The sequence below is a fragment of the Odocoileus virginianus genome, chromosome 17 (genome assembly GCF_023699985.2).
Source record: "Odocoileus virginianus isolate 20LAN1187 ecotype Illinois chromosome 17, Ovbor_1.2, whole genome shotgun sequence".
Lineage (NCBI taxonomy): Eukaryota > Metazoa > Chordata > Mammalia > Artiodactyla > Cervidae > Odocoileus > Odocoileus virginianus.
In genome coordinates this window covers 16,202,690-16,664,785 of record NC_069690.1, presented here as the reverse complement: position 1 = coordinate 16,664,785, position 462,096 = coordinate 16,202,690, and the positions used below count along the sequence as shown (strand labels likewise).

The 462,096-nt window shown below is 42.7% G+C and overlaps 6 protein-coding genes, 1 long non-coding RNA gene and 1 pseudogene across 11 annotated transcripts in view; 5 read left to right on the top strand and 3 right to left on the bottom strand.

Annotated features, from left to right (window-relative positions):
- Nucleotides 1-16,213: 16,213 nt before the first annotated feature.
- On the bottom strand, nucleotides 16,214-17,013 carry LOC110140301 (large ribosomal subunit protein uL30). Its single transcript, XM_020898694.2, has one exon. The coding sequence runs from the start codon at nucleotides 17,002-17,004 to the stop codon at nucleotides 16,258-16,260; it is 747 nt and encodes a 248-aa protein (XP_020754353.2). The 5' UTR covers nucleotides 17,005-17,013; the 3' UTR covers nucleotides 16,214-16,257.
- A 21,177-nt stretch (nucleotides 17,014-38,190) lies between these two features.
- Nucleotides 38,191-66,218, top strand: PSMD11 (proteasome 26S subunit, non-ATPase 11). Its single transcript, XM_020898703.2, has 14 exons — nucleotides 38,191-38,328; nucleotides 40,731-40,832; nucleotides 46,125-46,249; nucleotides 52,090-52,161; nucleotides 52,552-52,609; nucleotides 54,527-54,721; nucleotides 58,769-58,913; nucleotides 59,850-59,910; nucleotides 61,687-61,749; nucleotides 63,362-63,487; nucleotides 63,967-64,002; nucleotides 64,260-64,311; nucleotides 64,611-64,753; nucleotides 64,874-66,218. The coding sequence occupies exons 1-13, from the start codon at nucleotides 38,238-38,240 to the stop codon at nucleotides 64,751-64,753; spliced, it is 1,269 nt and encodes a 422-aa protein (XP_020754362.1). The 5' UTR covers nucleotides 38,191-38,237; the 3' UTR covers nucleotides 64,874-66,218.
- A 3,717-nt stretch (nucleotides 66,219-69,935) lies between these two features.
- Nucleotides 69,936-74,634, top strand: CDK5R1 (cyclin dependent kinase 5 regulatory subunit 1). 2 transcript variants are annotated; one of them, XM_070478706.1, is made up of 2 exons: nucleotides 69,936-70,027; nucleotides 70,809-74,634. In XM_070478706.1, the coding sequence occupies exon 2, from the start codon at nucleotides 70,945-70,947 to the stop codon at nucleotides 71,866-71,868; it is 924 nt and encodes a 307-aa protein (XP_070334807.1). In that variant the 5' UTR covers nucleotides 69,936-70,027; nucleotides 70,809-70,944; the 3' UTR covers nucleotides 71,869-74,634. The 2 variants fall into 2 exon arrangements, with proteins under 2 accessions (XP_070334807.1, XP_070334806.1); XM_070478705.1 differs by lacking the exon at nucleotides 69,936-70,027 and adding an exon at nucleotides 70,378-70,497.
- Nucleotides 74,635-75,834: 1,200 nt separating this feature from the next.
- MYO1D (myosin ID) lies at nucleotides 75,835-433,982 on the bottom strand. The gene is made up of 23 exons (XM_070478704.1): nucleotides 433,936-433,982; nucleotides 433,402-433,744; nucleotides 339,185-339,393; nucleotides 334,323-334,416; nucleotides 331,543-331,708; nucleotides 329,812-329,865; nucleotides 327,056-327,151; nucleotides 322,350-322,466; nucleotides 312,508-312,711; nucleotides 310,374-310,519; nucleotides 310,174-310,288; nucleotides 304,374-304,544; nucleotides 300,034-300,104; nucleotides 295,455-295,529; nucleotides 287,962-288,094; nucleotides 271,410-271,576; nucleotides 261,942-262,149; nucleotides 226,139-226,362; nucleotides 221,310-221,454; nucleotides 220,474-220,578; nucleotides 212,856-212,969; nucleotides 177,074-177,228; nucleotides 75,835-77,940 (listed from the first exon to the last, which is right to left on the bottom strand). The coding sequence occupies exons 2-23, from the start codon at nucleotides 433,494-433,496 to the stop codon at nucleotides 77,784-77,786; spliced, it is 3,021 nt and encodes a 1,006-aa protein (XP_070334805.1). The 5' UTR covers nucleotides 433,497-433,744; nucleotides 433,936-433,982; the 3' UTR covers nucleotides 75,835-77,783.
- LOC139039013 (uncharacterized) lies at nucleotides 107,308-123,157 on the top strand. 2 transcript variants are annotated; one of them, XR_011492120.1, is made up of 5 exons: nucleotides 107,308-107,688; nucleotides 110,503-110,573; nucleotides 116,693-116,770; nucleotides 119,053-119,201; nucleotides 121,334-123,157. It is a non-coding gene; the product is annotated as an uncharacterized lncRNA (long non-coding RNA). The 2 variants fall into 2 exon arrangements; XR_011492119.1 differs by having other exon boundaries at nucleotides 116,693-116,816.
- LOC139039014 (rRNA-processing protein FCF1 homolog pseudogene) lies at nucleotides 289,173-291,644 on the bottom strand (annotated as a pseudogene).
- Nucleotides 433,983-445,490: 11,508 nt separating the features above from the next.
- H2BN1 (H2B.N variant histone 1) lies at nucleotides 445,491-449,351 on the top strand. Its single transcript, XM_070478395.1, has 2 exons — nucleotides 445,491-445,652; nucleotides 448,943-449,351. Exons 1-2 carry the CDS (start codon nucleotides 445,491-445,493, stop codon nucleotides 449,288-449,290), a joined length of 510 nt encoding a protein of 169 aa, XP_070334496.1. The 3' UTR covers nucleotides 449,291-449,351.
- An 11,194-nt stretch (nucleotides 449,352-460,545) lies between these two features.
- The window catches only part of TMEM98 (transmembrane protein 98), an 11,999-nt gene continuing 10,448 nt past the window's right edge, over nucleotides 460,546-462,096 (top strand). The window contains exon 1 of one of the 3 annotated variants that reach the window (XM_070478702.1): nucleotides 460,546-460,758. The gene's annotated coding sequence lies outside the window, so the exon portion shown is untranslated. Of the gene's footprint in view, nucleotides 460,759-461,327; nucleotides 461,495-462,034 lie in introns of those variants that run through there. The other 2 variants (XM_020899803.2, XM_020899804.2) reach the window with 2 other exon arrangements.

The window sequence follows — 462,096 nt, the reverse complement described above, 5'->3', positions numbered from 1 at the left end:
GTGATACTCGGGTTTTATTTTCATAAGCAGACCCTTGCTTATCTTCCTAGTTTCCCTTTTCCCATGGTAGTCAATTCAAACTCTAAATTCTCTCTTTCTGAACACCCTTTTCCTCTTGTCTTTGTTCATGTCCTTATCTTTACACTTAGCAAATTTTAGTTTAGAGGTTATTTCCTCTTATAAATCCCTGAGCCTTCCTGACCTTCATATATGCTTTCATTAAACCAAGTACTCAACCATTAATGTTGCCTACGTGGACAGGACTGCAACCCCCTTGAATGCAGGTATGTGTCTTGTTCATTACATCCCCAAAACCTAAAATGCTGCTGCATGGTACTTAAAGAGAGGCACTAAATTGCTAATTTTAATTAGATTTGCCATTAGTGGGTTAATTTTGTCAGAACGGAAGCAGTCCAGATAGACATGTGCCTTTATCTGAGCATTGTGTAACTTTAATCTGACTCATCTGTTCCTTTGAGCAAGAATATTTTTTTTCCTTTAAAGCAGGATCTTTAGAAGGTATTTATTTGATTGGCTAAAGAAAAACCCTATCCAACAGTAAAGGTCTCTTGGACAAAACTGAGAAACTGTAATTTGTGCTTTTTTCAGGAAGATGGGAAAGATATTTTTAGAAGTAACTTTTCCTGTAGGATGTCTATCAGAACATTAAAAAATTCCCCTTTCCTACATGGTGAAAGATTAGCTCTAGTTTACAGGAGAGGCTGGACTAGGGATTGCAAATTAAAATGCCTAGAAGAACCAGATACATAGTGAAATGAGATGAGCCAATTGCAGAGTGTCGACGTTATGACCCTTGAGGTTTATGCATGTGTAATGTTTGATCAGGGTTGCCAGATGTCACTTTCCTGGAAAAGTGAGAAATATTTTTGAATTTGGCAAAAAGATAAAAAACTACTGTGAGCCAAACACACCTGCAGACTAGTTCTGTGGGTCACCAGTGTGGGACTTCTTGGATGGAAGCTGATATTTGTGGAGATCTGCTTAACAGCTGTCAATACCAAGAAACCCAGATAGTCCCAGAGTGGAAGGTTTGGCCAAGAAACACATGATCTGTCCACATGATGGAGTGTGATGTCATAACAAAAGTGAATTACCAATAATTGGCGACTATGACCCAGCTGCAGATGATAGATGGGAATAAATACCAAAATTAGTGTTCAGCATCAGGATTTCAGTTCCTGGAAGGGTTTTGGGTGCAGTGCATTAGTACCCTAAGAGGGTTGAGAACACAAAAGTAGAACCAGAACAACCAGAGTGAATGTGTTTTGGTGAAAGAAAGCAAATCTTGGAAACAGTCATAATAAGTAAGTATATTACCTTACTGTTTGAAAGAAGTTATGCCTTTGATGCATAGTGCCTGGCACATAGTGGACAATAAATGTTTGTTAAATTGAGTATGTTCATCTCTGATCTTGTCAAAAAAATCTCTGATCACCATCAGGATATTGACACATGTACCTCAGATCTCTTTGTCTCAATCAGTAAACAGTGTTGAGGTGAAAAAACACTTCCAGAAGTTCATAATTAACAGCATGTAATTTTCTACCTGATCCTTGGAAATTGATACAGAGTTCCTACTATTGCTTTTTTCAAGAGTAAATTTTTGTTTGAAGTGTTGGGTATCACTTTTCAAAAAGTCTAATGTGGATCAAATGAAAAAGTAGTAGGGGATTTCCTTGGTGGTCCAGTTGTTAGGACTTGGTGCTTTCACTGCCGTGGGCCTGGGTTCAATCCCTGGTCAGGGAACTAAGATCCCACAAGCTGCATGGTGTAGCCAAAAATTAAAAAGCAGTGTTCCCTGCCCCACCCCAGTCACAGTCCCAAGGAAAAATTACTTTTAATAGTGTTTCATTTGGGTTCCCCCAAGTATATGTAAAAAACATCCTTCTGCTATTGACATAAATGTTAACATTTGTTGATTTCTACTCATAGGTAATGATTTAGCTCGTCTCATATTTGTAGTTCTATCACTTTGTTCCACTGGTTGTTACCTCTGTAAAATCTTTATTCCTTGTTCCATCAATTAAAAACAGTATCTAAAAAAAAAAAAAAAACAAAACCCAGTATCTCAATCCCTTAATAACATAAGTATATCATCATTACTCTTCCATTCTTTTTCTACCTTTCATTTTTTTACATGTATACTTTCTGTAGTGTCAAGGCTCAGATATTTGCATTTTGTTTTATAAACAACATGTTTTGTGTATAGATTGATTTTAAAATTAGAAATAGATTTCTTGTGACTGTAAATACTACTCAGAAGGCCAAGAGGTGTAAATTACATTTCCTTTCCAGTAAAGTTTTTTGTTTTACCTGGAGTGGGTCAGTCTGTCCCTGTGTGTGTGTCTCTCTCCCCCTTTGTCTACTTTATTATATCTGTTGGTTATTAGCTTTTGAGGACAGTGTCAACCTTTGGAATCCCCCCTCCTGTTTTTTTCTTGTGTGCCTTTTCTAAGAAAAGTCCATCATGTAGTATTTTAAAAGTTTGCTTGCAAATCCTGGATGCTTTCTGAAAGATGTCTTCATATTAGAATTGAGAATTCCCAGCCTCCTCTCATGTGACAAGTGCTGTAAAGCCATGTTAACCTCTTTGTTTTGACAGGAAACTGTAAGCCCACAGCAGTAAGGTTATGTCAGAAAAAAGTATTTTGCAATGTCTTGTGTATATGTATCTAGGACATCTAAAGCATCTAGTTGAGAAGTATAATCCAGTGGGAAAATGGGCAAAGGATATCAACTGACACTTCATGAAGAAGACTGGAATGATCAATAGATATGAAAAGATGACTCAGCTTCACTAGTAGTCATAAAAATTCAAGTTAAAATAGTAGAATATAATTTCAAAAGCCTGTATCAGTTTGGCAGAAGTTAGGGTCTGATGGGCTTCACAGGTGGCACAATAGAAAGAATCCACCTGCCAATGCAGGAGATGGAAGAGACGCACGTTTGGTCCCTGAGTTGGGAAGATCCCCAGACCTAGGAAATGGCAACCTACTCCAGTGTACTTGCCTGGAAAATTCCATGGACAGAGCCTGGCGGGCTGCAGAGAGTAGGACGTGACTGAGCACACACACAAGGTCTGATGATAAAAATGTTGACAAAGAGGTGGAACAGCATCTCGTGAACTGCAAATGAGAGTGTGTTTCATTAGTATACATATTCTGGTGTTGTAATAAAAATCCAACTATAATATGGTTTAATAAAGTGAGAGTTTTTCCTCTCATAAGAGTCCCAAGTATAGGGCTGATAAGAGTATTTGTAACACAGGCTCTTTTCTGTCAACTTTAGTAGGTACCTTTATTCTTTGGTTTCATGATAGCTACTTCAGTGTGGCCATCATGTCCATATACCAGTTAATAAGGGGGAAGGTCTGTTTCATCTTTTTAAAGATGTGGCCCAACTTCTGTTTTACATGTTATTGGCCAGGACTTTGGCCCATGGCCACAGATAGTTACAAGAAATGATAAGTGATAACTATTCTCGTCAGCTGTGTATCCATCTAAAATTTGGAGGATCTGTTATTAAAGAAAGAATAGAATATTTTGGACCTCTACAGATGTTGCCACAGAGAAACTAGTTGAAAGCAATTTGGCAAGATTATCAGTAAAGTTGGAGATGTACATATTCCTAGATCTACCACTTGCACTTCTAAATCTGTGTCGTATAGAAAGCAGATGTGTACACAAGGAGATGCACAGAAATACTGTGGTATTATTTATAACTGAAAAACTTGAAGCAACTGAATGTTCATCAATAGAGGAACAGATCATTTGAATATAGGTAAATACAAAAAAAGTACAGTTAAAATGAGCTGTCAACATGGATAAATATAATGTGTGATATGAAGTTTTATAAATATATACACAATATTATGGCAAATAATGTTGGAAACATGCAACACTATAATATTTTTTCATACAGATATGTGTAACAGAAGTATAGAGACCTGCATGGGAATGGTAAATACCCAAAATAGGGTAGAAGTTACCTCATGTTGGGGATGGGGGTAAACAAAGTGCTTCAACTGTTATCTGTTGTGTTTTATTTCTTAAAAATCTGCAGCAAATACAGCAGAATGCTAAAGCTAGGTGGTGAATATGTGGATATATATGTTTGTAATATTTTATAAGAAAATAGCACATGTTTTCATAGAGCTCACAGTCCAGTGGAAGAAACAATGTTTTCAGCGATGTAAAATGTGGTGTAATAGTGTGGTGTGCAAAGGGCTGTAAAAATAGAAGTGGATTATTTCTTAACTCAGCCTGGCAGTGGTTGTTGAAGAGAGAAGACTGGAAGTGATACCTGAGCCTTGAAGGATGTCGCACAGAGAGTAGATGGAGTGGGAGAAAGGTAATCCATTGCAGAGAGGACAGCATATAATAATGGCTACAGTTTGCATGGCAAACATTTATCTCATGTCTAAATGAAAAAGAAAATTCATCTAAGCAATTCACAGCTCTCTGTCTTTTAGGTAATCCAACCACCATCTACCATGAAAAGTGAACTCAGAAGTTATAAAATTTCAGAGGTGGAGCTTTCCAAAACTCTTACAGACAGCATTCAATAAACATCAACCAAAAATTAACTGTTAAAATACAGGATCCTATGGAAATTTAGCCTATGGTATCACATCTAAGAGTAAAGAATACAGGCCTCACAAAGTTCTTATGCAGTCTGTTTTTGCAGGAGTAAGCAGTGTTTAAGTGTAGCTGATCTGTATAACTAGAGATGTCAGTTTGGCCTGCCAGTGCAGCTTCTGGCTATGTTTCCTAATTAGAATACCAGTAGACCACCCAGAGACTGCGTTCTTGATTAGCACCTGGATTATAGTTTAACCTAAATAATACATTTAACCACATTGCAAATACTGAAATATTTTAAAGTAAATTACAAACACTTTTTTCTTGACTTCATCTGGCCATCCTTAATTTTTTTAAGTATAAGATGCCAAAAACACCAATAAAGTGTATTTGTATTTCAATACTCAAGTACTTCCTTGAGGATTTCATTATGGTAAAGTTAGAGAATGGGTAAAGAATATTTGGTACTTGTCTATTATTATTATATCTTCTGTTTTTTTTTTTTAATCATTAAAAATGTGACTGGAAAAAAATGTGAGTTTTTGCTGGCAAGTGTTCTTTTTTTATGTCTTTTTCTGTTTGTTCGTTTTTTTCCCCCCCTCTTTGGGGAGTGTTCTTTCTTATGAAACATAAGAGTCTTATTTGGGGGTTCATACTCAGTGGCTGAAAACCTAGGTAATAATTTTTTACCTTAGTTATTATGCAAAGTGAAGCTTTGCTCTGATACTTAAGGTATTTTTCAGATTTAGAATTTTATTTTCAGTGTACATACTTATTATCAAAAGCAGTTCACAATTTGGAAATGAAATATACTGTGTACGTATGATTTTTGTATTGTAATATGCCTCATCAAGTTGGTGATAAAGATACTTCTGTAATAGATACTGTGTATCATCTTATATAAATTTCATCAAACTAATTATATTTTTAGATAAAAATTAGTACAAATTCTAGACCAATGTATTCTTGACCAAGAACATTCAGACTTCTTGTATTACTGAAAAAAAATTTTTTTTTATGATCTTTGTTTTAGGGATAGAGACAGAATTCTGATTTTCATTCAAAAATGTTTATGAGCCCCTTTACACAGTTAAAAGCTAAATTTGAGGTGTTTTGTTTTCACCTAAAAAAAACTTAGAAAAGGTGGGTAGGTAGTAGTCAAAAGGGATACAAATATTAAGAGCTTTGATATCTACAAAATGAAATCTTTGTTAGGGAATTTACTTGAATATTTATCCATATTGCCATTATTCTGCTCTTGTTTTTCCTGGGCCTCTTCACATATGATCTCTTTGGATTGCTTCTCTGATCCAACCTCAGTGTTTTCTCTCTTCAATAAGGAACTATTAAGAAACACTCTAGTGCTGGGAAAGCTCTAGTCCTAGGAAACCCAAGGTATCTGAATTGGTTCTTCCCAGCTCCCTGCCGGGAAAGGGAGACACATTAGCTTGTCTTTTAGTTTAAGCTTAGCAAGGTAGGAAGTTTTACATTTGGATTCAGAACTGCTATATCTGATTTGAAGATTGGAATGTTTTTATTATCCTGCTTAAAAGTACTGTCTTTGAAGACCCATAAGATATAGAATTAGAAGGCACCTTAAAGATCATTTTACAGAGATGTAGAGAGATGAACTGCTTGAAGCAGCTATTTCAAGTACGTGTAGGATGGGGCAAATTAGAACCTGTAGCCCACCCAAATTAGTAGCAAGTGTTTTTTTTTTTTAATTATTTATTCATTTATTTTGGCTGTGCTGGGTTTTCTTTGTGGCACTCGAGCTTAGTTGCCTCTTAGCATGTGGGATCTTAGCTTCCCAAACGGATCTATTGCACCTGCGTCCCCTGCATGGGGAGGCAGAGCCTAACCACTGGACCACCAGGGAAGTCCCCGCAAGTGCTTCTTAGTTCTTTAAAAATATATTTTAGGCTACCATTTCTTTAATATGACTTTTTTTTTTTTTGCTGACTTTTAAACATACATATGTTTCTCACTTTGTGGTCTTGTTTATTTAAAATTCTTTCTAGAAGTAAAGGAGAGGGTTCCCATGATGGTATGACATTTTTCCTCTTTATACTGGTAATTTGTAATGCAAGTTTCTAAAACTTTTTGTCATCACAAACCCCTTTTCATTCTAGATGTTTTCCTTAAAATTTTGTGCATTTGAATTTTATGAAGAGTTTCCTACCTTCCTGAAAATGAACCAATTTATTATACTTCACACACCTTCAGTTTTTTCATTAATTAAACTTTGTATGCCACTAAATGACATCTAGAAATTTCCTTTTTCCTCTCCAACTTAAATAGTGCTGTACTTTTTTTTTTTTGGAAAGAATTTTTTAAATACCCTTATCTACATACCATACAACTTACCCATAAAAATTGTACAATTCAATAGCTGTAGCATACTCAGAATTGTGCAAACATTGCCACAACCTAATTTTTTAAATTATGGTAAAATATTGTTTAGTCGTTAAGTTGTGTCTGACTCTTTTGCAACCCCATGGACTGTAGCCCACCAGACTCTTCTGTCCATGGGATTTACCTGGCCAGAATACCAGAGTGGGTTGCCATTTCCTTCTCCTGGAAGTGCTGTACTTTGAATTTAAGATTTGTGAAGGGTACCAGATAAAATTTTTTAAATTTACATCAGCCTAATAATGTATTTGCCTTAATTTTATTGCTAATAAACTGCATCAAAAAGTGAAAGAAAAAGAAGTGATGCAGAAACTTAAATTGTATTGAGATAAGTTTGATTGTTCCAGTTTGCTCCTAGGACATCTTTATAATCTTTGACTCTCTGGGGCTGAGACAGGCACTCCTTTATATTCTCATAGATCTTTCCAGTACTTCTGAATGGGAATAATAATAATTTGCTTCAAGATTGTTCTGAAGATTAAATGGAATAGTTTATGTGAAGTGTTTAAAACTGTTCCTAGATCAATAAAGTTTAGCTGTTTTTATTAATAGTGTTTTGATTATGTATAACCTATCATTCATTGAGCAGTTATATATTTATTGAAGACCTACTCTGCTATATGTGGGAAATATAGTTGTAAAAAATGGTTAGCTTTAAGTCAGAGGCCTAATGTAGTTTTTAAAGTTTTTTTTTAGAATTAATATGACATTTAAAAATGAATTCATTATTTGTAACCAAAATTGCACACAGTGTGGTATTCATATTTGAATGCTGGATATGGTCAACTCCAAAGTGAGGTCCAATTTTTTTATTTAACTTTTTCAGCGTAACAGCTGACACATACAAAAAATGTGTGGAATGTTTTTATTGTATTTTTGCTTTTAATTTTTAATTTTGTTGTACATCTACTTATATCTAAACAACACATTGAGTTTTGTTTCTAAGCTTTATAAAATTGGAATCATGGAAATTATGCTAAATCATACTGATTCATCCATGCTGTTTTGTGTATCTGCATTACTTTCATATCCATTTTTGTCTGATATACCAGAATTTATTTATTCATTTTCATTCTGATGGCCATTTAGGAGTCCAGTCTTTCTCCTTTACAAACAGTGTTGCTATAAACATTATAACCTGTGTCTCCTGGTACATATGTATGAAGAGTATTAATAGTGTTTCAATTATGTATAACCTATTATTCATTGAGAAATTATATATTAATTGAATAATAGCTGGGTAATAGGATATTCAAAGATAAACTTCATAAGACAATGTCACATTTTCCAAAGTTGGTGAATTGATTTATTCTTCACCAGTGACATATGAGTTCCCATTGATTCATTTCCTTTCTAACACTGAAGGTTCTCACACTTTTTCATTTTTTTTGCCAATAAGTATGAATAAAATGATATCCCAATATGGTCTTATTTTTCATTTTTTAACTAGCTTAATTCTCCCTGCTTTTTTTTCCTTTTATTTCTCAAATGTAAATAACTATTTTTTGTTCTGATTACAAAATTCAAGAAATATTATGTGCCAAGTATGCTTCAAGGTCCTAGGGGGAGATACAGCATTGAAATAGAAAAGACAAGCCCCTCCCCTCATGGAGCTTCCATTCTAGTATGAGAGATTAACAATATTCAAAGAAAAAATGACAAGATAATTGAAATTCCAGACACTGATAAAGTGCCATGAACACAAAAAGACAGTAAAATAATAGTGGTTTGTGGGGATGGGACTCCTGTGGATTGATTGATCAAGGAAGAGCTTCCTGAGGAAATAACTCATATGTGAGCTGTATCTAATAATGAGAGAGACAGCCCTGTAGACATGTGAAGTCTACATGTGAAGGACTTAAACATGTGAAGAAGATAGGTTAACAGTGTTTCAGGTGGTGGAAGGAGCAAGTCCTAAGGTCATGTGATGGGGAATTCTGGTATAAGATAAGGATAAGGATAAGGGAATATAAGGGAATATAAGATAAAGGATAAGAAGGGAAAAGAACTTACCACCACCGGGAGACAACACGTTAATGTTTTTGTACATTTGTACATTTTTGTACATTTTGTACATGTTTCTTTGTACATTTTTTTAAATTGAAGTATGGTTGATTTACAATATTGTGTTAATTTCAGGACTACACAGCTTAGTGATTCAGTTATTTTTTCTATAATTATATTCCATTATAGATCAGTACAAGATATCAGAATGTAATTTCCTATGCTATACAGTAAATCCTTGATGCTTTCTCTGTATCTCTTTTTTGTATTTTTAAATAGCATGTATTTCCTGGTTCATCAAGGATAAAATTTATTGGTTCATTCTATTAAATGTAAGAAAATGACCCCAATTGTATTTCTTATCTTCCTCCTACTTAGCTTTAAGAGTTCAAATAGTAACTGTTAGTCCTTTCATATCACAAATTCCAAATCAAAAGCACATTCTCTTGTTTCATAAGCTGGTTGGCTGGATGATGTGTTCAGGTATGTTTTTCAGAAATGTATAGCTGGTGTATTTCTTGACTTTCTGCATATTTGAGAACATTTTTCTGTTGCCTTCAAACATGACCAGCAATTAGTCTGGATAAAGAATTCTCAAGTTTTGCACCTACTGACATGACGTAGCCAAGAAGGAAACTAAAGCCAGCTTTCCCCCTACACCTCTCCATTATAGATCATTTAAATTGACTCTTATCTGTACTTACATGATTTATTTCTAATCTTTAAAGTTCACTACCTTAACCAGGATCTATGTTCCTGTTTGTCTCCCCCCACCCCGTGACATACTTACACAAAAGGAAGTTAGAATTATCAGAGTTCTGTCTAATCCTGGGAGAACTTCTTTTTTCTTCTTCTATTTTTTGGCTTTGCAGCGTGCAGGATCTGACCATGGATTGAACCTGCACCCCCTGCAGTGGAAGCACAGGCATCTTAGCCCCCTGGATCACCAGTGAAGTCCCCTTGGAGCACTTTTTTAAAAAAAGAATTTATTTATTTGGCTGCACCAGGTCTTTAGTTGTAGCACGTAGGATTTAATTCCCTTACCAAGGACTGAACCCAGGTCCCCTGTATTGGGAGCTTGGAGTCTTAGCCACTGTACCACCAGGAAAGTAACCACTTGGAGCACTTTTTAGCTAGATTGAAGAGGTAGATCCTGGTCCTAAGATTCAACAGTAGGAAAATGGAAAGTTTTCTGCCATTAATAGGGTCTGCTAACTTCCTGGAGTGCTATGAGAAGTATTGAGAATTATTTTGAGTCCAGCTAGTTTTATTGGGAGAGTACTGTGACTAAGTCAGACGTGACTGAGCAACTGAACTGAACTGTGATTGATTAGGGCGAGTATTCAGTTCAGTTCAGTTCAGTTCAGTCGCCCAGTCACATCCGACTCTTTGTGACCCTATGGACTGCAGTCCGCCAGGCCTCCCAATCACCAGTTCCCGGAGCTTGCTCAAACTCATGTCCATCGAGTCAGTGATGCCATCCAACCATTTCGTCCTCTGTCGTCCCCTTCTCTTCCTGCCTTCAATCTTTCCCAGCGTCAGGGTCTTTCCAATGAGTCTGTTCTCTGCATCAGATGGCGAAAGTATTGGAGTTTCAGTCCTTCCAATGAATATTCAGGACTGATTTTCTTTAGGATGGACTGGTTTGATCTCCTTGCAATCCAAAGGACTCTCAAGAGTCTTCTCCAACACCGCAGTTCAAAAGGATCAGTTCTTTGGTGCTCAGCTTGCTTTCTGGTCCAACTCTCACATCCATACATGACTACTGGAAAAACCATAGCTTTGACCAGACAGACCTCTGAAAAGAGGGAGAGTATAGTAATATCTAATATGCCAGGTAACTGACCTCCCTGCTGTCTCTGAGAGCTATCTTAGATCATCCTCAGAGAAAATTAGGAACGTTGTTGGAGATCAATGAGAGCTCTTTAAATCCGGTGATGCAGCAGAAGCCCCAAGAATGCTGAGTCCAGACTCCAGAGAGCTGGTGCTGCTCTCATTATTTTACTTAGCTCAGAGGCTGTAAATAACCTCCTATGGCCTACAGCATGATGTCCAAACCCCTCCTTAGCCTATGATGGCCTTCATGCTCCTTCATGCTGTTTGATATATCCTATGGTACAGTTACCCCAAACTAAGTTTTATTCCCTGTACACTTCTATAATCTTTTCTTAGCATTTGTCTACTTTGCCATGGTGTATGAAATGCACTTAAAGAATCAGAGTGTTAAAGTTGAAAGAAATATTGAATATCCTATCAGTGACTCCCAATCCTGGGTATACATCACAATCACTTGGAAAGTTTTTAAGAATACATATTTTCAAGTCTTATCCCTAGAGTTTTTTACTTCAAGAGGTCTGGGGAACAGTTTGCATGTGTATTTTTATATTTCAAATTTTATTTCTGTATATTATGCTTTAGTCTTTGCTTATATGTATGTCTGTAATAGAGCAATTATGTAATAATTTTTATAATTTGCTGTTTGTAACGCTTTTCTGTGTTGCTGCACTATCTACAGTTTTTTTCAGAAAGGCTGCATAATAATTTTAGGCTATTTATCCGTTTCTTGACAAGTTGTTTCCTAGATTTTACTTTTATAAATGACTCTTCTGTGTGACTATCTTCCTGCATATAGCATATGTATTTTTTTTTAAGGAGCCAAACTGGACATTTTATATAAGAATAACATGAAGCCTAGAGAGGTAAGTGGCTCGCTTCTTGTTACACAGTTAAGAAAAGGAGTAAACTTGAACCTGATTTTCCAATTCCCAATGCAACATGCCTTCCACCACCCATGCTTTTTACATCTTATCCTTCATAGCCTTTTTCTGTAGAGCCAGATTCTATCCATCTGATAAAAATTTGTGTAAATATCACTTGCTTCCCAAAGCCATTCGTTACTCAACCACTTGGAAGAAATGTCCTCTTGAATGTCCTTTATTATCTAGAGTTCCTTTATCCTTTTTCACTTTGACCTTGTATGGTGATAATGCTTTTTGTGTGTTGGCTGCCTTACCACAGGCAGTATGCATACTGGTTAGGATTTTGGGCTCTGGAACAAATTGGAGTTCTAGCTACAGCACTAGATCCTAGCTCTGTGAACGTGGGCAAGTTACTCAACCTCTAAACCTGAGTTTTCTCAGCTTTAAAATGGGATTAAGTGAAATACTAAATGTGAAGCACCTTGTACAATACCTGGCACACAGCACACAATTTATTTTAATTTTTTGTTAATATTGCTTTTATTAGCAATTCATGGGACTTCTCTGGCAGTCCAGTGGCTAAGATTCCATGTTTCCACTGCAGAGTGCACAGGTTCTATTCCTGGCTGGGAAACTAAGATCCCAGGTTTGAGATCCATAATATGGGCTCCATAAATATTTGATGAATAAACAATAAAATTAATATTTAAGGTATGTGACTTCCCTGAATACTTAATGTAAGAGGCCCTGGGTAAATGTTTAATATGATACTGCTGGTACCCTTCCCAGAAATAATTCAAACTCACTGGCAGCCATCGTGACTAGTTAGTACCTTGTCCACAGTGCTTCGCCACTCAGAACTCAGCACCTTGGGATTATGTAACAAACTGAGCATTTCTCATCCAGACACAACCTTTGTGAGGCCAACTCATTAAAATTTTAGTTTTTTAAATTGGTGGAAAGAAACTTAAAAGTTGAGATTACTATATATGGATTTTTGTAGTTTAGTGATCAATCTCTCAGTTCTTCTTGACTAAGAAATTTGGATCTGAAGTAGATTTCTTTTGTGTGCTGTTTTTTTAAAAAAGTTATTAGTACCATTGAGTCTAGGGTACATTATTTTATTTATTTTTTAATTAATTAATTTAGTTTTGGCTGTGCTGGGTCTTCATTGCTTTACTTGGGCTGTTTTCTTCTTGCAATGAGCGGGGCTACTCTTTGTTGCAGTTCTTGAGTTTCTCATTGCAGCGGTTTCTCTTATTGTGGAGCACAGGCTGTAGGCACTTAGGTTTCAGCAGTTGCAGCTCTTGGGCTCTAGAGTGTGGTATCAGTAGTTGTGGCACATGGGTTTAGTTGCTCTGGGGCATGTGGAATCTTCCCGGACCAGGGTTTGAACCTGTGTCCCCTGCATTGGCCAGCGGATTCTTTTACTCACTGCACCAGCAGGGAAGTCCTGGGGTGCGTTATTTTATTTTATTTTTTGTTTTGGGGGGTATGTTATTTTAAAGTTTTACCCTTTTAAGGTAATTGACAGCTAGGGGAAAATGGGATAAACTTGTCTTTAATAATACCCCGAGGGACTTCACTGACTGTCCAGTGGTTAAGACTGCATTTCACTTAGGGGGCGCAGGTTCGATCCCAGGTCAGGGAACTAAGATCTCGCAAGTCATGTGGCACAGCTCCCCCCCACCAAAAAAAACCCTTGAATTTATATTAATATCTCATTTTGAATGCAAATTGCTTCATTCTTGAGGAGTTAGGTTTCTATGGTTTGCTGTTTGTGAATTATAATACTAAAAGTAAAGCTAGAACAAAGCGCTAACGTATTTAAAGTTTAGTTTCATGTGTCTTCATCCATGTTGGTGATAGGGTCTAATGCTCTGAACATATGGATTTACACATATAGGTCCTTGACCTGGTTTCCTTATCTCCACTGTTGGGGCCTCTTAGAGTCAACCACAAACTCATGCTAAACCTCAGGCTTTTTGGGGACTGACTGCCTCTCGGACCTCATTCTGTTGAAATCATTCTGACTTTAGTTTTAGTGTCTGAGCACATGTCTTATTTCCACCTTCTCTTCCATACTCCAGTTTTCAGAACTGACCCTCTTTCTTGGCCTACCTGACACCAAGTTCACGGAGCCTGCTTTGCTCTCACCACTGCTGTGAGCCTGCTGCCCATGATGCTTCCTCATCTGCTGCCAGCCTTTCATGTGATTCTTAATGAGCTGCCAAACCGCCCCAGTTTCCATGTATATCAAAGGACAGAGCAGACCAGAGACACATAGATGAAGCAAACTAAACTGATGTTTGTGCACCCACTGCCCACGTAGGACTGCCTCCGCTGCTCTGTGCAGGGGAACAGCTTCCATTTCATCTCTGATGAGACATTTATACCAACGACTGGATCACGCATCTTTTCTCACAAGTTCATTAGATGTGACTCAGTATTTGTTTCACTGCTTCCCTTCTGGTTCCAGTAGACCTTTTTAGGATGCTGGCAAACAACCGGTTGAAATGGGAAACCTTTTCCAGTTTCCATGATCAGAATTTGGCACTTTCTCCTCTTTGCCTCTGTAACTCCAGTTTTTATTTGCCTCTGTTATAGTAAATTTATAGTAAAGAGAGTAAATGTTTAAAAAATTGTTAAAGCTTGATTTTTTTCTGACTACAAAATGCATTCTCATTTTTTAAAAATGTATAAATAATTACTTCTGATTGAGGTATTGCAAAGAGTTCATGCATACAATTCTGCCTTGAACACTTAATGGTTAAGATAAAAGCAGATATATTTATGTGACTAAAAATGGAAGAAAAAGCCCTCATAGTGAGTAGGGACTCAGGCGCTGGGTCTAGAACCAGGGTGACCAAGAGCATGACCTCCACTAGTAAAACAGATCTCTTTGAGAGCTCCATGATCAAGACAGAAGATTCAGGAATATTGATTGAAACCAGGGCCTGGGATAGGTGTCAGCTTATGAAAGCAGGCTGGTAATACTGTTGACTTCCTGCCTGGGACTGTTACTTTATTAAAAAAAACAAAACAAAACTAGGCCTGATGAGAGTAAATGAGAAAAAGCATGGCTTTGGGGATTTTTAAAACCAAAAACAGCTAAGTAGTTTCTTGGCTCAGTAACTAGATCTGTGGTTTAAGACTATCAAAGTAGGCTCAAAACACTATTTAAGACCTAGTTCTTGATTGGAGACTCTGGAGGAGACTTCAGGAACAGTTAGAGTGGGATAAGAAAAGAAAAGGGAGAGATTTTAAAAATAAGCAGACAGGTCAGCTCTCCCTGCCTAACGGGAAGTTGGCCCGCTGTACTGGCAGTGACCCCCTCTCTCCACTCTGATAAACTTTATCCTTGTCTCAAAAAAAATAAAAAAAGCAGACAAAAATTTTAAGTAGAACCTTTCATTGAAATTTATTGAGAAACTTATGGCTAAAGACTTCTCAGAAAGTGCTTTATACAAGCTGAAAACAATTTTTAGGACAATATGATATATGCTTCAAGAGATAAGTGAAAGAATATCATCTGTTTAAAAAGAAAACTATGAAGCAAAACAGGCAGCCATAAAGTAAATTCTTATTAAAAAGAACATACCAGGGATTTTGGATATAGAAAGCATGATCATTGAAATAAAACAGAAACTCTAACATAGACATGTTGAAAAAGAGAATCAGTGAACTGGGAGATAGAAAAGAATTTTCCTAGACTGCAGCAGAGTGGATTATAAGAATTAGGCATGTCAGAGGATTAACTGAAAGACCCCAGTATATATCTAATGGCAGTTCCAGAACAGGGTTTCAGAGTCTCAGTACCTTTGCCATTTTGGGCCAAATAATTGTTTGTTGTGGGAAACTGTCCTGTGCATTACAGGATGTTCAGCAGCATCCCTGGCTGTTTCCTTCTAGATGCTAGTAGGACAACTCCCTCCCCCCAAAGTTGTGACAACCAGAAGTGTCTCCAGAAACTGCCAAATCATACCTGGTGGAGAACCACTATTCTAGAGGAGTAGATTTGGAGGATGGCAGGCAAGTAATATTTGAGAAAGCAATCACTGAACTTTTTCTAGAATTCAAAACAAATGCATTACTTTTCAGATTAGGTGTGTATCCTGAGGACCAGGCAGGATAAAAGACAAATCCATCACCAGGCACATCATCATTGTGAAACGGTGGGACTTCCAGATAAAGACAGCAAGAGAGAAGACCCTGTCTACAAAGGGCCGCCAGTTTCGCTGTCAGCTGACTTCTCATCAGTTACAGTAGCGGCCAGGAAACAATGTCTCAAATGCTGAGGGCATATATGTCTACATAGAACTTGATCCACAGCTAAACTAACATTCAAAAATAAATGCAAGTTATAAACATTTTTAGACATGACTTAGTACAAAATCTCACATAAAAATGATTAAAAGATACATTTCTGCAAGAGAAGACATAGAAGTCAAGTCAAGTAAGCAAAGTAGTTTCTTTTTTGTTGTTGTTGTTTCAATTGTTTATTAACCGACCAGATTACAAAAATAATCCTGGTAGATACCTTAGTTCATCCTTCTAATAAGCCTGTTGATCTGGTCTTCCCTGTTGCCAGCATCTCCACCTTCTACAAAATGGGTGGTCTTTTTCTTCATTCCACCTCGTGGAGAAGACAATTTAAAGGGCCACAGGAAGTTGTTTGCTTCTTTGAAACGTTTTCCAACAGTATAGATCTCATGAATCAGAGCCTCCATGCAGATGATTCCGTATTTCCCAAGAGATCGAGCAATCAATGCGTTGTCTGTCCGGGCAATTCGCTTTTTGTTGATTTTGCCATAACCACGCTTGTAAATCAATTCATTTACAGACTTCAGATTTGGGTACCCCCATGCAATGTATGGCTCCACAATTCTCAGCATGTTAATTAATGCCTTGTTGAGCTTCACAAAGGTGCCACTGAAGATCTGCTGGAGGCGAAGGAGCTGCAGCACCTTTCGAACCTTTGGGCTCACACCGTTGATACCTCTGATCCTGATGACAAATGCCAATTTGGGTTCCGCGGGTACAGAGAAGTTGCCAGCTTTTCGTGCCATCCTAGCCATTCGAGTTTCAGTTCTGTACATCTGCTTGTATTCCTTGTGGTAATGCTTAGCTTTTTCATAAATAAGCTTCCTCCTTGCCTTTCGAAGCATCTTTTGGGCAAACTTCTTTCTCAGGCGCTTGATCTTAAGCTCTGCGAAATTCTTTCGCTTTTTTTTAAGGGTTTCTGGCACAGCAGGAACCTTCTTTTTCTTCTCTTCTGCACCCTCCATGGTTCCAGCCGGGAAAGAGAGCAAAGTAGTTTCTGTAGTAGGAGAGAAGGCAGCTAAAAAAATAATCTGAACACAGTGATTTAACAAGACAGTACCTTTAAATCAACTATTGACTATAGACACTGTTTTGTGATAAGAAGCTGAAATAAACATTTAAACAAAGAAAATTTAAACCAACAGTTTCCAAATGTGTTGCTGTTGTTGTTCAGTCGCTCAGTTACATCTGACTCTCTGTGACCCCATGAACTGCAGCACACCAGGCTTCCCTGTCCTTCACTATCTCCCTGAGTTTGCTCAAACTGATGTCCATTGAGTCAGTGATGACATCCAACCATCTCATCTTCTGTCATCCCCTTCTCCTCTTGCCCTCAATCTTTCCCAGCACCAGGGTCTTTTCCAGTGACTCGGCTCTTCACAGCAGGTAGCCCAAGTACTGGAGCTTCAGCTTTAGCATCAGTCCTTCCAATGAACGTTCAGGACTGATTTCCTTCAGGATGGACTGGTTGGATCTCCTTGCTGTCCAAGGGACTCTCAAGAGTCTTCTCCAACACCACAGTTCAAAAGCATCAGTTCTTCGGCTTTCTTTCAAGTCAACTCTCACACCTGTACATGACTACTGGAAAAACCATAGCTTTGACTATTAGGATCCTTTTATACTCTTAAAATTTATTGCAGGGCCAAAGAGCTTTGTGTGTGTGTGTTGTATCGATATTTAACATATTAGAAATTAGAACTAGTATTTAAAAATTATTATTTAATTTACAAATAGTAGGCCTGCTATTTTGGAATTTTTTATGAAAAATATTTCCTAAGACAGAAATTTAATGAGTGGCATTATTTGTACATTTTTGCCGATGTCTCTAATGTTTGGCTTAGATGACAGCTGGATTCTTATACACAAATTATGTATTCATCTTATTATTATTATAGATGAAACACATTATTCATAAATTCTTATTTCTGAATTGAAATACCTGAGGAAAATTTAGTCTCATACAGACATGTAGTTGGAGAAGGGACTATATTAATAGCCTTTCTGCTTGAAAGCTTAAATTCATTTCGTTGCAACAAGTACTGATTTGTTTTCCTTGAAGGGACAAGTTCATTTTATTTTCAAGGAAATGACAGTCACACACCAATGTCTGTAGAACCATGGGTTATCTGAGTCTTTCAAGTAAAAATGATGTTCTGTGGAAAAAGTGGTTCGTTAAACAGTCACACGAGTGCTTCTCCAAGAGAAAACCACTGTATTTCTGTGTGCAGTGAAAGTACTTTATGCATATTTCCTATATAATCACCCAGATTTTTGAAGAGACGTATTCATGGGTCAAAATTTAATAAAATCCACTTTTACTGCCTTGTCACGGGCACTCTGAAGCGTAACTGGCTTTTTTCCTTTTTTTTCTTTTTCTTTGAGTTTATGACAATGAAGAATACAATGACTCCTGGGACAGTTTGGTACCACTGCCTTGATTCATGCTAAGGCAACAGCTGTTTCACCCGTCATTGCTTTTGTATCATCCGTGCCAATGTCAACAGAGTGGGGAAAAGTAACATCTTAATGACATTATAAAATAGCTTTAACCTTGCAGATCCTTGAATGGGTCTTGGGAAGCACACTTAGAGAACTGCTGCCTTAATAATGAGAGAGGACCTGTTTAATAAGAAGCTTTTCATGTCTAGGAGGAAGCATAGCTGAAGAACATTCAGAGTAAAGGTTAAGTGTGTCCTTTAAAAATAAAGAGGAATTATTGAAAGAAAAAGAAGATATCTATAATTTCCAAACAAGCACAGCTGTGAAAGGGAATATTTATTGTTAGTTAGTCGCTAGATCATGGCTGACTCTTTTGTGGCCCCGTGGACTGTAGCCCACCAGGCTCCTCTGTCCATGGGATTTCCCATCAAGGATACTGAAGTGGATTGCCATTGCCTTCTCCAGGGGATCTTCCCAACCCAGGGATCAAACCTGCGTCTCCTGCATTGGCAGGCAAATTCTTTACCACTGAGCCTCCTGGGAAGCCTCCAAAGAGAATATAGAAGTCTATCAATTTAATAGAAGGCAGGAAAAGAGAAAGAATCAGAAAGAAGGGTAACAGGGGCTTCCCGAGTGGCTCAGTGGTAAAGAATCTGCCTGCCAATGCAGGAGACACCAGAGATGTGGGTTTGATCCCTGGGTAGGGAATACCCCCTGGAGGAGGAAATGGCAACCCACTCTGGTATTTTTGCCATGGACAGAGGAGCCTGATGGGCTACAGTCACTGGGATCGCAAAGACTCTGCATGACTGAGCACACATGCAGAATCTCATCTTTTTATAGCAGTTACATATCTATTTGTTACATATCTATTTCCATAGAGTTGCTGGGAGGATTAAATGGAGTAATATAGAGATAGTACTTTTTACCTTCTACTGATCTGCAGGCTACAATCTAATGTCACGGAATTGCTATTCTTGGCTTTCTGCTAAGGATCCTAAGGAGGTGGTTTGAAAAGGGAAATTTGTAGATACTAGATGAAACAAAAAACTCAGGTGTATGAGAAGTCGCGTGTAAAATCTCTGTCTTTTAATCTGATTAAAGTTTTGAGCAAAGAGAAACTGAGAGATATCAGGGAAAACTGTTACTATTCACTCATAAATAAATTTACTTTATATATTACATAGTGGAATGCTACCACCTTGTACCAGAAGCAATTTCTACTAGGAAGATCCATTCTGACAGTACAAGGGTCTTATTTAAAATATGGACAGATTATCTGTATTGTTGAAGTAGCCAAGTGAGAAGAGAAATATCCTAAAAATATAGCTTGTGATTTACCAACTTAATGTAGACTACTTATTGGTCTAGTAACCATGCAGCTCTGTCAAGACTTTGCACATAATATGTCAGAATCAGCAACATTAGATGTAGTGTGGACTAATGCAGTGAACCTGGGCTAGAAGTCCGAAGAACTGGAAGCAAGTCCTGATGTTATCTGAGACCAAGGGATCTGTTTTATCGATCTTGTTACAGTGGCAAAGCGTGGTAAGATATGGACTGATCAGAAGCATTGTGCAGGATGAAACCTTGCAACTCTGTATCACTGTGTGTGTGGTGGTGATGGTGGTGGTTGGGGCGGGGGGGATATGATGGCTAAAACTGACCGAAGCAGCAAGCTCTAATCCATTAAAAAATACAACAGATTCCTTATAATACCTAAAAATAAGTGTGAGTTTGAAATACCCTCCCTGAGATACACCAAACCCTGACTAGACTTCACAGATCTTATGATTTTCTTGTGGTTCTGTGTTACTGTCTCCTGAAGAAATGGTAATCAGGTCTTGAGAAGTGAAGGCAGGGAAGAGGTCCTTGAATTTATTAGCTTGCACCAGACCGCCTGGTAAAGTTAGGGCATTTATTTGGCTCTGACTAATCTTCAGAATGGGGCTTCCGTGGTGGCTCAGACAGTAAAAGCGTCTGCCTGCAATGCGGGAGACCTGGGAACCCACTCCAGTACTCTTGCCTGGAAAATTTCATGGATGGAGGAGCCTGATAGGCTATAGTCCATGGGGTCGCAAAGACTCGGACATGACTGAGCAACTTCACTTTCACTTCACATTTTTCAGAAAGGGACAGTGAAATGCTCTTGAGACAACCTGGGTAACCAAAAGTTCAGGAAAAATTGTCTCAGAAGAGGGGCTGAGGAGAAACGGAGATTTCCAGAGAAGTGAAAACTACCAAATGCCTGTGTATCAAAATGCCTACCAAGAACACAGGCATTGAATGGTGACATCTGTGTGGCTTTGTTTGTTGGGGTTGTCCTCAGGTGAGGTAAGTGTCTATCTTCTCTCTCTCCTTGATCTTTGTATAATTCCCTGGTGCTTTACACTCCACACTCCATTAGGAGGCGACTCCACAACCTCCTACTTATGTGTTCTGGGCAAGTTCCTTAGGTTTCTCTAAACTAGCCTCCGTTTCCTCATCTGTAAAACACAGATCTGTGGTGCCAGCTACTAAAGGTGGTTTTAAGATGAAGTGAAGTAGTATATGTGAGAGTTTCACTATTGGTTCCTTGATAAGCTCCCTCCTGCTCAGGAGCTCCTGAGATCGAGCCTGATGCCACTTGACTGCTAGCCTTTAGCTGCAATAATGCTAGAGTCTTGTTCTGACCTGTAATCCTTGTTTTCAATCATTTCACTTCTAGCCAGTGGAGGAAAACAAATAGAGCGTGTTTTAGACATCACCAGGCCCTTTACAAGTGGCTGTGAAGCCAGTAATGCTCTCGTTCTTGCACAGGATGGGTTTCTGAACAAGCCTCCTTAGTACAGTGTAATTTCAGAGGCCCAAGGAGAAGTCTGAGTATTCCTCACAGACGCAGAAGTGTAAGCAAACAGTTGCTTCTTAAAAAAAGAAGTGTGTGTGTGGGGGAAATTGAGATAAAATTCACATACCATACAGTTGACCCACTTGAAGTGTAAAATTCAGTAGTTTTTAGTATATTTACAGAGTTTTCCAACTGTCACTACAGCCAATTTTAGAAGATTTTTATAATTCCAGAAAGAAACTCTATACCCAACAGTCATTCCCCATTTCCCTCCAGCACTCCCAGGCTTAGGTAACAAGTAATCTACTTTCAGTGTCTATATGTTTGCCTTCTCTAGACATTTAGTATAGATGGAATTATACAATATATGGCGTTTTGTGACTGGTTTCTTTCATTTAGTGTAAAGTTTTCAAGTTTCATCCATGTTATAGCACTTATCAATACTCTATTCAATTTTATTGTCAAATAATATTGTCATATTGATCGACTACATTTTATTTATCCATTAAGTATTTGCTGGTCATTTGGACCAGTTCCTTCTCAACTCCCTTTTGCATTTTGTTTCCACAGAGAATGGACTTTTAGAAGAGTGACTTGATTGTACTTATGATTTAACTGTAAAGGCCTTGATATGGGTGTTTCCTGTTGGTACATGATTTAATCCATTTCATTAAAAGACTGAAAAATGAAGACTTGAACCATTCCTACTTGAAGATATCAGTATTCCTCAATTCTCTAGTATGTAGAGTAGTAGTGTTGAACTATTTACTGGTCCTAGTTGTTCCCAATTTTGGATTAATAATTTTTTGAACTTTTCCTTACAACTATAATAAAAGTTAAAACATTTGAAATTGAGAAATGCATATAGGCAAAATTAAAAATGATCTGTAATCTCAACACTCAAAGGTTAGCTTAACATACTTTTGAGAATGAATTTATTTGTAAAAATGATACATATTGATTACAAATTCACTGAAAAAAAGTTAAAAAAGAAAATCACTTTAAATTCTACCCCAGAAGTAACTCTATTAAGTTAAAAGAATTCCAGACATTTCTACCTTTGTGTGTACATAGACAGAAAGATAGGTAGACGGCTGAATGAACAGAGAGAAAAAGAAACATATAAATGAAAAATTACAATGCTGATTTTTTAACAAAAATAACATTTACCTGAATTTTACGCAAGAGTTTTGGGTCCAAGATGGTGAACTGAGTGCATCTTGAAATTTCAGTTGTTTTTCCCAAACTCTGGAATTGGTAGCTAAGAACATGTGTTCAATGCATTTGTAGATGTGCTCTGAAACAAGACAAATTCTCAGAGGTAGTAAGAAATTCCTGACTAAAGTCAGATGGGATTGAGCTGAAGAGGGTAATGGCAATCCAGTGGGCATGTGGGAGTTCAACATATAACACCACTACAAGAGGTGGAAGCTCCGTTCTCAGATAGGACACGCCAGAAAGAAGCCGGGCAATAGGAGCTGGGTAGCCCAGGCGCAGCCTCCAGGCCTGTTTTCCCTGTGCCATCCTCTCTGCAAGTCATGCAGCTGCGACCATAATCCCTAGATGGGAGCAGTGTCTCAGAGATAAGGCAGTGTCTCAGTGGCTGGCAATAGCGGGGAGAAATGAGGAGTGCTTAAAACCAAAAAGCTAGCTTCTATCCTTGTAGCACATTCTACCCATCTTCCAATCTCACTGAAAAATGCATCAGAGCATCAGCCCCAGCAATCACATCTGCACCTCCTCATCATCCCTGACTCCAAGGTCAGTGGCTGAAATAGAGAAGGTTTCAATCTAGTAGGAACCTTGGTGGAAAAACTGGATCTGTGGTAGATAATCCTCAGATACTTGAGTCACACTTTGAAATAGAATAAAAAAAAAAAAGGAGAGAAGAACTTTAATTGAGGACACAGAGAGAATTGGGGAAACCTTTAGAATAGGCATAATATCATCACAGAGGTGCAAGGATATTTCATCCATGAAGCATGAACAAGTATTACAAAAATGAACCAAACTGGAGATCTTAATGATGAAAACCATACTTTTCAAAAATAAAATGATAGCTAGATTAAATGGCAGAGTGGATACACAGAAGAGTGATTAGTGTGCTGGAAGACTGGATGGAAAAATTCCGTCAGAACACAGTAGGAAAAGAAAGTAAGGGGTATTCCTGATGGTCCAGTGGTTAAGACTTCGACTTCCAATGCAGGGGGTGCAGGTTTGATCCTTTGTCGGGGGCTAAGATCTCACAAGCCTCAGGGTCAAAAAACAAGAACATAAAACCAGAAGCAATATTGTAACAAATTCAATAAAGACTTTTAAAAGACATCTGCATCAGAAAAAAAAATTTTTTTAAAGTAGTTGGAGGAATGAAGGACATAGGGATAGATCAAGCAACTAGTTCAATCACTCAATTGTCTCCAACTGTGACCCGATGGACTGCAGCACACCAGGCTTCCCTGTCCATCACCAACTGCCGGAGATTACTCAAACTCGTGTCCATAGATTCGCTGATGCCATCCAACCATCTCATCCTCTGTCATCCCCTTCTCCTCAATCTTTCCCAGCATCAGAGTCTTTTCCACTGAGTCAGTTTGTATCAGGTGGCCAAAATATTGGCCTTTCAGATCAGGCACTAACATCCGTCTAGAGGAGTGACAGGAGAAAGTGGAAAAAATGGAGGGCAGATATGACAATGTTTTTTGTTAATCGTGCAACTGCCGTTCTCTAACACTTCTCCCCTGCTGGCCAGGCTGTCTCCCACCCTAAATGCTGGTCATGCCCACCAATGGCTTGTCCAGCCACACTTGAAGCTGGGGCATGGGTTTGTGGTCCAGTCCTGACCTGTGGGACCAGACAGGAGTTCTGTTAGGAAATTTCTATGCATATTTCTCCACAATACCAAGAGGTGCACAAGGAACAACTGCTTCCTGTATTTGGATGCAGTTGTGTGAAGATACTCTTGTCTGGAGCTCTAGCGGTCATTTTGCAACTACATGGGGATGAGAGCAATGCTGAGAATGGCTGAACAGAAAAGTGGACCTTGAGTTCTTGTATACTTTAGATATTCAGGTCAGTTCAGTTCAGTCGCTCAGTTGTGTCCTACTCTTTGCAACTCCATGGACTGCAGCACGCCAGGCCTCCCTGTCCATCACCAACTCCCGGAGTATACCCAAACCCATGTCCATTGAGTCGGTGATACCATCCAGCCATCTCATCCTCTGTCATCCCCTACTCCTCCCATCTTCAATCTTTCCCAGCATCAGGGTCTTTTCAAATGAGTCAACTCTTTGCAATAGGGGGCCAAAGTATTGGAGTTTCAGCGTCAGTATCAGTCCTTCCAATGAACACCCAGGACTGATCTCCTTTAGGATGGACTGGTTGGATCTCCTTGCAGTCCAAGGGACTCTTCAAGAGTCTTTTCCAACACCACAGTTCAAAAGCATCAATTTTTCGGCGCTCAGCTTTCTTCACAGTCCAACTCTCACATCCGTACATGACTACTGGAAAAACCATAGCCTTGACTAGACGGGCCTTTGTTGACAAAGTAATGTCTCTGCTTTTTAATATGCTGTCTGGGTTGGTCATAACTTTCCTTTCAAGGAGTAAGCATCTTTTAATTTCATGGCCGCAGTCACCATCTACAGTGGTTTTGGAGCCCCCCAAAATAAAGTCTGCCACTGTTTCCATTGTTTCCCCATCTATTTGCCATGAAGTGATGGGACTGGATGCCATGATCTTAGTTTTCTGAATGTTGAGCTTTAAGCCAAATTTTTCACTCTCCTCTTCCACTTTCATCAAGAGGCTCTTTAGTTCTTCTTCATTTTCTGCCATCAGGGTGGTGTCATCTGCACATCTGAGGTTTGATATTTCTCCCGGCAATCTTGATTCCAGCTTGTGCTTTATCCAGCCCAGCATTTCTCATGATATACTCTGCATATAAGTTAAATAAGCAGGGTGACAATATACAACCTTGACATACTCCTTTTCCTATTTGGAACCAGTCTGTTATTTCATGTCCAGTTGTAACTGTTGCTTCCTGACCTGCATACAGCTTTCTCAATCCCATATGTATATATATATATATATATATACATATATATATATATATATGTATATATATATATATATATATATATATATATATATATATGTATATATGACATTGCAAATGCCTCCTTTAGTACTGTCACCTATTAACTTTATGTGGTATCTTTCATGGATAGAAATAATTTTGATATAATCAAATCCTTGATTGTTTTCCTGTATTGGTTTGTGTTTTTGACATTTAAAGTTTATCCTTGTCTCTAGGTCACGAAGTCATCCTACATTTTATTCAGCTGGATTTATGGTTTTACTTTCACATTTAGTTCCTTAACTCATCTGAAGTTCACCCTTATAGATGATGTTAGGTAGCAATCCAGTTTTTTTTCCTCCATGTAGCAAACAAATTTTCCCAGCTTCACCTAATAAATGATCTCTTCTGTCCCCATTAACCTGTGATGGCTCCTTTATTGTATACCAAATTCACTTTATAAATGGGTCCTTCTTAGAGTTCTCTTCCTTATTGCTTGGTCTATTGCACTGATGCCCACCTACTTTTGTCTTGCAATATATTGTAATATCCAATAGAGCAAGCTTCCTTTCCCCCACTTTTTTTTTAAAGATTATCTCAACTATTCATAGAAGTTCCTCCTTTATATAAGTTTACAGTATCTTATTGTTTTTATTTAAAGAAAATCTACTTGAATTTTATTTGTGATTTGCAGATTTGGAAATGATTGCTGAACAGAATAAATAAGAAAAAACCTGTACAGAGTCATGCAATAATGATATTTTACAGCATCAAAAATGAAAGAATATTCTTCAAGTTTCTCAGATTTCTGAGAAAAGAATAAGAATCAGATTGGCATCTGACTTTTCTTCAGCAACATCAGGCACAAGAACGCAGTAGAGCATGTGGGAAAACCAGAGCTTCCTGCTACGGGCTTTTCTTTTTTTACATTTTTTTTTCAAACTTTAAACTTTTTGTTTTGTATTGGGGTATAGCCAATTAATAATGTTGTGGTAGTTTCAGGTGAACAGCGAGGGCACTCAGCCATACATATACGTGTACCATTCTTCTGCAAGTCCTCTTCCCATCCAGACTGGCACATAACAGTGAGGAGAGTTCCAGTTCAGTTCAGTTCAGTAACTCAGTTGTGTCCGACTCTTTGTGACTGGACTGCAGCACGCCAGGCTTCCCTGTCCTCCACCAACTCTCAGAGCTTGCATAAACTCATGTCCATCAAGTGGGTGATGCCATCCAACCATCTCATCGCGTCGTCCCTGTCTCCTACCTTCAGTCTTTCCCAGCAACAGGGTTCTTTCTGATGAGTCAGTTCTTTGCATCAGGTGACCAAAGTATTGGAGCTTCAGCTTTAGCATCAGTCCTTCCAATGAAGCTCCATGTGCTATATAATAGATAATATATAGTTCCATGTGCTAGGCAAAAAGTCCTTGTTGGTTGTCCATTTTGAATATCCTGCTATGTTTTTTTTCCCCAGAAGATTTTATGATGTACCTTTAAACTCAAGCTTGATGGCATGGGCAGGGGGGCGGCCAGAAAATTGAACTGTTCTCTCTGCCCAGAAATTTTACAGATTATCTATACATTGAATGGAAGATGCATCAGTAAAAGAATTGAGACCATCTATAATTTAGGTATAATTTAGATGGACTATAGTTTTAGGGCTTCCCTCATGGTCCAGTAGTTAAGACTCCACACTTCCACTGCAGGAGGTAAGTGTTCTACCCCTGGTCAGGAAATTGAGATCCCACATGCCATGGGGTGAGGCTAAGAGAAACAGTACTTACAGGGCTAAATGGATAATAATAGGCATATGTTATGGACCAATATTTCTTACATCTGATGCAACTCATTAAAACATGTTCTATGAGCTTTGTAGTTAACCCAAACACTGGAGTGATGAGATTTTATTTCATGTGCTAAAATAAAAGGTTTGATAAAAACAATTCAAAATCTCAAGGAGATATTATCTCTGCCAAGAAGCACAGCAAGGAAGGCTATAGTTTATGATAGAAACAGCATGTCAAATTTGACTTGAGACCTTTTACTCTCCCTTGATCAAGTCTCTCTCTTTAGGTGGATGGATTGTAAATATTTTGCATCTTTGTATTTCTTATTGGCATAGAGAATGGCAAGTCATGGGATGTTGAAACTCCTGTGTAAAGTTATTTTTAGGTTCACAAGATTGCATCAAGAGACATTTTTTTTCATGCCACATTTCTGTTTAAGTCAGAATTATATTTGCTGGTTTCACAATTTCTTCAAAGTGCTGAAAGGAAAATAAATGTAGCAATTAAGAACTATATTCTAGCCAAACCACCAGACAAATTTGAAGAGGAAATATAAATATCTGGAGGCACAAAAGGAGCTTAGAAAATTTGCTGTCCATAAATTCACTCTGAAATAACTACTTTTCGTTACTTTGGTCAGAATTTCTTTTTTTACATTTATTTATTTTTAATTGGAGAATAATTGCTTTACAATATTGTGTTTGTTTCTGCCATATATTAACGTGAATCAGCCATAGATAGATGTATGTCCTGTCCCATCTCCCACCTCCCGCTAGTCATTTTCTGAGGCCTTACATCCAGGTTCAGTTTTATCCAGAAGCAAAACATCTGTTGCCCTAAGGATGCTCCAACCTAGGGGCACACAAAGGATACTGCTACAGGTATGTCATTTTTTAGTCGGTTTCTTTGACAGAAGACATGCTCTGCAAGGATGAAGCACAAGAAGAAACAAGGAGCAAATGAACGAGTGGAACTTATTGTCTAAACATTGATAACATTAGAAAGTTTTAAAGTAATTATGAACCAAAGTTCCAGTTATAGCAATGTGGAAGCACTCAGCAAGAGGATGTGAAAACATGTCAAGGATCTTGTGATCCTGTCTTTTCAAGGGGGAGATGTAGGTAGCGATTACCTCTAGATATTATTGGAAAAATAATGTTTAATTTTGTGCATAACAATTTAAAGGTAGCCACTTAGAAGATAAAAAGTTGAGTAGAAAAAATTGAATGAAGAAACGATCAATCCAGTGGAAGAAAGGAACATAGCAATGGTGAGACAAAAAGGAGAAAATACCTTAAATAGAATACTCAAAATTTATTTTATAAATTACCATAAAGAAAATGGGTTAAATACACTACTTTTTAAAAAACTCAGCATAGATCAGAATCATACACATACACCAAAACTTAGCCATATGATTTTTATAGGAAACATATGTAAAACAACATAGAAAACCTAAATATTAAATAGAAACAGACACAGCAAGCAAATAGTACCTGAAAGACATCTAGAGTAGCAATTCAATATCACTCAAAATGCATGCACACACTGCTATATTTAAAATGGATAACCAACAATGTCCTACGGTATAGTACCGGCAGCTCTGTTCAGTTTTATGTGGCAGCCTGAATGGGAGGGGAAATCGGAGAATGGATACACGTATACGTGTGGCTGAGTCTTTTTGCTGTCCACCTGAAACTGTCACCACATTGTTAATTGACTGTACTCCAATATAAAATAAAAAGTTTAGAAAGCTGTTATGGAAAGGAGAAAAGTTTTTAAGGGGAAATTTTACTTTTTAAAAGGGATCCATGTACAGTCACGCAAATAATCTCAACAGTATTAGTATTAGACAAATAGAAAATAAGATACTACAATACTTTGTATGAGCCTGAGACAGAAAAGATATTAAAATTAACCAAAGAGAACAGACAGACTGCCTACAAAGGAACTTCAGTTAGACTGAAAAGAGTTATCTATCACATCCTTGAAATGCTGAGTGAAAATACGTGTCAGCGTAGGAACTTTGTACCCACTGGAACTATCAATTAAGAATAAGAGTAAAATAAAGACATTTTCAGTCAACGACAAAGTTAATCACTGACAGAGTTTCACTGAAGGAGAACCACACTAAAACACAAACATTGGGTTGGCCGAAAAGTTCATTTGTTTTTTTCCATACGATGTTAATGAACATTTTGGCCAACCAATACAATAAGGTGTCTGAAGGTTTGGGAAGAGATGGCAGTGTGTGAGAGAAGGATTTCCAAAGAGAGATGAAAAGATAGTAATGACTTACTTTGTCTATTCTTTAGGTTTTGTTTTTTCTTTCTCTCTCTTTCTGGGGTCAATACTAGCTTAGAACTGCTAACTTTAGCTTCCTGTTTGCTGCACAGACTATGAGGCAGAGAAGAAAGGAGTAGTATATTCTTTCATACTAGCAGGATGGTACATTATAGCACCTCCTATTTGCTCAACTATGGGATACAAAGAAAGCTCTGTGAAAAATTAACAAGTACATAGAGGAAAGAAATAGCTTTGGACTATGGGGTAGCGTGGAGGGGAGATTGGGCTTCCTAGGTGGCTCAGCTGGTAAAGAGTCTGCCTGCAATGCAGGAGACCTGGGTTCAATCCCAGGGTTGGGAAGATCCCCTGGAGAAGGGAAAGGCTACCCACTCTAGTATTCTGGCCTGGAGAATTCCATGGACCAAGGAGCCTGATAGGCCGTAGTCTATGGTGTCACGAAGAGTCAGACACAACTGAGCGACCTTCGCTTAGTGTGAACATAACTCACTTAGGAGGGGATATTAGGGCTTCATGACATGTTTGGAAGTTGCGTTGGGACAGAAAACAAGCTTGACAGGGAAAAGGGGCAAGACCCATGGTGAGGAAGTCTGAGATGAGAAATAGAACCGGCAGTTGATTGTGCCTCCATTGCTATAAAAATCACCAACTAGATTAGCTTAGCCCTCTAAGTGGGCTTCCTGAGGAAGCGGGTGTGTGCGTGCTTAGTTGTCGGACTCTGCGACTCTGTGAACTGTAGCCTGCCAGGCGCCTCTGTCCATGGTATTGTCCATGCAGGAAGCCGGGAGTGGGTTACCATGCCCTCCTCCAGGGGATTTTCCCAACCCAGGGATCAAACCTGCATCTCTTAGGTCTCCTGCATTGGGAGGTGGGGCCTTTACCAGTAGTGCCACCTGGTGCCACAGCTATTAATAATTTAATCAGTATATTTATTTAATAGCCGCCATTTAATGAACACTTATATGCTTCATAGTGGTGAAGTATTCTACTGTCTTTGAAAATATAATCTTCAGGGACTTCCCTGGAGGTCCAGCGGTTGGGACTCCAAGCTTCCACTGCCAGGGGTGTGGGTTCTATCCCTGGTTGGGAAACTAGGATCCTGGGTATATATATATGTGTATATACACACACATATATATATATAACCTTCAAAAATTCTGTGAAGTAGATTTTTTTATTGTGGTAAAGTACATATAACAAAATTTACAATTTTAACCATTTTTAAAATGCACACTGTGATATTAAGCACATTCACATTGTTGTGCAGCTATCAGATGAAGTCAATTTTTAAATAATTAATATATATTTATTGATACTAATATAGTTAATAGATCATAATATTTTAGTGCATAGGAGTACAGGCTTAAAAAATTTTTTTTAAACTGAAGGATAATTGCTTTACAGAACTTCGTTGTTTTCTGTCAAACCTCAAAATGAATCAGCCATAGGTATACATATATCCCCTCCCTTTTGAACCTCCTTCCCATCTCCCTCCCCATCCTACCCCTCTAGGTTGATACAGAGCCCCTGTTTGAGTTTCCTGAGACCTACAGCAAATTCCCATTGGCTCTCTATTTTACATACGGTAATGTAAGTTTTCATGTTACTCTTTCCATACATCTCACCCTCTCCTCCGCTCTCCCCATATCCACAAGTCTATTCTCTATGTCTGCTTCTCCATTGCTTCCCTGTAAATAAATTCTTCAGAACCACTTTTCTAGATTCTGTATATGTGCGTTAGAATATGATATTTGTCTTTCTCTTTCTAACTCACTTCACTCTGTATAATAGGTTCTAGGTTCATTCACCTCATCAGAACTGACTCAAATGCATCCCTTTTTATGGCTGAGTAATAGTCCATTGTGTGTATGTAGCACAACTTTATCCATTTATCTGTCGATGGGCATCTAGATTGCTTCCATGTTCTAGCTATTGTAAACAGTGCTGCAATGAACAATAGGATACATGTGTCTTTTCAGTTTTGGTTTCCTTAGGGTATATGCCTAGGAGTGGGATTGCTGGGTCATGTGGTGGTTTTAAGGGTAGTTTTTTAAGGGATCTCCATACTGTCTTCCATAGTGGCTGTATCAATTTACATTCCCACCAACAGTGCAAGAACGTTCCCTTTTCTCCACACCCTCTCCAGCACTTACTGTTTGTCGACTTTTTGAGGATGTCCATTGTGACCGGTGTGAGATGATATCTCATTGTGGTTTTGATTTGCATTTCTCTAATAATGAGCGATGTTGAGCATCTTTTCATGTGTTTGTTAGCCATCTGTATGTCTTCTTTGGAGAAATGTCTGTTTAGGTCTTTTTCTCACTTTTTGATTGGGTTGTTTGTTTTCCTGGTATTGAGTTGTATGAGCTGCTTGTATATTTTGGAAATTAATCCTTTGTCAGTTGTTTCATTTGCTATTATTTTCTCTCATTCTGTGGGTTGTCTTTTCTTCTTGCTACTCAATATGCCAGAAAATTTGGAAAACTCAGCAGTGACCACAGGACTGGAAAAGGTCAGTTTTGATTCCAATTCCAAAGAAAGGCAATGCCAAAGAATGCTCAAACTACTGCACAATTGCACTCATCTCACACGCTAGTAAAGTAATGCTCAAAATTCTTCAAGCCAGGCTTCAGCAATATGTGAACTGTGAACTTCCAGATGTTCAAGCTGGTTTTAGAAAAGACAGAGGAACCAGAGATCAAATTGCCAACATCTACTGGATAATCAAAAAAGCAAGAGAGTTCCAGTAAAACATCTATTTCTGCTTTAGTGACTATGCTAAAGCCTTTGACTATGTGGATTTCAATAAACTGTGGAAAATTCTGAAAGAGATGGGAATACCAGACCACCTGATATGCCTCTTGAGAAATCTGTATGCAGGTCAGGAAGCAACAGTTAGAACTGAACATGGAACAACAGACTGGTTCCAAATAGGAAAAGGAGTATGTCAAGGTTGTATATTGTCACCCTGTTTATTTAACTTATATGCAGAGTACATCATGAGAAATGCTGGGCTGGATGAAGCATAAGCTGGAATCAAGATTGCTGGGAGAAATATCAATAACCTCAGATATGCAGATGACACCACCCTGATGGCAGAAAGTGAAGAAGGACTAAAGAGCCTCTTGATGAAAGTGGAAGAGGAGAGTGAAAAAGTTGGCTTAAAGCTCAACATTCAGAAAACTAAGATCGTGGCATCTGGTCCCATCACTTCATGGCAAATAGATGGGGAAACAGTGGAAACAGTGGCTGACTTTATTTTTGGGGTTTCCAAAACCACTGCAGATGGTGACTGCAGCCATGAAATTAAAAGATGCTTACTCCTTGGAAGGAAAGTTATGGCCAACCTAGATAGCATATTAAAAAACAGAGACATTACTTTGCAAACAAAGGTCCATCTAGTCAAGGCTGTGGTTTTTCCATTAGTGATGTATGGATGTGAGTGTTGGACTATAAAGAAACCTGAGCGCTGAAGAATTGATGCTTTTGAACTGTGGTGTTGGAGAAGACTCTTGAGAGTCCCTTGGACTGTGAGGAGATCCAACCAGTCCATCCTAAAGGAGATCCTGGGTGTTCATTGGAAGGACTGATGTTGAAGCTGAAACTCCAATACTTTGGCCCCCTATTGCAAAGAGTTGACTCATTTGAAAAGACCTTGATGCTGGAAGGATTGAAGATGGGAGGAGAAGGGGATGACAGAGGATGAGATGGTTGAATGGCATCACCCACTCAATGGACATGAGCTTGGGTAAACTCTTGGAGTTGGTGATGGACAGGGAGGCTTGGCATGCTGTGGTCCATGGGGTCACATAGAGTCAGACACAACTGAGCGACTGAACTGAATTGAACTGAACTGATAGTTTCCTTTGCGGTGCAAAAGCTTTTAAGTTTAATCAGGTCCAACTTGTTTACATTTGTTTTTATTTCCATTACTCTAGGAGGTGGGTCATAGAGGATCTTGCTTTGATTTATGTCATCGAGTGTTCTGCTTATGTGTTCCTCTAAGAGTTTTATAGTTTCTGGTCTCACATTTGGTCTTTAATCCATTTTGAGTTTATCTTTGTGTATGGTGTTAGGAAGTGTTCTAATTTCATTCTTTTATATGTAGTGGTTCAGCTTTCCCAGCACTATTTATTGAAGAGGCTGTGTTTGCCCCATTGTATATTCTTGCCTCCTTTGTCAAAAATAAGGTACCCATAGGTGCATGGGTTTATTTCTGGCCTTTCTATCTTGTTCCATTGGTCTATATTTCTGTTTTTGTGCCAGTGTCATACTGTCTTGATGACTGTAGCTTTGTAGTATAATCTGAAGTCAGGAAGGTTGGTTCCTCCAGCTCCATTCTTCTTTCTGAAGACTGCTTTGGCTATTTGGGGTCTTTTGTGTTTCCATATGAATTGTGAAAGTTTTTGTTCTACTGTTGTGAAAAATGCCATTGGTAATTTGATAGGGATTGCATTGAATCTGTAGATTGCTTTTGGTAGTATAATCTCATTTTCACAATATTGCCTCTTCCTATCCAGGAACATGGAATGTCTCTCCATCTGTTTATGTCGTCTTTATTTCATCAGTGTCTTATAATTTTCTGTGTACAGTTCTTTTGTCTCCTTAGGTAAGTTTATTCCTAGATATTTAATTCTTTTTGTTGCAGAGGTAAATGGGATTGATTCCTTAATTTATCTTTCTGATTTTTCATTGTTAGTAGATAGAAATGCAAGTGATTTCTGTGTATTGATTTTGTATTCTGCAACTTTGCTAAATTCACCAATTAGCTCTAGTAATTTTCTGATACTGTCTTTTGGGTTTTCTATGTACAGTTTGAATTAGATTTTTAAAATAATTTTATGGATGGCCAAACTCAATCTCAGAGAGTTTAAGTGATTTGACTATTAGTTGATAGTAAAGATTTGAGCTCTATGTTTGTCCAACTTCAAATTCCAACTCTTTTCCTCAGCGTCTAGTGCATTTCACAGGAGTAACTTGAAAGTCATCTTTAAAGATTATAAACCTAGGGTGGGAACCTGAAGGACCAACCAGTTTTCCAATGAGAAATGTGATTTTGGAATAAAGAGAATGGTAGGGAAAGCAGATGGTTGGCTACACAGTTTTATTAAAACCAGGATTTGGTTTTCTGGCCCAAATAATAATTTGCCTATCACAGGTAGCACAGTGGTAAAGAATCTGCCTGCCAATGCAGAAGTTATAAGAGATGCGGGTTCAGCCCCTGGGTCGGGAAGATCCTCTGGTGTAGGAAATGGCAACCAACTCCAGTATTCTTGCCTGGACAATTCCATGGACAGAGGAGCCTGGCAGGCTACAGTCCATGGGGTCGCAAAGAGTCAGACACCACTGAGCGACTACATATTCCTGACTTTTCTCATGTCCACATTCCATATGTAATGCTATTGAAATTGACCTACTTTGTTTTTCATTATAACTTTGCGTTTCTACCTTCAATGGAAAACCATTAGTATTATTGACCATAATTAGAATGTAGCCATAAAAATAAAAACAAGGAAATCTAAACTCCATCTAGACACTGTTGCCTGCTCTCACTTTGTTAAAAATATAAATAAATATAAATATATAAAAATAAATGTAAAAAATATAAATTAAAAAAACCATAATGACACCTCACTGAACATTTTTTTCTTCAATAAGAAGGATTGGAGAATATTTGGAATGGAAATAAGTCACAGTATTCCAAGAATGGCGAATATGGTCTGAGTGGACCTCATGGGAGAAGAACTGGAAAGGAACTGAGGTGGGCTTCTATGGAGGGATTTAGATTCCCTTGCATGATATTCCTGCTTCTTTCCAAGTTGTCTGTCTCCCAACTTGGCTCTGGTTTGTTCCAAGTGACAGAGTTTGATTTCTGTTCCCTTGGCTAACTGGCTCAGTGTCTCAATTTCCCAACTCCTGAGGGAGGAATTGGATTGGTCCAGTTCATTATTTCAGGCCAGTCCCTCTATGTCCCAGGTCACTGGTTAATCTGTGCTAGCAGTCAGATTGGCTCAAGTGAATAATGCCATAGTGTAGGGCACAGACATTGAGGGCAGAAGGTTGTGGCAGGACAAATTCTAGCACTTGTCTCATCATCCAGCAAATATGTATTGGGTGGTTGCTGTGTGTGCAGGTAGGAGTTGGGAGCAAAACTGGACAAGATTGACAAGGTTTCTGAAACTCTGTGGAAGGAGATGAACTTAAACAGGTGAAATAATAAAATCTCAGACTGTGTTAAGTCCTAGGTAGAAAATAAACAGTGCTATGATGGTTACTGGATTGAAAGTATAGGTGCTGATTCTTTCTTGTTCTCAGGATCTGTGTGTTCTTGAGTGGCTCCCCTGGTGGACCTCACAATCCCCGTTGAGTGATTGCTTCCTGAAGCCCATCCTTCCAGCCTTTTATGATAGGTCTCCTTGCTCTCTCAGATGGCCCTGCTGAGCAGGTCCTTTCAAGATGGCCCTGTGTAGTCTACCTTAGCACTTGGCCCCCTGCAAGCGCAGGAAGCAGAGGCTCTTTCTCCTTGTCCCATTGTGGGGCACGTTACCCTGTTTCTCTGATTTGGAATTCTGCAGGCCAAAAGTGGGTAACTCTTCTCATGAATATGCATGAAGGCCCCAGACTCCTGGAGAAACATATCAGGCTCACCTCCAGCTTTCATAATGGTGGCTGTGCAGAGAGGAGCTTAAAAGTTCCTGTGGTCAGCAAGACATACCGGCTTGGCAGAAAGGTTTGGCAGACACCCTTCATCTTTTGTAGTACCCCCCCCCCCATTTGTAGTGAGGTAAGCACTTTATCCTCTTCTCTGATTTCTTTCTTTCTTTTTAAATTTTTTATTCTTTGGCAGCACTGCACAGCATGTGGGCTCTTAGTTCCCCAGTCAGGAATCGAACCTGCGCCACTGCAGTAGAAGCGCAGAATTGTAACCACTGGATTGCTAGTGAAGTCCCTTCTATGATTTCTTCTAATGAATTCCTTTTGAATTTTTAAATTTCCTGCTGTAGGCTGGAAGTGGATGAAGGTTACATCTTTGGGGATGTAACTGGTAACTCTTCTTCAGAAGGTGGGGATACATATGGCTTTTGTTCTCATCTTTGGAATTTTACAGCCCATTAACATTCTGGTACAATATTAATTGGGTACCAAATTGAGAAGGGAGGAATGCCTTTTTTGAGCAAAGAAAGGCTCAGTTTTAGGAGACATTTAGAAACTATTTTACCCAATTCCCCAATCAATATCATGAATCCTGTTTATGAAGATTTGATGAGATGTTATCCAGTTCTCATTTGAGCACATCCAGGAACTAGGAACCCATTCCCTAACTCTCAGATCTCAGGGCTGTCGATTACCATATGAGTTTCACCAAATCATTTAAAACCTCTATCTATAAAGAAGGTGGAAATGATATCTTCTTCACAGAACATTGCTGGTAAGATAAAAGGAAATAGACATATAAATTGCCTAACTCAGACAGGCAGCTTCCCCGGTAACTCAGCTGGTAAAGAATCTGACTGCAATGAAGGAGACCCTGGTTTGATTCCCAGCTCAGGAAGTTCCCTTGGAGAAGGAAATGGCAACCCACTCCAGTATTCTTGTCTGGGAAATCCCATGGACAGAGAAGCCTGGCGGGCTACAGTCTATGGGATCCTGAAGAGTCAGGACACAACTGAGTGACTAAGCCCAGCACAGCACTGCAACCCAGACACAGGTGAGTCATGGTTGGTTCCCTTTATATTAATAGGTTCCTTTAGGAGGCAGCATATTGCTTTTTCTTTTTGGCCACTCCAAAGCAGCATGCAGGATCTTAGGCTCCTGACCAGGGATCAAACCTGTGCACCCTACAGTGGAAGCGCGGGGTCCTAACCACGGGAATGCAAGGTCCCAGCCTATTGCATTTTTGGGTTGTCTTCACCCGCAAAAAGATCTTCATGCTGAACTGTCTGTATTCCTTTTTAGTACTTCCTTTAAACTCAACTCTCAGTGGGCACATAGAATGTCTTTTTTTCCTTCTATTTGATAGCTTTTTGGATGTGTGTAATATTAGTTGAAGGCACTGGAGACATTGGGGAAAAAAATCGTTTTTTCTTTATTGAGCTAGGGAGTTGAAGTAGCTGTTAGACCTCTATGTGACCCCCAAGAGGGATTAACTGAGTGAATGGGGCAAAGATGATATTTCACTTTCTAACATCAGTTTTCTCCAACACCGGTGCCTTTAGTCACTGGCTGGCTAGGATTCTGTAGGATTCTAGTCTGAAAAGTGTGTGTGTGTGTGTGTGTGTCCCTCCCACGTGTTGCCAGATACTTGAAAGCATTTGAATAGTGCTATTCTTTGTCAGCCACACAGTGAGCACTTTATGAGATTGTTATTGCCCTGAATGAATGGCTGAATGTGGAAAAGCTACAAAAAAAGCCAAACAGCTTTCACTGAATACCCAGGCGGGTGCTCAAACACTTCTCTCAAGGGCAAGCGAGGGAGTCGCGGGTTTAGACGCCTCTTGTGGGTGGCTGGGGACTAGTCTCGGGCTCCAATGGTTAGGCACTGTCTCGTTTGTTCGGGGGCAGCCGCTAGGCGGTGCCGGAGAGCCTCGCTGGTGGGCGGCCAACTCCCCGGCTCTCATCCTCACCCTTCGGCCCGCCTCCGCGGCCCCCGCGCAGAGACTACAGCTCCCTTGGTGCTCTGGGAGTGGAGGAGGGCGGGGGCGAGGGCGGGCCTTCCGGGCGTGTGTTTCCGGCGTCGGCGGCCGCGGCCGGGGACGGTGTGAGAGCGGTAAGATGGCGGCGGCGGCGGTGGTGGAGTTCCAGAGAGCCCAGTCTCTACTCAGCACCGACCGGGAGGCCTCCATCGACATCCTCCACTCCATCGGTAAAGGTCGCCGCGCGCCCTCTCTGTCCCCGCTGGTCCAACTCGGCCTGTGTCTGTCGGCGGCGGCGGAGCGGGGCCGGGCTAGCCGGCACCGGTGCTGCTGACTCACTGTGTGTGTGTGTGAGAGAGAGAGAGGGGGGCCGGGCCGGGGGCCCCGGGCCGCTAGGAGCTCCCTGGAGCCCCGGGGCCCCCATCCCCGTGGGAAGCCCCGAGGCAAGCCCGGCGTCCACTCGCCGGCTGCTGACTCACGGTGGGCTCGGCGCGCGGAGGGAGAGTGGGCCAAGCCGGGGCCCCGTCGCTCCCCAGCCTTGTCTCCCTCTCTGGCCGGTGCGGGCTGGCCCGGGACCGCGAGCGGTGCCGGCCGGCTGGCGGGCTTTGTCACGAGCTGGTCTGAGAACCTCCAGTTGAGGGCCTGAGAAACCCGCTCTGGACAGGCATTTCCCGCCCTTGTTGTCAGCCCAGCCTGCTCGGGTGGGAGTGCGAGCGCTCGCTCTTCTCTTGGAGTTTCCTTTCCTCCGGACGCTGGAGCTGCTACTTCTGCCAGCCCACCGTGGAAAGCTCCACTTGCAGGGGGTTTTCCTGAGTGTATTTTGAGACACCGAGGGGGCACACACCTCAGGTTGGCATTTGGTTTGGGGAGGTGGCCGAGAGGTTCCTTTACCCCCCCGTGTAGGGTGTGAGAACCAGATGTTGGGGTGGGACCGTCCGGCCCGAGGAGGTGACTAATCGCCCTAGACTCTCCCGGAGAGGTTTGGAAGAGAGTTCAGAGAGTTAGTTATCAGCCGCGGAGTTCTGCGAACTCTTTGGAACCTGCCGGCTGCCCTTTGCCGGGGAAAAGGAAAGAAAAACGTCTTAGCACTGTAGTATGATTGTCTTACACCTTGCATGCGAATGGGGGAACTGACGTGGGAGCCCGAGCCGGTCGCTTCCGACAGTTTTCTACTGGGATTCAGGTGTGAACAGAAATAAATTTATGATGACACAGAGGGCTTTTAATGCTTAACCATCAAGGGTTCAGATAGGGCTAGCTCTTCACTACGCAGTCAGTAGTGATGTTTTTAATGTAGCTGGAGAAGATTCGGATTGAATCAACAAGTAGTTCGAGAACGCACGTGTACGTGGGATCTCCAGGCTGTTGACTTTGCAGTTGACTCTTAAGTCCATTGAATTTTGGTTCTCCCGACTTCCATGGAGAAAGGACGGTGACAGGATCTTGATGTCTTTATCTTTAGGGCTACTAGAAAAAGGGAAGAAGTGGGGTTAAGATGCATCAGTGAATGGATGATGTTGGTAAATAAAGGCTGTATTTCAGTTTGAAGTTCTGATCTTGACTTAAGTCAGTTATAGTTTCAGAACGAGTTATCTCAATATGTATCTTTTTTTTTAATGTGTATTTTTGTCTTGTGGATACACACTAGTATTTACAACTAATGTGAGAAGCATGGGTTTTATTTTTTGTGTGTAGTGCCTACTGTATTGTCTTTTATAAAGTGGGAGTTATGGTAAACATTATAATCAGAGTATTTCTTGCTTGCCCACTGTATTAGGAGAGAGTTCACTGAAAGCTTCTTTGTTAGAGTAAGCTTGAGTCATGATGCTTGACAGCCTTACTTTTTCCAGACTCCATCATGGAGTATCAGAATTTTGGTTTTTGTCAAGTCATGATGCTTTGTAAGAGAAGTGATAGCTAGCGATGATTACTAAACTTATCACTACAAGTTTGAAGAGGCTGGCCAGTGTTCAAGTGGTAGAATAGTTACTAACAGTTGGAAGTGGGACCTATAGCACAAAGTTATTTAAATAGGTCCCAGATCCCCTAAACTAGCTTCCCTCCTAAGGACCACACTGGAGCTGTGACAGGATTGTTTTTCCTGAATGGCTTTGTAGAACTGTTATTCCTAACACACCCATCAGCTGAGGTTCTCCACAGGCCTAAAGTTTATTGAAAGACTTTTGACTTTATAGTTATCAGTAACTTGGTCATTTGGTTTTAGTTTGTGGCAGGTAAATATGCAGTCAGGTATGTTTAATATTTTAACAGCACCTGGCATGGGGCGTTACTCCACAAGCGTAAAGAACTTGTTTTGTTGAAATTTTGCATTAGCCAAGTGACAGCAACAGAAATGGCCAGTGTATGTGGGTGAGGGAAATTCTAAGTGGTAGAATGAAAAGGCACATTTAAATTCCAAAGAGAGGAATCTGTTCTGATGAGATAGATACATGGGACATGTACTGCATGATCAATTTACTTTTTCTTGTTTAGAGTTTTTTTCTTTTAAAGCTCTCTCACATTTGTGTTTTGCTAACTGTTTGAGTTTGTATTTGGTCTTGTGAGGGTGAAATTTCCCTTAGTCTTCGTTTTCTGTCAGAATTTTAAGAGGGTTTGCGTTTTCCTCTCCCAGTGAAGCGTGACATTCAGGAGAATGACGAGGAGGCGGTGCAGGTCAAGGAGCAGAGCATCCTGGAACTGGGGTCTCTCCTGGCCAAGACTGGACAAGCTGCAGGTAAGTGCTCCAAGTGGATTGCTTTCTCTTCCCTGAGATGCTGCGTGAAGTTTCACTTTTTTTGAGGGAATATAGGACTGCATCCACACAGTTTATTGGTAATGAAGTTCCATTTTATTGCCCACTTGTTGAGCTTTAGTTTTCTATCAGGAAGTTAAGAGGCCTTTAAACTCAGTTCTTTCATGGATGACTTGTTCTGCAGGTGAAGGAAGAATCCTGTTTCTGTTGGGATGTGGTAACCTGTGGTTTGTTTCTGCTTTGAATTTTCGCTGCATTCCCTTATGTGTGGGCAGTAGCAGTCTTCGGTGCTTTCATGGATCTGTTCTGATGTATTTAAGATGGAGAGTACCTAGGCCCCTGCTTTCAAAATGACCAGGGATTTTGTATCCAAGGAAGTGATTTGCTGTCCTTTTTTCCTGGTTCACAATGAGTAAGACATTAAATGGAGAGAACCTTCCCAAGATTTCTCCACTGGTACCTAGAACTTTGTACCTGTTGTTGCCCAGTCTAGCTGTAATGGAACCATTGACTTTTTAGGCTCCGGGTGATATTCTGATGGGCGTGTCCTTGGACCGAGAGAGTCTTGTTGACCAGGAAGGCCTTTGACCAGTAAAGTGGCAACAGTATTCAGAGAGTAGCCTGCTTAAACTTAACATGGATGATTTTAGTTAACTTTAAAGTGAATTTAGAGCTTATCTGATTAGAATGGATTAAACATAGTTGATCTTGTGGATTGCTTTCTCCCAAATTATGTTGTTATCCAAGAGGATGATAGGTATGCCTTAGCAAAACTTCTTGAAATTGAGAACAAAGCTCTTTCCCAATTAAGGGTGATAACTTACTAATTATTAGACTTAATCAGTAGAAAGTTGAGTAAAGTTGTATGAAATTGGGAGAATGTATTTATATGGATCTTGTATCTTATTTAAAATATCTTTAAAAAGAAAAACTGTTTTTAAGTGCTTACTGTGAACGAGTTACTTTAAGGCCAAGTGGGATTTAGCTTACTGAACCCTTGAAACGGCTTGATAAGGTAGATACTATTACCATTTATACTTGAGGAAAGTGAGGACAGAAAAGTTAGATATCTTACTTAGGGGCACCCAGTTAGTATGGGAGAAACAGGATTTGAATCCATGTAGTTCTACTAAGCTCATGACCTTGAGTTATAAAGGCTATTGCTTTCCATAGTTATTCACTTATGAGTTATCAGTGGTAGGTGGTGGTTTTTTCATTGTATGCTGACTTCTATTTAACCTGTATATGGATTCCTTTTGCCTGTCAGTTAATGTTGCAAAACAGTTTTAATGATTAGTCTACATGAAATATAATTAATAATTTTCCTGAATTAGAAAGCCAGGTGAAATTATTATTTTTTGGCTGTGCTGCACATTTTGTGACATCTTAGTTCCCTGACCAGGAATTGAACCTGGACCCTTGGCAGTGAGAGCACAAAGTCCTAATCACTGAATCACCAGGGAATTCCCTTAAATAATTTTTCTGTTGTTGAACCATTCAGATGTCTACTTTTTCAAGTGGAATGGATAATTAAAAACAGCATGTAGTACAGTCAGTGTTTCAGAAAGTTTGTCTGAAAATGCTACTGTTTTGCTTGAAATTACTATTTCCTGCTTTACTCCCCCCTTGTTCATTGCCCTCCTGTCCCTGTGATCCATACCTGAGAAGTTTAGAAGTATACAGGGAAACCTACTGAACTCTTAACAGGTGAATCATAATAACTTTCAGAAATGTTTCCAGGTTACTTATCATTTTCTAAGAAAGACTTTGAGGAGTATGTTAAGGAAGTTTGGGGCCTACATTCATTTACCTATCTTTGCTATTAATAATCAGTTTTTGGTGTTTCCTTTGAATTTGGGGTTCCCTGAGAACAGAACATCTGTCTGTTTTGTTAATTTTCAATTTTGTTTTGTTATGCATTTCATATATGGCTAGAATTGCACTGAGTAGTCTGCTCAAATAGGTAGGGTCCCTGCTGGACAGTAGACAACTAGGGAATTAGTGAATAAGACTGTCTGATGCTTGCTTGTGATTGAAAGTTGTGGTCTTCATTATCAGACGTGATGTCTTGGCTCGGGACCTGCAGATTTCATAACCTGAAACCTATTAAAGGAGTGTGCTGAGTTCTGTGAGGTTCTGTAAAGGAAGTTCTGGTCATACATTTGCAAATAACTTCAGTAAGTAAAGAAGGACGAAGTGAATATGATTCTATCAGAATTAAAAAAAATCATTGTGTGAAAATGCAAAGAAACAGGGAATATAACCAAGAATGAATAAGATACAGTAATAGATTAAAATGAAAAATGAACTGAGTCTTTTGGCAACTAAGAGGTCATTTACTTTTCTGTTAGAGCAAAAAGAATAACTTGGAAAAGATTCTGTCATGCTAGCAAGTGCTCGAGAGAAAGGCAGATTCCTTAGCTCATGTTTCACTTCTGCCTTTTCCAGGAAGGAAAATGATTAAGAAAAAGATAGAAATAACACCAGAAAAAGAGAATTAAAGCCAAGGTAGGTGAGAGAAGAGAGAGCAGATTCTCTTTTTCAATAAGTTCAAGTTTCTCGGCTCTGACAATTTCTGTCTTTTAATATCAAAAGAATAGATGTAGCAGATATGTTTATAGAGCCACTGTGATGCTGAGAAAAATCATGAAGGATGGAGAGGTATAAGGAAAATGAGGAGGGGCAAACATTATTCCACTTTTCATAAGATAATGAAAAGAACAAATTCTAGACTCTATAAGCTGGTAATAATCAATAAAGTTCTGGGACAGATTATTTGATTAGGTTTTAATAAAAAAAGCAGTGGGTTTGTTAAGAAAAAATTATTCCAAACTCACCCTAGTTCTCTCTTGTTAGCCTTATCAGATCAGATTTGCAGGACTCCGTGGACAATGGCTTGCCACCTGTTTTTGTAAATAAAGTTTTGTTGGAACATAGCCATGCTCATTTGTTTACTATTACCCATGACTGCTTTTGCACTACAGTGGCTGAATTGAGTAGCTACCACTGAGACTGTATAACCCACAAAGTTGAAAATATTTACTATCTGGCCCTTCACAGAAAAAGTTTGCTAACCCCTGGTTAGAAATAATGATATAACCATATCTGATGTAAGCAGTCTTTGAACATTTGGCATGGCAAATGGATCGATTGTTGACCTGGAGGGAAGCCTCTCGTATCAAGTCATAGGGATCTGTACTTGTTCTGGTCAGCATCTGGCATATGACTAAAGCCATAGCAGAAGGTGTGCTTATTTCTGTAGATGATTCAGTACAGTAGAGAACAGATTTAGGATTCAGGGTTGTTGCCAGAGCCAGCAAGACTAAATTGTGTAGAAAGGAAAAAGTTATAAACTTAAACTGTTTATCAAAACTGAGGAACTAGTCTGCACAAAGACCTTATGGACTCAGTCTGAACAAAGAGTACTGTTAGCAAAAGCAAGACATGCTTTCTTGTGTTACATGTGGCAGTCTGATCAGGAGAACTGAGCCATAACTCTACTGGTCTGACCCTACGTGGAACATCGTTTTCAGTTCTGGGTACCACAAGTGGTACGTTTGCAAACTAGATTTTATTTGGAGGAGGGCAACTAAGGTGACAAGTTATCTGGAAACCAAGATGTTGGAGGAACAGTTGAAATAGCTAAAGCTATTTAGCTTGGAAAAAGGGAAATTTAGGGAGATACATGCATGTGTGCTAAGTTGCTTCAGTCATGTCTGACTCTTTGTGACCCTGTGGACTGTAGCCCGCCAAGCTCCTCCGTCCATAGGATTCTTCAGGCAAGAATACTGGAGTGGGTTGCTGTGCCCAGGGAGAGACAAGTGATAGTTATCTTCAAATTTGAAGCCATGTGGAAAGAGGCTATGGACTTATGTTTCAGAAAAGAACAATTGAGTTTGACCAAGATTGGAATTATCTGCTTTCTGAACATTTCTGTCACTGGAGATTGTTCAGAATTGTTCCAGGATAATAGAAAACGCTGTAGAAGAAGGGATGTTGCACTCGACTACTTTTAAAAAGCTATGATTATGTAATTGAAGTTTGCATAAGTGCACAAGGAATTTGAGGGAGAGAAACGGGTGTAGCCTGGCATTGGCATGGAAGACTCAGTAGGACTTCAGCTGACCTGAAAGGGCCTCTAAGCTCCTCATAGGTCAAGGTGATGGGGTGGATTCCAGGTGGCAGCGCAGCAGTGAGGCCTGGCCGCAGGCGGTGTGCAGCCAGTACAGGGCTGAGCGGAGGGACAGCACGGGGAAACCTGAGGCGGCGGGCGCCCCAGGTCAGGACCGGGGAGTGAAGGGAAAGGTGAACTGTTCCTCTCTGCATAGAGTTCCTTTTATACCTGACATGGCCCGTGGTTTCTGCGATTATGCTGGCAGATGAGGATTTCAAGACCCCTAATTAGCTTTCTCTGGAGGGGGAGGTTTGCTTGCCCTGAATTCGAGTTCTCAGGAGGATGAGTCTACAATTTGAGGCAGTGACACTAAAGTAATTTTAACCTACATTCCGGGAGTACTTCCTTAGTTGGTCAGTTGAAGTATTCTCTGGTTTTCACTCTTGTTTCTAAAGATGCCCCCTTAAGATTACTGCGCCACCCTCTGTTCTCACACAAGGCGGGAAGAAGCCTCTGTGGTGGTCGCCCTTTTTGCCACAGTTTAAGACTCAGGTTTTGTAGATTGATGAGGAATTTTAAAAGGGTACAGCACAACTTTAAGGGACAGACAGAATCAGTGAAAAACTGATTCAGAAGAGTGCTGTGGAAATTACATTGGTAAAAGGCTAAACTGGGCGTAAATTTAGGAAGGGAGGAAAAAAGGAACCTGAAATTGAAGATCTCTGTTGAGATTTCCAACTAAGACAGTCTTGGAAATTAGAAAAAAAAAATTTCTTTTAACTCTATAACCTGATAAATTTGTTGGTTGTGGGGAAGTGATTTTGTTCAAGGTGGTTGAAGCATGGCATAGTTCATGTTCTAGAATACTGCTTTCTGAGAGTGTGAGTACTTTGCTCTGCTCATGAGGTAGAGAGCCTCGAGCATTTCCCAGGACCCTCACAGTAATCCAGTGGCCAAGTGGGGAATGGAATACAGATTTGGTGTAAGCTGTTAACTTTTTTGCTATTCTGTTACCTGCTGAGAATGCTTTGAATTCCTAAGTTTCCTTTTGACTGCTCCCAGACCCAAGTACTGATTTTATTATCTTGGGTCATCATTTAATGGGTATTTTGTCCCTGATATTGATGAATACTTTTTCCTGTGACAATTGCCTTCCACAGAGCTTGGAGGACTCCTGAAGTATGTGCGACCCTTCTTGAATTCCATCAGTAAGGCTAAAGCCGCTCGTCTGGTCCGATCTCTTCTTGATCTGTTTCTTGATATGGAAGCAGCTACAGGACAGGAGGTAAGCTACTTGAATGACAAAAGAGACAAAGTCTTGTTTGGAGCGAAGTCTTGTTTCAGTGAAGGAAGTGCCTGCCTGCACTGTGGTGGTATGTGGAAGGGACGCGGGGAGGACAGCACAGGACTTACCATGTCAGTTTCTCTTTGTTGCGGGGCATTTGATACTTTGGGTCTGTTCCATGCTTTGCTTTGTAAGTGGAGATTGTCAGTGGTCCCTGGAATTCTCATTACCTCAGGGTCACAAACTGATTCTTGTCTTTGAGGTGTTGTATTCCCTTACCTTTGTAATGTTTTCTGTGTCTGTGGCACCTCTGCATCACAGAGCTCCTCATGAGCACTAATTAAGTCTCGTGGCATCCCTTCTTGGCGTGTCTTGTATGCATTTATGCCTTTATTGAGGAATGAGCATCCATCTCTGTGTCTCGTGTGTACTGAAGTGACTGGCGTACCTGTCCATGTCCTCTACGTGTTCAGACTAGATCCTGAGCTGTACTGAAGAGTGCCTCTTTGGAATCACTGAGCCTCTTCCAGTTCTTTTCAGAGAATTATTGTCTGCAATTCTGGAGAAGGAGACGCTACCAAAGTTAAAACTCATTCTGTAAAAAGTGGTAGATTCAAGCAGGGTGTATGGTGGCTGCTTGAATCTGTTTGCAGGAAGAATATAGTTGTTGTCTTTTCTATATTGCTCAGCAGTCATTGAATGTGTGCTGTGTTAGGCACTGTTACAGGTACTAGGGATTCATTTGTGACAGTGTACAGTTACTGCTCTCATGAGGATTATATTTTAATGAGGAAGGCAGATAATGAACAAATATATAAAATGTCAACTGGTATAAAGGCAGGGGTAGGAATTGGTAGGTAGTTATATGTCTCATTATTTTCCATGGCCTCTGTGGGTGTAAAAGATAGGAAGGGGCTTAGTGGTGTTGAATAAGCAATGGGGAACTTCAGAAACCTAGCACTTAAGGATCTCACTTTGAAATCATGTCTTTTGTAAAATCTGGTTTCTTTCCTTAATGATTCTTTGAAGCCTAGTTTATACACCATAAACTAACTTCATTATAGAAAATTCATTTGTTTTTTGCAGAACTGTGTTTCCTGATAGTAGATCAAAAATAGCTATGTAGATGGCTGCCTTTTGAACCAAAGCATTAGAATTATTTTTATGAATAATTTAAAAGAAAAAGTAGTGTTTCAAAGAGGTGTCACTCTTGTGTAATCCTTACTTTAAAAAAAAAATTTGTATTTGTGCTCATGAAAAAGTGATGCCACATTTTTTGTTTGAATTAGGATGCCTTAGAATGAGCTGACCAATAAATGTTAGCTTGAAACAGACTAATAAATGTTACTTAAAACATTTTAGTCAGAAAAAATTAATTATCCAAGCTGCTGCTTTGACTCAACTCTTGGAATTTGTCTCTTCCTGTAACAGTGAGCTGGCTCAATGGATAGAACTGCATTTGTTTGATGGTCAGTTCTCCTCCTCCTGTATCCAAATTATCCAAATCATAATTTGGTGCTCTCCTGTAATTGGTTTGTGGGGTTCCCTGCCCTTTGTCTTGTGGCTCCATGTCTGGTTAGGCCCTCCTTTTAACTGTGTGTGCACATTGCTGTTCTTCATTTTACATTACTTTCTTGTCAACCAGAGGCTCTTCTTCCTTATCCTAGGGTGAAAGGAAACACTTTCACATATTGTGTCTTTTTATTGTCAATGCTAAGTAAGACCTATTGGTCTCTTTTGTTTGTTTGTTTTTATTGATTAGTAGTTTAGCTTTTTATCAAGAGCCAGAGTCTTACTCCACTTAGCAGGTCTTTGAGTAATTTTTTTGGATTACAGATTGTTTGCTTGGTTTGGAATAAATTATGAACCATCCAGATAGTTCTGTCTGCACCTCAAACTCAACATAGCAACATCAACATCCAACTATTTATTAAATTCTGTCAATGCAACTTTCTCCAATCTTTATTTTCCACCTCTTTTTGTATTGTTCTCTCTGTACAACTGCCATCTAGTTTGGGTTCTGATTATTTCTTCTTTTTTTTTTTTTTGGAGGTATTGTTCATGTACAACGAGTTCTAATTATTTCTTAGACTACTGCAAAAGTCTCGTACCACTACTTAGAGAGATATCCTACCTAGTAACCCTCTGAACTTCTTATTCCTGTCTGTACACCCCTGACTTGAGCCTTCAATGGCTCTCTGTTGCCTGCAAAATTCGTGTTTCATGTTTCTCTGCAGTACAGCTTATCAGGACAGTCTGGTCTGCTGGTACTCTGAGGTGTACCAGACATGCCCACCCTCTTGGGTGCTTGCCTGTTTGCTGAGCAAGGCCTGTGCACTCCTCATGATGTGCCTTTCCCTTCTGTAGCTCCATGTCGAGTACCATCTCCTCAGATTCTTCCTTGCTGACACTACTGTGATCTGAGCTCTTCAGTGATCCACGCTGTGTTTTGTACATGTTATATTCCTGATGGTTTTGCCTTGTATGATGGTCACTTGAACATTTGCTTTACTTTTTTTCCTGTAATGCAGTCTCATTCAGATGAAGCCCTGTATACCTTGTAGTATCACAGTGCCTTTCTCATTCCTAATTCGTGGCTATTCCTTAACCATGGCTGCCTCTGACCTCACCTGCCATATTATTCTTTCTTTTACTTTATTTACAGCTGTAACACTGGCTTTAAACTGTTCTAACTTTGGGGCATTTTTATACATTTAATTTTTTTTTTTTTGGCCATGTTGTGTGGCTTGCGAGATCTTAGTTCCCTGACCAGAGATCTAACCTGTGCCCCTTGCAGTGGAAGCATGAAATCTTAACCACTGTATTTCTAGGGAAGTCCCGCTCTCAGCCTGATCTTAACACAGCCTTTTTTCTTCTTCACCATTTTCTTCTTCATCATTTCAAGTCTTTGTTTCCATCTCATTTCCTCAGAGACCTTCCTTTATCACCGTATCTAAAATACCCCATTTCTGCTTTCTTCATGTTTATTTTGCTTATTAACATTCATTTCCTACTTAGAATGTAAATTCCATGAGGATAATCACTGTGTCCTATTCACTGCTGTAACATCCACACTTAGAGTAGCTTGGCCCAAAGAAGCTTCCTAACTAGTATTTGTTGAAGGGATATATGGATCATGCCTTCTCTGTGGTAGATGCTCAGGAGATATTTTGTTGAATTAAGACTTAAGTTTATTGACTTGAGATACAGCCATGGGGTATTGTTACTGCATTTGTCTACATGACTCAAGACCTCTGACTTGGGAGAGTGGAAAATTCTAGGTTCTTTTAAAATTCTTTGATTGAGTATTGGGAAAGGATAGAGGAGCAAGGCATAGGTAGATTACTGTCATAGAACTATTGAGGCCTGGGGCAAAATACGAAGTTTTAGGATATCGGTAAGAGATCTAGAAGTGTTGGGGAATTTAACATGAAGAGTATGGGGAGGGGATTTTCCTTGCCTTTTTGTATTTGGTGACTCACCATAAGTCAGATAGAGCTACAGCATGATCTTCAGCTTGCTGTGTTCTGGAAGCTGATGTGATTCAGGTTAGGTTCTTCTTTTTTTTTTTTCCCATTTATTTTTATTAGTTGGAGGCTAATTACTTTACAGTATTGTAGTGGTTTTTGCCATACATTGACATGAATCACTCATGGATTTACATGTGTTCCCCATCCTGAACCCCCCTCCACCTCAGGTTAGGTTCTGGTCATTTGCCTAGGAAGTGAGGCTGTATGGGTGGGGTGGGCGACTGAGGATTGGGATGGTTGGCAAGTAGAAGGAGAGTAGAGATTTAGGGTGAAGAGGGGAGAAAGAAGACTGAACCAGATCCTTAACTGAAGAGTAAGCTGAAATTCCAGAATTGATTTTACCTTCCAGGCATGTCTAGGCAATGTCTTTGGGAGGCCATTTTTTGGTATAGTCTATCCAACTGAAGCACACAGCACATTTTAAGAAACCTTACATCAAAAAATCCTGTTGAATTAAATAGTTATTTTAATGGAAAAAAGGGAGTTCGTGCTAGAGAATTTCACACTTAAAATAGTAGTTAACTTTCTTTTCCCTTAGGAATTTAGTGAATAAAGGCATATAAAAAATGGTTTAGTGTATTTATTTAAAGCTTAAAAACATATCTGATTTGACTGTTTTAAGCCGTTGCACTCAAGTAAGGGCTTCCTCCAGAGGCATGGACTTCTTGTGTATTATTATTTATCCCCTTTCTCAGTCATTGTTAGCATTAACAAAGCACAAAGCCTCTCAAACAAAAGGGCAGTGAGTGGCCTTTAAATTTTTTTTCTTAGAACTGACGCGCTGGTTTCACCGATTATAATCCTAGATATTGCAAATAATGTACCCTATAATTGAAAACTGATCGTTCATGTAAAAATTATCTACTGTAGGAGAAATGTCTCTATTGACCTGAATTTACTAAGTGTGAGTTGAGATTGGGTCAAGTTCTGGTCCCAAAAGCTGATCATGACCTTGGGTGAGTCACTTAACATCTGGACTGTCAGGGAAATGGGGACAGGTGAGATGCTAGGGTAGAACTCAGTGTTTCTTAACTAGGGGTATATATCAGAGAGGCCAACCTTTTATTCCAGACTACTGAATCAGGTGTAGGCATTCATTTCAGCATTGTTAAACTTGCTGGGTAAAACTGTTGGTAAGCGTTTCTTAGTCCCCCAAAACACAGAGGACTAAAGACTTTTATTCTTGTTTCTAAAAATATTCAGCAAAATATTTTCAGTTCCATTTATGTATGAACAGAAATCTTACTTTGATTTTAGTCTTTTAGAACAGAACTCAAAACTGAAACTGTGATTGGCCTGCTTTTATTCAAAGGTTTGTAGAATTCATGAGGGTGGCTGAGCTTAGAGTTGGGCATTAAGTAGCCACTAGGGGCCCCTCCGGTGAGATACAGAGTTCTCACTGACTCTTGCTGATGAGTCTCCCAAATGCCAGGTAAAGTCATTCATTTATCTACTGAGCTTTGTTTTACCAGTTAGTTTTCTGGAAAGCTCGGTTTCTTTTTATCTTATGCTCTGATTATGAATCTTAATATAAATTCGCAGTAAGTGATAGATGATCTGCAGCACTTAGTATGTACTTGGCAGAGCTCCTGTGGCAAGGATACCTGATGGCATGTAGACCACCTGGTGTAGAACACTTCTTTAAGTTAGTTACTTTGCATGGGACATTACTGCTTGGGTAGCAGGTAGAACTGGGAGTTCAGAGTTCTTTTATAGAAAGTTTAAAAAGCCCCTTTAAGTGTTGAGCTAATTTTAATTTCTTTTTACTCACTTTCATACATGCTAAGTTTGCTGTACTGTGATGAGAATTGTTACTTGCGCTTTGTAGACTCTGGAAGGGAAGAGTCATTTTTGCCTTTTGAGTCTTAGGACTGTGGGAAGAGTAAGACATTTGTGCCTAGACTGAGAATTTCTCCCCTTTATGAATGATGCATTCATGTGAACACATTACTGTTACTATTCAGGAGAAATTTCTGCTTTAAAAATGTCTCAGCCATTATAGAACTAACTCTACATTCCAGGACTGCATATGTAGCCTGGGTTCCTCCTGGGAAGATAGATGAGGAATCTTGAAGACAAAGCTCTTTTCCAAAGGAACACAGTCTAAGCACAAATATACTCTGTGTGTAAAAAGCCAAGTTGATTTTCCATTATGCTATACATATTGAGATACTATGATCAAGGCATGCTCCTGAGACAGTAAACATGGATAGTAATGCATTAGGAGGAAATGAAGCTGTTCTCCCAAGCAAGGCTTGTGGGAAGAACGTGAGCACATAATGTTGCATATACTGTCTCTCCCTGTTGCAGGTCGAGTTGTGTTTAGAGTGCATCGAATGGGCCAAATCAGAGAAGAGAACTTTCTTACGCCAAGCTTTGGAGGTATGTGCCTGCGTTAGTGCTGATTTCAGATCTCTAGACGTTTGACAGACTGTGAACATGAGTAGCACCATCCTTATCAAAAGTATTTTCATCAGCTGTGTATTATCCGTGCACCCAAAATGATGGGTAGTAGACCTGCTCATGAGAATTGCTCTGGTTGAAACCAGCCTGCTGCTTGGCTCAGAAAAGTAAGCAGCAACATGATTTAGTCACTGACTATAATAGGAGATAATATCATGGGCTAGATGATTTTTTTTTTAGGCCGAATTTGATGCTATCATCAGGACTTGAATATTCAGCAGTAACAGTTTTGTGACTGTCAATCTTTGATTTCTTTCTTTGGCTGTTTTCCTCCCCTTTCCATCGGTCAATGCCTTTTCTCTTCCCTAGGCAAGACTGGTGTCTTTGTACTTTGATACCAAGAGGTACCAGGAAGCATTGCATTTGGGTAAGTAAGCTGGTGGAAGCTAGTAAAGTGTCTTAGCTGGCTCTCTGTATGTGTGTGTGCACCTGCGCTCAGTCATATCTGAGTCTTTGTGACCCTGTGGACAGTAGCCCACCAGGCTTGTCTGTCCATGGAATTTTCCATGCAAGAATACTGGAGCAGCTTGCCATTTCCTCCTCCATCTTAGCTGGCTAAATGAATGTATTCTGAACCTGGATACTCTTATTAGTTATGTATTAATAATTTATATTCTGCCTATATTTTAGAAGATTTAAAGTGGCTTACAATTACTGAATCTGTCATGGAAAAGTGGCATTTAGAAGTTCTAAGAAACTGTCTGTCAACATTAGGGAACAAAAGGGTGGAACTGCAAGTATTTACTGACCGTTACATTTACTATATCTGTTTATCATTAAAATCAATTTTAAAAATAAAAAAATTAACTGGATGTAAATACATACAGGAAACCTGAAATGGGCCAACTAAAGGCTGCTTTTGGCCTTTAAACACCCTTAAATCTTTGCTTGCTGCTTTTTAAAAAATTAATGGATATAGCTGGACTATTTTCTCCAGGTAGAAGAACATGACTTTCATGATCTATTAAGTTGAAAAATTGCCAGTATGTAATTCTTATCCTGTAGAAGTGCTATTTTCATATGGTTCTAACAAGTAGCATTAAAAGAAAAAAAAATGCTTTAATAGAGATATAATTCACAGACCATAAAATTCACCCTTTCGCAGTGTACAGCCAGTGATTTTTAGTCTGTTCACAAAGTTGTGCAGCTGTCAACACTATCTGATTTCATAGCATTTTCATCACCTTAGAAAGTAACCTTGTATCCATCAGTTGTCACTCCTGTTAATCCCCCATTCCTCCTCTGTGTGCCCACATTGCAGGGCAATCACTAGTTAGTTTTGCCTCTGTAGATTTGCCTAGTCTGGATATTTCATGTAATGGAATCACACAGTGTATGGTCTTTGTGATTGGCTTCTTTCTCTAGCATGTTTTCAGCATTCATCTATGTTGTAGCATATAGCAGTGCTTCATTCCTTTTTATTGCTAAATAAGATTCCATTGTACCATATTATCCCTTCATCAGGTTGATGGACACTGAGATTGTTTCCACTTTTTGGCTATTATGAATACTGCTATAAACAGGTTTTATGTGAACATGGTTTTCTTTCAGGTATATACCCAGGAGTAGAATTGCTGGCATATAGTGACTCTCTTTAGCTTTTGAGGAACAGCCAAACTGCTTTTTATTTTTTTTCAAATTGCTTTTTAAAGTGGCCACACCATTTTACATTCTCACCAGCAATGTATGAGGAGAGTTCCAGTTTCCCCACATCCTCACCAACACTTGTTGATATTGTCAGTGTTTTTAACTTTAGCCATCTTAGTGGGTGTGAAATAGTATTTCATTTTGGTTTTGATTTACATTTCCCTAATGACTAAATTAATGATGTTGAGCCTGGGGAAGGAGGAGTATTTGGAGAACATTAGTATATCCTAATCTCTTTGCTTTCCCCACCAGCCCTAGTGCCTCATGTTTCTTATGCAGCCTTAGGATTATTGGACAGGAATAGAGTGAGATCAAGTGCCTGTCTGAACTGGATAAGTAATTTCAGCATTTTCTGGGTGGGGATTCCTCCTTTATTTGAATCTTAGGAGTAAGCTCATAGGATTCTTGGCTGTGATGTCTTTTGTATGCTGAAAGGCTTCAAAGAGATCTGTGTTTCTCTTTTGGAAGACGACACCTTAGTAGAAAATTTAAATCTTGTAAATAGATAACCTCTTTTTGAGTTCAGGCAGGTTTCTTTATCCTGAGTGTTCTTATAAGGGTGAGAGAGGGAAATAGTATGGTATTAAAGTATTAAGATTATGGCTAACAAAGAGGTATCTGTGTTTTCTTTCTCTAGGTTCTCAGTTGCTTCGGGAGTTGAAAAAGATGGATGACAAAGCCCTTTTGGTGGAAGTACAGCTTTTAGAAAGCAAAACCTACCATGCCCTGAGCAACCTGCCAAAAGCCCGAGCTGCCTTAACCTCTGCTCGAACCACAGCAAATGCCATTTACTGCCCCCCTAAATTGCAGGCCACCTTGGATATGCAGTCAGGTAACACCCTTAGAAACTCATGGGATGTTTTCTTAAAGCTCATCTTACCTTACAGGTGGAAGGAATGGCGAATTGGGGCTGAACAATAAAATTGGCTGTTTCGACTGAGGCTTCCTCAGGGAAACCGGTTGGAAGGTTACCCCTCTAACTAGCTGCCCCCGTTACTCTTCACTTGCTGTGAACTGCCTAAATTATATTAAGAACTTGCTTACCTGTGGTTGACCAGGCAACCTGATTGTTGGCACCAGCATCCTAGAGAGGTCTCACTTAAGGTTTTAAAAAGGTCTTCCTTCTCTTCCATCTTTGTCAGTTACTCAGGATGGTGGCACTTCTTTCCAGGACTGGACTAACCCACCTCTCTTGACAGCTGGAGACCCTTGTAAAGCATGCTAGACTTTTCTAAAGGACCTCATATCAAGGCTGAGGAAAGGACCCCAGCCCCACCCCCTACCCCTACAGGAGAGTGTAGTGAATTGCCTTCTTAAGGAGTGTGGGGATTGGGCTGGGAGGCCATGGATTGGCAGTAGGGTACTTGTAGTCAGCAGCTTTTGTTAGTTATGATTTATTATCATTATTGAAGGGTGTTGGGGTTGGAGGCAGGGGACTAGTTTAAGCCCTGTGTTACCTCTCTGCACTCTGTTTTCACATAAAACTGTCAGAGGGAGGCAGCGTCCGCCATGCTTGCCTCTTACGTGAGTGTCCGTTGGCATGTGTTTTCATTCGGGGGAAGAGCAGAAGCTCTAGGAAATGACTTTTCTAGGCTGAAATGTTAGTTTTGCGAATTTCTAGCTGTGTGATTGGGCAAGTTACTTAATTATCTTTAGTTCATCTGAAAAATGGTGATAATTGTACCTCCTTACAGGATGGTGGTGAGGGGTAAATGAGATGGTGAATGTAAGCTCTTATCACAGGACCTTGCTTTGACCAAAATTGACACTTTCTTTAGCCACTGCTGTTCATTATGCTCTTTCTTCATGGTCAGGAGATGAACTTGCATCATATTTCTCAGAGCAGATGGAGGCCGTTTTTATGTGCACCTTTTTTATTTCTCTTTCCTCCCTAGAATTTGTATCACTGTCTGTTTTTACCTGTTACCAAGTGTGATCCTTCTACCTGCCTTTGTAAGTTTTCAGTTTTCCAATTCTAAGTCCAGTTTTTCGTCTCCACTTGGATCTTCCTCAGTCTTTGAACTACCCCAGCTGAAAAATCACAGTCCTTTGTCCTTTTAAAATTGCTGTCTTCTCCTTTTCTGTCAAGCTTATTGGAAAAGCTGGAAGAATATCATTACTTTGGTGTCTTTTTTGATTCCTTGCAAGAGAGTTAATCCCCTGTAATCTCTGACTGTTGTGGAGATGGGACACTGTTGGACACAGCCTTCTTTGACAGCAGTGTCTTCTAGGTCCTCCCTTGACTGATTGTCCTCGTCACTTTTCCCTCTGTTGTCTCGCAAGTGTGGGTGTTCCTCAGTGTTGTTTTCTTAGTTCTTGTCTCTTCCTGGTCTCCCCTTTTCCTGTCTCATCTCATACTCTTCCATGGCTTTAGTTGCCGCGTAACACACACATGGTCTCCTCACCTAGATTTCTGGTAGCTTCTCTGTCCTGAATTCCATACCTAAATGTTCTGTAGATCTGAATCTCAACACATCAAAAACCAAAATTATTGTCTAACTCTTCCCCTCACACTATTCTTTTCTGCATTTCCTATTTTTGTTAGTGGTGTAATTACTGACTTTGGAGTAATTTGGATTCCTTTCCTCTTCTTCTCCCTTCATATCCAGTTAGTCACCAGATGAGGTTGAGTCTGTCTCCACATCTGCCTTTTCTTTTCCATCTCTACAGTCACTGCTGTCATGAATGCCGTTGAACCTCTGGCATGGTCTTTTCTGTACTCTAAACATCCCTATCACTTCCCAATCCATCTTGCTTACTGGTCTCATTTTTTTGGAAACACAAATCTGATCATGTAAATCCAGTGACTCTGCATTATCCTCTTTAACAGTGCATTCTAAGGGAAGGCACTCTTTTCATGTTTATCTTGGTTTCAGTCCTAGTCACCAAATGACTTCCTGTGTTCCTGCTTTTGTGTATTCTCTGCTTGGAGTTCCCCTTTCCATCTTGTCCCCTTGACAAAGTCTCATGCATCCTTCTAGATCCAGCTTGCATGTCTCCTTTATAAACCCTCATGAGTGCCTTCTTCACTTTGGACTTCCCTGTGGAATGTATATTCTTTGGTACGTATTATGATACTAATCTCCTTGTGTCTGTTTTGATGACCGCTGTGAGACTGTGAGCTGCTTCAGGACCTTATTCATATTTATTTCCTCTATAACAGCTATATCAGTGCTTGGCAAATGGTGGACCCTTGTTAATATTGGTGTTGAATGAGTAACAGGCTACTTTTTTGTTTTTGTTTTTTTTTAAAATAATGTCCTATGCTAGTTGCGATGGTTATAGTCCTCATGTGGTCTACATTTGCTCATGTATTTGAGAATGCAGTATACCAGTTCTTGGGCCTTATTTTACTTTTTTTTTTTAATACCAGTCTTACTTTTCTTCTGGTCTATTCTGGCTTTGGACGGGGAGGAAAGGAAAAATGGGCATTTGTCTCATTGAATTTGGCAGTTAGTAGTAGTTTGTTGGATATTCCTCAGGGAAGTCTCCTTGGCTACAGAGGAGGCTGGGTTTTCTCCAGGCCTCTGTGTGCTTACTTGCTCAGTCATACCCAACTCTTTGCGACCCCATGGACTGTTTCTAGCCAGGCTCCTCTGTCCAAGGGGATTCTCCAGGCAAGAATACTGGAGTGGGTTGCCATGCCCTTCTCCACGGGATCTTCCCAACCAAGGGATCAAACCCAGGTCTCCCTCATTGCAAGCAGATTCTTTACTGTCTGAGGCACCAGGGGAGTCCCCAGGCCTCTATAGTTAAGTATAAGGGCCTGATTCCTATGGCTGCTAAATGGGAGGCTTTCTGGGTAAAATAAAAGCCCTGGGTATGGCACATACCACTCGGTAGTGGTTATCAAGTAGAAGTTCCCAACTGGTGTGCCAGGCACACAGGACTATGACAGGCGGGTCTGAAACATGGATCCCCTGGGGCATGTATGAGCAGTTTCATCCTTCTACTCCAGAATACTGAGTACTTTCTTCTGTACCTTGCTGTGAAAAAGTTGGGAAGTCCTGAGGTAGACACATGGATGGGGCTGAGGCAGGCTTAGAATTGATATAGAGAATCTTAGGCTTAGATGTCTTTCAAGCTAGAAAGTACTATTTTTCACGTCATCCCAAGTGATAGCATAGGTTGGTAACAATTGCAGGTTCAGTCAAAGTTAGGCTTATTCGGAGCAACCCAGCCTCTAAACAGCAGAGAATTGGTTAGATAAAGTATGTAGCACATCAACCTAGAGAAATACTGCTTAACTGTTTACAGTTAAGTTCATGAATTTGGCATTACGTGAAATTCATGTATTGACTGCATCACAGCAAAAGTACATCTATAAAATTATAAATGACCAATATCTGGAATGAGACTATATAAGAGGTTGGATTTCTTTTTTTCCCCTCTCATGAAAGCTGCTTACATATAAAAATGTCAAGCTTAGAAAAGTTATCAGAAAGAAATGGTTGATGTTATTAAAACCAGTAATTTGGGCAGAGCAGGGAGAGATGTTTGGGTCACCTTTCTGACTTGTGAAGATAATGTCACAGAGAGTGAACATGGCCTTGTCTAGAGGTTCCAAAGGGTAGTGGGACTGCTATGGCGATGAGGCGCATGAGGACCATATGTGGTTTTTAGGATCCCCTTTAGTTGGGTCTCTAACTCGTTTAGAATTAATATTGGTAGATGACATTGACCTGGGAGTTCAAAGCCCTGGGTTTTAACCTCAGCTCTGCCACTAGATGGCAGTGACCTTGGGCAGGTCTTTTATTCTTCCCTGACCACATCAATAAGTAGATGAAGTTGGGATAGACTTCTGAGGCCCTTTCCAGCTGTGATATTTTATGGTTTTGTTACTTCATATGGTTCTTACCCTTTTCTTTTCAATGCCCAGGTATTATCCATGCAGCAGAAGAGAAGGATTGGAAAACTGCATACTCATATTTCTATGAGGCTTTCGAGGGTTATGATTCCATCGATAGCCCCAAGGCCATCACATCTCTGAAGTATATGTTGCTGTGCAAAATCATGCTCAACACGTAGGTGCACGTTAACTTGGGGGTATGAGCACTCAGGTCCTTGGTCTGAGATTTTCTGCCGTGGCAGGATAACTTGGGCAGGGAGATTGGCTAGTTACAGAAGCAGTGGCTGCCACCTTGTGGGGTACTTAAGGTGGAGTGGGAGGATCAGAGCTAATCCTAGAGCACTCTTCCTCATCTTTTAGAACTGGGGAGACATTTGAGAAATAGCCTTCCCAGCCCCTCTGAGTGTTCTCCTTACCCTGCATTTTTGTCTAGAGAGTTGCTGGGCACTGGACAGAGGGCCAGGAAATGGCTTATAGACCAGCAGCAGCGACTAGGCCTCCCGGAATGGGGGGGTTAAAGGAGAGGTGAGGGAAAGGTTTGAAAAAGGGTGACAGCGGTGAGTGTGACAGCTCGATGTTTTATAAAGGGTTCTACAGAATTTTTCCATGTTTCTTTTTTGGGAATACATGAGATACTGACTGGGATTCTTTTTTGGATCTTGGGATTAAACAGAACTTGTGTTTTTAAAAGATCTGTTATACTGGGATTTGATCTATAAAGTCATTTTGCCTGCTGGATTTATTACTTTTGGTAGGTTCAGCATAGCTTTTTTTTTTTTTTGGCCACGCCGTGAAGCTTGTGGGATATTTCCCCAACCAGGAGTTGAACCTGGGGCCACAGCAGTGAAATTAGGACTCCGAGTCCTAATTATTGGACTGCCAGAGAAGTCCCACTGTGGCTTTCTTTTTTAAGTTGAGTTTTTTCTGCTTTTCAGCAGGGAGCCCAGAGTGGAGAAAGCCTAGCTCCTATGGTGTTAGGGGCATATGGATTTAGGGGTGGGGGCTGATTATCTCTGTGGGCAGAGTCTTTTCACAGAAGAAATTTGCCTAAACATATACTTAGAAACATAGCATCCTAGAGCAATTGACCAAGTCTGTCTTTTTTTTCTAGCCCAGAAGATGTCCAGGCTTTGGTGAGCGGGAAGCTTGCACTTCGGTATGCAGGGAGGCAGGTAGGGGATGCCTTGACTGCAGTTCTGATCTCTGCTCACTCTGAGGCAGTGTGTGGTTGGTCACGGTGTTCATTGATACCGTGCCCTTCAGGTCGCTATTCTACTTTTCATTCTGCCCTCCCCCGCTTATGTTCATCAGGCTCCTTTAGTATAATTCCTGTACTGTTAGTTCTGGGCCTGAAAAGTCAATTGTTTGGTGCTCTTGTGGTTATCAGGTGGTTTGAGGGACTTAACTCAGAATTGAACTGCAGCATTTATAGTGGGATAGGTTGCATTTGGCTTCAACCAGAAAGTATATCTCCTATGAGCTTGGCTTGAAAATTTAATGTATGGAATAATATTCTCCAGGACAGTGGAGCCGGGTAAGGTCTGGTGCACATGTCCTTCAGAGAGGTTGGATTGCCTGGTGCAGAAACTAGGACTTGAGGCTCACTTGAGGGCTTCTCACATCCATACCTTCCCACTCATCTCCTGAGTTTGGGTGTGGTCATGAAGAGACCTTTGGTGGTTGGTAGCCCTGTGTGAGATGCCTTTTACGCCTGAGTAGGTAAGAGTGCCCTGTGTAAAGGTGATGTCTCAGATGTGTGCATCATCACTTTGTATTTTGCTTGATTATCACTGGGAAGTAAAAGTAGTCTTTCTAGGTTTTGAGTGAGTTGTCTCTAAACAACAGAAATGTTGGCCATCTCACTGTATCTTTGACGGAATGTCCATTGCAGATGATCTCTTCCATCTATTACAAATGGCCCTAATTGACTTTTCATCAGAAGTTTCAGATCAGTTCCTCATTTTGATCAAAACGATATTGGTTATTAACTGTAGTGAAAGACTCACTGTCATATCTAGCATTAGAGTTAAGGAGGTGGGCCAAGAGAGGTCAAGTGTCCAGAACACAAGGGCAGGTAACTGGTGCTGGTGAAGTCAGACTTGGAGCTTGGGTTATCTGGCTCTGAGTTTCAGGCTGTTCTCGTCATTTTTCGGTCTGTAGGACAGATGCTGGAAACAGACTCTACTAACGATGAGTTTTGCATCGTTTTTAAAGTCTGCTGTAGAAGACACTGCCTTCCTTGTTTACATACAGAGGCTGGTACCAGAGGAGTTCTTTCTTTTTCTTTGTACCTTGATGACAGCTTTCAAGCAGGAGTCAGGTCCGCCTCTCAGATGATGAATGTTGTAGCTTTCTTGCTGAGTGCAGGCTTACTAGCTTGGTCAGGTGTCTTGTATAACCAGATTAGAGGTTGCCCCTCAACCTTTGATTATACCTTCATCACTCTGGGGTTTTAATGTTCAGTGTAATATGTAGAGTTTTGATGCCTCAGTGCTAATGAAAGTAAATCTTGGCCTGTGTCCTGCACCAAACCCAGCAGAGTGAGTTTTGGTAAAGCACAAGGTGTGATCAGGTCTCAGGGCAGGAAGGCATCTGGGGGTGTAGGTAGGGGTAGGGAGTCTTGGAGGAGGGGGAAGAATTCACACCTCTCTGGCCATTTTCCCTTTTAGCTTCTCATCTTTGGAGAGTGCTTTATCAAAGCCTCTCTTTTTGGGAAAACTTTGTAATTCCTAACATCTTCACATCACTTCTGCTTTTGGAGGGAAACTGGTTGGCACACAGTGGTATTCTTCCTCTGGCTTTTCTTCCCAGGCCTCTGGAGAAGAAAAGTCACGGGGCAGATTCTTCCTTACAGCCGGGAGTTGTGTGGATGTATCATGTTTCTTACGACTTGTGGAGATGTGAGTGTGCGGAATAGATCACTGTCACTATTTTCTCTTTATTCTTAGACAGAAGCATTAAAGTGTGTGGCTCAGGCAAGCAAGAACAGATCACTGGCAGATTTTGAAAAGGTAAGCATGGCATTGGGTTGGTAGGGAACCAGGTGGAGGGGAGGGGCATTTAAGTACTTAAAATTTTTTTTTATCTTTAAATGCTTGCAGTTTCACAAGAAGTTGTAAAGATAGTATAAGGTGACCTCATGTCCCATTCACTGAGTTTTCCCCAATGGTTACATCTTAAATGTAGTATCAAAACCAAGAAGTAGAGACTTCCTTGGTGGTCCAGTGGCCAAGACTCCCAATGCAGGGGGTTCAGGGGGCCCAGGTTCCATCCCTAGTCAGGGAACTAGATCTGTGCCATAACAAAGACCCAGTGCAGCTAAAATAAACAAGTAAACATTAAGAAACCCAAAGTTAACAACTCTTCTCCCCACCCCCAAGAAGTAGTTAAGTACTTTTGTACAGTGAAACTTGAGTTGTGAGATCTCATTTATATAGAGTACCTTTCAGTTTCAAAAAGTTCTGTCATCCTTCTTGCACTTGATTTTTCACAACAAACCTGTTACCTGCGATTTATGCTTGGGGAAGCTGGGATTTAAAGAGACGGCCTGAGTCACATGCTAACTTGGGTCGGGGTCTGACACAGGCAGCATTCGACATGGTCGTAGATGTTCCTTCAGCTCCAGAAACGCCAGGTTTGCCTCTCCTCTGTGGACATCAGTTTTGATGTGTGCATCTGGGCTGAAAGACTCTTCCTTAGGATGAAGTTCTAGGCTTACTTAGCCTCCCGTGCCTTTCACTCAATGTTTGCAAAGGTTTGGAAAGGGAGAAAGCCTGTCTAAGCAGTAGGGTGAGACTTATACTTTTCTGAGTCTCCTTCCTGTTAATCTGAGTATAAAGACCAATTTAATAAAAACCTAGATCCAGGAAGAAAAATAGAAACTAGAAATTGTGGCTCTCTGACTGTCCCCAAGGTCCATCATCTTCCTTGAGATTTCTTGTCAGTTTCATTTCCTTACTTGGCTTGATCTGCTTGCTTCCCTTAACACTGTATGGCACAGCTGAAATGAGGCGGGATGCTGAGGAATATTACTAAGGATAAACAGACCACATACATGAATAAACGAAGAGTCTGGATCATTTTATCCACAAATTTGGATGGAACATTTCTAGCAGGGATTAAAAACAAGGACCGTGATGAGATATTTGGGAAACGTTAGGATTCACACAATTAGAAAGGGACTTTGTTTTCTGGTACCTGCAGCTATGTTATGCTGTTTCTTATAAAACCCCAAGAGCTAGCTGTGGAATTCAGCATTTCCCATTATTTAACATCAGCATTCCCTCTCTCCCACTGCCGTGGAGGCTGTATTTGTTCTGTGAAACACATTGAGAACTGCTTGTGCAGTGAAATCGGCTTGTAAGCCGAGCTGCTTGTGGTGCTTGCATGTTTTGAGTGGTCAGTGTGAGGCTTTCAGACAGAAACATGGTGCCTAGCGTAGGCTCCTTCTTTCATTTCTTCATGTTCCTTGTCTTTTGCCTTCATGGCAGTTCCTTTGTTTCTCCAAACCCTCCAGACCTCTTGGGTCATGTGTGTAATGACAGGGGCCAGCACACTCCTTAGGATGCCGCAAGTAGTGTGACTTTCAGTCCTTCTCTGTGCCCATCTCTGCTGTCTTGGCAGGCCCTGACAGACTACCGGGCGGAGCTCCGGGACGACCCCATCATCAGCACACACCTGGCCAAGTTGTATGATAACTTACTGGAGCAGAACCTGATCCGAGTCATCGAGCCCTTTTCCCGAGTACAGGTAAGACCCTCCTGGGGACTCCGGCTCTTCTCTGGTGGGAGGGGGTTTCTGGCTCAGCTTCCTCCCTGTCGCCCCCTCCCTTCCCACACTCATCCAGATGGGAACTCCCTACCAAGGGTGTGCCTGGGAGTAGGCAGGAGACCCCCTAAGAGCTTGGGATTTTTATGACAGGGAAGGAGAGCTGAGGAGAGGGATGCTGTGGGGTGGAGGCTGGTGAGGTCGCCCCTGCTTGTTTTCGGTGCAGTCTCCTCCCCGCTCTTGCCGTCACCATGCATGTGGGAGATGCTGTCCCTTCTGGGCATGTGGGACAGGAGTGTGATCATTGTAATGACGCAGGGTAGGCAGATGGGCCAGGCACGGCTAAAGAGGATCTGGCCCTGACATTCAGCCAGGATCCAAGATAGAGCACTACCTTCATCTCAGTATTAGAGGCAAAAGTAAAACTTTCCGTGTTGGTGTCTTTTTACCTTTCCTTTTAGATTGAACACATATCTAGCCTCATCAAACTCTCCAAGGTAAGGAGTCCTGAGCTTGTCTGGAGGGTAGGGATGGGGAAGGGCACGCGTGGAGGGGCTGCCGTTGACACCTCCCAGGCCTTATTGCAAAGCTCCCCAACCCGCTGCTCAGTGGGGCCTGGGGGCTGTGGGCTCAGAGTGGAGCCGCACTGTTGCTGTTTCAGGCAGTTTGTCCTAAGACCCTTTTATGCAAGACTTTTGTGTCACTGTGCTGTCAGTAGATGGCTGATCCCTTTAATCGTGTGCTTTGATTTTAGGCCGACGTGGAAAGGAAATTATCACAGATGATTCTTGACAAGAAATTTCATGGTGAGTAGGAGCCAGATGGGCGAGGGGGCTTGTGGAGGTGATGAAGTGGTGAAGAGGCATCGTGCTCTTGTTGATGTGAATGAGGATGCTCCCTTGTTTCCCTTGGTGGTGCCCTGGGACCCTTGCCCCCTCATCCCTGTGATGAGCGCGTATGATAAACACGCACAAATGGAACAGGAAGGCGACTTCTGTTGCCCCTCCTTTCTGGAGTACGCGAGGCAGCTAGGGAGCGGGCTGCGCCTCCAGTGCTTGTGAGTCTAATCCTTGCTTTTACCTGGGTTCGCTTGTGTTTCCTGCAGGGATCTTGGACCAGGGGGAGGGTGTCTTGATTATTTTCGATGAACCCCCAGTAGATAAAACGTATGAAGCTGCTCTGGAAACAATTCAGAACATGAGTAAAGTAGTGGATTCCCTCTACAACAAAGCCAAGAAGCTGACATAGGTGAGTGCTGGTGCCGGGTCCGGCCCGGGCAGTGCTGTCTTCTGCCTGCTGAGACTGAACGCCTCCCGGTGGCCTCGCGGGCGGCTTCCCCGATTGACACTGCTCTGTCTTCTCTTGCAGAGTTGGATCTGTAGCGGTCCTTTGGAGAGTGTGTGTGGCGGGAGAGTGAAACCTTTGGGGAAAATGCTAGGAGATTCTTTTTTCTTTCTGTTCTACTTTTCGCTCGGAAAGTTTTTAAATCCTCATTTGGTGCATCTGTATTCCAGCCGATAGGTGTGCCAGTTTTCATGTAATCTTTACTGGCCCGACTTGGGAGTGGGGAAATTGCTTAAAAAAAAAAGAAAAAGAAAAAAAAAAAAAACAGGTTATTCTAAATAAAAGGAAAAAGGCTTACACTACCTAAAGCTGTGCTCTCTGCCTCCCGGGAGAGGGCCGCCAAGCCAGGCGCTCCACCAGCCACCGGGGCTCCTAACCCACCCGCTGGGCGTCACCTTGCCTCCTCTTCCGAATTGGGTGTTTGCCTGACCATCAAAGCAACGACTTTTTATTCTGTTTGTACTGAACCAAAACAAACAACTGTGTATAGACTGCTCTTTTCTTTTTTATTTGAAAACGAGGCGTTTCGGTGTTCTGTCCCCTGCCATACGGCCCGTCCGCCCGCCCTTCCCCAACAGTGGCCCCAGCAGACTGGCCGAAGGTCCCGCCGCCGCCACCGCAGCAGCAGCAGCGCCTGCACGGCTCCGCTCGACCCAGGAAGGAATGGGACGTGGCCGGGAGCTCGTGGCCACACGGGGAGCAGTGTGGGCCCTCGGGGGCCTGCTGTGCATGTGGCTCTTTTTAACACAGTAAACTAGATTAGACGTCAGTGTTTTAATTGCCCCCCTCCTCTGCTCTTTTCTGTCTCTCCCTCTTCCCCCCCGCCCCGAGCCCCCTCCCCACCCCCAGACAACCACCCATGTCTCCCTTCCTTCCTCTTCTCCCCACAGGGGAGTTAGGCTGTCTGAAACCCTTCAGCTTCTCTTCCCGTCCCACCGCTCCTCTCCTGCTGTCAGATGGATTTATTCCTTTTTTAAACAGTGAACGTTGGGAATGAGACTGTGGGGTGTGGTTCCCCCCCCTCAATTTTCGTTGTTGGGTTTTTGAGCAACCTCATGTCCCCCTCCCAGGGAGCGTCTTTATTTACCTCTTAGAACTGGGACGGATGGGAGGTGGAGCACTGTTCTCCGCATGCTTTGTCTTACGATGAGATTACACAGCCAGGCTTTAATGCCATTTGGGCAGGTAAGCTTCTGCGCCTCTGTTGTGCTCAGCTGTATTCTCTTCTTCCTCTCATTTCCTCTCCCCCCTTTTTCCCTCTCCCCCTCCTCCTGCCTCCTTCCTTCCCGCTGCCTTCCTTTTATCTTTCTTTCCCTTTCTCAGATTATCCTTCCAGGTTTTCGTAATAAATTTATATTTTGTAAAAGGATTTTGTTGTACCAGGTTTTGCATCCTCACTGAATCTGACTGGCTTTTATTTTCCTCTCCAAAATCAGGTTTTTGTTCTCACCATCTTTCCCCATCATGTCCAGTCACTGTTTTGGTTTTGGCACCATCAATATCAAATGTACAAACGGTTCTTGCTAACCAACACCAGGTATATCTGATGTTCAGATGAGTTCCAATAAAAACAATTTTTTTTTTTCAAAAAGTGTCCTTTCTTGAGTGCTGGAGGTCTTCTGATCAAGTCCAGACAGGTCCGTGTAGCCCTCGAGACTGGGCAGAGCTCTGCTGTGTCTCATGTGCTTCAGGGGAGACCTTAGAGCCAGGGTGAAGTGGAGGCCTTTGGGGGAGAATGCTGGTCTGTGAGGTCTGAAATGGGGATGGGGGCTCAGTTATCTGTTTTTTCAAGGCCTCGTGGTCCAGTGAGGACATGGGGTTTGGGTTCTAACAGCCTGTGAGTCTGTTTCCTCACCTGCACAGTAAGGATGGTGCTTCCTCCGCGGGTAATTGCGGTGGGAGGGGTACCTGCAGGTAACAGAAGGGCAGGTGCCTGGAGAATCCTGGCATTCAGTTGTGGTTTAGTTTTAGTTTTTTTGGATCTTGTTCAAAAGCATTGATTTTCATCCTGCTCCTCAGACTCCTGTGGGACTCTGGGGCCACTGGGAGGGAGGGGTGGGCTCTAGCTGCCAACTCCAGTCCCAGCCACTCTGGCATGTTTCAATATAGTGTCTGTGTATAGTTTTACTTGAGGAGGAGTTGTGCTTCAATAAAGGGCTTTAAAACTCTCCCAAGGACCCAGGGCCAGAGCAGGGGTGGGCAGTCCAGGAGCTCAGAGCCTGTCCTCTGCTCCCTCAGCACTTCTGCTGACTTCTCTAGACCTGTGCTGCCCAGGGTGTGGCTGCCAGCCCTGTGCGGCTGGTGAGCCCTTGGAAATGTGGCTCGTTCAAACTGGGGTGTCTTGCAAAAGTAAACAAACCAGAATACTTTGAAGAAGGTGAAAAAAGAATGAAAAATTCATTGCTCAACTTCCTTTTTACGTATGTTGAAATATTTTGAGCACTGATCAGGTTACATAAAATATACTATTAAAATTCACCTGTTCCTTTCACTTTTCAAATGTGGCTGCTAGAAAATACTGAATTAACTCTCTGGCTTGTGTTTGTGGCTCACATTACTATTACTGCTTTTCAGACAGTGCTGCCCTAGACCTTGCAGGACTGCTTCCTTTCCCTTGATAAGCTGCATCCAGGTGCAGCTGAGAGGGTGGGGTGGCCCATGGGCTAGCCTGGGCCTGGCTCCCTCACTTAGGGGTCCTTTCTGGCCCTAGGCTTCGCGGTGCCAGGGCTTCCTTGTGTGTTAATGAGATACTGATGGCGTTGGGAGTGGCGGCTGAGGCCCTTGGCTCTGAAACCCTGCTGCAGGCTAGAGTTATGTAATCTGTGCTACCCAGAAGGGCCACTAGATGCTGCTCTGTGATGCCTGAGAGAACAAAGCATGACTTCCTCAGGAGCCAGGGCTCAGCCCGGCTTTATTCGGAACCCTTTCGGGGGCTGGCCGACTGGGGCGTTGACCTCCCTTCCTTGGGAAGGGGGCATGCAGAGCATGGGAACGCTCCAGGAAATCCTAGCTCAGCAGCACATGTACCAAGCGGGCTGGCCCTTCCGGCAGCTAGAGACAGACTATAGGATAAAGAGGCTGATGGATGGGGGTGGGACCTGGAGAGCTTCCCTGCAGTTCTCTGGTGAAGAGCGGGAAGAAAACAGCTGTGCATCATTCATCTGGGTCTGCCTCCTGGGCCCTTGATTCTGCCGTTTTGGGCATATGGTTGCTCTTCCTTCCTTCGCATTTGGAGTAGTGATGGGAGCTTGAGGAGGGTGGTGGTGGTGGGCTGGGTGAGCAGAGTGGTGTGGTGCCTCAAAACAGCGGGCATGACAGGGTGAACAGTGTTCCAGGGTTCTTCGGTCACAACAGCCGGTGTGCTGGCAGCGCCATCCCGTTCATGCCCTGCTGCACACGTGACTTCACCTCTGACAAGCATGAGGAGGTTGGGATAGTTCTGCCAAGAGCTCTTTTTGAAGGTAGTAGGTGAGGGCTGGCTGGGTGAAGGCAAGAGAGGACATGAGAGCAGCCAGGCTGGAAAAGGCCCAGGCCAGCGTGAGCTTCCATCATAGTTTGGGAAATGGGATGGAGTGAAGTGGAACTGCCCACCATGAACTGGAATAGTTAGAATTGAAATCTGCAGGTACAGGTAGCAGGATGGGTCCAGATAGTTCTAAGGGGTGGATTATAGGCTTAGAAAGCTAAGCATATTTGGGGAAGTGGAAAGCATGCATTTCCTGCTTAACCATCCATAATCTGAAGGGGACACAGGAAGAGCAATGTGGTCATGGGCCAAGTCAGGAGCAGGGCCTCCACTAGGGGCAGAATGAAAAAAGGCTGGGGTCCAGCTTTGCCTGAGGAAGAGTCATCGGACCAGGGACTCAGAGGAGACTGATGCTCAGAGCTCCTTCTCACAGCTCCATTTGAAAAGCAGGTAGGGGCTGTACCTTACTTGAGGAATGTTCAGAGGGAGGGGCACACCAAGCTAAGGGCTGACCTTTACCTTCTAAGTTAAAACGACAGCTGATGTGGATGTTTCTAAGGAGCGCCACAGGAAGTAGCCTGAGTCCCGAGCACTGCATTCCCACTGTACACCCAGGCCATTACCGACAGAGAAACCTCTGGGTAGAACTTTAGCAGATTCTAGTACTTTCTGATGATGTAGCATTGTGAGTGACACCAGATTTTAGTACTGCTCAGGGCAGTAGGCAGCGCTGACACAGGCTGCTGGAGTGGTCTGGGTATCAGGGGATGGGGTTATTCTCTGGACTGCCACTTCCTCCTTAGGTTAAGAAGTGGTAATTGGAATTAGGATATGGTTTAAGTGTCTCCTCTTTCCCAGGTCAGTGGTCAAATCTGAGGCAATCTCCAGAACCAAACTAAAAGAATAAGGGAAGAAGAGCCTTTGTGAAGGATTCTTGTTCTTTGTGAAAAGAAAAGTTATCAGAACCAGAACTTGACTCAGAATTTAATAATTTTAGGAGCACCGAGTCTTCAAGTTATACCCGCTTAGCATGAGAAATATTTAAGTCGGCAGATCAGAGGCTGGTTGAAGCAGGTGCTTCAGTTGTACTGTAACAGATAAAGAGGGCCAGGGGAAATTCTGAGGTCACATTCAGGATGGGCTCAGTATTCGTCCGTCCCCGGGCCAGGAGCCTCAGGGTCCTGTCCAGGTGTGGGGGAAGGCAAGTCGCTCCATGGGACGGCCCAGAGCAGCATACGCCTCTGGCCTGTATTTCTGAGACTTACCTGGGCGGTGGGCATTGACCCGGGATGGGACAATGGAGGTCCCGGAGGGAAAAGCACTCTGAACTCATGGGACAGTCCCCGCCGGATGCGCGTGACACCGGGGCCTCCCCCCTCCCCGCCTTTGCTCCCTGAGCGCCCTAGCTTCGGTCCCCGGGGTCTCAGGCGTTAAATGGAAGGAGGCTGCTCCGGTCCCGGCCTCGGTGGACTGTTTCTCAGGCGGCCCGGAGCGCGGATGCGGCCGAGGGCGCCCCCGCCGCCCGCAAGCTGCGGACTCCGCGGCGGGAACAAAGGCAGCACGTGTCTGGGCGGGGCGGCGGGCGGGGCCGCTCCGGCCCCGCCCCGGCCCTCCCGGCCTGGCGCTCCCCACCAGCCCGAGCTCAGCTGCGCGGTGCGCTCGCGAGTCTCACGCGGCCGGGCTGCTGCTGGCGCGGCAGCGCCGAGCGGGCGGTGAGCAGTGCGGGGAGGGGGGCGGCCCCGCGGGGCGGGGCGGGAGGTGCCGCGAGTCCCCGGCGCTCGAGTCCGGGTCCTGGATGGGGCGCGGCGAGTAGAGAGGCGCCCGGGGCTCGCGGCCGCGTCGCTGTCCGCACCGCGCGCCGCTCGTGCTGAGCACGGCGGCGGCCCCGGCTCCCGGGTGAGACCAGGCCCGGCCGGCGTGTGGGCCGCGCGCGCGCGCCCGAGAGGGAGGCCACTGAGGTGCGCGCCGGGGCGGGCGCGGGCGCGGCGGCGGCGGCGGCGGCGGCGGCGGCGGCGAAGGCGGCCGAGCGGGGGGCGGGGCCGCGGCGCCTGCAGAACCTTGGACAGAAGCTCCCGAGCCGCCGCCGCCGCCGCCGCGCGCGAGCCCCACCGAGCCCCGGGACCGCGGCGCTGAGCCGCGGCGCGCATTGCGGAAGGTGCGGAGCGCCGGAGCCACCTGCTCGGTAAGCCTGCCCCTCGGGCCGCTCGCTGCCCCCGGGGGGCCGGGGCCGCGGCCTCGCGCCGTGTCTAGGCGGGTTCCCCGGCCGCCTCCGCCGGCGCCCGGGCCCCCGCGCTGCCATCCGGACCGCTGCGGGAGCGGGTGCCGGTGCCGCAGTGGAGAGGCCTGGGTTGCGGCGCGGGGACGCGGGCGGGGCCGTGTCAACCGGGGAAGGCCCCGGGCGCGGGGCCGGGGCCGGGGCCGCCGAGTCCGGGGCGGAGGAGCGCGGCGCGAGCCCCGCCTGATGCTGAGAACCATCTTGTTTTCCCCCCACAGATCCGGAGGGGCGGCACGCGACCTCGGGAGCGCCCCCGCCTCCCTCTGGCCGCCGCGGGCTCGGTGAGCTTCTTCCCTCCAGCCGGCAGGCTGGGCGCGCAGGGGCGCGGGTCCCCGCCCGGCGCGCAGAGGCACCATGGGCACGGTGCTGTCCCTGTCCCCCAGCTACCGGAAGGCCACGCTGTTTGAGGATGGCGCGGCCACGGTGGGCCACTACACGGCCGTGCAGAACAGCAAGAACGCCAAGGACAAGAACCTGAAGCGGCACTCCATCATCTCCGTGCTGCCGTGGAAGAGGATCGTGGCCGTGTCGGCCAAGAAGAAGAACTCCAAGAAGGTGCAGCCCAACAGCAGCTACCAGAACAACATCACGCACCTCAACAATGAGAACCTGAAGAAGTCGCTGTCGTGCGCCAACCTGTCCACGTTCGCCCAGCCCCCGCCGGCCCAGCCGCCCGCCCCCCCAGCCAGCCAGCTCTCGGGTTCGCAGACCGGGGTCTCCTCGTCCGTCAAGAAGGCCCCGCACCCTGCCGTCAGCTCCGCAGGGACGCCCAAACGGGTCATCGTCCAGGCGTCCACCAGCGAGCTGCTGCGCTGCCTGGGCGAGTTTCTCTGTCGCCGGTGCTACCGCCTGAAGCACCTGTCCCCCACGGACCCTGTGCTCTGGCTGCGCAGCGTGGACCGCTCGCTGCTGCTGCAGGGCTGGCAGGACCAGGGCTTCATCACGCCGGCCAACGTGGTCTTCCTCTACATGCTCTGCCGGGATGTCATCTCCTCCGAGGTGGGTTCCGACCACGAGCTCCAGGCGGTCCTGCTGACCTGCCTGTACCTATCCTACTCCTACATGGGCAACGAGATCTCCTATCCGCTCAAGCCCTTCCTGGTGGAGAGCTGCAAGGAGGCCTTTTGGGACCGCTGCCTCTCCGTCATCAACCTCATGAGCTCCAAGATGCTGCAGATCAACGCTGACCCCCACTACTTCACGCAGGTGTTCTCCGACCTGAAGAACGAGAGCGGCCAGGAGGACAAGAAGCGGCTCCTCCTCGGGCTGGACCGGTGAGCCCGCTAGCCTGCATCATGGCTCAAGGATTCAATTCATTTTTAAAAATTTATTCTTAAATCAGATTTTGTGTACAGTATGTGTCTAGCAAAGCCACCAAGGGCCTCTCCCTTCCCACCTCCCCTCCTTGGGGTTTTCCTCCGCCCTGCCAAGAACTCTGGGCGCTTCTGAACTCCTGAACCTTGTGCAACATTCAGAAGATGTATTCAGAGCCACTCCGGCCCCTGACCTCTCACTCTGGGGAATTGAAAGGACTGACCGGCCTCTGCCGCCTGCGCCTTTGCTGGACCAAGGCAGGGAAGGCGGCCCACAGCCAGGGAGGAACGGGAGTTTCTGGTTGGAGGCCATTTGCTGGTCGTCTGTTCTCCCAGAGGCTCCTGGACTGCGCCGCACGTGAGCTTAGAAGGCCAAATGCCCGTGGCCCTGGGACAGCCTCTTCAATCGAGGGGAAGCCGGCCTGGTGCGGAGATCATGTCCTCTTAATTTGGCCATGCATGACCCTGGTTTGCTCTTTCTTCTTTTTTCGGGAGAAGGGCTTTCCTTTGTGGAGACATGGAACCACCCCCACACCCCCTCCTCCAAACCTCCCCTCCTACGCCTCCCACCCCCAGCCCTGTTGGTAGTGTTGGTTAATGAGCTGGTTTGACTCACTAAGTTCTTTCATTTTGGGTCCCGGCTCCCAAGGGGTGGGGTGATGCCAGGGACAACTCCTTTCTTGGGTGAATTTTTCATTTGAATCATGCAGCTTAGTCATCCCGTGGCGAAGGCCAGGGCAGCTGCAGGTGCCCATTGTCAACGGCCTGCCTCCCAGGGAAGGTGGGGCTGCCATGCCTGGGACTGAGCCGGTGCCCACCTAAGGGCTCAGGCTTCTGCCGGTGCCCATGACGTTTGCCCTGCGGAGCTGCAGGGGTTGGGGCGGGGGTGATGTCAGGGATCAGGGTGATGTGGTAATGATGCACCCCTCCCCTCACCCCCTGTTGATTTAAAGCTGTTTCCAAACAGTTGAGTCTCTCCTGAAGACGAAGCCTTGTCCCGAAAGGCCCAGTGAGACAGCTGGATCTTGGAGACAATTACGAGCTGGGAGCCGAACTCCTGACTGCCTGCTGATTCTCCCACTGATCATTTGCAGCTGCTTGTTTGGGTCTCCACCTTCAACCCTAGTGGCTGTAAAAACCCATGATGTGTCACTTAATTTTCTTTCTGATTCTCCCAGATCGGTGGCTGGGGGCTTGGGAGAGGACCCAGAGAAGGGAGCCAGCCTTCTGCGATCCCTCTGGCTTTGGGGAACAAAGACTGATGTGAAGGCCCACAGAGAATTCTCTCTTCCAGTCTCAACCCCCCATGGGGGGCTGGAAGGGGAGGCTGGGGGTGGGGGAGGCAGGGGGCCGTTTTACATAGGATTAGCTTCCAGGTGGCTGCCATTTCAGCACAAGCACTACTGAAATTCACATAAAAAAGAGAAAGCTGTGAAACTGAGGTCCCGATTTAATAGGCCCGGCGTCGAGCCTGCGGGCCCCGTGGTGCTCGCAAGAACGAGGGCCTGCCCTAAGCTGGGAGCATGGGCCTCAGCTGCGCCCCGAGGCTCACGCTGAGCTGCTCCCAGCACCGCCGGCCAGATTTACCTGCCGCAGGGCTGGAAGGAACCCGCGGCTGCCGGCGGGGACCTCGCGTGCAGCGCCTCTTCTCCGCGGGAGTTGTCACACAGCCTGTCTGTGCAGATCCTGCTGCCGTGTGTGACCCGAGGTAGGCGGCCGGTGGGGGCGTCGGGGCCCCGGCGGCACGCGAGGGTGGGGGTGGGGTGGTGTCGGGGGGGGCCGAGTGTCAAGAGCCGGGACCCGGGGTCTCGAGTTGCTCCTTTGTGGGCCTTGCCGGGCCTGAACTGCGGGAAGGCACGCCCGCGGGATTCCAGTTTTGTGTGTTTCCTTCTCTCTCTCTCTCTCCGTATTTATTTTTTTAATTTATGGAGGCGGTGCAAATTTCAGGAATGGTTGGGGACTAAAGAAAGAACTCTCTAGCTCCATCCATGTGAAGCCTGGCGAGGTCTGCTCCTCTTGCACTGGTCATCAGCATTGTGTAAAGAGACTGATACACTTGAGTGTGCAAGCAATGAACCCGTTTGACATGCTGCTACGAAGACTACTTTTAGATCAATTAAAAAAAAAAAAGGAAAAAACTAACCTACAAAAAAACCCCCACCCTTTATTCTTTAATTGTTGCTTTTACAGTGATATTGTGCATGCAAACCAGGAGCATTTTGTGTCTTAAGAAAAATAATCTTAGAACAGATGGCTGTGAAAATTACACCCGTGCACAGAACAAGTCACAGGAATAATAGTTCAGGATTTGGTTTTTCTCTTTTTTCTTGTAAAACCTGAAGGGTTGATATATTCTTTCCATGCAGTTATTAGAACTTAGTTTTGTTCTAGCAGTTGTTAAACTTGCAATGAAAAGGAAATGTGCCATTTTTTTTCCCACTTGGAACTATTCTTAGCTGTATATTTGAAACTGCTAATTACACACGTGCGATGTATGTTGGTTTTTTAGTGCAATTTCTTCTGTAGCTATTCTTTGACCAAACTGTGGGTATTGTTAATATTAATTTATATTTGTCTCATTTTTGTATGTATGCGTAGCGTGTTTGTAAGTATGTGTGGTTTATAATCTGACAAGGTCATGAAGCTCAGTTTGGCTGTAATTTAATTCCCCTCCCCTTATTTTTATTTATTTTTGTACTGTGCTGATTAAATAAAATGCACTGACCATCCATTACACAGACCATTTTTTGTGGGCACATCCTTCAAGAGCAGGTTGGGGCTCACTCATTTTTATAAAGGAGTCCTGTGCTCAGAACATAATTGGATTGCGGTGTGGGGGAGGGGAGGAGGGCAGGGTTAGGGGAGAAGGCTTAACAATTGTGTTCACGGTTAAGGTGATTAAGAAAGAAGCCCAGGTGAAGTCAGCTTGGGTTTCGCGGCGTGGCCAGGGCAGGAGTTGGTCTCCCAAGGCCCAGGACCTCCGATCAGGGAGAGTCAGGCCCAGGCGTGGCCTGGCGAGGGTTGGGCCCCCGGCTGTGCGGGGCCGGGCTCTGCCTGTAGCCCACTGCCCGGAGGTCCCGAGGCCAGCAGGAGCCGGCTGGGTCCGTGTGGTTCAGCGCCGCCAACCTAGCTCTGCGCAGGTTTCCAAAGGAGCAAACTCCAGCTCCCAGCTAAGCAGCCTCCCTAGCCCCCAATTGTAGCAAGGCTGGGGCCCCCTACCGGTTGTATTGCCATCGGTCTGTGCTCCCTCTTGCCACCAGCCTGAGCCTTAGAGACCTGGTGTGTTGGTCTCAGTCCTCCCCAGGCTCGGCGCCTGGCGGGCTGGAGCTGCCCCGGGCCTTGGGGGGCACCTGTGCAGGTTGTGCCTTTGAAGCTGGCAGCCTTGCGATCGGGGTGCCTTGTCTTCTGAGTCAGAAGCCGTGGTTGCGTGCTCTGGCCAGTGACCGGGGGTCGGGAGCATCCTCTGGCTGCAGCACCCTGGGGTGCTGGGGTGGCCCCATCTCCCTACAGGGCCTTGCTTGCTGGCAGCTCACCCATCCCAACCAGTGGGTTCGGGGAGGGGCTGACCAGCCAGCCAGCCAGGGTGCACTCAGGCCTCTCCCTGAGCTGCAGCCCTGGAGATCCGAGTCTTGCCTTTATTCTCTGCGCGCTTGGATTTCAGTAAAGGTGAAAGCAATGCGCTTTCAGTGCGCAGGCCTCAACATAGTGGAAAAGTGTGGATTTAACACCGCCACTCGGCCCCCTCCTGGCTCCTTCTCCCCACAGCTGTCTTCTCACTAATATTTTTCATCAAAAGCCCCAGGCCAACTATCTTCCATTTTTACCTTGTGCTTAATGCTCCTTTCAGCCTCCAGAATAACAATTGACTTTCTACATGCCCAGATTTCACCATTTTAGATAGTCAACTCAATAAGCAGAATACCTTTAAGAGTAAGATTTAATGCTTTATTGCTCTTGATGATAAATCAAAATATGCTTTAGAAATAAAGTTAATTTAATGGAAAATAGGAATATACGCACCAAACCATAAAACCACATTTAACTAAATCACGAGAAAACACTTCATTGCATACAATCACTGTGTCCCTCCTGCTTTGCCTTTGCGCCGTGATCACACCTGGAATTCTTTCCTTCAGTGGCCACACACACTGTGACTTCTTGCAGGACATCATGAAAAAGTGCTTGTGGACGGTGCTGGCGCATCGGCCCTCAGCTGGGAGGCGCTGAGCTCAAGGCCAGAGGCCACACCCAACGGTGGGAGGTGGGACTCCGGACTCCCCCTTCCTCTCCAGGCTCCAAAAGGCACTCGTTTGGCATATTCTCTTTTGGTGTGTCTAAAACATAACGTTTGCATGTATCTAGTAAAGCAACAAGTTTGGGGGCAGTAATTGGAAAGGAGAGGCGATGTTCCAGTTAGGGAGGACCGATAGTGTAAGGCAGTTGGCAAAGCTGTGGGTGTTGCTGAATGGGGCCCTGTGCGGGCAGCTGACCAGGCTTGGAGGATGAGAGTGGGTTTCAGAGACCTGGATGGCAGCAGGGCTCTTGTGCTGTGGATGCTATGGGGTGTGCATGTGCTCGGCATCGGGGCGGCGGGCCCTGGGTGTGCCAGGCGGGGCTGGGGTGTGGGGTGGGAGGGGCGTGGAGATGGGGAGCGGGGAGGAGCATGCAGGGGGTTGGGGAGGAGCCCCAGCGGCGAAACAGTGTTCTTTTCGACACCCTGTCTGGCTCCACCTGGGGCGTGGGCTCATTCTTAGCGCCTCCTTCACCACATGGGGTGCCTGGGTCTTGACTCTTGAAGGTTCCAGGCTGGGAGGCCTGGGGCTGCCCAGGGGAGTGCGGTGTGGTCCCGGGGCGTCTGGAGCACACGTACGCTCTGCAGGGCAGGGACTGGCAGGGTGACCACTCTCCTAGCCTGGGTGGGCATCCTGGCCTGGCCCGCAGTGCCAGGACCCCCGCTCTCTTTCCTATCGCTCCCGTTCCCCAAGTTCCTGTGGGCCTCGACCCTCCCGCCCCTGGCCTGGTTCTCCACGTGAGTGTGAGGCAGAGGCATTGGAGGGGGAAAACTTCCAGACCCCCGAGTGCTCCCCTTTTATTCCATTTTATTAGTGTTCCTGACACCAGTGTGGGTAGAGCGGACGTGGTGTCTGGTTAGTAACCCTGCTCCTAACTGCAGAAATGAATGTAAGACTACCATGGCCTGGGCTGCGTGGATAAGTAGGATGATTCCTGGAGCGTCCCCGAACCATGCTCTCTGGGCAGAGGGTCAAGGGGCTGGGCCAGCTCCGAGCGGGACAGACTGCCCGCTGGGCGGCATGGTTCCTTTGGCCAGGGGCTCCTGGGCGGAGGGGCTGGTTCTCCGGGTGAACCTGCTCACCTGGTGGTCTCGGCGGGCTGCTGGGGAGAGGGGGTTCATGGGGAGCTCTGAGAAGCTCCCTGAACCAGGGCGTGGGGTTGCCATCACCTTGGGGAGGAAGGGGCAGCTGGCCCCAGAGAGAAGGCAGGGCTACCTCCCCACAGCCGCCCCCCAACTCCAGGGGCTTGGCTTTGGTTGGAAACGACATCCAGGCTCCCCCAGCCCTCCCCTGGCAGGGCCAGTCACAGGGCCAGGCAGGCCGATCTGACCTGGCATGGGGGTGGCCCTCGCTGACCAGAGGGGAGCTGTTTTGGAGGGGCTGCTGCAGGCTGGGCTGGGCACAGGGTCTTTGATTTGTTGAGGGGGCCGTGGACAGTCGGGACAGAGGAAGACAGAGATCAAAGGCAGAAGCCGGGCTGGCCCTCGGAGGGGATTCGCAGGGGAGGCAGGGGGCTTCCTCCCAGCCTGGACCCTGACGAGCGGGCGTCTAGTGGCGGCTGGGCGGGCAGCCCTCGTCCCCCTGCGCCTCAATTGCCGGGCACACTGAGGATGAAGCCCGAGCGATTCTTGGTGAAGTCAGGCTGCGGCTGGTTGAGCCGTGTCTCCACGGAGACTGTGCACTTCTTCCCGTGCAGGCTGCACTGGACAGGGTTGGTGACGTTGACTTGCAGGTGGCGCTTCTCGCTGGAAGAACCGAGAAGACAGGCAGTCAGCAGGCGGCTGGGGCCGGGGGAGTCTCCGGGCCACACAGGTGCCCCCCAGGCTGGGCGCAGAGAGGGGGAGGATGGGAGAGATGGCGCTTGGCTATACGCCCAAACCAAAGTCAGAGGTGAGCCAGGGCCCAGCTCCCGAGAACCCACACACGGGGCAGGACAGAGCACGGAGCCACAGCGGAGCCATGGCCACCACCCTCGGACCTGAGGCCAGGGACCAGGGCCTGGACTTTAGATGTCAGCTGGGGATGTCTCGGCAATGGGCTCTGATGTGATCATCAGTTCTTTCTGATGGCAAGAGAGAGCCCCAGGGGTAAATGGGGGCTCTTCCCTACCCATGGTCCCCGACAAGAGCAATGCCTTCCGTGAGTCCTGGCTCGGCCCTGCCTGTTGTGGGTCTGGCTGTGAGAACCAGCCTGATGCCAGCGGCCCTGGGGTGGGGGGTGCTGCTCCCACATGGGGTGGCTCTGTGGCTGGCAATGTGGCAGGGAGGGTGAGCAGCGCTTCTACCCACATGGCAGGCAGCTCGTGTGTGTTTCCCAGTCCGGGGGCCACGTGGCTCTCCTGGCCCAGCCGGGGTGCCAGGCGGGGAGGCTGCACACCTGCTAGGTAGAAGCAGTACCCATCCTCCGGCGCCTTGAGACGCATTGATTGCACTTCAGATGCCGCTTACATAAGAGCTGGGAGACCTGGCGGCCGGTACGGTCTCACCCTGCGCCTCGAGCCTCTCTGGCTTTCTCAGCGCTGGGAGGTCTGGACCGGCTGGCCCGCCTTCGATTCCCCCGGGGCGCTCTTGGGTGTGGTCAGGTTGTGTTCCCTGGGCGGTGGCTGCTCTTGGCAGGGGATGCCAAGGGTCCACCTGGATGGGAAGCCAGGCCGAGGCTGGCACAGCTGCACGTCCGCCCAGCCTGGCCCAGGGGAGAGGGAGGCGCTTTCCAGGCACTGCTGGGCTTGGGTGACACCATCACTCAGACCCTTTACTCCGGAGGAAGAGCACCCGCGGGCTCTGAGTGCCCGGGACACCGGGCTGGCCTTTGCCGGAGCACCGAGTGGGCAGCCGTGGCCGTGTTCTTAGGGGCTTTCCACATGGCTGTTTCCTAGCAGCTTTCTTGTTCAACGTGTTGTTGAAGCAGAAAATGGACACAGGAAGAGACCCATTGTTCTCTCTCATGGGCACTAGGTATCTGCTGCTTAATGTCTCGTCTGCTGCAGCTAAAACCTTGGCTTAGATGGCTATTTTTAACCAGGCTTGGGCATAAAAATAGCAGAGCCCGTTGGGGGCAGTGACTCGGGCACCTCTTCATTCCTGCGGGAGCCGGGCTGCTGAGCCTGTGGTCTTGGCGAGGGGCGCTTGGACCCTCCGGACCGACAAAGCCCCAGCGCTGCAGCCCTGCTTGCAATTGGAGCTGCCCTGAGTCCCTGCCTGTCTTTGTAAGGCTGCTGTGGGGTTTGGGCAGAAGAGAGGGGGTTGAGTAGTTACATGTGTTGAGGGCAGGAAGAAGAACTGGCTTTTTGGTGTGAAGAGCTAGGCAGCTAAGCAACCCCCGGCTGATGCCATCCACACTGCCATCAACAGACAACAGAGTAAGGTAACGTGGATTGAGTCCGACTTGAAGAGGAAGAGAAGAGAATTACCACACAACCCACTTCTGGATATACACGCAAAAGAAATGAAAACAGGTGTTCAAACAAAAACTGGTATAGAAATGTTTACAGCAGCATTATTTACAATAATGCAGAATAAGCTTTGGATACATTTCATCCATTTATGATAATGAAGAACCTCTTCAGACAGTGGGCACAGAGAGAACACACTTCAATATAATAAAGGCCATGTATATGGCAAACCCAGAACTCACATCATACTCGGTGATGAAAAGCTGAGAGCATATTCTCTACGATCAAGAACAAGACAAGAGTGCCCACTCTGGACACTTACTCAACATGGTTTTGAAAGTCCTAGCCACAGCAGTTAGAGGAGAATGACCACAATGCCCAAAGCAATCTACACAGTCACTGCAATCCTAATCAGCTTACCAATGGCATTTTTCACAGAACTAGAACAAGAGGTTTTAAAATCTGGGTCTCCCTGTGGCTCAGCAGTAAACAGTCCATTCAATCCCTGGGTCGGGAAGATCCCCTGGAGGAGGGAATGGCAGCTCACTCCAGTATTCTTGCCTGGAAGGTCCCATGGACAGAGAAACCTGGTGGGCTACAGTCTGTGGGGTTGTTGCACAGTTGGACACAACTGATCAACTGAGCACTCAAAAAAATTCTTTTTTGAAAAAACACATGGAGACACAAAAGCCCCTGAAAAACCAAAACAATCTTGAGAAAAAAGAATGGAGCTGGAGGAATCACCCTCCTTGACTTCAGACTATACTATAAAGCTACAGTCATCAAAACAACATGGTACTGGCATAAAAACACACATATAGATCAGGAGAGAAAGCCCAGAAATAAACCCACACACTTACAGGTCAATGAATCTACGACAAAGGAGGTAAGAATATAATGGAGAAGAGATAGCCTCTTCAGTAAGTGGTGCTGGAAAAACTGGACAGTAAAAGCATGAAGTCAGAACATAACACTATATACAAAAATAAACTCAAAATGAATTAAAGACTTAAGTGTACACCAGATACTATAAAACTCCTAACATATGCCTAGGAGTGGGATTTTAGGGTCATAGGGTAACTGTAGTTTTTAAAGGAAACTCTACCTTCCTTCATAGTGGCTATACCAATTTACAATCCCACCAAGAGTGTAGGAGGGTTTCTTTTTCTCCACCCCCTCTCCAGCATTTAATATTTGTAGATTTTTTGAAGATGGCTATTCTGACTTGTGTGAAGTGATACCTCATTATAGTTTTGATTTATATTTCTCTAAAAATTAGCAACATCAAACATCTTTTCATGTGCCTTTTGGCCATCTGTATGTCTTTGAAGAAATGTCTATTTAGGTCTTCTGCCCATGTTTGATTGGGTTGTTTATTGTTTTGATATTAAGCTCTATGAGCTGTTTGTATATTTTTGAAATTAATCCCTTTTCGGTAGCGTTGTTTGCAGACATTTTCTCCCTTTTTGTAGGTTGTCTTTTCTTTTTTTTGTCTATGGTTTCCTTTGCTGTGCAAAAGCTTTTAGGTTTAATTAGGTCCCATTTGTTTATTTTTGTTTTTATTTCCATTAGGAGACAGATCCTAAAAGATACAGTTACAATTTAGGTCAAAGAGTGTTCTGCCTATGTTTTTCTCTAGGAGTTTCATAGTATCATCCCACTCCTGGACATGTATCTGGAAAATACCGTAATTTAAAAACATACATGCACCCCAGTTCACTACAGCACTATTCACATGGAAGCGAACTGAATTTCCCCTGACCAATGAATGGATAAATAAGATGTGGTACATACACACAACGGAATGTTACTCAGCCATAAAAAAGGGGCAAAAGAATGCCACTTGCAGCAATATGGATGGATGTAGAGATTATCATACTAAGCGAAGTAAGTCAGAGAAAGACAAATATATGATATCACTTATGTATGCAATCCAAAACTTGGTAGAAAGTTTAAAATCTTATTTACAAAACAGAAATTGACATACAGACATAGAAAACAAACCTATGGTTCCCAAAGGGGACAGAGGGCAGGGGGAGAGAGAAATGAGAAGACTGGGATTAATATATACACACTGCTATACATAAAGTAGATAAACAACAAGGACCTCCTATGAAGCACAGAGAACTATATTCAATATCTCATAATAAACTATGATGGAAAATAATCTGAAAAATAATACATACACATATAACTGAATCACTCTGCTGTATACTCGAAACTAACACATTGTAAATTAGCTATGCTTTAATAATTTATAGGTAAAAATAACCCAAACATCTATCAACTGAGGAAGGGACAAACAAATGTCCAATGCAATATTATTTAGCCATAAAAAGAATGAAGTAATGATGCCTGCACAATATATGGATGAACCTTGTTAAGCTAGACAGAAAAAGCTACATGTTATATAATTCCACTCATATGAAATGTCCAGAATAAGCAAATTCATAGAGACAGAAAACATATTAGAGGAGCTGGGGTGTTTCCTTTGATGAAAATATTCTGGAACTAGTCAGTGGTGATGGGTGTACAACAGTGAACGCACTAATTGTGACTAATGGTAAATTTTAAGTTAGGGGTATTTTACCACAATTTTTTTTTTCAAGTGGGTTGATCTAAAGGAAATGTTAGAACTTGTCCTCAAACCGTGTTTTTTTCCTCAGCATTTTAAGTTCAAACCAATATGGTTTGAAGGCCAGCGAGGGGTTTCTTGTGCTTATCTTGAAGCCAGACCAGCGCGGGAGGGTCCAAAAGGCAGACAAGGGAGCGGATTCTCCGCAGGTGTCAAGTGACACCTTCTGCTGGAGCTTCACCACACTGGAAATCTTCATGGAACCAGCGCACCCTCCTTAGTTTTTAAAGAAAAGAGCAGATTTGATAGCTGCTGGTGACAGCTGTGATGGAGGCTGCTGGCTGTGAGGGGGAGGGGCTTTCCTCCCGTCTTCTGTTACCGGATTTAATGGCTCAGCAAACTGTGGAATTCGGGGACTTTCATCTCGTTTCATCTGTTCCAAGCCATCATTGCAGACAAATGGCCTTGATCAAGTTACTTTGCTTCCGTTTCCTCCAGTCCTGTGCTCATCAGAGAAATCCATGGGTCAACACAAGACCGGATCTGCGGGCATCCTTTGCAGCGGTGCATTGAAAAGTTCTGCATTAAGTGTGGTAGTGCCAGTGTCTCCAGGGGCTGCACCAGCCCAGAACTTGTCCCCTGCTGTCCAGACCTCTGGTCAGCAGAAAACTCTTGTCCTGCCCCCCAGCAGCCTGGGACTTGAGCCACATTCTCTTTTTTTTTTAAAAAAAGAAAAAATTATTTTGTCTGTGCTAGGTCTTCGTTGCTGCGAGAGGGCTTTCCCTAGTTGCGCTGAGTGGGGCGACTCTCGAGTTGGGGTGCGTGGGCTTCTCATCGTGGCGGCCGCTCTTGTTGCAGAGCACGGGCCCTAGATGCACAGGCTTCAGTAGTTGCGGTGCAAAGGCTTAGCTGTCCCTCAGCATGTGAGATCTTCCTGGACCAGGGATCAAACCCACGTCCCCTGCGTGGCAAGTGGATTCTTATCCACTGGACCACCAGGGAAGCCCCGCCCTCTGTTCTTGAGGGCGTCCCCTGCTGGAACTCTAACATGTGCACTTGAAAGGGAATTGGGATGCGAGTGAGGGGAAGTGCAGAGAGCTGACGCATGGATCCTCTGGGGGAGTGGCCAGCAGTTCAGAGACTTCTGGGCTAACGCAATGATCTCTGTGTTTGGTCACAGGATGTGGTGGGAGGAAGCTTGCCTTGCACCAAGCACGGGCAGGTCATAAATAGATGCTTTTTGCAGCGGTGAGACATGCAGTGTTTCACAATAAACCTTAGATTCACCAGGACAGGCTGCCCTCCACCTGCACGCCTCCGGGACACAGTGCAGGGCCTCCAGCTCCCAGGGAGGACAATGGCCCGCTCGTGTCTGCAGCTGTTCCCTACATGTTTCGCTTCCTGCAAGAAGGCAGTCCTTTGACATGTCCTTCTGCTCATGTCAAACCGCAGAGGGCAGCTCTTTCAAAATCCTGCTGTAGGAAATGCTACTTCTGTTTTTGTCAGGGTCTAACGGACACCTCGACCACGGTCCCTCCTCCAGCGAGTCTGAGAATCCAAGCGCCCATGCAGTCTTGAGTGTGGGTGTCACATCTCCTGGCCTGCTGGGTCCTCTCTGGGTTTGTGGCTGGTGAGGGATGGGGGACAACACCATTTAAAAAGTGGTTTTTTTTTTTTGCTTATTTGGCTGCATTGGGTCTTAGTTGCAGCACATGAAGTCTGTAGTTACTCCGAGGCTTGCAGGATCTTACTTCCCTGATGAGGGATGGAACCTGCATCCCCTGAACTGCCAGGCGGATTCTTAACCACTGGACCACCAGGGAAGTCTAGTGACACCATTTTTATGTAGAAAATAAAACCTCTCCAGTCACTAAATGATTCTGAGCAGGCAGCGTGTCCCGAGGACCCCATGCAGCCAGCGTTTGCCTCCATGACACCACCTGACGACAGGCTCCCGGGCTGGTGGGCGGAAGCCCCGTGGCCCTGACACCTCCCCCAGGCAGGGACACCCTCTCCCAGGGCTCTCCTTCTCGGCCCATCACCCGTCTCTCCCCCACCCACTCTCCTCCTCTTGGTGGAGATTTACCAAGCACCCACGACAGGCTGGGCTCCGTGCAGAGAAAGTGAACATAAAGAGGGTAGGATGCAGGCCCCGACTTCAAGGCACCCATTCTTTTTCTTTTAAAAAAATTTTTTTCTCTTGTATGTGTGCGTGCGTGGGCGCTCAGTCATGTCCGACTCTTTGCGACCCTTTGGACTGTAGCCCGCCAGTACAGCCAGTTAACACGGTTGTGATGGTTTCCGGTGGATAGCAAAGAAGCTCGATCATACATATACATGTTTCCATTCTCCCCCAAGCCCCCCCCACAATCAAACGGCCACGTAACACTGAGCAGAGCTCCCTGGCTATACGGTAGGTCCTTGTTAAGGCGCCCGTTCTTGACAGGAAGATGGGCAAGCGCTAATGGCCCGACACACGCACCGGGGCCGCCTGAGCGTGGGGGGCTGGCCTGGGATGCCAGAGGGGGTGACGTCAGATGCCTGGAGAAGCGGCAGGAATAGTGCAGGAGCCTGTTTCTGTCTCCTCGCTCCCTAGATGTGTTTATCTTTGGTCCTTTTCATTCTACACATTCTCCTCCCGTGCCCGGCTTCCCTGGTGGCTCAGTGGTAAAGAATCCACCTGCCAATGCAGGAGACCCGGGTTCGATCCCTGGGTCGGGAAGATCCCTGGGGAAGGAAATGGCAACCCACTCCAGTATTCTTGCCTGGGAAGTCCCGGGGGCAGAGAAGCCTGGTGGGCTACGCCTGCAGGGTCGCAGAGAGTTGGACGCCGCTGAGTGACTGAGCGCGCACACCTCCACCCTCTCCTCCAGGGTACCACCCATAACTGTGGTTTCCACGACAGTTACCCAATCAGTGCCCCCGTCTCAGCCAGAGGCCCAAGCACATAGGTGCAGCCGCCGACTAGCAAGCCCCCTGGATGTCCCGCAGACAGCTGAGCCTGTCTGTGTCCAACACTGAGCTCATCCTCTTGGCCCCTTCCCCAAACTGCTTCCCTCCTCCTGTCGAGCCTGTCACAGGGAGACGTGTCATCATCCATCCATCACAGGGGCCAGGAAGCCCGGCTCAGCCTGGTCCCTCCTCCGCTCACGTCATTACTGAGTTCTCTTTTATTTCACTTTCTGGGTCTCTCTCCACTGCCACCCTTACTGCCCAGAACCCCAGCCCCCTTTTCCTACTTGTGAACACAGCCGCCTAACCCAGTCTTCTGTCTTTGGTTTGCCCTGCACTCCGCTTCAAACATGTCCTCCTCGTTGTCACCAGAGAGATATTTAAAGGCACTAAAAGATGCTGTCATTCTCCTGCTAAAAACCTCTTCAGTCATTCCCCAGTGCTTTCCAGAACTGCCTCCTCCCACTCCCCACCCCCAGACCGAGCTGGGTGCCCCTGTTCTCTCGAAGCCCCAAGCAGGCAATGGTGTTGCTTCCAACAGCATGATTGGAGCTGACAAGCCCTGCCCACTGTGTACAAATGTCTCCAACATGAACATGATTCCCCAGGAAGAATATTTAAAATCAAAGTAGAGGTTGCAGGCCAGGAAGGGTGACCCTGCAGGGTCAGGAAAAGGACAGGATGGGATGTCAGCAGATGCCACGCTGAGGACGTGTGGGCACCAGGGTCAGCGTCAGGCTGCCGGTCACCGGGAGCCTGCCTCCCAGCGAGGCAGAGAGGCACAGAGCCACGGTGTGAGGAGACATACACAAAAAGGGTTTTCTAGTAAAATAGAAAAAAGAAAACCTCAAGCTTTCTTCTCTCGACCTCTTGAAAAACAGATCCACTGCAGGTTCCCAAAGGCAGAGCAAACCTGAACACCCAGGGCGAAGAGAGACACCGCTTGCAAAGGAATCATAGGCCTGCTCATCGACTAGGAGGCAAAAATGAAAACACAGACTCATCAAAGGGTTTATGGAAAATATCTGTCAACCTAGAATTCTATCCCTGATCATCAGCTGAGCAGGAGGCCAACAGAAAGACTTTCTCAGACAGCGGGGGTGAGCCCTGGGGTGTCAGACAAGCTCAGCTCTTGGGTAAAGAAGGACCCTGTCGTTCATCAGGAAAGACACTGAATCCAGAGGAAAAGAGCGGTGTGGGCGATGTGCTGGGAGCAGACTCACCAGCAAACACGCAGGTCAGTCTCAGTAAGCGGAAAACACGGCGCTGATGGAGATGTCTGAGGGTTTCAAACCAACACGGAACAACATCCTGGAGAAGATGGGGTGTGGTCCCAGGACACCGTTCCAGGGTCCCGCTCTCATCTGGGAGGAGGGTAAGGAGACTGATGAACTTCAGGCTCCACAGACAAGCACAAAAGTAAAGGCAACTGATGGTGAAGGAGAAGGTAAGACTGCAAGGCGCACGTTCCACAGCAGCAGAAGGAAGGGGCAGAACTAAGTCTGCTTCACCTAATGGAAGGAAGGAAGGGCCAGCAAAAGGGGCAAAGAAGGAACCCGGGGCCGAGACAACATAAGCCGGCACAGATGTGAACCCCTGTTAACCTCAGACATATTAATATGTCTTTGGTTGTTGTTTAGTTGGTAAGTCGTGTCTGACTCTTTTGTGACCCCATGGATGATATTGCCTGTCAGGCTCCTCTGTCCATGGGATTTCCCAGGCAAGAATACTGGATGGGGTTGCCATTTCCTTCTCCAGGGGATCTTCCCGATCCAAGGATTGAACCCGAGTCTGTGCATTGGCAGGCAGATTCTTTACCGCTGAACCGCCAGGGAAGCATGTCTTTTGTCACCTGAACGTTCCAGACTGCAGTGTTTCAATATTCACTTACATAACAAATCGCTGGCCACACTCGTTAGTTTCTGCAAGAACCACCCCCACCCCCCCACCGCCCCGGTCAATAATGTGTTGAAAGGGAGTTCTCAGACTGAATTGAGAAATGTGGCTAGAAGTCTATTTGCAAGAGACCCATCTCGACCCTAATGACAAAGCCAAGTTAAGGGAAGAAACCAGACACACAAGGCAAATGTTAATCACAAGAAGGCTGGCAGACTGCGCTGCTGCTGGGGGAAGAACCGGCGAGATAACTCTCTCCCTTTTCAAGGAGTTGTTCATGAGGAAGATACTCTCCAGAAAAAAAAGCAAATCCATTTGTGTGAGATGTGCAATGATATAATGACATGTCTGCAAATAGTCAATGATGTTAATATACTTTCCCCCAAAACGTACAGATCTGCAGACAATGTTAAAAGAACATAGACTTGAACCCAACTAATAATAATATAGATTTGAACCAAATACATAAGCTTTGCGCGCTCAATGATACTCAACAATTAGAGAATACGCATTTTTTGGAATTGGAGTATAACTGCTTTGCAATGTTGTGTTAGTTTCTGCTGCACAACAAAGTGAATCAGCTATAAGCATACATATACCCCTCCCTCTTGGACGCCCCCCAAACACCCCACATCCCACCCTCTAGGTCATCACAGAGCACCAAGCTGAGCTTCCTGCGTGGTACAGCGGCTTCTCACCCGTTGTCTGTTTCACACAAGGTGGTGTATATATGTCAATGCTAGTCTCTCAACTCATCCCATCCTCTCCTTCCCCCACTGTGTCTACAAGTATGTCCTCTACATTTGCGTCTCTCTTCCTGCCCAGCAAATAGGTTCATCGGTGCCATTTTTCTAGATTCCCCATGTGTTTGTTAATGTATTTGTTTTTCTTTCTGACTGACTTCACTCTATATGACAGACTCTGGGTCCATCCACATCTCCACAAATGACCCAATTTTGTCCCTTTTTACGGTTGAGTAATATTCCACTGTATATATATGTACAGCATCTTCTTTATCCTTTCATCTGTTGCTTCCATGTCCTGGCTATTGTAAATAGTGCTTCAATGAACACTGTGGTATATGTGTCTTTTAAAAAAATTATTTATTTATTTGACTGTGCTGGGTCTTAGTTTTGGTGTTTGGGATCAAGCTCCTTGACCACGGAACAAACCCAGGCCCCCTGCATTGAGAGTTGAGTCTTAGCCGCTTGGCCGCCAGGGAAGTCCTGCACGTGTGTCTTTTTGAATTATGGTTTTCTCAGGGTATATGCCCATTAGGGGGATTTCTGGGTCATTTAATAGTATTACACATGACTTTAAAGTGTAATTGGAATAGGTACCATACCCTAAAAAGAAATTCAATAAATACTTAAGAATTAGCATCAGACTGAGACTATCTTATCTGACGATAATACAATACAAATAGAAATCAAATAGAAAGAGACTTTAATAACAATAGTAAGTACTGTATGCTCTTTTACTAAGTGCTTTACAATAGCAACTCATGAGATCCTCATGACAGGACAAGGTAAGTCCCATAGTCAGAAGAGGACATGAGGCCTCAGGAATCTAACTACCTGCCAAGATCAGAAAGCAGAGCCAGATCTGAACCTAAGCATCTGGGCCAGAGCCCAAGCCTGCACCTCTGTGCACCCCGCTACCAAAACAGTCGCTAGAATACAATCATTAGCTCAGCTCCCTACTTCCTAAGTGCTTCTGGGCAGTTTTCATCCTCTGATCAAGAGCTCCTAAGGGCAGCTATCTGATACAGAATAGGAGTTCCATAACTGTCTACAGAAAGAATGAATTTTTAAAAGAGACATCATTAAGAAAGCAGCTGGGACTCATTTCAATGTCAGATGCTAACCAGAAGACCCAAGGGCAACATCACGCCTCTTCAAAGCGGGGTTGATGAGAAGTGAGTTGGAGCCACGGGTGAACCATGGATGAGCTGGGATTTGGGGCCGCACCTGCCCTCCTGGCACCGTGCTCCGGGCACGGCGGTGTGGAGGTGTGGAATGTGATTAAGGCACACGAAGAGGCCCCAGGGGTGCTCACCATTCCCGAGATGCTTTCTGAGAGCCAGAGAACCCTTCTGCAAAGTGAATCATTACTTTGCTTTGTAAATCCAAACTCTCACATCCTGGGTGTTCCCTCACCATTGCCGATGACGTTCTCAGGGAGACAAAAATGTTTGTAGGATGACAGACATTTGGACCAGTGGATTTTGGAAACATACATGCAACGTTGGAGAAGTTCCAGGAATTACATCAATGAACATGTTGTCATCTTTTTTTTTTCTTCTTTTTCGGAGGTTGAATGGAGATGAGCAGACACTGGTTCCACGCACATTTCTTTTTTAAAAATTAACTTTTGGCTGTGCTGTGTCTTCATGGCTGCGCTTGGGCTTTCTCTGCTTGTGGTGGGCGAGGGCTACTCTCTGGCCGCGGTGCACGGGGTTCCCATTGCAGTGGCTTCTCTCGAGGAGCACGTGCTCCAGGGCACGCAGGCAGTTGTGGTGCACGGGCTCAGATGCCATGTGGCCTGTGGGGTCTTCGCAGAACAGGGATGGAACCGGTGTCCCCTTTTGCACTGGTAGGAGGATTCTTAACCACTGGACCACCAGGGAAGCCCTCCATGCACACTTCGCAGTGATCCCAAGTGATGTGAGCAGATACTTCCCAAGATCACTTAGCTGTTGGTTGGCTATGGCCGGTACAATTAGCAGCATCTCTTGTGTAGCTCTAAGAGGGGTTTAGGGGGAAGGGAGAGCTTGACTATCAAAACCACCCACTTACAGAGAACTTCCCATGCACTAAGCACCGTCTTCAACATTTTACATACTTCATCTCATTTAATCCTGACCAACACCTTACAAGGCACTGCCATTATGCCCACGCCACAGATGAGGGCACAGAAGCTTAGCAAAGTCAAGGAGCTCTGCACACCTGGAAGGTTGTGGCTGTCTCTTGAGTGACTGCAGCCCTATTCCTCTTAGTCTGCACACTGAGGTATTTGTCCAGTTGTTGTCTGGGAGCATTACTTCTGCTGCACACAATTCTTTAACATATGGAATCTGGTGTTAAAGTTTGGGCATCCTGACCCACAGCCAGGACCCCCATTGTCACCACCTGTCCCCTGCTTCCTGGACACGCATCTGTCTGTCTATGCATCTGGACATGCATCTGTCTATGTATCTGGACACGCATCTGTCTATGCATCTGGCTGCTCCTGGTCTTAGTTGGAGCAAGTGGGATCTTCGATATTCATTGCCATGTGCAAACTCTAAGCTGTGGCAATGTAGGATCTAGTTCCCTGACCAGAAATCGAACCCAGGCTTCCAGCATTGGGAGTACACGGAGTCCTAGCCTCTGAACCACCAGGGAAGTCCCGTTCATGGACACTTTCCACTGATGTTTTCAGGCTTGGTTGACTGCAGGCCATCAGAGTGGGTGTGGTCCTGGTGCCTGGAGAATTCGTGCGCTTTTAAGAACTACTGTCTGGTGCACCCTGCTGTCTTGATTTTCCAGCTGGAGTCCCTGAGGACTGTTGCTCTCTAGAGGCTCCTGGTTTTGTCAAGCAGAAGGTTCCTATTCTTCGTGTGCTGGTGGCCCTTCCCTGGCAGGGTGGACCGAGGCACTGCTGGATGTGGCCTGGATGGGCCACATCCTGAGATGGCCAGCAACCGCATTTGCTTCCCTTCCACCAACATCAGGAACCCCGGCGGTGAGGATGTTCCACTTTGCTTTATATTCTTGGAATCTGGACTCTTAACAGGCTGCATTCCTCTGTCCCTCCCCAAATGTCCAAATTGATGCTTTCTGCCGGGGATAATGAAACCTTTCAAAACTGAACGAAAAGGACAAAACCATACCCACCGCTCCCTCAGACATGAGAGAAGAACAGAAAACAGAAGCAAGAAAATAGCACCAAGCCAAACCCCTACCACAAAACAAATGGGACAGCAGCTGTGGGCAGAGCAGTGTCACGGGCCAGGGGCTGGGGCCGCCCCATCACCTCCAACAAGAGGGCGCTGGCTCCGGGGCCTGAGCGTGGCTCCTCTGTGTCCATCCCATCTTCCCTGCCCTCCTCTCTGTTCCCACCTCTTCTCTCTTCTTTTTCTTGGCCTCCCTTCACCTTCTCATCTCAGTGATTTGCTCTGAAGACTTTGGGGTTTTATTTTATCAAAAAGTATCTGATTTTTTTTCCCTTTGCTCTGTTAAGCATTTTTTTTTTTTTTGCAACTTTGCTGTTTTCTGCTTTCATTTGTGCTTCTCCTATCCTGACACTTCTGTTAACAGCACCTCCAAAGTTAGCTCTGTCTGTGAACACTGCTGTTTCTTTTCTATTTGCATCATTAATGAAGGTGCTAAATCAGACTGGATTGAACACGAACCAGGAGCCACATCTTCCTTTGAACAGATGATTAAAAAAAATCATTTTATTTATTTATGGCTGTCCTGCTGGGTCTTTGTTGCTGCGTGGGCTTTTCTCGAGTTGTGAGCAGCGGGTATTCGCAGTTGCAGCGTGTGGGCTTCTCACTGCCGTGGCTTCTCTTGCTGCGGAGCACGGGCTCTGTGGCACGCAGGCCTCAGCAGTTGCGGCCCATGGGCTCAACAGCTGTGGCTCCCAGGCCCTAGAGCACAGGCTCAGCAGCTGTGGTGCACAAGCTGAGTTGTTCTGAGGGATGGGGGATCTTCCCGGATCAGGAATCGAACCCATGTGTCCTGCATTGTCACACGGATTCTTTACCCCACGGGGTCACCAGGGAAGTCCAGATGATTTTTAGTGGGTTGTAGAACATCATTCAATATCTGCCTATTTGGTTCACCATTGTCAAGAAGCATCTGAGCTTCTGTTTGTGTGGGGCTGTGGCTTACTGCACAGGGGAGCTCGCAGGACCCCTGTCTCTCCATCTGAAAACTGGACATCTCGGATGGTTTGTGGCTACACACACACACACACACACACACACACCATAAATTCTAAAAAGAGAGTCATCAAAGTAGGCAAATATAAGATGAATGATCTCCCTTGGGCTCGGGGATTCCTTAGCATTATCTTGAAACATGCCCTACATCCAGTATCTGAGTCTAAGGCTCTGGGATGCAAGATAAATAATAAAACAGCCTCCATGCTCAAGAAGCTCAGAGTCCGGGGAGGGAGGCCGACCGGTCCACAAATGGCTGCTGTGTACAGTGCGAACGTCGGCACTGTTAGAGGTCTGCAGGGTGCGCTCGGGGAGCACAGGATGGGGGCAGGGGAGAATCCCTGCCTGCTCTCGGCCTGGGTGCCACCTCGAGGGCCGTGGGGGTCCTGGCTTTGCTATGCAGATGCATCTCTCAGCACCCTGGTCCAGAACGTGACCTGATTTCTCTCCTTCACGCTGCTCCCCATGTGTGGAGCGAGGCAGAGCCTCGGGGCGGGGTGCTGAGTCCCCGGGAAACAGGTCCAGCAGTCCTCGCCCACTCCGCGGTCCAGCAGCCTCGCCCAGTCTGGCTGGTGTGTCTCCTCCCTCCGACCACATCCCTCCAGCTCTAATTGTCCTCTCTTGGGCCTCCCCAGCCCAGATCTCCAAGAGCCAAAGACAGGAGGGACCAGCTGTCCCCTGAAGCATGAGGAGGACAAAAGAGATGCCTTGCAGCCGAAAAGTGAAATTGACAGAATACACGGGGAATGCAAGGGTGGGGTGTAGTTTACGACGCAGCTGTGTTTGGTGACTGTGGTGCGAGAGAGGCTGGGGTAGATAACAGGCAAGGAGGTTGGGCTTAATTTTGGAGGCAATGGAGACGTTCTTAAGGATTCGTGAGTGGAGAAGACAAAGAATACTTTATTGGTGCAATTACTGCTATCTGAAATTGACCTATTTGATTCTTGGCTTGTTTACTGTCTTCCTGTGGCTCCCACCCTCTTCCCAAAGGTTAAGTCCATGGGAAAGGGCCCTCTTCCATACTGCCAGTTCTAACAGTGTGTGGCATAAGGTAGATACATTTAATAAAAGAATGAATACAGGAAACTGATAGGAAACAAGTGATGTGGAGGACAGACTAAAGGGGGCATTTTTTTTTTCGATTTTAAAACATTTTTATATTTATCCTCCTTTTAAACTTCTATATAGCTGAAAGCACCAATTTTTAAACACATTTATTATTGGAGTGTAATGGCTTTGCAATGTTGTGCTGGGTTCTGCTGTCAGCTCTGTGTATACACACACCCCCTCCCTCTTGAGCTTTGCTCCCCGCTCCCCGCTTCCACCCTCTAGGGCGTCACAGAGCACCAAGCCGAGTTCCCTGTGCCACACAGCAGCTGCCGACTAAAAGAACGGGACTCAGCCACTTAGCTATCTTACGCATAGGTAGTGTGTATATGGGCTTCCTGGTGGCTCAGACGGTGAAGGATCTGAGTGTATATGTGAGTATATACATGAGCGATACTCTCTCAATTTGTCCCACCCTCCACTGCACCCCCAGCATCCAGATGTCTGCACTCCATACCTGCATCTCTGTTCCTGCCTTGCCAATAGATTCATCTGTACCGTTTTCCTAGATTCCATACATATGCATTAATATACAATATTTTTCTCTTTCTGTTTTTCACTCTGTATGACAGTGTCTGGGTCCATCCACATCACTATAAACGACCCAATTTTGTTCCTTTTTATGGCTGAGTAACATTCCATTGTATATACATATATACCTCATCTTCTTTATCCATTCATCTGTTGATGTATATTTAGGTTGCTTCCATATCCTATCTATTGTAAATAGTGCTGCAATGAACATTAGGGTACATATGTCTGTTTGAATTATGTTTTTTTCAGGGTATATGTCCAGGAGTGGGGTTGCTGGGTCATATGGTAGTTCTAGTTTTGGTTCTTTAAGGAACTTCCATACTGTTCTCCACAGTGGCTGTATCAATTTACATTCCCACCAACAGTGCAAGAGGTTTCCGTTTTCCCCACACCCTCTCCAACATTTATTTACTGTTTCCAGATTTTCTGATGATAGCCAGTCTGACCAGTAAAAGGTGATACCTTATTGTAGTTTTTATTTGTATTTCTCTAATGATAAGTGATGTCGACCATCTTCTGTGTATTTGTTGGCCATTTGTATGTCTTCTTTGGAAAAATGTCTATTTAGGTCTTCTGCCCACTTTTTGATTGGGTTTTTCTTTGACACTGAGCTGCATGAGTTGTTTGTGTATTTTGGAGATTAATCCTTTTATGGGGGCATTGTAAAGCAGGCAGATCAGGTAGCAAACTGTAAATCAAGGAAGAAGGGCCTGTGGTTGTTAAGAAGGCAGAAACAGGGCAAGTTTGCGAGATGCTTCAGAGCAAGAATTTGGTGACTGACCAGACCTAGACAGTAACAGGGAGCGTCTTCTGCGTTCCTAGGTGTCAGTGTGGGTGATGGAGAAGGAGACAGACAGAATGAGTTTGATTTTGGACAATGTTGAGTTTTGCTTCCTCTGGAAAATGATCCTAAGGGTTTTGCTGCATGTATGAAGACTTACTCGGGAACATATGCCTTTCTGCTCTCTCTCCCTTAAAGGAACGTGTGATCATGAGGCAGATCATATATCAAAACTGTTTCCCCAGGCCTATTCTGTAAGCAAATTGTATTACAAAACAGGTATCTACAATATTATCCTGGTGCTGTGCTATATTAAGTAAACAAGCCTTGAATTTTGACAATTTGGTGTTAAAACAGTATGTGTGGTGGCCTGTTATTCTCACCCACCTGATACTCTTTAACGTGTCTAACTTAAAAAAAATGTATTTATTTATTTGGCTGTGCTGGGCCTTAGTTGTGGCACATGGGGTCTTTTAGTCGCAGCACGTGAACTCTTAGTTGTGGCCTGAGGGATCTAGTTCCCTGACCAGGGGTTGGGCCCCCTGCACTGGGAGCGCAGAGTCTTAGCCACTGGATCACCAGGGAAGTCCTACTTTTTATCCAGTGGTCTTCTTTTTGATACTTATCCCACCACTCTTTTCAGGAATTTTTATCTGAAAATGCCCAAATCTCAAGCAGCATTCCCAGGAGCAATGATGCAAATTATAAAGGTGGAGTAGTGGGGGGAGGAAAAGAAAGGCCTAATTCTTGCTTTGCGAATAAATGGTCACATTCTCTAGAATTGTAGTGACTATAGGAAGCTGGAAACTGGCCACTGTCCAATGACAACTGGCACATTATGGTTTATTGAACAGTTACGTTCAAGTCCCCATGTAGGGGCGGTTTGCACATCAGACTACTTGCCGAGCTTGGAAAAAGTAATTTCTCATGGATACTAACCAATCCTTTGGAATTTGGGCTATTATACCCCAGGAGTCAGACATTCCAGCTGGCAACAGCAGCAGGGAAGAGATGGGTACTTCCAGCTTCTGTGTATTTCTAGTAATGTTGCTTAATCAAGACAGGAGACAATAGGCCTGGTGGAGAGAACAGGCCTTTGGAATCTGCCAGTCTAGGGTGGGAATCCAGCTATATGGTTTTGGGCGATCACATATCCTTTGAAGCTTGGCTTCTTGAACTGGGATAATTAACAGTGCGAATGCTTTCTTCTAAAGGGTTCTGGTGAGAAAGAAAATATACATTGACACAGTGGCTAGGGTGATGCCCGGCTCAGAGAGTAAGTGCCCTTTGAACATCTGTTATGGAGTCAAGTGTTTTTTAAAATTAGTGTTTATTTGGCTGCATCAGGTCTTTTGTGTGGCACGCGGGATCTTTCGCTGTTATGTGTGGGCTTAGTTGCCCTGCAGCATGTGGGATCTTACTTCTCTGACCAGGGATTGAACCCAAAGGTGGATTCTTAACCACTGGGCCACCAGCGATGTCCCATTTAAAAACTATATATATTTTTTATTATTGGGCTGCATGAAGTCTTGGTTGCAGCATGCAGTTCTTTAGCTGCAGCATAAGGGATCTAGTTCCCTGCTTAGGGATCAAACTGAGGCCCCCTGCATTGGGAATGAGAAGTCTTAGCCACTGGACCACCTGGGAAGTCCCCAGGTCAAGTGCTCTAATGATGGAGGTTCTTACGCTTAGAATGTTGGTTAAACAACTGATACAGGGGCTGGAGGGACCCTTGTCCTTGGGCCTCAAGGCCTCTTCACTGGACCACAGATGGCCATTTAAGAATCAACTATGCTACCTCCTACCTAGGGCCGTATTGGTGAAAAAGCTTATCAATTCCAGAAGGCCCTTTTCACTTGTTCTTGAGTATTTTAAAATCCCACCTCAGCTGACAAAAGATACTTTCTTCTCGGGGGCGGATGACACAGTTCCTTTTGTGCATTTTCCACCTCACTCTCACTAAGCCTTGCAGCCCATGCAGGCAACCGTAATCCACAGTGCAGAATATCTGATTAGGTAGCACATAGCTGGGGATTCTGTTCTAAGGGGAATTCAACAGGGTTAAAACAGAAGCCACTACCTCATGAACCAACCCAGAACAGAGAGAGGAAAAGAAACAAACCGCCCACTTTCTACCACCTGTTTGAGAATAGAAGGGCTTGCGCTCAGTTATGCTAGCCAAAAAAAAAAAAAGAAAAAAAAATGTACCCGGACTCACTGTGGTCCTGAAGCCTTTACCACTTGAAAGCTTTGGATGGAAAACCCAACCCCTGCTCCAACAGACCCTCTCATGCTGGTAATAACAGAGGCAACCCAGGTCCTTCCATCAGTATGTTCTGCACACATCTTAACAGCCCTGCTTTTCTTCTTCTGCATGCGCTATTTTAAGCTAGAACATAATGCATCAATTTTCAGACTCTTACTCAATGCCACTGCTACAGAACTGAGAACTCGGTAATTTTGTCGGGCGGTGCAGAACAATATTCCAACAGATGAAACGTCCCATGCAGCCCGACTTCCCCATCCCTGGGATGTGGCATCTATTTCTGGCTCTATGATGAGAGGGGAGCCAGTGGCAGTGGTCCAGGCCTGCTTGCCTGGGCGTCCCACATCACAGAAACCATTCGCTGTGTTGCCGCTGCTGGGAGACACATCAAAAGCCCCATGTGGGTCTCGAGACCATTCAACTGCTCTCCTGGTTTTTAAGTTCCCAGAAATGGGTGATTGGGATCCGGGCTGGAGCTTGCTGGCTGGGAAAGCAAGTGTGGGGTTCGCTCAGACCACATTTGTGCTTTTTTCCTTGCTACCCTGAAGAATTCCTCTCTACCATCACTAACTTGATTGAAGTGCCCGAGACAAACCCTTAAGACTAACCGGTATCCCAAGAGATTTCAAGGCGAAGTGTCCCCATGTGCCTTCTTGCCAAATTTGCCTTGACCTTGTGGGCAGACACACTGCTAGTGGAAAGTCAATTGCCTCGGATACGCCAGTGGGCAGCTTAGGCAGATTTCCTTGCTGTGTGTTGACAGCTTTCGTGGCTTCTAACACAGGCCTTATTTACGGCCTGCCAGGTTACCTGGGACAGACAGTAGAGCAATCTGCTGCTACGCCTGCTGGCTCGTAATGGGTTAGTCACATTTTCTAGAGATCTACTCTCTCTACCTGGCTGATATAAATGGGCGGGGCCCCTCCCACCCAGCCCTCCAGATTCTGCTCATTTTAGCACCCATCAATTAAAAGATGGCACAAATTAGACTGAGTGAGTGCATAAGTGATTCTACTGAAAAGTGAGTAACAATAATAACTCGACATCACAGTGTTCGGGCTAAAGAACGAACTCATAGCATCCAGTGATTCAGCCATACCTGATGGGGACCTTGAATTACTGGCTCAACTTCATCAGCATAAAAACAAACCAAATACGCTCTTCCTCTGGGGCTGGAAGTCAGACACCCTGAGTAATATTTAGGTCACTGCTGCCTGGGCAAGTCTGAAAAATGGTTCATGCCCTGATTAGACAGTTACAGATTTCTTTTAAACGACTGTCAAAGGAGTGGACCTGTGGGCTTTTTAAGGCAAAAAGAGGTTCTATGAGCAGTGGTGAAACAACCCAAAGTGGGCTAAAGTCAGTCATCTCTTTGTTCAGCCTAATGTGTACCAGCATCAGCTGGACAGCTGAAATCGAATCTCTGGGTTTGGTGAGTGTAAGTGTCCCTGCCTCCTCTTGCCTGCATTTTTGGGGTCCCACAGAGCCACATGTGAATTGAGCATGTGGATCGTCAGAGGAGCATCTGAAAAGCAGTGGTCAGTCCTTGCTCTGAGAGGCTCTGATCAGCTAGTCTGCTTGTGGGCCCCTGGATGTTGGTGTTTTCCTCTCAATTTTATTTGTTTTTGGCCGTGCAGGGTCTTCATTGCTGCGTACGGGCATTCTCTAGTTGTGGTGAGCTGGTGCTACTATCCAGTTGCAGTGTGGTGGCTTCTCTTGTTGCGGAGCACAGGCTCCAGGGCACGTGGACTTGAGCAGTCGTGGGGCACAGACTCAGTTGCCCCGTGGCATATGGGATCTTCACGGGCCAGGGATCGAACCTGTGTCCTCTGCATTGGCACGTGGATTCTTAACCGCTAGACCACCAGGGAAGTCCTGATGTTGCTGTCTCAAGGCCCTGGGTGGTTTTCCTGCACGTCCCTGCCTCAGAGCACCGACACCTCATCTTTCCCTGGGAAGTACTGGGAGAAGGGCGGCCTGGCCTTGCCTTGGGGCAGGGCTCCAGTCACCTGCTCAGGAGTGGCTTGGCAAATGACCGAGTTCCCCTCATTTATGATTTTTTATTATGATTTACAATTTTGTTATTATGAGGAATTTCAGACATATTCCAGATACACAAGAATTATTTAGGACAGCTTCCTAGAGGTACTTTGTGCAGGGAAGATGGAGCCCCTGGAGGGTCACTGAGCTCCCAAGAGATGATGGAGATGGGACCCCTCCTGGTACCCCGGGCTCACCCTCTGGACACCCTCCAGGCCCCACCACTGACAGTACCTCTTTCTGGTCCACTTCTCATCTTTCTTTATTCGACAGAAGCGTACTAAATCCTGCCTGTGTCCTGGCCCCTGAAAATAAGGGACGTGAAAGACAGGTGCTGTTCCTTCCCTCCCCAAGCTTACAGTCTGGTGTGGAGACATACATAAACAAGAATTACCCACTTATCACTGTTTATCCCTAATCCTGGGACGCGCTCTGGATGTAAAAAGTGCAGAATGCTTTGGAATCACGTGGTGGGACGCCTACTCCGGTCTCATCTACTCTTGGGGGAATCAGGGGGAATCAGGGGAAGAGTTCCCTAGCAGGACTCCCAGTTTCACTCACTGTTTATCAGTGCAGGCATTGTTCTGTGTGCACATAGCTAACACATACATACATATCCGTACATATCATTGAGGGCTGACTTGAAACCAAAACCCCAGCCTTTAACCATGTGAAAGTCATACTTTTCATTTCAGATGTGGGAATGATAGTGAAGGTGTGTGATGGAAGCAAGATGGTACTGGAGTGTCACTGACTCACGACCCTGATGAGAGTGGTCCGAGGTTTCTGGCTGTTAATCAGTGTTTCGTCATTTACATGGTAGGTGTGACCTTCAGAACATGGAAAAAGTCATTCCAAAATATCCCATTAAACCCAATACCTAACTGTTGGATACAGTTGGTGTCTAGAAAATGCTTTTTATTTAGTAAATTTAATTAGACCATGGTGTGTCCTTTTTACGGACACTCCAATAGCATGGCACCAATCTTATTTTTTTTCCTCCCTCGAAGACGAGGGCATCAGTTGCATCATGAACCAGTCTGAATGACGTTTCCAGCCAGTGCCATTCGAGCCGCTATGTTGCCTCAAGACAGATGGATGACAGAAGGGTTCTGGGCTGGGGATCCTTACTGTGCCTCAGCACCCTTCCTCATCAGCTTATGTGGATGCTAACAGCACCCCCCAACCCCAGTTAAGAGGCCTTCATCTTCTGGAAGCCCTGGTAATTCTGCTCTGGGGAGCAACAACCCCATCTAGACAGGACCTCCTGTAGCTGCTGAGTTATTTGAGGTCTAGCGGGGTGAGGCAAGTGCGTTTCCATGACGGTCAGCTTTCAGTCCCTCTGGGGGGCGGCGGGGTGGGGGGCTGGGGCCGGTCCTCTCCTGCCAGGGTGACCACAGCGGGCCACCGGCTGGAGAGAGCACGAGCTGAAGGGCATCCATCCAGGTGCCGGAAAAACAACAGTTCCTGTTCTCTTCCTCCTCTTTTGAACATGCTGGTTTCAAGTGAGACATTAAGGTCCCCGGGATAACAGACGGCTCCGGGCCTGTCTGTGCCGCCGGGTGAGGGGAGCGGCCGGCTTGATCCGGCACCTGCGGTGGGCGCTGAGTCCAGGGGTCCCCAACCTGCGGCTGCTCTGGGAGAGCTGGGGCGAGGAGAGTGGGGGCGGGGCGACACAAGATGGGGAGGAGGGGGAGGGGAGGCAGGACAGAAAGGGGGGAGGGCAAAGGCAGATGAAGAAGGGAAGAGGGGAGATGGGGGGAAGGAGGATGCGAGGAGCTGGCGAGACAAAGGGAATCTGCACCGCCGGGTGGGCTGCGGCGGGGGAGGCGGCGGCCCGGCTGCCGCTTTTAGCTCCGCCGCTCCCGCGGTCGCCATGGCAACGCGGGTTTAGTGATTCCATCTGACATTAAAATGCCGCCGCCTGCCCAGAGCGAGGGGGGTGGGGGGTGGGGGGCGGTGATGGTGTCTGTGTGTGTGCTCGCGCGTGTGCTGGGTCCGGTGGGTGGAAGATGCGCGCGCGTGCACACACACACATACGCCCACCCGCCGAGGGGCCAGGCGGCGCGGGGCCCCTTTTAGCTGTAGTTGTACGCATCATTTACCGTGCCCCCACCCTCCCATCCGCCCTCCCTCCTTCCGGCTGTTTTTGTTTGTTTGTTTTTCTAGAGAAGGTGATGATTTGGGGCTTAGATCATCTGCTGGCATATTGTGAGCTCACCGGGGTTGCCGAAAGGGAATGGGAATACGGATTTGGGTCAGAAGGGCGTGTGACTGGCCTAAGACAAAAAGCATCAAGAAACGGACTATCTGGGCAAACAGGCTTTCTTTTTTTCTCTTTCTTGCTTGCCTTCCCTTATTTATTTATTTTTTAAACCAGGACTATGAATTAGCCAGAAATAGTTGAAGGGGAGGAGGATGGGCTACCCTGAAGAAATGGGTGAAATGGGATTAGTGGAAACCCTGAAGACCCAGGCCCACGGGAACCACCCTGCAGCAGTCTGCCACACGTGACAATTTTCCTGCTTCAAATTCCTGCTCCAGAAAAAGAAAATCAATCTGTCCTTTTTTTTTTTTTTTTTTTGGCACTTGAAATTCTACCCCATGGTATTCTCTCTCAAACTGTATTTCAACACAAACAGGGAAAAGCTCATGAAACTGTAACCTGAGGGCAGAAACTGGCCTTAATCACCTTGGCAACTGCTGAGTCCACCATGGACTCGCCACACCCCAGACAAGGGTGATGCCCTGACCACTAGGCACATGGGACGTCTGCAGAGAAGGCTTCCCAAGACCAGCCTCCTGAGTGTGACAGGGACCAGGCCCAGAAACATCCAGGAAGCACGATGCCCCTGAGGCCTCACCATGAAGACAAACAAAGACCCACGGGTGTGGTTGGGAAGTTTTTGAAAACTCAGCAAAGCGTGGGCAGGAACATATGGCTTCTTATCCACCAGGTGAAGTCTCCCCTGTATGACACATCTGGCCTGGGTCTGGAGCATCACACTTGGTGAGAAAATAAAGAAGGATGCTGATGAATAACAGGCGTGTGACAGGCTGGTGTGGGCTGGCAGGAGCTGGCTCCCAGCCACTCTGCGATTCCCAGGAATGAGAGGGCACCACCATCTCCAGCTGAACAGAGCGCCCCTTCCTGACCCACAGACCTGGGTCCATGTATCTGGACAGGCACTGTGTCTATTCCAAGAGTCCTCGGTACTTGGTGATGCTCTGAGAAGCCGCTCTGGTATCCTAGGGTAGGGTAGGGGTCTTCTCAGCCAGGACAGAAACATCATGAATAAAAATAATAAATGCAGACTGCGATCATTCCTGCATCCCAGAATTCTGAGATGACTGTCGTCAAAGATGGGGGTAAAGCTCATCTTCTAGGCAGGTGGAGAATGAACAGGGAATGGAAGGACTGAGACACTGAGAACGCAGGGCGGGGAATGAGCCCCCTCGGCTCAGTAAGGCCTACCAACAACGCAGCATTCAGGGGATTGACCAAAAAGACCCAGCCTCGATTCTTGAAGCTGAGAATTCTAGAGCTGGGCCTTGAGAGGGGCTCTGACCCTGAGGGCTGCTTAAGCAGGGAGACATCTAGAATATTCCAGCCAGAAGGCTATTTATTTCCTCCAGACCTCTCCCTTAGGGACAGATGGGCCTTGCCTCCCCCTAGTGTTACTGCATCCTGATGGTGGAGAAGTTCTTCCAAACCATGACAACCAACCTACTCCTTAGAAACACACCTAAAATAGGGATGCAAAGGCCCAGGCGGCGCACGCTGTTTCTGCAGTCTAAAAGGAGTGCTCTGATGGCGGACGTTAGAGCAGTCTCCCTTTAGAGGCCGACTCTGTGTGATTAAAGGCCCACGGGTTCCCACACAATCATCAGCAAACTGCAAAGAACTCTGAGGAAGTTAAAGGAAGAGGAATTTTCACAGCCTCCTATAAGTTGCTCCTTTGCTCAGTAGCTGGTGCTTCCAGGAATATTAAATATTAAATACAGACACTAGTGAAATGAATGCCCAATAATTTAAAATGATTTGGGAGAACCTTAATGGGCTGAGACGTGGCTAGTGATTGCTTCTTTGTCCACCGAACTCTAACCAGCCAACCTGGATTAAATAAATCGCAGTTTCCCTGAACTATTTCACATATTCGTTATAAAATGCGCTAACCCCCTACTCGCTGTCCTAATTCCCATCTCACCACAGGAGGCCTGTTGTTGTCTCCTATTCATGAGTGGAAAGCACTGGATTCAGGGCTAGAAAGCCTTTGGATCAAAAGCAGGTGCCTCATTGGTGGTCAGAATAAAGGAATTCTGCCCCAAACCACTCTCATCTCTTGAAGGCCTTCTTAATTTTTTAGATGCTTCTTAAGATGAGTTAAAGCATTACAGTGCTGGGAAGGGATGCTGGGTAAACGCATTAGGAAGATGAGACATACCATTTGCTAAACAGCGGAGTCCTGAGGGAATGGGATACAGAACAAGTACCACGTGATGGTAAGATGGGGTGAGACGGGAGGAGGATGGGATGAACTGGTACAAAGGGCACTGGGGTATGAAGCCAGGAGCAGGGTGAGGACATGATGGGAGTAATGATGGGCGTAATGATGGGAGACCAGGGAAGACAGAGCAGAGATGGAGAGGTCCCAAAGCCAAGACTGATTTATCCTAGACTTTTGAGGAGGGCCAGCTCCACCTGTGCCTTCCACTGAGTTACATCATCCATCTGCTCATCCATCTCCTTATGATCCACGCCCCCAGACCTCTGGACAAGGATGTACTCTCACACCACGTCCCCTGCCTCCCTGCCGCATATAAGACAGAGGACCAAAGATGCAGAAGACAGAGGGCCTGAGGGCTTGCTAGTGGCCAGGATGAGAAGGAAAGGAGAGAGATGAGGGCTTGGAAAGACACGAGGGGTGAGAGGAAAGACAATGCGGGTATTCAGTACGGGAACAGACCTTCATTAGACTCTTAGAGCTTCATTTTCCGGATAAGGAGCCGGGCCTAAAGAGGCCGTGAACTGGGTGAGATCACTTAGTAGGCGGCAGCAGAAGTGAAACTGACACCCAGACCTCAGGCTTCCGACTTGGCGTCCATTCATCTACTTTAAGAGAGGCAAGGAAAGGGTGGAAATACCAAATCTCACCAATAAAGAAAGAGCAAAATGCAAATGAAAAACAGAAAAAGTCTTCACAGGAAACTGAGAAGATTCTAAAAATCAGTCCCTTTAGTCTTTGTGACAAAATAATAAAGCCAGAGGCAGTGAACTAAAGCAGCGGTCCTCATCCGTTGGACTGGTTTCGTGGAAGACAATTTTCCCACGGATGCAGGGAGGATGATTTTAGGATGATTCAAGGGCACTGTGCATTTTATTTCTAATCTAATGCCGCCACTGATCTGACAGGAAATCCATCGCCCAGAGGCTGGGGAACTGAACTAAAGTATTCAGAGGATCAGTTCTGCAGTGAGTCTGATGGGAGCAAATATCTACTTCCCCACTGACAAGTCATGTGCCTGGAGGCAAACTTCTAAACCTGTCCAACCCTCCAATTCCTCCATCATGAGATGGGGATAATAGTGGTATCACCCCGCATGTAGGTTTTTGTGAAGATCAAAAAATAGTGATCATAATGGAATATTACTCAGCCATTAAAAAGAATACATTTGAATCAGTTCTAATGAGGTGGATGAAACTGGAGCCTATTATACAGAGTGAAGTAAGCCAGGAAGAAAAACACCAATACAGTATACTAATGCGTATATATGGAATTTAGAAAGATGGTAACGATAACCCTGTATGCAAGACAGCAAAAGAGACACAGATGTATTGAACAGTCTTTTGGACTTTGTGGGAGAGGGCGAGGGGGGGATGATAAGGGAGAATGGCATTGAAACATGTAAATTATATGTGAAACGAATTGCCAGTCCAGGTTTGATGCATGATACAGGATGCTTGGGGCTGGTGCATTGGGATGACCCAGAGGGATGGGATGGGGAGGGAGGTGGGAGGGGGGTTCACGATGGGGAACACATGTACACCCATGGTGGATTTAAGTCAATGTATGGCAAAACCAATACAATATTGTAAAATAATTAATTAAAAAAATTGTGATCAGTGGCAAAGAGCTTTCTCAGCAGTGCTTGGAGCATAAACACTTCATAATGATTACTATTATCATGAAGACCATGGAGCTCATACAACCAGGGCCAACTTCATTTTTCTTGCCAGAAAAAATGCAGTAAAAAATATTTATGGGTAGTTTCTTTGCAAGGAAAAGCATATCTATTTCCTTTGAGTAAATGAGTATCTATATCCTTTTGAATTTCCCACGATAAAAAAAAGCATCCTTTTGCTTCTGTCTCTGGTGAAGCGTGCTTCCTTCTGATGTCACCTTACTCTTTCCTCCACTGGTGAGAAAGTCCCAGTCTCAGTTTCACAACTAAAGAAAGGGCTGCTTCTCGCTCCATGCTACCGGGGCCGAGGTGGAGGATGGGAATAAGGAGGAAGTTACTTATCTGTGCATTTCATTACTTTCATTTTCCATAGGAAGTCCCCTGGACTTGGACTAGAGCTGAGATTAGCAAGCCTCAGTCTGAAAGGGTTCGGGGGCAGCGGGGGCGGGCGCCATATGTTTTTCACCATCTGTGAAATGGGTACCACAATGTTCAGCCAACTGATTTGGAAGGGGAATGGCAAGGTCCTCGGGGTCTAAGAGTTACTTCAGCTACTCGCGTGATCTCCTCTGACCACTGATCCAGTGGCCCAAAGACAAACCTCCCCACCTCTCCTTCCCACTCGCCCTGTGGATTTCTCGGGCTAGCTCATTTAGAGACCTGACTCCTGAGGGTTTTACATTCCTGGTTATTTTTAGCCTCATTGAGTCAAAACTGTTCGAACGCGGTCACCACATGGCATGCAGCTGGGGAGAGCAGCTGCCGTGGGTGGATTTCCAGTCAGTGTTACTTGAATTTCTCATCAGGTTCTCTCTAAAATTCCCTGTGTCTTTTTCAGGTGATCTCAAGAACTCCCCCACCAAACCCCCGGAGTTGTAGGTGTGATGCCTGAGCTGTGAGCATCACTGTCTTAGCACCTGCTCCAGGTGAGGGTTGAATCCAGAACTCTGCTAGAAGGGAAGCTGTAGGTCAGTTTCCGGGACAGAAATTTCTCTGCCCCAGAACTCTCAGGTCTCGGACGAGAGACAGGGTGGTGGGCTCTGGTTCTGACAGTTTCCTCAAGCCCACCCCTCCTTCAGCTTCCCAACTTGAGAAATGGGGGCCATAGTCTCTTGGGGGTCTCGGGAAGAAAGCGGGGAGGCTGAGGCAGCTTGCTGGCCCGTGGGGAGCCTACTTTCAGTGACACCCACTAAAATGTACAGGAGGCTGGGTTATTCAGCCCGGCGAAAGCTGGACTGGACCAGATGCTTCGCCTGTTTCTCACTACCTTTTCTCCACCTCCTCCCACCCCGCGCTTACCTCCCTGTCTCCGGGTCAGGCAGCTACTCCTCTCTTGGTCCACCCGCATACACCCCTCTGCCATGGTGCTTTTGCCTTCAGGCCTTCTGCACACACTGTTCCCGCCTGGAAGGCTCTTGGTCTGTTTTCCAGACCAACTTCTTCTTTTTTTGTATCTATTTACTTGGCTGCCTTGGGTCTTAGTTGTGGCGCGCGGGATCTTCGTTGCGGTGTGTGGGTTGCTCTAGTTGCGTGCATGGGCTCTCGCGGGCTCAGCACCTGCGGTACTTGGGCTTAGTTGCCCCACGGCATGTGGGATCTTAGTTCCCCGACCAGGGACAAAAACCTCTGTTCCCTGCCTTGGAAGGCGGACTCTTAACCACTGGACCATTCAGGGAAATCCCCAGACCAACTTCTGTTTGTCATTTGCATCTCAACATCAGCATCACTTTTGGGAGTCTTCTCTGATCTTGCAAGGCAGGGTTGTCTCTCTATGTACTTCAACATGTCAGACTGTAATTGTCGGTTTCCTCATGCAGTACCCTCCCCCCAGTTAGACTGTAATCTCCAACGTAGCGTCAGGGTCTGGTTCACTGCTGCTGTCTCTCCACTTCCCAGCCCAGTGTCTGGCCCAACACATAGTGGGTGCTTTGTAAGTATTTGCTGAATACTGTTTCAGACTCATCAAGAACTGCTTCTTTTTTCTTCCACTCCTATATATATTTTTTAGATTGTATCAAACTCTTTGTTCCTCAAATCAAGTTCTCTAACCCTGTCTATTCAGATGAAATCCTTTGTTGGTTCTGAGTTTGAAAAAAAAAAATCTTCAATTGTATTTATAGGGATGAAATGTGATGCTGCCGACGCCTGGGTAGTGTCCGTGTCTGAGGGAGACACATCAAGGGAAAGTGGAAATGTGGGCTGGATAATTGGTAGGAGCTAGAGACTTTGCCTGGGTCTCCTGGTCATTCTCCTTTATGGATCCTTCTTTTTTTGTGGGCTGGTAAGTTTGGAGCCCTCTTTTCAAGGCATGGTTTTTCTTGACAGGGAGACACCACAGGTTTTCAACCAAAAAAAAAAAACAAAACCCAATAAACAGCTCAGATTGATCATGTGGAACTATTTTCCATTTCAAGAGAATTCTTACAGTGGAGAGGAAGTGTTCTCTTATATACAGTCCCCACGAAGGTCCCTTCTCCTCCCTGCCCCCACCCTTCTGCTCCCAGCAGATAGGAACTGACACCAGGGGCAGCGATTATCAACAGCGCCGCACAGTTTCTCTACGACGACTTTTCATAGGACTGTTTTTCATCCTTCCACAATGGGTATCCTTCCCCAGCCCTCACCATCAAATGATGACTTTTACGCAGCAGTATACACGGTGTTTGTGACAACAGCGCACGACTCTTAGAACCGCAACACAGGATTTGGCATGGGATTCAACTTTTTGCCTGCAAAAAGGCCATAGGAAGAAGACTTCCGTGCAAACGCAGGGCATCAGAATGACACTAGTGGCATCTGCAGCTGTGTCTGGTGTCACCAGATCCGCCCTGCATGCTGGTGAGATAACTGGCCGGTGGAGGCCCGCCACCGCAGGGAGGGCCCGCGGGACTCTTGGAGGGGTGTGGGCAAGATGGGTGGGACCTGGGTGTCTAGTCTGTTGAGATTCTGCCAGGCACTGTGGACCAGGAGCCAAGGATCTACTTCTTACCCTCACTGACCTGACATTCTAGAGATGCACCGGCAGACAGGCAGAGGCAAGACGGTTTCCTGCACGAGATGAATCTAAGCAAAAACAAAACAGCTTGGTTCTCGTGGCAACAAATCTGGCCTGGTGGGGGGGGGGGGGCTCTTCCCCAGTTTAAGGCGTGTGCCTGTCCTGCCCCACCAGCTAGTGGTTTAGGGGGAGGGGGTGGCCTGATGGGAGGAAATGTTTAATGTCTTCTGCCCTCTGGAGGGCTGGCTGCAAGACACCCAGGGCCCTGTGGCTACTGCAGGGGGCAGAAAGTAAGAAGACAGAAGGCATAAGGGTGGTCTGGGAAGCTGGTCTTCTCAGCTTCAGGAGGAAGTCAAAAGGCAGGGTGGTGAACCCTGCAGAGCCTGGGTGTGTGCGTGGGAATTATGGGGATGGGCAGGAGGGTAGGCCGAAGGATGGCTCCGCAAAAGATATCCACACCCAGATCCCTGGGACCTGGGAATGTTACATTATGTTGCAAAACAAGGACACTACAGCTGTGATTACATAAGGCTCCTGAGATGGGGAGAGTATCCTGAATTAACCAGGTGGATTTTAAATGCAATCACAAGTGCTCTTTTTAAAGATATATATATATATATTTGATGTGGACCATTTTTAAAGTCTTTACTGAATTTGTTATAATATTGCTTCTGTTCTATATTTTTGGCCACAAGGCATGTGGGATCTTAGCTTCCTAACCAGGAATTGAACCCTCACCCCCTGAATTGGAAGGCAAAGTCTTAACCATTGGACTGCAGGGGAAGTCCCACAAGGGTTCTTTTAAGAGGGAGGCAGGGGGAGATTTGACAGGACAGGAGAGAAGGCGATGTGATCAGGGAGGCAGAGACGAATGTGCTCAGATGCTCAGTCATGTCAGACTCTTTGTGACCCTATGGACTATAGTCTGTCAGGCTCCTTTTTGTCCATGGGGTTGTCCTGGCAAGAATACTGGAGTGGGTTGCCATTTCCTCCTCCAGGGGATCTTCCCAACCCAAAGACTGAACCTGCGTCTCTTGCATCTCCTGCATTAGCAGGTGGGTTCTTTACCGCTAGCACCACCTGGGAAACCCCGGAGACTGGAATGATGCAGTCACAAACCAAGGGATGCTGGCAGCCCCAGAAGCTGGAGGAGGCAAGGAGCGGATTCTTCCTTGGAGTCTCTGGGAGGAGCACAATCCTGCCGACCCTCTGACTTTGGGTCAGAATCATATCAGTGATACTTATTTTGGACTGCTGGCCTGCAGCACTTGGGAAAACACATTTCTGCTGTTTAAGTCGCCAAGTCTGTGGTTATTTATTACAGCAGCAAGGAGAAGCTAAGCTACAGTCTAGGTAATATTCCATTTGATGAGATTTCTGACTCTTCCAACAAGCATTGTAGGGTGGGGCCAGTAAGAGAGAACAACAAGCATTTCACAGTATTATAGTCACTACATGGAGCCTGTATCAGAATTCTGAATGAACACACACACCTCTCTCCTGGATTTGAATGAGCAACTGCTTGTATCTAGCTTTGCGGTGTTACACTGTCTCTAGAGTTAATTCACTGCAAACTGGAACAGGCAACTGTCAGCTGAAAAAAAGTGTGAGACCATCTCCCCCAGCTTAGTCAGGGAGGGCTGGTAAGGCATCACAGATGCACGATGGAGACAGGAGGGGAAGCCAAAGGCAGTGAGGAGAGGCTTCCCTTTGAGGTGCAAGTATCCTGGACAGAAGGGAGAGGAACAGGTCCCCCCAGAACAAGGAAAAGGAAGGTCCTGTCTGGAGCTCTGAGAAGGTGCTTCATCAGGAAGAACAGGGGAAAAGGAAGGCCTGACCCTTTTTCTGTTCTGTCCCCAAACTCTTCCCTAGGGATGTATTATCCTCCTAGGTGAAGTGATTTATTTATTTAACATTTTATTTTACTGGAGTATAATTGCTTCATAATGTATCAGTTTCTACTGCATGACAAAGGGAACCAGCCATGTGTACACATACATCATCTCCCTCTTGAGCCTCTCTCCCACCCCCACCCCTCCACCCCACTCCTCTAGGTCATCACAGAGCACTGAGCTGAGTGGGTGATTTAGTTTTAAAAAAGAGGACTACGGGGCATCGACCACTGGGTGTGCTGTGTGGATGTGGCCAGCCTGGGCGGTGGGTGAGCTCCTTTGGGTGGGTGGGATCTTTCAGCTGCTGTGGCATTTGGCGTGGGGTGGGTGGCTGCAATTCAGCTTAAAGAACAGCTTCTGGCTTAGGAGGTTAAGGCGTTTCTGTGGTCCCTCCTAGGGAAGACGAAGGGGGATGGGAGGTGAGAGAAGGTTACTGTCTCCTGGTCTGGGCAGCGATGCAGAGGCTCTCCTGTGACAGGCTGCTCCAGGCTGCGGAGGAAGCCCTGTGCTGATTTCCCACGGCTCAACAGGCGTGGGGACCAGTCCCCTCACTGTGACTGGCCCCACAGCCCTGGGCTCCCGGCTGTACCAACACTTGAATGATAATGTGTTAAACCCTCGACCCAGTGCCACGTACTAAGCATGTCCAGTGTCCACAGCATTAGAGGGGGTTGCGTGCGGGTTTGCAGGAAAAGAACAGCAGACCCTTGAACAACACGGGTTTGAACTGTGCAGGTCCACTTATACATGGATTATTTTCCATAGAAAATACAGCAGGACTACACCATCTGAGACTGGGTGAATCGAGGAACAAAGTACATGGAAGAAGGCTGACTGTAAGTTGCGCCCACCTGGATTTTTGACTGTGTGGAGGGTTGTACCCCAGCCCCGTGTTGTTCAAGGGCCAACTGTAGATAGCACAGTTTCTGTTCTCTGGGGAGAAACAAATACAAATAAGAAGAGCCAAACCAGGGACTTCCCTGGTGGTCCAGTGGCTCAAGGGGCTTCCCTGGTAGATCAGACAGTAGAGAATTGGCCTGCAGTGTGGGAAAGCTGGGTTCAATCCTTGGGTTGGGAAGCTCCCCTGGAGGTGGAAATGACAACCCACTCCAGTATTCTTGCCTGGAGAATTCCATGCATAGAGGAGCCTGGCGGGGTGTGGTCCAGGGTCGTAAAGAACCCAGCATGACTGAGCGACTAACGCCTCTGTTTTCACTTTCACTTCCAGTGGCTAAGACTCTGCGCTCCCAGTGCAGGGGGCCCAGGTTCGATCCCTGGTCAGAGAACTAGATCCCACATGCTGCAGTTAAGAGTTTGCATGCTGCAACTAAGACCCAGCACAGCCAAGTAAATAAATTAAAAAAAAAAGAGCCAAACCAAACAAAAACACAGGTGACAGATGTCTTAAGGCACTGAACCCAAGAGGTACTAGCAGAGGCCAGAAGATCTGTGCTCATCAAGCTCTTAGTTCTACTGCCTCTGTGATCTTGGGTTTTAAGTCTGTGTCCATCTGCAAAGTAGGTTTAACATAATTACAAATGGCTTGGATTGTTTAAACAAAATTAAACGAGATGATGTATATGAAAGCACTCTTAAAGCTACAGTGATTGTGCCTCAACATATAATATACAGCATAAGGAAATATAAAAACTTACACTCTGAGGGGTAGAAAAAATACAGACTGTTAGCTTAATTCCAAGAATATAATAATTTCATTATGACTCATCAGGATACTCTGGGACAATAATGAGACACATTACTCAAGAGAAAAGAACATCTTGATATTAAGTACAGCCAACATTGATTTTTGTCTGCCTACTTCTAGAGAACTGATTCACCCCAACTCCAGCCACAGGCAGAGTTGCCCATGCCAGGACCACACACTCCAGTCTCAGGGCTGGAGCCTGGGTAGAGGTCATGTGATTCAGAGTGGACCAATCAGAGGAGTTCCTTGGTTTCCATAGATTTTGAAGTAGGGAAGATTTTCTCTTCCTTTTAGGTTGCTATGCTGGCATAATTCAAGCCTGCCACTGCCCATGGCCACGATGGCCCCTGTGTGGAAGAAGCCTGTGGTAAGACAGAATGAGGCCAACACACACAGACTCTGGGGAGGAGAGCGAGAGTCTGATTATGGGGAAGAAAAAGGGTCTTGCTTCAAGTGCTTAAGCCCCCAGGGTCCTAAAACTGAGTTCCTTTCAGGATATTCGATTTTGGGTTTAAAACGGCTGCTTCATCTGAAAAAGTTCTGATCTATAGAGCAAGCTTACCCAGACATACTAAATAAACCTTGATGAAAGGCAAGTAAGAATATTGGAAAAAGATTCTACAAGGGTCATTGCTTCTCCTGAAACACACGAGATCAGCTCACCATTTGGAGATATCAATCCCCAGTTTTCTCAACCTGGCTCATCATTAACAACCTTCTGTATTAATCAAACAAAAAGGCCATGTGCATGCACCATGATGAATACAGGAGAAGCATTCAGTGAGGGTCTGGCTAGATCATTCTAACACCTGACCAGCATGGGGAAGTACATTCAAAATATACACAGGAAATAATGCTGAAAGGTGGACAAGAATGCCTGGGACAACATTTCAACTAGAATATTAAGTACCAGTTATTATTTTCCATGCTGTTTGCTTACTGAACTGGAAAAATTCATGTTTCAACTGCAGCATCAGGAATCACAACCTTGTACTATCTCTGAGGTCACTAGATGGAAAGCTTACACTTGCTCTTAATGGCCACATCATTATGTGGCTGCAAAGTGTCATCACCAAAGAACCAATCTGCTGTGGCATTGTATCTAATCCCTTGTGCTCCTATAGGGTAAGAAGACTCTCAAAGCCCTGCCCTGCACCATGCCTGGCTCTATCATGGTTGCTGACAGTTCCATGGACAACTTCTGGCTTCACCCCGGAGAAGGCAGTTCTTGGAAACCAGTATCAGAGACAAGGAATGATAAAAACGTGAATCTTTCTTGGAACCCCTTTCTGATCTCCATCTTTTTTTCTTTTAACCAGACAAGATCTGTCTTCTCCAGAACTTCTACACAAGTTTATTATTTTTAAAATTTATTTTAATTAACTAATTTTTTGGTTGGACTGTGCAGCATGTGGGATCTTAGTTCCCCAACCAGGGATCAAACCCATGCCCCCTGCAGTGGAAGCACAGAGTCTTAACCACTGGACTGCCAAAAAATCCCAGCCCAAGTTTATATCTGCTAATAATAGGGCCTACTCAATGACAAATTCAAAAATTAACAGTGTTTGTAGCAGATGGAACAGTGTGGTGGTGACCTATGGCTTTAAAAGAGGCACCCATACTAGGGAATTTGGATTAATCTAAGAAGCATAGAAGGGGGAATATTCAGAGTCCAAGAGAAACAGTATGGGGTAGAGTACTGGTTGGTGGTTTAGTCGCTAAATTGTGTCCGACTCCTGCGACCCCGTAAACTGTAGCCTGCCAGGCTCCTCTGTCCATGGGATTTTCCAGGCAAGAATACTGGAGTGGTTTGCCATTTCCTTCTCCAGGGGATCTTCCGGATCCAGGAATCGAAACTGGGTCTCCTGCACTGCAGGCAGATTCTTTACTGACTGAGCATGAGGGAAGCCCCATGGGGTAGATGGTCTCACTAAAAATTCTATGCGCACTTTAGAGTATATAAGAAGCTGGTGTGTCCATTCTGCCACGGCAGAGCTGAGACCCTCTGCTCCCATTGTTGGGGGTAAAATAATTTTGTACCTTTATCTACATTAAGGATATTTTTGCATGGTGGCACTAAATGATAGCTCAGTTGGTAAAGAATCTGCCTGCAATGCAGGAGACCCTGGTTCAATTCCTGGGTCGGGAAGATCTGCTGGAGAAGGGACAGGCTACCCACTCCAGTATTCCTGGGCTTCCCTTGTGGCTCAGCTGGTAAAGAACCTGCCTGCAATGCGGGAGACCATGGTTGAATTCCTCGGTTGGGCAGATCCCCTGGAGAAGGGATACGTTACCCACTCTAGTATTCCTGGACTTCCCTTGTGGCTCAGCTGGTAAAGAATCCACCTGCAATTCAGGAGACATGGGTTTGATCCCTGGGTTGGGAAGATTCCCCTGGGGAAAGGAAAGGCTACCTCCTCCAGCATTCTGGCCTGGAGAATTCCATGGACTACAGTGCATGGGGTCACACAGAGTCAGACACGACTGAGTAACTTTCACTAAATGAATGAGAGATCCTCTTTAAGAAACAAGCCTTCATGATGGTGCCTTGCTTCCTTGGGTTTTCCAGGCCAGGTCAATGCATTCAGTCAGTAGCTGGTTTTCTACCTCTGTTCCTGTCCCTCAGCATCCCTGAAGTGCCTGACGTGGTGGCTTCCGAACACTCTCTCACACGGCCTCTGTGGTATAGCATGTTCTCGTCTCTCTGTTCCTTTTTTGCCCTAATATTTATTTGGTTGTGCTGGGTCTTAGTTGGGGCATGTGGAATCTTTAGTTGCAGCATGTGGGATCTAACTCCCTGACCAGTGATTGAACCCAGGCTCCTAGCATTGGGAGTGGGGAGTCTTAGCTACTGGACCACCAGGAAGTCCCTCATCTTCCTATTCTTTAACCTTCTTCTTTTTCCCACCTCTCTTCTCTTCTCCATCCATATGGCTTCATTTCTATATGCTGATGGCTCCCAAATCTACACCTCTAGCCCATTTGAACCCCAAGCCTTAGATTCAGCTTCCTACCTGGCATCTCCCCTTGGATGGGAGGCAGTTGGTTTATTGTATACCCACCCACCTGAGAAGCCTACAGATGCTCCCAGACTCCATACTCGCTCTCTCATGCCACAGCCATCCATCACCATGTCCTGTAGGTTTTACCTTTTAATTTCTTTCAAATCTGCCTCTGTCCTTTCACCCTTATTTCCACTTCACTGCCCACACTTTCATAGCATCTCACCCAAATCACTGTAACAGCTTCCTTTCTGGTCTCCCTGCCTCCCCTCCAGATGAATGATCCTACAGAGATATAAACATGTAAGTTACAAATATGGTCTCTGGCTTGAAGCTCTCCTTGAGTCCTCACTGCCCTCAGGGACAAGTTCACACTGTTTCCGGTGGCTCTCTGATCTGCTTACCTCTCCTGTTCCGGGCTCCTCACTCGCTCCCGAGCTTCCTGGGTTCCAGCCCTACTCAACTACTTCCAGATCCTCTGTAGCCCTGCTCACTGTTCCTAGCTTTCACTTGCTTCTCCCTTTGCTAGAATATATTCTTTCTTCATCACCGCTTCCATATGCCAAGATAATCCTAAAGAAATAATCTGAAATGCCAACATGTTTCTTTTGTGGGATACTCATCACAAAGTACAATAAAAAATCTTGAAAACTCCCCAGATGCCAACAAAAACAGTCTTAAAATGACTGAAGTTACTGGAAAATGGCTCATCGTATATTAAATGAGAAAACCAAATTATGAAAGTTGCTTTCCATCACAACTTCATAGATACTAAAATAGCAACAGTAGTTATTTCTGCATGGCAAAATCACTGGTGATTTTAATGTTCTTCTTCAGACTTTTCTATTATTATTATTTTTTTTGAAAACTTACCCATGTACATGCAATAATTAGTTTCATAATTAGGGGAAAACCCAGTAATTTTTTAGAGAGGGACATCCCTGAGCATGTAATAGGAGGGTGGCAGTGATTGTTGTCCAATCACTAAGTCATGTCTGACTCTTCATGACCCCGTGGACTGCAGCACGCCGGGCTCCTCTGTCCTCCACTACCTCCCAGAGTTTGCTCAAATTCATGTCCAAATAGGAGGTAGATGAAGACCATGAAGATTCTATTCCTCCAGGGAAGAGTACTTTATATGGAAAGTTTAAATCCTGAACTGGGATGGTATCTAGAAGCTTGTGAATGAGTTCTATAATAATCTGTTGCAAAGGGTGAAGTGAAAAAACAGCTGAAGAGGGTGTGTGTGGGGGCAGTTTCTGCTCCCATGACAAATGCTAGGGCTAAGATTAACTCATCTCTGGGATGTGTGTTTCCATCACTGAATAAATCCCTCCACTCTCTCCTCTTAACCCCCTGTCGATATGGGCATATGTTTTGCTGTGGCTGAACCAGCAGAAGGGCCCCAAGAACTAAGTGAGCAAAATATGGTTAACTCACAGGCCCCCAGCTGCTGTGTTTCAGTCAGCGGGGAACAACAGGTGGTATCCTTGCCAATCTGTGTGTCCAGCTATGGACAGAGAATGGAAAGTTAACACACAAATGTTTTGTTCTCCAGAAAAATGAAAATCATTTGGATAAGTCTGTACAGCTGTATCCAGTGGCCACTTGAGTGTTGGCCTGAGAATATTATATATAAAGGGAGTTTCCCACCTAGTCAGACATGTATGTTATTTCTATTAAAGGTTATTTTCTGTCTTAATTAAATCTGGAGTTAGAACAGTACTGGAAGCATAAGCAGAGTTAGCAGAGAATGGTATGCTTTGGGAAAATGAGACGAAACTCTTAGTTTACAGGAAAACGTCACCTTAAAGCGCAGAACTGAAAACACAGCATCTCTGGCTCATTTAAGTATAATTGCTGATTAAATTTTCACTTAATGACCTAGTAGGGAGCATTTGTTGCAAGGCATGTATTAAATAATGAAGCAATCAAGTAAATAACTGAAAAACATACTTTTGAAACAGTTCAACTTTTTCGAAGAGAGAGAAACAATATTGTACTAATATAATATCTACAGGAAACCCAGTAACATTTAGATAAAATCTTTGAGAATCGAAAGTGTGTTCCCTGCAGAAACAAGTCTGTAGCAACAAGAGGGAGAATGGCCAATTTCTTATGAATCACCCGGTTCCTGCGAAGAGTGTGTGTCCTTAAAGACAGGAGAGACAGAGGCTGGTAAGAGAGAAGGGAGCAGAGAAGAGTAACAAGGTTCCTAGCCACAGACTCTGATTCTGTTATTTTCTAGGTCTGGAAAGAAGGAAACCAGATGAAATCACAAGTCAAAGCTTGATGAGCACAACAAAAGAAGATCCTACTGTATCAGGTCATTTAAAACTCCAAATTGACTTTTATAATGACAGCTGGATAAAGTGAGTGAATGCTTATTGGTTTAGATATTAAAATGAACCATAAATATGGCGGTTAGGGTTAAGTGAGTGATGAATCTTATGTCCTGGCTTAATTTCTCAGGTTTTCAAATGGATAATTCTAAAGCAATGCCAATTTATTAGTTTCTAAGAATTAGCTTTGAGTTGGGAAAAAAGATAGTATGAATAAGAAAATATTATTATACAGTATATATTTCATTTTAAAGTTTGAATTATTTCTTGGGATCAGACCTGGGTCTGATCTGTAGAATTTTCCACTTGACAACCTTTGTTCTGCGCACTTAGTCGCTCAGTCATGTCCAACTCTTTGTGACCCCATGGACCGTGGCCCGACAGGTGCTTCTGTCCATGGGGATTCTCCAGGCAAGAACACTGGAGCGGGTCGCCATGCACTCCTCCAGGGATCTTGACAGCCTTAAACACTGGCAGTATTCCAACAATTGTTACTGACTTCTTTTTTAAGCTTCATTACCCAGGATTTCATTTTGGTGGTTTGAAAAAAAAAAAAGTCTGATGAATTGCATCCTTTCACAGTTAGAAATTGAAGGGGTCACACTTCTTGTCAGCCGGAAGTGGAGGTTGGGAAGAATTCTATTTTTGGAGTTGAAAGGTCACCTTTGACCCAGAAATGTGTGGTTTCATGAAAGACGTTCCTCTGTTCTGTCTTTCTTGATTTACCCAAGGAATGGAGAAATGCTTAAGAGCGTCACTTCATCAGACTTGTTTCCTCCCAGTGCACTAAGACAGCGTTATTGACCATATCTAAAGAATTTTAGATTTTCAGGTATTTAATTTGGTGTTATGTGATTCATGTCACAATCATTTAACTTTATGTTATTCAAAACTTTCCAAGTTGAAATCTTGATTCTTTTTCTAAGATGTGAAGATTTACTCTTCTAGATCAGGGGATAAGAGATGAACAGTCTGAACCAAGGGTTGATCATTAAGTAGCAAAGGGATCCTAGAGAAAGAAATGAATCCACAGAGAAGGGAACTGTATCCTAGTAAGTACACTGCTTGGCTCTGAAGGAAACCATGTTTATAAAGTTAGAGTAATATAAAGAGCAGTTATTGGTTTTCAGCTTTAGAGTCAATCACCAAAGTGTGAAACAATATAAATATTAATATTAACAATGTAAAAGTAAAGTTCTAGGTGCCAGAAGTTCAAGCAAGACACACATCTTCTTTCCACATAGTGGTGCTAAGAGAGATGTCTGAAATTGATGGAGCATGAAAAAGAGATTCTTGTATATTTTTGTATTTCACAGATTCTAAAAGCTCACATCTTTCAACCATTAATAAATTTTTATATAATTCTAATCAATCATTTCTGGGCTGCGCTGCTACTTGCAGCACATTACTTCTGCTGTAATCACTTGTCTTCGCTGCTACTTGCAGGCTTTCTCTAGTTGCGGTTTGTGGGGGCTGCTCTCTAGTTGAGGTGTGTGGGCTTCTCATTGTGGGCTTCTCTTGTGGTGTTCTAGGGTGTGCACCCTTTAGTAGTTGTGGGGTGTGGGCTCAGCAGCCCCTCAGCATGTGGAATCTTCCTGGACTGGGGATCAAACCCATGGCCCCTGAGTGGGCAAACAGATTCTTAACCACTGAACCACCAGGAAAGTTCTAATATATTTGAAACTGGGATGCTCCTTACTCTTGAGAATACCTTATAAGTATAATTGGCAGTGTTGTTTTCCTTAGTGGAACAGATAATAATGGCACATCTTAGATTTGACAATGCAGTATTTTGAGTTGTAAAAAATAGTAAGTAACTAAAGATAATGAAAAAAAAAAAAAACCAAATAATAATTGGGAGGGAGTGACCAAAGACAGCTAAATAAACCATCATCTCTTAGAATCAAAGGTTAATAGAAAATGTCTAAACTTGATAAATTTTAAAAAATTAAATTAAACAGCATGAGCCTGTTGTTTATATATCTTTTCATTTTAAGCCCTTCCACTGTTTTTTTTTTTTTTTAATTTTTTTTTTTTTTGGGGTGGGGGGAGTGGAGCATATGGTGCAGTTTATAGGATCTTAATTCCCTGACCAGGGATTGAACCCAGGTCCACAGCAGTGAAAGCCCAAGTCTTAACCACTGGACTCCTGGGGAATTCCCCAGTATTTGATTTTTAAAAAACCAGACTGTATCAGGCTCTTGTGGTGGTTGTAACAAATTACCACAGTCTTGGTGGCTTAAAACAGAAATTTGCTCTCTCCTAGTTCTGGCGGCCAGAAGTACGGAATCAAGATGTTTCTAAGGCCATGTTCCTTCACAGAGTCAAGGGTTCTTCACCTCTTCTAGCTTCTGGGAGCTGCCAGCATTTCTGCATCATGCCAGTCTCTGTCTCTGTCTTCACATCACCGTCTCTGTGAGTTCAAATCTGCCTCTGCCTTTCTCTTATAAGCACACTGTGGTAGCACTTAGGACCTACCTGGATAATCTAGGACAATCTCCCAATTTCAAGATCCTTAACTTAATTATATCTGCAAAGACCCTGTATTCCAAATAAGTAACATTCACTGATTCCGAGTACTATTAAGATATGGACATATCTTTGGGAGCCATTATCAGCCTACTCATGCATTAGTTTGATTTAAAAAAAAAATCCTAAATTATTTTACAATTTGAAGTTTTTCAGTGACTACCCATAGCTTCCAGGATCAAGTTCAAATGATGTATTGGTTAAAAATATAGTCTCTAAAGCAAAAGCACAAGAAACAAAGGGAAAATAGGTCAACTGGACTTCAAGATTAAAAACTTCTGTGCTTCAAAGGATACCATCAAGAAAGTGAAAAGACAACTCACAGAGAAAATAATATAAATGATAGGAAACTTCTATCTGGAATATACAAAGAGCTCTCAGGACTCGATAATAAAAAGACAAATAACAATTGTTAAATGGGCAATAGACATTTCTTTAAGGAAGATAAAAAACTGACCAAAAAACACATGAAAGGATGCTCTACATCATTAGTCACTTGGGAAATACAAACAAAAACACAGTGAAACACCACTTCATACTAACTAGGATGGTGACAATAAAAGAGACAGATAATAACAAGTCCTGGCAAGGGACGGAGAACCTGGAACGCTTATGCACTGTTGGTGGATTACTCATTATTCACAATATCCCCAAAGTGGAAACAACTCAAATGTCCTTCCACTGACAAATGGATACATAAAATGCAGTCTATCCATATAATGGAATATTGTTTGGCAATAAAAAGGAATAAGGAATATGATACATTGCTATAACATAGATGACCCTCGAAAATACTACACCAAGTGAAAGAAGCCAGTCACAAAGGACCACGTATTGGATGATTCCATTATATGAAATGTCTAGAGTAGACAAATCTATAGTGATAGAAAATGGATTAATGGTTGGTTGGGGTAGGGGTCTAGAGGGAGTGGGGGATGGGTGTGGGATTTCTATTGTTTTAAAAATTATTTAGTTATTTATTTTTGGCTATTCTCCAGTTGCAGTTGTGGGTGTTTCCTTGCAGTGGCTTCTCTTGCCGTGGAGCACAGGCTCCGAAACTCGGGCTCCGGTAGCTGTGGCACACAGGCTTAGTTGCCTGGCGGCATGTGGGATCTTCCCGGACCAGGGATTGATCCCGTATCCCCTGCACTGGCAGGCAGATTCTTAACCACTGGACCACCAGGGAAGTTCTGATATTTCTACATGGGGTGAGAAAAATGTTCTAAAGTGGATTGTGGTAATGGTCACACAACTCTGAATATACTAAAAACCATTGAATTACATGCTTTAAATGAGTGAAGTATATGACATGTGAATTCTACCAGTAAAGCTCTTAGATAGATGATAGATCAGTAGATAGGACAGTCCACAGACTCACAGTCTTTGGTCCAGTCTCAGCTCCATGAGAAGGTGTAGATGGATAAGGGAACGTGCATGGAAGACCTCAGCACAGTTCCTGGCACACGGTAGATACCCTGCCTATGACCACTGTTATTATCTACCTGGCATTCGGATCACTGTGGGGCTTGGTCCTTGCCTACCTCCCGCCTCTTTACACCCCCTTAACCCCTCTTCAGGGCAGTTGCCACCCTGCATCTATGCTATCTCCTAAGAGTCCCCTGAAACAGGCCCAGCACACCCTGCTTTTTCTAGAATACCCTCTCTCCCCTCTGCCTTCACCCAGCTAGCTCCTCTCTCGCTCCCCTCCCATGTTTCCTGAGCCCTCTGTCTCCCAGGAAGCATCCCCTACGGGCTCTAAGACCGCCTGCCCTTCCTGCCCGGTCAGCTGTGGTCCTCACCGCTCTGGGTACACAGTCTCTCGTGACGCTCGCTATGCTCCATGGCATCTGTCTGCTGTGTCTTACTCATCTCTCCACGCTCAGTGCCAAGCAGAGTGACAAAAAGTTCAGAAGTGAACATGCTAAATGGCCGCTGGGCCTAAAGAGAATTACTGCTGCACCAGCAGAAGAGCAAAATCGCTCCCAGGAGAGACGAAAGATTTTTCTCTTGTTTTCCAGGCAGAAGAAGTCTGTTTCTCTGGTGATGGGGAGCTTGGCACGACTGCCCTTGTGCCTTATATTCCACATGGACACATCCAGACCTGCCCGCCGCCTGCTTTCCATGGAGTGATGGAGGGATGGATGCAAGCCTGTCTTGTGACCCTGTCGGTTTATTAGCACTTTACTGAAGTGCATGTTCAGACACGTGTACTTAATGGAAGGGACAGCTGAAGAGCAAAGCCAGCGTGATATTCACACCATGCAGCATAGGGAAAAATACATTTGCAAACCCCGTAGGAGGTAATGCTCAAAAAAAGCCCACAGTCAGTCTGGGGACGAGAAGGAATGACTCCTTTCTAAATATTCCCCGTAACATAAGCACAGCTGGTGAAGAGTCCAAGGAGGCCTGTGTGAAACCACCTCTAACCCTCAGAGGTAGTGAGCGCCCTAACCCAGAGGCACCCACACTGGGGAGGATGATGTGGGGAGTGAGGAGATGCTGGATTCGGGGACCCTTAGCTCCACTCCAGTGATTAGAAGACATGATGCGCAGATTTGAATGTCTGGTGAGAATTATCTGGAATATGAGGGCTGCCACTCTGCACAACTCCGGGATGCCCTTTGCATCACAGTCGAGGTGAGAGGTACCATCCCTCCCCCGTACCCCCCGATGAAGAAATGCCCTGCGGGGACTCTGTAGTTGTTATGGGCAACCAGGCTAAATCTTGATTACATAATCCTGTGTTTATTACAGCAAAACGGGCTTGCTTAATTTTTTTTTTTTAAGGTTTGTAGTATCTTTATTTTTTTTTTAAATTTATTTTTCATTGAAGGACAATTGCTTTACAATATTGTGGTGGTTTCTGCCATACATCAGCATGAATCAGCCACAGGTATACCTATGTCCCCTCCCCTCAGCTTACTGAGTTTTATATGACTCTGGCTTTTATTTTTTAAAGAACACTGTCTAAATTGTACATACATGGCTTAATGAAATGATGATATATTTTAAAGGAAACTCCAAACCCAAGGAGGGCTGAGTTGGTAAAAATTTTCATCACTGGTCACATCTTCGGGTTGTACTCCAAACAAACGCTAGCCACTGTCTCTTGGCCTTGGTGTATTTTGTCGGTTAGTCAGAAAAACAATGAAAGGTCACAAGCTCTCAGGGATCCTGGGAAAAGATGCCAGATGTCGTGTGTGAAAGCCAGCACATTCGACTACAGACAAAGCAGACTCAACTACACACTGCATGGGTGGCCTGTCCGGAGGCCTTTCCTTCTCTTTTTTTCAGCCATGTCACACAGGATAAGGGATCTTAGTTCCCTGACTAGAGGTGGAACCCAGGTCCCCTGCACTGGGAGCGTGGAGTCTTAACCACTGGACCACCAGGCAAGTCCAGGTATTCCTTCTGTTTATTAAAACAGAAGAGACTCAGCACTGGCATATGCACACACATGTGTACATAAGTGTGTACACACACACCCTCTTCCTTCCATATTTCATATATATTAGAATACTATACTAGACATTAAATACATATATTAAATATATATGGTGGCACTAGTGGTAAAGAACTTGCCTGCCAATGCAGGAGACATAAGAGACACAGGTTCGATCCTTGGGTCGGGAAGATCCCTTGGAGGAGGAAATGGCAACCCATCACTCCAGTACTCTTGCCTGGAGAATCCCATGGACAGAGGAGCCTGGTGGGCTACAGCCCATAGGGTTGCAAAGAGTCAAACATGACTGAAGCTACTTGGCATGCATATAAATATAAATTAGTTGAATTTCCTATCTTATCAGTCAATTCAGTAAAATATGTGATGGAAGATAAAATGAGTATTTTTAGTTGTCCGTGGTTTTTCCTTCTCTAAATTTCCTCTTCCTTGTAACTGAGCACAGACCTGGGCCACCTGCCTTACAGCACCAATGCAGTCACTGCTTCATGTACGGGAGGGAGGGAGGAGCCATCTGTCCATGTTCCAAGGTCCCCGCAAGCACCCCATCCTCTCAGACCTCTTCCTGCCGCACACGGTAGCCCCCCATCCACTCCTCTCTTTAGGACGAGTGGGTAAGAACACAGGCTGAGGATTCCGCGAGGACTGAGCTGAAATCCTGACTCTGCTGTTGACCAGCCTTGGGTACCTCTGGTGAGGGACACAGCCCCTCCAGGTCTCAGCTTCCTCATTTGCAAAATGGGAGCAATACCCGCCCCATCTGGGGTTACGAGAAGCTCAAGGAGAAAAACTCATCGAAGCATGTGGCTCAGTGGCAGCGCCTGGCCAGTGGTCCACAAACGGCAGCATCTCCTCTATTGTGCTGCTCCCTGAACGGATTCTGCCCCTATTATTAGGCTGTGAACCCTCTGAGGGATCAAATGTTTACTGAGCAGAATGGGGAAATAGATGTGAGAGGACAGGAAAACCACGACACCTCCTCTTGACCTGGTGCTCCTGGAGAATCACCACCACACCCTTCCTCTGTCCCACTTCTGCTCCTAGTTAATCAATCTGACTAAGTCCTTACTGCTTTACCAGCAAGGTGGTGGATTTCCACCAGCAAAGACAGCAAGGTATGAATGGTTATGATATATTTTTACTGTAATACATAACCTCTCTGCTCAACTATCATACGCAATTGACCACAGGAATGACAGGCCTGCTTTCTAAAGGTTATGCAGATGATTTTTTTGTTCCAAACTAAGTGTCTGTCTCTCTATACTATATTGTATTATAGAATACAAGTAGGCTGACATACTTTCCTCCTTTGCTTCTATTTGTATACAATTAGGATTTAAGGTCTGTTTCTCTTTTCTTGGTTTCCCCCCCACCACCCGAAGGACTTGGGATACTTGAGGGTATACATCTGAAACCCTGGGCTAGATTCCTGTGATCATTAATTTCATCAGGCTTGAACAGGGCAAGCTTAGCATGAAGACTCACACGATGCTTTCATACTCCGAGAATAACAGGCACTGAGGCCTTCACAGGCCACGTGGCTGCCGATTCAGGTCCGGGTTCCCCTACCTTGGAAGCCCGCAGGCTGCCTATATAAGGGCACGGAGCATTTATCCATTCTGATGCTGTGCCGACAGAAATGGCTCTCCCAGCTATAGATTTAGGCACTTGGAGGGCTGAACAGTAGCTCATCCACTCTCTAGTTTTCCTTTGGAATTCAGTAATGAACTCATTAAATCACCAACTTGTTGTGACAGGAAGTCATTCAGATGCTGATGCTATTGCCATGGAAACCATCCCTCCACTCAGAGCTCGGTCTCTGCTGAGGAGCACCCCAGCTCCATAATTACTGTCATTCCCCCAAATAACACAGAGCCATCACGGTCCAAACAAATCCAGAGCAGAGCATGCAGAGTCTCTATTCTGCTTTCAGACGGATCCTTGTTGGGTTTGGTGTATTTTTAGCACACATTTCTCTTCTGTACCAGTTGTCTTTTAAATGCCTACATGCTGGCTCCTTTCCAACATCTTTCCTACAGAAGCAGAAAAAAGATTTTTGGAGGGGATAACTGTCAGGGATCGGGTTTTAAGGGAACCCACTGCTTTCCCAGATCTTTGTGCTTCCAAATAGAGAAGCAAATGAGTTTTTCTGCCTTTTGAGACCCTGAGAAACAACTCCTCAATTCTCTGAGAGTTCATCTTTTATAAAACCTAAAGGATAGATGGATGGTTTATGGATAGATGAGTAATGCCCGGATGCAAGTTCAAGGCGAGACACAAGTGCAAAGTGCTGTTTGCTTTGTACTGTCTAGGCTATTGCTGAATGCCAATACTGAGGGCTGACCAAGACACAAAGAGAGAGAGTGCACTCTTATCTGGAGTAGCAATCAAGTCTTTTTTGGAGATTAAAAATATTTTATTTATAAACAGGATATAATTTGGTACTAAATACCAAATAACTGGCTGAAAAATAGAAAAATTTCATCAAAATTTTAATTTAGCATTCTACAGGTATGTAAACATACGTTAAGACTTGCCATATTTAAGATTTATTTTTCAGGTTTTTTGTTTTTTAATTAATTTTTATTGGAGTACAGTTGCTTTACAATGTCATGTTAAATCAAGTCTTTTTTTGAATATGCCATGGCACCTGGTATACAGGGAATTTTAAACATAACCATCTCTTAGCAAATGAGAGACACTGTACCAGGCATTTTGCATTCTGTTTCATGATTTAAATTTATCTGCATGAAAATCCCATGAGGCAGATATTTTTATTCCAATTTTACAGCTCAGGAATGTGCAGCTCAGAGCAATTAGGTAAATTAAATAAATGCCATGCTCTTCCATACTGCATAGCTGTTACCACATCACACATGCTGTGCCCGCAGGCATAAAGGTGACTTCTGCTGCCTGAGAATCATAGGTGCCTGGATTACAAAAAGCCTTTCATGACTCTGTTTCAACTAACCAACCCCTTTTAGGACAGCCCAGCTCATTATCTGCTCTCAGCTTGGGTACCACCAGCAATGGAGAATTTACTAAAAGCAGTCTGTATTTGGACAGCTGTCTCAGCCTGTTCTGCCCATGAACAAAGAGCAATCATCTTTGGAGCGTCTACCGAGCGTTAAACTGAGGACATTTGGTTGTGGCTGAGAGTCTGTCCTCTAGAATATCCAGGTACGGGTAGGAGAAGAGGGAGATGAGAAGGACCTAGGTTAGGATCTGCTTGAGCTCAACAAGAGCCTCTCAGCAGATCCCTGACTCTGTGACCATTTGTCCTGTACGGAAGAAACCTGTTCCCCAGTGCCAGTGGGAAGCTGTGTTTTTTTCCCCCTTTCTTTAATCTGGTGATCATTTATAATTTTATTTATTTAAAAACTTTTTTGGAGTATAGTTGCTTTACAGTGTTGTTAGTTTCTACTGTACAGTGAAGTGAATCAGCTCTGCATATATATGCATCCCTTCTTTTTTAGATTTCCTTTCCATTTAGGTCATCACAGGACACTGGGTAGAGTTCCCTGTGCTATCCGGTAGGGCTCATTAGTTATCAATTTTATATATAGTGTCAGTGTATATATGCCAATTCCAATCTCCCAATCCTTCCCACCTACCCCCTTCCCCTTGGTGTCCAGACAGTTGTTCTCTATGGGGAAGCTGTGTTTTGGGTGAGACTCAAATCATACACACACATGGACATATACTCTCAACAAAAATGCATAACTGTTCCAAACAGAAATGCCAACATTTAAAGAAAGGCAGTGAGCAGTGATCCACCTTCTGGAAAAGATTAGTAAGGTCAGGGGAGGAATACCACACTGACCTTGCAGCTTCATGAAGCTCTGTGTTTAGTGCTGTGAGGATCATTTCTTTCTGCCCCAGGGAATGAGATTTACTCTTACAAATGCTCATCTGCCTATGCCTTAGACTTAGCACTCCTTGGTGGTAAATTCTGTAATATGTGCAGATATGTGTTACCTGAATGACCCGTGACAAGCCTCTAACCCAAGTACCTCTCTTTCCTCGTCTGTAAAATGAAGGATGCTGCTAATTACATTATCTACTTTATAGGAGTATGGCCAGCTTGAGCTGCAAAGTGCAAAAAAACCCTGAGAAAAGCATCAATCTATAAAAAAAAAAGTGCCTAGGGACTTCGCTGGTGGTCCAGTGGCTAAGACTCCTAGTGCAGGGGGCCTGGGTTTGATCCCTGGTCAGGGAACTAGAGGCCACATGCTGTAACTAAAGAGCCTGCATGCCACAACTAAGACCCAGTGTTGCCAAATAAATAAAAATACTAAAAAAAAAAAAATCCCAACTCAGTATTTGATGAAAGGGAACATGTAAACATAAACAATTTCAAGCTTAATATTTACCATAAGTGAGATCAAATCTCTTTACAATTATCATGAAAATCAAAATGATTTTCTAAGCTTGGAGCAATGATTCCTTTGAAGCAATATTCAACATAAAAATTTTGATACTACAGGGTTGTGATTTGTTTTTTCAGTGTTCACTGTCTCATGACCTAACCTGTTGCAAAGATTAAAGCAAAATTTTCCAGTTAATCACAGAGGATTAGTAAGGCCTCTATAATTCTGCATCGGTAAAAAAAGGGGCAGATCACACAGAGTCCAATGTTTTTAGTCTTTATAGATTTGTTTTCTAAGTAATTTAAAAAGGTACTTGTGAATATACTCTGCCTAATTCTCAAAAGTATTTGATAGCCTACAATAAAAGGAACAGAAATAATAAAAGTGAAGTAATTTGAAAAGAATCTTTTCATCCAATTCACAGCCATTTCTTCTTAATAATACCTACGAAACAGAATTCAGCTAGAGTTACAAATGAGATCCTCTATAGTTTCTGACACTGAAAATATTTTATTCACCGTAACTAAACACAGAGCTGGTAGGAAATGACTTTTGGGTGAGGGGGCGGGTTGAAGTGGGGGGTGTCTGTGAAATGGACTGAACTACGGGACTCGAAGAGAATGAACATGAATACAACTATGAAGTGGATTAAATCAAGATGCAGTGCACGCCCAGATCACGTGTTTTATTTCCATTTGGATGTAACAGCTAGTTTCAGGCAGAATATGCTAAGACAGCCACACAAAAGGGAAATGAGTCACTGACTAAATACCAGAAAAGCTTAGGCCAACTGGCTAGACGAAGACTCAGCCACGTCTTTTTCTGCCTCTGTTCCACTTCTATATCCTGAAAGCACCACCTTATCTGAATCATAGGAGGGAAATCTTTTTGGCAAATATGTCTGGGACACATCCAGCTGTGCTCTTCTCCATGTCAAACACACACACACACCCGCATCCACGAGGCTTAGGGATGCATGTGGTGCGCGCTCACACACACACACACACACACATCCATCCATCCACCCACGCATCCAAGAAGCTTAGGGATGCGTGTGGTTTTTTCCCCCCAGCAGTCTTACCTCCATAATTATGTTTGACCTAGACTAACATTAACATATTTTGCTCTTTCTGAGCAAGCAGCAATCAGCATGAGGTTCCACCTTCCTTGGATCATAGCCCATCATCCTTTCTCTCTTTCTCTCTCTCTCCCCTATTACCACCAGCATAAAAGACCTGGCACAGGAACTCTGTCTTGCTGACTCTGGTATAGTGCCTGGCATATTGTTGGTACTCAATAAACATTTCCTGGGTGAGCTGAAGAAATATTTTCAGTCTCTCCTAGAAGCTATCTGCTTTTTCCTCAGTCTAAAGGAGGCTTGTACAAGTCTCCTCATTTAGTAAAAGACCAAAAAAGTCCACTATTCTTTTCTCTCCACAAGCCATGAAATGCCCCCCAATTAAACCACCCATAATGTCAGTATCGTTATAGCTACTGTCTTCTCTGTCATCACACCTTATAGCCAAGCTTCTTAAGGGAGTGGTGGTGGTCGTTTAGTCGCGAAGTCCTGTCGGACTCTTTGTGACCCCAGATTGTAGCCCCCCAGGCTCCTCTGTCCACGGGATTTCCCAGGCAGGAATACTGGACTGGGCTGCTGTTTCCATCTCCAGGGGATCTTCCTGGCCCAGGGATTGAACCTGCATCTCCTGCATTGGCAGGCAGGTTCTTTACCCCAGAGCCACCAGGAAGCCCACCCTCTTAAGAGATCGGTTTCTGTTTATCATCTTTACTTCTTTAACAGTATTCTTTAACAGTATTTATTCTTTAACAGTACTCTTTTGCAATCCATTGCCTCCCTCCCTCCCTTTCATCTGTCCATCTACCCTTTCCCTCCCATCTTTCTGTTCCTCTGCTTCTGTAAATATATATCAATGCCTGTGATGTACTAGGTACTGCCCTGGGAATATGTATTGAAAAAGACAGTCTCTCTGCAGTGGAAGTGCTCTTGATCTGTGCGAGAAACAGGGGTGTCAACTTGAGATTCTTAAACTGGGGTCCAATCCCCCTGGCTACGCAGGAGTGTGCTATGCTAAGTGAGGACCTGGAACAAACCCAGCGCATATACAGGTGACAAGGAGGCCCATGGGAGAAACTGCTGAATCTCATTTGAAAAAGGAAGATGAGAACAATGGATATACAAAGTTTTGTTTTTTTTTTTCTGGCAAATTGGCAAATGAAATCCAGTGCCGAGTGAGTAATTTGGCATAGGAGGCATGTTGATAGTTGTCTGATAAGAGTGTAAAATGGCATAAGCTTTAGAGAGCTAATCTAGAAAAATGTATAAAAAGCCTTGAAGAATGTATACACGTTGGCCCTACAATTCCACTTCTAGGAATTCCTAAGGAAGCAATCATGGATATAAATAAATACATCCCTCTAAGGACACTAAGAGAAACCTTAAGGGAAGCCTGGCGTGTTTCAGTCCATGGGGTCACAAAGCGTAGGCCACGACTGAGTGACTGAACAACAATTAAGGACAATTATCACAGCATTGCTTATAGTACTAAAAACTGGAAACATTCTAGATGCTCAACAGTAAGTAAGTAAGTAAGACAATATACAGAAATAAATTTTAGTTCATTTTCAGCATGAAATACCATACAGGTATGCAAAGTTGTGCTAGAGAAGAATACTCAGTGACCTAGGAAGACATTTTCAGAATGTTTGCTCTGCATCGTTAAGGGAAATAGCAATTATAAAACAGAGTGTATTAAAAAAAAATCTCATTTTTGGAAAACTATATCAGAATGCAAAAGAAGATACAGAAATGTTAACAATAGTTTGCATGTGCGCTTACAGATTTTTTCTTTAGTGTCTTTGTGTACGTTTCCCCAAATTTCCTCATAGTTACTTTTGTTATCAGGAAAAGTATTTTTAACGAGAGACACAAAAATTCCCTTCTGTTTTGGCTGCCTGTTGTCTACTGGATGAAACCCAAATCCCTTTGCCTGATAAGCGAGGACTGTCACAATCTGGCTGCTCCCCGGCAGTATCCCAGCCTGCTCTTCTGGGCAGAGACCCATATTCAAGGCTCCCCAAGTAACATGCTTATCCATCAATAAGCTTTGTCTTTCCAAGCCTTTGCCTGCACAGCCACACCTCTCCTTCCTCCCCAGCATGATCAGAGGATTGTTGAACTCCTCATCCTTCTAAATGGCCTGCCTCTCCAGTTCCTGATCTTCTCACAACTCCACAAGTCTTGGCACCAAAGTTTTTTCTACCTCAGGGCCTTTGCACCTACCATTTTCCTGCCTGGCTTCGTCTTTACACCACCAGCTCCTTTCCATCTTTCAAACCTTAAATGTCACCCCTGGGGACTTTCCTGGTGGTCCAGTGATTAAGAATCTGCCTGCAATGTGAGAGACCCAGATTCAGTCCCTGGGTTGGGGAGATTCCCTGGAGAAGGTAATGGCTACCCACTCCAGTATTCTTGCCTGGAGAATCCCATAGACCGAGGAGCATGATGGGCTATAGTCCATGGGGTTGCAAAGAGTCGGATAAGAAAGAGTTGGATAAGACTGAGCGACTAACACTTTTGCAATATAGGGGACTCGGGTTTGATCCCTGGTTGAGGAATAAGATCTCACACGCCTAGAAGCAGCTAAGCTCATGTGCCACAGTAGTTGCGGCACACTCCTGGAGGCCCTGTGCCACAACAAGAGAGTCCACGTGCCACAACTAAAGATTCCAAGTGACGTAACCAAGACCTGATGCAGCCAAATAAATGGGTAAGTATTAAAAAAGATGTCACCTCTGCACTTGGCTTCCTCTGACCACCCTGTCCAAAATAGGTCACCTCCTTTAATGCTCTGTCTCAGAACCCTGTTATTCCTCCTTAGCACTTGCTACAATAGAGAACTATTTTTATTCACTTGTTCACTCATTTTAGGGGGTTTGCCCCACTTGAGTATAAGCTCCAGGAAGACAGGGGCTATGATCTGACCCGAGGCCTCACACCTGGTAGAACAAAGTTCTTTCTGGAATGGACAGACAATGGGAAGGCCAGATGTTCTGTATGCATTCCTATGTCTTCCTGTGGGATGCTGTATGTTCATCTCCACCAACCTTTCCCTATCTGTATCTTTACTTGTTTATTTATTTGGCTGCACAGCTTGTGAGATCTTAGTTCCCCAACCAGGGATTGAACCTGGGTATTTGGCAGTGAAAGTGTGGAGTCTTAACCACAGGACCACCAGGAAATCTCCTTTCTATCTATATTTTTAAAACCACTAATGCAGTTGTTCCTAACAGACCCTGAAATGGACTGTATGTACTCTGAGATGGAGACTGGGTACAGGGTCAAGGTCCTGTCAAGCACTGCAGGGTCTCAACAAGCATGTGCTCCAAATGAATGGAGGAGGGACTCCCAGTGGATGGAGGAAACCATTCTTGGCTGAGCAGTTGCTGAAACTCACACGTATGATGAGACACTGCCCACGTAAGTCTTACATTTTGGGTGGACACAGGGTTTGTGGTGAAAAAAAGTTTTAACTACATTTTATGAAGAATTCTGAAAGTGAAAGTCACTCAGTCGTGTCTGACTCTTTGTGACCCCATGGACTATACAGTCCATGGATTCTCCAGGCCAGAATACTGGAGTGGGTAGCTGTTCCCTTCTCCAGGGGATCTTCCCAACCCAGGAATTGAACCAGGGTCTCCTGCATTGCAGGTGGGATTCTTTACCCACTGAGCTCTGAGGGAAGCCCAGTGAAGAATTTTAGCAACTAATTACTTAACAATTAATTCTTGAGCTTCAAAAAAAAATGAACAACAGAAAATTATAAGATGCTGGTGAAAGAAATCAAAGATGACATAAACAGATGGAGAGATATTCCATGTTCCTGGGTAGGAAGAATCAATACTGTGAAAATGACTATACTACCAAATGCTATCTACATATTCAATATGATCCCTATCAAATTACCAATGGCATTTTTCACAAAACTAGAACAAAAAATTTCACAATTCATATGGAAACACAAAAGACCCCGAATAGCCAAAGCAGTCTTGAGAAAGAAGAATGGAGCTGGAGGAACCAACCTTCCTGACTTCAGATTATACTACAAAGCTACAGTCATCAACACAGTATGGCACCGGCACAAAAACAGAAATATAGACCAATGGAACAAGATAGAAAGCCCAGAAATAAACCCATGCACCTATGGGTACCTTATTTTTGCCAAAGGAGGCAAGAATATACAATGGGGCAAAGACAGCCTCTTCAATAAATGGTGCTGGGAAAACTGGACAGCTACATGTAAAAGAATGAAATTACATGTAAATCCATGGCTAATTCATTTCAATGTATGACAAAAACCACTGCAATGTTGTAAGGTGATTAGCCTCCAACTAATGAAAATAAATGGAAAAAAAAAAAAAAAGAACACTTCTTAACACCATACACAAAGATAAACTCAAAATGGATTAAAGACCTAAATGTAAGACCAGAAACTATAAAACTCTTAGAGGAAAACATAGGCAGAACACTCAATGACATAAATCAAAGCAAGATTCTCTATGACCCACCTTCTAGAGTAACAAAAATAAAAACAAATGTAAACAAGTGGGACCTGATTAAACTTAAAAGCTTTTGCACAGCAAAGGAAACTATAAGCAAGGTGAAAAGACAACCCTCAGAATGGCAGAAAATAATAGCAAAAGAAACAACTGACAAAGGATTAATTTCCAAAATATACAAACAGCACATACAGCTCAATGCTAGAAAAACAAACAACCCAATCAAAAAGTGGGTAAAAGACCTAAACAGATGTTTCACCAAAGAGGACATACAGATGGCTAATGAACACATGAAAAGATGCTCAACATCGCTCATTATTAGAGAAATGCAAATCAAAACCACAATGTGCAGTCACCTCACACCGGTCAGAATGGCCATCATCAAAACATCTACAAACAATAAATGCTGGAGAGGGTGTGGAGAAAAGGGAGTGCTCTTCCACTGTTGGTGGGAATGTAAATTGGTACAGCCATTATGGAAGATGGTATGGAGATTCCTTAAAAAACTAGGAATAAAACCACTATATGACCCAGCAATCCCACTCCTAGGCATATCCCCCGAGGAAACCAAAACTGAAAAAAGACACATGTATCCCGTTGTTCATTGCAGTACTATTTACAATAGCTAGAACATGGAAGCAATCTAGATGCTCATTGACAGATGAATGGATAAAGAAGTTGTGGTACATATACACAATGGAATATTACTCAGCCATAAAAGGGATGCATTTGAGTCCATTCTGATGAGGTGGATGAATCTAGAACCTATTATACACAGTGAAGTGAGTCAGAAAGAGAAAGATAAATATCGTATTCTAACGCACATATGTGGAATCTAGAAAAATGGTTCTGAAGAATTTATTTACAGGGCAGCAATGGGAGAAGGAAATGGCAACCCACTCCAGTATTCTTGCCTAGAGAATCCCGTGGACAGAGGAGCCTGGTGGGCTGCTGTCCATGAGGTTGCAAAGAGTCAGACACGGCTGAAGCGACTTAGCAGCAGCAGCAGCAATGGAGAAACAGGCATAGAGAGCAGACATATGGACATGGGGAGAGCGGAGGAGAGGGTGAGAGGTATGGAAAGAGTAACACGGAAACTTACATTACCATGTGTAAAATAGATAGCCAATGGGAATTTGCTCTATGGCTCAGGACACTCAAACAGGGGCTCTGTATCAACCTAGAGGGGTGGGATGGGGAGGGAGATGGGAGGGAGGTTCAAAAGGGAGGGGGTATATATATATATAAACCTATGGCCGAGTCATGTTGACATTTGACAGAAAACAACCAAATTCTGTAAAGCAATTATCCTTCAATTAAAAAAATGCATATGTTTAATTTTTTAATGAAAATAGGCTACTATACTAAATAAAGTTCTTATTTGACTACAAAAAAATGCACAACAGCAAATCTAACATTGACAATAAAATGATAAGAAAAGAAATATCATAGTGCCTTAGGGTCTATCAAAAAGTGAAGAATTGTACTGTATTTCTTAATCTAAGAAATTATAGGCTCTTTGTGTGGAACCCATAAATTGATGTTTGTTTCTTTTACAATGTTCTCCCAGAGAAACATTACAAATAATGCAGGGCACTCACCCCAATTAAGGCAGCTTAAGAGAGAGATGGTTTAGGACTTTCCTAGCAGTCTAGTGGTTAAGACTCTGCACTTTCAATGTAAAGGGCATGGGTTCGATTCCTGGTTGGGGAACTAAGATCCCATAGCTGTATGGCCAAATAAATAAGTAAAGTAACTGCTGGATACTTAAAAAAAGAAAAGAAAAAAGGGTGAGATGGTCTAATTGAAGTATGCATGGTCTAATTGAAGTATGCTGAATGTAGAGATGATCAGTGACTCGTGGGACAAAACATTAAGTCTGACTACTGCAGTTATTACTCAGTGAAATAACGCGAGCCTTTCAATTTGGAAGCCTTAGCCTCTCTTTGTGAACGAGGATGGGTCCTGAGATACTGTGTTGTTAGGGGTCAGTCAGGTTTCTCTCTAAAGGGCCAGAGAGTGACTATTTCAGCTCCGTGGGCCAAACTGGACTGCAATCACTCAATCTGGTCACTGCTGTGTGGATGTAAATGGACAGGCTGTATTCCCACACAATTTTATTTGTGGACAATGAAGGTGAATTTTATATAAGTATCAGGTGTCATGAAATGTTATCCTTCTTTTTGATGTTTTCCACTAACCGCGTAAAAAATGCAAAACCACCTAGGTGGTGGGCCAGGTTTGGCCCATGGGCCACAGTTTGCTGAACCCTGGGCTGGTTTCTGACAGTTTATCTTCATGGGCAGCAGTGGGACAGTGAAAAGACATGCTCTCAGAGGCAGAGCCTTGATCTCCAAAGGGTAAATTCTGGACTTCCCTGGTGTCCAGGAGCTAAGATTCTGTACTCCCAAAGAAGGGGGACTGGGTTCGATCCCTGGTCAGGGAATTAGATACTGTATGCTGCAACCAAGACTTGGTGCAGCTGAATAAATAAAAATAAATATTAAAGAGCTAGGAAAGGCTGAGGGAGGAGATAGTGAAGGACAGGAAGCCTGGCACACTGCAGTCCATGGGGTCACAAGAGTCAGACATGACTTACTGACTGAACAACAGCAACAGAAAACTCCAAAGAGTATGTTCCAGCACTTGAGCATCAAGGCCCAACAGAAACAACTTATTTCTGAGACCAGAAAACAGTGTTGGGTGCTGGATGGTTAACAGTCAACACGAGGGGAAAAGATTTCATTCTTGGAAGCGAAGTGTGGTCTTTGAGGTTTGATTGAAAGTGTTTGGTTCACACTTTTTGGGAGCACATTAGTGCCCTTTCACTGCAGGATCAACGGAAAAGAAGTAACATGCCCATCCTCACGTGGCTGCACCTGTGGTTGGAAAAGGCCAACGAACGGCTCTCCATTCAAGGGCTCGCTGTCAGATGACACCACTGCCGACAGGAAGAGAGTCCAGAAACGTCCTTCTTTTCATCCAAAAAAGGCTCCCTCCACAGTTCTGACCGGTTTGGCTACAGAATGCACTCCCAGGGAGATGAGAGGAAATGGAGGTCATGGCCAGGGTCTCTTCTGCCCCTCTCACTTCCTGTTCTAAAGTGTGCTTCCATTCTAAATGGTTTACTCTGCTTTGAATAATCTGGGTGCCTTACATAGGAGAGACAGCAGCATCTAAGGGTACAAGATGCCGGGGTGCTTGCCTATTACGAATTAGCTGTGATCTGGGGCAAATTCCTCAACCTCTCTCTGTGCTTCAGTTTCTTCAGCTATAAAATGAGGATAATCACTGCACCTACCTTCTAGAGTGGTGAGGTGTGTGTGTGGTAGCGCATGTATGGGGCTTTGAAAGGAGCCTAGCATGGAGTAAGGACTGGATGAGTATTAACTATTATCTTCTGTCTTCTATCCTACGAAGTACCCCAGAATGTGTGCTCATGTGTGTGCTTTCACACACACACACACACACACACACACACACACACAATTTGACCCTCTGCTGCCCAGGTGTCACTCGCTTTTCATAGGGAATAAACTGAGGTTTAGTGGCCCAAGGCCACCCAGCTATGAATCTTTTGATTATGAACCAAATGGTCCTTCAAAGACTTTTAAATTATTGAATGTGATCTTCAATTTCCAGCCTTTTGCCTGTTGTGGAAGCTCCTTAAAGAAAAAAATTGTATAAAAAAAGTCTTTAAAAAAAATTCCACCTACTTATAATCTATATACAATAGAGGGTCTTAATTGACGTTGTCTTTTTTTCTCATATGCTTTATGATCATTACTTTTTTAAAATCATATTTCATTATTTCCATCCCTAATACTCCTCCTCCTCCTCTCTTAAATGTCTCTTTTATTGATCACCTAGGATTGATTTCTTGAAATGTAAAAAAAACCAAACAAACTATGTTTGTTCCCAGCCACAGAACTTTTAAGTATTTCTTGACCTTTCAGCTTCACCTTCTGTATTTATCACTGCTATGCATGTAATGACAGGGTAGTTATCCTATAGTAACCCTCATTTAACTGCAAAAGAATGGTTGTGGCAAACTGACCATGCAAAATGTAAACTCTTTGCTCAGTCGTGTCCAATGCTTTGCAACCCCATGGACTGTAGCCCACCAGGCTCCTCTGTCCATGAGGTTCTCCAGGCAAGAATACTGGAGTGGGTTGCCATTCCCTTCTCCAGGGGATCTTCCTGACCAGGGATTGAACTGAGGTCTCCTGCATTTCAGGCAGATTCTTTACCATCTGAGCTACCTGGGGACCCTCAAGCAAAAGAATGTTCGTGGAAAACTGAATATGCTTGCTGTTAAAAAAATAAACTATTTTGGGGAAACCATAAGTTGTCGTTGCTGTTTAGTCACTAAGTAATATCTGTTTCTGACTGCATCGATGGCTGTTTGCCAGGCTTCCCTGTCCTTCACTATCTCCTGGAGTTTGCTCAAACTCATGTCCACTGACTCGGTGATGCCATCCAACCATCTCATCCTCTGTCACCCCCTTCTCCTCCTATGTATAAGTACAATAACTAATTCATATGGCCATGGTAGGTCAGCAGAGATACAGTTTCAAGTTTATAAGGGCTGCTGAGATGAAGGTAACCCAGATAAGCAGTATTCCTGCAAACTTGCTGCAAGAAAAATGTGTATGTTAAGGAGTCTTTGAATTAAAAAGAACTGTTAACACTCAGAAACAACTAAAATGAATGATCCATGATAGAAAAACTTTCATACCAAAGTTGAAATTCTGACTCTCAAGATTAGTTGGTGAATCATTCAGAGAAAGTTATGTCTTTGAAGATTTTTACAAGCAAACTAATGACATTTATTACTGTCACTAACTCAGTCCTGGGCTCCCCAGGTGGCGCAGTGGTGAGGAATCCTCCTGCAGGAGATGCAGGAGACATGGGTTTGATCCCTGGGTCAGGAAGATCTCCTGGAATAAGAAATGGCAACCTGCTCTAGTATCCTTGCCTGAAAAATTCCATCGACAGAGGAGGTTGGCAGGCTATAGTCCATGGAGTTGTAAAAGAGTTGGACACAACTGAGCGACTGAGCATACAACTCAGTCCTCTTACACGTTCTGCACTTTTTTTGCTTTCGTTTTTTCTTTTTTTCTAATTCTAACATTCATACACGTTCACTGTAGAAAATGTGGAAAATGGAAGAAAGTATAAAGCAGGAGAAACAAAATTTTACCCATAATACTATCTTGTCATCTCAGGAGAGAATGTTGGTTAATATTTTGACCTATTAACATAGTAACATTGATATTTTACATATCCTTCTAGTGATTAAATTTGGCCATGAAAGTTAAAATGATTTCTTACCATTTTCCCTTGACTGTCGTTGAAATAAAGCTAGAAGGCATAAAAAAATTCAAAGAAGAAAGAACAAAAGCACTTAGCATTACCCATTTTGGTATATTTCCTTCAACTCCTTTTTATGTCTGTATTTTTTTCAAAGTTGTGATTACAATTGGATATATTGCATATTAAAAAAGCTTATTATATCTTAAGCACTTTCTTTTGACATCAAAAAGTTTGTAAAGATAACTTTTAGTGGCTGTAAAAAATTTCATCATAAGTCGTTACTTGTTCAGATATTTGGCTGTTTACAGTTTTCATTATTTATAGATACCTGCTATATGCATCTAAGTGTAGATTTTTGTCCACATTTCTAATTACTTTCTGAGGACATAGGTCTTGAAAGAAGACTGTTAGGACAGAGAATATGAGCATTACAAAATTAGTAATGTTATTTTTTTTCCTCTGACTCTAAATGCATGATATAGTTCTTGAAATAAGTACTATACTATTAAATACTAAATTATATTTCTTTTCATCCCTTTAAAGGGCAGGAAGCTTTTCAAGTTTTTTGATTCATGCTTGCAAATGGTTTTCCACATCTGTATTAGTTACCTCTCTCACTAGCAATAAACCAATGCAGAATCTTACTGCATTCTCACTAATGAAGAACACTATCCTTAAAAGAAACTCCACTGGGAGGCAGGAGGAAGGTTCAAAAGGGAGGGGACATACGTATACCTATGGCTGATTCATGTTCATGCATGGTAGAAACCAACACAATATTGTAAAGCCATTATCCTTTAATTAAAAAAAAATAAATTTAAAAACATAGATTCAAATAAAAATATCCAAACAAACAAACTCCACTGACTTGAAGGGAAAAGCAGTATCTTATTGTTTTGTTGATACCTTTGCTTATTAATGAAGAAGACATTTTTTCAAATGTGTGTCATTTTGGGTATCTTTTTTTGGGTGAATTTTCTTAGCTATTATAGATATTTCTAAATACACGGGTAGTGATTAGTGATGTGTGTGCTCAGTCGCTAAGTCATGTCTGATTCTTTATAACCCCATGGATTGTAGCCCACCAGGCTCCTCTGTCCAGGGGATTTCCCAGGCAAGAATACTGGAGTGGGTTGCTAATTCCTCGTCCGGGGGATCTTCCCAACCCAGGGGTTGAACCTGCCTCTCCTGCACTGCAGGTGGATTCTTTACTGCTGAACCACCTGGGAAGCCCGCTGATTAGAAGAGGATGATGTTCATCTAAGACTCACAAGTATGTAGCTTAGCCAACACATCTGGGTACCAGCGGGAACTGTCTCACACGAAGAATCAGGAGAGTGAAGCGCTGCTTCACCCACGAGGAAAACCATGCAGGTCTCTGTCCTCCCCCTCCACCGCAGGCCTGACAGTCAATCACGTCTCAAACTACTGTATCTCAGTTTAAGATGAGCTCCCAAGTATCTGATGTAATGCATCTGGTTTTTTTTTTTAAACCCTTCCTGGTATGATGTTATTTTGGTTTTACTACCATTCTTGCTGGACTAAAAAGACTACGTGGGAATATAAAAGTAGCGGAAGCTGGTGAGAAATATCCACAATTGATTAAAATCTGTTTTGTTTAACTTTATCTGTCAGCATCTGCAAGTCAAATTTCCCCCATAACCACACTGGCTTCCCACGACCACGTGGGGTGCTGGGTGCTGTAGCTCTAGTGTGGAGGCTGCGAGCAGAGCCCAGGCACCCAAGGAGTGGAAACTCACACCCCTGCGTCTGCTGTCCCTTCAAGATTGGGTCAAAATGGGCCAACTGCTCCTGGGAAGGTAACTGTCCACAAGCAGGTAGAACTTCCTTACGCTTGCTCTGAAGTGTCTAATTACTCACGCAAATCTGGATCTGACATCAGATTCCTTCAGTGTCACTTAGGAAAATCTCAGTCTGCATGTGGGTCCCTTTCCTTTTGAAGCCGACACCCTATACTTAGTGATGATTGTTAAGCGGCCCTGTAACTGGGGCTGTGGTGCAGTGTACAATCCAGGGTGAATTCCTCTAGAAGAGCCTATTTTTCTTCTGCCTCTCTCTCCTTTGATTTTATTTGGTGCTTCTGGTGCTGGGGTAGTGGATGACTCAGATGTTCACAGGACACATCCCCTGTTCTTAGGGAGCTTACAGTTTAACCAGGGAGAGAGATGAAGGGAACAGATTAACTAGAAATGAAGGGAAGGTAATGGTGACCACAGAGATAATATATAAAAGAGGCAGGGAGCCCCCTCCAAGAACTTCACTCTAAGGAATCATCTGGGACTCCAGGTCATGTGACTTTTAAGGGGGAGGGTACAGAAGTGGATTCCAACAAAGCCCATCTACATTAAAAGAAATTTTAAAAATATATATATTTAATTTAATTTATTTGGCTGCACCAGGTCTCAGCTGCAGCATGCGGGATCTTTAGTTGTGGCATCCCAACTCCTAGTTGTGTCATGTGGGATCTAGTTCCCCAACTAGGGGTTAAACCCAGGCCCTCTGCATTGGGAGCTCCGAGTCTTAGCCACTGGACCGTCAGGGAAGTCCCCTGTTTGCATCTTGTTGTCACAGTTACAATGGGACTCTGTGATCCTTCTAGAGACAGCATACCCCCTATTTTCACAATCACAGAAACAATCCATCACCTTTGATGACAGTGCTTGCGGTTGCATAACGTATAGAACTAAAAATAATGTCATCTAGGAAACACTGTCATGAGCTAAACCTATCCCTTAAAGAGACGATTCTTCTATGCAGCCACAGGAGGCCTCCTGGCAGCACCCACTTTCACAATGCATTTCCTACCTCTGTCTTTCTTAAACCTCACCCTGCTGGATCCTGGAGCCCTGGCCACAGGGAGCAGCTGCTCAGATGGTGGAATCTATTCAACCTTTAGCTCTTGGTCACCTGCTCTGTCACCTTGGCCCCCGAGAGCAGTTGCTTTTCATCTGGCCAGCAATGGTTTGGTGGCTGAGGACACATCTCTTTGGGACCAAACTGAGCTAGAACACGGCCACCACCAAACACTGGCAAGGAAGGACTGTGTTACCAGTGGCGTCTGAACAGGGAGTCCAGCACCAAAGGTCAACTCCATGCACCTGTCTCAGAGTTTCTCATTATGATGAAATACATTCAGTGATGAGAAATAACATCTATGACTTCCTAGTCATTCACTACACAGTTTCTGAGCATCTGGTTCAGAGACACAGTCCTCCCCTTGTGGAACTCGTCACAACTTCCTGAAAGTGAAAGATGCTAATTAACGCATGCACACAAATCAATTATAATTGCGGTGTTATGAAGGAAAAAAAAATAGGGTCTTATTAGATGACATGAATACGAGGACTTAAGACTTGTCTGGGAAAGAGGTCATTTAACTTGAAACCTGAAAGATGCCTGAGGGTCCATTCTCAGCAGAAAGCTGAACACTTGAGACATCTCCAAGATAGGTAATGTGGGCCCCTTGCTTGAGGAGGTACCCACTGTTCTCAATTTACGATGGGGCTACATCCCGATAAACCCATCGTATGCTGAATATCTCAAAAGACAGAAATGCAATGAACACGCCTGACCTACTGACACCCTGGCTGAGCCGAGCCCACCTTCAACATGCTCAGGACACTTACATTCGCTTACGGTTGGGTAAAGTCATGCAAATCAATGTCTGTTTTATCATAAAGCACTGGACAGCTCATGTAAGTGGTTGAAGACTGGACTAAGAGTGTGTGACAGACTAGTCCCCTGGGTACAGCGTGGTTTTCCGTGTATCGGTGGCTCACACTCCATGTTCCCCTCTCCAGGGCATCTTCGCAAGCCAGGAATTGAACTGGGGTCTCCTGCATTACAGGTGGATTTTTCACCAGCTGAGCTACCAGGGAAGCCCTCGTACAGAGAAAAACAAGATAAGTCAAATGATGTTAAGTTGGGGAGCATCTGTGAAAGTAAGTGGGGGTGACCCTGCAGGTGAGGAGGAGTGGAAGGTGCAGATGCTGGCCTTTTGGGGTGTTAATGGGACAAAACTACTGAGACAGCAGTTTTCAGCTGAGGGTAAGGGGACACCGTAAAGGGTAACAAGTGGCAGTAGGGGCAGAAGTTGAGAAATCAACATATTACTGACCGGGGGATTTTTGCAAAAACTAGTGCCTATGGTGTTAATATGTCTCTGGTCAATAATGTGTTAAGAAATGAATGAAGGAGATAGACAATAAGGTCCTACTGTATAGCCCAGGGAAAACTATATTCAATATCCTGTGACAAACCATAATGGAAAAGAATTAAAAAGAAGAAAAGAGAGTAGGGCTTCCCTGGTGGTCCAGTGGTTAGGACTCTGTGCTTGCAATGCAGAGGGTGTGAGTTTGATCCCTGGTTGGGGAACTAAGATCCCACATACTATCTGGTATGGCCAAAAAATGGGGAAAAAAAGAATATAAAAATTACATACAATAAAACATGTGTGTGTATGCATGCTAAGTCATTTTAGGCATGTCTGATTCTTTGCAACCCCATGGACTGTAGCCCACCAGGCTCCTCTGTCCATGGGATTCTTCAGTCAAGAATACTGGGATGGGTTGCCATGCCCTCCTCTAGAGGATCTTCTCAACCCAGGGATCGAACCTGCATCTCCTGCGGCTTCTGCATTTCAGGTGGATTCTTTACCACTGAGCCACCTGGGAAGCCTGCAAAACATGTTATAAACAACTAAAAAAGAAGTGAAGAAGAAGGAAGAGGTGCATTAGGGTGTCGTCTAAGCATCCTAAGACAGAAGCCTTGTTTATTTTGCCCATGGCTGTATCCCTGGTGCAGAGGTCTCAGCTCAGCAAGTAGTATGTGCTCAAAAGTATTCGTTGGATGATGGCTGTATTGGGACAGAATCAGTTCTGTAATAATCATGACGACAAGCAGAACAGACTCAGCCACCACTGACTGAGCACCTACTATGTACCACAGCTGTGCTTGGTGTTGGCTAGGCTCACCCCCATCTACCAACATGGGAAGCAGGCATTGTGATCCTCACTCACGGATGAGGAATTATCAGGTATTCAGAGGTTTAGGAAACACACAGTGTCTCATCCAGAGATGCGCTGAAGTGCAGGCCAACGTCAGCCCAGAGCCTGTGCCCTTTCTGCCATGTCACGCTGCTTCTCAAGCATGAACATGTTTGTGAGCTGGGCTCCGGGCTCTTCCAGATGACTTGGCTGTGCAGGGTCTCATGCTGTCACTGTGCTCAGTCACCCCGTCCAAGCAGCCCCATAGGAAGCATGCGTGCCCCAGATGTGGGTGATCACAGACATCCACCTACAAGAGGCATTTACCAAAAGTGCCTTGCGCAATGAGGCTGTGCCAGGTTAGGTCAGGGGGACTAACGAGGCCACTGTTTCAGGTTAGTCTCCAGATCCAATTAACTCAGCTCTGTGGCTTAGGGACACACCTCAGCCCGAGTCATCTGTTTCAGAGAAAACACCTGAGAAGTGTGGGTGGCTTCACAAAACCTGTTTGCAAGACTAGGAAAGCCATTCAGTGCAATGTCACAATAAAGGCCAAGAACAGCTTCCTATGAAAAGATCATGCAACCTTCTAACCCAAACTTATGTGATCAGAGCTCCTCTGCCTTGCAAAGACCTCTTCTCAAGTCTTAAGACATTTCCTCCTCTAAGAATTTCTCAGAATCTTCTTTGTCTCTGTGATATTGTTAAAAAAAAAAAAAAAAAGACAGGTTGGGAGATACAAAGATAATATAATTTCTGAAAATGACTAAGAATTTAAAAGACTGTTCACATCCAGAGTATCTATGCAGCTTTGATTCTGTTCAAACAATTATAACTGGAGACAGAGATGTTCTTAGAGCCAGTATTTAGGCAAGCTTTGCTGGTGGCTCAGACAGTAAAGAATCTACCCGCAATACAGGAGACCTGGGTTCAGTCCCTGGGTCAGGAAGATCCCCTGCAGGAGGGCATGGCAACCTGCTCAAGTATTCTTGACTGGAGAATTCCACGGACAGACGAGCCTGATGGGCTACAGTTCACGGCTCCCAAAGCGTTGGACATGACCGAGTGACTTTCACTTTTACCAGGCAAGCTTGTTGTTTGGAATATGGTCAGGATGCAGTTAGCTTTCAAGGCAAGTGCTAAACTGTTGGCCAAAAGGTTCATTCAGAGTTTTCCATAACAGCTTATGAATGAACTTTTTGGCCAGCTCAGTAGCTCTACATTCTCTTTCTCTGCTTCTGGTCTCTTCCTCTCCAAATCGTCCTCCTCATGGCTGCTGAAGTTATCTTTCCAGAACACAAATCTGATTAGCTCACTGCTTTACATAACCTACAAACCCCACCTGTGTTGTGTATATAAGTCAGGTGGTTTTGTGATGGATTGTCTGTCTGGGACACTCTTGAGAGTTAAAAGAGGCAGCTCTATTAATTATTATGTCAGGGTAACAGCCATAAACTAAGCTGTGACTGCCCCTGGCACGCTATGAGCTCTGGTCATCTCACACAGAAGGTGCCTGACAATCTGTCCCCACGAGATCAGGCTCTGAGAGGCACCTGGTTTTTCTGTGCTTTCTGGCTCCATACGTCAGCCCTTCCCTGCTTTTCAGCTGGAGAGTGCTTCTAGACCAGCTAGAAGAGCTCCACATCCTCTCCAAGGCAGACTTGGGGGGTTCGACCTCTACACTTTGATGCACCTTTAGCACTGTCTTCACTGGGGCATCAGTGTTTGTTTGGGTTCATACCATCCTTCACATCACAAGCTCCTCAAGGTCGGGGATTGAAACATGTGTGTAGCTACCAGCAATGGACAGAAGGTTGCTTCTTGTGTCTTAAGTGCTCAGTAAATGTTCATTGATGATAAATCAATCCCATGACTAGAGAATCTGAGAGCTTTTCAATACCATACCCTGAGGTGAGTGTTGTCAATAACTGTTCATGATTACAGCCTCTTATTGCAGAGCCAGTGACTGTCCTGGTATCACAGAAAAACAGTATGACATGAGCAATTCATTTTCTCGGTGGTGGAGACAGTAAGATTTATTATTTCACTTCTATTGTTCACTGGGGATGGTGCTGCTCTGGGCCAAAAGGCTGCACCTGGGGAGGGTGACTAATCTCTGCGGTGTTCTGAGCTGTCTCGGGCCCAAAGGCACTCACGTCTCCTGGACAGTAACTCATGTGCGGCGCTCAGGCTGCAGACAGACTCTGTGTTGGTGTCTTCTACAGCGAAGACACCTGTGACGTTCTTGGGCAGTCCCTCCCGGTCTAACCTGTCTCTTTACAGCCAGGAAACACCCAAGGGAAGCGAAAGGAAGTTTCTCAGACTGAGACTGAAAAATGCCACCTCCCTCTGGGTGAGCAATGGAGTGCACACCCAGTTGGGTGAATTCCCTGTCTCCGGAAGCAGGAATCTGGGAGGGATGAGCCATGACTGGTCAACTATTAGTATATTGAGCTAAATCTCAATTTCCAGTGACTTTTATTGAGTGAGGAAGTAGACGCAGCTCCCTGGCACTCCCACTATGACTGCTTTCCAGCTTTTGTTGATCTTGAGCACGGATAATTTGAATATATTAAAGAGCCAGAGAATAAGACCCATGGATAAAGGAGATGGAAGGTCAGATGAGTATAGGAAGGTATCATAAGTGAGTCACTAGATGGTGATGCCTGTTCCCACAGTGCTCAGGGGAGCATGAGAAGAAACTGGCGTGTAGGACATTTCAGTTTAGAAAGAGGACCAAGTTTCTAGAGGGATACTTAAGATCATTAAGTAAATCACCAAAGGAGGTGTGGAATAGATTTGACCTGAGGTCTTTAAAAACAAAGCCATTATTAAGCAGTCAGGGATGCGTGCTGTTGAAACCTGAGCCTTGCCCAGAACTGGCTGGAATCTCTAGTGTTTCCACTAGTGGTTCCCAAACCTACAGCATCACAATCAATTGCCGGTGAACAGAACCCAGAAGCAGAGGGACCTCAAAAAGTCACCTGCTCTTCTCCCAGGCAACAGTATAAGACTTCTATTTTTGGGTATCACTAAGGATGAAAAGCAGTAATACTGGGTTGGCCAAAAAGTTTGGGGCGGTGAGGGGGGAGCTTCCCAGGTGGCTCAGTGGTAAAGAATCTGCCTGCCAATGCAGGAGCCACAGGAGATGCGGGTTCAGTCCCTGGGTGAGGAAGATCCCCTGGAGGAGGAAATGGCAACTCACTCCAGTATTCTTGCCTGAAAACCCCATGGACAGAGGAACCTGGTGGGCTACAGTCCATGGGGTTGCAAAGAGCTGGACGTGACTGAATGAGCACAAAAAGTTTGTTCTGATTTTTGTAAGATGTTATGGAAAACCTGAACAAACTTTTTGGCCAACCTAATATTTGCAGTCTTTCAACATTTCATCAGTCCCTGACAGTCAAAAACTTGTCTTGGGACTTCCCTGGTGGCCCAGTGATTAAGAATCCATACTCCCAATGCAGGGGGATATGGGTTCAATCCCTGGGTGAAGAATTAAGATCCCTTATGCCTAGGGGCTCCCCAGGTAGCACTAGTGATAAAAAACTAAAGTAGGAGATGTAAGAGATGAGGGTTCGATCCCTGGATGGGGAAGATGCCCTGGAGAAAAAAATGGCAACCCACTCCAGGATTCTTGCCTGGAAACTTCCACGAACAAAGGAGCCTGGCAGGCTGCAGTCCATGGAGTCGCAAAGAGTTGCACACAACTGAAGTGACTTAGCATGCACCCAGATGCCTCAGGGCAACCTAAGTCCTTACACCCTAACTACAGACCCCACGTGCCACAGCTAGAGAGAAGCCCATGCTCCACAACCAACAGCCTGCACACCGCAATGAAAGACCCTGCATGCCACAATGAAGATAAAGATCCTGAGGGCCACAACTAAGACCCAGAGCAGCCAAAAATAAATGTTAAAAAAAAAAAAACCAAAAACTTGCCCTGATGCTTAGTCAGATTTTCTTGGTTGTAAGATGAGAATGAGATGGCTTCCTCCTACCAGTGTACACACACAGTAAGCTAAGGCTATCACATTGTTTAAGGCTCTTCTGACATTCTTTGTGCCTTCAAAGCTTCTGTGGGGAAGTCCCAGAAAATCTACTGGACTGGGTGAAATCCGAGTTTGACGAGATTACTCTGAGCACAGATGGATATTATAATGCCAAGCTTCGGGGTCTGAGGTATTACATTAAATATTAAGAGGTGACCGGATAGAATTCAACCCAACATTCCTCTTCCTAAAACACACAGCATGCTAAGGGTGTCCGTCAACACTGTAACTAATCTCAGCCACCCACCCAATGCGCATGTCTACTGGGGAGGAGGAGGTGAGGGAAGGAAGTAACAATGAGTGCTGAGCCCAGGGATGGAAAGGGTGGTCCCAGGGGAAGGAAGGGGTCTGGGAGGGGGAAGAGGAGGGTCTGGTGGGGCCAGAGGAGAAGCAGAAGTCACAGCAATAAATAGGCTGAGAGGGTAGAAGGAGAAGTAAATAAAAACACACAGAAGAAAATTTCTTCGAATAGGAACTCAAGAAGCCTTAAAAGGGTCATTTTCCCATTCATGCTTGAGCAGGTCAGTCAGTGGAAAGTGCGTGTTCAGTCTGCTGGGCTGGAGAAGCAGGAGAGAGGAGGCAGGTGGTGGGTAAAGAAACGTTCATTGATAGATAAGGGGACAGCGAACTGACCACAAATCGCCAGCTAAAATATATCCTGGCAACCCCCCACGTGATGCTGCTGTCCAGGGTCACTTTTTTGGCGTCTGTTCCTGTTGCTGGCATCCTTCTGCCCCTTTGCACTGCTTCCTGTCTCAAGTCTTTCTTCTCTCCCGGGGACTCTCCATCCCATTAAGTTGGCCAAATAGCCGAGAAAAACTGTGAATTCTGGGAGGGGCTCAGATGGCCCTCTAGAAGATGGTAGAGGACATGGAACATGATTTAAATTAGAATTAAGTTAGAACTGTCGAAACGCCTACATGTCAAGAAAGGAGCAGACGACTAACCTTTTCTTTTGACACCTAGTAGCATACCCACTTTCTACAATGTTTTAAAGTGGAAGATTCTTGCTATAATTTTCGAGAAATAAGACTGTTAACTCCCCCTCCCTCCCCACTGTTCAGTTAATTTGGGGGGAACTCAAAGAGTACCTCCAAGCCATTTGCAGAGAATCTGATTTTGCTGAGGTCATTAAAAGCATTACCCTTTTGTTCTTTAACAAAATAACCCACACAGAGGACTGGGGAAAAAAAAAAACAAAAAAACCCAACAGTCCCTTGACCCACGGCTTCCTTCTTTCATGCTTGTTTTTTAAATTGCTTCTATTTTTAGTTCTTTGGATGGTGAGCTCCAATCACTAAAGAATCTGCTTATGGTGCTCTTTCTTCATTTACCAATTTTGTATATCACCCATTGACTTCTTTTTATGACAGATCTGCATTTATATTAATAATAATCTCTTGGGCTTCCCTGGTGGCTCAGATGGTAAAGAATCTGCCTGCAATGCAGAAGACTCGGGATCGATCCCTGGGTTGGGAAGATCCCCTGGAGAAGGGAATGGCTGCCCACTCCGGTATTCTTGCCTGGAAAATCCCATGGACAGAGGAGCCTGGTGAGCTACAGTCCATGGGGTTGCAAAGAGTCAGACAAGACCGAGCAACTAACACTCACTTTTTCAACCTCCTCTCGCCCCCTCATCTATAACTTAATCAATGTAGTTGTGTCACTTTGGATTCTCTTTATTACATAAAATAATAGAGGCATCCTTTGTTCCATCAACGAGAAACCGTATTTTTACTGTCCCCAGTATAGGTAAGGATCCTGGCACCTCTATCCTTTAGCATTTCTGCTTCTCTCTCAAATACTTGTACATCCTCAAGGTTGAGAATATTTCTTTTGTAACATCTCCAACAATGGACTTTTTTTTTTTGGCAGCAGGGTACGTGGGATTTTAGTTCCCTGACCAGAGATTGAACCATGTTCCCTGCATTGGAAGTGTGGAGTCTTAACCACTGGATCACCAACAAAATCCTTTCAACAATGAACTCTTATTTTTATCTCCAAAAGGTGCTCCCGTCCCAAATATTTCACCCTCAGTCAACACTACTCCATCTACCAGGTGCTCCAGCCAGAAACGAATCCTCACCTGCCCTTTCATCCCACGTAAGTCCTGTCATAGCTGCCTCCAAAACACATTTCCACTCTCTCCACTGCTAAAACACCAGTGCAAGTCATCACCTTCTCTCTCCAGGACCAGCTGCTCTTATCTCCCTATAAATCTGTCCTCTACAAAAAAGCCAGACTGGTTTTTCTGAAATATAAATCAGATCACATCACATCACTCCTCTTGCTAAAAAGTGATCTCTCTTTTTAACCTCTTCACCATTGCTGATAAGACCTTCAATGATCTGATCTGGGATATCTCAAACAGCCATACTCTTATACTCTCCCCCTCATCCATTTTACTCCAGCTATCTTTTGATGGTCACAAACTGATTCCTGTTTTAGGGCCTTCGCTCTTCTGCTTGATAACACCCCGCATCTTTTCCTTCTGATCTTTCGAATCCTAACTGGAGTGTTGCTCCTCCTGAGAGGTCTTTGTGGGAGCAAAAGCAGCCTCTCACCCCTCAGTGTGCACTCTCATGTTTTCTTGTTTATCTTCATGCTGTTCTACACATTATCCTATTTTTATATGTTTACTGTTCATCCCCTGCTTCTAGAATGTGAGCACTGAAAGTTCTTTTGTTCACTGTATCATCATCTAGAACAGGGCCTGGTACACAGAAGGCATTAAAAAAATATGGACTACGATCAGCTCACTGTTCCTCAGCATTGCTAAGGTTTCCATGCTGAGCAATTGCTTTGACTAAGATTAATTCCAAAAGTTGGAAATAAAGCAGTGCTTCATTATTGCAACCATGTAATTATTATTCACTACTTAAGTAGTATCCCAAAATATCTTCTCTCTTGAATGTTTTTTTTTCCTTCTTGGAATTTATAATTGCCTTTTCTCTTCATGGCCTAGCCTTTTGCTTTTTAAATTAATTTTTATTGTAGTGTAGTTGCTTTATAATGTTGGCTGTATAACAAAGTGAATCAGTTATGTATTTACATATATCCCCTCTTTTTTGGATTTCCTACCTATTCAGGTCACTATAGAGCACTCAGTAAGAGTTTCCTGTATTATACAGTAGGTCCTTGTCATTTGTTTTATGTATGTGCTCACTTGTGTCCAGCTCTTTGTGACCCTATGGATGGTAGCCCACCAGGTTCCTCTGTCCATGGGATTTCCCAGGCAAGAATACTGGAATGGGTTGCCATTTCCTCCTCCAGGGGATCTTCCCGACCTAGGGATTGAATTTACATCTCCTGTGGCTCCTGCATTGCAGGGAGATTCTTTACCTGATGAGCCTTCAGGGAAGCCCAATATATACACTATTGATATTATGCATCTATTTTATATACGGTATCAATAGTGTATACATGTCAATCCCAAGCTCCCAATTCATTCTACCCTCCCATCCTCCCTTAGGAAGGTCTAGCTTTGTAGGATAGACTAGAACCCACGAATCCCCTCTTTTTCCAGGGACCATTCGCTCAGTTCAGTTGCTCAGTCGTGTCCAACACTTTGTGACCCCATGGACTGCAGCACGCCAGGCTTTCCTGTCCTTTACCAACTCCCAGAGTTGCAACCATGTGATTATTATTCACTACTTAAGTAATATCCCCAAATATATTCTCTCTTGAATGTTTTTTTCCCCTCCTTGGAATTTATAATTGCCTCTTCTCTTCATGGTCTAGTTTTTTGGTCACGCTCCTGAGAAATCTGTATGCAGGTCAAGAAGTAACAGCTATATGGTCACGCTCAAACTCATGTCCATTGAGTTGGTGATGCCGTCCAACTATCTCATCCTCTTTCGTCCCCTTCTCCTCCTGCCTTCAATCTTTCCCAGCATCAGGGTCTTTTCCAATGAGTCAGTTCTTCACATCAGGAGGCCAAAGTATTAGAGTTTCAGTTTCAGCATCAGTCCTTGCAATGAATATTCAGGACTGATTTCCTTTAGGATGGACTGGTTGGATCTCCTTGCAGTCTAAGGGACTCTCAAGAGTCTTCTCCAACACCACAGTTCAAAGCATCAATTCTTCACTGCTCAGCTTTCTTTATAGTCCAACTCTCACATCCATACATGACTACTGGAAAAACCATAGCTTTGACTAGACAGACATTTGTTGGCAAAGTAACGTCTTTGCTTTTTAATATGCTGTCTAGGTTTGTCATAGCTTTTCTTCCAAGGAGCAAGCATCTTTTAATTTCAAGGCTGCAGTCACCATCTGCAGTGATTTGGAGCCCAAGAAAATAAAGTCTGTTACTGTTTCCACTGTTTCTCCATCTATTTGCCATGGAGTGATGGAACCAGATGCCATGATCTTAGTTTTTTGAATGTTGAGTTTTAATTCAGCTTTTTCACTCTCCTCTTTCACTTTTATCAAGAGGCTCTTAAGTTCCTCTTCACTTTTTGCCATGAAGGTGGTGTCATCTGCATATCTGAGGTTATTGATATTTTTGCAGCAATCTTGATTTCAGCTTGTGCTTCATCCAGCCTGGCATTTTGCATGATGTACTCTGCATATAAGCTAAATAAGCAGGGTGACAATATACAGCCTTGACGTACGCCTTTCCCAATTTGGAGCCAGCCTGTTGTTCCATGTCCAGTTCTAACTGTTACTTCTTGACCTGCATACAGATTTCTTAGGAGGCAGGTAAGGCGGTCTGATATTCCCATCTCTTTAAGAATTTTCCACAGTTTGTTGTGATCTACACAGTCAAAGGCTTTGGTGTAATCAATAAAGCAGAAGTAGATGTTTTTCTGGAATTCTCTAGCTTTTTCAATGATCCAGTGGATGTTGGCAATTCACTGACACCTTGGATTTGCTCACTCTGATCTGGGTGGATGACTCCACCAAGTCTAAACCACAGCTGGCGCTCAGGCTTTGTTTCCCTCCTGATGTGGATCTGCCACCTCCTGGCTCTCATGTCTTCCTTTTTCTTGCTTTCTTGCCTTAGTTTGTGGGAATATATCCTTGGAAATTCTCCTATGAAAGGGTGTGTGGAAAGCCTCTGCTTGTCTGACCACGTTTTTCCCCTTGGTTGTCTGTTTTGCTTTTTAATTTCACATTTGATTAATACTTTGGCTGGGTAAAGAATTACAGGTTGACAACACTTTCCTCAGTGTGTGAAAGACAATTTTCCATTGTCTTTTAGCATCTGGTATAAGGGAAGAGAATTCACATAGGGACACACTTTAAGGTATAATCTCAGTCCCTACTAAGACTTCCCAAAAATGATGTTTACAGAAGACAAAGGGAACAATCACATCAGGCACTGGCAAAGACTACTCAGGGTGATGAAAACAAGAGAAAATTCTGCAAAGCTAGCTAGTTTAAATTACCTGAATCACTTTGAATTATACTATGCTGAGTAAAGAAATTCAATTTTATTTCTTCCAAAATTAGGCAGTTCTCCACAAATTCTTCTCGTGATCAGGCTAAATACTTTCTTACAAGTCTTTTACTAAATTTTTTTTTTTAAGTAAACCTCTTATTCACAGCATTCCTTAGTTCACCTGCATGGTTCTCAGCACAACTGTAACTGCTTTTTTTGTTTTTTGTTTTTTTTAAATCTATTTGTAAACTCGGTGTGGGAAGGAGGGGTGTCTTTCTGTGTTTCCGGCATCTAACTTGTCTACAGAAGGTCTGGCACTTTTGAATTAGGGCTCACTTTACAGGCTGAAGAAATGAAAACAAAGCCAAACAAGGTGCAATACAGATAAAGCTTCTGAAACTCAAGATGCAAGCCCTGTTGAGTTCTGTAGGCTCCTGGTCTTCACACAAAGACAGTGGTTTTCAGAGATCATGGGTTTTGCAGTCAGAGAACGTGGGTTTGACTCTGACTCTGTTCTGCTACTTATCAGCTGTGAGACTTTGGGTCAATCATTTATATGCTCTCAACCCATTTTTCCACTGTTAAATGGGGACAAGAGTGTCTACCCTGCAGTAGAGCAACTTTGAAGATTAAACCCTACAATTTATGTAAATAAACAGACATAATAGTAGGACCTTAAGTAATGGTTACCACTTCTATTTTCATTGATAAAGGCAACAGGGACCACGGGTTAAGTATCTGCCTTGCAACGCAGGGAGCTCAGGTTTGATCCCTGTTCGGGGAACTAAGATCCCACGTGCCTTGGGGCAACTAAGGCCTCTTGCCACAACTACTGAGCCTGCACACCACAACTAGAAGGCCCATGAACTGCAATGAAAGGTCCTGCATGATGCAATGAAGATCATATGGGCTGCAGCTAAGACCCAAAACAGCCAAAAAAAAAAAAAAAAAGCTATAAAAAGTTGCTATATAGAAATCAAAGCTAAAGCATTCATCACAATGGAAAAAAAAAAACCCCCAGAATTTATATACTATTTTATAAAGCACTAAGCATGATGATAACACTCTGTAGCAAAACTGAAAAAAATGAACAAGTTTCTAAATCTGAGGCTCCTTTTGGTCAAGACCCAATGTCCTTCATGGCTCCTGCAGTTCCAACCCTGCCACTTTTGACTGACCTTGTCTGTACAGCTCCATCCGTTAAAAAATCATTAGGCAGGAGCCTTAAGCTGCAAAGTCTTACATGTGATTTCTTTTGCATCCTGTCCTTACTGATGAAAATTCCAAATGAGTGAAACAGGAATAAGTGGGGTTTTACTGTAAGTTACAGGTTTACAATAAATTTTGTTTGGTTAAACAAATCAAATATACATGTGGTGTAAATAACATGCCACTGAGAAAGGGAATTTGGGGGGTGACTTAATGATATTGATCTTATTATTTCAGTCATATTAGATTAGATGCACTGAGTTCCCTGTTTGCTCAGGAGGTCTGCTCTTTCCATCTCATGCCCTGGCTTTCACTTACCATTTCCTCTGGGGCGGGCTTCTCCTAACTTTGTTTTCCATTCATTATCTTTTAAGGATTCCTGTTTTTGCTTTTGGAGTATGCCTGGATGACTGCTCTTCAGAGAAATGATAGCTAGACTGGGGGGTCAGAAATAAGGTCATCACACAGACTCCTGACTTCCCAAGATGATTATCTGTTCAACTACCTCTAGGAGCCATCAATCTGGTGTTCAGCGTGCCCACAGCAACGGGAAAGAAAACAAGACTTCTTGAAAGCTAGGTTCCAATTAGGCTTATCAGCAAACGGGCACCTTTCTGTTTCGGCTGTGGTCAATCAGTGCCTTGGTCTGAGATCTGACAACAGCAGAGGTGCACAAACAGGGCAGACAGGAACTTCAGAGCCACAAAAAGCCTCATGTTTGATTCCGCTTCACCTACCAAAGGGAATCTGCTAATAGCATCCGAGAACAAAACTGCAATAAATTTAGCTCATTGCTAGGTAGATCAGGGGAGAACCAGGGAGGAGAACAAGGACACGTAAAAAATAAAATCTATTTTCACAAATGTGCAAGATGAAGAACACTGTAGAACAAGCAAGCTTGCCACTCTGCCCTATTTGCTATTTAGGGTCCAAGCGCCATAACCAGTGGCTAGTTTTTAAACCATAAGGTTTTACTTTGAAAGGAACCTGGATCTCCTGACCTTCTGACTCTTCTATCCAAGACAGAAACTGAACAAGGGACAGTACATTTAGGAATCTGCATTTAGAGTCACCTGCCAAGGCTTCCTGGTGACAACTGTGACTGTCTAATCTTTTATACAAACGAAGGTGAAAAGGTTTCCTAAACATATAAAACCCTAAAGGAAATTCCATGATACTTACCAAAAGCACCACTCACACACATTCTTTGGATCAGGATATCAAAACCACCCAGCTGGACTACATGATATGATGGTAGGCCAGGGGCTAAGAAATGTGCTTCTGGGAGTTAATATTCATATCTTCTCAATCTGATAAATACCAGCTTTGATTTCTTACTGCCTTTCTTTTATAAAGCTTGAGTGACTTAGAACAGGAATCATGTGTCATATCTAACAGTTAATCAAGATCTCTCAGGCGCTGCAACATTTGTTTTTACACCCTTCCTTTTGTAAAAGGTGTACTTTCAGGCTGGAGTTCCACTCTCTGAACAGATGGCTATCATTTAACTAACAATGCTGAGTTTGTTTACCAAGGACTTGTAGTCTAGTCACAAAATAGTGACTATGATTTAGCTTCCATCAGTGACAGGCAAAAATAGCGCTTAAATAAGAATCCAACAGATGGGATGGCTTTTAAGATGCAGAAACAAGTTTCAAAGAGACTTTGGAGTTAGCTGTTAGAATGCTTGGATTTATAAAATATAAGAAAAGATTGGCAGAAATTGTACATAAGAAAGTAGTAGAACATAGTGCTGAAACTTCATATACATAAAATAAGTTACTTGGTAAAAATATTTCCCTTTGTGGCCTTAAGTTCAACCCATATGAGAGGTCCAATGTATTGCCGTGAAATAATAGAGGGTCCCCTGGGATATGGGGTATCAGAACCCCTATGTGTATAATGTTTGAAAATTGTCTCAGACGGTAAAGAATCTGCCTGCAATGCAGGAGAGCCGGTTTCAATCCCTGGGTGGGGAAGATCACTTGGAGAAGGGAATGGCAGCCCTCTCCAGTATTCTCGCCTGGAGAATCCCATGGACAGAGGAGCCTGGTGGGGTACAGTCCATGGGATTGCAAAGGCTTGGACATGCCTGAGTGACTAACACACCGGGATATGAGGCACCAGAATCCCTATGTGTATAAGGTTTGAAAATTGTATCCTAATCTTCTCAGGATCACCCACAATTTCCCAATCACAGAATTACTGCTTTCACCTAGTAGCAGAATAACAGCTTCAGAACCTTGCTCATCTGGGTGTCAGCATCGGCCAGTCAGGCTTTGAACATCTCCATCTGGACTTTCAGGTTCTCACTTGCAAAACAGATATCTGGAGCTGGTCTTCCTGAACTGGTACAGTATAAAAAAAATTACATTTCCAAAGTATAAAGCCATAGAATTTAGAATAGAAAGAGATAAGGTAACATTTTACTTCCACTCAATCTTTTTGATTTTTTTTTTTTCCTTTCCGCAATTCAGCTTTCACCCTCAACTCGTGGTTGCTCAGTTGTGTCTGATAGACAGTCACCTGCCAGGCTCCTCTGTCCATGGAATTCTCCAGGCAGGAATACTAGAGTGGGTAGCCATTCCCTTCTCTAGGGGATCGTCCTAACCCAGGGATCACACCTGGGTCTCCTGCATTGCAGGTAGATTCTTCACCATCTGAGTCACCAAAGGGTCACAAAGAGGTGGACACAACTGAATGACTAAGCACACACGCACACACTCAGCACTTAAATAAAGACACTTTCTAAGGTCACCAAGTCAAAGGGACTTTCTAGGTCTTAATCTCCTTTAACGCTGAAACATCTGATCATGCTGTCCTCATCTTTCCAAGAGATTACCTCCCTCAAATCACCTTTTCCTTTTCTGACTTCCCATCCATTAAACATGGGATTTGCCCAGGGTTCTCATCTGATCCCTCTTTTGACACTACATGTTCTCGCTGGTGCCTTCCTCTTGCTTTGGCATCAATTCAGACTCATTACATGGCCTTCAAGTTCCTTGACCATCTGGTTATACCAATGTACCTTTCCAGTATTTCTTGCTACTTAATCTGCACAACCTCTGAGCTTGCCGCACCAGACTACTTCTCAGAACAGAGCCCGTGTATTTTCAAATATTCCCTTTATGGCTTTGTTCATGCTGTTTTCTTCTACCCCAACTGCACAGACCCGTCTCACCTGGACCGCCTTCCCTAGAGTCTAGAGTCCAGTTCCAAGCTTATTAACAGCTTCATTGTGGCATCAATGACATCTGATAAACCCCACACATTCAAAGTGCACAACAGGGAAGGTTTGGAGATGTGCATATACCCTGAAAGCATCACCAGGCTCAAAATATCTGCCGCCCCCACAAGTTTCCTTGCAATCCCTCCTTTGTAATCTCTCCTTCTTGACCCCTCCCCACCCATTTTCCTTTCCCAGACAACCACTGATCTGCTTCCTGTTACAACAGCTTAGCCTGTATTTTCTGGAGTTTGATAAAATGGGATCATACAGCATGTACATTTTTAAGCTGGGCTTCTTTGACCAAAGGGGCTCAGATGGTAAAGAATCTGCCTGCAATGTAGGAGATCAACGTTTGATCCCTGGATCAGGAAGATACCCTGGAGAAGGGAATGGCAACCCACTCCAGTAGTCTTGCCTGGAGAATTCCATGGATAAGAGAAACCCTGTGAGCTACAGTCCATGGTGTTGCAAAGAGTCAGATACGACTAAACGACTACCACTTTCACTTTCTTTGATCAAGCATTCATTTTGAAATGAATTTTGAAATTCAGCCATCTGGTAGTGCATATCAATGGTTATTCTTTTTAAAAAAATGTTTTATTTTTAGTTGGGGGATTATTACAATATTGTGATGGTTTCCACCATACGTCAACATGAATCTGAACAGGAGCCCACTGTATGGGTACCATAGTTTGCTTATTCATTCACCTGTTAACGGTTGTTTCCAGTATTTGACAGTTACAAATAAAACTGCCATGAGCAATTGTGGTTGAGTCTCTATGTGCCTATATACTTTTATTTCTCCCTTTGGTAAATTCCTAGGAGGGTAGGTATGTTTAACTTTTTTAAAACTGCCACTGATTCCCAAAGTGACAATACAAATGATCCAATTAATACAATTATCCAAAATGGACGATATGACAATCCAAAAATTATGCAGTGTCGCTGAATCCAGTCTGAGGGGTAAAACATTCAATCTTTCACCATTAAACATGATGTTAGCTTTAGACTCTTCACAGGTGCTCTGTATCAGATTGAGGAAGTTATTTTTATTGTTAGTCTGCTAAGAGTTTTTATCAAAAACGAATGTTGGATTTTGTCAAATGCTTTTCCTGCATCTATTGAGATATCATATGGTTTTTCTCAGATTTATCTTAAGAATACAAGGTTGATTTGACATTCAAAAATCAATTTACATAAGGCACCATATAAATAAACTAAGAAGAAAAAAACATATGATATCTCAGTAGAGACAGGAAAAGCATCTGACAATCTCCTTTTCAGTTTTCTGGAAGAATTTACAAAGACCTGGTATTATGTCATCCTTAAATGTAGAGAATTCCCCAGTGAAGCCATCTGGATCTGGAATTTTCTTTGTGGGAAAGTTTTAACTACTAATTTCTTTTTTTTTTTTTTAAGTTTCTTTTTTTTTTTTGATGTGGACCAGTTTTAAATCCTTTATTGAGTTTGTTACAATATTGCTTCTGTTTTATGTTTTGTTTTTTTGGCCCTGAGGCAAGTGGGATCTTAGTTCCCCAACCAGGGATTCAACCGGGGTCCTTTGCATTGGAAGGCAAAGTCTTAACCCATGGACCACCAGGGAAGTCCCTCAATTTCTTTAACAGACAAAGAACTAGTCCAGTTATTTATCTCTCGTGAGCTTTGATAGTTTGTGACTTTTAAGGAATTTCTGCATTTCATCTAAGCTGTCAAACTGATTGGCATAAAATGTTAACAACAATAATCACTGTTATCTTTTTAATATCCATAGACTCTATGGATTTCACCTTTTTCACGCTGATATTGGTAACTTTAGTCTTCTATTTTTCCTTATCTTCTTGCTAGATGCTAATCTATCTTATTTTCATTTCACCGGTATTTGCTACTGTTTGTTTTTCTGTTATCTATTTCATTGATTTCAGCTCTGATATTTATTGTTTTCTTTCTTTTTTTTTGGCTTATTTTGGTTTAATTTGCTCTTATTTTTCTAGTTGCTTGGAAGTGTAAGCCGAACCACAAGGATTTGAGACCTCTCTCCTCTTCTGCTCTAGGCATTTAGTGCTATAAATTCCACCTACGAAGTGCATTAGCAGCATTACATAAATTTTGATATTCTGTATTTTCATCTTTATGCAGTTCAAAATACTTTCTAAGCCTTCATTTTAATCAACTCTTGACCCATGAGTTGCTTTGAAGTGTGTTATTTAGCTTCTAATTATTTGGGGATTTTTCAGAGATCTTGCTGTTATTGATTTCTAATTTCATTTCACTATGGCAGGGATCTTGAAGACTTTATATTAATTGTGACTTGCATCATGGTCCAGAATATGGTCTATTTTGGCAAATATGTACTTGAAGATGTGCATTCTGATGCTGTTAGGTAGAATGTTCTAGAAATGTTAATTAGGTCAACTTAGTTGATACTGTGGTTCAAGTCTTCTATATGCTTATTTTTCTGTTGACTTGTTCTATGAATTGACCCATATTATTTTGTTATTATTATTTTTTAAACAATTGCCTTTTAAAAAGATTGAACTAACAAGGAAAACAGCTTATATATTTACTCATGTAGCTGTTATTTCTAGTGCTCTTTGTTTATTTGTTGAGATCTGTATTTCCATCTGATATATGTATATGTATGTGTGTGTGTATTTTTTCTGCCTAAATGACCTTCTTTAATATTTCATGTACTATGAATCTACTAGTAATGCATTATTTCGGTCTTTGTGTATCTGAAATGTCTTTAATTCACTTTCATTCTTGACGTTATTACGACTTGGTATACAACTGTAGGTTGACACTTTTTCCCTTCTGTATTTTAAAGATGTTCTATTGCTTTCTCACTTTCATCATTACTGATGGGAGATCTTCTACAGCCTTATCTTTATTCCTTTGCATAAAATGGGACTGTTTCCTCTGGTTATCTTTTAGATTTTATTTTCATCATTGGTTTTGAGCATTTGATTGTGATATGCTTTGGTTTAGTTTTCTTCATTATTATTATATTTTTGGGGGGTGTAACTTCTAGGATTTATGTGTTTATGAGATTTTCATCAAATTTGGAAAGTTTTCAGCCATTATTTTTTTACTTTTTTTTTTTTCCCCCCTGTCTTCCCCTGTTACCTGGGGAACTTCATTTCCTAATATATTAGACTGGCTGAAGTTAGCTCATAGTTCACTCATGATCTGTTCCTTTTTCAAACATTTTTTTTTCTCTGTGTGCTTCAGTTTGGATAGTTTCTATTGCTGTTTTCAAGTTCACTAATCTTTATTTCTGCAATGTCTAATATGCTATCGATCCCAATCTGGTGTACTTTTATGTCAGACAGAGTTTTCACTTCTGGAAGTTTGACTTGGGCCTCTTTCAATATCTTCTATGTCTTTAACTGTTTGCTATAACTATCTTAATGTCCTTGTTGGTCCTTTTAAACTTCTGTGGTAGTTCTGGGTTGTTTCTGATTTTTACACTCATAATGGGTTGTATTTTCCTGCTTCTCTGCAGGACTGCCAATTTTTGATTGAATGCCAAACACTGTGAATTTTCCCTACTGGAGGGTGGCTGCTTTTGTATTCCTATAAATATTCTTGAAGTTTTCCTGGGTTGAAGTTAAGTTACTTGGAGATTAATTTGATCCTTCTGGGTCTTGCTTTTAAATTTGTTAGAGGAAAACAAGAGCAGTGCTCAATCTGTGGGCAATTATTCTCTACTGCTGAAGCAAGACCCTTCTGAGTACTATACTTAAAAAAAAAAAAACAAAAAACTTACTTGGCTGCAGTGGGTCTTAGCAGGTGGGATCTTTGATCTTTGTTGTAGCATGCAGGATCTTTTAGTTGGGGCATGTGGGATCCAGTTCCCTGACCAGGGATCAAACCTGTGTCTGTCTCCTGCACTGGGCGTATGTAGGCTTAGACCCTCAGGGAAGTCCCTGAGTACTAGACTCAATGCCCTGTGACTTAATGAGAACTTCCAGTCTGGTTGCTGTGACAGGTACTATTCCCCACTCTCTGAGCACCAGCACTGCTACCTCTAACCTTTCTGATTGTTCCTTCGTCCTCTGGTGGTCTCCTGACAGCATGCGTTGACCAGTATTCAGGCGAATACTTAACAGGGACCCTTGCAGACCTCCAGTTCCCCGTGTAGCCCTCTCCTCTGTCCGTCTAACCTGGGTGACCTCACTTATTCTGTTTCTCATGAGTCATCATCCTTCACTGATATCCGGTTTCCTGAACACTATTATTTCATATATTTTGTCTGTTTTTTTGGTTGCATTAGGTCAGAGGGTAAATTTCATCCTTGTCACTCCATCTTGGCTAGATGTGGAAGGCCACTTTTTAAACTTTAGAGGTCTCCTTTTAAGCCTGGCACAAACACCACTTCACTTTGATGAAGTTTCCCTAGAACATTTTCCCATCTCTCACTTTTGTCTAAAAATATACCCTGACCTTTGTGCATTAAGCCACTTTCTTTGTACTCTTATGAGCTTATTATAATGAGTTACGAGTTCATCTCCTTTGACAGACTGCAAGCTTCCTGATGGTAGGAAGTGGGTCTTTGTATCACTGTTGTATCTATGTATCGACAATGTCGATAAATTATTGAACCTCAAGACATATCCCCCTGACCCCATTTCTATGGTGCTCACTAGCCAATAATTCTATTTTTACCATCTTAACCACTTGTGAGTATACAGTTCAGTAGTGTTTCACACACCTCCAGAGGTTTTTCTCATCATGCAGATAGAAACATATATGTATATATATATCTTAATGAATAAAGACATTTGGTGAAGGCTTTTAATTTCAATTAAAAAAGATTGATTTGCTCAAGGGCTTACAGTGAGCTGGTGGTGATGTTAAGCCCAGAAGACACACTGCCTGTTCCTGTCAAATACTCATTCCTACCAGGTCTGTTAATTCAGTGCATATGCTGAACACAGAAGGCCAAGAACTGCCATGCATCAAAGAAGCCTCAGATGTGGAAAGTCAGAAGTTACTAATTCTGAATGGCATAATTTAGTGAGGCCAGACTTTGTGTTTTTTTTTTTTTTCTTTTAATTTGTCTTGGTTAGAAAACAATATTCTCTAACAAACTGTTCCTTGATTTTTTATTTTTCCTGACATGGGGTTTTCTGAGTCATCTAGTACTGTAAGGCTGCTTACTTATTCCATTTTATACCAAAATTTCTTTTCTCCTTATAGCCTCAGTCCGCTTCTTTTCATTTTCTATGATCTCTCTAGGCCTGGTATCTTTCTAAGGGCAGGATATACAACTTTTTGCTTCATTTAATAATGATTCCATCTCACCCAGGATGCATGCATGGGATCGAGCTGATTTTTTTCCACTACAAAAATTTCATGGGAATGTACCAATTGTTAGTTGCTTTGCTTCTAGAGGAAAAGATATTCTGAAATAATCTTATAACTTTAAAATATTTTTTTCTAGTTATAAAATTAACGACAATCACAGAAAATTTGACATTCATCATTTTTTAGGCATGTTAAAAAGAAAGCCAAAAATAAGACATTAAATGCAAAAACCATTTAAAAAATCATAAATGTCATGTTGGCTATTTCTTTTGGTCTCAAATGTGAAGGAAAGGAGACTTGGAACAATTTTTCTTTGTGTCAAAGAGACGCTAAAGGAAGTAACTGCTATCACTTTTTGAAGAAAGGCTGGAGGATGGGCTCTGAATTCAACAAAACAACCTTCCCCTTTTTACAGAGAAGCCTGGTATCTGCAGAGGGTTTGGCCAGGAATGTATGCCATGTTGAAACAACTGAGCAAAATGTAAGAATTTTGCTTTCTGGTGCAACTTCAGTGTGCTAAACTCTAGAAAATACCATGCCCCTGGCCCCCTGAAAATTCAAGAAAATGGTTCCAATTAAATATGAAAGAATGGTCTCTTACTTTCCTCTCCAGCAACGTTTTCTTCCTTTCTTTCTTTTTTTTATGTGGGCCATTTTTAAAATCTTCACATTTTCTATGTCTTTTTGAGACCTGCTTGCTAACATCTCAAGTTTGAGTAGCCTCAGACTTGTCTCATGTGTCATTACAAAATTCATTTTCTTCCAATGGACTCAGCCATAGATTATTTTCATTTCAGTTGTGTATTAGAGTTGTTTTTATTTCACCCGAGGAAAAATTAAAATAATGCTGGGAAGAATTGAAAACACATTGACAAGAACAACAATGTCCTACTGTATAGCACGGGGAACTATATTCAATGTCCTGGGATAAACTGTAACAGAAAAGAATATAAAAAAGAATGTACACACACTTGTAGCTGAATCACTTTGCCGGACAGCAGAAACTAATACAGCACTGTAAATTAACCGTATGTCAATTAAAAAACACACAGAGACCCGTCTGAACAGAGGAGGAAAAAAATGGAATCACGGCTGTCTGGCAATGAAGACACTAATATAGCAATTAAAAATCCCAAATCACTGATGTCCTTACTTTTGATGCCCAGAAATGAGGCAAAACTACATCAAAACTACAACCAACAACTGGCAGATTCTCATTTTCTAAAAAGCTCAGTTACAAAATCAGTGAAGTTAAATTGGATAAAATACAGCCTCACAATATCAATTTATAAAGGAACATCTCTAATACCTACATAGGAGTTTAAGACCCCAATATCTACAAAACAGAGACACTTGAATATGCTCAAGACACTCTAGTAAGAGTTTAGAGGCAGGTTCAGTATCTTAGGAGGAATACTAAACGTTGGCAATAAAGTATCAACTATATGTTTCACCAAGATCCAACAACATCTGTTATATTATTTATTAGTAGATACTAGTGCATCAAAACTGTTGACTTGTGTAGGGCCTGAGTGCATTACATTAGGACTGTCGTGGATACAGGCTTTCCTGATGGCTCATTTGGTAAAGAATCCACCTGCGATGCAGGAGACCCAGGTTTGATCCCAGGGTGGGGAAGATCCCCTGGAGAAGGAAATGGCAACCCACTCCAGTATTCTTGCCTGGAGAATCCCATGGACAGAGGAGCCTGGTGAGCTACAGTCTATGGGATCGCAAAGAATCAGACATAACTAAGCGACTAAACCACACTTCTTGGATACAAGGACAGAAACCCAATTCCTATAGCTTAAGTGAGGGGGAACTTGTTATGAACCAGGATAACTCATTGAAGAAAAGAAATTTGTCAAATGGTGAATTCACCAAAGGGCAATATGCTGAACAACAAATCTGCATATCTCATAGACCTGTTTTTTGTTTATCCAGTTTTTATTGGATGGATTGGCTGGACACTTACGGTTCTTGGGCTGTCTGATTCTTCCTCACCTATCAGCCTGTCCATTTTGCCCACGCCCCCAACCCCCAGATTGGCACCCAAATGCACGGGTGCACACTCTCCTCTCTTCCACTGTTTCAGCTACTTCCAGCTCCAACAGCAGGGCCAGAAACAAAAGGACTCCTCCTTAAACTGTCATGAAAACTGATCAATTACACTTCCTGGAAATTCTCAAAAGCTACTAATCGCCGTCTCATCTAACTGAAGCGTTGTGAACTTTTTATAAAGGGTCAAAAGGAACATATTTTCGGTAAACTGCTAAGTTGGTAAAGGAGATAAATTAGTCAGCTGGGCAAACTTGATGGAAGAATACTAAATGTCAAATGGAAAATAACTGAAGGAAAATTTGAAGATTTAGTATAAGCTAAATTTCCCATAAAGAAATGCTAAACTCTGTGGATTCTGACAGCTGCTTTGTATTTTAAGATCTGGTATGGAAAGTGGGTGGTGCCAGTTTCTAGGAAAAGCTTGAGTCTGGATGACCTGAAATGCAGGTGTCTCTGTGACAGTCAGACCATAGTATCTGATACTGCTATTTGGGAAGGGTTGAGGCCTACTTAAGAGCACAATGATAATATAAAATATGCTTGCCAGTTCTTTGAAGGGTCTAACAAAAGGACACCCTTCCCTAATAGTTCTAAGTAAATGCCAAACAACATACGTGCAAATAGAGTGAAGTCCATTTTTTCAGCTAAATTTCATGAAAAGACCAAGCCAATCTGAGACTCTTAGTTCCTTTAACTTGAACATGCCTTAAAATGCTGTGACAAGGAATTAATTCAAAAAAGATATTTCTTGAAACCAAGTTTTGGTAACTGCAAATTTTTGCAAATTCAGTGAACTGGCCACTTGGCAAATTGACTTTTGGTGAATTGAATTAAAAAAAAAAATCTGTTCTTAAAAAACTGGAAAAAAAAAATCCCATATAATGAAATATCCACTGGCCTAACAACTTCCAAGTGCACCTACAGTATAGTCCTGTCAACCACATGTGTGATGGTGAACTGATTTTTGACAAATCAGCCTTCTTTGAATCATACACGATCTAGTGTCAAACAAGGTCACGTGGTGTGAAGGTCACAGGGAGGCTGGCGCTGCATTTCAGCGACATGGGCCCCGGATCCGTCAGATTCTCCTCTACGCTGTCTCTGCTTCTGTGTGGGTCAGCTATGCCATGGTTGCTGACAGCTTCCTCCACCTTTGGAAGTGTGGCTGCCCCAGCCCCCGGGTGTCCAGAGAGGCAGTGACCTGAGCATCTTCTCTGGACTGAGGCCCAGCGATCTCGAGGAAGGGAGAAGTGGTGCAGCGTGGGCCACGTGCCACCCCTGCACTATTCATCTCTGCCAGGGCGTCAGGGATGCGAGGATGTGGTGCCCCGGTGGGAACTATGGAGATGAGAGACCAGGACAGAGAGGTTCCAGAAGGGGCTGCTGGACAGACCAAACGACCGATGTCCCCACACTCAAGTGCCGCCTCCCTCTATTTAGTGTTACTGTCATCTACCCCTGGAGAAACTTCTCTCCCTGAAAAACGGCTGTAGAATGCAGCAAAGCTCCTGTAAACCTCTTACTTCCTTGCTGTTCCTGGGGGCAAAAATCTAGGTCTTTCTCATCTTAGGGATTATCTTTTTTGGCCAATAACTATATATTTTGGGTAACCAAATTAACAGCAGGGACGTTACAAATGGTAAGGAATTCTGCTATCGCTCTTGCTCCTTTGAGGACTTTTGATTTCTAGTTTTATTACTGAGAGTTGCACTAGTCTTTCTACTCTCTACCATACTAGTTCTTTCTCCACTTAATTCATTCTTTTTGGCATATGGGGGCCGCGGATGTATATCAACTAGTGTCTTCAAGTTTCCATTTCCCTTTTTAAGCGGATAATTGTTTTGCTCTCCTGAGCATGTTTAACATGGAAGATGATGGCATTTAACATTTAACATGGAAATGTCATTTAACATGGGAGATAACATGTTATTAGGCTTTGACTCACTGGTGTTGTATATACATATATATCTAAATATATTTTTAAAAATTTATTTATTTTTGGCTGCTCTGGGTCTTTGTTGCATAGGTTGGACTTTGTCTAGTTGTAGGGAGTGGGGGCTATCGTTTATTGTGGGCATGGGCTTCTCATTGCAGTGGCAGAATTTGTTGCAGAACATAGGTTCTAGGTGCGTGAGATTCAGTAGTTGTGGCACCTGGGTTTAGTTGCCCCTCAGCCTGCAGAACCTTCCCAGACCAGGGATTCAACCTGTGGCCCCTGCCTGACAGGCAGATTCTTAACCACTGGACTACCAAGAAAGTCACAGCATTATATACTTTAACACTTACGTTCTCCCTAGAACCTATATGATAAAGTTCAAATTCATTAGCTTGGGGTCCTATTTCAGCTACTTCTTTCCACCAAGCTTTTGCATCTTCTGTTCACTTCTCTGGGGAAAATCTTGCCCTGTCCCAACTGATAAAACTCCAGCCAGCCTTGGAGACCAATGGATGATCAGTTCATCCCCTGTGCTTCCATGGCCTGGCCCTGTCACAGCTCGTCTCAGGCAATGGAGTGTACACACCATCCCATCTTCCCCATGAGATCAAGAGCTATCTGAGGAAAAGGATCACACGGTCCATCTTTGTGTCCTTTCCACCCGCCATGACCAGACCTGCAGTGAACACATGGAGAATGGAGGCTGAATGATGGTATGAAAATATAGCAGTGTTTGTTTCAGATGAAATACTTGGTTAAGTAGCTATGCTTCCTATACAGTCGGTAAGACTTGAAATAAACACATGAAGAAAGCTTAAAAAAAAAAAAAAGCCCGTTCATTTAAATTTTCTCTCTGACAATTTAGGAAAAAATCCCAACAGCACAAACCAGGGTGTGAATTCACGAAAACTTCACAGGAAGAGATCCCCGTGAGTACATATTGCAACGTCTAGGGCTGGGCAAGTGCTCAGTTGCTTAGTCACTCAGTCGTGTCCGACTCTTCGTGACCCTATAGATGGACTGTAGCCTGCCAGTCTCCTCTGTCCATGGGATTTTCCTGGCAAGAATACTGGAATGGGTTGCCATTTCCTCCTCCAGGGAATCTTCTCAAAACCCAGGGATTGAACCGGTGTCTCCTGCAGTGGCAGGCGGATTCTTTACTGCCGAGCTGCTGGGGAAGCTTATGGGCCTTCAAAAAAGTAATACGATTACCCTAAATGTACCACATCTCCCTGCAGTGATGCTGAAAAGATGATCAGTTTTCCAGTACTTTTGGATTTTCTCTTTCAACATGAATAGCAAAGATGGCTATGTCATAAAGCAAATAACTATCTTTGATCTGCACAAAAGTCTTCAGTAAATCTCCATCATAAGAGCAGGTAAAGCTGAGGATGACTGTGCACCCCTGCATGTCCTCAGAGAGGGCTTTTGTCCTTGGGCAGCTGCTTCTCAAGGCAGACGGCACAGTGTAGGGAGAAGAAATGGAAAGTCGGTAGATGGTTCACCGTCCTCAGCAGCTGATACACCTCAATGCTGTTTGATTCTGGTCCTGCCTGAGTCACACTGAAAAGCTTTTAAGACTTTGCTCTGTGTTCTTTTGTGTACAGCGGATGGGTGTGACTATACAGAAATGGGTTAAGTTCATTCCATGGAGGCCTGTTACTGCAGGTGGGGTATCCCATCTGGAAATGGGCAGGCAGGTCCTAAGGGCAAACTTTGTAGGGTCACTAAAGACCATTGCTTAGAGTGAGGGATGGCTCTTTCTGGGGCAAGCAGAGGTGGCAGACAGAATGCTGGTTCCGCCAATTCTCATCTCATTTCTCATCTCCACCCTCCTTCACTCCTTTCTCTGAACCTCAGCCCGTTCCTCACCCTGCCTCTCTTCACTGGGGCATGAGGGGATGCTACTGTTGCACCTGATTTGATAATAATCATTTTAAAAGCACAAAGGTTTCGTGGTTTGCTTTTTTTTTTTTAAATGTTACCTTTGTCACAATGGCCATACGAAAATATCACGTGTTCATCCTGGCCATTTTCTAAGTCAGTTCATGAAACCAATGAGAATTGCTTGGGTAGCTCACTAAGGGTGTAGATTCCTAGAAATTAGGATTTACTGATAGAAGGGGCCCAGGGATTTGCCTTGTGAATAAGCACTTCAGGTGATTTCAGTGCAGATGCCACCCATACCTTAAGGAGCCCTGATAAAGACTGTTCTTATTTTTTTCATGGCAAATGCTATTTCTTTGTAAGGAAATACCATAATATGTTAAATATTTTAAAAATGTGCCTATTTTGATGGACTTCTATGGTTTCTATGTTTTCACAGTTAGTAATAATGCTGCATTATTAGTTTCTTCTGCCCAGTGTCACTTTCTGCTTCTTTTGTGAAATGCTGGCCTCATATACTTCACCTCCAAACGTTCCCACCCAGCTCTATCTTGCCCTGTACCAAAAAGGGTTCTGCCCCTGGGTTTTCTGAAGACTTTCATATTCTGAGAAGACCCACTTGTCTGGTCAAAGTGACTGCCCCTGGGATAGGCATCTCACCCACATGGTGACAATCTTGTTATGCTGACACAGGAAGATTTTCTTCTAGTATGTTTTAAACTAACACATTTTATTGAATATATGATGCCTTGCCTGTAAGATGTATCCTTTGTGTATCACTAAGATGTTGTCCATTATCACTGTAAGAATCCACCAATGCTAAATCACGCCCCAATTTCAGAGATGCTAAAATTTTTAAAAATGTATTCTTAAAATCACTAAAACATCTTTCTTTTGCTCAGTGTGTTTCTCTTTTTCAAGTACACCTATTATTTGAATGTAAATCTTTTGTTCTCTGTCTTCTATATCTGTCAACTTCTTTGTTACTATACCCTTCCTCTGTATACCAAGAGACCTTCTTAAACTTTTCTTTCATATCAATTCTGTTTTCTGCAATACCAATTGTGTTACTGCTGCATTTTCATTTTCATTTAAATTTTTTGATATCTTTTCTTATTTCATTCAAATAATTGGACATTTTTCTTTCTCAGCTTGCTCCTTTTCATCTCAGTCTGTCATGCAATCTTTGGTCTGTTTATGTAGAATCCTTGCTTTCTTAAATTGTATTCAGACTATAGTTTCTATAATGTGAATTTTCTGTTATAATACTTTTCGGAAATACACTTTTTCTTTCAAGGCTGTGGTCTGTGTCTGTCTCACTGCTACTGACTTTCTCTATAGGTCTCATAAATAAGGAGACAGTTCTGGTGTTCTCACACAAGAAGGGCATATGGATTTTTTGGAGTCTTTCTTACTGTCCACCTGTTTGCAGTTAGAATTCATTTTTCAGCTTTAAAAACAATATTTGTTTATTTTTGGCTGCTCTGGGTGGGCTTCCTCTGGTTGTGACAAGCGGGGGCTGCTCTACAGTCGTAGTGTGTGAGCGTCTCATTGCGGCTGCTCCCCTGTCGCAGAGCACGGGCTCCGGGGTGCTCCGTGCATGCGGGCTGAGCGGCTGTGGCACAGAGGCTTAGCTGCTCCTCAGCATGTGGAGTCTTCCCGGCCAGGATCGTACCCATGTCCCGTACAACCGCAGGTGATTCTTAACCACTGGAACACCAGAGAAGGCCCATTTCTTGGTTTTTCAGCTGGAGAGCTCGTTAATGGACACAACCGCTAGATGTGGAAGCCTTTTATTTATTATCAAGCAGCTGACCTAAGTGGAAATCCCTATATCTTGCTTCCTTGTCAGCTTACTGACAAGGAGAGTTTGAAATTATTTATAGTTATTTAAAAAAATAAGTAAATTACTGCTTATTTTTTTTTTAAAGTAAACGAAAAGCTGCAACTCCCAGCATACAACATACCCATGGCTCTTCCAGCCCATAGGTCTTTTAGTTGCTAATTTAGTATCCTGAAATACCTCTTCACTTCTGTAACCAGATGTACTACATTGCTCAGAGTGGTAATCCTGCAATTGGTAGACGATGAGAGGTGTTCATAAGGGGAAGAAAAATGTCAGGGTTCCTCCTTTCCTTCATTTGGAAGGAGGACTAAGTTACCACCCTCTGGTGGACAAGAGGCATACAGTAGTGGGAAAGGACTAGAAGTGTCCTGTGGCCCAAGGGGGACAGCGGTCAGCCCCTGTTTTCACCGGTTATCTACTGGGAGCCTTCTGAGTGCCAGGAATGTTCTGAACATTAGGGAAACTGCAGTGAACAATGCAGTCCCTGCTTACTTGGGGCTTGTATTCTACTTGGAATACATACAATAAATAAGCGACTAAAGTCAGAGTGTCAGAGGACATGAAAGCCATGGGGAAAACTCAGCAGGGGAGGCGACAGGGAGTCCTGTGGTGGGTGGACTGCTCTCCTCTATAGGATGGCAGAGAAGGCCTGACAGGTGACATGTGAACAGGCGTGAAGGATGTCCCTCTGAGCAGGCATCTGGTTGAGCAAGGTTTCTAGTTTCCAGTACTAGTAAGGACAGTGGCATCTCTTTCTATGTTTTCATGTATATGTACCTCTATTGGAAAGCAGAGGCGGGTGAATGGTGGTCACTCACTTTTCCATCACCGTGAATCAGATGACTTTGATAATTATAATTTTTTTCTTTTTTTTTTTTTGCTCCATGGGGGATCCTAGTTCTCTGACCAGGGATGGAACCCACGCCCTCTGTACTGGAAGTGCAATCTTAACGACTGGACCACCAGGGAAGTTCCAATAATTATCATTTTAAATGGCTCCAATAGTCTGTTCAGGAGATGGACCATAATTTAATTAACCCATCTTCTATTTAGCTGACTCTTGAACAACACAGGTTTGAACTGCCCAGGTCTACTTAGATATATGGATTTTTTTTTCAGTAAATACTACTTGTTGTTGCTGTTCAATCGCCAAGTTGTATCTGAGTGTTTGAGACCCCATGGACTGCAGCACGCCAGGCTCCTCTATCCTCCACTATCTCCCAGAGTTTGCTCAAATTCATGTCCATTGAGTTGGTTGTGCTATCTAACCATCTCATCTTCTGCCGCCCCCTTCTCCTCTTGCCCTCAATCTTTCCCAGCACCAGGGTCGTTTCCAGTGAGGAACACACAATTCCCTAGCTGGCTGAATTAATGGATACAGAACTGTGGATACTGAGGGTGGAGTATAGGACTTGAACATCTGTGGATTTTCCGCCAGAGGGTCTTTGAGCCAATGCCCCCTGGATTCTGAGGGACAACCATAGTTGTCTATCTACATTATTTTCAACTGTCTTTCTTTTATCAGCTCCACTGATGGCTCAGATGGTGAAGAATCTGCAAAGAAGGAGACCTGGGTTTGATTGCTGGGTCAGGAAGATCCCCTGGAGAAGGGAATGGCAACCCACTCCAATATTCTTGCCTGGAAAATCCCATGGACAGAGGAGCCTAGAGGACTACAGTCCATGGGGTCTTTCTTTTACTTACATATTTTTAGTAGGAATATAAACTACTCTGATTAGTAGCCAGGCATTCAAGGGAAGCAGCTTGGGAATACAGATTCAGAGCTAGGAACACGGGTACCCGGGCTCAGGGGTGGAGGAGCGTGGGGAATGAGGAGGAGCAGGAAGGCGTGAGCACTAGAGTGCAGAACAGACAGGGCCAGGAGCAGAGGGCTTTGTGAGCTGGCCTTTCCCCTCCCTTTCACCTCTGCTCAGGAGGCCTCCTCTCCCCCTGCTCCCGTGGCCATCGCCAATGCCCTGCTTATCAGTCTGATTCTACCCATAGTTCAAGTGTGGGTTAAAAAGAACATAAGCAAGGGACTTCCCTGATAGTCTGATGGCTAAGACTCCGTGCTCCCAATGCAAGGGGCCTGGGTTCAATCCCTGGCAGGGGAACTCGATCCCACATCCCGCAACTAAGAGTTCCTGTGCCACAACTAAAGACCCCACATGCAGATACTAAAGAGACTGCTTACGAAAAACAAGCAGCAGGTGGCACTGACTCCTGGCTTGCATCCACAGAAATAGAATGGGGAAAATGAGAAGGTTCTGTGCCTAAGACTGGGGTTATACTGAGGTTTCCAGCATCCAGACAGGCAAATGCCTGGACAGCTGCTTAGGGCAGATGGGTCCTTTGACAGCTTAATATTGCAGAGTTTCTGGTGCCTCTGTAGTTAGGGCAGCCAACGTGAGGCCATCTGTTTACTAGTGGGCAGAAAAGCTCATCACCAGCAGGCAGTCACTGCTGAGCGTGAGATACAAACCAAAAGTCAAGTCAGCCACTTTCATCACCTCTGCAAAGCAAACTGGCCTGGGAAACCACTGGTACAAACCCCGCAGACAAAGAAACCTCACTGCAGCGTCATGGGACCTTCACAATGGGATCCCACGAAACAGTTTTCTAGGAGGTTTTATTTGGGTTTATTTCAACATATTCAATGCCAGGAGAGAAACCATTTGCTTAGAAAGCTCTTTAGTTCTTTTCTACTTCTCTAAACAGGAAAGGAAAATAACCATGAATTTAGGGCCTTCTGTAATATACCTAAAAAGTAGCATGCTTTATTATTTAAATGAAAAAAATTTAGGTAAGTAATACATGTATTTGTTGCAAAAGGTTTATAATGAAAAATAAATAAATCTCCCTCCCATACTTCTTTCTCCTGGTACCCCATCTCCCCTCTCCAGAGACAAACAGAATTACTCATTTCCTGAATGTCTTTCTGAATATGGCTTATAATATACATAATTGTTGGAGGAAGAAATGGCAACCCACTCCACTACATTCTTGCCTGTAGAATCCCATGGACAGAGGAGCCTGGTGGGCTACAGTCCATGGGGTCACGAAAGAGTCGGACAACACTGAAGTGACTTAGCACATACATACTTGCGTGTGTGTGTAACAATTTTTTAATTGCCTGTATTTAAAATGAACAAAGCATATTATTAATAAAAGCTCTGGGAAGTACTGCAGTAAAGAACCTATTTAACTTCATCAGTGAATCCTAAACATACTTGACTTCAGGCCCCCTTCTTTTCTTCTTTATTGTAATTTCTGGTCTGTGGAATGTAGCCAGGACTTGCTGGTATGGCTGGATCAGGTGTTTCTGAAGGGCGTCTGTGCTGAATGGTCTCTGAGCCATGCTGGTTGTTAAATATTGTAAATGTCACACCTCAGAATATACTTCATTAAAAGACTGCCTTCCAATGTTTTAGAAAATGTGAAATGTGTGGGTGAGTTCTTGCAGAGGCAGAAATAACGGGTCCAGGTTAAGGAAAGACTGAAGGAGGTGAGAGTAAGGCTAATTTATATTTAGTTGAATTCAGTTTCAGGTTAGTATGGGGAAAAATGCCAGGAAACGGCTTGCTTCAATTTGTGAGAGAAGATGGTCACGAGAAATTCATTAGGTAGAGGAGAAAGTCATAAGCTTTATCATTTTTGTCTTTGTTTTTAATCATGAAATATTTCATACATAAATGTGTCTTTCATCTAGAAGTTTGATTTGAATCTCTTTTTAAAAAATATTTTCCATGTCTGTAGTTAACTTTTGAACACCTGAAATTTAGTTATAATAACTGCTGTATCTGCTAATTCTCACACCTTTGTCAGTTGTGGGTTGGTTTCCATTGGATAATGGTTTTCCCCTTGTACTGGATCACACTGTCCTGCCTATTTGTATGCCTAATAATTCTTGATTAGATGTCAGACAGTGTGAATTCTGCCTTGCTGGGGGTGGATACTTGTGCATTGCTATAAATATTCATGAGCTCTGTTCTAGGACATAGTTAAACTACTTGGTAGCAGTTTGATCCCTTTGGGTCTTGCTTTTAAGACTTATTTGGAACTTGAGGGGGATCCTACACAGATCTCCAGCATCCCCTCTCTGTGGTCTTCTGTCCTCTCTGGCCTCTGTCCTGAAAACTTCAGTTGCCTTGATCTTCCAGACTCTTGTCTCTATCTCCTGAACTCAGGGAGTCCCTTCCTAGCCCCTTGTTCTGATATGTGGCTGGAATTTTGTTCATGGACTTTACGCCCTAATCCTTTCTCTTTAAAGTTTTAAAGACAGTGACTCCTGTTCAGATTCAGTCTATCAATGGTATGTTTTGTTATTTTGGGCCTTTTCCTCCCAACTTTTAACTAGAGAACTTCTTAGAATGTATTTTAAGGAAATTCTCTTAAAGATAAAGTACTGGTCTGGAGTTAAATTCTTACCACCTTTGGATTTACAAAATTAACCCAGGGACAAGAAAGATTACATGCCACATCATTATGCTTATAAAATACAATATGATTTTTAAAGTTACAACAATGCTCTGATACTTGACAATAAAGAAATACAGCTAGGAAAAAAAAATCAAATTAACCGTTTCTCAAGAAGTCAACAGCAAGTTGACTATAGTTCCAAGTCAAAATTTCCAAGCATGAATTTTCTAGGGGAAGACAGAAGGATTTTTTTCCCCTCTCATTTGTACTTTAGTTCTTAATTCATAGAATTAGGAACATAGGATAGGGACATAAAAAAAAAAGACAAAAAGAGCTCATACAGCTCAATATATATACATACACACCCAATCAAAAAATGGGCAGAAGGTCTAAAAAAGCATTTCTACAAAGAAGACATACAGATGGCCAAAAGGCACATAAGAAGATGCTCAACATTGCTAATTATAAAAGAAATGCAAATCAAAACTACACCTCACATGGGTCAGAATGGCCATCATTAAAAAGTGTACAAATAATAAATGGTAGAGAGGGCGTGGAGAAAATGGAACCCTCCTACTCTGTTGGTGGGAATGTAAGTTGGTACAGCTACTATGGAGATTAGAATGGAAGTTCCTTGAAATACTAGAAATAGAGCTACCATATGATCTTGCAAACCCTCTCCTGGGTATATATCTGGAGAAAACAACAATTCGAAAAGATACATATGCTGAATGTTCACAGAAGCACTATTTACAATAGCCAAGATGTGGAAGCAACCTAAATGTCCATCAACGGATGAATGTGCTATATATACACACTGGAATACTACTCAGCCATGAAAAGAATAAAATAACTCTATTTGCTGCAACATGGACGGACCTAAAGATGAACATACTAAGTGAAATAAGTCAGATAAAGACAAATACCGGTATGCTATCACTTATACTCGGAATCTAAAATATGATACAAATGAACTTATTTACCAAGCAAACAGATTCATAGACACAGGAAATAAACTTACATTACCAAAGAGGAAAGGGGGTAAAGGAGGGACAAATTAGAAGTTTGGGATTAACAGATACACATATTGTATATAAAATAGACAACCAATAAGGACCTACTGTATAGCACAGGGAACTATACTCAATATTTTGTAATAACCTATAAAAGAAAAGAATCTAAAAAAATAGATCTATATGCATGTATAACTGAATCTCTTTGTTGTACATCTATACAGGAAACACTGTAAATCAATATACTTCAATAAAAAATATAAAAGGAATAATTAAAAAATCCCAGTATCTTGACAGCCTTCCTTCCCTCCATTTATACATTTTAAAGACATTTAAAATTCTTACATATATTAAAGATAGAAAGGTATCTCAGACAATATGCTAGGACAAGGAAGCCATTGATGGATTCCAGAACTAGACTCACATATTTCCACCACTGTAGAGGCATTTAACAGGAGTTGGAAATTAAGAAACAAGGACTCAGATTGAGCAAAAATACTTAAATGCCCCAGGCAAAAACTCTTTAGTAGTACAAGTATCCAAATGAAAGGCAACAAATTAAAATCCCTTTTAATTATCCATCTTTCGCTACAACTACATATTAAGAGGAAATGGACCTGCTTATTTGAGTTATAGACTTTATTGTAGAGATGACTTCTCCATGTCCTTCTCTTACATTCTAAACTCTTCAGTAGTTCTCTTAGCTTTATTTGGTAGACAGAAGGAAATTTTTCAAAGGCCTATATATTTATTGCTATCTTTTGGTAATTCCTTAGTCAGATTCTTATTTTCCACCAGGTGGCCACTCAACATCATTTCACTTATACCATTTAAAAGCATTTAATTATACAAGATATTGAAAGATCTGTTTTGGTCTAGAATACAGGGTTTAAGAGCATAAAATAAATGACCTCCGCAGCTCACTTCTAAAATTATTCTCCATGCATTTATCAGCAAAAAGGAACACTGTAGAATTACATGTGTGAACATCAGACACTAAATATGCCTTTGTTTAGAGAAAAACCTCCATCTCTAAAACAACTCCAATAAATAACCAGCCAAAAATCCCCTACTTAGAGTTATCCACTCACTGAACACCATCACCATCAGGATCTGTTCCCCGTTTTTCTTTCTTACATCACTGTCCACTACATAGACATACACAATCACACTAGGCATCATCTAGGTTTACTATGATGTTCTCTGACAATACCACATTCCCTCATGACTCCATGTTTTTGCAGAGGTAATTGCTTCTTAGAATTCCTTTAGTCTTTGTGGACCCACATGTCATCCTACACCTGCCTTCTAATTTGTTTATATTCATAGCAGATACTTGAATTGATTATACTCAGGATAAATGAGAAGCTGTGATACTAAGAATGTAAAGTAAGTTTTCTGTCTTTTGGATTTAATTACGTTTGGATTGGCAGTGAAGAAATCGCCATTGGGGAAATCTCTCACTGTTGGTTCAGCTGGAGGCTGGAAAAGCAGAGGATCATTCCTAATCTTGAAACTAAGCCGGGATGCTAATTTCGCCTTCTGCGAAACAGATGATTTAAGTTGTCCTTAAGAAGGAAAATAACTCAATATGCTAAAACTGGCATGAAACAAGTTCAGTGAGAATTATGATGAAAGATTTCATCTATTTTAAACTTGCCTTCGTTAAGCAAAAACCAAACTTTACCTCTTGAAATGATTCACCAGGACTCCAACCAGTTCTCCAATTCGACTCTCGTGGGTCGGCTGTTTGCTGAAGAGGCAGACAATTAGGTCTTTGTTGTCTTTTGTGTGGAACACGACAAGTTGGTCCTTTCCATTGGAGACGCTGAGACCGGTCAACTGCAAAGAAATAGAGCATGGAAAACTGTTGGGATGGTTCTCAAAACAAGGAATTTAGACAGTTTATAATGGTTTTACTCAGTAATACTGGTGACATTAATCTTTATCAAGTTTTATGAAACAAGCAGATGGAAAGAAATAATAAAGAACAAAAATTAATGAAATTAAAAGTAGAAAAACAATAGTGTAAAATCAATGAAACAAAGAGTTGGTTCTTTCAAGAGATAGGTGAAATTGTTAAATCTCTAATTTGAAAGAATAAAAGAGAGAAGACCTAATGAACCATATCAGGAATGGAAGAGGGGCTATTACTACAGACCACATAGACATTAAAAGGATAAAAAAGGAATATCTACAACAACTTAATGCATAAAATTCAACAACTTAGACAGAACCAAACCATTCCTTGCAAGCCACAAACTACCAAAACTCACCCAAGAAGAAATAGATAACCTGAAGCTTACTTTATCTATTGCAGAAATTAAATTTGTAGTTAAAAACCTTTCAAAAAAGAAAACTCCAGGCTCAGATGATTGCACTGGTAAACTCTACCAAATATTTAAAGAAGAAATAACATCTATTCTCCATGTCTCTTCTAGAAAATGGAAGAAAAGGAACACTTTATAACTCATTTTATGAGCATTGTCCTGAAACCAAAAATTGACAAAAGCAATACAAGAAAACTAAAAACCAGTATCCAATATCCTTCATGAACATGGATTTAATTAGACTGGCCAACAAAATATCAGCAAATCAAATCCCAAACTACATAAGAACAATGCCACATCATGACCAAGCGGAGTTAATCTAAGAAATGCATAGCTGGTTTTGTATTAAAAATATCAATCAATGTAATCCATCATAGCAACAGAATAAAAAAGAAAGCCACATGATTATATCAACTGACGCAGAAAAAGCATTTGACAAAATTCAACATCCATTCATGAAATAAATCTCTCAGCAAAAAGGATTAGAAGAGAATTCAACCTGAAAAATGACATCTACCAAAATGCCACAGCGAACATCATACTAAGCGGTGCAAGACTGAATGCTTTTCCCAAAGATCAGGAGCAGTGTACGGATTTCTGCTTTTACTGCTGCTGGGCACTTTCATACTGGAAGCCCTAGCCAGTGCATCAAGGCAGGTTTAAATAAGTTAAAAGGCATATAAATTAAAATGGAAGAAACAAATGACTTTATTTTCAGATGACATGATCGTCTATGTAGAAAGTCCCAAGGAATTTACAAAATAGCTCTTAGAACTAATATGTGGGTTTGGCAAGGTCACAAATACAAGGGCAACAGATAAAAATATTGCTATATGCCAGCAATGAAAAACTGGAAACAGGAATTTAAAACCAAAACCATCCACAACTCCCAAACCAAAAATACTTAGACATAAATCTAACAAAATGTGTATAGGATCTGTAAGCTGAGAACTATGAAAGGTTGATGAAAGAAGTCAAACAAAAAGGCTGATGACAGGAATAAAAGAAAATCTAAAAACGTGGAGGGAAATAATGTGTTTATAGGTTGAAAAACTCAATATGGTTGAATACTGTCAATTTTCCTCAAGTCAATCTGTAGATTTAATGCAATTCCGACCAAAATTCCAGCAGAATTTTTGATGGATATCAACAAGCTGATTCTAAAATATAGATGGAAAGGCAAAGAAACTATAACAGCAAAAGCAATTTGAAAATAAAAAAAGGACTTACAGTAGCTGATTTTCTTACTACAAAGTAAGAGTAATCAAGAAAGGTAATCATCAAGAAGATTGTCAAAGGAATAAAAACATAGATCAGTGGGAACAGAATGGAGAATTAGATATAATCTCACGTAAATACGACTGATTGATTTTTCACAAAAATGCAAAAGCAATTCAATGGAGAAAGGATCATTTGAGCATTTGGGTAACTCAGCATTTCTTGGGATTTGAACACCCACATGCCAAAAGAAATAAACATTGACCTAAATCTCACACTTTATGAAAAAGTAATTCAAAATGGGTCATAGATCTAAATGTAAAACCATAAAACTTTTAGAAGAAATCACAGGAGAAAATCTGTGACCTTGGACTAGGCAAAGATTTCTTAGAAATGACACCAAAAGCACAACCCAACAAAGAAAAAAAAATGTATAAAATTTAGAACTCTTCTCTGAAAAAGACACTGATAGGAGAATGAAAAGATAGCATACAGACTGGGGAAAAATATTTGCAGAGACATATCTGATAAAGGACCTATGTCCAGAATAAAGAACTCTTAAAATTCAACAATAAGAGAGCAAACAAACCAACTTAAAATGAGCAAGAGATCTGTAGTCACTTCACCAAAGAGGACCTATGGTGGCAAATAAGTCCATGCAAAGATGATCAACATTGTTAGCCATTAGGGAGATGGAAATTAAACTACACCAAGATATCACTACAAGCCTATCAGAATGGCCAAAATCAAAACAAAACAAAGAGGAAGATGAACAACAAAAGTGATAAGACCAAATGCTGGTGAGGCTGTAGAACAATCAGAGGAACTCTCACACATTGTTGGGAGGAATGTAAAATGGTACAGTCAGTGGGAAAACAGACTGGCACAGAATTACCACATGATCTAGAAATCTCAGTCCCAGGCATTTATCCCAGAGAAATAAAAACTTATGTTCAGACTTCCTTGGTGGCGCAGTGGATAAGAATCTGCCTACCAACACAAGGGACATGGGTTCGATCCTTGGTCCAGGGAGATCCCACATGCCGCGGAGCAGCTAAGCCTGTGTGCTACAATACCTGAGCTCACGAGCCACACCTACTGAGCCCATGTGCCTAAAGCCCGTGCTCCACAACAAGAGAAGCCACTGCAATGAGAAGCCCTCCTACGGCAGGCGAGAGTAACCCCTGCTCACTGCAACTAGAGAAAGCCTGCACAAAAAGCAACGAAGACCCAGTGCAGCCAAAAAAAAAAAAGCACAATTTATGTTCACGAAAAACTTACACACGCGTGTTTGCATGTGTGCGTGCTCAGTCGCTTCAGTCGTGTCCAACTCTGTGCCACGCTATGGACTACAGCCTGCCAGGCTCCTCTGTGCATGAGATTCTCCAGGCAAGAATACTGGAGTGGGTTGCCATGCCCTCCTCCAGGGGATCTTCCCAACCCAGGGATCGAACCCGCGCTGCCTGCATCTCCTGCACTGCAGGAAGATTATTTACCTACTGAGTCACCTGGTCTCAGTCATGAGTGTTTAAAGCAGTTGTATTCATAAGTGCCCCCAACTGAAAACAACCAGAATATCCATCAACAGGTGAATAAACACACTGTGATACATCTATATGATGGAATGCTATTCAGCAATAAAAAGGAATGAGCTAATAATACAAATCATGAATATGCAACACCAGGGCTTGTTTTCAAAGGCATCTGCTGAGAGAAGAGAAAGCAGCCAGTCTCAAAGGTTACATTACTGTATGACTCCATTTATGAGATATTCTGGAACAGATCTGTCAGGGTTTGGAATCAGGTGGAGTCTGACACAAGGAGTTTTGGGGGGCAATGGAATGACTGTGCATCTTCACTGTGGTGGAATGCCAGAAATCTATGCATGTATGAAGACCCATAGACCTGTATACCATCACCACTACCAAACTTTATTTATTATATGCAAATTTAGGAGATATAGCTCCTTGGTTGTTTTGATCACTAGATCTACTTTGCTCAAATAAAGCAGGTACCTGAGTGGCCTCTCACTCTGGGGTTTGTTCTCTGACTGCAGAAAATACCAAAGTGCCACCTCCTGGCCACCACAGGCGCTGTGAGCTGGTCTGGCAATCACCATTGACAGGATATCCACTGGGGGCAATGCAGAGTGCCAGGCAGCCTGGGGTGGGGATGGAAGTACAGAAGATGGAGAAGGTATACTCTTCTCTTCTACGGGGATTTGTGACCCAGTTGGATGAGTGGAAGAGACAAATACCCAACAGCTGAAGAACTTTTAACAGTTCATGCATTTGGAAGACCATTTAGTCTCATGCCCATATTTTACAGATAAGAAAACTGAGGCTCGAAGACATGAGCTGATTTGCAGACCTTGAAACTAGAACACAAGCTTGCAGACTGACCCAGATCCATGTTCCTTCTATCACAGTAGACTTTTCCAAATATCATGTACAAATGAACATAAGCTGTAAAAATAAGTATCCCTAAATGTCATGGAAATAAACTTTCAGAGAAGGTGAGTTTTTAGGTTGATTTTAAAGAATACCGGGGATGGTGCTCAAGGGAGAGAAGGGAAAATATTCATGGAATTGGAAATCATTTCACAAACCTACAAAGATCATGGGCTTTAAAAAAAATATTATTTTTAATTGACTGATGATTGGTTTACAATACTGGTTTGATTTCTGTCATACATCAACATGAATTAACCGTAGGTGTACCTATGTCTCCTCCCTCTTGGATCACTGGCTTTTTAAGGCCCATGTAAGAGAATATATAAATCTTTCTCTCACTTCAATGTATCTCATCCAGATGATTTTTTGTTTAGTGTATACTTTTTTAAAAAAATAAACTAATTTTATTTTTTTAATTTATTGGCTGTACTACATGGCATGTGGGATCTTAGTTTTTCGACCAGGGGTTGAACTTGCCCTCTGTCCTGCATGGAAGCGTAGAGGTTTAACCACTGGACCACAGGGAAGTTCCTACATTGGCTTTTTAAAAACTTCTTTAAAAAATATTTTATTGAAGTATAATTGATTTACAGTGTAATGTTAATTTCTGCTGTATAGCAAAGTGACTCAGTTATACGTGGGCTTCCCTTGTGGCTCAGCTGGTAAAGAATCCGCCTGCAATATGGGAGACCTGGGTTCGATCCCTGGGTTGGGAAGATCCCCTGGAGAAGGGGAAGGCTACCCACTCCAGTATTTTGGCTTGGAGAATTCCATACACTGTACAGTCCATGGGGTTGCAAAGAGTCGGACGTGACTGAGTGACTTTCACTTTCTTTGTTATACATATGTGTATATATATATATGCATATATGCATATATTTTTTTTTCATTTCTTTTCCATTAAGGTTTTTCACAGGATATTGAATAAAGTTCCCTGTGCTATACAGGAGGAGCTTGTTGTTTACCCATCCTATACATACTACTTTGCATCTGCTAATCCCAAACTCCCAATTCTTCCCTTCCCCACCCCCAGATGATTTTTATATGACTAAATTAAAAACATCATTTTCATTAAAAAAACATGCTGTGTCTATGATGCTTCACTCTCCTTTGATTATTTTATATGCAAAATGCAAACTTGAATTGATGAAGCACTTCACAGGAGAGCTTGATTAAAGCCTAATAAAATGAGAATTCTAATAGCAGTAACTTTGCCGGCACATCCCAGCAACATTAGCTGCAGGGGTTCGGGGAAAGGGACCGATGCAGCTGTGAATGCTGAAACCATCCAGGGAGGGGATCCCTTCTGCATGCTGTCTAGGTCAGAGCAGAGGCCTTTCTGATGGTTTTCTGAGCCACCTTCCCACCTCAGGGGGTAGGTTTCCCTTCCTGCCCTTCCCTATTCCTCCCTGTCTGGGTGACTTCACCTGGCATAGGAATTCCTCATGTGTGTGTTCAGGGCTTACGGGCGTACCAGAGTCCCAGCAGAAAATAGGGCAAACAGCACCTACTTTCCTCTGCTGCACAAATAATGAAAGATTAAGTCCCCGTTGTCACCAAAGCAAGACAAATAGCATCTAGGATGTCTCTTTTGTTCTGGGAGACAGGATGCTAGGTGGGGGAAAGCAGCGGAGTAAAGTATGACCTGGGTGGCATCTCCATTTAGCCACGCGAGCTTGAGAAAATCATTTAATTTGGAGGGCAACTCTTTCCTTTTCTGCAAAATAAGGATTCTACTAGATGCTCTATCTGCCTCATAAGTCTGTAGTAAAGACCGAATAGGAGCAACTCTGGATGCAAAAAAGATAAATAAACAAAACTCCTCTGCCTTCAAGGGTCTTTACACTCTAAGAGAAGATATGCCAGCCAAATCTGAAAAACTACAGAAGTACCATGCCAAGGGAAGCTATTGCATGCAATTACATCAGTTAGAGAAGGGATCTTACCTTAGAGATCTCTGGGCACCCAAAACACACAAATAAGTTCTCTAAACAAAAGTGAAACTCCTTATCAAGGCTTCCCCTACTAGCTGCCTTCTTATTTCTCATAATCCAGGAGATCTCTATGCTGTGATAAATCTAAACCTTCCTCCTCTTTGGTTTTAAAGGTTTGAGCAGGGCAGATATAATCTCTGATGGTCATCTAACTCAGTTCTCCCAGACTCTCTTCCGTATGGATAATCAAACAGTGAACACAACCAGATAAGCAAAAAGAATGTGTAACTTTCCAATCATTAGTAAAAACAGAATCGATAAAACTTGAACAACAACAACTAGATAAGAAGAAGGAAATAGCAGGGAAGTATTAAAAATGGAAAGCGTGTGAATAACACAAATTTTAAAAAACCAAAATACTGTCATTTTCTGTAAGAAATGGGATATAACTCCTTTACTGGATGAAGATGGCTCACAGATTAGGTCAAAAACAAAATTTATACTCCATTTATAATGGAGTATAGATGTTTAGATGCATCTAAAACATAAAGACATGGAAAGACAAATGAAAGTATGGACAGAGATGTGCCAGGAAGAAAGTGAGGATGGGAATAGGAATAACAGGCAAAGCAGCATCCAAGGCAAAAACCACAAAACTTGTTTCTTTTATATTGACAAAAATGTAACAAAAAATGAAAGCCATCGTCTTCATGCAACTGAATAAAATGGTACTGAAACGAAGCAAAAACTGTTCTCATACAAAAGAAATGGATTGAATTGTGATGTTAGTGGGTGACCCAGTGCTGGGCAGTTCAAGTAGTCAAAAAGCAAATGAGTATGGAGACTGACTGAATAATCAACAGATTTGATTTCGTAGTTACATGAAAATCTTATACACATTTATTGTGGTCCCCAGAGCATTTAGACAGGGAGGCCTGGCGTGCTGCAGTCCATGGGGTCGCAAAGAGTTGGACATGACTGAGCGACTGAACTGAACTGAACTGATTATGTATTGGGCCAAAAATAACATTCCTCTTACCAGTTACAAAAAGTAGGATATGCACTGACCCTAGTCACAGTGAGGTAAAACTAGAAAATCATATAAAGGTTAACAGTAAAACAACCTTATTGTTGAGAATTATTTTTTTTAAAGTATCTCTTTAGGCTGGTTAAAGAGATGATAATTGCAATTACAGACAATAAAGAAGTTAATGAGAAAGAGAATTTTATATTAGTATTAATGGATGCAGTCAAAGCTACATTCAAAAGAAAACACATTGCCTTAAATACTTTTGTTATTAAACAAGAAAAAGGAAGTAAATTAAATGCCAAAATGAAAGTAGTGAAAGTGTTAGTAGCTCTGTTGTGTCCAACTCTTTCTTTGTGACTACATGTCCATGGAATTCTCCAGACAAGAATACTGGAGTGGGATGCCATTCCCTTCTCCAGAGGATCTTCCGGATCCAGGGCTCGAACCCAGGTCTCCTGCACTGCAGGCAGACTCTTTACCGACTGATCTATCAGGGAAGCCCAAATTAAATACCAAAAACCTAGATAAAGGACTGAAAAAAACCAATCAAAGTAAAAATTAGTGAAGATAAAAGTGGAAATTGATGCATGAGAAAAACAATACAGATGATAAACCCAAGAGTTGGTTCTTTGAACAGACCACTAAACAACCAAACCCATGGCAAGGTCTAGCCAGGAATAAAACATAGCAAAAACACAAATATCTAACATGAGGAAGGAGAAAGGGATTTAAGAAAGGATGTGTTTTTTTTAGAAATTATGAGAATGACATTTATAATTTTCTGTTACTAAATTAAGTAGTTTGTGAAACGCATGCTTTTATAGGAAAATATAAATTACAAAAATTGACTCAAAGAAAGGTGAAATAATCAGAATCAATTCATAACCAGGGAAAAATTTTTTTTATGTTGTCATAAAAACATTCTCCTAAACATTATTGGGCACAGATGATGGTACAAGCAAACCAAGCCCCAGGTAATTCCTATGCTATGGAAAATCCTCTAGAACAGAAATGGACAGACACCATCCCAAGTCATTTTACTTAATCCTGGTAGCAAAACTAGATGAAGATCTCTTTCACAGACACACCCCCAGAGACCAATTTCATAAGGACAGATGCAAATATCTGAAAGAATTAACAAACTGATTTCAGCAGGATAATACACTGTGACCAAAAGGGCATATAGCCCACAAGTGTAAGGATGGTTCACTAATAAAAAATGCATCCACACCGCTCAGCTTATTCATAGGTCACATTTATGTGTTAGCTGTGTGCTTTTCCCACTAGGATTATCTCCTTGCCTGACAGCTTTTACTTTAGGCAAGTATGAAGTTTTGTCCTTCTATTGTCTTTTTTTTCTTCTATTGTTTTTATTTTACAATATTCCTTGATAGATTAAACAGTATTTCTCTCCACAGTATGCTGGTAAATACTCGAATGTATTTAAAATTAAAAAAATGCTCTGAAGGTAAATCAGAGGCTTGAGAGGAAGAAGAGAGGGACAAAACCCTTCTTGCCCAGCACCTTGTCTTTCAAATCAACTATAAGACAATTCAAAAAAATAAATAAAAATACAATATATGCACCAAAAAAATAAAGCAATAAATTATATAGTGAAAAAAACACAACTTTTCGTTTTGTATTGGGATATGGCCAATTAACAAACAATGTTGTGACAGTTTCAGGCGAACAGCGAAGGAACTCAGCCATACATATAGATGTATCTATTCTCTGCTGAACTCCCGTCCCATCCGGGCTGCCACACAACATCGAGCAGAGTTCCCTGTACTATACAGTAGGTCCTTGTGGGTTATCCATTTTAAAAATAGCAGTGTGTACATGTTGATCCCAAGCTCCCTAACTATCCCTTCCCCCATCCTTCCCCATCCCTGCAACCATAAGTTCAGTTCTCTAAGTCTGTAAATCTCTTTTTGTATTGCAAGTTCATTTGTATCATTTCTTTTTTAGATTCCACATATAAGCAATGTCATTGGATATTTCTGCTTCACTGCCTGACTTACTGTACTTATTATCATATCATCACTACAATATTAGTTTAAAAAAATACTTATTTATTTATTTGGCTGCATTGGGTCTTAGTTGCAGCATGTGGGACCTTACTTCCCCAGCCAGGGATTGAACCTTTGTTTCTGCATTGGAAGGTGGATTCTTCACTACTGGACCACCAGGGAAGTCCCACTACAATATTAGTTTTAAGTTTTTTTTCTAACCAACGGTAATCTTTGGCAACAGAGCGTTGTGGATAAAGGAGAGAATATACTGCCTCCCTTGTACTCAGCTGGTAAAGAATCTCCTGCAATGCAGAAGACCCTGGTTCAATTCCTGGGTCGGGAAGATCAGATGGAGAAGGGACAGGCTACCCACTCCAGTATTCTTGGGCGTCCCTGGTGGCTCAGAGGGTAAAGAATCCGCCTGCAGTGCAGGAGACCTGGGTTTGATCCCTGGGTTGGGAAGATCTCCTGGAGAAGGAAGGGCAACCCACTCTAGTATTCTGGACTGAAGAATTCACGGACTATACAGTCCATGGGGTTGCAGAGTTGGACATGACTGAGTGACTTTCACTTTCACTTGTAGGAAAGTATTATCAGGCTAAAACCAAGCATAATGACCAAGCCTAGAGACCTTGGCTGGATCTTAAATATAAGTTTTAAATGACAGAGGCTATCTTAATAGATATTGTTTATTTTTTACTACTTTTATAAACAACAGGTAAGAAAAGAATTAACTGGAAATTAAAACATATGACCCTATTCACACCAAAATACTGCATACATCTTGACCCATCAGTCAAATTCTATTTTTAAAAATTGAGGTTTTTACAGTAAAATTAGGAGCAGTAAAATTCACAGACGTTTAAGTGTTTAGGTAGATGATTTTTGACATCCGAATCAAAAGACAGAATATTTCCATCATGCCAGAGAGTTTCCTCTGAATGTTCTTTTTTAATATTTAGTTCTAAATTTGTAAGTCAAATTGACTTACTTAGCTTTTGAGAGCTAAAAAGATTAGCTCATTACTTAGACCTAGAAAGCCAGAGGGCCACCGTACTAAGAACAAACTCACAAAATACAGAACTTTCCCTTCATCTTTTCTCTGTTTTCATTAATTGTACCATCAGAATTGTGAGAATTTTATAAAGAAAATAGTTAATCTTTGAAGGTGACAAACCAGACAAATGATATAATGGTAATTTTAAAGGAGCTAATTAAAATACAATAATAGAATATAGGTTTATTCAAATTGCTTGCAATAGGTGGTTTGGAATTTAAACTATATTTGGGCCTACATATTCTACTTAATGGGCTTCCCAGGTGGTTCAGTGGTAAAGAATTCATCTCCAATGCAAGAGACGTGGGTCCAATTCCTTTGTTGGGAAGATCCACTGGAGAAGGAAATGGCAACCCACACTGGTAGTCTTGCTTGGAAAATCCCATGGACAGAGGAGCCTGGCAGGCTACAGTCTATGGAGTCACAAAGAGTTGGACACTACTTCGTGACTAAACAACCATATTCTACTTTTTTAGTAAGATTCCTTGCAACAGAATTTGACTTGTTTTCTTTTAGTAGACTGATAATCTTTGGTTTCCAATCTCCAGTTTTCAATAATTTAAAAAATTATGTTGAGGCTATAAACTCATAGTTGTTGGATTAGGTTCAGCCTCGCTTTGTAGGATAAGAGCAGGAACGGGGTTAATATAATCTCCCAAAGTCCACTGTAACCACATACCATCTTGTTATCTTCTTTTCTTTAAACATATATCCACACTGTTAAAAATTCTTGTCCCATATAGGTCATTACAGAGTACTGGCAAGAGTTTCCTGTGCTATACTGTAGGTCTCTATTTTACACATGGAAGTGCATGTATGTTAATCCCAGTCTCCCAATTTATCCCTCCCCACCCCATCCCCTGGTAACCATGTTTGCTTTCTACATCTGTGACTGTTTCTGTTCTGTAGAAAATAAGTTCATTTCTACCATTTTTAAGATTCCATATATAAGGAACAGCACATGATATTTGCTTTTCTCTCTCTGACTTCACTCAGTATGACAATCTCTAGGTCTATCTGTGTTGCTGCAAATGATATTATTTCATTCTGTTTTAGGCTGTGTAGGAGTATTCCATTGTCTACATGTACCACATCTTTCTCCATTCACCTGTCAGTGGACATTTAGGGTGCTTCCATGTCCTGGCTATTGTAAACAGTGGTACAATGAACACTGGGATGCATGGACCGTTCTAAATTATGCTTGCTGTCTCTCTTGCTTCATATCCCATCTTTATCTTCTTTTCTGAATCTGTATGTGTGCATACAAGCTTTGTCACTGAAAACTGTGGGTCCTCAAAATGCAGGCTATAAATAACAGAATCCCAAACAATAATTTCAAGAAGCTGAAGACTTCTGGAGACTGTGGGAATCATGAGAAAGCCTCTGACATTTTATGACAAAATTTCTGATAATGGAATGGACCATAAGCACTTGAGCTCTTGTGACTTTGAAACGAATTAATCTTTTTTAAAAAACAATATTCTTCCTTTTCTATTCCATTAAATATAATCTGCCATTCATCTTTTTAACATTTATGATTCTGAAACATATCTCAAATTTCACAAAACTTGGCGTTTTCTAAATGTCAACCCTCTAAAGATGCATTTATTTGAAAAAAGTTAATCTTTTAAATGGTGACCAACTCCTTTAAAAACCATTCTGGTCTGACCAGGGAGGAGAATGCACTAGTTTTCACTCTGGGACCTTCTCTTCCAGACTCACTCCTGGAAAGCAGCTACTCCAAGTCTTTTTGAGTGGGGGTATCTCTTCTCTTCCGTCGTTAGTGCTTTCTACATACACCTCTAAGGGACTTCGTTAACCTGGGATCCTCTCTCCCCCATCAGGGATGTGATTAACACACAAAGAGCTTTCATAAAATTGTGCTGGTCATTTCACTGCTTCAGGTATTTGCTGTGTTGTGATATACACATTTGGCCTTGGGGACTTAACTATTCTCTACTTCAGTTCTTTGGTTTGACTGCAGAGTTATAATATTTATGCTCTTTTGATCTCAATTAACAAATTGATTTGGCTGCTCAATGATGGAGAACATTCTGTTCATTCTGTTTTCTGTTCAGAGGCTTGGGAGACAGATGCTCTGGCTTCTTGCAGGATGCCTGGGGACTTTATTTCTTGCTTTGTGTCTCTGCTCTGTTTCTCCCAGTTTTTCTTTTTTCTCTCCCTTTCCCTCTTTTTTTCTTTCCCTCTTCCTTCCGTCCTTCCTTTCTCCTCTCTTCCCTCCTTCCTTTGCCCAACTAGTTATAAATCAGAAATCTTAATGATATTTATTTGTCATGGAAATAATGTACTATTTGGGATAAATAAGAGTTTATCACCTTATGAAAGTGTTAGTCGCTCAGTCACGTCCGATTCTTTGCAACCCCATGGACTGTAGCCCACCAGGCTCCTCTGTCCATGGGATTCTCCAGGCAAGAATACTGGAGTGGGTTTTGCCATTTTCTCCTCCAGGGGATCTTCCTGACCCAGGGATTGAACCTGGGTCTCTCGCACTGCAGGCAGATTTTTCACCATCTGAGTCACCAGGGAAGCTCATCTTATTCCTCAATGAACAACCATCATTTGGGGCAACAAAGCGCTTGTGCTTTGAGTTATTTTGTAGGAAGGCTGACTACCCCGAGGTCGCTGTGCTGTGAGGTCAGGTGCTGACCCTCTCGTCAGCAGCTCTGGGATGAGCCCTCCCAGCCTCAGCGCCAGATGAGTGAGCTTATGAGGGTCCCAAAGATCCTCAGTCATTGTGTAACTCCCAGCTTTTGTGTCTTCCCAGCTAAAGCCCTAAATTTGTGGAGCAAAGGTAAACTGGCCCCACGGTGCCCTTTTCAAATTCTGGACGCATGGAATCCATGATCATAATAAAATGGTCATATGCTACTAGATTTAAAATAGACAACCAACAAGGATGGACTGTATAGCACAGGGAACTGGGCTCAATATTCTACAGTAATCTAAGTGGGCAAAGAATCTGAAAAGGAAGGATACTTGTATGGGCATAACTGAATCACTCTACTGTACACCTTAGTTGACTATACTCCAATATAAAATAAAAATTTGAAAAATAATTAAATGGTCATTTCTTTTTTTTTTTTTCTTTTTTACTCCACTAAGTCTAGGGTGGAAGGTAGCGTCCAAGCAACAGTTGACTGAAATCCAAATTTGGAAGCTGTGAGGTGCTCCTGCAGCAGAATCCTAAAACAGTTGGCCTGGCTTTGGGAAGTGGGTGGTATCTGGAAGAGCCTGGAGGAGCCTGCTGGTGGAATCACGATGGGCTTTAAGGAGGCGGTCACGAGGGCCTGAAGGGAAGTAAGGAAAATATGATCTCAAGCATGAGGCAAGGAGACTTTTATCATGAAGTGTTAGAAAACTTGATAACCCTGTTGCCTATGAGAAGGTAGAGAACAGAAGATGTACCTAACAAACTGATGATCAAGATAAGGATTTCTAGACAGGATGCTGGACATGCCACCTGGCTGCCTCTCGCCGTCTATGAAAACACGTGAGAGGAGAAGCACGATCTTAATACAGAGCTGCTTGGCTCTCATGCAAAATTTAGAAGAAATATAAAGGAGCGTGCACTTGCTGGGTTTGAAAATAAAACTGTTTCTTATTCTCAGCTTCTCCAGATGGCAAATGATTCTCAAATTAAGAAATGGTTTCAGGGCAATGATCAGATCCAGAATGGGACTGTAAAAATCCTTTGTCAAAACCTCAGAAAGATCTAAGGCGGTGCTTCATAGAAATCTCCAGGCAGATGAAAGGCTCTAAAGATCTTCAGGGCATGCCTCACAAATTTTCTCACAATGAGGCTTTGAAAAGTCTTAGGGGTCTTGTCCCATAGTAGCTCATAAGCAACCCAAGAACAGGAGAGCTTATCCTGCAGAGATTTGTAGGCACGGTTTTAGTGGATTATATAAAGTTTTTAAAAATTAGCTATTTATTTTTGGCCGTGCTGGGTCTTTGTTGATGTGTATAAGCTTTCTCTGGTTGTGGTGAACAGAGGCTACTCTCTAGTTGTGATGCCTGGGCTTCTCACTGTGGTGCCTTCTCTCGTGGAGTGAGTGTTCTAGAACACGCTCAGTAGTTGTGGCACACGGGTGTAACTGCCCCTGGTATGTGGGATCTACCGGACCCAGGGATGGAACCCGGGTCTCCTGCATTGCAGGCAGATTCTTTACCATCTGCGCCACCAGGAGGTATAACCATAATAAAAAGCAGCTGGTTGTTAAGTTTGGGGCAAATTGCTATGTAGCAATAGTGACCTGAAATCAGAGAAATCTTAATTTTGTAAACGTATCATGGAAAGAATGCAGAGTTTAGGATAACTAAGATTTTATTCCTTTACAGAAAATATTACTTTCAACAAATTAAAAAAAATTTTTTTACCACGTTGGAAGAACATGTAAGAACACAGTCTTTCTTAGGATGTTTTCCAGCTTCATTAAACATTATAAAATTATTCTCTTACTTTCTTAAGGATTCAGAGTTGTTACAGTGAACATTAATTAGTAAATGTGCTTTAAAACAGATACATTTTCAAGGCTACTGGCATTCCTGTGACCACACCCCTGGACCACATGCTCCAAAAATCATATCAGTGTGTGTAAATAAAGTACATGATGTTCTATTGGTGAAATAAAGCCTTTTCTACAAAATACAGGCTGTGAGCAGTACCAAAAAAATTGTCTTCAAGCCAGTTTAATCAACTTCAGGCATAAGCACCTAATTATAAGCCTAGTACTACTGATCAATATTATTCAGGCCAACGAAAATAATTGTAATCAACTGACTAAAGGGTTGAGTTTCTATTATTGATTGACAAGGCCCTTCAACCCTTGATTTGAGTTGCTTGATGAAGGCAACTGAGCAAAACTCTTTAATAAATTTCCAATACCAATCCACCTAACTGCACTGAATATTAATAACATCTCTGTATCAACTCCAAGTTTTTCCAAATATTCCTCATTCAGACAGAGAATTAAGGGCATTACCAAGAAGAAAATGTGCAACCTAGACAGAATGTTTTCATCACAAATGAACTTCATACTTTATGATACAAATTAATTTAGAGCAAGTTACCAAGGAACCTGGGCCTGCTGTAGCCTCTTTTATTAATTTAAAGTCTTGAGTCATTTTTTCCTTTAGGTGCAAGTATCTCATTTGTGGCATGCAAGTCTGACTTTTTCTTGTTTATTTATTTGGCTGCACGAGGTCTTAGCTGTGGCATGCGGGATCTAGTTTCCTGACTAGGAATTGAACCCTGGGCCCCCTGCATTGGGAGTGCGGAGTCTCAGCCATTGACCCACCACGGAAGTCGCAAGGCTTTTTCATATTTAGATTAAGTTTGTCAAATTCCTCATTGGAAATGGGGTTAGAACCTACCAATATCAGCCAAATGGCTGGGTATCAGCCAAATGGCTAATTGTTTCCTTTTGGCTAAAAATCTCAGACCTATTGGAGGTCTCTCTCCTCAGCTCTCTGGCAGTTTGAGTTCCTGGGTTTGTCTTGCAGCTTAGGACTCAGTAGTGTTGTGAAAAATTGAACTTTAATTCCAAAAAGGCTGCTCTGAGGAGACAGCTCAAGAAATCACTCCAACAAGTTTTTAGTACCAAGCCATCTAGTGGAACTGAACTAAATCTCCTCTGAGTCCTCCTGTACTTTCAGTTTTCATGTACTGCAACCATCAATATGACTGCCTGTGAGAGACTGACTCCCTTTTAGTTACCGCTTCAGATTTATTGTTGTGGGCTTGGGGACCAGATAATCATATTCATCACAAGGGTGCATGATGCAAGATAAATGGCCCAAGAGGGCCCTCCTTTAGAAAGAGTGTGCAAAATTTAGTGCACAAACTCCATCATATTTATTTTGACTATTTAGGAGTGTTAAAATTTCTCCACTTGTATTCTGTCTATTCCCTCCGGTCCATTTAGGCTGATGCTTTCAAACGTGACTGCACGTGAGAATCACTGGGGACACTCTGGTTTATTTGGGCTTGGAAAGGGCTGGGCATCCATAGTTTTTAAAACCTCCCCAAGGGATTCTAATCACACACAACCATTGATTTAGGTAAAACTGTTAAGTAACTTCATTTCAGACAAATTATTATTTTACAAAGCTACTTGTTTTACTAATTGAATCAAGTTTTACATGATTTTGAATTTATTTTTTTCTCTCTTAAATCACTAAGTTACTTTCCTCACTGGTCTTTTCTTTGAATTAGAATAATTTTAATTAAATGAATAATTAATTAAAATAACTCCAGGCAAGGGAAGAGGTCCAGGTTTCCTATGAGACCACTGCTGATGGAAGTTGGGGGTGGGGGAGTGGCTGCAACCCTCCTGGGTGTTTTTCTCAAGAACACTGATTGTCAAAAAGGTTTCTGTTTTGCTAGGCTGCCCTCTTCCTGTTCCTTTGGCACAAGAGAACTTTTGGTCTGTGCCCATCTGGGAAGGGGCTTCTCCAGTACGGGATGTACAGAGACTGAGAGAAATCCCAAGGAACCCACTGCCATGTGGCTTTTCAAGTCTTAAGGGCTCCAGTTAGTTCACTTTCTCTCCATCTTTCAGAGTCTTCTTAACGTTTGTTTTATAATATGATGTTTATGGTTTTCAACTGTATTTAGTGAGGAGGATGAGGAGAACTGCATCTATTCTATCTTGTCCAGAACTGGAAGTTCCAACTTGCTATTCCAGATCATGCACACAAATAGATGAGAAGACGTAGCTTCCTCCTTAGGGAGTTTACAGTGCAGCTGAGCAGCCAGGAGGGACTCACTGCAGGAGGGGACAACCTGGGTCTAGTGGGAGAACAGGCTGCTAGCTTCCCTCTCTTTAAGGCTAAAAGTTCTCAGATGTGAACGTGAAACTTAGACCCTTCCTGGAGCGCCAGGTGGGTCCTCGGCCCATCTGGGGAAAAGTCAGAGAGGGTTCCTTGGGGACCACTCATTTGACCTAGCCAAGATGAACTTCATTACCTTACCTTAATTTATTCTTCTCGGGGCCCTATTTCAATCCAATATCACCAGTAGTACCATGTCCTGAGCCCCCTAAAATATTTACTGGAATGGTATTTATTTCATCAGCCTCTCCCCGGTTCATCCATACTTTGTTAGCGCTGTCAGGATTAGCGTCCTAAAAACCAAACCTCATCTTGTCTCCTAAACGTGTCGCTCTGCATTGCCGAAAGCAGCTGTTCACACATCCCTGTGTGCGCTTAGTCACTCGGTCGTGTCCAATTCTTTGTGACCCCATGGACTGTAGCTGCCAGGCTCCTCTGTCCATGGGGATTCTCCTGGCAAGAATACTGGAGTGGGTTGCCATGTCCTCCTCCAGGGGATCTTCCTGAGCCAGGGATCAAACCCAGGTCTTTGCATTGCAGGCAGATTCTTCACCATCTGAGCCACCAAGGAAGCCCAGGAATACTGGAGTGGGTAGCCTGTCCCTTCTCCAGGAGATCTTCCCGACCTAGGAATCAAACCAGGGTCTCCTGCATTGCAGGGGGATTCTTTTTTACCAACTGACCTAAAAAGCCACATACAGAAAAATGCACAAGTGTTTGCACTTATGAGCCCCTGAAACTCTTCCTTGTCTGAGGAACCATGTCTGCCCCTCCTCCACGTTTTCTCAGCAATTCACGCTTCTCTGTTTTAGCATGTAATGAGCTGTCCTGGGATGAGGTCTGTATGTATTTGCCTCATCCACCAAACAATGAGCAGAGACTCTGTCTTCTTCCTCTTTATTTCCAGTACCTAGCACGGTGCCACAGCACCATGGTAGACCGCAGACAATCACAGTGTACTGAATGTGTGGAGGACAGTGAATAAAAGGTAGAGATGAGGTCGAAGGGTTTATCCCGCCCTATCATCTCCATCCCTAGCACATTGTATAGACGTCTTTATTTAGATATAATATCAATAAAAGAAAATCTTCCCTGTGTCCGCTATATCAGAAAATCAGATTCTCCCTGCAGTGCATTAGAACTTCACTATAATGATTCAGTGTAAAGAACCTTAGCTCTGAACCTCAACCAGTAACAAAGAAACAAGCTCATTTATTTAATACCTAAGAGTTCAGGACCATGGTAGGATTGTCTCCCAGTGATACGTGACAATGTATGGTGACGTCCGTTACAAGGGATGAGAGTCAGAAAACATAAAGTGATGATCTTACACCACTCTTGTTGAAGGAAAATCTTCTGGTAAGACTATTTGCTAACATCCAACCATAGTCAGTACCTTAAAGGTTTAATAAAAAAAAACAAAACAACTTTTTCTATTGGAGTGTAGCCAATGAACAATGTTGTGATATTCTCAGGTGAATAGCAAAGGGGCACATCTATACATATGCATGCATCCATTCTCCCCCAAAGTCCCCTCCCATCCAGGCTGTGCTGGGCTTAGTCGGTTGGTGGTGCCTGACTCTTCCCGACCCCATGGAATGTAGCCTGCCAGGCTCCTCTGTCCGCGGGGATCCTCCAGGCAAGAATACTGCAGCCACATGACATTGAGCAGAGTTCCGTGTACTCTACAGTAGGTCCCTGCTGGCTGTCCATTTTAAATACAGCAGTGTGGACAGGTCCATCCCAGACTCCCCAACTATCCCGACCCCCCATCCTCCCACCCACCCCCACACCTGTAAGTTCAGTTCTCTAATCTGTGAGTTTCCTTCTGTTTTGTAAGTTCATTTGTATCATTTCTTCTTAGATCCCACATATAAGGGATGGCATAAGATATTTCTCAGGAAGATTTATTTCTCCTTCCCTCTCTCTCTCTCTCTCTCACACAGACACACCTACACGTAAGAAACATCTAATGGAAGAACTGAATTTGGTGGCGAGTCCAACTTTCAACAGATGTTTCCAATCATGAATCGGCCACAGGGATACATATGTCCCCGCTCCCCTGATCTCCCCTGCCATCTCCCACCCTCTAGGTTATCACGGAGAACCGGCTTGAGCTCCCTGTGTCACATAGCAAAGTCCCACTTGCTATTATTCTACATATGGTAATGTATATGTTTCCATGCTAGTCTCTCAGTTCAGATGTAGACCAGTTTTTAAAGTCTTTAACTGAGTTTGTTGCAATATTGCTTCTGTTTTATGTTTTGGCTTTTTTTTTTGGTCACGAGGCATATGGGATCTTAGCTTCCTGACCAGGGACTGGAACCATGCCTTCTGTGCTGGAAGGCAAAGTCTTAACCACTGGACTGCCAGAGAAGTCCCTCTTCTCTCTTTTTAAAATAGGATCTTAGTTGTATGTGTTATTTATCATCAAGGGAGGCGGTGATAGGAAGTCATCACCAGGGTTGTGATTCTAAGGGTTCCAGAGTCAAACGAAAGCCAGGTGCCATTCCCTGCGAGGTTTGTGACCCTGGGCTATTACTTTACTTTTCTGAGTGACAGCTTCCCCTGGAGAGAAAGGTACAATCTTCTGTACCTACATGGCTGCCACATGCTTGTGCTGGGCAGGCTGGCTGGCTTCTCTGCTTCTCCCACAGGCCTGTGCAAAGACTGGGTGATGTATTATTTCATTGCTAATACATGGCAAATGCACAGCGTATAGTAGGTGTTCAAAAATATTGACTGCAGGAAAGGGAGCTCTAATAAGACAGTTGTGTAAAAGGAAGCCTATTCTTGCAAGGTTAGAGATGTCTATTTCTGTAATCCAGCATCTTCTGGCTAATAGATATAATGATTGGTATCTTTTGGCAAAGGTTTCCCAGGTGGAGCTAGTGGTAAAGAACCTGCCTGCCAATGCAATAGACATAAGAGACGTGGGTTTGATCCTTGGGTGGGGAAGCTATCCTGGAGAAGGGCATGGCAACCCACTCCAGTATTCTTGCCTGGAGAACCCCTTGGACAGAGGAGCCTGGTAGGCTACAGTCCATGGGGTTGCCACAGAGTTGGACATGACTGAAGTGACTTAGCACACGTTTCTGTAAATGCACAGATCCTTTATGTGTACGCCTCTATTCAGGGCTTTGTTTTAAAAGGATCTTGTTAAAAAAAATAAAATAAAATAAAAGGATCTTGTTACCAACAACCTGACCTCTGGATAAATGAGGTGGTGTCATACTAATTTTCTCATACTTTAGTTTTTAAAGGCTTTGTGTTTCTTTAACAAGATAGCTTTTCAAAGGAATCATGCACATGCTCTGATGATTGCTGCTTTCAGACACTGCTTTGAGACATCTTTTACATTTGTAATTCAATTTCCAAGTACAGTACTAATGAAAATGGACTCTACCTTCTGCCCCAAAGCACCTTTTGACATTGTAAGTTGGTTTGCTTATTTAGTATGGTTTAGCATAAGCGGCGCTGTCTAACCCATACAACAAAAGACATTTACTTCCAAACACATGTCAGGAAAGCAATCAATAGGGTAGCTTTGAAATTCTGACTTTCTTCTCTTATTAAAAAAAAAAATGAGAGAACCTGGCTAGATGTCCCACTCCTTAGAAGTATTTTAAAACCATGTGGCTCACTCAAATCCAATCATGAATTAACTGAGTGTTAAAATAAATTATAAGGAGTGGACCATTTCACTGCTTAAGCATCAGAGCAAGAAAAGATTCTTAAAAAAATTAAACTGAAACCCTAACACCTTTATCTTTTAAAATTCTTCTTTCATACAGACATCACTTTTTTTTTTTAAGAACGGAGGTTTCCAAATATCCGATATTGCTAAGCAACGCTCTTTGTTACAACAGGCAAAAATCTAAACGTTTGCACGAGATGTTCGAAATACTACAGCTTGCAGGAGCTCGCTGAGAATTAATTAGGAAGGCAAGTTTATTACCCAAATAAATAAATAAACCCAAAGCCACTCAGTGTCTGACCTTAGGGGTTATATACTTTCCATTAAAGAGGACTAATAAATATAGTTTAAAGGCTCAAGGGAGGAGTGAGCGGGAGAGGGCCAGCGAGCACCAGTTCAGGCGCTGCCAGACATCAGCTGACTGCCTCCATTGAGATTACCATGGAAACGCCTTCTCCTGGGATGTGGCCACGAGGGCAGGGTGCTTGAGAAATGTGATGGGGAGCAGAGCCGGAGGCCGATGGATTTTTAGCAGGGTTCACCCCTGTAGCACATTATAAGGACAATCCATCTTCCAAATGAAACAGTATCTTTCCAGCGAGTCACGTCAGATAGAGTAATAAAGCATGAAGCCTGGCATAATTACGATCCATTTACCTCTACAAAACAGTCACATCTTTTCAGATAATTGTCTCTCTTCTCTTCCCCTGCCTGCTTCCTATTCTCCCTAGAACTAAAGGAGGTATTTGTGTAAATTAATTGGCTGCTTCCTCAGCCATCAAGCCCATGCTGATAAAAAGGGACTATATCAAAAACAGCCTTCATGGGCAGATTCAAACATTTTTCAAACCCACCCGTCAGGCAAAACCAACACAACTCTGCCAACAAAAGGGTGAGAGGAGTCCCAGCTGAGGTCAGGTTAAATGTTTCAGTTTATGTGGTCTCCCTCGAAACTGGTGAACAGATTTTATGTTTATGCAAATTAAACTCGGTCTTAGCAACCAGCTCCCTGCGCGCTGGCTGGGGGGCACCCTTGTCCACAGGCACTCAAAAGGCAGCAGGGCATTGATTCAAGCGATGTGCCTCAGCCATGGGGTGCAATTTCCCCCACGGATTATAGGGATCTCTAGAATGATGCGTGGAGTTCAAGAGGCATGATCAAAGTTTTGCACACAGCAGGGCTGTTTCTTGCCTTTGTCTCTGCACCAAGCTGTGGCTACCAGGAGTCTTCCCACCTTGCAAAACATTCAGATTCTGACCCCACCATCCCCCGTACAAATTTTAACCTTTCTTGTCAACTGTATTGGAATTAATGTTTTAATCTGATATTACCCCTTACAAATGTAGAAAGTGGCTCAAGGGGGATGACACTAATTTGACAATAACACACTCCTAATCTGACTGTATCTAGAAAGTTACACTGTGGTTAATAAAGGGATCACCTGTATCTTGAGTATTTCATCTTGACTGCTATGGATAATTATTTGATCATGCCATTTGTGAGAATATTCTCAAAAACCTGTCACGGTTTCCTATTTTTATCTTTCCTGTGAAGAGTGCCTGGAATCTTGATTAAATGATAAATTGATTTTTGCTAATGCAAGGGAAAAAAAAGGTCCCTGATTTATCTTGTAATTATATTTTACCAAGGCTTACGTAAAGATCAGTTGTCATATCCTGAACACAAACCAACTAACCACAGAGAGGGGAGACATGATTTCTGTAGTTAAAGACTGACTGAGACCCCAGTGAGTGCTAGGTTATACAATTTAGGGTAACAGAAAAACAAATGATACCATACACATCTGTTAGAATGGCTAAAATTAAAAAAAAAAATCTGGTGTAGAACTCTTGAACATTGCTGGTGGAAATGCAAAATGATAGTCATGTTGGAAGACAGTTCAGTGGTTCTTATAAAGCCAAACTTGGCCTTATCACAGGAGCTAGAATTGTATTTGAAGGTTTTTACCCAAACAATCTGAAAACTTGTGACCATACAAAACCTTCATGTGAATGTTTCTGGCAGCTCTATTCATAACTGCCCCAAATTGGAAGCAACCAAGATGTTTCAGTAAGCCAAAAGGTAAACCAACTATGGTACATTCATTCAATGGACTATTCAGCAATAAAAAGAAATAAGCTATCAAGCCATGGAAAGGCATATACAAAACCTCAAACACTGATTCCTAAGTGAAAGAAGCCAGAATGAAAAGTATGATTCCAAGAAGCCAGAATGAAAAGTATGATTCCAAGTATATGATATTCTAGAAAAGGCACAACTACAGTAAAATGATCAGTGGTTGCCAGAGATTTGGGGGAGAGAGATAAAAGTTGTAGAAATACATAAGAAGTATCTATTTTCCCTTCCTGGCTGCCTGAGGATCAACCACCATGAGGAATAACACAGTAGCTATCTGGACCAGGAAGTTCCCGGCCAATGAGCTATGGAAACAAATGATCCCTCATGTCCTTCATCTTGGCGGCAACAGTACCCAAGACAAAAATTGTGTGTGTGTGTGTGGGGGGGAACCAGACAAAATGTATAAGACTGTACTAGCTGTCATCTTCGTATTTGGACTCAGAACCATTTTGGTGGTGGCAAGGCCAATAGCTTTGGCATGATTTACGATTTCTTGGATGATGCAAAGAAAAATAAATCCATACACAGACTTGAGGAATGTGGCCTGTATAAGAAGAAAAAAACATTTCAAGAAAACAGTGAAAGGAACACAAGAGCAGAATGCACAAAGTCAGCAGGACTGTAAAGGCCATCATTGGTGCTGGCAAAAAGGAGTGAAGACTCTGCAGTGATTTTATCTGTAGTGATTGCCCAGATTTTAAATGAGAGGATTAATAAACTATAAAAATTTCAATACAAGAACTATCAAAGACCAAAGCATTGGCAGAATTTTGTTATAAAAGGAGACTGGTAAAAGAAAACTGAAAATAACAGGTATTGTTACGGATGGGCAGCTTATTAATAGGTAAATACTTGATGGTCATTTTTAATCTTAATTTTTTATGCTAAATTCTAATTGTTCATAGGAAAACACGGGATGTGTTCTATAAGCAGTTGGAAATTTAGGCTACAGCAAGGGCAACATAATAATAGCTTGGCTACAATGAAACATTTCTAAAGATCCACAAGGCAGAGTCAGCCTTACATGTGCCTTCCTTATTGAGATGCAAGATATAATCTTAAGTGTGTGGAAGTATAAAACTGAAACACAATGAACACTTTCTGGGACTTCCCTGGTGGTCCAGTGGCTAAGACCCTCTGCTCCTAATGCAGAGGGCCTGGGTTCAGTCCCTGGTCAGGGAGCTAGATCCCACATGCCGCAATGAAGACCCAGTGCAGCCAAATGAATAAGTTAAAAAATTTAACATCTCCTGATTTAATTTCCAGCTGATAAGAAATACAGGGACTTGGAGAATAAGTTAAATGACCATGAGGAAACAATTAGATAAATCCAGACTAGACCAGTCCTGGATTCTTTAAAAACTCAACGTCATACATACCAAGTGTTAGTGAGGATGCGGAGAAACCAGGACTCTCATACTGAAGACAATGCAAAATGGAGCGGCCGCTTTGGCTAACAGTTTGGTAGCTCCTTACAAAGTTAAACAAATGCCATCAGGAGTACTTCCATTCATAGGTAGCCACTCAAGAGAAATGAAAGCACATGCCCACATAAAGTCTCCCATGTGAACGTATGCAGCAGCCAAACATCCATCAATGGTGAATGGAGAAATAAAATATGGTACATCCACTCAATGGAGTATTACTTAGCAATGAAAGCAGAGAACCAGTGATACTCAGAACATGGATGAATGTCTGAAACATTATGCTAAACAAAGGAAGCCAGACACGAAAACAGTATCTATTGTATGGTATGATTCCACGTACATGAAGTTTTTAGAAAAGGTGAAAGTGTAGAGTCAGAAAGGTCAGTGATTGTCTAGGGCTGAAACTAAGAGTGGGGATTTCCTACAAATGAGCGTGGGAGAACTTTCTCAAGTGTTCCAAGAGTGGAATTATGTGATGTTTGGACAACTGCATACATTTACTAAAAACAGCTGAACCGGACCTTACAATGGGTGAATTTTGGGGTAAGTACTCTAACTGAATTAGTTCCAGGGCTGCCATAACAAAGCACCAGAGCAGGTGGCTTACACAACAGAAGTCTGTTGCCTCAGAGTTCTGGAGGCTAGAAGTCCAAGACCAAAGTGTGGGCAAGGCTCGCTCCTTCTGGGGCCTCTCTCCTTGCCTGTGGGTGTCTGTCTCCCCCATGTCCCCCTGCGATCTTCCTCTGTATGTGCTTCTGTCCTAATCTCTTCTTAGAAGGATACCAGGTCTTACCAGGTGGTGCTAGGGGTAAAGAATCCGCCTGCTAATTCAGGAGATGCTGATCCTTCCCTGGGTCGGGAAGATCCCCTGGAGAAGGCAATGGCAACGCCATCCAGTATTCTGGCCTGGGAAATCCCATGGACAGAGGAGCCTGGCAGGCTATAGTCCACGGGGCCGCAAAGAGTCAGACACGGCTGAGCGACACACACACCCACAGAGACACAGACAGACAGACAGACACACACCAGTCATAGTGGATCGGGGCCCACCCTAAGGTCTCATTTTAACCTAATCACTTCTTTAAAGATGCTGTCTCCAAACATAGTCCTGTGTTAAAGTACTGGAGGTTAGGACTTTAACAAGTGAATTCTGAGGGAATACAACTGAGCTCATCATAGTAAATGATACCTTAAATAATGCTGTTTTAAAAGTCAATTTCACGAAAAAAAAGTGGGGGATTGTGTCTAGAGGTACAGTTTTGGACTAAAAGATATGTAATGACCAGATCCAAAATATGAACTTAGATAGGATTTTTAAAAAATAGGTATAAAATACATTCTTTGAACAACTGAGGAAATCTGAACATGAGTTGACCAACACATAATGGATAATGATTATATATTATATTTGGTATTACAGAAATGTTATTAATATTTTTAGATATGAAAATGGTGTTGTGGTTAAGAGAGATGTCCTATTCTTAGAAGAATGCACACAGGGGCATTTTAGCAGTGAAGTGTCATGAGAGAGAGAAAATAAGTATGACAAAATAGAAATTAAACATTTAATGAATCTAGGTGGAGGGAATATGGGTATTCCTTATAATATTCTTTCAATTTCCCTATACATTTGAAAAATTTTATAATAAAAAGTTGGAAGAATACAATTAGCAGTGAACTCTGAAGGGATAGAAAGTTCTAAAGGTAGAAAAGGCACCTGTATCCAAGATTTCCTTCATTCTTTTCCTTCCTGGCTAATTGAAATAGAAAATATACTCTTCTAAAGCTTCTTACAGCTTTTTGTAAGTGAGAAATTATTAGTGTTTGTTTCTACTACATAAAATCTAGAATAAAACATACCATAGATTTTAGAGTTTAAAAAATTTGACAGGGAACTCAGTGGTAAAGAATCTGTTTGCAGTCACAGGAGACCCAGGTTCAATCTCTGGGTTGGGAAGATCCCCTGGAGGGGGGCATGGCAACCCACTCCAGTAGTCTTGCCTGGAGAATCCCATGGATGGAGGAGCCTGGCGGGCTACAGTCCATGGGGTCACAAAGAGTCAGACACAGATGAAGTGACGGAGCATGTATGCAGCGAGGAGGTCACAGCGTAGAGATCGCTCAGAGGGTAAAGACTTGGCCTGCAAAGCAGGAGACACAGAAGTCGTGGGTTCAAACCCTGGGCCAGGAAGACTGCCTGGAGGAGTAAGTGGCAACTTACTCTAGTATTCATGCCTGAAAAACTCCATGCACAGGGGAGCCTGGCAGGCTACAGTCTACAGGACTGCAAAGAGTCAGACACGACTGAGGAACTAAGCACATTTAGAATAACAAATGACAAAAGCAAAGACTTTTAAAAATAGGAGCAGCGAACTGGTGGCCTGTGGGCTTACAAGATGTGTTCTATTTGGCTTACATGGCGTTTAACAATCAGGAGATGTCGCCTGTAATATAGACTTCAACTTTTTCTGGGTGAATCCAAAGATCTGGCATATGGGCCTCTAGAGGGGTCACAACAGATTACAGTGCTAGCTGCTTCCTGACGGGTATGAACTTCATTCACTTCTAAACCTGACTCCTAAGGGGATTTTACTTTTTCACCAAGGAAATGGGTAAACAGCAAGCTGTCCCTTCTGCCAGGATTTGCTTTATCCTCAGCTCTCTTTTCCTTCATATGGATACAGCTAATGAGAATGTTGGGTTTCCCTGGTGTCTCAGTGGTAAAGAATCTGCCTGCCAATGTGGGAGAAGTGGGTTCGATCCCTGGGTTGGGAAGATCCCCTGGAAGAGGAAATGGTAACCCACTCCAGTATTCTTGCCTGGGAAATCCCATGGACAGAGAAACCTGCTGGGCCCCAGTCCATGGGGTCGTAAAAGAGTCAGACACGACTTACTGACTAAAAACAACAATAATAATGAGAATACTATATAGGGAGGAGGGTGAAATTGAAGTGGGAGATTTTGGAAATTTATTAGAATTTTACAGTTCATAAAATCTCTGCCCAACAGTAATTAAAACTGTCCCTGGCACAAAGATAGACAGTAGACCAATAGAATGGAGTACAGAAACTAGAAAGTGACATACAGACACACCGATTTATAACAAATGTAGTGCTGAAGAGCAAGTGAGGAAAGATGGTCTTTTCAATATGCGGTGTTGGGCCAACTGTTTATATGGGGAAAAAATAAAACCTGAGCTGTTGCCTTGCACATACACAAAAATCAATTCTAGGTGGACTGTAAGATGTCAATAGGAAAGGTGCAGCGATAAAGCTTATAGAATATGATAGATGAGGATATTTTCACAACCTTGGGATAGGGAATGCTTTCTTAAGCAAAAATAAAAAAGCGTCAACCGCAGAGGAAAAAACTGATAAACTGAAGTACATCAGCATGAAAAATGTTGCTCACAGAAACACTAAAGGAATGAAAAGGCAAGTCACAGAGCTGGAGAAAGTCTCTGTAAGATCTATAACAGCCAATGGGCACATACGCAGAATATAAAAAGAACTTCTAAAAATCAATTTTTAAAAGACTGCCCAACAGAAACACAGCAAGAGGCATCAACAGGTAATTTACAAAAGAGGTCCAAATGATCAGTAAATACACAGAAAAGGGCTCAACCTTATTAGTAATAAGAGGAGTAAAAAGAAAACCCACAATATGTATCTGTCAGTGGATCAATGGATAAAGATGTGGCATACATATATGATGTAGCATTATTCAGGCATGAGAAGGAAGGAAATCCCACCATTTGCAACAACTTGGGTGAATCCTGAGGGCATTATGACTGATAATAAGCTGGACAGAGAAAGACAAATACTACATGATGCAGTCACCAATCTTTTTGGCACCAGGGATCAGTTTTGTGGAAGACAATTTTGCCATGGACTGGAGATGGAGCGGGGGTGGTGGATGGTTTCAGGATAATTCAAGTGCATTAGGTTCATTGTGCATTTTATTTCTCTTCCCTGGTAGCTCAGCTGGTAAAGAATCTGCTTGCAATGCAGGAGACCCCAGTTCCGATTCCTGGGTCAGGAAGCTCTACTGGAGAAGGGATAGGCTACCCACTCCAGTATCCTTGGGCTTCCCCTGGTAGCTCGGCTGATAAAAGAATCCACTTGCAAGGTGGGAGACCTGGGTTTGGATCCCTGGGTTGGGAAGATCCCCTAGAGAAGGGAAAGGCTACCCACTTTAGTATTCTGGCCTGGAGAATTCCATGGACTGTACAGTCCATGGGGTTGCAAAGAGTTGGACTTGACTGAGTGACTTTCACTTTATTTCTATTATTACATCAACTCCATCTCAGATCATCAGGCATTAGATTAGAGGTCGGGGACCCCTACTGTTGATATCACTTATATGTAGAATCTAAAAATGACAAACTCAGAGAAAAAGAGAGTAGAGTGGTGGTCAGTAGGGCCTCAGAGGGAGGTGGGGAAGAGGAAATGTTGGTCACAGGGTACAAACTTCCAGCGAGAAGATGAGTAAGTTCTTGGGGTCTATTCTACAGCATGGTGATCACAGCTAATACAGTATTGCATAACTTGAAAGTTGCTAAGTGATCAGCTCTTCAGTGTTCTTACTACAAAAAAGAAATGGCAATTACAAGGTGTGATGGAGGTGTTACCTAATGCTATGGTGGTGATCACAGTGCAACAGATGAATGTATCAAGCCAACACACGGGACACCTTAGACTTACACAATGTTACATGTCTGTTATATTTCAATAAAGCTAGAACCGTCCCCCGCCATGTGTAACTACCACACACCTGCCAGAATAGCTAAAATTCAAAAGACTTTCAGCTTTGCAAATAAGATCTATACCATTTTTCTAGATTCCACGTACATGCGTTAATATACGGTATTTGCTTTTCTTGTTCTGATTTCACTGTGTATGGCAGTTAAGGGAGAAAGGGGGGCTGGGAAGAAGTGGGAGATTGGGACTGACGTATATACACGATTGATACTGTGTATAAAAGAGACAGCTAATAAGCACCTACTGTATAACACAGGGAACTCTACTAAACACTCTGGTGACCTAAATGTGAGGGAAATCCAAAAAAGAGGGGTATATGTATATGCATAGCTGATTCACTGGTTGGTTTCTTTGTTAGTTGAAGAAACTACAACATTATAAACCAACTATGCACCAATTAAAAAAAAAAAAGACTGTCAGGACCTAGTGTTAGAGAGAAAATGCAGCAAATGGAACTTTCACATGTTGTTGGGGGCAGCGGGAGGGTGTGTAAACCAGTATGATGACTTTGGAAAACTGGAATTATCTACCAAATGAACAGCAATTTCACTCCTGGGCATTTGTCCAATGAAAAAGTATGTATCATACCAATACCAAAACACATGCATAAGAATGATTTAAAAAATCTCAAGTTTCCATCAATATGTGAACAGATAAACAACTTGTGGTGTATTTTGACAAGGAAATACTACACAGCAGTGAAAATAAGCAAACTAGAATTATATGAAATAACGTGTATGTTCTCATGAACATAATGTTCAAAGAAACACAAAAAGGAATACACAGTGTTTGATTTCAATTATATTAAGTTTAAAATGAGCAACATTAGGCCTCTGAAAAGGAAAGAAGAGATAGTGACTGGGAGGGTTCTTTTTTTGCAGGGGGGAGTCTTATATCTTGATTTTGGGAATGGTTACACCAGTGAATTCACTGTGTGATAATGATCAAGCTATAAAGCTATGGTTTTTCTAGTAGTCATGTACGGATGTGAGAGATGGGCCATATAAAGAAGGCTGAGGGTCGAAGAATTGATGGTTTCAAACTATGGTGCTGGAGAAGACTCTTTGCAATCCCCTGGACAGCAAGGAGATCAAACCAGTCAATTCTAAAGGAAATCAACCCTGAATATTCACTGGAAGGACTGATGCTGGAGCTCTAATACTTTGGCCACCTGATGTGAAGAGCTGACTCACTGGAAAAGACCCTGATGCTGGGAAAGATCGAGGGCAGGAGGAGAAGGGGGGCAACAGAGGATGAGATGGTTGGCTGTAGCCTATTTGAAGCACTGTTCTCCCAATGGCGCTTTCCCACCAGGAAAACCTAATGAGCTACCTCAGTATTCAGCAGGTTCCAAATGTGACCTGGGTCTTAAGGACAACTGTCAAAAACTGCAGAGAGGAGAGATCATTTATACTGCCAAACGAATTAGTCATTACTCACGCTATGCTAGGAGAAGTCAGGGAAGACTATGCATAGATTTGCAAGTGTTTAACAAGGAGCTGAAGGACCAATTTGGATCGTACAGAACTGGTTGCCATGGTGAGGCCTCATCGGAGACACTGTGTTCAGTGTCACTGCAGGATGAAACGCTAATGGTTTATTGGGTTGGCTGATTCATACCTTAGCCTAGCACTGGCCCCGGCTATATGGCAAGAAAGGTCATTGTTAGATAGAAGACACACAAAGAGGGACTTCCCCGGTAGTTCGGTGGCTAAGACTTCATGCCCTCAGTGCAGGGGGGCCCAGGTTCGATCCCTGGTCAGGGAACTAGACCTCACGTCGAAACTAAGAGTTCACAGGCTGCAACTAACAATCCCACATGTCACGACTAAAAAGTCCCATGTGCTGCAACTAAGACCTGGAGCAGCTAAATAAATAAACATTAAAAAAAGAAGACACACAAAGAGAAGTAGAGACAGTGGCAGAAACTGACACCATCTAAGCATCACTTTGCTGAGGGGGGCATGGGATAACAAGGTCTCTCAGAGCTGCCTTAAAACCTGAGTAGTTTCCTGGGATCCTATGAGATTTCTTTCCCTTGCTACTGTGTGTATCCTTTCTTTAAACTCAAATCAAAACAGTACTTGAGATGGTATATGGTCATGTTGCGGCCTAGGGCAGGCCCCCAAATATGTATCAACGGCATATTGACTATTTTGAATTAAAGTTACTTAAGCAGCCAATGCAAAAAGGACACTTTGGCCCTCCCCTTTATTTCTCTGAAACCAGGAAATAAATCTCTCGTAGGAAAGGTGCCCTCCTTGGACCCAGAGAAAGACATCATTAGGACCAAAGATAGAGAATTCAGGTCCGAGAAACCTGTATAAATAAACCTTGCTTCTTCTTCACTAATTTACCTCCCAAGCTCACCCCTTGGCTTAAATTCCTTATAATTACGTACCCAACCTAGTTTCTTTGTTCTGCCAAATCCTCACAAATTTATTGTTTCTTTATACACAAAGATATTAAGTTACCCACTCTTAGATATTCTCTGAGCATCTTTTTATGATCTCCCATTAAAAAGCAGAGACATTACTTTGCTGACAAAGGTCTATATAGTCAAAGCTATGTTTCTTCCAGTAGTCATGTATGGATGTGAGAGTTGGACCATAGAGAAAGCTGAGTGCTGAAGAACTGATTCTTTTGAACTGTGGTGTTGGAGAAGACTCTTGAAAGACCCTTGGACAGCAAGGAGATCAAACCAGTCAATCCTAAAGGAACAGTCCTGAATATTCATTGGAAGGACTGATGCTGAAGCTCCAATACTTTGGCCACCTGATGCAAAGTACTGACACATTAGAAAAGACCCTGATGTTGGGAAAGGCAGGAGGAGAAGGGGGCGACAGAGGATGAGATGGCTGGATGGCATCACTGACTCAATGGACATGAGGTTGAACAAGCTCCGGGAGTTAGTGATGGACTGGGAGGCCTGGCATGCTGCAGTCCATGGGGTTGCAAAGAGTCAGAAACCACTGAGCGACTGAACTGACTGATGCCCATGAAACTAAGTTGGGTTTCCTCCTGTTAATCTGCCTTGTGTCAACTTTATTATTAATCTAGCCACAGACACTCAAGAGGATCAGAGGGAACCTCTCTCCCTCTCTCCACAATCATAATCTGTTCCCTGGGGCCAGAAAAGTCTCAGACACAGGACAGGCAGCTGGGCAGAAGCAGGGATGAAGAGCAGAGAAAAAGAGGCACAAGGGTGGGATCTGTAGTTTTACGTTTTTATTGATTACCCTTATCTCTGAAAACTTTCCAACTTGATTCTGAAACACAGTGTTTCCAGAGTTCTTTTCCTTCCTGGAATAATTCATAACCTTATGGAACCGGAGAGAAATTAGAACTCATTTGGCACATTAGAAGAGAAAGGAAAAAAAGAGGCCCAGAAAGGAGATTTCTTTTTCATTCCATTTCCTTCAGTCATTCTCTTTTCCCCACCATTCAAGCACGATGTTCTTGAATCATCTGCCTCTTCTCCGTCTAGACTGATAATTTCAGCCTCAAATTATACATGTGTCTGCTCCTAAATTTTTATCCTAAGTGCTGAATGCTTCACTCTTTTATACAGTGTTAAGACTCCAGTGAGCGATGGGATGTTTACTTACAAGCGTCATCAGTGTCTGAAACACAACTTGGTTAAGATTGAAATCTTTCTCCATCTCCTTTCAGCTTCTTCATCCCTGCCATGAGCATTATCATTTTTAAAGCTTTCCTGTCGTAAACTTTTTTTAAAAAAATTTTTTGATGTGGACTATTTTTTAAGGCATTACTGAATTTGTTTCAGTATTGCTTCTATTTTGTGTGTGTGTGTGTGTTTTGTTTTGTTTTTTGGCCCTGAGGCATGTGGGATTTTTAGCTCCCCCTTTAGGGATCAAACTTGCAACCCTTGCAATGGAAGCCGAAGTTTTAACCACTGGACTACCAGGGAAGTCTCCTTAAACTTTTTAAATTTCAAAATATTTCAAACAAAAAAGATAAAGAATAAAATAATATTCACATCCCTATTATTCAGACTTAATATTTGGCTGCATTTGCTTCAGATTGAAGAATATCTTTACAGACGCGGCTGCAAGTCCCAGCCCCATTCAATCTGCTCCCTCCGGACAGGATCGATCCTTGGGTCGGGCTGATCCCCTGGAGGAGGACATGGCAACCCACTCCGGTATTCTTGCCTGGAGAATCCCATGGACAGAGGAGCCTGGCGGGCTACAGTCCATGGGGTCACAAAGAGTTGGACACGACTGAAGCGACTTAGCACAGCACAGAGCACGCCCCGAGACAAAGGCTGAGGAGCCTCAGAACTGACCCAGGAGGTGCAGGGAGCCGGGCAGGGGAAGGGAGGTGGCTCAGGGCGAGGGGGGTGTGACCAGCAGGGCCCATGATTAAGCAGCTGCTATGGTGGGCAGTGCAGCTTATTCCTACAGAAAAGCTCCTGCAAATGATGTAAAGCACACCTCAGAATGATCACGGCCAGTGAATGGTGGGGTTTGGAGGATTTATGTGCCCACACCCACTAGTCATGTAGGTGGCTAGGGGTGGGGGTTGTTTCCAGTCAAGGGCTCCAGCAGCCTGTGGGGAGCCTTTTAAAAAAGATGTTGGCTATTGGAAGTTAGGCTGGAACGTACAAAAGTGGAAACGAAATCAAAGGGATGCGGGTGATAGCATCGGTGACAGTGTGTATCCTGCCTATTGACCTCAATTTACCTCTATGTTTACCTAAACGTTGTTACTTAAAAAAATATATAATATGATATTATTGATAACACTGATGATGATAATGATGATGAAGAGGAACAGTGACTATAACTATACACCAGTCAACATGAAAAAGGTGGAAAATAACTTCGGTTCAAAGACCTGTTTAACTACTTACTGGATTTTTATCATGCGCCTGATTGCTCTCCCTTTAATAGAAAGTAAGAAAAAGAAATACACACTTTACTAGACTTTGACAAAATGTGACTTCTCCCTAATCTTCCTTCATCTCCTTCTTCGAGACTATGGGGTTAGTAGGCCTAAATGGTGATTGGTATGAGATTATAGGTCTTTGCTAAGAAGACTACCTATAATCAAGAATGTCTTAGAACGTCATTTCCTTCTAAGCTGAAATCCATTAGCCTTTCTACTGAAACAAAGCTGAGCGCCGAAGAATTGATGCTTTTGAACTGTGGTGTTGGAGAAGACTCTTGAGAGTCCCTTGGACTGCAAGGAGATCCAACCAGTCCATCCCAAAGGAAATCTGTCCTGAATATTCATTGGAAGGACTGATGCTGAAACTAAAACTACAATACTTTGGCCACCTGATGTGAAGAACTGACTCACTGGAAAAGACCCTGAGGCTGGGAAAGATTGAGGGCAGGAGGAGAAGTGGGCGACAGAGGATGAGATGGTTGGATGGTATCACCAACTCAATGGACATGAGTTTCAGCAAGCTCTGGGAGTTGGTGATGGACAGGGAAGCCTGCAGTCCATGGGGTCGCAAAGAGTTGGACACAACTGAGCGACTGAACTGAACTAAAATGGAGAAAAGTGTGTATGTATGCATGTGCAGAGGGGGGACCAGGTGATGGAGTCAAACTTCAACTCCATCATCGTGCGATAAGCCTGCTGCAATGTTCTAAGTTATTTAGCAAAGTAGGAATAGCTTGCCTTCCTTGAACCTCACAACCAACAGGACTCCTGATTTAACAAAATAAAACACTGTAAAACAATATGCTTCCTATTTCCTTTTGCAGAGGCCAAAAGGATTTATAACAATCTTTAAATAACACTCCTCATAGATCTCATGATTGGACAAACATAGACCTCTCTCTCTAAGAACTAGCAGACAGGAAAATCACCTGAGACATGGAAAGATCCAGCAGTCCAGGGGGATCTTTTTCAAGAATCAGAATGATTACTTGTAAAGCAGATCCCATAAAGCAGAATAAAAAAATTTTTAAAGTCTCATATTGAGATTTAGGGGCTTCCCAGGTAGTGCAAGAGGTAAAGAATCTCCCTGTCAATGTAAGAGATGCAAGAGACGTGGGTTCCAGTCCTGGGTTGGGAAGATACCCTGGAGAAAGAAATGGCAACTCACTTCAGTATTCTTGCCAGGAAAATCCCAGGGACAGAGGAGTCTCATGGGCTACAGTCCATGGGGTCATAAAGAGTCAGACACGACTGCACGTATAAAAAGAGAGGTAATGTTTTCATAGTTATTCTCTACTGTTTCTTTACCTGATTCCACTTCCACATAAAAACAAGCCTTACGATAATCAATAAGGAAATACATTTTGTGTCACCGTAGTTAAGCTCTGAGTAGGATAAAGAAAGGTCACATAGAATGCAGAGACCTACACTTTCAAACAAAATGGGCCTTTGTTATTCCATCTGAAGCTTTGGATACTCCTTACAGAAAATTGTACTTCTGTATAAAACATGAGACGGGCAGAACATTTCAGGAATTCATGGGCTCCCTAAAGCCCCAAAGGTTCTTGTGATCTGTTGACCCCCCAGTGGTCCATGAGAACCAGGGTAAAAATCCTTTGTTTAGAGTGAAGCAGAGAGCACTTACATTGTATAGAGGGATAGTCTTCATCACCTTGTACTGCTTAGTGGGATCCATTTTATACAGGTGACGGTCAGTGACAAAAATTGCTCGATCTTCCACCTTACTAAATCGATTCACCTGTAAGAAAAAAAAAGTAAACCATAATATCTCATCAAGAATGAAATCGAACGATCTGCCAGGGAAACATCTAGGGGCTGGTACAAGACCTTCTAGAACTAACACCCCCAAAAGATGTCCTTTTCATTATAGGGGACTGGAATGCAAAAGTAGGAAGTCAAGAGATACCTGGAGTAACAGGCAAATTTGGCCTTAGAGTACAGAATGAAGCAGGGCAAAGGCTAACAGAGTTTTGCCAAGGGAATGCACTGGTTGTAGCAAACACCCTCTTCCAACAACACAGGAGAAGACTCTACACATGGACATCACCAGATGGTCAATACTGAAGTCAGATTGATTATATTCTTTGCAACCAAAGATGGAGAAGCTCTATACAGTCAGCAAAAACAAGACCAGGAGCTGACTGTGGCTCAGATCATAACTCCTTACTGTCAAATTCAGACTTAAATTGAAGAAAGTATGGAAAACCACCAGACCATTCAGTCTCTTACAATTATACAGTGGAAGTGGCAAATAGATTCAAGGGATTAGATCTGATAGACAGAGTGCCTGATGAACTGTGGATGGAGGTTCATGACATTGTACAGGAGACAGTAATCAAGACCATCACCAAGAAAAAGAAATGCAAAAAGGCAAAATGGTTGTCTGAGGAGGCCTTACAATTAGCTGAGAAAAGAAGAGAAGCTAAAGGCAGAGAAAAGGAAAGATATACCCATTTGAATGCAGAGTTCCAAAGAATAGCAAGGAGAGATAAGAAAGCCTTCCTCAGTGATCAATGCAAAGAAATAGAGGAAAACAACAGAATGGGAAAGACTACAAATTTCTTCAAGAAAATCAGAGATACCAAGGGAACATTTCATGCAAAGATGGGCACAATAAAGGACAGAAATGGTATGGACCTAACAGAAGCAGAAGATATTAAGAAGAGGTGGCAAGAATACACAGAACTGTACAAAAAAGGTCTTCACGACCCAGATAATCACGATGGTGTGATCACTCACCTACAGCCAGACATCATGGAATGGGAAGTCAAGTGGGCCTTAGGAAGCATCACTATGAACAAAGCTAGTGGAGGTAATGGAATTACAGTTGAGGTATTTCAAATCCTGCACTCAATATGCCAGCAAATTTGGAAAACTCAGCAGTGGCCACAGGACTGGAAAAGGTCAGTTTTCATTCCAATCTCAAAGAAAGGCAATGCCAAAGAATGCTCAAACTACCGTACAATGGCACTCATCTCACATGCTAGCAAAGTAATGCTCAAAATTCTCCAAGCCAGGCTTCAATAGTATGTGAACCATGAACTTCCAGATGTTCAAACTGGATTTAGAAAAGGCAGAGGAACCAGAGATCAAATTGCTAACATCTACTGGCAATCAAATCACAAATCATTGGCAATCATCAAAAAATCGAGAGAGTTCCAGAAAAACATCTATTTCTGCTTTATTGACTATGCCAAAGCCTTTGACTGTGAGGATAACAACAAACTGGAAAATTCTGAAAGAGATGGGAATACCAGACCACCTAATCTGCCTCCTGAGAAATCTGTATGCAGGTCAACAAACAACAGTTAGAACTGTACATAGAAAAGCAGACTGGTTCCAAATCGGGAAAGGAGTACGTCAAGCCTGCATATTGTCACCCTGCTTATTTAACGTATATGCAGAGTATGTCATGTGAAATGTCAGGCTGGATGAAGCACAAGCTGGAATCAAGACTGCTGGGAGAAATACCAATAACCTTAGATATGCAGATGACACCACCCTTATGGCAGAAAGCAAAGAAGAACTAAAGAGCCTCTTTATAAAGTGAAAGAGGAGAGTGAAAAAGTTGGCTTAAAACTCAACATTTAGAAAACTAAGATCATGGCATCTGGTCCCATTACTTCATGGCAAATAGATGGGGAAACAGTGGCAGACTTTATTATTTTGGGCTCCAAAGTCACTGCAGATGGTGACTGCAGCCAGGAAATTAAAAGACGCTAACTCCTTGGAAGGAAAGTGATGATCAACCTAGACAGCATATTAAAAAGCAGAGATGTTACTTTGCCAATTAAGGTCCATCTAGTCAAAGCTATGGTTTTCCCAGTAGTCATGTATGGATATGAGAGTTGGACTATAAAGAAAGCTGAGTGGTGAAGAATTGATGCTTTTGAACTGTGGTTTTGGAGAAGACTCTTGAGAGACCCTTGGACTGCAAGGAGATCCAAGCAGTCTACCCTAAAGGAAATCAGTCCTGAATATTCATTGGAAGGACTGATGCTGAAGCTGAAACTCCAACACTTTGGCCACCTGATGCAAAGAACTGACTCATTAGAAAAGACCCTGGTGTGGGGAAGGACTGAAGGTGGGAGGAGAAGGGGACAATGAGATGGTTGGATGGCATCACTGGCTCGATGGACATGAGTTTGAGCAAGCTCCAGGAGCTGGTGATGGACAGGGAAGCCTGATGTACAGCAGTCCATGAGGTCGCAAAGAGTCGGACATGACTGAGTGACTGAACCTACACTGGTGGTAGACCCAAATCCTATAACAGACGTTGTCCAGCTGTGACCATTCTACTGGATGCAAAAGAGATGGAAAAGGAGTAGGCGCTCCCAAATTTGTGGACTTTCACAATGTAAAGGTCACGGTTTTACAATTTATCAGGGAAAACAAGAAAAACACATAAGAATTAAAGAATTAAAAAAATATAACCCAGACACTACAACAAAAGTGAAAAGGCAACCCACAGGAGAAAATTTTTGCAAATCATATATCTGGAAAAAAACTCTTTTTTTAGAATACATAAAGAATATATGTTGTATCTAGAGTACATAACTCAATAAGGAAAAGACCAAAAATTTTTTTTTTAAATGGGTAAAGAATTTAAAGAGACATTTCTCCAGAGAAGATATATATGTGCCTGTAGAAAGACATGAAAAGGTGCTTGGCATCACTGGCCATCAGAAAAACACCCATCAGAACCACAGTGAGATATACCACCTCACGCCCACTAGGTTGACAATAATACGAAGGACAGATAGTAACAAGTGCTGGCCAGGGTGTGTAGAAAGTGGAACCCTCATTACTACTAGTGGGGGTCTAAGATGAAACAGTCCCTTTGGAAAACAGTCTGGCAGCTGCTGAAACAGTTAAACAGAATTACCACATGACTCAGAAATTCCAGAGTATATACCCAAGGGAACTGAAAACATCCACGGAAAAACCTGTGCCTGAATGTTAACAGCTGTCTTATAATGGCTACAAAGTAGAAACAACCCAAATGTCCATTAACTGACGAATGAATAAATAAAATGTGATATCCATACAATGGAATATAATTTGCAATAAAAAGAATGAAGTATTGATACCTGCTATACCATGAAAGAACCCTGTTAGCATGCCAAGTAAAAGAAGCCAGTCACAAAGGACCACGTGTTATACAATTCCATTCATATAAAATGTCCAGAATAAGCAAATCTATAGAAACAGAGCATAGATTAGTGGCTTCACGGGGCTGGGGGAAAGGGGAGGTTTCGGGGTGGGGGGACAGCTAAGGGGTGTGGGGTTTCTTTATGGGTTAATGAGAATGTCGACAACTGGTTTTAGTGATGGGTATTCAACCCCGCTCTAAAATCATATACTTTAAAATGGTGAATGATATGTTAAGTGAATCTATCTCAATGAAAAGTGAAAGTGTTAGTCGCTCAGTTGTGTCCAACTCTTTGTGACCCCATGGACCGTAGCCTGCCAGGCTCCTCTTCCAGGGCGTTCTCCAGGCAAGAATATTGGAGTGGGTTGCCATTCCCTTCTCGAGGGGCTCTTCCCAACCCAGGAATTAAACCCCAGTCACTTGCATTGCAGGTGGATTCTTCATAGTCTGAGCCACAAGGGAAGCCCCGTATTTCAATAAAGCTGTTAAAAGTTAACCCCTATTTGAAACAACTCATTCTGCTCCTTTCCTAATACAATGGGCAGGTGTATTTCAGATTAAACTCCCTGAAGTATCTCATTAAATCTGCATGTTCTACATTAAGTCTACTTATGCTAAATGAAATAAAGATGTTATATATATATATATACACACACACACACACACACACACATATATATATCTTTTTAAATTTATTATTATTATTTTTTTATTTTTGGCCCTCTTAATGCAGCATGTGGGATCTTGGTTCCCCAACCAGGGATCAAACCCATACCCCCTGTAGCAGAAGCACAGAGTCTTAACCACTGGAGTGGCAGGGAAGTCCCAGGCTAGGATATAGTGGAATATATTGCTTTAGGTAGGATATAGCCAACTAAAATTCAAGTTTTAGTTTGAATTTTATTGTCTTCTCCCCTTTTCCTCATCATTTTAGAAATCACTCCTTTCTCTAAACATTTCCTTTATAATCAGAGCATATTTTCCAGTCTTAAACTTGACAAAAACGGTATCTGTAATTAAGATGAGAACAGAATCTATGTGGTAAAATAATAACTACTCTTGGTAGTAATGATTTACTTCACGTAGCAACATTTTTTTTTGCCCATAAAAGAGAACTAGCACTTGTCAGTCAACTTGAAACAAGGTGCTTGCAGAGTTTCTGCATAAAGTTTTTCTAAGTTGTTTTGCACAATCTCCTGCAATGCTTTGTGAGAGACAGGGTTCCAGGTCAAGTTGGTTGGAGGAACTGCTAACCACAGCCTCCCCTGGGGTGTTCAGAGCCCATGGATACATCAAAGGTTCATAGAATTCTGCATTTTAAGAGCAGGTTAACCCATCCATTCCTGGTGGCTCAGATGGTAAAGAATGTGGGAGACCTGGGTTCGATCCCTGGGTTGGGAAGATCCTCTGGAGTAGGAAACGACAACCTGCTGCAGTATTCTCGCCTGGGAAATTTGCGGACAGAAGAGCCTGGCGGGCTACAGTCCCTGGGGTTGCAAACAGTCAGACATGACTGAGCGACTAACACTGGCACACTTTTTTCCTAAATACATTTAGTTGTGGAACTCTATAAAAAAAAAAAATTCATATTTAAGGGAACATTGGTTTGTGAAAAACCTCTTGGAGAACACCAGTCATTTGTATCTATCTTAAGATATGGAAAACAAAGAACCTATAACATGGAATTTGAATAGCAAGTAAAAGTCGGGCTCCTCATCTTTTGTGAGATCACATTGAGAAACAGATTAAGTGTGCTGCAAACAAATATGGAAAAAAACAACTTGTTGTATCATTTCTCAAGGTCACACAAGATGTGAAAAACAGTAGGAGTGCTCAAATGGAGACTCTAGCCCTTCTGATGATATGTCCATGAGTTAACCTGGAAACCAACAGACAAAACCCTCAAAGCAACGATTCCTCTGAAGCACTGTTTAGAAATATTACATCCTTTTTTTGCAGAAATATAATTTCTAAGGAGCACAGGTCATAAGTCTTTACCTTGAGGGTTAGCAGCTCAAATCATTCTTAATGCATGAATCAAATTGAGTGGAAAGGACATTAATGTAATGAAGGAAAAGCTTTGAGTTGCATAACTTAGCTAAATCAAAACAGCAAAGACAAATGTTTTCAATACTTATGTGAATTTATAAATTCAGATTTATTTAAAGTAATTCTAACATAGGTAGGGACACAATTTTTCTTCCTCTTAGATTCATACAGTAATAGAAAAACTTGATCACAGATTCAGTGTTAGATGAGCTCTTATCTGATTTCTTCTATTACCCAAGCTAAAATCCTCAACCAGAGAAAAATCTCTAGTTATCTTGTTCTTGCCTGAACACTTCTAGGGATTTGTCTGTAGGTTTCATCAGCTCTACAAGGGGCCAGAGATAAAGTTTCCCTGGAGGAAGACCAGGAGAAAACACATTATGGGTGAGAGTAACTATTTGCACAGGTCTCCCAACCTTAAAGGACATTTTATAGCTGTGTGTGTATGCTAAGTCACTTCAGTCATGTCCGACTCTTTGTGACCCTATGGAAAGTGGCCTGCCAGGCTCCTCTGTCCATGGGGATTCTCCAGGGAAGAATACTGGAGAGTTGTTATGCCCTTCAGGGCAATCTTCCTGACCCAGGGATCGAACACGTGTCTCTAATGTTTCCTGCATTAAGCAGGTAGGTGCTTTACCAGTAGCACCACCTGGGAAGCCCTTTTATAGCTGTAGCTATGGAAGGTGGTTGTTTCAGAAAGAACCAAGACATAAAGAGGACTTGACTAAAATCATATCAAGTTTACCTACATATGTCCTTGAGGACTGGAAAGTTCCTAAAGATGACATTATCTAAGTTATGATGTGAAGAAATACAGTGTATTATTTTGCATTTAACTTAGAAATACAGAAGCAGGACTATAACATTTTCAGTAGGACCTAGGGAGAGACATGTTGTCAGACATCAAATTGTTATCGCTGGAAAGATAGAATCAGGGATGCCAGGTTTTTCTAAGCAAATGATGTAATTCTCAAAACCATCCAGCTCTCTCTGATCAGTTGGCCTGATGACTAATTTGACCGTGATACTAGAAAGGAAGTATCCTAGAGAGTGGATATGAGAATTCACTAAAATGGTACATTCCTTTGTCAAATTCAAACCCTGGCATCATGGCTTATACTGTTTTGTGTGGGTGTGTGAATCTGGTTAGCAAAAGTCACTTCTTGGTTGCCTCATGAACTCTAGGTACACTGATCAAATAGAATTTCTGGATCTAGAGTTCAGAATTCGACTCTACGCTCTGGTTACCAAGATACTACCAGCAAGCTTTCCATGGTGACATTTCATTTGAAGTTTAAAACAGGCTGCTCTCTAGTTTGTTTAAAAGTCTGTATAATGTTGAGTTATCTGTTTTTCCACAGAGTATTTGAACGCTAACATCCATTATGTAAGAATCCCTCACTACCCACTCCCCCCAGCCCCTGGTAACCACAATTCCACTTTCTATTTCTATTGACTGTTCTAAGATATTTCATGGAAGTGGAATCAAAAAATATTTGTCCTTTTGTGTCTTATCACTTAGATAATATCTTCAAGGTTCATCCACATTGTAGCATGTATTTCATTCCTTTTCATGGCTGAACAGTATTCCATTGAATGGATACATGTATTCTTTATTCGTATATCTATTGATGAACATTTGGGCTGTTTCCACCTTTAACTACTGTGAAGAATGCTGCTATGAACACTGAAGTACACTCAATGATCTTTTAAAGAGATTAAGTGATAGGAAAAAGATTATGTATTTATTTACCCATGTAGCTGCCACTTTTCTTGCTCTTCATTCTTAGGGGTATGTCCACATTTCCTCCTGCCTGGCTAACAAACATATTTACTCCCCTAATTAGACTTTATAGCCTAACCCTAATATTGTAGTCACTTCAGTCATTCCATCAATGCCTCACCATATATACAGGTAGAGCCCATGGATGATGTAGCCAGTTATGGACCTATTGTTCTGTTTCGCTGTGGTTATAGCTAAGTCAGTTTCACCTGAAGCAGTCTTTTCTTTCCAAGGAGGTCCGTTTCAAGCTTGCCTTACCTTACGGACATGACAGGAAAAGAGGACGTTCATGTATTTGTCCTTCCGTTTCAGTTCATTCGCAACGGGGACGAATGTGCCTGAGGTCTGAGGTGTATCTGGTTTCTGAAAGAAACAGGAAACATAGTAAAAGGTGTATGCTTAACATTTTAGATGAAAACATCATCTTTTACTACTTTATAACTCTGCTCATGTATTTTCACACAGGTCCTTTTTTACCTCCCCATCCCAGATGATAAGCTACTAAAGGGTTATTCTAGCACCAAAGATCCTTGAATATTTTAAAAATCAAGAATGGGAGAGAGGATGAAATACACCTCTGGGAATTATTGATACAACGGTGGGTAATTAAAAATAATTGCTGAATTATGCAAGAGAAAGTTTAAATGATCAAAGCCAGGTTATTGAATGTACCTAATTCGTATGGATAGAAGGCAGAGAACACGCTCTCTCTCTTTTTGGTTTAATATATATTTCTTTGACTGCGTCAGGTTTTAGTTGTGGCTCATGGTCTCAAACGTGGTGGCTCGTGGGCTTAGTTGATCCGAGGCATGTGGGATCTTACTTCCCCAGACAAGGATCAAATCTGCCTGCCCTGCTTAGAAAGGGAGATTCTTTACCATTGGACCACCAGGGAAGTCCTGGTAACTCTCTTTAAAGTGAGGGACATATACTCATGGTACACTTAGAAGCTGGACAATCTTTTAGTCCAGTGTCTCTCATAAGATTTAGCTTCTGAAGGTGTCTTAATCCTTATAGAAATTCCTGGAGGAAATTTCTCCTCTTTCTCTGTTAAAGGAGCAGGAGCAGATTCCACTTTGTTCTCCTGGACCTACCGAAGCAAGATAGTTGCCTTCCCAGGCTCTCTGGAGCCCAAGGTCAGCCCGTTGACCCTTCAACATTTCCACGGCTGCAACCTTTGCCCTAACTTGAGGCAGGTCTGAAGCAGGTATGGTCTTGATAAGTTGGGATGCTCTCCATCTATAAGCAAACAAACAAAATGTTTGAGACTTTAAAAATACCATCCTATTCATTCTCAAAAATAACTGAAGCTGCCTTTAAGTAGAATTAAATTACTTCCACATTACCCTGAAAAAAAAAAAAAGCCTCCAAAATACACATAGAATGTGTTAAAACACATAACAGTTTTATGTGGACAGAGATTTTTGTAAAACTTCCTTTGCTGTTTGCATGTTTTGGAAGCAACCAGAACTTAGTGATACATGGACTCTCTTAATATCTACAGTTAGGGCATAGGAACTCTGGCTTCATCATTCATTTATTCATCAAATGTTTCCTAGGCACTTACTACACTTCAGATGCTGTTCGAGGGAGTGGAGGCACAGCTATAAACAGATGAAGATCCTTTCTGCTAGGTGCTGATGTTCTAGAAAGCAGAGTTTAGTGTTAGTTGCTCAGTTATGTCCGACTCTTTGTGATCCCATGGATTATAGCTCACCAGGATCCACTGTCCGTGGCATTCTCCAGGCAAGAATAGTGGAGAGGGTTGCCATGCCTTCACCCAAGGGATCTTTCCAACCTGGGGATCGAGCCCACGTCTCTTATGTCTCCTGCATTGGCAGGCGGGTTCTTTACCAACGATCCACCAGGGAAGCCCCAGAAAGCAGAGGCAGATGAGAAATCAGAGAGTGAGTAAACACACGGTGTGGATGGTGGGATTAGGGCCGTGAAAGAAAAGAAGCCAAGGAAGGGCGGGGAGGAGTGCCACAGGGAAGGAACAGGGAGCAGGTGTTAACGCCGAGGGTGGTCTGGAAGGTGCCCTGACAAGGACAGATGAGCAGGAAGCGCCGGAGCCCGCTGTATGGATGCTTGGGCAGGAGTGTTTCAGGATGAGAAGACAGTGAGTGCCGAGATTCTAACGTGTGAGCTGGTTTGGTGTCTGAGGGGGCTAGCAAGGAGTCCTGTGAGCCGGAGCCGGAGCCTGTGGCAGGGGGACCGAGGAGGGGGTGTCAGGGAGAGAGCTGGGGCCAGAGCCCACAGGGCCACGGAGGCCATGTGTAGGGTCAGTCTTTCCCCTCTTCACTGCCCACAGCGGCCCAGGACCAGGTCCACCGCGGCTGACCCCAGGGGCCGCTGGCAGAGAGCTGTGCTGGGGAATTCAGATCTGACCCACCCAACCTGGGGGGCGGGTGGGCAGGGCGGGGGATGAGCACACATTTCTCCTCCTGGTCAAGCAAACCTCCATCTCCTAAACACGTGCAGCGGACAATAGCTGCCCCCGCCAAACTCAGCAGCCTTGACTCCAGGAAGAAGCTGGGCGAGAGGAAGGTACCCAGCCTTCCCAGGATGAAAAAGAACTGCTATGAGGAACGAGAGGAGGGCTGAAACACGACTAGACACATGGAGGTATTATAAGAAAAAGAGGCCCCACGATTCAGACCAAAATCCTTGAACACACTTCTCTCAGGATTCCACAGATCAAAAGTGCAAGGATCAGTTAAATACCATGCAACAATGGGACCAGGGGCTGGTAAACCACAGCCCGTGCCAAAACTCACCCATGGAGCTAAGAATAGTTTTTATGTGTTCAACAAAACAAAGAAAACTATGTGACAAAGACCATGTGGAGCCCATAAGCCCTAAAATATTTACTATCTGGCCCTTTACAGAAAAACAATGCCTTTGAACTAGATTAATCCAACTGGCAAGATTCAGTGTGTGTGTGTACAATCAACAGACAGAGCAGATGTATTATTTTCAAAATGCTTGTTGACTATAAGCCCTAAGAAGGCTGGGGATGGTCTTTCACAGCTTTCTTATTTATCACTGTATCCACGAAACCTAGGTCAGTGGCTCTGACACAGCAGGCTCTGTGTAAATATCTGCTGAGTAAATCAACTGAATTTGACACAAAATAATCAATTCTAGGTCATACATAAAAACTCCAAGCCTTAAAAAAGAAGACTGTACAGTCTACACTGCAACATTATCAAATCAATAATTCTTTGCAGTCGTTAAAATTATGACATAGATCTTTATTTACTGTGATGGACAGGTCTCCAAGACTTATTTTTAAGTAAAGTCATACAGCCACACACAGACTCCTGCTTATAAAGAAAGCTGAGCACCGAAAAATTGATGCTTTTGAACTGTGGTGTTGGAGAAGACTCTTGAGAGTCCCCTGGACAGCTAGGAGATCCAACCAGTCCATCCTAAAGGAAATCAGTCCTGAATATTCATTGGACGGACTGATGCTGAAGCTGAAACTCCAATACTTTGGCCACTTGATGGAAAGAACTGACTCACTGGAAAAGACCCTGATGCTGGGAAAGATTGAGGGCAGGAGGAAAAGGGGATGACAGAGGATGAAACAGTTGGATGGCATCACCGACTCAATGGACATGAGTTTGCGTAAACATCGGGAGTTGGTGATGGATGGGGAGGCCTGGTGTGCTGCAGTCCATCGGGTCATAAAGAGTTGGACACGACCGAGTGACTGAACTGAACTGTGGAAAGAAAGAGAGGGAAAGAAACTCAGGGAGTATGAGCAAACATTTCCATAGTACTTGCTATGTGCAGGCACTATCTGAAATGCTTTATATATATTTACTCATAACCCTTTCAGAACCCTGTGAGTGGATGCTATGATAATGGCCCTCTTCCAGATAAGAAAACAGAGGCACAGAGAGGTTAATTCATCTGCCCAAGGTTACACAGCTAGCCAGTGGCAGCTAGATTCCAGGGTTCGTGTTCTTAACCACTATATCATATTTCTCTTATATGTGTATTATATGCTTTTAAATGTAAAGACAAAGATTTAGGTGGGTACAAACTAATTGTTAATGAGTGCTTATCTTAGGGGAAAGAAAGAAAAGATAAGAGAAAGTGTGGAGGATTTCAACTTTATATCCTATAAATTTTCATATTATGTCACTTAAAAAAATGAGCATGTATTCACATATTGCATACTTACTTCTTAGATTATGTAAAAAATGCAGGTGACAGATGATATAATTCATGAAAAGAATTTATCTGTGCACCAAGAAGGTTCTGCCATGATTCACAGCTAACATTTATGGGTTACACTGGAGAATGGAGGGTTGAGGTTCTTTTGCTTTCAGTAATTTTCTACTGTTCTATTTTTTTCTTTGTATGAACAAATCTTTTTTTTTTGAAAGCAAATGAGATACATATTAAAGAGCTTTCCTCCCATGAGGTTTTTTTTTAATCTTTGATATCTGCCACCAGTTTACATTCAATACATCAATCAGTTCATGGCGTACTTGGTAGACTATCATGATGCCAAATGACCATATTTGAGAACCATTAGCTTATAGGAGCCTGGCATGCTATAGTCCATGGGGTCACAAAGAGTGAGACACAACTGAAGCAATTTAGCAGAGTTTAGTTTATAGGGCTTTCCCAGAGGCTCAGAGGATGAGCTGGTTGGATAGCATCACTGACTCAATGGACATGAGTCTGAGGAAACTCTGGAAGATAGTGATGGACAGGGAGGCCTGGTGCGCTGCAGTCCGTGGGGTCACAAAGAGTAGGACACGATTTAGGGACTGAACAACAATGGCTCAAGAGGTGAAGAATCTGCCTGCGATGCAGGAGACTCGGGCTCGATCCCTGGGTCAGGAAGACCCTCTAGAAAAGGAACTGGCAACCCACTCCAGTATCCTTGCCTGGACAATCCCATGGACAGAGGAGCCTGGTGGACTACAGTGCATGGGGCTGCAAAGAGTCAGACGCGTCTTAGGGACTAAAAACGTACATCCAACTTAGTTCACACGACTAGATGCTGTATGTAAGACATAGCTAAATATATCTGGTGCATGCTGGCAACAAACCAGCTTAAAAAAAACAAGAAGAAAGGAGCTATGAATAACTGCAAAGTCAGATTCAGGGCAGTTTATAAAAAAATGAAGATTAGCTGGGACGGTATCAAATGTGACATGGATGTTAATGAATTTACTTACTTATTTGTTTTTACAAATAGCTTGCTCTATAACAGTGTTTTCTTCCTTTTATTTTAAAACCACCCAGGACCCCCGCTTGAACTGTGCTCCCCAGCACCACTAAACAGGACTTTTCAGACGTGGGACCTGGGCCTCGGGGTGTTTGACAAACTCTCTGTGATTGTCAGGTGTGGACAGAGAACTGCTGCTCTGAAAGGATAACAGACTTCTAGTGTGAGTGATATGTGGTAATTCTAACAGCAAAAAATAAAAGAAAGTAGAGACATCATGCTAATAGCTTATCTTAGCTTGACTACTGCTACAGAAAAAACGAGTAGACGGTTCTATTTTTTGAGGGGTAAGCAGATGCCCTTTGACAGTGAAATCATGAAGGTGAAGACACAAGGTAAAAGTCAACGGAAATGTTAGCTGCTCCATCGTATCCCACTCTTTGTGACCCCATGAACTGTAGCCTGCCAGGATCCTCTGTCCATGGGGTTTTCCAGGCAAGAATACTGGAGCGGGTTGCCATGCCGTCCCCTCCAGGTGATCTTCTCCACCCAGGGATCAAACTTGGGTCTCCTGCATTGCAGGCAGATTTTTTTTTTTACCGTCTGAGCCACCTGGGAAAAACCGATGTCCTATAGCAAATAGTGGAGCTAATGTCATGGTCTCAGGTTTGTAACTTTATCTAGTAAGCGTACTGCCTTACACGGATTCTGCACATATCAACAGATTCTTACCTATTAAAAATGGCCTGTAGGACCTCCTCGAAACGGTGAAGAACTTTAGGCGGGGTTGGCCACTGCACGTGCTTGCCATAGTCCCTCATGGTCTTGATGCCGTGGAAGCGTCTGGCCACCTCGTGGATGTAGGACTTGACTTTGTAACGACGGTAGTATCTGATAATTGTCAGTGCTGCTTTGGTCCTCTTGTACCGCATGCGGGCCAGGGTGCCCCGCCACACCTTCATGATAGAGGAAAACAAAAAAAGGAAGATGTCGCTGGATCACTTTGAAATCACAGACGCTCCTTTACTTAGATGCGCAACCTGGAAATGTGCATATATCATAAAATCAGCGGACGCCGACGCATGTCAATTCTGCCTGCCACCAACAGATGGCGCCAGGAGGCACACCCATCATTTTGATTCACAGTCTAGGGGGTTCACTATTGACAAAGGAGTGTGTGTGGAGTCTGAAGCACAGCCCTGTTTTAACTCTGAGGTCACGAAAAGAAGAAAGCAAAAATACCATTATCCTTGGATAAATATTTTAAGAATGTTGAAAGGAAGCAAGATGAGTCAGAACCCAAAGCTATCAACATCTATAGTTCTTTTATGAAACCTAGCTTTGCACAGACTACACACATCGGCTGCTAGTATAATGCTGCAGTGGAGGAATGAACTGATTTATTCACGGTCTGTGCAGCCCCCCTCCCTGGGTGTTATGTAAACTCCCAAGAATTTAGATGTATTCCTGGGGAGAGGGTAAAAAACAGATGACTGATATATGAATCTTTGTCCAATGTTTGCAGTGCTCAGAAATCAATCAGACAATATGTAAACGTCTCAGTGCCTGCTTTATCCAAGCAAAGTGAAGTCATAGATTACTTATATTTTTCTCAGGATCCCATCCTTCTCAACCTCTCAAGTAAAAAGAAATTTGGTATAATCTTCATCATTGACTCTTCTCCTAACTATGCTCTCTATTACCAAATGTATCTTTTCTTCTTGGAGAAGGCAATGGCATCCCACTCCAGTACTCTTGCCTGGAAAATCCCATGGACGGAGGAGCCTGGTAGGCTGCGGTCCATGGGGTCGCTAAGAGTCGGACACGACTGAGCGACTTCACTTTCACTTTTCACTTTCCTGCGTTGGAGAAGGAAATGGCAACCCACTCCAGTGTTCTTGCCTGGAGAATCCCAGGGACGGAGGAGCCTGGTGGGCTGCCGTCTATGGGGTCACACAGAGTCGGACACGACTGAAGCAACTTAGCAGCAGCATCTTTTCTTCTGCAGTATTTCCAGTATAAACTGCTTTCTTTTCCTTTCTGCTACTACAGTCCCAAGACCCCAAACCTCCTCACTGTTTTCTTGGATACCCTCCTTGGACACGCTGCCACCACCATCCAGGTGATACTCACTGCTGCGACTTAAATGACTGTCTGAATTTCTAGGTTGATGGTGCTTTCTCTCCCTGTCTCTGGACTCTAAGGACCAAGAAAGTAAACCTATGAATTCTCCACAATTGCTCAGGGTTCTTTTATTTCTTCTGAGATCCCCATCTGTGCCCACCAATTTCTCTCAGAAAAATTTAGGTGATGCCTTTTTATTTTTTATTTTTTTTCCATTTATTTTTATTAGTTGGAGGCTAATTACTTTACATCATTACAGTAGTTTTTGTCATACATTGAAATGAATTAGCCATGGATTTACATGTATTCCCCATCCCGGTCCCCCCTCCTACCTCCCTCTCCACCTGATCCCTCTGGGTCTTCCCAGTGCACCAGGCCCGAGCACTTGTCTCATGCACCCAACCTGGGCTGGTGATCTGTTTCACCCTAGATAATATACATGTTTCAATGCTGTTCTCTTGAAACATCCCACCCTCTCCTTCTCCCAGAGTCCACAAGTCTGTTCTATACATCTGAGTCTCTTTTTCTGTTTTGCATATAGGGTTATCGTTACCATCTTTCTAAATTCCGTATATATGTGTTAGTATACTGTAATGGTCTTTATCTTTCTGGCTTACTTCGCTCTGTATAATGGGCTCCAGTTTCACCCATCTCATTAGAACTGGTTCAAATGAATTCTTTTTAATGGCTGAGTAATATTCCATGGTGTATATGTACCACAGCTTCCTCATCCATTCGTCTGCTGATGGGCAAGGTGATGCCTTTTTAAAAAAATATCATTTATTTATTTACGGTTGTGCTGGGTCTTCACTGCTGCATCACCTTCTGTCTAGTGGCGAGCGGGGGCTACTCTTCATTGCGGTGCGTGGGCTTCTCAGTGGGGTGGCGTCTCTGGTTGCGGAGCACAGGCTGTGGACCGTGCAGGCTTCAGTAGTTGCAGCGCGTGGGCTCAGGAGTTGTGGCCCACATGCTTGGTTGCTCCTTGCCATGTGGGATCTTCCTGGACCAGGAATTGAACCCTTCCTCTGCACTGGCAGGCGGATTCTTATCCACCGCACCACCACGGAAGTCCTGTGATGCCTTTTTCTCTCTTTTTTTAAGGTGATTAAAAAAATATATTTTTTAAATTAACTTTTATTGGAGTATAATTGCTTCATAATGCTATAGTAATCCCTTGCTGCAGAGCAAAGTGAATCAACCATTTGTATACATACAGCCGCTCTTTTTTAGGTTTCCTTCCCATTAGGGCACCCCAGAACACGGAGGAGAGTTCCCCCATGCCTCTTTCATTTAGCCGTTATAGGCTGGTTTTCGCAAAGGTTCCTAAACATACCACGAGGTTGCACTGCTTCTCCTTTCCAGCCTGCTGCACAAACATGCAGAGGTCATTCACAGACCCCGAAGAGGAACTAATGGATCAAGAGAAACCATGATATGCGAGGGAAACACGACAGGAGCAATTTGTGAGGAACCTGGAGCTCAAGTATAAACAGAATATATAGAGACAAAGAGGCAGTGAAAAGTGACTCATGGCTGCGTGTGCCATGAGCCCAGCCACCCATTTTAGTCAAGATGCCTTTCCTCCTGTAGCTGAATCCATCACACACGTGGCTGTGTGAGGCCTCTACCCAAATGCTAAAATAAAGGTCCCTTCTTTAGTATCTGGAAAAACCAAGAGTACAATTACAGGGTGGGACTGTGTGATTCAACTGCTTAAAGAAAACACATTTTTAAACTCTCATACTGTTTGTTGTTGTTTTTTTTTAAGAGAAATATTAAGACTCCCTGGAGCCACATCTATGTAGAAAAGCAATCTTTAATTTTTTTTTTTGGTTTTATTTTTTTTTCAGGTTTATTTATTTATTTATTTATTTTTTCCATTTATTTTTATTAGTTGGAGGCTATCTTTAATTTTTAAGAAGTGTTTTATAGAGACTTCTGTTAAAATGTTTTTGGTTAGACTCTTCAGTAATCTGAAAAAAAATGTGTAAGTGCTTTTTAAGGGGTAGGGTTTTTGGTTGGTTTTTGACAGCTTTGGAGATTTCATCTGTGTCCTTGGTTAAATTTGGTTTCGTGTAGCTGAAAAATCAAACAGCACAAAAATGCTATAAAAAGTCAGTAGTACTTCCCGTTGCCCACCTGAGCCCACCGCCTCAGCTCACAGTGTCATCCCATTCCAGCTATTCTAATTGCTTCTGGTATTTACAAATAATACACATAGGCTGTTATTTCTTGGTAAATCTTTTTAGATCTTATCCAAATTACAGAAGTTGGTGAGTTAGCTCTCTTATCATCACTGTTACCACTCCTTTATCACTCAATAATTACATCAAAATTTTAAAGTGTTTACGTTGTTATATGTTATATTAGCTATATTATATATTGCATAAATAATTTGTATAATACATGTATACATAATATATGTTATATATGAATTTGGTTCATCACTGTGCTAAGGAGCATAATTGGCTACCATTCCTTCACTTTATTATAGAAATTTGCTTTTACAGGTAATAACTGTCTGGTTTTTTAAAAATGTGCCTTATTTCCTAAATAGTTATGCTAATTTTTCCAATGTTCTACCAGACTCATCAAATGATCAGCAATAATGTTTCCAACTGTCAAGCTCATCACTAGAATGTTTTTTTCTTTGAGGTTCCCTCTGTCCATATGCTCTTTGGGCTCACTGCAAAGTTCCTATCCTGGGACTTTTAAAGGTCTCTTCCACACTGGATCCCTGATTCTTGAACTTACGTCTTCTTCCTCTTGGTCTCCCTCCCTCCAGTAGCTCCCAAGAAAGGGTGCATGGCCAGTAAATTTCTATTCTCTTTAATTTCCTTGAGAACAAGGCAGTTGCCTAAAATGTCTGTTTCCTGGGGTTTAAGAGCAGAGGCGTGGAGAACAGGCTCTGGACCAGACTGTGTCAAAACCCTGGCCCACTCCAACCAGCTGGGTGAACTGGGGCAAACTTCCCAGTCCCTCTGTGCCTGCGCCTTTTTATCCATAAGACGAGGATGATAGGACTTCCCTGGCGGTCCAGTGGTTGAGAATCTGCCTGCCAATGCAGCGGACGTGGGTTCAATTCCTGGTCTGGGAAGATCCCACGTGCCACGGAGCAACGAAGCCTGTGCTCCACAACTACTGAGCCCCTGCTCTGGAGGCTGCGCTCTGCAACGAGACACCACTGCGATGAGCCTGAGCACTGCAACTAGAGCGCAGCCCCCGCTCACCGCAACTAGAGAAGGTCCGAGCACGGGAACCAAGACCCAGCACAGCCAAAACAAAAATAAAAGATGTGGATGACGATGGTGCTCATCCTGCAGTGGTGGTGTGAGGATTAAAGGTTTCACTATATACAGAACACTGAAAAGTGCGCCTGGCGGGTGTCTGGAACTCGTGTGCACCGACTGGTAGGACTATTTGAAATCTAGTCCTTGTCTTCAGGAGGCTGCGCTACTATCTCTTCTTTTAAACCTTTACTTATTTATTTGGTTGCACAGGTGTATTTATTTGGTTGTGGCATGAGGGATCTAGTTCCCTGGCCAGGGCTCGAACCTGGGTCCCCAGCATTGGGAGCTCAGAGTCTTAGCCACTGGGCCACCAGGGACGTCCCTGTGCTACTTTCTTTTTCTGTTTGTGCAGATTTTCTGCCTCAGTTTCCAGTCAGTGTGACCTGGAAACTCTGACGAATATGAACCATTCCTCCTCAGAATGCCATTTGCCCTGGATAGTGTTTGATGGTGAGTTATTTTATTCTTCCACTGATAACATGGACTGGGTGTCCATGATTGATGTGCCTTATCTGGTCTTTGGGCTTCCCGAGATTGGTGGGAGAGAGAGCTGGGGCTGTGGATGACTGCCACTGACTTCTTTCCTTAATACTAATGAAATCAATGCAACGGAGCTTTGCTTCAGTGAGTAAGGGGTGTATCGTCGGCTTTTGACTTGGGTGGGGACACACAGTCTTTCCCCATGTCTTGTGGAGCTTTTCCTTGGTTTGGCTGTAAGAATTATTCCCAGCAGAAGCTTCCCCTCTTTCATGCCCACTTACTGACATACCGAAGTCAGGAAAGACTCTTCTCGCCTGCTGGGGCTTGGGGTGGGGAAGCAGTCCTCTTGACGGAAGAAAGGTTCCCTGATGGAGGTGCGGGTTGTACCAGCCCTTCTTTCTAGGAACCCTTACGCCAGAGCCTTCAAAAACAGTGAGACTTTTCAGAACTCCCTCCTTGTACTTTTCCACATTTCATTCTTGTCTTTGAAGAATACATGTATTTCTTTTCAGCAGCTTCTTTCAATTTGGTCCAATTTCATTTTCTGGATAACACTTCTCAAGTTTATAGTATGAAGTTGGGAACTTTTCTTGGTTTCAGGGTTGATGGCGTGTTCTCTTTTATGATCAAAACAAACATTTTAATAATAACCTTTTAAAATGTTACTTTTACATTTTTGTTAATTTCAGCAAATTTAGGGGAGAGGAATTTCATGAACTTGCAGTCATACCATCAACTTTATCAGAAGTCCCTGAGGCTTTATTTACTTTTCTAACATCAGAGAAAAAGTAGCAATGAGAAACTACAGAGGCAAATGATTCTATTTTTAAAAAATCATGTATTTTTCCTTATAATCAAAGCCTAGGTGGTTTAAACCAATATGCTCCCATAGAAGTTTGCATTTGTGTGGGAGGAGGGCTGTTGTTAATTTTCTCATCAAGACTCTGAAGGTTGAAATTTAAGGTATGAGACAGATTTTTCCCATTTCCCTCTTTGTTTAAAGAGCTTAAACTGTGGAGTTTTTTAAGTCATATAAAGAGGACTCCAGAGAGGACTTTGCCTGATGATGGAGTGTCAGAAAGGAGAAAATTAACTGTTATATTCAATAAGCAAATGCTTAATGAGCATTTGAATATGCCTGGAGAGGTTCAGCAAAAATCAAGGGAGTCAGAGAGGACCTCATTCAACAACATGAACACTAAAAGTGGAAACAACCATATACTATGTGCTTTAGAATCTGATGCAAGAGACAGGGAGTTGAAAGCTGAGAGACGGGGAGCTGAAAGCTGAAGGAGATATGATGGGACGTGGGTGAGGAAGTTATCAAAAGATACAAGGCAGAAAGCAGACTGACAGAGAAGAGGGCAAGCAAGTCATTTCTCAGGTGGAACTGAAGATAGAGGTGAAGAGAGTGGCCAACGTGGAAGGTACAACTGAGATATAAGAAGAGAACATTAGAGCCACAGGGCACATCCCTGCTACTGAATTCTGGACCCAATTCCTCTCTTCAGTACCTTGCCCCCTGGAGTCAATTTTATTTTTTTAAAAATGTACTGTTTCCTTTTAAAACAAAATTTTACTGGAGTACATTCACTTTACAATGTTGTGTCAGTTTCTATGTACGGCAAAGTGAATCCGTTATATGTATACATACATCCCCTCTTTTTTTTTTTTTTTTTTGTTTTTTCCCCATTTATTTTTATTAGTTGGAGGCCAACTACTTCACAGCATTGCAGTGGTTTTTGTCATACATTGAATTAGCCATGGATTTACATGTATTCCCCATCCTGGTCCCCCCTCCCACCTCCCTCTCCACCCCATCCCTCTGGGTCCTCCCAGTGCACCAGGCCTGAGCACTTGTCTCATGCATCCAACCTGGGCTGGTGATCTGTTTCACCCTAGATATACATGTTTCGATGCTGTTCTCTTGAAACATCCCACCCCCGGGTTCTCCCATAGAGTCCACAAGTCTGTTCTATACATCTGAGTCTCTTTTTCTTTTTTTGCATATAGGGTTATCGTTACCATCTTTCTAAAGTCCATATATATGTGTTAGTATACTGTAATGGTCTTTATCTTTCTGGCTTACTTCGCTCTGTATAATGGGCTCCAGTTTCACCCATCTCATTAGAACTGATTCAAATGAATTCTTTTTAACGGCTGAGTAATATTCCATGGTGTATATGTACCACAGCTTCCTCATCCATTCATCTGCTGATGGGCATCTAGGTTGCTTCCATGTCCTGGCTATGATAAACAGTGCTGCGATGAACATTGGGGTGCACGTGTCTCTTTCAGATCTGGTTTCCTTGGTGTATATGCCTAGAAGTGGTATTGCTGGGTCATATGGCAGTTCTATTTCCAGTTTTTTAAGAAATCTCCACACTGTTCTCCATAGTGGCTGTACTAGTTTGCATTCCCACCAACAGTGTAAGAGGGTTCCCTTTTCTCCACACCCTCTCCAGCATTTATTGCTTGTAGACTTTTGGATAGCAGCCATCCTGACTGGCGCATACATCCCCTCTTGTTTGGTTTTGCTTCCCATTTAGGTCGGGCTTCCCTGGTGGCTCAGCTGGTAAACAATCTGCCCACAATGTGGGAGACCTGGGTTCGATCCCTGGGTTGAGAAGATCCCCTGGAGAAGGGAAAGACCACCCACTCCAGTATCCTGGCCTGGAGAACTTCATGGACTGTACACGTATAGTCCGTGGTGTCACAAGGAGCCAGACAGGACTGAGCGACTTTCACTTTCCCGCGCAGGTCAGCAGTGAGCACGGAGCAGTCTCCTGTGCTGTACGGCAGGTCCTCACTGGTTATCCACGTAACGCAACCAATCGTGTGTGCATGTCGATTTCACAGCCAAGTGATCCTTTTAGGACCAAAGTCACAGCGTGTCTCCTCTCTGCCTAAGACTCTGCCGCTGTGCCCCATCTCTGTCTCCCCTAGAGTGAAAGCCAAAGCCCCTCCTCTGGCCCACAAGACCCACGTGGTCTGGTATTATCACCACCCAGCTCCTCACACGCCTCTCCCTGGCTCACTCCAGCCACACTGGACCCTGCTCTGCCCTGCCCCAGCCTCCTGTCGCAGGGCCTTTCCACTAACGGTCCCGTCTGCCGGAAGGATCTTCCTCACTCTCTAGTCTGCGCAGACGTCACCTTCCCAATAAGCCAGGCCCTAACCATTATGTGTAAAAATTCCCCTTGTCTCCACTGCCCCTCTGCCCCCGCCCCGCCCCCGGCCTTGGCACTCCCCATTCTCTGCACCATGCTCTATTTTTCTCTTGCCTCCAGCACTTCACACTTTATAACATCTATAACTTACCTATTATTGTATTGTTTATGCTCTCCCTCTACAGGAATTTAAGCTCTGCTAGGCCAGTGCACAATTGCACTCATCTCACACGCTAGTAAAGTGATGCTCAAAATTCTCCAAGCCAGGCTTCAGTAATACGTGAACTGTGAACTTCCAGATGTTCAAGCTGGTTTTAGAAAAGGCAGAGGAACCAGAGATCAAATTGCCAACATCTGCTGGATCATGGAAAAAGCAAGAGAGTTCCGGAAAAACATCTATTTCTGCTTTACTGACTATGCCAAAGCCTTTGACTGTGTGGATCACAATAAACTGTGGAAAATTCTGAAAGGGATGGGAATACCAGACCACCTGACCCACCTCTTGAGAAACCTATATGCAGGTCAGGAAGCAACAGTTAGAACTGGACATGGAACAACAGACTGGTTCCAAATAGGAAAAGGGGTACATCAAGGCTGTATATTGTCACCCTGCTTATTTAACTTATATGCAGAGTACATCATGAGAAATGCTGGGCTGGAAGAAGCACAAGCTGGAATCAAGACTGCTGGGAGAAATATCAATAACCCCAGATATACAGATGACACCACCCTTATGGCAGAAAGCGAAGAGGAACTAAAAAGCCTCTTGATGAAAGTGAAAGAAGAGAGTGAAAAAGTTGGCTTAAAGCTCAACATTCAGAAAACTAAGATCATGGCATCTGGTCCCATCTCTTCATGGGAAATAGATGGGGAAACAATGGAAACAGTGTCAGATTTTATTTTTTGGGGCTCCAAAATCACTGCAGATGGTGATTGCAGCCATGAAATTAAAAGACGCTTACTCCTTGGAAGGGAAGTTATGACCAACCTAGACAGCATATTAAAAAGCAGAGACATTACTTTGTCAACAAAGGTCCATCTAGTTAAGGCTATGGTTTTTCCAGTGGTCATGTATGGATGTGAGAGTTGGACTGTGAAGAAAGCTGAGTGCCGAGAAATTGATGCTTTTGAACTGTGGTGTTGGAGAAGACTCTCGAGAGTCCCTTGGACTGCAAGGAGATCCAACCAGTCCATCCTAAAGGAGATCAGTCCTGGGTGTTCATTGGAAGGACTGATGCTGAAGCTGAAACTCCAATACTTTGGCCACCTCATGCGAAGAATTGACTCATTGGAAAAGACCCTGATGCTGGGAGGGATTGGGGGCAGGAGGAGAAGGGGACGACAGAGGATGAGATGGCTGGATGGCATCACCAACTCGATGGACATGGGTTTGAGTAAACTCCGGGAGGTGGTGATGGACAGGGAGGCCTGGCGTGCTGCGATTCATGGGGTTGCAAAAAGTCGGACACGACTGAGCGACTGAAGTGAACTGAGGCCAGGATCTTTGCCTCTTTTGTTCACTGATGGATCTCTACTGTCTCAAACAGTACCAGGGATGTAGGAGCCACCCAATAGTATTTGTTGAGTGACTGAATGTTTTCAACTTCATCTTGTAAGCCAGATACTAAATCTTCCATTTTTATCATGTTTCCCACTTTCAAGAGCTCATCCTTGTTCTACAAATAGCCCTCTTAAAAGCATGTTGCTCTTAGCACTATTCACAATAGCCAAGATGTGGAAACAATCTAAATGTCCATTGACAGATGAATGGATAAAGGAGATGTGGTATATGTGTGTGTGTGTGTGTGTGGATATGGGTGGTGGACTTCACTACAGGGTGATTAGGTGGGGGACCCCAGGAACATCTGTATTTTAAATTGTTTTCTCTTTGCTCCCAGCATTCTGAGTGAAGAGGACTGGAAGGAATCTTTGGTATCTAGACTTTCACTTAATATACTTGGTTTCAATATGGTGCCTAACCCCTCTTCACTGGTTCCTGGTATCCCTAAACCAGAGCTTTTCTGGTTCAATTTCTTCAGAGTAAATTTCTTATCTTCTATCAAAATGAGACGGAGGCAGCCCTCAGCTTTGTGAGGTCGGGAGACCTGGGTATATAGCTGCTCTTTTATATAGAGTTTCCCAGGTGGTGCTAGTGGTAAAGAACCTGCCTACTGATGCAGGAAATGTAAGAGATGAGGGCTTGATCCCTGGGTTGGGATGATCTCCTGGAGGAGGGCATGGCAACCCGCTCCAGTGTTCTTGCCTGGAGAATCCCATGGACAGAGGAGCCTGGCAGGCTACACTCCATGGGGTTGCAAAGAGTCAGACACGACTGATGCGATTTAGCATGCACACTTAGAGTTTCAACCAATCTCCCCCTTCAGCTCCATCATGCTCCCCTACCTACAGAGATGCCTGTCCCTTCCCACCCTGAATCTTCCTGCAGCCCCATGGCTGGGTGATCTGGCTTGCTTTTCTGCCTTCTTCTCTGCAGACACTTAGATTTCATCTTTCTCCATGGCCTGGGGGACTAACCACATGTACACTTCCAAAATCATGTTGATGCCTCTTGTCTGCTGTTGTTTCCACTATGGTTGTATTTGTCCTTGTGGGTTTCTCCAATTTTCATCCCTTAACTGCTGATTGAGGGGTTCTAAGGGGGAGTGGATATAAACACAGTCTGTCATGTCTAACCAGATGTTTTATAATACCATCTTAATTCTACCATGTTTTCCTCTGGCATGTACTTCTGCGGTGGTCAGGCATTTCAATGCAACATCTGGCAGTCATTAAAGTACAAGATACACTTTGCAAAAGATATAGGATTCTAGGTTACACTCTATTAAGAAGCAGGTCAATTATATATCTTCAGTTTAACTTCAAAAACAAACACAGATCAACTTTCTGTTTTTCTCTAGTTCTCCATGTTTTTGTTTTCTCGTCATTATGGGTGATAGGACCATTCCGGCTGTCTTCAAACAGCCCCCTGTTGCCCTGAATTGGATATTCTCTTGGTTTCTACAACCAGAATCTTTCAAAATTCCAGCTTCTAAGCTTCCCAGGCCCTCTATGACCAGGGACAACTTTTGGTAGAATCATCTTTCAATTTCTATCTTCCATACAGATTTTCTGGCCAAGTTCTAACAGTTTATGGTTGTTAAGGAGTTGTGGTAGAGGAGAATTTATTTAGGTACCGGGCTGAACTTTAAGAAACTTATAAGGTACACAAAATCTGTCTTTGGTATCCATACACCCCATCATATTTAGAATAAAACATCCATTTTGGAATATCTTATGATTGATTAATGAAGGCTTGTCCGCTCCAAGAGTTATTTTAAAGGAAGATTCAAAGAAGAAATTTTCTGAGTTATTCCTCTTCAAATCAAATATCTCCATGAGGGATAATATGAATAAAGATCTGATGTGCTATTTTTAAAATGCTAGAGTACCCATGTATTTTTTTTTATCAGAATAGAAAGTTAATATGTATGAAGAAGAAACTAAGACTCAGTGAATATAAGCTGTAGTTTCTTAGCATAAATTTTGACACAAAATTCCTTGGTTTTACAGATAAATTACCAGCATTTTCAGGTGACTTACGGGAAAAATTAAGAAATAATGAAATATACCAAGTGAAGTAAGTCAAAGACAAATACCATATGATGTTACTTTAATTCCACATGTAAGTGGAATCATCCCCCCCAAAAAAACAATATAAATGGATTTGTTTACAAAACAGAAATGGACTTACAGACTTAGAAAACAAATTTATGGTTACCAAAGGGGAAGAGGGGAGGGGCAAATTAGGAGTTTGGGATTAACATATACACACTACTATATATAAAATAGGTAACAAGAACGAACTGCATAGCACAGGGAGCTCTAATCAATACTCTGAATATTCTGTAATGACCTATAAGAGAAAAGAAAGTGAACAAGAATAGATACATGTATGTGTTTAACTGCATCATCTTGCCGCACACCTGAAACTAACACAGCATTGTAAATCAGCTATATTCCAAAATAAAATGAAAATTTAAAAGGAAATGATGAAGTAACCAGATTATCTGTCAATAAGCAGATGTAGACCATTCAACTAAAGAGACCCCCACTCCCCAAAAAAAGAGCATGTGTGAGTCTGATCATTATAAATTATCCTGACGAACTTAACTGTGTGTGTAGGGGTGTATGATTTAGAAACGATCACCTCTGAGCTTTACTTTGGTCTTGTGAACTTGGGACTCATATGTTTTCTATATGGCCTTGCTCGGATCCACTAGCCCAGTAATTATTTAGTGAACACAACTGTTGCTAATACAACAAGGCTATAGTCTGATAACCTCCTTGTAACTGTAACTTCAAGCCAACAATTGAACCTCCCAGTCAACTACTGTCAGAAGATTAGCTTAAAATTAACTCTGTCAAACTCAAATTGCAATTATTTTGAAAGCAAACTTATTTCAGCTAACAGGTTAAGTCATTCTGATGGGCCTTTCAGGATTCAGTTTTGTTCAAAAGTAAACAGTCTGTGGAGCTGAAGTGGCTACTTTCTTCTGTTTGGTTTAAAATCTTTTTTTTTTTTTCCCTTAAAAGAAGAGGTACAAAGTTGATAATTCATCTTCAAAATTGCCCAGGTCAAGGCTATTTCAAAACTGCTTTGACACAGAACTTCAGGGTATGGGTCAAGTGTTTAGGCATTTCAGCAGACCCAATGAGGTGTCTGTTTTAGACTTCTGTGAAGACACCTGCTGCCTTCTCCACCCACAGAGCCACTGTCATCCAAGACGGAGGTGGCTCATGAACCAGTCAGGGGACAGGCTGGCCTTTTATCTTATGTAACAAATGTTCTGACTTTTCTTCCTTTATGTCTGGCATCTAGAACATGCAGAATTCCTTAAAAAAAAACAAAAACCTAGTAACCTTTGCTTCAGATGCTTGCAAATGATCTTAATTTTGAATGGTTCCCTAGATCACTCAAAAACTCAGATAATAACTGGTATTTGAAAGGCCCAGGCAAAGGTGCACCCTAACATTCCTTTCTATAGAGTTTCAAAAGTGAATTTGGGGACACAGGGCCTTTGAAATGCCCCCTGAAAAAAAAAAAAAACGTTCCATTTTCAGTAAGTTCAGGAAGGCTGCATACTGCAATTCCTTTCCAGAGATTCATAATATATAATATTTGGCATATTAAAAGCTCTGAGAAGTTCTATGTAAATAACTCTATTCTAACTTTGTCCAACCAAAATTTTAAAACATATTTAATCACAGAATCCTTTGTACACAGCTTACTCGTTCATTTGGAAGGGGATCAAGATATGCCATCCCCAAATATGCCACAGTGTCATAATAAGAGTTACTGAACGTTTGTTTGGTCTATTAATACAAGAGCTCCGGGAGATGGTGAAGGACAGGGAAGCCTGGCTTGCTGCAGTCCATGGAGTCGCAAAGAGTCAGATATGACTGAGCAGATGAACAACAGCAACAATTAATAGAAGAATTTCCCAAATTCCTTCTGTACTTAATGGCTTCTATAGGAGAACCAGGAAAAAACAGGGGACATCTATGATACTCTAGGGAAAACTACATATGCCTACGAGATAACTGGAAAACAACTGCAAGTAATCCCTTAAAAAGTAAGATCTGGTCAAAGTTCACATGTAATGAAGGAAATCTCCATGAAACCAAGCTTGACTTCCTATCACAGTGAAGCTCTTTCAAGGAGGTCAGCACTGCCAGAGGGACAGCTCCCTGGCTGGCTTGGAGTTGGGGGTGGAGTGGGAAGAATCTTTCCCTAGAGAGGCGAGCGTTCCCTACAGACTACTTTGCAGGCTTCAGATGCTTTGTAAGAACACACATTCGTATTCTATCGTAACAGCTACCAATAATGAACAAAACTTTTAAAGTGTTAGAGGTTCCTTCTGATCCAAAGTGTACATGGCACTGACAACCAGTATCTTTGATTTTCATCTCATTACTGTGATTACTGCTTGGACTAGGGAGAGAAAACATTATTCCATTATTATATACTAGGCCTCATGCTAGACTCGTGACATACATTAAAAACAGGTTTTTAGAAACACTTCTACTTGACATATTTTTGCACCTTGCTGCTTTATGTTTCTTTTTCTAATAGTTCAACATTAAAAAAGCAGGGCATACATCTGACGTAAGTTTCTTGAAGTCAAACATATTTTGCTGGCAAATGCTTGGCTTTGAGAAACAGTCATTTTTCAGACCTAAAACTGCTTCTACACAGGGATGCAATTAATATTTGCAGCTCTTGCTAGGAGCCTGGCTCTCGCTGCAGGCAATGGGTGCTGGTGCCAACAGGGTTTTGCTGAGTCTGGCTCTTTTAATGTATCCCTGTACCCCAAATATGCCATCAGTCCCCAGGGTCCACACTGATGGTGATACGAGTAAGGATGCTTTCTGGAGAGGAATTTCAGAATCTAGGGAGAAGGAAGTAATCTGGAAAAGGTCCTTCAGATGACTTGGATAAACATCAAATATGCTTCCTCTTTCCATTTTTCTGTCTTGGCCTGTAATGAATGTAAGGAGGAATCACAGGATAAGAAGAACACTTACTAAGGACAGATATTTTTTCAACAGTTCAAATTTATACAAGTTGAACATAATATGATTAAATAACTATGAAGATCACTCCTGGTTATTACTCAATGCCAGAGGGGAGGGGGAAAGAGAATACAAGTGCACTCTCTGTGTGCATGATTTATCATAATAGTAGGTGCCACATGGTCAGAATAATGAATAGCTCATGCTAGAATGTGTTGTGGGTGAGACAGAAATGTTGCTATTCAGAGAAAAATCTAGAGCAAAATGCTAGGTTTTCTCAGTGATGTTGAGGTTTTATATTTGTGCACACAGCTATCACTAAATTACTGAAAATCCTACTAGAAACAGATCTGGAAAATTCTAGTACCTGATCTATTAATTTTCCAAGAAATGTTTTATAACACAGTATTTGAAGACTAAACTTTCTTAATTATATACCAATCAAGTTGGAACAGATTTAAAATGAATATCAATAGGAATATAATCTTCCAACTAATATAAATACAATATAGTTTTGTCAAATGAAATTATTTACCTTTTTATTTTATATTGGAGTATTGCCAATTAACAATGTTGTGGTAGTTTCAGGTGGACAGTGAAGGGACTCAGCCACACATACACATGTATTCATTCTCCCCCAAACTCCCATCCTATCCAGGCTGCCACACAGCATTGAGCAGCGTTCTCTGTGCTATACAGTAGGGCCCTGTTGGTTTCCCACTTAACTTCCTTTTTATAAACTGCATATTTCTCTTTTTTTCAATCCATTTTCTTTAGTTTTTTTTTAAACTGATTTGTACAAGCTCTTTATAAATTAAGGGACTCATTCTTTTGTTATTAGTGTTTAAATATTTTTTTCCAGTATGCCAATGATCTTTTGATACTGTTTATAATATACTACCATAGAGAAGTTATTTTTTTTTAAAAATTGAGTGCAGCCAAATGTACTCATTTTTCTTCTTTGGTTACACACGTATTTGAAACACAATTGAGAACACACAATAATCATAAAGGGCTTTGCAATGCTTTTTATTTTATACATCAAGCACATTTCCTCATGTGAGCAAATATCTTCTTATAATGTGATTCTGAACAGCCTCACAGTACTCAACAAGAAACATGCCTATAATTCAGTTAACCATGCGTAGTATTTCTGGTGTTTTCTGCTTTTAAAAATACCATTTTAGGAGTATCATTGCACCTATTCTAATTCTAAAGGAGAACTGCTGCCATTACCCAATTCCAACTGCCACATATTTAAGTACTCTTTACCAAACTCCACCATTTGAAGAGCTAAAAAGAATTAACTAAATTGATACAAGCTAACCTATTGTATATGCTATGATTAAACTGCTTTGATTAGGAAATGTTGCTTTAAAAAATTCACTAGCAATTTGAATTTTTTCTTTGGTGAATTCTCTCTTCATACCTTTTCTTGTCCATCACATATTCGTAATTTCACCTCATGATTTGTAAGGGCTTTTTATATATGAAGTAAGTTAAACCTTTTATTACATTTACAAAGACTTTTGGGCATTTTGCCTTGTACCGTCTCCTGGCCATGGCTCTTGGTTCTGGCTAATAAAACATGAGAAGACATTTTCTAGGCGTTGCTGAGAAAGAAAAATGTCTCACTCCTCAGAGAGAAAGCCCAAGGACCTCTAGAAGTGAATTCTTTCCTTGAATAAGTAAATATGGCTGCTGACTGTTAGCAGCCATCTTGCAACCACAAGGGGGAGCCACACTGAGAGTGAAGATGATCCAGAAAGCTTCCTGTTGTATGAAATCCTTTAACACTCACCAGACTGAACTAAGGTTTCTTTCCCCACCCCCTCCTTCCCTTCCCTCCCCCTTCCCTCCTCTTTCTCCCTGCCTCTCCCCTGCCCCTCTCTTTCTCCTGCTTTCTCCCTTCCTTGCAACTGAACACAATTTTGCTACAACAATAATTTTTGAGACCCAGAAATTGTAAAGGTTTATGCTGCGCTATCTATCAATCTTTGCCCTTATGATTCTTCTTTTGCTGCTGCTAAACTCAGCAAGCCCCTCCCTACTTTAAAATCAAATATCTGGGGGATTTCCCTGGCAGTCCTGTGGTTAAGACTTTGCCCTCCAATGCAGGAGGTGGGAGTTCGATCCCTGGTCAGGGAGCTAAGATCCTACAGGTCTTGTGGCCAAAAAAACCAAAGCATAAAACAGAAGAAATGTTGTAACAAATTCAATGAAGACTTAACAGAATAAATATTAAAGAATCAAATATGTGCCCATGAAATGAATTTGTTTAGTTAAGATATAAGGTCTGGAGTGGGGTGGGGAAGGGGCTCAATCACAAACAGGAGAGAGCCTTTATTTCACAATCATTTCATGAATGGCAGGAAATTATGTCCACTCTAGTAGTTTCCATAATTAAAGATGTGTGAAATGCCCCCTGAAGGTCTGGAATCTTTGAAATACAAATGAGTTACCAGTTTCAGCTGATGAATATGATGGGAGAAATGTTCTATTTGGATCAGACTTATGTGAGTGGACTGAATCTAAGTCAGATCCTACCTGGTCAGCCATTAAGAAGAGTTAATACTGGAAATCTTTATGGGGATGTCTCCCCTGAAATAGCTGAATAAAAAAAAAAACAAAACACTGGGGAAGAATCAAGAAAAAAAAATACCCACATACATAAAATTATTTGACTACAAAAGGCATAAGCAACAGTGGAAAGGGTATATTCTATATATTTTAATATACAGTCATAATAAATCAGCATGCATGCATGCATGCTAAGTTTCTTTAGTTCTGTCTGACTCTTTGCAACCGTGTGGACCACAGCCTGCCAGTCTCCTCTGTCCATGGGATTCTCCAGGCAGGAATAAATCAGCATTTTCACACAAAGTCAGAGTAACCATAAATTAGATTTAGAGAATAATCAGAGTGCTTTTCGAATGAACACCAGTGTTAGACTGTCTATAAACAGCTCGATCTTGCCTGTGAAATATTTTAGGACCATCAGAATTGACCGTTCTTTTTGGTCTTTTTCACTCATCTCAACTGGCCTGTGATCAATATTTCATGGAACTCTTCTATAGCTGCCCTTCAGGCATCCTTCCAAAAAATCCAAACCCAAATTTTCAGCTGAAAACTTCACAGAGAGAACTCCCGCTGCACTGAACCTTGAAGGAAGGGATGCATCAGCAACAAAAAGTGACAGAAGCACAGACGCTGTGGTGATATTTCTGAAAATGCCTTCCGAAGGTTCAGACCCTTTCTTGCTGTGGAGTTTTTTGCTTCTGAATTTTCCTCAGCTTGCGTCTTCTCTCCCTGGAATTTCCCTAGGGTCAGCCCCTTCTCAATCTTTGTGAGTATGTGTTCAGGCCTCAGTTTTGTCTGACTCTTTGCAACCCCATGGACTGTAGCCCGCCAGGCTCCTCTGTCCATGGAATTTTTCAGGTAAGAATACTGGAGTGAGCTGTCATTTTTCTCCTCCAGGGGATCTTCCCAACCCAGGGATCGAACCTGCATCTCCTGCATCTCCTGTATTGGCAGGCAGATTCTTTACCACTAGTGCCATCTTACTTTAATGTTGCCCTCCTCAGAGAGGTCTTCACTGACCAGCCCATTTCCCTTGACCTCTGAATGACTTTCGGAACTCAGTCCTTCCTTTCCTTCATAACTGTTACACAGTTTATATTTATTTGTTGACTTTTTTTGGTCTTACTCCTCAATTAGAATGTATACCCCATGAGGACAAGGACTATTTCGATTATGTTCATCACTGTGATTCCTAAGAGTGCCTGGCAATAAACACACTTGTTGAATGAATGTATATACATTGGCTTGAATACACTAAAGATCTCTTATTATAAGTTTTAAAAAGAAGACTTGCTTATCTGTGAAAAAGTCCCCCCTAAGCCGAATAACCTTAGGGCTTAAGAGCTCACCTAAGAGAAACAGATAAGTCATTCTGTTGCACAACAGTACAGACAAGCCAAGCAACTGATGAAACATTCAAGAAGAAGCACATGGCTGCTGCCACAAAGCTCTCAAGTCTTAATGGAATCTCAAAAACCAGCGTCAGTGGTTGATGGTTCTAGAGCAGTCTAGCATGAATAAGCACTGACTTGGAAAACTGCTACCAATCTGTCAGTGAGGGGCCTGATGCATGAAAAAGTCTGCTTTTCAGTGAATATTCTACTTACATGAAAAGAGTTTCACCAAAAACATAAGTATTCATCTTAAATAAGTTGGTTCTAACTATGAAAATATGAATATTCTAGATTAAGTTCCCAATTGCTTGTTCATCCCAGTTACCAGATTTTTCACAAAAAAGTTCCCCTTTTGACTTCCACCAGCCTCCCCCCCCCCTTCCATTTTTGGACAGAAGTCAACCCCCCAGTGTCACTGCATTTCATCAAGAGACCAAGGAAAATGCGACCTGTGACATCTTTACTCATTCTTGGAGCCAAAGTGACCAAGAAAGAGCCCATAAACTCTACTGTGCATTATTTTATTTATTTCATTAGGCTCGTAGGAAAAATCTGATTCCTCTATTACTGGAATGAGAGGAAAGAGGTGGGGAAAACCCTAGACTGGGAAATTCTGCCAAATTCAAATATACAAATATTGTACGTGTGTACGCTAAGTCGCTTCAGTCATGTCCGACTCTTTGTGACCCCATGGACTGTAGCCCGCCAGGCTCCTCTGTCCATGGAGATTCTCCAGGCAAGAACACTGGAGTGGGTTGCCATGCCCTCCTCCCGGGGATCGTCCCAACCCAGGGATTCAACCGGCAGCTCTTACTTCTCCTGCACGAGCAGGTGGGTTCTTTACCACCATCGCCATCTGGGAATCCCCACGACTATTATATACTAATTCTCAAATGGAAAAAAATGAAGTTACAACGGATGGATAAAGAACCAGCTCTTGGGTCAGACCACTTAGATGAACTAGCTGTTCAGGCTCACAGGCTAAGGATGACTGAGAAGATGCCCCTGGGCCACAGTTCGTGGCCTGTTAGGGACCAGGGCACACAGCAGGAGGTAAGCGGCAGGTGAGCCAGCAAAGCTTCATCTGTATTTACAGTCACTCCCCATCGCTCTCCCATCACCCGCAAATGTCCAGTTGCAGGAAAAAAGCTCAAGACTCCTGCTGATTCTGTATTACAATGAGTTGTATAATTATTTCATTATAAATCACAATGTAATAGTAATATAAATAAAATGTGCAATACATGTAACATGCTTAAATCATCCCAAAATGATCTCCCTCCCCGACCTCGGTCTGTAGGAAAACTGTCTTCCATGAAACTAGTCCCTGGTGCTAAAAAGTTTGAGGACTGCTGCTGTAATTAATGTAGTTTTGGTTTTAACTCAGCAGCTGACAGATATTCTCTACTTTCCTCTCTTTTGGAGAGGTGATCCAGCAGATACTCTATTCTTCCAAAGGCACAGAAAACTGCTTCTTTTTCATATGTCCGTGGAGTCCACTGAGTCACTACATTATGGCAAGAGGAGGAAAGTAGCTCAAAAGAGTCTCAGAGTTTCCATGTCTGTGGAGGTCTATCCTCTAAACCCACAATCATGGAACAAGTTTTCTGGGATCATCACATTCAAGACTGTACTTATTTGGCCAGGCTAAGACTACAAAAACTCATAGCTCCTTGACCTAACTATCAAATAACAACTACAGAAAATTGGCTTATTACTAAATAATTTTGCTTTGAATCCTAGATTTTCTTCCTCTTCCAAAGAAGTATGTTAATATAGCTGTAAGTTTACTGTCATCTACAGAAAACCCTGAGCTAGGTTGTTACTATAGCAAATTCATTCCTTTCCTCTTCATCTACATGGGTCACCCCACTGATGTGACCTGCTTTGGTCAGTGTGTGGTTACCCCACACATGTGACCTCAATAGTTTGAAATGTGCTTGTGTGGTCAGCTGTGCCCTCTCAGGCATCTGCTGTTATCATGAGAAGAACATGCCCCAGGCTCTACTTACATCAGCAAAAACAAGCCACATGTGGAGCCAATCTGTAGTCAACCCACGGCCTGGGATGGGCTCAGCCAAAAATGGCCAAACCCTGGATGCATGAAGAATAAATAAATATTGACTGCTATAGCCACTAAGGTTTAGAGTGGTTTGGTGGGCTGAATAATCCTCCCTCCCACATATCTACCTCTCAATCCCTGAAACCAGTGAATGATACTTCATCTGACACAAAAAAAGGACTTTGCCGTTGTGATCAGGTTAATGATCTTGAGATGGGTATATTATCCTAGATTATCTGGGTGGACCCTAAGTGCAATCACATGTATCTATATAAGAGGGGGGCGGTGGGAGATCTGAAGAGGAAGAGGGGATGGCATGTGACTATGGAAGCAGAGACTGGAGCCACCAACCATGGAATTCTGGCAGCTACCAGAAACTGGAAAAAGCAAGGCACAGATTATTCCCATAACCACTAGAGGAAGTGTGGCCTTGATGACACCCTGATTTTGGCCCTGTGAAACTGATTGCAGACTTCCGGCCTCCAAAACTGTGAAAGGATAAATTCCTGTTGTTTTAAGTGACTAAGTCTGTGATAATTTTCATAGCAGCCACAGGAAACCAATATAGGTGGTTTGTGGCACAGTTATGCCAATGGTCAACTGATATATACCCAAACCAATAATAATATTAGTGTTAACAATAACCAATGTTAGTAATTATAGCAAACAATAGTAGCTGCCATATGCCAGGCAGCTGATCAAAGTATGTTGAATATATTAAGTCATTTAATACTCACAACCGTACTGTATGGTGGGTGCTCTGATTTCCCTTTTACAGATGAAGAATCGGAAGAACAGAGAGGCCACTACATTTCATTTTGTAAGTGCTGAGCAGAGATTGGACCCCAAGTGCCTTGTGGTTGACTGAAGCTAACAACGACCTGCTGGTTAGGCAGCAGTAGAGTCAAAAAATTACACAGAAGTTAGTGATTCTTAACTCGGGCAGCAGAGTTAAAACTTAAAGGCTTCTTTCCCAGTTGGGAATAACTCTTATGCCAACTAATTACTCCATTTGCTTGGTATGATGAAGGTATCTCATTTAAATGCACACGACTAGCTCTTAAGTATTAAGAAACATAACACAGCTATAGGAAACCTTTATAACTCCCGGAGCACTGAGTATTGAATCACGATACAATAATTTTATTACTGGCAAAACACCATCCAAGCCACTGTGCGCAGGGTATCATGCTGGGGCCCCTGCGGCTGCTGCTAAGTCACTTCAGTCGTGTCCGACTCTGTGTGACCCCATAGACGGCAGCCCACCAGGCTCCCCCGTCCCTGGGATTCTCCAGGCAAGAACACTGGAGTGGGTTGCCATTTCCTTCTCCAATGCATGAAAGTGAAAAGTGAAAGTGAAGTTGCTCAGTCGTGTCAGACTCTTAGTGACCCCATGGACTGCAGCCCACCAGGCTCCTTTGTCCATGGGATTTTCCAGGGGAGAGTACTGGAGTGGGGTGCCATTGCCTTCTCCGGCTGAGGCCCCTGGGTGAGCACAAATAAGCAAAAGGACACTGCTTCCCCCGACAATTTATCATCTGGTTCAGGAGAGAAGACAAAATGTGCAAAATTACGAATGATCTGCAGATGACAGAAATCTTAGAATTCAACAGGAATCTTTTGAGCTAAAGACCTTTTTTCAGGGTTTTGTGCTTTGTTTGTTTTTAGTATTTTTAAGTCTCTGTTGAATTTGTTACAACATTAGTTCTGTGTTATGTTTTGGTTTTTTGGCTGTGAAGTATATGGGATCTCAACTCCCCGACCAGGGATCGAACCCACACCAGCTGCACTGGAAAGAGATGTCTTAGCCACAGGACCGCCAGGGAAGTCCCTGAAGACCTCTTATAAGTCATCAGCTGGGTGGTTCTCTGCCCTGACTCTTCCACAGAACACCTGGCAATACTAAGACTTTCTGACAGAAAACACTGAATGTAAATAGCCCTAAATTTTAATGAAGCTCCACAAAGGAATGACTCAGGTTCCTCCTGAGTCTGCATATGGACGTATGCACCTGTGTGCATGTGTGGGCACTTCTAGAATGAATGTGGTTAAAAAGAAATCACACCAAACACCCTGTTTTGTAGCATATATTCTCATTTAACATTTATCGTGAGCACTTGATTACATTTCTTTATATTGTCCTTGTTAACAGCTAGTTTTCTGCTGTATGGATGTATCATAATTTATATGACTCAATGTTTTTCTCCATCATTTTCCACTTTCATGAGAAATACTGAAGAGAAAATTCTTACAACTCAATGTTTACATAAAGTCTCAAGAATCTCCTTACTATAAATTTCTAGAAGTATAATTGCTAGATTAGAGGCAAACCCAACCAAATTTTAGATTTTTTTTGGAAACACATTGCTAAACTACCGTCTGGAAAGTTCTCACGTATTTACTCTCTTGCCAGCAGTAAACATATCCTCAGCAACACTGTGTAGGATTGAAAAAAAACCCTCAAGTATTTGAGGTGAAAATGTGTTTGCTGGCCATTTTTCCCTTTTTATTTTTTATTTTTTTGGTGGACTGATTGTTTATATTCCCCCTCCATTTTCTAGTTAGGTGTTTATTTCTTTGGAAGGGCCTTTGTACATTAAAGGTATTTATATTCTGCACATGCTGAAATTGAAAAGATAGCATTTAAAGCCACTCTATGTCACCCCATAAACAGAAACTGTAGGCTCTAAATATATGCAATAAATAATGATACATATCCCAGAACGTGCTGAATATTTCATAAATTTTTTATTTTGGTTAGCAAAACTTACTAGTCCAAGCAGAATGTGTTTAAATGTGCCAGGACAAAGAATATAAGCCATTTCTGCCACACTTCGATTTCTTGGTAGCAGTTACGTACGTTTGCTGTAGCAAGAGAAAGCTAAAGTGAACCTTAACATCACAGCCCTTACGCTTACATCACACAGATTCTGCGATATACCTACTAGGACATGAGAATGTACTTTGTCACCCACAACGTGTCTTGCTCTTGTTGCTGTTTAGTTACTAAGTTGTGTCCAACCCTTTTGCGACCCCAAGGACTGTAGCCCGCCAGGCTCCTCTGTCCATGGGATTTCTAAGGCAAGAATACTGGAGTGGGTTGCCATTTCCTTCTCCAGGGGATCTTCCTGACCCAGGGATTGAGCCCGAGTCTCCTGCACTGGCAGGTAGAATTCTTTGTTTTTAACTTTTTAATTGAAGAATGAATACTTTACAGAATTTTGTGGTTTTCTGTCACACATCAGCAAGAATCAGCCATAGGTACACCCATGTCCCCTCTCTCCCGGACGTCCGGCCCACGTCCCTCCCCATCCTGCCCTTCAGCCTGTCCCAGAGCCCCCGTTCAGTTCCCTGAGTCGTAAGGCAGATTCCCACTGGCTCTCTATTTCACCTTCGGTATTGTACATTTCTACGTCACTCTCCCCACACATCGCCACTTCCCCTCTTCTCCTCCGCCCGTGTGCATAGGTCTGTTCTCTATGTCTGTTTCTCCATTGCGGCAGGTAGATTCTTTACTGCTGGGCCACCAGGGAAGCCTATAAAGTGTCTTGGCTTAATGAAATATGTGGCAAAAGCATGTACTTTTTGAAAAAAAAAAGTTTTGAAAATCACCTTTTTTTGGGGGGGGGTGATATTTTACATGAACTATCAGCATGGCCATTAGATAGTGAATACTCATTATACTATTTTCTTTGCTGCCTTTAATATTTGTCACCCAATTGTTTCCCAAAGAATCAGAGGGAACTTACATAGGAGGTACCTAGACGACACTGTCGCCCAAAGAAAGAAAATGAAGTCGCTCAGTCGTGTCCGACTCTTTGCAACCCCACGGACTGTAGCCTACCAGGCTCCTCTGTCCATGGATTTTCCAGGCAAGGGTACTGGAATGGGTTGCCATCTCCTTCTCCAGGGGATCTTCCCAACACAGGGATCGAACCCAGGTCTCCCGCATTGCAGGCAGATGCTTTACCATCTGAGCTACCAGGGAAGTGTTACACAGTCACCCAACTGAGTAATAAAGAAGAACAGGTAGGCAATGAGGGTGGGGTGTCAGTAGGAAGGGTGAGTCACACTGGAAACCCCCAACTAAGAATGGTTCCTGGATTTGCGTACAAACCCGAATCCTGAGCTTCCTGGAAGCTTCAACAAATGCAAAACTTATGAGTTGCCTGGATTTCATTATTTCATGAGGTTTGTAATTAAATACTCCCTGCACCCAAATATGCTTTTAATTTTTAAACGATAATTTTTGTCAAGGAGGAAGAAAAATTAACTGCTCAGCAGTGATTTGATGGTATTTTGCTTGACGTGGCTGTCTTCCTCCAGATGAGCTTTTGGTGTACGCCTCCTATCTGTAGGATATTTCATTTGAGTCTGGAATGGCAATCCTCACTGAATTGTTCACTAGTTTTTAATTTAATGTAAACACCTATTCATCAAATCACATCCCCTTCACTAATTAATTCCTTGCAGAGAGTCAATTTCTTGAGCTTCCAGCAATTAAAAAAGAAAAGTGCCAGGAAAATGTAGCCAGAGTTGGTTTTTTTTTTCCTTTCACCACTTTTAGGGGCCAGAAAATGTTGTCATGGAGACAACAGCTGCTAGATTATGAGTGACAGGTCTCAAGAGAGAAGTGTCTTGGAAAGGGAAGATCTCAAGTTGAAAAAAAAAGTGAGAAAGAACCACTGCAAGCTCCTTCACTAAGCATGGTGGGGAGCTCAGCTGAAAGAGGTATTTGAGTGAACAAAGAATAAAAAAAGTATTTCCTCCTTTCTTTCAACTAACATAGGAGATGTTTTTCTTCCAAGGGGGAACAGATTTCTTTTAAGCAAATCTCAAGCATATGTACATATCTTGACATAATTACATTTTAAAATTGGGATTCACACTGATGCACCAAATTGGTTGCCTTAGTAATGAGATATCACCCAGGCAACGGATTTGCTGCTCTTTCGCGAGAGCAAATCATCTGCTTGCAACTTACAGGGCAGCAGGCTGGGGAAGGGGTGGCAGTGGTCGCTTCCTGGCAGTTATCTGAGAGGAGATAAATAAGAAACAAATTCTTTTTGACATGTCGTCATTACTTTCCATATATGTTTTTATCTTTTTTATTCATCAGTTGGGTGGGAGGAGGAAGACAGTGGGTGGGGGTAGGAAAAGAGAGAGGGAGAGAGGGAGGGAGGGAAAAGGATGCTCTGTCGTTCCAATGCTGCTGAAGCATTTTTATTGTTCTAAAAGGGCTTTGCATTTGTCAATATGTAAACACTAAATGGCATCAGTTACTGGCCGACATTATAAATCAACAGAAATTTTCTCCACAATAATAAAAATCAATGACTTGTAATGAGTAATGTTATTTTAACGTCACTGCTTAGTAACACATGTAGGGGTAATGCTTCAACATTCAAGAATCATTTACTAAATGTCTTGCAGGTAAGAAATACTCCTTGGTTTCTTCATTAAGAACATACATCCTTTCCCATACCTATTTCTGTTACCACGATTTACCAATAAATGTTTGACACAGTTTCCTGGGGGCTTCCCAGGTGATACTACCTGCCTGCCAATGCAGGAGATGTAAGAGATCGGGTTTGACCCCTGGGCGGGGCAGGTCCCCTGGGGGAGGACATGCCAATCCACTCCAGTATTCTTGCCTGGGGAATCCCATGGATACAGAAGCCAGGGGGGCTACAGTCCAGAGGGGTGCATGGAGTCAGACACGACTGAAGTGACTTAACACGCGTGCACACACACTTTCTTGCTGGAGGATTCTGATATGCATGTGTTTTTCTTCTCCTCTTTACTCTGCTTCCACCCCAATCATTTTTGACATTCTGGTTATTAATAAACAAGCGATCTCCCAATGGCCACATTACGTGGACACTTTCAGCCCTTTATTTAGCTGCATAACTCTGTGTTTGACACTGCTGATCAACCCTTCTTCCTTAAAACTGGCCACTTCCTTTGCTTCCTGACTCATACATCCCACTTGCTGGGCATCCTGACTTGAATGTCTCAGAGGCAGTTCGAACTATGCCCCAAACTATTAATTTCCTCCTAATATGCTCCTGCCTCTGTTCCTTTTCTCTCTTTCTCAGTTGGTAGTGGCACCAGCTGTCTAGGAACATTCCTCCAACACTGATGTGGCAGTTTTTGTATTAATAATCCCAAGGGCTAGGACTAGTCTACATTTATCATCGAACACAATATTGAATATTTGTGTTTAAATATTTTTGAATATTTTTGTAGAAAAACTTGCTCCCTATTTTTGTCATAGGAAGTTTATTTTACCCAATAACCATAGCCACAATTAACTGCTATGACACCAATGACCCAACTCTAAACAATTCAACCTGTACAAATGGTTTATGAAATAGAGATGAAGAGCTACCTTCCCTACAAATGGACTTTGAGTAAAATGTGAACTTGACAGAGTGGTTCTCAAACTTTTTGGCCTCTCTCCTTCATCCAGAAAGGATAGGCTACCCACTCCAGTATTCTTGGGCTTCCCTTGTGGCTCACCTGGTAAAGAATCCACCGATAATATGGGAGACCTAGGTTCAATCCCTGGGTTGGGAAGATCCCCTGGAGAAGGGAAAGGCTACCCACTCCAGTACTCTGACCTGGAGAATTCCATGGACTGTATAGTCCATGGGGTTGCAAAGAGTCGGACACAACTGGGTGACTTTCACTTTCACTCACTTCATCCAGAAAGCCTTCTCTTCTAGCTCAGGTAGGTGGCTGGTCTCTGAGCACACCTGGCAGTCATTACCTACTCAACAGAGTCATAATTACTCAACTGCACTGGTCTGAGTGCTAACACATCACCCTCCTGACTGGGTTGTCAGCGTCCTCTGGGTGAAGCCCTGACTTGTTCACTGTACATCCCTCTTCAGTAATGAATGGGAAAATCCATGTTTATTACTCATTGAAAATGCATGAGTGCCCTTCTCCCACCCAACCATACATCACAGTGTTGGAAAAGACACTTGCTACCCATTTCATCTCCTACTGAAGAGACATATCATCATTTGATCAAGGGCACATTTTTCTTTATTTCTTTCGATACTTAGCCATGGTCAAGCAGCATATTTTTAACCATAAATATTCCCCATGAATAAAGTAGTGAGTGGACTGGCATTGGGGGCAACCTCTCTTATCACTCAGGAAATCTTCCCCCTCCCTTCCTGTAATTTGGCTTATGCTTTGTCTACAGTCATCCACACACACCTTTCCCAACCTACTCATGGCTTGAAAGTTACTTTTACTACAACAAACAAAAATCTCTTCTCCTGGAGCATGTATTCTCAGTAAAAGAGTCACTGATCACTTTTCATTACCGCACCTATGTCAAGAGCTGATTCATATAGGAAATAGCAGTTTCCTTCCCATTGTAGTGAAGATATATCTTAGTTCATACATCCAAGAGTCAATGACTCAGGCACCACTAGGTGTCTACTCAGGTCATTTAATAAAGGAATTTTGCCAAAGTACCTTCTTCTTTCTCTCGAGCATGATGCCGTCATCATCTTTGAGGCTGGTTTTACAAACTTTTCTTCAATAGTGTAAGTCATACCTGTTTTTCCATAGGGGGTGAGTGCACATGGAACGATGCTGCTATGGTGTAAGTGAATCATGGAGAAAAGGGTGTGTGCAGAAGGCTGGACCACTGGATTCAAGCCCCGGCTGTGGGGCTCACTGTTGGTGTGATTTCCAGCAAGGTACTCTGGCTACTGAGGTGGCTTGAGACCCCTTTCTTTTTAGATGAAAATAGTGATAGACACTCATTTGCAGAGCTCTTGTAAAGATTCACTTAAAATATATATTAAGGGCTCAGAACAGCGCCTGTCAGCCAGTAAAGATTAACTACTGTATTAGTAGGTGTCTTGGTTTTTTTTCTTTAACACTTTAAGGGCAAAAGTAATCAATTTCATATGAGAGGTAATTATTTTGCTTTTAGTCTGAGAAATCAAACACTTGATTGGTTTCTCAAAGAAGCTGGGGAGCTTTGTTTGAAAAGGATGTGAGAGGCCCACAGCTTCATGCTACTATTTGATGAAGTTTCACATAAACAATATATCAGGGAACAGGGCCAAGTGAATAACAACACACATACACTCTAATTTTCAGATAATGATTCTATTCACACTTTTTCTCTGGCTGATTTACAAAATTATTCTACTCAGACCTATACTAATCTTTGAGATTACTTATAATTAATAGTGATGATATTATTCCCAGTTTCAGAATTTGCTGTTTTCATGACATATCCATGCTTTAATGAACCACTTTTAACTCTTCACAAGATCTTTTGTGTGTTTGGGGCTATAATATAATCCAACAATGGGAGAGTGTAAAATGCAAATTTAACAAATATAAGAACATACAAGTAATATTAAATTGCTATTCAGAATAAACCAACCAGGCCAGTTTTTAAAATATACATTTTTTAAGGATGAAATGATACATCACTGGAAATCATAATTAATGTGATAAAGATCACTGTGTTCCATTCTTGAAAGTGCCTTAGCTCAAATCTCTAACCACGTGTAGAAAGACATTTCTAAGTCAACTGGGAATAAGGAACATGAACTACACATTAGGTTGTAGGAATGTGTAGGAATCACTGTTAATTTTGTATAGTATTATAAAAGCATACTAAAATCCTTATCTGGTACTGGTATGTCAGGACAAAATGATAACATAACTTAGATTTCCTTTTAAAAACACCAGACCAAAAATACATAAAAACATGTGGTGAACACTAGATAAAATAAGAGTAGTAAAAGACTGATCCTTGTTCAAGCAAAGAGATGGGGACACTACTCTTTCTACTTTTGTGAATATTTGCTATTTTTCACAATAAAAATATCAAAAAGAAGAAGGAAATACACCTTTTATCAAGTTACATTTAAAACGTGACTGCTCACTAGACCCTCCAAATGCAATAAATTCCAGAAATGACAAATAGTATGTTTAACATTTCATGATCAAAATTCAGTAAGACTAAAAATTAATTAATTCCAGACATCTTGGAATGTGAAGTCAAGTGGGCCTTAGGAAGCATCACTACAAACAAAGCTAGTGGAGGTGATGGAATTCCAGTTGAGCTACTTCAAATCCTAAAAGATGATGCTGTGAAAGTGCTGCATTCAATACGCCAGCAAATTTGTAAAACTCAGCTTTCATTCCAATCCCAAAGAAAGGCAATGCCAAAGAATGTTCAAACTACCACACAATTGCACTCATCTCACATGCTAGCAAAGTAATGCTCAAAATTCTCCAAGCCAGGCTTCAGCAATACATGAACCATGAACTTCTAGATTTTCAAGCTGGTTTTAGGAAAGGCACAGGAACAAATTGCCAACATCTGCTGGATCATCAAAAAAGAGAGTTCCAGAAAAACATCTATTTCTGCTTTATTGACTATGCCAAAGCCTTTGACTGTGTGAATCACAACAAACTGTGGAAAATTCTGAAAGAGATGGGAATACCAGACCACCTGACCTGCCTCTTGAGAAACCTATATGCAGGTCAGGAAGCAACAGTTAGAACTGGACATGGAACAACAGACTGGTTCCAAATAGGAAAAGGAGTACGTCAAGGCTGTATATTGTCGTCCCTGCTTATTTAACTTATATGCAGAGTACATCATGAGAAACGCTGGGCTGGAGGAAGCTCAAGCTAGAATCAAGATTGCCGGGAGAAATATCAATAACCTCAGATGTGCAGATGACACCACCCTGATGGCAGAAAGCGAAGAAGAACTAAAGAGCCTCTTGATGGAAGTGAAAGAGGAGAGTGAAAAGGTTGGCTTAAAGCTCATCATTCAGAAAACTAAGATCATGGCATCTGGTCCCATCACTTCATGGCAAATAGATGGGAAAACAGAGGAAACATTGGCTGACTTTACTTTTCTGGGCTCCAAAATCACTGCAGATGGTGATTGCAGCCATGAAATTAAAAGACACTTACTCCTTGGAAGGAAAGTCATGACCAGCCTAGACAGCATATTAAAAAGCAGAGACATTACTTTGCCAACAAAGGTTCATCTAGTCAAGGCTATGGTTTTTCCAGTAGTCATGTATGGATGTGAGAGCTAAACTATAAAGAAAGCTGAGCGCTGTAGGATTGATGCTTTTGAACTGCAGTGTTGGAGAAGACTCTTGAGAGTTCCTTGGACTGCAAAGAGATCCAACCAGTCCATCCTAAAGCAGATCAGTCCTGGGTGTTCACTGGAAGGATTGATGTTGAAGCTGAAACTCCAATACTTTGGCCACCTGATGTGAAGAGCTGACTCATTTGAAAAGACCCTGATGCTGGCAAAGATTGAGGGCAGGAGGAGAAGGGGATGACAGAGGATGAGATGGTTGGACGGCATCATCGACTCAATGGACATGAGTTTGGGTAAACTCCGGGAGTTGGTGATGAACAGGGAGGCCTGGCGTGCTGTAGTCCATGGGGTCGCAGAGTCGGACATGACTGAGCGACTGAACTGAACAATTAACAAAAAAGTCAGAAAATGGAAAAAAAAAATACACTCAAAACATTTATCACCTGGAAGTTACTTTAAAAAATTTTTTTAAATAACATTTTTTTTGGAAATAAGATATCTAGATATAATAATGCATGAAATCCTATAGATATAGTAAAAGTGGTTCTCAGAACAAATTCCATAGTCCATTATTAATAACTGTGAAAGAATAAAATGCATGAAATGAACAACTCCAGAACTGGAAGGAAGAGAATCTCCTGCTTGCTGCTTCTTTTACATTCCAAAAAAGGAGGAATTGATGAAAATAAAAAGTAAAATCAATAAATTAGAAACAGGAAAATGGTGGTACTAACAAGAGAGTTGGTTTTTGAAAATGCATTACTAACTAAAGTTGATAAAGAATAAAGAGTGAGTACCAGTCAAATACACAAAATGAGTGACCTGAGGGAATGATGAAAAAACAAAGGAAATGAAAAGAAACATAAGAGACAACTTTGTTCAACTCTGCTGAATTAAATTTGAGAAACTGAATGATTTTTCAAGAAAATATAAATCCAAATCTGACCCCAAACAGACCAATTCTTATAAGGAACTATAAGAAAACATTGCTGATATATTGATAAAAGAACCCTATATGTTGTACAATATTTACACAGTATCAGTTTGCTAGTGGAAAACCAAATTTATTATTATAAAATAAAAAAGGTCATTCACTACCCTATAATTCCATCTAGAACTCCACTCTAAAATTAGAAACAATCACATATCATTTTAGCCTACATTCTGAGTACTTTATTTCACAGCTTGAGGTCTTTTCCTCCTTTCTTGGCATTCCATCATCCCTTTTACTCTTTTCCATACTTTCTCCTTCACTCATTCCTTTGTTCTACTCTATACTGCCTTTGTGGTGTAACAGTGAAAGTCACTCAGTTGTGTCCGACTCTTTGAAACCCCATGGACTATAGAGTCCATGGAATTCTCCAGGCCAGAATACTGGAGTGGGTAGCCGTTCCCTTTCCCAGGGCATCTTCCCAACCCCGGGAACGAACCCAGGTCTCCTGCATTGCAGCCAGATTCCTTACCAGCTGAGCCACAAGGGAAGCCCATACTGTCTTTGAGATTGCATCAATTTTGCTACCATCTCATAATCAAACCACAACCATCCTCTAATTAGGAAGCTACCAGATGAGCACACTAAAATTCTGAGAGACAAGATTCAATGGGATGCTACTCAACCATAAAAAAGAATGAAATAATGCCATTTGCAACAACATGGATGAACATAGAGGCTGTCACACTGAGTGAAGTTGCCGAGACAAAGGCAAATCTATGACACTGCTTGTTGTTTAGTCGCTAAGTTGTGTCCAACTCTTTGCAACCCCATGGACTGTAGCCTGCCAGGCTCCTCTATCCATGGAATTTCCCAGGCAAGAATACTGGAGTCGGTTGCCATTTCCTTTCTCCAGGGGATATTCCTGACTGAGGGATTGAACCCGTGTCTCCTGCATTGCAGGTGGGTTCTTCACCACTCAGCCATCAGGGAAACCTGAAAATGCTTACTATGTGGAATCTAAAAAAACATGGTATAAACTTATCTGCAAAACAGAAACAGAGTCACAGATGTAGAAAACAAATGTACGGTTCCCAGGAGGTGGGAAGGGAGGGTTAAGCTGGGAAATCGGGTTGACATATACACACTACTACATATAAAACAGAGAACTAGTAATGACCTGTTGTATAGCACAGGGAACTCTTTTGAGACTGATAGGGTCATTACTCATATTTATAACAGACAACAGTCATCAACCAGGAAAGTTCCAATCAAACTGAGAGGTAGGGTCATCCTGGTTTAGAGTCAAAGGCTAGATCTGGTCAATCTCTCAGCTAGGTATAAAGAAGAAACACAAAGTGTCAGATCTGTGAGAACAAAACATCCCCCGGATAAGCACTGAAGATCAAAAGCAAGGATCTGGATATATACAGAACAGATGTGGGAAAACAACTAACTATGGCAGACAAAAAAACAGAGATTCAACTTGCAAATTTACAAGCTGTCTTAAGAAAGATAACAGAACAGAGTAAAGGCAATATTAAAAAAAAAAACAATCAACAGAAGAAAACTGTTCTAAGATGAAAGAGAATTTTAAGATTCCACTCCAAAAGTTTTTTTCTGAGTTCTAGGCAAAATAAATGAACCAGACCAACACTTAGAAACATCTTGGCAATTGGGAGGGAAGAAAAACTTTCATAATTTGCACAAGATGTAATCTTTTACCCAGAAAACTGAATAGAATCAATAAATATGAATCAAGAAAGGCTTCATTCTAGATATAGATAAACCAACATAAGCCAAATCCAATGGACATAGGAGCCTGTATGGCTATAGACCACGGGATCACAAAGCATTGGACACAACTTAGCAACTGAGCAGCCAGTACTATTTCTCTACATCAACATTGCCACATAGAAAATCTAGTAAAAACACAATAATAAGATCCCAACAGCTACAAAAATAATAAAGCACCTAGGAATTTACCATGAATTCATAAGGTCCCTCCTAAGTCTAAAAGTCAGTAAAATGATGTAAATAAGCCTATTCTACACTCTTAAGATGACTTAATATTATAAAAATGTTAATCCTTTCAATTTAATCTATAAATTCAATGCAACCCTAATGAACAGTATTGTTGAATTTAATGAACTCAATAAATACACATTAAAATTCATATTACAGAATAAAGGTCTATGTATACAATAATCAACCTCAATAAAGAGTAGGAAAAAAAAGAGTACAGAAGATGGACTTATCATATACTAAGACATATGACAATAAAAACTGTCATTTAATGTAATGAGAGGCAGATATAAAAATGGAACTGCACAGAGTGCTCAGAAACAGAATACACGTAATATATATGCATATATAAAAACTTCATACACAGTAAAAGTGGCACCACAAACTAATACGAAAAGAATAGATTATTTATTAGATGACACCGAGAAAACTTCCTCATCATATAGAAGAAAGTGAAACTGGATTCCTTTAGAGAACCACATACACAGATGGATTTTGAATGGATTAAAGACCTAAATGTGAAAGGTAAAACTATATAGTTCATAGAAGAAAACACAGAATAGTACCTTTGTGATCTGGAGACCAGGAAAGTCCTCTTAAACAAAATTCCAAAACACAAAGTATGAGGCAAAAAAAGTTGAAGATTTTTAATTATGTCAAAATTAAGGATTCTCTTCAACAAAGCATATTAGAAAGTTCAATAGCACCCCCACAGTAGGAGACTATATTTATAATGTCTGAAGTGAAAGAGAGACTAATGTCTAAAACAGTCCAGGAATTCCTGCTCATCAACAAACAACGATACTAACTCCAGAAGAAAAGTGGATGAAAGTTATGAAAGGGCAGTTTACAGGTAACCCCCGAAAGCAAACAAGCATTTAATTAGATGCTCCAGGTTAATGGTAATCAGAGAAAGAGGAAACAGAATAAAACAGCGTGATCTCATTATACTTATTAGTCTGGCAAAATTTAGGCACCTGGATGATACTGAAAACGATGTGGGCACTTAGTAACCTCTACATACAAACTGGTGATGTGCAAACCGGCAGGCATCCTGGAGAGGAGCAGCCAGGTCAGCCGGCCACCCTTCCCTTGGTGGATACTCCATTCTCACCGAGGGACATGATTTCTTTTTGCATGCATGTATCAGTTTTTACATCAAAACATTTCATATAGAAGGTATGGAAATGGGTAAGGGGGATAAGAAGAAATGTCTGAGTGAACGAATGAAATGAAAAGGGACCCTGCACAGATCAATGATGACAGGTACCATGATTTAGGAGCAGGGCTAAGTCAGCACTACACACTTCAGTCAAGGGCTGTTGGTGGGTCGTATTGGGTGAGACCGCCGGTTTCAAACGAGTTGGTCAAGCTTTTGAATGACAAGACAGAAAAAAAGTCCTCTATGCAGTTAAGATGAGGGTAATGATTCAATTAGCCACGAGACAAAAATCAGACTACTTCAGACATCTCTCTGATTCTGAATATCAGAAGACAAAATATCTTTGGCGTTTGGAGGATAAAATCATTCTTGTTGTTGTGTACTAGAGAAGCCAAGACAACACTGTAAAGCAATTATCTTTCAATTAAAAATAAGTGTAAAAAGATATTTTAAAAAAGTGAACTCAGGTAAGTTTTCCATGTGCAAAGGCAATAGAAAATACTCTAAGATATGCATAGATGCAAAAAAAATACATCACTGTGAACATTTCCTGAATCAAAGAAAGCATTCAACTCAATTGTAAGAACATAAAATCAAAGCCTTATCCTCATATAGAAAATGTAAGATTACCTTTTGTAGAAAGAGGACAATCCTGACAAGCATCTGAGCACGGAGCTCTTCCAAGGTAAACAATGTTCGGGGTGTTCGAATGAAAATTTTGGTCTTCCCATAAGCCACATCGTCCTGAAAGCCACAATATTCGACCAGTTTCTTGACAGCTTCTTTGTCTGAGGGGAGGTCATGGTTGGGCCAGGTGAATTCAGAGATCATTTTGTACCTTGATGGGGAAAACAAACAAACAAATCAGGACATGGATTAAGGGAGAAAAACCATGTGGTATCAATAGATGCAGAAAAGCTATTCAATAAAATTCATGCTTCACAGGAAGAAAAAAAAAAACTTCTTAGCAAACTCAAAATAGAGATGAATTTCATTAGCCTCACAAGAGACAGAGAAAAAGGCTTCAATAAAATACAATACTCCTTTAGGGTAATAACTCTTACTAAACCAGGGTTAGAAGGGTATTCCTTAGTTTAATAAAAGCTATTTGTCCAAAACTTGCAGCAAATATTATCTGTAACATGGCAACCTTGGAAGCATTCTCTTTGCAAACAGAAAGAAGACAAGGATGCCTCTATCATGGGTTTTTGAAAATATTACTTAAGAACAACATGACTCATTTCAAAGGAAATCAACCAGATCTTCAGAAAAACTATCATCAGTAAAAAAAAAAAAATTAAGTTGTGTTTTACACATACAGTCAATACACAAAAATCATTTGCAATCCATGGTTGATTCATGTCAATGTATGACAAAAACCACTACAATATTGTAAAGTAATTAGCCTCCAACTAATACAAATAAATGGGGAAAAAAAAATCATTTGCAATGCTGCAGACCAGTAGCCACCAGTTCCTCCATATGTGGGCCTCTCATAGGTTAGTTTACCTCACACCAACTTCTTGGTGATGCTGAGAGTGAGCAAGACAGAAGTCAAAGCCTCAGCCCCGTGTAAGCTAATCTCACAAGCAACACTCCATCACTTTTGCCATATTCCATTTGGCTAGAAGCAGTTCACGAGGGTCAGCCCACTCTCCTGGGAAAAGGAGTATGCAGGGCACGAATACCGGGAAGCGGGGATCATTGGGACCAGCTTGGAAGGCTGCCTACCACAGTGCTTTCCCCTATCCCTGGTGCAAAGTTGTTTACATGGAGTCAAATTTAGTACGTTTTTCACACATTACATCTGAATTCTACATCTTAGTGAGAAAGGTTCTCCTCACACTCAGGTTACAGGGTAATTCACTTATGGGTTCTTCTAGGATTTGTATGTTTCCATTTTTTACATTCGGAGCTCTGATTCATTTGGAATTTATCTTGGTATAAGGAATGGATCCAACTTTACTTCTGAAAAAAGGCTACTTCCAATATTATTTACTAAAAAGTCAGTCTTTCTCCCTCTGAGTTAATATGCCATTTTATCATATGCTAAATTTTCATATGTACTTTAATTCATTTCTAGGCTTTTTGTTCTGTTTCACTGCTCTCTCTGCCGATCGGTACTACATGGTTTTAATTATAGAGGTTATATTTCAATATCCAGTGGTCTTTTCTCTCTCTTTTCCTTTTAAAGGTCTTTCTAGATATTCCTAGATGTTTACTTTTCTATGTGAATTTTAGAATCAATTTGCATAGGGAAAAACAATCACAAAACAAATCCTTGCGGGTATTTTTTTGGGTTCCCATGCATTAAATTTGGCTATGATGTCCAGTTGTCCCACCCAAGAACCAGGGATTGGTTTAAGTCTACTTTTGCACCTTCCAGGAATCTTCATATTTTCCTCTTAGGAATTTACCCATTTCTGGTTAAGATAATATATATTTAAGGGGCATCTGATTCCTCCTTCTTGATATTTCTCTCTTTTCCTAGTTTCTATCTCAACTTCTGGGTCAGCATGCTCTTCCTGGATTCCTTCTGTCTCTGGATATTTCTTCTCAATCTCATTTTCTGGCTACTGTTCTTCACTACTGGACCTCGAAAGGTTGGAGTGCCCCGGGGCTCATATGAAGCCCTCTTCTCTCTATGTACAACCTCCCACTTCACCTCATCTAGTCCGTCCACTTCATTTTTCAACTCAAGCGATTATTATTCCAAGCCCAGCTCTCAATTCTGAATTTCACATTCACATATCCAGTGCCTACACAGACCTTAAGGCATTTAAAATTCTTCTTTTCAGTCCTTCCAACTGCAAAGTCGTTGGTTACCAAAGCCAGAATCCTGGGAATCATGTGATTCCTGCTCTTCTCTATCATTCCTTCTCATTCACCATCGAGTCTATTGATTCCACCTCCAAAATATATTTAAAGTTCAACTACTCTCATCTTCACCGCCACAATCCTAAGAGAAGCCACCGTCAAGTTTACTACAACAGACTCCTAAGCTGGTTTCCATTTCCTCTTCAATCCACTCTGCATATTCAGCAGTCAGAGCAGTATTCCCAAAAGCCTCACAACATTTTTATCTTTTACTGGTCTCCTGCTTTCCTTGCTCTGCTCCAATCAGCTTGGCCTTCTTCAGGGTCTCGGTATTGTGGTTGCCTCTTTATTGCTTTGAGGCTTTGTATGCGCTGTTCCCACTGCCTGGAATACTTTTTTTTTTTAAATTTAAATCCTGATTAAAAAAAAAATGTATTTATCTGTTTGGCTGTGTGAGGTCTTAGTTGGGACATGCAGGATCTTCCATTTTAGTTGCAGCATTTGAAATCATTAGTTGTGGCATGCGAACTCTTTGCTGCACCATATGGGATCTAGTTCCCTAACCAGGGATTGAACCTGGGCCCCCTGCATTGGGAATGTATAGTCTTAGCCATTGGGCCACCAGGGAAGTCCCCTGGAATGCTTTTTTTTTAAAAAGCTACTCTTTGAAAGGTGGAGACTTCTCATCTTCTAGTCTTTTTTGATTTTCCTTCATCAACCATCATCCCCATTATTCCTAAAATAACCAGTTGCCTTTCTTTTCCTCACACCATTCATCTCAGTTTGTAATCATATTGATTTGTGCATCTGTCTGTTGAATGTCCGTCTATGGGTACCACAAAGGCAGAGATTTTGTCTTGTTCCTCACTATATGCCACATCCCTATCACGTTGTCTGCCATACAGTGAGGAGAGAGATATCTGTTGAATAAAAGAATGGAAGAAAATATATTTAAAGTCTGGTCACATGCCAGATAAAGACAGAAACAGGAACTGAAGAGTTCTGATACAAAGAGAGAGGTAACGTTTTGCAATATCACATGAAAAAAGGAAATAAAATTCAAAAATTTCCAAATTTATTACGAAACTAGAATAAGAGTCAACAGGCAGTAACGGCGTGTGTTGAAAGTTGTAGGCATTCTGCAGGAGCTAGAAGAAATGGTACTGCCACCCTCCTCAGCTAACACGTCAGGGTAGTGGTGCACTTCCTCTCTTCCCCACCGTTAGGGGCACAACCCCACTTCTCCAGCAAACCAGCATCCTGAACTTGCAAATTAAAAAGCTGAACTCATCTGCTTTCTGACAACTAGTTTTTAACCTCCCTGGAAGCCTTTAGCAGCTTAAAGGTTATCAGCACCTTTAAAATCCTTCTCTCTCTCTTTTGATAAAAGGATGAAGGTGACAAGTAGAAGTCTAGGCTCAAAGCTAGCTTACAAAAAAAATCTGCAGAATCCAAAAACACAAACTCACTGTGGAAATGTTACTTATTCTCCCATCAAGACTGAAAACGCTCCTCCACACTTTCCATCCTACCCCATACAGCACTGTTAATTAGTTCAATCAGTATATGTAAATATTATATTTATAGGAAAATAGATAATTTTCCCTGTCTTGTTAATTAACATTTCTATCCTTCCCATAAACAGTACAAGTCTTTACTTCTCTATATTCCTCATTCCCATTTTAATTTTTGTTGCAAATGATTGCTACCGATATCCTTCGGCCCCCCCCACCCCCATTATAATGGAAACCACTTGTATAGATCTCACAAGAAGTTTTACTGACTTATTTGTTCAATGTTGCTTTTTTGCAGTCCACATTTCCCTTCTGCATTTATATTCCTTTTTGCTAAAGTACACCCTTTCGAAGATTTCTCAGAGAAGTCTAGGGATAGTAAACTTTCTGAACTTATATATGTCAGGAAATTTATTTTGTTTTTATTTTGCCCACACTTTTTTTTTTTTGTCTGTGCTGGGTCTTCACTGTTGCATGTGGGTTTTCTCCAGTGGCAGTGAGTGGGGTCCACTCTCGAGTTGCAGTGCTCGGACTTCTCACTGTGGTAGCTTCTCTTGTTGGGGTGCACAGGCTTAGCTGCCTCACAGCATATGAAATCTTCCCGAACCTGGGATGGAAACTGTGTCCCTTGCATTGGCAGGCAGACTGTTTACCACTGGACCACCAGGGAAGTTCCCTACCCACATTTTTGAATGATAACTTGGCATGGAATAAAATTCTAAGTGTAAACTTCATTCCCCTTCACAGTGAAGATACTGCTCCTTTGTCTGTTTATACTGAATGTTGCTAATGAGAAGTCTGATGACAGTATGAGTCTCATTTCCTCATAGGTAGTTTGCCTTTCTTCTTGGGAACTCTAAGCATTTTTCATTATGCCTAGAGTTCTGAAAGTGAACATAACGTAAGTTCATTTAAAACATTCGTATGTTTTACACTCGATGTATTCTTTCAGTCTGACCCCTGAACTCTCCTTTCCTTCTGGTGCTCCTGCTACATGGCTTTTGGCCCTTCTGGATCAAACTTACACTTGGTGTGATCTTTCTTTAGAACGTTCCATCTCTTTTTCTCTGTGATGAGGTCTGGGAGAAGTCTTCAGCTTGATTTTATAGCTTACTAACTCATTTAAAAGAAGTTTAGTTTGAAAAAAAATTTTTTTTAAATTTTGGTAAATTTTATGTATAGTAAAATGCACACATTTAAAAACACAATTCAGTAAGTTTTGAAAAATGTGTACACTCATGAAACTGACATGTCAATCAAGATGAAGATCATCTACATAATCACAAAGAGCTCCCCCATTACCTTTCCCCCTTTCCAGCCAACTCTCAACCGAGAGCAAAGCACTGCCCTGATTTTTATCTGTTCATGAGCTTCATATAAATGGCAGCATAAAGTGTGTACTCTCTGGTGATTCTTTTTCACATAATGTTTTATTCATCCATGCTGTTGTAGTATCAGCTGTTCATTACCTCTCTCTTTTTTTTTTCCCCCACACTGCATGGCATGTGGGATCTTAGTTCCCTGACCAGGGATTGAACCCACGCCCCCAGCATTGGAGGAGTGGAGTCTTAACCACTGGACCACCAGGGAAGCCCCTGTTCATTCTCTTTAATGCTGACTTGTAACCATTGTATGATGACACTATAAACTGCTGACTCATTCTGTTGATGGACAATTCACTCTGATTGTGCTTAATTTGGTTTTCATTTTCCAAATCCCTAATTGGTTCTTTTTAACAACAACCTGTTCTTGTTTTGAACTGCATATTCCTACTTTAGGACCAAAATTCTCTCCTTTATCTCTCTGAGAATATGAATAGGCTTTTTCCAGGGTATTCTACTCCTTGCTCTAGTTCCTTGGGGGTGAGGTTTTTCATTTGTTGAGCTTATTGGTTCTTTCTCATTGGTCTGGTCTTTCTCAGATGTTTGACTGTTATCTCATCTCCTACCCTAGAATCCTTCTTCCTACATGTATGTCTTGGCCTTTGCTGGCCTCTTGTAAGCTGGCTACTTTTGCTTCCAGAATCTTGGCCAGTATACCTATGATGTCTCCCTTGCAGTTGCTTAGGTGGTTATTAGTCCTGGCCATTACGGCAGCCTCTCAGTGCTGCAGCTGGGGAAACTCCAGACTGTAGCTGAGATGTCTCCTGAACGCCAGCTGAAGCCTCACAAGGCAGTCTTTCCTAAAAACTGTGACCTCAGCATACTTCTGGGTCTACATGTCTGCCTCATATTGTGTTTAGGAGTGTTTCACCTCTTCAAGGCTCACTGAGCATCCCTCTTTGGATTCCATAGTGTGGCTCTGCATTTACTTGGCTTTAAAGACACATATTTTACATCACTGGGGGATGTTCTGGAGTGGGAATGGGAGATTTAAGATTGTACTCCTAAGACTATCATATTTGAAATTCATAGGTTCTTTTTAACCTTTTCTATTTTTACATGAGTATTAGAAAACATAATCCAATCCTTGTAGCATGTCTTCTATGCCAAAAAAAACACACCAAGCATCTTGAGTTGAAAGTAAAATAAGTACAAAAACGGACTAAAAGTGAGTAAGGATATGCACTTGCAGAATTGTCCCCTCCAAATCAAGCTTGCTTATTCTCTTACTTCAACTACTCTCCATGGCTTCCTCTTTGTCTCATATTTTTTTAGTTAGATTAATATACACAAATCATTAAATTATACATAAATATAAATAAATTACTTATTTTAGATAATTCTTCCAGTTCCGCCCCATCCTATAGCTGCCCATTCCCACCCTGTCTTTCTAATACTTGACTTCTGCTGATCTTACATAGGTGACAACACAAAAACAAATCCTACCACTGAGTACTTGCTAGAATTCTAAGTAATGATAAGGGATGAGCAATCTTCCTATTAACACCAACTGAAATCGAGACTCAGAATGAACACATTCTACTCTACAGCTTTAATAAAAAAGAAAAACCAAATTTAAAGAACAGCATGATCTCAATAAGGAAAATGATCAGTTTTGAGCATGACTTTCTGTTCAATAGAAAATTTCTCATTTTTCTAGGCTATTCTGCTATAAAGTTTTATGCTTTCCAAGAGTCTCCAATTAGCGTGAATCCCTTTCACTTCTGCATGCAAGTAGCCGAACACTGGTGGAGAACAACAGCTGATGCTGGGGGCGGGGGTCCTCACTACACACTTACAACCTCAAACCTCAAATGGGTGCTCAGGTCTTCCTGATAGCAAAGCTACTGGGAGAGAGTGGGAAAGCTCTCCGCTCTCTAAAGTGAGTATTTCTGTTTACTTGTCAGCCTCCTACACCACCTCTCTTGATCCTCACTCTCAGGCTCACGACCTTGCCTCATACTTTAAGAAGGAATAGGAAAAAAAAAAAAAAAGAAGAAGAAATAGAAGCAATCAGACAGGAACATTTTCATTTGTGCCATCAGTCGGCTTTCGAGGCTTCCTGCCTTGGTATTCATATTCTCTCTCTGCCTTTAGCCCTGTTGCTAGGGGAGAAGGATCCCTGCTCCCATCTAAAGCTGACCAACCTTCCACCTGTGCTGCGATTTCACTCCTTGTCTTCTCAAGGAGGTTATTATTTCAGTTATCTCCCTTCCTTCTGCGTGGCTGGTTTCTCTCTCTGTTCTGAATCATCGCCACCTGCATTTTGAACATTTTCTAGAGTCTCCTTGACTTCACATTCCACTCTGGCTGCTGCTTCCATTTTTCTCTGTTCTCATTCACAACACACATCCTTGAGCTGTTTGTGGACATCCAGCTACTCACTTCACTTTCCCATCCTGCTCAAATGGGGCTCCGACTAGCTCTTTCTCCTCTGACTTCTGGGCTGCCTGGTCTAATGGTTAAGCTTCTGCTTTTCTTTTACTTGATGGCATAGTAATATTTAATATAATTGTACTTCTTCTTGAAATGCCATCTTCTCTTGGCTTCCGTGACCTAACCCTCTTCTGATATTTCTTCTCTCTCATAGGCTTTGCAGGTTCTTTCATGTCAGACCACAAGCCTAAATGTTGACATGGGCCTTCTCTTCTTTTCTATCAAGTCCCAAGACTTTATATATAATCTATATATCAGTAACTCCAAACTTTCTATTTCCAGCCTAGAAGTCTTCACAGAACTCCAGATTTATATGTCTAGTAGATTATTTAGTATTTCTACCTAGGCATTTAGAAGCCATTTCAAACCTAACATAGTCAAGAGACAAATCTTGATTCCATCTTTGCCCTAGCTCCATGTCCTCTTCTTCAAACTTCTCCTCCCCAATCTTTCTTATCTCAGAAAATGGTACTACGCTTATCCAGATGCTCAAGCCAAAATCTACATGTTACCCTTCATCCCTCTCTACTCCTCTCTCATTGAGTCAATCCATCAGCAAGTCTTGTTCACTTTCCCCCCAAACCTATCCTGAATCAGTCCACTACTCTTGGATCTACAATAATTCCTTGTTCAAGGCACTCTCATTGAGCTGCCTCTCCTGGATTCCTGCAATAGCATCTCTAAATGTCTCCTTCCTTCCTATTCACATAGCAGCCACGGTGATCTCTTAAAACATCCATAAGATTGTGTGGCTCCCTGCATAAAATCCACCAGTGGTTTTCTACCACCCTTGGCCAAAATCTAAACTGTTTAGTCTGGATGACAACATACAACATGATCTGGCCCCCGTCCATCTCTCTGATCTCAACCCACACCACTGCCCTGTTGCTCAGCATCCTCCAACCATACTGGATGATGTTTGGTACCTAAAACGCAACATTTATTTCTGTAAGAGAGACTTTTCTCCACTGTTTCCTCAGCTTCACCTGCTCTTTTTCTTTGACCTTTGTATGGCTGACTCCTTACATTCATTATTATCTACTAAGAGACTCCTCAGCAACCAATATTTTATGTGTTTATTTATTCATTCATATTTTTGTGAAATCTGTAGCCTACAACATAGGGAATGTTGAATAAATATTTTAAAATAAATGAAAAGATGGGATTTAAAGCACTATTTTTAAGATCCCAGGTGTCAACTAGCATTATTGTTACCAATAATAAATAACAATAGCAATGACACCTTATAATGAGTGATTATTATAAGCCAGGTTCCCATTCTAGGTGCTTTATTAATTCCCATTTAAAAAATTAATTTTCTCCATTCTACACATAGGAAACAGAGGCAACTGGAAATTTATATGATTTTTCCCAAGGTCAAAAATCTTGGTCAAAGCCAGGATTCAATCAGATAGACTAATTTTAGGGCCTCTGTGATGATCTACTTAGTATCTTTCTATTATTATAGTTACTAATATCAGAAATGATAAGCAGCATTAACTGAACATCTACTACGTGCCAGGCACCTAGCCTTTTCACGTTGGTTAATTTAATCCTCACAGCAAAAGCCTTATAAGGTAGTGTTACTATACTCATTTTGCAAATGCAGAAACAAAGAAGTTAAATTTCTAACTCCAGGTCATGCAACAAACATGTGGCATAGCCAGGATTCCAACCCAGCTGTGACTCTGAATCCTTGTTTCTTTCTCCTATACTACATGCTTATATTTTCCCCATGAAGAATTCATTTCCCCATGGTCCATAAACCACAAACTCAAGGGGTCTCTTGCCGATTCTAGGAAAGTCTTTCGTATTTGTAGTTTCCTCAACTCTTCTGTTCATTCAACAAATATTGAGACCGCCTGGTAAGAGCTGATGTGCTGTTTAACACAGGGAGACTCCCTAAGTCTCACTGAGCTCTTGGGTTTCTTTGTTTCATCTCTTCTCACCTGTGAAGAAACTTCTCGTAGGTCTGGCGGAAGGCAAAGCCTGCCCGACGCACCCTCACGTTTTCTAGGAGTCCAAGATATTCTACTTGATGCCGGCAGCGTTCATCATCAAAGATCTGTGGGGATTTCATGTCGTTGGGTTTGATGCAACGTACGTAATATGGTTCCTATAGAAACAAACCAGCAAATGGTAAGCTTCACTGGAAAATAATCTTTGACTAAAGACACTAACACGAAAAGGAACACATTTGAGCGAGTTCTAATGAGGTGGATGAACCCAGAGCCTATTATACAGAGTGAAGTAAGTCAGAAAGAGAAAAGCAAATATCATATATTAATGCGTAGATATGGAACCTAGAAAGATGGTACTGATGAAACTCTTTGCAGGGCAGCAGTGGAGACACAGACATAGAGAACAGACTTAAGGACACAGTAGGGGAAGGAGAGGGTGGGATGAACTGAGAGAGTAGCATGGAAACATACACATTACCATATGTAAAATAGATAGCCAGTGGGAATTTGCTGCATGATGCGGGGAGCCCAAACCTGGTGCTCTGTGAGAACCTAGAGGGGTGGGATGGGGAGGGAGGTGAGAGGGAGGTTCAAGAGGGAGGGGACATAGGTATACCCACGGCTGATTCATGCTGACGTATGGCAGAAACCAACACAGTACTGTAAAACAATTATCCTCCAATCAAAAATAAATGGTTTAAAAAAGATACTATGACTAACATGTAATTAGTGTACAGTTCAGTTCAGTCGCTCAGTCGTGTCCGACTCTTTGTGACCCCATGAAGCACAGCACGCCAGGCCTCTATCACCAACTCCCGGAGTCCACCTAAACCCATGTCCATCGAATCGGTGATGCCATCCAACCATCTCATTCTTTCTCGTCCCCTTCTCCTCCTGCCCTCAATCTTTCCCAGCATCAGGGTCTTTTCAAATGAGTCAGCTCTTCACATCAGGTGGCCAAAGTATTGGAGTTTCAGCTTCAGCATCAGTCCTTCCAATGAACACCCAGGACTGATCTCCTTTAGGATGGACTGGTTGGATCTCCTTGCAGTCCAAGGGACTCTCAAGAGTCTTCTCCAACACCACAGTTCAAAAGCATCAATTTTTCGGTGCTCAGCTTTCTTCACAGTCCAACTCTCACATCGATACATGACCACTGGAAAAACCAAAGCCTTGAGTAGACGGATCTTTTGTTGGCAAAGTAATGTTTCTGCTTTTTAATATGCTGTCTAGGTTGGTCATGACTTTCCTTCCAAGGAGTAAGTGTCTTTTAATTTCATGGCTGCAATCACCATCTGCAGTGATTTTGGAGCCCAGAAAAATAAAGTCAGCCAATGTTTCCACTGTTTCCCCATCTATTTTGCCATAAAGTGATGGGACCGGATGCCATGATCTTAGTTTTCTGAATGCTGAGCTTTAAGCCAACCTTTTCACTCTCCTCTTTCACTTCCATCAAGTGGCTCTCTACTTCTTTGCTTTCTGCCATAAGGGTGGTGTCATCTGCATATCTGAGTTTATTGGTATTTCAGCAATCTTGATTCCAGCTTGATCTTCCTCCAGCCCATCGTTTCGCATAATGTACTCTGCATATAAGTTAAACAAGCAGGGTGACAATATACAGCCTCGATGTATTCCTCTGTTTCTTTGCATTGATTGCTGAAGAAGGCTTTCTTATCTCTCCTTGCTATTCTTTGGAACTCTGCATTCAAATAGGTATATCTTTCCTTTTCTCCTTTGCTTTTCGATTCCCTTCTTTTCATAGCTATTTGTAAGGCCTCCTCAGACAGCCATTTTGCTTTTTGCATTTCTTTTTCTTGGAGATGGTCTTGATTCCTGTCTCCTGTACAATGTCACAAATCTCCATCCATAGTTCATCAGACACTCTATCAGATCTAGTCCCTTAAATCTATTTCTCACTTCTACTGTATAGTCATAAGGGATTTGATTTAGGTCATAACTGAATGGCCTAGTGGTTTTCTCCACTTTCTTAAATTTCAGTTATTAGTAATTAGTGTTAACTGTGTCAAATTAAGCTTTGTGACTCTTTATTTCTCAGGCACAGACTTGTGAAAAATTCTTCCTTTCCCTTCAATTTAAGCTTGGAAGTTCTCAGGCATTCAGCTACATTTTTGTATTATTATATTTTAGGATTCATCAGGAAGAGTAGAAGTGGAATAAAACTAGCGTGTAAGTAAACATCAAGTAAGCATCAAGTTTTTGTGTATTTACAGAAACATGGTTAAAAGTAACAGGAGTAATTTAATAGAAAGAATCAGAAGCTATGATAAAGACGCACTGCAATGAAGAATATAAAATATTAGGCACAGCTCTGGCACATATAAGTGCTCGATTCAGCTTTGAATCATTTCAGTCCTTCAAACTGGAATAGTTTCTTTGGAATATCAGTGCTTTTAGATGCTTAAATGGAGCAAAAGAAATCTAGACAAAGATTATATAAAAAATGGGCCTCCAATTACTTCTATAAAGAGTTTTGCAAATATAATGTTTGGGACAAGATAAAAGTTAATCAGATATACAAGAAGCCAAGATAACATGAATTAGAAATAGCAAAACAATATACAAAATAAAAAGATCTGCAGGGGTCCAGATGTTGGGATTAGCAGATAGAAATATTAAAACAACTATATTTAACATGTTCAAGATGACAAAAGGCAATATTAAGAATGTTTTAAAGAACCATCTATAAAAAAGAACCAAACCAAATAGAAGACCCAGGACTTAAAGATACAATAGTAAGAAATTAAGAACTCAGTGGACCAGTAGAAGAGTAGACTGGAAATAGTTCAAGCAAAAAACAGTAAACTAGAAGGAAAGTGAGAAGAATTTTCCCAGAATGGATCATGGAGAGACAAAAAGACAGAAAATAAAGACAAGAGGTTAAGAGGCATAGAAGACATACAGTGAGATGCTTTAATTAACTGGAGTCCTAAGGAGAGGAAACAAAAGGGACAGAAGCAATATTTGAAGAGCTAATAGTCAAGGACTTTGCAAAACTGATGAAAATCCATCAAGCTGTAACAAAGTGAAAAAATGCTACAAACTGCAAGCAAGATTAAAGAAAAGTCTACACCTAGGTACATCAGTAAAACTTCTGAAAACCAAAGAAGAGCAGCAAGGAGAAAAAAGACTTATTACCTAAAGGAGCAACAAACAGACTGATAGCTGATGTCTCAAAAGAAACTATGGAATATGGAAGACAAATGAACATTATGCTTGAAATACTGAACGGCTGCCAATGCAGAATTTTACACCCTAGCAAAACTATTCTTCAAGAAGGAAAACACAAACTTTTCCAGGTAAACAAAAACAGAGAATTTGCCAACATCAGGCCTCATACACAACAGGATAAAATTAAAACAGAAGAAAAATGGCCCAAGATGAAGGTTAAAAAAAAGAAGGGATAAATGAGGAAATCTAAACAGATATTAACAGTACTTAGCAGTGGTGATGGTGATGGTGATGTCATCATTTTATTGACTTAAAATAATATATGTACATATTGTATATATTTACATATATACCTAAATGAAATAAATATTTGTCAGTATATGACTAAAACAACACATAATAAGTTGGGAGGAAGACAAATGGAATTAAGATGTTTTATGGACCTTGCATTATCCTGGAAGGAGGTAAAAGCACCAAATAATATTAGATTTTTATAATCAATGACACTGTAATAATTTGAGTAACCACCAAAAAAGAATTATGGTGTAAATCTTCCAGAATAATAAAGTATATAAATGTAGTAATAAAATGTCATTGTGATACTAGTGGTTGAGGGGTGGTACAAGGAAAGGATGCCTCCTAGGTCTAACTAAACATTCTGACTCAAAAGATTTATAGCCCGCACTTGGCAGGGTCTACTCAGAAGGACAAGAAGACGGCTTGCCGGCAGGCAGCGTCAAGCTCGCGGGGCAGCCCACACAGCAGTCAGCTGACAGCTTACGCACAGTGAGCTGAGGTCCGTATCAGATGTAGGAAGTGCCCTCAGGTTTAAAAGCCTCACGCCCCATAGGATTCAGTATCTCTTATAGCAACTCGAAAGATACAGCTTCCAGGGTCCTTGAAAGGGACATGCCTAATACATGAGTCACCACACTCAGGAAGCCAAAAGTCTGACATTCTCATTCTCCCAGGACAGCTGCAATTTATCAATAGGGGTAATTTTTACCTTAAGTGATGTTGCCTAGTAATATAGTTGATATATATCGTGCTAGGTTTAACAGGGGCACAGAGTTAGAAATTTAACTGAGGTTATCAAACAGAAGGAGTAGAATTTTGCTTTTCACCCACAGCAATCAATCAAAAAGGGTAGAAAGAGAAGAAAAAGAAATAGAGAAGAAACAGATAGAAAGCACGAAGGAGATGGTCAATTTCTGTGTTAAGAGTAAATGAAATAAATGGTTCATTCAAAGGACACAGACGGTCAGAATGGATAAAAAGCCAAAACTAACTCTGTATGCTATCTATGAGAGTCACACCTGAAGCATAACGTCATGGAAAGACTGAAAGTAAAAGGATGGAAAAGGACAGACCATGCAAACCCCCGTCAAAAGAAGAGCTGGTTTTAACTGTTTCATTCCTGCAAAACTGACTTTAGGGCAAAAAGCAATACAGAAATAAAGACATTTCATAGTGATAAATGACTCAAATGCTAGGAAGATATATTAGTTCTAACTTGAATAAGCTTAATAAATTCAGAAAATATTTAAAGCAAAAGTGGAAGGCATAAGAAGAAGCAGACAAATTCAGAATTACAGTAGGTTTTATCACATTTCAGCAATGACAAAACAAAGTAATTAGTAAGAATGCAGAAACACTGGAAAATATGGTGAGCAAACTTGACCTAATGACTGTGTATAGAATATTAAGTGCAAATAATTCTAGTACATAAAGAAAACTTACATTTCTAAGGGCTGAAATCACACAGAGTATATCCTCTGATCAAATGAGATTAAGTTAGAAATCAAGAGAAAGAAGATAATTAGAAAATCTTAAGATGATTGCAAATTAAGAAATACACTTCTAAATTATCCTTGGGTCAGAAAGAAAATTACAGTGTGAATTAGAAAATATTTTGAACTCAATAATTTATGCAATCATGTGGGCAAGGCAATCTTAGTGTAAGGTATCATTTGAGTCATGTAAATAACTTTACTAAACAGAAACGAGTTGAATGGAATTTTACCAGTATTAACTGATTATGCCCAGAAAGGGTAACACTCACGCCTAACTAAGGGGTGGGGAATGCCCTTTCATCCTGGTTAGTGATATAAAAACCTTCAGATAAGGAATCCAGGGCATATGCTTTCTCTATATTTCATCAGCATTCTGTTTCAACTTATAAATGCCGCCTCCTCCCTCCTTATAAATATCCAGACTGACTCAACCTAAGAAATCCTAAATTTGAAAAATTCTAAGCGTCTTATTAAGGTTAAACCACAAAAGTTAATAGTGATCTTATTATCTGGCACTTTTAAACCTTTTTCTCCCTATATTTCATGAGAAAAACATGCTTGCTAAATCACTTCAGTCGTGTCTGACTATTTTGAGACCCTATGGACTGCAGTCCACCAGGCTTCTCTGTCCATGGGATTCTCCAGGCAAGAATACTGGAGTGGGTTGCCATTTCCTCCTCCAGGGGATCTTCCCAACCCAGGGATTGAACCCACATCTCTTACAGCTCCTGTATTGGCAGGTGGGTTCTTTACCACTAGTGCCACCTGGGAAACCTTTGCCAAAGCATACCAATTAGTATATATATTAGCCAGAAGATACTGGACTTAGATACTCATTTACTTAGCCTGTGTTGAACGTATCAAACAGAGCCACTGGCAAATTAAAGTTCATTTAATAATTTACTGACTGACTATCTGTTCAGAGTGCTTTATGAGGTATCAGTGAAAGTCGCTCAGTCGTGCCCAACTCTTTGCGACCCCATGGACTATACAGTCCATGGAATTCTCCAGGCCAGCATACTGGAGTGGGTAGCTGTTTCCTTTTCTGGGAGACCTTCCCAACCCAGGGAGCAAACCCAGGTCTCCCACTTTGCAGGCAGATTCTTTACCAACTGAGCCACCAGGGGAACCCATGAGGTATCAAGAGAGATATAAGGTTAGGAGAAGTCATTCCTTAGATTCAAAAGACATAATCTAGGTGGCAATGAGACACGTGTTTAAAAATACTATGTGCTATAGTTAATAATGCTATATTGTACATTTAAAAGTTGCTGCGAGAGCCTTAAAAGTTCTTATCAAAAAAGAAAAAAGTTCACGTATGGTGATGGACGTTAATTAGACTTATTGTGGCGATTATTTTACAAAATATACAAATATCAAGTCATTAGGTTGTACACCTAAAACAGATAGTTATATGTCAATTATATGTCAATAAAATACATGAATAATTTAAAAATTTTAAATTAAAAAAACCACTGTGTGAACTCAAAAAAGCAGGAGTTAGCGACTTGCACTTCCAGTGGTGAAGGACTAGGCAATTCCTGTCAACCTTCCTGAGAAAGTCATTAGGAAAAAAGTGCTACACAAAATATGGGGGGAGGGGAGAAATCGTCATTGCATGAAGAGCTACTAACATAGCCAAGATGAGACAAAGACTAAAGTCCAGGGGGATAAAGCTGGCCTTGAGGTCTGCATTCATTTTCAAGGCAACTGTCTGCCAATCTATAGAGGCAGCCATGAAGCTCAGCACAGCTGCTGGCAGCCTTGAGGGGCTCGGGGGATGAAAGCTGGAACCTGAATCCTCAGATACAGGACTCCACTCTGGTCTGGAATCCTGAAGAGCTAGACTCGGGAGCTACAAGCTGAATGGGAAACAGGCTGGCACTTCCAGAGAAGGCAGACAGTGCACTACTGAGCCACTGTAGGTCCTGAAATTTGATTAAGGTGATTTCAGAATGTCAGAATTTGCCTGATAACATCTTTTAAAACAAACCTTCAACTTTCCTGTTATTATTAGATGTCATTAATAAGTGGCAATGTATCTGTTGCTCAGTTGCTCAGTCTGTCCAACTCTTTGCAACCCCATGGACTGCGGCACGCCAGGCTTCCCTGTTCTTCACCATCTCCCTGAGATTGCTCAAACTCATGTCCATTGAGTCAGTGATGCCATCCAACCATCTCATCTTCTGTCATCCCCTTCTCCTCCTGCCTTCAATCTTTCCCAGCATCAGGGTCTTTTCTAGTGAGTCAGTTCTTCACATCAGGTAGCCAAAGTACTGGAGTTTCAGCTTCAGCATCAGTTCTTCTAATGAATATTCAGGATTGATTTCCCTTAGGATTGATTGCTTTGATCTCCAAGACTCTCAAGAGTCTTCTCCAACACCACAGCTCACAAGCATCAATTCTTTGGTGTTCAGCCTTCTTTATGGTCCAACTCTCACAGCCATACATGACTACTGGAAAAAACCATAGCTTTGACTATATGGACCTTTGTTGGCAAAGTAATGTCTCTGCTTTTTAATATGCTGTCTAGGTTTGTCACAGCTTTTCTTCCAAGGAGCAAGCGTCTTTTAATGTCGTGGCTGTAGTCAGATCTGCAGTGATTTTGGAGCCCAAGAAAATAAAGTCTGTCACTGTTTCCTCATCTGTTTGCCATAAAGTGATGGGACTGGATGCCATGATCTTAGTTTTTTGAATGTTGAGTTTCAAGCCAACTTTTTCATTGTCCTCATTCACCTCCATCAAGAGGCTCTTTAGTTCTTCTTAACTTTCTGCCATAAGAGTGGTGTCATCTGTGTATCTGAGGTTATTGATTCCTCCCAGCAATCTTGATTCCAGCTTGTGCTTCAGCCCAGCATTTCACATGATGTACCCTGCAAATAAGTTAAATAAGCGGGGTGACAATATATAGCCTTGATGTATCTTTTCCCAATTTTGAAGCAGTCTATTGTTGCATGTCTGGTTCTAACTGTTGCTTCTTTACCTGTATAGAGGTTTCTCAGGAGGCAGGTAAGGTGGTCTGGTATTCCCATTTCTTTAAGAATTTTCCACAGTTTGTTGTGGTCTAGCATAGTCAGTGAAGAAGTAGTAGATGTTTTTCTGAAATTCTCTTGCTTTTTCAATGATCCAACGAATGTTGGCAATTTGAACTCTGGTTCCTCTGCCTTTTCTAATGTGTCTGTATTCCTTTTCTTTAATCTGATTTGACAATTTTGCTCCATTTACATTCACTGTAATTACTAATATATTTGCATTTATCTCTAACATCTTAATTTGTCCCAGCTTTCCTATTTATTGTCTCCTCTTTCCTATGTTTTTTAGGACTGACGATTCTTTTCTCATTCTGGCTTCCCTTACCCCCAACTACTAGCTTGTAAGTTAAAAACTCATTTCTATTCTTTTAATGACTACACTAGAAAATTTTACATGTACTTATAACTCATGAGAGTTATAAGCTAATCAATACATTTACCCTTTTCCTGAACAACCAGGGACCTTAAACACGTGAAATATAATCACCCACCCTTCCAGTTTATATGTTATTGTTGTGCTATTTAATTCTAACCTGCATTTTTAATCCAATATAATATCATTTTGTAGAGTCAGTTGATTTATATGCATCCACATATTTACCAATTTCTTTGCTCCTCATTTTGCATTTCAGACTTTCATTCAGTAATCAGACATCCTCCTACCTGATATATATCCTTTAGAATTTCCTCTTCTTTGCTTTTTATCTATTTTATTTTTTAAATTATAAAAATATGATAACACATTTATAGGAGACTTGGAAAATACAGAATAAAGTTACATATATATTTCCATATATATGTATGGAAATAAGATTTACATACATATAGTTCCATTACATATTACAATTTTTTAAGTAGATAAATTAAGATTTTCAGTTGGACTTTCAATATCAAACTCTCAGAAATTAATAGAATGAATGTACAGAGTAGTAGAAGAACATAGATCTGAGAAGCATTATGAACCAATTCGACACAATTAAGATCTAAACTATGGTTTTTACAGTAGTCATGTATGGATGTGGGGAGTTGCACCATAAATAAGGCTGAGCACCAAAGAATTGATGCCTTTGAACTGTGGTGTTGGAGAAGATTCTTGAGAGTCCCTTGAACTGCAAGGAGATCCAACCAGTCAATCCTAAAGGAAATCAACCTATTGATGATTATTCAGCGGAAAGACTGATGCTGAAGTTCCAATAATTTGGCCACCAACATGAAGAGCCAACTCATTGAAAAAGATCCTGATTCTGGGAAAGACTGAAGGCAGGAAGAGAAGGGGATGACAGAGGATGAGATGGTTGGATGGCATCACCGACTCAATGGACACGAGTTTGGGCAGGCTCTGGGAGATGGTGAAGGACAGGGAAGCCTGGCGTGCTGCAGTCCCTGGGGTCACAAAGAGTTGGACACAACTGAGCAACTGAACAACAAGATTTACACAATTTTCACACAACGGTAGGATATAAATTCTATTTAAGTTCTCACTGAATTTCCTTTACTGTGGTTCTAACTCTGTTTTTACTTTTTTAGAAAGATTCTTTGTTGTTCAGGAAAAATAAATTCTCTCAGTATAGAATTTTGATTAATTTTCTCTAGGCCTGTTACTCCTTCAAAGCTCATCTGCTTTTAAGGTATTTTCTCTGTCTTTGATATTCTGGGGTTTCACTAGAGGCTTGGAGGCAGATTTCTTTTTATTTTTCTAACTTGGGATACACTGGACTTCCTGATTGTCTCTTTCATCATTCTGGAAATTCTTTTTCTTTTTCTTTAAATATCACTCTGGCCATTCTCTCCTCTCCATGATTAGATTCACATTAGACCTTTTCATTTTATCTTTCATGTCTCTTAATATGTCTTTTATAAGTTTCATTTCTTGGACTCAGTGAAATTCTGGACAATTTCTTTGATTCTGTCTTATATTTCCCTATTCTCTCTTCAGCTTTGTCTTAACCAATGTAAAATCTATCCACTGAGTTTTACATTTTAATTATTTAGTTTTTATTTCTATCAATTGCCTAGTCACTTGCTCTCAATGACTAGTTCTCATATTTTTAGGACTTTTGTTTCTTGAAACACATAAAACATTCTGGTAGTCTGATAATTCTGTATAAGACATTTTCATGAGTCTGTTTAGTCTCACCTTCCTTGTGTCCTGTCTTGCTTCTTTATATGTGTGGTGATCTTCTACTATGAACTGCTTATTTTCCTTAGAACACCATCTGTGGAAGTTCTAGTTCTTTAAGGTCTGGTATGAAGGGGGTTTCCTCACTTTGCTTTCATCAGATGCCCAGCAGCAACACCAGACCTGGATGGACCACTTTGAATTCTTGGCTTGAGCCTTTTCAGGCCACCTAGGTATGAGTTTGGACTGCAAATCTCATAAAAGCTGGCTTATGATGATTAATTCTCAAGGAAGGTTCATTCACCCAACTTGGCTCAGTGCCAAAGACCAAGGCAGGCAGTTTTCCTTTCAGACAGTGAGGGATTATTTCCAGAGCTAGCCCTTAGAAGAGGCAACCCTGTAGAGACCTAGCATCGTGCAGTGAGTGTATACATACGTGTGAGTGTGCCTGTGGTATGTAATCCCGTATGAGTCACGCTACTCTGAGCAGGCCCTGGGCTTCCCTTCAATGACCCAGCCGTGGACACCCATGCTCAAAGGTGCCCACTGCAACAACCGCCCAGGGGGTGAAGGGGGCATGATGCTTTCCTCACTTTTCCCTTCACTCATCACCTGGCCTACCTAGTCCTTGCTTTCTTGTTAGTTCATGACTGTATTCAGGAAGTTGGTTTTTTATAATTTACCTAACTTTCTGGTAGTTTTCAGTTGGTTTTAAAGGCCGCTTTGTTCACCCTATTGCCATCAAATGCATTACTCACATGTATTTTAAAAATCTTCATGTTTATGTTCCTAGGTGAAACTCATCTCTAATTTCATTTTTTCATGTTAACCTTGTACTAAGGTAATACTTACTAAGTAACTATTAGTTAAGTTATTACTAAGTAACTAATAGTACTAAGGTAACAGGATGGGAAAGACTAGAGATCTCTTCAAGAAAGTTAGAGATACCAAGGGAACATTTCATGCAAAGATGGGCTCAATAAAAGACAGAATTGGTATGCACCTAACAGAAGCAGAAGATATTAAGAAGAGGTGGCAAGAATACACAGAAGAACTGTACAAAAAAGATCTTCATAACCCAGATAATCACGATGGTGTGATCACTCACCTAGAGCCAGACATCCTGGAATGTGAAGTCAGGTGGGCCATTGAAAGCATGACTACGAACAAAGCTAGTGGAGGTGACGGAATTCCAGTTGAGCTATTTCAAATCCTGAAAGATGATGCTGTGAAAGTGCTGCACTCAATATGCCAGCAAATTTGGAAAACTCAGCAGTGGCCACAGGACTGGAAAAGGTCAGTTTTCATTCCAATCCCAAAGAAAGGCAATCCCAAAGAATGCTCAAACTATTGTATAATTGTACTCATCTCACACGCTAGTATAATGATGCTCAAAATTCTCTAAGCCAGGCTTCAGCAATACATGAAACGTGAAATTCCAGATGTTCAAGCTGGTTTTAGGAAAGGCAGAGGAACCAGAGATCAAATTGCCAACATCCGCTGGATCATTAAAAAAGCAAGAGAGTTCCAGAAAAACATCTATTTCTGCTTTATTGACTATGCCAAAGCCTTTGACTGTGTGGATCACAATAAACTGCGGAAAATTCTGAAAGAGATGGGCATACCAGACCACCTGACCAACCTCTTGAGAAACCTGTATGCAGGTCAGGAAGCAACAGTTAGAACAGGACATGGAACAACAGACTGGTTCCAAATAGGAAAAGGAGTACGTTAAGGCTGTATATTGTCACCCTGCTTATTTAACTTCTATGCAGAGTACATCATGAGAAATGCTGGGCTGGAAGAAGCACAAGCTGGAATCAAGATTGCTGGGAGAAATACCAATAACCTCAGATATACAGATGACACCACCCTTATGGCAGAAAGAGAAGAGGAACTAAAGAGCCTCTTGATGAAAGTGAAAGAGGAGAGTGAAAAAGTTGGCTTAAAGCTTAACATTCAGAAAACTAAGATCATGGCATTCGGTCCAATCACTTCATGGGAAATAGATGGGGAAACAGTGGAAGCAGTGTCAGACTTTATTTTTTTGGGCTCCAAAATCACTGCAGATGGTGATTGCAGCCACAAAATTAAAAGACGCTTACTCCTTGGAAGGAAAGTTATGACCAACCTAGATAGCATATTAAAAAGCAGAGACATTACTTTGCCAACAAAGATCCGCCTAGTCAAGGCTATGGTTTTTCCAGTGGTCATGTATGGATGTGAGAGTTGGATTGTGAAGAAAGCTGAGCACTGTAGAATTGATGCTTTTGAACTGTGGTGTTGGAGAAGACTCTTGAGAGTCCCTTGGACTGCAGGGAGATCCAACCAGTCCATCCTAAGGGAGATCAGTCCTGTGTGTTCATTGGAAGGACTGATGCTGAAGCTGAAACTCCAATACTTTGGCCACCTTATGCGAAGAGTTGACTCATTGGAAAAGACCCTGATGCTGGGAGGGATTGGGGGCAGGAGGAGAAGGGGATGACAGAGGATGAGATGGCTGGATGGCATCATCGACCTGATGGACATGAGTTTGAGTAAACTACGGGAGTTGGTGATAGACAGGGAGGCCTGGCGTGCTGCGATTCATGGGGTTGCAGAGAGTCAGACACGACTGAGCGACTGAACTAAACTGAACTGAAGGTAATAGTAATCTCATAAAATAAATTGGGTAGTAGCCTCTCTTCTTCCCATCCTCCAAAACCATGTATGTATGATAGGAATTACTGGCTTCTTGAAGGATTTATAAAACTTATCTATAAAACCATCTAGGCCTGAAGTTCTTGGCAGAGTTGGAAGAAGGCAGACTTCTGATTAGTGATTCAGAATCTCTAAGGTTACTGATTTATTCAGGTTTTCTTCTTCTTGAGTTAATTTTGATAACATTATTCTAGAAAACTAGTGCTTCCCAGGTGGTGCTAGTGGTAAAGAATCCTCCTGCCAATGCAGGAGACACAAGAGATTCAGGTTCAATCCCTGAGTTGGGAAGATCCCTTGGAGTTGTAAATGGCACCCCACCCCAGTATTCTTGCCTAGAAAATTCTATGGGCAGAGGAGCCTGGCAGGCTACAGTACATGGGGCTGCAAAGAGTCAGATATAACTGAGCACACACACACATTCTATTATTAGAAAACTAATTTTTAAGATTCATTGGCATACAGTTGTTTGTAATAGTCTGATACTTTAAAAAAAATCCCTGTAATATAGAAGCTGTAAACTTCTTTCATTCTGAATACTGTTTTCTCTTTTTAAAACCAATTCTTTAAAAGTCTAATTAATTTCTGGATCTATTACTTTTAGTTTTTTCTATTTAAAAATTATTTTCTCACTTTCTTTAGATTCTCCTTTGATTCCCTTTACTGACTTCTTGAATTGTATCATTTACTTTTGATCTTCCTTTTTTTTCTGTTTGTTTTTAATAAAGGCATAACAAGTAGACCACTTTAGGAGTATTCTGCTGATTCTGATAAATTCTTTGTCATGCAGTTTCGTGTATTTTGAAATTTCCATTGAGATTTCTTCTTCAACCTGTGAGTTATTTAGGAGACATTTCTTTAAAGTTCCCAAGCATATTTAAAAAAAAAAAACTTTTAAAATGCTGGTTTTTATTTCACTTGCTGTGAGGATGGAGAATACATCTGTATATATATTTGTTAAAACATTTGAGACTTCCTTTGTGATCTAGCTTATGGTCAATTCTTAAAAATGTTCTATGTATACTTGAAAGGAATATGTATTTCTTATCCCCTGGGTATAGAGATCTTTTGATTAGATAAAGTTTAAATTTGGTTTTCAAAGCTTCTGCACTCTTGCTAAGGTTTTTGTTTGATCTATCAGTTTTTGGTAGAGTTGGTTTAAAATCTCCCTCTAGAATTGTGAACTTGTCAATTTTGCCTTTCTTGCCTTTTACATTTTTCAGGTTCTTCTTTTCTTTTTGTTTTTTTGCTTTCTAGATTTAAGTACCATCACGGCTGTATTGTTAGGTACCTAGTTCAAGTACCTATCTAGCTTTATTGAGTATTTTCTTTTTATTATTAGTCTATCTGTATGTAATAGATTTTTCCCTTAAATTTTATGTTCTCTCACGTTAATATTGCCTTCACCAGTTTTCTTGGGGGAGGGGGCTTGATATGTCTTTATCTACCTTTCTGTTCTTAATCTTTCTGCAGAGTATTAATTAGATATAATAACTCCTAATGAACAACATGGCAAAACCTTGGTGTTACTGCAGGTTCAGTTCCAGACCATGGCAATAACATGAATGCTGCGATAGGGTAAGTCACATGAGTTTTGTGGTTTACTGGCTTCCTGGACTGGTGGGTCGTCTCTACTCTTTTGCTTGTCCCTGCTCCCTCTCTCATTCCCTACCTCTACACACAGAGATTGGGGAGCTGTAGCAGAAACTGCTAGGCTAGCTGCCTACCTCATATACAGTACTTTTTTCTTCCTACTTTGAAACAGAATACTTACTTCTAGCTGGGAGCAATGCTAACCAGAATGAAAGGCACTTCCCAGCTTCCCTGGCAACTAAGTACACCAAATGAGATGGAGCTAAAGTGCTATATGAGGCTTCCAGGAAGTCTCTTTAAAAAGGAAGAAGCTCCAGCTGCCATCTTGGGCCAGGAGGATGGATGCCAAGCATTGAGATAGTAGAACAGAAAGACAGAAGGAACCTGGGTCTCTAACAACCTTAGAGCTGCTATGCCAGTGCTGAGATACCTTCTTCCGCACTTCATTTACATAGAGAGGAATAAATGTCTCTCCTGTTTAATCCACTAATTTGGGGGTGGGGTGGGGTTCATTTATTTAGCAGCTGAATGCAATTCTCCATACAGAAATGAGAAATGGTCCTAGAATTTTTATTTAAAAAATGGTACATTGGGACTTCCCTGGTGGTCTAGTGCTTAGGAGTCTGGCTTCCAGTGCAGGGGACATGGGTTTGATGCACGGTTGAGGAACTCAGATCCACATGCTATAGGGCAACAAAGCCTATGCACTGTGACTCCTGGGCCTGCACTCGAGAGCCCACGAGCCGCAACTGCTGAGCCCATGTGCCCCAGAGCCTGTGGCTCCATAACAAGAAGACCCTCGGTGCTGCAACTAGAGAAAGCCTGCACCCCACAACGAAGAGCATCTGCATGCTGCAACAAAGACCCAGCACAGCCAAATAAATAAATGTTAAAAAATGAACGCCTAACTACCAAACATAGAAAATAAAAATGATTCTCTTCTAGCTAATTAACTTGAACATATTTTACAAACAACATATTTACAATGAATGTGTTCCCTAAAGTACATCTTATAAAATTCTGTGTGCGACTCTTCCTCGTGTCCCATGCCTTTCTTCTAGGTTCACTTCCCCTGCTGGATGAGGCAGGCTGAAGCTGACTTGCAGAGAAAAGCTGAGGGACAAGAGGCGGGGTCTTAAGGGTATTCACGCCTACAGCTCTGGTATCCTTAACCCTCTCTGCCTTTCTGGAGGTTTGATTATACAAGCCAACACACTGTTCTTATTTGTTGTCACCTGAGGCCAAAGCATCCTGATGAAAAGAACAGAAAGCTACTGAAGAGATGTACTCTTGTGGCATTTGCCTAATTTATCCACAGTGAAGTAACCAAAAATAATATAGATTTAAATTTTTAGAGAGGAAGTTGATTTAAAAAAAAAAGATAAAAATGAAGAAGAAAAAAAAAACACTGGAAAAACACCAGGAGAGAAAGATAAAAATGAAGAAACTAAAAATAATGAGCCCCAGAATGCTGCCTAATTTATCAAACTTGTCAACAGCAGCAGTTAAGAGTAGAAATCTGTTCTTCAAGGGGAAAAAAAATCTCAGACTAAAGTTATCAAACAGTATGAGACCTCAAAGGAACAATAAAAAGCAGAAATGACCGCCCATAGTACATCTTTTTATTTCAACTATTTAAAACAGCCTAAGGACAACACTTAAATACTAAACTTCCTCTTAAAACTCATCTGTCATTTGTATTCAGATACAATATAAGGATGGTACATGACAATTTAAGTCAAGATTTTTTTTAAAGCCAGGCCTTGTCTTCAGCACAGGGCTAAAGTTTCTTTTATCAGGCACATACTATAATTGCAGTATACTGTTTTTATTTTTTTTAAGATCACATTAAGACTTTCCCGTTGATGATAACAATATAAAAGGGCTAAATTTAAGAAGATCATTTCATCTGGCACACAAACAACTGTTTCACCAAGCCATGTTAAAAACAAACAACAGTATTAAGAATTATTACAACATTCATTTAAAATACATGTTCTTCAATTTGATTTACTATAATTACCTAAAAAGCAAATATTATACATACCTTTCTCATTAACATATATCAAGAGGGAATCCATGAAATAAAACGGGTATTTTAAAATGAGAGTAATTACCTTTGATGCAAGGTTGTCTACCAGAGCAATCATCGAATTCTTAAATAAGGTGGCAGCGGTCAGCGGTCTCTTGGTCACCTCTGTAATGCTCAGCTTGCCTTCAGGCCACATATTCTTCAGCACAGGATTTGAACTGAGAAGCACAGAAAGAGTGGCTTGAACGCTACAGTCAAATAAGTGGATTAAGAATTGCTAAGCATTCCTGCTAAACTGTATCCTGGGAGCCACAACCACACTTGCAGACGCAACTCACTAGGCCTGATTGAAAAAATGATTCCACCTAGAAAATCAGGCTGAGAGTATAATGGCAGATACCACACCACAAAATGAGGAGATGTGCCTAAACCAGGCCACCTTCGAAAAACTCTTTCAATTTTTTAAAATGATAGCGCTGTTATTATTACGTAGGATATTCTAATGGTTTACATGGCTCTATACCATATACCTAAAATCAAATGGTTTTGGTGATTGTTACAAGAATGAGAACAAATTACAAATGGGAGAATGATCCTCAAGGTCATGTCAGAAATCAGGAAAGAGAAAGCATTTTTTTTTTAAACTGGAGTATGATTGTTTTACAATAATGTGTTAGTTCTGCTGTACAATAAAGTGAGTCAGCCATATGCACACAGATCTCCCCTCCCTCTTAAACCTCCCTTCCACCCCAGACCCATCGCATCCCTCCTGGTCATCACAGAGCACCAAGCAGACCCCCTCAATCACAGAGCAGCTCCCCACTAGCTAGCTATTTTATAGACATGGTAGTGTGTATATGTCAATGCTACTCTGTCAATTCATTCCACTTCCTCCTTCCCCCGATGGGTCCACAAGTCTGTTCTCTGCGTCTGTGTCTCAGAAAAGCATCTTTTAATGGACACAAATATGCACACAGTATAGGTCACAAAAAGCCAGGTCTCTCAGAAAATACAGATGGGAACAGAAAATAACCACTTTTACACTGTCTTCTAGTAAATCCCTTCACTGCCGCTGAATTATGATCACATTTATAGGTAGGGCTGGCAGCTCCAATATTTTATTGATGTGACACGAAGGTGGCTGCAATCCAAGTCTTAAACTTCAGGCCAGTTTTCAGGCTAAAAATGATATATTCCTTATTTGGCTCTGTGGAGATCTTTTTATAAACATGTATGGTGGTCTCGGCTCTGATTTTCTTCGTTTCATTTGGGTGCTTTCGATTTTTTTAAAATAACTTTTTATTGGAGTATAGTTGACTTACAGTGTTACGTTGGGATTGACATATACACACTACTATCTATAAGACAGATCACTAATAAGGACCTACTGTGTACAGCACAGGCAACTCTATCAAGTACTCTGTAATGATCTATAAGGGAAAGAAATCTAAAGAGGGGCAGATATGTGTGTATATATATAACTGATTCACTTTGCTGTATACCGGAAACTAACCCAACACTCAATGCTTTTGATTTTAAAGTAATTGGAATTTGAAATGCTGCTTGTTTTCTGAAAACTTCTCTCTTGTCAGATTTTTTTTTTTTAATTGGGGGTTGAGAATAGAAAAAGCTTAACATGGATCTTTTCTGCTAATTGTGTTTACTGCTCTCATCATTTTGCCCACTTTTCTTTCCCTGGGATAAAATTGAGAAAATTGAGTTGGTTCCCCAAACATCTAGTAAATTTCTGTACATAGAGGCTTTAAATAATAGTAGAAAACTGCCAGAATGGACAAGAGCAAAGAGGATAAACAGTGAGGTGAAGATTGACTAGTCTGTGAATGAAGGCAGAGAAATATTCCTGACCCTCAACATTGCCAGAAAGCTGTGCCAACTGCCATCAAATGTGGCTATAAAATAATGCATGATCTGTGGTTCATGGACCCAGTTTTACTATGTTCTAGTCCTATTCCATAATTTTCCAAAGATAACATGTCAATAAAAATGACCACATAAATGTATATTGCTTTTCCTTAACTCTACCATTCCAATCTTTAGCAGAGTTTTCTCAGTTTTCAGTGCCCATGGTGCCCGAATGCCTTTCTAATACCACAGGAATATTAATAGAATTCCCAGAAAGTAGAGTGTGTGCACTTTGAAAATCCTGATGCATGTCGAAGACAGAAAATCACTGTCTTTGGGCCCATGCAGTTTCTATCCCCAGTTCCACCTTGCTCACTTTTGGCCTTGTCTAGACACTACGTTATGAATGAAGGGTGGGGTGAATGTTGGAAATGAAGGAAATAAGATGTTTATTATTAGTATTTATTTATTTGGCTGTGCCAGCTCTTTAGTTGCAGCATGTGGGATCTAGTTCCCTGACCAGGGAACACACTGGGCCTCCTGCATTGGGAGCGGGGATTCTTAGCCACTGGACCACCAGGACGTCCCTATTATTATCATTATATCATCGAACAGAAGGATTGACGTGTAATGAAGCAAAACAGACAAGTTCAATAGTTTTCTTTTTTCTTTTTTTATGAGCAATTTTCTGATTTATAAAAAGATGCAGGAAATTTTAAAATGACACAAAATTTAATTTTAAAGACAACACTGAAAAGTGAGTGTATTTAACTATACTCAGCTCACTAGAGAGCAAGTGGGTGAGTGCAATAGTAATTCACGCTATAGCATGTTTAGTGAACTGGCAAAAGAGAAAATGGGTCAAAGGAAGATGGAGAAATTTTCTCTTTTCATTAGAACCGAGGGGCTCCGTAATCATCTGGCATCCGCTCAATGTTGTACCTATGGTTAGAAATGTACATGATGGGAACTCCAGGGATCTTCCGGATTCTTCCTTTAAGGTCGCGGTCAACTGTGGCCACAATGTAACACTTGTGCTGAGTTACTCTTTGCACTAAGCAGTCATCTGCATAGGTTCCTTTGTGTGTACATGGTAATCGCTCAAACCTTGGATCCTTGGCAATCCTTAAAGCCACTCTATACTTCTGCCCCAATTTCTCAATTTCAGCCATTACACAGTCAGTTATACAAGGGATACACTTGGCATACAGGCAGTCCATCATTGACTGCACTAAGTCCAGTTTGGCTTCAACGGAAAAGTTGATAAAGTTGGTATCGACCAGGATGTGGTAAGGTGGGCCCAGCTGTGTGTTATATTGGAAGAATAAGCAGGAAGGGTGTTGGGGGACTTCTCTTTCCTTGAGTGCACTGGGATCTTTCTTTTCTTTATTTTTTGGTTTTAATCTACCCTTTTCTTTAAGCCTCTGATCTCTGAGACTAAGCATTCGCTTCATGGTCGCATACTTCCGTGTTTTCTTTTGCTTTCCCATGTTCACGCCACGCTCTTGTTACTTCCGGAATCAGACAAGTTCAATAGTTTTCAAAGAGAAAGACCTTTCAGGCTGGTAAGCCAACATAATTTTCAAATATTTAAAAGAGTCTTTTCCTTAAAGGGGAAGCTTATTTATCCAGAAAGCCAGTATGTGTAACAGGGAAGGCAGAACTTAGCTGGCTAATGAGAGGGTGGTAAAGAGTGGCCTGTGCGCCTGGCATGCCACCTGCTTGCTTCTGTCCCCTGCCCTTTACACACACATGTGCAAGCATACACGCATGCATACTCTCCAGAACTACAGATCCAAGGACTACTCTTTATTTTTTTTTTAAGTTTTTTTTTTTTCATTTACTTTTATTAGTTGGAGGCTAATTTCTTTACAATATTGTAGTGGTTTTTGTCATACATTGACATGAATCAGCCATGGATTTACATGTGTTCCCCATCCTGATCCCCCCCCCACCTCCCTCTCCACCCGATCCCTCTGGGTCTTCCCAGTGCACCAGGCCCGAGCACTTGTCTCATGCATTCAACCTGGGCTGGTGATCTGTTTCACCCTAGATAATATACATGTTTCAATGCTGTTCTCTTGAAACATCCCACCCTCGCCTTCTCCCACAGAGTCCAAAAGTCTGTTCTATACATCTGTGTCTCTTTTTCTGTTTTGCATATAGGGTTATCGTTACCATCTTTCTAATCCATATATATGTGTTAGTATACTGTAATGGTCTTTATCTTTCTGGCTTACTTCACTCTGTATAGTGGGCTCCAGTTTCATACACCTCATTAGAACTGATTCAAATGAATTCTTTTTAATGGCTGAGTAATATTCCATGGTGTATATGTATCACAGCTTCCTTATCCATTCATCTGCTGATGGGCATCTGGGTTGCTTCCATGTCCTGGCTATTATAAACAGTGCTGCGATGAACATTGGGGTGCACGTGTCTCTTTCAGATCTGGTTTCCTTGGTGTGTATGCCCAGAAGTGGGATTGCTGGGTCATATGGCAGTTCTATCTCCAGTTTTTTAAGAAATCTCCACACTGTTCTCCATAGCGGCTGTACTAGCTTGCATTCCCACCAAGGACTACTCTTTAAATAGATGTAAAGAAAGGATTAAAATTTACGGAGGTCATTTAGCCATGGAAGTATCAAAAAGTATCCAGAGGCAAAGGCAGCCCATTTAAATACTAACAGGATAGTTTTAATCAAAAGGATTTCAGGACTTTCCATCCCACTAGCAAGACCTTTCCTACTAGGGCAATCTATACAGTAAGTTGCAACTTTTTATGTTTTTATACCTTTGGCAAGACCTTCCCTGCTGTGAAATGTCTTTAATTACTAGACTTATCTAAGTTCCTTTGTTCTGATTCCAGGCTTACCAAGCAACTAAGCATCCTCTGGATGATATTTTTCACTGACAATTAGTAAACTAGAGTCCTGTTTAATTTCCCAGGCAGGTTTCCAATAGGGAAGAAGAGCCTGATAAACCAGGGCAAGTGTTTCATACCACGAGACCGTTACGACTGTCTGATTGTCTGCGGGAAGTCAGTCCACTCACTGCTGTCTCTGCATTAGTCCTGTGAGCCAGGGTGACCAGAATCCACCACCAGAAGGTGGAGCTGCTCTCAGGGAGCTGAACCTCTGGGCTTCCAGGGCGGCGCAAGTGGTAACCAACCTGCCTGCCGTGCAGGAGACAGAGTTCAGTCCCTGGGTCCTGAAGATCCTCTGGAGAAGGGCACAAAAACCCACTCCAGTATTCTTGCCTGGGAAATCCCATGGACAGAGCAGCCTGGTGGGCTGCAGCCCACAGGGTCGCAAAGAGTCGGACACGACTAATGTGACTTAGCACGCGCACACACAATGAATGCCACCCTGTGCGGCCTCCTGGTACACATCCTGACTGCCTCCCCGGGGCAGCATGCCCTGACTTTGCCACTGGATGACTGAGGCTGTTTTTCCAATTTGACTTTTTGACATTTTTTATACAGACCAATGCCAGACTCTTTGGTTTCTCCCTCAGAATGAGTGCATCTTACCTGATAAACCAATCACTGAAGCTCCTTTCTGAAAGTCTCCCCTCCCCAAATTGGTTCTTACATGGGTTCCCTCTCAGACCCCCACGTCTCTGTGACTTTCTAGTGTTGATGGCTCTATCTCTGCTCCTGGAGGCTTCATCCACACCAATGAACCACTTTATAGCAAAACCTCTTGGAAAAAATGGTTGAAACTCACCATCTCTTCATTCTGATTTTCTGTATTCTCTTGACCCACTTCCATCAGCCATCTGTCTTCATGACACTGCTGAAGTCAGCGTTGTCAGGGTTCCACTGACCTTCATGTCAGTAAATCCAGTGGTGAATCTTGTCCTCACATTACTCTGCTCTCGATAGTGTTTGACACAGTTTATCATTTTTACTTGGCCTCGCCACCCCGACACCAGATTCCTGGCTTCCTTCCTAACTCACAGGCATGCTCTCAGCTTCCTTTGCTAGTTCCTCCTTCCCTGCTTGACTTAAAGTGAAGTCTCAGGGATTCATCCTCCAATTTCTTCTCTCTTTTTATTTTTTGTCAATGCTCACCCTAGAGAATCTCAGCTAGGACAATGGCTTTAAGTATTATCAACAGACTGATGACCATGAATTTATTTCTCTGTTCCCACCTTTACTCTGAGTTTCAGATGCACGCATACAATTGCCTATTTGGATGGATGTCCAGGACACACCTCCCACAAAACATATTTGAAGCAGAACTCTTTATTTCCCCCCAAAATGAGCACCTCCTCTGTCTACCCCACAACCAAGCATCCCGTCCCCATCGTCTTTGACTTCTGTTTTTTTCCCATCACACATTCTATCCATCAGTAAATCCTGTTGGTTCTACTTTCAAAATATCACCCACTTGGACCATTTTCCATTTCTGTCACCACCATCCATGTCTCAGCCTGGATCACTAAAGCAGCCTCCTATCTGGTCTCCCCATGTTTACTCCTGCCCTTCGCAATCTGGGTTTTACACAGCGGTTCCAGTGATTTCTTTAGAACAGACATCATATCATCCATCCCAGTGGCTTCCCATTGTACCTGCTCATGGACTCTTCATGAGCTGGGCCTGTGGACCCCTCTGCAGTCATTCCTGATCGTTCTCCCCTCCCCTCACGGATTTTAGCCACACTGACCTTCCTGCTGTCAACACACCCAGGCTTGATTCTACCTCAGCATCTTGGTGAACTAGTCTTTCTCTCTGTTTGAATGCTGTCCCCGCATACTCACGGTTTGCACCCGCACTTCACTCTGGGCTCAGTTCAAATGATCCTTCTTAAAAGAAGGAGCCTTTTCCTACCACACTACCTGTAACACCTCCATGGCCCTTCTTGGTCTATACCCTCAACCTCTCACCTAACTTTGTTTTTCTTCATAGCACTTGACACTAGCTGAAAGCTCCATCTTTTATCATTAACTGTCATCTCCACTAGAATAAAAGACCTCAGGAGGGCAGGGACTTTGTCCAGGCTTTTTCAACAGCTGAACCCCAAGAGCATAGGGGAATGTGTGCCTCAGAGGTGCTCCATACATCTTTGATGACCTACTGGCCAGTGGGCTGAGCTGACTTGATACACGAGCGACGACACTTCAACCAAAAGAAGCAGTTGGCTAGGAAGCTTCTCTTCTTCATGGGCCTTCTTTCCAAAGTATTTGTACTGGGTGTGAACTTGCCATCCTTTGCTTGGTTTTATTTCTCCATGACTCTCTCACATTTTCTTGGGTTGTGAGAAGATTCTATCCACTCTGACGTGAGAGCCACTCTGTTATTAGGGTGGTCCCTTGGCTGGAGGCAAAGACTACAGTGGGAATCAGAGTGTGTAAAGCTTTCGGCTGGCCCAGAGCTTACCTGACACCCTCCCATCGCACTGCCCTGGCCTGGGGACTGCTGCGTACACTGTCAGGGACAAGAAGGACGGCAACAGTAAAGAGAGAAACTGAGGAAACCCAAGGGAAACCGAGGAACACTGTATTGTAACAGGGTCCCTGCCCTAAGTTTACAGATTTTATCATCATAAAGTAACAGATGATTGCACTCACTAAGTATGATCACACAGAAGTATAAAAATTGCCAGAAAACTCTTAAAATTGTCACACAGAAATAATCATGTGCATACATATTATGTAATAAATGTGTCAGCAAGCTAAATATAAAGACGATTAATAAAATTTTAATCCTACCTGTTATACATGAGGCGCTTGAAATCTTGAAATAAAGTGTCTTTGTTTTTGTCAATAAAACCAACGACAGAATACCTAGTTGAGAAAAAAGAAACATGGAAAACACATTATTCACCAAGCAAGAGCCATTTTTAAGCTTTTCTAGAAGTCTATTAGCCTTTCTACTGTTACATAAGACCATCGATTGTGTATAAAGCTTGCCCACCCAGTTCTGAGTTAAAGAAGATCAAATTTACCTACTCTGTAGACAGGGTGATGTTTCTGTCCCTGAAAAGGAGGGCAAACATCAGTGCCATTACTACGACTAAGATCATCACTCCACTGGTTTGTGGCTTACCTCGAGATGCTGACTCTTAAAAAGACAGCTGTGTGTGCCATCCCATATTCCTAAGATAAAAGCAAAACAGCAACGTACAGGATCTAAGAGTCTCATCCGTGGGGAGGTGAGATGACTTGCCTAAGGCTCGCTCACTGTGTTCAGGGTGGGAGAAAAGATCCAAGAAGAACTGCAAAGGATGGTAAGATTGGGGTAAGCAGAAGAGAAAGAGGAAGGCAGATTACACAGGGCAACATTAAACGAAGGCGTAGAAGCAGGCACATGCGTGGAATTGTTGGGAGGAAATGAGAAGGTCAGTATTCGTGGTGTGGAGGGTGGGATGTGAGTAAGGTCTCAAAGCTAAACTTGTAGCTGGCGGCCAAGGGAGGGACAGAAGCTGCCTGCTGCAGTCACCGGCATGGATCTAGAGGGAGTAAATTGTGGGGAGGGGAAAACAGTACGGGGTGATTCTGTGTCATCAAGACAGGCTAAGAGGTTAGGGAAATAGTAACTCTAGAGGTGGCTGCTCCCTATAGCTCTCCTATCTTGCCGGACTGTATTTTCTTCCTGGACAATCACATCACTGCAGACTAGCGGTCCCCAACCTTTTCGGCACCAGGGACTGGTTTTGTGGAAGACAATTTTTTCCATGGACTGGGGTGGGGGTAGGGGATGGTTTCGGGATGATTCAACTGAATTACATGCATTCTGCACTCTATTTCTATTATTATTACATCAGCTCCACTTCAGATCATCAGGCATTAAACCCCAGAGGCTGGGGACCCTTGCTGTAGACAATTCTCAGATCTCCAACTCTGATGCCTCACCAGTCTTACATTGTTCCAGCCGCTCATGTTTCATTCTGCAAGAAAGTTCTGTGCTGCCCATGGGCACAGTTTTAGGCCACCAGGTTCAAAATCATTTCCCTGCCTCCTCCAACCCTGGTCTTCTTCCTACTACCTTCAAGTCACTTTTGACTGAACCCTTAAAGTCACCTGACTCTCAATATATCATCAGACCCATACAATTCAAAGTCCTTATTTGGACCTTTTAGACTCATTGTGATTTGATCTCAATCTACTTTTCTAGGTGTTTCTACTTCTCTATGCCACCAAAAGGATACACTCCAGTCAAATGGGCTAAGGTGCTACTTCCTGAATCTTTCTAGCATCTTTCCCACTTTTTCCTAGAAAAATAATTCCTAGCACCTAACAATCAGCATCTGCCTATCTGGGTTTATCAATCACAGTTAAAAGTATTTGCTTATTCTGAAAACACATGTTATTATTCATATGGAAATTATTTTCAACCACATTTTATTGTATTATCATATATATTCAAATGTGTGCATGTATATGTGTGTGTATATACATCTACATCTACATTGGGCTTCCCTGCTCAGCTGGTAAAGAATCCGCCTTCTATGCAGGAGACCCCAGTTTGATTCCTGGGTCGGGAAGATCCTGTGGAGGAAGGATAGGCTACCCACTCCAGTATTCTTGGGTTTCCCTGGTGGCTCAGATGGAAAAGAATCCGCTGGCAACACAGAAAACCTGGATTTGATCCCTGGGTTGGGAAGATGCCCTGGAGGAGGCCATGGGCAACCCACTCCAGTATTCTTGCCTGGAGAATCCCATGGACAGAGGAACCTGGTGGGCTACAGTACACACACACACACACGCATGTGTGTGTTAATACTGTGTGTTAATACACACACAAACCCACACATGTATGTATGCATTTTACATGGAAAGCTCTTTATGAGCAGGGACCATACTTTATAAAGTATTGGGCACACAGAAGACACCCAGTAAAAATCTAGAAAAGGGTTGAAAGGCTTAAGGAGAGAGAGAAGGGGAATCAGAAACATCAAATATTCCTCTATGGGGCTGGCTAACTCTCTGGTCTGGGAGTCTGAACACCTAGGTATTGTCTCAGCTATTCGGTAAACTTGCTGTCTGATGCTGGGAAAGAATGCTACACACTCTGCATAAATGTCTCCATCTGTGAAACAGCGGCTGCCCCGCGTGGCCTCTAAGGCCTCTGTCCAGCTCTGCAGTTACGCTGATGCAAGCCGTAAAAGAGCACCCAGTGAGTGTGGCCTGGGTGGTCAGAGGCGGGAATCTGTATATCACCGGATCTTCCCTCTTCAGCATTCTGGGATCTGGAAACAGCACCAGAAAAAGTGGAAAATGGTGCCACCCCAGCGCGAACGGCTAGTTTGACAGATGGGGGTGATAATTTTGAGCCGTATTATTTTATGATTCTAGAGTTGTAATTTAAATCAGGAACAGCTATTAAAGTTTCTTCAAATGCCTCTTTGGCATTTATAGAGATGATCATTTCCATTTTTGTTGTTTAATCTCTGCCTGTAATGGGTTATGTGAATAGAATTCCCAGCATCAAAAATAAGGAGAAAGGAAAAGAGGGGACTTGAGACAAAAACCAGACAATAAGCAGGGTGGGTGGACAAAGCATGCTAAGTGTAGCAGACTGAAAAACACCTCCCATGAAAGACGTGCTGTGCTCTGCTTAGCCACTCAGTTGTGTCCCACTGTTTACGACCCCATGGACTGTAGCCCGCCAGGGTCCTCTGTCCACGGGGATTCTCCAGGCAAGAATTCTGGAGTGGGCTGCCATGCCCTCCTCCAGGGGAATCTTCCCAACCCAGGGATCGAACCCAGGTCTCCTGCCTTGCAGACAGATTCTTTACCGTCTGAGCCATCAGAGAAGCCTTGTCAAATTCCCTGGAAACTATGAATATTACCTTGTATGGTAAAAGATGTGATTACACTGAGGATCCTGGGAGAAGAAATTCATCTCGTGTTATTCAGGGGGGCCTTAAAGGCATTCACAAGTGTAGTTTTAAAACAGCAACAGAGGGAGATTAAATACAGACACCCCAAAGAGGAGGTGGCAGTGTGACCATGGAGGCAGAGACTGGAGTGATAACAGTCACAAGCCAAGGAAAGCAGGCAGCCACCAGATGACGAAGAAAGCAAGAAACAATATTCCTCTAAAGCATCCGGAGTGTGGCCCTGCCAGCACCTAAATTTCGAACTTGTGGCCCCAGAACAGGGCATCCCTGAAGGCTGAGATGGTAAAGAATCTGCCTACAATGCAGGAGACCTGGGTTCGATCCCTGGGTCAGGAAGAACCATGAAAGAATACATTTCTGTTGTTTTAAGCCACCAATTTGTGGTCATTTTTTATAGAAATCCTAGGAAATGAAAAGACTAAGGAAGTTATATGTTTTTAGTTTTATTTTCTTACCAATTTCTATTTTTATCACACTGAAGCCAGAAAATGTAGCTTGTGAGAATTTTACTTTTTTGAATAATATGTGAAAAATCATATGGGAAAACTGGTTTTTTGCTCATATAGTTACCCAACTACCAGTAGTTCTTTATGTATAGGTGATGACTCTCACTTCTGGGCCTGCATGCCTGCTGTCTCTCTGCTTGGAATGCCCTCTCATCTCCTCCTCTTCCTAATTCTGTCTTCTGACTAAGCCTCTTTTACTTTCTAGGCTCATCTGGAATATCACTTCCTTCCAGGCTTGACTACACTCCTCACTCCGGGTTAATTATTCCTCCTCAGTTTTCCCACAAGGCTTCCCTGGTGGCTCAGTGGTGAAGAACCCAGCTGCCAATGCAGGAGATGTGGGTTCAATCCCTGGGTCAGGAAGATCTCCTGGAGAAGGAAATGACAACCCACTCCTGTATTCTTGCCTGGGAAATCCCACGGACAGAGGAGGCTGGTGGGCTACAGTCCATGGGGTGGCAAAGAATTGGACATAACTCAGCAACTACACATCAACAAATAACAGTGTCCCCATAATGCCTTGTATGTCTCCAGTTTATCCCTTTCTGCTCTTCATTATCATGACTCATCATGTATCTGCCTGTGTCCTCCACTAAGCTGTTAGCTTCTTCAGGGCATAGGCCATGTTTCTCATCTTTCTATCCCAAATCCTAACATACTTCCATGGTTTATTTAACCATCAGTTGATGTTGACCGAATGTCAACTATGCCAGAAACTGTGTATGGCCACACATGATGTGTCTTTAACAAATGTTTGAAAAGCAAGGAATGAATGAAGCTATGCCAATGTTGTAAGTGAAGAAATTAAAATATATTGGCATCAGAAATGGCTGGAAAATGCAAACCAATAGGAAAACAATTTCTATTTCCCTTGATTGTATCTTCTGCAGTGAGGCTGCATGCAAACCACCATGTCAGGCACCAGAGTGAGATACTTACACCACGTCCCCTGCATAATGTCGAATTCGAAAATCTCGATCAAACTCCAGGATCTTGTCTGAGGCGCAGAGCTAAGGAATCAAGAAGGAAGGAGATGATCTTGAAAACAGACATTTTCACTTTCCTAAAGATATATTCCAACTTAATAGGAGAGGATAATCATGTCACAAATCATGATATCATTATGAATGAAGTCCCAGTGTGTAGGGCTTTAATTTGGCAAATGTGGTAAAGATTGAGAACTTTTCCCCCCGAAGTGCACAGAGCCAGACTGCATTTCCTGGCCACCTTGGTGACTGGGAATAGCTGGGTGACCAAGCTCTGGACAATGGAAGGTGAGTGTGAGGGGATAAGGTTCTTCAAGGTCAAAGCTGGTAAGAAGTGGGTGATTTTCCTCTGTACTTTCTCCTCACCTCCCACTAGTTGGATGCAGAGAAGGATAGTCCTGAGGGCATGGAAGAGCCTGAAGATGGGAGAAGCCTGGGACCCTGGGAGAGAAAGAGACTTCTGCTGTCTACGACACTTAAATCTCGGCTGTTAACACAGCCCAGCCAACCTGGACTGGTAGAGCCTCTCTCTCCTCCATGTCCCACTTAAAGAAGACCATTTTGAGGACGTGCCATCTTCTAAGCATGGTATCTCATTCAATGCTCAAAACTGATATTTAAACTAAGGATTATGGATTCTCTTTTACATACATGAAAACTAAGCCTCAAGCGGGTTAGGTAACTGGTCCAAGGTCCTGCAGCTGATAAATGATAGTTCTGGGAGGAATTCTTGGGACCAAATGCCATGTCTGTACTCTGCTATGTGTATATCAGCCTGGCTCATCCGTCTTCTGCTAAGCTGGGACTCCAGGTCTACCACTGCACAGAAGATCAACCTTCTGCAGCTGTTTCTCACTGAAGAGGACCTCTCTGAGAAGGCAGTTTTTATATAGCCCTGGATCTCTATAAGTTTCTGCAATTTCCTTATTACAGAAGAACCTAGATTCTTTGACCACCCTGTAAAGGATCACTTGATACCCTTTAGGTTCAAAAGCGCATGTTTAAGAATCCATAACTATTGGGACTTCCCTGACGGTCCACTGGTTAAAACTTCACTTTCCAATGCAGGAGATGTAGGTTTGATCTCTGGTTGGGGAGCTAAGATTCCACAGTGCCTCACAGCCAAAAAAACAAAACATAAAACAGAAGCAATATAAAGACTTTAAAAATGGTCAACATTAAAAACATTAAAAAAAAAAATCCATACGCACTGAGTATGGTTATGTACAAACATCACTTGGCTTGTCATGTTAGATAACAAACAGCCCCAACCAGGATGGTGGGTTCTCTGTGGATGTAGACTGTTAAGGGAATAATTAGTCTATTAATTCAACAAATTAATAATTACAGGAAGTTAGAGTCAGACTTCTGAGGTTGCAGTCTTGTCTCTACCATCTATATGCTCTCTTTCCTTCAGTAATCACTTATTGCAGAGTTGTTCTAGAGGTTAAGCCAACTATGGAGAACAAAACATCTAACATTCAGAGGGGTCTCTGAAGTATTTAATTCCCCTCTCCTTCCCTCTCTTATCAACCACATTTACAAAACCCTTCTACTTATAAAACTCCCAAAGGAAAAGGACTCAAGAGACATCTATACTAATTGAATATTCTTACATTTCCATACTGCAAAGTCTTAACTGATCTAAACATAGAACTTTTAGATTTTTCTTTACTTTTTTAAAAATAATAAAACCTATTTATCATTCAACTTTACATGTTTACAGTACTTTTAACAGTAATTTTATAGTTTATTGGATCATCTGTCTGCCTCTGCATGATAACTTTAATGCATGACAAACAATTTAGCCCCTAAATAAACACAAGCCAGAAACCTCTTCTTTAACCTGCCAATAAAAGTAATTAATCATTAGTAACCAATAATGAATGAAAATACCTGCTGTGACATACAGGATAATAGCATTTATTTAATGGAAAGGCTCACAGTGATGAAAATATCCTGACAGCTTGGTTATTTCATTTCTTTCCTTCATTAGGCAAAACTCCCAGAAAAGAACACACAAAAAATTTCCATCTCAAGATTTGTCTGAGAGATGCTGCTGCTGAGGGAGAAAGAAGCCACCTGGCCTGAGAGTTGGGAGAACCTGGGCTCCCACATTAAAGGGAAGAAAAGAACATTTCCATCTTCACGGATAAATTACTATTTAGCCAATCAAGTCAGCAGTTACTGCTTAAAAGTACTGCATGAACAGCTTTGACTTGAAATATCTGGCTGACACATTCAGGTACATAAATGGCCAAGGTGAAACATAACATAATGAAGTGATTTCTCATGTGAGAATCATAGTTGTTTATCTAATCATACAGAGAGTTGCCTGTTTTATAATTCAGAATTCAATATTTCCTAAAATTTATTTGGTATGATCGTGACCAATCCAATTCGATTTGATACACAAGGATTGTCTACCATCTGGTAGACATAATATGAGGCGAATCTCCAAAATCTGAATTATGATTATAAAGGACATTTTTACCCAACCCCTCAGAGATGGGACATTTGCCCCTGTCACTGTGCCATTTTTGAAAGCATCACTCTAAATTATTCATGTGGCTTCTAACTTTGCTTACTGTTCTGTCCCCAGCCTTCATGATTGTATCTGGAAAATGAGAGGCACTTATTCAGTATTTGTGTTATAAACAGGAAATGACTGGAGGAATAACTCTAGCTGGAACCCTAATGTCAAAGATCAGACTATAGGGACTTTCCTGGTGGTCCAGAGGTTAAGACTCCATGCTTCCAATGCAGGGGGTGCAGGTTCAATACCTGGTCGGGAAACTAGATTCCACATGCCATGCAGTGTGACCGAATGTAAAAATTAGAACAAAGATAAGATCATAGTATCTGAAAGCCAACTTAGAGCAGAGGCTGCAGGTTAGTCTTCAATAATAGACCAAGGAGAATGTTTTAGAAATAAACTGACCTAAAATAAATATCAGCCAGTAATCTATTTCTTGATGATTTGTGCTTTCTCTAGTTAACTGTGGAATCTTACTGTTCTGATTACATAATGTCAAAAGGGACAAAGTTAGAATATAGATTTATTCATACTAAAAAATGGCAGTGCGTCACAGATTTACATGGAATTATGGAGGAGCAGAAACGTTTGCCCCCTTCTTCACGGAAGTGAAGAAGAACAAGGCCTGTTTTTCCTTCAGCTTATGGTTACTAGACAAGCCTGTATTTATAGGGAACACCTGGGGATGATGGTGTGTCTCTCCTAGGACAAATATCATGGCAAACATGCTATACGCAAGGCACAGCACAAAGGTCTGATCACCACAACTGCCACCAGTTATCATAGAAACATGATCGGTTTGTAACATTTTTAGAATGTGAAAAATAGGGAGTTAAAAAGGACACCCATTTATTTAAGGAATGAGTTTCCTTGTAACATGAGAATTTCAGCTAGAATTTCTCGTTTTCAAGAAAGTCACATAGTCTGAAGAACTAGAGCAGAGCACACATACTATATTTTTATAACTGAGGATTACAGTAAAAAGTCAAGGACAAAAGCTATTTTCAGTGCCATAATTATCGGATGCAGGAGCAAAATTCTAGCACATGAACAAGGTCTCTGTACCTATTGGTTATAAATGACATCATGCTTTCTAAAGAATTGTGTTCGTTTTTCCTTTCTAGCAAATTGAGTAGTCTAGAGAGCCCTCTCCTGGACATTATGATTTTTATCAATCACATCATCCCATAAAGAAGGCTGAGCACCAAAGAATTAAAGCTTTTGAACTGTGGTGCTGAAGAAGACTCTTGAGAGTCCCCTGGACAACACGGAGATGAAATCAGTCAATCCTAAAGGAAATCAACCCTGAATATTCATTGAAAGAACTGATGCTGAAGCTCCAATACTTTGGCCACCTGATGCGAAGGGCTGACTCACTAGAAAAGACCCTGATGCTGGGAAAGATTGAAAGCAGGAGAAGGGGATGACAGAAGATGAAATGGTTGGATGGCATCAGTGACTCAATGGACATGAGTTTGAGCAAGCTCTGGGAGATGGTGAAGGACAGGGAAGCCTGGCATGCTGCAGTCCATTGGGTCGTAAAGAGTTGGACTTGACTGAACAATAACAACATCATCATCCCAATAAACCAGAGAGGTAGAACTTATCCACAGCAATAAATCATTTCAGGGATGTTTGGCCTTTCATACTCATGTGGACATTCTTGTACCCCAACATAAAAATTCATTTGATTCTGTCGAACAATAAGGAAAATCGTACGGATCACAAGGAGAGGACGTTCTCACTATACACGGTACCTTGCGGCTGGAAAAATGACCGTGTTTGCCCAGTTTGCTGTTGAGTGCTTCTAGGAACATCTCATCGGTGACTCTGCCGACGTTCATGCAGGCATCATCGAGGATGGCAATGATCCCCTTGTGCTGCTGCTCCACCAGGTCCACGATGATCTGATTGTTGAAGTAATCGATCTGGAGGACACAGCACAGAGCCAGTTACTGACGGAACGGTGACCAGCTGCAACACCAGTGCCTCCACATGTACCAGGAGTTCAAGTCACTTTGATGTCAGATATGTAAATCACATTTCATGAGGCTTCCCTGGTGGCTCAGATGGTCAAGAATCTGACTGCAATGCAGGAGACCTGGGTTCAGTCCCTGGGTTGGGAAGATCCCCTGGAGAAGGGAATGGCAACCCACTCCAGTGTTCCTGCCTGGAGAATCCCCTGGACAGAGGAGCCTGGCGGGCTACAGTCCATGGGGTCACAAAGAGTGGGACATGACTGAGCGACTAACACTTTCGATGCTAAAATGAGTACACGTTCTAACAAAGGTTTTTTAACAGATGTATTTATTGACTTTGTATCATAAGACATTTTGTCTTGGGAGTTCCCTAGTGGTTTAGTAGTTAGGATTTGGCACTTCTCACTGCGGTGGCCCTGGTTCAATTCCTGGTCAGGGAACCGAGATCCCACAGGCTGCACAGCTTGGTCAAGATATTTTAAAAATTGCCTTAAATGAACACAGCAAGTCCCCTACAAACGAAAGAGGTTCATTCTCAGAGTGATTGTAAGACCAATAAAGTTAACCGACGTACGCAGCTAACACAATCGGCTATATAGTACTGTACTATGATAGGTTTATAATATTCTTCACATAAATAATACACACATAAAAAATGAACAAACACAAAAAATAAACATTCTGCATCTTATAGTACAGTACCTTGAAAGTAGAGTAGTACAATAGCTGGCACACGGGCTGGTGTGAACGTTTGCATTTTTAAAAGTCTGCAACCTGAAGGTTTGTATGTAGGGGACTTACTGTACAGCTCAAGGTGAAAAGTATAAAGTAGATAATGTTTCTTCCTTCACTCAGTCTTATTTTAATCCTGTCTTCATACCTGGCACCTAACCTTACGCTTCATACTGTCAACCCCTTCATCTGTTGGCTGTTAATTTGCTGTGCTGAGCCACTCAGTCGTGTCCCAACTCTTTGTGACCCCAAAGACTGTGGTCTGCCAGGCTCCTCTGCCCATGGGGATTCTCCAGGCTAGAATACTGGAGTGGGTTGCCACGGCCTCCTCCAGGGGATTTTCCCAAGCCAGGGATCGAACCCAGGTCTCCCGCACTGCAGGTGGATTCTTTACCATCTGAGCCACCAGGGAAGCCCCCCTATTCCACTAGGTGCCCACAAATAACCTGGAAGTATTACCTTATACCTAACTTGATGAAGTTAAGGTGTTACACAGAACTTGCATTTTTAGTTACATGACCCTGGCTGACCAAAATGTCAGTGTGTCTCCTCCAGTTTCCCAAAAGTTAAAAAGCACATATGGATCTAACAGAGTTTTTCAGGGTACAATATAAAAAATTTAATTATCAGATATAAGGACCCATAAAGGGTAAGAATACACTTTTCATTTGCTTCCACAAGCTGAAAAAAAGTTATAAACAACTTCTCAATCTTTCTCTACTTCAAGACATACAAGGTATGTATCATAACCCTCTTCTACACCTGTTTCTTCTGATGGAATTGTGAAAGTGCTAGTCACCCAGTTGTGTCCAACTCTTTGCAACCCCATAGACTGTAGCCCACCAGGCTCTTCTGTCCATGGAATTTTCCAGGCGAGAATACTGGAGTGGGTTGCCATTTTCTCCTCCAGGGGCTCTTCCTATCCCAGGAATCGGACCCAGGTCTGCACTGCAGGCAGACTCTTTATCGGCGAAGCTACCAGGGAAGCCCGTTTATTCTGAGAGCCTGCAGCATCTACATCGCCACACTCAGAGAGAGAGCACGCATGGGCCTGACTCAGGCAAGCTGTGCATCACGTGAAGACGGGCAGTCTATACGCTTCAGTCTTGTGTGTTGATGTGTCCCAGATCACTCAGCAGGTGCCTGATGGGAGAGTTGTCTCCATTACCCTCTCTAAAACGGACACACACACAATAGATGATTTCTATGTCTCATGGATCCCTGTTCAATGGTGTTTAAAAATCCCACGGCTCATGCCAGCTGTGGCTTTCAGCTCCACCTCTAGTTTTCCAAGCCCTCCTCTGTATTCCATGAACTCAAAGTCTGCAAACTGGGTGGCTTTTACTTTCTTTATATTTTTCCGGTTTGTCTAAATCAGTGATACTCAATGGAGTGTGACTTCCCCCGGAACCCCTAGGGCATCTGGCAATGTCTGGAGACGTTTTTGACGGTCATGACTAATGGAATGCGACTGGCATCCAGTAGGAGGAGGCCAGGATACTGCTAAACATCCTATGATGCACAGGACAGGCTTGGTACAAAATGTTAGTACAGAGACAGATCAGTCCTGGTCTAAGTGTTTACTTTTCTTGTGGGTAATTTATTACATTTCTCACCAGGGAAAAAAGTTATTTGTATCTTTGGAAAAAATATTCTTAAAATGTTCAAAAAGTAGGAACTCTATATTCATCCACATAGCTGAAATCTTAGACTTTGCAACTGTGGAATTAAAGACTAAGTCTTTTGTCCTAAGGACAAAAGAATTGTTTCCCAAATTCCAGCTGGCTATCTACAAGTAATTAGTCTTTGCTGAAGAGTCCAGTAGCTTTTGGTTCACAATTTAATGCTGCTTTAAGCATTGCCTAAAATTGTGGTTTTCCAATCAGGTTCTTCCAGCAACCTGGCATTCCCAAGAGGTTTCTTAGGGGATGCAGGAGACAAACAGATGGGATGGAGTTTTTACTTTTTATTTACTTTAAATAATTTTTCCTGCAGCATAGCTGATTTACAATGCTGTGTTACTTTCTGATTTACTGCAGACTGCATCAGTTGGATGTGTGTCAGTCACTCAGTAGGGTGTGAATCTCTGCAACCCCATGGACTGTAGCCTGCTATGCTCCTCAGTCCATGGAATTCTCCAGGCAAGAATGAACACTGGAGTGGGTTGCCATGATCTTCTCCAGGGGATCTTCCCAACCTAGGGATTGAACTTGCGTCTCTTATGTCTCCTGCATTGGTAGGCGGGTTCTTTACCACTTGTACCACCTGGGAAGCCAAAGTAAATCTGTTACATATATTCACTCATTTTTAGATTCTTTTCCCATATAGATAATTACAGGGTACTGAATAGAGTTCCCTGTGCCACACAGTAGGTCTATTAGTTATCTGTTTTATATATAGTAGTGTGTCTGCGGTGCTAGAGAAGATTCTTGAAAGTCCCCTGGACTGCAAGGAGATCAAACCAGTCAATCCTAAAGGAAACCCACCCTGAATATTCACTGGAAGGACTGATGCTAAAGCTCCAGCACTTTGGCCACTTGATGCGAAGAGCCAGCTTCTTAGAAAAGACACTGATACTGGGAAAGATTGAGGGCAAGGGGAGAAGGCGACAACAAAGAATGAAATGATTGGATGGATCACCAAGTCAATGGACATGAGTTTGAGAAGACGCCAGGAGATAGTGAACAACAGGGAATCCTGGCATGCTGCAGCGCAAAGAGTCAGACACGACTTATCGACTGAACGACAACAAATGTGTCTATGTCAGTAAGTTGGGGGTTTTTAAAGGAAATACTTGCCCAGAATAGGGATTCTAATTTGGGCATTCGGCCTGTCCTCAGTAACTGTTACCCTTGAGAGAGTCTTCTGCTTCCTCTAGGACATATTTCTCTTGGTTTATTTCACTAAGAATTGTTTTAAAGGGCTTTTTTCTCCCTTTTCATATGTTTGGAATAGCCTCCTGCCATTGTTGACTTTTCCCTGTATCAGCTATGCCTGTGGAATTTGATGTTCTGATTGTTAAAGGATATTTTTGACCAGTATCTCTGAACCACATCTGAATAACAAATTTTATGATTAAATTTGTTATAAAAATCTAAACCCCAGTTATAATTGTGTATTATGAGAAACAGATTCATTCTATGAAAGTTGCATATTAACTTAATTGAATTACATGTTAAATATGTGATGAGAATTCACTCTTTAAATCAAAACTATAGGCAATCCTATTAGAAAGCAATAGTACACCCTTGGTTTATTTGTAAATAGGTAATATTTATACTAATATATTTGAACAAAATTTTTTATGGTATTCTAATATATAACACAATGGAAGGCAAAGAAGAAATTTAAAGCAGGAAAGCTAGTTATTATACCACATATATACATATATAAGATATATAATATGTAATTATATATCATATATGTATGTTTCCAGTATCCACTTTTCCTGAATCAGAGGAGATAGAAAGTAAGATGCTGGGAAGGAATATAAAAGTAATTTAAATACAGCATTTCAAATAGGTTTTTACTGCTTACACTGAGTATCAGAAAACAAATATGGACTTCATTGTCTATACTTGGCAAAAGGATAAACACAGAAATAAAAGGAAACTCAGAAGTTTTTGAATTTTTTAAGTCTGTTCTCAAAATTGTTTTATAATAAAAATTTCAAAGAAAATTACAAAGTCCCATTTCGATCATGAGCAGGAAGTCTAACGGTCATGGTTTTAGCTGTGATCTGTGGGATTGTACCCTGCATCAATCAAACTGTCTGCCTACATCTTATCGGACTAGTGACAAAGACAAAGTTCTCAGAGAGCCCCGAGAGGAGAGGGGGAGACTGTCGTGTGACACAGTGGAGACTAAACGGAAATCAAAGTTATCACAGCTGTTTTCATGCACTGGTTCCAGGGAATATGAACTTCATTAACCAAAGACAACAAAGTGCCACTGAGTTTACTAAGCAGAGGAAGAAAAAACAGGAATAAGAGCAAAAAAAAGAAGGAAGGAAGGAGAAGAAACTCTACTAGGAAGCCAAGTTCTGTCCACTGAAGGCAAAAGCTGCTGCTATGAATAACTAATAAAGGATGCTAAAGTCAAACAGACAGATGTGAACCAAAAAGCCATGTGTTCTTACGGTACAGCATAGACAACTGGTTCAATATCCTATGATAAGCCATAATGGGAAAGGGTATTTTAAAAAATGTACACATATGTGTATGACTGAATCACTTTGCTCTATAGCAGAAATTAACACATTGTAAATCAACTCTACTTCAATGTAAAATATTTCTTTTCTTTTCTTTTATATCTATATAAGATGATGAATATTCACTAAATTCATTGTGATAATCATTTCATGATGTGCGTTAAGTCAAACTGCTTTACTGTACAATTCAAACTTACACAGTGCATGCGAACATGCTCAGTAGCTAAGTCGTGTCTGACTCTTTGTGACCCCATGGACTGTAGCCCACCAGGCTCCTCTGGCCCTGAAATTTTCCAGGCAAGAATACTGGAGTGGGTTGACATTTTCTCCTCCAAAACTTATACAGTGCTATATGTCAATTATACCTCAATAAAATTAGAAAGAAAAAACAAAATAGAAAAAAACCTACAGGGTATCAGCCATCAGGTGAACATAAGTTTACTGATTTTAACTCAGCCTTTTCTGGGTCCCAAACAGAGAGTTGATTAAATTAGAGAAACCCCACCTGTCAACTCTGAAAATGAATTGTATGCTCATACCCCAAAAGGAAAGCTAAGGGTGCTGTGTTTCAAGCACCCAAGGAGATCAGCTGACCCCTAGGATGCTAGAAGTTGGCTTTATCATGAGTCCACTCACGTGCTTCCAGGGGATTCCTTCCCGCTGGTACTCCTCCTGTTCTTGCTTCAGGACCAGCTGAATAAACAGCTGCTGGAGCTTCTCGTTGCAGTAATTGATGCAGAATTGCTCAAAGCTGCAAGAAAAAGAATTAGGCTCAAACAAATTTAAAAAACAACAACAACAAAACAATACGGTTTTTAGTATCTGCTCCAGTTTACCTGTTGTTGTCGAAGATTTCAAAGCCATAGATATCCAAGACACCAATAACAGTGTTCTTCCCATGGATGGTGGTGTCTGAGTTCTTGACCTCAATAATATCATTGATGCGGGAAACAATCCAACAGAAAAGGCGCTCGTATATGGCCTGTGATGAAAATGACCACGTAAATTCTTGCATGTTGGAAATGAGTTCTCTGTTTGGATTTTTAAAAAAATTTTATTCATTCATTCATTTTGACTGTTCTGGCTCTTTGTTGTTGTGTGGGCTCTTCTCTAGTTGCAAGGAATGGGGGCTAGTTTTTGCTGAGACGTGTGGGCTTCTCATTGCAGAGCCCCCCGGCCCCATCCCACCTCACTGTGGCACAAGGGCCCTAGGGTGCATGGGTTTCAGTAGTTGCGGCAGGTGAGCTCAACAGTTGCAGCTTCCAGGCTCTAGAGAACAGGCTCTGTAGTTGTGGTGCACTAGCCCAGTTGCTCCATGGCATTTGGGATCCTCCTGGACCAGGGATTGAACCCACGTGTCGTAATGGCAGGTGGAGTCTTATCCACTGTGCCACTAGCGAAGCCCTGGATTTGTGATGTTTTAAATTTCTATTGACCTTCTCCTTACCATTTAGCATAGCTGTTAACCCTTTAAGCTGAAAAATGAGAAATGAAGACCATTTTCTAAAAAACTACATGACGTTTGCATGACGTTTGGATCTTGGTTATTATTGGTCACTATGTAAGCTATATTTCAACAAAATTCCTTAGGTGTGTTTCTGTGACCTGGTAATACCAATAAGTTGCTTACTAACTTGTATAAGTCACTTTGATGTTTTATTTTATAAAAAGCAGAAAACCAACAAGTTCTATATTCTATGGATTCTAAATACATAAACATTAATTTATAATGCTAAATAAAGATCTAAACCAAAAGGACAGCATTTCAAATTCCTTGAGGATCAAATACACATTTGATGCCCAAGGGCACACACACCAGCACGGAAGGACAAAGGCACCATACACTCGCACACATTCACATCCTGATACAAACGTGTCCTGCAACGTCACATCTACAGAAAGTCTTTCCTTAACATGTCCCTCCAGATTCCCACTCTCTTCACCTGTACATGTCCATACTCATGACCTCCACTCTTCACCTCCTCTTCCAGTCACTCCAGTCTTCATTTTCTCTCATGAGTCCACTGAAATGGCTCATCAAGGACCCTAAGCATGTCTGTATGGACACTTTCTCATATCTCTATGTGGACATCTTACCTGGATACTCAGCAACACTCAACCCAGTTTCCCACTCTTGCCTTGAAACTTTCTGCCCTCTGGTTCATGACATCACACTGTCTTAACGTGCCTCTTATTTCACCAGCTGTTCCCTCTTGGTGACCTTTAGTAGGTCTTCTCTTGTTGTTGCTCATTCACTAAGTTGTGACCAACTCTGCGACCCCATGGACTGCAGCATGCCAGGCTCCTCTGTGGTCCACTATCTCTTGAGTTTGCTCAAATTCACATTGATTAAGACAGTGGTGCTATCTAACTATCTCCTCTACCTGACCCCTAAAAGCTGGAGTTCCTCCTGGTCCCCTTCTCTTCTCTCCCTATCTCCTCTTTGCTGTGTCATTTCATACGACAATAAAGAACAGTGACATGACGTTTCCCCAACAGTGACATGATGTTTCCTCCCAAAAGTACTGTCTCAATGCAGGCTCTCCTCTGAGCTCCAGGTCCCATGCCTGACTGCCTACCTGGCAGCATATCTGGGATGTCTCACAGCTGTCTCAAACTTACATCTCGTCTGGACTGCTGATCTTCCCACCTCCCCCAAACTGTTCCTTCTTGTCATTTAGCTGCTAAGCCATGTGCAACTCTTCTGCAATTCCATGGACTGTAGTCCGCCAGGCTCCTCTGCCCATAGGGATTTCCCAGGCACGAACACTAGAGTGGGTTGCCATTTCCTTCTCCAGGGGATCTCCCCCACCCAGGGATTGAACTGCGTTTCCTGCTTGGCAGGCGGATTCTTGACCGCCAAGCCACCCTACTTCTAACCACGAATAACTAGAAACAGAAACTCAGGGGTTCATTAACATTTGGTACCAGAGCCTCACAGGGCCAACAGGACACCGGTTAACACCGCACCTTGGCGAAGGCGTCCCTCCCGTAGCTGGCTTCCTGCTCGCTGTGCTGCTTGTCGATGATGTCGCGGCCCGTGGCCACCGTCCGGTAGAGGAGGGCTTTCTCCACCATGTCCGTCTTGGTGGACAGCAATTCTGCGATGACAGATACAAGCTTGCCGTCTTCAATCAGAGTGGTGTCACCATCCACTACAAACTTTAAATTTCCCTGTATCGGAAGAGAAAGACCAAGACACACCGTTTCCAATGAGATTCTGAAAAACCATGTCAGGGGAAGATTTGACAGTGCGAGAGAATTCCCTTGTCTGTAGCACTGATCTTCCTAAATACATTAATATCTCAACACATAAAAATTGGGTGCTTCATCCATTTCATCCTTCTCCAGACACTCATCTATCTTTCCATTTTCAGTGTATGGTTTTGATGGATGGAAATTTTATATTTTTATGTAGTTAAATCTAAGTCATCTGCTTCAGGGTTTCTCTTTCTTTGGTGTCATGCGTAGATCATTCCAACTCTGAAGATTTTATGAATATTTAATAGATTTTTCTATTCCTTTTACAGTTTTTTCCCTCATATTTAAGCCTTGAGTCCAGCCAGAAGGTATGTCAGTATAAAGTAAGACTCTAACTTTATTTTTTCAGATGACTACTTGCTCCAAAACCATTAACTGAATAGTCTAAGCTTTTCCTCCTGATTTGAAATATAACCTTTATTACATGTTAATTTCCACCAATTTTTGGGGTCTATTTATATTCTACTCATTCAAGAAACAATACATACATATTAGCCAGCTACTAACTAATTAACCAGCACGTGAACTAATCTGTTGATTAATCTGGTGCTGAACTTATGCAGCAAGTTTTAAAGCACCGTGGCTTTTACTATCATTTTATTTATTTCATTTATTTTTATTAGTTGGAGGCTAATTACTTTACAATATTGTAGTGGTTTTTGTCATACATTGACATGAATCAGCCATGGATTTACATGTGTTCCCCATCCCGATCCCCCCCTCCCACCTCCCTCTCTACCCGATCCCTCTGGGTCTTCCCAGTGCACCAGCCCCGAGCACTTGTCTCATGCATCCAACCTGGGCTGGTGATCTGTTTCACCCTAGATAATATACATGTTTTGCTGCTGTTCTCTTGAAACATCCCACCCTCGCCTTCTCCCAGAGTCCAAAAGTCTGTTCTGTACATCTGTGTCTCTTTTTCTGTTTTGCATATAGGGTTATCATTACCATCTTTCTAAATTCCATATATATGTGTTAGTATGCTGTAACGTTCTTTATCTTTCTGGCTTACTTCACTCTGTATAATGGACTCCAGTTTCATCCATCTCATTAGAACTGATTCAAATGAATTCTTTTTAATGGCTGGGTAATAGTCCATGGTGTATATGTACCACAGCTTCTTTATCCATTCGTCTGCTGATGGGCATCTAGGTTGCTTCCATGTCCTGGCTATGATAAACAGTGCTGCGATGAACACTGGGGTGCACGTGTCTCTTTCAGACCTGGTTTCCTCAGTGTGTATGCCCAGAAGTGGGATTGCTGGTTCATATGGCAGTTCTATTTCCAGCTTTTTAAGGAATCTCCACAGTGTTTTCCATAGCGGCTGTACTAGTTTGCACTCCCACCAACAGTGTAAGAGGGTTCCCTTTTCTCCACACCCTCTCCAGCATTTATTGCTTGTAGACTTTTGGATAGCAGCCATCCTGACTGGCGTGTAATGGTACATCATTGTGGTTTTGATTTGCATTTCTCTGATAATGAGTGATGTTGAGCATCTTTTCATGTGTTTGTTAGCCATCTGTATGTCTTCTTTGGAGAAATGTCTGTTTAGTTCTTTGGCCCATTTTTTGATTGGGTCATTTATTTTTCTGGAATTGAGCTGCAGGAGTTGCTTGTATATTTTTGAGATTAATCCTTTGTCTGTTGCTTCGTTTGCTATTATTTTCTCCCATTCTGAAGGCTGTCTTTTCACCTTGCTTATTGTTTCCTTTGTTGTGCAAAAGCTTTTAAGTTTCATTAGGTCCCATTTGTTTATGTTTGCTTTTATTGCCAATATTCTGGGAGGTGGGTCATAGAGGATCCTGCTGTGATTTATGTCGGAGAGTGTTTTGCCTATGTTCTCCTCTAGGACTTTTATAGTTTCTGGTCTTACATTTAGATCTTTAATCCATTTTGAGTTTATTTTTGTGTATGGTGTTAGAAAGTGTTCTAGTTTCATTCTTTTACAAGTGGTTGACCAGTTTTCCCAGCACCACTTGTTAAAGAGGTTGTCTTTTTTCCATTGTATATTCTTGCCTCCTTTGTTGAAGGTAAGGTGTCCATAAGTTTGTGGATTTATCTCTGGGCTTTCTATTCTGTTCCATTGATCTATGTTTCTGTCTTTGTGCCAGTACCATACTGTCTTGATGACTGTGGCTTTGTAGTATAGTCTGAAGTCAGGCAGGTTGATTCCTCCAGTTCCATTCTTCTTTCTCAAGATTAATTTGGCTATTCGAGGTTTTTTGTATTTCCATACAAATTGTGAAATTATTTGTTCTAGTTCTGTGAAAAATACCGTTGGTAGCTTAATAGGGATTGCATTGAATCTATAGATTGCTTTGGGTAGTATAGCCATTTTGACAATATTGATTCTTCCAATCCATGAACACGGTATATTTCTCCATCTGTTTGTGTCCTCTTTGATTTCTTTCATCAGTGTTTTATAGTTTTCTATGTATAGGTCTTTTGTTTCTTTAGGTAGATATACTCCTAAGTATTTTATTCTTTTTGTTGCAGTGGTGAATGGTATTGTTTCCTTAATTTCTCTTTCTGTTTTCTCATTGTTAGTGTATAGGAATGCAAGAGATTTCTGTGTGTTAATTTTATATCCTGCAACTTTACTATATTCGTTGATTAGCTCTAGTAATTTTCTAGTAGTCTTTAGGGTTTTCTATGTAGAGGATCATGTCATCTGCAAACAGCAAGAGTTTCACTTCTTTTCCTATCTGGATTCCTTTTACTTCTTTTTCTGCTCTGATTGCTGTGGTCAACACTTCCAAAACTATGTTGAATAGTAGTGGTGAGAGTGGGCACCCTTGTCTTGTTCCTGATTTTAGGGGAAATGCTTTCAATTTTTCACCATTGAGGGTAATGCTTACTGTGAGTTTGTCATATATAGGTTTTATTATGTTGAGGTATGTTCCTTCTATTCCTGCTTTCTGGAGACTTTTAATCATAAATGGGTGTTGAATTTTGTCAAAGGCTTTCTCTGCATCTATTGAGATAATCATATGGTTTTTATCTTTCAATTTGTTAATGTGGTGTATTACATTGATTGATTTGCAGATATTAAAGAATCCTTGCATTCCTGGGATAAAGCCCACTTGGTCATGGTGTATGATTTTTTTTAGTATGTTGTTGGATTCTGATTGCTAGAATTTTGTTAAGGATTTTTGCATCTATGTCAGGTGATATTGGCCTGTAGTTTTCTTTTTTTGTGGCATCTTTGTCTGGTTTTGGAATTAGGGTGATAGTGGCCTCATAGAATGAGTTTGGAAGTTTACCTTCTTCTGCAATTTTCTGGAAGAGTTTGAGTAAGATAGATGTTAGCTCTTCTCTAAAGTTTTGGTAGAATTCAGCTGTGAAGCCATCTGGTCCTGGGCTTTTGTTTGCTGGAAGATTTCTGATTACAGTTTTGATTTCCTTGCTTGTGATGGGTCTGTTAAGATCTTCTATTTCTTTCTGGTTCAGTTTTGGAAAGTTATACTTTTCTAAGAATTTGTCCATTTCTTCCAAGTTGTCCATTTTATTGGCATAGAGCTGCTGGTAGTAGTCTCTTATGATCCTTTGTATTTCAGTGTTGTCTATTGTGGTCTCTCCATTTTCATTTCTAATTTTGTTAATTTGGTTCTTCTCCCTTTGTTTCTTAAGGAGTCTTGTTAATGGTTTGTCAATTTTGTTCATTTTTTCAAAAAACCAGCTTTTAGCTTTGTTGATTTTTGCCATGGTCTCTTTAGTTTCTTACATTTATTTCTGCCCTCATTTTTAAGATTTCTTTCCTTCTACTAACCCTGGGGTTCTTAATTTCTTTCTTCTCTAGTTGCTTTAGGTGTAGAGTTCAGGTTATTTATTTGACTTTTTTCTTGTTTCTTGAGGTAGGCCTGTAATGCTATGAACCTTCCCCTTAGCACTGCTTTTACAGTGTCCCATAGGTTTTGGGTTGTTGTGTTTTCATTTTCATTCATTTCTATGCATATTTTTATTTCTTTTTTGATTTCGTCTATGATTTGTTGGTTATTCAGAAGTGTGTTATTTAGCCTCCATATGTTTGAATTTTTAATAATTTTTTTCCTGTAATTGAGATCTAATCTTACTGCACTGTGGTCAGAAAAGATGACTGGAATGATTTCAATTTTCTTGAATTTACCAAGACTAGATTTATGGCCCAGGATGTGATCTATTCTGGAGAAGGTTCCGTGTGCACTTGAGAAAAAGGTGAAGTTGATTGTTCTGGGGTGAAATGTCCTATAGATATCAATTAGGTCTAGCTGGTCCATTGTGTCATTTAAAGTTTGTGTTTCCTTGTTAAGTTTCTGTTTAGTTGATCTATCCATAGTTGTGAGTGGGGTATTAAAGTCTCCCACTATTATTGTGTTACTATTAATTTCCTCTTTCATACTCGTTAGCGTTTGCCTTACATATTGTGGTGCTCCTATGTTGGGTACATATATATTTATAATTGTTATATCTTCTTCTTGGATTGATCCTTTGATCATTATGTAGTGTCCTTCTTTGTCTCTTTTCACAGCCTTTATTTGAAAGTCTATTTTATCTGATATGAGTATTGCGACTCCTGCTTTCTTTTGGTCTCCGTTTGCATGAAATATTTTTTTCCAGCCCTTCACTTTTAGTCTGTATGTGTCCCTTGTTTTGAGGTGGGTCTCTTGTAGACAGCATATATAGGGGCCTTGTTTTTGTATCCATTCAGCCAGTCTTTGTCTTTTGGTTGGGGAATTCAACCCATTTACATTTAAGGTAATTATTGATAGGTATGGTCCCGTTGCCATTTACTTTGTTGATTTGGGTTCATGTTTATACAACCTTTCTGTGTTTCCTGTCTAGAAATATCCTTTAGCATTTGTTGAAGAGTTGGTTTGGTGGTGTTGAATTCTCTCAGCTTTTGTTTGTCTGTAAAGCTTTTGAATTCTCCTTCATATCTGAATGAGATCCTTGCTGGGTACAGTAATCTAGGTTGTAGGTTATTCTCTTTCATTACTTTAAGTATGTCCTGCCATTCCCTTCTGGCCTGGAGGGCTTCTATTGATAGATCAGCTGTTATCCTTATGGGAATCCCTTTGTGTGTTATTTGTTGTTTCTCCCTTGCTGCTTTTAATATTTGTTCTTTGTGTTTGATCTTTGTTAATTTGATTAATATGTGTCTTGGGGTGTTTTGCCTTGGGTTTATCCTGTTTGGGTCTCTCTGGGTTTCTTGGACTTGGGTGGTTATTTCCTTCCCCATTTTAGGGAAGTTTTCAGCTATTATCTCCTCGAGTATTTTCTCATGGCCTTTCTGTCTTCTTCTTCTGGGACTCCTATGATTTGAATGTTGGGGCGTTTCACATTGTCCCAGAGGTCCCTGAGGTTGTCCTCATTTCTTTTGATTCTTTTTTCTTTTTTCCTCTCTACTTCATTTATTTCCACCATTTAATCTTCTATCTCACTTATCCTATCTACTGTCTCCGTTATTCTACTCTTGGTTCCCTCCAGAGTATTTTTGATCTCATTTATTGCATTATTCATTTTTAATTGACTCTCTTTTATTTCTTCTAGGTCTTTATTAAACATTTCTTGCATCTTCCCAATCTTTGTCTCCAGGCTATTTATCTCTAACTCCATTTTGTTTTCAAGATTTTGGATAATTTTTAGTATCATTATTCTAAATTCTTTTTCAGGTAGATTCCCTATCTCCTCCTCTTTTGTTTGACTTGGTGGGCAGTTTTCATGTTCCTTTTCCTGTTGGGTATTTCTCTGCCTTTTCATCTTGTTTAGATTGCTGTGTCTGGAGTGGGCTTTCTGTATTCTGGAGGTCTGTGGTTCCTTTTTATTGTGGAGGTTTCACCCAGTGGGTGGGGTTGGACGATTGGCTTGTCAAGGTTTCCTGGTTAGGGAAGCTTGCATCGGTGTTCTGGTGCATGGAACTGGATTTCTTCTCTCTGGAGTGCAATGGAGAGTCCAGTAATGAGTTTTGAGATGGGTCTATGTGTTAGGTGTGACTTTGGGCAGCCTGTATGTTGATACTCAGGGCTATGTTCCTGTGTTGCTGGAGAATTTGTGTGGTATGTCTTGCTCTGAAACTTACTGGCTCTTGGGTGGTGGTTGGTTTCAGTGTAGGTATGGAGGCTTTTGGATGGTCTCTTATTACTTAATGTTTCGTGTAGTCAGGAGTTTTGTGGTGTTCTCAGGTTTTGGGCTTAAGTCTCCTGCCTCTGGATTTCAGTTTTATTCTTCCAGTAGTCTCAAGACTTCTCCAACTATACAGCACTGATAATAAAACTTCTAGGTTAATGGCGAAAGGATTCTCCGCCATGAGGGACACCCAGAGAGGTTCACAGAGTTACATGAAGAAGAGGAGAGGGAGGAAGGAGATAGAGAAGAGCAGGAGGAGAAAAAAGGGGGACTCAAGAGGAGAGAGACAGATCTACGCAGTTGTCTGTTCCCAAAGTATTCTCTGTAGCCCAGACACCCACAAAGATTCACAGAATTGGATTGGGAAGAGAAGGGGAAAGGAGGAAATAGAGGTGTTCTGAGGTAGAAAACAGAGAGTCAAAAGTGGGAGAGAGTAATCAACACCCTCCTGAATAAAAATGGGAACTGAATATTGGATTCTTAAATGTCCAAAATTTATATCACATACTGAAAAACAAAGATTAAAAATCTAGAGTAGAGGTTAGACTCTTAAAAATACAATATTAAAAACAAAAACACAAAAACTTTTAGAAATATATATGGAGTTCAGCTTAAAAATAGGGCTTCTCTCTCTTTTTTTTTTTTTTTTGGCAAGGTTATAGTGAAATGAAAATGAAAATGAAGGAGTAGTAGAGGAGTAATAGAGGACTTTAAAAGAAAATAAGAGAAAAAAAACAAGAAAAAAAATTTTTTCCTCATAAATCATAAAAATATATGAAAATGAAAGTTAAGGAGTAATGGGGGAGTAATAGGGAATTTTAAAAGAAAATAAAAGAGAAAAAAGAAAGAAGAAAAGGAAGGGAAAAAATGGTAAAAATATATCTAGGAATTTCTCTGGAGCAGTTGTGGTCAGTGTGGGTTCGGTTCAGTTTCAGATAGCTCCTCATTCCAGTTTACACTTCTCGATATCTATAGGCCCCTTCCGGTGTCATCTACAGGGATTTTAATCTGTTGCACCAGTCCCTTCTGAAGCGTTTCCCTTTGTTTATTTGGCTTCTGTTTGCCGGTCTCTTCAGAGTCTAATTTCCGCCCTGACACAGGCGGGCGGAGGTGGTCTCTTCAGGTTCACTAGTTCAGTCGCGCTGCGGGGAGGGAGGGGCCCTGCTTTCCCCGTCTACGCTGCTCAGGCTCCCGGCTGCTCTATATGGAGCGGGCCCTGCGTTGCGCGCGGTTCCAGCCCTCGGGTGTTCCACAAAAGCGCGGACTCGGTTGCGCCTGCGTTTTGTGCCTTCCCCGCCCGAGCAGCTCAGGCAGCCAGGAGCTTGACGGGCGCACTCTCCCCGGGTGCAGTGTGCCTTGTGTTTAGCTGCGACCCTCCCGGCGGATGTCGACCATCCAGAATCTCAGGAAGTCTTTGGTTAGAAACTGGAGGCCTGTTTGCAGTGTGGTAGGGGGTGCCGTCTTTGGGGCCGAGTTTGCCCCTTTCCCCTCCCCCCTGCCTCCTGCCTCTGGTGGGGCTGGGGTGGTCCGCAGCCGGCTAGCTCTTCTCTGGACTTGCTCAGACCCTTTGTTCTGCGAACGGCCGGCAGTGTGTTCTGCCGGTTAATTTTCTCTCTCTCTCTTGCTATCCCACAGTTTAAGTTGGTATCTCACAAAAGCTCCCTCGATTGCCCTCAGGGCACTCAGGCCCAGTCCTTACCCTAAGCAATGCCGCCCGCTCCTCTCCGTTCCGCCCCCACTTGCTGGTGGCAGATGCGGGCGTCTGGGGTACTTTTATGCTGTGAGTTGCTTTTAGGCACGTAATCTGTGGGTTTTATTTATTTTTCCTCCCAGTTAGGTTGCCCTCCGAGATTCGAAAACTTCCCCCAGACCCGCCAGTGTGAGGGTTTCCTGGTGTTTGGAAACTTCCTCTATTAAGACTCCCTTCCTGGGACAGGTCTCCATCCCTAGCTCTTTGGTCTCTCTTTTTCTCTGTTATATTTTGTCCTACCTCCTTTCGAAGACAATGGGTTGCTTTTCTGGGTGCCTGATGTCCTCAGCTAGCGATCAGAAGTTGTTTTGTGAAGTTTGCTCAGCATTCAATTGTTCTTTAGATGAATTTGTAGGGGAGAAAGTGGTCTCCCTGTCCTATTCCTCTCCTCCTGGCTCCTCCCTTTTACTATCATTTTAAACGGCTGGAATTAGTTGTGTCTCTTTCACCCAGCTCCCCCTACCCTACTATTCTTTTTATTCACTTTTATTACATGTTTATTGTTCTAGTAAATCCTAGAATCATTATGTCAACTGAAAAAAAAATTCTTCCTTGGATACTGAAGCATTATTGTCACATTGTATTTATAAACTAGTTGAAACAATGAAATAATTTAGAATGTTAAAGTCTTCCCAGTCTGACACATTGATTTAAGAGATTGTTTACATGTGGCTATATAATATTTTTCACATAGGTCCTGAGCATTTCTGTCTTTTGTTGTTGGAGGGGGAGTTACACTGGGTCTTTGTTGTTGCATGTGGGCTTTCTCTAGTTGCAGTGAGCGGGGGCTACTCTTGGTTGCGGGGTGCCTGTTTCTCACTGCGGTGGCTTGTCTTATAGGGGAGCAGGAGCTCTAGAATGCAGCCTCAGCACTTGGGGTGCACGAGCTTAGGTGCACCGCACACCTGGGATTTTCCTGGACCAGGGATAGAACCCATGTCCCCTACACAGGCAGGCGGATTCTGCACCACCAGGGACGTCCCAGGTCCTGTGCATTTCTGATTCACTTAGGGTTAATCTCTCCACAGGAAAGTGAAAAGTCATTTGTATTCCAGATTTGTATTCATGTTGTCACTCATTTACCACCAGGTTACACGTTCACTATGTTTTCAAGATCTCTAATAAATACAGACAGTAATGAAAAGACTCCAACTGACAGTTCTTTACTTCTAAGTTTAGTGTGATGTGTGGAAAATAACTTGTGCCCAAGTGGGCCAGGGTGGTCCATAGTATTGGCGGCGATGAACTGGCTGTGCTTTTTTGGGGTGGGTGGAGGTTACTTTTACGCCAGTCATTCATTTCCAATCTATAAAATGAGACAATAAAAATCTAGTTCTGGAAATCTGTGATTCTGGTTCAAATGCCATTAGAAGTTTACTCTGTTCAAAAGATTTTAGCTTATTTCATGGGTGGTCACATCACTGCTGAATTCTTTTACCTTTGAAAATAACCAGTTCAAAGTCTAACATACCAAGAAGGCAGCAAACGAAAGCCACAGTCTCAAAACCTACAGTGGCTTGGAAAATCCCTCATACCATTATAAAATGATGGAGGAAACTACAGATACAGTAATTTCTTCAACATGTCAGAGAAATTTTCTGTACATAAATTACTTTTTTACAAAACCCCAAACCTTCTGAAAGAACATCCGAGCTCCACAGGGAGGCGATAACTTCTGAAAGGCGTCCCCACTCACCAAGTGAAGAATAGCAGCCAAGATTTTATATGCTGTTTGAATCTCCTCGGGTTTGAAGCCAATTACTTTCATGGCATCGGCTACTACTTTGAATTCTGCAGCATCATTGATAGACGACTGGGAATGAAAACAGGAAACTGAGGTCACAGACATTTCATTTGAACATTAACATACAAAACCATGAGGCTAAATTCAAGTGTAGCCAAGGTCTTGATGCCTTTGGAGTAAGTCATTGAAGGGATGGGGAGAATCCAGAGAAAATACAATGATTTCAGGGGTAGCGATATACGGCAACTCCCACAAGGCCCACTTCTGTGAGAGAGCTGCCATCTCTCATAGTAAGCACCAAGCACTTCTCTGGAAGCTTCAGTGAAGGAGCAAGTCCTGAGTTGGCTCAGGGAAGCTCTGGGATGAGTGGAGGAAGTGGCATGACAATGTGAGACCACAAATGGAAACTCTGACTGAAGGAGCCTCCGAGACACATCCTAGCTATTGTCGTCTGTGGCTTTTGGTTCCGCAATTAGTCTTGTCCAGGCTAGGAACAACGCTCCCACGCTGGTATGGCCAGGCTTCCTACTTCAAAGGTGAGGAAGAACACTCCCCACTCCACCCCTAAAAGCCAAGAGGCCTGCCTCGATCATTCGGCTAGCTGGGAAACGGTCTGGGAATATGACCTTGCTTTTTCAAGCATTCTGTGAACATTAAGTATGTCAGAGATTCTTGCTGTATAAGAGGGCTCCTGCAGAAGGAATGTTTATATCTCTCTCCTGAGTTTCCTGGGGGCTTCCCAGGTGGCGCTAATGGTAAAGAACACGCATGCTAATGCAGGAGACATAAGAGTGGGTTCGATCCCTGGGTTGGGAAGATCCCCTGGAGGAGGGCATGCCAGCCCACTCCACTATTCTTGCCTAGAGAATCCATGGACGGAGGAGCTTGGTGGGCTACAGTCCATGGGGTCACAGAGTTGGACATGACTGCAAGGACTCAGCACACAGAAGCCGCTACTTGAGCATCTTGAGTACCTCACACCCAAGTTTATATGTTGAAATCTTAACCTTCAAGGTGATGGTGTTAGGAGATGGGGCCTCTGGGAGGTGATCAGGTCTTGGAGATGAAGTCCTCATGTTGGGATGGGTACCCTTATAAAAGAGACCCCAGGGGTCTGTCAGTGACAATTTGGTGCTTGACAAGGGCCTTTGCCATCTGCCTCGTTGGGGACTAAAGCCTCTGCAGCTGCTGACCTCTGCCATGCCCTGAAGGGAGTTCAGGGTGGACAGCAGGGATGGGGCACTTTATGCTCCAGGGAAACTGGTGGAACAGGTCTTCAGATAGTTATTTTCAGGAGTTGATTTCACGATCCCAATCCTTGCATCTCCTCACATCAAAGAGAAGCACTAAATCCCTTCATGGTGACATCAGCTCCTAGTGACTAGCAGGAAACCTTTTGTAAGATATTGACCTTCCCCCACTATCTCTTTGGAGCAGCTTCTCAGAGCTCTCTCCTAGGATGCAATCCTCATTTTGCCCAAATAAAACTTAACACACAACTCTCACATTGTGCATCTTTTTAAGTTGACAGATCCCTGGTCCTTCTGCCCTGTGAAGACATGGCAAGAAGGCACCACTTGAACCACAAAGTGGACACCAACTCTGCCGGGGCCTTGATCTTGGGCTCCCCAGCCTCCAGCATTACGAGAAATCAACATTTCTCATATGTTTATGGTATGTTTGTTGTAGCAACCCAACTACACTAAGACAGGGGTTCAAAGACTAATTGCTTGCCCATTGGAAATACAAGGGTGTCAAAAAAATTCACAGTAAAGCAACGGTAACTGCCCATCTTAGGAGTTTTCCCAAAGCAGTGGCTGCGGAGAGTCTGATCTTTCCTCGGCGAGTTTCTGCCCTGGCTGGGACCCAGAGACCTGGCCTGATGGCCACCTGCTGAGGAAGAGCAGAGGAAGGGGTCCCCTCTGCCTGATGAGCATGTGTTCCTTTAATTCCAGGACACAACCAGGCAAACTCTTCCCCCTTCCAGCTCTCTGAGTAAGACGCTTAACTTTGTTGAGGCTCAGTTTCCTCATGGGTACAAAGGGCATAATGATACCTTTCTTACATGGTTGTTGGAGAAGGAAATGAGAATTTACATAAAGCAACTCCCTTTATATACGGGTCTTGCCTTCAATCTTTCCCGAGACCCTGATGCTGGGAAAGATTGCAGACAAAATCAGAAGAAGATGGCAGAAAACGAGATAGTTAGGTAGCATTACTGACTCAGTGGACATGAATTTGAAAAACTCCAGGACACAGTGAAGGACAGAGGAGTCTGGCGTGCTGCAGTCCATGGGGTGGCAAAGAGTCACCAACAGTTCCTAGCACATGAAAAGTGCCTGACTATCAGATTATTATTGTCAAAAGCTGCAACAGTGTTGAAACTTCAGAGAAACCAGACAGGAAGCCTACATGTCCTGCTGAGGGGACTGTCGGCTGCTTACCTAAGGGGCATTTTCCAGCCCTACTTCTTTCCTGCTGATGAAACACTGATGTGTTCACCCCTCGCCAAGTGCATATGTTCTTCGGGACTGGTTTCCCCTCGCTTAGGAGGTAAATCTTCACTGGTCTAAACGAATCACGGGGATCTTTTTCCCCTAACCAAGTGACTGGTCAGTCATGGGCATGAGAAGACATTCTGGCCCATAAGACATGAGGCTTCCCTAGCTTATCAAGGGTTATGGCCAGGAGCATTTTCTCTGCCTGCGACTGCTGGAACTGCCACTGCCACTTTGGGACCATGAGGAAAATCAACCTAAGCAGACCAGCCAAATCCAGTGAGGATGGCAAAATTGTAAGTTGGAGAGAAAAACAAGCATCTGGGTCTCTTATCAACACTGTTAAGGCACTGAAGTAACCAACTCTGGAACTGCCCCATCCTAGGGCTTCCTGTTATGATATAATCAGGTTCCTTATTGTTTTTGGAGACTTTTAATTGGGTCTTACCTGTAACCCACAGTATCTTAATTGTGCGTGAGTCCTACATTTTAGGATGGCTAAGTTATGAAACATAGACAGCAATACTTCATAGTTATTAAAACTGTTCTATTAATTTATATTTGTTTACATGGGAAGATATTAATGATTATATTATAATTTAATAAAAGGTTAACTTAATTAGGATTTATTGTATGATTCCATATATAAATATATACATATATAAACTGTTGTTATCAATAATTATCTCTGAAAGGTGAGCTTTAGTGTATTTTAATTTCCTTTTGGTTCATCTTTATTTTAGGTTTTGACTATGATCATATATTACTTCTTGGTTTTTACTGGGCAGGAAAAAAGGAAGGGGAGGAATAGGAATGAAAATTGTTGATGAAAAGGGAACCTAAAGTAAATTTAGCTTTGAAGAAAAGACTAAATGTTCATTTAGTATTTGCTTTTTCTGGGTGCTGTACATGACCCAGTCAAGAGTCACTTGGTCAATAAGACAATTTGATTTAAAAAGAATATTTTCAGTCACTGTTCTTTCAAGAGTTGATTTTATAGTCCTTTATACATCTTGAAGTACCTCTGACCTGTTCTCAAAAAGCTGGGGTGTGGCCCTCCGTTGTTTTGTTTGCTTTCAATTAATTTTCAGCCAAACATCCTGTTCTTGGATGACTGTAAAAGTATAAAACTGTGCAACTTAAATGTCAAACAATGGAAAACTAATTGCAAAACCCTAAGTATCATTTATTTATATGTGTGATAATAAAAATACCACTAAAACCAGTAATATAGGTATAATTAGCTTAAGATGAATAGCAAAGAATTTGAAAAAAAGAAATGCTTCCCACATCTTGGATTCTTTCCTTTCACAAAGTCTTTTATTTTCTCCCCCAACTACAAACATAGTGCATCTTTAATTATAGAAGAAATGTGAAATATGTAAAAAGCAGGAGAACCCAAGTATGTATAACTTTATATATCCAGAGTAAACAAGTAAACCCTGGTCTATTTCCCTTCAAATCTTATTTCATGTATTTATATACCTTCCCCAATGAAACTATAATTACTGTTTTATAACCTACCATTGACAAATCACTATATTATTAGGATTAGCTATAAATTGGCTAGCAGAAATTATATGTACAGCAGAACACTAATTAGGAACAAAATGGCAAAAGGGTTGGTGTGATGTGTGTACAAGGGCTTTTACATGCAAGGGAAGGGAAAAAAAAATTGTGAAAGTTGAATAGAAATGCTCCAAGGATCACAAAACTATTTCATCAAAATCATGATTTGAAAAACTAATGAATGGTGATCTTTGATATCTTTCAACCACAGTGCTTTTTAGCTTTGTTTTGTTTTACCAACTTGCCTTTGGCCAAATCATACAGTACCTCCTTTTGCGGTGGATTTCCTACTTGTAACAATATTTTTAGAGGGTCAAAATAAAAGGAATGGGATTAAAAATTAAAAAAAAAAAACCCACGAACACAAGAGAGAAACTTCTTTCGTATCAGATGGTGATAAAATATAGTAATGGGTTACTAAGCAAAGTTGTTGCATCAATAATACATCGAATCTCTGTCCTCGAGAATTTTAAAAATAGGATAAGAGTCATTCATTTGCTTTAAGGCAGCAGGCTGAAACTGATAATTTATTAATGTCCCTTCTGATTCTTTGATTCTATATCTGAATCATCTCAAAAAGGAAACGCTTACCTTTAGCTGGGCTCCAACATGGATGTAGCTGTAGGCTGACAAGGATTTCTGGAGATGCAGAGAACGTAGCATCTGGTCCGAACCTCCTTGCAGCAACTGAAAAGCATCGAAATAAAAATAAGTTATCAATATACCCACTGAGCCCAATATGCCATGTATTCTAACTTACTGCTGCTCAGTTCCTCAGTCGTGTCCGACTCTCTGCAACCCCATGGACTGTAGCCCACCAGGCTCCTCTGTCCATGGAACTTTTTCGGCAAGAAGACTAGACTGGGTTGCCATTTTCTTACTCCAAACTTAATGGTAAACTAGCTTTTTTTCATTTTCTGGGTTAATTCACTCAGGTCCTCCTGTTTCTGGCTTTGAAGATTTATTTTTATTTTTTATCTCGAGGGGAAATGGCTTCAACATCATCAGAGATGGAGAATGTTACACAGTCAGAAGGAAAATTACTTAAAAGTTCTTAGCCCTTTCGTAACGTAACTGGCATGAAAGGTTCTTGCTTTGACTGTAGCTGTCTGTGCTACAGACCGGGAGCTCTGTGGCAATCATGTGCTTATCCACCTTGTTATCTAGACAGTGTGCAGTTGTGTTTCAAATTCAGAAAGAGTCAATACTGCCTTGAATCTAAGAGGCGTCAGCAGCTGGTCATCTGTTGAATCATATTGGAAACAAACAGCTTTTCCTCCTCAGACTCTAACCCCAGGAAAGGACAGTTGGGTAGCCAGGACTGTAGTATTGGACAAAGACAAACTTTAACTTTCACTCAAGTGCAGAAAAAGTTACAGGTTCTTTTTAAAAAAAAAAATTAAATTATTAATTTTGTTGCATGGACCTTAGTGGTGGCATGGGGGATCTAGTTCCCTGACCAGGGGTTGAACCCGGGTCCCCTGCATTGGTGTCTTAGCCACTGGACTACCAGGCAAATCCCAGTCACGGGTTCTTGAAATAACAGAACTCCTATATTTGGCAGAAAACTAGTTTACTGAAAATATGGTGAATTATCAACAAAACACAGATACAATACACGTCGTCCTTCTCTATAGAGAATTTGAGAAGGCACTATATTGAAATTCTCTATATTTTTAGAAACAAAAGCAAAAATAAACAAATGGGGCCTAATGAAACTTAAAAGCTTTTGCACAACAAAGGAAAATATAAGCAAGGTGAAAAGACAGCCCTCAGATTGGGAGAAAATAATAGCAAACAAAGCAACAGACAAAGGATTAATCTCAAAAATATACAAGCAACTCCTCCAGCTCAACTCCAGAAAAATAAATGACCCAATCAAAAAATGGGCCAAAGAACTAAACAGACATTTCTCCAAGGAAGACATACAGATGGCACAAAAACACATGAAAAGATGCTCAACATCACTCATTATCAGAGAAATGCAAATCAAAACCACAATGGTGTACCATTACACGCCAGTCAGCATGGCTGCTATCCAAAAGTCTACAAGCAATAAATGCTGGAGAGGGTGTGGAGAAAAGGGAACCCTCTTACACTGTTGGTGGGAATGCAAATTAGTACAGCCACTATGGAAAACAGTGTGGAGATTTCTTAAAAAACTGGAAATAGAACTGCCACATGACCCAGCAATCCCACTTCTGAGCATACACACTGAGGAAACCAGATCTGAAAGAGACACGTGCACCCCAATGTTCATCGCAGCACTGTTTATAATAGCCAGGACATGGAAGCAACCTAGATGCCCATCAGCAGATGAATGGATGAGGAAGCTGTGGTACATATACACCATGGAATATTACTCAGCCATTAAAAAGAATTCATTTGAATCAGTTCTAATGAAATGGATGAAACTGGAGCCCATTATACACAGTGAAGTAAGCCAGAAAGATAAAGACCATTACAGTATACTAACACATATATATGGAATTTAGAAAGATGGTAATGATAACCCTATATGCAAAACAGAAAAAGAGACTCAGATGTATAGAACAGACTTGTGGACTCTGGGAGAAGACAAGGGTGGGATGTTTCAAGAGAACAGCAGCAAAACATGTATATTATCTAGGGTGAAACAGATCACCAGCCCAGGTTGGGTGCATGAGACAAGTGCTCGGGCCTGGTACACTGGGAAGACCCAGAGGGATCGGGTGGAGAGGGAGGTGGGAGGGGGGACCGGGATGGGGAATACATGTAAATCCATGGCTAATTCATTTCAATGTATGACAAAAACCACTGCAATGATGTAAAGTAATTAGCCTCCAACTAATAAAAATAAATGGAAAAAAAAAAAGAAATTCTCTATATTAAACTGTACACTTTGGTTTACTGAAAAAAAAAAAACATAACTATCAGGTTTTTAAAATTGATTCCTTTTTTTTTAACAAAAATAACCTGAATTTGTATTCCCATCTCTGGAGTGCTGCAAAATGGGAACAATAGCTCCAACTGAAAAATAAAGCTAATTTACCATATTCAGAATGTTACCGTTTCATAAGCTTTTAGGGTCATTAAACTGTTACTACACTGCAAAGAAACATGGGGAATGCTCAACTGAGGCAGTCATCTGGTTGGTTAATACCTGCTAGCTTTTTAGGACAGTCATGCTCGTCAAGCCTCTGAAGAACTCCGTAGGGGAGGGTGTATGCACGCGTGCCCACGTGTGCAAAGTGTTGTGGGCCGATGGAGGTGAGGGAGGCACGAGGCAGGGGAGAGCCCCCAAAGTAAAAATCCATTTCATGCACACCTGAACAGATGGACGATTATCTGCAGAACAGCTTACTAACCTGATAGAAAGAATGAAAGCTTCTTTCTCCTGGCTGTTGCACAATAACTCGAGACTAAAGGGGGAAAAAAAGAAACACATTAAAATCGTTAATCTGACAATGTACTCCTGAAACAAAATGAGAGCCGCTTTCCCAGAGAAGCCGGTATCAGCGGGGCACTGAAAAGGTACTAAGGACCCCACGGGCGGGCCGGCCCATGGAGTTTTCTGTGCAATCTTCTGATAATTCTTTCTTGAACTTTCCGAAAATGAAGCTATTTTGATTTTTTTTAAACCTGGAGCCTAAAGATGGAATTTTCAGGGGGAGGGGATTAGCAGTGGGGAGAATAGGAAGCAATGTTTAGGGAGGAATACTCTTAGCATTCCCTTCCTGAGGATCTGCTGGTATTTCCAAGAGCACCACCTTACATCCTGTACTAAAGTCAGGTGAACAAGATCTGTCCACAGATTCCTCTGCTTGAGAGGGTTTCGAAAAGACTGCTCTTAAGAGAGGACTCAAAACATAAGGGGATTCTTTTGCCTGAATATGTACATAAAGTGAAGGCATGAAACATTTTGGGAAAAAAAAGACTGATAATAACTGGCATTTCCTGTCCTTTTTCAACTGACTCTGATAAAACACTGTTTCCTGAATAGTCTGACTTCAGCTTCCCAAACAAAGATAAGGTTAGACTGCATTCTGCTGCCATAAATGTTGCTATGGTATGATTGGGATGGAAAACCCTTAACTGAGAAGGTAGGTCAGTTCATCTCTGAGTACAATTCAAGGTGGCGACTTAACTTGGTAAAACTTAGATTCGCTGTAACCAGGTGAATCTACTCCGGATTAGTTAGGACACAACCTCTCTAGCAGTCCCAAGAGGAAAGGTTTGACTAGACTCATCTACAAATTGGATCTTTCACTCACATGGGCAGATAAAAACATACTCTAAGTTTTCACAGACCAAATGTAGTATGCCTCATAATTAGGCTATAAAATCACAAAGTACTATATTACTATATAAATATACATATAAATACTACTATAAAGCAGTGGACAAATAGAAACTGGAAGAAAAGGAGATTTCAAATTAATTAAAATAAAAACATGGGAGGATGTGTAAAAAGAGTAGGAGTGATTAATTCTAGATGGGTTTTTGCTAAACCTTGCCCCAAAGTTGGCATATGTTCAATCACCCCCCTTCACACACACACCTAAATCATTATCTACAAATTCTATAACTTCTCCCACCTTGACATTGTAATGCTAATAAGAGAACACAAAAAGAGAACATTAACGTCACAGAACAGTTACTGAGGGGCAGGAAGGGATGGAGAACAAGATTAAAAGGTACTTTGGAGCAATAAAAGAAATTCTACAATCAGGTTTTTAAAAGACATTCAGCATTAACAGACTCATATACAGGAAACAAACAGTGGTTGTCAGAGAGGACAGTGTTGGGGGCAGGGATGGTGAAATAGGTGAAGGGTATTAAGAGGTACAAACTACCAGTTATAAATGAAGTGATGTACACACATGGAATATAGTCAACAATATTGTAATAAGTTTGCATGGTGATGGACAGTAATTGGTCTTATTTTATAATATATAAAATCATAGAATCACCATATTGTATACCTGAAACTAATACTGTACATTAATCATAACTCAATTTGAAAACACAATTCTAGTGCTCCCCCTCAAAAATTCAGCATTTGCAAACATGACCCTCAGAAATTAAGCACATTTTACCTTCTCCAATAAGTAGTTATTGATGTGTCCACCAATTGGGTCTCCCTTGAAATCAAAGTTGATATCCATGTATTTTCCAAACCTGCTTGAGTTGTCATTGCGGTTGGTTTTGGCATTTCCAAAAGCTTCCAGGACACAGTTAGACTTAAGCAACATATTCTTCACTCTTTAACACAGATAAATGAAAGTCACTGCAAGAAATTTCAAAGACTGGACTTTTTAAGAAACTAGATTTCATTAAAAGACATGTAAATATGTCTACAGAGATGTTGACTGTAGCACTGTTTGCAACATCAAAAGAACAAGAACTTTTAAACAACAGAAAAGTCCATGAATAGGGATGGATGAAGACAAATTTTTGCTTCCTAGTACAACATATACTGACCTAGAAAGAGGTCCAGAATATATTAATGAATGAGAAATTAAGTTGCAAAATAATATATATTACAAAATAGTATGATCTTTGTGGTGTGTGTGTGTGTGTGTGTGTTTGTGTGTGTGTGCACACACATGTTTTACTAAATGCTTACAAATCTCGAAGGGACAACATACTTCACTATGGTTACCTAGGTTGATGGGGGAGGCAGGTGGAATTTCAGGGAACTTTCATGTTCTGCACAAGGGTGTAATTTTTAGTTTTTCTATTAAATGAGCATGCTTTATTTACATAAAGAAAAATATTAAAAAGAGATGTTCTGAAAAGAATGGGTGATACGGAAAATGATTTCATTTTTAAAAGTATTTGCTTACAAAGCCTAGTGAAATTTACTGCACTGGTTAAAATATCATCAATGTGGTCTTGATTAGTTTAGAAACTGCTCATCATTTTGTTTGGAGCTGTATGGCATCTCTCTTTGTTATCAGGTATTTAAGTCTTTTTTTTTTTTTAGGTATAATTTTTAAATAAAGATAATTACAAAAGATGTTAAGTCATTCTTTATTGATGAACACTAATTCTCTATCCCAATGGATACATTTTAACTTCATTCTAGGTCTTGTCTTTGTTTCTATTTCACTGACATACTTGCTCTTATATGGGCATATTGCTGAAATAACCTTCCATCACTATTAAAAGTGACCCTACAACCTTAACTCCTCACGAACGAAAGTACGCTTTTAAGTGGAGCAGGGGAAACTGCTTTGCTATGGTAAATAAAGAAAAGTGTTTATAAACTATGGTAAGATATGCTCTTAAAAAACCAGTAAGTGTAAACATGCCTTACTTTACTGTACCAACTGGGCTTAGAAATTAACTCTTAAAACAAACTAAAATTTAGTTCTCAGCCAGTTACTCTCCTGAGATTCTAAACTTACTTATATCCTTGTCCTTGTCCTATTAGGTTGCAAAGTCAGAATCACAATTGGGGCTGTATCACTGAAAGACACCTCTTTTGGCGTGGCAATCTAGCCCAGTTAACGATGAAAAGTAGAAAGCCCATGTAGGATAGTCTAGTCCAAATTTTCTTCTTTTGTACCAACACAGCTTCCTTTTTCTCTACCCATAAAACTGAATACTGAGATGTATACACAGAGTGTGACTGTCCTGTAAATAAATACTAAGTTTCAAACTAGCAACTTTGGATTTTTTTTTTTTTTTTGATGTGGACCATTTAAAAAATCTTTATTGCATTTGTTACAATACTGCTTGTTTTATATCTTGGTTCTGTGGCCAGGAGGCATGTAGGATCTTAGCTCCCCGATTAGGATCAAACCCACATCCCCTGCATTGGAAGGTGAAGTTTTAACTACTAGATTGCCAGGGAAGTCCCAAAGTAGCAACTTTAGAAAGTTGCTCTTTTTCTCTTCGGAAAGTCCACACCACATAAGAAAGTCATGTTTTATAGCCACATTTCCAACTTTCTAAAAGCAAAAAAACCCCATCCATTTACTCCTTAATATTTACTAAGTAAATAGCATGTACCAGACACTCTACTGAATGCTGGGTCAGTGCACATCAGCACACCCAGACAGCGCACACCAGCTTTATCACTCATCCTGTGGTGAGCAGAGAACAACGTGGTATAAAACCCTTTCAGAAAATGAATCCTATTCGGAACTTCTAATACCAAGGTTCTGGTTGTCACAGAGTTGGGCAGCATGCGTCTGCCTCCCAGAGCCCCCTTTCAGCCTAGGGAAAGTAGAACACAGTGTAGAAAAGATGCTTGTACAGTAGAAAGAGTGAGAAACCTGTGCGTGCTAGAACAATACAAACTCCCAGGAGACTATTACATCTTTGCTGAGCACATGTAACACTGAAGGCAGCTGCAGACTAGAATTCCCTTAGCAGTATCTTTCGATCAAAAAGAAATATGGAAATAGAAGGATATAAATGGAAATATAGAGAGGACTTCCCTGGTGGTTCAGTCGTTAAGAATCTGCCTGCCAGTGCTGGGGACACAGGTTCGATCCACGGTCTGGGAAGATTCCACACGCCTCGGAGCAACCAAGTCCATATGCCACAACCACTGAGCCTGTGCTTCACAATGGGAGTGGCCGCTGCAACAAGCCGCCTGCGCGCTGCACCTGAGAGGGGCCCCCTCACCCCAACTGGAGAAAACCTGTGCGCAGCAACGAAGTCCTGGTGCGTCCCCCAGTGAAGAGACACATCCTAAAAGACAACTCAAACTAAGCTATTAAAAAACAAAAGCACAGAGCTCTGCAGTAAGAGAATCAAAGTAGCTTAACTGTCAATAAATGAGAGTGTGGACCTAATCTCGTCCAGTCTGTATAGAAAGTGAGGCTCCAGAGACAATTCTCCCCCATAGTGAGACGGCCCTTACCTTTCGATCTCCGCTCTCTGACTGGGGTTGGTGATGGCCGCAATGTACTGCATGATGTACTTACTGGCTTCTGTTTTACCGGCTCCGCTTTCCCCTAGGGGGAGAATTGTGGAAGGCTTAACATTCCCACTTACACCAAGCTAATGTTCAATCGAATTATTTCAAGTTTTCTTTTTTTTTTAAAAAAAATTGGAGAATCAAATTATTTCAAGCTTTTTTTTTTTTTTTAAAGTATCATTGCTTTACAAGTTTCTGCTAGTTTCTACTGTACGGCAAAGTGAACCAGCTACATGGACACATATATCCCCTCTTTTTTAGATTTCCTTTAAATTTAGGTCACCACAGATCCCTGAGTACAGCTGCCCTGTGTTATATAGGAGATTCTCATTAGTTATCTATTTTATTCATAGTAGTGCATATATGTCATCCCGATCTTCCCATCCATCACACCCCCTTTTCCCCTTGGTATCCATAAATTCATAAAGTTTTTTTAGAAAATATTTACTTTAATTTCTTTATTTGACTGTGCTGTGTCTTAGTTGTAGCCTGTGGGATCTAGTCCCCTGACCAGGGACTGAACCTGAGTCCCCTGCATTTGGAGCATGGAATCTTAGCCACTGGAACACCAGGGAAGTCCCCATTTGTCAAGGTTTGATGTAATTCATTTGAAATATTTTATGTTTCTTTCTTTTATTTTTTTTGAGTTATTTAACCCTGTCTTGATATGGGGTTGGTTCTAATGGATCTGAACATGGTAAAAAAATTTAAAACTATTGTAGAAGCAAAATAACAGATTACAGATCAAGACTTACTTAGTAAACAATATCAAGGGATAAAATGTGGCATACTAATTCCTTAAAGTCTTAGTATTTGGCAGTAACTCTGAAGTCCAGTGGAAAATAAACAAGAAAAGTGACAAATAGTAGCCACAGTGAAATTCATGTAACTTTGTTTTCGATAGCAGATTAAAAAAAATTTTTTTTTAGTGGGGATGAAAGTTTCTTTAATTACAGCAATTTTAGTGAAAAGCAAAAGCAGCAAGCTCCAGACATATAGTGTCACAGAAAAAGCATGACAACTGACATAAGGAGGGGAGAAGGGATAAATTTATAATTATCTGCCCAGATCTTTATTTTTTATTTATTTTTTTATTATTATTATTTTTTAAGTGGTTTTTGCCATACATTGACATGAATCAGCCATGGATTTACATGTGTTCCCCATCCCGATCCCCCCTCCCACCTCCCTCTCCATCTCATCCCTCTGGGTCTTCCCAGTGCACCAGCCCCGAGCACTTGTCTCGTGCATCCAACCTGGGCTGGTGATCTGTTTCACCAGATAGTATACTTGTTTCAGTGCTGTTCTCTCTGAACATCCCACCCTCGCCTTCTCCCACAGAGTCCCAAAGTCTGTTCTGTACATCTGTGTCTCTTTTTCTGTCTTGCATATAGGGTTATCATTACCGTCTTTTAAAATTCCATATATAGTTTATAATAGCCAGGACATGGAAGCAACCTAGATGCCCATCAGCAGACGAATGGATGAGGAAGCTGTGGTACATATACACCATGGAATATTACTCAGCCATTAAAAAGAATTCATTTGAATCAGTTCTAATGAGATGGATGAAACTGGAGCCCATTATACAGAGCGAAGTAAGCCAGAAAGATAAAGACCATTACAGTATACTAACACATATATATGGACTTTAGAAAGATGGTAACGATAACCCTATATGCAAAACAGAAAAAGAGACTCAGATGTACAGAACAGACTTGTGGACTCTGGGAGAAGGCGAGGGTGGGATGTTTCAAGAGAACAGCATTGAAACATGTATATTATCTAGGGTGAAACAGATCACCAGCCCAGGTTGGGTGCATGAGACAAGTGCTCAGGCCTGGTGCACTGGGAAGACCCAGAGGGATCAGGTGGAGAGGGAGGTGGGAGGGGGGACTGGGATGGGGAATACATGTAAATCCATGGCTAATTCAGTTCAATGTATGACAAAAACTACTGTAATGATGTAAAGTAATTAGCCTCCAACTAATAAAAATAAATGAAAAAAAAAAGAAAAAAAAAATTCCATATATATGCATTAGTATACTGTATTGGTCTTTATCTTTCTGGCTTACTTCACTCCGTATAATGGGCTCCAGTTTCATCCATCTTATTAGAACTGATTCAAATGAATTCTTTTTAATGGCTGAGTAATATTCCATGGTATATATGTACCACAGCTTCCTCATCCATTCGTCTGCTGATGGGCATCTAGGTTGCTTCCATGTCCCGGCTATTATAAACAGTGCTTCAATGAACATTGGGGTACATGTGTCTCTTTCAGATCTGGTTTCCTCGGTGTGTATGCCAGGAGTGGGATTGCTGGTTCATATGGCAGTTCTATTTCCAGTTTTTAAGGAATCTCCACACTGTTCTCCATAGTGGCTATACCAGTTTGCATTCCCACCAACAGTGTAAGAAGGTTCCCTTTTCTCCACACCCTCTCCAGCATTTATTGCTTATAGGCTTTTGGATAGCAGCCATCCTGACTGGCATGTAATGGTACCTCATTGTGGTTTTGATTTGCATTTCTCTGATAATGAGTGATGTTGAGCATCTTTTCATGTGTTTGTTAGCCATCTGTATGTCTTCTTTGAGAAATGTCTGTTTAGATCTTTGGCCCATTTTTTGATTGGGTCATTTATTTTTCTGGAATTGAGCTGCAGGAGTTGCTTGTATATTTTTGAGATTAATCCTTTGTCTGTTTCTTCATTTGCTATTATTTTCTCCCATTCTGAAGGCTGTCTTTTCACCTTGCTTATCATTTCCTTTGTTGTTCAAAAGCTTTTAAGTTTCATTAGGTCCCATTTGTTTATGTTTGCTTTTATTGCCAATATTCTGGGATGTGGGTCATAGAGGATCCTGCCATGATTTATGTTGGAGAGGGTTTTGCCTATGTTCTCCTCTAGGAGTTTTATAGTTTCTGGTCTTACATTTAGATCTTTAATCCATTTTGAGTTTATTTTTGTGTATGGTGTTATAAAGTGTTCTAGTTCCATTTTTTTACAAGTGGTTGACCAGTTTTCCCAGCACCACTTGTTAAAGAGGTTGTCTTTTTTCCATTGTATATTCTTGCCTCCTTTGTTGAAGATAAGGTGTCCGTAGGTACGTGGATTTATCTCTGGGCTTTCTATTCTGTTCCATTGATCTATATTTCTGTCTTTGTGCCAGTACCATACTGTCTTGATGACTGTGGCTTTGTAGTAGAGCCTGAAGTCAGGCAGGTTGATTCCTCCAGTTCCCTTCTCCTTTCTCAAGATTGCTTTCTGCCCAGATCTTTAAATGTTTATCCCTTGTGACCCAAAACTCCACGTGCAGAAATTTATACTCTAGAAATACTAAAAATATGAATATAATCAAATGATAATCTTCAAAGGTTTTAAGGCTATTTCTGCAGGCTATTCTATGTATTATGGCTAAAATCTGAAAGTAATATGCCCATTAGTAGAGGATTGGGTAAATAAATTATAATTCAACTATTCAACGTCATCCTACACAATTGTTAGAGACTGCACTACTTCTGTAGGTATTCCAGTGAAAAGATATCCACTATACATTGTTAAATGGAAAAACAAGTCATAACATAATTCTATAATATATAATTAATATGCAAGTGTGACTATATGTATTTGCACACAGAGAGAAAATTTATTAAAGGATAAATGCGTTTGGGACTTCCCTGGAGATCCAGTGGTTAAAGACTCTACCCTTCCAATGCAAGGGGCATGGGTTTGATCCCTGGTCAGGAAACTAAGATTCCACATGCTGTGCGGTGAAGCAAAAAAAAAAAAAAGGATAAACACTTTACTGTTCACAGGAGTTACTGTGAGAATTTTGGGAAGAACAAGGGATTCGAGGGAAAGAGACTTTCTGCTTTCACTTATAAAACTGCCTCCCTCCTGCCCCCTTTTAGAATCAGGCAATATTGCCTTCAAATTTTGTTTTAATAAAGGCCGTCCTAGAATATAACTCCCCAGCACCAACACTAAGTTGCCTTGCTTCTCTGACCCTCAATACTCTCATCCGTGAAGCAGAAACACAACTGTCCTACATTCTGATCAGAGAGCAGAGCTGACAACCAAAATGGAATAAAGATCACAAAAGGGTTTTTAAAGTATAAAAGCCACTCATGAGAATATGAGGTGTTATGAGCCTCGAGGGGAAGTCCCACAGTTTGGGAGAGGCCACCCTGGGCCATCAGGCAGGTATTTTCTTGTTTCCGACTCACTACACACGACTCCTTGAAGTGCTCGGTTTTACACAGAGAGCTCGGCGCCTGCTCTTGGGCACCCAGGGTCTGGCACCTGTTGACCCTCCTGCAGGCTTTTATAGCTCCAGCCCCCAACGTTGAGGCCATTTCCAGCCCCCACGCCTCCATGTGTCCCTTGACGCCAGCTCCATCCTGTTCACTAGTCTGACTTGGAGTTCATTCTTCCTTTTTGATGGGAACTTAGGATGTCTTCCTGGTTTCATTCTCTGATTATCTAAAATAAACTTTGTTACATTTTTATCCAGTAGTTCTATGCCTCTGAGATGAGAGGACGAATTTCCCATGTCAGCTCAGTCTACAAAATTGACCAGCAGTCCTTCTGAACATAATATATAACGTGTAAATGAACTGAGACTAGTGGATGGTCAGAAATGACAGAGATGATCTGGCATTTAATGTTGGTTACATTTTTTTCTCCTGTAAAATTATTTAAGCTTCTAACTTCAAAGAACATCTAGTTAATCATTTGGACATTTGAGTACCCAAATAAATTAATACATGTTGACTTTGGAAGCACAGGGCTCTCCTTAAATACCTGATATCACAATGCAAGTGTCTTTCGATCGCCTCTTCATAGCCTTGTAAGCAGCATCAGCAATGGCAAAAAGATGCGGGGGTCTCTCGTACAGCTCACGGCCTTTGTACTGCTCGATTGTGTCTCTCCCATAGATGTTCAACGACTTGTAGGGATTCACAGAGACGACGACTTCTCCAATGAATGTGTAGATGCGTCCTTTTTCAAATCTGCACACGAGTGGGAGAAAGGAAGACATGGATGTGGTTATTGTTGTTTAGTCACTAAGTTGTGTTTGACTCTTTGCCACCCCATGGACTGTAGCCCGCCAGGCTCCTCTGTCCATGGGATTTCCCAGGCAAGGATACTGGAGTGAGTGACCATTTCCTTCTTCAGGGAACCTTCCCTACCTGGGATTGAACCCGTGTCTCCTGCAGTGGCAGGCAGAGTCTTTACCACGGAGCCACCAGGGAAGCCCAGGTATGGTTAAGGAGAAATGCTGTTTCTTTCCTACAAGTCTCTTATTTCCAAGAAAATCCAAATATCCTAGGAGCAACTTGAGAACTGACACTTCACGATTCTGAGTTTACTTCTGGAGTTAATGCTTGAGGCTGTGTGGTCCTGCGGCTGCTGCTGGTAGAAAAGACCAGTGGGAGTTATCAGCCAAGAGAGAAGGAAGAATTTAATACCGGAGGCTGGAGATTTTCTAATTTCTATAATACAAAGGGGTAAGAAGGAGAAGAAATAAAAATGGCTGGGATAATATAAGAGCTCTAGGAGGAAAAGATACAGAAATTAAGCAGGTCTTGAAACCCATTTAGCCCGATCTTCAGTTGTAAAGAAAATTGTCCAAATATATTTATTTCTTCTCCCTCTTGAAACCCCACAAAAATGTTAGTAAAGGAATAAAAACAGTAACATCCATACCAGAAAGAACAATAGAGGAGACATTTCTGGCATAAATCACATCCACTTTTTAAAAAATGACTGCCTAAAATTCCATGGTGTAGATATATACTTATTTATTTGATCACTCCACTTTCTTCCTGCTATCATGAGCAATATTGTAGAAAATACTCTCGGCACATAATCTTACAAATCAGTACTTTCATTTCTGTGAAACAGATCTCCAGGAATAGGATAGCCAGATTGAAAAAGTATGTATATTTTAAAAAGCATAACATGATCCCACCACTCACACATATAAGAGGCTAAAAATCCACTCTGTATATGTACGTGACAGGTACCTAACTGTGTGCATGGACTTCAGTCATGTCCAACTGTGTGTGACCCTATGGACTGTACCCTCTGTCCATGGGCTCCTCTGTCCATGGGATTCTCCAGGCATGAATACTGGAGTGGGTTGCCATGCCCTCTCCAGGGGATCTTCCCGAACCCAGGGATCAAACCTGCGTCTCTTAATGTCTCCTGTATTGGCAGGTGAGTTCTTTACCACTAGTGCCACCTGGGAAGCCCATATAATAACTGTACATAAATATATTTTGTAAATGATTACATGAGCCTGGAAAAATATGAAAGGCTGCATCAGGTTATGTCTTACGTATTTTTAAAAACATATAGTAGGGTGATGAGGAGGAAGGTCATGTGGGCAGCTGGAAGAAAGCCAGAGGAGCTAAGAAAAGAAAAAAAGAGTAAAAAAAAACCCCCAGCACATATGATATGACTCCAACTGTGAAAAATCATGCATCTATATCCGCAAAGAAAAAAATTCAACATAAAGTTTAGAAAACCTGTATTTATTTACCACTGACACATTAATTCATACTTATAAACACATATAAGGCCAACACCCAATGGACATTTCTACACAAGTGGTTGGCACGACATACTCCACCTGCTAAGAGGCACACGCAGACAGAGCTCACGTCCAAGAGCTGGAAGAAGGGAGTGCCAACACGGGAGGACGCTGGTCCACGGACAGGGGCTGGGTCTCTGAGCACTCCTGCTGTCGAGGAAGTGCATCAGAGCAATAACAAAGCCTAACCAGAGACCAGAGGGCAAGACCCGTAAACTCCCTCTGCACTGGAATGAAGGCTGTCGGCTATAATTAGGAGTGGAAACAAACATGCTGATAATGTCAGCAATAAATTAATACCATGATTTTTATCAAGTCGTTGTATGCTTAAATGAGAGTTATTGGCCACTTTGAGGTTTTCTGTGCATTTTTCTCCTGTGGTTTCCCTATGCATTCTTCCCATTGTTGGACAGAAAGTTTCCATGGTAGCTGAATGCACCAACCCCGGAGTCCTTGATACCTGGGTCCAAAGGGTCACGTTGAAATTTAAGAGCCGAGAGACTGTGAAAGCTGCTTAACCTCCACAAGTTTCAGCTCCTTCACCTATAAAATGGTGATAATTATATCCTTCCCTCCCTCTAGCATTGAGTAAGTACTTAAAAAAAAAGAAAGGCAATTAATCTTATGCATCCAATTATGTTCTGCATGAAGGAGATTTGTAATAAATGCTTTTATTTTATTAACATTGCTACTAGAAGCACAGCCATCCCTCCACACGAGGGATTAATGCAGTGATCATAATCTGATTCCCTGCCTCGGCTGTCAATCAACATAAGTCACGAGGAACATGTCCATATAACTCATACTCAAAGACCCACAAAAGCAAGAAGCAGCTAAGATTCACCGCTCAAGCCTTTCTGGTTTAACCTGTATGTTTGAAGGACACACTCAACAGCTTTCTTCAAAGATAAGAACTCAAAGGACAAAATTCTTTAGTTTAAAAAACACTGTCCAAACAGAAAAAAACACAGAGGAGGAGGAGGATGTTAGAAAAAAATATTACCTCATGAGTCTGGAACTCTGTGACTAAGAGACAGCAAATAACATATGAGATTAGAATGTTCTAAGATTCTAGGTTTGTCCAACCCCGCGCTTCCTCTGAAATTCCATTTTATTTCAAAAAGAATGTTTTGTTTATTAAAACTTTTGAGCATCTTTGTAAAATGCAATATATAAAACTTCCAATGTTAGCTATGAAGTTGAAGACAGTGGCAAAGGCTGAACAAGATACAATATGCAATACAATGCTTCAGCAAGAGTTTGGTTATGAATGATGAAACTTTCAATTTGGCCAGGTATTAAAACCACCACTAGATGGTGCCAACATACACCTTAACACCAACCCAAGATTTCCACTTGCTCTGGAGAGCCGCAGGGTGTGAAGTCCGCCAGCACTTAGGTAATCCTCACCTCTCTGATTGTCTCCAGGAGGAAAGGCAGTAATCATCCTCGATGACAAATGCTTGACACCATCTCTTTAGAGAGACCAAGGAAGGGCATTTCTACGATCTCTGTGTGCAAACCTTTGATGATAAACTTTTATCATTCATTCAGCCTATCTGAAATACTTCACGTTTTAGAAATTTTATAATTCATTATTCAAATATCTACTTTGTGCCAGGCGCTGGGCCTGACCCTGGGGATTAAAAAAGGAATAAAGAATAGGGAGTGAGTGAGTGACTGAAAGTCGCTCAGCTGGATCTGACTCTTTGTGACCCCATGGGTATAGTCCATGGAATTCTCCAGGCCAGAATACTGGAGTGGGCAGCCTTTCCCTTCTCCAAGGGATCTTCCCAATCCAGGGATCGAACCCAGGTCTCCACACTGCAGGCAGATTCTGAGCCACATTGCAGCTGAACCACAAGGGAAGCCCAAAGAACAGGGAAGTATTGTAAATAAATAATAATGATAGAGTGTGATGGGTAAGATACTAAAAGCATGTACCATGGTGGCAAAGATGATCACAACGAACGCCTTTTGATATGGAACGCTGAAGGGTAATATACAAACCACAGCAGGTTTGATTCTCTCTACTGGACTCTCCCAATTCCCTACAACACTTCCACCCACCCATCCGGCCCATGTCACTCTTGCTCTCACATTAATGAGCTATTTACAGTTCCCAGGGCCACCATGCCTGAGTGGTTTGTCCACAGGGTCCATTCTGCCTAAATACCTTTCTCCACTTGTCTCTTTCCATCATATGCTTGGCAGATTCCTACTCCTTCAAAAGTCCAAGCATCAGCTCCTTCAGGAAGCCATTCATGGTACCCTATCTCCGACTCTAGGATGATATGGTCTTTGTTCTGTTCAGATTCTTCCCCCCTTTGAAACTTCCCAAGTAGTGAAAACAGCTTAACAGCAATTGATATTTAAAACAATTTTTAAAAGAATATATTTAAAATATTTATTGAATGGGCCATGTATTTTCACTGCCTTCTGAATGAAACAAAGAGGTACTAAGCTTTTGAATTAATGAATAGCAAGGTGATGTCTTATACATGAATTCTGAAACATTTTAAAAAATACAGACCTCTTTAAACTTTTTTTTTTTAAAGAAAAACATAGCCTTGTTAATTTGCATGTGCTTGTACAAAAGATTACCTATAACAAGAAGTCAAGATGTATGTAGCTCTCTCAGATCGGTCACGGACGGCCGGTGTATACACCACCACTGGGGTGGGGAACCCACACAAAACAACACTACAGATAATGAATTGCTCATTGTGAACATGAACTTAAGCAAGAAGACAGAACCATGTGGCAAGATTAGAAGTATGGGAAGGAGGTTGGCCTAGCCAGAGCAGAAGACTTGTATCAGACAATGTCAGAGAACAACTGAAAAAGTAGGAAGGAGTCAGATTTGATATGATATGATAGGCTTTTAAAAAAAAATTGAGGTATAATTGACATACAACATTATCTTTGTTTCAGGTATACAACATAACGGTTCAATATTTGTATATACTGTGAAACAGTCAACACAGTAAGTCTAGCTAAAATCTGTCCCTATACGTCGCTACTTTCTTCTGATGAGAATTTTTAAGATCTACTCTCTTAGCAATTTTCAAATATGCAACACAGTATTATTAGCAATAGTCACCATGCTGTCCATTATATTCCCATGACTTATTTATTTTATGACTTGAAGCTTGTACCTTTTGACTCCCTTCACCCATTTCCTATCCCCCACCCCAACCCCCATCTCCGGCAATCACCAATCTGCTTTCTCTTATCTATGAACTTGGGTTTTTTTTTTTTTTTTAAGATTCCACATATAAATGGGATAGCATGGTATTTGTTTTTTCTCTCTGACTTACTTCACTTAGCATAATGCCCTCATTTCACAAACTGCAAGATTTCCTTCTTCAGTATTCCATTGTACCACATATTCATCTACTTATCCACTGATGGACATTCAGGTTATTTTCTGTAACAAAAGGCTTTGAAACCTAGGTTGAGGAAATCTAAATTGAAGGTGATTGAAAACCAGGAAAAAGGTGAAGACTTCTAGCTAAAGAGATCAATGAGGCTGCGTCTCAACGAACGGAACAACAGTAGAAATGAGGGAAAGAGAAATTCAAGTTGTTTAAAAGGGATAGTGGGCCGAATTTGAACATACATTGAGTATGAGAGACAAAAATATATTTAACCTGTGACACGGGTGGAAGAGAAACAGGAATTTATTTTGGATGATGAGATTCCAAAATGCACTCCCATAGACTTAAAAGCTCGCTCACTAACAGAATTCAGGGTTACCCTTGATTGACTTCTTAAACTATTAATTATCATCAGGAGGAAAATTCCCTGCACACTTAATAAAATAGGCACTTAGCCATACTGTGCATTTAAGAAAATTTTTATTCATGAATAAATACTATTTATTTCATGAGAACATACGTTTTCAAATATGTGATGCTTAACCACATCAACTGGCCTGTTTTCTTTCCCTTTTCAGTGCGAAGGAAACCTTAAATTGCTAAAAATAATGTCCATACTTCTCAGGACAGGAGTTCACCTGCACTTAAACCTGCCATTTTTTTGTCTTCCATTACCTCCTCAACACCTTCAATTTGGGTTCCTTTCTAGCACTGCAGTAAACCTTGATCAACTTCCCAAAGTTAAGTGAAAAGTGAAGTTGCTCAGTCATGTCCGACTTTTTGCAACGGCATGAGCCTGCCAGGCTCCTCCATCCATGGGATTTTCCAGGCAAGAGTGCTGGAGTGGGCTGCCATTTCCTTTTCCAGGGGATCTTCCCAACCCAAGGATCGAACCCGGGTCTCCCACATTGCAGGCAGACGCTTTACCATCTGGGCCGCCAGGGAAGCCCTCCCAAAGTTAAGTACCCAATGAAACAGCTAAATCCGCTGGCTGATGGTCCTCCTCATACTGGCTTCTCAGAAGCATCTGACACTGACTCCTGTTTCCTCCCTACATTCCTTCCTGGCTTCTATGCATTCTTGGGGTTTCATCCTCAGTTTCCTTTGCTGGCTCCTCTTTCCTCATGATCTCTAAACACCCAAGTTCTCCAGGGTTGAATCCAGTATCAACTTCAAACATCACCTAAGACAGGGGTCCCCCACCTCTGGGATCTAATGCCTGATGATCTGAGCTAGAGCTGATATAATAATAACCGAAATAAAGTGTACAATAAATGTAATGGGCTTGAATAATCCTGAAAGCAAACCCCAACTCCCGTCCATGAAAAAACTGTCTTCCACAAAACTGCTCCCTGGTGCCAAAAAGGTCAGGGACTGCTGACCTGAGGCATGCCCATTTAAGGAGGCTGGAGTAACAATATCTTAGTTCTACTCTACCCTCTGAAAAATCAACAAGACAAAAACCAGAAAAGAAAACTTTATCTAGGAGAAAACAGAAAACTAGCCACAACTCAGAAACACAATCTATGAAGAGAGGGTGTGAAGCATTAGAAAATGATCCTCGTGGAAGGGGGCATGCTTCCTGCTAAGAGTGAGCATGTGCTTCTACAAAGTCCAGTCATGGGAGCAAGTCCTCCAGAAACAGCTGTGGCTCTCAAGTGGCCAAACTTTTTTTTTTTTTTTTTGGCTGCACCATGCAGCATGCAGGACCTTAGTTACCTGACCGGGGATCAAAACCACACCCGCTGCAGAGGAAGCACAGAGTCTTAACCACTAGACCACCAGGGAAGTCCCCAAACCAACAATCTTTTGATAAGCTTGGCAGGGTCTGGGGATGCAAGTGGCTGCAAAACAAGAGGTCCCATTTGACACTTTTGAAGAGCTGCAAAGTGGAGATAAATAAAGACAGGAGTGGAAATTACATTTTTGCAGAAAAAAAAAGTAGGTTGTCAGAATGCTGAGGAGAAAATGAAAAAGTAGGTACAATTGCTCTGTGGCAGATGATCTTCATAAATGTAAAGAGGCAATGCTAACTCGTCTCCCAGAAGTCTCACATGTATGTATGGGACCTGCTTGCTAGTTGGTCAAATTGCCTGTCATTTCCAGGCAGAGTGTTGGTGAGAAAGGGTCTAGAAGTAACAGATCCTAAACTTGGAGATCTACAGATCCTTCTGCACACTAACTTTCAGCAACTAACAACCCAGAATGGAACATACCTATTCAAAGTTGGCAATAATCTGAAGTGAACCAAAAAAGAATGTCTGTATGTGCATAACTGAGTCACTTCCCTGTACAGCAGAAATTAGTACAACACTGTAAATCAACAATACTTAAATAAGAAATAGATGAATAAAAAAGAAAAAAGTGAGCCAGAAATGGCGCCCTTGATCAGATGTTAAAAGGAAAAGAATGGGACAGACAAAAAGCAGATCAAGAATACCCGAGGAAAGTAAGAATTCATCACAAAGGAGAAAAACTATGAAAAAAAATTCCTGCATGAAAGCAGAGTATAAAGAATATATAGCCCTATAAACCAGGAGATCAAAGAGAACATCATTTTTAAAAAGAGCTTTCATTTTAAAAATCATTTTTAAAGGAGAGACACCAAAAGAGTGCAAGAAAAGAAAAACCCACAGAAAGGAAGGTCATATTAAAAGATATAAAAAGAGGAATGGGCACTGCTGCAAAAAGCCAGGGACAAGAAGAGGTGGAGACATGTAAGCAAAAGGAAATGGAAAAACAAAATTAAGCAGGAAGAAGGAAAGGAGAGGAGGAGGAGGTACTGGAGGTGACGTAAGGAGTGCTTCTGAAGGGTTCTGTACATGATAACGGTGACATTTCAGAACAGCAGTAACGCTGATCATGAATGTCCACAGTGTTAGAAAATGAGCTAGCCACCTAGGGGGAAAAAAAACACAAAAACAAAGCCAGATTATCAGTGTGATGGCTTGAATTGTGTTCCCCCAGGAAGGTACGTTGAAGTCCTCAGCCCTGGTAGCTGAGAGGGTGACCTTATTTGGAAATGGGGCTTTTGCAGATGTGATCAAGATGAGGTCATTGGATGGGCTCTAATCCAGTATGACTGCTGTCCTTCCAAGAAGAGGAAAAGGCCTGTGAAGACAGATGGACAGGGGGGATGCCCTGCGATGACAGAGGCAGATGCAGCTACAAGCCACAGAACGCCACGGTCTGAGGGTCACCACTGGAAGCTAGGAGGAAGTGGGGAAGGACTTCTCTACAGGTTTCAGAGAGAGCATGGCTGGCTGAAAACCTTCACTTTGGACTTCCAGCCTTCAGAACTGTGAGACAGTCAATGCCCATTGCTTTAAGACACTTTGCTTGTTGTGATTTGTTATAGCAACTCTAGGAAACTGGTGCAACTAGTTATACCAAAATAAGTTCCATGAAAACATGTTTCAATTTCACTTTCATTTAATGAAATGCAGATCAGTGGTACAATTTTTCACCTGTAGATCAAGAGGTTCATAGTGAACAATGTTAGCAAGAATATGGAGTCACAGGGGAAGTGGGGGTGGGATGAATTAGGAGATTGGGATTGGCACATACAGATTACTATTAAATAGAAAACAAACAAGAATCAATTGTATAACAAAAGTCTACTTGGTGCTCTGCGGTGACCTAAATGGGAAGGAAATCCAGAAAACAGGGGATATATATGTATGGCTGATTCACTTCACTGTACAGCAGGAACTAATACAACATCGTAAAGCAACTAGACTCCAATAAACATTTTTTTAAAAAAAGAATAGGAGTCATAGATAACAGTCCCATCACAGGTATCCCCTTAATTGGTCTGACCCATTTCAATCTCCATACAGCAGGAGGCATGATCTGAAGATATAAATCTAACTCCTCATTCCTATCCTGGCCGCTCCTACTTTTCTGGTGCCTCAGACGGTAAAACGTCTGCCTACAATGCGGGAGACCGGGGTTCAATCCCTGCATCAGGAAGATCTCCTAGAGAAGGAAATGGCAACCCACTCCAGTATTCTCGCCTGGAAAATCCCATGGATGGAGGAGCCTGGTAGGCTACAAACCATGGAGTTGCAAAGAGTCGGACACAACTGAGCAACTTCACTTTCACTTTTCATTCGTATCCTTAAATCTTTTCACTGGAAAATCTCAATGTCAGGTCAATCTGATATTGAGCTATTGGCTCATCTCATGCCAACTAGTTACCCCTGGTCACTGTGTACTCTGGCTGAGAAGACAAGTTCTTTTCCCTTCTAAACTGCTCACCCCCAACATCCCCCACTTGTTTGTTTCCTTTATAGTAATTTGCCACAAGCAGTTTCTTGTTTACTTGTTTACTGTCTGTCTCCAGGGGAATATAGGCCATATCTACTTTGATCATTGCTGTGTCTTCAGCATGCAACATGGCCCTGGAATTTATATGGGGGTGGTTAAATATTTGATGAATGAAAAAATACAGGAATGAATGCATGAGTTCTTTTAGCCCACCTCTACCTGGTGCTGAGAAAAACTGAAGTCAGGAGCAGAAGGAGGTGACAGAGGATGAGATGGTTGAATGGCCTCACTGACTCAATGGACGTGAGTTTGAGAAAACTCCAGCAGACAGTGAAGGACAGGGAAGCCTGGTGTGCTGCAGTCCACGGGGTTGCAAAGAGTCAGACACAACTGAGCGATTGAGCAACACTCTCAGAAAATGGTTTTGCATTCTACTTACAAGAAAATCCAGGTTATCAGGTGTGCAAAACTTTAAATCACTGGCCATCATTACCATTTTTTCTATTTATATACTTAGTTTCACTGAGGAAACTTCTTATTTCCTTGTGACTTTCAAAAATTGGGGGTAGGGTAGAGAGGGAGTATTAAAATATAGCAAGATGTCACCCTGGCTAAACATGGGCCATAACCCTAGGATTCAACATAAAAAAGTCTTTCCCTTCATGTAGGAAACGCCACAAAATTTAGATATAAAGGTTGGGAAGATCCCCTAGAGAAGGGAATGGCAAACTCCACTATTCTTGCCTGGAGAATCCCATGGACAGAGGAGCCTGGAGGGCTATAGTCCATGGGGTTGCAAAGAGTTGGACACGACTGAGCAACTAACACTGCTACTACTAGCCATTTTTATCCCAGGAAAATATAATTGAATGGTACCTACTCCAGTCAAGACAGGTTTTTCACTGGCAGAGAAAGAAGTTACAAAACACGTGGGGTTGACTTAGAATTGGAGAATTTAGTACAAACTTATGGCTTATGAGGGATAAACGGAGGATGATGTATAAACACACACACATTTCCTAGTTCCATCTGCTGAGAAAGCTTAGAAGCAATGACACCCAGATGTTGGCTTGTAAATATTATCCTTCTTAACTAAAAGGACCCAGGGTTCCTTGGAGAAAAACTGACTCCAGAGCTTGTACAGGAAAACAGAAGATGAGCCTGGAATGCCACGTTGTGACAGAAAGTAGGGACAAAAAAATAGTACTCAAGGGAAGGAGAGGGAAAAGTTAAAAGGACGGAGGAGCCATCAGGTGAATGAATGGTTCCCTGATGAAATCTGGGGCCACGGGAACATTAAGATAAATAATGTCAGGAACGTCATAATCCTTTGAATACAGTAAGAATCTATGCATCCACATTAATATAAAAAAGAAATAAATAAGAGAAGGAAAAGCCCTTTAGAGTGGAAAGCCACTTAAGAAATATAGAAAGAATGATCTGAGTTAGACAATGATCCGTGTATGCTAAGACGAGGAGTTGAAAATATGACAAGGAAGAAGATATTTACATGGACTCAAAGGATCTCCCAGCAAATCACTTCTTAATTACAAAAGAGAAAGACAATAGCTTTACAATGGAGAAACCTTATAACCACTTAAACCAACTAAGTAAAAGTAATATCACCCAATATTGAAACAAACTATTAATAACATATGTGCCTGAGATGATCAGTTTGATGTGTCAAGTTGACTGGGCCGTGGCGTGCCCAGATATTTGGTCAAACATTACTCTGGGTGTTGCCTTTTTGGTTAAGATTATACTACAATCAGTAGACTGAGTAAAGCAGAGTGCCCTCCCCAATGTGTGAGCCTCATCCAACCATCAAAGGCCTGACTAGAATTAAATGAGTAAGAAGGCATCCTTTCTGCTTGGCTGTCTTTGAGCTGGGACATAGGTCTCCTGCCTTTGTACACAGACTCAAACTAGAATTTACACCATTGGGTCTTTTTCTTGCCAACTGCAGGTGATGGACTTCTCAGTGTCCATAACTGCATAAGCCAAAAATTTCTGTACACACACACACACACACACACACACACACACACACACACTCTCTCTCTCTCTCTCTCTCATTTTGTTGGTTCTGTTTCTCTGGGTAACCCAAACTAGTGACAGACTGTGGTACCAACAGAGGCTCCAGAGGGACAGAATTTTGAGGATGAGTTTTCTGAACTGATGCTGGGGGTTCTGGAATTGGGGCTATTTGAAATGATTATATTGAAAGTCACTATGACTCTGTTCAGGTAGTAAAGAGGGCACCGACAGCCCAGAGTGTGATCTGACCCCTGAGATAGATCAATATCTCCATCAGATGCTCCCAGCCAACCTTTGTAGGAAGCAAGGAGCTAGGTGATGATCCATGATACTTTCAAATTCTTGGAAAAGTAACAGGAATGGGAAATCAGCTGGGAGGTGCTAACGTCCCTGGACAAAGTAGTGAATGAAAAGGATGATCCTGTACCATGAAATGATGGGAAAGCTCCTGTGTGTGTCCTGGAGGAGAGCTGTGTCTCCCATAGTCTTGGGGGTGAGGATCTAGAGAAATGAAGAGCCTCCTGGTAGGAGGCAATGAGGACTCAACCATCACTTCCGTGGCATCTGCCAGAAACTCGCGACCCAAAGATAATAAGGGGGAAATGGAAAAGAACCCTAAATTGAAGGAGAGTCTACAAAAGAAGTGGAAAACCTCACAGTCACGAAAATAGACAAAGGCTGAATAACAGTCAAGATGAGAAGAGATTACAACAACTAAAGATGCAAGGCACACTCCTAGGAGGCTTCTTGTGGTATTCTTGCAACTTGTCTGTAAATCAAAAATTGTAGCAAAATTAAAAGTTGCAAATAAAAATCCAACTTCTAGACTTCCTTATATAGCAGGTTTAAACTTTGATAACTTAATACTTTTGAATAGGCAAGAGCTATCAGTGAATAGGCAGTGAAAGTACTTCTCTCATCAGAAGTATTCACTGTCACTAGTTTCATGTGAATTCTTTCAGGAATAGTTTATGCATACAAACACATATGCATTCACATGTTTTAACAAAGATGACTTTTTTCTAATTAAAAAAAAATGTATCTTGGCTATGGTTTCATGTAAGTAAAGAGAGAAAGGCCTCATTTTTGATGTCTCTGTAGTACTTCATTTCATGGGTGAATATACAGGGAAATATTTAATTGGTCATTACCAATCATTTGTTACTATGAACAATGCAACTATAAAAACAGCATATATTTCTTCGTGCATATGTGTATATATGCTTGTAGAAGACATTCCTAGAATTGAAATTGCTGAGAGGACTGTCTGCAATTTAAACTGCTAAATGATTGCCAAATTATCCTCCAAAGAGGTTGTAGCAATTTACACTTTCATTTACAATCTATGAGAGTTTCTATTTTCCTGGGTGTGGGTTTTTCTCAACCAATGATGCTGGCCCATTTTGAAAGGACAGCCTATATTGCAGTTTTATTTTCAAAGTACACAAAACTTTGACCCCTTTCTTTACAGGTGCACCGAACTTACGCAACACTCATTAGCTTACTGCCAAGTGTCAGAAGGCTCAGTTCGCTTTCCCCAGTTCTTGGAGAAGAATCTCTCCCAAGGATGAAAGCATCCTGTCTCTGCTTCTGGCAAAATCATGGTCTTCATGTGAGGCAGTCAATTTGCTTTATCCCCTTTGTTAGACAGTATCTTCCTGAGACAGGCAGGGACTACGCTGGAAAGATTACGAGATGGAGAGTTACACAGCCCTGGAGCCCTGGGTTTGAATCCTGCTCAGCTAGCTGCTGTCTGTGTGCAGTCATACACATGTGGGTAATTAATAAGCGCCACATACCAGGCACTATGCCAGGAGTCTGAGTTTCAAAGAAGAATAAGGCATGGTACTATTGCAGTAGGTTTACACAGACAATGTCATGTAGTACAAATAAGGAAAGCGGGTTTAAAAATTACATATTCTCTTTGTTTTATCATTGCCTTCTTGCTCCCATTTTCCCTCCCTCTTTCTCTCTCTCTCTCACACATATGCTGTTTCAGAAAAAATCTAAGGCAATAATAACAAGAAAGAAAGGATGCTATGGAAGCTTAGAGAAAAGATACCTAACCCAGCTCTAGGAGTGGGAAGGCTCAAAGAAGGCATCCTTAAAATTAAGTTACTTGACATTTAAGTTATTTATGTGACTAAACAACTTTCATATAGGTAGTTGCAGGCACCACTGGATTTACAGCGCCTTCAGAGTTTCTGAAATAGGATGCTCTATCTTGACTTTTCATTAATCCACTGCAGCCTTGGAAGAGAAGGCCTGGGCAGTTTTACCACAGCCCGCCAGCGACTGCAGTGCATGGACCTCCCTGGACCCTCGCAGCAGACAAAAGGGCACAGGAAGAACGTGCTCTCTGCAGGTGCAGAGAACGGACGGGGGACACACGGGGCGGGGGGTGGATGATGGGGTGAGTCGGGGGATTGATACTGACATATGTGCACTCATGTGTGAAACACAGCCGGTGGGGCCCTGTTGAATAGCAGGGAGCTCAGCTCAGCACTGTGAGGACCTACATGGGTGGGGTCGGGTGGCAGGGAGGTTAGAGAGACAGGACCTGTGTACACCTGTGTCTGATTCATGCTGATGTGCGGCAGAAACCAACATGACACTGTAAAGCAATCAGCCTCCAATTAAGAGGGAGGGGATATACGGGGCCTCCCTGCTGGCTCAGTGGTAAGGAATCTGCCTGCCAATGCAGGACACGTGGGTTCAATCCCTGAGTCCAGAAGATCCCCTGGAGAAGGAGATGGCAACTCATGCCAGTGTTCTTGCCTGGGAAAGCCCCTAGACAGAGGAGCCTGGCAGGTATAGTCCATGGGGTCACAAAAGAGTTGGACAGGATGTCGCGATAAACAACAACAATATTGGATTCACTTCGTTGTACAGCAGAAATTAACACATTATGAAGCAACTATACCCCAACTTAAAAAAAAAAAAATGTGCTCTGGAACCAGATGGCGATTTAGTACCAAGTAGCTCTACAATTATATGCAAGTGACCTTCCTTCTCTGCTAGAGAGGTTCTTTCTCCATCTGAAAGGTGGGATGATGCTAGTATCTACTTCACAGGACTGTGATAAGAAATGAGACACTCCACCTGTAGACCCCGAGACACACTACTGACACGTGTTAAGCGTGCAGAAGACCAGGTCCTATTTTTACCATGAGCAGCACCGCCAGCCCTCCGAATGGCAGGAAGCCTCTTTTCCCCACGCAGGTCCCATTGTCCCACTCACTGCACATGTGCTGAGCTGTTTATCCTCAGGCAAGGGTCACTTTTGTTAGCAGAATGGATCATGATCCAGCTTGCCGTCATGTCTGGAAATCATTTTTCTAGGACAGACCCTCTTAAACCAAAACCCCTCCATAAAACGTTTAAGCTTTTTGCAGGACATAGGCAAGTGGCTAGGGCCACTGGCAGTGGTTTTTGTAGACTTCTTGAGTCCATCTCTTGGTTTTCTTCTCCAGAGAAATATCTCTTAACATGAGCAGCACAAGAGGCAGTCAACCAGAAAGTGTGGTCGGGAGATGCCTGGCTGAATTACTCACTCATTCACTCCTTCCTTCTTTCCTTCCCTTCCCTTCCTTCCTCCCTCCCAGTGAAAATAATCTGCATTTGATATATACCTTTTAAGGGCTTGCCTGGTGGCTCAGATGGTTAAAAATCTGCCTGTGATATGAGAGACCTGGTTTCAATCCCCGGGTTGAGAAGATCCCCTGGAGAAGGGAATGGCTACCCACTCTAGTATTCTTGCCTGGAGAAGTCCATGGACAAGTAGCCTGACAGGCTGCAGTCCATGGGGTCCCAAAGAGTGGGACATGACAAAACGGCTAACATTTTGACTTTCTTATACTTTTTAAGGTAATGATTACTTTTTTGAAACACATTTGTATTATAGAGTAAGGTATGCCTTGCAGAGAAAGAGTCACTTCAAACGTTCTTATTGCTGTCTTTAATTTTTTTTGCATTCATTCATTCAATACATCATTATGAGTGCCCATGCTCCATGCTGGGAACCGTGCTGGGAACCATGGGGGGAGGAGCGAACAGACAGAGGTGTCTCAGCCCTACTGCACACTAACGAGAAGGACTGCGCTTGACAAGGGCTCAGGGGAGGGGCAGGAGGATGTGCGCTGCCCTGGTGGAAGGGGGAAAATGTGCCTGAGAAGACACAGCAGGACAACAGGACCACGTCCCAGCAGAGAGAACAAGGGGACAATGACGTCAGGGGTGTGAGGGGAGAGGCTAGAGTGTGCAAGCCTTGCAGGCATATTGTAAGGATCTGAGGATTTATTTCAAGGGCAGAATTGTAAGTACTGGTCACATTTGCTTTTTTTGAAACCCCCCTCTGATGGCAAGGTGGAAAGTGAGGAGGCTACAGTATTAGCCCCAGGAAGGGATGACCAGGGCTTTGATTGGAACAAAACAGTGGAGAGACGGAGCAGTGGCCAGTCTGGAAGAGCAGCAGCAGAATTGATGAGACACGATGACTTAGACGGGATGTGGGAGGTGAGAAGGGGTGCGGAGGGTCGGGCTTTCTCACATCCACAACCGAGCAGACCATGACGCTGCCTGTGAGTGAGAACAGTGGAGGAAGAGCAGAATTTAGGAGGTGACCAGGATTCTGACAGGCAAATTCCTGAGAGATGGCCAAGGGAAGGTGTTCTTTTTCCCTCTCTCATAATCTAATTAAATCTGATCCCTTGGCCACAAAGGGAATAACACAGAGTATTAAGAAAACAGAGAGGGCAGTCAGAAATCTTTACCTGTCATGGTGGTCAGACCTGGTCAGGGGACCACATGCACTACTGTCCAATTTAAAATCAAGAAGATATTAAAGAGATAGTAGATATGGGTTCTACTATAAAATTTTCACTATCTGAATTTGATCATGTCAAGTTACTCCGTGATTCTACTTTCTTGGTGTAAGAAAATACGAGACACAGTCCAACATCCTCCTCCATAAAGGCTATCTACTGAGGTTCCAGGTAATGAGGTTAAAAATAAGAATATGATGACTAGCTCTCAGCACTGTCTACATCTGTTGGCTAGGAGAGACACTTTTTAACATATGTCACAACTCACTGACCTAGCATAAGGAAACAGAACATTTTAAGGTATATTTCAATGAAAACAATGTAAGTCTCGAGGCTATAAAACATAATCTGTCAAACACAGCAGCTGGGGTGACTGCTTTTCAGTTTGTGTTGTTTCGTCTGCTGGGGTGTCTGGAAGGGTTCAAATTTCAAATCGATCAACATCATGAGAAGGATCCTGCCCACTCAAGGGGCACTCAGCCAACCAGCCTCTTTACAATAGATGAGTGTCTACTACAGCTGGTGTCAGGACATGTCCATGCTGGATAGAGAATCACTATTAGGTTGGACATAATATTGAACATGAATCTGAAATGTTTAGGCTTTGATGCTGCAGAGAAACTTGTTCTTTCCATGAAATCATAAAAGGTCTGTAAGCTTACCAAACCCACATCATGGCATGCACGTCATCTGCTTGGTCATCGTCTGCCACCAAAAAATATTTTTTTAATATATTTAAAAAATTTACCTGGCTGCACCGGGTCTTGCAAAATTCTGTGGCAACATGCAGAATCTTTAGTTGTACTACGGGAACTATTAGTTGCGGCATGTGGGATCTTAGTTCCCTAACTAGGGATCGAACCTGTGCTCCCTGCATTGGAAATTCAGAGTCTTAGCCATTGGGCCACCAGGGAATTTCCCTCCCTATAGCTTTTCCATAGTATTTAAATATTTCATTGACTGATGTTCCTCAAATCCTAGTAGAAGAAATATAAAGACTGGTGAACCGAACCCACAGTAAAGTAAAGGAAAGGAAAGGAAAATAAGGGACTGTAAGAGTGTGCAGAAACTAGAGACTCTCAGACCAAGAGAACAGATGTTTAAATAGTCACACAATACTAGGAAAAATAAAAAACAAAACAAACGAAAAACTCCTACAAGATGTCATATATTTTACAACATCAGTGTATGACTAAATCACAACAGCATTATTTAGCCATGAGATGCTGAGTGCCTGATGACAGGCATGAAGATCTAGACCAAAGATAAAAAGGAAACTGTCCTATGACACAATATTTTCTCTTCCAATTGACAGGTAACAAATAGAAATTGTCCAACACAGGGCTCAACTCTTACATATTTATTCCTCTGCATCCATTTTATTTACAAAAGAGTTTTGATTTCAGTAACCGTTTGACTATCTGGCATGACCTTGAGTAAGGAGGTAGCCCATTTACAAACATACTCTGCTCGAGAAAATGAATCGGAAAATCCTTTGATAGGAATGCACAATCATATAAATGGATAATGATTATGCATTTTAAATAATACTATAAATCACTTAAACTACAGTACTGAACACTCTTTTCATTTTTAATTTGTTTTAATTAAAAATTTTTTTATTGAAATATAGTAGATTTACAATGTTGTGTTAGTTTCAGGTATACAGAAAAGTGACTCAGGTCCTTGTTGATCATCTATTTTATAAACAGTAATGAGTATATGTTAATTCCAAACTCCTCATTCATCCCTCCCCCCGCAACTTTCCCTTTTGGTAGCCATAAGTTTGTTTTCCATGTCTGTGAATCTATCTCTGTTTTGTATGTAAGTTCATTTGTATCAATTTTTTTTTTAGAACTGCACACTCTTTAAAAAAACAGATATATTCTAGTGGGGTGGGGTGGCGGTGTGGGGGAGAGACTCAAGAACAGGGGATATGTGTATACTTACAGCTGATTCACTGTTACTGAACAGAAGAAACACAACATTACAATTATACGCCAACTTAAAAAAATGTGAAAAAAACCAAATACATAAATGCCACAGATGTCTGAGGACTAAAACTAAGTAGGGAAAACAGGATTTTTAAAAAATGTTTAGTTATTAAGCATTTTAAAATTCTCTATAATTTTTATTTTCTTTCTTTCTTCTAAAAATAAAAATTTTTATTTTCTTTGGAGTGTAGTTGATTTACAATGTGTTAGTTTCTGTGTACAGCAAAGTGATTTAGTTACTATATTTATATGTACATATACCCATTCTTTTTCAAATTCTCTTCCAATATAGGTTATTATAGAATACTGAGTAGGGGTCCCTGTGCTATACAGTAGGTCCTTGTTGATTATCTGTTTTTATAGATAGGAGATTTGGGATTCTTATCCTATTTACCCCAGATTTTAACTGGCAGGAAGCCCCACTATCTCACCTGCACCCAGGTATCCTGCTCCCTGGGTTCTCTAGATGACAGGAAGGCTTAACAGGTATTCACTGTCACTTTTTCACAACTATGCCTAACTTAGTAAATGACAGAACAGCTACTCAATATACTGTATCACTTTTTAAAAACTATAGTTGGGAGGGACTTGGGGGGGGTTCAGGATGGGGAACACATGTAAATCCATGGCTGATTCATGTCAATGTATGGCAAAAACCACTACAATATTGTAAAGTAATTGGCCTCCAACTAATAAAAATAAATGAAAAAACAACAACAACAACAAAACTATAGTTGTTTAACCCGGTTTTCATAAACACATGAAGGCTGTGCTCATCAGCCTTGGGACCACCAAGTAGGCTGCTTTTGGGTACAAGTTGGGCGACAGCTGTGTGGCAGGTGACACTGCGGCCAAGTGAACGAATTCTCTCCTTCCCACTTTACTGTCATGACACCTCTTTTAAGTTCAATAAACAAAGTCATACTCAATTTCTATTTATCGTGTACTTATTGTGCAAGAATTACGTTGGATATTTTTCATGTATGTTGCTAACTATACATACATTTTGTTTGAAATGTTAACAGAAAATCTTCCCAATCCTCCTTTTTTGATATCACATACCCCAGTTACAGGTAAGAAGGAAGTCACCATATATTTGAAACAATCACCTAACAATTATCTCCACTTAGAGAAATGTGAAACACAAAGAGACGCAGCTTTCACTGGCCTGGGAGGCAGATCTGTTTCTACTACAGGAGGAATTTCATAAGAGCAAAGAAACTGGAAATGTGCCCAGATGCTCCTAAGTTATGTGTTCAGTGATTGTTTCTGTTGGGGTGAGCTAGTAACTGCCAGTGAGGATTTTAAAACCAGCAAAAATATTTACTGAGTGAATGAACGAGCAGTCAGAAACTTTGTCGTCTGGCTCTTTCCTTGGCGTTCTTTGTCAGAAATCCACAACAGGGACTTCCCTAGTGGCCCGGTGGTCAGGAATCCGCCTGCCAATGCAGAGGACACAGGTTCGATCCCCGGTCTGGGAACTAAGATCCCACAGGCTGCGGGGCAACTGAGTCTATGCACCACAACTACCAAAGCCTGTGCACCTTAGAGCCTGAGCTCTGCAACAAGAGAAGCTACTGCAATGAGAAGCCTGCACACTGCAGTGAAGAGTAAGTAGCTTCCACTCTCCACAACTAGAGAAAGCCTGTGCGAAGCAATGAACATCCGGCACAGCCAAAAAACAAGTCTGCAACATCTATTAAGGCCACATCTCCTCATATGAAGTTTTTAATTTTGCATTATCCTCATACTTGTTATATTTGGCAGTATCACTTGGCTTGCATTTTTTTTTTCTAAACAACCTTTCTTGTGCCTAAGACAGAGTGAAGGGTGAACTTCCTTTCCCCATCAGTGGTGTAGGGAGTAAGTCATGTAGGTAGCCTGATTTTGGTGCTGCAGACAGTAGCCTCAGGGGAAGGAGGGAGGTCAGGCTGTCCCATGTTAGAAGTGTCTGGGGACACACAGAGCTTTCACAGTGCTAATCTGCTAATACTGTAACTCCTTGGATGCCAACAAGCCACAAAAGGAAATCAAGAATATCAGATGGCATCTCCAAGTGAAGTATCAAGAGCTGCTCACCAGAACGTCTCAATAATGACTGTCCATTTGGGGATACGGTCATTGTGGTAAGGAGAAGTGACCTGACTTTGGAAGGGTTTAGAGCAGTGGTCCTCAACCTTTTTGGCACCAGGGGACCAGTTTCACGGAAGAGAATCTTTCCATGGACTGGGAGTTGAGAGGAAGGTTTCAGGATGATTCAAGGGCATTATGTTTACTTTATTTCTATTATTGTATTTCTATTATTATTACATCAGCTCCATCTCAGATCATCACAGGCGTTAGATCCTGGAGGTTGGAGATCTCTGGTTAAGAGGAGCTATTAAACTCAAAAGACACTGACTTTTACTACTCAGCAAAGGGTTTTCATCTTTACATGATATTTGAGAGCCTGTGTTTTACAGCTTTATTCCTAAACTGTAGTCAAGTTCCCTAAGAAATTAGAAGGCAGCTTCTTAACAAATTTATTTTTACTTATTCCTAGTACACTGCTGTGGGACCCAAGGGAATTCTTACTAAGAGAGGAGGGAACCTGGCACCATAAGAGATTCATTATGAAAACTGCCAAGTATTAAATGGGCCCACATTCAGATGATAAAAATCCACACGCTCCGAAGCCACACAGACAATGGATAATCAATGATTCCACTTGATCCTACTCCACTTGCGAACATCACCAAGTGCTGTCTACACCCAGGAGCACAGACATCAGGAAGTGAACTAAGAGAGGAAGAATGTGGTGGCAAAGAAGAGAGTCAAAAACTAAAAACAGATCAAATACACCAGGAAATGGAAAAAACAAATAATTTTCCCTATTTTGTCTTAGTTCCTAAAGCAGAAAAAATTCTCTTTTTTTTTATGGCTAGATCAAACTGAGAAAGGAATTTATGTGAGTCGACTGGTTGCCAATGAAAGACAAACACTATAACAATTATTTTTTAAGTGTGTCCCCACCAACCAGGCCAACAGGAATAGCTCTAGCTGTCCTCAGAAGGCAGCTGCTCTTCAAGGTCAACCTTGCTCACTGAAGCAGCACAGTTTCCCTAAATGTCTGTTAATGTCACATTTCAAAAAAGGAAAGAAAAGATGAAGTCTACTTATGCTGCTGCTGCTGCATAGATAGCATTATTTCCAAATCTTGACTGCAATAAATGCCCTTGTCCTTTGTGAATGAGAACTGAAACTATGTGATGGAATAATGAAAAATATTAATCCTCTTATTTTCCAATTTCAAGAAACATTCTGTCTCAAGTTTTTGCTTATAATTCACCTAAGTTTAAAAAGTCAAGGGTTTGGCCAGCACGGCCAGTGTACTTGGCGGGGCCAGGACGGAGGACTCAGCTGGCTCGGTCGGTGTGTGGTGGGGCCAGGAGAGGATCCCACCAGTGCAGCTGGGGTGTCTAGCAGCAGAGGGGCCAGGGAGGCGGCCACACGGTGGGGAACTTAGTTACATACAGGAGGCTTAAGAAAATAAACAAACAGGTTGATGATGATGGGAGCCAGGTTTCTCACTTCTGCAGAAGGAAACTATACACATGGAAGGGAGACCGCTAAAATAAACCCCAGGGGTTAGACTGAAATGGGAGGTATCAGGATGAACTCATGAAATTTAACCTAAATTGACAAGGAAATGGAAATGCATGCGTATATATATGTGTGTGTATGTGTGTGTGTGTGCACGTTCCCTTGCACACTGTGCTGAGCAAGCCTAAAAGCAAGGACACGCTGGCAGCAACAACCGGACCTAATACCCAGATCTCGATTTTTAAGAGTCACATGCCATCAACAGGAATGAAGGCTTTTTGGAGAAATGAATGAATTCACCACCGGGCCAGGGAAAACAACTAGATGTCCCTGGAATCAGTATTACGGAGCTGGAGAATAAGGAAGTTCTCCAGGAATGACTGGGCCTGTCAAAAGGATACTGCAGTCAGCAGAAAGAGGCTTACCACTACCCAATTCTGGGACAAATCATCTGGTTTATTTGGGTTAGTAAGGAGAATGAACTGGGCTTCCCTGGTGGCTCCAGAGTAAAGAATCTGCCTGCTAATGCAGGAGACACAGATTCGATCCCTGGGTCAGGAAGATTCCCTGGAGGAGGGCACGGCAACCCACTCCAGTATTCTTGCCTGAAAATCCCACTGGACAGAGAAGTCTGGCGGGCTAGTCCATGGGGTCGCAAAGAGTCAGACACGACGTAGTGACTAAAGAACAACAACAACAAAGGAGAATGAATTTGGTTGCTGACGATTTATCTTTGTTCTCTGCTGGGGCTGTGTGCGCTACAGCTGGTATCCTAACCAGCCTTCTAGGAGAGACACAGAGCTGATGAGGACATGCCCAATGAAACTGGCGCAAATTCATCACCACAAATGAGCATACAGCTCAAATCTGTGCCCTCCTGACAGCATGATTGCTTAAAATATGTAATATGTGGATGTCTAACCATCAAAAATATGGATATTCTTTGCTAATAAGGTCCTTCTTTGGATAGAAAGAAGCCTACATTTATTTATGCTTTGAATGCTTTCTTAAGTCAGGGTACTAATGATTAGATGCGGAGACAAATTGTTTCAGTTTTTCACATAGAAAAAAACCTTTTTTTCTAAGTTTTTATATGAGGAAATAAACTACAGGAAATATGTTTTTCTGGAAAATAACTTGTAAGACATGGGATCAATTAGGTTGGCCTTAAACGGTCCCTTTCCCTAAATTCAGACTACAAGATTAATCACTTAGGGAAGAAAAAAAAAATTTTTCTCACTGTTGACAAATCTGTGGTTGAGAGTTGGCTTTGACATTTAAAAATAATTTTCATACTGAAATAATTTCAAACCTAAAAGTTGGAGGAAGAGCATTAACAAGCTCCCAGATATCTTTCACTCAGACTGATTCCTCATTGGTTATGCTTTCAGATGTGTCTTATTCTCACATAAATGTGTGTGTAAATATCCGTATCACACAATATCTGTTTACACATATTATCATAATCTATTTCTGAGATCAACCAATTCATTTCAACCACAGATTTACACATAATTTTATCCTTCAAATGACACACAGACCAAGTTAGGAAAGGCAGCTGAAGGAGCTGGTGAAGCTGCAGGTTTTATTTTGGAGTGGTTTTGAACTCTGAGTAAATCATGCTCTTAGACACTAAGTCCTATGATCAAACCAAGCTGTCTATGAAGGCCAGGCAGCAAGGAAGACAAGTGAAGCAGAACCACAGTCAACCAACATGGTGGGGACTAGAAAAGTGCATGCTCTGTGTAAAGGGTGCATCTATCACTTTAGTAAAAAACTAAAGTGTTGGTTGCTCAGTTGTGTCCGACTCTTTGTGATCCCATGGACCGCAGCCCACCAGGCTCCTCTGTCCGTGGAACCCTCCAGGCAAGAATACTGGAGTGGGTTGCCATTCCCTTCTCCAGGGGATCTTCCTGACCCAGGGATCGAACCCAGGGTTCTGGCATTGCAGGCAGATTATTTGCCACTGAGCCAGTAGAGAAGCCCTATCTCCAGCTTTCTGAAAGTCTGATGAACTGCCCTTGATTAAAATGAAAAGTAAAAAAGATTACTATTTGAAAAAAATTAAAAAAAAATAGGATATTATTCTGGTGCAATTCAGTCTGCATTTCAGAGTAGGAACCACCTATTACTTTCAGAAGTTCTGATGTTTCAAGAGAAGGTAGACATTTGGATTCTTTTAGGAACAGTATCCTATTTTTTCACTTTTTCAAATAGAACACCTATGAAAGGAGAATCTGCCTGCCAGTGCAGCAGACACGGGTTCGATCCCTGGTCTGGGAAGATCTCATATGCTGCAGAGCAACTAAGCCTGTAAGTTGCAACTATTGAGCTTGTGCTCCGGAGCCCGGGAGCTGCAACTACTGAAGCCCTTGCCCCCTAGATCCCAATCTCCACAATAAGAGAAGGCCGAGCACCACAATGAAGAGCAACTAGCCCTGTTCATCACACCTAGAAAAAGCCTGTGCAGCAACGGAGACCTAGTGCAGCCAAAAATAAATACATTAAATTATATATATATATATAATTATATATATTTTAAAAAGCCAGAGAAGAGCTGAATTTCATATAAGTTTTACACCATGCCTCCTACACATCATATATTTCTTGATCTCAGAACTATTCAAGATTAAAGAAAAAGAGATCAGAGTATCACATCACTGACACTAGTCCTGGAAAGGAGCTGGCATATAGTAACCACTTGCAAAATTCCTGTTGACTATTATAACCGGAACTTTTTTTTGATAGGACCCTATTTTAAAATGGGATTAATGCCTAAAAATAATATTGGTCTGAGAAAAAAAAAATTCATCTTTAACTTGTGTGTAACTCACCACACTTCCAGTTGACAGGTGTAATAACAACTCCCATTTGATTTTTGGTGATGACTAACAGAAAGTTATGATTCCATAAATAGGTAATAGACACTGGGCAAAAACAATGAAGAAAATGACCCTACCCTCTGATCCTGTAGTCAGTTCCCTTGCCAAGGATGTGATGCAACAAAAGCTACATGCAGGATAAATAAAAAAGGAAGACTGAGCTGGCAAGAACCGATCCCACTAACAAAACAACATCTGTGAAGCAGAGCTTTTAAAAGGGACCTTACAGAGTAAGAATCTGGTTCAAACACAGTAATTACCAAGAGATTAGAAATGATTCAAAGGAATAAAGACTTTTAATGCATCTCTTCAAAAAAGAATACAATCAAGGAAGTTTCCTTTGCATTCAAAGGCTGACAGTAAGATTCACGTAGTAAAATCAGTATTTATATATTACTAATTAGCATGACTAATGTTTAAGTTTCACTTTGGGTTTACAGAACAATTCAATTAGTTAATCAAGATACTACAATGACTAAAATAAAACTGATCCAAATTATATTTTTAAACATCTTATTATCCTTGTATTTTAAGTCCCACGAGTTCCCTAAGGCTCTCTCTCCTTGACACTTCTAGCCTGAACGATCTTCCTCTCCAGGGACACTTAAGAATTTACCGTCTCTACAGCTTATTTGTGAGTTGGTCATGGCTGTTCAGTCACCAAGTCATGTCTGACTCCTTGTGACGCCATGGACTACAGCATACCAGGGATTCCTGTCCACTGTCTTCCGGAGTTTGCTCAAACTCATGTCCATTGAGTTGGTGATGCCATCCAACCATCTTATCCTCTGTCACCCTCTTCTCCTTCTGCCCTCAGTTTTTCCTGGCATCAGGGTCTTTTCTAAGTGGGCTCTTTGAATTAGGTGCCCAGAGTATTGGAGTTTCAGCTTCAGCATCAGTTCTTCCAATGAATATTCAGGGGTGATTTCCTTTAGGGTAGACTATTTGTCAGTTAAGTGGATGCTGCCCTGAGGCCTCTATTTTATTACCTTTTTAAGCTATTGAATTTTTATTGCTATTTAATAGTTTAAGTGTTTCTACATTTCCTTATGTTCTCCAATAGTTGCTAGAAGTGTTACTCAAGTGTTCTAGTCTGCAAACTGTTTGTTGCTTGATCTGCGGTAAGTATGGAAACAGAGAGCATTGAAAAACTCTTCATGGCAATCTGACGTTACAGTGACAGCCAAGAGCGAGACCAGTGAACTCATTTTGTTCAACAAAGTACAGATTATTTTGGGTGCGGTTAAACTTACGGTGTGGTCGACAGGTCGAACAGTGTGACACGGGCTGGATATCTGTCATCCACAGCAGGACCAAGTTATAAAGTGTAATACTTAAAAATAGTTTATAAACTCTAACTCAAAAGTACATAAAAATCTCAGAAAAGTAAGCATGTATTTATTTTTATTACTTGCCGTGTTTACAATTGTTTAAATATTTAACCAGGCCTGGTTTTGAATTTATAGTTTAGCATTATTAGCTGTGTTTGGAAAGTAACATTTATAATTTTTATTTTTAATCCAATTTAACTTAAGCTGAATCCTGGGCCAAACAAGCTTCAGAGCCTTTTGTTCGGTTTTGTCCAGAAAAAGACACATCTTTTCTGAATGTAGTAGTTAGTAAACCAAACAATGACAGTGAAAGTGGGTCCAGAAAAATGGAGACCAAAAGTACTAAATTCACTGAGAGCTATGAGTTCCTTATTCACTGAGTCTAGTTTTGAAGCCATAGCTGATGGGGAGGTATGTCAGTGGCAGAGAGAAATAATTAATAAAGCCATATAGACATCACAATGAGGCAGCATTTACAAATAAAAACATAACTCCAAAACCGAAAGTATTATTTGAACGAAAAAGCTGATATTTACAGGATAGTCTCAGCCTGGTCAAAACAGTCCATGAGGACATCAAGATAGGGGTTGGGCAAAGAAGCCTTGGCGATGGACCCGATCCCAGAGGCTGTGGGCGCTCGCCCAGGGTTTCAGAGACTCTCCCTGGTACACACACAAGCTCAAACCAGTTGATTCTTCTTAGGCTGTAGGCACCTTCAGGGATTACACGGTCCTCTGAGGGTTTGATGAGATGATTATATAAGAAACCTAAGGCCACTACATCCGAGGTGTTATGCTGTTTTCTTCAATCAGCCTTTAAATGTCTTTTTAAAGTGTACACTGAATATATACCCCATTTGAAACGAAAATGTCTGGTTTTGTGGAAAGGGCATTAACCTGTAAAAATGAACCTTCGTGTTTTGAATGCCTAGAGAGATAAAGGTATTTTAAGATATTTCTCGTAGGAGTAACAATTACGCCAACTGTGACTGTATTTTTATAGCTCACTGGGTGTTTGGCTTTCCAAGGCAGTGTGAGGCAGTTCCTTGCTCATTCACAATGAATGACTTGCTTATTTCTTTGCCTGCCCTTTCATTCCAGCATATTCAGGAAAGGAGTGGTATAGAGTAAATGGTGAAGGGCATTTCCTATTTTCAAAAACTGGCATCATGTGAGGCTTAACTAAGGAACACAAGGAAGCACAAATGTAGGTGGGTTTTACTATTCTTTCTACTCTGTTTATATTATATACATACATGCATGTTGGAGCTATACATTAATTTCATCTAAGGTAAGTTAACAGTTGCTTTCAGATTTCTCAACATTGAATTTTTTGTTTTAGGAAGCATTTCATGGAATCAACTTAAACCAGCTTGAAAAACAACCACAAAAATTAGTATCTGTGAATTTTACTCTCAATATATATTAACAGAAGATAAAGACTACACTACAGAGTTGAAGGCAGTTTAAACATTTTCTTGTTACATTGAAAATATTCAAAATAATGGTTTAAAAAAAAATCTAACATGGTAACCTCAATCCCACTCTCCGGAGGTTCCTGTTGTTAATCACTCCTTTTTTTTTAGTTTATTTTTATTTATTTATTTATTTTTGGCTGCCCGGGGTCGTCTCTGCCGCGCGCGCGGGCTTTCTCTGCGTGGGGGCTGCTCTCTAGGTGCAGGGCGTGGGCCTCTTGTGGCCTCTCCCGTTGTGGAGCATGGGGTCTAAGTAAGCGGGCTCAACAGTTGGGGCACATCGGCTTAGCACCTCTGAGATATGTGGGATCTTCCTGGACCAGGATGGAACCTGAGTCTCCTCCACCGGCAGGCAGTTTCTTAACCACTGGACTGTCAGGGAAGTCCAATATCTTCTCATATATCCTTCCAGAAAACTTTATGGCCCTATGCTCCCTAGATGCATTGATTTTTAAAGTAAAATTACATGTGTGTGTGCATAATATATAAAACACACACACACACTATACAATCTGATCTATGCGTCACCTTTTTAAATTAGTATACTCTGAATAATACGGCCAAGATGGTTGGGCCCCAAACCTTCCATCAGTTCTCCCACACTGCAAGCCCCCCTTGTGGTCAGGCAGGTCACATGATCAGCTCTGGCCAGTGGGCTGTGGAAGGCCCACACTCCTGGGCGAGAAGCAGCGTCCACACCGCCCTGGTGATAGAGGGAGCTCTGTGTTTGAGATGGCAGAGCCACAAGATCAAAACGACCTGAGCGCTCAACAGCTGCCTGCTAAGTCCCCTGGATCCACAGAGTTTTCATGAGTCAGACCGACTCCTCTGTTACACTAAGCTGCTGAGACTGGGGAGCCCCCCAGTCCATCACCAACCTACCCATCCTAATTCAGCAATCCTTCCATACTAGTCTACATCTTTTCAGTACAAGCTAGTATAGTCACTGACACAGCAGGCGCCATGGATGGACTCTCAGGTTCTTCCTAGCCTTGTTCCTTTAGACATGCCATCATTGACACCATTTTACATGCAGTTTCACTAAAAGAGATGCAAATATTTCTGTGGGAGAAAGTCCTTGAAGTAGAATGACTGGGCATAGAATAATACACTAAAATGTTATTTTATGTAAGGAATACTTCAATGATCAAACTTCAAAAGGCACACAAGAGAATGCAATAAAAGTCCCTTTCACACCTTATCTCAGCACCTACTTCTGATTTTAACCAACGCGATCAGTTTCCTATGTATACTGAGAGATCTCAAATATATATATAGGAGAAGGAAATGGCAACCCACTCTAGTGTTCTTGCCTGGAGAATCCCATGGACTGAGCAGCTTGGTGGTCTACAGTCCACAGGGTCACAAAGAGTCAGAAACAACTGAAGCTACTTAACATACATATATATATGTGTGTGTGTGTGTGTGTGTGTGTGTGTGTGTATACACATATATATGCAAAACTGTATAGCTCTGCATGGATATATGTATATGCATATATAAAGATATGCATGCACATACGTATATTTAGGGTAGATTATAAGAGATATTTCTAAATTGCCTCTCAATAGGAGTGAGTGCCTGTTTCTCCATAATCTTCTATGGCTGTCTTTAAAATAAGAGGCATTCAGGCTGTGTTTCTGTGACAGCAATTGTAACAACTGCTAATATTTGGACAGACCTTTTACAATATTTTAAGAGAAGAGGCCCAACTGTAATTTTCAGGTGACCTTGTAAACTGTGTGATATTTGCCAAATAAATGCACAGCGATCAAGCTGCATCAGTGGCAGCTCCAACTATTTTCACACTTCACCTAAAGGCCAGAGAAATGGGCTAAGCAAAGGATGGGGCTATCACAGGGCAGGTGGGAAAAGGCCAGAGCAGTGGCCCGCAGGTGGATGAAGAAGTCTGACCAGGAAACAGCAAGGAGATTAATGTGGCTGAAAGGGGTCTGCAAACACTGCAAAGAAGTGGTGGGACACTGGCAGAAGTGGCCAGTGCCCCGCGCCACTGTGACAGGAGATTGCTTATGAAGGGAGAGGGAGCTGGAGAGAAGAACGCTGGGACCCCAGACAGGGGGCTGGGGAAGGGCAGGCTGGGGAGCTGTTGGCAAGAGAAACAGAAGGGAAGAAGCGCAGTGTTGAGAAGGGCAACCCTGCAGGTCAAGGTTCACAGACTCAGTAAAAAATACAGAGGGTTGGATGTCCTTTGTTGGAATGTGCTGAGAGATCTTCCCAGATAATTTAGGTCTAAATAGCAAACTGAAAATGGATACTCTGAAGACTATTTTCTTTCTTTCTTTTTTATAATATTTATTTATTTGACTGGGCCAGGTCTCAGCTGTGGTACGCGGGATCCAGTTCCCTGACCAGGGATCGAACCTGGGCCCCCTGCGCTAAGAGCACAGGGTCCGAGCTACTGGATCACCGGTGAGGCGATCTATTTTCATGGTTGTAATGTTGGAGATCTACAATCTATAAGGTTGTAATGTTGGAGACCGTAACTTTTAATACACTTTTAAGGGACTCTGTCCACTTCTCACAGTTTCCTGGGCATGAGCATCGAGATATTCTGGTATGGGATTTGCTTTGGTTTTCTGGTAATTTAATAATGTTGATGGGCCTTTTAAAAAGTAGGTCAACTAAGTAGTCTGGCTTTGTAAATTCTGAGTTAATCTTAACAGCGGTTGGTTACTTGACTTACATCCTGACAGTGAAACCTTAGCACACAATAGTTGGAACCATGGATTCACCGAAAGGATGAGTGCCCTAAGAAGAAAGGAAGAAAGCTGTCACTGAGGAGATGCCTACTGACCAGAGAAGAGGGGGGCTTGAGAGAGAAAGAGAGCAGAGGGGCAGAACTCTGGGGCACCAAAGAGAAGCATCCCCTCCGCCCCATTTTTTAAAGTCTTTAGTGAGTTTGTTACAATACTGCTTTTGTTTTATGTTTTGTTTTTTTGGCCACAAGGCATGTGGAATCTTAGCTCTCCAACCAGGGACTGAACCTGCACCCCCTGCAGTGGAAGGCAAAGTCTTAACCACTGGACCACCAAGGAAGTCCCAAGAGCAGCACTGCAAAATCTACATTTTCAGTTCAGACACTGCTTCCAAATGACTATGGAATATTTCCACCAGGATGTCTCCCAGGTAGCTTAGACTCAATCTGTAAATCCCTATCAATTAAGCCTGGGAATCCTGCTCTTTTCTTATCTCCACGAATGGCTATCCACTTAGCCATAAAGAAACTAGAGAGCAAATGAGGCCATCTTCCCCACTCTATGCCAGTCGCTGAGGATGCCAGACGCATCACTCAAATCCATTGCCTCTGCTCCAGCCTCACTCCTGTCTGACTTGATTTTCTCCAACATCCACTACCTAGTTTTCCTGACTTCCATGGTGACTCCCGACTCTTCATTTTAGATTTTATTTTACCCTCTAGTGAAAGCAAAAGTGTTAGTCGTTCCGTTGTGTCCGACTTTTTGTGATCCCATAGAATGCGGCCCATCAGGCTCCTCTCTCCATGGAATTCTCCAAGCAAGAATATTGGAGTGGGTAGCCATGCCCTTCTCCACGGGATCTTCTTGACCCAGCAACTGAACCCAGGTCTCCTGAGCTGCAGGCAGATTCTTGACTTGTCTGAACCACCAGTATGATGTATTTCAAACACAGTAGCAGACTCAGCATGATCTCAACCCAACTCATTCCCCAACCCTTTTCCTTTGCCAGCAGAACCCTGGATCTGTACAGGTGGTCAGCACCCCACTCCTGCCATACACACCCCCCCTCAGACTGCTCAGGGAGTGGAATTCTCTCCTCAGCTCCAGGAGAATGGGTCTTGCTTAATGACAAAATTGCAAATTCCACCCCCCCTTATCAGTGATCAGATAGGAAGGTCTCTCCTTGATCTGAGCAAAGATAAAGGGGAAATCCTTTTAGAATGTTGCACAAGGTTCCTAGATTTTCCTCCTGAAGTCAAGGGAGCCAGCTTAGAAGAATAAATGAAACTGCGGAGGGGACAGAAAGGACCTGGGTCTCTGAGGGCATGATTGAGCAACTGGATTATCCAACCTGGGATCTATACTACCTCCAGACTTCTGGTGATAGGGGAAAAACAACTTGCCTTGTTGTTGAAGCCACTTTTATTTGGGTTTTCTGTTACCTGGAGCCAAAGCATTTTGAGAACAGTTTGATAAGCTTAGCTATGAATATGGAGTCTCAGTTTATCGTGGGACATCCAAGTGGAAACAAGATCACAGGATGAGAAGGGCGAGAGGAGATTCAAGGACAGAAGGGACACTCCCAGCTACACGAGAGCAGCTGCAGTCACCAGGCATGATTATGACTGATGATGGCTAACGATGCTCCCTGTGGACTGGACCCTGTTCCAAATGTATCTTTAATCGAAGAATCTCTCTCTTATCTTCACAATACACAACAGTGTAATTTTCCATCTCCACTTTATCTACGGCAGAAGTGAGCACCAGAGAGGTTTAGGAAGTTGCCAAAGGTTACAAAAGTGGGGGGTCAGTGCCACAGTTGGTTCACACCCAGCAGGCTGACGACAGAGTCAATCCACTTAACTCCCTCTGCCGTGTTACCTATGCTTAAATCATAGGAAGAGAAAACAGTGGAGTCATAAGGAGCAGTAGTCAGAGAACTGAAAGCAAAGCACAAAATGTCTAAAGGAGCAGCTTCGACAGGAGGGAAACAGTGAGGGGTAACAGTCGCAAACTCTGAAAGTGAGGGAGCCGGGGAGACAGCCAGAGCCCCAGGTCAGAGGCGAGGTCTGGTCTCGAGACATTCTGTGGACACAGCCTGTATAGGGCAGGGGAAAAGACTGCAGAGGTGTAGGTGGAGACCAGACCCCAGCTGCACCCATGAAGGCTGCACACTTTGGCCAAGGAGCAGTATGCCATAATGCATTTCACCTTCTCGTCTTAACAAGATACTAAGTCACTGACAAACAGGAAAGTAGTATTTATGAATACCTACCCAAATGCTGAGCACTTGGCTAGGTAGAAACTTTATATTATTTAATCCTCACAGTTACCTTAATGATAATTGTGACATTATCTTTTCATGAACAATTTCACCAATCAAACATAAATGTACAAGCCTGAAGTCCTTTACATCCATCCGCAAATCCATCCACAAATCCTATTCGTTCAACCTTCAAATTATGTCCAGAATCAATCATTTCTCCTATAAACAGTCTTCAGCACCAGCAATCTCCCTATATTTGGAAAGATACTCAGCCACTGAGTTATCCTTAGGAGATCCTCAAATAACACTTTGTAGACAAATTTGATAAAGACTGGAGTCATAAATCCTATTACTCATTTATCCAAGTGTTTATGGTGCTACACAATCTATTAAGGGTTAATACACAATGGTCATCAACATAATCATGGCTTGAGATCCTCCGGACAGCCTTGTAGGTTATTAGGTTACTTATCTTACAAATAAGTAAGTAGAAAACACAGGAGCTGTTATGATAGAGGAAATGCAGGGTGATCTTGGAGTACAAAGGAAGGGCAGTTAGCCCAGACTTTGAGGATCTGAGAAGGTGATCCAGGAAGTGATATCTATGTTGAGAACTAAGAGATGGGTAGGAATGATCAGGGGATAAAGATGGAGTGGTGGGTGGGAAAGCAGTGCTCCAACACAGAGGGCGCAGTTGAGAAGTTGAGAACCAAAGTTGAGAAGCTTAAAACAGAGGAAGGCATGTTTAAAGAAAGACGTTCCAGAAGGTTGGGGCATAGGGTACAGCTAAGACAGTGCAGGTAAAGCGAAGCAAAGACGGGAAAGAGACGAAAGGAGAACTGATTGCTGATGACTCAGGGCCTTACAAGTCCTGTTAAGAAGTTTAGGCTTAGGACTCCCCTGGTGCTCCAGTGGTTAAGACACTGCACTTCTGATGCAAGGGACACAGGTTTGATCCCTGCTCAGGGAACTAGGATCCCACATGTTGCACAGCATGGCCAAATAAATACTCATCTGCTTAAAAAAAAAAAAAAGTAGTAGTAGTAGTTTAGGCTTTATTCCCAAAGCAAGGGAAGAGTCAGTGAAGGATTTCAATGCAGAGATACAGGTATTGAATTATGCATTTTAAAAAGCAAATTCTGGCTACAGCATGAAAGTATTAAGACAGGAGACAACTACAAGGCCAGTTAGGAGACAACTGCATCCAAGGGACCTTAATAGAGACCTAAACTAGATCATGTGGGAGGTCGATTCAAGAGACACTTAGGAGACTGAATTGACCTCAACAGGTTACTGACTAGAAGTGGGGAGCAGAGATGGTAAAACAAACAAACAAACAAACAGATGAATCAAAAACTACCAGATTTCTGGCTTGGTCACTAGGTGGAAGGCTGAACACTGAGTAGCTTTCACATTTCGGTAATTTCTCAAGGCAGCGACACGTTTTAGAAAAGTGACCTGCCAGAGCCTGCGTCGGCCACATAAATTATACTTTTGTGTTGACATTTTAAATTTATTCCTTCTCTTTTTCCTACTGCACTTGTAAGTAAGAGTAAATGCTCTCTGGATTTGTAAACACAGAAGGTAACCTTATAAAATGGTGTGAGAGGAAGAAGGATAAACAAAGAGCCTACTTAATCCGAGCAGCCATTAGCAGGCAGTTTCAGGGAGAACCAAGTGGTTTGGAATAATGAAAGACTAAGACTTAGCAGATTATTTTAAAATGAAGCTGTTGTTTCTTCTAAGTTACATTACAAATGAAGACATAAGTTCATCATTCTTAAATGCTAAATATTTACTCTGAAAGTGCTATATTAGCTACGAAACATTGCCTTAGGGGGACGTTAGTTGCAATAGTGAACTCCAAACTTCCCAGTGGCTTAATAAGAGAACTGTAATTGTTATTCACACGTTAGTCCAACACAAATGTTTCTGGGGAGAAGGAATAGGCCTCTGCTCCAGGCAGTCACAGAGTGGCTTGTTTATCACTCTTTCAGGCTGAGCTGTCATACCACATAGAACAGTTTCTAGAGAAAGATCCTTCACTCACAGAACCAGTAATTAGGGGCTTAATAATATTTTGGTCCCAAACATGTAGTCGAAAAGAGGTCATGGTCCCTTGGGGAGCTGGAAGAAATATTGAAAGTGATTGAACCTTGACAATTTGTTAAAATCCAAGAACTTTTGTTTAAACATATTGCCAAGTGTGTATCTAGCCCCCATATTCAGGGCTATCATGGCACCAGTGTACAATGTGTTGAAAGGCGTTTATAGAAATGAACAGCGCCATGTGTGATGAGCTGTCAGCCTCCTAGAAGACAGGTCATCAGCAGGAGAAAAAGGAAGAAGAGAACGTGAAGGACTGTGGAGAAAACTGGAGGATCCGGAGAGGTCTTAGCTATGACGGGATAATTCCAACTTAATGAAAACAATGACAATGACATTACTAATCTGTGGAGTCACACACTTATGTAGTAGGAGATGGAGCAACAGATTTCTGTATTGTGCAACTTTACAGTAGAGTTCACATTTGTTTCATTGTTACAACAGCCCTGTATACACCTGTCTCTAAGTAAAGGGAAAAAAAAAAAGGGCTCCAATGTTTAGACAGCAGATGGACTTCTCAGAACTTGGCAAACATAGTCATTGTTCTAACCCCCTTTTTTAAAAAGTAGTCTTCAAAGATCCGTCAATGATGGAGAAGGAAATGGCAACCTACTCCAGGAGTCTTGCCTGGGAAAGCCCATGGACAGAGAAGCCCCTAGCGGGTTACAGTTAATGGAGTCACAAAAGAGTTGGACATGACTTAGTGACTAAACAACAGCAATACACACACACACACACACACACACACACACACACACACAAACTATGTTGCAATGGAAAAAAGAATCTGTCGATGAAGTTGCTGTATTAAATTTCATTACTGGGAGTTCCATCTGCAGCTCATGACTGCCAGGTCACCATGGGCATTGATGCCAAAGGGGGCAGAGTGGAGAATATCACAGAGGAAGAAGCTTTTATGAGCCAGACTTGGGAGTGACTGGATCTTGGGAGTTTCAGTGGTGAGAACTCGGTCACAGGCCACTTGGACCTGCAAAGGAGGGTGTGTCCATAAAGGAAAGGAAAGGAGTTTTGGTGAGTAGTTAGCAGTCTCTGTCACAGATGTTTCTGGTGAATGGTTAGCAATCTCTGTCATTGATGGAACAGTTCTGAGGACAAGACGTCTGACTCATTTGTCTTTGCAAAGTGGCCAAGCCTAGCTGTCTCTCAAAGAGAACTGGAATTCAAGTACTCAAATATAATTCAAGTACTCAAATATAATTGTTAAAAAATACTTTATGAAGAATATTACCTTGTAAGAGATCCATATCATGGCATAAAGTGAAAAGGAAAGTGTCAGTCACTCAGCCATGCCCAAGTCTGTGTGACCGCATGGACTATAGCACCAGACTCCTCTGTCCATGGGATTTTCTAGGCAAGAATACTGGAGTGGGTAGCCATTCTCTTCTCCAGGGGATCTTCCCAACCAGGGATCGAACCTGGGTCTCCCACATAGCAGGCAGATTCTTTACTGCCTGAGCCACCTGAGAAGTCATATCTTATGGCATTAACTACTGCAAAAATAACTGTCAGATACATAAATTGAAGGAATGTAGGAAAAAAAGATTCCTAAGATTTTGATTTACAGCAGTTGCTCATTTCAACATGGATTTTTTTCTTCTTCACCAAGAAGAGACCAAAAATATTACTATGGAAGAAGCCATCCCATGGACTGCAGCACGCCAGGTTCCTCTGTCCACACTATCTCCTGGAGTTTGCTCAAACTCATGTCCATTGAGTTGGTGATGTTATCTAAGCATCTCATCCTCTGCCAGCCCCTTCTCCTTTTGCCTTCAATCTTTCCCAGCATCAGGGTCTTTTCCAATGAGTCAGCTCTTCACATCAGGTGGCTTAAGTACTGGAGCTTCAACTTCAGCATCAGTCCTTCCAATGAATATTTAGGGTTGATTTCCTTTAGAATTGACTGCTCTGATCTCCTTGCTGTCCAAGGGACCCTCAAGAGTCTTTTCCAGCACCAAAGTTCAAAAGCAACAATTCAAAAGAATCAAATCCCATGGACAGAGGAGCCGGTGGACTACAGTCAATGGGGTCACAAAGAGTCAGACATGACTGAGAGACTAATGCTTTCCCTCTGATTACTGTTAACACTATTAAAACTAAATTTTAAGCTATGTGGTATGATCAGTCCAGTTTGCAATAGATTGCAATTCTTTAACAGTATCTTCAAAGACTAGGGGGAAGGAACCACTTGAATGCATTTTTTTTGCTTTGAAAATACTTGTACTATTTATTTGCAATTAGTAGACCACGAGTTAGTTCTGTTTTAGATACTGTTTTATATTTAAAAAGTGGTCTAGGACTTCCCTGGTGGTAGAGTGGATAAGAATCCACCTGCCAATGTATGGGACATGGGTTTGATCCCTGGTCTGGGAAGATTCCACATGTTGAGGAGCCTCTAAACCCAGGCACCACAACTACTGATCCCATGCTCTAGAGCCCGGGCTCTGCAACAAGAGAAGCCACTAAAATGAGAAGTCCATGCACTGCAACGAAGAGAAGCTCCCGCTTGCCACAACTAAAGAAAGCGCAAGCAGCAACAAAGACCAGCCCGGCCAAAAATAAATAAAATTTTTAAAAGTCTCCCTCTTAAAAAAAAAAAAAGAGGTCTAAATCTAATAGATGGATGTTCTTAACTACAGACACTGTAGAAAACTCCCAGATATAACATTAAGTATGTGTTGAAAATGCATTATCAAAATGCTAATAATCCATCTTGATCATAAAAACAGGACTTGATCTTTCTTCTTCAAATATAATACTAAACTGGGGATTTTTAAAATAATTTTTAAAATTAATTTTTTAACTAAAAGGAGGAGGATATAGCAAGAGAAGCCACAGCACATAAGTTTTCTGGGAAGGAAAAATGATCAGAACTTATCTGTATGTAATAACTTAGACAAGTGTGACTATGGCTTCCCTGATGGCTTAGTTGGTGAAGAATCCACATGCAGTGCAGGAGATCCTGGTTCGATCTCTGGGTTGGGAAGATCCTCTGGAGAAGGGATAGGCTACCCACTCTGGTACTCTTGGGGTTCCTTTGTGGCTCAGCTGGTAAAGAATGCACCGGCAATGCAGGAGACCTGGGCTTGATCCCTGGGTTGGGAAGGTCCCCTGGAGAAGGGAAAGGTTACCCATTCCAGTATTCTGGCCTGGCGAATTCCATGGACTGTATATAGTCTATGGGGTCACAAAGAGTCGGACACGACTGAGTGACTTTCACTTTCAGACAAGTGACTATTTGCACCTCAATTTTCTGTTTAATGGGGTACTTCCGGAGATGGTGAGGAACAGGGAGGCCTGGCGTGCCGTAGGCCATGGGGTTGCACAAGTTGAACATGACTGAGTGACCAGTCTAGTATTATTTCTAAATTTCCTTTCAGGTCAGCCTATTATGAGTCTAAATGCATGAGGTATTTTTAGTACCTGCAAATACCAGTCTGTTAAATTTATGTGTAACTCTGCCCAAAATAATCACCTGGTAAACCATACATTATTGTATTTTCTAAGTTTGCACAATAATAAATTGTACACTGGTACAATTTATACAATAACTGGTAGTCTTTGTACAAACCAAGACTACCACTGTACATGGAAATGTTGAGAAAAATAAATATGGCCCAACACAAATCATGTCATCTATGAGAATGAAAATACTTGAAAACTGTTCATCTGGGTAATGAATCAGAAGAGAATTTTCAGTTATTGTCTAAAATCAAATTTGGGTATATTGCTATCAATAAAAGAAAAATAGTATTCACCTGCTAGCCACTTCATAGTAATGTTTTAAGAATGCATTTAAAAATTTATAAAATGTTTTCAATCCTAAAAGATATTGACACTGAAGCTTTCTCATTCTGCTGAGGATCAGGAAAATCACAGCCATATTATTTAACAGTTTAGCAACAAAAAAACTTGGAACAAGAACATATTTTTACCTCTCTTCAAGATAATCATAAAACATAGATACATTTTCTATATTCTAAAATGAATATTTTATACTCATAACATGACTGTAGTTTTAAAAACTGGTCTCCTTAGCTCAACACTGGTGTTGCCATTTTCAAGTAACCATTTTCAAGGAAAGTAATCCTTCCCTGTAATGTTACAACTTGTTTTAAGTTAGAAAACTTAAAAAAATTAACCAAAATACAAAAGAAATCTGGTGAGAGGCAATATTACCTCTTCCTGTTTCTGGAAACCATTTTCAAGGAGTATACATAATAACGGCCAACATCTGTTGAGCAGGACTATGGCAGGCCCTGTGTGAAATGGCTTAAATATTGATCTATATAGTGTGTGCGCTCAGTCGTGTCCAACTCTGTGCAGCCCCATGGACTATAGTCTGCTAGGCCCCTCTGTCCATAGGATTCTCCAGGCAAGAATACTGGAGTGGGTTGCCATGATCTCCTCCAGGAGATCTTCCCAACCCAGGGATCAAAGCCCTGTCTCTCACATTTCCTGCACTGGCAAGTGGATTCTTTACCATTAGCGCCACCTGGGAACCCCCTTTATTGATACATGACTGCATTTCATCCTCACAACAATCCTATGTATCACATACCTCGTCTGTTATGGATTAAAAAAAAACCACAACTTTGAGAAGCAGTTGATTCTGGTTCAAGGTCACACAAGCATCACAAACAGAAGAGCTGGGATTCACCCAAGCAGTCTACTTCTAGAGCCACTGCTCTTAACCATTCCTACATCCTGCAAGCACTCTTGTCATCGAATATTATTCAGGTCATGTTGAAGATGGACACTGCTGTCCCAGCAGTCTCTGACCATCCTGCCCACCCCAGTACCGCCTGGCTGTGGTTCCATGTGCAGGCCACTGTAGAGAAGGAAGGTTGACCAGATCTCCAACAGCAGTTCCAGCTCAGTGGGAAGATTTCTAATTGGTGGATGTTTCACTGCTTTGGAGGCAGATGGTTAATGGCTACGTTCAAGAACCTCCCAGCTCATGGATAAAAAAGTGGATACTATATGGGGCTCCCCTGGTGGCTCAATGGTAAAGAATCTGCCTGCCAAAGAAGGGGACACAGGTTCAATCCCTGATCCAGGAAGATCTCACATGCCGTGGAGCGAGTAAGTCCATGTGCCACAACTACTGAGCCTGTGCTCTACCCAGAGCCTGGGAGCCACAACCTCTGAGCCCACAAGATACAACTGAAACCCACACCCCAGAGCCTGTGCTCCGCAACGAGAGAAGCCACTGCAGTGAGCAGTCCGAGCACTGCAATGAAGAGTAAGTAGCCCCCGCTCACAACCAGGCAAATGCCTGGGAGGTAACAGATACCCACACATGAATAAATAAATAAAATTATCAACAAGTGGGGACTGTACATTTCCAGCCTTCTTGTCTAGAAGAGATGTTGAAAGAAAGATCATGTTGAGGGAAAGAAATATAAAATAAAAGCCTCTCTCTTTTCTCAGAGTTGTAGAGCCCACGGAGGCATTATAATGTGTGTTGTAGTCAGAAAGACCTGGGTTCAAATCCTAGTTCCACCACTTGCTGAATCTTTGATCTCGGATAAGGAATTCATCTCTCCAAACCCGTTTCCTCAATTGTAAATACTTCCTTATTTGTACCCCATGAGGCTGTCATGAGGACTAGATGAGGCAAAGTGTGCAGTAAGATACTGGGGTCCAGTTTCCTTTATTTAGGCAAGTAGTGAGACTACAAAATCTAAAATCCTTTCCAGCTCTAAAGACTGTATGAAATTGTGCCCCATTTTCAGTTCAAAAACTTGCAAAGATTAACCAAAATAAACAAAGAACTCTGCTGAAGAGGTTGATGTCACCCTCTTCCTTACTTCTTCCTTAAACTGGAATATTACAAAATAGGATACGCCTGGAATGTGTTCAACCTACAAAAAAGGAAGTCGGCAGTCGCTGAAAAGTCACAGCAGCTGGTTATTCACTTTTTTCCAGGAGCACTGGCTGTTGATATAATCATACCACAGGAAAACTTCATGTTGGCTAAGAGCAATCTGTGATGACACGGCAGTAATTCTTCATCATGTATAGGTCGGCGAACTCACTGCTCTTGTCTGGCTAATTGGGTTAGAAGACGTGAGAACCAGGCCAGCTTGGTTATATCCCAGGCATGAGAAGGGCATGGGTCTCAGAGGAAATTGGGGGTGGGGGCAGGGAGAAACCGCAGGATTGAGAACTAGGAAAGTCTCCTGGCTTCTGTTTCTCTTAATCCACCTCCTCCCTTTATGAAACAGCTCCTTGCTTTGATGCATTTCTATTCCTTCATAAATGTGACTTGCACGTGGCTTTGACTTGCCTGAGCCCCTTTCCTTCCTTCTCCAAATGAGCAGCTTTCAACCTTGACTTACTGTATGTTCATGTCTGCATGTGTCCCCTTCTGTAGGGAACTGTCCATGCTTTCATCAGATTCCTCAAGGAGGCAATGACCCCATTAAAAGGAGGAAGGAACTCTGTTCTCATGACTCCACAGCTTCAGTTTCTGCTGGTCACTCTTAGTCACTCAGTTTCCTAACTCCAAATTCCTAGTAGGACAGTAAGAATGGCCACCATTTATGCTGCTTTGAGTATGAGCCAGATCTTACTGTACGAACTTTAAGTGAATTAACAGTTCTCAGAACATTATGTATCAGTACATACTATGTACTATGTACTAAAAAAAGCTAATGTTTTACAAAGAGGAAACTGAGGCACAGTGAACCCTGAGTGAGGTGCTTGGAGTTCCACAACTAGTAACTGGCTCAGCTTGAATTTCATCCTGGACAATACACATATTGCTTAAAACGGGTTGAGTTAAACTCTGAATCAGGTCACGGGTTGTTGGTAAGACCACAGACTGGTCCTCTTTGGATCAAAGTCCTAACCCAACTGTGGCAGGGTGAGAGTGGGGGGAGACAGGGCCATCTGCTAGCTCAAAACACAGCCTCTGCCTCAGCCAAGTCACAGGTATCTGGTTACTCTTAAAAAGAGAGTAGGTGGTAGGCAGGCACACTTAATAGTTCACATGTCTAGTATGACCAGCACTTCCGTTGTTGTCTTCTAGGAATATTGCAAAATCAAATAACTGAAATTTACCTTTAAGAGTTATAAGTAAGGGAAGGGTAATCTAAACAGTAGAAAAATAAGAGGGGGGTAGGGGCCTGTCAGCAGAAGAGAAATAAAACGAAGTCACCCAGAAATGTACATAGACACACACAAACACTCACACCCCTGATTAACAAGGGGCTTCCCTATGGGTCCATGACAATTAGGTCCTGGCTTAGAACTGAATGTCCTGGACAAATCTAAATTTGAAGGACCAGTTACGGTACCTTATTCTCAATCCCTGGCTCACCCAAATAGTCTCTGCCAAGGAAAAACTCCTCTTATTTAAGAACAAACACAGAAAAATACTGGGGGATGGGAAGGAGAGGGAGAGGGAAGGAGGTAGGGTAGAAAGAAAAAAGGAGTATGTATGTGGGAAAGAAAAAAGAATATATACCAGGATAATTTTGCAAAACTATGTAAAAAAAATCTTGGCCAAAGACATTACTTTTACTTATTATTTTTTATTGAAGTACAGTTGATTCACAATGTTGTGCCAATCTCTTCTGTGTAGCAGTGACTCAGTTTTATACATATGTACATTCTTTCTAAAATATTCTTTTCCATTATGGTTTGTCCCAGGAGATTGGATATCACTCCCTGTGCCTACAGGACCTTGTTGCTTATCCATTCTAAATATAACCGCTTGCATCTACCAACCCCAAATTCCCGGTCCACCCTCTCCCTCTGCCCCTCCTTCTTGGCAACCACAGTCTGATCTCTATGTCTGTGAGCAAAGACATTACTTTTAAAATGACCTTTGCGGTAGGGCAGAATTATGCCTCACTCTTCCTCCCAAAGACGTCTGGGTCCTGATCCCTGTGAATCTGTCATCCGACATGACAAAGGAGACTGAAGGTTGCTAATAAGCTGATTTTTCAATTACAGATTGCCTGGGTGGGCCCAATGGAATCACCAGGGTCCTTAAAAATGAGAGAGAGAGACACAAGGGAAGTGACTAGAGAAGGTCAGAAGGTCAGCGCTATGCAGTGTGAGAAGGGCTTGACCTGCCTTTGCTGACTTTGAAGGTGGAGGAAGAAAATCCTGAGTCAACGCCTAGGAGCTGGAAAAGGTAAGAAACCGAGATTCTCCGCCAGAGCCTCCACAGAGGAACTGTTAGGGGAAGCACACTGACAGAAACCGCCCACCCTGGCCAGGAACCACAGGAACCATCTGCGGAAGTTGTTCTACCACGGAAGGTCCTGATAAGGAACATGGAACAAATAAGCCACCACCAATCAGAAGAGCTCAGGAAAGGCCAAAAGGAGACACCACGTGTCCGATCACTTCCCAGAATCCTCCTTGCTGGCGTCCATCTTGGCGGAGCGATGCCTGCGCCACCAGGAAGGGCCCTGAGTCAGAATGATTGGCCAGAGACAACCTGGAAATGAACCCCATCACCATAAAACCAAGGCTGTGAACCAGGAGGCAGAGCTGTTCTTCTGGGCTCCCTTACCCTCCTGCTCTCCACCTGGGCGCCCCTTCCCAAAAAAGTCTCTTGCTTTGTCAGCATATGTGTCTCCGCGGACAACTCATTTCTGAGTGTTAGACAAGAGGTCTCCCTTCCAGAACAACCAGCCCTGTCGACATCACGATTACAGTTCAGTGAGACCCACGTCACACTTCCAACCTCTAAAACTATAATAAAACCTGTGTTGTTTACCACTAAGTGTGTGGTAGCTTGCTACAGGTAATCTTTAAAGGCTTTATGAAACAAGGGCTTACAACAAAGACTAAAATAGCTCAAAAAAGAAAAAAAAAAGATACAACTAAAACTGAAGAAAAGATAGCAGAGCTCCGAAAGGAAAGTAAGAATAAAAGTCATCACATTAAAAAAAGGCCACATTGGAAGCAGCAAAAAGAAGCAAAGACCCTGCTGAAAATGCATCTGGGGCTAAGGAAGACAAACCTGAGAAAAGGGGAAAAATGCAATGGAAAACAAAAGGATTCAATGGAGAATCAACATACTCCTGGTTGATATCTCTGAAGAACAAAGAAATGAAAAGGCTCCAAGAGATAATACGAGAAATTCAAGAGGTCATCTTAGATAGCTACATTGAAGGACTGAAGTGAAGTGTTAGTCACTTAGTCGTGCCTGACTCTGTGACTCCATGGCCTGTAGCCCACCAGGCTTTTCAGTCCTTGGAATTCTCCAGACAAGAATACTGGTGTGGGCTTCCATTCAATTCTTCAGGGCATCTGCCCAAACCAGGAATCAAACCCCGGTCTCCTGCATTGCAGGCGCATTCTGAGCCATCAGGGAAGCCCTTACACTGAAGGGTAGCTATGTCCTAAGATAAATTAACAGAGATGAACAAACATCAGGATATACCCCAGTGATACGATACCCAACCCAGAGGCCATAAAGGAAACAGTTGATAGATTTGATTACATAAATATGAAAAACTTTTATTTGGCAAGAGTTACTACACACAAAGTTAAAAGAACAAAATGAAAAATATTTGACTTCCATAGTAGAGAGCAGTAATATCTATAAACTTACTAAAATCAATAAGAATATAACAAATACTCTAATAAAAATAGGCACTTTGGAGCATATAAATAGCTAATACATCTAGAAGAAGGCACTCAACCTCACTAACAATCTAGGAATGTACTATAAAATAATGACATAGCATTTTTTACCCGCTAAGATTAGCAACAGGTGAATTGTTCTCTTTACAACAGCAAAACCTAGTGTTAAAAGGATAACGTCTTTGGTTAATAGGTACAAGTATCTGAGAGAGCAGTTTGGCAAAATGCATCAAGGAGTTTTAAATGATGAGTATGTGCATATGCAAACAGCTCAGCAATCATAGTTTTAGGCATTTATCCTACAGAAATACTAGCCCAAGTGGGCAAAAATACATACACAAGGATATTCACTGCAGTATGTTTGTCATGCTACTCATCACAAACAGTCATGACTTGGGAAATGATTACATCCAAATGATGACGTATGATGTTGCCAGTGGAGTGAGGCAGGGCTTTCCTGGTGGTCCAGTGGTTAAGAATCCACCTGCCAAAGCGGGGGACATGGGTTTGATTCCTGGTGGGAAGATTCCACATGCCACAGGGCAACGAAGCCCATGCTCCATAACTACTGAAGCCCGCATGCCCTACAGCCCAAGCCCTGCAACAAGAGGCCGCTGCAATGAGAATGCCACGGACCACAATGAAGAGTGGCCCCCGATCACAGCAACTAGAGAAAGCCTACACACAGCAACAGAGACCCAGCAAAGCCACACACACACAGAGGGAGGCAGAATTCAATATGCTAACACTGAAAGAGGTTAAGGACATACTGTACTAAGTAGAAAAAGAACCATGCTACAGAACATTATTATGGCATGGTCCCATCTAAATTTTTATTTGTTGTTTGTTCTTATGGAGACTTAATTCCATACAACATCTTATTACTTTTAAAATCTGAAACCATACATGTGTGTACACATGCCTGGGTGTAGGCATACACAAACATACTCACACAATCTCTCTCCCTCTCCTTTCCCCCCCCTTCCTCTCTACCAACTCTTATGTATATAACTAGTTGGTTGTCCAAATGTCTGCATGCTCTGGAAAGAGATACACCAAGCTTCCAGTGTTTACTTCTGGGGAGAAGCACTGGGTATAGAGATGGGAGGGGGGAAAATTACATTTTACTTCATTTACTTTGGTTTGCTGGAAAGATGTTTTTCTTTAATAATTAAAAAAAAATCAGTATAAAAAAGTAAACCAAATTAAAAGCAACTAAGATGCAAAACAAATTAATCAAAAGAGAAGGTTAATCCAAAGAATGGCATATCTTTGTTATCCCAGCTGTGGCTTCTTTGAAAATTGTGATATTACAAATACTTACTGAATTGAGTTAGCTTTGTGTGGAACACTGTCTCATCCAAATGAAGTATGATTAAAACAAAAAGATCCATATTACATTATTCTGTAACACAGATTATTTAATATCTCAGGGTGAATTTTAATTAAGGTACCATGCTCATATTCACAGGCTTTTGAAACTCCTTTGATATTTTAAGTATCTGAGCACATATGTGTGTGTATTGAGTCACTCAGTTGTGTCTGCCTCTTTGCAAACCCAGGGACTGGAGCCCAGGAGGCTCCTCTGTTCATGGATTTCTCCAGGCAAGAATATTAAAGTGGGTAGTCATTCCCATCTCCAGGGGATCTTTCCAACCCAGGGATTGAATCTGGGTCTCCTGCATTGCAGGCAGATTCTTTAGCATCTGAGTCAGAAGCTAATTGCTCCTTCCTTAACAGAATACTACTAGGGACATCCCTGGTGGTTCAGTGGTTAAGAATCTGCCTTCCAATGCAGGGGATGTGGGTTCCATCCCTGGTTGGGGAACTAATAGCCTGTGCTCCACAACAAGAGAAGCCTGCATGCCTCAGTGAAGACCCAGCACAAGCAATAAATAAAATTTAAAAAGATCCAAACCAGAATACTACTATATTACAAAGTTATCAAAATGGTATGATGCTGGCATAAAAACAGACACACAGATCAATGGAACAGGATATAAAACCCAGAAATAAACACATGCATATATGGATAATTAATTTATAACAATTAATTAATTAAAAGACACTTGCTCCTTGGAAGAAAAGCTATGACAAACCTAGATGGCATAAAAAAAAGCAGAGATATTACTTTGCCAACAAAGGTCCATCTAGTCAAAGCTATGGTTTTTCCAGTGGTCATGTATGGATGTGAGAGTTGCACCATAAAGAAGGCTGAGTGCTGAAGAATTGATGCTGTTGAACTGTGGTGTTGGAGAAGACTCTTGAGAGTCCCCTGGACTGCAAGGAGATCAAACCAGCCAATCTTAAAGGAAACCAACCCTGAATATTCATTGGAAGAACTAATGCTGAAGTTCCAATACTTTGGCCACCTGATGCAAAGAGCCAACTCACTAGAAAAGACCCTAGTGCTGGGAAAGGTTGAGGGCAGGATGAGATGGTTGGATGGCATCACTGACTCGATGGACATAAGTCTGAGGAAGGTCCAGGAGACGGTGAAGGACAGGGAAGCCTGGTGTGCTGCAGTCCGTGGGGTGGCAAAGAGTTGGATAGGACTGAAGAGACTGAGCAACAATTTATAACAAAGGAGCCAAAAATATACAATGGGGAAAGGATAGTCTTGTCAATAAATGGTAATTGGGAAAACTGGACAGCCACGAGCAAAATAATGAAGGTGGACCCATACCTTAAAACAAAGACAAAAATCAACTCAAATGTAAGATCAGAAGCTGTAAAACTCCCAGAAGAAAACACAGGGGTAAGTTCCTTGACCTTGGTCTTGGCGATTACTGTTTTGGATTTGACACCAAAACAGAAACAGTAAAAGCAAAAATAAATAAAGCAGACTACATCAAACTAAAAGGGCTTCTGTAAAACAGAGAAAATCATCAACAGAACGAAAAGACAATGTTTAGAATAGTAGAAAATATTTGAAAATCATAAATCTGATAAGGTGCTAACTTCCAAAACAAATAAGTAACTCATAAAATTCCATGGCAAAGAACCAAAGAACCCAACTTGAAAACAGGCTGAGAAACTGAATGGGTGTTTTCCAAAGAAGACATATAAATGGTCAGCAGACACATGGAAAGGTGCTCAATACCACTCATCCTAGGAGAAATCAAAACCCTAAGGAGCTATCACCTCACATCTTTTAGAATGGTGACCATCAAAAAGACTAGAGGTAAAAAATGTTGGCAAGGATGTGGAAAAAAGGGAAGCCTTGTGTGCTGCTGGTAGGAATGTAAATTGGTGCAGCCACTATGGAAAAAAGGTATGGAGGTTCCTCAAAAAATTAAAAATAGAACTAACATATGATCCAGAAATTCCAAAGGAAACAAAGTCACTATCTTGAAGAGATATCTGTACCCCTGAGTTCACTGCATCGTTACTTGTAAGAGAAAAGATATGGAAATAACCTAAGTGTCCATCAGTGGATGAATGGATAAAGATGATGTGGTTATGTGTATGTGTGTATGTGGAAGTGTTACTTGCTCAAGTCATGTCCAACTCTTTGTGACTCCATGGACTGTAGCCTGCCAGGCTCCTCTGTCCATGGGATTTCCCAGGCAAGAATACTGGAGAGGGTTGCCTCCTCCAGGGGATCTGCCAGATCCAGAGATCAAATCCACCACTCCTGCATTGGCAGGCAGATTCTTTACCAGTGAGCCACCTGGGAAACCCTTTGAAAAGTTACCTGTGGAAAAACATGCATCTCTTTATTTGCTACTATTAAAATATGAAATCTATCAAAACTCAGTATTTAATAAAACTGGACACAATGTAATCTACCTAGGTGATAACACACACCAAAACTTCTGTGCTGGGTTAGAATACAGTGGACATTAGATCTTCCACACTCTTGTGATAGTAGAAAATTTCTATTTGAGGGACTACCCTAGTGGTCCAGTGGTTAAGACTCCATGCTTCCACTGATCGATTCCGAGTCAGGAAAATAAGATCCCACATGCTATGAAGCATGGACGAAAACAAAAAATTCTATTCGAACAGAAAATAACTCATACCAAACAGTAAACTAATTTGATGGTGTAAAGGTATCTTGAGAAAATATGAAAAAAGTACACAATTTAGCTATGCATTCCTCCTCCTGTTTCACAATTTCCTGCTAAATTCTGAGAGAACCATTGTTGGAAAGGTATATATTATTTATTTAAGAAAATTTTAAAGTCTATATAATTGTAATAGAGGCTATGGGAATGTAAACTAAAACAGCCACTTGTGGAAGACAGTATGACTATTTCCTCAAAAAATTAAACACAGAATTACCATGTGAACTAGCAATTCCACCTCTAGGTATACACCCAAAAGAATGGAAAGCAGGGAGTCAAACAGATATTTGCATACTAGTGCTAATGAGCTGTGCTGTGCTGAGTCACTCAGCCATGTCCAACTCTTTGTGACCCCATGGACTGTAGCCCACCAGCTCCTCTGTCCATGGGATTGCCCAGGCAAGAATCCTGGAGTGGGTTACCATTTCCTTCTCCAGGGGATCTTCCCGACCCAGGGATAGAACCCAGGTCTCCTGCACTAGCAGTGGATTCTTTACCACTGAGCCACCTGGGAAGACTATTTTATCACAATACAAACTTAAGAGGAAGCATTTCATTATTTTTAAAAAACAAAAGTTTTCCCTTACTACTCTATATTTCCAACCTCCAATCTATTCAACTGGGTACCAAAAAATAAAAAAGTAGAAAAAAAAGACATCATTAAGTTTAAAGACAAGCTCTCTAGAATCTGCAGCCCAGAAAACAGATGGTCAGTGACTGTGTCCACAGGAATTGTCTTTCATGCCAAGGCAATGAGGGAAAAGTGAACTTAAAAAGAAATTCTCATTTCAGCAAATATTTGCAAAATATCTTCAGAAGTCTGGGCTGCAGGTAAAAGATGATGCCTGTGCGCACTTACTAACTACATTCTCACCCAGGAAAAAAAGGGATAGCACTGTCAAGTTCAAAATAACTCCTACGAAGTCAGAACTGCACCACTGGCGAAAGAAAATGACCACTAACCACTACTAAATACCGGGCACAGAACAAAATACTGAACTTGGGAGAAGCACACTGGAAAACATGTCAAGTTCAAGACTCAGCAGATCGAGCTGACGTGGAAGCCAGTAATACAAATGGCAGGCGTTATTTTCCAGAAAGCCTCTGGGTAAGAGGCAGTTGTTTTGTGTAAGTCAGACTGTTTTCATTCTTCTGGGTTATTCAGAGGAGAAGACAGGAAACAGGTGCCTATGTGGTCGAGTCCATCAGAGAACGAGAAGGCTCCTGGCAGTGGTACGCCGCATTCCAGTGTCCTCTTTAATTCTGTATTCAAGGGCAGGGGAGGGGTAGAGGCAGGAGAGGTGGAGATAGGGGTAGAAACCACTGGGCAAGGTCAATGACTTCCTATTACTTAATGGAGTGCGTGTGCAAGCTCAGTCGCTTCAGTCATGTCCTACGCTTTTCGACCCCGTGGATTGCATCCCACCAGGCTCCTCTGTCCATGGGATTCTCCAGGCAAGAGTACTGCAATGGGTTACCAAGCCCTGCTTCAGGGGATCTTCCTGACCCAAGGGTCAAACCAGCGTCTCCTGTGTCTCTTGCATTGCAGGTGGATTCTTTATCACTGAGCCACCAGTGGAAGGCGCTAGGGATATGGGTTAAGTCCTGAGTTTTTGCTTTAGTTGCTACTTTCTATACATTTTTCTCATTTGAATGTCATAATGACCCTTCCGGGTTTTATCCTGCATTCTGGGCTCTTTTGATTCTGCATTATGATATTCCGATTTGGCTGCCGTGGAAAGGGAGGTGCATGCAAGTTGGGCAGACCTGCTTGAAGCCATGCCCTCATGGTAAGTGATGTAGGCGGGAGGCACCCCAGGCTCCGACTCTGGGGCCCAGGACTCCCGAAGCCATGCTCTCATGGAAAGTGATGCAGGCGGGAGGCACCCCAGGCTCCGACTCTGGGGCGCAGGACTCCCGAAGCCATGCTCTCATGGTAAGTGATGCAGGCGGGAGGCACCCCAGGCTCCGACTCTGGGGCGCAGGACTCTGAAGCCATGCTCTCATGGTAAGTGATGCAGGCGGGAGGCACCCCAGGCTCCGACTCTGGGGCGCAGGACTCTGAAGCCATGCTCTCATGGTAAGTGATGCAGGCGGGAGGCACCCCAGGCTCCGACTCTGGGGCGCAGGACTCTGAAGCCATGCTCTCATGGTAAGTGATGCAGGCGGGAGGCACCCCAGGCTCCGACTCTGGGGCGCAGGACTCTGAAGCCATGCTCTCATGGTAAGTGATGCAGGCGGGAGGCACCCCAGGCTCCGACTCTGGGGCGCAGGACTCCCTGAGCCATGCTCTCATGGTAAGTGATGCAGGCGGGAGGCACCCCAGGCTCCGACTCTGGGGCGCAGGACTCCCTGAGCCATGCTCTCATGGTAAGTGATGCAGGCGGGAGGCACCCCAGGCTCCGACTCTGGGGCGCAGGACTCCCGAAGCCATGCTCTCATGGAAAGTGATGCAGGCGGGAGGCACCCCAGGCTCTGACTCTGGGGCACAGGACTCCCTGAGCCATGCTCTCATGGAAAGTGATGCAGGTGGGAGGCACCCCAGGCTCCGACTCTGGGGCGCAGGACTCCCTGAGCCATGCTCTCATGGAAAGTGATGCAGGCGGGAGGCACCCCAGGCTCCGACTCTGGGGCGCAGGACTCCCTGAGCTGCGCAGCCGCGGCGGCACACAGGCGGCCACGGCGAGGCATGAGCAAAAATGGAAATGATAGGCGGAAAATGTGCTCTAGGGGACGCCAAAATAAACTATAAAACATTTACTTTTAAGATGAGATCTTGAAATAGGAGCAAAAGAGAGTCGACTCACAGGGAGGGGCACAGAACAGGGAAACTGGTTTCTCAAATACATTTTTGAGAAAGGTCTCCTCAGGGCACATTTATGCCATTCTGCGAGGGGTTATCAGATGATCTTATTTGCAAAACAGAAATAAAGACAACACACGTAGAGAAAGAAAGTATGGACATCAAGGGAAACTGGGGTGAGATGGATTGGGATTCACATATATGCACTATTGATACTATGTATGAGTTAGACAACTGATGAGAACCTCCTGAATAGCACAGCGGACTCTACTCACTGTTCTGTGGTGGCCTAAATGAGAAGGAAATAAAAAAAAAGAGGGGATATAGGTATAAATATAGATGATTCACTTTGCTGAACTGTAGGAACGAATACAACACTGCAAAGCAACTGTACTCCAATTAAAAGTCCATTTTAAAACAAGAACACCAGACATACCCATTTTCAAATGTATAGATAACATGGTGTTTATCAAAAATCATCGTTTCCACCTTGAATTATATGCATGTACACTCTGCATGAATCCTAGAGCCACGGGCTTTGCCATCATGCCTGAGGTTGGACCCCTATTCTGTATCACTTGTCAGGAGCGGGAACGTGAGTCACACGTTGTTTTTTAAACAAATGAGGAAATGGAGAGAGAGATGGACAGACACAGAAGATGGAATACCTGCCTTGGGGATTCTGCAAAGTGGTAATGAAAAGGCGCGCACAGGATCCATCCTCAAAAGGTCCCTGCATCTCCCTCACCATCGATCAAACAAACATGCCTTCTCAGGGCAAAAAAGTTGACTTAATAGGTGTAGTTACTTTAATTACAACATCATCACATTTTCTGAGTGACTGAGCCCCTAATTTCTAGTGTATTTAGTCCCAGAGCCATATCTAAAATTAGGAAAAAAGTCCCAAACAAAGGCCTGAGACGGTCCCCGAGGAATGAGGTGAATTGATTACAATGCCTATTTTAGCTCGCATGAAATAAAGTTTCCTCTCAACTGTGTTCTGAGTGACTTAGGTAAATAAAGAGCAGAACTTATTATTCATTTGTTTGTTTCTGGCTGTGCTGCTCTTCACTGCTGGGGGGGTTTGTCTCTAGTTGCTGTGAGTGCGGCTACTCTCCAGCTTCGGGGTGCGGGCTTCTCACTGCAGCAGCTTCTCTTGTTGGGGAGCCTCAGTAGTTGTGGTGCATGGGTTTATTGCTCCATGGCACGTGGGATCTTCCCAGACCAGGGACTGCACCCCTGTCCCCTGCACTGGCAGGTGGATCCCTTACTTCTCAGCCACTAGGGTAGCCCACGTGGTAACATTTAAACCAAGATATTCGTCATTAAAGCAAAATACCCCATCCAGCGAAAATGGCATTAGCACTACATAATTATCGTTTGACCATAATACTAAAAATGTGTAACAGCCAAGACTCCCTAGAACTGCTGTCACTGGATTAAAGTGAGGATGACTAAAAGTATGCTAGGCAGAGGCAAGGCTTTGAAACAGAATGGAGAATGAAGCTGATAAAAATAATGCTGATGAGACATTTTGGACTGAGAAAGGAAAAACGTTTTTAAAAAGTCATAAAGATACGTTATGGTATAAATCCACTTATATGTTTAAAATTCACATAGACATTTCTCTTATCTATATATCTATATATGGATGAAAAAGTCTGGACAGATAAACACAAAATATTAAGACTGGTTATGGAGTTTTTTTTTCTTTTTCCTAATATTCAATTTCTATTTTCTACTACAAAAGAAAATGGTTTTGAAAAGCTACTGACATAACTGTAAAAGGTAAGGAAAGATGAGGTTTTCATAAATATATTACTGACTTGTGATCAATATACAGAGAGAAGAAACAGTGTCACAAATTAAAAGGAAAATAGAATTTGGCACAGCTCTAAGCAGCAATTTGGATAGTGTTAATCTAATCAGAAAATGCTTCAAAATTCTTTGAAAGAGAAAGAGAATAACATTTTTTCAGAGCAAATTTCACTTGGAGGAAAAAGAAATTGCTTTTTGATTTTTATTTCTGTGTTATATCATGCTGAATTTTTATGCTGGGAATCTCTAAAAAGTACCCTCTACTAAAGGCACCCAGGGAAATCCTCACAGATGGAATTTATTTCACTTTTGTCCAAACTAATGTGTGAACATTGCTTAGGAGAACCCATGCTCATAGAGAATTAAGTGCTTTCAGATAATGGAATATTTAGTAACCCCTTTAAAATATCTGTTTAAAGAGGAATGTGATCATCAGGCTTGCATTAATTTGTTTTTAAAATGAAGGCTTAGGATCAATTACAATGTAACACATGTACAACTCTAAGTAAACAAGGTAAAAAAAAAACAATGTAATTAATTATTGATGCCATGCAAACTAATAACAGAATTGTGCAGTCAAAAAAGAAAAACTGTATTGCATTTATCAGCTCAATTTGTGCCCCCAAAGAATTTGATTATTATTATTTTTTACACACTTAAGATAACTTACTAACTCAGCTGCTATAGAATCTGCCTGCAATGCATGAGACCCCAGTGTGATTGCTGGGTCAGAAAGATCCCCTGGAGAAGGGATGGGCTACCTACTTCAGTATTCTTGGGCTTCCCTGGTGGCTCAGAGGGTAAAGAATCTGCCTGCAAGGCAGGAGACCTGGGTTTGATCCCTGGGTTGGGAAGATCCCTTGACGGAGGGCATGGCAACCCACTTAAGTATTCAAGCCTGGAGAATCCCCACGGACAGAGGAGCCTGGCGGGTTACAGTCCATGGGGTCACAAAGAGTCAGACACGACTGAGTGACTAAGCACAGGATAACCTAGGCTGGGATATTTATACTCAGGTTTACATATTATTCTTAAGCCAATATTTATATAAGTTTACGATGACCTGCTGCTTTCTTTTTCTGGGATTTGAGTTGCTTGATCAGGTAACCAGGCATGCCATTATCATCACACACAAACACAAGGCATCTTTCACCGTCTCTTGACTTTTTCTAGCCACAGCAAAGCAGAGGCACAGATTCTGAGCCAGACTTGAGTCCTTGTCTAGCTGTGTGATTCTGGGACTTTCCCGGTGGTTCAGTGGTTAAGAATCTGCCTTCCAATGCAGGGGATTCGGGTTCCGTCCGTGGCTGGGGAACTAAGATCTCACATACCTAGGGGCAACTAAGCCTGCGTGCTCTAACTAGAGAGTCTGCCTGCCACAATGAAAACCCAGTGTAACCAAAAAAAAAAAGTTACAATCTCTATATTTGGTGAAGGATTCATTAGATGAATGTATATAAGGCATTCAGCACAGTGCCTGGCAGAAAAGAAGTACTCCAGAGTGACACTTGTTTAGTCTCATCGGGGCTCTACCAATTAGCTATGACAGTGAGCAAGTTCTCTCTCCCTCTGCCTGTTTCCACAGGTACAAAGACAGAGCACCTACTTCAGCAGGGCCGCTGTTCAGAGGTGATACATGTAATGGGCTTCAGCTGCACCTGACATGCACTGACCTGCCTGTCAGCCGCTCTCATTACATCACTGATGTGCCACTGAGCAAGCTCCCTGAGGCTACTGCCTCTCCAAGTTTCATGATTCTATTTTCCCCATCAGAGTACTTCCGTTGGATTGTTTTCTGTTTCCAGACTAGCTCTTCTACATCTAAAATCTATTAGATTGAATGAAATGCCTGAAACAGAGAAGGCTTAGAAGAATGAATGAATAAAGTCCCACACTTTCAAGCTCTCTATTTACCTTTTCAGGTGTCTGAGGTGTCTGAGAGCAACTGCCCCAAACCCAGACAAGGCCAAATGCTTTCCACAACAGATACACTTAATAAATGTGAATTAATGACACGTGGAAGGCTCAATATTAAAAGGGGAAAACAGTTCACTAACAAACAAATCCTCATTTTATGCCACTATATCAAAATGGCTATTTTTCATACTTTCTTACTAAAGTAAAGATTGCTCAGGGACCTCAAAGAAATCCTACAATAAAATATCAGTGTTTATACTTTATAAAGAGTTCAGCTACAAAAACGCTTAAATAAGACTTATAACTGTCAATCTTCTTACAGCTATCATTCATAAATAAGGGAATTCAGTGTGGTACACTCTGCACTGTTTCCTAGTTATATTAGACATTTGTTAAAATTAACTTGCTGTCTGTGAACACACACTTAGAAGAAAGGAACAGATGTTTAGACTAAAGGTGGCAGCAGCACACACCTAAAACTGTTCATTTCACCAATTTTACTAACTGGAGAAATAGGCCTGTTTTTTTTTTTAAAATGAAATAAAACTTAAAAGCAAATGTAAAGAACAGAAGTTACATGTGATTTAAGAAGGCGCTTTCTTTAAAATGCAAATAATTTTTTAACTTGGGTACAAGTTAGCAGCTTAATTTCTTTGATCTATATAGTGAAGTGAATATCACTCAGTCATGTCTGACTCTTTGCAACCCCACAGACTGTAGCCCACCATGCTCCTCTGTCCATGGGGATTCTCCAGGCAAGAACACTGGAGTGGGTTGTCTTTCCCTTCTCCAGAGGATCTTCCCAATCCAGGGATCGAACCCAGATCCCCCACATTGTAAGTGGATTCTTTACTGTCTGAGACACTGGGGAAGCCCCTCATCTACGTAATGTGCCCACAAAACAGAATCTGAAATCTTCCTAAGAGACTTTTACATGCCTCTGAAGTGGTGTTGTGTGCGGTGCTCCCGTGAGTCATGGGTGTTCAAATCATGAACTATACTCACAGCATTCATCTCTCCAGCCTGGCTTCCCCCCTAAACCTCAGAACAGTCTATCTAACTACAAGTTAAGCATCTTTAGGATGACTTACAGATGAGAATACTGAAACTTAAGAAAATGCAGTGACTGGTCCAAGGCCACACAACATTCATTTTTCATATATTTTTTTTTAATCAGTGAGAAACAAAGGAGGGCCTATGTATGAAATGTAGTCTGTTGAATTTGGACTTATGTCTAGACTTCTGTCGGCTTCCCTGACGGCTCAGTGGTAAAGAATCCACCTGCAATGCAGGAGATGTGGGTTTGATCCCTGGGTCAGTAAGATCCCCTGGAGATGGAAATGACAATCCACTCTGGTATTCTTGCCTGGGAAATCCCATGGATAGAGGAGCCTGGCAGGCTACAGTCTATGAGGCTGCAAAAGAGCTGGACACAACTTAGTGACTAAACTGGACCTATGTAACCACCATAGAGATAAACATCTAGAAAACTTGCATCACCCCAAGAAGAAGAACCTTCTCTTGAATCTGTTGCCAGTCAGTCCTCCCTCGCAGGGATACTCTTCTGACTTTTCAGTGTCAGTTAATTTGCCTGTTCTTGCATCATATAGCTGGAATTTTTGAATGAATTCCTTCCGTGTGTCTGCTTTTGTTCAAGATAACGTCAGCAAGATTCATTCATGCTGTCATGCACATCACTAACTTGTTCTTCTGTTCCAGCTACACAGTACTCCGTATAGGAATATACCACAGTTTATTAATCCATGCGCCTGTTCTTATGATCACGGGGGGTGGTTTCCAGTTTTGGGCTAGTTTGAATGAAGCTGCTTTGAACAACCATGTATATGTCTTTACACATGACATATGAATCCATTCTCCTGAATATATACCTGGGAGTAGAAGTGCTGGGTCATAGGACAGGTATATATTTAACCTGAGGAGATACTACCAAAGAGTTTTCCAAGGTGACTGAATTAATTTAAAGTCTCCCGAGCAATAGGTTAACGGTTCCAGTTGCTCCAAGCTGTCACCAACATTTTATTTTTGCCAGTCTTTCAAATTTAGCCACTCTGATGAATGTGTAATGCTACTTTGTGGTTTTTAGCTTGCACTTCCCTGATGCTCAGTGATATTGTGTGGACTTTTCTAATGCTTACTGATCATTTGGCTATTGTCAAAGTGCCTGCCTATTTTTCTAAAAACTGGGTTGCCTTTTTTTTCAGTAGTTCTTTACATGCTCTGGCTATAAGTCTTTGTCAGATAAATGAACTGCAAAAATCTTTTCCCAAATGTGGTTCATAGTCACTTTTAATAGTCATGATATTATTCTATCAACTAGATATGTTATTATTTAACCATTTTCCCACTGTTGGATATTTAGGCTATTTCTTAGTTTTACTGTAATCAAACATATTGATGACCAACTTTTAAAGCTTTGTCTGTATCTAAACATTCTTCCTTAACCTAGATTCACAGAAGTAGATTTACTGAAACTGCATACAATCATTTGGTATTGGTACAGACAGACAAACTGCTTCAGGAAGAATTCTATCAGTTGATATTGGTACTTATCAATGCATGAGAATATCTACTCACCATGTCCTCACTGAATCTGGCTTTAAAAAAACAATCTTTACCAGTTTGATAGGAAAAAAGTCAGTATTTTACTGTTTTAATATTTGGTTCTAGGACTACCAGGGAAATTGAAAACATTGTTGCTTAGCCTTTTTTTTTTCTTCGCTTTTACACATGGTCTGTTCCTTTTGTGTGTGTGCATTTATCTGTTAGGGTCTTTAGAGTTCATTCACTCAAGGTATTAAGTCTTTCTTTTCTTTTACATACTATTTTAATATATTTTTATTTTATTCTACAATATATTTACTGCAATCATTTTCCAAGCGGTAATGTGCTCTGCCATTGACAGGGGAGCCTGGTGGGCTACAGTCCATGGGGTCCCAAAAGAGTCAGACACAACTCAGCCACTAAACAACAACAACGTGCTTTTTTTTTTCGCTTGTTTTGAACTTTTTATTTTGTACTGGGGCATAGCCGATTAACAATGTTGTGATAGTTTCAGATGAACAGTGAAGGGACTCGGCCATATGTGTACATGTATCCATTCTCCCCTAAATTCTCTCTTTAAAAATTTTATGTAGTCAAGTCTGTGATCACATCCAAGCTTAGAAATGTCTTCTCCCTACAATATTCCCTATTCAGTATTCTCCCAGGTGGCGCTAGTGGTGAAGAATCTGACTGCCGACCCAGGAGACGCAAGAGACGCGGGTTTGATCCCTGGGTCGGGGAAATCCCCTGGAGTAGGAAATGGCAACCCACTCCAGTATTCTTGCCAAAAAATTCCAGGGACAGAGGAGCCTGGAGGTCTGTAGTCCATAGGGTTGCAGAGAGTCGGACACGACTGAGCACACACATACATACATAAATACGAGTATTTCCCTATAAATATTCACATCCATTTTCTTCTAGTTTTTAAGAAGACTACTTAATTTCTTAATCCCTTTATCAACCTTTTGGGCAGTACTGTATTGCATTTATCTCTAAATTTTATCCTTTTCTAAACTGATAACCAGCATGGCAGTACCATTTATCCAACAAAGATTCCTTTCCTCTTTGGATTTATGATGCATCCTTTATCACTTATTAAATTCTTTATACAGGGAAGCATCTCCTTCCTGGCTCTTTTCAGTCCCACCAATTTGTCTGTCAGTTCTTACAATGCCATCGTATTGCTTCCATTCTTGAAGCCTTGTTACTATTTCATGGGACCAATATTCTTTGAGCCCCTGCATTGCGTCAGATCCTAAGGTCAAAATGGTGAAGACACACGCCTGGTCCCTGTCATGATGGCACACAGACTAGTGGGAGGATGAAGGCCAGTCCACGGGTGGTGACCACACCCTGTGATGTGGATGACAGGGGACACACGGGGCTGAGGGGCCCCTGACCTGGACTTCAGAAACGAGGACATGGCTGCTAGAGGAGGTGATGCCGTGGCTGAGCAGGAAGTCTGGTGAAAAGGTCTGGAAGTGCAAGAGAAAAGAATACTGGAGGTGGAGCAGGGGTGGGCAGGGGAGAGTGACAAGAGCTGGGGCTGAAGAAGTATCCAAGGCAAGACCACTCGAGATTAAAAACGATTTTGTACTGAATCCTGAGGGCAAGGGAAGCCGCTCCAGAGTTTAACCATGGAGCAAAGTGTTCAGACAGGCCCTTTATGTTTTAGTTTTTGGCTGCACCATGCAGCATGTGGGGTCTCAGATCCCCGACCAGGGATTGAACCCGCACCCGCTGCATTGGAAGGTGGTCTTAACCACTGGACCACAGGGGAAGTCTCTTATACATGCATTTTAGAAAGACCACACAGGCTGTAAGGGGATGCAAAAATAACTTGCTGGAGGAACTTGAGAGAACAGCCAGAGAGCCTACTTAGAGTACTGATAGTAAAATTACATACGTGTATGTATGTGTGTGCTCAGTCATGTCCGACTCCCTGCAACCCTGGGGACTGTAGCCCTCCAGGCTTCTCTTGTCCATGGAATTTTTCGGCAAGAACACTGGAGTGGGTCATTTCCTACTCCAGGGGATCTTCCCGACCCAGGGATCAAACCCACGTGTCTTGCATCTCCTGCATTGGCAGGCAGATTCTTTACCACTAGCGTCATGTGGGAGAATACTAAAAGTTAAGTAAAATTAAGTCCTGACTTAAAACTTCTTTTTCAAACTTTCTATGCTACTATGACATGTCTGTTTTCCAGATAAATATGGAAACTATTTAGCCAAGTTCCCTCCCATGCACCTGACTCCACTCCAAACCAACTGTGACTTTATCTGAAATGACATGAAACGTTTTAAATGAGCTATTGAAGAATAACTCCATATATCATGTCCCCTGTAGTTTTTAAATGATTGTGGCTAGGCCATTTCTCCTTTCATCATACATTTTTGGAACATAAGACTTTGTGCTAATTATAGTCTTCTCCTTAATCTTTTTATCTGGGCAGATCCTAATTCCTTCATTCCAGAGATGTTTGCCATGCTCAAGGCCCTGGGACCATCATGATGAAAAGGCAGATGCACTTCCTGTCCTCCTGGGATACAACAGGGTATAGAGACAAATAATTAGACAATTAGAGTGCAGGGCGCAAGGTGTTGCTAGAGCACAGGTCAGAGGCATCTGGGGAGTTGAGGAAGTCAGCTTAGAGGAACTGAATCTTTGGGAAGGTTATGTCGTTGTGCATGGTTGTTAGCAAAACAAAAATGAAAGGGAAAAGGTGGAACAGGAGAGCCTTAATCCTGACCAAAAGCAAAGGAAATGTCAAAAACCAAAGGGAAAAGTGAAAGTGAACGTCGCTCAGTTGTGTCCAACTCTTTGCGACTCCATGGACTATACAGTCCATGGAATTCTCCAGGTCATGAAAAGGACTAAGGACCAAGCCAAGAAGAAAGATCACGCTCTTGGAGAGAGTGAGATGGAGTGTTTTAAACTTCAGTGTTAAATACAGGTATGCCTAGATCAAAATGAAGAGGCTTATTTTCCCAAAAGCCAAGAAGTGAATAAAGAAAAAAATTTTCCACCAGAATTCGAAGCATGCTGGAGTTTTACTAAAATAACTATAAGCCGTAGCAGTGGAGTTGAGGAACCAAAGGAGTGAAAGAGATCCAAATAGAGACCTCAGGTACTTCAAAACTCTGTGTGTGGGTTCACCTACTCAGTTCTAGCCTAGAGTCTCTCACACCAAACTCAAGTGGAGTGACACCCTGAAAATTGGGGGACAGACAGCAAACTAGGGCTCAAAGGCTTCCTCCAGAGAAAGAGAGGGTAGGATGAAGGAAACCAGGGAAGTGTGTCCATCCTGTAAGAAAGAAACTCTGCCTCTTAGGACTCTTCAGTATTGGTAAGAATGGACACATCATTCTGCCAGAGGACAAAACAGAGAAACTGCCCATATTTTTTATGCCTATATTTATTCTCAGGATTTTTAAAGGCTTTTTTTTTTTTTTTTTGGTCATAAGATATTTGTTATTCTGAAAATGGTTTGGTGGTGCTAATGGTAAAGAACCTGCTTGCCAATGCAGGAGACACAAGAGATGTGGGTTTGATACCTGGGTCGGGAAGATCCCCTGGAGTAGGAAATGGCACCCCACTCCAGTACTGTTGCCTGGAAAAGTCCATGGACAGAGGAGCTTGGCAGGCTACAGTCCACGGGGTTGCAGAGAGTTGGACACAACTGAGAACGTGGAACAGGTATGTAACCTGTGGTCTCTCTCTTCCCTATTTGAACACTGTGAAGTGTAATCCAAGTCAAAATATGAGAAACTGAAAGATTTCGGAGTCTGAAAAAACTAGATGGAGAATGACAAAAAGACACAGTTATCACGCACTTTCCTTTCCAGGGCTCCCAAAGTTGTGGTTGTTAGAGAGAAAGAATAAGACAATCTCCTTAATCTTTTTATCTGGGCAGGGAGTAATTCCTTCATTCCAGAGATGGTTACTACACCCAAGGCAAAGGGGCCATCATGATGAAAAGGCAGGTGCACTTCCCGTTCTCCAGGGGCTCACAGTACAATAGAGAGAAATAATTAGATAATAAGAGCAGCAGGCTCCCTGTGCTCCCCTGAAGCACAGGGGAGAGGCATCTGGGAGTTCAGGAGAGCAGCCTGGAAGAAGTGAATCTATGGGAAGGTTATGCGGGTGTCCCCAGGCTGGGACCCAAGCTAAGACCTGGAACCACATACTGGATCACGGTAACCCCACCTGGGAGTGGGTGACAGGTGTGCTCTCCGAGAACACTACAGAAAACAGCTTCCTAATCTGCGCTGAGACCTCAGGTGTGCCCACCAGCCATAAGCACAGCCTTACTCATTTCCCTCAGTGGGCAGGACTGAGGTTATCATTTTCTATGAGCGTCATGACATGGCATTCACTGCCTTTAAAGAACTCAAGAAATGCTGCTTCTGCCTCTCTGCTGTAATTCTTTCATATTCATTCATTCACATTCTATTACCTCATTCTTCTTTATTATTTTTTTCTACTCTTCAATACTCATGCAGAATTCAAATCCCAACTGTTTCAAAATACACACATTCTGAAATTCAGCCACCAGAGGAGAAAAGCGATTTCATTTCAAACATAGAATCCTGGTGAAGAACTGTGGTCAGTCCAGCTTGAGCCAGGAGTCCTCTCCTGGACCAGTTAACAGCGGCCAAAAAGAGTCTCTTGTATTTAAATGGCAGCATGCAGAGTTACCATTAGAGCGAGCAGAATGGAGGGAGGGATGCTAGTTAGATTAAAAAAATAATAATAAGGTGTTCACTATAAGATCTGAATGCTGAAGAGAAGTATTCAGGGGACAGCAAGGATGAAGACTCAAAAAAGCAAAACCATAACAGAGAGGTCCATGTCCTTGTGGGGGTGAGGAGAGACAGGACCCATGGTGGGACTGGCCTCCCAGAGGTGGGACAGACAGGAAGGGAGGAGAAAAGAGTGGGTGGAGGCATGGGGTTTAGATGTGCCAGCAGGAATGGAACAGTTCAGGTCTGCAGAAGTATTTCTCTGAGAAGCAGGAAGGTGATGCAGGAGGGAGGCGGCAGGATAGAAATAGGAGATTAGTGGAAAGAATATGAAATGTGAAATGAGAAGAGAGTGGCTTAGGAGAGCACAGGAGGAATGCCTGGCAGTTTTACCACCTGAGAGAGGGTGGCAACTCTCTCAATCAATTTATTGATACCTAACTGTCCAGTAGCATAATTTTCTCCTGCAAGTCTCAGCAGCCACAGTATAGAGTCTATATAGAATACAGCATAGAGCCTATAGTGTATACAGCATACAGTCTGTATTGTATACAACATAGAGTCTATGTCATATACAGCATAGAATTTATGTAGCATATAGCATAGTCTATATTGTATACAGTATAGAGTCTGAATAGTATACAGCATAGAGTCTATATAGTATACAGCACAGAGTCTATGTAGTATACAGTATAGAGTCTACACAGTATACAGCATAGAGTCTACACAGTATACAGTATAGAGTCTATATAGCATGCAGTAGAGTCTATATAGTATACAGCATAGAGTCTATAGAGGCAAATAAAAAAAGAGCAATTTGATAGGACTGGGCTGGGCTTTTGCAGCTAAAGGCCCCTAGAGGACAGTGGGATGGTGCAGTTAAGGCTGAGAAGACAGAGATGCTTGGGTTGAAAATCCCGGGTCAGCAGGGAGAAGGAAGCAGCAGCATGAGAACAAGATAGACAGATGACACTTTGGGAGATGATCAAGACTGCAGGGACGGGATGCACCACCAGTTTAGTTGGCTGCAAGGGTTCTGGGACAATTAAACCCAGCCATGTCCCAATGGATAGGGATCACTTAGACCTCTTAAGAGTCAGGAGTACACAGGACTGATGGTTTCTCTGATGTGTTGCTTGGTCAGAAATAGTTATTCCTCAAAACCTTTATATACTTTATACACTTAAAGAAGGTATACACATCTTTCTCTCTCTCTCTCTCTAAGCTACCTTCATTCTTTCTCAGATAGTGTTATCTACTCCAATTAGAGAAAGCAGCATGCTATTTCCAAGATGCTTCTGGGACTCAACCTTTCACCCATGGTGTTTTACACACTTTCTCCCCTCTCATTCAGAATACACACTTCCCATTCCATGAGCCCAGACTGCAAAATCTCACCACCTTTCAAAACCCAGGTAAATACTCAATTTCTCCAAGTTTCTGCCTGTGTGTTTCTTCCAATACACAGATTTTTTTTTTTTGGTCATTTGTTTTATTCTTCATTCTCCTTTGGGACAGAAGTTCTTCTTAAATTCAATTTTTAAGCCAAAGTGTGTGTGTATGCCTGGAGCCCATACTCTTGATTTAAAGGACTCGGAGAGGCCAAGACGTAGACAACTGTCATCTTCTTAATCTAAAGCTCATATACCACACTGAGTATCTATAAAGAACACTCCTGTGACTAAGGAGGAAATGGGGAAGTGTGCTTATATTAAATGTATTCAAAGCTGCTCAACAACCTGCCAGATGAGTAATGGCATGCTGAATGAATCAAACGGAATGCTTAGTACCGACTACCGGCCTTATGTTTCTTAGTCACTAAGTACTTTCTGCACAGTATGCCAAGGAAATCCAAAGTCACCAAGTTTTCCATTTCCCTACCTTTTTGGGGAATAGAAAAGATAGAAATGAGGGAGGAAGAGGTAGTTTACAGATCCAGGAATCGGGACAGAAGGAAAAGCAGCGGGCTTCAGGCAAGGTGCTGCAGGCAAAACGGGGTGGGGTGCTCTACAACTCCCTAAGAACATGCGCACATAAACTCATTCAGCTCAATTTCAACCTAGGGCTAATGAAGAACATTCATTAACAATGATACAACTTTTATTTTGCTCCAAATGAATATGGCAATATCCATTTTGAAGACACTCTCATGCTCTGTTGAATTAACATCACTTTAATTATAAAGCAATCTAGCAATAAATATAAAAATGCTTGCGGTACATAGACTTCGACCCCTTATTTTACGTCTAGGAATCTATACTAAGGAAAAAAGACACAGTTTTACACACACACACACACACACATAGATATTCATTAGCACAAGTCACATCAGTCGTGTCTGACTCTGTGACCCTATGGACCATGGACTGTATCCCTCCGGGCTCCTCTGTCATGCAAGTCTCCAGGCAAGAATACTAGAGTAGGTTGCCATGCCCTCCTCCAGGGGATCTTCCCGATCCAGAAATTGAACCCACGTCTCTTAAGTCGCCTGCATTGGCACGTGGGTTCTTTACCACTAGTGACACTTGGGAAGTCCCATATGTATATCTACTGACATGTAAAAATATCAAGAATACATTTTATGTGAAAAATGTAGGCTAAAGCAGCATGTTCCCATATTTGTGTTTATAAAAAGTTATATATATGCAAGAAAAAGAAATCTGGAAGGATACACCCAAAACTGACAGTGGCTTTTCTGGAGGTGAGATTTGGAGTGATTTTTACTTTCCTCTTTGTAACTCTGTCTTGACTCCATTTTTTAAAAATAAGGACGATATATTATTTTTATATATAAAGTTTTCATTTAAAAAAAATCTGTCTTTACCTAAATGTGTATCAACAGATTAATGGATAAAGATGTGTTACATATATACAATGGAATACTACTCAGCCATAAAAAAGAATAGTACCATAAAAAATGAAACAATGAAAATAAAAATGAAATGCCATAAAAAATTAAATAATACCATTTGAGGCAACATGGATGGGCCCAGATATTATCATACTAAGTGAAGTAAGACAGAAAGAGAAAGACAAATGCTACATGATATCACTTATCTAAAATATGACATAAATAAACCTGTCTATGAAACAGGAAAAAAAAAATCTGTCTTCAGTTTTCACTTTCAAACCCTTTTAAGAGCTAGTAAGGTTCACAAATAGTTCAACAATAATTGTTTTAATTTTGCTTCCTCTCTTACACAACAGATTCTAGGTTTATCCTCACTAAAAGAAATAATCAGTAATATAACAGAAGTCATAGGACAGAGGTAACCAACAAAAGTGGCTGCTTCCAGCTCTGCTATGAAAAAAAAGACAGAGGTGCTGTAATATTGATAATGTCATTTTATATTTTCAATTACAATTTTTAAAAAGCTTTTATATCCACAATATTATTTGGTCCTCAAGTCTACATAAAAGGCAGGCAAAGCACAACCCTCATTTTCCAGGTAAGTAGCCTGAGTTAGGAGAGGTGGAGGGATGTACCCAGGGTCTCAGATTGGTGAATAATAGTGCTAGCTTGCACAATCCAAGATGGCAGCCACTAACCACATGTGGCTAAGTTGATTTAAATGGTATACAATTTAACATTCAGTTCCTTAGTTGCACTAGTCACATTTCAAGGGTTCAACTGCCATTTGTGGTTAGTGGCTACTGTGTTGGATGGTGGCAGATAAAGAATATTTCCATCCCCACAGAAGTAATGCAATTTCCATGCCAATAACATTTTCCACTCATGTGGTGGCTTTCTACACCCTTGCTTTGCCCCCTTGAAAAAAAAAAGGAAGATATTATTTGATAATCTTTCCCTGCAAGACATGAATCTCTGAAAAATCATAGGGAAAAAAAGCTGTGCTGAATTAGAATAACTGAAAGGTGGCTGGTACAGCTGGAGAACATTGAGTAGTGAAAGGACACAAGAAGAGCCTGAAGGTGGCACAGTGAACTCGGGGGACACTTACTTAGCACCTGTTCACTCTCTTCTTCCTCTGCAATAGAGCTAGGATTCTGTTGAGGTGTCGACCCCCGCCCCTATGGCCTCTGTGCTTCAGAGTGGGCCTGCAATGCAACTTGGGCCTGATGAAACAAGATGAGAAGTAAGCTAATAGGATAATACACTCTTGTGTCTTTGGTCTTGACCTCTGAAACATCCAACAGCAGAAAGCCAACTTAACATCATCTCAGGGATTACCCAAAAAGTGGCCATATACCATGGGATCACACACATGACTGTTTAACTTATATTCGATCAGCATACCAGAGTCAGCAGTATGGACAAAGCATGCCATTCAGACCTACTGATACAGGCGCATCTATAGGTAAGCATGGGCTTTCCAGGTGTTGCTAGTGGTAAAGAACCCACCTCCCAGAGCAGGAGGCATAAGAGACACAGGTTTGACCCCCGGGTCAGGGAAATCCTCTGGAGGAGGGCATTTTCCTCCTCCAAGAATACATACACTCCAGTTTTTTGCCAGGAGCACCCCATGGGCAGAGGAGCCTGGGCTGCCACAGTCCACAGAGTCAGAAAGAGTCACACCCGACTGACGTGACTTGCCACACACGCACACAGGTAAGTATCTAGATGTATCTCGGGGCAAAAAAAATGTAATTTTGCACTTTATGTGTTGAAATTCCATCATCTAAAATAGAAATATAGCCTTGCAAAAAAAAAAAGGAAATTACAGTAATTAGTGGTAGTCTAGAAAACTGTTAATTTTACGTATAAAAACCATCCAAAAATTTCAAATTATTAAATTTAAATAAGGGGAACAAACTGACAGTATAAACATTAAAAGGACATTCATAGGCACACTTGGGGAAGAACATTATATCCTTTGGCAGCCAAACATAACAGCTTCAACAACCAAGACAGGATACAGGGGTGAGATGACAACCTAATTTCTTATCTTTGTAAAACCGTAACAGTAAATAAAATAACCCTTTAAAAACTGCTGCAGGGAGCTCAGCTCAGAGTTCTGTGATGATCTAAAGAGGCTGGATGGGAGCAGGGGAGGAGGAAGCCTCAAGAAGGATGGGACATATATACACACACATATAGCCAATTCACTTTCTGTACAGCAAAAACCTACAGAACATTGCAAAGCAATTATACTCCAATAAAAAAATTTAGGTCACACACACACAGAAACTGCTGGGGCTCCCCTGGTGACTCAGGGGTAAAGAACCCACCTGCCAATTCAGGAGACACGGGATTGACTCCTGGTCTGGGACGGTCCCACATGTGCTGGAACAACTAAGCCCCTGTGCTCTCGAGCCTGGGGGCCACCACTACTGAAGCCTGCTCGCCCACTGAGCCCATGCTCCACGAGAGACGCCACCGCAAAGAGCAGCCTGCGCACCGCAACTAGAGAGGGGCCCCCGCTTGCTGCAACTAAAGAAAAGCCTGTGCAGCAGTGAAGACCCAGCACAGCCAAAAATAGCTAAATAAGTAAAAATTCTTAAAAAAAAAAAACAAAACTGCTGAATTTCTTAATTATGTGGTTCTATTGGGACCATGAGTCTTCTATGGAAAACCTCAGTTTGGAAATTCTTCGTATCTTGTGGCAACGAATTCTACACACCTTGTAGAATGAAACATTAGAAAACTGTCATGCAAATGTTCAAAGGGACAAATGCAGGAGAGGTTACGAGTGATTTTGGAATCACAAGCATACACTGCTTTGTTCACAAGCTCCAGAGAGTCATTACAGACCCACTGCTGGCCTTACGCAGAAAAAGGATGGCTACCTGTCATCTTTCCTCAGCAAAAGACAAGCTGCAAGACACAGCTGGGGACCGTCTCACCAGCAACTTATATAAAATGTTCAGTGGGATGAAACAGCAGCTCTCACATGTTAAAAAGACAGCCGTGAATGAGAGAAAGCTCAGTACTGTACTCAGCACACAATGGTAACTATACAGCAAGCCTTCATAAGGACCAGTGGTGGCTTATACAGAAAGCAATTCACCTGCTGAAAAAGGTACTGGGTCATGAGCCCTGAGTACAAGTATTTCCTACATGAAAGCTGCTCTGTACACTCTCCTGTCACTCTGCTTCAGGAAAGATGTTGAAATGGATATGCATGCACCAAAAGCACGCAATGAAAATGTAGTCCTCCTTCACTTCGCTGGAAACAGCTAATTCATTTAAGATTAACTGAACTCAAAGAGATATGATATGAATCCTGGACCAGGAAACAAACAAAAATTGCTATAAAAGACTATATTGGGGGCAATTGGCAAAATCTAAATATGGACTTTGATACCAGACAATTATCTAATCCAGGGTAAAATTTCCTGCTTCCGGTATCTACACTGGGATTATACAGGAGACTCTCCGTGTTCTTAGGAAATATACACTCAAGTATTAGCGGGTAAAGGGGATGGTGTCTGTAATTTACTTTCACATTATTGGTAGATGTGGTGATAAGGCAAATGCCAAACAATTGGTGAGTCTGGGTGAAAAGTTCAAGGGAGGTCCTGTAACTTTTCAGAAATTTAAAATTATGTCAGGGACTTCCCTGGTGGCCCAGCAGTTAATAATCCTGCTCCCAGTACAGTGGGCCCCAGGTTCACTCCCTCGTCAGGGAACTAGATCCCACGTGCCACAACTAAGACCTGGCAGAGCGGAATAAAGAAATTATTTAAAAAATTATGCCACAGTAAAAGATTACTAACAGAGTTAAATCATTTCTCTCTTGACACTGCCTTCAGAAAACAAGTGGTCTGTGGTGGCCAGGTCTTGCAGTGATCCAGGGGATGAGAGGTTCTGGATGTTGCAGAGGCCTTTAGTTCCCTTGAAGGGCCCACTGTACTCTGTTGCTAGGTCTGAGGGTCAGGCTGGATCCAGAAGTGATTCAGCTCCTGCTGGCAGAGCACACGACTGTTTAGTGGGGGTTATTCAATGATGACTTAAAGTGTGAATTCCTGGGGCAGTTAGTATGTAACCACTGTCTCCTGTAGCCTTATCATCACAGTCTGTAGCTGTGCTCACTCACCCCAGCAGCCCCAATCTCATGTTTGTTCCTCAAAGTACATGTTTTAAGAGAATAGCCCTGTAATAAGGAAGCTCCTAGATGACCATTTCAAAAGCAATGCCAAGTTCCCTGACATTCCTACAGACCCAGGAAAAGTCAGATAAACATACACTATAAAACAAGAGAACAAATATATTATGAGAAATAAACAGTCTGAAGACATGGACACTTGAAACAAACAGTACCTTAAAAATTAGGTGTGATCATCTTACAGCTGAAAAACATGTTTGAAGGCTGAACTGTGGCGTTTCGCGTACTTTCTACAGTTTAAAACAAAACCCAGAAGGAAATACACTTTACTATCATGACATGTCATCCGCAAATTATATGTCTAACCCTTGAGCTTATTTTAGAAACTTTCCTCACTAATTTGCCTGTGTTTTTGAATAGCAAGTAATATGTTTTCAATCAGGAAAGGTTACAGGGAAATTTTTGTGGTAAAAACTGGCCTTCCACTAGCATAAAAATCATCCCTCTTACTTCAGTCCTTTGGGAAATAATATTTTTTTTTTGTCATTGTCAAGCAGCGTTCAAACCAATTTTAATAGCTACTGTTCCAGAGAATGGTTGTTTACATGCATCAAAAACTGCTGTCACTCAAAACTATGTAAGAGGATTAAAAAAAAGGTAGTCTGTTGGATAAAGAAATGATCGTTTCTTTATAATATCTGAAGAGTGAATTAAACTGTGAACTTTTATCAGCAACACAATGCTAATTATCCACTAAGGTGAAAACGAACAATTGTCCATCCTCTAATACATCACACGACTAGCCCTGAACTATTGCGTTGCTCCTTTTAACCTTTCATATGGTAATATTACCACAAAACCTAGCCCATTTACTCTGAAATGAAATTGTCTTTAAAGTTAATTTTTAAAACACGCATTCGTCATGTAAAATGTCTTGTTGTTTAGTTGCTTAGTTTGTGATCCCGTGAACTGTAGCCCACCAGGCTCCTCTGTCCATGGGATTCTCCAGGCAAGAATACTGGAGTGAATTGCCATTTCCTTCTCCAGGGGTAAAATGTCTGGGCAGTACAAAAATTAAATGGCTTCAGTGAGTGCTCTATTTTCTTGTCTTTCACTAAAACTTGTGTTTCTCTAAAACTTCCAGGAACTAAATAATTACTGCTCCTCCAATAACATTTAGTAATTTTGCACAGGAATAACATAGTAATGCTGCCTTTTTTTCTTTCCCCTCAAAATATGTACCCTGTTTTTTTTTTATTTTTCTAAGCTCTAGCATACAAGGATATGCCAATTTTTCCTTTACCAATCCTTTTTTTTTTTTTTAAAGAAAAAAAATAAATTTTCTAAAACCTAACTGCAAACATTAGTGAGTTCAAAGGGAACAGAGTAGTTATCAAGGTCTGGATAGAGCTTGATCACTAGCTTCCCATGGGAATCGATCTGTTTCTTTTTTCTTGTTTATGAGAGAATAAACCTCCCAGTACTCACTTTAAAGTTATTGAAATACACTTGCAAGGAAATTTTTTTCAGAGTACCAGCTGATTAATTCTCCCCGTACCTGGGCTGCTAAGTGTCGTTTAGTTACTAAGTTACGTCCGACTCATTTGAGACCCCACGGGCTGTAGCCTGCCAGGCAAGAATACTGGAGTGGGTTGCCATTTCCTCCTCCAGAGGATCTTCCCAACCCAGGGATGGAACCCACACCTCCTGTGGCTCCTTCGCTGGCAGGCAGATTCTTTACCCGTGAGCCACCACAGAAGCCACGGGCTGCTAAGTGTTGCCAGAGAAATACCCTACATCGACAGAGGGGGGAAATGCTACAAATCTGTGGTTTTCAGCTTCAGGAGAACCTTTGACACTGGTGAAGTTTCCACGCGGTGACCCCCACAGTGGTCCTCAGACAGCTCCCTGGCCTGAGCTGCAGGCAGTCACCTACAGACAGGCACCTGGATCAGAGGGCAAACCCGTTCACCCACACCTCATCGCTGAGCTGATGGTTCTGCTACTCCATTCACTCCCAGCCAATGGTGTGCCTTCTCTTTCACAGAGAAAAAGAACTCTATTACAGAAACTCCTCCCACTTCCTCCTAGCTCACCCGCATGCCCTCCCATCCTGACCTCCTTCCCTGAAAAAAGGAGGCTCCAGAGCTCTGGACCCCATCCCCTCACATCCTCCACTATCAATTCCTGCAAATATGCATACGTCACACCCATCTTTAAGAACTAATAACATAACACCTTCTATCAACTCTGCAGCTCCTCAACCTAGTAACTCTCCCCTGCCCTTCACAGCTATGATTCTGGAATAAACCACATCTACTTCATGCCCCTGTCAGCTCACCCTAAACCTAACAACTTACCATTTCACCAAAGCCTCCAGGCACCAAACCCAATGGAGTCGTCCATTCTGTGCTTATGAGACCTCTCTACAGTGTTAACTAATGCTGATCCTTCTTCCTAAGAACTCCTCTTTTATTAGTTTCTCTCATACCACTGGGCTTCCCAGATGGCCCAGTGGTAAAGAATCTGCTGGCAATGCAGGAGATGTGGGTTCGATCTCTGGGTCCCAAAGATCCCCTGGAGAGGAAAGTGGTGACCCATTCCAGTATTCTTGCCTAGGATCCCATGGACAGAGGAGTCTGGTGGGTTATAGTCCATGGGGTCACAAAAGAGTTGGACACAACTTAGCGACTAAAAAACAACACTCATACCATGGTGTTACTTTCTGTTTCATCTATTTCTTTTATTAACTCTTTCTCCAATAAAACCTTTAAATGTCAGAGCCAGCTGTCAATGGCAGTAGAAATTGAAATAAAGATTTTGAAAAGCACTTAGTAAAAAACGTAAAGTTTGACACTGTTCCCATCCTTTAATCCACTTATTCTACCTCTAAAAATCCATGTTAAGAACCATAAATAATGAAAGGAGAAATAATCCTTGCACAGAAACATTAAAAGCAATATTATAATTTTAATAAGATGACACTATGCTTGAACTAATGTTAAGTGGAAAAAATATGATGTAAAATTGTCCACACAGTGGTATCTCAACTGTGTGGAAAGTATGTGCGCAGGAAAAAGTCTGGAAAGAAATATTCCAAATGTTAACGGTGATTTTCTTGGGAAATGAGAATCGCATTATTGGTGAATCTTATTGGCTTTATACATTTTGCACTTGCCAAGTTTTTCACAGGGATCATTTGTATTTTGAGAGGGGAAAAAAGCCCATGCATGAAAAACAATTCAATAAAAGGGCCCAAACTCTTTTTTTGAAAAGGTGATATTTGCTTTCACTTCTCCCCTTGTCCATCCTCCAGCTGGTAGTCTCACGCCCTCCAGAAGCAGGAAATGTCACCACTTATAGATGACTGACACCTGTGATAGTATAGGTCACTCTTCTAAGCTCCAGAATTGTGCTTCCACGTGGCTTCTAGACAATTTCCTGTGATGACTCATAAGACCCAGAGTACCAGCCTCTTGTCTTAGCCTCCTTCCCACACTCCACAACTTTACCCTCTGGTCTTGGTGAACAGCCCCACTCTCCCCAGATTTCCCCACTTTGGGTAATTAGGTGAGAACAACAGGATGGATTAACAAAGTATGGATTTTCCCCTCTGCACAACTGAACCAATGCTCTAAGAATCAATATATGCAAGATGGAAAGTTTACTCAATAAATAACTACAAACAACTAATAAGTTCAACATGGGAAATGTGGTATCTGCCTTAAGTTTACATAGCTATCTTGTAGTTATTTTGAAAGTGTACAACGTTTAAAATTAACTCATAAGAATCTTTCTCTTAACTTTTTTTCCCTCTCTTTCTGAGGCACATGTTTGAAAATCACCTTTCAGAGCTACTGATTTCCAATGTAGGCAAAAGTTATCTTAACTTCCTAAAAACAGAAAAAAGTCAAATTATTACCAGCCATGTCAACAACAGGAATCACACTGAAATCAGCCTGAACTAAAGAGAAATAAAGTCTCCATTTCCCTTCACAGACAGTTTTTTCCTCCCTTCATTCCAAACACATGCAATAGGTAACCCATGGGAATTTAAATTTACTAATCAGAATTTTCATGAAGATCTAACTCATAAGGGGTTGTGCTCTGTCCTCAGTGGTGCCCAACTGTTTGGGACCCCACGGTCTGTAGCCCACCAGGCTCCTCTGTCCATGGGATTCTCCAGGTAAGATTACTTGAGTGGGTTGCCATGTCCTCCTCTAGGGGGTCTTCCCAATCCACGGACTGAAGCTGCATCTCCTACGTCTCCTGCATTGCCAGTGGATTCTTTATCACTGAGCCATTGGGGAAAGCCCCCAAGGGGTTATGAAAAACTAAAAATAACAATGGATCCTGGCAAAGCAGAGATGATTGCAAATTATGAAACCCTGAGAAATGGATCTCTTCCTTGCTTAACTACTCACAATTCCTCACAAGTGAGTTACCCTCTTCCAAAAAAGCAAGGTTCCACCTGAAATGAACCTGCCTGTGAAGGAGCTTGCACATGAAAGCAAAACAACTTGGGTTTTTCTCTGGCCTGAAGCAGGAAATCGTGGATGAAGCCAACTGCAAACAACTACTAATCCAAAAGTAATTCTGCCTCACTTTGGGATACACTCTACACTTTATGCAGTGGGGACAGATTCCATTTTCTTTGACAAACTATTATTAGAATCAGTTTCTACTTCCTGCACACAGGCCCACTGAGCCAGTGAAGCAGGGCTAGGGGTTCAAAACACCCCCTAAATGTGCGATTCTTGAGGGCATCTGAGACTCAAGATGAAATCAGGAGGTGATCTGAAGAGAAGCAATCAACAGAGGGTAAAGGCTGAAGAAGCCTAATAAAATCTGCAACAGCTATGGCAATCACGAACCGGAGGTAGGATTAGGATGCTGTGCTGGGTGTGAACCCACTGGCAGAATCCACACCCTGTACTGAGTACCTGCACTGTGGTCTGAGACACAACGCCTGGTATACAAATGTGTACACGTGAATCCCACCTCACACACGTGCCCAGATGCCACATTTGGCAGCTGCTCGTCCAGTCTCTGCAAAGCCACTGCAGTCATGCCGCCTTTCGGCTGGCACTGATAAACCGATGGTTAATACTGGCACCCGCAAGATTTATGATGCCGTTCGTAAGGTCAAAGGACTTCCACCAAGTCTGAATTGCATGCTGATTTATACACTGATTTTTATGCCTTTCTTCATTGTGTTAAAAAAAACCACACTTTATTGAAGTGTAATATACACACATAAAAATGCACAAGTCATGAGTGTTAACCATGGTGAATTACGGAAGTGAACACACCTGTGTGACACTCCTGTGTCAAGACACTCCTTGGTAGCCCAGTGGCTAAGAATCTGTGCTCCGAATGCAGGGAGCCTGGATTTGATCCCTAGTCAGGGAACTAAATTCCACACGCCACAACTAAAAGTTTGCATGCCACAACTAACTTGGTGCAGTCAAGTAAATACATAAATAATTTTTAAAAAGAAAAAAAAGATGATGCCCAGCAGCCCTGGAAGTCCTGCTTTATCCTCCTCCTAATCACCACTCTCCCTCTCCTCTCCCCAAATCATCCTGACTTCCGACCCCTCAGATCAGTGACGCTTGGCTTTGAATTGTATACAGACAGAGGCACAGAGTAGGGCCTGTTTTGTATCCAGCGTCTTTTGTTCAATGTTATGATTGTGCGATTCATTCACACTGACTCGTGGAGATGTCGTCCCTTCCTTTCTGCTGTTATCGAGTCACGCTATCGTATGAATGAGTGTGTGTATGCATCAGTCCATACTCTCCCCTAACCTGCTCTATCTGTGCTCAGTAAAGTCTGACTCTTTGCGACCCCAAGGACTGTAGGCCCCATGCTCCTCTGTCTATGGAATTCTCCAGGCAAGAATACTGGAGTGGGTAGCCACTCCTTTCTCCAGGGATCTGCCCAACCCAGGGGTAGAACCCAGGTCTCCTGCACGGCAGCCAGATTCTTGACAGTCTGAGTCATGAGGGACACTCCACTGTATGAACACCACAAGGATTTTTCCATCCCACTCCTGATGAAAACTTGTGATCTTCCCCAGGTCTGAACTCTTAATCTTTCTTGCATTTTAACATCTAACATGTAGGTCTAGCACTTTTCTTTTCTTTTCTTGGCATGCTTCATTTATTCAAAACAACTTTAGTTAACTCTTACACATCAAAACAGTTCTCCAGATGCCCAATTAAATGGTGGAGGACAAGGTCATGACAGAGAAAACGCAAGGGTTGCAGAAGCTATTCAGCCCCGAGAAGCATGGCCCAGAGCCCTTTGGAGGAGGCTCAGACCCATCCAAGGTCAGGCTGGCCCAGGCTGTGGTCTCTGCAGGCCCGGTTGTCTTGGCCAGAGTGTATTCGCCCTCATTTCCTCATTCTCCTTGGACACTCCGTTTTTTAAAAACTGGCTGCACTGTGTCTGAGCTGCGATGCGAGGGCTTCTCACTGTGGCGGCCTCTCTCGCTGCGGGCCTCAGGCTGTGGAGCGCCAGCTCAGCGGCCGCAGCTCACGGGCTTAGCGGCTGCACAGAACGTGGGATCTTCCAGGACCAGGGATCAAACCCGTTTCCCCTACATTGGCAGGCAGGCTCCCAACCACTGGACCACCGGGGAGGTCCCTTTGACACCCATTTTTAAGGAATCTATTTCTGAACAAATAGTGTTATAAGACAGCGCTGGATTGAGCCACTTTAAACAGAACATACCTTCGCTGCCCTTCATGGACCATGTGTTTTGGAAACAGCGTGGACCCAGCAGCTGTGTTCAGCAAGACCACCTTGCATGCACACACAGAGACTTCTGGTGTGTGTTGGGGGGGAGGGGCGGTGGATAGAGGCGGGCAGTGTAGATGATGAGGATGGTGCCTCCACTCACCCCATCCTGCCCATCTCCTCAGGGATCTCACCTTTTTCATCAGAACCTCTCTTCTCAAACTTCTCTCTCTCTCTCTCCCCCACCTCCTTTCCATCACCATTTACCTTCTCAACTCTCCAGGCTTAAAAATAAGAGAAGAGCAAAACCTCACCTACCACCTCCTGTAGCTACAGGCCTTCCCCACCTCTGTTCAGAGGAAACTTCCTGAAAGCCTTCTGGCCTCTCTCGGCTTCTAGTCCTCCACCCTCCCCAGTCACTGTTCAACTCATTGCGATTGTTTTCCACTTCTGCCTGCAGACTGAGACCTGCTCTTGGTAAGGTCCCAGCGCCCTCCGCAGGGCTGGGTCTGAGGGATGCTCCTCCACCTGCATCTTCCCTGACATCTCTGCCCCGCTCCCCTGGACTCCTGTGACGTCACCTCCTGGTGACGTCCACCCCCCTGCAGGCTCTCTTTCAGGCTCCTGTGGGGTGCTTCTTCTGACTGTCCCTTCCACGTCCTTCTGACTGGTCCTCGGGGGTCAGACTTGGCCCTTGGCTCACACTTTGTGCTCTTTTCCAATAATCTGCATCTTATGGACATATTCCAAGGGCACTTCAATCTCAAAGTGACAGGAAGTACTGGGAAACATTCTCCACTTTTTAATACTCTAGTCAATATTCCACACACACAGGCAAGCACCCCAGCCTACCTCACTGCCCTCTATTCCTCTCCATGTGTAAGAAGCAGAGAGGGTAGTAGGAAGGGTGTGGGCTTTGAAGGCATGCCAATCTGGTTTCAGATTCAAACTGCCTCTTAAAGCAACTCTGTTTTCAAGAGAGAGGAAACGACTCTCTCAAAGTCACAATGCTTCACGTGTGCATAATGAGTGCAACACCTATCTTGGAGGACTGAACGGATTGAAAGAGACATGAATGAATGAATTTCATGAATTAAAAACCACCTAGGAACTTTTTTCTCTGGTGGTCCAGTGGTTAAGGATCTGCTTGCCAATGCAGGGGACACGGGTTCAACTCCTGGCCCTGGAAGATCCCACACGCCTTGGGCGGGGTAACTAAGCTCATGCGCCCCAACTACTGAGTTCACTCTCTAGAACCCATGCTCTGTAGCAAGAGAGGCAACTGCAAGGAGAAGAGCCCCCCACTCACTGCAACGAGAGAAAGCCCATGTACAGAGACAAAGACCCAGCTGAGCCAAAAATACATAAAAGTAGAAAGTAAAATTTTAAAATGAAAAATTAAAATGAAAAATTAATTTTAAATAATTGAAACATTATTTTAAATTAAAATTTAATTAAAAATTAACATCTTAAAATTAATTTAAAATTAACATTTTAATTACATTTTAAAATTTAAAAATTAAAAGTAAAAATTAAAACTATCTAACCCAGTGCCTGATGTCCTGATCATCAGTTTCCTCTCCATCTTCCCTGTTATGGCAGTCAGTCCTGCATCCCTCACTACATGTATTTAAAGCAGTGCTCTCTATAGGAAGCCTCCAAACCCGTCAGACTAGTCCTCTCACTGTCCCTGAACACCATACGCCCTTCACAGGGGCACCTCGGCATGGAATGTCCCCTCTCCACTCTTACTGCATGCATACCTAAGTCTTACACCCCCCCCCCGTCCCATCCCATACTTCTACAAAGGCCTTCCTGAAGCTCACAGAAACATCCCCCAGTCTGAAATGTACAGACTATTAACACCAAAGGTCTGGTACATACTAACGAGTTCCAAGAGCACATTTGTAAGTACAATTTGTTGGTAAGTCCAACCAAGTTAGTCTTGTACCCGACTAATACAATTGGCTATATAGTACTGTACTGTAATAGGTTTGGGTTTGTAATACTTTTTACACAAATGATACATAAAAACAAACACAAGAAATAAACGCTAAATCTTACAACATAGTACTTTGAAAATACAGTAGTACAATACAACAACTGGCATACAGAAGCATGTTTGCATCTCTGACAGTCTGCAACTTGAAGGTTCCTATGTAGGGTTCATATGAAGGTTCATAAGTATTTATTATACACTACGGTATGGGGGTCATCTACTTTTTCTATCAATGCCCTTTTTACCTAATGACATCATTAACGTTTCTTGTAGGGAGTTATATAGTCTTCAGTATACACCGTCTCTGTAGTATACACCGTCTCTAGCCAAGCGTTTTTTAAAAACACCTGCTGATTGGTATGAGAGGGCAATCTCCTTTGATCTGTAATAACTGAAGGCATAAACATCATTTAGTAAATCCAACTACTGCTTTAAAATGTGTATACAGACACCCAGAATCCTAGCATGTGGGGCTTCTTAGGGATCTGTTTTATAGAGAATAATATGCATATGTTAATCCCAGTCTCCCCGCTTATCCCACCCCCTTCATTTCCTCCTTGGTGACCATAAGGCTGTTTTCTACATTTGTGCCTATTTCTGTTTTGCAAATAAGTTCATTTGTATTTTTTTTTTTTAGATCCCACATATCAGTGATATATTTGTCTCTGTCTGACTCTCTTCACTCAGTATGACAATCTTCAGGTCCATCCATGTCACTGAAAATGGCATTATTTCATTCCTTTTTATGGCTGAGTAATAGTCCATTGTATATATGTGCCACATCTTTTTCATTCATCCATCAATGGATATTAGGTTGCTTCCATGTCTCCTTCAGTTAGTTTAAAATGACAGTTTCATTTGCCTTCATCACACTGGGCATTCTTTTCTGAATTAACAGCATTCTGTCTACACACTTTTATAGTGTGCAGACTAGATTCTCTTGGTTGCCTATTCAATGATTATACTCTCCTCCTAAAACCCATTCCTCCCTAAAAGAAGCAGATTTTTTTCAGGTATCTCCTCCCTTCCACATAACCATGTACCCTCTCTAAATCAGTTATGAAAACCTCATTCCACAGAACCAGTGATGGATTTAGTAATTTGCATGTGAGCAAATGCAGACCAATGAAACGCAAGGAAGTCTCCTAGGGACTTGCTAAGAAAGCAGCAAAGACAAGCAGATGGTCCCCTCTTCTTCCTTTGTAGAGTACTGAGTCTGGAAGAGAGGCACAGAATTGCTGTGACCATCTTCAATCAGCCTGAGGCGGAGGCCAGCACTTGGACAGAGCTGCGACCAGCACAGATGAGAGGGATCAGAGCCCTGAAGGACTGGCCGGAGCCTCTCTTATCACTGACTTCTGCTTGTGTGCGATGATATATTTCCTTTTGGGGGAAGCCGGTCTGGTCAGGTTTTCTTTCAGCTGCAGCCAACAGCATTTTACCTGATAAGGAGCAGTGACAACCGCACACCCTCCAGGGGAGATGAGATGAGCCGGAGCAGCGCTTCCAAGTCCCCGTGTTTTTCTCCATAGAGCCCAGGTGGATGCTGATGCATAATAAGGCTCCTAAAACCCTCATCTTTGGCATTCCTAAAATGTTATTTTGTATTTGTATCATTGCCCTTCAGTAAAAAGACTAGCAACTTACTGCATGTTTACATAGTTAACTTTTTCATTGTTGTAACCTGCTTAGATCTTTTAAGTAAGTCTGTTTCAAGTGGGGAAAGAAAAAGAACTGCTACTTGATTGCAAAACACCAGAGAGTAAACAGAGAGAAACAAAAGAACAAATATAGAGCTAGGACAGCAGAGATTTTTGCTCCAGGAATAACAGTGCTACTAGGCTATTGGAGAATCTTGGGGAAAGAAATCACATAATTTTTTTATGTGACTTATGTGAATCACACGTGTTCCTAACTTCATGTATCTGTAACATCAGTAAGAGAACCTCCAGGTTCCCTTCTGGCATTAAAATTCTACACCTCAGAGATTTCATTAGGGAAATGGCTCAGAATCCCCTTCTTCTCGTGCTTGAAGCATAAAATCAGAAAAAGCAGCTCCCCAAAGTCAGCTATAGTCTATTAGTCATTAGTGAGATTGATTTCAAACCCACAAGCACTGCTTTTGAGCTCCTATTCCAAGAAACAGCCTTGCTACATCCGACAGATCAAGACGGAACTATATGTGTGTTTACTATCGCTGAAGGCAAAGTGTAGAATGTAATTGCCAACTCCACACTCCATTCACCAATTTGACAAAAATAAACGTTCAGAACAGCTACCAGACCTGGGGAGTTTTGGTAGCTGAATCCAGATACTTAAAAGCATGCTAACAACCTGAAGTGACTGCAGGATGTGGGAGGCCCTTCAAGATTTCCCAGTGCCCTTCAAGTCTGAGCCCTTCATTCCCAAGGCCCTCTGCAAAGTGTGGTCCTGACTGGTGCTCCCTTGTTACCTGGCCCCACTCCGTCCAGATACTCCTGCCTCACTAAATACCCCTCAGTTTCACCACGGGTCCATCTGTCTGTCAGTATCTCACACTCTCCTTCTCTCATGATTCATTCTGCCTGGCCTGAACCATCCTTCCCTCTCTGATTTCCCTTCCCTATCTGACACCCCACACCTGCCTCCCCTCACCCCCCAGATTCCTCTTCCTTCTGAGTCCACTTAAAGTCAACTTCCTCATGAAATGCCTTCTTTGCAGCATGAATACACACCACTGCCGCTTCCCCTGGAAGGGAAGTCTGCTCTTTCCTTCAGAGCGCTTATTACTACCTGCAATTATTCTTTTGTTTACCAGTTTTGTATGTCTCCGTGGCTGGTAGTGGCTCAGTGGTGAAGAATCCGCCTGCAATGTGGGAGATGTGGGTTTGACCCCTGAGTCAGGAAGATCCCCTGGAGGAGGAAATGGCAACCCATTCTAGTATTCTTGCCTGGAAAACCCCATGGACAGGGAGACCGGCAGGCTACCGTCCATGGGGTCACAAGGCATCGGACAGGACTGAGTACACACACCTCACACTGGACCACGAGGAAAATCCCCATCATATTTTCAGTAACAAGTTAAGGACATGGAAAAATGCTGAAGACACTATATGAGAAAACTGCTGACAAAAGTTTATCTTGTTTAAACAGGAAGATACCAAATTTAAAAATATATACATTTATATATGCATAAAACAATATAAGGACATATATCAAGGTATTAACAAGGATGGTATGATTATAGGTTTTTTTAGGGGATATGGGGAATCTGGTGACAGAAAGAAATAACATATAGTATGCTAAAAGTAGACAATCACAAACATAAGAGTGAAAGAAAATGTACAGATGAAGAGTAAAACAGGACTGTCAAATAATTAAATTGATTTAATAATCACAACGGAGCTAAGAACACTGATTATTTGGGAAAGTTATGATACATTTGTTAATATACCAATCAGTTCACATCCCATATAACATCAACGGAACACAACTGTGGGTGGAAAACCAGTAGCCTAAGACTGTAGTCCATATCTTGGCTGCACTTGAGAATCACACGGGCACTAATGAAGCTGAATCAATCAGCATCTCCAGGAGGCAGAGTCTTGGGAATCTGGATATTTTAAGAGCTAGGAAATTCTGAAACAAAGCTGAACTGGAGAATCACCAAGTCAGGATAAATGAAGTTAAAGATCGGGTTTCTTTTCAGTAAAGCTTTCAGATAAACCAGGAACCTAGGAAGCAGAGATTCAAATGATAACAGATTCTGCCAATAGCTACTGCCTCCTGCAAATCAGCAAGCAATCATAAAGTGCACACAGTGAGGAAAAACCCATGCAGCATGTGATGGTTTGTTCAACCACACAAATTTCAAATACCAAGGACAGGAGTAAGTCTTGGAGTAGCATGTTGTCTACAACTCAGAACTCAGCCTTGATGTCACACAGTAAAGCAATTTAAAAAAATATATGAGCAGAGAAGATACACAGACATCTCAAAACCTGTGCTCCACAACTGAAACACCCAGAGCCACCCCTCACTCTTCCTTAGAATTTAGTTAACTTCTCTCTCTTCCCTTCCATGAGCCAGTCCCAGGGCCAATCAGATTTGTGGATTAAGAGGGGACAGAGAATTCACAGGGAAGGCACACTAAGAGAAACTACAGAAACTTAACTGTATATCTAACATATTAAATGATTCACATCCATTTGGTGTGGAACAGAACATCACACATACCTCAATAAACCCCAGGTGTGAAAACAATTATTCATAATTATAATGATCAGGATCTAAGTCCTTAGGAAAGAACTTACATTCTGTTTCAGGAAACAAAAATGAGAGAACATTAGACTTTACCCTTGATATGTTGAGAACAATAAAGAAACCAATTATGACCTCATTTTATGAAATAACCTTGTAATGTAGGGATCATTCCCATTTTAAAACCAGACGGTAGAGGCCGAGAGAACCAAAGTAAATTGCTTTTGTCATACTGTATAGTAGTATAGCCATGTTTAAGTTTGGATAACTGAAATATTTCCTTTGTTCATGTCATGCCACAATGGCACTTTTAAAATCATTTTGGTTGGAAATATTTCTAGTTTTGTGCATGCATGTGTATATGTGTTTGCAAGGTAAAAATCATCTGGAAAACCACCACTTAGAACAGTGGTTTTCAAACTGGCTTTTCAATATGATAGCATTTCTCCTCAAACAAAAAAATTCCTTGGTCACATAGAGAACAAACTATGTGATCCCACCGGGAAGAAGGAAAAGGGGAAGGGCATGATAGGGGAAGGAAGTAAGAGATACAAATGTATAAAATAAATAAGCAACAAGGATATATTGTATAGCACAGGGAAATATAGACATTATTTTGTAATAATTTTAAATGGAGTAAAATCTATAGAAATATTGAAAGGCTTTGTTGTCCACCTGAAACTAACATAATATTGTAAATCAACTATACTTCAATGAAAAAATAAAAGTTAATTAGCTCATCAAGAAAAAAAAAATTTCTGGGACTTCCCTGGAGCAGGAATCCAGTGGTTAGGAATCCACCTTCCAATGCAGGGGACTTGAGTTCGATCCCTGGCCAGGGAACTAAGATCCCACATGCTGCGGAGCAACAAAGACCTGATACAGTCAAATAACTAAATATTTTAAAAAGAAAAAAATCCCTGGGAACCCCAATATGTAAATACAGAGCTGCTCTGTTGGAAGGGCAGGGGGAGGTGGGCTGAAGCCCTACTCCATCCCTACTTGGCATCCCTATTACTCCATCCCTACTAAGGCAACTTCTCAGACAGCTGCATGGCCCAGAACACCAAGGAATGCAGACTGAAAGAGCACTAGTCTATGTGATCTGTGTCACTAGACTTGCTGTATAAAACCAATGTCCCTTTAGTGATGTTCAACAAATGATACAAAGTTATATACAGGCATCTTGATGCTGGTAAAAATGTAATCAACTTGCTAACACCAGACTGCACTCAAGTAGGTTTACCCCTTGTTATCCGATGACAAGCTCCACGCCTCTGAGTGCTACAAGCCTTAGAAAAGAGAAAAAAAGAAAGTCTACCATTTTGCAAGGACCCCAAACATATTTTAGTGCCTTTTTCTCCCCCAAGAGTAATGGTAGTTTTTATTTTTCTATCTTCTCAAAGACTGGAATTACAAAAGAAAAAATCAGATTTTTAAATATACAAAACACAATACATAAAATATGGAAAATATATAGTTCAGGCAGGAATCAAAGATGTGAAGATATTATGCATGCATTTATTCATTCACTGATAGAAGTGAAAACATCTTGTTCTTAATGCCCAGGAGTAAGCCTTCAGAGATAAAGAACATAAAGTTACCCTCAGGACTAAGAGGCTAGAGACAGGACACAAATATGAACTGACAGCACAGGTTGAACACAATTTTAAAAAAACTCCTCATGGTTGTACTTACATTTAAACTGCTTTAGAGATTTGTAATTTTGAGGGTTTTTTTTTTAAAAAGGTTTTCTTCTTAATTACAAGTAACATAGGATGGCAGATACAGGCTTAACTCAACCTCACGATCAAAAGACTATTCTTACAATAAATTTTAAATGACACGGCCATAAAAGCCCAAATGAAACAAAATCCAGTTCAGGGTGATCCAAAATTAATATAAGTTCCTTTTTTTTTTCTTTAATGGAGTTTGCCTTTTTTTTTTTTTAATTGACTATGACATTTTTCTTGACTTTATATTGAACACAAAGAAGCAGTCTGAGATTCCTTTGGGATCGCCCTGACCCCGCTACGGACGATCCTCTATTGTACAACTTACTCAAAGCCGACTTTGTGGTCAGAGTGGGAGAAACTGTCTGAGTTTCTCTTGGTGTTAGCTTCATTGTTTTAGATGAAGCCATTTTGGGGGACTAATTCACTGGCTTTTAGCGCTTAAGGGACTTGGGTGTATGTAAGTGATTATTCCCCCTTCCCCCAACTCTTAGTATATGACTGTGGGAGATAAATGGAGAGGAGGAATGAAACGAAAGTTGGGTTTGTTTCCTGATGAGCTTGTCCATCTATTCCAGAAGTTTGTTTGTTTTTGTTATTGTTTTTCTTTTAATAGACACTTGAATTGGAAAAAGCTATGCTTAGCTATAGGCTTCCCTGATGGTTCAGGCTGTAAAGAAACTGCCCGCAATGCGGGAGACCTGGGTTCAATCCCTGGGTCAGGAAGACCCCTGGGGAATGGCTCTCCACTCCAGTATTCTTGCCTGGAGAACTTCATGAACGGAGGAGCCTGGTGGGCTACAGTCCATGGGATCGCAATGAGTTAGGCACGACTAAGCTACTGACTAACATTTTTGCATACTTCACAGGCTCAGCGGTAAAAATATGTTTTATTAAAGCAAAATAGCTTTACTAGAATTAATGCTTTAGTCTCACAAAAGTGAAATCCACTTCCATACTGTGCACCTATGCAGAGAAACAGGGGGAACGAAGATGGTCTCATTGACTTAAAGTAACTCCTCAAGAAGCAGATCTGTCCAGATCACAAGCTGCAGATCAGGGTGCAGCTGAGACAAGGAGGAGATGGGAAGGTGGGCAAAGTATCAAAAAGGAACCAGTGGAGGCTCTCAAATTCCTTTTCCGTCGATTAAAGTCATTTATCAGAACCCTGTCCTTGGAAAATGGTCTCCCTTTCCAAAGTGGGCCATTCTGTTTCAGCATTAAATGTTGAAAGTTATGACGAGAGTCACAGGCTGGCTCACTGTGTCTCTAACCCACAATGGAATAACCAGAGTCTTCCCCACACAGTCTGGGTGCAGAATCCTAGAAGTTCTGTCATTAGGCATAAAATAAAGGAAGAAAAAAAAATATTTTTTTTCCATTTCCTCTTCTAGGCTCAAAGACTGTGTGTCTGACCCTTTGTGGCCTCAGCCTACGAAGCTCCTCTGTCCATGGAATTTTCCAGGGAAGAATACTGGGGTGGGTTGCCATTTCCTCCTCCAGGAGATCTTTCCAACCCAGGGATCAAACCTGCATCTCTTGCGTCTCCTTCACTGGCAGGCAAATTCTTTATCACTGAGCTACCTGGGAAGTCCAGTGGAATATCACTCAGCCGTAAAAAGGAATGAAATCGGAAAAAGATTCTTAGCCTGACTCAGTCTTTAGTTGGGAGAATTTGGGCTAGCATAGGACAGGAGTGTCAGTCATGGTGTGGGGGAGGAGATATTTTTGAGCAGTGGAAGCTGGTGAGCAGCGCATGGTGCTGAGAGGGGGAGAGGCAGAGAGGGGAGCTAGGATGTGGGGGCCCAGGTGAAAGGGGTGCTTCCTGATGAGACTCTTCTGCCTACAAGGGTCTGCTCACGTTCTACCTGCTCCACAGAGCACAACCTACTCCCAACCCCGTTTTTTCTTTTTCTGAATTCCCTGAGAACTTCAGTATATAACATATAAACAACTCTTGATTACACTGTCATCAGTTCTGTTTTTAAAAAATTCTGGTTCACTGGTTCCTTCTCTCTAGGAAGCCCTTAGAACGACTGTCATATTCATTTTGGCTCAATCATTTTCTACTTAATGTTGATCTATGTATAAAGGTATCTTTTACTCCCAATTAAGCTATCCCCCCAAAGAACAATTTTTTTTTTAAAGTAGCCCCCACTGAAGTGCCCAACAAAGTGATAAGCACACAGCAAGAATTCAAGTAGTTGTCAGCTCTAAAGCCAGATGATTATACTAAAAGTACATAAGGTCTCTAGTTAAATAAAGAAATAAGTTAGAGATCAAAAAAAGAAGAAGAAAAAAAGACTATATTTAAAAGCTCATCACCCAGCTATAGTGCTTGAGGACTTCCCAATGTCACCAACATTCAGCAGAGAATGAAAGCAGGGAACAGTAAACACGAAGAATAAAATATTTTGGAACATATGAATAATATGAACAGCTGATCTCCTTTCTCAAAGAGCTTAAAACAGTTTCCAGGAACTAAATAGCGGTAACCCTGAAGGGAACAAGGTTATGTGTGTGATAGTTATGGAGAGAGCTGGGAACCAGCATGGGCCCTCGGTCCACAGGGCTGCATTGAGGACATGCAGAGGAGAGACAGGACCATCTGCTGAGCATCTCCTGACAGCATGCTATGGCTACCACGCTGGGGTGTCTGACAGGTGGTAGAGTTTAATCTTCACGATAACCCTTCATCTTTACAGATGAAGAAATCGAGGCTCAGGTAGGTTAAGCAATGTGTCCAAGGCCATGTGCCTAGCAGTAATGAACAGAGAGAGTGAAGATCCACATCTGTTTATCTCCAAAGCTTTTGCTCTCTCCACTAGGTAGTCCCAACCTCTCCTAGAACACTTTTCATTCTTGCCCCCCAAATAAAGCCAAATGATTCTGTCTTTGTGAGGAAAGAAGAGGTAAGAACAGCTAGCTCTTCCGTAGTTATGGAGTCAGGGCAGGATTCAGAAAATAGAGTTAACATTAGTTGAGAGGCAATTATGAACCAAGAACCATACAGGCACCTTTAACACATCATGTGATTTCACCCCAATAACCCTAAGAGAGGGAACTTGAGGTTAACATATATGAGTTAACTGAGGGAAGTTAGCTTACCCTAAGGCATGATGCTAAAAAGAGGGAAAGTGAAGCGGGGATTTGAACAGGGCCCATCACGTCTCAAAGCCTCTTTCCACTGCCCTCCAGCATGCACTTCCATTTCTTCTTCCCATAAATGCCCAAAACTAAAGTTTGGGAAACACCACCTATTAAGAGATCTGCCCAGTAATTACATAACAGTTGAACCAAAGGGAGTCTGCATCCCACAGGAAATAAAACTATCATCAACCAAAGAACTGAGTAGGCAAAGAGAAAGAGATTTGCAAAGTGTATTTAAAACTGCTGCTACCCTGCTACCCTCTGAACCCCTCCATGAATCTAATGGACTTTTTGTTAGGCAATGTCACTGAGGTTCATCACCAAGTTACATCCCCAGTGGGGCTGGAGCCACTGTGGACAGCAGATGCCCCTAGATGGACTTGACCATGGCTGGGCAATGACATATGACCCAATCCAGTCCCAACAGCAACACAGCGATGGAGGCCAGAGAGTTATCATAGGATGAGGTTGGTCCATGAGATCCGGTCCTTTTTGCTGAGCTGGCTCAGACTCAGGTGAAAATGTCAGCAAACAGCTCTCCACATCAGGATAACTCACAGTGCTGACAACTTAGCCATGAATCACTAAGTAAACATACTTCTATCTCCACCAGCTTCCCCAATTTCGTCTCCAAGTTAAGCAAAGAGCCAATCTCCTTAAAAAAGATGTTAAATCCTTGGGACCTGCGATGAAACGCACCAGTAGCAGCTTCTAAGGGCTCGATCCCACCCACATCTGGCTCTGTTTGGGAGCTAAATTCAGCAGAAGTCTCCAGGGTCAACCAATGACCCCGAATAAAAATAGTCTTGGAAATCTGTCACGGAGCAGGAAAGGAAACAAGACGGCAGGGTGATTCACTCCAAATGGCAGCTCCAAAACCCAAATTCTCATTTTTTTGTCCCAATATGAAGCCAATGTGCAAAACAGGCCCAGAGCAAACTGTCCTTTTCCGAAGGCCTCTAAAAGTGGCTGCCAAAGAATTTCACATGCAAGCCAAAAAGATTTAGTGCGCCATTCACCTCTCCTGTGACTCCAACCAACTACAGCTACTTTGCAGGAGGGCTCTGAGCCAATCACAGGTTGACCCGTGCTTGGGGACCACCAGAGTCCCTGAGGTTTTTGCCCCAGGAAGCAAGAGGGGCCATCTGTCTTATCTAATTTTCTGAGTGGTCAAACAGCCACAGAAAGGGCACAGAGGCTGTGTGGCAAGTGAGAGAGAGAAATAGCTATCACCTCTTCATTGCCTTTCTACTAATTCTAAAACTCACTGCTCCAGCTCCTCTCCCCCATACTGAGGTTGTATTAAAATAAGAACAATATTTTGAGATGACTGTACGCTATTTTTTTTTAAATTAAGAATTCCACGGGCTTCAGCCAATATTTGATGGCTTAATTCATTTTTGTTTTATTTTTTACTTTATGGCCACGCTGCGTGGCTTGTGGAATCTTAGTTCCCGGACCAGAGATCAAACCCAGGCTTTTTCATCAGTGAAAGCATGCAATCCCAACTCTAACCATGGAATTCCCAGTTCACTCATTTTAAAATGTATTGAAGGCATAGATGCTCAATCCTAGAGCATGATAGAAAATGCAGAAGGACTAGAGGTGGGTTTGTTTCACAGCCACTCACCTGCACTTGCCCCTTCCAAAGCCCTGTATCTAATGTGACATTCATAATTTATATTCTTTTCCTTAGAGATGGTCCCCCTCTCCCCAACTGAGTTTCAAAGGACCACACAACCTGGATCCACCTCTGGACAGGCTCTGGGGCTTTGAGGAATCTCACAATTTGGTGGGAATGCAGGCATGCAGAGAACAACAACAGAACACGATAAATCCTAACAGTTATGGTCAAGTGCCCATGTATCCTGGGTCCACAGGTGAGGGCATGGTTAACCTGTGCCTTGGAAGACTGGGAAAGACTTCTCAGAACTGGTCTTGCAGAACCACTAAGAGTGTGACAGGCAGGGAATGAGGGCAGGGAGTCAGGGGTGGACACCCCAGGGACTGAGAACAGCCCAGGTCAGTGGTTCTCAACTGGGGCCAATTTTGCCCCCTCGCCCAGGAGATACTTGGCAACATCTGGAAACATTTTCAGTTGTCATCTGGGAAAGGAACAGTGCTCCTGTCACGGGGTGGGGGAATCCCCAGGGGTGACCCCATGAACTTTCACCCACCAGCCTCCTCTGTCCATGGAATTTTCCAGGTAAGAATACTGAGCAGGCTGCCGTTTCCTACTCCAGGGGATCTTCCCAACCCAGGGATTGAATTTGTGTCTTCTGCAGCTCTGCGCTGGCAGGCAGATTCTTGACCACTGCACCACCTAGGAAGCCCAGGCAGAGGCCAGAGATGCTGCTGAACAAGTGACAACACACAGGACAGCCCACCCCCCACCCCCACAACAAAGCCTGACCCCGCTGTGTTGTCAACAGCACAGAGGCGGCGGCAAGCTTGGTCTAAGTAAAGAGGTGAAAGACGCTGTGTTATATTAAAGGTGAGAAGTTGCCTGGAGCTTTGGTAAACACAGGGCTTCCAACCACTACCTTCACGGAAGAGAAGAACCAGTATGAAAAGAGGACATGTTAAATTTCTAAAGAGCCAAGACGTCAGGCTGGGTGGATGCCTTATTCTCAAAACAGGAATCACCACCAACAAAGTCAGACGCTGGAAGCCTAAGGTGGGTTTCCTGCGCTATGAAAAGCACTTCTCAAAAGTCCCCGGGAACGGCCATCCACACTCCTCCTTGCTCGTGGATGGCTAAGGTGTGAGTAAGAACATGGTGAGGCCCTGGTGCTCTATGTGGCGTGGAAGAAAAGGAACTAAAGGCTCCAGAGAGGAAGCAGCTGTGAAGAAAGCAGAAAGAACATAGTGGGGATGCCGTGGATGAAGCTTCAAGTGGCCGTGCGGTGGGTTGGTGGGAACCAGGCCTGACCATGAAGGTGGGAGGCGCTTGTGCAGGCATCTTACTCCTTGATAGGACCCTGGAAGCGGAGTGAGGAGGCTACCACCACCACCAAAGCTGAAGACATCTCTGCCTCCACTCAAAGGAAAAACAAGGCTTCCCTGGTGGTCCAGTGGTTAAGAATCCACCTTGCAAAGCAAGGGGACACCGGTTCAGTCCCTGCTCCGGGAAGATCCCACATGCCGTGGAGCAGCTGAGCCCGTGAGCCCCAACTGCTGAGTCTGCGCTCTGGAGCCCACGAGCCACAAGTCCTGAGCCTTGCACACCCTGGAGCCTGTGCTCCGCAACGAGAGAAGCCACCGCCATGAGACGCCCGAGCACCGCAACTCAAGAGGAGCCCCCACTCGCCGCAACTAGAGAAAAGCCCATGTGCAGCAGCGAAGACCCAGCACAGCCGAAACCAAACCTAAAAAAAGGGAAAGCAAATCAGTAGAACAAATCTCCCCTGGCAAGAGGCTTGTAGGAGGGAGACAAGACAGCCCTCAAGATAATAGTAGTTTTGGGCATAAGGGTAAAAAAACCACAAGCTGAAACCCCTTCTCAGATACACTGACACATGCTAATCCACATCACCCTTTGAGTCTCGCTTCCTCCAGACCCACATGCACAGACACATGCCTACAATGATTTTTTTAAATGATAATAGTCAAGGGAAAGTGACATCAATTGTACAGATGTCTAAAATAGAGCATTTACCCAAGAAAGGAAGAGAAAGCCGGGCTGGTATCAAAATAAGCTAATTCTAAACGGACAATGTCACAAAAGCTTAAAAAAAAATGTTGTCACAATGGGTGCTACTGTCGGAAAAATTAAAATTCGGTTTGGATGACAGAGACCCCTGATACAACTGGAGCTAAAAGTGCCTAAATGCACATCACAGGCCATAAATGAAGCAAAGGGGCCTTGAAAAAAGCCAGACAGAGAGCAAAGGACAGGACATTCCAAACAGAAGAGGAAACGCTGCAGCCTGGGCAAGGCAGGAATGATGGAGCGTGTGCACTCCCCATTGAGAGATGAAATACACTCAAATTTCACCTCTATTACAATCATAAATATACACTTAGTACGGACCAACTAGGCTTCCCTGGTGACCCAGTGGCAAAGACTCCGTCTGCAATCCAGGAGACTCGGCTTCGATCCCTGGGTTGGGAAGATCCGCTGGAGAAGGAAATGGCAACCCACTCCACTATTCTTGCCTGGAGAATCCCATGGGCAGAAGAGTCGGGCAGGCTACAGTCCATGGGGTTGCAAAAGAGTCAGGCATGACTAGCAAATAAACAACAACAACGAACCAACCACCTGTATTTGGGGAGATGAAAACATTACACGACATAATAGTACCTGGATCTACAGTGGGTTTCTGGTCACATTCTTCAGAGGGAAACAGACATCCCAAGGTCACAAGAGCATAAGCCCAGGAGTCCACACAGCTAAACACTGGAATAGTTTCTGGAGGGGCATTGGGGTGGTAGGAAATTCAATCAGAAGGAGGCCTGCTTTCCACCTGGATCATCAGGATTTACAGCTGGGGAGGAGGCAAGGGTTTGGCTACCCTTTAACGACTCCTGGGAACCAATCCTCCCAACTTTTAAGTAAATCATCAACAATCACTGAACCTGTGCATTGAGAATTGCAGCCAGTTCTCAGAGTGGTCGAGTACACACACAGGTGAGAAACATGTAACATCCGAATGTTGACTGAACCAGTGACGGGGAATAAAGGTAGACCTAGAAACCTAGGCATTAGCCAAGGTCATAATAATGAGAGCTGATTCCTCCCACAACTCCCCAACACCTACTCTTTTGCTCCGGACAGCTCAATTCACTATCACCCAAAGAGCAAGCGTGTGCGTGCTCAGTCACTTATTCATGCCCAACTATTTTCGACCCCATGGACTGTAGCCTGCCAGGCTCCTCTGTCCGTGGAATTCTCCAGGCAAGAATACTGGAGTGAGTTGCCATTTCCTTCTGCAGGGGATCTTCCTGACTCAGGAATCAAACCCGCATCTCCTGCATTGACAGGCAGATTCTTTACTGCTGAGCCACAAGAGAGGCCCCGTCACCCAAAGAGAATCAGCTTGTAAACCTCACTCCTCTGCTGGCCACTTTATCCATCTGGAATGTTCTCCACCTACACAGATCTTACGCATCCTCTTCAACTCCTCTCAACCCCTCCTCTAGAAGGTGTTTCTGAGCCAGCCTAAGGCATCTCTCCCTCTGCTGAACTCCCAGAACAATTAGGTTGTCCAATTACTTGGCAAAGAACTATCTCAGCTCTATAAAGCTTTAACTTGTCTGTTGTTTTCTTGACCTAGTATTTAAATGAATAGAAATTTTCATTTTGCCCCCTATCTTTATTACTATGCCACACTGTTGAGAGGTAAGGATATACCTGATAATTCTTTGGATCCTCCCATCTTACCTCCTGGAGCAGTGTTCCTCAATCTTCTTGGCACCAGGAATGGGTTTTGTGGAAGACAATTTTCCCTTGGCCCGGGGTGGGGGTGGGGGTTGGGGGGTAGGGATGGTAGTTTCAGGATGATTTAAGTGCATTTCATTTGTTGCACACTTTATTTTTATTATTATCACATCAGCTCCACGTCAGATCATCATCCCAGAGTTTGGGGACCTCTGTCCTAGAGTATCCTGCATAATACAGAATTAAATTGCAAAGTTCTAAGTTCTCTTCTGAGCTAAGTTATGCTCACATTAACAGTCTTTCTTAACAGTCAAGTCTAACAAGGCTTTGCAACCAATGATATGTGAAAGCAAAAAAAAAAAAAAATGTAATACAGAAGAATCTTGGAGATCATTATTTCACAAATTAGGAAACTCAGACATGCAGACTGGCTCAAAGTCCTTTGCAGTGGTGGGTGAACAATAGTCTGTGTCCCTGCTCCTTACTATGGCACATAATGAAGCCTGGCTAAGAGCAGATGATGACTATGGGGATTGCAATTTTGAAGATTAAAAAAGTTTTAAAAATTCTTTAACACCGGAACTTATACTGAGAAGTGGGATTAGTTAAGCATCCTAACCTAGATTAAGATTTTCACAAATTTAGCACAGCACGGAGTGATACTCAAATCGTGCAAGAAATGGGATCAGGACTTTCAGGAAATGCATGCGCACACACACACACATACACACACACACACTCCCCCTTAAACACACACACACACACACACACTCCCCCTTAAACACACACACACACACACACACACACACTCCCCCTTAAACACACACACACACACACACACACACACACTCCCCCTTAAAAACTCATTTTTAAACTCCATTTACTGTAATTTTTTTAAGTCAAACTACTTTAAAGCTCTGCTTACATATATTACTTTCTCAGGAGTGTAATAATCACATGTAAAAACCTTTCTAAAACAAATTCGCCCTGGAAGCCCATTCCGGGGCGTTGAGTTGTGACTACATTCTCAAGGATGTTAGTAACACAAGGGCTCCATCCACAACTCCTTGAGGGAAAAAAAAAAAACTGAAACCATGAATGCCTTGTCAAATTCAGACAGTTTATCTTGGCACTGGCAAGCAGAGCAGTCTCTTCGATGTCTGGAAACGTGTCTAATTACGTTTTTAGAGAGTAACTAAAAAATAGCCAGTGTCCCGGAACAGACGGCTCAGGGATCTCTCCATAGCATCCTGAATGACGTGATGGAACCACGCCAGGAAAAGATAAATAAATAAAGGAGAAGACGAAAGCGAAAAGAACCAAGTGTGAAACCACAATGAGACCCCCAGTCTCTCCGCAAAACAACCCTCCAGTCTTCCCAGGGGCTTGGGGCCGCCAGGACTCTCCCGAAAGTTTTTATTTCCCTTTTGTTTCCATTAGGTCACCCGGCCCGCCCACAGTATTTACCTGGGGGCAGTGCACTAGCCTGCCCGGCCCCAAGCGCAGCCTCCAGCTCGGCACACCCCCGATACCCACCCTTCCGTCCGGACGGCACCCAAAGACACCCCTTACTCTGGAACGCGCAGCCCCGGAGCTCGGCACGCCCCTTCCACTCGGATGCGACCGCACCCCGGTATGCAACCAGAGAGCTTAGCGGACCCCGGACACCCCCCGCCGCACCCCGAATCCGGCCACACGTCAAGGGCGCCCCCTCTCGGAAAGGCGCAGGCTCGCGGCACTGCGCACGGCCGCTCCGCCGCCCTCACCTGAGCCGGAGGTTGGCCATGAACTCGGGCATGGAGACGGTGTCCATCAGCACGAAGTCCGCCTTCCCGAACTCCAGGCTCTCCTGCTCCGCCATGGCGCCGGCGCACGGGCTCAGGTGGGCGCGGACGGGCTCAGGTGGGCGCGCTCGGACGGCGCGGGGGGCCGGTCCCCGGGGCGTGCGGCGAGCTCGGGCGGGGACGGGGCGGGGCGCGGGGAAGGGGGCTCCGCGGCCACTCGGTGGGATCTGGACCGGACGGAGGCCGCTCCGCGGCTCCTCGGCGCTCTTTGGGCCGGCGCGGCGCACCCGGCAGTTTCCGCTTCTCCCGCGGCGGCGGCCCGGCGCTGTGGGGGGACGGGACAACGAGACGGAGACGGCGGCGGCTGGTCCCGCCTCTGGCCTTGGTCTGGCCCCCGCCCCGCGACCGGCCCGCCCCGCCCCGCCCCGTCCTGTCCCCGCCTCCCGGCCTCCCCGCCTCCCCGCCCCGCCAGCCGGGGAGCCGCCCTCGCCGGGGCGCAGGCCACCGCCTCCTCACCTGGGCGGCGCGCACGCGCGGGGCAGCCGGCAGGGGCGCGCCCCGGGCCCGGGCCCCGGCGGCGGGGCGGCAGCGCCCTCTGGGGACCGTCGCTGGGCGCTCAGCGGGGCGGTGCCGAGGAGGGCGGACGTAGGAGGTGGGTGGAATCAAGTTTCCAGAATTGCTGCCTCCCGTCCGGGACTTGGTTCAGTTCAGTTCAGTTCAGTCGCTCAGTCGGGTCCTCTTTGCGACCCCAGGAACTGCCGCACGCCAGGCTTCCCTGTCCATCGCCAACTCCCGGAGTTTACGCAGACTCATATCCATTGAGTCGGTGATGCCGTCCAGCCATCTACCCTCTTCTGTCGTCCCCTTCTCCTCCTGCCTTCAATCTTTCCCAGGGCTTGGTAGATGCCAGCAAAGTTAACAAAAGTAGCTCGTGGAGTTTCTCACGTGGATGATTCATGATGATTCTGACACTCGGCTGCGACGCTGTCTCCTGATCTGCTCACATTCTCTCCATCCTTAAAATGATGGTTCACGCTCAGGCTGAGATAGTAATAGTAATTAGCTTGTTGAGGGGACCAAAAGCGCTCAGAGTTTTTCTGAGGGACTTGGAGAAGTTAGTAACTTGTCACAGGCTGCTTAAGTAGTGGGGAAGCTGCAATTTCACCCAGGTCATTTGACTTATGAGCCCCAGCGTTTAGCCACCTGGCAGATTGCTTTCCTTCTCCATTTCCTTCTGGGTGTTCCCCGATTCATTTTTCTCTTCCACCTACCTAAGAGTGGCTTCCCACTTGGCTCAGCGGTAAAGTGGTAGCCTGGCTCAGTCTCTGCCTGCCAATGCAGGAGACCCGGGTTCGATCCCAGGGTAGGGAAGATCCCCTGCAGAAGGAAATGGCAACCCACTCCAATATTCTTGCCTGGAAAATCCCATGGACAGAGGAGCCTGGTGGACTATATAGTCCATGGGGTTGCAAAAGAGTCAGACATGACTAGCAACTAAACAACAATGACAACTAAGCTTGTCATCAAGTATTACCTCATATTGTTGTTAGGTTTTTCATCTATCTGTGTATCTTCTCCCTGGAATTATTGGAGGCTTCTTGAGCATGGGATGGTGTCTTAAACTTTTCCATCTCCCCCTTGGCACCCACCAAGGAGCTGTTGTACTGCCTTGCACACATACTTATGAAATGCACAGTGGTCCAATGGGCTAGAATGGGTTTTACGTGGTCTCCAATTTATAGATGTATTGATCCTTGAAAATTATTTTGGAGCCCAGACTGCATTTTCTCAGGGAAAATCTATCATAAATGGTTTCTAGGGCAGCTGCACTGCTTCGGTCCTGTGTTTCTACTAGGACCATCTACAGTAAGTCCCCTACATTCGAACCTTCAAGTTGTGAACTTTCAAAGATCTGCAAATGCGTTCCATCAATGTCAGGTGTAAGTGAAATTGCAGCTTACCCTTGGTCTCCTATTGCTGATGATCCTTCAACTCTACCAACTCCTACCTCTTCTCCCACCTCCAGCCAGTAACTCTTCTTGTGCATTCACTCGATGCCAGCCCCTGTATGCCAGCTGTTGTGATCTACTACTGTACTTTTCAAGATACTATACTGTAAGATTAAAAATGTTTTAATTCTTGTCTTTGTTTTTTGTGTATTATTTTTGTGACAGGTTATTATAAACCTATTATACTACAGTACTATATAGCCAATTGTGTTAGTTGGGTCCCTAGGCTAACTTTACTGAACTTACAAGTTGGACTTACAAACACCCTCTCAGAATGGAACATGTTTGTATGTAGGGAACTTACTGTATTTCAAAACCTCCTAGCAAATCTAGAAGCCCCCAAAGACCTGGCTGGACTCCAACACGATGGCTGAATGTGAAACGAGTAAACCAGACCTAAGGACCCTGCCTCACTGTCTGCTTCAGTTGCCAACAAACCACCCTGGCCAAGAGAGAAGAAGACAGCTTGATCACCTCCCAAGGGAGCATATCTGCCATCAGAAAGTCACCCCAGTCTCAGTCACAGGCAGAGCCTAGTGGCAGTCTGACTACCATGAGTAGCTCCCCATCTTCAGAAGGTGCCCTCATTTATGGAGTAGGGCCTCTGGGCTAGGTACCTTCCAAGGTAGGACTGGCCTTTGCTTGAGTCATTTTTGTGGGTGAGTCAGTAGCTAAGCAGGTGATTGCAGAAAGCGTGATACATCCTTAAAATGTTTTCATTGGTACATTTTAACATAAAATAGAATTTAAAAAAAAAAAGAGGAAGAAATCCCAAATTCTGTGCAATTGGGAGCAACCAGGGACTCATTAGAAATGATCACTGAAAAATGAATGACTATGTGTTCCCTGAACCCTGGCATTGTTAAAGCAAAAGTGGTAGGATCTATGGAAGGATATAGCTGTGGTTTTCAAATGGCCAAAGCAAGGGAACCCCTGTATTTATCCATATCTTGTACAGGAGCTGAATGTATAAAACATACACACAACATATACAAAGGATATTTTATCAATTTAAAGCCCCAAATTAGTATACAATCAGGCATTGAGACCATGAGGCTCTCTTGATGAACCCAAATCTGTTCAGTGGGGCTTGCTGTCACCTTAAATCAGCCTCAGGATTTCAATTTCCTTTCTTCTGGATGTTTTGGTTGTACACGTGTGTTAGCCGCTTAGTCGTGTCTGACTCTTGCCACCCCATGGACTGTAGCTCACCAGACTCCTCTGTCCATGGGATCCTCCAGGCAAGAATACTGGAGGTTCTTATTTCCTTCTCCTGGGGACCTTCTCAACCTAGAATCAAACCCAGGTCTTTCACATTGCATGCAGATTTTTTACCATTTGAGCCCCCAGGGAAGCCACTCAGTTGTACAGTACCAAGAAAATGCTGATTGACATGTAATTTGTTACTGGTACAGTTTAACATCCATCTGTTTGAAAGGCCAGTGCATGCCTACAATCTCATTTATTAGTGACACATTTATAAGAAGTTCCAGTATACTCAGAAATGGCAGGAGAAACTGAACACTGAGGTCTACACTCGTACAAGGTAACGTACGAGTTACCTTGCTCATTAGCTCATTATTTAATAATTAGATCATTATTAAGCTCCTTTGTGATAGAAATTTGGATATAAACATTTGGATGTGTAGGTTTGTATTACAGCTTAAAATGTACGAAAAACCAAAATAAAAGTTAACATTGCCAATTGTTTAATCATGTCCAACTCTTTTCGACCCCATGGACTGTAACCCACAAGTCTCCTCTGTTCACAGGATTTCCCAGGCAAGAATAGTTGAGTGGGTTGCTCCAGGGGATATTCCCTACTCAAGGATCAAACCTGCATCTCCTGCATTGCAGGCGGATTCTTTACTGCTAACTTAATTCTCAACAACTAACTTCTCTTCATTCCTCCACTGTAAGCTGCTACATCACTTCCTCCAGCAAGGCTTCCATGATCTTCTAAGTCAGATCGGCTATCCCTCTTCTGTGACCCCACAGCACCCGGAAGTGATACCCTCATTATAGGCTGAATGCACCTGAATGAACCTAGTATTGTCCATCTCTCTTACTAGAGTGTCAGGACCTTGAGGGCTGGAAGCTGTGCCTGTCCTGTTTTGGGAAAGTCACTCTGACCCCTCATAGCACTGTGCTATTAAAATCTGTTCTTTGGGACTTCCCTAGTGGTCTGGTGACTAAGAATCTGCCTGCCGATGCAGGAGATGCGGGTTTGATCCCAGGTCTGGGAACTAAGATCCCACATGCCGAGGGGCAACTTAAGCCCAGTGCTGCAACTACTGAACCCTCACTCTGGAGCCCATGGTCCACAACAATAGAAGCCATCACAGTGAGAAGCCTGTGCACCGCAACTAGAGAGTAGCCCCCTGCTCTTCACAACGAGAGAAAGCCCGTGCGCAGCAGCAAAGACCCAGGGCAGCCATAAATAAATTTTTTAAACTTTTGAAATCTGTTCTTTGTGCAGCATTTATCTTTCTCATCTCCTGTCCCTGGAAGCAGGTCTCAGGGCTCTGTTCACTTCTCTCCCGGAGCCAGGCCTGAACGCTTCCTGTTCACACTGAACGAAAAGCCGTTGTCCAAAAAAACCCTTCGGCTTTTGCCACCTGCTGCAGAGGATCTGCTCTGGGTTCTCCCAAAAAATCAACTCTGAATTTTCCACAGCAAATATTTTCTGCCCTGCTCTGCTTTCCCGGAATGCTTCTGGGCTGCCCCACCTTCTCCCCCTTCTCCAGGTGCGCTGTATCCTGGAAGACTGCTTCGTGTAAATCCCACAAGAGGGAAGCAGGAAGACCAGGAAGAACACAGTAACACAACATAGTCAAAGGGCATCTTATAAATTTATTGCATTTGCACATGCGTGCTCAGTCGCTTCAGTTGTGTCTGACTCTTTGCGATCCTATGGCCTGTAGCCCACCAGGCTCCCCTGTCCATGGGATTCTCCAGGCAAGAATACTGGAGTGGGTTGTCATGCCCTCCTCCAGGAGATCTTCCTGACCCAGGGATTGAACGCCTCTCTTATGTCTTCTGCATTGGCAGATGGGCTCATTGGTGCCACCTGGCAAGCCCCAAGTTTATAGCATAAGCCCCAATTATTCTAAAGCAAAAGTAGAAAGGCAAATTTATGTTGCACAATAACTTCATAATGCACTTGCACCTATATGGAAATGATATGAAACTTGCTACTGTAGATATTGGGTTGGCCAAAAAGTTCATTTGGGTTTCCCATAACTACTTCTGAAAAATTCCAAATGGACTTTTTGGCCAACCCAACATTATCCAAAAACATATCCCAAGTTAAGAACCTCTGGGAATTCCCTAGGGGACCAGTAGTTAGGACTTGGCGTTTTCACTGCAGAGGGGACCAGGTTTGATCCCTGGTTGGGAAACTAAGATCCCATAAGCCTTGAGGCATGGCCAAAATTTTTTTAAAATAAAAAGGAAGAACTCCTGAGCTAAGGGAGGTTCTAATCATTGGGAAATGGAGAAGAATTTAAGCAAGCCATCACTGTCAGCATCCTATAAGTCACCCAGACATGGGCTGTCCCAAGAGCGCATCCCCTGGAGTGGGCACAGAGCCACATATTTAAGGCCTCAGGAAAGACAAAGTCAGCTGGTAAAGGAAGACACAGCCCGAGACTGCCTCCAGAATTTTCCTTGCCTGCAATAACATAGTTTCTGACTGTAAACATTTCACTGGAATGTATCCTTTTTGCTAATTATAGAAGTGCTTATCACATGGAATTGGAGTTGGCTTCCAGGCAGGGCCCTAAAGCCCCTAGGACAGAGGCCATGCCTTACTTATCTTCTCTCCAGCCCTCAAGCTGTGCCTGATGCCCTTTAGATAGATAGATTTTTTTTTTACTACGCCGGGTCTGTGTTGCAGCTCAAAGGCTTCCTCTAGTTGTAGTGAACGGGGCCACTCTCTAGTTGGAGTGCACAGGTTTCTCACCGCAGTGGCTTCTCATGTGGAGCACAGGCTCTAGACCACGTGGACTTCAGAAGTTGTGGTGCACAGGCTTAGATGCCCCGAGGCATGTGGGATCGTCCTGGACCAGGGATTGATCTGCATTGATCTGTGTCTCCTGCATTGGCAGGTGGATTCTTAACCACTGGGCCACCAGGGAAGTCTTGATATTTTTTTTGAATCAAGTAGGTGAATTAATTAGTGAGCTAATTTATTTGTAAATGGAGTGTGTTGGTGTAGGGTTAAATTTTAGGGAGGATGTGGCATCTCTCTATGCCCTGTGCCAGGAAATCACTGACGTGAACTCTTTGGGCCATTGGAAGGAATCCTAGAGCTAGAAAATTTGGGAGTGTGATAGGAACCCACAGGAGGGAAAACAAAGAGGCACAGCCACAATCAATTCATGGATTGACGGCATCTTAAGGCAGGATGTCTCACATTCTAAGGTGTGTAAGAATCACTTGGGATCTTGTTAGATAGAAATGCAGGCTCAGGTCCCATCTGAGTAGATCTGAACTCACCAGATCACAGTCTGCCTGTTAACAGGATGCTGCTACCGCTAGCCTGCTGACCAGACTCTGAGAAGCAAGATTAAAGGAAGCATAATGGCCATGTAATCAAACATAAACAGCCCTTTACAGATGGGGAAACTGAGGCCCAGGAAGAGCTGCTGACTTTGACTGAGTCAGAATGAGGCATTGGTAGAGCGGAAACCTGAACTTAAAACTTCTGATTTGGGTAGTGGATCGTTTCCACTAGTCAACATGAATATTCACTCGTAAAACAGTGTGTGTGGGGGGTGGGGAGGGAGAGTAAAGAAAAGAGAGAGCAGCGCCCTAGATCTTTTCTGGGTAACCCCAGGCTCTCACTACCCCATTTCTATTTTTTTTAAAGATTTTTTGGTCATGCTGCGTTTGTGGGATCTTAGTTCCCTGACCAGGGGTCCAATCCATTGCTCCCGCAGAGGAAGCTTGGAGTCTTAGCCACTGGACCCCCAGGGAAGTCTCCCTACCCCATTTCTAAGTGTGTGCTGTGTGTGGGGTGATGTCCTCCTTTGCCCCCGATGTTCCTTTTTCTCCTTCTTTTAGAAGCTTGGAGTAGAAGCTGGAAAAGATATCGCTAGGATCAGGAAAAGTCCAATTCCTTTCTTCCCTCCACTAGACGAAGGTAGCAAATAGTACAGATAACATCTACCATTAATATCAGGTTAGTATCCATAGAACTGACATTCTGGAAAGAGTGTGACATCATACTCAAGTGACAGCTTCTAATCTACCTCCCAGAGCCCCTCTCCTCCTGCCATTCACCCAAGGTTTCTTAACTGGCGAGCTGCATCTGTACCCATCTCCTAGAATTAAGATCATGAAATAAGGTGATGTTAAAATGCGGTAATATGCGGGAAATAAAGTAATGTTAAAATTAAAGTGCGATCCCCTGACTTTTTCTAATCAACTGGATTATTTCTTCAGACTATCTGGAGACAGAAGTCTGGGATATTACTCAGCCATGAAAAGGAACGAAAGTGGGTCATTTCTAGAGATGTGGATGGACCTCGAGTGTGTCATACAGAGTGAAGTAAGTCAGAAAGAAAAAAACAAATGTATATTAATGCATATATGTGGAATCTAGAAAAACAGTACAGATTATCTTATTTGCAAATCAGAAAGAGAGACACAGAGATAGAGAACAAATGTATGAACACCAAGGGCAGAAGGTGGGGTGGTGGGAGGAATTGGGGGATTGGGATTGACATATAAACACTATATGTACAAAACGGATAATTAATAGAACATATTGTATAGCACAGGGAACTCTACTTAATGCACTGTGGTGACCTAAATGGAGAGGAAATCCAAAAAAGGGGACACATGTATCTGGATAGTTGATTCACTTTGCAGCTCGGCAAAAATTAATTATACAACATTAATAACACAACATTGCAAAGCAACCATACTACAATAAAAATTAATTAAAAAATAAATATCATGAGTAGTACTTCCACCCTAATGCTGACAACCTGAACTCTTAAAAAAAGTGATACAAGGGAAATTTTTCAATGATTTAAAAGTAGAATCCACAAGACCTGGGAGACCTCAGAGGCCATGTGATCCAGCATCCCACCCAATGCCTGAATCCTCACATATGCCACAGTGCCTGGATTGACCTGGACCTGCTGACTCAGCAGGCCTCCTCTGCCGCGTGCAGACGTTGCCACACAAAAGTAAGCTCTATGCCCTTTCACTCAATCTCAGTCCCGGATCACCAACCAGACTCACCCCATGCCCTATATGTCGACCTCTGCTCAACCTCTGTCTCCTCCTCCGCTTGTGTTACTGTCCCCATGTAGGAGTTCGGTTTGCCCTTTGCATCTGCTCTTCCACCAAGAGAGGACCAGATTGAGGTGAATTGTAATCAAGGAGGGTCGCCAAGGTCATAGGCAGTGAAGAGGAGCCTCCTGTTTTTCTTGAGCTGACCTGCCTTTTAGAGTTTCTCTCCAGAGAACCCTATTTTCTCTGATCTCTTTGAACCCTGCCTTCTCGGCGTTAAGGTCTGTGTCCGACTGTGCTCTCTTAGTCATGTCACAGCTACTTTCTCCCAGTGTCCCTCTCCTTTGCAAGTCTCTATTTAGCCTTTCTGTATGGAATAGCATGGGCTTTCCAGGTGGCGCTAGTGGTAAAGAACCCATCTGCCAATGCAGGAGACATAAGAGACACAGGTTCCAACCCCGGGTTGGGAAGATCCCCTGGAAGAGGGCACAGCAACCCATTCCAGTATTCTTGTCTGGAGAATCCCATGGACTGAGGAGTGTGGCTGGCTACAGTCTTTAGAGTCACAGAGTCAGACATGACTGAAGTGACTTAGTGCATACACACACACACACACACACACACACACACACACGGAATAGAGCAGAATTACCCCAACCCTCAGGAGGCAGAGATAGTAGAGAGGTGCCCAGACTTTAGATACCTGTACTGGTGGCATAGAATAGGGGTTGGGGCTCTTCATTTTAGTAAGTAGCCCAAGAGGTTCTGCTGCAGGTGGGCAGGGGGCCCAACTTAGAGAAATATTGACGGGAATTTTGGTGTCAGACATTGGTGCTCAATTCCTAGCTCTGCAACTTGCCACCTGTGTGACCTTGAACATCTTAGGTCATCTTGATAAGCCTCAGTTTCCTTATCTTTGTTAAAGAGATGAGAAAACCCACCTCTGAATATTAAAACCATGAAATGAGATGACGTCTATAAGGTACTTCATAAAATTCAAGGCAGACAGTAGGCCCTCAATGAATATGAGCTAGAGTGGCTATTAATGTAGTTGCTTCCTTTATCTTCAAACTAGGGAAATGATTAGCAGGTGATCATTGATTGCGAGTGCTTTTAGCAGACTGAGATTTCTAATAGATGCTGGTGGGTCTTCTGATCACCCTCTGATGTTCTTCTGTGTGAGTTTTGTGATCCCATTGGTAATTTATTACCATACCCATGCAGAGCCACAGGTCTGACACTTAGTAGGGTGTCAAAATTTGCCCAATATTTTGCAATGAGAGAATGCCATCTGGCCAGACCTTCTGTGCTACATTCCCATGGCAACACCATATTTGTTTTTCTCACCCTTCCCCCAGATGCTCTCTAGCATCTTAACATCGTGACACTGATTCAGTTCCTTCCTGGCTGGACCCTTCCTGCTACCCAGCTCCAGTGAAGAGTGTGTGTGTGTTCAGTCCTGTCCAACTGCTTTGCTATCCTATGGACTGTAGCCCTCCAGGCTTCTCTGTCCATGGAGTTTTCCAGACAAGAATACTGGAACAGGTTGCCATTTCCTCCTCCAGGGAATGCCCCAATACAGGGATTGAACCCACATCTCCTGCATTGGCAAGTGAATTCTTTACCACCGTGCCACCTGGGAAGCCCCTCTCCCCCCACAGTGAAGAGTCCTATCTAGCAAAGCCTTGATGATACTTGCCAGTTTTTACCTTCTTATTTGCATTAAAATATCCAATTCACTTCATCCTACAATATCTGCTCTAGGCATATGTTTTTAAATAGAGAAATGAGAGAGGAAGCTGGTGAAAAGCAAGGAGGAGTTGGAGGGGTAGGTGGGCTGTGACTCTGACAACCAGGTAAGAGGGTATTGGACACGACTCAAGTGACTTAGCACGCACAAGAAGAAACCACTTTTCCTTTCATGGAAGGGTTCAATTTAGCTTCCGTCATTATCAAATGATTAATTCAGAAGACTTGAGCCTACACTATGGATAAGTTACATCCCAAGTTCTCCATCAATGAAGCATGCACGTAGCAACTGCGCAGAACACACAGGTAATAATCAGGGTCATGGGGCCCTGGTGCTCAGGTTCGGAAGGTGGCAGAGTGTGGGGCTAGAAGCAAAGGTTCAGGGGCTGGTTCTGAGACTGAGGCACGGATGTGGCCTCAGGCAAGTCACATCAGTCTTCTGAGTCTCACTTTCCTCTTCTGTGAAGTTCGAGTAATTTGTACTAATATCTTACTTTGTGATGTTGCTATGATAATTAAGCTAGATAAACTACACTGAGCGCCTAGCATGGGGGTCTGGGACATAAGGCTCAACACAGGCACGCTGAGAGCACTTCCTACTCACTAGTCTCTCCACTGAGGCTTTGACACAGCTCATGACCAGGTGGGAGTGGGAAGAGTACTCCCGTCTGGTCCTTTCCATCTTTAGAACGCTGGTTCTGTGGTGTCCTCTTATCTGTTGGTTTGTGTCAGGCTGGTCACGTCCTTGTAGCTGAGCTGATGTACTAATTTCAGGGAGTTCACGGCCTCTCCATCTACAGTTTCTCAGCCTTCAGTCTTGAAGATACCGTGACTTGCTGGCTTTCCCCATCCAGGTTTTGTCTCCCGAGTTCCCAATTGCATTTGCATAACCAGGCACGCATTGCCTTTTAAGAGAGACATTTCTCTCCCAAGGCAAATACAAATATATACATGGAGCCTAAGCATCATGTCTGTGAGGAGTTTCTCCTCCAACCCTGACTCCGTTGTAGTTGCTTTAGGAAGGCCTTATAGACTAGTGGTCCCCAGCCTTTTCAGTTCCAGGGACCAATTTTGTGGAGGACAATTTTCCCACTGACCGGGGATGGGGGGATGGTTTGGGAATGGATTAAATTGCATTATATTTATTGTGCACTTTATTTCTAATCTAATTATGCCTCTGACCTGACAGGAGGTACTGGCCTATGGCCTGGAAGTTGGGGATCCCTGCTATAGACCCATGAATCCCAAATATGGCTGCTCATTAGATTCACCTAGGATGCTTTAGAAAAACAGCTTCCATTTCTGGTCTTTTTGAATTGAAATCTTCATGACTAAGAAACACCTGAAGTTAGGCAGTTGTATGACCCTAAATGGCCTCCCTGGTGTCTCATCAGCAAAGAATTTGCCTGCAATGCAGGAGATTCAGGTTTGATCCCTGAGTTGGGAAGATCCCCTGGAGAAGGGATTGGCTACCAACGCCAGTATTCTTGCCTAGGAAATCCCAAGGACAAAGGAGCCCGGTGGGCTATAGTCCATGAAGCCACAAAGAGTCAGACATGACTGAAGGGACTTAGCTCAACTCAGAAAAACAATGATCCTAAACATGATAAAAATCATTGAATTGCATACTTTAAATGGATGGATTTTATGGTATATGAATTATATCTCAATAAAAATTTGCTTTAACTAAAAACAAAACAAAACAAAGAATAACTTCTGAGATGAGCATTGCCTGGTTAATGGATGACTGTTACATCAAACAGGATGCTATCTTTCATGTGGGATAGAACCAAAGAACGCTTGGAGTTTCTCACCTCACACTCCTTTGGGAATATAACCCATGCCAGCTTTAGACCTTGAGGTCTAAATATATCTAATAATATCTAATAAAGGTCTAATAATGTTTCTTGAGGATTTTGAAAGCCTTCATCTCTTGCAGGTGCAGTCACTAATGACCGATTTTGTTAGGAATGACTGCCCTCCAGCACTTCCTATAAAACCTCTTTGGAATGTGCCCTTACCTACAGCCAGTGCTCTGAGCTACCAGCATCAGGATAAGCCTTCCACATGCATTTCATTTGCTTACATGGCCTACAGTTCCCTAAGAGGAAGCTCACAATTTATATCCCAGCCAAAGAGAAGGATGAGTGGGTCCGCTCTGCCACTGGGAAGAAGAGGAGGAAGAAGAAGGAGGCATATTTTAATTACATGGGGAAACTCCTAAAGCAAGTGAGTTGGGACTCCATTTTTGGAAGCTTAGAACGGCCAAGATGGATATCATGCTAGTGGCCTTGGGTGTGCCCTTGACTTCACCTTCTGATACAGGAGGCCTTCTTCACACATTGAGTTCCTGAAAGGTCGGGTGCAAACAGCTGCTATAAACTGGATCTGCAGATGGCTGCTATCTTTTTCTGCTTGCCTTTCTTTCTGTTGGCAGCAACTCTGAACACCTGAGCTCTTGGTGTCTGCTTTTCTCGTATTTGTTGACAGCCAATCTGTAAATTGATTCTCAAACGCCCCCGCCCCCACCTTTTCCTGCAGAGAGGGGATTTGCCACCTTATCTGTTCTTTGCTTTGAAGGGTTGCAAATAATCAGGTTTTCATTCAATGGCCCCCTGTACTTAGAAATTTCTTTTTAAAATTCTTACTTATTTGGCTGTGCCGGGTTTCAGTTGTGGTATGAAGAATCTTTTTTTTTTTTTTCCTTAGTTGTGGCATGCAAAATCTTAGTTGCAGCATGTAGGATCTAGTTCCCTGACCAGGGGAGGAACCCAGGCCCTTTGCATTAGGAGCGCAGAGTCTTAGCTGCTGGACCAGCAGGGAATTCCCTGTATTTAGAAATTTCTTTAAGTGTGTAGACACTAATTTTTTTTTCCTGCCCACCCAACTTCAACTCCTGGCAAACAAATTCTAGAAAACAAAGTCTGCAAAGTCTTCTCCTTCAAGAGAAGTTATAGGGAAGAGAACAACGAGATTCTCTGAAAGATGTGTTAAGGCTTCATTTGGGATATCACTTCTCTTGTAAAAATTGCTTATTTTATATTATCGTTGATTTACAATGTTGTTTCAGGTGTACAACAAAGTGATTTAGTTGTACATATATCTTATTCTTTTTCACATTCTGTTCCCATATAGGTTACTACAGAGTATTGGGGAGAGTCTCCTGTGCTATGCAATAGGTCTTTGTGATGATCTATTTTATTTATAGTAGTGTGTATATGGTAATGGGATTTTACTTCTTCGTACCAATGAAGCAGGGCTGAGTGTTCATATCTGTGATTGTACCAATGCCCCCAGGAGTGCCCTCTGGAATCTGTTGTTTATCCTGGAGGAAGGAGGGAAAATGAGATTAAGGAAAGACAGGAGAAGGAGAGAAGGTGTATAGTCAGAACAGGGTTCTCGACCACAGCTCTGTTGACATTGGGGGTGGGGTCTGTCCTGTACACTGAAGGATATTGAGCAGGACCCCTGGCTTCTACCCACTAAATACCAGGATCCGCGTCCCTCCCGGCTGTGACAACCGAAAGTGCCCACAGATCCTGCCCAATGTCGCCTGGAAGGCAAAATCACCCCCAGCTCTGAGCTCTTTGCAGGAGATCATGCACTGGGCTGAAAAGGCCCGGGATGGGAGAACTTGGACTGAGAAGTCTCCTGAGCATTTGTTTTCCCTTGGCTTCTCCTTAACCTCGTGGGTCTGGCAGGCCACCCTGCTTCTTCAGGCCTCCAGAGATTCAGGTCTGTGCCCTTGGGGCGGCCTTTCAGGGTGCCGTGAGGATAAAAGCAGATGTTGGTTGGGTAAACCTATTGAGTGCTTGCTTAAGTGCCAGCTAGGCCTGCTGCAGAAGCTCAGATGAAAACGATGGAAGTTCTGTTGGAGAGGCGCTCACTTGTTGCATTTCGCAGCCGTGACTTTGTGGCTGAGAGGAGGTGCTCCAAAGCCAGATGGCCTGGGTTTCTACCCAGGCTCTGCCACTTCCTGGCTGTTTGACCTGGAGCAAACGACTTTCTCTGCCATGGTTTTCTCATCAGTAAAACAGAGAATGGAAGTACCTCCTCTATAGGGTTGTTATGGCTAATTGAGAACTTTAAGACCCTTAGAATACTGCCTGACATATAGTAAGTACTCAATAAATGTTAAGTTTTTTTCCCCTACACCAGAGGTTCTTTAACTTTAGACCCATGGACCTTTGAGGGGGGATCTACATATGGCTTCTAATAGATCTAGGAATTCCCTGAAATTATATGTAAAACTGGGTGTCTGTCTCTGTGTGGCTGTGTGTTGTGGGGGGCCTTGAGGAACTATCTGTAAGTTATGAAAACTAGGAGAAACATTTAGAATCCCACCTCAAAACTTCTCTTTCCCCCAAAAGGAAACTGAGGCCCGATGCGAGACTATGACTTGCTAACCTGACCTCTCATGTCCAGACAATTAGGAGCCCAGGATGGCAGATTCTCAGGGCAGCACTCTTTGGGCTGTTCCTGCTGCCTCTGTAACTTCAGACAAGGATGCTGAGAACATAGGCAGCCTGTGATACAGGCTCTGAGAACAAAAGTGCTCTGGTCCTCGGTTGGCAGGGCTGGGGGGTACTTGTGTGGAATGCAGATAAGCCAGAGGTGAGAGCTGGGGAAGAGTCTTAGAGGATGGGTGGGATTTGAAAGGTGGCGTTGAGTGTGGGCCTGGGGGGTACAGGTGACAGAGACACAGCAGCATGAGGATTAGATATTCCCTGCTTGGCTGGAGAGACTGTTGGCAGAGGAAGTAAGGCTGGAAATTAAGAAGTGTTAAAGTTAAATGTTTACTAGTATGAATACAGAGTGAAAGTATGGCTGTTATTGCCCAGTTATGTCTGATTCTTTGCGAGCCCAAGCACTGCAGCATGCCAGGCCTCCCTGTCCCTCCCCATCTCCTGAAGTTTGTCCAAGTTCATGTCCATTGCATCAGTGATGCCATCCAGCCATCTCATCCTCTGACACCCTCTTCTCCTTCTGCTCTCAGTCTTTCCCAGTATCAGGGACTATTCCAATGAGTCAGCTGTTTGCATCAGATGACCAAAATATTGGAGCTTCAGCTTCAGTATCAGTCCTTCCAATGAGTATTCAGGGTTAATTTCCCTTAAGATTGACTGGTTTCATCTCCTTGCTGTCCAAGGGACTTTCAGGAAAAAGTGAAAGTATACTGGAAGCTAAAACTGTTTCGCATCTTCAGAAGGCGTTGGGTGTTGACTCTGCTTCTATTAGGAAAAATCAAGGCACAAAAGTTGAAGTGACCAGAGTTAACTGGCATTATCCAGACAAAAGTTATCTTTCTCACACAGCTACAAATCCCCCTCCGCTGCTCTTTCTCAGAAAGAGCTGACAGGTACAATGCCTTAGTTTCCTTCATCACACCCCTCCCATTGTCCCTCTGGGTGGTTTGTATGGTAGAAGCCATGGGTGCATGGATCTGGTGTTGGACCATGCGTTCCTGACTACGGGAGCCTTGACTTCTGTGTCTCAACATTATGCTGTTTCTGTGCCAGGTCCACCCAGACTTCAGTGGGTGCTCCTGGATCTTGGATGCCCTGAGAGCGCTGGAGGATTGGCAGCTGAAATGGGTTAGCCTGGAGGCGGTCAGATTGTCCCTCTACAACCACAGAAGAGCCATCACCAGCAGAGAGATCCTCAAGGCAGTCAAGCAGAGATGCTGTCAGAAGAGCTTAGGAACAGATGAAGTGGATCTCCATGGCTCTGTTGTTGAAATGATTGCACTTGTCCAAAAAAAAAAAAAAGAAAAAAATTGGGTCTTTTGGAGGGTTGAGTTGAAAGACAAAGTATCTGAGAGGAACCCACTGAAGCAGCGGTCTTGCTGGGACACACTTGGTCTCTGATCTTGTGTTTTTAGCCCCTGGTTTAAGCGGTGGAAAAAAATAGTAAAGGAAAGTCACTTGCTCTCGTGTGTGTGTGTGTGATGCTTGTTTATGGTTTTGACAGTTTTTTCTTCAGCACACATCTCCACTGCTTTGAGCTTAGTTATTATATTTTTGGACACAATTCAACCGATTACACCCTGGACTCACCATTGCTTCCTCTGCTCCAACTCCGGGCGTGGGGATGGGAGCACTGCAGCACTGATAGGAACTGAAATATTTTTTTCTTAATTTAAGCACCTGTACTTTGACTTATGGAAACTAAAATATAAAGGAAAAAGGAGTTTGTTTGCTCTTTGAATATAAGACTCATGACATTGGTTATCTATATAGCACCTAGAATAACAACGTATGTAATGTGTGGTTTGGAATAAGAAATGGCAACCCACTTTAGTATTCTCTTAATTTCATGCAGTCACGAAATTAAAAGACTCTTGCTCCTTGGAAGAAAAGCTATGACAAACCCAGACAATGTATTAAAAAGCAGAGATATCACTTTGCTGACAGATCCTTAGAGTCAAAGCTATGGTTTTTCCAGTAGTTATGTATGGATGTGAGAGATGGACCATAAAGGAGGCTGAACATTGAAGAATTAATACTTTCAAATTATGGTGCTGGAGAAGACTCTTGAGAGTCCCTCGGACTGCAAGGAGATCAAACCAGTCAATCCTAAAGGAAATCAACCCTGAATATTCATTGGAAGGACTGATGCTGAAGCTCCAATGCTTTGGCCACCTGATGTGAAGAGAGATTTGTTGGAAAAGACCCTGATGCTGCAAAAGATTGAGGGCAAGGGAAGAAGGGGGTGAAGAGGATGAGATGGTTGGATTGCATCACTGACTCAACGGACATGACTTTGAACAAACTCCAGGAGATAGTGAAGGATAGGGAAGCCTGGAGTGCTACAGTTTGTGGGGTGACAAAAAGTCAGACACAACTTAGCAACTGAACAACAACCACCAGAATTCTTGCCTGGAAAATTCCATGGACAGATAAACCTGGTGAGCTACAGTCCATGGGATCACAAAGAGTCGGACATGACTGAGTGACTGAGAACAATGTGTTGGTGAAATGCACAAGCTAGTCCCAACCATGGAAAAACAAAACAACTGTAACAGAATTACAAAAAAAACAATCACTTAGGAGTGGAAAGAATACATGGGCTGATGTATTGTAGACATCATGGTCTGGAAAGCCTGGGTAGCTGATATCAAGGAAAAGAAAGGGAAGGGGCTGAGGAAACGGCATGAGCAAAGGTCCTGAGGCCCGCAGGAAAGCTTTTAGCTTGTTAGAGAAACTAAAGGAAAGTTGGGGCAAGTGGGTTCCAGTAAGCAAAGAAGAAGTACATTAGGAGATGAGGTGGGAGAGAAAGCCTGGGGCCGAGTTATGCAGGGTTGGTCTGTTATTCCAAGTAGCAGTGTGAGGCTACTGAAGAATTTTAACTAGGAATCAACATCCTGTTTGGGTTTTCACTGTTGTCATTTTTAGTTGAGGTTCATCCTACAGTAAAGGATACTATCTTAAGCATACCTCAAAGTTGTACGTATATGTGTATCTATACACTCAGATTAAGATACAGAACATTTCCTTTTCTGTTGCTGCCAGGTTAAGAACAGACTGAGGGACCTCCCTTGTGGTCCAGTAGTTAACTGCACTTCAGAGGATGAGGGTTCGACTCCTGGAACTAAGGATCCCACATATGTCAGGGCGACTAAGCCCACGCTCCGCAACCACTAGAGCCCACACGCCACAACTAGAGTCCGTGTGCCACATCTCCCGCATTGGCAGGCGGGTTCTTTACCACTGAGCCACCTGGGAAAGCCCTGTCAAATAGGTAGGAAGACTGAAAGATACAAATCTGGGAATCCGCATAAAATAGGGACAAATACATCCGCAGGAATGGGTGCCATTACCTAGGAAGATGGAATAAAAAGAGGAAGAGAAGACAGTCTGTGACTAAGACCAAACAGATTCTCATTTTTAGATTGAGAGAGTGGACAGCAGACAAAGGGAACCAAGGAGGAGAAATCTGACTGGGAGAGGGCGATGTCGTGGAAACCAGGGAGAAAGGGGTCCAGTCCACTGTGCACCATCCCGGGGAGAGTGTTAAAAGGAGATGCCCGTGTCTGTTGCATTTGGTGACACGGAGATCACGGTAATTTTGAAAAGTCAGCTCCCTGGAGTAGGGTGGGGATCAGCCAGCTTTGAGCAGGTTGAAGAGTGAACAGGAGGTAGTCAGTGGAGACAGCTTTTCTGATGGTGTTGAGACAAAAGGAGAAATTTAGCTTGTAAATGGAACAGAGACTTGGGCTGGTAGCTGGAGAGTCACTGGGCACAGAGAGATTTTGAAGATAAGAAGGACTGGAGCATCCTTACTGACTAATGGGACTTCTCCAGCAGAGAGGGAGATATTGACTCAGAAGAATGTAGAAAAAGGTAAAGGACCAAGGACCTTGAGAGGGAGAGGGGGGTGGGATTCAGAGAAGAAATGAAAGAAGAGAAGACGTGTACAAGTATGGGAAGTTTAGAGATTCGGGATGAAAAAATGAGGACTTTTCTTCTTTTTTTTAAATGAAACAAATGAAAGTGGAAGAGGGGCAGGCGAAGTCTGCAGATAAGACATGAGATTTACATGCAGATAAGCTGTTGAGACTTCCCCGCTCCAGTGGTTACGGTGCGAGGGGTGCGGGTTTGATTCCTCTTGGGGAGCTAAGATACCACATGCCTTGTGGCCACAAAACCAAAGCATAAACAGAAGCAGTATTATACCAAATTCAATAAAGACTTTAAAAATGGTGGTTTAGTCGCTTAAGTCATGTCCAATTCATGTGACCCCATGGACTGTAGCCTGCCAGGCTCCTCTGTCCATGAGATTCTAAAGGCAAGAATACTGGAGTGGCTTGCCATTTCCTTCTCCAGAGGATCTTCCTGACCCAGGAATCGAACTTGTGTCTCCTGCACTGCAGGGAGATTCTTTACCGACTGAACTATGAGGAAAGCCCTAATATGGTTCAACCCAAGTCGTGTCTGACTCTTTACGACCCCATGGGCTATACAGCCCATGAAATTCTCCAGGCCAGAATACTGGAGTAGGTAGCTGTTCCCTTCTCCAGGGGATTTTCCCAACCCAGGGATCAAACCCAGGTCTCCCGCATTGCAGGAGGATTCTTTACCAGCTGAGCCACAAGGGAAGCTGGTCCATATCAAAACATGAATAAATTAAAAAATATGAAGCTGTTTCCCAGGAACCAAGGGTGTGAGGTTTGGACCTCTCCGGACAAACGGTTCACCAGGAAGGTCTGTGATCGTGAGTCGAAAGCAAAGCTGGTCTTGCCGTGGGACCTTCTCCACGGCGTGTACCTGCCCCAGTGCCCGTCTGCAGAAGGCAGAGTATGGGTTCTAGGGAATGAACTAGGAAGGCGAGAGAAGCAAGGGAGCTTGTTTGGAAGGACCGTGCTGTCCAGGCCAGCCAGGAGGGTGGGGGATGAGTGAGGCAACAACCTCGTGGGACCCACGGAAGATGCCAGGCCTGTAAACTGAATCTCAAAGGAGGAGTCTTCTCTTGCCAGCACCCTGTAGCATTAGCTGATCCATGTGGGCCCTTGCCTGAGAAGCAGGGGTGACACCCAGTGACCACTCCTTGAAATGCACCTTCTCGGTTGTAGGTTATCAGCAGACCTCGGCGCCGCCTCCTATGAAGTGATGGGGGCCCGGGGGGGGGGGGGGGGGGGGTTGGTGGTGGGCGGCGATCTGCTCCACTTGGGAGGTATTCAAGCCCTCCCCGATTCTCCCCATAGTGGGACCCCTGGCTCTTCGCTCTCTAAGGGGGTGGAGATGCTGCTGCCCAGGTGGGTAACTAGATGTGGACAGTCAAGGCACTGAAGGTAATCTGGGGGCTGTAAACCCAGACATGGGCTTCCCTGCTAGGTTTCTGCTCTCCTGGGGATCGAGAACAAGCATCTGAGGATGGCTTTGGGTATGTCCCAAGCCTTAGGGTGTAGACAAAGGCCAGGTAGACACACAAGCCTCTTCCAGCCCACAGCTGTCCTGGGGAATTGTCATCCTAACTGACACAAGAGCTGAGAGGGTTGCCTGACTCCCCCACAAGACTCGCCTGCCCCACGCCCTGGGATCTGCTTTAGTCTAGATGGAAGCACAGTTTCCTTCCGTCCACCAAATCCCGTCACTCATTACAGATGCTGGGTGTGACTTCTGGGCTTGGGAGTTGGGTGACTCTCAGTTAGGGGCTGTTCTATACTCTTGGCAAAATCACTTAAAATCATCAAAAGACTTTTCTGAACGAGCTCTGAAGACAGATTTCACAGCCTTGTTCTTCTGCTCATTCTAGCATTTTACGGCCCCTCTTTATTATCTTTAAAATTTATTGCCTGTTGAGGTAACACTGGTTTATGACACTGTATAAGTTTCACATGTACATTATGATTTACTTCTGTATACACTGTATACTTCTGTATATACTGCAGTGTCTCACCATCCAGCACCATACAGTTGATTTTTTTCATCCATCTCATCCTCCCCTCTCTGCCCTTTCCGCTCTGATAACCGCAACTCTGTTCTCTGTTTGTTTTGTCTGGTTGGTTTGTTTTATGTTTTTGTTGTTGGCTTTTGTATTTTACATTTGAGTAAATTCATATATTTGTTTCTCTCTTGTCTGACTTCTTTCACTTAACGTAATATCCTCCAGGTCCATCCGTGTTGTTGCAAATGGCAAGAACTCATGTTTTTTATGGCGACTTCACTTTCACTTTTCACTTTTATGTATTGAAGGAAATGGCAACCTGCTCCAGTGTTCTTGCCTGAAGAATCCCAGGGATGGGGTTGCAGAGTCGGAAACGACTGAAGTGATTTAGCAGCAGTAGCAGTAGCAGTATTTCTTTCTTTTTTTTTTTTGGTATTGTATCTTTTATTATTTTTTTTTAATTTTTTTTTCCATTTATTTTTATTAGTTGGAGGCTAATTACTTTACAACATTACAGTAGTTTTTGTTATACATTGAAATGAATTAGCCATGGATTTACATGTATTCCCCATCCCAGTCCCCCCTCCCACCTCCCTCTCTACCCGATCCCTCTGGGTCTTCCCAGTGCACCAGGCCCGAGCACTTGTCTCATGTACCCAACCTGGGCTGGTTATCTGTTTCACCCTAGATAATATACATGTTTCAAGCAGCAGCAGTATTTCATTGTATACATAGTCCACAGCTTCCTGGTGCATCTATCCACTGATGGACACTTAGGTTGCTCTCACATCTTGGCTATTGTAAACAATGCTGCTATGAACACAGGGGTGCACGTGTCAAATTAGTGTTTCTGTATTCACAGAAAGAGAACCAAGACAACACAGCTAACTCTCTTTGCAATGACCTGAGTTACCTTTATTATTCTAATTACCTTTTCTAGGACCTACTGTTAACCTGTCACTGGAAGAGGTTAGCCAACTAGGTTTCAAGTCCGGTTGTAACCGGGTAAAGTGAGGGAGTGTCACTGAGGCATGACCCTGGAGTGGGGCAGGTGAGGAACAAGGTTTTGAAGGTGGTCAAGCAAGGAAGACTGTCTGACTCATCTCTAACCCTCTTCCCCATCTCTACGCTCACAATCACCAGCTTGATCTTGACTTTGAACTTAGGGGCCGCCTGGTGTCGTGGCAAGAGCCTGCACTGAACTTTGCAGTCAGTCGCTTGTCTATGCCTGTTTCCACATCTCTAATATAGTGATCGTCATGCCTCCTGCACACAGTTGTGGTGAAAGTCAAATCAATAATAAACATGAAAGTGTTTCTTATACTGACAGGTTATAATCCCATTGCCCACTGTACCCAAGCCCTGAGGGAAATCTCTGTTAATGGTCCAGTTGTCTTGACTTAAAGAAAATGCAAACTTGGCCTTTGTTCCCAGGGAGGTGGTGGCCCAGCCCTGCCCTGCTAACTCTCAGCCTTCCTCCAGCCCTCTTTCTCCCTGCTTCCTGGAGTTGCTCCGGCGCTCCAGCCAGTCCCAGCCATTCTGCGAGCTGGCTCCCTTTTGCTCCTGCAAGGCGGTCTCGTTTCACTGTGGTCTGTGTCCACGCCCACAGCTCAGAGGAGGCCCGACCTGTGTGTACACACACCCTTCCCTGCTGGCCTCTCTCTCCTTGGAAAGCTGTTCACCAGCCCACGAAAGCACCAGAACGCTTCAAACAAGCATGGACGCAGAATCAAATCAGGGATTTAAAACTCGGGCTTAAATTCAGGTCAACCTTCTTTCTTTCCATTGCTGGTGGTTTACCCTCTGTTTCCCCTGGGCTTAACCACCTGCCTTAAGTCTCCCCGTGGCTGCCACATCCCAGGGGGCTTGCAAGCACTGGAAACTAGTCCAGAGTTCCCATCTCCACCGCAGAACGACAGTGACAGTATGTTCATTTTGCTTTATGTTCATTCCTTCCACAAGTGTTCATTGAGCAGCTACTAAATGCCAGGCATTATGCTAGATCTGGGGGTCAGTAAAGTATAAGACAGTCAAGTCCTGAGCCTCGTGGCATTTACATCCTGAAAGGGGGGTGTATGCTGGAAGGGGTGTGTGTGCTATGCTGCTTCAGTCGTGTCCAACTCTTTGCGACCCCACTGATGTAGTCCGCCAGGCTCCTCTGTCCATGGGATTCTCCAGGCAAGAATACTGGAGTGGGTTGCCATGCCCTACTCCAGGGGATCTTCCCGACCCAGGGATCGAACCTGTGTCTCTTATGTCTCCTGTATTGGCAAGAGAGTTCTTTACCACTAGCGCCACCTGGGAAGCCCTCTGAGAGGGGAGAAGTAATAAATATCTAATGCGCCATCAGACAGTGAAAGTACCATTAAAAAAAAAAAACAAAAAAACCCCACATCAGGCCAGGGGAGTGTAGATGACGGCAGGTGCTCCTTCAGATGGGGTTGATCAGGGAAGACTTCTTGGTGGAGGTGACTCCTGAGCAGACACCTGAGCAAAGGGAGGGAGCGAACCATGGGAACAATAGCAGCAAGGAGTCCAGGCCTGTAGGGAATCTTAAAGAAGCGGGTCCACTTATTTAGCCAGCGCATAGATGGAGAGAGAGAAATGGAGCGTGAATCCTGCCCTCTCAATGGCAATGTGCATGCTGACTTTGGAGCAAAGCCCAGCCAGGACACGGAGGGTGAGCCAGGCATGCTTGAGGAACCTCAAAGAGGCCCCATTTTTTTTTTCTATATCATACTGTGATAAATACTTAAAAAAAATTGTGATAAAATATACATAAGCTTGGCCACTTTGTTTTTAAGTATACTATGGTCATGGCATTAAGTGCATTCTCACTGTTGTGTAACCATCAGCACCATTCCTCTCCAGCACGTTTTTCATCTTCCCAAATGGAAACTGTACCCATTCAAGAGTAACTTCCCACTCCTTTCTCTCTCCAGCCCCTGGTAACCACCATTCTACTTTCTCTGCGATGAGGGTTTTAAATGCATCAACTCACTTAATCCTCAAAGCAACTGGAGGCCATGGGTTTTGCTGTCATGCCCATTCTGCAGATGGGGAAACTTGGAGGAACTAAGATCACACAGCTACCAAGAGCACGAGACAGACCTTGGAGCACATTTTCCCTGGCTTAGCTCCCTACCTGGTGGGGGTGAAGGATGCCATTCTGCCATCCCTCTGAGGGCCCGGAGGTGGTTCAGGAGGGTTTAGTGAGGGTTACAGGCCACATGAGAAGCTGTTCTTGCTGGGGCAGGAGGGGAGTTTTCACACCTTGGTCCTGCCTGTCTGCAAGGAAGGGGCTGTTGCCCAGAGCTATGAGTTGAGGGTATCAACATCTATCTGCTACACTCCTTTCCCACCTTGGTCTTCAGGGATGCCTTTTAAGAGATGCTCAGCTGCCCTGAGTGGATGAGCATTTTAGGTGCTTGGCATCCAGTCTGCCAAGCAGTGCTACCCCCATCTATTATCCCTAGGACATAACACAAGACTGGGTGCTTCAAAAAAGGATCACCATTTTTTTTGAGCATCAAATGACACATACAGCTCTGTAGCTGGCATCAGAAGGAAAGAACAAAACAAAGTGAAAGGATAGCAAGGTGGCACAGGCTCACAACCAAGACCAGAGGATGTGTATTTTTGAAAATGAGGTGCATAAAAGGTGGGACAAAGGGGCTCTGGGTGTTGTAGCCATCACTGCGGCCGTGACAACCTGCCTGGTTTCAATACCCAGGTGCCCAGAAGAGCTGCCAGTTTCTTGGTTTTGGTGGTCTGGGTTGGTGCCAGGGAGTCTTGAGTTCAACTCTGGTTTCACCACTTGGGACCCGAAAGAGCTTGGGTAAGTTGCCTTACCTCTCTGAGTCTATTTGCTCCCTTGCAAACATAATCATCCCATCTATTCAGGGTTGGTGGGAAGATCCAATGAGATAAGGTATGTAGGATGTCTAATCGGTGCCTGGTACATGCTGCTGTTTAGTCACTAAGTCATGTCCATCTCTTTGGCGACCCCATGGACTGTAGCCTGCCAGGCTCCTCTGTCCATGGGATTTCCCAGGGAAGAATACTGGAGTGGGTTGCCATTTCCTTCTCCAGGGGATCTTCTTGATCCAGGGATTGATCCTGCGTCTCCTGCATTGGCAGGCAGATTCCTCACCACTGAGCCATCTGGGAAACCCGCCTGATACATAGTTGGTGCTCAATAAATATTCACTCCTTGCCCGGGTGGAGTGCAAGCTTGCAGCCACTGGCCAGGAACGAAGCCTCACCACTGTCAGCACCACTGCCCACCTGCTGGCTTCTCTTTAATTATCTGGTTCAGTCCTCCGTTTGGGAACCCTTCCTACACAATTTGATGCTCAGACTGAGTGGGGGAAGGGCTATATTTAGGGGCGCTTGAATTGTGGGGAGCAGTCTGGCAATACTCCCTCTTTTATTTACTGTGGGGACCCTGCCCTTGGATGCATAGATATTGGAAGGCAGGACTCTGCCTGAATCTCACCTCCCACAGTGCAAGCCAACAGGCTGAGGTCCCACCCAGGACTTTGATTCCAGAATAAAGATAAAGTTGAAGGGAAGGTCACGATCATTTCAGGGTGGTGGCACCCAGCCCTTGAACTCCCTGTGGTGCCTGCCCACTTCCAAATCCTGGTCTTCAGTCTCCAGCTGATGCTATGAGCACCCCAGATCCTTTCAATAAGACCCCTTTCCACGTGGGACAAGCAACCAGTTTCTATTGCTTGCAAGTAAGAACATGGAGTACACACAAGGTCTTCTCAGGTCAATCCAGAGAGACTTCAAGGGGCACCGAGATGGCAGGAGTGGCCAGAATGAAGGGACACAGCTGGCTAGGAAAGGCACTGGCTCCACCTTAGCACCACCCTCTTCTCCCTGCAGCTGGGAGGTGGGTGGTTAACTGGAGCATTTGCACTGTCAGCTCTGGGCAGCAGCTGAGATTTTTTTTTCCAGTTTGGTTGTTTTTGTTTGTGTTGGTAAGTCTTTTCCATTTATAAAGGCCTTCACACAAGCTTAAGGCTTTTTTTCTTTTTGCGTTTTTGGCTGCACCATGTAGTGTGCGGGTCTTACTTCCCTAACCAGGGAACCTGCACCCCCCCACCCCCGCATTGAAAGCATGGAGTCTTAACCACTGGACCACCAGGGAAGACCCAAAGCTTTCTTTAAATATCTCTCCTATAGAGTCACACGTGTCTAAACCACTCAAGACAAAAACAGCACTCCATTTTTCTCAAGAGTATCCCCAAGACATGGAGATACTGATTTTCCCCAATCACCCATTCTGATATTCGCTGCTTTGCTGTCGGCCTGTTTTCCTTACAGGGAATGCAGGTTTTCCATAAAAGCCTTTTGGAGGGTAATAAAATCATCACTCAACCCTCTGGCCCGAGAGTGCCAAGGGTGGGCAACCTGAGCTCTCACATGGCCAGGCCCTTAATAGGGTGTGAGGTGTGAGTGTATTTGCACACAGCAGGAAACAGGGTGGGCCAGGAGAGCAGGCCTGGAGATCCACCCACCCCTCTCTTATGACTGTTGCAACCAATGATCTTATGAATTTTCCAGAGAGGCTAAAAATCTAGAGGTATCTATACAGTTCTTGATTTTTAAAAATGTTGGCAGCTAACTTAATCTTTAAAACTTTAAACCAAAACAATACTGTTGCGGGCTGGACATAATCTAGGGGTTACAAGGTCTCAGTGCCTGCATTAAGCGCCCGGGGCCTAGTCTGCACCTTTTGCCACTGTCAACAGTATGGCCCTTAGACTGGTCAACTGGGCCCCAGGCTTTAGTTGGCCCTGCTCGGTCCTGCGGAATTCGGGGGTCAAGGAAAGACCATGGCCCATCTAGACCATGCTCCTGGGACTGAAAAGTTTTGTTCACACGACACCCAGCCTGCTTCCAGGGCCTTTGTGGACATCTGTCCTTCCAAGGCAGCCTGTTGTGGGCATCTTCAGGCCTGAGGGATGGCCTATTGCAGGGTGGAGGCAGCGTATGCACTGTGGGTCCCCCTTTAGTACGGGAGGGAGTAGGGTTTGAACGGAAAGGACAGGACCCCCAACTCCTGTGGTGTATTCCAACCCTTGTCCCTGGCAGGCGGTTGGTAGGGGTGGGCCTGCCTGTCACCACCCAGCGTGGCTCAGGATATCCTAAGAACTACCACTGATTCACCACTGATCCGGGGCCCAACATGGTCTGCATCTGGGCATTTAACTCAGGATGCTTGTAAGTCCTGGTCCCTTTCGCAGAGGAAGAAACCAAGGTACCCAAGTCAGTGTACAAGCTACTGTGTGCTTGGCTGCTCAATCGTGTCCGATTCTTTGCGACCCCGTGGACTGTAGCCCGCCAGGCTCCTCTGTCCATGGGGATTCTCCAGGCAAGAATACTGCAGTGGGCTGCCAAGCCCTCCTCCAGGGGATCTTCCTGATCCAGGGATCGAACCCATGGTTCCCGCACTGCAGGAGGATTCTTCACCGTCTGAGCCACCAGGGAAGCCCAGTGGGCCGCAGAGCCAGGAGGTAAACCAGCCAGCGAGCAGCGGAGTAGACCCGCTCCGAGACCAGCCACGCTAAGCGGCCGCGGGGCGCTCCCCGCCCCCAGGGGACGGCCAGTGTCTCGGCGCCCCCTCCCCGCCCCGCTCGGCCCCGTCGGGTCGCTGAGCGACGGCCCCGCAGCTGCCCGGGGCCTCCCGCGGCCCCAACCCCCGGCCGCCCCGGGGGCCTGGCGGTGACGGCGGCGCCTGGCAGCGGGGGATTTGGATGCTCGGCCCGCGGCTCCCCCGCCCGCGCCGCCGCGGGGGCTCAGCCGCCCGGACTTATCTCCGCGCCTTCCCGGCATGCCCCGCTCGCGGGCGGCCGCCAGTCCCGCGCCCGGACTCGGCCATCGCGGGGGGCCCGGCAGCGGGAGCGCCCCCGCCTGCGTCCCGGAGCCGCAGCCGCAGGTGGGTGAGCCCGGCGCGCCGCGGGGCTGGGGTTCCGAGGCTCCCGGCCCACCGCCCCTTCGGAGCGGGGTGCACGGGGGTGGGGGTGGGGGGAAAGGGTGCGGCGGGGGAGGGGAGCCCGGCGCCCGCGAGCGGGCAAAGTTGGAGCCGTGCGCCCCGGAGCCATCGGGCCCCGCGTGGCGCGCGCCGGGGCGCGTGGGGTGCCCTCCCGACGTCCTGGGGGTGGAGTGGGTGTTCTGGGGTGGGGGAAGGAGATGGGGTCTTGGGTCTTGTTTTCTCCTTGTGGATTTAGAGCCCGTTAGAGGGGAACAGAATAACTCATCCTGAAACACAGAGAAAATAACAAAGAAAAAGGGAAACCCACGAAGAAACACTCACGCAGACCGATCGCGGAGAGAAACCGCAACGACTCGAGAGAAAAGCTCGGGCAGGCCGAGAAACACACCCGAAACTTCGCTCGGGAGGAGAAGAAACAAAGCGGGTGGTCTTGGAGCCCCGGGGCGGGGGGAGGGGACGGGAAACGCCGAGGAAGCCTGAGACGAGGGGAGGGGGAAAAGAGCCCGGGAGTGGAGAGGAAAGCTGAGCCAGGGAAAGTGAAGTGAGAAAAGAGAGGGGAAGGAAAGGAAAAGGGCTGAAGGAGGGAGCCCTTTCGGAGGGACAGTACAGAGAAACACATTCACAGACGCCGAGCAGGACACCCCCGCGCCTCCTCCAAGCACAGTCAGAGATGAGTAAGGTAAGAGCTCAGTCTCCTCACCCTGTGGGCAAGTGCACGCCAGGTGGGACAGCAGCTCTGAGAGTCCTCTGAGACGGGTTCCTTGGCACTTTGAGCCAGCCAAACCCACCGGGAAAACTTCTATTCATCCTTCAAAACCCAGCTGGAGCATCAGCGGCTCTGGGAGAAAAGCTTTCCCAGAAAGTATATTGCAAACACTGGTACTCTCTTTTCATGTACTTCTGTATGTGGCACAGGCACACGGAGTTGAAATGGTTTGCCTGTCTTCCTCTTTCCCCAGGCTCCCTCACCCCAGGTTTTGGGGCCCATGTCTTATTTATCTTCAGAATCCATGTCTTCAGAATCCAGTCCTCTGCTTGGTGCATACTAGTGATTAATAAATACTTACTGAATGATGATCAAGAGCATTTGGACCTCCAAGACATGGAACATAGGATTAAATTCAAATAGAGGAGATGTACTGTCCTGGAGTTAGGATTCTATATCAAAGCACCCTTTTTTGCAGGTGGGGAAATTAAAGCCCGGAAAGGGGACAAGACTGGCTCAGAAGGACACAAGTGGGAGCCCTGCAATGAAATAACATTGTGAATACATACTTCTCT

Bases quoted from the DNA above. Each gene is read 5' to 3' on its own strand.
- LOC110140301 (XM_020898694.2), bottom strand. From the start codon at position 17,004: ATGGAGGGTGCAGAAGAGAAGAAAAAGAAGGTTCCTGCTGTGCCAGAA.
- PSMD11 (XM_020898703.2), top strand. From the start codon at position 38,238: ATGGCGGCGGCGGCGGTGGTGGAGTTCCAGAGAGCCCAGTCTCTACTC. The intron at 59,911-61,686 runs GTAGGGGATGCC...CTTTATTCTTAG, and splicing joins TTCGGTATGCAGGGAGGCAG to ACAGAAGCATTAAAGTGTGT. The intron at 64,312-64,610 runs GTGAGTAGGAGC...TGTTTCCTGCAG, and splicing joins TCTTGACAAGAAATTTCATG to GGATCTTGGACCAGGGGGAG.
- CDK5R1 (XM_070478706.1), top strand. From the start codon at position 70,945: ATGGGCACGGTGCTGTCCCTGTCCCCCAGCTACCGGAAGGCCACGCTG.
- MYO1D (XM_070478704.1), bottom strand. From the start codon at position 433,496: ATGGCGGAGCAGGAGAGCCTGGAGTTCGGGAAGGCGGACTTCGTGCTG. The intron at 310,289-310,373 runs GTAAACTGGAGC...TTTTTCTTGCAG, and splicing joins GAAATCTTCGACAACAACAG to CTTTGAGCAATTCTGCATCA. The intron at 304,545-310,173 runs GTGAGTGGACTC...TGTGTCCTCCAG, and splicing joins AAGGAATCCCCTGGAAGCAC to ATCGATTACTTCAACAATCA.
- H2BN1 (XM_070478395.1), top strand. From the start codon at position 445,491: ATGCATTTCATTTGCTTACATGGCCTACAGTTCCCTAAGAGGAAGCTC. The intron at 445,653-448,942 runs GTGAGTTGGGAC...TTTCTGTGCCAG, and splicing joins TGGGGAAACTCCTAAAGCAA to GTCCACCCAGACTTCAGTGG.